This window comes from Eubalaena glacialis, chromosome 5, assembly GCF_028564815.1.
Source record: "Eubalaena glacialis isolate mEubGla1 chromosome 5, mEubGla1.1.hap2.+ XY, whole genome shotgun sequence".
Classification (NCBI taxonomy): domain Eukaryota; kingdom Metazoa; phylum Chordata; class Mammalia; order Artiodactyla; family Balaenidae; genus Eubalaena; species Eubalaena glacialis.
The window spans coordinates 127,053,269-127,629,984 of NC_083720.1; the positions used below are offsets into that span (position 1 = coordinate 127,053,269).

At 36.2% G+C, this 576,716-nt stretch overlaps 2 protein-coding genes and 1 pseudogene across 5 annotated transcripts; 1 reads left to right on the top strand and 2 right to left on the bottom strand.

The window, feature by feature from the left end:
* Positions 1 to 77,565: 77,565 nt before the first annotated feature.
* Positions 77,566 to 392,115, bottom strand: BANK1 (B cell scaffold protein with ankyrin repeats 1). Of its 4 annotated transcripts, none has more exons than XM_061191673.1 (17): positions 392,099 to 392,115; positions 356,702 to 357,100; positions 308,634 to 308,788; positions 300,217 to 300,355; positions 297,562 to 297,701; positions 280,611 to 280,716; positions 258,828 to 259,024; positions 128,515 to 128,593; positions 124,883 to 125,188; positions 120,850 to 121,155; positions 107,403 to 107,468; positions 92,120 to 92,298; positions 87,885 to 87,948; positions 80,603 to 80,632; positions 79,344 to 79,399; positions 78,044 to 78,108; positions 77,566 to 77,789 (listed from the first exon to the last, which is right to left on the bottom strand). In XM_061191673.1, exons 2-16 carry the CDS (start codon positions 357,078 to 357,080, stop codon positions 78,049 to 78,051), a joined length of 2,262 nt encoding a protein of 753 aa, XP_061047656.1. In that variant the 5' UTR covers positions 357,081 to 357,100; positions 392,099 to 392,115; the 3' UTR covers positions 77,566 to 77,789; positions 78,044 to 78,048. The 4 variants fall into 4 exon arrangements, with proteins under 4 accessions (XP_061047656.1, XP_061047655.1, XP_061047654.1 ...); XM_061191672.1 differs by lacking the exon at positions 392,099 to 392,115 and adding an exon at positions 391,704 to 391,959; XM_061191671.1 differs by lacking the exon at positions 392,099 to 392,115 and adding an exon at positions 391,704 to 391,959 and having other exon boundaries at positions 120,850 to 121,158; positions 124,883 to 125,191.
* LOC133092382 (MICOS complex subunit MIC27) lies at positions 164,398 to 165,272 on the top strand. The gene has a single exon (XM_061191670.1). The coding sequence runs from the start codon at positions 164,421 to 164,423 to the stop codon at positions 165,225 to 165,227; it is 807 nt and encodes a 268-aa protein (XP_061047653.1). The 5' UTR covers positions 164,398 to 164,420; the 3' UTR covers positions 165,228 to 165,272.
* Positions 392,116 to 540,171: 148,056 nt separating the features above from the next.
* Positions 540,172 to 540,618, bottom strand: LOC133092384 (eukaryotic translation initiation factor 4E transporter-like; annotated as a pseudogene).
* Between the last annotated feature and the right edge of the window lie 36,098 nt (positions 540,619 to 576,716).

Sequence of the window (576,716 nt, forward strand, 5' to 3'; positions counted from 1 at the left end):
ATTAAAAAATTTTTTTTCTTAATAAATTTTTTCTAAATAATTTTTTTTCTTATTTTTAGTATAAAAAATTAATAAATCTATTTTTAAAAATTAAAAAAAATTTTTTTTCTTAATAAATTTACTCTTAATAATTTTTTTCTTATTTTTTATTATAATTGCTTTATTTTACTTTATTTTATCCTCTTTTTTTCTTTCTTTCCATTTTTTCTCCCTTTTATTCTGAGCCGTGTGGATGAAAGGCTCTTGGTGCTCCAGCCAGGCATCAGGGCTGTGCCTCTGAGGTGGGAGAGCCAACTTCAGGACACTGGTCCACAAGAGACCCCCCAGCTCCACGTAATACCAAACGGCGAAAATCTCTCACAGATCTCCATCTCAACATCAAGACCCAGCTTCACTCAACGACCAGCAAGCTACAGTGCTGGACACCCTATGCCAAACAACTAGTAAGAGAGGAACACAGCCCCATCCATTAACAGAGAGGCTGCCTAAAATCATAATAAGGCCACAGACACCCCAAAACACACCACCAGACGTGGACGAACCCACCAGAAAGTCAACATCCAGCCTCATCCACCAGAACACAGGCACTAGTTCCCTCCACCAGGAAACCTACACAACCCACTGAACCAACCTTAGCCACTGGGGACAGATACCAAAAACAACGGGAACTACGAACCTGCAGCCTGTGAAAAGGAGACCCCAAACACAGTAAGATAAGCAAAATGAGAAGACAGAAAAACACACAGCAGATGAAGGAGCAGGGTCAAAACACACCAGACCTAACAAATGAAGAGGAAATAGGTAGTCTACCTGAAAAAGAATTCAGAATAATGATAGTAAGGATGATCCAAAGTCTTGGAAATAGAATAGACAAAATGCAAGAAACATTTAACAAGGACGTAGAAGAACTAAAGAGGAACCAATAAACGATGACAAGCACAATAAATGAAATTAAAAATACTCTAGATGGGATCAATAGCAGAATAACTGAGGCAGAAGAACGGATAAGTGACCTGGAAGATAAAATGGTGGAAATAACTACTGCAGACCAGAATAAAGAAAAAAGAATGAAAAGAACTGAGGACAGTCTCAGAGACCTCTGGGACAACATTAAACGCACCAACATTCGAATTATAGGGGTCCCAGAAGAAGAAGAGAAAAAGAAAGGGACTGAGAAAATATTTGAAGAGATTATAGTTGAAAACTTCCCAAATATGGGAAAGGAAATAGTTAATCAAGTCCTGGAAGCACAGAGAGTCCCATACAGGATAAATCCAAGGAGAAACACACCAAGACACATATTAATCAAACTATCAAAAATTAAATATAAAGAAAACATATTAAAAGCAGCAAGGGAAAAACAACAGATAACACACAAGGGCATCCCCATAAGGTTAACAGCTGATCTTTCAGCAGAAACGCTGCAAGCCAGAAGGGAGTGGCAGGATATACTTAAAGTGATGAAGGAGAAAAACCTACAACCAAGATTACTCTACCCAGCAAGGATCTCATTCAGATTTGATGGAGAAATTAAAACCTTTACAGACAAGCAAAAGCTGAGAGAGTTCAGCACCACCAAACCAGCTTTACAACAAATGCTAAAGGAACTTCTCTAGGCAAGAAACACAAGAGAAGGAAAACACCTACAATAACAAACCCAAAACATTTAAGAAAATGGGAATAGGAACATACATATCGATAATTACCTTAAATGTAAATGGATTAAATGCTCCCACCAAAAGACACAGACTGGCTGAATGGATACAAAAACAAGACCCATATATATGCTGTCTACAAGAGACCCACTTCAGACCTAGAGACACATACAGACTGAAAGTGAGGGGATGGAAAAAGATATTCCATGCAAATGGAAACCAAAAGAAAGCTGGAGTAGCAATTCTCATATCAGACAAAATAGACTTTAAAATAAAGACAATTACAAGAGACAAAGACGGACACTATATAATGATCAAGGGATCGATCCAAGAGGAAGGTATAACAATTGTAAATATTTATGCACCCAACATAGGAGCACCTCAATACATAAGGCAAATACTAACAGCCATAAAAGGGGAAATCGACAGTAACACAATCATAGTAGGGGACTTTAACACCCCACTTTCACCAATGGACAGATCATCCAAAATGAAAATAAATAAGGAAACACAAGCTTTAAATGATACATTAAACAAGATGGACTTAATTGATATTTATAGGACATTCCACCCAAAAACAACAGAATACACATTTTTCTCAAGTGCTCATGGAACATTCTCCAGGATAGATCATATCTTGGGTCACAAATCAAGCCTTGGTAAATTTAAAAAAATTGAAATCGTATCAAGTATCTTTTCCGACCACAACGCTATGAGACTAGATATCAATTACAGGAAAAGATCTGTAAAAAATACAAACACATGGAGGCTACACAATACACTACTTAATAACGAAGTGATCACTGAAGAAATCAAAGGGGAAATCAAAAAATACCTAGAAACAAATGACAATGGAGACACGACGATCCAAAACCTATGGGATGCAGCAAAAGCAGTTCTAAGAGGGAAGTTTATAGCAATACAAGCCTACATCAAGAAACAGGAAACATCTCGAATAAACAACCTAACCTTGCACCTAAAGCAATTAGAGAAAGAAGAACAAAAAAACCCCAAAGCTAGCAGAAGGAAAGAAATCATAAAGATCAGATCAGAAATAAATGAAAAAGAAATGAAGGAAACAATAGCAAAAATCAATGAAACTAAAAGCTGGTTCTTTGAGAAGATAAACAAAATTGATAAACCATTAGCCAGACTCATCAAGAGAAAAAAGGAGAAGACTCAAATTAATAGAATTAGAAATGAAAAAGGAGAAGTAACCACTGACACTGCAGAAATACAAACGATCATAAGAGATTACTACAAGCAACTCTATGCTAATAAAATGGACAACCTGGAAGAAATGGACAGATTCTTAGAAATGCACAACCTGCCGAGACTGAACCAGGAAGAAATAGAAAATATGAACAGACCAATCACAAGCACTGAAATTGAAACTGTGATTAAAAATCTTCCAACACACAAAAGCCCAGGACCAGATGGCTTCACAGGCGAATTCTATCAAACATTTAGAGAAGAGCTAACACTTATCCTTCTCAAACTCTTCCAAAATATTGCAGAGGGAGGAACACTCCGCAACTCATTCTACGAGGCCACCATCACCCTGATACCAAAACCAGACAAAGATGTCACAAAGAAAGAAAACTACAGGCCAATATCACTGATGAACATAGATGCAAAAATCCTCAACAAAATACTAGCAAACAGAATCCAACAGCACATTAAAAGGATCATACACCATGATCAAGTGGGGTTTATTCCAGGAATGCAAGGATTCTTCAATATACGCAAATCAATCAACGTGATACATCATATTAACAAATTGAAGGAGAAAAACCATATGATCATCTCAATAGATGCAGAGAAAGCTTTCGACAAAATTCAACACCCATTTATGATAAAAGTCCTGCAGAAAGTAGGCATAGAGGGAACTTTCCTCAACATAATAAAGGCCGTATATGACAAACCCACAGCCAACATTGTCCTCAATGGTGAAAAACTGAAACCATTTCCACTAAGATCAGGAACAAGACAAGGTTGCCCACTCTCACCACTATTATTCAACATAGTTTTGGAAGTGTTAGCCACAGCAATCAGAGAAGAAAAAGAAATAAAAGGAATCCAAATCGGAAAAGAAGAAGTAAAGCTGTCACTGTTTGCAGATGACATGATACTATACATAGAGAATCCAAAAGATGCTACCAGAAAACTACTAGAGCTAATCAATGAATTTGGTAAAGTAGCAGGATACAAAATTAATGCACAGAAATCTCTTGCATTCCTGTATACTAATGATGAAAAATCTGAAAGTGAAATTAAGAAAACACTCCCGTTTACCATTGCAACAAAAAGAATAAAATACCTAGGAATAAACCTACCTAAGGAGACAAAAGACCTGTATGCAGAAAATTATAGGACACTGATGAAAGAAATTAAAGATGATACAAATAGATGGAGAGATATACCATGTTCTTGGATTGGAAGAATCAACATTGTGAAAATGACTCTGCTACCCAAAGCAATCTACATATTCAATGCAATCCCTATCAAACTACCACTGGCATTTTTCACAGAACTAGAACAAAAAATTTCACAATTTGTATGGAAACACAAAAGACCCCGAATAGCCAAAGCAATCTTGAGAACGAAAAATGGAGCTGGAGGAATCAGGCTCCCTGACTTCAGACTATATTACAAAGCTACAGTAATCAAGACAGTTTGGTACTGGCACAAAAACAGAAATATAGATCAATGGAACAGGATAGAAAGCCCAGAGATAAGCCCACGCACATATGGTCACCTTATCTTTGATAAAGGAGGCAAGCATATACAGTGGAGAAAAGACAGCCTCTTCAATAAGTGGTGCTGGGAAAATTGGACAGGTACATGTAAAAGTATGAAATTAGAACACTCCCTAACACCATACACAAAAATAAATCCAAAATGGATTAAAGACCTAAGTGTAAGGCCAGACACTATCAAACTCTTAGAGGAAAACATAGGCAGAACACTGTATGACATAAGTCACAGCAAGATCCTTTTTGACCCAGGTCCTAGAGAAATGGAAATAAAAACACAAATAAACAAATGGGACCTAATGAAACTTAAAAGCTTTTGCACAGCAAAGGAAACCATAAACAAGACCAAAAGACAACCCTCAGAATGGGAGAAAATATTTGCAAATGAAGCAACGGACAAAGGATTAATCTCCAAGATTTACAAGCAGCTCATGCAACTCAATAACAAAAAAACAAACAACCCAATCCAAAAATGGGCAGAAGACCTAAATAGACATTTCTCCAAAGAAGAGATACAGATTGCCAACAGACACATGAAAGAATGCTCAACATCATTAATCATTAGAGAAATGCAAATCAAAACTACAATGAGGTATCATCTCACACCGGTCAGAATGGCCATCATCAAAAAATCTAGAAACAATAAATGCTGGAGAGGGTGTGGAGAAAAGGGAACACTCTTGCACTGTTGGTGGGAATGTAAATTGATACAGCCACTATGGAGAACAGTATGGAGGTTCCTTAAAAAACTAAAAATAGAACTACCATATGACCCAGCAATCCCACTACTGGGCATATACCCTGAGAAAACCATAATTCAGAAAGAGTCATGTACCAAAATGTTCATTGCAGCTCTGTTTACAATAGCCAGGACATGGAAGCAACCTAGGTGTCCATCGTCGGATGAATGGATAAAGAAGATGTGGCACATATATACAATGGAATATTACTCAGCCATAAAAAGAAATGAAATGGAGGTGTTTGTAATGAGGTGGATGGAGTTAGAGTCTGTCATACAGAGTGAAGTAAGTCAGAAAGAGAAAAACAAATACAGTATGCTAACACATATATATGGAATCTAAGGGAAAAAAAAAAAAAAAAAAAAGAGGTCATGAAGAACCTAGTGGCAAGATGGGAATAAAGACACAGACCTACTAGAGAATGGATCTGAGGATATGGAGAGGGGGAGGGGTGAGATGTGACAGGGTGAGAGAGTGTCATGGACATATATACACTACCAAATGTAAAATAGATAACTAGTGGGAAGCAGCCGCATAGCACAGGGAGATCAGCTCGGTGCTTTGTGACCACCTAGAGGGGTGGGATAGGGAGGGTGGGAGGGAGGGAGATGCAAGAGGGAAGAGATATGGCAACATATGTATATGTGTAACTGATTCACTTTGTTGTAAAGCAGAAGCTAGCACACCATTGTAAAGCAATTATACTTCAATAAAGATGTTAAAAAAAAAAAAAAAAAAAAAAAAAGAATGTCTTGGCTAAGTTTAGCCCTTCACCTTTTTACATTTCTGTATATGTTTTACTACTGGTTTGTCATGTTCCACATATAGAGCATTGGAATTTTTACGGGATTGTATTAAATCTATAGATCAAATTGGGTAGATTTAACATCTTTATGACGTTGAGCCTTTAATTCACATCCATGGCATATTTTCCCATTGACTGAGGTCTTTTTTTGATTTATGTTTAATAACATTTTATAATTTCCTGAGTTGAGAGCTTCTACATGTTTTGTTAGATTTATGATGTTAATACACATCTCATCAGCAGCGGGTGCCATGATACACCACCCAGCTCCTCCCTCTGGGACTGGAGCACTTGTTTCTTAGCTGCTGGTGATGTTAGAGGTTGATGGCACTCAGCTGAGTCTCCTTGGAACTTCCCCTCAGCTGAAGAGAGCTGCCTGGCCTAAGGTCATGCTCCCTTCTGGGGGCAACCTACATTCCATGATTGTTTGATATGAGATTAAAAGCCTGGTAGGCCTCCAAATAAAACTGCAGATGTTTCCCTCTGTAATAGTCATCTGTTGCTGTGTAACAAATAAGTCCAAAAGATAGTGAGTTATAACAACAACGTGTATTATCTCATAGTTTCTGTGGACCAAGAAAGGCTTAGGTGAGTCTTCTGATTCTCAGACTCTCACAAGTCTATAAACATCTCAAGCCTTGACTGGGAAAGGTCCACTTCAGGCTCACTCACACGGCTGTTGGCAAGATTCAGTTCCTTGCTGGTTGTTGGATTAAGGTCTCAGTTTCTCATAAGCTGTTGGCCCACTCTCAGTTCCTCTTATGTGAGCCTCTCTGTAGAGCAGCTCACGAAAGGACAGCTGGCTTCGTTGAACTGAGTAAGGAGAGACAGAGTGCCAGCAAGAGAAACTAGGATGATGGCAGTCACAGTCTTGGTAACCTAATCTCAGAAATGATATCCCATCATTTTACTATATTTTGCTCATTAGAAGCAAGTCACTTGGTCCAGTCCACACTCAAGGGGATAGGATTACTCAAGGTGACAATACCAGGAGGCAGGAATTCTTGAGAGTCATTTCAGAAGCCTCCTAACACACCATTGTTTTCTAATCTCTGGAAATTTTTGTGTAAAATTTGTGTATTTCTTCCTATGTATTTCCAGTTATCTGGTACAAATGAATTTAATTTTAATATTCTTAAATTGTGGGAAGATTTGTATTCAATTTCTTTAATGGGTAAAGGAATATTACATTTATTTTTTGCCCAGTTTTGGTAAGTTCTACTTTTCAAGAAACTTGATCTTTCTATCTACATGTTTAAATTTATTAGGTTAAACCTGTTTACAGTATCCTATTTTGGTATTGCAGGGTCTGTAGTCATGCCTACTCTTTCATTTCTGACACTGGTTATTTGTGCCTTCTTTCATTTTTCCTTGATTAGTCTCATTTGACATTTATGAGTTTTACGTTTTTTTCAAAGAATCAATTATTGGCTATACTTACCTTTATTTTCTCTTTTTATTTTATTTTTAAATTTATGCTCTTTCCAGTGTTTGAAAGATATATATATGTATATATATGTATATATATATACATATATATGTATTTTTTTCCCTTTTACTTTTCAAGTTTCTATAGGATTATGTTTTAGATTTGTCTTTCATAAACATCACATAACTGAGATTTTAATAAAAATTTGGGTTTAAATCTACAACTTACTAATTTATTTCTAGCTCTCATATTTCTTTTACTTGTCTTCTTTTGGTATGAGATCTTTTTAAAAAGTCAGGTTTATAGGGATGTAAGTTATATATGGCAAAACTGTACAATTTAAAATTTGAGTTTGGTGCATTGTGACAAATGAATATTAATCATACCACCATATAATTGTGGTATATTAATCTTACCACAACTGTGATATAGAACATTTCCATCATACCTAGAAGATGCCTTGTGCCCCACTGCAGTCAATCCCTTCTCCAGTCCTCCAGACTGTGGTAACTATTACCTGATTTCTGTCTCTAAGACTTTGCATTTTTTTGAATGTCACATACATGGAATCATATAGCATGGAACTTTTGTCTCTGGCTTACTTTGTTTACTGTGCTTTCAAGATTCATCGATGTCATTGCGTGTACCACTAGTTCTTTTTTCTTGAGGAATAGTATTGCACCATATGGATACACCACAATATTTTTATCCTTTCTCCAATTGATGGGCATTTGAGTACTTTTCAGTTCTGGGCTGTTATGAATAAAGCTGCTATAATCATTAGCAGACAGGTCATTCGTTGACCTGTAGTTTAAGTAATCTTAGGTAAATATCCATAAACAGAACTTGTGTATCATACAGTAAGGATAAGTTTAGTTTTATAAGAAAATTCCAAATTGTTTTCCAAAAACATACTATTTTACTCTACCACCAGTGTATGAGAATTCTGGTTGCTTTGCATTCTTGGTATCTCTTGGTATTGTCAGTTTTTGAAAAAAATTTTTACCCATCACGTAGGTATGAAGTGGTATCTCATTGTGGTTTTAATTTCCATTTCCCTAGTGACTAAGAGCCCTTTCCAGCTAACTCGCTTTTCCTTGGAAAAGAGAACAGCACCCGGCCAGTGCCACCATTCTTTGTTGCTTCACCACCCAGCTGTCCCATGAGGCTAAGTGGCATATAGCAGCCCAGGACAATCAAAAAGAACCTCATATGTCTAGCAGGTGCTGAGAGGAGCTCCCCAAGCTGGGATAATAGGGGCAGCGCCAACATTGTTACACTGAAATTATTATATTTAATCTTCCAATGACATAGGTATTTCTATTTTACAGATGAGGAAGTTAAGGATCATCAACTTTATGCAATATGCCCAAACCCATAAAGCTGGTAAGCAGAAGTGTCAGAATTTAAGTTTGGGTTTTTGTGGTTCCAAAGCTAATGGTTGACATTACTCTGAAATTTATAGCTGATAAATATCCCCTCAGGGTCCTTTTCTCTAGACTGAATAACATCTCTTTTAAATTCTTATTTTCCAAACATTTCATCAAGTTCAAGGTTTTGTTGGATCATTTTTTCTCCCCAAACTCCCTATGTCGCTCCTTGTTTCCACACTACAGTGTTGAATAAATAAATCCAAATTTGCTCCCTGGTGACAATTACTGTCACAATTATGTCCAGCTATTCTCATTAAGCCTACTGACCCTGAGTAAATGGAACCTGGGACTGTTGGCAGGGGTTGGCATAGGCTGTTATGATGTAGCTTAATGCACCCTGAGGATTCATGGATGGATAAGCTGCACCTAAGTAGGCCAGCTACTCTTCATAGCCTGTCTTTTCCAAAAGAGATGCTGAACATACTGTAATACAATGATGCACCTCCTATAATTAACATTTAGCCCTCACTAATTGCTGTTCAACCTTCGGTGTTCTAGACAAACATTGTTCAATTTATTTATTTATTGAATTTTTCTTTCTTTTTTTATCAAAGTATAGTTGATTTACAACGTGGTGCTAGTTTCAGGTGTACAGCAAATCAGCAAAGTGATTCAGTTATACATATATATGTGCATTCTTTTTCAGATGCTTTTCCGTTATAAGTTATTACAAGATATCGAATATAGTTCCCTGTGCTATACGGTAGGTCCTTGTTGTTTACCTGTTTTATATATAGTAGTGTATATCTGTTAATCCCAAACTCCTAATTTATTCCTCTAGCCTTTTCCCCTTTGGTAACCATAAGTTTGTTTTCTATGTCTGTGAGTCTAGAAATGTTTTGTAAATAAATTCATTTGTATTATGTTTTTAGATTCCATATATAAGCAATATCATATGATATTTGTCTTTCTCTGACTTCACTTAGTATGATAATCTCTAGGTCCATCCATGTTGCTGCAAATGGCATTACTTCATTCTTTTTTATGGCTGAGTAATATTCCATTGTGTATATAAACCACGTCTTCTCTGTTGATGGACATTTAGGTTGCTTGGCTATTGTAAATGGTGCTGCTATGAACATTGGGATGCATGTGACAGAAGGTATTTTAAGTGGTACGCACTCTCAAGGGAGCACTTGCTTTCAGAAATTCTACACTCCATGTCCATAATCCTGTTGGAAGAGCAGTGATTCAGTGTAACTCAGCCTACACAAGACTTGGTTTATCAGAATTGAGCCTGCATTACCAATATTCTGTTGACCTCTACGGCAAGAGCTTTCCACTTGCATATTAAAACATTATTCAATTTAGAGGGCTGCTGTTATATATGGTCAATTCTTACCACTATAAATTAATAGTGGTGGTTGGTATGTGGTTATGTTCACTGCCTATTACAACTTACTCCTGAGTTTTGAGTTACATTAAGGATTTGCAGATTTTTTTACTGTTTCCTTTCTATTTAATACCACAATTAGCCTTATTGCTTTCAGCAAGAGTTAAATAGTCACGTTATATGGTATCTGTTGAGCTCTTTTGTTATTCTTTGATAATTTGTCCAGAATAGATCACTTTTAATGAAACATCTAATCATACAGAGAATATCTTGGGGGAAAAAAGTAAGAGATAGTTTATAATATATGCATATTTTGGCACATATTATTGGCAACAGATGAGATTGCATTTTCTGAATTTTAAATTGAAGGGTGCGCTGTACCAATGCTAAACTTGGTAGGTTGGAGAAATTTGAAGATAATTCTAATTATTTGGTCAGCTTTTAAGGTATAGAGGGAGAGGCTGGGAATATAAATGAAAAGAACTAGCATTTAAAATTTCAAATGTGCTGTTCTCTTTTGCCTTCCAGAGACCTCTGACCTAATTTGCCTGGGCATCTAATTACCTGGAGGATGGGTGTGGGTAGGTGGCCAGAGAGTATATGGGGTTGGCCAAAAAGTTCGTTCGGGTTTTTTCTGTAACATGTTATCGAGAACCCAAATGAACTTTTTGGCCATCCCAATAATTTGTTAGGGAAGGATCTCCAAGGAGAGACCAAGAGAATGTTCAGTCTCCATTATGCCATCATGCAGCAGGATCGTAGTTCTAGACTTTTGCCTTGAAAGAGACCTTTCCAGGTTCCCCTATCTCCTCTTCAGCATCCCCACGACCAAGTGTGGAGGATTCAGTCTGTCGGTCGAGCTCTCCGGTGGTGTAGAGGAGATGTAACAGCTGCCATTAGGATTGGCTGGAGTCCGGAAGAGGCTATCAGTAAAGAAAGAAATAAAACCCTTCATCTTTTTTTAATCACAAAAATTCGTGAGAAGGAAAAAAAAGTGTTAACTTATTAAATAGCATCTATGCATTTGGTTCTGTTCTAAGTACTTCTATGTATATAAATATGTATCAGCTAATTCAGTCCTCACAATGACACTGTGAGGTAAATTACTATTTAATTCCCATTTTACTGTTGAGGAAACTGGGACACAGAGCCAGTACATAACTCACCCAAGATCACGCCTCTCATGAGTGGCAGAGTGGCACTGGGTTGTCTACCCCACTAACTCCTAAGGAGATGGGTTATCGAGGATAATGCCAAAGGCAAAGAGGGCAGGCAGCTTGTCTCTCTGCTACCTATTCAGGACTAGGAACTCACCTCTGAGCTTTGTCTTGCAATAACCTTGGGCCTGGCTGAAGCACTTTAGCTACACAGTGTGGTGGTCAGAAGAGGGAGACCTTACAGTATGACCTTCCTGAGTTGCCTTCAGGGGCCCTGCAGTGAGAAACTAACCCGAGAGCCAGGCAGGGGCCCACCGGGTGATTCTGCAGGCAGAGCGGGGCTGGGACCACCTGGCCCATAGACTGGAAGGGGGCTGTAGGTCTCATGCAGAAAACTGTGGCCAGTGGAAGCAGGGGTGAGACAGGGTGAACCAGGATATAGTACTAGGGGTTGTCAAAGCTAGGGGAGACTGAAACCAGAGTCCCACTGACACAGGGTGAAGCTATGCAGCTTAGCAGCAGGGCAAACAGCATCCAGGAGCCAGGGGTGTTGCCATGGAGACCTGGGGAAGCAGAGAACATTGCACGGATGACTCTGACTCTTTATTTTTCCAGGACGACTCAAAATCTTTCTTCCTCATACCCACCACCATGTTCCACATGTCATCACAGGGGGAAGTGCAGGGCGCTGGGCTAGCTCAGGGACTAAATGATTTTTTTTGAAACACTTAATATTTTATAGGGGGAGTCAACACTACTGGATGAGATTAAGTTTTAACTGAATTTAGTTAATTTGTTGTCTAGCTACCCAGTGGGGAGGGGGCTAAAACAGAGAACCAGATTAAGTAGAGAACCCTAAAGAACTTTCATTTTCTCTTCACATCTGAGTTATAGAGGGAGTTAAATTTTATAAACCTGCTACAAAATTTGGCTAATCAAAAAAAAAAAAAAAAGAAAGAAAAGAAAAAGAAAAATATATGTTGTCAGCTGTATAGGCAATGGAAACAGCACACATAAAATAATCAGAAAAGTTAAAGAGAGAAGTTGGACTTACAGAAAGAGGACAACAGGATAATAATAACCTTCTTGATGGTAGCCAGTTATATTAGAACCTAGTTTGACAAAGAAGAATTTGCAAGGTATTTAATTTCAATGCTATCTTGCTGTGACAGAAATGTACATGGTTGCAAAAAATAAAAATAAAAACAAAAACAAATACCTAAATACTGTGAGTAGGATGGAAAAAAATGTAAATTATAGGGAGAGAACCACAATTTCAGTGTCTCAATAGGTTGTTCCGGGCCCACCCACACCTTTATTTGTCAGACTGCGCCGTTTTTCCTCCTCCTTGCACTCCTGGGTCTGGTCCAGAGGGCAGTGGGTGGAGGGAGAAGCATCTTTTGCAGCCTCATCCCCGCTCTCTTTCTTCTCACTTCACCCTGCTTGTCTGCGCCCACTGTCCCACTTTGTTGAGGCCCTCATTTTCTCTTACTCGGGCCATTGTGAAGGCTTCCCAATTGATTTTACCTCCTACAATCTCTCCCTCCTCTAATTCATCCTGTAAAACTTTTCCAGATTCATCTTACTGAAGCTGGTTTTCATGGTATCTCCCCTGCACAATAGCTATAGAAATCCCTGCAAACAGCTCTCATTTGGTGACCAAATTGGGTAAAAAACTCCTCTCTCCAGCATGCAAGGTGCTTCCCAAGACCTTAGCAACACAAGACTGTAGCAACTCTGCTGCCGAAGGTCCAGGTATTTTCTTGGAAGCATTACAGTTACTACGAGGCTTGTTCCTTTGCTCCTAGAGGATCTATAGTTTTGATCATTCAGTAATTATATACACACAGATAATCAAATAAACAGGTGGAGAAAGAAAAACAATGAAGAATGTAACCATGTGATCAGGTTGGGTAGAAGCAAGTGGAACTTAGAAGAAGAATCGTATTATGAGAGAGGAGATCTCTTGGGGTTTCCAGAAGAAGAGACTCAACCAAGAACTCTAGCTCATTTGAGAGGCCACGGAAACACACAAGGACTAGTGAAATGGAGGATATCCTCTTCAGTCTGCACTTCTAGTAAGACAAATGCGAATATTGCACTGTGAGTAGGGAGCTGTAAACTCATACCACCCACACCTCTGATACATTTGACCACAATTTTGGGGGGCCATATCAAAGATCAGTTGATGGATCTATCTATCTATCTATCTATCTATCTATCTATCTATCTATCTATCTATCTATCTATCTGTCTATCTATCTATCTATCTATCTATCATCATCACCTCTGTATCTATTTCTTGTCAGTTTTATTGAAGTATAATTTATATACAATCAAACTTATCAACATTAAGTGTACAGTTCAATGAGTTTTAATAAATGAACTCAACCAAATAACTACCAGTACAATCATGACAGAGCATTTCCATCACCCCTAAAACTGCCCTGCCCTCCTGCCTCTTTGCAGATAATCCCCTCACTGATTCCTCCCTCCACAACCACTGGTCTGCCTTCTATCACTCTAGTTTTGCTTTTTGTATTGGTACAATTTTATACACATAGAATCATATTGTATACATTCTTTTATGTTTGGCATCTTTAACCTGGCATGATGCATTTGAGGCCAGAGAACTTTGTTTTACATAGGTCGGTAGCAGCTGGAACCAGGGTTGTGAAAGAACAGGAGCTCTGAACTCAGAAAAAGGTGACTTTGATTCCAAGATTTGACATTTACTATCTGTGTGGTTGTGGGCAAGTTAAATAACCTCTCTGAACATTAGTTTTTTAACCATTAAAATGGGGGCAGAAATACTGACTTCAGAGGGTTATTGTGAGGATTAACGTTGTAAATGTAAATATTTAATAAATTAATAAGTAAAAAGCCAAATGTCTGCTAACTACATGGCTCATACATGGTGCCAGTATTATTAACAGTAGCAGAAACTGCTTACTGGTCCCTGATATCCGATCTCCCTAAGGTGACCATATGTCCCTGTCTATATGTATTGTCCTAGAATAATTATTAATGGTGCCCTCTTGCAACTCAACAGAGTTTCAGTTTGGAAGATAAATTTCATGGTCACCACAGGTTTCCCCTTCTTCCTCAATAATGGAATTTCCAAATTTTCAGTGAGTGTTGGGTTATTCCAATCAGAATAAAGGCTATTTTTTCCTTTGTAGCCCAGTAGTCATTTGACTAAATTTTGGCCAATGAGATGTAAGTAGAGAACCGTAGAGAAACTTTTGGGAAGTGTTTTTTTGAAAGTCATGAAGTATTTTATACAAATAAATAAGAAGTCTTGTATGCTCTTCATCCAGAGTCTCACTCAAATGTAAACAATGCATCACATTTTAAATTCTCTCTCTCCAACACTTGTGGCCGTCCATCATTTTGCTTATAGTCAACTTAGTGGGTGTTAACTGGTATCTCACAGTGGTTTTGATTGTTTTCCTGATGGCTAATGATGTTGCTCAGCTTTTCTTGTGTTTATTGACAAGATATTGTTTGCAGAATCCAAAGATTTGGATTCTAATCTTTTGCCCAAATTTTTATTGTGTAGTCTCTTTATTGTTGAGTTGTAAGAATTCTTTATATATTCTGGACACTAGACCATTATCAGGTATCTGATTTGAAAATATTTTCTCCCATTCTGTGGAATGTATTTTCACTTTCTTGACAGTGTACTTTGAAACACAAAAACTTTTAATTTTGATGAAGTCCAACTTATCTATTTTTCCTTTTTAAAACATTTAGGTATAATTGATAATAAAACATTATATAGTTTCAGGTGTACAACATAATGATTCCGTATTTGTATATATTGTGAAATGATTGCCACGGTAAGTCTAGTTGACATCCATCACCATACATATTTAGAAAAAATTTTTTTTGTGATGAAAACTTTAAAGAACTTATGAAAATTTTTAGTGTTTTTATGGGTGAGGATATGCCTTTATCCTTCCTTTTTCTTACCCCTGTTTACTGGAATGGGATATGATGGCTGGAGTTGGAGTAACCATCTTAGACCATGAGGTGAATTTGACAATGGAAACCAAACCAGTGGGCCACAAACTAGAAGGATCTTATTGTACTTTACTTGAGAGAGAAAGAAACTTTATTTGTTTTTAAAGTTAATATTATTTTGCACTTTTTATCATTCATAGACAAACTTAATTCTAATTACTACCTTAATCCTTTCTCACATGCCACCCTCAAGCCTTGAAACCCTAACATGTTTAGAGCAAAGTGCCTCAAAATGAAGTACTACTAGAAGATAATTTCCCCTTTTGTTGCCTGTGAAATACAGCAAAAGATAAATATCCTTTATCATATTTCTGTTCTGCAAGTAATGTATTTGCCAGTTTGTGGCAATTTTATTTGTGTCCGTGGGACCCACTTGGTTGAATTAATATGCATGTAGACTCCAAATACCTCTAGTTTCCATGGTTTGGAGCAACACTCAGATAAATCATCTAACGAAGAGATTAGGATTGAATAGTCAGGATCTTCCACAAAGGAAGTCCCAGGGCCTGTCTCGTTTTATTTGCACATATACTCTCTCTATCTTTCAGCTGACCAGACATTCAGTTTGGTGGCCACGGTTATTGTCTCTCAAACATAAGCTTATTTTTCCTCTTTACTTGCTCTTTATGTCAGTTACCAAAAGCTATATTGTTAGAATTGATATGTTTATTTAGATATCACTGGGTCTTAGACTTTTAGAGCAGGAAGGTATGTTAGCTATAATCTGGTTCAAAGATTTATTGAACTTTTAATTGTTTTCCTTCTTTTGCTATTTGTCACAACTGAAGACTCTTCCATGTCTGTAAAAACTAGTCAGTTTGGCACAAGTTAACTACATGAAAAAAATTTCAAGTAGTCAAGTTACAATTCACAAGAAGTAAACAGTAAACAGAAACACATAATTAAGAGCACTGTGAAAACGAAATCTTAATTCAGAAGACACTTTATCAGCATGCTCATCTAAAGTTGGTGATGAGTTAAGTACAGACTGATAATTGGGGAGGTACAGTGAATTCTTGGTTTGTACTTAATTGTAGAGGGAACATTAATTTCCATCAAAATAAGTATTTAAGCCTCATAAAAATGCAGAGAAGGAAACTCTTTCCCAATGGCCCATGACTATTACCTTAAATATGGATGCCTACATTTTTGCATGCAGGCTGGTTCTCACTCTTCATAAAATGTAAGCAATATTATTAAAAGATTAGAATTGTATAACGGAGACACAATGGTTTTTCAGCATTTATATGTGCACAGAGAAGGATGGTCTTATTCCATTCATTCATTCTTTCAAAGTATGTTCGTAAGGATATTGAATTTACTCTGTTGGTAGGGGAAAGACTTGCTGAAAGATAGTGTTTTATAAATATTTATAGCAACAGTTTAATACTGCAGCTGAGGTTACAGAGGGATGGTATAACTTTCTAGGTCATCCAAATAAACATACAGAAGAAGCTGTATGACCTTGAACTACAGATCTTGAAAAAAATGACTTTTATATGATTCTAGATTTTTATACTTTAACAGAATGACAGAGGTCATGCAGTACAGATGTATTGCATTGCTGTTGGAGACCCAAACACTAATTTGACCAGCACTATCAGATATATACTGGTGAGATTTTTAAAAATAGAGACCCCTAGGTTTTATTCCCAACTATTCTAATTTAGTGGAATGGGGCCAGTAGTATCTAATTTTTAAAAAATGGATTCCCAGATGATTCTGATGGACCGAACTGTAAAGTACTGAATTAGTGTAACCTCTCACCCAGTGTATCCACTCATCCAAATATCTGTATGGGGAGAAAATGCATCATCTCTAGGATTACCAATTTTATTATTGGAATGGCTATAATGCTCAAAAATTCATAGCTACATTAAATAAAGTTTTAACCTTCTTAAACCTAATACTCTCATAACCAACTTTTGGTTCTGGTTCTGCTTTCTATATAGTAAAGTAAAACAAATCTCTATATTCCTCCTTATGACAATTTTTTGCAGTTTTTCCTACACTTTTTTCTGAAGGTTACCTATCCATAATTTGGTCAAATGTTCACTTAAAACATGATTTACAGACCTTCTACATCCAAGTCATATTCCAATTTTTCAAAGTTCTTTTTTTAATATCTGTAGTTCAGAATCGAAAATGATGGTCCATTCAAGTTTAGAAATATGGCTATCGGACATTTCTTAGTGCAACTTGAGATTTTATTGGCTTTTTTTTTTTTAAAGAGCATATTACAAGGTCAGATCATACAAAACTTTAATCAGCCAATTTTCCTAAATCTTTTGTATGTATGTGCATGTATGTGTATGTATGTATGTATGTATGTATGTATAGGCTTAAAAAATTGGAGCCCAGGAAGTTGGTAACTGTAATATGGGAATCATAATTTCATATATAGACGTGGGGCTGGCAGGTGAAAAATAAATGAGAGAATTAGGCCAGTTGTAAATAATTGGGAGTGGTAGTGTCTATAGCAAGCTGGAGAGAGCATTTTCCACCTAAGGGCTTTAAAATTTTTTAAAATTTAAAAAAATATGGCCTTCCCCAAATTGAAAATGAACTATACCAAATCAGAATCTTATCAGTGGGCCAAATGACATCATTTTCAGCTCCTGTTCCTGGATCAAAAAGTTGAGAGTCTTGGAACATGTTTCCATAGGTTCTTAGGTTTTTGTTGATATCTTTAAAAGAGACGTTTAGGAATAAGATAACAGAGTGCCCTTTTACCATATGTCTTTTGAGATCTCCAATTTTTGAACACATGCTAATAAGTTTAGTCTGCCGTCCCTAATGAGAATATGTAACACAAGCACATCACTCTGACACTCATTTTCCCCTCATTTATACAAATAATGTTGTTATATAAAAGTAAGAATAAGAAAGACAGAAAGAGTAAGAAATGAAGACAGAATTTCTCCTGTGTGATTTCTCCAGTAGGCATCAACCTACAGTGTAATTGAAAGTATGTTTCCATGTTTCCAGCACTTGTGTAGCTACATTCATTTTTATATTTATTCTTCCCTTATTTCCCAACTCATAAATTAAAATTTCCCTTAGGCAAGTGACTTTTTTTTTTTTAATTACTCTGTAGTCTTTCCATAATGGATCCCATGGTGTTGTATTACACTGGGCACTTAATGTTTTCTGCTTACTGGTTTCTAAATAGATTTGTGAAATCTATGATGATGGTCTTACTCTTACCTTTACATTAGAGTAAAGGTATTCCAGCTCTAGAATTTTGCTTCAGCCTTATATTTGCTATGATCTGATCTTTCCTCTACAGTTTGTACAAGTCCTTCTTGAGGTGGATTACAGAAAGTTGAAAGACTTCTTCCAGACTGTTTGTTTATGCTTTCCCAAGCACACCCATATTCTTGCTTAATACCATTGTTTCTTACTTAACTGGCTGTTATTTTCAGTATTGAATTTAGTCTCAAAAAGATTTCTGAGTAAATTGTTATTAAGGCCTTTACCAGTGTTAAATTTTAAACTCTTCTGACCTTAATTTTTACCTTTAGGGTCTAAAGGTAATTTTTGAGCTTATTAAACTATTAGATCCTTTACTAGAAACGTAAGCCCCATTGAGTTAGTGCTAAAGCAACCATAGCTTCATAAATTGTTTTTTCTTTTACAAAGCCATTGTCTTTGGCCAAAGCTGCTTCTGAAGGATTCCCGTCTCTATTTCTGACTTAATTACAATTCTATATACCTGCCTAAAATTTCCTCAACTGTTCTTATTTGATTAGGGTTTTCTGTCAATGAAGTCTGCGCTGTACTGTATATGGCAACTACAGTAAATGCAAGTCTTTTGCAGAGAAATCTGGAACAGTCTTAATTCAGGAGAAATTAGACAGGCGTGTTAGCAGTCAGTGGAAGTATAGACCTTATATTAGCAGAGCTGTTGATGCACTTTCTTATCTCAGTTGTGGTGGTAATTACAGCAAGGCAGCCTTTGATTTAAGGCAAAGCCCTAATTCAAACCTTTCTCTTCTTTAGCGGTGCGTATCTGCAGGAGTTTATGCATTTATTTTGGTACCTGCTGTAGAGGATGTGGGACTACATAGAGCTTGACAAAATCTGGTTTTAAAGCCTTAGAAAAACAAGGTGAAAGCAACCTGATGATTTTGTGTATGAGAAGCCAGAAGATGGCTCCGTGCTGGGCTTTTATTCCACTAATTGGTATAGTAATGGGAGCATGACAAGTAGCTTTCAAAACTCTGCACTCCCTGAATCCTCTTTGCACACTTAAAAAAGGGCACAGTTGCCTCAATTACTTGTTTTTGTTGTAGTCAAGAAAAATTGCAAAAATTTAAATCTTTTGGGGAGCATTTTCCATCCTGGAATATTAGATTATGGAGTGAAAACTAAAGAGAGGCATGAGGAGTAGTTGCCTACAAGACATCTGCAATTTATTTTGATTGAAATTGGAAATGGGGTACTAGAAAATTCATTCTTCTTTATGCCATTTAATCTATATGAACATCTGTGATTAATGTCTCTTGAGAAAGCTGTAACGATTTTTAATGTAAATGAGTTTAAAGAGACTCAACAGGGTGGGAATTTATCTAGCAGCTTTAGCATAAGCTGTTTGACTTAGCAGGTTTACCTTGGCTGAGTATATTGTAAAGGACTGGTCTGAGTTGCAGGCAGTAGTGAGGTGGGGAGGCGACCAGTTGCAATCTAGTCCCAATTTTATCACTGCCCAGCTATGTGATCTTGGGCAAATCAATTAAATCTCTGTATGTCAGAGTTTGGAATTATCAAATAGTGAGTGGAGAGTTAGCTTATACCTAATTTAAGTTCCTTTATAGAGATAGTGTTGTATAAGCAAGTTGTCACCTAATGCAGGTGGCCTACTGAAAAGAGGAGAGGGATTAAAGAGTATTTCATAAAACTCTGAAGGATCTTGCAGTCATCTTTACACTAATCAAGAGCTACTCCTCTGCATTTGACTAGAAAAAACCAAACAGTAAACTGGTTATTGTATGAGAAAGAGGGCTGGTTATGATTTGGGGGTTGATTGGAAAGGATGATTTATTCCACCAATATTCTTCAGCTACTAACAACCATACTTAGAGAGGTATGCTTTAAATACAAGATTCATCAATTAAAAGGAAAGCTGTGACTTCTCAGCCAGCATTTGCAACTTATTGGAACCATGGATGGAAGGATCAGACTGTAGAGATATAAACTGGAGAGACTATAGTTCGTTTATTCAACTACAGCTGTTTAATTATTAATGATTTCATACTGAATCTAAATTAGCTTATTCATGGTTTCATTCAACAACAAACATTATTGAGCCAGGCATTTATGTTGTCTTGGTTTTTGAACCCGAAGGCATGCCTTTATTTCATACTTTTACACGACCAGTTATATGTACCATACTTTTATTGGTGAATGTGTTTTATTTTTTTCCCCAGCCTCCACTTCAACTGTGAAAGGTTGAATCCCTTTTCCCCAATGAATAGTGAGCTCTTTATTGGCATCTTGGGCAGATTTTACAATTCTTCAGTTCTTTTTTGTCGTTAAAGCTCAGTCCAGTGCCACAACCCATATGTCGATTTAAACCTCCACACGTTTGCTTCTTCTAGGCTTCCTTTACTATGCTGGAGTGGGAAGAAGGGAGAGGTGACAGGGTGAGCATCTCATAATTCAACTTTCCCCATTCTTCAACAATCACTGCTCCTATGATTAATACTACCTGAGAACTGGTGCTTTCGGTGGGGCAAGGATCCAAAGCCAGGCTCACTCATGAGGGACAGATGTGGGTTATTGGAGGATGCTTCAGGCTTTTCCCAATGCACAGTTCCTGGCCTGGGGAATCCAGTCTGGCCAACCTCTTCCACCCTCTCTCAGCTCCTGCCATAGGTGGTCCACCCGACAGCCTCTTGTTGCTGAGATCACCTCACTGCATAGCTGGGCCTCTTCGGTGAAGGCCCCAACAAGACTTCTCAAGCCCAGCCACCCTTTCCAGAGTTCAAGTGGAGGCACAGGCTGCTCTGCTGTTGCCCCTCTTTCCGACTCTCTTTTCTTTGGCTAGGGGAGGTTCAGGAGCAGATCAGGGTGTCTTCCTGCCTTAGCAGACAGCCAACAGAGGAGTGAGATGACAGTTTCACTCTGATGGAATCGCTCAGAGTCTTTACAGTTTTAGCCTTAGGGAGAAGAAGGAAGCTTATGGGAGAAGAAAGAGAATTGTTCTTCACGAGGCAACAGAACTGGCAGGCCTCTGAGGACCCCCAGGTCTTTCCTCCCTTTCCCAGCCGGTTGGTTTTATAGACTTGGGAGAGGAGGGTTGAAGAGTTGGGTGACTATACTCAGCAGTTCTGTGATCTCTTAGAAAATCCTGAGGGGGGCTCCCTGGCCCCCATTTTGGTGGTTCTCTTTATAAAATGTGGTACACAACACCCTGTTTTCAGTTCTAGGACTTAGCTGCAATTCAAGGACAAAAAGGAAAATTCCAGCCAATAATCTGCTACAACACTTGTATTAAAGGAATCTGGCTACATTTAGAGTGAATTTCTTCAGATTTTTGCAGTACGTATAGAGAGAGACACAGGTTACAGTTTTTGCTATCAAAGGAGAGAACAGTTTAGAACTTAGTGGTGAAATTCCTTGAGCAGATATTCACAATAGCCAAAACATGGGAACAACCTAAATGTCCATCGAAAGTTGAATGGATAAAGAAGATGTGGTACATATATACAATGGAATACTACTCAGGCATAAAAAAGAACAAAATAATGCCATTTGCAGCAACATGGATACAACTAGAGATTTTTATACTAAGTGAAGTAAGTCAGAAAGAGAAAGACAAATACCATATGATATCATCACCTAAATGTGGAATCTAAAATATGGCACAAATGAACCTATCTACAAAACAGAAACAGACTCCTAGACATAGAGAACAGACTTGTGATTGCCAAGGGGGAGGGGGAGGGAGAGGGATGGACTGGGAGTTTGGGGTTAGCAGATGCAAACTATTACATTTAGAATGGATAAACAACAAGGTCCTACTGTATAGCACAGGGAACTATATTCAATCTCCTGTGATAAACCATAATGGAAAGAAATATAAAAAAAGAATGTATGTGTGTGTATAACTGAGTCACTTTGCTGTACAGCAGAGATTGGTACAACATTGTTAACCAACTATACTTCAATTAAAAAAAAATCCGGTTTTATCTGCTTCCGGTTAAGCAGATAAACTTAACCAGAAGTCTGAAAACTCTGTAAGGTTAGGCTTAGTTGTTCATCCCTTGCAAACTGACATTTTATGTTGCTTCAACAGACTGTCTTCTAGTAGAATCCAGGGATCAACTGAATGGAAAAAACCTTTAATTTTTAGGTAGTCTCATAATTCCTCAGCAATAAGGAACACATAATTTTCTGCTTATAAACTTGCAGTTTATAACTGTGGAGTTATTTTGCATCTTAGATCCCTGTGGTATTTCAAAGTTTCCCACGGCCTATGTCATGGAGAGAGAAAGACTATATGGCCAGTTTGTTAGAAGATTTTTTTAAAAAAAATATCATGCTATAAATTTATGTAATTAGCAAATGCTTAGAAGAAAACATACTCCTATTTAAAATCATCCCCCCCAATACTCCATCTCTCTTTCCTTCTTGTATATTTTTCTTAGAAATTAGTCCAGCATACTATATCATTTCCTTATTTATCTTGCTATCTTCTGTCTTCCCCCATTAAAATGTAAGCTTCACGGGGCCAAGGAATATGTTTTGTCTGTTGCTGAACCTACACCTAGAAAAGTGTAATCCCTAGAAGGGATTAATAAATATTAATGAATGACAAAACTGAATGAATAAATGAGTAGCACATTTAAAAATAACCCACTTGTCTGTGTATCTATAAAATATACATATGTTCTTACTACCAAATCCAAGAAGCATACCAGAACATTTTAACCATTTTATCACAGTCTGCATTGGATTACCTTTAATACAGAATACTTTGTTATCAGAAAAAGTTTTTAATGTGAGAATTTGCTATAGTTTTCCTGTGATCATAATCTAAGCCTTTAACTTCTCCCTGAGTTTCATGGAAGCAAAGCAGGAACAGAATATCTTGTTTTTCAGTTCTTAATGATATCAGTGGTAAAGAAAGAAAGGATGAAACTATTCTACTAAAAAGAAGCTGTATCCTTGGCTTTTCCAGAGGCAGGATATAGGCCTAGCATATAGGGTTGGGCCTGAGGGTGTCGAATCCATTATTTTCTGTCACTCAGGAATCTGAGCTAAGAGACATGGAGAGACACTCTAAGTCAGTGGAGGTTTGCTTTAGCTGAAAGCACAGTGCACACATGATACGGCTTGCAGGCCGAAATGATCCAGGAGTCAACCAACTAAACGGGCCGAGAAAGTTAATTGCCAGCAAGAGACCAGGGCAGAGGGGCAAGCTGGAAGTATTTCCCCAAGAGCATATTTGGATGAGAGGCAATGTATCAGACCTCATAACATCTTCATTTTAAAATGCACGGAGAGAAAGATCAGTTACATTCAGTGATTTTTATTGGGAGGTATTCTTATTTTTAAAATAATTGTTTGATCATGGTCATTTTTGAATCCTGATAGACAGTGAAAATGCTGGGAGACATAACAGACATTTCTTTTCTGGACAGCGTTGGCTTTTCTGCTTTTATGAATAGTTCTTGAGTCCTGAAACATGACAGGCTCCACTTAGAAAGGGGGACTGCTGAAACACTTAATCTTGATTTCTACACTCACAACATATGATTAACAAAATCCAGTGTTGCAATACTTAGCAATTCAGAGTTGACTACTGGTGGTTATGTTGTTGTTAGTTTATTGATTGTTTATGAAAATAAAAATTTGGAAGAACTACAGATTGATTATACAGTAAAGAAATGATAGCTTAGGGATGTTGAAATGTCCTTGCATTGGGATTCTGGAGGACCCAGACACAGTGAGGAAGGATTTAACCTGATAGAGACTTGGCCTTATTCGGTAAGAGAATAATACACTTTCCTTTATATTGCAGTTACTGGAAAAACACTTCTGAATATGAAAATTATACATCAGGATGCTATTATGTGAATGCAAACATATTCAATTTACTTAAATAATCCTTCTTTCTCCAATTCTGCCCATTTTGCCTGCTTATTTCTAGTTTGTTCTATTGCTTCCACTTATTTTCAGATTCTAGTTAGTATTTACTTATGTTTGAAAGACTGAGTTGAAAATGCCCTTCCATCCCCTGAATGGAAGGTGAAATAATAAAGCCATCAGGGGCTTCACTATGCCTCTTTCACTGTTCCCTCATCCTCTGTTCAGCATCTCCATCTTTTTAGGAAAACAATTGCATTTATTTATTTTTCTTGAAACTGTTTCTTTCTTAAACATTTTATTGTCTGAAGCACACTTAATTGATTCCAGTCACAGAGAAAGCCACTTAGGGTTTGGCGTCCAGCTGGTAAAAGCCTAGTGTCTAGTGAACTAGAAGAGAGTTTCCTTTACTTGTTTTATATCTGATTAGTTGTAGAATTAAGCTTAATTAGAAAAAAAATCTAACAGAAGGGATTGTTGTTTTCACCTTCTTTAAGCATAATATAGTTTAAATACTCGAAAAAATTGTATTTCTGTGGTTGGTAGTGTGGAGTGGTCCACTGAATGTGGAGGTTGGAGTTAGGCAGATCTGAGTTTTAATTCTGAGCACTCTTCTTACTAACTCTCCAAGTGCCTTCCCTGTTCTAAGCCTCAGTGTCCGCATTGGAAAAATAAGCTCTGTGGGTGATTAAGAGTGTGGGCTCTGGGAATTCCCCAGTGGCCCGGTGGTTAGGACTCTGTGATTTCACTGCTGAGGCCCCGGGTTCGATCCCTGGTCGGGGAACTGAGATCCTACAAGCCGTGTGGTGCTGAAAAAATAAGAAAAAAAAGGAAAAAGAAAGAAAGAAAAAAAAAAGAGTGTGGGCTCTGACCTCGGATTGCCTGCATTCATATTCCAGCTTTGTCACTTAGCTGAGCAATCTTGGGCGACTCATTTAATTTTTCTGTGACTCAGTTTTGTCAGCTGTAAAATGGGATAGTAATAGAACTATTGCACAGAGTTGTGAAAACTAAATGACTATTAAATGACCTAATGACAATAAAGCACTTAAAACAGCCATGTGGCACATAGTAAGCTCTCAGCAAATGTTAGCTATTATTACTCACAGGACTGATGCAAGGGTAAATGAGATACTATACTTGAAATTGCTGAGGGTATTCAACAACCATCAGTTCCTTTTCTCCATTTCTTGTATATTTACCAAATTATTTCCTGCATTTAATTTTTTTGTTTTTTAGTGCAGATCCCTGTTAACGTCACTTCTATGTCATAAACCATTGGCATGTGCATTGCAGTCTGTATCCTACTTGTGATCGTTGTTATAGCAGAGTAACATACTTACTATGATATTACAGAGTTGGAAGGTTGACTTTTGGTGGAAGGCAAAATTGTCTTTTAGTGCCTGCTAAATGGCATACACTGTACCAAATTCTGAAATATCTTCAGCATATTTGCCCTTGGGAGCTTTCACTTTATTTGGGGAGTTACCTGATTGAACAATGCCGACTTAGCATTTGATGAGCAGCCAAACTGAGAAAGAGAAAGAAACCAAAGAATGAATTCATTGGAAGACGGGCGGGCAAGGGGAAATGTCAGCTCAGGGATGGCTTAGCTTAGGGCCAGCTTAGGGAAGGCAAATGTGTTCCCATGGCCCTTCCCTGAGCCCATGGGAGTCATTGCTGGGCCCACATACAGCTTTATAATTCTTTCAACATAATTCTCTGTTAATCTACAACCACCACTTTGGCATTCCAAGTTGTCACCCTTTAGCTGGAGATAAAATCTTCTGGTCAGTTTTGCTTATCAGGATTGGATGAATGCCACCTTTTGGAACAATAATTAGCTCTTTAAGTATCCTCAGTCTTTTCTGAACATGGAAATAGCCTTATTTTTTCAAATTCCAAAGCTGGTCTTTTTTGAACTAGAAGTTTATTTTCCCTAGGAAAATTTTAAAGGTTTTATGCGTGTACAAAAGCATGATTTAAGCAATGAACTCATTTTACGTTTATGTTCCTTTGATACAAAAAACTGTCAAACTATCTTACTTTTATGAGAAATAAAAAAATCCCTCATTTATGCTGATGCTAGTTTTTAACTAGTTATATAGTGTTCATCTGTACCTTTTTATTCAGTGGAGTCTTAATAAGGATCATATGTAGTGGGACCAAGAATCTTGGTACAAATCACTTAGAAATAAATTATTTGGCCACCGTGTTCAAATAATTTTATGTTTTAGAAACTTGGATCAGATAGCTCTAGTGGTGTACATGGAGGAATTCATTTCCTCTTTATAAGGTATTTCATTATTTTTACAAAAACTTGGTGGGACAAAAGTCACACACAACAACTAAGTGTATTTAAAATTTTTTATTTTATTCTTACCATTTTTCTAAGAAATATTTCTAGGTCTAATATCACTACTCTGTCAGTGATCCATAGGCAACCTGAAAAAAAAAAGGACAGATTGCTCTTCTTACCATCAAATATACAGAGATCATTCGTAGTTCTAGAAGTCCCTCAACTTGGATGGCCTTGTTGCTTGGATGGATCACTTGCTTTCATTTTTGACAATGATTTAGGTGGTGCTGACCAGAGGATGAATATAAATATAATGGGAGGCCCAGTCCAAATGCAGGAGCAGACATAGGTAGAAGCTGAGGTACAAGGAATGTCATAGAAGAGATGTATTTCATGCAAGTTTCAAAGGAGTAAGCAACTCATTCCCAGCACCAGTTCTGTCTTGTCCTCTCCAACTAAGGGGCATTTCTAACAGCCCTGCCTTTTCTAACAGTCACCACAGATGCTCTAGATTTAGAAACTTCACTTTCAGAAAAACTTAGTTCAATTATTCTTAATGTTTGTCCTACTTCTATCAAATCTTTCACCACCTCTCCCCCAACTCCCACCACAACCACTGCCAGCATTCCAGAAAATAATTTTTCTTCCTGAGAAACTTGACAGGCATGACTGAAAATATGGGGCTAAACTAGCCTTTGCACACTACACCCACCACCTTAACTCCCTGGGCTTAGCCGCTCTCTCCTGCCTTTGCACTTTCCACATCCCGTCTCTACAATTCATTTTCCCCTTAGTTTGTTGCCAAATTTCTGCTCATCTTTCAAGACTCAGCTCATGGCACTTCCTTTATGAAGCCTTTCTTGGACTTCCTTTCATGTCCTGGGAGAAATAAATTCTACAGTTTGGCTCCTATAGCACCTTGCCCATAATGCCCATAATCTTGTGGTTGGCAAAGAAAGGTCTATCTCCATCACGAGGATGTGAAGTCACCTTTGTAACCCTGGGACTAAGTGATATTTAGTACACAGGTCTTCTTAGTAAAGTTTGTGGATGGAGATTACGTACTTAATTGTCAACTCTATATGAAAATGAAAGTGCTTTTCTAGAGACACGATTGAGGTGGGGTTTGAGGGTTATTGTAGAGTTGGGTTCTGTAATTGTTGATCAACTTGCCTTGGAAAACATCAACCATTCCGCATCATTCCAGTATATTTTCTCTGTAATTTGTCCTTCTTTTCCTAGCATAGCCCTCCAACAACAATGGCATAATGCAGATACCTTAGCTGCAGGTAGGTGTGATTGGTAATGGATGGAATTGGATTTGGAGCTATCTCAAAGATTTACTTTGGACCCTCTCCGATGTTTCAAGCTCTTGGTTTTGGCCAGCCTGTCATTTGCCAGTTGTCAAATAAGTTGAGTCATTAGTCTGGCCTTGTCATCTGGGAGCTTCCAAATGATTGATATGGCTCTGCTACACTTCCCAGCAGGATAATTAATTGTCTACTCAGCTCTATGTGCCTGGTTTTATAAAAGTAAAGTGAAAACAGTTATGCAATTCCTTTTTCTACCTGTAAAACAGCAAGCTGGGGAAATGCATTTGAACAAGCTGTTTACTCTCTAATATTCAGTCTCTAAAGGACAAATTTCCTGTTGACAAAATTGAAACTTGCAATTCTTTTCAGGCTAACAAAATAATCTCCTTCATTTGTCTATTTTGCATAGTGATTTTGTACACATTTTTCTTTTTTCTTCACAACAACACTGTGAAAAAGACAAGCATTATTGTCCTCACGTTACAGATAAATATCCTGAAACTCAGAAATCATTTTAAGGTCAAATTCAATTCCTCTGACTATTTTATTAACCTCCTGCCCTACTGTGCTGTCAAACATCCTATTATACAAAAGGGATGTCTGAATATTGCATCTACCTCTGTGTTATTCTCCCATCCAGAGTCTATTTATAAAGTATATAGTTTTTGGCAAACTTGTTTGCCAAGATCCTGGGATCCCTTAGGGGAACCTGTGGGGAAGGGGAGTAAGCAAGTGGGTCATCCCATCCCAGAGTAGAGAACTTGTCTCTGAGATAAGGCAGCCAATGCCTAAATTGCAGAGTAGGATGGAAAATGATAACTCAGCCCCAGAACTGATGAGAAATCTGTGAGACATTCCCTACTTGCCTACACAAATGTTTCCTTTCAAAGGCAAGGTGCTTATTGTCTCCAGTATAATGTGGCTCTTGGATGCTGTCCAGTCAGCAAAGTAGAACTCATATTTGGCAAAGCGAACCCAGCCATGATTTCCTGGTGTGCTGAATCAATAGGAAATGACATTGGAAAAATACAGCAATGGCAGCAACAAATGGCTTTGAACTTTTTCAGCCAAACATAAAGTGGACTGCCAAGAATTTCCCCTGTGATATCCCTTTTCGGATGATAACATATAACTTCAAACTTTTGCCCTGTATATACTATATGGCCTTCATTCTTCAGACTTGATTAAACCAAAATTCTTTCTAGAGCTGAAAGTTCATTCCTCTAAGGACCTTTAGTTTTCTTCATTCTTGGCCAATCAGGTCCCGTATCCCAATGATGTTGTCAGCATCTTGGCTCCCATCCCCATATTATCTTTTCTCTATGCTTCTGTTTTTTTTTTTCTTTCTGTTTTGAATATCAAGATAAATCTCAAAAGATAGTTGCCATGTGATTCCTCACTCATATGGGTAGCCAGGCTGTCAGCAAAAAGGAGTGGGTAATGATGGAGGGAGGATGAAAGACTGATTGAACAGACTTGGAAGCAGCAGGATTTGGGGTGGTGGGTAGGTCATGGAGAACTGGCAGAGAGGAGCTGTGGAGGTCAGAGCTTCATTCTATGGAAATGGTGGGGTTACAAGGGGTCATTTTATTGGTGGTGGTGGTTTTCTTTTCCATTTGTTTTACCATTTCAGCTTTGAGGTGGTAGTAGTTTGATTTGTGACTATTTGATAATGGAGAAACACTTCCAGTGTGAAAAAAATAGATAGTTTGTAGCGACATGCTGGGATTGGCTCTCATGTACATGTCTAAGATCAAGCTTTATTCTTGTTGCTTGGACACTTCTGGACAATTCTGGAGAGGACTTCCAAGCCATGGGCAAACTTCTGATGGACTCTGTTCCATTTTTGGATTATATGGGTTAAGTTTTCAGACAAAACTCAGTAGAATGTACCAAGATCTAGACACTCTCACACTTTCTCTTCTCTTCTTGTCTCCTATTTCTACCAGATCAATGAATATGAGTACTTTTAAACACAGTCTAGATTCAGGTAAAAACAAGTAACATGGAAGTGTCTTGCCAATCAAGACCCACTCATATTTCCTCAGTGTTGATGTTGATGACAGAGAATATTTATTGGGCACTTACTATCTGACAAGCACAAAGACACTCTATTACATGTATGTATTACATACGCTATTTCATCTACTGCTCTCAACAATCTGGGGTAACAATTACTCCCAATTTAAAGATGAGAAACTTGAGGTTTAGAAAGACTAACCTGCCTAATAGTACCCCATAATTTAGCAGTGGAGTTAGGAGTGGAACACTGGTCTGTTATTTCAAAGCTCATAATCTCATTCTATTATGCATGAGGTGTTTTTGTTGTTTTTCTTTCTCCTAAGGGGTGTTACCAGTAAAATAATATTCCACAAAGAGTAGAGTTATCAGTGTATTAGGCAGCTTTATCGAAACTCTGAGATGACTGCTGAGTATGTGCAAAGGCGGACTTCTAGAGTTGAGGTTATGGTCTATTTCTGTGCAAGCCTCAGAGAACTCCACCAATCATCAAATATAATGGAGGCTGACTACTGCACTTCTTATTTTATTCCAGGATTATCCATTTTAGCTGGTTAAGGTGGTTATAATTGCATGTCTATACCTGTTAATATGTTTCATTTGCCTGTTGTGATGATTTGAAAACAAGCTCTAAAACGTTCCACAATCAATTCTTTTTTTTCTTTGTCATTTATAATTTTTTTTTTTAATCAGTCATCAATTTTACACACATCAGTGTATACATGTCAATCCCAATCGCCCAATTCAGCACACCACCATCCCCACCCCACCACGGTTTTCCCCCCTTGGTGTCCATACGCACAATCAATTCTTGATATCTGAAAGAATCAAAATAAAAATAGCACCAATTATTGCACACCTGTGATACCAGACACTGCACTAACTGCTTTATGTGCCATCTTATTTTAATTCTCACTAAGATGATATAGAGTAGACGGTATTATTTTAAGTTTACCTAGAAAGAAACTGAAGCTCAGAGGAGTTGAATCACTTGGACAAGAACTCTTAGCAAGTTGTGGAGTCAGGTTTAGAACCAGCTCAACACACCACGTTTGATCAATTCCATAAATGTTCATTGAGCATAAACCCTGTGCCAGGCGCAGAGCTATGAATGGGGACTCTGCGGGGCACAGGACAAACGTGGTCTTGCAGATCCAACGAGCCAGGATGGTTTGGCTCTCCTGTATGCTGAGTGCCTCCAACCATGACGACAAACCCCGTATATGTTTCTAGTCTGTGTTTCTAGTCTTTGAGCCGATCATTTATAATCATTGTAATGGAAAAATCACACCTATTAAGAAATACTTTGCTCATGTTACTACCACTGAGCTCCACATGGCATTCTTGATATAATTAGATATAATTATATATTATAAAGTCTGATATAATTATCAGACTTTCTGATAGAAGATAATTTACCACGGTCAAGACAGGTTAGGGCAGAGAGCTTTTCTTAAAACAAAACAAAACAAAAAAACAAAACAATAACAACAAAAGCCAGGGTGAATTTAAGCGAAACCCTCCTCAAAAGCGTTCTCAACTGCAAGTCCCAACATATAACTTTGCAAACAAACCGGCCAGGAAACTTGTCCTTGGAAAGTGTATTTCCCTTCCTTGAATATCAATAGAGAAAGAGCTTTTAAGTCAGGTGGTAGCTGTTCTAACTTGGGCAGAAAATGCCAAGAGAATTCCACTTTGACCTTCCTTGAGGCTGTCATTTAAAATTGCTGTCTTTGTTACACACCTCTTCCCATTTCTAAATTTAAGCTGAAATTCTATGCTAAGAAGCTGCCACTATTATCACATGATAAAAAATGGTCTCTTTAAACCTTTGAAAAGGAGTTTGAAGACATCAGGTACTGTGACCATGGACATATACTTCAAAATCTAGATTTCTTTGGGTTTCTCTCCCTATGGAGGATTCAATTTCTCTGTTTATCTTACCTCTACTCCACCCTACCCGATATTTTGTATATTTTTGCTTTAACCAAGACTCCTTGTAGCTTGTTGTTTGAAACCAGAGAAGAGATAATTGTTATGAAATTAAAAAGCACAAACCTGCTGAATGAACCTCCTTAAGGAAAATTTAAAGAAGGACCATGTACTTATGTACTTTATGACTTAAATGGACACTGCTCATAAAGTAGAGAAATACCCTTAAATCCAACTTTAGCTATCTCTAATAATATTCCTATCAAAAAGCTACCATGCATCAGTTAACCATGTGTGAACTAAATGGTTTCCATCTATTACCTTCTACTAATGCACACCACAAACTGTGCAACAACACGAATTATGTCTCATTTGATAGGAAAGAGGACTATCATGATCAGGGTCACACAATTTTTTAGTGTCATAGCGAGCATTCCAAGACAGTTTATCCAATTCCAGAACTTGAGCATGCCTTCTTCTCCTATTAGCATTTAATATTCAACAGTTATTTATTGAGCATTTGTTATGTGTAAGATGCCAGGGATATTTTGGGAAGAACAGCGTGACCTTCAAGCTCTCAGATCATGCAGATCACCTGGGGGAAATCACATGAATAGGTCATAAAGAGTGATGAGTATACCGTGCAGAGATTGCACATGGCGTTGCCGAAGTAGATAGAAAGGCTCTGCTGGTGAGGGATGGGCAAGGGGCAGGGAAGGCTGCCTGGAAATTAGTGTTCAGTTGAGAGCAAAAGAACAAGTAGAAGTTGGCCAGAGATGGAAGGGTTGGGAAATGGAGTGAGAAGGGCAATTCCAAGCAGAAGTAAGAGCAGGCACAGAGACCCAGACACAAGAGAGAGCCTGGTTGGTAGAACAAGAAATGGCTCCATAGGGTCAGGGCTGGGGTTTGGGCTGTGGTTCAGGCTGGAGCCAGAGAGGATCAGAGAAACTGTACATGCTCTGCTAAGGAGCTAGGACCACCTTGATATCCAGGAAGTCTTCTCTAGCTATAATAGTCTTTGTGGCTGCAATTCACGAGCTCATTTGCATCTTTGGATCTCCTTACCCTCCTAATGATTAGACTTGCCCAAGCAGAGGGCTAATGCTCCATCCTTCATTGAAAGCCTTTACTCTCAGTTGCTGCCCTTTAATTCTGCCTCTTGCTTGCTCTACTCTGGCACCGTGTGCTTCCCTTGGTTATCACCTTATTCACGGGAGCAAAAACGGGAACACTTGGCTCTGAGAACCCTGAATGCCTATTAGCAGTGCTTCTTGAATGCCACTGTGAGTGTTAATGTTGTGAAACCTTGGCACTGCCCTCCTGCACAGTTTCAGTGCCTGCTTCTACCCCCTGTGCCACCACTCCTTAATTATACATTTTACAAAAACCCCCAAAACATCATGAAATGCAGGCTGTTAAGGAAATCACTAAAAAGATCAAGCTGGATTATATTGTTTAATTTCCATGATGCCTGGTGGTTATTCATATGAGTACAGTTTCATTTTTTTTCCACGATATTTATTTTTTAGCAAGTGGGAGCCACTTATTTCAATATGATTTCTATTTTTCGGAGGCATACTCTGTTTTCTCCTGGGTCAATCTGTAAGTAATGAAAAATTATCCTTCAAGACATTAGCAGTTTCTGGCAACAGGTAGGAATGACCAAGTTGACCAATGAGGGAAGAACAAAAATCTGTGATATTTTTGATGTTAATTGCTGGTGGTGCTATTCTTTGAAACACTGATGATAATTTTTCAATATGCAATCCATTTGACCCCTGAGAGCACTGGGAATTCTGCCAGACTTTTGTTCCACCACCACTTATCTCTGTTTTAAAATAAGCATTTGTATAGCACTGTCATCTTCATTAATCTCTTCAGGAGTTGTGCCAGGAAAGCAAGAACTGTTATTCCCATTTTACAGATACAGAAACTGAGAGACAAAAGGGAAATAACTTGTTATAAATATTTTAGAAAGTTATTACGCCTTAAAGTTTCCAGTTTGTTATTAAGCTTATTGAATTTTCCTATTGACTGAACTGTGCTGTCTCTTTCTAAATCAGCATACCAGATTCTAAGAGGGGCAGTATATTTAGAGTTTGGGTTCAATATTTCTGCCGTACATCACCCAGTCCCAGTAAAGCCTCTACTTGCATGCTTTGTTTTCTTTGTTTTTTGTTTTTTTGAGATTATATTCTAAAGGCTAGAAAAGAATAGAATGCCCCCTGACTCTCATTTTCTTACCTTAAATAAAGAAGAAACAGTCTTCCTCTTTTTCTCCTTTTATTAAAAAAAAAAAAAAAAAGACATATGTAAGGGCTATTCACTACAGAAGAAAAAAATGCATAGTGCCCAATGTTCATGCTAAACAATGCTGGTGTTGCAAGGAAGGTAAGACACACAGATAACTATATGTTAATATAATATTAACAATAGCTTAAATTTATTGAGTGCTTACCACATTTCAGACACTTTGCATACATTATTTCATTTAATCCTCACATTAGTCCACTGAGGAAGGTTGTATTATTACACACATCATACATATGAGAAAACGAAGGCTTAGGAAGTTAAACAATTTGCTTGAAGACATAGAACCAGGAAGGCAGAGCCAGGTCTCAAAATCCTATGGTCTGTCTCCTAAACTGAGGAATCCTTTTTCTCTGTGCTTCTTTTTCAAAATTGTTTATCTATTCATGGGCCTTTGTTCTTCCCAATAAATTTTAGACTCAACTTGTCAAATTCTACAAAATAGGCTGCCAGAATTTTATTTTCAGTGCAACGTGTTTAAAGTTTGAGGGAAATAAGATATCTTAACAATAACTTTTTTCAACCAAGGTCAATGGAGAGTTTCTCCATTTATTCAGATGTTCTTTCATGTTGCGTAATAAAGATATTTGCTTTTTCTTCATAAAAGCCATGTGCCTTCTTTATTAGGTTAATTTCTGATTACTTTATAATCTTTGTTGTTATTTAAATGGTCTTTTATTCTGATTTTGTCTCCTGTTTTGTTATTGCTGGTGTAAAGAAAGTTGTTTTCTAAGTTGACCTTGTACCAAACAACCTTGTTTGTCAACTTTAACTATGTCTAATAGTTTTTGGATTTTGTTTGCTTTTCTTTATAAATGATAATATCATCTGCAAATACTTACAGTTTTGTCTCTTCCTTTCCAATTCTAATACCTCTTTTTACTTTTTCTCCAGACCAGTGTTCAACAGTGGAGGTGACAGTGAACATTCTCGTTTCCTCATCTGAGAGAAAATAAATCTCAAGGGAATATTTTACATAATTTGGGGTCAACAGGAATAATCAATTAAGGATGAATTCTTAATTTTATATTTTTGTTTTCTTTTAAAATCATTGAACAGTTCTGATCAATTAAGTTATACGTGATTTTTCTCCTTTTGGAGATGTGATGACTCCACTGATAGATTTTCTTTCGTTAAATCATATTTAACATGTAGATTTAATATGTAAATGAAAATGAAGGAGTTTGGGGTAAACCCTATTTGATCTTTCCTTTTTATTAATTTCAACTTGGATATGTTTAGATAATATTTTATTTAAAATTTTCGTATCAATGTTAATAAGCAATTTAGTTGTATATATCTTTTCTCTTATAGATTCCCACTTGGTTCTGGAACCAAGGTTGAACTAGCCTCTTAAATGAATGGGCGGCTTTCCCTCTTTTTCTGCTTCTTGGAACAACTTGAACAGGATACAAACTACCTAGTCGCTTGTTGAATTCTCCAAAATATCATCGACAAACTGTTATTAAAAAACCACTAAGTTAATCTGAACTCACTGCAGTAAGGGAGAATGCCACTTTGACAGAGTTTTAATGTTTCAGATAAGTCAGAATGGGATATATATAGGGTTTGAGGGTCTGGGCTGAAGTGGTTTCAGATGGGTCTTCAAAGGAGAGAAACACTGGGATTGGACAGGGTTTGTGATATTGTTAGGTTTGGTGGACACAGTGAAGTGAGTCTTGTGAAGTCAACTGTGGTTTGATGAGCAAGCTATTTACTCGGGTGAGGGCACTGTCTCCAGTAAATTGATCTGTAGGCAAACTGCCTGCTGAGAAGATGACATTTGAGCAAAGACCAGAAGACCGTAAAGATATTGGGTTGGCCAAAAGTTTCGTTTGTTTTTTCCCGTAAGATGGCTCTAGTAGCACTTAGTTGTCTTTAACTTCATTCGAAACAATTTTGTTAGATTGTATGTGACAGCTGTCATATCAGCGTGCATTTAAAAAAAAGACATCAAAATTGGTGAATTTTTGTGTAGCCATTTTAATATAGAAGATGGAAGAAAAAAAGCAACATTTTCGGCATATTATGCTTTATTTTTCAAAAACGGTAAAAACTCAACTGAAACGCAAGAAGGGATTTGTGCAGTGTGTGGAGAAGGTGCTGTGACTGATCGAACGTGTCCAAAGTGGTTTGTGCAGTTTCATGCTGGAGATTTCCCGCTGGACGATGCTCCAAGTTCGGGTAGACCAGTTGAAGTTGATAGTGATCAAATTGAGACATTAATTGAGAACAATCAATGTTATACCATCCGGGAGATAGCCGACATACTCAAAATATCTAAATCAAGCGTTGAAAATCATTTGCACCAGCTTGGTTATGTTAATTGCTTTGATGTTTGGGTTCCACATAAGTTAAGCGGAAAAAACCTTCTTGACCATATTTCTGCATGCGATTCTGTACTTGAACATAATGAAAACGGTCCATTTTTAAAACAAATTGTGACGTGTGATGAAATGGAAGAGATCATGGGGCAAGCGAAATGAACTACCTCCAACCACATCAAAGGCCAGTCTTCATCCAAAGAAGGTGATATTGTGTATATGGTGGGATTGGAAGAGAGTCCTCTATTATGAGCTCCTTCCGGAAAACCCAGCAATGAATTCCAACAAGTACTGCTCCCAGTAGACCAACTGAAAGCAGCATTTGTCGAAAAGTGTCTAGAATTAGTCAACAGAAAACGCATAATCTTCCATCAGCATAACACAGGCCGCATGTTTCTTTGATGACCAGGCAAAAACTGTTACAGCTTGGTTGGGAAGTTCTGATTCATCCGCCATATTCACCAGACATTGCACCTTTGGATTTCCATTTATTTAGGTCTTTACAAAATTCTCTTAGTGGAAAAATTTTCAATTCCCTGGAAGACTGTAAAGGCACCTGGAACAGTTCTTTGCTCAAAAAGATAAGTTTTGGGAAGATGGAATTATGAAGTTGCCTGAAAAAATGGCAGAAGGTAGTGGAACAAAACGGTGAATACATTGTTCAATAAAGTTCTTGGTGAAAAAGAAAAATGTGTCTTTTATTTTTACTTAAAAACTGAAGGCACTTTTTGGCCAACCCAGTATACGGATAATCAGTGGAAAATCATTCCAGGCAGAGGAAACAGCAAGTGCAAAGGCCCCGAGGCAGGAGGAACGTGTGTGGAAGAGCAGGAGCACAAGCCAACCTCAGAATAGAAATGGAGAAATGAATCCCAGAGAACATTGCAAGGACTTTGAAGTTTACTCTGAGAGATACAGGAAACTATTGGGAATTTTTTCAGGGGAAGAGTGACATGATCTAAATTAAATTTTAAAAGGATTACAGCAGCTGTTGTGATGAGAGTAGATTTTAGGGGAGCAAGTCAGGGTGTAAGACTTCAGACAAGAGGTAAGATGGCTTCTTAGAGGAGAGTGGAAGTGAACGGAATCAGGATATATATTTAAGCTAAGAAAACAGGTTGTGCCAATGCATTGAGTGTGCTGTGAGAGAAAGAGGAGAGTAAAGGAAGCAAACCAGAGTTTTGGCCTGAGCTAGTGGAAGAACATAGGTGACATTTACTGAGAAGGGAAAGGCTCCTGGAGGAGAAGGTTTTGAAGCTGTAGATAAAGGAGTTTAATTTTGGATGTGTTGCTGTGAGGTGCCTTTTAGATATGCAAGTAAAGATGTTGTATAGGAGGTCAGATATATGAGTCTAGAGCTCCTGGGAGAGGTCTGAGGTAGAAATAGGAATCTGAAGTTCTTAGCAAATAGGTGGTTTGTAAAGTCATGAAGACTAGATGAGGTCAGCTTGGGAACTAGTGCAGATAAGGAAGAGCCCAGTACTGAGCTCTAGGCTCTCCAATGTTTAGATCGTAGAGGGAAGTGGAAGAACCGGCAAAGGATATGGAGAGGAACAGCCCAGGTTGCGGCAGGAAAACTAGGAGAGAGAGTGGTGTCCTGGAAGCCAAGTGACATAATCGTTTCAAGGAGGAAAGAGTGATGAGCTTTGGCCAAATGGGAAGATGAATTGGATCTGGTTCACCTGACGTAGCACTGTCAGAGTAACTGGGGATGTTGACAGGAGCAGTCTGGGTGAGGGGTGGGGATAAACAGATGACTGGAGAAGGTTCAAGAGCGACTGGAAAAAAGGGAAGGGAGGCAGGGAGTATAGACATTGTTTTGAGGAATTTTACTATAAATGGGAGCAGAGAGGAGAGGTAGCTAAGGAGGGAAGTGGCATCAAGAGGTTTTGTATGCTCAAACTACTGTATGTAAGATAGACAAACCACAAGGTCCTGCTATATACACAGGGAACTATATTCAACATCCTGTGATAAACCATAATGGAAAAATGGAAAAGAATGTGAAAAAGAATATGTATATATATGTATAACTGCATCACTTTGCTGTATACCAGAAACTAATACAACATTGTAAATCAACTATACTTCAATAAAAAGAACAACAATATAAAAAAAGATTTTGTGTGCTAATGGAAGTGGTTCAGTAGAGAGGGAATAAATTATGATGTTAGCAAGAAGATTGCTCAAGTGGTATCAATTAATCTATTTCTCCCCATAATTCTGTCTGCTTTTGCTTTACTTCACACACACGTCTATAACTATCATAAATATATCATACATTATCATCTATTATATAGTTATATATGAGTATATACTTATATATAATATATAATAATATTACGTGTTATATGTTTATTATATAGTATATAACATAAAATATTATTAATATATTTATATAATTATATGATATATAAAACATATAATTATATATGTTATATATAATATTTTAGATTTACTCTTACTTCTTCAAGTATATAATGGTCCTTCTGGTGCTGTATGTTTTTTATGTCTTCTGTCTGTTTTTAATATTGCTTCCATAGCTGTCCTTTGGTTCAAATTTGCCTGAAATATCCTCTCTATACTTTAAACCTTTTAATATTCTTTTCCTTTAAAATTGATGTATTATAGATAACATATTACTGCTTCTTATTTTTTAATTTGTGTCACTAATTTAATTTGTGAATTCAGTTCAGTTGTTTTAATTAGTTCTTATTTATGATATCTTATTTGATAATTGTATATTTATCTTTTTTCTGTTTTTTGTCCCTACGTTTCATTGAATAGGTGTATTTTTCTTAGTATAAGTTGAAAGTTGGATATTCTGTTTATTCTTTGAGTGGTTTTTCCTAAGGTTGAAGGTCAATACATATGTTTATTATTTTCCCCAAAGGAGGCATGTCCTTGAAATGTTCTTACTGCCTTTGCCCTGTTTCCATCCTCAGGGTTTTTTGTTTGTTTGTTTGTTTGTTTTAATTTTTTTGCCACTCCACGGAGCTTGTGGGATCTTAGCTCCCCGACCAGGGATCGAACCTGGGCCCACAGCAGTGAAGGCACGAAGTCTTAACCACTGGACCGCCAGGGAATTCCCCATTTAGACATTGACTTTCTGGATTTTATTGATATTTCTTCTTCTTTTTTGGGCTATGTTTTGGTCTTCTGCTTCTTGTTTGGTAATTGCTTATATATATCGCACCCAAAAAAGGTATTAATTTGTTTTATCATACTTGTTTCTCATATCTTAGGAAAGTATTTTTACATTGATTTCTCTTTTTTACATGAGTGCTTCCTTCAAGAACACTTTAAAAGTGGATTTTTGTGCAGTAAATTTTCTGAGTTCTTCTATGTCTGAGCATATCTTTATTTCATTTTCATTTAAAAATTAATATTTTAGCAGGATATATTTTAAGTTCAAGTATTCAGTTTTTTATGGTGTGAAAATGTTCCTTCGCTGTCTCCTTGTTTCCAGTGTCCTGGACATGTGATATCAATTTATTATTGTTCTTTTTATGGTCGTCTGCTCTTTCTCTCTAGGGTATAGCTTATATAATTTTCACTTTGTTTCTGATGTTCTTGCAATTTATGATTATTTAGATTTGGATTTTTAAAAATTATTGATTCTGTTTGGTACTTTTTATTTTAGATATTGGAAAAATAAAACAAGATGTGTTTGGCTGCATAAACATAATGCCAAATATATTAACAATGATATCTATCCGTTTGTTGATCCTTATTATGTTAGGCTTGTGCAAAGGGTTTTACAGGCATTGTTTTTTTAAAAAATTTATTTTATTGAAGTATAGTTGATTTACAATGTTGTGTTAATTTCTGCTGTACAGCAAAGTCATTCAGTTATACATATATATATACACACATATATATGTACATTTTCTTTTTCATATTCTTTTCCATTATGGTTTATCACAGGATATTGAATAAAGTTCCCTGTGCTGTACAGTAGGACCTTGTTGTTTATACATTCAATATATAAGAGTTACATACATTGTTCTTTTAACCATTACAACAGGTTTATGAAATAGATACTATTGTTATTTCCATTTTTAGAAGATGAAGGAATTGAAGTTTAAAACACTTGCATAACTCGCCCAAGATGGCTTAGCTAAGAAATGGTGAAGCTAAGGCAGGATCTAATTCCAGGTTGTTTACCTCAAGAACTTTCTCACATTACCTTGTTACCCTGTATTTCTATTTATATAAACATTGTGACAAATTTTCCTACTTAATTGATCAGTACTCTCAACATGTAGGGTTTAGTTTTAAAATTTGTTTGTTTAAGAAGGAATTTCATTTACCTACGACTTTCAAAGAATTGCATAATTACTTGTATTTATACGTGTGTGGGTAAAGAGAGAGAGAGAGAGAGAGAGAGAGAGATGGGAAAAGAGAGTTTTAATGCAAACTTTGAGAATAATTTAATAATTTGGCACAATTGTGATGTTAATTGCTGTGTGTTAGAGTGCAGAATGGCTGTGCAAAGGACATGGTTTAGAGGCACTATTTGTTCATTACTCTTTCCCCTGCAAATTGTCATCTCCTGGTTACTGCTAAAAGAATCTCACTATTAGTAAAAGAAATGCAAGAGCCACATTTGAAAGAAGAAAGATTGCTAACTAAGACCTGTGGGCAGGGTTCTAAGCCCCTCTGTCTTTGTCAGTAGGAGTATGCATTTGTCATCCGTATGTCCTGTTAACTGCTTTCCCAATATTGCTTCTCAATGTTTGATAACAAGCTAGAAAGGCGGCCTGTAGTATCAGAGTCAAACGGGTAAAATGCTGGGGCAGAAGTGGGAGGAGTTCAAATCCTGATTCTAGGATAACTCTTTTCTTAGATAATTTCTCTGAGGTTAAATTATACTTTCCAAATAATATTTGATTCGAGTTTCAACTAAAAACAAGGACTGTTCCAGTTCTTTGATTAGCCAGTCACTTTTCCCACTTCTCTCTTTAATGTGTTACAAATTCTGTATTGAATTTGAGAGAGTATTAATGCAGGGGAAAGGAATTTTGACCATAACAGGTAAAACTCACGGACGAGGGAGCTATTTCTTCAGTATTCTTTTAACTGTACATTTGTGAATCTCCTATTGGCTTGAGACAGAACTTCATTTTATTTATAGTTGTTCACTTATGAAAAAGAGGCTCTTGTGTCCTAAACTTAATAGTGGCTTGATGGCATTCAAATAGTACTGGCTGTTGTGACTGTAACTCTTATATTTATATACCTGTCATCATAATAATAACTACTGGTTCTTGAGATGCACCAAGAATTTAGAGCACATTACTTATGGTTCTCTCAACAATCTGTGAGGTAGATATTATTATCCTCACTTTACAGAGGATGAACACACTGAAGGAAATATCCCAAGGGTACCCAGCTATAAACATTAAAGCTAGGATTCAAATCGAGACCTACCTTCAGTGCCTCTCATCATCTCACTCACAATATAATGCATCTTTACCTGTCTTTCCTGTGCTGATTCGTTGCCTTTATAAAAGTCCCTTTTGTCTTTATCCCTTGGTACCCTGTCAGTCAGTGCCTTGGTTATGAGTAGTTTAAATGTTGAAGTCCTGTACTAAAATCTGTGTTTTTATTTTCAGAGCACATTTAACATTCAATAGTTCTCTAAGTAAAACATTTCCTTGCTCAATAATTTGGAGTGAATTCAGACGTATCAATTTACTGTTGGATTGGAGGTGGGAAGGCAGGAATCATGTGCAAACATAAAGCAAGACTATTCATTTACTTTTGTATTTTCCAGGTTCTCTTTCCTTGACATAGCTAATCTAGTAAAAGAATTATGCCTTCAATCTTACGTAACCCACTGATGGATTGCCACCAGAAAGACATCTATAGATTCAATCCAGATAGGAAGCTGACTTTGATCTGGCTGAATCATCTGATGCATTTTCCCCCTGGTACTACACAGTGCCTGTAATGATTAGTTCCCTGGGATGTCTACAGTTCAAAGGCCAATTTATAGCTAAATCAGATAATATGGTTTATAGCACCAAGGATCTCTGTCTATTCATGTACTGTCCAACATGGTAGTCACTTGCCATAGGAGACTATTTACATTAAAATTTAAATCAGTTAAAATGAAATAAAATTAAAAATGAATTCCTCTGTCACACTAATCACATTTCAAGTGCTTAATAGCCACATGTGGCTAGTGGCTACTGTACTGGGCATTGAAGCTATATAACATTTCCATCACTGCAGAAATTTCTGTTGGGCAGTGCTAACTTATAAAGAAGACAGAAATGAAGTTAAGCATAATCACTTCACAGAGCGTGCTGGTTAGCATTACCTGAGTTATAGAATATAATGGGTCATGATGCATTGCAATTCCCTCTGTATTTATCTGTCTTTCTAGATATCTATTGGGAAGAAGGAATTCAGTCTTGTATGTATGGTATCCCTGTCATGTAACACAGCGATTGACTCCCAGGGGCTCAGTAAATATTTGTTCAATTCTCTGTGAATGAGATCAAGAAAATAAGATGAATTAAGAAGAATTCTTGGAGGTTATAGAGTGACTATTTGGGCAGTATAAATAAAAATAGCCATTTTTTCCAACCTGAAGTATGTCAGTCTTTGAAATGGAACAGTTGATCAAGGAGTGTTTCAATGTAGAAGAGATAACAGTTGTCCAGACTCCAAAGCCTAAAGCCATGTGTCACCAGAAAAGAAAAAAGCCAGAACTTAATAGATTGTCAAGTCCAGTTGACTCTGATTTGGATGGGGTGGCTGCCAAGTCATGGTAGAACCTTTTGCTTCTTCTAGTTGAATGGGACTCTGAAAAGGAAATAACTTTTTTAATCAAAGTATTTTAATTTATTTCCTCTTCTAGAGCTAAGTCAAGAATAAGATTGGAGAAGTGATTGGAAAGTCATTTACAGAAGATTTATCATTTAGGTTATGAGAAAGCCATGATAAGGGAATCATTATGCCTTTGAAAAATAAAGCAATGTTTTAGATTACAGCAAAATATGGTGCTGCTGTGTCTTTCTTTTCATATATCACATATTTAGTAAGTGTATTACATGTAAATAAAGAGAATGAATTACAATTGTGGTTGCAATTGCAGAACAAATGATTTTTTAATTTTGTTGTTGACACAGCTAGTGAAGTGTGGGATATGAAGTCATAAGATTCCATTTGGCACGGTAGAATAGAATTGAATTCAGTTGACATTTCTCTTGCCTATGATTTACCACGTATCTTATGACAGGCAATGTTTCGTATGGTCAGTTAGAAAAACAACAGCTAAAAACGTGTGTAATCGCCTCACAATGTAAGTGATACTTGTGTTCTATGGATTGTATTCTTCTCAGTGGCTAAGTCATTCCATGGTGTCACAGCACAATTTTTTCTCTGCCCAGAGCTGCATCTGCTGACCCCTGTCTGTGGACATGCTCTGGAGTTGTTCTTCCACTGAGAGTGGAGAATTTTGTGCATCTACTCACATGGTCCTCATTTTACCTGGACAAACATTTCCGATTTAGCAACATACAGCTATAGTACTGCTGTAGTACAGAATGGGGACACCTGATCCCAACATGGATTAGACTTGACTTCTAATTTTGATTTCCTTAACTGGATGCTCTCAACAACTGAGACGAATAGGTAGTCGAAGTCATGTTCCTTAGGCTGATGATATAAACTTCACCTGTGAGTGTGGCAGGGAGGGTGGCCTGAGATGAGAACATAGCGATATTGTTTTGCTATGGTCTCCAACAATCTTGAAGTTAGATGTAGGGCCTGGAAGGTGCTGGTTCCAGGTTTCCTGAAACTCTATTCCCTCAAATATACACAAGAAAGAGAGATGGAAAATGCAAGGAAATTAATCTGCCAATTGTTCGTTTAAAAATAATTTCTGGTTATAGTTTTTTAATCTAAGTATCTAAGTACCTCATCTTTTTCTCTAAGTACTCTATAGCTTTGTAGAATTCCAGGGAAAAGTAAATCTTTTTATACCGTAGGAACACCGTTTAATGTCAAGCTGATTGGAAGGAAGTACTTGGCTATCCACATGATTAGGTATGTTAGAATAGTGATAAAGTGCTCATTTTACAATTTCATTCTTTCTTATTCCTTCACATACTTTTTCTCTTCCTTTTCTATAACAAATAATGTTTCTCCTTGCAACCCTGCCCCACCTGCCAGTCATATAAAAAAAGAGACTCCAAACCACTTTCAGCTCCTTGGGAGTCAGGAATAATAAAGAACTGGAACACAGCTTGTCCTGCCATCCCACACATAGTAGGAAATATTTGGAGTTAGCATTGTTGGGAACTTGCAAAATCAAAAGATATATTTCCCTTTGTTTTAATGAAAAACAGATATTAAGCTAGGAGTCGGGAAAAATATGTCAAGCTTCTGAGCTATAAAAAAAAACCTAAAGAATAACACTAGGTTATTGAACCCAATTTAAGCAAGCTTTGGCCACTTGCCTGACTTGGTATGTCAGAGATGGGCAAAAGAATGGTTTTCTCTCCTTCACTTCCTGGCAGCATACAATATACTCTCTTCCTATGGAGGCTGCATCGTCAAGAGCTCCAAGTGTGTCCTGAGGATGTTAGCTGAGATGCACTCTGGCAGACAGCCCCAGAAAACTCAGCCAGGAAGCTCTGATTCAGAAGGGACCTTAAAGTGTTTATGACATGGCTGGAATGTGTCAAACTCCATCATAGACCTGGAGGTCTGGGGGAGCGATTGTTTAAAGCTTTACAGTCACACTCAGATCAATGCCTTTCTAGAGCAGGTAATTCTCTTGTCCTGGCAGCTGTGAAAGGGTACTTGCCACTCTCAGAACAGCACTAATATCCCATTTTAAACCAGGGAGCCATTTATGGAATACTTTTAATTTAGTTTTGTGATGAGTTTTCTCTAATACATGTAAATCTATATATTCTGACAGCAAAAGAGTTCAGGGTCTGTGTGAAAAGAAGCCTAAGTATAACAGGTCAATGGCACCAGCTTTGAGGTACCAAATCAGCTGCTGTCAGAGAGCACAGGTCTCTAACCATTTAAGTCTTATCCTTTAAGTCAACATTGCAAGCCACTGTAAGCCTCTGTAGGTAAAGCAAATCACTTCTTCAATCACTAAAATGTTTTTCAGGCACCTGGTTAAGTTTGGTATTCTCCATAGGATGATAAAACTATTTAGAAAAGGAAAAAGGAAATAGAAAAAAACCCAAAAAAGAGGCACCCCTTTGGAGAAATACTTCCAGAGCTATGTCAACAGCTCAGAGGTTTCCTTAGTGCTGTTCTGAGCAATTTTCATAGGTATGTTAGGGAATCCAGGCACTCTGAGTCCCTCTCTTTAGTCTTGACAATTGTCTGTAGACACAAGTATGTTAAAAATGTTGTACCTTTGGGCCTCATTTCCCATTGCTTCTAGAACCAGCCATATAAATGGACCACCTTTCCCTACCCCTGCCCTGAAAAGAGCTGCATTTCTCAACTTTGAAGCATCCATATACGGTTTAGACTCTAGGTGAATTGGCTGGTGAGATGATCCTTCACCCTGATGATCGGGCTACACAGTTATTCTCATCTGGGGGTGATTTTATCCCCCAAGGGGACATTTGGCAATGTCCAGAAACACTTTTTGGTTATCAGAACTTGGGGGTGCTATGGGCATGTAGTAAGTAGAGGCCGGTTAGAGATGCTGCTAAATATCCTGAACTGTGTAGGACAGCCCTCACCACATCATCTGGCTCAAAATGTCAACAGTGCTGAGGATGAGAAACCTGTGTTACACTGTATGATGATGACAGACCACGTGGTCCATTCCTCTGCCCAGATGATCCATTCACATGGAAGCAAGAGTGCAAAGGCAACAGGGGGCTGCAGAAGCTCAGCCAGAAGAAGTGAGCACTTGGAAAATCAGCTATCCTGTGATGACTGTCTCCCTGAGACTTGCCTCCTTGTCTGGAGCGTTTCAACCCTGGGAGAATGTGCTCAAGAAGAGCTGTACTTTCTCTCGCCATGAACGAGGGGTAAATACGTGAGGGGCTATCTAGCATGCCTCCCTTTACTTCAAGAATCATTTACTATGTACTTTCTATTTTGTATTAGCTACAAATTACTGATTACTTAATTTGTGTCAAGCGCATGGTAAGTGCTTTACGGAGGTTAATTTATTTCACTCTTACAGACTGAATTGATGTTGTCATTATGAGCTCCATTTGTGTATATGAGGAAATTGAGACTTAAACACAGGTCACATTGTTTGTAAATATCGAGCTGGGACATGAAGTTGAGTCTAGTTTGACATCAAAACACATGCTCATAAGCTGCCTGCTAAATTAGTGAGTACCCAACTAGGTGTTATGGAGAATATTAAGGAAGACAAACACATCTGCTTGATGATATTTTGTCATCCTTGAATCATTGATATTTAGGCATAAACATCACGAAAAAAAGAATCAGGCTTTTATGTAGTCATCTGGACCAAATGTCAGGAAAAGAGTTTCTGTGCAAGAATTCTAGAACATAAACTCCATGAAAGCAATTAATCGTTCTGTCTAGTTTTCCCCTGTATCATCAGTACGTGGAATAGTGCTTGGTACTCAGTATGTGCTAGGTTTACATTGCCGAATCAATCAGTGAGACTACCAGGGTCAAGGATTTCCATAGCTTTTTGTATGGTGACAATATCTATCAAGCTTTGTTGCTTCGAATCACAACAATTCCTCTCAGAATGAAACAAATTGAAGCAAGACTCCTAGAGTAGCTTGTGGAACACAAGGAAATACTGAAGCACAAAGCCACAGGAAGAATTCAGGGTAGATCTAAGAGGCTCCTAGACTTTCATTCTGTTGCTGGGACCACATTCCAACTCTGTGTCTCAGTTCAGAGATCTGAAGACATTCTAACTGGCCTCTGTGGAGTCAATAAGTTGTCTGTCTTGGGTCAGGTGATAATTTTGTCCAATAAATTGTGGCCAGGGGTGGGGCAGGGTCATGCAGTGCAAACACGGCTAACTTAATCATCCACTATCTGTGGGAGAGCAACATTCAGAGGAAATGTGGAAATGTGAGGCCAGAATGGAAATGTGTGGCACCCCCTAAGATGTGTGGAAAACTGACACTGCTGATCTGAGAATGTGTCTCGGGTCCACTCAGTCTGAAATTAATACCTCCTGACTTAGCATGTCGTCAAGAGAGTGCCTTCATTAGCTCTTGTAACTGTATGTCCATTTGGAACTCGGTTTAGGGAGAGCATTGTCCAAAGAAAGCACATTATTAAGGTGATTAGATATTTATACTTGATACCTGGCAAACACCTATTGTTGGCAGAGAAAAGTTGGTTTCAACTGATGTGCTGGCTTTCTGAATCAGATGGGCGAATTATTGGTCTCAGCCTTCTCTTTCAATTTCAATGTACAGATTGGATCATGTATGGAACAAATTCTTATTTTCCTTAAGCAAAAGTCTATATCTTAATTAATTTGCAAACGAGATTCCTCAGTCTCTGGTAAATGTGTTATTATGGGTCATGAGCATTTAATGTTGTTACTGAAGCTCTCCACAATAGATTAATGAGGAAAATGATTGGGTGATCCAAATTGGATTAAGGAGCAGTGATCACCTGCAAAAGAAATGACCAGAGCCTGAGAAGTATTGTAGAGTAGGGAAACGCATTTTCTTCTCCCTCATTCAAAGACTAGATTCTAAATCATCATCTTCATTCATCATGTAAGAAGGAGATTTCAATGCATTTTCTGCTTTAACCAATGGTGTAATTCCTGGCACCATTAAGATATAATTGTCTATAATATACAGAAATTACATATAGAATAGAACACAGCTGATGATTTCAACCTGTGCTGACTAGATCGTAAAACTCTATTGTGGGAGAGGACCAGGTTGCTAGCTTAGTAGAAAAAGCCCCCCAGGACCTGAACTCTGTAAGAGCAATTCTAGCACGTAAAGAAAATCTGTCATAGGAACACCTTTCCTAATAATGAGGTTGGTTACTCTTCACAGCAGTGAGGAAAGTGTATTCTACCATGAATCCAAACATATTTCCTCTCCTAAAATTTCCATTCTACTCCCCTTCCTTTCTGCTTGTAGCTCATTACAAAATGTTATTAGGAGCCAAATGTCAACTCTTGAAGTGCAAGGACCATTGATCACTGTAGCAGCTAAAAGTCCTCATGGAAATTTGCCCTGTGTGCCTTCTTCTAAAACATATAGGCTTAATGATTATCCTATTCCTTAAATCATGACTTTTAAGGCTCTAGGTAATTTGTCCTTCAAATATTTCTCTGACGACATTTCTACAATCTCCCCCTCACTCACCCTACTTTAAGCACACTTGATTTTCATCAAACATATTAAGAATATTTCCAACTTTAGACCTTTGGACATGCTATTTCCTGTGCCTGGAAAGCTCTCCCTCTATATCAGTGGAGGGCTTGGTTCTTCATTCTATTCACTTTTTGATCATCTTTCCTCCCCTGACCACGATATATGAAATGGCAGCTCTGTCATTTCTATTTCCTTCCTCTGATTTGTGTTTCTTCATAGTTCTTACCTCCACTAGGCATCAAGTTATTATAGATTTATTTTTTTGTCTATCCCCCCCCAGGAGAACGTAAAGATCTACAAGGGCAAGGGATTTGTCAATTTGGTCCACTACTATATACCTAATCCTGGAACAGTGTCAGGAACACAGTAACTTCTCAATAAATACATATTGCATAAATAAACAGGAAAAATAAAATTGTAAACAGATTTTACATTTGCATCAGGAGATGCATTACATTTGCACTAGGTAGTACAAGACATTACCTGAAAAACACATTAAATTCACAGATTTACAATGTTAGACTAGGAGTGAATTTTTTATTTTTCACATCTTTATTGGAGTATAATTGCTTTACAATCATGTGTTAATTTCTGCTTTATAACAAAGTGAATCAGCTATACATATACATATATCATCATATCTCCTCCCTCTTGCGTCTCCCTCCCACCCTCCCTATCCCACCCCTCTAGGTGGTCACAAAGCACCGAGCTGATCTCCCTGTGCTATGCGGCTGCTTCCCACTAGCTATCTATTTTACATTTGGTAGTGTATATATGTCCATGCCACTCTCTCACTTCGTCCCAGCTTACCCTCCCCCTCCCCGTGTCCTCAAGTCCATTCTTTAGTAGGTCTGGGTCTTTATTCCCGTCCTGCCCCTAGGTTCTTCAGAACCTTTTTTTTTTTAGATTCCGTATATATGTGTTAGCATACGGTATTTGTTTTTCTCTTTCTGACTTATTTCACTCTGTATGACAGTCTCTAGGTCCATCCACCTCACTACAAATAACTCAATTTTGTTTCTTTTTATGGCTGAGTAATATTCCATTGTATATATGTGCCACATCTTCTTTATACATTCATCTGTCGCTGGACACTTAGGTTGCTTCCATGTCCTGGCTATTGTAAATAGAGCTGCAATGAACATTGTGGTACATGACTCTTGTTGAATTATGATTTTCTCAGGGTATATGCCCAGTAGTGGGATTGCTGGGTTGTATGGTAGTTTTACTTTTGGTTTTTAAGGAATCTCCATGCTGTTCTCCATAGTGGCTGTATCACTTTACATTCCCACCAACAGTGCAAGAGGGTTCCCTTTTATCCACATCCTCTCCAGCATTGGTTGTTTGTAGATTTTTTGATGATGGCCATTCTGACTGCTGTGAGGTGATACCTCATTATAGCTTTGATTTGCATTTCTCTAATGATTAGTGATGTTGAGCATCATCCTTTCATGTGTTTGTTGGCAATCTGAATATCTTCTTTGGAGAAAGGTCTATTTAGGTCTCCTGTCCATTTTGGGATTGGGTTGTTTGTTTTTTTGATATTGAGCTGCATGAGCTGCTTGTAAATTTTGGAGATTAATCCTTTGACAGTTGGTTCATTTGCAAATATTTTCTCCCATTCTGAGGGTTGTCTTTTCGTCTTGTTTATGTTTTCCTTTGCTGTGCAAAAGCATTTAAGTTTCATTAGGTCTCATTTGTTTATTTTTGTTTTTATTTCCATTTCTCTAGGAGGTGGGTCAAAAAGGATCTTGCTGTGATTTATGTCATAGAGTGTTCTGCCTATGTTTTCCGCTAAGAGTTTGATAGTGTCTGACCTTACATTTAGGTCTTTAATCCATTTTGAGTTTATTTTTGTGTATGGTGTTAGGGAGTGTTCTAATTTCATTCTTTTACATGTAGCTGTCCAGTTTTCCCAGCACCACTTATTGAAGAGGCTGTCTTTTCTCCCTTGTATATTCTTGCCTCCTTTATCAAAAATAAGGTGACCATATGTGCATGGGTTTATCTCTGGGCTTTCTATCCTGTTCCATTGATCTATATTTCTGTTTTTGTGCCAGTACCACACTGTCATGATTACTGTAGCTTTGTAGTATAGTCTGAAGTCTGGAATCCTGAATCCTCCAGCTCCATTTTTCTTTCTCAAGATTGCTTTGGCTATTCAGAGTCTTTTGTGTTTCCACACAAATTGTGAAATTTTTTGTTCTAGTTCTGTGAAAAATGCCATTGGTAGTTTGATAGGGATTGCACTGAATCCGTAGATTGCTTTGGGTAGTAAAGTCATTTTCACAATGTTGATTCTTCCAGTCCAATAACATGGTATATCTCTCCATCTGTTTGTATCATCTTTAATTTCTTACATCAGTGTCTTCTAGTTTTCTGCATACAGGTTTTTTGTCTCCTTAGGTATGTTTATTCCTAGGTATTTTATTCTTTTTGTTGCAGTGGTAAATGGGAGTGTTTTCTTAATTTCTCTTTTAGATTTTTCATCAGTAGTGTATAGGAATGCAAGAGATTTCTGTGCATTAATTTTGTATCCTGCTACTTTACCAAATTCATTGATTAGCTCCAGTAGTTTTCTGGTAGCATCTTTAGGATTCTTTATGTATAGTATCATGTCATCTCCAACAGTGACAGTTTTACTTCTTATTTTCCAATTTAGATTCATTTTATTTCTTTTTCTTCTCTGATTGCTTTGGCTAAAACTTCCAAAACTATGTTGAATAATAGTGGTGAGAGTGGGCAACCTTGTCTTGTTCCTGATCTTAGTGGAAACGGTTTCAGTTTTTCACCATAGAGAACGATGTTGGCTGTGGGTTTGTTATATATGGCTTTTATTATGTTGAGGTAAGTTCCTTCGATGCCTACTTTCTGGAGGGTTTTTAATCATAAATGGGTGTTGAATTTTGTCGAAAGCTTTTTCTGCATCTATTGAGATGATCATATGATTTTTATTCTTCAATTTGGTGTATCACATTGATTGATTTGTGTATATTGAAGAATCCTTGCATTCCTGGGATAAACCCCACTTGATCCTGGTGTATGATCCTTTTAATGTGCTGTTGGATTCTGTTTGCTAGTATTTTGTTGAGGATTTTTGCATCTCTGTTCATCAGTGATATTAGCCTGTAGTTTTCTTTCCTTGTGACATCTTTCCCTGGTTTTCGTATCAGGGTGATGGTAGCCTTGTAGAATGAGTTTGGGAGTGTTCCTCCCTCTGCTATATTTTGGAAGAGTTTGAGAAGGATAGGTGTTAGTTTTCTTTAAATGTGATAGAATTTCCCTGTGAAGCCATCTGGTCCTGGGCTTTTGTTTGTTGGAAGATTTTTAATCACAGTCTCAATTTCAGTGCTTGTGATTGGTCTGTGTATATTTTCTATTTCTTCCTGGTTCAGTCTCAGAAGGTTGTGCATTTCTAAGAATTTGTCCATTTCTTCCAGGTTGTCCAGTTTATTGGCATATAGTTGCTTGTAGTAATCTCTCATGATCCTTTGTATGTCTGCAGTGTCAGTTGTTACTTCTCCTTTTTCATTTCTAATTCTATTGATTTGAGTCTTCTCCCTTTTTTCTTGATGAGGCTGGTTAATGGTTTATCAATTTTGTTTATCTTCTCAAAGAACCAGCTTTTAGTTTTATTGATCTTTGCTATTGTTTCCTTCATTTCTTTTACATTTATTTCTGATCTGATCATTTTGATTTCTTTCCTTCTGCTAACTTTGGGGTTTTTTTGTTCTTCTTTCTCTAATTGTTTTAGGTGTAAGGTTAGGTTGTTTATTTGAGATATTTCTTGTTTCTTGAGGTAGCATTGTATTGCTATAAATTTCCCTGTTAGAACTAATTTTGCTGCATCCCATAGGTTTTGGGTCATTGTGTTTCCATTGTCATTTGTTTCTAGGTATTTTTTGATTTCCTCTTTGATTTCTTCAGTGATCTTTTATTAGTAGTGTGTTGTTTAGCCTCCATGTGTTTGTATTTTTTACAGATTTTTTCCTGTAATTGATATCTAGTCTCATAGAGTTGTGGTCAGAAAAGATACTTGATACGATTTCAAATTTCTTAAATTTACCAAGGTTTGATTTGTGACCCAAGATAAGATCTATCCTGGAGACTGTTTCCCTGAGCACTTGAGAAGAAAGTGTATTCTGTTGTTTTTGGATGGAATGTCCTATAAATATCAATTAAGTCCATCTTGTTTAATGTATCATTTAAAGCTTGTGTTTCCTTACTTGTTTTCATTTGGGGTGATCTGTCCATTGGTGAAAGTGGGGTGTTAAAGTCCCCTACTGTGATTGTGTTACTGTCGATTTCCCCTTTTATGGCTGTTCCCATTTGCCTTATGTATTGAGCTGCTCCTATGTTGGGTGCATAAATATTTACAATTGTTATAACTTCTTTTTGGGTTGATCCCTTGATCATTATGTAGTGTCCTTCTTTGTCTCTTGTAATAGTCTTTATTTTAAAGTCTATTTTGTCTGATATGAGAATTGCTACCCCAGCTTTCTTTTGATTTCCATTTGCATGCAATATGTTTTTTCATCCCCTCACTTTCAGTTTGTATGGGTCCCTAGGTATGAAGTGGGTCTCCTGTAGACAGCATATATATGGGTCTTGTTTTTGTATCCATTCAGGTAGTTTATGTCTTGTGGTTGGAGCATTTAATCTATTTACATTGAAGGTAATTATCGATATGTACGTTCCTATTACCATTTTCTTAATTGTTTTGGGTTTGTTAGTGTAGGTCTTTCCTTCTCTTGTGTTTCCTGACTAGAGAAGTTCCTTTAGCGTTTGTTGTAAAGCTGGTTTGGTGGTGCTGAATTCTCTTAGTTTTTGCTTGTCTGTAAAGGTTTTAATTTCTCCATCAAATCTGAATGAGATCCTTGCTGGGTAGAGTAATCTTGGTTGTGGGTTTTTCCCTTTCATCACTTTAAATATGTCCTGCCCCTCCCTTCTGGCTTGCAGAGTTTCTGCTGAAAGATCAGCTGTTAACCTTATGGGGATTCCCTTGTATGTTATTTGTTGTTTTTCCCTTGCTGCTTTTAATATTTTTTCTTTGTATTTAATTTTTGATAGTTTGATTAATATGTGTCTTGGTGTGTTTCTCCTTGGATTTATCCTGTATGGGATTCTGTGGGCTTCCTCGACTTGACTGACTGTTTCCTTTCCCATATTAGGTAAGTTTTCAACTATTATCTCTTCAAATATTTTCTCAGTCCCTTTCTTTTTCTCTTCTTCTTCTGGGACCCCAATAATTCGAATGTTGGTGTGTTTAATGTTGTCCCAGAGGTCTCTGAGACTGTCCTCAATTCTTTTCATTCTTTTTTCTTTATTCTGCTCTGTGGTAGTTATTTCCACTATTTTATCTTCCAGGTCACTTATCTGTTCTGCCTCAGTTATTCTGCTATTGATTCCTTCTAGAGAATTTTAAATTTCATTTATTGTGTTGTTCACCATTGTTTGTTTGCTCTTTAGTTCTTCTAGGTCCTTGTTAAACATTTCTTGTATTTTCTCCATTCTATTTCCATGATTTTGGATCATCTTTACTCTTATTACCCTGAATTCGTTTTTAGGTAGACTATTTCCTCTCCATTTGTTTGGTCCGGTGGGTTTTTATCTTGCTCTTTCATCTGCTGTGTGTCTCTCTGTCTTCTCATTTTGCTTAACTTACTGTGTTTGGGGTCTCTTTTTGCAGGCTGCAGGTTCGTAGTTCCCATTGTTTTTGGTGTCTGTCCGCAGTGGCTAAGGTTGGTTCAGTGGGTTGTGTAGGCTTCCTGGTGGAGGGGACTAGGGCCTGTGTTCTGGTGGATGACGCTGGATCTTGTCTTTCTGGTGGGCAGGTCCGCATCTGGTGGTGTGTTTTGCAGTGTCTGTGACCTTATTATGATTTTAGGCAGCCTCTCTGCTAATGGGCGGGGTTGTGCTCCTGTCTTGCTAGTCGTTTGGCATAGGGAGTCCATCACTTTAGCTTGCTGGTCGTTGAGTCGAGCTGGGTCTTAGCATTGAGGTGGAGATCTCTGGGAGAGCTTTTGCCATTTGATATTACATGGAGCCAGGAAGTCTCTGGTGGACCACTGTCCTAAACTCGGCTCTCCCATCTCAGAGGCACAGGCCTGACACCCAGCCGGAGCACAAGACCCTGTCAGCCACTCGGCTCAGAAGAAAAGGGAGATAAAAAGAAAGAAAGAAAATAATAATAAAGTTATTAAAATAAAAAATAAAAAAAATTATTAAAAACAAAAAAATTAAAAAGTAATTAAAAAAAAGAAAAAAAGAGGAAGGAAGAAAGAAGAGAGCAACCAAACCAAAAAACAAATCCACCAATGATAACAAGCGCTAAAAACTATACTAAAAAAAAAAAAAAAAAGGACAGACAGAACCCTAGGACAAATGGTAAATGCAAAGCTATACAGACAAAATCAAACAAAGAAGCATACACATACACACTGACAAAAAGAGAAAAAGGAAAAAATATATATATATCTATATATTAAAAAAAAGGAAGAGAGCAACCAAATCAATAAACAAATCTACCAATGATAATAAACTCTAAATACTAAACTACGATAAACATAAAACCAGAAACAAATTAGATGCAGAAAGCAAACCTTAAGTCTACAGTTGCTCCCAAATCCACCGCCTCAATTTTGGGATGATTCGTTGTCTATTCAGGTATTCCACAGATGCAGGCACATCAAGTTGACTGTGGAGATTTAATCTGCTGCTCCTGAGGCTGCTGGGAGAGATTTCCCTTTCTCTTCTTTGTTCGCACAGCTCCTGGGGTTCAGCTTTGGATTTGGACCCACCTCTGCATGTAGGTCGCCTGAAGGCATCTGTTCTTTGCTCAGACAGGACGGGGTTAAAGGAGTAGGTGATTAGGGGGCTCTGGCTCAGTCAGGCTGGGGGGAGGGAGGGGTATAGAATGCGGGGAGAGCCTGTGGCGGCAGAGGCCAGGCGTGACATTGCAACAGCCTGAGGCGTGCCGTGTGTTCTCCTGGGGAAGTTGTCCCTGGATCACGGGACCCTGGCAGTGGGGGGCTGCAGAGGGTCCCAGGAGGGGAGGTGTGGAGAGTGACCTGTGCTTGCACACAGGCTTCTTGGTGGCTGCAGCAGCAGCCTTATTGTCTCATGCCCATCTCTGGGGTCCGCGCTGATAGCCGCGGCTTGTGCCCATCTCTGGAGCTCATTTAGGCCGTGCTCTGAATCACCTCTCCTCACGCACCCCGAAACAATGGTCTCTTGCCTCTTAGGCAGGTCCAGACTTTTCCCTGGACTCCCTCCTGGGTAGCTGTGGTGTACTAGCCCCCTTCAGGCTGTGTTCACGCAGCCAACCCCAGTCCTCTCCCTGGGATATGACCTCCGAAGCCCGAGCCTCAGCTCCCACCCCCCAGCCGCCCCAGCGGGTGAGCAGACAAGCCTCTCGGGCTGGTGAATGCTGGTCGGCACCAATCCTCTGAGCGGGAATCTCTCCACTTTGCCCTCCGCACCCCTGTTTCTGTGCTCTCCTCCGTGGCTCTGAAGCTTCCCCCCTGCCATCCCCTGTCTCCACCAGTGAAGGGGCTCCTAGTGTGTGGAAACTTTTCCTCCTTCACAGCTCCCTCCCAGAGGTGCAGGTCCCATCCCTATTCTTTTGTCTCTGTTTTTTCTTTTTTCTTTTGCCCTACCCAGGTACGTGGGGAGTTTCTTGTCTTTTGGGAAGTCTGAGGTCTTCTGCCAGCGTTCAGTAGGTGTTCTGTAGGAGTTGTTCCACATGTAGATGTATTTCTGATGTATTTGTGGGGAGGAAGATGATCACGTCTTACTCCTCTGCCATCTTGAAGGTCTCCCCTAGACTAGGAGTGAATTTCAATTGAATTACTTGATGAGAAGAGTAGAGTAATTTAACATTGACTTCTGTTAGGTTTCTATTTAACAAATCTGTCAATATTTTTTTGTCATCTGTCACTTTGTGTTACAGCAAGAATTCTGAACTCAATATATCAACTTGTCCTGTGAATATGTCACCATTTCTATTTTGTTTTCAGGTCACCAATTATGAAAACATTAGAGGAGGAGGAAACAGTGCACTCTATTCTCACATGCAGTTCAATCCATTTAAAATCAAGGACAAAGACTTTTTACTTTTCAATCTAGAGTCTCCTTAAAACGAAAGGCAAAGAATACAAAGTGGTTCTATATCAGCCCATTTCAGAAAAATATACTTGAAACACTTGACCTTAAAACCGGCCATGAGCACGGAAGATTAGTGATAGAATGAGAGTCAGGCAGAAATGTGAAGTGGATGTGGATTCTCTTTAAGATCCTCCCTATATTTAGGTTTCTTCCATACTTCAGATGCCCCATTTCTGGTGGCTTGTTTCTCAAAGTTTATGGCTTCTATATCGTTCACATCTCCATCTCTCTTGACGTTTCTCTGCCGGAATCTCTTTTAGAATCTAGAGAATTGATGACAATAAATTACAACTGTTAATAATATTAATAATAATTTTCAAATATGGTAATTCAGATAATCACTAATTTGTAATTGTTCAGATAATTTAGATATTAATAATTACTTTGATAAATCAATTTTTTTGCTACTGGGCTAATGTACTAATGAGAAAGGGTCTGAAGTCTGCCACCCAGTTAACACAAGTGGCTTCTCCCAGCCTTCTGATTGTCTATTTGGTAGTACTGATACTCAGAGTTATTTATTGAATGCTTGACAGTGGTCTTGTGGTACTAGCAATCCAGATCTTATTAAGGATGTAGTCATAAACTTATATGGAGAATTGGCCAGGCCGTAGGTGATAAGAAGAGTTAGGACTTACGAAATAGGTGGGAAGAAACCATATGAGAGCCTGAACTACACCTCTGATTCTCCCAAATAGAAAATGATTGCTCAGCATCTTCCCATGCATGATTTTTCCAGAAAGCAATTCATGTTATGATTGTCTCACATAGAATCAAATTTAGTGAAGAGGATAGTTTTTAGTTCTGATATGCCAATATTTAGAAAAAACAACTGAACACTGGCAATGATAATTTCTATAGAGCTTTTAGCTTTGCATCAAAATTCATCTCTGTACTATCTTAGGTGGCAGAGATCTTAGCTAGGGACCAACTGTCTCCACTGCTGATGACCAGATACAGGTAATGAATAGGAAGAGCAGCCACCAGAAGTCAACTTGCATGAGGGACTGAGGAAACACATAGGGCAAAATTGCTCTATTGACAAAGTAGCTCCTGATTGTCACTAATGTTTGGCTTTCTATTCAGTCATCCTATGGCAACGTCTGAGTCCAACAAGAGGTAGTTCTGAGCTCTAGTTGCAGATCTGCTATTGACTCAGAATAAAGACTTGGACACTGACTTTATTTTTGGACCTTCCCCCCCCCAAGATGAAGAGAATATCTTTCTGATATACATTTAAGTAATCTTCTGAAGAAATAAAAACTAGATAACATAATGATCAAAACAAGAGTAGGCAGTCTAAAATTTAAAGTCACAGATAAATCTGTTATATATTGTTAGAATGGTGAAATCATTTTATTAATAATGTGGTTTTTCAACATGGTCTAAATGTGTTTTTGTGTCATTTTAGGAGTAGTAGCATGGATCTTACACTAGTTTCCCATTCCTTTCTCTTTTCTTTCTTTCTTTTTTGGTATCCCCCCGCCCAGCCCCTCCCCCCCTTCTTCAGTCAATTTCCTTCAGGCTTTTCATTTACCTGTCAGTGATACCCTTCCTGCATTAGAGTCAGGAAAAGTGGGATTTCTCATATCAACTCCAGACAGCATCTTGTTTTTGCGCCTTTCTTAAAGGACAGAGAAGGTGACTTGCTTCCTCATGTCTAATTTAAGATGTTGATTTGCAAAGAAATCTTAAAGCAGTAATTTCTATTTCTTATGCTGAGTTTCAGAGGTTGGTTGCGTATCTATTTTTGTGAGTTTGTAAAGGGAGGTAAGTCTCTGAACAGATTGGGAACTAGAGATTCTATAGGCTTTAAAAAAGAAAAACTTTCATTTTTGCTAGAGGAGTTAGCTGATTTTAAAACCTAAAATGAGCCTCATATTTCTGTTCCTTTGGGGCGTATTCTGCATTTTTTGATGACCGATATGTGCAGTTCCATGTTCTTCTCAGCTTTAGTGCCTCTTCCTCACACAGCTGTCAGTGGTGCAGAGTGTGGGCTTATCTGTGGGCAGGAGAGCCCTCTGGGTGGGCATTGTCTGTGCCCTTGAAGGCAGATGGCGCTCAGGGGATGGAGCAGGCACTTTTTCGCTGTCCTCCCACTCTACTCTGTAATAAAGATTCATCCTTGGTGTCTGCAGCACAGACATGGGGAGGTTGATTAGCCTACAGGTTCCATTCTCTCTGTTTACAAAGAAAATAAAGTTTATATGGAAGTGATGCAAATGGATAACTTAGAGTCATGAACCATGCAGGAAAGGAAGGTTGATGATGTAGACAAACCTGGAATGAATGGAAGCTTGAAAAATAATTGCTAAAGAAGTATGGGAAAAAAACAAAGCAAACAAACAAAAAAAAACGACCCAGCAATCCCACTACTGGGCATATACCCTGAGAAAACCATAATTCAAAAAGAGTCATGTACCACAATGTTCATTGCAGCTCTATTTACAATAGCCAGGACATGGAAGCAACCTAAGTATCCATCAACAGATGAATGGATAAAGAAGATGTGGCACATCTATACAATGGAATGTTACTCAGCCATAAAAAGAAACAAAACTGAGTTATTTGTAGTGAGGTGGATGGACATAGAGTCTATCATACAGAGTGAAGTAAGTCAGAAAGAGAAAAACAAATACCATATGCTAACACATTTATATGGAATCTAAAAAAAAAAAAAAAAGGTTCTGAAGAACCTAGGGACAGGACAGGAATAAAGACGCAGATGTAGAGAATGGACTTGAGGACACGGGGAGGGGGAAGGGTAAGCTGGGACGAAGTGAGAGAGTAGCATTGATATATACACACTACTAAATGTAAAATAGATAGCTAGTGGGAAGCAGCTGCATAGCACAGGGAGATCAGCTTAGTGCTTTGTGACCACCTAGAGGGGTGGGATAGGGAGGGTGGGAGGGAGAGGCAAGAGGGAGGAGATATGGGGATATATGTATACGTATAGCTGATTCACTTTGTTATACAGTAGAAACTAACACACCATTGTAAAGCAATTATACTCCAATAAAGATGTTAAAAAAAAAATAGTATGGAACTGCCTCCAAATGTCTTTTCCAAGAGCAAATTAACAATCCTGAATGAGTCCTAATGCAGACATTATTTGATAGTTGAGATCAAATGAATTACAAGCTTTGGGGCATTACTCGTCTCAGAAGCCAAGGTTATTTAGGTTAAATTAACTTCTAAATGTGCACTTACCTCTTTCACCAGATACTGAAAAACACAAAACACAAAAGCATGGCAGTTTAGTATCTAGCGTGTATCTAGTGTGAATCTAGTATAAATAGCTGTTCTTAAGTAATACCTATTCTTAGATAATGCTTAAGTCTATTACAAATTTGCTCCCCGTCCGTATAACTTCTGCATCAATATCAACAGAATATATTTTACTTTGAGCTAGAGAGAGAGAGATGGAATAATGGATACAGTAGGAAGGCCAAGAAAAGAGAAGATTCTATTTGAAATGGTTAAGGGGAAGCAACCGCTTAAAAAAGAAATGAGACTTTGGAAATGGTGTATGCTTCAGTAGAGAGGAGAGGTGGTGATTTATTTTTTTTCCTCCATGGTTACAATTCAATAAAAATTTTCAGCTATTGTTCTGTCTCTCAGCAAGACAAGCCAGAACTACACTGATTTATATATTTGTTGGCATCTGTTCAAGTCCTCCAGTAAGTGGACACCGTGATGGAATCAGAAGTGCAAGCGATTTACCAGGGGCATTGCCTGTGAAAAATAAAGGGGAGGGGGACAGGTGAGCAAGGAGAGGTCTTAGACTGCACTGCATGCCCAACACCTGTGAAAAAACAGGGAGAAGGAAGAATCATTAGGTTGGAAGAGTGGAAGGCAGTGCCACTCCCAGAAAGTCTTGGTGAGGATGATGGGCCTCCCAAAGCCAAAGCTGATTATTAAAGGAGTCCTTTCTCATGCATGTTTGGGGGGGCGTGGCCTCAGTGTGAGCGCCCAAGCTGACCCGGAAGCCTGGGATCTGAGCTGTCAGCATCCCAGGCTCTTCGCAGCAGTTTCTCTCTTGAAGGACTAACTGAGCCGTGCCCTCCTGTGGCTAACACACTGTAATTTTATGTTTGACTCCTATTTATTTATTTTTTGGTTTTCATTTCTTTTTAAAAAATATATCTTTATTAGAGTATAACTGCTTTACAAGGTTGTGTTAGTTTCTGCTGTACAACAAAGTGAGTCAGCTATATGCATACATATATCCCCATATCCCCTCCCTCTTGTGACTCCCTCCCACCCTCCCTATCCCACCCCTCTAGGTGGTCACAAAGCACCGAGCTGATCTCCCCGTGCTATGCAGCAGCTTCCCACTAGCTAAATAGTTTACATTTGGTAGCGTATATATGTCAAGGCTACTCTCTCACTACATCCCAGCCTCCCCTTCCCCACACCCCCATGTCTGACTCCTGTTTAAAGTCTAGCAATTTCATGTCCTTTCTCATGCATATTTGCTAGTTTTAGACTTTAAGTTCCTATGTTGAGGCCTGAGAGTTTTAGTAAATGTTTCATTAAGCCTCATCCCTTTATTTCTCTGTCATTGGCATCTGTACCCGAATTGCTCTGCTCATTTGGGCTGTTTCCATGAGATGTATGACTTAAAGAAAATTTGCCTGAGTCGTGACTATGCTCTGTCCCACCGCCGACGCTGTGCAAAGTACGGCTCTTTCTGATAATAATTTTCGCTAGCACATAGTCACACACCATTTACCATGTAAAAGTCTATCCTCATCTCTAAGATCAAGGACAGTTGTTCGGAAGGATGACCCTCCCCCCAAACCCCCAAACTGGAGCCTTTTTGAGAGGACACAGTGGTGGGGCAAGGGAGGGCATGCTGACTCTGGGTAGGAAGAATATCAGTGGCTTTTCTGCCCATAAACCTGGTTCTTCTTCCCCAAGATGGTGGTAACAACATTCTAATTCTAATACAGTCCCATCAAGAGGAAGCATCTGAGACCTCAGACTCAACTCTAAACCCAAGCACACCACTGGGCCAGCATGTCTGAGGGGAATGCTCAGCCTACAGACAGCTACAGTGTTTCATCTGCTTCTAAAAAGTAGTGAATCAGTAAAGCTGGACAGCAAGGCAGATTTAAGTTGCCCTGAAGTGACTCCTGGGCTTTGCTCACTTCTTCCTATTAGGGCTCACCAGGACGGAATAGTTTCACTCTGGGAGGAAAGAACTGTGAAGAAGGATCAGGAAGGCAGCTTTTAGCATTGAAATGATACCTTTCTAGATTTTGTAAAAAAGGCGTATTTTGGGTGGTTTGAAGACAAGAGCTTAAAAAGCTGACATTGGGATGGCTGCTTTGAACAAGTCTCCCACTCCAACGTAGGTTGCTTTAGAATTTAGCCTCATGTCCACTAAAGCCAGCCCTTCCATCCTTCATCCCAGAATCGAATCTGGACATATGTACTACACAATACTTATTCGTGTAGACACAGGGTTTCTTCCAAATAACTTGGCCAATCCCCTCTGAATGGGTAAGGATGCTTTCCAAAGATGAAAATTCCTGGAGTAAAAGTAAATTACTAAGAACCTTAAGAAGATTAGTGTCCTTACAACTGGTATTGAAAAGAGTACAGTTAATTAAAAAAATGTTTTTGAGACTTGATTCCGAAAAGCAATTGGTTATTCTGTTATGGGATGCAGAATCAGAAAATTAATTGATACTACTACTAGTTTTTATCCGTATCATTTCTAAATTAAGCTACCACTAAGTCTATTAGGTGAGAATCATACCTATCTGTTCTCTTCACCGCATGAGTGAAACCGCTTGTCAAAGGATTGTGTCAGGTTGGTGCCCAAGGCAAATGTTTACCGTTGTAACAATTCTGTCAAAGCAAGTTTGGGGCCTGACAGCTCATTCCTTGAAATATTGCTAGTGGGCATCAGCTCAATAAGGGGCTCTAGTGTGGGTCTAGTGCTAAGGTTTACTCAGACACACGGCTAATAGGAAGAAACCTGAATTAGTATTATTTCCATAAAGGCAGCGGTTCTTTGTCCCTGTTCTGGTGATGACCTCAGGCAGCCATTTAGCATGATTCTGAATTGCCCATCTGGCCTTAGAAATACACCATTTCTATTATGAAACAAGGAAGATTCTGCAGTGGAAAAGTTTGAGTATTTCTGGAACTCGGTAGATTTAATACCAGAAGTATTACCATTGAGTTAACTGTTCAACAGTTTTAGGTGAACCTAAGCTTTTTATTTGAAATTGTATTCCCTAATGGAGTTAATGAAACTATAATGCTGGAGAAATTGATTCTTTACGACAGCACACATAAAAGCAGGTCTTCACTTTACTTCCTTACCAAATCTCTAAATTGAGGCCATATTTTGCTCTGTTTAGTTTGCTATTCTCCTTTTGGCACTTGGTGGAATAGTACATATTTAAAGACTGGTATTTTGGAACTCTGCAAACCACATAAGTGTTTTTGCTGGGAGAAGTTATTTCTGTTAGTTGCTTTCTTTACTTACAAGTTGACTGTAAAACATCATGAAGTTTATGCCCTATATAAATTGCTTTAATTATGTTGGGTTTATGTAACTTCTTGTTTGTATAGGCTAAATGTGTGCATGAAATTTTTGCTAAAAACTTGAGAAGCTTGTTGAATGTCACAGTAAATAAATCCAACCATATTTAAATCAAAGTATTTACTCTTTTGGTTTTCCTTAAGTCTCGATCACGAAGATCATTGTCTTTGCATGATGATACTTCATTTTGGTAATTAAGTGGGAGGAACAGGCCAGTATTCTCGTCAAAGCAATCCCAGATGGCAAGTGTAATTCTTAGACTTTCAGTTTACCAACATAAGAATCCTTTCTACCCTCTCCTCTGTCCTACAGAAACAAACATGGCCCAGATGCCGTGATAAATGTGTGGGATCCATCCTATATTTTTGCAGGAACATTTGTCATGGCCAACTCTAATTTAAGACCAAGAAATGCTTTCAGCTGCTTCTATCCAGTTGCTAAATCAAATGACAGTATCAGAAAGAAATTCGAGGAATTTTGAAATGACTGAGAAGCTAATATATAATGAAAATCCCAGTAGAAAATAAAAAAGCCAGCATAATCCCTATAACACACATTTTTGTTTGCCCAGTGACCTACAGGCAAATTGGACTGTCAAATATAATAAAACTTTAAGGAAGTTTAAAAATCTTATCACTGCCCACTATAATTACACTGATTGCTGTCTACTCAACTGATAAGACAGTTGCACACAGTGTTCAAGTCCCTCTGGACAAACTCATTTTAGAGAGCATCTCTATGTCCTTTCTGTTTTAATGTCCTTCCATTTAACTTATCTTAGTTGTTTTACAGGACATTGAACATGAATAGAACTGAAGACATGTCACACCTGCTTTTCCTATTTATATACATTTCAGGGTTGGTGATGGTGTTGTTATGGTGAAAATCCAGATCTCCTAAAAACTCTTGTGTTACTACGTAGTACCTAATTCTTGGTTTGTCAAGGACTCAATTTGATTTATTTTGGTAAATATTTATAGAGTATTCAAAAAGTGGCCTGGTTGACGGTCGGAGGGACATTTTACTCATGAGTTGATAACAAGATAAGTAAAGTGTTGGGGAGAAGTGGATAAGATAGAAAATACTTAGCTTCTTAGGGTAATCTCACTCTGCCCCATGCTTTCTGTTCATTTGCATGCTTCTATCTACTAACTGGGTTCTTATTTATATGCTTTCTATATGCAAAAGCTTGGGTTGGGTGGGTGAAAATGTCATATGAGCAGTTATCTAGGAAAGGATTTGAGTTACAGATATATAATGAGCTTCTTATATGATAAGTGGTTCATAATTATCATTAGTAATAAATTAAATTATATATTTCCTAGGGCTGCTGTAACTCAGTACCATAAACTGGGGGCTTAAAACAACAGAAACATATTGTCTCACAATTCTGAAGGTCAGAAGTTTGAAAGTAAGATGTTGCCAGGGCCATGTTCCCTCGGAAACCTCTCTGGGAGATCCTTCTTTGGCTCTTCCTGTCTTGGTGGCCCTTGGCTTGCAGCACATCACGTTCTTCCCTCGAGAGTCTGTGTCTTTACTTGGTGTTCTCTCCCTGTGCGCCTCTGTCTCCTCTTCCTAAAAGGACACAAATCTTATTGGATTAAGGGCCCACCCTACACCAGTATGACCTCATCTTATCTTGATAACATCTGCAAAGATTCTTTCCAAATAGGGTCACCTTCACAGGTCCTGGGGATTAGGACTTCATATCTTTTAGGGGGATACATCGAAACCAGAATCTCTGTGTTTTGATTTCTCCAGTCTAGAGTGTTTGTTACGAGCACAGAAACAAACCTGACCATCTGAGCAAATGGGAATTTATTGTGAAGATATTGGGAAATGACATAATAAATGGGACCCTGGAGGACTGAACTAGGAGAATGGACAGGAAATAGGGGTCCTCTGAGGGATAAGCAGGCAGAACTGCAGCCAAGGTCATGCCACAAGAACAGTCTGACCTCTGTCCTGCCCCTGTATGATGATTAATTTGACCTCAACTGTTGAATCAGCATCCCAGGAATGAGTGATGGACAGAATTTAGGAAACTGTGTCGAGGGCAATTGAATAATATACCACCCTCAGCTTATGAAGAGGGAGGCTGCAGTGGGAGTGAGTAAATTGGAATGATTTTCTTCTGAAAATCATTGGGAGTGATTTCAAAATCATAGTCAGTTGGGAATTTTCTCAAAAGGATGATGGCAGTGCTAATAGCAAGAGGGGAGGGATATTCAGATACTGGATAGCTAAATATGACAAATGTTTGTTGCCAGGAGGAAAGGTCTGTGGCACCAAACTAAAATATTCAGTTTCTCAGGGATTACAAAGATCCTCAAGTTCATAAATAAGAAAGATTAGGCTTTTTTTGGCCAATATACTAGTTGTAAATTCTATCTCAGGTTAGCTTTAACTGACGTCTTTGACCGCAAATGAGTATAAACATTAGTCTGTATATTTGTTCCGTACTTGCATTACTTCTTAAATGAACTCTTTGTTGCTGTCCTTTGGGAACTTACCATTGGAATCTTGATGCTTTTCTTACGAATTTGAATGTGATCTTTATACATTAGAGATGCAAGTATTTCTTCCAATGTGTCCGTATCATTTTAATTTAGGTTCTGCTACTTTTCATAATATAGCTTTTCTTTTTGGTTTTATACGCATTTTAATACAGTAAACTGATATTAAGAAGGACCTGTGGTAGATTTATTGTATTAAGAAGCCTGATTTTTTTTCACCCCTCCGTGAAAAATTATAGTTGATTAAAAAATTTAAAAATTAATCCTTTTTAAAAAAATTAAAGTATAGTTGATTTACAATATTAGTTTCAGGTGTACAACATAATGATTCAATATTTTTATAGATTATACTCCATTTAAAGTTATATTGGCTATATTTGCTGTGCTGTACAATATATCCTTGTAGCTTTATTTATTTTATACATAATAGTTTATACCTCTTAATGCCCTATCCCTATCTTGTCCCTCCCCACTTCCCTCTCCCCACTGGTAACCACTAGTTTGTTCTCTATATCTGTGAGTATGTTTCTGTTTTGTTATATTCATTTGTTTGCTTTATTTTTTAGCTTCCACATGTAAGTAATATCATACAGTATTTGTCTTTCTCTGACTTATTTCACTAAGCATAATACCCTCCAGGTCCATCCATGTTGTTGCAAATGGCAAAATTTCATTCTTTTTTCATGGCTAATATACTACTATATATATATCTTCTTTATCCATTCATCTGCTGATGGACACTTAGGTTGCTTCCACATCTTGGCTATTGTAAATAATGCTGCATTGAACATTGGAGTGCATATATCTTTTCTAATTAGTGTTTTTGTTTTCTTCCTTCGTGTAACCACATCCTTTACCATATAACTTTTTATCCTCTCCCATATTGACTTTGGGTCAGCCACGTGACTTACTTTGGGCAGTGGCATGCAGTAAAAGTGGCAACAACAGAGGCTTGAAACAACAGGAAAAGTACTTGTGCAATTGTCATCTCTCTCCTGCTCTCTTCAGCTGCTATAAGACTGTGCTAGGGCTACGCTGCAGGTGGATGGGAAACAGTGCAGAGCCAAGTTGTGAAGTGCTAGCCCAGGCCATCCTAGATTAGCACAGCCAGCTGACCCCCAGATATGTGAGCAAACCCAAGTAAGATCAGCGGAGCCACCTACATAACCCAAAGATGTGTGCAGTCATGGGCGGGAGTTCAATCAACAGCAGCAAGCCCTCACATACTTTTGCGTTAACTAAGGTTCATAGTGTATAAGAAGGGGGTTTTACGGTTGTTTTCTATGCAGCCTGTTTGTAGAATAGGCAATTGATAAAGTGTCCATTTTAAAATCACCAACTATGATTGTGTTATTTGTGCCCCATGTTGGTGGCTGATATTAATGGAAGGAAACTGTTTTTAAAAATATGTTAAAATCTAATGCCAATGTTGGTCAAATATTAACATTCCACTGTATCGCCATGCCCTAGCATGCACCGGGTGGGTAAATTTGTATGGATAAAAATGAGAACAGTACAAAAAACTATTCCATGATGGACTGATTTAGTGAGAATCAAAGGATTCTTCGTGTGGTAAATCTGTATGAGAGAGGGGACTGCTGGCTAAAGAAGAATACAGACATCTTAAAGGCAAAAGTTAAATGTATTTTCAATAAGGGATGACGAATACAGTGCCCAATCTGCTATTATCCCCTCTCTGTGGAGAACAAAGATGTAACAATGTTGTGCTAAAAGGTCAGTGTCATATTTTTCTGGCAACACTGATAAGGTCATGCCCTTTCCCCTGAGGACATCAAACCCGGTGCTCAGGGACTGTCAGGTAACTCGTCATTTCAAGAAGAGCTTATTCCCAGCTGTCTATTGTTTCTTCATCAAACCCATAATGGCCCTTGATCTTAAGAAAATCTTAGTATTTAGTCCAGAGGTAAATAAAATGGATGGGAAGGCTATACCAAGTTTCCTCAGTGGACCACTGCATTTGATGGACGGGACTCTCCTTTAAGTGCTAGTGTCAGGAATGCTTTACGCTGCTCACCTGCGCAGCCTAGGAAGGAAAATAGATCTGAGCAAATGATATTGTGACTCAAAATAACCTGGGTCACCCATTAGTATTCAATTCATTGACTTTTTAAAAAACTTTTTTTTTTTTTTTTTTAACCTTCGGGTATCCACTATGTTTTAAAGCTTAAAAAGTTTTATAATCCAGCCACAGATCTGATAAATGTTTCATTTGGTGCCAGGCTTTGTAAAGTTTGTTTTTCTGCAATCTGGACCTTCAAAGTATGGTTAAAGTCACATTATAAGGTTATGAATAATGAGGGTTTGAACATATTTAAAGAGGAAGTAATCATATTCAACAGAATCTAAAAATTTTATGTCAAGAAGAGAGCTAACAAAAGAAGAACTAATCAATGAATAATTTAATGCTGTTGCCTTGATTATAGATGTAAGTGAAATTCTTCCTGAATTTGTAACTTGGTATCTTTAGATTTTGATGAAAAAGTGAGTTTAATGAAAGTCATTTGCTTTAACTAAATATTCTTAAGAGATAACTTAAAGAGAATATAAATTCCATAACTAGGTAGTCCGTGAATAAAGAAAGGTTTGGCTGTACCTTTGGTAATACTGGCATTTAAGTTTACTAAAATTATTCTGTAAGGTATTATATATATGCTTAGATTATATAAAGTTCAAAAGGATTTTATTCTGATTATAAATATCTGAGTAATCTGATAATATTGTATTAGATTGATTTGAAAGTTGGAGGAGGAATAAGTTACTATTTTATGAAGCAGATAACCCAGATGATGACCTCATAACATTTATTCATTTAACAAACACCAAGTAAGCACCTGAAATGTGAATTGAGTGCCTGAAGTGAAATGGTCAGTAGGGTAAATAGATTGGAAATTTCAGTCAAGAAAAATGTTATCGGATAAAAACTAGTGAAAAATGGAGTTAAATTAGACCCTTGATGTGACAGTGTACTAGTCAGGGTTCCATCTAAGAAACAGAAACCATTCTAGATATTTCAATCAAAAAGGAATTTAATACAAGGAATAAAGAACTTATAAAATCTTTCAAAGAGCTAGAGGAGTTGGCTTAGGTTAACACTACTGTCGCCAAGATCCAGAAGTCAGGAAGCAGTTGTGCTTATCACCACCATCACTGGCACTACAACTGCCTCAAACCCGTGAAGCTGGTGACCAGACCCTCGGATGTGGATCGCATTGGCCACCACCAACAACACCAACGTGAGTCCGACCTCCTGGCCAGCCTCCACAGCAGCAGGGAGGTGCTCTCTCTCTCTCACCTGCATCTTCCATATCTCCCATGAGACCATCTCGTTGGTGGAACATATATCACATGGAGCCCCTTCCTGCTGGAGAGCCTGACAAATGTCTGCATTAGCCTCCCAGAACCTTAAGTACAGGGTCTTCATAGAAGGGGATGAAAATGGATGCTAAATGCACATCCTGCACTTTTGGTCTATTTTGAAGACTCATGATAGCCTCCAGTAAGTTTTTTAGGAGATGAACAAAAATATCAGGAAACTTTCCCCGAACTATTCTACATTCACAGGTAAACCTCACAAGTGGCGAAAGCTTAACTGTCAAAATGTGATACCAATCCCCATGGATTAGAGGACTTTAGACATATAATCCAAAAATTATCATAAAATAAAATTTTAACTTCCATATTTAGCACAAAGAGAACTATTACCACCTCAATTGTAATGTCCCTAATGATACTGAATCCAGCTTTACTTGTTTATTGTACTTCAAGATAAGTACTGACTAAAGATGATGATGATGATGATGATGATGATAATTCAATGTTTACTGAGCATTTACCAAGTTTCAGGTGTTTCATAAGCATTATTTATTTAATCTTCAAAACTACCCAATGAAATGTTACTACTATCAGTTCCATTTTACCCATGAGGAAACTGAGAATTAGATTAATTGACTTGACCAATGTAATACAACCCACCAAACTTTACCCTCCTCTGTCTTCTCCATCTTGGCGAATGATACCATCATCCACCAAACTGTTCAAGTCAAAAAATTCCAGCCTCATTCATATTCTTTTTTCTTACCTCCACATCAAACCCACACCAAGCACTATTGACACTACCACCAAAATGTATCTAAAATATGCCCCCTCTTTATCACTTCAATTATCACTCTAATCACCTCAATTATCACTCTAATCCAAGCCGCCAGTATCTTGTGAATACCACACTAGCCCCCTGACTTTCTGCTCTTGCCTATTTACAATCCATTCTTTGTTCTGCAGTCAGAATGAATTTTTCTGCTTAAAATATTTCAATGGCTTTTCACTGCTGCTTTAAAAATGTGCTCCGAGTATTAAATAGAATTTAAAGTACCACTTTGATTACCAGGGGAGTAGTGAGTGATTTAAAAGTTAGAGGATGAAATTTTAGTTTTCTGAATTTTTTGGTTGTTTTGGGTATCATTGCTAGCAGTGTTGGATCCCATGTTGGGTCTGCATAATTCAGAAGAATCCCACATAGGCAAATGTATTGAAAACTTACTAAGTTCAAGAAAGTCATACAGATAGCTTATTATTCACACCACTCTTTTGGTTCCCATTTCTGTGTTTTCAATGCCAGATGTGTATCTATACTGAGGGATTGTGATATTGGAGAAAAACAGCTAAACACAAATGTAAAAGCAGAAGCAGGTGGAAACAGAAACAAAATACTAAGGGAGATATTACAATTTACTGAAACATATCAAAGGAACACAGGGCATTCACATTTCTTGGTGGGTAACTATAAGAAATAGAATAAATCTGTACTATGGAGAAGCACTGTGGATATCTCAAGGAAAGGAATCTTCTCTCAGTAATGTTCTTATTAGCGTGTAAATATAAGAACTGTGTGGGAAGGTCCCACTGGTTCCTGGAACTAGTTTTCAATAGTTTGTGATATTAAAATTTAAATGTTTGGTGGTGTGGTGGACATAATTCTAAGGTGGCACCGTGATTCCTACCCCCTGGTGTCCACACTTGCTGTTAACCATTTCCCCCATTGTGTGTAGGTAGGACTTTTGACTTGTGACAAAATATGGGAAAGTGAAGGGTTTCTCAGATATAATTAAGGTCTCAAATCAGTTGAATTTGAGATAATAAAAAGACATATCTTGGGTGAGCCTGTCTCTTTCAGGTAAAAGCCCTAAATGAGGGATTGGGCCCCCTTGAGATGAGAGACTCTTGGGGGCTTGATGGAGTAAGATGTTGATGACACCCATGTGGTAAGTTCTCACGTGAGGCCTCTAGGACATGAGGGTGGCCTCCAGCCAGAAAAATAAGGTGCCCTCAGTCATACAGCCACAAGGAAACGCATTATTCTGTTAACAACCTGAAAGCAGATTATTCCCCATTTGAGCCTCCAGATGAAAATTCAGCCCGGTTGACATCTTGTTTGTAGCCCTGTGAGACCCTGAGCAGAGGACCCAGCTAAGCTATGCCCAGATTCATGACACATCGAAACTTTGAGATCATAAATGTGTTATTTTAAGCTGCCGAGTTTGTGGCAGGTTGTTATATAGCATAGAACACATGTAGCTTCAAAACTAAGAACAAATATGAGGCTTTGTACTTGGACAATTGATTCCTCTCTGGTTTGTTATATTCTCTCCAGTTTGTTGTCCCTAGTGCAGCTGAAGTGTTCATTTCAAAATGCAAATGTGACATTCTCTTTGCTAAAATCTCATTTATGATTTCCACTGTTTTCTGGAAGAAACAGAATCCTTAATATTGCCCTGCATGATCTATTCTTATCACAGTCTATGTTTCGCTTTGCCCTCTGTGCTGTGGTCATACTGGCTGTATTTGGGTTCTCAGATGTTCTTTGTTTCTTTGTGCCACAGGGCTTTTGCACTTGCTATTTTCTCTGGTCTTAAACTATTGCTATTCTTTTGTGGTTTAAAAAAATTTTTTTTTCGAAATAATTTTTCTGCCTTATTCTGAAGAATGTTGCTATTTCTCCCGTTTCCATTTCAGAGGCTGAAACATGAGCAGAACCTTCACAGACATTTGCTTTTCTGGCTGAAGAACAGGCTTATTCTTCAGGAAAGCATAATGTTTGTTTCTCTATTATCTTTTTCAAGAAGGTGAGGAAGCAGATAGCTCTTATAGTCACAGATGGTTTGTTTTGTTAAATCCTAAAATATCGCTTGAGACCAAAATCCAATTGCGAAGGTGTATAAACATCTCACTCAAAATAAGCCCTAGAGATCTGCTGTACAACATTGTACCTAGTTAACAATAATGTATTGTACACTTAAGAATTTGTTAAGGGGGTAGACCTAATGTAAGTGTTCTTATAAAATAAAATAAGATGAAATAAAATAAATAAAATATCTCAGTCACAGTACTATAATATACGGAAATCAGGGTGAAGAGACCATATGGTGATCGTAAGTAAGGTTCTTACGCTCTTCAACAGTGTTAATGACAAGTCATCTGCCGGGATTCCCTGAGTCTGCTGATGCAGAAGATCTGGGAGGTACTGGGCATGACTTGCCATATCTGAGTTACAAAACATCTCATTTTGCAACATTATGACAAATGCCAATGTCTTGCAAGGATGCTTAAGACTCCTGAGGGTGACTGCAGATGCTCTCACCGAGTGCCAGGCATGAATGCCAAAACAGCCTCAGCTTACACTTCCCCGAACCCCTTGCCTTTCTTTTTCTCAAGTGAAGAAAAGAGAAAGTGCTAGGGGCAAAACCATAGCACTTTTATCATAGTTGATATAACATGTCCATCCCTACCTTGAGAAATAAAGAAATAATCCATCAGACATTGTTGGTTAGCTTGCTGAAGGCTAATTTCTCTCTCTGAGGGTCACCTATTGCAATAGAAGGCAAAAAGGCAATTTGAGCGAAACTATCCCACTTATTTCCATGGATTCAGAAATTCCTTTAGTGTTTGATACACTTCACTGCACAGCATCTCTGGATGGTCTTACATTACTTCTGAGTGGAACCAAATTTGATGTTGATTCGAAGATATACAAAAAACCATACAACAGAAATTACAGTGTTGTACTCAGAGACCTGTTCACTAATTCATTTGTTTGAAGACAAGTCATCTTTATTCTGACTGAAACCAACTTTTATTATTTGCAAAATTCAGAACTTAGTCTTTCATTTTATGCTAGCCAAGGGCAAATAAGAATGCCAAATAAGTCTCATGCATGCCACCACTCCCCTTACCCTCCCCCATCATTCTTCATGGCAAACATCACTGACTGATTTTGACACTGTTTCCCACTGAACCCAGGTTTCAGACTCCGTCTCAACATATCACAGCAGGCATCCTTCCTCCAGTTTTTCTTTTCCCATTAAGTGGAAAATGAGACCAGCTTACATATACATAAAATGTAAGTCAGTGTTTTTCAAACAGTATAGATTTCTTTTTTGCAGGATTAGTTAGTCTTCAATACTTGGATGTCTAATATGCTCTTCTAAAAGGGACTAAAATACATAGCACTTTCTCATCTCACTTGATCACAGAAACCCTTTTAAATTGAATATGCGCGAGTTCCTTGTAACACAATTTAGGAAATACTGTACTTTATCACTGATGGATTTTTCTACTTGAAGCTTCTGATGTTTATGGGTGATCCAGGTGGTCATTCAACATTTTGTAAACATTGGTTTTTTAAATAATGATGTGGATTTGAATCATATGCTATAAGGCTGTGCCTAAGAGCCAGTCAGATAACAAGTCAGCCTAGCGTATCACACTGTATTCACATTTCAAAGAGGATTATTTTTTGCCAACTATCTTCACTGAGCATTTACTTGGAACCAAAAATATACTAAGCACCTATGTGTCATTTAAGTGGAGTGACCGTGTATCTCAGCTTATGCTGGAGGTATGCCTGCCTTTTTTTTTTTTAATCACAATCATTAGCAGTACTCCATTTTACCATCAAAAGTGTCCTTTTGGGATGAAAAATTAATTAAATAATATTTTTACGTTTAATTCTCAAACCACCTATGCTGATGTTGGTATTGATAACCCCACTTTACTAATGATTAAATAGGGTTCAGGGAAACTGAAAAACTGGCTGAGTTTACATAGCTAGGATATAGATGAGCCAAAAGTCAAGCTACGTTGGTCTTTCCTCAAAGTTCATGCCCTTGAATGAAATACTGCACTTCTCACGTAAGCACATGATGTCATTTAATACCTGTAAAATTATGTAAGAATCTGCATTTTGAAGATGAGAATATTGAGGAAATCATATACTGTAATTTATAAATTTGAGGCCTATTTTATTTATTTATTTATTATGTTTTTTGGCCGAGCCTCACAGCTTGCAGGATCTCCGGGATCTCCCTGACCAGGGATCAAACGCGTGCCCCGTTCAGTGGAAGCACGGAGTCCGAACCACTGGACGGCCAGGGAAGTCCCAGGTCTACTATATTTAGAATCTTGTTTTTGCCGTCTTTTGCGTGGCAGTCCCTGCCTTTAAAGGTCAGCCCCACAAAATAAGGAAGGCCAACAAGTATGGTTGGCAGGTACAGTTACAGAAAGTACTGCAAGGGGGGGCCTCATACCAGCCCTGTGCTAATTAGTTGGGAGTGATTAGATCAGGCTCATGAGCAGACCTCTTTCCTAAATATTTACCCATTTAGAAAAGCAATATGCAGTAAAATTCAGGTAAGTCCAAGTTATTAAAATCAGACCCCCTGAGCATGACAAGAAGGAACTCAGATGAGCACGTGCTTAGAGCATGAATAGGACATAATAATGACTTAAGTTACAAGGTCATTTTCATTAGAACAATACTGAGAACAGTCTCATTTTCTAAAAATTGGAGTCTCCACTGGTAGAATAATCTAATGTTTGATTTACAAAAATGGATGAGTCATCTATTCTTTTGAGTACTTAATGGTCCATTTAAGTTACGCCATACGCACTTCAAAATAAAAACACTGATTTATGCTACCACACGGGTTTCCACTTCCAGAAAATTCCATATAAAGTTAACTGTTTTTATTTTAATAACATTCTTTTAAGTGTTAATCCCATTTTACTTTATAGTGTAGATCAGTGTTTCCCAACCTCGAAGTGTTGACATTTTGGACAGGACATTTCTTTTGTCTTGTAGTTTATAGGATGTTCATTAGCATCCCTCGTCTCTACACACTAGATGCCAAGAGCACCTTCTCTGAAGTCATGACAATAAAAAGTGCCTCCAGATATTGCCAGATGCCCTAGTTGAGAACCACTGGTCTAGGTGCTTCTTCTTCTTTATCCTAGAAAACTAAGTAGAAAAGAAGGGAATTAATTTTAAACATAAAATTCTTTTGATAACATTTAATACCAGTCCAAATTTCTCTAGAAGTCAGAGTCAAGTAAACTGAAGAGGAAGGGGCTGGTTCTTGTGTACATTAAGAGTAATGGCTTGGGAACAAATCCAAATAGAGGAAGGGATGATAGGAAAGATAAGGTATTTTATTACCTACTGGTTGCTCAGGCTTCCAGAATCAGCACAAAATCTCCAGAAGATTTCCCATACAGGTGTTTCCTTTCTGGCAGTGACTAGGGCTCTTAGACAAATGCCCCAAACCTCCAAGGAAAGTTCACATCTTCCTAGTCTACTAGTCAAGATTCTGACATATGATCTCTTCCATCACTAAAAAAAAAACTTCTGTCGTGTGGCTCAAATTTGATAGACAGTATTCTGTATGTTAAGAATAAAGCCCAGAGATTAAAAAATATTGCTTCCTTCTGGATATTCTTATCTGGGATCATTCCTAAATTTGGATTACCCTTCCTCTGCCTTTGCATTTCTCTACTTTTCATCTCTTCCTTCAATGCAACAGGCATGATGTGAGCTTCTCTGATCCCCCAACTCCAAACTTCTCTGTCTTCTATGCTCTGGACAAGCCTAATAAGTCAAGGAGGGGAGGGACCATGGTTCAGGAGTCATAGGGAGGACCTCAGTTATTTCTGGTTTCTTTTCCTCCCTTTCTTTGTGATGACAAAGTAATAAGATTTCAAGGACCAGAGTATCTAGGGAAAGAGACTATTAAAGGGGCTTTTTGCCATGATTTTATTCTAAACTAGCCCAGTTCAGAAGGATAGAACTTAGAGGTGCTGACTTTAGATTTCTTTCCATGTTAAAAAACTGAATAACATTCATGCTTTATCTTCCACTTCCACCCTGAATTGGTTCTCAGGTAAGAAATGATCTAATTGCTTTGTAATTAGAAAAGTTGACATTTTACCTGTTACTAGATTTCACGTTTTTAATAAGAATAAAGTTGACAATGGAATTGTAGGCACCAGTCACAGGCCTATATGGAAATTCTTACTTTAGAGATAATAGACACATTTGAATTTTATAGATGAAGAAAATTATAGAAAAGCAGTTGGTTTTCCTATTGCTTTTCATGACTCTTTGGGTGGAACAAGCCATAGAAATGGGGGCTCAGTATGTGGAAGGGCATTCCATTTCTTGAAAGCTTAGATGTGAAACTATGGATCAAATTTCCAAATGTCATAATCAAGAAGCACCTTCTATTAGGGATTGATCAAACTACTATGTTATTTTCTAAAACTTGAGCTTAAGAGTGTTAATGGTCATGAGAAACTTATGGGCAATGTTTTGCAGAATCACTTAAAATATATATCCCTATAAATCACTGTTTAGAAGCTGGAAAAAAATCATTTGTGTGTTTACTTTATGGGCCCTACACAGTGAAATTAAAAAATATTTGGTAGACTTCTCTCTGTAAACTGGTAAGCAGAAGAATTTAGTGGTTAATTCTCATACATTTATTTTGAAAAGTCAGACATAGCTTTAAACATTTATTTAATTTGCAGCAACTGTGGGTAGAAATCATAGAATGATAAAACCGCATTCTATTCTAAGCTCATAAATTGCTTCTAAGAAATGGGATGATGAAATTATAAGCCTTTTAATAGAGAATATAGGTTGTGAAAATCTATATTTATTTGAGACACAGAAAGTTAAAAAAATAATGTTCTCAAGGTTATATGCAAACAAGCTCTAAAAAATGGAAGGTTGCTGCAAACATGATGTGACAATAATAATTAGAGCTTTGTATGTGAGAAATTCAGAAAATAGACCATCCACTGGAAAAGCAAATATGTACAAAACAAATTTGTATTTTTTATGCTTATTCTAAGTGTAGCGGGGAGTAAACGATTAAGGCTAGCCCATTAAACAGGCCCAGTAACTTTGCTACAGAGCATTTAACTTCTCTGCTCTTGTTTTTTCTTTAATTTTAAAAATGGGAAATAGCTGCTTCAGTGGGAAAGTGCATTGTAAAACGCAAGAATTTTCAAAGAATGCAATTGCTCTACAGCATTCAATTTTAATGTTGATATACTCATCTGAAGCAGGTATAATGCCAATAAATTGTGTCAATAACAAATTCTGAAATTCAAAAGCTTGCTTCTGCTTTCATAGTATAGATTTGTCCTGAAGACAGCGGGCAATCCAAATGCAAGCTTGCTTCACCCAGAAAGTGTCTGCAGAGTCTTGAGTTTTATTATAATAACCTGAAAATAAGATCACAGGAAATGTATTAGTGAAAAATGGATCATCACCTGAAATTGATTACCTAGCATAAAGTCACCCCTATAATAAATCTTTCTAAGGAACAATCACCTTTAGCTTGAAAAATACACATGTTTATCCTTTCAGGAGAAGACAATGAAATATTTAAGGTATTCTGTTTGCTAGACAAATGATTCCTTCAAGTTCCTAATAAGCCTGCTTTAGGTTTTCTAAAAACATATAGCTGATATATTACCTTCTTTAGTGATCTTTCCTGCAACAGAAACCAAATTCCTTTTCAACTTGGAGTCGAGCAGGAAGCTAAGGAAAAAAAAATAGACAGAGTTAGCATTTCTCCATTTTAAGGCTGAACAAAGAAACATGATAAAGTCATAGTTGCCTTTCACAGTCACGGAAAAACAGCTTTGTAGAGGCAACTGGCAAGACAGTCCTCCATCTTTAAAGGAAAGAGTCATTGTAAAGCTCAACTACATCAAAGTCCTTGAGTTCAAATTTTATTTTCTTTTTGAGGGAGAATAGCCTAAGCGTTGGGAATTTGTATTCTTTTCCTCTTACCCAAAATCTTGCTCTCAAGATCGTCCTCCAGATCTTGTAGAATAATCTTTGTTTAACAAAGATATTTTCATAAACTCCTGGGCTAGGTGGTACCTCACAATTCTGCTACAGTCAAATGAGTCTCATGAGTTTATGTGTTGTAGACCCATTAGGTCCATATGTGCTGTAGACCCATTAGGTCTATAGCTCATTGGTGGGCCATAGAATGATCCAGAAACACAAATACTTCAAGCAGTTCTTAAGGGTGAATGACTTTTATAATTATGTATGATTTATTTGAAGCATAAGAGAGCTTAAAGGGTTATTAAAATTTGGTAAACTAAAACGGGTTTGTTATGGGCCCTAATTCTGGATTTTAGCAAGAAATCCAGCTGCCAGATGACCCTGGGTAACAGTGCAAATGTCCTACATCACATATGTAGATAGTTGGAATAGCATGATTTTTTATGAAGAAAAATTTGTGGACAGGACATCAGTGGTGTTGTCTTGAACTGGTCTTGGCTTTCCACTGCTGCTGTCTTTCCCTAGTGTTATTTCTGGCTTCTTGTTAGCAATTTACTTTCAGTTAACTCTACAATGTGAAGTAATGCATATTTATATGAACAATATTTTGGCATTACATTTTTTCTTAAAACTAGACTTTAAGGATTGTATAAATCGTGGTTCAAATAGGCTCATCATGTTCCTTTTGCTAAAGAAGATGTGTTTATAACTCCTCTAAGATTTATTTGGTCTGCTGAATTCAGCCACACTTTGGCCTCAGTGCCTTTTTCCTTTGAGTTCTTTCTTTGCTTTTTTCAGAACAGTTAATTTCTTTAAATTATTGCTCATGGATTTTGCACACAAATGCTTATGTGACCTATTTAGTTCACATTTGTGGGAATGTTTCAAAGCACAGTCAGCATAGAAGGCTTTCATATTCTTTCTCAACAAAGAATTCTTTTTTGCATTTTATAAAAATGAGGATATATACAACCCACCTTATTGCCAAAGGGTATGTTATATGACACATTTTCATTGTGGGCATTTTCATTACCTAGAAATACAAACTCTGTTACTATCTCTTCACTTGTTCACACATTTAATAATTCCTTTATTCAGCACTTAAAAAATGTATATGCAAAGAATAGGATATGGGTAAAGAGAAAAAATATTAAAGGGACCAAAAAGGGCATATTTAAATAGCACCCTTGACAAGTAGGTATTAATTTCTCCTACACATAGGGATTGACTAGAATAGGATCCTCAAGGAGTTGTTGCAGCTCAGAAACAATCCAACATCTTCGAATAACAAGCTCCACTTGATTATGCCTTTTTCTTCTTTTTCTCTTCCCCATTTACCAGAATCAGGCAATTGCAAAGCACACTTTTTTTTTTTTTTAATAAAAGTTTGTTTCTACTGTTCCACCTTGGCCCATGCTACTTCCTGCTTTTCTCACAGGTGTCTCACTTTCCATCCCAGCCACGTGCCTCTCCATTCCTGCAGTCAGCCCTGTGCTTCAGGCTGCAAGGCAGTGCTTGGAGCTCATGGGACAGCCCCCAGCTGGCCGGCAGCTCCCCTCTACCCTCCCTACCTTCTGCACCCATCCTCCCCCATCACACTGAAGGGAACCCCTCCAGCTATTGCGTGCCATTCCAATTTCATTTGTTCTATCAACATCTCCCACTTATCAAGCGTTAGCTCCATTTACACAGATCATCATCTGTTTTTATAGTAATTCTCCACGATAGAATTCTTTTTTTTTTTAACATCTTTATTGGAGTATAATTGCTTTACAATGGTGTGTTAGTTTCTGCTGTACAACAAAGTGAATCAGCTATATGTATACAGATATCCCCATATCTCCTCCCTCTTGCGTCTCCCTCCCACCCTCCCTATCCTACCCCTGTAGGTGGACACAAAGCACCGAGCTGATAGAATTCTTATCTGCATTTTACAAATGAGGGAACTGGGGCTTAAAGAGTTTAAGCCAAAGGTCTCAGCTAGTAAGTCGTGAAGAGCCAGGTCAGAGTTCAAAGCACGTGCTTCTTTTACTATATCACAACGCCTCTAGCATTGCTATTCTAGAATCATCTCACATTTATTTTGGATGTCAAGTGGTTTTGCTTATAAATATAAAATCTCTGTGAGATTTTACAGTGACCAGCTTAATCACATTAGGTTTACATTAATATAAAAGTTGGTTTACTATGAGCTTTGTTTTAGTCCTAAATCCTTCTATAAACACCAAACACTTACCATTTGGATGGTGCACAATGGTGAGCTTATCTACAAGACAAAAAAAGCACATTCTACTGAGTTTCGCTCAATATTTATCTTAAGGTTGCTTCTTCTTATTGTTTGACTACTTTTGTCCTTGAAGTGACTATGTAGTTTCACAACGTGATTTAAAAAGTACTAACCTCCAGCCACTAAGTGAAACTATGTCTTTTTAAATTTTTGTCTTTTTTCCTTCTGACACTTGTCCCACATTATTATGGTTTTAGATTTATTTGACACTTAATAATAAAAGCTTCCTACTCTGCTTTTTTTTTTTCGTTGATGAATTCTTTTTTTTTTTTCATAGATCTTTATTGGAGTATAATTGCTTCACAATACTGTGTTAGTTTCTGTTGTACAACAAAGTGAATCAGCCATATGCATACATATATCCCCATATCCCCTCCCTCTTGAGCCTCCCTCCCACCCTCCCTATCCCACCCCTCTAGGTCCTCGCAAAGCATCGAACTGATCTCCCTGTGCTATGCAGCAGCTTCCCACTAGCCATCCATTTTACATTTAGTAGTATATATATGTCGATGCTACTCCTACTCTGCTTTGATGTTCTTTTAGCCTGAGCTATTCAAGTATTTTTTAAAATTAACCTTATTCAGAACTACTTACATACAGTACAAGTCATACATTTTTAAGTGTATAGGTTGATGACTCTTGACAAATCTATACAGCATACCCATCACCCCCATTAGCACAGAGAACACTTCATCTCCACAGAAAACTCCCTTGTGCCCCCTTACCTCAATTCTCACCCACCATTACCCCTGATGGCCCCTGAGCTGATTTCTATCTCTATAGGTTTGTTTTATCTAGAAGTCCAGATAAATGGGATCTTACAGCAGGTATTCTTCTGTGTCTGGTATCTTTCACTCAGCATAATATCCATGAGATGCATTCTGGTTGTGTGTGTGATAGTAGGTATCCCTCTTTACTGCTGAGTAGCATTCCATTGTGTGACTATATCACAATATAATTACCTAATCTCCTATTGGACATTTGGATTGTTTCCAGTTTGGCTACTATGAATGAAACTGCTATGAGCTTTCATGAACATGTTTTTGAATGAACATATTTTCCATCTTTTCTTTCTCTTGAATAGCTAGGTTATCTATCGACAGTAAGTGCATATTTAATATTTCTAAAGTCATCACAACACTTTATACTCCCATCAGCAATGCATGCAGTGCATGTCCAGTTCTTCCACATTCTAATTGCTTAACTTTGACAATATTAAAAAATTTTACCTATATTTGTTGTGTATTGGTACCGCAGTGTAATTCAATTTACTTTTTCCTGATGATTAATGATGCTGAGCATCTTTTCACATGCTTATTAGCCATTTTTCTTTTTGTGAACTAAGATCTAGGTACTAGATGTGCTCACTGTTGCTGGGCTGTCATTGTTTCTAGGTGCTCTCAGCAGACAGAGCTAAGGAAATATATATACAACTATATTTCTACATTTATGTGTAACATATATATTGGGTTGGCCAAAACGGTCGTTCAGGTTTTTCCATATGATCTTATGGAAAAACCTGAACGACCGTTTTGGCCAACCCAATATTAACAACCATGAGTTGTTATGCTTTTACCTCCAATTCCAATCCAATACTACAAGATTCATTCTGGGCTTCCTTCTTTCCTTAGTTGTAACTCCTTTCTCTGACAATAGGAAACCTGGCTCTCATTATCAATAGTGCATTTATTTATTTACTCAATGCTAGGATATACATAAAGTAGTTTTGAAATTGCTAAACTATACCCCTGTAGAGAAATAAGACCTACGAACTGGAGTATAGAATACAATTTTTATGTACTGTTTTTTTTCTTTTAATTTTAGTCTTAGAATATGCTGTTTTCTAAATTTATTTGTTTTTTTTTTTCTATCCCCCTTTAGTGTGGATATGTTATTTACTTGTAATACTGCTAGGTTCGTTTTCTTCTGCTTATATTCCATCTTGTTCCCTTCTCTGTCTCATCTTAGTTTGTTGAATATGTAAAATATTAACAAAGTTCTAAAAGTCAGACTACAAAGAGATTTACTCAGAGAAGTGTAGGGTTTTTCTTTTCTTTCCCCTTTGGAGTCAGGTTTGGTAAGTTTTAATTTTAATTAATTTGCTCTTTTTGTCTGAGTTGTTTAATGTATTGGCAAAAACTTAATTATATCTCCTTAGAATCTTTTTAATGTCTGTAGGATCTGTTGTGATAGCCTCATTTTAACTCCTGATATAGGTAACTCTTGTTTTCTCTTTTTTGCATGATCATTTTTGCCATGGGCTTATCAATTTCATTAACATTTTTAAATAACTAATTTTTGGTTTTGTTAATTTTCTCTATTATTTCTCTGTTTCATTGATTTTTGATCTTATTATTTTCTTTTCCTCTCAGCTCTTTTTGGACTTAGTTGCTTTTCATTTTCTAGTTTCCTAAGATGGAACCTTAGATCATTGATCTTAAATTTTTCATCTTTTCTACTTTCACATTTATAGCCATATATTTCCCTGTAAGTACTGTTTTGATTGCATTCCACAATTTTGTAATGTTGTGTTTTCTTTATCATTCAGGTTGAAATATTTCCTTGTGATTTCTTATTTGACCCCATGGGTTATTTTGAAATGTTGTATTTAATTCTTAACTCTTTTGAGAGATTTTTTTCTAATTTCTTAATTAAATTCTAATTTATTTCTGTTGTGGTAAGAGATAAAAGATTTCAAGACTGAAATCTTTCAGAGAACGTACTCTGAAGATTTCAATCTTTTTAAATTTATTGAAAATTTTCGATAGTCCAGTATGTGTTCTGTCTCGCTGAACTTTCCATGTACACCTTAAACAAACGTGTATTCTGAATTTTTTTGATGCCCTGTTCTGTAAAGTCAATTAGGTCAAGTTTGTTGACACTGTTGTTTAGATCTTCTATATTGTTACTGATTTTTTTCTATTTCTTCTATCAATTACTAAGAAATAGGTGAAAACATCTCTGAGTACTATCAAATTTTGCTTCATGAGTTTTGATAAAACTCATAAATACATACACAGTTTAAGGTACACAAATATTTAGGATTTTTATATCTTCCTAGTGAACTGCCCTTTTGTCAGTTTGTAATATCTTCTTTTGTCTCTTGTAATACTCTTTGTATTGAAATTCATCTTGTCTTGTATTGATATAGCCATGCCAGCTTTCTTATGCTTACTATTGGCATGGTAGATCTTTCACCATCTTTACTTTTAACCTATCTGTGTCATATTTAAAATGCATGTCCTTTAGATAGCACAAAGTTGGGTATTACTTTTTTATCAGGTTGGAAAATGTCTACCTTTTAGATGATACATTTAATCTATTTACATTTAACACAATTATTGATATGACTCAGTTTAATACTAACATCTTGTTCTTGGTTATTTACTAATCCATTTTGTTTATGTTTTTGCTACTTTCCTGCTTTACTTTTTGGCGAATCAAATAGCTTTTTAGTGTTACATTTTATTTCCTCTATTAGTTTCTTTATCTATCTATCTATCTACCTACTTTATAACTAAGATATGTACCATTAACTTACAGTCTATTTAGAGACAATAGTGTACTTCTTCATGCTTCATGTCTTACACTTGACACTTCATCTTTCTTACCTTAATCTTTCCTCTTCTTTATAACTGATTCTTTATATTCCATACTTGGAACTACATGTTACAAAAATTTTGCAACCATATAATTCCACTTATCTGCACCCTCTGTATTTGCATAATTGTTTTCACATCTTTTCCTTCTTCATATGCTATAATCCCTAATTTAAGTGTTACTATTTTGCTTTAAACAGTTGTTTTTGAAATAATTTATGAGAAAAAAGAAAACATAATATTTTATTTCTATCTGCTTTGTAAAATTTTCAGTGTTCTTTATTCCTTAGTGTGGATCTGAGTTTTTGTTTGTTAATAACCCCTTCACCTTGTATGACATTCTTTAGCATTTCTCACATTGCAGTTTTGCTGTCTATGAATTCTCTGATTTCGATTATCTGAAAACGTCTCTATTTCAACAAATTTTTGAAGATTATTTTCCCTGGATATACAATTCTAAGTTGTCATTTGTTTTTCTTTTAGCACTTTAGAGATATTATTGCACTGTCTTTAGTCCTCCATGTTTCTGATAAGCAATTAGTGAATATGGAATATGCTTATCTTTTTCCCTCTATATGTAATGTGTCTTTTTTCTCTGGCTGCTTTCAAGAATTTCTCTTTATCTTGACTTGAAGTAGTTTGACTACAAGTTGCCCAGATGTAGTTTTCTTAACAGTTATGCTAACTGGAATTTTTTGAAGTTCTTGGAACAGTATGGAGGCAGTTTACATTAAATTTGGAAAGTATTTGACCACTATTTCTTTTAAAATTTTTTGGCCCCAACTCATTCTTTTTTCCTCTGGGATTCTGATTACATGTATGCTAGACTGTCTTATATTGTACTACATGTCTCTGAGGCTCCGTTCATTTTTAAAGTCTTTTTATCTCCCTGTTCATCATATTGGATAATTTCTGTTGATCTGTCTTCAAGTTCATTAACTCTTACTTTTGCTATATCCAATCTGCTGATAAGCTCTTCTGATAAATTTTTCATTTTTCTTATTGTAATTTTAATTTCTACAAATTTCCATTTGGTTCTTTTATATAGCTTCAATTTTCCTGCTGAGATTTCATATTTGTACACTCCTTAAAACCATATTTTTCATTAATTTAAATATGTTCATAATTTAAAGTTTTGTCTGCTAAGGTCAACAACAGGATCATCTCAGGTTCAGTTTTTATTGATGGCTTTCTTTTTTCTTTTCTATGAATTACATTTTTCATTTATACCTCTTCTTTTATTAAAAAAAAAGCCCTGAACACTGGACTTTAAAGATAATCTGTTGTATATTCTGGATTCTGTAATATTCCTTCGATGAGTGTATGTTCTTGTTTTAGCAGGCAGTTTGATTACTGGCATGAACTTGTGGTAAGCTTGGTTTTCTGCTTTTTTCAGTGTTGACCTATAGTTAGCCCAAGGTGTTTTCTAAGGCTCTCAGTAGGACTAAGCCTACAAACTCTGTCTTCTGTGGGGCTCCTGTAGGGGCTTGGTTTTAGGCTTTGTTGGGGCATGTCTAGAGGAGGTCTTACTCTAAGTCATAGTCCTTACTCATTATACCTCTTGGGTGTCACAGCAGGATGCCAGGTGTTTTAACAAAGTGTTAAGGAGACCTTTCCTCTCTGGCAGGGCAGAACTCAAACATCCCCAGTTTGGCTTTTTCCTGGCTCCGCCCCATCTCCAGTGTCTCTGTTCTGCCTTCAAAGTGCTAAAAGCAGTTACCTTGTATGCCTTGAGTGGTCTTGCCCTGCACATGTACAGCTCGTCTCTCAGCCACAGACTTTTGGAGTCCCTCACTCCCTCTGAGGTTACCTCTCTACGCAGCTACCTCCTCTTCAATGACCCACCATACACATCCCAGCAGCTCTGGCTGCCCTGAACTCTGATCTTTGCACCCCTCAGTTTGACAGGACTGCTTGCTTGCTTTGCACAGATTGTAGCCAGAAAATCAGTCTCCTGGGCAATCATGAGAGATATCTCATACATTTTGGTTTTCTCTGAGATTATAGTCTTAGGCTGCCTATTGTTTACTCCCTGAAATCAGTTGCCTCATTTTTCTGCCCAGTATTTGCATTCTTACAGTGGGAGGATGTGTCTGGTACTACTTATTCCATTTTGGCTGGAAGGGGAACTAGTTAATTCCTAATGATTAAGAGTATTAACTTTGGATTCCAATAGACGTAGGTTGTAGTCTGTAATCTGTGTGTTTAGGGGCTTCTTAGTTTCTCAGATTCTCAGTTTCCTTACTTATAAATTGGGACTAATGCCTATCTCAAAGGGTTGTTAATAAGATAATATTAAGTGTATAGTAGATAGCTAATAAATATTAGCTACTACTACTACTTAGTGTTTCTTAGTAAAATTATTTATATTTTTTGTAATTTTATACATTGTTAAAATTTTACTCTTATTCCACATTACAATGGAGGTCTGTAGAACTCAGTTAGTTGTAAATTAGTCTTGTGTTTATGACTTTAATTATTTTAGAAAGTATATTTCTGTTTTAGAAAACATTTTCTATTATTAATTAATAATAATTATTAATAATTATTAATATTAATAATATTATTATAATATATATTATAATTATATATTGTATATTATATATTATATATTATAATATAATTATATACTATTATATAATATATTATATATATATTATATATTATAATATATATTATATATTATAATAATAATTATTATTAATTATTATTATTAATTATTTTAGAAAGTATATTTCTGTTTTAGAAAATATTTCTAAGAGAGCTTAAAGAATTCTCTATGGAAAAGTAGATAACAACCCAATAATGTAAAAAAGAAAATGAATTTTAACATGGTGAATTTCAGCATGAAGTACTAGCTATGCAATATTATTGAAAATGGAAGAGATGGACGCTTTCAAGCTTTGCTAGTGGTTGTTAGTTTTTAATTATCTGTGCAGGGGTAGGGACTTGGGGACAGAGTGATCAGAGAGTGACAACGTAATTTATTTTCAGTTTTGGAATGTGTTGTTTATCTTTGGAGAAGATTTACCATCTTAATAATGTTTGGTTTGTGTTAACATTCAAACGAATGCTTTCCCCCCTGGGAGCAACTGTTAATTATTAGCAAGGAGAATCTGCGTTGCAAAGAAGCATGATAGCTTCAGGACAAGGCAACACGAAATTTATAATTTAAAATGATCCACATGTGGACAGTTGTGAGAATTGACTATATTGAGAATATTCTACCTTATTAAAAAAAAGTGTGACTCCTTAATAATTTAATACCCTATATAATGACTCATACAAAAAAAAAACAACAAAAAAACACCAAACAACTGGAGGAGAATTATCTTATTTGCAACTTACATAGAAGTCAAAGGAAAGGAAGTAACTAGCATTTATTGAAGGTCCATTATGGGCCAGAGAAGGTGAAAAGTATTTTATCTGTTAACTTGGACAACCACTTCCAGATATATGTAAAATCATTCCTGTTTCGCAGACAAGGACCCTGAATACCAAGGATTAAGACACTGTCCAGTTTAAGCAGCTGGGAAGTGATAGAGTATAGATTTGAACTCAGGCCTGTTTGACTCCACTGTCCTTGCATTTTCCACTCTATTATTTTTGAATAGCAGGCAAATTTTACTTACTGTAGACATTTTCTTCTTCTGGCCTTTTCCCAATAATGCAATCTCGTAATTGGCGTAGTTTTTCCTTAATGAGGGAACAACCAGGAAACAGAAGTCAAGATTCACAAATTTGTCATGGATTAAGATGAAAACTTTAACTACTATCACCAGTACCACCACTACTACTTAGTGTTAATTTGGTACTCATAGTGTCCCAATCACCGTCCTTGATACTTTACATGTATTATTTTACTTAATCCTCATAACTTCATGAAGTAGATAAAGAACGTCATCATCTCATTTTACAGATAAGGAAACTGAGCTGCAGAGAGATTAAGTAACTTTCCCAAATCACACAGTTATAAGTGGTAGAATCAAGGTAGAAACCCAGAGCCCAATTCTTTTGGGAGTTGTTTTCCCAATCGAACACCTGAGGCATCTACATTGGCTATTTGGTGTCCAAAAGCAGGAGGCCAGCACAATGATGGCGTGCTGCTGTCTGAGCCCATCTCCAGCCTCTGTAGGGTACCTGCCTTACTAGAAATTCCTTCTAAGAACCAGGGACATGGTAGCAAATGATACACAAACTGGATTCCCTTCTTAACTCATCTGTGACCTTTCTTTACTTTCCAAATATTCTACATTGAACATCTATTAACTATTTAACTGAAAGGTAAAGCAAGCTAACATTCAAAAAATCTGCTTTTAGAAGACAACCTAGAGTAGCACTTTTCCTAAGGGTTGCCCCTGAAGCCTAGAAACCACTTTTCCTAGAGTTGCTTTCATTGCCTTAAAGATCCCTTCCTATGAGTGGAGCAAGGGACTCACTGGCTGTGAGCAGGAGTGAGGAGAGCTAAAGGCAAGGTTTTCTCAGGCATCTCACCTCTGACTCCAGGGATTCTACATGGGTCTTCATTAGTCTAGAAGCTCTTCTACTATTAACTCTGTATTTGTGCCATTTTTTCTCCTATTTTCCTAGGATAATATCTCTGTCAAGAATAATATAACTTCACAGCTACCTCTGAGAGATTCATCCTCAGGATACAAATGAACATTTTTGTAAACTACAAGAGTAGTATTGAAAAGTATATGGGGATGAGTGTGTGTTGGGAAAACAGGGAGAACATTCATTTTTTGTTGTTCTGACTTTTGTTCAGGCCCTTATGTTAAGGACTGACTAAAAAAACACAGGGAGAAAGCTCTTTGACATCGGTCTTGGCAATGATGTTCTGAATATGACTGAAAAAGCACAAGCACCAAAAGCAAAAATAAACAACTGGGACTACATCAGACTAAAAAGCTTCTGCATGGCGAAAGAGGCAATCAACAAAATGAAAAGGCACACTATGGACTGAGGGAAAATATTTGCAAATCATGTATCTGAGAAGGAGTTAATATCCAAAATATATAAAGAACTCACACAACTCAGTAGCAAAAAGTCCCATATAATCTGATTAAAAAATGGGCAGAGGAACTGAATAGACATCTCTCAAAGAACACATAAAAATGGCCAACAGATACGTGAAAAAATTCTCAACATCACTAATCATCAGGGAAATGCAAATCAAAGCCACAATAGGATCTTACCTCAGAACTGTTAGAATGATTATCATCAAAAGGACAAGAGGTAAGAGATAAGGTTATGGAGAAAAGGGAAGCCTTGTGCAGTGTTGGTGGAAATGTAAATTGGTACAGCCATTATGGAAATCAGTATGGAGGTTCCTCAAAACATTAAAAATAGTACCACCATATGAGTCAGCAATCCTACTTCTGGGTATTTATCCAAAGGAAATGAAATCAGGATCTCAAAGAAATAGCTGCATTTCCATGTTTATTGCAATAGCCAAGATATGGAAACCACCTAAGCGTCTATCAACAGATGAATGGATAAAGAAGATGTGTTATATATGTATATATATATGTGTGTGTGTATGTGTGTGTGTATATATATACACACACACACACACACACAATGGAATATTATTCAGCAAGGAGGAAGAAGGAAATCCTGCCATTTGCGGCAACATGGATGGACCTTGAGGGCATTATGTTAAGTGAAATAAGTCATATAGAGAAAGACAAATACTGTGTGATCTCACATATGTGAACTCTAAAAAAGCCAAATTCATAGAAACGGAGTTGAATGATGGTTATCAGGGGCTGAGGAGTGGATGAAATGGGGAGATGTTGATGTTGGTCAAAGGGTACCAACTTCCAGTTATAAAATAAAAAGGTTCTGGGGATCTAATGTACAGCAGGATGATTATATTTAACAGTACTGTATTATATATATATTATACTTAGCAACTTGAAAGTTGCTAAGAGAGTTAGCATTATATGTTCTTGTCACACAAAAATGGTAATTTTGTGACATGATGGAGGTGTTAGCTAATGCTATGGTGGTCATCATTTTGCAATATATCACATCAGCCCATTATACACTTTAAATTTAGACAAAGTCAATGATATCTCAATAAATTTGGGAAAGAAATGGAAAAGAACTGACTGATTCCTCCCACAGTCCTCAGTCAGAGTCACAAACTTTGGACTCTAATGGAAAGTAATCTTAGTGTTTGTTCTTGCATTTACAGGTTAAATTTTTTTGTTTTGTTTTGTTTTGTTTTACTTACTGTATTCATTATCCCATTATCCCTATATATTAGATAAGCCACATTGGTCTCAGAGTAGTTGAGTACAGACCACCTTAAATTCTTTCTAAAACAGTATTGAATATAAATACACAAATAACATATAAACAACCAAGGGTTTAATAAAGCAACTAGTGAAATCCTTACCAAGAAGGTATTTAGGTTGGATCACTTTAAATTGTAAACTTTATTACTGAAGGGTCTAAGAGGGATGAAGTACAATTGACTTAACAAAACGTATATAACTTATTTTCTAGCATTGCTAGGGAAGTGATTTGTAGGTCTGCACTTAGGCACATTTTACCCATTTCGGCATAAGAAGGATGCTTGATGGTGATGGCAATGGTGTGGATTGAAAGCAATACTGTAGTTCTGACCATGAACAACGATCCGTTACAGAACTCTACAATCAGCATTCTTAGCATTTGTTTGGCAAAAGAACTGCCCTTGCTTAACACTGCAAAATCTTGACCAGGTCCAGTCACCTAACCACAACAAGAGCTGTCCATAGAGACAGGTGATTTCTGACAAGGCTTGTGATCTCAGATGTATTGGAAAAGTCCCTTGCCTAAACTATATCCTGTCTATATGCCATATTGCTTGAATCACCATTGTGATTCATTTCCCTGTTGTTTAAAAATGTTTTCTTAAGCATTATTTTTAAATAAAAATGATCCTTGGGAAAGGTAGCATATTATGCTATTAATGATTATTTATACTTAGGCCTAATGTAGCTAATGAAATGTGTTTAATCAAACAGCTGCCTGAGAGCTGGCTTTTAAGGTACTGGGGTTTTATATGATGAGAAGAAAAACACTGGTAAAATATTTTGGAAGTGGGAAGGCCTATTGGATAGCTAGAATATGGTCCTGATACCCCTCACTGAGGAATGTCATGGGGTGTATATTATATTACACAGAGTATATTTTGTTTTCATTCTCCTCTTAGAACCACCTACTGCAGTCCCCTCTCAGGATGTAAATTATGTTTAAAGAAGACAAGCTTATCTGAAGTTAATACTCTTGGCATAACTTCTGTAAATCCTGACCGATATATATATTCATATATATGCAAATCCTGATATATATATATGTATGTATGTATATATTTATATACATGCAAATCCTGATATATATGTATATATATATTTATTTTTCCAAAGATTAAGGAGAAGAGAAGATAAACCTTATTAAATTTTACTTAGGACTATTGTCTAATATGATTTCAATCATTTTCTTGTTCCCTTTAAGTCTGGTCTACATAATACATTCTTCAGAATTCTGAGCACGTTAGTGTAAAGATGCTTCACCGTAATTTCAGCAATGAGATTCATAAAACATGCACTGTACTAAGGACAGCCTTATAAGTTGATTAGGTATTAGCTCTGATATACATGGTCTCAGCACTGAGTTCATCGATGGTTTGTAAACATGAAATCTGGGTACTGCTGAACTTTTAATTGGTAGTTTAAAACCTCTTTTTTGTGTGTGGCTAGTTAAAAACAAAAGAACAGTTACCTGTATTTCTTGTTAAGAGAAAGAGGCTTACAAAGATGTTGGAGCTCTGCACCTGAGGGAATATTCCAGAAGGGATTGGGGTCTGTATTACCTGCTGAATTATTTCCAGGCCAGTCTTTCCCATCTGCCAGTGTTTAAATTTCTCCAGGGCTTCGTCCACAGAGAGTTTCCCATTCTTGACTTTCTCTTGCAGGAGGATGAGTTCCTCCTGCCCAGCAGCAAGGCAGTCCCTTATGGTGGAAAAGGCTTGACTCTCCATCCGAGATCTGTCTACAATATGAGGGAAGGGTGTTTTAATGAGAAGTCTGCATATGACAACTGGAAAAAAAAAAGCACTCTAAAAAATAAGCAGTTTGAGTTCCTTGTTCTAGCTAGTCTATAAGCAGTTATAGAATAAATCAGTACAATTTTTTAAATGAGTTTCTTTCTAAGGATGGTCATGACTCAGACCTAGTGTTATGGGTGAAAAGAATGTGTCTCATCACTGAAAAACATAAAGGGATGAGGAGAGAAAGAACAGCAAAAGTTCTGCACTAGGCTGGTGCTGGGCAGTGCTAATTTCATGTTCTTTTATGAGGATTACTTTTAATTAGGTCCACAAAATACTTAGCATAGGGCCTGCTGCATAGTAAGCTAAATAAGAAAGAGTTAACGCTATCATTACTAATAAATAGTTATGGAATAAACACAATCTCTCCAGCTTTGGGAAAAAAGATCTCAACCAACATCCAAATGTCACAAGAGGTGCAGGATCATTTGAGAATTTATTCCTGAAAGATTTAAAATAAATAATTGCCGGTCCTTTTGTAGTGAACTGCTTCCTTTTCAGAAGAGTTTATTTTGGAACATGCTATGTATTATCTGCTCGTCATGATGAGAACATTCGATGGTCTGATGTCTCTTGTGCGGCTGCTAATGCCACACCAGACACTGGCCTGAGGAACAGTGAGAGCAAATTGCAGACCACGGGTGAGGCAGTGTTCTGACGGTGCTTAAAGACATAAATGAAGCTGTATGCTTTTAGGGACTCTCTGTACTCTCCAGGCTACCCCGATCTCTGTTACTCCCTATAAGTCTCTGGATGACTTCACACGTGTACCGCCTGCCTGGCTGCAGAACTCATTTGCGTTCTCATTTACATATTTCTCCTAAGTCCAACATACTTCTTGCATTATCTCAGCAGGGATTGGATAACCCAGCAGCGGCACACGTCGTATGCACTCTCAAATCCAAATACGCCCAGAGTCTAGAAGGAGAGAAGAGGTAGTCCCGCCAAGCTGTAGGCAGGTTGGTAGTAAATTGGGCACATCGCTGGAGAAATTGCTCATGACTGGGAAATCTTTTTCAAGAAAGAAGTAGATCAATTAGACTGTATCTAGACCTGATTGACGGGATTTGCGAAATGGGGAGGACATTCAAATTCTATCCTAATAAAGATTCATTGATAGGATTGGTTAGTCTGGAAATGAGAAGTTCAAGTACTTGATAGCAGTTTTAAGTATCTGATGGGAACTTGAGCCTTGGGGAAGTCTTGGCATGACCTCTCATGTCCCTTTCAGTTTTGAGATTCCAGCAGTGAATCTTGGAACAGGGGCACAGAGAGGATTCCTGTTTTGTAAAGGTTCACATGCACATAAAACTGCTCCATGGCCAATCATTCTGATTCCCACGGGGGCTTTCTTGGCTTGTCTTTTCCCTTCAGAAGTCCTATTCCCCCAGAACTAACAAGATGTCAACAGATTCTATACTCTAAATCTTTTCCTTCAGGGATGGCAGAACACGAAATCCCAGGAGAATTGGAGAAGCAGAAGTCAGCCAGAGCACTCAGTGGTTCGGCAACCAAAAGCACAGGTAACAATTGAGATCTTGCTTCTTACACCACTTGCTTTTTATAGGTCTCCACAATCCAATTCAATTCGTAAGATGCTGTTTGCAGTAGAATTCCATGTGCCATTCCTGCCAGAGTGTGGAGGTTTAGCATCGTCATTTAACAGCTATGCCATTTAACTAGCACCTCACTTCTGCCATCCCTTTGCCTAAGTGTGAATCCATTTTTATCGCAAATACCCATGCAGCTGGATTTTCTGCTTTTGTAGAAGTTATCTCAAGCCAAGCCTTCCCAGAAAACGGTACCAACTTCAGTTTTGCTATATGTGCACATTTAGCTGAATTAAAAAAAAACATTGAATTCTTTTAATAATATTCATTTCAATTATCCCTTCATAGTTCAAATTTTAGCTACGAAAATATAAGTAAGATGACTTTTTGGAGAGAGGCAGGGTTCAGTTTTGCACGGTTGTGCAGAGACAACAAAAGAACAAAATTCAGGAGTGGCAGAAGTTGTAGACAGATTGAGTCCCGAAAGTTAGTTGTTTACAACTAGACTAATTTTACATACATCTGCTTTTTCTTCTTCTTTTTTTTTCCCCATACTAAAAACATTAAAACCAATTGTCTTGATAAATTACTATTAGGCATGACAAGCTGCAAAGAAAAATGATTAGGCCTTTTACCTCCTTTCTTCCTAAGGGCAGACTAATCAAACCAAAACATGCAACCTGTAATTTTTGGAAGGCTGTGCAAAATTTCTTTATTGCATTTAGATGACTATTTTATGGGGGGTGGAAGGGTTTTTCCTTGCCCCTCAAATTTGTATTTATTATTAGTTTATTTTCATAAGAGTTAGTATGAGTTTAACATAATTTTCATTGAAAAGCATTTGTCAGACTGCTATTTGCCCACACGGCAGACTCTTGTTCTCTTATCGTAAAAGCTTCAAGACAAACTACAGTTTCTAAAGTTTTAGTTCCTTTCAGATCAATTTTTCTTTACAAGATTTTCCATTTGATCAAGTTTTGGTCAAATTAACATCAAGCAACCCGTCTGGTGGACATATGAATCTAGAGATTAGGTAAGAAAGCAAATTGAGCTTTTCATAAAAGTTCTTTCTACTATCAAGTGACTGGCTAGAAGAACATTTTTCCGGAAAAACTGAAAGTCAACAACTTGATTAGCCAACACCAAAGAACTTAAAATGTGAAATATCTACTTAGTAAATATTAGGTAGTCATTGAAATAATAATAATTTAAAAGACCACGTGCAACGAAGAGTGTGCTTATTATACAAGGACAAGTACAAAAGCAGGATGCAAAATTGTATATATAGTAAAATTTTAACCATAAAAATGTTGTGCATATAATAAAGCATGCAGGGACAGTTTTAAAGATGATACAGGTCGTTCTACTGTGATGGTATCAGAAGTGATTACCTTTTTCTAATTTCCAACTTTCTGAAATAATACTATGTTGCTTTTACAATAAGAAATTTCTCTCACTTCGCAAATAGGTTTCTCCATGGAATACACCCTTCCAAGCTGTGCCAGATATACTATACCATGCCATACCATACTGTACTATCTTACCAAATTATTCTGTGAGCGACTGGAACAAACTTGAAAGTAATAGGACTTAAAAAAAATCAGGAGCTTCCCTGGTGGCACAGTGGTTGAGAATCTGCCTGCTAAGGCAGGGGACACGAGTTCGAGCCCTGGTCTGGGAGGATCCCACATGCCGCGGAGCGACTGGGCCCGTGAGCCACAACTACTGAGCCTGCGCGTCCGGAGCCTGTGCTCTGCAACAAGAGAGACCGCGATAGTGAGAGGCCCGCGCACCGCGATGAAGAGTGGCCCCCGCTTGCCGCAGCTAGAGAAAGCCCTCGCACAGAAATGAAGACCCAACGCAGCCAAAAAAATAAAATAAAAAAATAAATAAATAAAAAAAAATTAAAGGTGCTAATAATTTTTTTTAAAAAAAAAACAGTGACCAAGGTTTAAATCTGAAGTTATTTTTTTGTTCCGTATCTAGGATATTGACAGCAAATAAGCTCAGGGTCACATGAGCAAATTAGCAGATACTTGTAGTGTTGATGTATTTGTAACTTCCAAACAAAGTATCCACATCTCCTTAACCTACGGCTGCTACTGACGGGTTCTCTCCTTGACTAAACTTTAGTCAGGCTCCTCTGAGTCCTTTTCCTAACTAGGGCTCACCTTTCGTACTTCCATGTCTGTCTTTGCATTGCTCAGTTTTCATAAGAATCCTGCTGTTGCTTTAGCCAAAATTCCCCACCCTTGATATCTGATCACCTTCAATATCTGTTTGGGCTCTTTTATCTTCCATCATCCCTCAGATGTGATCTGATCACTTGGCCTGCCTGGAGTAAGAATCCTGTTCGGTCAGTTTAGGGAGAATCTCTCTCGCCCCTGATGTTCTTACTAATTTCCCATCCACTTCTCACCCCTCCCACACACTCTGCTCCTGGGTTATAAATTCGCATTCTTCCTTGTTGCATTCAGAGTTGAGACCACTCTCTCCCCTACTGTAAAATCCCGTAGCAGCAATCCCTATATTGTTGTATATAATCCCCTGAATAAAGTTGGCCTTACTGTTTGACAAGTGGCAGGATAATTTTTTCATTAACAATATATTCTTTGCCATTTCACTTTAATTGTAAGTTCAGAAGGTGAGTTCCCACGCCCTGCCACACCACCATTTAGAAAACACAGACGTGTACTAAAAAAGAAAATGACTATCACTCACTACTACACTCTTCAGAAATGTGGAGTATTAACATTTTGATGTTTCTCCTTTTTAAGTGTACATTGCTTTCTTTTCTTCTCTTTCTTTTTCTGAACTAGGTTTATACTGATATGTTTCCAGCTCTTTTCTCTTATTCCTATAGCTTAAGAATGTTTCCATGCCATTAAATATTCTTTGAAACATAAGTTTTAGTGGCTGTATTATATTCTGAAATTTGTATATTCAATAAAGTTTAACCATTTTATTTAACCATTTTCCTACTATTGGCTATTTTTTGTTGTTTCCAGTTTTTCCCACAGTTATGTATTATTGGTGCTTAAAAGTCTTTAACATAAATCATTGGCTGTATTGTTATTTATTTTCTTTGGATAGACTCCTGAAAGTGTAATTTTTGAGTATGCACACTTTTAAAGCTGTTGATACTTAGTGATCAACTCCTTTCCTGGAAGTGTGTTGTTAAATACCTCTCACCAGTTGGATAAGGGAATGACTGTTTTGATGCACTTTTGATAATATATTGCATTATTCAAGTTAAAAAAAAAAAAGCACAAAAACTTTTAGTAATTTTATAACCTAAAACCATTCTTTCACTGTTAAGTGATTCTTATGCCAATGTAATGTTAAATACTGTAGCTTTAAGCACTGCATAAGTACTAGACCTTAATACACATGGCAAGTGGTGCTGACTTAATCTCTTTATTTTCCTAAATAGTTGAGTTTGAAATAACTCAGTGACAAAACTTGTCCTGGGTTACCTTTTGAGCTAAAACTTAATACAAATATTCCTTAGTTATTGGTCTAGTCATATTTAAAAAATTCCTTTCATCACCTGACATAATTTTTTTAATAAGTTGACTTTGTTTTATTAACACACTCTATTATTTAGAGTAGTTTTAGGTTCATAGTCAAACTGAGTAGCAGGTACAGAGATCTCCTATATACCTCCATTCCCACATATGAGTAGCCTCCCCCATTATCAACACCGCTCACCAGAGGGGTACATTTGTTACAGCTGATGAACTTACATTGACACACCATTATCACCTGACATAATTTTGTTAATTAGTATTTTTCTTTGAAAAGTCACATATATATATATTTTTAAATTTTATTGGAGTATAGTTGATTTACAATGTTGTGTTAGTTTCAGGTATACAGCTGGGTGATTCATTTATACATATACATAAATTCATTCTTTTTTGGATTCTTTTCTCATATAGGTTATCACAGAATATTGAGTAAAGTTCCCTGTGCTGTACAGTAAGTAGATCCTTGTTGGTTATCAATCTTATATATATTAGTGTGTGTATGTTAATCTTAAGCTCCTGATTTATCCCTCCCCCCACCACGTTTCCCCTTAAGTGGGACCATAAGTTTGTTTTTAATATCTGTAAGTCTGTTTCTGTTTTGTAAATAAGTTCATTTTTATCTTTTTTAAAATTAGATTCCATGTATGAGTGATATCATGATATTTGTCTTTGTCTGACTTACTTCATTTAGTATGATAACCTCTAGGTCCATCTGCATTGCTGCAAATGGTGTTATTTCATTCTTTTTTTATAGCTGAGTAATATTCCATTGTATATATGTACCACAACTTCCTTATCCATTCCACTGTTGATGGTCATTTAGGTTGCTTCTATACCTTGGTTATTGAAAATAGTGCTGCAATGAACATTGGGGTACATGTATCTTTTCGATTTATGGTTTTCTCCAGATACAGTCCCAGGAGTGGGATTGCTGGGTCATATGGTAGTTCTATTTTTAGTTTTTTAAGGAAACTCCATACTGTTCTCCATAGTAGCTGCACCAATTTACATTCCCACCAACAGTGTAGGAGGGTTCTCTTTTCTCCACACTCTCTCCAGCATTTATTATTTGTAGACTTTTTGATGAGAAAATCATATATTTTTATACATAAGAAAATCAAACAATTCCTCTGATTCTATATACTAACATCTTCTCATGACTGGTTTTCTTACTGGTGTATTCTCTTAGTTAGATTTGCCAGAGCATTTGCTAATTTATTCTTTTTAAAAATAAACTTTCAGATTTAGTTAAAATTTCCTGTGTTTTCACATCTGTGAATTTTAAAAATTCTACCATTAATTTTCAACTTTTACTTGATTTATTACATTGGTTTTATTCTATAATTTTTTTTTTACTAGTGTCTAGTTCCTTTGTTTTCCTTTTCTTGTTTAATAACTAAAGATGTACAGCTATGATGTTGCCTCTGCTTATAGTTTGTTTGCTAAGCATTCAATTGTGTTTTAATTTTGTTTGCCTTCACAGGTTTTTTAGAATTTCTTCAGGTGTTTTTCATTTCTGTTATTAATTCTTTAAAAAGTATACTGAGATCAGAAAGTGGGTTGAATAGGTCATATTTTTTTGGAGTTTTTAAAAAATCAGATAGCATATTATCAATTAAGGGTTTTGAAAAGTGTACAGTCTATTAAGTACAAACAACATTATCTTAATTTTTTATATACCCTATTTTATTTTTTTGCATTTTTACTATTTTATCAAAGATTCAAAGTATTTATAACCTCTTACTACTACTGTGGTTTTTGTCAGATTCTTTTATTCTACCACATTTTACTTAAATATTTTTAATGTTTTAATATTTGCCACATAAAAGAACATGGATGACATGCTTTTATTTGGATTTCAGAATTTAAATAAATAAAATGATTTTCTTTGTCTAATACTTTTGCCTTGAATTCTATTTTTTCTAAAATTAAGATTGAAAACAACTCATTTATTTCTTTTTCTTTAAGCAACCATTAATGACCATAAATTTTCAACTTTTCTTTAGTATTTTTTTTTTACAGTATATCTTCAAAAAGCAGGATATAGTTTGATTTTGTCTTTTATCCAAATTTGAATCTGCATCTTTTATAAAAGAATATATAATGTGGTATTTGGAACCAGGCAATCATGGGTACAAATCTCAGATCTGTCTCACCCCACCTTTGCAAGCTTCAGTTTGTCTATAAAATGAAGATAAATAATACCATTAGTTACAGGGTTGTTGCAAGGTTTAAAGGAATATGTGTAACATGCTCTGTAATGTTCCAGGCTTGTGCAAAAGTCCAGGAAATTGTAGAGATAGTTGTTGTTACTATGATAACCTGGAAGAACAGGATAGTAGGAGATTCTAAACATGGGCTTCAGAGTCAAAAATAATTAAACTGAAATTCCACCTCTACCACTTATTAGTTCTGTGACCTTGATTACAGACAACCAATCCATCTTAAAAAGGAAAATAATATCTACCTCATAAGATAGCTGTGAGGACTTGATCTATGGTATATAAACGCTTCACACAGTGCCATTTGCCTTCAGTGATTGTGACTGCTCTTTGAGGATGTTTAACTGACACATGTATTTTCATAACTGCTGTTCTAATTATAATCTTATTTTGTATCTTTTTTTTGCCTTTTTTTTTAGTTTTTGTCTTTTGCTAGAAAGATTAGGTAGATAGATACCGAGTATATATATTATATAATTATATAATATTAAGTGATTTAGAAGGTATATATTTTCTTTGTTTTAAAATAATGATTACTTTTATAAATTTCAGAGAGTTTTTACCTTATATTTTTTGATTAGTAAAGACTTGATAGGGCATTATTTTATTTTTAAATTATTTTCTAGTTCCTAGACATTTTCATATTATTTGAGCTAGATTATTGCAATAAAATTATGATCTCTTGCATTGCATATTTTTATCACCAATATTTTACATTCAGATGTTTTATAAATAAATTTATAATAATTATTTAAATTTAATTCCATGTTTTATTGAATTCACTATTCAGCACAAATTCTTTAATGCCATAACTTCTTTTTTTAAAATTTTTTTGAAGTATAGTTGATTTATAATATCATATAAGTTTCAGGTGTACAGCACAGTGATTTAGTTATATATGGTATATATACATTTTTTTTGAGATTCTTTTCTCTTATAGGTTATTACATAATATTGAGTATGGTTCCCTGTGCTATACAGTAGGTCCTTGTTGGTTATCTATTTTATACCTAGTAGTGTGTATATGTTAATCCCAGCCTCCTAATTTATCCCTCCCCCACCCCCTTTTCCCCTGTGGTAACCGTAAGTTTGTTTTCTGTGTCTGCAAGTCTCTTTCTGTTGCTAAGTATCTCTCACTTATTTAGAAGATATATTGGGGAATACTTTCATGATGACATAGAAATGCTATCTTTTCTAAAATCTTGGACATCCAAAAAATATATTTGTTTTCTTCTTACACAAACACATTAGCTGACTAAATATAAGTTGCAATGTTTTCCCAATAAATCATGTAGTCCATTATCTCAAATTTTTGTTACATCATTTTCTAAATTGTAAAACTGATTTTGATTTTTTAACAGAAAATCTAAGTTAACATATTTCCTCAATACTTTACGGTTGTTTCTTCATCTTTATAACTAAAATGGTTTGCTAAGATGCTTTTAAATGTGGGTGTATTTCCTTATTTTTTGCTAGATCACAGCGAGTCCATACAGTCTGCATATTCATTCCCCCACTTTTCTGTACTCTGAAGCTTTGTTAAACTATGTCATTGATTGTATTTTCTAGCCTATTTTTAAAAACACCTATTATACATGAGTTGGATTTCTGTTCTCCATGTCTTTTGACTGCTTTTAGTATTTACATGTATTGGGAACAAACCCTTTTCCAATTATGTTCTCAACTTCAATAGTTGATTTTACCCACTGTCACTCCTTTTTGTTATAACCAACGTGGATTTTAATTTGCTATTGAAATTTTAATTTCCAAGTTTATTTTATTTTTGCCATATGTCCTCTAGTCATTTGATCCATTTTCTTCATGTCACATGTTTCACCTCATCCTGCCATCTCAGCTAAAATGTCTTTCATCTGTTTTGCTTTCATCTCAGTCTGACCTCGACCCCTGACTTTCTGTTGATGTTTCCTCTCTATGTTTTCAATTTGTTTATGAGTTTGCAGTTTTCTGAAATTTTCTTTTTTGGCTCCTGTATATTGTCAGTGGGTATCCAGCACTGATCCTGAAAGCTGAATGGTTCAGCTTAATTTAATAAATGAAAATTAAAGATAATTCATACTTCTTTACAGTTATTTTCTAAAAACAATTACACATCATTAGTTAAGATGTTCTTATTTTGTGTGTGTGTGTTGAGGGGGGGGCACACTTGCATATTTCCCACTATCTCCATACTGATAGCTTGGTGCTTCTTGGGAAGATATATGACAACTTTACTCAATATTTACTCAAAAGTAAGTCATTTACAGAAGCATAATTATCCTGAGTCTTCATGATGAAATTCTCCTTCCTTTCCTTTGACATGGTTTTTGAAGTTCTCATATCATTTATTTGTTCTCTCCTTCAATCTTCTTAAAAGAGAACGCATCTAAAGAATCATGTTTGACAAGAGATTTGGTGATTGTTTATCCTTTGCTTCTATTCCTTGTGTTCAGATCAAATTTTGTTCTCTGCTCTAGGACTACAGAGGACTTTGGTGCAATTCATAACTCAAGATCCCAGGACTTAGCAGCTTTGTTTAGTGCAGCTTTGTCACAAATAGGTGGAACATGATTCTTTGGCACTATGTACTGATAGGTCTGCAAGCAACTAACTCCCTGAATAAACAGTAATTTTTCTTGCCCATCCCACCTTTCCTTCACAGAGCTTTACTGCAGGGTCTCAGGATGCTTTCTACTGGGAAAACTACTTTTTCTGCGTGTGTATAGAAAGACCAGAGCTGGAGTGGAGAGAACTTTAAAAAATTAGCATTTGTGTAGTGGAGTGATAGCTAGGGGTCAGCGGGTATACTACTGATTTTATTTGTTTCAATCCCCTTTTTTCAACCTTAGAATTAATTGGAATTAGTCCCATATTCCAGCATTAGCTTTTTTCCAGTCTTTGTTTCCACTATTATTAAGAATTCCATCTTTTTGATGTCTTTCCTTCACAAGCATTTCTGAGAGGCCACTGCTGGCTGTTGACACATCACCATTTTAGACAAGAGCTCAGCTATTACACAAGTTTTTCCAGGTATGACTTTAACAAAAACAGAAACAAAACAAACAAAAAACTCCTATGAACATGACAAATGGAAATGTCAGTTATATTGAAAAAGAGAATTGAAGCCATTATTCTTTTATGGAGTACAAATAACTACATTTTGATAATTTCCCCTCTTTTCTTTTTAATATATCAATTACTGGCAAAAGTAGCCAGATGAAAATACCTCAGGGACCAGCATTCTCTTTTGCCCACATAAGGGTAATACCATCTGCATTTCTCCAGGTCTCCTACTTATAGAAAATTCTGTTATTTAACATTCATCACACTGCTGCAGCACTGGGAACTTACAGAGCTCATACAAGATGTGTTCCCTGACTATATCTTTCCCAAGAGCATGCACACCCCCTGAAAAGACCAGCCGATAACGATTTTGCAGTCTGCATTGAGGAATTAGTGGGCAGAGACTATATCAGAGATTGCAAACTTGGAAGCCTACAGGGGCCAGAAAGATGGAATTACTGAGCAGATAAGATTCAGTGCCTGCTTATTAAACACATCTGAATAGTCTTCATTATCAAAAATAATTATTTTCTCTTGTGTGTTTTTATGCATAGCATGATTCTCTTGATACGTCTTTTATTTTTCCAGTTCTGATAGAATTATGAGTTTAGAGAAATGTGTCTCAAATATAGAAGACAATATGGAAAGCATGATAACAAATGAAAATATCAAAAGTAATTTGTAGCAAATGATACAATAATACAATAGGGAGTGGTTGGAGATTTGAATTGTTACATGAGACATGGATTTAAGCATGGTTTAAACATGGCAAAAAATTGAAATTATATTGTGCACATTATTTTTGAAATATAACATATTTAGAGGTCAAATCTGACTACGATATGGCCTTTCAAACAGTTTCTTTTGGTTAGATTTTTTTGTGTGTGTGTTGGTTTGAGATTATTATTATTATAGCATATTATTTTCTCATGTGTTCTACTTGTAGTCCATGTCTAAGGTAGGTCTTAGGCAACTAAATTCTAGAAGCTCCACAAATAACTCTTACGCTCATCTGGGATTGAGAGTCACTGGTATAGGCAGCTGGTTAGGGTGGACGTGCTCCTCCTACCTCCCACCTAACCCCATCCCTCAAAAAAATGGTTTGCCTTCCAAGCATGACAGCAACAACACATGCTTGATGAGATGATTATTTCACTGTATGGCTGGGCATATCTGTGGCCATGACCCATGATCCCACGGAGGCAGTTAAGAACGCTAAGAACGCTAAACATCATCAATTGCCATTCTTCACCTCTGAGGTACCACTATGTTGATAAAATGGGGATGATTCCGGTGAAGATAGAAAAGGCCCCCTGGCATAGCCTACGAAAAAGATATAACAGAGAAAAACAGGTCTGGGAGACGTGAGCAATCTTGATCCTAGACTATGACATGATTTTGTGAGGCACGGAAAATTAACCAGATATTTCCATGTCCTCAAAGCCCTTACATTCCTCCAGCACCCTTTGACTTGATCATGTTCACCTAGTAGTCTTCTAATGACTAATTATATTTTATAAAAACTTTATTATTAATATTTGGCAAGGGTCTAATGAATACAAGCATTCTCGTCACTGGGAAGAAATCTTCCCATAAAACAGATTTAATCGATTGGGATTGGGGGTTATAAATCAGTCCTCCATGAGCTTAGTTAACAGGACTCAGACATCAAAACTCTAATTGATTCCAAACCCACTGACAAATTCAGTTCTCTGGTTTGCCACGTTGAAGAACAAACCCTTGACTGCTCTGTGAGGCTCAATTTTGGGAAGTGGGTGGAGGTGTGGTAGCAGCACATTCTGGGGACAACACTTTGGCACTGATTTAAAATTTTTCTAATTTTAAAACCAACTTGGAAAAACTGATTTTAAAAATGTATTTTGATGGAAACTTTTATCTGTGATCCAAAGTCCTCAGCATTTTTCTTATATTTTTTCCAGGATGTGAAAATTGAGTTGAAGAAATCTGTTGAGTTTCCATGGAAATGGTGCCAATTAATTTTTTTCTGTTCCTCAGGAAAATTCCTTGACTTAGCAATAATGTAACTTCCTGGCAATCCCTTGGCAGTCTTCAACAAAGGGCATCTGAAATGCCTATACTTTCAGTGGGAAAATAGTTGGCTCTCATAATCCCTTTTCCTTCCAGCATATAGTGAAATAACTGAATAATTTCTTTAACCTTTAGAGAACCTGTCCAGTCCCTTTAAAAAATCTTGACTCTGACAAACACTTCACTAAAGGGTCTTTTTGTTCTCTATCAAATAAAGAGATTATCATTGGTGAAGCATGCACTGTTTTTCCTATTACATCATGAAATCCCAGGGTATTTGAAGAGTATTCATTAATTTAGGAATAAGTAGTTTTGATTGTCTAGTATGTCCCATGGTCTGGATGGTCATAAATATCTGAAAAGGTTTAGAGAAAAATGGCTGGACAGAGGAAGTCCATTAGGTACTTAATTCTTTAATTTCAAAACCTTCCCCATTATTCTTAATTATTTTTTTCTCACGCTAGATTCTGATTTCCCTGCAGACTGCACTTATCAGGAAGGTTTTTTTTTTCCCTAACATTTCAATGTTCCTCTACTCTTTGAAAACAGGACAGTATTCTTTTCCATTCTGCTGAATTACTAATGTCCACAGTTAAAGGAATCTAGGGGAACTGCTCTAAGGTGACTAATCAAAAATATCATCAATAATTGGATTGAAATATCTAGAGAGTGAAAAATTCACACAAAAATTTGATTAAAATTTTCAGTATCCTAACCCCCAAGAATTAAAAAAATCTGGTCATCATTGATCTTGATGAAGCAAATTAAGTAACAAGATATGGACAGATGTTAATCCAGTAAAATATTTTATAACTTAGGTTCTTGTTTCCTTTCACCATTCTCTCCTCCCCTTTATTCTGAGTACAGAAGGGACTATTTTTTCTATACATATGTTAGAATACTAATAGGTTTCTTCTAAGCTTCAAAAACATTAGCAGCCTTTTCTTATATTGCTCTCTGTGGGACAACCAGAGGATGACAGATCAGGCATTCTGAGGATCCCTTCATTACACTTGTTACTTGTCCCCTTCTTTCATCTCCTGTGGCCTTCTTCACATCATCCTCTTAATTCTAACGTAATTTAATTAAAATATAATAATTGAATAATTTGTTAAAAATGCTTTAGGGAAACTTTCTCCCAAAGAGCTCAAAGCGTCGCCTCTCTTTATTCTTTTCAAAGCTCTGTGAGGTATGTGGAAGAGTCCAGATAGGAATAATCTTCTCTACTTTAATTCTTCAATAACTGTTTGATCCTAATTGTACAATGATCTCACATGGAGTTCTGCATTTATTTCTTGAGAGAGCTAAAGGCACAGTGGGAGGCTAATAGTAGACTTAAAAAGATACATCTTTCCCTTCAAACTAAGAAATCACCAGAAATGAAAAATTGTCCAATAAGGAGAGTTTTTTGCATACAAATTTATAAGTAGTCTATCCAAGTGATTTGTAGGAGACTGGAAGTTCAGGTCCATCATGTGCTGCATTCAAACACCACATACTTAATTGGAAGAATGATCTAAGTACAACCTCGCTGCCGTGAGAAATGCCACTTGAAGTGATGGGTGATGATCACTCATTTAAGGACACACCTTTGTTTGGAGGATGATCCATAGCATCCCAGGAGCAAGTCCATGAGGTTCTGTATTTAATAGGTCAGTGGGTGTCAGAAGTTGGTGCAATCAGCACTTTGCTATTTTCACAACGGCACACAAAGAGACTATGGAAGTGGTCAGTGGCTGCTGGTGAAATAGCTTCCCTGTTTTATTTTAATGTCTCTCTCAATGATTTATGAGTAACAATTTCAAGGTAATATTACTTTGGAGTGATGTTATTTCAAAAGTGGGTTGAGGTTAAAAGCATCTGTGCATGTTCATTGATTATCAGAGTTATCCAGTGTTACCTCCACCTCTGCCACCTTTTATGTTTTTCATATTTGAACTTTAACCAAAGATTTATTATCAGAAAAAAATCATAATAAATAACCTGCCAGAGGACCTCTTTTCAATAGGAACCAAGTGTGTCAGGAAAGGCTGGAGGCAGCTGCCTCCTTATGGAGCAAGAGGAAAATATTCCTCCTGTGTGAGATGCCTCTGAGCTACAGTGTTCAGCTCTTTTCTGCATGACAAATAATTGTTCCAAAAAATGGTGGGCCCAGTACCTAAGGCAAGAGAATAGTGAGACAATCTTTGACTGGAGTTCAATGCAGAGCACAGAAAACCCATGCTGGTCCCCTTCATGGGGGCATCAATCATCTGCCCCTCCTACCAAGTTAGGTTCCAGAGGCTTCTCTCTAAAGGTCTCTGAGGCATGTTAGAGAATTCGTCTTACTTGACCCTCCTGGAGCTCTGATAACAAACAACATCATCAACATCACCGCAAATATCCTAGTAAGGCCTTTGTTAAATTCCTGCCTTTGTTAATTAAAATAATTTGGCTTTGTTAATTAAAATAATTTTCTTACATTAATCTTACTATGGAAAAATTATATTTGGGTAAGACACTGACTGACTTAACAGTAAAATTAGCCAAGTACACAATTATTTACTTCTATCGCAGGAGACTTTATTCAGTATTCATAAGATTTCTTTAACTCTTACTTAGAGATTATTAAATAAACTGAAGTTCATGTTAGTACCTTGTTTCTTAGGACCATGGAACTTGTCACCATCAGATTGTCTTCTGGCAGTCTTTTGTTGAAACACTGTAAAAAATAGAACACAGATTATTTATTGAACATAAACATAAAAAAAGAACATACTGTGGAAGACTGTAGGAAATTAAAATGCAATACTTCATTTTCCTTAGTAACAATTCCTGAATTGTATTATTTTTTGAGTAGGAGGATTATTAAATTTACAGTTTTCTCATTTGTGCAGCTTATCAGTCATTTCAAAAAGCATTTTCTTTGCACAGAGTAGTATAATGCTGATGGAACGCCTCATTAAACTGTTTAAATCAAGATATGATTCCATTTTGATATCAGGTAAAGATAAAAGCTGCATTTTGTTAAAAGTGATAAATGCTAAAATCACATGAAAAATTCCATTTGCACAGAAATTACTCATGCTGACTTTTTGGTGATAAGCAAGGATAAAGACTGTTGCTTCTTAAACAGATGAAAAGACTGCTGTATTCCCAGATGTGATAATAAAAAAGACACTTTATTCTTGCATCATCTAGCTAGACCTCAGACCTATTAAAGCAGCTTATTCGAATTACTTCATTATCTGAAAAGCACTTTGTTCTCATTGATTATTTCTTACATGGAATTCTGTGAGACAAGTCAGCATTATCCCATTCAGCAGATGAAAGATAAAATTGATTGTTTAATATTTATTGAGCACCCACAAAGTTCCGTATACCTTCTGGTATTTGTTAACGAGGAAGTCTATAGCCTTTAGAGCTTGACTTTAGAAACTGAATATCCCAGGCTTCCATTTATTTTTTATGGGTAGTCTAAACTATAGGGTTCGGGAACTGAAAGAGGCCTTGGAGATTTAGTCCGATGTCATATGTTTATAGATGAGAGAGGTGGAAGTAACTAACATACGAAAGGGCTACGTAATTTTGCAATGATAGTGGAGATGTTAGTGGAGATGTTGAGTTGGACCCTCAAGCCTTGCACTTCATACTGTTGCTTTGGTTCTTCACAGCACTGATGCTCTTCTCATCCATAACTGAGGACATATTGTACAACACGGGGAATATAGCCAATATTTTATAATAACTATAAATGGAGTCTAACTCAAAAATTGTGAATCACTATATTGTACTGTAATTTACAGAATATTGTACATATCAACTGTAACTTATAGAATATTGTATATATCAACTACACTTCAATCAAAAAAGTTACAAATCACATGAGGAGACAAACCACAATGAGACAAACCTAGCAAAACAGCATACCAAGAACTAGATGTAATAAAACAATCTGAAAGAAATTGTAAAATAAGTATGCTCTGTCAAAAGAAAAAAAAAAAGATAAAGAAGGAGCTATAGAGAGGGGGTTAAAAAAGAACTTTAGGGCATTCCCGACATGCTTGGGTCTCCTGTTCTTCTTGGCAGCTCCCCAGGTGTTCCTGGGACAGTCTGGCTGAGGCACACCAGAGTGTGGATGGTGCTTCAGCACTCTGCCTGGGAGATGCAGCCCAGCAGTTATTTTGGATCTCTGCCTTTGGTCTTACTATTCTTTAAACCAATATAATATCAAGGTCATATCTGTGATGAATCCAGATAGCATTTTTTTTCAAATTTAAGAAAGTTCCCTAAGCCATATCAAATCAATAATTATTTATTAAGCACATATACTTTGCCAGCTGTTGTCAAGAAAAAGGGTACTCTGCTCTGTCCTTCAAACAGGAGAAGCGAATATACTTTCAAACTATGATGTGTTTAAGAGAAATTATACACATGAAATAACATTTTTGGTTGAAAATCAAGTTTCTGCTTCAAGTTAGTATTTGGAAAACATGCTAAATATAACTTACTGGCAAGTTCTGGGTTTGTGGCTTACATTTTTTCTCAAATAAAATATACTGATGGATATATGGTATGTGAATATATTTTAGGATAATAAAAGCATTTTTATAAGTGGTGCTTGACTTTTTTCATTGGCCAGTTCTGAAAGTCTTGAAAGAATAAAACACTTTTGAAATTTTAATAACATGCAGACACTCTGTGCTTTTTCGCCAATATTGTTAAGATAGTAATTGAGACTGTCTCAGACAAAAAAGCTGTAATCTGGCATCATTAATATGGGAAATAATCTGAATCCAAAGATAAATTCAGAAAATAAATTCTTCCAATAAAAAGTATATTAATTGATAAGTTTTAAGAACTCTGATAAATTTTGAAGCTATGGAGTACTAGAGTTTTTTTCCAGCTTTTTGGCATTCATTTGTTAAAAATCATTTTACACCTTATATTTTATTGAAATACATTTGTTGACAACACATGTCCAGACTTTGTGAAATACAGTAAATATTAAACAGGTAAACATGCTCAGTTTCTAGATTAAGAAGTGACAGCAGCATATTTCTTTATTGTTGACATTTCAGCAGCGTTTGTAGCTAGAACAGCCTGGGATGGGGTGGAGAATTGGGGTGGGAGAGTAGGATGCTCTGAGTAGAATGATGATGAAAGTGCTGATAACAGAACTCATTAAGAGCAGGATGGGCACTAAATCATGCCCCATAGTACAAAAATCCTCTCTACCACAATAACCTCCCTTGAAATTCCCTCCTAACTCACCTCCAGCTCCACCCACTACAACTGTTCCCCTCCTATCACCTATAGACAAGCCTCATTTCCTTACAAGAACTCAATTAGCAATTAGCATATTGCCAAACACACTGTTTCTCATTGTTATGAAAGTTGGGAGGTGTTTTTGAATATAAGTTAATCTTGGGAAGACACCTGAATTAACTTGTTTCTTGAAGAAAGAGCTAGCCCATCCAAATGATCACCGATGCAAACATGCATACCAAGGACACATGCTCTGTTAGCCTTAGGAAAAGAATACATAGATATAAAATTCCAGACTTTGTTAATCTTTCTTTTTGCAGTGAATATTAGCTGAAACATTTAAATTGCTTCTACCAGTGAAATCTTTGTTCTAGAAAGTTTTATACATTTTATGTTTACCATCTCACCCACACAACATTTATGAGAGGTAACTATAAAATCCATGATATAGGGAGAACCAAGCACTGGGTATGGATCATTCAGATTTATATATGGAAGGTATGTATCTTTATACAACAGGATTTTTGGTAAGATGAGACTCTGTTCTAAACATATAGCAACTGAAAAACAATCTATATATTAGAATGCTAATCTGCTTGGCACAGTGGAAGGGGTATAGTTTTGCCTTAACATTATCAACGTGCATGACATGGGAAAATGGCTTTCTCCTTCTGGGCCTTTATTTCCTTTGCCAATAAAGTTAAGGCTTAGATGAGATGATCTCTAGTGTCTTACTCAGTTCTGATATTCCAAAACGCTACCAATTCTTTTTTCCCAAGTCATTCCAGGCCAAATGGTTCCTGGATGAATTCTCAAATGAACATGAATTTAAATAGAATGCTATGCTTTGAGGGGGAGATTCTTTTTACTGGGGGCTTAGACTAACAGAAACACTAGCAAGTTAAATCACAGACCAATGTTAGTTTTTCATAACATACGGAGACAGTCCTGTCCCTATGTGTTTGAATTCCTGGAGAATATTATTTTTGACCGCATTTTATTGCGTCAACGTTCAAATGATGCTATGAAGGCAATTATGACATAACGTCAATTTTGATGACTCTGCCCTAGTGAAACCTTATTTTTCTCTTCCTACGTAAAATTGGAATTTGAGGAGAAAGGCTAATGAATGCATTATTAGTAGCTGTCACTACCTTTAAACATTAAAAAAGTCCATAAAGAAAGAAAAACAATTTTTGAGGTTCAAAATAATCTCAAACAATGCAAATGCCCCAAATATCACCCCCATTTATTTTAAATATTTGGTGGAATGACTTCTATAAAATTTTCTCTAGAATAGAAATGACACTGAATGGAAAAAATTAGCATAGTATTAAATGTTCAAAATGTTAAGCAAAGCAGAACAATCAGAAGAGCAGAGGAGGAGGAGAAGGGGAAATATAACGAATTCACTTGCACTATTTGTCTTTCCAGGTTGCTTCTGCAAGAACGTTCTTCACGTCAACCTCATTAGTGGCCTATTTCAAGCAAACAGATTCTTCCAGGGCTGCCCTTCTTTGAAAATCTGATAAAGCTTATTTGGAATTATTTTATAAGTGGCTAAGCTAATGGAAAGTCTGTGTAATGCGTAGCCAAATGCGTTCATAAAGATATGAATTATAAACCACAAACCCCTTGATGTTCCATGCCCATTAGAAGTGTGAAGTGAAATGCTGTTTAGAGCTGCCTACGTATCACTGATGATGATTCTTGAAACTAGGGATTTGACATAAAATGAAATATACAAATCTGTATTGTGCCTCAGGTCCTCAGTATAGGTAGCAGCAGTATGTTTACTGAACACTCAGCAAACTTTCATTAGATTGCTAACTATGTAGCTAAGTGCTGTGCTAGGTCCTAAGGATGCAAAGGTCAATAAAATGCGGTCAGTTTCCATACTGTCCTCCATTTTGGTGTATTATTTTAAGCAAAAGTCAAATGTGTCATTAGGGCCTACTCATGAGAGAGGGCAGAGATAAGAAACAATCAGGAAGGGCAAGGGTCATAACGCAGCCTCTGTAGCCTTACTCTTCCTACCTTGTTCCCCCAGTTTGCACCCTGTGAATGGTAATTACAAAAAGGCAGAGTGAGGTAAAGGAAAGCAGTGTAAACAAGCCCTTTGTCTAGCCAGTGAAGGCAGGGAACAGAATGTTCTAACCCTATGAGTAGTCATACTGACTAATCAAATCCAAGCTCAGAGAAGAGATGTAGCCTCTTTGCAAATGGATCAAGATAGACTGAGCACTCCAGTCAGCTTAAAAGCACCATTTCATTCTGTTAGCAACAGTTATGGGTTGCCAATTTCAACAAATTTATCAAACACAGGTCACCACATTTGAATAGGCACGCTAGGGGTGTCATGGCCACAAACAGAAATAGTCACATCAGACACATAACATGAAGGTCTTTCACCTGAAAGTAGTTTACTGACTGCAGACATATAGTCAGGAGTTGCGGCTTCTTTTTGGGGAGTGGGAGGGGAGAATCTACAAATGATCAGCCAGCACACATGAGGTCACGGATGTGGTTAGTGTACTCGGGAGATTGGTGGCGATGGGAAGTTGGAAAGTAAACATCTGCATGAAGGAAAATAGTATAGAAATTCTAATTCAGTGGAAATATCAATGAATGCTTTGGTTTCCTAAGGAGAAAACATTAATTTTCTTTCCAGTTTGTAATGGAAACTTTAAGTCTGATAGACGTGTTCCCATAAAAATCCTCTCCCAAACCAGGAAATCGCGCTATAAATTACTTTCTCTACTTCTAAGGAACTGAATTTTCATTAGAGTAGAATACAAACTGTTTTTATTTGCATATTTATCCTTTTTGATGCAAATAAGAATATTGCTATTCTTGAAATGTTTCTTATCCAGGAAGTTGGGACATTGAGAGAAAGAGAGCAATCGGTTTATGGAATTCTGTGTAATTAGAGCTTGAGGCCATTGTAATGAGTTTATTAGCAAAGTCTCTACTCCACCACTGGGTAGGCTGGTCTTTCTTCATTTTGCTACCAGGCAGGCAACATGTATTGAACACCTACTGCTTGCAGAGCACTGGACTAGGGGCTCGTTTCCTCCCATATGATTTCATGTGTGCTCACTGCTTGATTTTACTTCTTGAACACTTGTATTCAATAAAAAATGATATTAGTGTAGACATTCCTCCAGTAACATCCCTGGTAATTTTCCTTTTGTTTCAAAGAGAAGTGGTTTGGGTTGTTAGGAAGTCACTTCAATACTCTAGAAGCCGCGATGAGTTCACCTTTTGGTTCATGCTTAGTGATTACCAAAAGTAATTTCTCTGGCCTCTTTCTTTTCTCTTATATCAGGAAATATTGCTGTCCTAAGAAGTAACCAGTAGGATCTGGTCACGTTCACGTTGAACAAACATTAAATACTAGTTCTGCCAATAAGACTCAAACTACAAAAATGCAGATTGAAAATTTCAAAAGGACAGGGCTGCTTATTTGAGATTTTCTTGTTTCTTGAGGTGGACCTGTTTTGCCATAAACTTCCCTCTCAGAATTGCTTTTGCTGTGTCCCATAGATTTTGGAAAGTTGTGTTTTTATTTTCATTTCATTTTATTTTCTGACTTCCTCTTTGATTTCTTCACTGACCCATTGTTTTTTTTAGTAGCATGTTGCTTAGTCTCTACATGTTTGTGTTTTTCCCATTTCTCCCCTGTAACTGATTTCTAGTTTCATACCGTTGTGGTTGGAAAAAATGCTTGATATAATTTCTATCCTCTTAAATTTGTTGAGACATGTTTTGTGGCCTAGCATAGATGCCAGTAGTACTGTCTTAGCCATGACAATCAAAATGTCTCTAAACATTGCCAAATGTCTCCAAATGTCTCCTGGGAGGCAAATCACCACCCGTTAAGAACTGCTACTCTAGGCCAATTGGGCTTCTACTAAAAGACAAATTTAACAGAGACTCTAGAAGCAACGTATGTTAAGGGGAAAAAGACCAGAATTCCCAATGTGAGCGCACGTCTGAACAACTGCTCCTTGTCAGAGCTGTGCCAGTACTCTATCAGGAAAAGGAGGGAGGCAGAGGATGACGGGGAAGGCAGGGACACGGGGCTTACAAATAGATGATAAATATGTCCTCTATCCTGAGACCACCTGTGATATATATACAAAGTCCTAAAGCTCATGGTTTGGACAAGGTCACCGGGCCAGAGAGTAGAACCTAGGGCACTTGATCTAAGGCTTACTTTAATCCATTTGACAATATTTCTTCACTAATGAGGATAGAGGCCAATCCATTCTGCCCCATTTATAATGATATGGATTAATTTTCCTAAGAGATTCTACAAGGTTTTTTTTTTCTGGTTGCATTTCCATTGCATTGTATGTGATCAATTTCAAGTACAAGTGAATTGCAAGTGGAAAATTTCTGAGAGCAACTGAGTTGTACTTGACATTTTGGGGTCCCAGTAGCTGAGTAGCTCTCAAAAAGGTCGCACACAACTTTGTTGCACTGTAAAATGCCAAGGGCAACTCAGTAGCAATTGAAAATTGAAAGGGAAATTATATTCTACCCCAAATCAGCAACATGGACTCTGAAGAGGGATCTTGGTTTTATTAATTGTGTGACGGGAAAATGGGAAATTGTCCTTTGATGTTGAAAAATTTTCCCAAACAGGCAGTCATCTCTTTGCATGATTTATGGATATAGTTTTACTACCCATCTATCTATACCATGAAAAGTGCTCATTTCTTTCTTTGATTTGTCTTAAATCAAGAATTTTGTCACTAAGAAGGACTGTAAATCCATGTTAATTCCTCTATATTCTTGAAGCTTAATGAACCTAATCCTTTCCAATATTATAGGGAGAAAAAGATGGAGAGAATATGATTTTTGAAAGCAGGCAGACTTCAAAAACTTTTCATTTAAGAAAAATGAGTTATTCTTTTCACGGTTATTAACATAAAATTAGGTTTAGTATAACAAGAATGGAATAAAAAATCCACAAACATATCTCTTAATAAAATGAACCATGGATTCAATTTTGTATTAATAAGTTACATTTCTGGGGATAGGAGATGGTGGTGATGGTGGAAATAGAGCTTCTCTCTGATATGTTATGCTGTGTGAAAGCAGTTAGAATGCTTAGCTATAAGTGAATATCCTAGAACTTTGTCCCCTTAGGTGCAGGATCCCCTCTTCAAATTAGGAGTACTTAGATGGTTTAAAAGAGGGGAAATTTAGGAATTACTAGATTGATATATTCTTCTCACCATCCTCTGTAGTGTTAGTGAAGTCTCCTATTCTACCCACATTGATGTAGTTCTTGTTACTTTTATCATTTATTCGTCCTTGTACTCATTCAATTAATATTCATCAAATATTCATGGTTTCTGCTATGAATTTAGCACTGAGCTTGGCACCAAAGATACAAAAACAGATGAGGTTTTGAAGGGCAAAAACAAATGATTGGTCTCTTCTTTTATGGATCTTATGGGTTAGAAGGAAGAAATAAATATTAACTAATGACCCAGAAATAAATACATCGAGAAAGAAAATTTGTCCTACCATGTGTACAAATGTGGTAGCCAGATTGAGCTGGCTCGGGTCCAAATCACACATCTTCCCCTTCTTAGTTTTATCATTATGGGCAAGACACTGAAACTCACTGAACATCAGTTTCCGTATCTCTATTTTAAAATTATTTATTTATTTATTTATTTATTTATTTATTTATTTATTGTATGCCTTGCTTTTTAGGAAAAGTACCTCTTTTTTTTTTTTTTTTTTTTTTGGCCACGCCGTGCAGCTTGTGGGATCTTTGTTCCCCAACCAGGGCCCTCGGCAGTGAAAGCACGGAGTCCTAACCACTGGACCACCAGGGAATTCCCTCCGTATCTCTAAAATGAGCCTATTAATGCCAACTATGCAGGGTTATTTCATGAATTAGAAATTATCATGAAAGTTGCCTAATAATTATTATCATAAGGAGTAGACTAAGCCAACTTGTTCCTTTAGAGGAAAGGATATCCTGACCCCAATTCCATCTGTAATAGTTTCCTTAACTTCTAACTCCCCAGAATCTAGGAAGCACACACTTCTTCTAGAATTTGAAGTTAATCAAAGTCACCGTCTGCCCAGAAACTGAGGAAAGACAAAGTAGAATTGCTTTTAATTATTATCTATTGAGCGTATATCACATACCAAGTATTGTGTTGAGTAGCTGTTAATTTTATCTCACTTAAAGATGACAACAATCCTTAAAGTAGATGTTATTTCTATTCCCAACTTACAATGAGGAATTTGCATCTCAGATATGTGAAGTTATTTGCTTAGGTAATATCAGCGAATCTGAATCCTCCTTGCGAAGCAGCATTGGGAAAACCCACTTTTCCTCCTGGGCCTTTCTTTCCCGTGTGTCTCCTCTACTCTCACACTTCATTTCAGACGCTTCTGGTCATCAAATGTGTGCGGATTTTCCCCCACCAAGCAGCCCTTCAACACCATTTGGATATCCTCCAATTGAATTTAATTTCATTCAATTCTGAGAATATCTACCTGGAGGTAGTGTCAGATCCCACAGACTAAGAGCTCAGTCCCACAAGCCTGCTTCCTCTCTACTTCAGATGCCAATCCCAAGTGGTAGATTCCCAGGTTACCCACAATTTCTGTCTGATTGGGTTACAAATTGGAGATTCTCATAACCCCCTCCTCAGGTTTGATTAATTTGCTAGAGTAGCTCATAGGACTCAGGGAAACACTTATTTTAAAGAATATGATAAAGGATACAGATGAACAGCCAGATAAAGAGATGTATAGGGCAAGGTCTGGGAGTCCCCAGTACAGGTAAGTCTGTACCCATGGAGCTTGGGTGTGTCACCGTTCCTATGTGGACCTGTTTGCCAACCTGGAAGCTCCTGGAAACCCCTAATATCAGGGTCTTATTGAGGCTTCCTCATATAGGCATGATTGGTCATTAACTCCATTTTTAGCCCTTTGCTCTTCTCTAGAGAATAGGGTTAGGGCTGAAAATTCCAAGCTTCTAATCACTGCTTGGACTTTCCCATACTAACCCTCCTCCAGGAGCCATCCAGGAGTCCACTCAGAGCCACCTCATTATAACAAAAACACTCCTACCACCCAGGAAATTACAAGGGTTTCAGGACCTCTGTGTCAGGAACTGAGGGTAGAAACCTATATATATATAGGTTTGGAATACATATATATATATATATATGTAATGGAATATATACATATATGTGTGTGTGTGTATATATATATATATATATATATATATATCCCATTATCTCACAAAAGCCAACATGATTTTCCTGTATCTCTCTGGTTTATTTGCCTAGTCACTTTGCTATAACTTTCTTGAGTTTCTGAAATATAAGTTGGGATTATGCATCCTGCACTCTTTTTCCATCCCCTACTCCACATCCTTCTCTTCTGGCTACTTTAACACACCCTGGATGTGCCAGCATTCTGCTACAACTTCTGTGCTCTGGCAAGAATTGGGGTAAATTAATGTTCTTCTAATTGAATGGATGGCTTTCTGGGAAATGGTGGATATTCTATTTAATAGATTTGCCTGAGCTAGGAAAGAAAAAAGGAAGCCGTGATGAAAGACATTTACCCTGTGAAATGCAAAGAACATCACAAAAGAATTGGCTGATGAGGTAATGTTTTACTAATGTGAGAACAGAATGATCAACAATCAATAGCATAAAAGGGAGAAGCAAGCAAGTATATTCCAGTGAAAGAGAAAAGGAAGAAATAATGGAAAGGGACTTTGATGACCTCATTTACAGTTCAGTTTTTGCTACTGATCTGAAATATGGAGAAAATAACCATACGTGCTTTTATATACTTAGGTGCAAAACAAAAACAAAAACAAAAACAAAATCACAGAATGTAACACTGATTCCTGTCTGCATATAACACAAATGTTGTGAGAACAAATTAGATTGTGTAATTGAATGAAAGATTTCTTGTAAATGTTGAAGGGTGTTGGGCTTGGGATGAGATAAATAGCCTTTAAAAGTTCTTAGAAACTCAAGATTTCTAAGATTCTTTAAAGTTCCTGTGTGTGTGTGTGTGTGTGTGTGTGTGTGTATAAATGACAAATTGTACCACTGTTATGTAGGGGATTTACATAATTAACACACAGAAAGACTTTATCATTTGGTACTCAATAAATCTTTATGTAATTAATAAATATATGAATGAGGAGGAAAACCATCTCAATTCTCTTATTTAATATGGGGCTTGGTTGACAGTCTAAAGCAGTCATTGTCTCTAATTCCTTCTCTAATGAAATGAGGCAATCATCTATGATGGACAGTTTGTCCTTGGAGAAATTGAATAGAAGTAGTTCTGACCATGGCACACAAGGCACAGTGGGTGGAAGGAGTTATACACTGGACTGAACACAGGGAGAACAAGTTAAATAGTGCACTCTGAGTGGTGAAATTTCCCAGTCTTTTTCCCACACTCTGATATCAGTGTGCTGGCAACCAGGTACGTAAATGTAGGTTAGAGTTAGTTGGAATTTATTCTAGACATATTGAAAAACGTAGAGAATAGATCTTTCTAAACTAACACTTTGGGGTAATTCCGTGAAAAAGCTGGTTACCTCATTACCCTACAGTGCAGTCCACAAGTTAGCAAGTAGAGTTTCCGTTCAGATTTTTGGTGCTTCATTCTTAAACATGAAAGCATCACTAAGAATAGTCAGATATTTTATGGGGGTATCAAGCATTCCAGACGAAACAAACAAACAACAAGCAAAATAATAGAGACAATATGAGAACTAAAGAAAAATAAAAATCACAGAAATTTAAAAACTCAAATCAAAGCAAAATGAAACAAAAGCCATGACAAAGATATTGAACTTCATTGCCTGCACCACCACTAAAGAAAGAGAAAAGAATGATATAGAACAAGAACAAACGGAAAACAAGAATGCACTCGTGGAAAATAAGAATATGACAGTTGATAGAAGGATGACAAGATAAAGAGCAAAAAGCAGAGAAACGCAACATGGGAGTCTATATTGTGGTCCTGAGAACTCCCTAGAGATTGAGATACAGAAGATGATGTACCTCTTCAAAATTTTCCAGAATATAACTAAATTCTTTTATTGAGTTATATATCTAACTTCCCTCTTCAAAATTATTTATTGGGATTTAGTAACCTTGTCAAAGAGCTAGTACAGTTGTCCCTTGGCATCTGCAGGGAATTGGTTCCAGGACACCCCTCCCCCATACCAAAATCCGCAGATGCTCAAGTCTCTTTTCTAAAATGGTATAGTATTTGCCGATAACCTCTGCACATCCTCTCGTATACTTTAAATCACTCTAGATTACTTATAATACTTAATGCAATGTAAATGCTATAAAAATAGTTGTAAATACAATATAAATGTTATGTAAGCAGTTGCCCTGGAGGCAGATTTGCTTTGTGGTACTTTCTGGAATTTTCTTTTATTGAATATTTTCTATGTGCAGTTGGTTGAATCCTCAGATGTGGAATCCACGGATATGAAGGCCTGACTGTAATATCCTAGAGCCACTATGGTAGACAGTCTGAGAAGTTCTAATTACAGCTTATTCCCTCCCTTAATAATCTAGATAATTGTTCCAGCTGACATTTTGTTTTAGCTGAAACCTTTATTAATTTGTTATTGTTTCCTTTTTTATAATAGTGTATTGAACATTATCAGCAGTAGATCACTGTTAAGTAGGTATCTAGTACATTGGTAAAAAACTTGCTAAATTTTCTTATACAAACTTCTCAACACATACCGCTTAAACAATAGAATGGTTTCTTTTGAACATGTTAAGCACAGATGAGTAACTGTGTTCTTTTTGAGTGGATTTGTGGTATATATTTAAATACTCTGTTTGAGTACCCGGTTTAGGCTATTTGAATGTATAATATATTGCCTCTCAGCTTTAGTTGTCACCCCAAAATTTGTTTGATTCCAAACATTTTGTTCAAAAATCTCTAATAAAGGGTCAAATTGTACTGTATATTTATTTGCATAGCTGTTGCCTAGAACTCCTCAAGGATGCAGACATTGTTTTATTCTACATTCTCAGTCTCTAGGATGGTACCTTAACCCCCAAAGACACTCAGTGCATGTGCCTGTGATACACTGATGAATAAAAGTCATGTCTTAGACACTAGGGACTCATGGAGTACACCAAACCAGAGAATACAAGAGTGTTAGGAAAGAACAGCAAAGTCAGTATATCCTGCTGGGGTTACAGATATAAAAAAGCTCTAGGGATTTGCTAGTTTTTTATTTAGATTTAACTGAGATGAGAAAGGAGAACTGAAGTCTAAAATGAAGTAGAAAGTCTATCATGGATGAAGTGAATCTTAATCATTGGGGTGAAGTGCAATTATCAGAGGAACTGGGGTTGCATATCTAAGATTCTAGTACTCAAAACTGTTTAGGGTTTTAAAGTTATCTTAAATGGAATGAGGGGCAAAAAGTAAAGTACCTACCTTCTCTTCTTGTGTTGCACATTATTCACAGGTGTTGAGCTTCCCTCGTACAGAATTATGGAAGAAGCATCAAACAGTATTTCTCCACACATATTATGGTTTCATGCTCTTTGGATGGTTTGTCAAAATTATCCTCCTTAATCAACAATTACAAACCAGAGCCCTACATATTGTTCTTATTTTCTTTATTCATCATATTTTTAAATTTAAAAATGGTCCAATACAGCTTACCTATGACTCGAAAAGATGCTTTTCATCTTTGGGACTTTAGATCCCACCCAAAAAGAGGCCACCCCTCAAAAAACACACACACAAACAGTAACAGCAGCAACAAAACAAATTACCTTGCGCTATATAAGGTGTAGTTTCCTCTTTTGGAGGGATATTTGTGGGTCGTGGTGTGGGAGCAGGAGGTCTGTTCATAATGAATGACCGACTTCCAAGTTTTTTCTTTGTACTCCTCTTGGCCAGTATCGTGTCATATTCATTGTCATCAATCTCAGCAAAAGTGTACGGGTCTTCCTCCTCTTCCTGATCTTTTTCATCTTCTTTCTGTTCTTCTTCTCCTCTGGGTTCACCTCCTGTTTCATGTCTTGCACTGGAATCACACCAACTTTGGCTTCTTTCCATTTGGCGTTCCAATGTTTTCCCTGCTTATGAAACATTTAGATGGTGGTTACTCATACCTTAAGCATTATTGGTGTCCATCTGTCACTTGCTTGAACCACACCCCCAAACAATTTATATAGTATCCTATAAATTCCAAAAAGAGAAAAGTGAACCATGTAATTTACTAACATATCCTCCAGCAGTTTGTAACTGTTAATTTGTCAGAAGAAGTTTGTTAAAGAAAGACCTGGATTTCTTTGAAAATATATAAATAAGCATATAAATAGTTTCCACATAGTTTATGAATGATTTAATATCAGGAAATCAAATTATAAAACTAAACCTCAAATTCCAAATGCTTTGAAAGCTTGTGTTTTTCAAGCATAATGCTCTTAGATTTTTTTTTTTTAATTTGAAGTCATATTACCTTTTATAGGGATTAAACTGGGTATTTTGCCTAAAATTCAATTTCTCTGAAAATGACAGAGGGGAATAGCCAAAACCACCATTGTTTGGTTTCTTACACTACGTCTCACTCTGGCTCTCTTGATTTCTATAAGCCAACTTAACCTCATTCTTTGATAAAGGACACTGAAAGTAGGGTTCATGACATAAAAGAAGGCATGGAAAATCAATGGCCTGAAGATTAATTCATATGAAAAGAACAGTCTTTCATGGTTTTTATATTCAATAAAATCTTTACATAGTTTTATAGGAATGTATTAAAATATTCTAGCAGCAGTTTATTTAGAAGACAAAGATATTGTATACTGTGTCAATAAATAAGTTGAAGAGAATTTGGATGGCTCTCTCTGCCAGACCAATGAGAAATTTTTTTTAAAATGTGCCCTTTTGACAAGTGTTTTGCTTAAAGTATTATTGAGAACAATAAAAATGGAAAGGATTTCAGTTATTGACTGAAAAATCATTAATTTTCTGTGTTGTTCTAAGATTCATGCCCATGAACTAAAGGAGAACTAGTCTCCCTTCTCTTTGGTGAGAATCTGACCAATAACTTTAGTTTACTTAATGGATATTTTAGTGGAAAAACTTAGGAGATAGGGAGAAAGACAAGCTGTTAGAGCAGAATAAAAGGATATTATTATAAGAAGATTCAGCAATTATTTTGGGTAGGCTTATGAGGAGAGACCAGAGGAGAGTCCAAGATCATCTCTCAACAGAGTCTTAGCTTGTTTCAGTTAGTTTAACCCAAGAAGTATGAACGCCAACATGCCTGGCATTAACTTTAAAATCTCTACGACTTGCCTTTTCCCTTATGAATAATACGGTTTTGAGATTCTGACTTCATGATTTCTGTTTCACTGACAGCATCCCAGGTGAAACCAGATGAAGTGTGTGGGAAACACTTGCACAGTGTTTCATTTTTAGTGGAATGTGTCAACTATCTTACTTTTATGAACTGACTTCCTGAGCTGTTAACTCTCTTTGTTCCTCCACCCACGTCCTTCCCCAACTCTTTCTAAAGTTGGGCTTGCACTAGAAATAATACATTTCACTTTTCATTCCCCAGTGTATAAGATTGTACTTTTCATGTTGGAGTTGGACCTGAGTTTTCTCAACTCAGGTTGTACATTAATGAATAATGATTAAAATATATCACTCCTATAATTCCAATTTTTGAAATAATTGGGAAAGAATGTGTAAGAAAGATAAGAATCCCAAAAGCCCAGGAAACCTGTTCATGGAATTATTTGACACATTCTAATTACGGGCCCTAGGGTCTTGGGTCTTAGTCAAAAGAACATTATAATGATTGTTGCCTTGAAAGTTTCTTGTGAAGATAAAAGGACTGGATGTTCTTTATAAACTGAAAAGTGTTCTATAATGTTCTATATTATTGTTTTCTCCAATGACTATGTCCATAAATCCATCATAAGGAATTTGATGCTTAGGGCATTGATGAGGTGGCCCCTCTTTTTCAGTTACTTGAGGGCATATGGAAGGTACTCTTAAAGAACAATTCCTGAAGGTATCACTAGCTAAAGTCAAAGAACCCAAACAAAGTCTCTGGCAAAAAATAAGTGGTAGCTTCCAGTCTTACTTTCAAAGAACTTAATCAAAGAATTTTAAGAAAAAAGATTGGCATTTTACTTTCCATTTACTTCCAATATTAGCACTACGAAAAAAATGATATTAAAAGTAATGCTGCATTGAAAATGTAAAAATACAGTTTTTAAATAAAAGGAAGGGGTTTTTGTATTATTTTGCTTTTTATATTTGGTACTTTTCAGAAGATGTATTAGCCAACATTATACTTCTGGTCCTAGGTATCTGGTGAAAATTACTCTCTGTGGAGTAATTTTAGACCTCCTAACCAACATACCATATGTGGAAATTGACATTAGAAAAAATATATTAATATTAGCTCCTTTAAGAGCTTTAACCTGATATAAGACAAGTTTGCTTTCTTAATAATTTCTTAATAATTAATTTTAATAATTATATAAAATTATCCACATCTGTAAAAGTGAGAAAAATATACTAGAATTTTGTTGTCAGTGTACTACTAAGCTACATCTCTCCCTCGCTCCCAGTATTGATAACCCTACTTCTTTGATCTATCTCAACAGTATGTAAAAGCTTGGCACAGTAGGTGATCAATAAATGTTTGCTGAATGAGTGAATGAATCAGAGAAGTACCATTAGGCTTCCCATACTTTCCATTAAGCAGTACTTTCCATCTCTAAATATAGTGCATAATCTTAGCAAAGTTTCACGTTAATCAACTTGAACTTTTATAGAGATAAGGCCTTCAAGGACACAAATGCTAAATTTCATAGCTTCAAAATTCACTTTTAAAACAGTCTTTATAGACTTCTTTATATAGCCTTTTAGGACTTGACAACTAGAGTGACAAATGGGGTTTTAATAACAGATATTTCTTTCATCCTTCTTATTAAATTTTCTTTGTAAGACCATTTTATGAATTTGGAAAGTAAACATGAAATAGTGATCAATAAAGTGGGTGGTAATTGGTGACTCTAGGAGTGAGCATGGAAGTCTGTCGGGCTGTTGAACCTTCCAGGCAGATAAGCCTCATGTGGAAGCTTCTCTCGATGCTCCCTGCCCTCCACTCCCACCCCCCACCCCCCCATTACACACCTTAGTTCCTGCATCTGGGAACAAATGCTGTCACAGCCATTTAACGGTTGTTCTTCCACTTTAGCAAGACAGATTTTTTTGACTTTGGTCTCAATGCAGCGTGTGATAGACCCTTTACCACTTGCTTCCCCTGCAGCTACCAACTGAGTGAAGTGTCCAAGGTCATTTTCAAATCTGTAACACATTAGCCTTTCTTTTTTGTCAGAAAACTGAGAGTATTTTTTAAAAGCAAAGTTGTTGCTTACTTTTCCACATGATGCTTGAGGTTCGTTTTATGTGAAGAATTACAGACTCCTTCCAAGTTTTATTTCTTTATTTACAGAAAGTTTTGTAATGAGACTTTTTTTTCCTGGAAAAGAAAAGAAAGAAGAAGAGAGAGGGAGAGAGGAAGAATGGGAGCGAGGAATAGTGAAGGGGGAGGGCAGAGAGAGAGAGAGAGGAAAGGAGGAAAGAAGGAAGGAAGAAAGGAAGGGAGGAAGGGAGTTAGTGGGAGGTATCTCTTACCTGATTTCTGAGGCCCTAGTTGTTAAAGAACAGGACGGAAGCTTCTCTGGGTTTTAAAAGTTGATCTTTGTATGGCTTCGCCACTATATGCTATGTCAGCGTGTCAAAGTTTTGTAGTTGTTGTTTTAACCTTAACCTTACCTTGTAATGTGAAGTGAGGTTTTTCCAGTTGGAAGGCCGCTGTTACAGGTCGCGGTGGAGGGAGAGGTGGTCTGCTGCTCACGAGGGGCTCTCGGGAATTATTTTCTGGGTTGTCTCCAGGAATGAACATGTACAAGTCATCATACTGGTTCTCACTCCCACTGTCGACCTCTGGTGGGCGGTGCTTGGCCTCCGCGCCTGATTCACGCTCTTTTTCTCCCTCTGCCGTTTCATTCACCTCTGCTCCTTCGGCCCTCTGCCTGTAGGGCCGCCAGCTTTCATGATGGAGAGCTGGGTTCTGTATAGCTGCTTATGATGAAGATTGTATGATTTCATGTAAACACACCATCTGGAGGCATTTCATATTTTCTAACTTTGTACAGAAGTGGTGGTAATGTTAATTAAACTTTTATGATCTGATACAGGGGAAAGCTGACAAATGCGTAATTTGGGTGAATAGTCATTCTTGGGCTTTTATAATATTTACCAAAGAAAGCTCCATTATATCTTGCTACCTCAGTTTTTGACCCTTTCATACACATAATGATATATAATATTCTGATACTACATGTATATAAAAATATTCTGATTCTCTAGAGTTATTATTTAAGCAGATTCAATATATGACTGCATTACCATGTTTTTATTAGAAAACAATATAACTAACCTAATACGTAATAAGTAAGTGATGGAAAAGGTAAAGGCAAGGAACAAAAATCTTAACTTGCCTGTAAATAATGCAATAAAATGAATCTGTGATTTTTATTTAGTTATTATTTTAACATCTTTATCACCAGATGACATCTTAATTCTTGAAAATATTACTTGAGAAAAGTGTTAATATTTTTTGATGGGGAAGGCATCCAGATCACCAATAGTAAGTAAATATTTCTAAGGCTCAGCTCTCTCACCAAAAAATCTTTTCTGTCCTGAAACTTAACCAAATGATTCAGTCAAATTTCCTCCATTCTAAGAATCATGATTCCATTATTTGTGTTTATACTGTACACAGTAAAATGCTCTCTAACCACTCAGGAAGAAAATAGAAAAAATATATTATAATGCAATAACTTTAAATCTTAAAACTTTTTTCTTTATATTTTCTTTATAGAAATTCTGCTCTAAATAAAGTAATCATACGAATTTAAAATGAACTTTGGAATCTCTGTACTGGAGGGAAAATGGGAATTGCTGTCATGAGTGCAATAGAAAAGCAAATAATTGTTGTTTTAAAGTGTCGCTAAACTAAAATATAGCTAAAGAAGGCAAATGGCAGAGTACAAAGAGGAATCTTCTTTTAATTGAAGAGTTACACTGTAGACATTTTTCAGCAATGAGACAAAAGTTAGTCATGTGGGAAAATCATGCCCATGACAGTACTACATATTTCTACATGAATTTTATTTTTAATTTCTCTCTTTCTTTCATGTGAGAAAGAAGGAACGTCTAGCTGCCGGTATTAGAACTGCAAACCAAGATTCTTTAATTACCAGCCTGGGTAGAACAGGTGGACTTTCATTCTTGCACAGATCTCTGCCCAGACCTCATTCAGCTTTCTGGCTGTAACCCCAAACACAGCCTGAAACACAGTAGTCTCTAGAAATGTTGATGGAGTAAATGATGGAGTGGCTGGAAAGAAATCATTGCTGATGCTTGCAAAGGGGCTTCGCTATTTCAGTCTGGGAAAATCGATCATCAGCTTAGAATTACATTCATGCTACAGGCAATTACTTGTAGCCACTCTTAATGTTTATGTATTTGGTGTTTATATTTTACATAAACACTGTCTAAGCAAGCAACAGAGTCTCCTTGGTCCTTGTCAAATATGCCCAAACCTGGAAGACAGCCCTGGAGAGTCAGATGTGGTTGGTCAGTGAGTTTTAGCAAGCTTCATAGCAATGGTGATACCAATGGAAATCTGCTGACTTAGGGTGTTCTATGCTTCACCCTCACTCCAACGAAAGAGTCAGAGGCCTGAGTCCAGTTGCACAGAGTTTCGTATATGAGACAGTTCCAGGTCCAAACTGTCTGTAGAAATGAGGCTGTGCTGTACCAATAACTGAAATAATGTCTTCTTATTATAGGTAGTACTTCAGAGGATTAAATGGCATGATAAATATATGGTCATTATCAATGATGGCCTTTATCATCACTTTCATTATCATTAAAAATTATAACAAATCATTAAGTCAGTAAAAAGATAATAAAATGTATAACTTTAAAACAGTGCATCAATTTATTACATTAATATTTAGCGTAATTTTGTGTTCTGCAGTACTGTTTGAAGAGTTTACCGATTTTGCCAAAGTATGCTAGTTAAGGCATTGTGTTTAATGTTATTTGCCTGGCGGTCAATAACGTTTAGTGGAGCATCAACTGCGAACTGTTCAAAGTGCAAATGACCTGAGGCAAGAGCCTGCTTGATGTGTGAGATGTCACTGTGGCTGTGAACAAGCGGGAGAGTGGTCAGAGATGGGGCCATCAAGATTATCTAGGGCCTTATAGGTGATGATAAGGATTACAAGTACCATGGGAAGGTATTGGAGAATTTGGAGCCGAAGAGTGATTAGTTCCTTTTTGAAGCATAGACTATTAGGGGCAAATTGGGAGGAAGCTATTCCAGGGTTTCTTAACAGCATATTACTGGCATTTTTGACAAGATAATCCTGTGTTTCATGGGGGCACATCCTGTGCATTGCAGGATATTTAGCAGTATTTCTAGCAAAACTCCCTTCTCAAAATAATGACAAAAAAAAATTCTCTCCACTCATTGACAAATATCCTCTGTTGGGGTTAGAAAATAGTGCTTCATTGAGAGCCACTGTGCTATTGCAATAATCCAGGGGAGAGCAGATGACAGCACAGACGAGGATAAGTAACAATGAAAGGGTGAGGAAAGTCTGGCTGTTTTGTGAAGGTACAGTCCACAGTACTATCTGACAAATTGGATACGGGGTAGGACAGAAAGTACAAAAGGGTGACTGAAGTTTTTGGACTGAATTGAACAAGGAAGGAGTCTTCATTTACTGAGATGGGGAAGTCAGCAGGTAGAGTAGATTTGGGAGTGGTGGGAATTAGGGTTTTCAGATTTGGAAATGTTGGGTGGGAGATGCCTATCAGACTTGCTGGTGAAGATGGTGAGCAAGCTGCTGTATACCAGTGGAAACAGGCATGATAGGCATTATGTACACGGAGGAAGACTCTCAATTAGTTTTCTAGAATATAGAATTACATTCTATTACAGCCAGCAGGGAGCGTAGAGAGTCCTAATACAAACTTCTCATTTCCTAGCTGAGAAAACCAAGGTCTGAAAAGAATGTGACTTTGTTTAAAAAAAAACTGAAAAAATATAGTTGTCAAATAGAATATTTATATCAACCTGACTTGTGTATTCTCTTTGGGTGGGAAAAACTGCTGGTTTGATTATTAAACTCTGAACTTATTAGAAATATTTAAATTAGCAAGATAATGTAGTAATATCTCTACCAGATGATACACTAAAAGTCATTCAGTTAATTAAATGTCTTTCCATGCTCTCCATGCTTTTCTATGCTCTCTTCAGTTTTACTTTATCAGTCACGCATACCTTAATACAAATGTTGTTTATGTACATAACATATTGGAACACTTACTAGGAGAACATGTAGAAAATGAGGTAATATCCTCTTCATAGTCATTTTCTTCCTCATTATTTCTGCTAACTTCTTGGATCTGAGGACAAAAAGGAATGTAAGTTTCAATAATATGTATTAATCTTAATAAATCTGCATTTTCACACATACCAAATTGACAGCTAATACCTTACATGTCTTAGCTATTATATTTGGGCCATCTATAATTTTTTCAATGACACGGTATTAAAAGTGTAACTGGAACAATATAACATTTACAATAAAGAGCTTTTTAAATGGAACTTTTTTGAAATTACTTTAAGATTCACAGCAATAATTATGAAATTTTTACAATAAATAACTCCTGAATAAAAATGAAGGCAACTATTTCTTTTAAAAACCATGAGCTTTGCTTCCTTTGAACATTTCTGGTATCTTTTACCAGTTCAAAAGATATTCTTAATTACATCAAGCATTATAACACAGTATAAGACAGTGAAATTTTAAAGTGGTTTATTTTCCATCTTTAAAAGGAAAAAGGAAACTGAGTAAGGGAATTTATGTTTGTCTTTCTGAAATCAGTTCCACTACACTTAGAAGGGAGAATTACTGAGAAAGCATAGAAACCCGCTTTTTTTCCTCTGGAATTGCTAGTGTTTGCTTATAATCTCTGAAGGAGGCATGGGGTCTAAAGTAGTGGAACATATTGGTGTTTGTTGAGAAAGCTAAGTAACTCCAGTGACAGCTCTATTTGTACAAAAGCATGCAGAGAAAGAGACGGAGCTTGGTTGCATTAACATAGGTCACCTTTCGTTACCATGAACTCCAAGTGATTATTCAAATGATTTATGCTTTTGTTCTTAATAAAATTGAAATGATTAGTCCATTGGCTCTACGTTTGGAATGTCCCTTTAAATTACTTTTCTGTACACCAGGAACTAACACGACATTGTAAATCAACTATACTTCAATTAAAAAAAAGAAAATGAGCTTCTGCATCAGGCTCACTATAAAAATATTAAAGAGATTTTTATTTTCAAGATTCCAGTGGAAATCAAAGAATATATATATAATCTATATAACAGAATATATATATTCTTTTTCATATTATTTTCTATTTAAATTATATTTTCCCCTTTGTGGACTCAATTAAATGCTAATGTAAAAAATCATGTAACTTTACTAGGGAGATTGATATTTGGTTGATATTTGTATGCTTGATATTGATGGTTGGTATTTGTATGCTTGGTATTTGTATGCTTTGGTATTAAAAGCATTGTTGATATGGTCATTTTTTGTTTTCAGTTAGCCTGACCTCTATATTTCACAAGGTAGATCAAGAATACATTAAAAAAAATCCATAATACTCTTAAAATCACATCAAGGAAGTTTTTACTAGTTGAATAACAGGAATGCTTTACAAAGATTTCAGGAATTACGTGAAAATTTCCTCTATACTATTCACAAGCCTAGACACTATGAGTTCAAAATCAGTCTCTTAATAAAGAGTCTGTGGGCAAGTATGTAGGGGTGTGTGTGTGTCACATACTGAGGTTGAAACATAATGGAATCATTTTTATGTTATAACTTAAACTTTATGACATTTGTGCAAACAAACACACAAGCCTAAAAATGTCTTGAAGGAAATGGCTTCCAAATTTAAAAAATAGCCAAATTTGATTTGGGCACTTTCATAAATATTATGTAAAACTGATATTTTGTATAATCAGGCTATATAGAAAGCAATTGTTTTCTCAGGAATGAAAGGATCTTTCGACATATTTACACTAAAAAACAATTGTGTCTTACTAGAATTCCTTACACTTACAATCATATTTATTTTGGAAAAATGTGTTATATCTAATGATATATTAATAACTGGTGAAATCAGTGATGGCTTAAAAGTATGATGGCACTCTGACATCTAATCACTTTAATACTTTGTTGTGTGGTACAGTGGACAGAGAATGGATTTTGAAGTCCGTCTAAGAACAAATCGTAGTTCTATTATTTATTAGCTGTGTGACATTGGGCACTTTACTCTAAATTTCAATATTCTATCCTGCAAAATATGGATAGTAATATCTATACTATCAATTTGCTGGGAAGGTTAAATTAGAAAATGTAAGCAAAACACATTATTACATCTACCACATAGTGAGTGCTCAATAAATGTAATCTACATATGTTAGATTTTCCTTTCGTCATTCACACTTAAGCAAACACGGTGACCACACTGATTTGATGCGGGAATCATCAATAATGAGCCAATAATTATTTAACTTAATTCTTCTGAACTGTGTGCCTTTGGACGTTCTGCTGTGACAGAAAAAGAACTGGAATATATACTTTCTGATCGAAGTGTGGCAGTATGATTTTATTATTAAAAACATCTGTATAATTTACAAGCTAATAGAGATGATAAGAATCAGAGGAAGAAATATTTAATTCTTTAGTAAGTTTCTTTATCTGCGGCTAGAGTCTGACTTTATTCATTAATTTATCAAATATTTATGCAGGCCTACTATGTGCTAAATACTCTATTAGTAATTAAGGTAAATAGTTAAAAGTTTAAAAGATACACAATTCGCACTCTCCAAAAATATCCCATTTTTATTGGGAGGGGAAATAAATCATAAAATGATTAGAATACAATATTTTATTTATTTCATTACCATAAACCCAATCCTTACAGGTGAAATGTAAAATTAAGAAATAACCAGATAATCAGGGAAAAGTTTTATTCATTTGCTTTTTGGGTGAGGAGATTGGATTAAAAAATTATCTTGACACTTGCCATGATTGCCACTTCTCTACATGAAAAAAATCCAGCTTAAACAATAAAATCTATTAGCTGAACATGCTCAGAGTAATATTCTAGGCCGTAGATAGTCCTTGTAGCACACAATGTTTGATAAAATTTAAATCATTCCTTATCAAAGATAAAAGAACTTCTTGTTGACTGAGGTATATAAAGCTCCACATGGCTTTGGCATCTAGTACAGTACAAATTAATCATAATATTCTGATTTTAAGGGAGTGAATAAAAACAATCTTCATATGGCAGTTGGTTTCTAAATGCTTTTATGAGCTTCTGAAGATATTGTAATTAGCCCAACTTTTGTCCAACTTTCCACAGTGTTGATTATAAATGATTTTACCAGCTTTAAAGCACATGACAGTCTGTTCAGAGACATATATATATGTCTCTGAAGAGTAACAAATTGACCTTGTAATATTTTATTCATTACCCAAAATGAATGCACTAGGCTTCAGAATCTGCAATAATATTCCAATTGAAATAGTAAAGATTTTTCCTACTAAATGTTAAGAATGAACAAAGTTATACAAAAGCTGTGCATGAGAGCAAACATACAAGTCTCAAAAAATTTTTCAAGGTCATATTGTAAACGTATATCTTAGATTTCATGACATCTTTTAAGAGAATTTGTTTTTCCTTAGGCCATCCAGGAATATGGCCTAGAAGCAGACTTATGTAATTCCTCATGAAAGTTTCTGTTTATATTATGGGAAATGGAATCCTGAATGTAAAAACTAAATAGGAACTCTGTCTGTGATTGAAAGAGGAATGAGGAAGAACCAAATAGTTGTGGAGCAGTTAAACTCAGATGGGGAAAAAGTGGACATTTTCCTTAGCATGGACCAAAATTTTGTTAGAATAAGCCGAGGATATATGCTCTGTTTTTTAAGACAGAATCTTAATATAAAAAATTAAGTGATGAAAAGATAATTTGACCAGGTGTACAAAGGTTAGAAGTCTCATTCTACACAATGAGAAATTCAATTTTTTAATTGTAACCAACAAAACAATCTGGTGCAGTGAAAAGAAGAGGTGCCAAGGGGACAAGTGATGGTTTCATCTGAAAGTTAGTAAAAAGGGAGAAAAAACCAGCAGGAATATTGAAACCTATTTCCTCAAACTTAGGAAAACAAATCTGAAAAAATTTAGCTTTCAAACAGATTCTTGAGGGTTGGCTTCTGTAGCTGGCACATCTCTTGTTCTGACCTCTACTCATTCAGTGTGTTCACCCAGCTCTTCTCTCAACCTGAGACCACCCTCAAGCCAATCTCCCTGAGTGGTGACACATAGGGCTCCAGTCCTGGTGCTGACAGCTTCTGGTCTTAGTCTCTGCCCATCAGCTCTAACTAGAGTTGTGAACTTCAAGCTTGGGCACCTGACCCTTTTAACTACACTCTAGTCCTATCGTGATAATGTTTGTTTTTAATCCATCACAGTTGTGGTTGCACTTGTGAGGTACTAAAACCTTTATTGGGCCATATGCTTGGTTTAAATTCAGCCATCTTTCACTAAAATGTGAATGATAAAATTAAAATCCATTTCTCTGTTAAGGTGGTAGTTGTAAAAGTAAAAAAACAGTTATCTTCATTTAAAATTATGGAATCCAAAATCTGAAAGGAATCTGTGGATGTCTAGTTTATTTTCTTGTTCATACACTGATATAATGCTAAAAGCATGTGCCACAATAAAAATGTAATAATTTAGATAGTTCTCCAAGCAAGTTAGTTTTAAAATGTAGCATCAAGCATCTTTTCTGACCACAACGTTATGAGATTAGAAATCAATTACAGGAGGGACTTCCCCGGTGGCCCAATGGTAGAGAATCCACCTTCCAGTGTGGGAACACAGGTTCGACCCCTGGTCGGGGAGCTAAGATCTCACATGCCACAGGGCAACTAAGCCTGCCTGCCACAACTACTGAGCTCGCGCACCTCAATGAGAGAGCCCACATGCTGCCACTACAGAGCCCACGTGCTCTGAAGCCCATGCGCCACAACTACAGAACCCATGCGCCCTGGAGCCTGCATGCCACAACTAGAGAAAAGCCCGTGTGCGCCACAACTAAAGAGAAGCCCAAGCGCCACTACAAAAAGACTGCGTGCTGCAACGAAAGATCTCACATGCCTCAGAGAAGATCCTGCATGCCACAACTAAGACCCAACGCAGCCAAAAAATAAAGAAAATACATAAATATTAAAACAAAGAAATCAATTACAGGAAAAAAACTATAAAAAACACAAACTCATGGAGGCTAAACAATATGTTATTAAATAACCAATGGATCACTGAAGAAATCAAAGAGGAAATAAAAAATAACTAGAAACAAATGACAACGAAAACACGATGACCTAAAACCTATGGGAGATGCAACAAAGGCAGTTCTAAAAGGGAAGTTTATAGCAATACAATCTTACCTCAAAAAACAAGAAAAATCTCAATAAACAACCTAAACTTATACCTAGAGCACCTAGAGAAAGAAGAACAAACAAAACCCAGTTAGTAGAAGGAAAGAAATCATAAAGATCAGAGCATAACTAAAAGAAATAGAAACGAAGAAAACAGTAGCAAAGATAAATAAAACTAAAAGCTGGTTCTTTGAGAAGATAAACAAAATTGATAAACCTTGAGCTAGACTCATCAAGAAAAAGAGGGAGAAGACTCAAATCAATAAAATTAGAAATGAAAAAGGAGAAGTTACAACTGACACTGCAGAAATACAAAGGATCATGAGAGATTACTACAAGCAACTATATGCCAATAAAATGGACAACCTGGAAGAAATGGACAAATGCTTAGAAAGGTACAATCTTCCGAGACTGAACCAGGAAGAAATAGAAAGTATGAACAGACCAGTTACAAGCACTGAAATTGAAACTGTGATTAAAAATCTTCCAACAAACAAAAGCCCAGGGCCAGATGGCTTCACAGGCAAATTCTATCAAACATTTAGAGAAGAGCTAACACCTATCCTTCTCAGACTCTTAAAAAAATTGCACAGGAAGAAACACTCCCAAGCTCACTCTATGAGGCTGCCATCACCCTGAAACCAAAACCAGACAAGGGTATCACAAAAAAAGAAAATTACAGACCAAGATCACTGATGAACATAGACACAAAAATCCTCAACAAAATACTAGCAAACAGAATCCAACAACACATTAAAAGGATCATACACCATGATCAAGTGGGATTTATTGCAGGGATGCAAGGATTCTTCAATATATGCAACTCAATCAATGTGATACACCATATTAACAAATTGAAGAAGAAAAACCATATGATCATCTCAATAAATGCAGAAAAAGCTTTTGACAAAATTCAACACCAATTTATGATAAAAACTCTCCAGATAGTGGGCATAGAGGGAACACACCTCAACATAATAAAGGCCATATATGATAAACCCACAGCAAACATCATTTTCAATGGTGAAAAACTGAAAGCATTTCCTCTAAGATCAGGAATAAGACAAGGATGTCCACTCTCACCACTACTCTTCAACATAGTTTAGGAACTCCTAGCCATGACAATCAGAGAAGAAAAAGAAATAAAAGGAATCCAAATTGGAAGAGAAGAAGTAAAACTGTCACTGTTTACAGATGACATGATACTATACATAGAGAATCCTAAAGATGCCACCAGAAAACTACTAGAGCTAATGAGTGAATCTGGTAAAGTTGCAGGATACAAAAGTAATGCACACAAATCTCTTGCATTCCTATACACTAACAACAAAAGATCAGAAAGAGAAATTAAGGAAACAATCCCATTCACCACTGCAACAAAAAGAATAAAATACCTAGTAATAAACCTACCTAAGGAGAAAAAAGACCTGTACTCAGAAAACTATAAGATACTGATGAAAGAAATGAAAGATGACACAAACAGATGGAGAGATATACCATGTTCTTGGATTGGAAGAATCAATATTGTGAAAATGACTCTACTACCCAAAGCAATCTACAGATTCAATGCAATCCCTATCAAACTACCAATGGCATTTTTCACAGAACTAGAACAAAACATTTTACAATTTGTATGGAAGCACAAAAGACCCTGAATAGCCAAAGCAATCTTGAGAAAGAAAAACAGAGCTGAAGGAATCAGGCTCCCTGACTTCAGACTATACTACAAAGCTACAGTAATCAAAACAGTATGGTACTGGCACAAAAACAGAAATATAGATCAATGGAACAGGACAGAAAGCCCAGAGATAAGCCCACGCACCTATGGTCACCTCATCTATGACAAAGGAGGCAAGAATATACAATGGAGAAAAGACAGTCTGTTCAATAAGTGGTGCTGGGAAAACTGGACAGCTCCAAGTAAAAGAATAAAATTAGAACACTCCCTAACACCATACACAAAAATAAACTCAAAATGGATTAAAGACCTAAATGTAAGGCCGGACACTATAAAACTCTTAGAGGAAACATAGGCAGGACACTCTTTGACATAATTTGCAGCAATATGTTTTTTGATTCACCTCCTAGAGTAATGGAAATAAAAACAAAAATAAACAAATGGGATCTAATTAAATTTAAAAGCTTTTGCACAGTAAAGGAAACCATAAACAAAATGAAAAGACAACCCTCAGAATGGGAGAAAATATTTGCAAACAAAGCAACCAACAAGGGATTAATCTCCAAAATACAAAAACAGCTCATGTAGTTCAATATCAAAAAAACAAATAACCCAGTCAAAAATGGGCAGAAGATCTAAATAGATACTTCTCCAAAGAAGACATACAGATGGCCAAAAAGTCCATGAAAAGATGCTCAACATCACAAATTATTAGAGAAATTCAAATCAAAACTACAATGGTCATCATCAAAAAATCTACAAACAATAAATGCTGGAGAGGGTGTGGAGAAAAGGGAACCTTCCGGCACTGTTGGTGGGAATGTAAATTGGTACAACCACTATGGAGAACAGTATGGACGTTCCTTAAAAAACTAAAAATAGAACTACCATATGACCCAGTAATCCCATTCCTTGGCATACACCCTGAGAAAACTATAATTTAACGGGATACATGCACCCCAATATTCATTGCAGCACTATTTACAATAGCCAGGACATGGAAGCAACCTAAATGTCCATCAATGGAGGAATGGATAAAGAAGATGTGGTACATATATACAATAGAATATTACTCAGCCATAAAAAAGAATGAAATAATGCCATTTGCGGCAACATGGATGGACCTAGAGCAGATTGTCATACTGAGTGAAGTAAGTCAGACACAGAGAGATAAATATCATATGACATGACTTATACGTGGAATCTAAAAAAAAGGGTACAAATGAACTTATTTACAAAACAGAAGTAGAGTCACGGATGTAGAAAAAAAACTTATGGTTACCAGAGGATAAGAAGGGGAGGGATATATTGGGAGATTGGGATTGACATATATACACTACTATATATAAAATAGATAACTAGTAAGAACCTGCTGTATAGCACAGGGAACTCTACTCAATACTCTGTAATGGCCTATATGGGAAAAGAATCTAAAAAAAAAAAGAGTGGATATATGTATGCGTATAACTGGTTCACTTTGCTGTACACCTGAAACTAACACAACATTGTAAATCAACTATACTCCAATAACAATTAAAAATAAAATAAATTAAAAAAGAAAAATAATTCTGGAACAGTGGGTATGAGGGAAAGGGGAGTATTTTAATAGTCAAAGTGAAGGGTAATGAAAACCAGTGAAAAAAAATATTTAATGGAGAAAGCTGATTTAATAAATATCGAGGATATTTAAGAAATATCGATGCTATTTTTTTTTTTTTACAGCTTCAATAACATAGGATGGAGGAAAGGGTTCAAATATGACCATGTAAGTTTTTGTTCAACTCAATGATATCTGGTAACCAGATCTAATGCCTACAGTGTTCTTTTTCAGGACACTCCTCCAAAAAACTCTTGCCATTTAAAGATGAGTACACTCATTAAAAACACCTTTTCTATGCAATTTAAGATGAGACTTTGGGGTCAGGATATAATATCAACATCTTGAATATCCTTTGCATTGCTTCATGTAACACTGGAAAGTATATTGGGCACATGGCTATTAAATGGTGAGTCTTCCAACATCTTTATGAAGTTAAGAAGTTTACCAACTTGAGAAAACAGAAGTAGTTAATTGTATGATGTCCAAATAAACTATTAACTTGATCAACAAGACTTTTAACTATGAAAACAGGTTGATACTTTGTCAGTTGCTTCATTTGCAAATATTTTCCCCCATTCTAAGTGTTGTCTTTTCGTCTTGTTTATGGTTTCCTTTGTTGTGCAAAAGCTTTTAAGTTTCATTAGGTCCCATTTGTTTTTTTTTTTGTTTTTATTTCCATTTCTCTAGGAGGTGAGTCAAAAAGGATCTTGCTGTGATTTATGTCATGGAGTGTGCTGCCTATATTTTCTTATAAGAGTTTAATAGTGTCTGGCCTTACATTTAAGTCTTCAATCCATTCTGAGTTTATTTTTGTGTATGGTGTTAGGTAGTGTTCTAATTTCATTCTTTTACATGTAGCTGTCCACTTTTCCCAGCGCCACTTATTGAAGAGGCTGTCTTTTCTCCACTGTATATGCTTGCCTCCTTTATCAAAAATAAGGTGACCATATGTGCGTGGGTTTATCTCTGGGCTTTCTATCCTGTTCCATTGATCTATATTTCTGTTTTTGTGCCAGTACCATACTGTTTTGATTACTGTAGCTTTGTAGTATAGTCTGAAGTCAGGGAGCCTGAATCCTCCAGCTCTGTTTTTCTTTCTCAAGATTGCTTTGGCTACTCGGGGTCTTTTGTGTTTCCATACAAATTGTGAGATTTTTTGTTCTAGTTCTGTGAAAAATGCCATTGGTAGTTTGATAGGGATTGCATTGAATCTGTAGATTGCTTTGGGTAGTAGAGTCATTTTCACAATGTTGATTCTTCCAATCCAACAACATGGTATATCTCTCCATCTGTTTGTATCATCTTTAATTTCTTTCATCAATGTCTTATAATTTTCTGCATACAGGTCTTTTTTCTCCTTAGGTAGGTTTATTACTAGCTATTTTATTCTTTTTGTTGCAGTGGTAAATGGGAGTGTTTTCTTAATTTCACTTTCAGATTTTTCATCATTAGTGTATAGGAATGTAAGAGATTTCTGTGCATTAATTTTGTATCCTGCTACTTTACCAAATTCATTGATTAGTTCTAGTAGTTTTCTGGTAGCATCTTTAGGATTCTCTATGTATAGTATCATGTCATCTGCAAACAGTGACAGCTTCATTCTTCTTTTCTGATTTGGATTCCTTTAATTTCTTTTTCTTCTCTGATTGCTGTGGCTAAAACTTCCAAAACTATGTTGAATAATAGTGGTGAGAGTGGGCAACCTTGTCTTGTTCCTGATCTTAGTGGAAATGCTTTCAGTTTTTCACCATTGAGGCTGATGTTGTCTGTGGGTTTGTCATATATGGCCTTTATTATGTTGAGGTAACTTCCCTTGATGCCTACTTTCTGGAGGGTTTTTTTTTATCATAAATGGGTGTTGAATTTTGTCAAAAGCTTTCTTTGCATCTATTGTGATGATAATATGGTTTTTCTCTCCAAAATTTACAAGCAGCTCATGCAACTCAATATCAAAAAAACAAACAACCCAATCCAAAAATGGGCAGAAGACCTAAATAGACATTTCTCCAAAGAAGACATACAGATTGCCAACAAACACATGAAAGAATGCTCAACATCATTAATCATTAGAGAAATGCAAATCAAAACTACAATGAGATATCATCTCACACCGGTCAGAATGGCTATCATCAAAAAATCTACAAACAATAAATGCTGGAGAGGGTGTGGAGAAAAAGGAACCCTCTTGCACTGTTGGTGGGAATGTAAATTGATACAGCCACTATGGAGAACAGTATGGAGGTTCCTTAAAGAACTAAAAATAGAACTACCATACGACCCAGCAATCCCACTACTGGGCATACACCCTGAGAAAACCATAATTCAAAAAGAGTCATGTACCACAATGTTCATTGCAGCTGTATTTACAATAGCCAGGACATGGAAGCAACCTACGTTTCCATTGACAGATGAATGGATAAAGAAGATGTGGCACATATATACAATGGGATGTTACTCAGCCATAGAAAGAAACGAAATTGAGTTATCTGTAGTGAGGTGGATGGACCTAGAGTCTGTAATACAGAGTGAAGTAAGTCAGAAAGAGAAAAACAAATACCGTATGCTAACACATATATATGGAATCTGAAAAAGAAAAAAAAATGGTCATGAAGAACCTAGGGGCAAGACAGGAATAAAGACACAGACCTACTAGAGAATGGACTTGAGGATATGGGGAGGGGGACGGGTAAGCTGGGACAAAGTGAGAGAGTGGCATGGACATATATACACTACGAAATGTAAAACAGATAGCTAGTGGGAAGCAGCCACATAGCACAGGGAGATCAGCTCAGTGCTCTGTGACTGCCTCGGGGGGTGGGATAGGGAGGGTGGGAGGGAGGGAGACGCAAGAGGGAAGAGATATGGGGTATATGTATATGTATAACTGATTCACTTTGTTATAAAGCAGAAACTAACACACCATTGTAAAGCAATTATACTCCAATAAAGATGTTAAAAAAAAAAAAAGAAAAGAAAGAAAAACAAAAACAAACAGGTTGATAGAATTGGATTTTGGAATAACTAAGTACAAAGTCCAAATTAACTTTACAACAAAAAAAGTGATTAGATATAAGCAATTGAATGTCAAACTATAAATTAATCAAATTTTACAATATTCTTTTCTCAATTGAAAAGATTTAAAACAAGTTTCCATGAAGTCAAATGGATTAATTGGGTATTAGGTGCTTCTCAAAAATACTCTGAAAACAAAAACCATATACTTTTGTCCACTATTTAGAAATGAAGTTAGATGGAGAAGAGACAGCAGAAAGAAGAGGTTTGGTACAAGAAAGAAAAACAGAGAGAGAAAAATGTCAGAGAAAATTAGGAGGGTGTAATCACACAAATCGAAGGTCAAAAGTAAGAGGCAGAGAATCATTCTTAATTAACCTTCCTCAATTTCAGAATGGTATTCAGAGCTCAACTGAAACATTTTTGAAGAGGAATGAGTTTCTGGTACAGTTGACTTTATGAAAATGTGCAACAACTCAGCCCTGGCAAATTCCTACTGTGTAGTCTAGACACGTCATCTAACATTTTCAAGCATGTAGAACTATTGCTAACCTTGGTCAATCAAAATTTATTAAATGTTTTCTATGTGCCTAATGCTATGCAAGTTTCCAGGGGTATACAAAATATGTAACATATAATATGTTCCCAGGATATTTAGTAAGGAAAATAAAAGTAAAATGCTTGAAACAACTGTAGTCCCTGAAGTATTTGGTTTGACTAAAGGGTGTAATAGGAGATGAAAGGAATGAAATCGTTCTAGGTGGAATAACTTGAGCTAGAATTTGAAGGATGGGTAGACTTTGAGAGGTAAATTTTGAATCTAGTCCTAAGCAGCTAATGTGTGCTGGTTGAGCTCATAGATGGATAAACAATAAATGAATTGATGGAAGAAGAAAGATGTGGATGTTCCTGGTAAAGAGAATGGTGCAAGCAAAAGCAAGATTGATTAAGCCATATGCAGAAGGCAAAAGAGCAAAGCTGCCCAATTAAAGAAATAGGTGAATTTTGGGGAGAACATGTGAAGTTTGATAGAAAGAGTGGAGTCAACGTTTGTTTATTTTACTCCAATTATGGTGTGTTGGAGATATCTCCAGATGATGGTGATGATGATGATTGATATTGCTGTTAACCAGTCTATCTAAAAATACATGTAGGTTATATAGGTTAAGATTTTGAGTCCAGATGTATTGTCACACAGATCTGGATTCAAATGTTACTCTTGTATTTACTATTTACATGAGTTTAAGCATAGTCTTCTCTCTTGGTCTCTCTAGATGTAAAAATAAGCATAAAAGTACCTTACCTCTCAGTGTTATTGTGAAAATTAAATGAGAAAATACATATCAAATACTTATTATAGAACTTGGCACATAGAAAGTACTCAACAACTGGTATCTGTATCATCTTCATTAAGATCATTATTTTAGTACAGGATGAATTTTTGTGTTGCCCTATTTTTTCATATTACTAAATTATGTTTGCATCAAACTTTATGTTCAATTCTAATATTGAATAAAGGTCAGTTGTGTTCAAGCTGGAATGTAAAGAATGAAAATAAAGACCTCTAAATAGTGGTCTTTGTAGCTTATAATGATTTAAAAAATTATCTCTGTTTTCAAGTGTGAGGAGTCACAAGATGGATGTGATGATGGATCAATAGCAGACCAATTAAGCTAATGGAGACTAATCAAGGCTTCTGGGTATGGTTGTGTAAGCTGTAGACTGAAATTCTCCTGGGGCAGCATTTCCACAGACTATGATATGTAATACACCCTAAGAGCTGGGTCGGTGAGGAGAGGGGTCTCTCAAATGATTCTATGGTGTTTAATTCCCAAATGACTTTTATTTGATTTTACAATGTTCATATTACAATGAAGACTTTTTTAGACTAATGTTAAAACTAGTTTGCCTTCTTTCAGCATAAAATGATGTGAGGGAGGACAGGTGCTAATTCAGAAAGGTGTTTCTTCCTGGGTGTACCAAGAGTAGGGAAGGAGAAATTGGCCATGGATGAGATACAGAGTACAAAGTTGAATAGTCAAGAACTGATTGAAGAACTTGGCTTTAATGAAACCTGAACCTGACTGCTGCATTAATTACCTTAACTCTGATCTTCTATTCCTATAATAAGAACAATAGCATATACCAGACACTGGTGTAAAGCTTTGCTACTGACATTTCTAAAATCTTGAAATTGGTGTTAGTTTCAAAAGCATAAGATAAAAAAAGGTAAAATTCTGTAGAGGAAACACAAAATACCACTATGTTAAAATTATAAATCATTATGGTGTTTTAAATACTCCAATTAAATCACATTAAAAAAATGCTTTCATTTGGAGCAAAACTAAATGGAAACTAAATAATTGATACATTTGCATGTTTCTAAGTTGGCAGATAGGAGTCAGTGAAGAGGTAGCTGGGTTTACATTTATGTTGACTATTACTAAGAGCCACCTTTTTTTTCTTTTTTTCTGAGCCTTTGATAACTTGAGTGAGGGTCAAAGAGAATGAAATGGAAAAATCCAGTCTGAGTAATAAAAGGTTACCATTGTCATCATCACAGTTGTTGCACGTGTCATTTATCTAAAAACAGAAAAGCAAGTGGTTTCTGAACTCTAAGCCAGAAGCAAACGTAAAACACCACTTAGAGACCCAGCAATTTCCCACAAAGATTATACTCTTCAGTTGCTAGATAATAAGTGTTATTTGACAAATGAGACAAAAGACCCTTTTAGTTTACATTATTACTATCACAAAATAAGTGTTTTTTGAACAAGTTAAATATAAAGATTCTTAAAGCTTATACTGTTGCAAATCTATCCCCAGTAGGAATTTATATGGCTGGAATAATCTCTAGCTTAAAATACAGAATTAGAAGAGTCAATTCTATTGATCAGAGAATTTAAAACATGAAAGATCAACAGTCAGAAAAGGTGAATCATAAATTAATGAAGACATGGTGGGATGGCAAATAAAAGGCAGGTTACAATTCAGAAGAGGCTGTTCTTATGGGGAAAAGTCACTAGAGATAAAAGTGTTAATACTTATTTTATATATGTGGATTTAATATTATTTTTGATATATGGCAACACACCATAATACTCTTAAGTATCCCCATTTTACAATTTTACACTTAAACTGTGGAATTGAACTAGCAACACTATCAATATTATTTAGTAGCAGAGCAGTATCTCATAATCAGAGAAACCTGGGAGACACATATGTACCCTCAATAAATAATTTTGCTTATTAAAAGCCATTTTCACCCCTCTCAATTTACTAGATTCCATTTGAATCATTTATCAGAAGACCTTTATCATTCCACTTAATTTTGATGAGTACATTAGCAGGATGGACACTTAGATCTTACCTAAATATAGATCTATTTAAGGAAAATTAGACAAAAATATATTTTTATGTACCAAAAACAACCCAAAGCTGTAGTAGAATAGATTTGATAAGTTAAAAGTAGAACAAACCTGTTGAAAGTAAATTTGCCATGCATTTAAGGTAAAATAAAATGGAAAACTTCTGTGGTAGGAAAAACAACACTGTTATATATTAAAGAAACGTATTTCCCCTACACCAGCATGTAAAATCAAAATAGAAGAGAATCAATAAAACCAGTAAGTTCACTTTGGGAGAAAAACATCATTTTCTTTAGCCCAGAAATCTTTTAACTTGAAATAAATTTTATTTTGTGGGGTCCCCAACCAAAATACTAAGGGTGCTGCTGATTATATTCTATAATTACTGTAAAAAGAGCCTCATCCCACTTCATTCTGCCACTGAGAATTGCAAACTGTCTTGTGAGGCAGTAGCTTAGCATTTTCAAGCTTCCAGTGATTTACTTGGCAGATTTCAGTCACTTGTGAAAATAATTCCTAATCTTCAAATTCATAGTCTAAAGGAAATCAGAGCTAGTCTAATGGAAATCAGGATGTGTCTAATATCCATTTTCACTAGAAGTAACTCCATGAGTGTGTAACCTTACATGAAGTTTAGATAAATTTGTCTAATGCAGTTTATCTTCAGCTTTACGTATCTTTTGAGAAAGATTTTTCTGGTTCTAAATGTAGACAGTTTTCATTTCCAGAGAGCACACCATGACATTTGCCTGAAGAATGGTTTCACAGTAGAATATATAAAGTTTAAAATAGCTCCTTAAATTAAAAATAAATTTCCCTATACATATGGTCAACTCATCTTTGACAAAGCAACAAAGGCAATACAATGGAGCAAACAGAGTCTCTTCAACCAACGGTACTGGAACAAATGGGCATCCACATGCAGAGCGTGAGTCTAGACACAGACTTTATACCCTTCACAAAAGTTAACCCCAAATGGATCATAGACCTAAAAGTAAAATGCAAAATTATAAAACTCATAGAAGATAACAGGAAAAACTTAGATGATTTTGGGCATGGTGATACCTTTTAGATATAACACCAAAGGCATGATCCATGAAAAAAATAGTTAATAACCTGAACTTCATTAAAATTAAAAACTTCTGCTTTGCAAAAGACAAAATCAAGAGAAACAGAAGACAAGCCACAGACTGGGAGAAAATATTTGCAAAAGATACATCTGATAAAGGTCTGTTATCCAAAATATACAAAGAACTCTTAAAATTCAATAAGAAAATAAACCAATTAAAAAATGGGCCAAAGATTTTAACAGACACCTCACCAAAGAAGATACGCAGGTGGGAAACAGGCACATGAGAAAATGGTTCACATCTTTTCTATATGTTATCCAGGAAATGCAAATTAAAACAACAATGAGATAATACTACACACCTATTAGAATGGCCAAAATCTGGAACACTAGCAACACCGAATGCTGACAATTATGTGGAGAAACAAGAACTCTATCTTTGCTGATAGGAATGCAAAATGGTACAGCCACTTTGGAAGACAGTTTGGCAGCTTCTTACAGAGGTAAACATACTCTTACCATACAATCCAGCAATGTCACTCATTGGTATTTGCCCAAGGAAGTTGAAAACTTATGTCCACACAAAAACCTGCACATGATGTTTATAGCAGTTTTATTCATTATTGCCAAAACTTGGAAGCAACCAAGATGTCCTTCAGTAGGTGCATGAGTGAATAAAATGTGGTACATCCAGAAAATAGAACATTATTCAGTGCTAAAAAGACATGAGCTATTAAGCCATGAAAAGACATGGAGGAACCTTATATGCATATTATTGAAAGAAGCCAATCTGAAAGGGTTACATTCTGTATGATTCCAACTATATGACATTCTGGAAAAAGCAAAACTATGGAGACAATAAAAAGATCAGTGGTTGCCAAGGGTGGGGTGGGGAGAGAGATGAATAATCAGAACACAGAGATTTTTAGGGCAATGAAAATACTTGGTATTATATTCTCATCTTGGATATAGGTTATTATACTTTTGTCCAAACCCATGGAATGTACAACCCCAAGAGTGTAGGAAACCTAAGGTACACTATGGATTCTGGGTGATTATGATGTATCAAATTAGGTTCACCCTTGGTAAAAAAAAGGTACCATTTTGGTGAGTGATGTTGATAATGGGGGAGAGTATGTATGTGCAGAAGCAGGGATATATGGAATATTTCTGTACCTTGCTCTCAGTTTTGTTGTAAACCTAAAACTGCTCTAAAAAATAAGTCCATTAAAAATAAAAAAGAAATTCATATGCAAATAGATAGTGGATTTAATGTTACTCATTTTGTTTGCAAGTGCCACTGAAACTATTTAGGATAAAAATCTATAGAAACCAACAATGAGTTAGCACGTACAAATATAATTATTGAATCACTAGGTCAACTAGCTTTCTAGCGTTACATATTAGCATTCTGTTTAGATATTTGAACCACTTTACATTGTTATGGACCATGTAGTTAAAACAGTAAGTTAAGGATTGAGTTACTTTATCTGAGATTTGCATTTATTAACAGTTGAGCTAGGTGAATGAATAAAAAATTAACAGCTGAGCTAAGTGAATGAATAAAAAATTACATATTATACCCTGTGTTTGAGGACATTTTGAAGTTTTAAAAAGATATGTTCCTCACTAAAACATTGAATTGCTTAGAAATTCATCATACTAAAGCAATGTCATCTCAGTTTAGGCAAAATTCAATCTCTAGAGAATTGCAACAATGGCAATGGGGCTTTATTTTTTCATTTACTTATTTAAAAACATTAATTCAGAGCTTACTAAACATCAGAAACTAGATTAGGCAATGGGAATATAATGAAGGATAAGTTGTTTCTCTTAAAAAACACAGACATCCACATACATATTTATATACATATGATAGGTACAATAGTATTGATATTATTATTAAAAATAATAACTTACATAACATTTACAATGTACTAGATACTGGTCTAAGTTCTGTACTTAAGTTAATTTATTTTACCCTCAAAATGATTTTATGAGATAGGTTTACTATTGTAATCCTCATTTAATGAGCCAAAAAAAAGTTAGTGGGGTTAAATAAGTTGTCCAAGGTTATACAGCTAATGTCTCTTACTAGAGGGCCCAAACAATAGGGAAATAAGTAAACAAGTGTATACAAGAAAGAATGTGTCAAGTTACCTAAGAGGGCAATGAATCAAGAGCCATAGAGATTCACAGGGGAGACAGCTGACAAAATTTTGCAAGAAACGCACAAATCTCAGGGTGGTGGCTGGCACTGGAGACATCTTTGAAAGATGATAAAATATTGACAAGCAGGGGCAGGGCATCATAGGCAAAGTAACATAATTAAATGTGGACGTGGGAAAGCACAGGCTGTGTTTGGGAAACACTGGATCGTCCAGCTTGACTAGAGGGTAGGAGCAACAGATGTCTGTTTATGGGGTGCACGAATCCCCAGTTGCCCAGTTCTGTCTCCTCAGTGTTTCTGGCCCTCAGGTCAGGTCGCAGGGAGCCAGGCTGTCTGTCAAGTTGGCCTGTACTGTATTGGCTATTGTCCAAGTTACGAGGAAACAGAAGGCCCACTCTCAGTCCCCAAAGAAGAGATGGGCAAAACTGCACCAATGGCCTTTGAAAGCACAGACAAGACATCATAAAACCATATCATAGCTGTATGGATGCTGACAGAGGAGTGCTAATGGAGACAGTGAGGTCGGGGCAGAGAAAACAGGTGAGATTCAGCAACGATGACTGCAGGCTTCCCTTTTCATTTTCTCTGCTGCCTTTGAGAAGCAGGAGATAGCTATGTCCTCACGTTTGGCTTTGATACAAGTACAGAGAAAATATCTTATAAACATTTCTTGTATTCTGAGAAATAAAAAATGGGATGAATGGAGATATGTTAGAATCAGAGAATCTTGCTTTAGGCCCAATCTTTCAGAGAAAAAACCTGTTGTAAGATGAAAATGTTACAGGTAAGAACATAAGGGTTTCACAGTAATATTGTTTGATAAATTTTCTTTTCCTGCCCTGCATTCTTTTTTTATTTTTATTTTTTATTTTTTTAAACATCTTTATTGGAGTATAATTGCTTTACAATGGTGTGTTAGTTTCTGCTTTATAACAAAGTGAATCAGCTATACATATACATATATCCCCATATACCCGCCCTCTCGCGTCTCCCTCCCACCCTCCCTATCCCACCCCTCTAGGTGGTCACAAAGCACCAAGCTGATCTCCCTGTGCTATGTGGCTGCTTCCCACTAGCTATCTATTTTACATTTGGTAGTGTATATATGTCCATGTCACTCTCTCACTTCGTCCCAGCTTATCCTTCCCCCTCCCTGTGTCCTCAAGTCCATTCTCTACGTCTGTGTCTTTATTCCTGTCCTGCCCCTAGGTTCTTCAGAACCAATTTTTTTTTTATTAGATTCCATATATATGTGTTAGCATAATGTATTTGTTTTTCTCTTTCTGACTTCACTCTGTATGACAGTCTCTAGGTCCATCCACCTCACTACAAATAACTCAATTTTGCTTCTTTTTATGGCTGAGTAATATTCCATTGTATATATGTGCCCCATCTTCTTTATCCATTCATCTGTCGATGGACACTTAGGTTGCATCCATGTCCTGGCTATTGTAAATAGAGTTGCAATGAACATTGTGGTACATGACTCTTGTTGAATTATGATTTTCTCAGGGTATATGCCCAGTAGTGGGATTGCTGGGTCATATGGTAGTTCTATTTTTACTTTTCTAAGGAACCTCCATACTGTTCTCCATAGTGGCTGTATCAATTTACATTCCCACCAACAGTGCAAGAAGGTTCCCTTTTCTCCACACCCTCTCCAGCATTTATTGTTTGTAGATTTTTTGAGAGTGGCCATTCTGACTGGTGTGAGGTGATACCTCACTGTAGTTTTGATTTGCATTTCTCTAATGATTAGTGATGTTGAGCATCCTTTCATGTGTTTGTTGGCAATCTGTACATATTCTTTGGGGAAATGTCTATTTAGGTCACCTGCCCATTTTTGGAATGGGTTGTTTGTTTTTTTGATATTGAGCTGCATGAGCTGCTTGCAAAATTTGGAAATTAATCCTTTGTCAGTTGCTTCGTTTGCAAACATTTTCTCCCATTCTAAGGGTTGTCTTTTCATCTTGTTTATGGTTTCCTTTGCTGTGCAAAAGCTTTTAAGTTTCATTAGGTCCCATTTGTTTTTCTTTGTTTTTATTTTCATTTCTCTAGGAGGTGGGTAAAAAAGGATCTTGCTGTGATTTATGTCATAGAGTGTTCTGCCTATGTTTTCCTCTAAGAGTTTTATAATGTCTGGCCTTACATTTAGGTCTTTAATCCATTTTGAGTTTATTTTTGTGTATGGTATTAGGGAGCATCTTAATTTCATTCTTTTACATGTAACTGTCCAGTTTTCCCAGCACCACTTAATGAAGAGGCTGTCTTTTCTCCATTGTATATTCTTGCCTCCTTTATCAAAAATAAGGTGACCATATGTGCGTGGGTTTATCTCTGGGTTTTCTATCCTGTTCCATTGATCTATATTTCTGTTTTTGTGCCAGTACCACACTGTCATGATTACTGTAGCTTTGTAGTATAGTCTGAAGTCAGGGAGCCTGATTCCTCCAGCTCCATTTTTCTTTCCCAAGATTGCTTTGGCTATTTAGGGCCTTTTGTGTTTCCATACAATTGTGAAATTTTTTGTTCTAGTTCTGTGAAAAATGCCAGTGGTAGTTTGATAGGGATTGCACTGAATCTGTAGATTGCTTTGGGTAGTATAGTCATTTTCACAATGTTGATTCTTCCAATCCAAGAACATGGTATATCTCTCCATCTGTTTGTATCATCTTTAATTTCTTTCATCAGTGTCTTCTAGTTTTCTGCATACACGTCTTTTGTCTCCTTGGGTAGGTTTATTCCTAGGTATTTTATTCTTTTTGTTGCAATGGTAAATGGGAGTGTTTTCTTAATTTCTCTTTCAGATTTTTCATCATGAGTGTATAGAAATGCCAGAGATTTCTGTGCATTAATTTTGTATCCTGCTACTTTACCAAATTCATTGATTAGCTCTAGTAGTTTTCTGGTAGCATCTTTAGGATTCTCTATGTATAGTATCATGTCATCTGCAAACAGTGACAGTTTTACTTCTTCTTTTCCGATTTGGATTCCATTTATTTCTTGTTCTTCTCTGACTGCTGTGGCTAAAACTTCCAAAACTATGTTGAATAATAGTGGCGAGAGTGGGCAACCTTGTCTTGTTTCTGATCTTAGCGGAAATGGTTTCAATTTTTCACCATTGAGAACGATGTTGGCTGTGGGTTTGTCATATATGGCCTTTATTATGTTGCGGTAAGTTCCCTCGATGCCTACTTTCTGGAGGGCTTTTATCATAAATCAGTGTTGAATTTTGTTGAAAGCTTTTTCTGCATCTATTGAGATGATTATATGGTTTTTATCCTTCATTTTGTTAATATGGTGTATCACGTTGATTGATTTGCATATATTGAAGAATCCTTGCATTCCTGGGATAAACCCCACTTCATCGTGGTGTATGATCCTTTTAATGTGCTGCTGGATTCTGTTTGCTAGTATTTTGTTGAGGATTTTTGCATCTATGTTCATCAGTGATATTGGCCTGTAGTTTTCTTTTTGTGACATCTTTGTCTGGTTTTGATATCAGGGTGATGGTGGCCTTGTAGAATGAGTTTGGGAATGTTCCTCCCTCTGCTATATTTTGGAAGAGTTTGAGAAGGATAGGTGTTAGCTCTTCTCTAAATGTTTGATAGAATATACCTGTGAAGCCATCTGGTCCTTGGCTTTTGTTTGTTGGAAGATTTTAAATCACAGTTTCAATTTCAGTGCTTGTTACTGGTCAATTTATATTGTCTGTTTTCTCCTGGTTCAGTCTTAGAAGGTTGTGCTTTTCTAAGAATTTGTCCATTTCTTCCAGGTTGTCCATTTTATTGGCATGTAGTTGCTTGTAGTAATCTCTCATGATCCTTTGTATTTCTGCAGTGTCAGTTGTTACTTTTCATTTCTAATTCTTTGATTTGAGACTTCTCCCTTTTTTTCCTGATGAGTCTGGCTAATGGTTTATCAATTTTGTCTATCTTCTCAAAGAACCAGCTTTTGGTTTTATTGATCTTTGCTATCATTTCCTTAATTTCTTTTTCATTTATTTCTGATCTGATCTTTATGATTTCTTTCCTTCTGTTAACTTTGGGTTTTTTTTGTTCCGCTTTCTTTAATTGCTTTAGGTGTAAGGTTAGGTTGTTTATTTGAGATGTTTCTTGTTTCTTGAGGTGGGATTGTATTGTTATAAACTTCCCTCTTAGAACTGCTTTTGCTGCATCCCATAGGTTTTGGGTCATCGTGTTTTCATTTTCATTTGTTTCTAGGTATTTTTTGATTTCCTCTTTGATTTCTTCAGTGGTCTCTTGGTCATTTAGTAGTGTATTGTTTAGCCTCCAGGTGTTTGCATTTTTTACAGATTTTTTCCTGTAATTGATATCTAGTCTCACAGCATTGTGGTTGGAAAAGATACTTGATATGATTTCAATTTTCTTAAATTTACCAGGGCTTGATTTGTGACCCAAGATATGATCTATCCTGGAGAATGTTCCATAAACACTTGAGAAGAAAATGTATACTGTTGTTTTTGGATGGAATGTCCTATAAATATCAATTAAGTCCATCTTGTTTAATGTATCATTTAAAGCTTGTGTTTCCTTATTTATTTTCCTTTTGGATGATCTGTCCATTGGTGAAAGTGGGATGTTAATGTCCCCTACTATGATTGTGTTATTGTCAATTTCCCCTTTTATGGCTGTTAGCATTTGCCTTATGTATTGAGGTACTCTTATGTTGGTTGCATAAATATTTACAATTGTTATATCTTCTTCTTGGATTGATCCCTTGATCATTATGTAGTGTCCTTCCTTGTCTCTTGTAATAGTCTTTATTTTAAAGTCTGTTTTGTCTGATATGAGAATTGCTACTCCAGCTTTCTTTTGATTTCCACTTGCATGGAATATCTTCTTCCATCCCCTCACTTTCAGTTGGTATGTGTCCCTAGATCTGAAGTGGGTCTGTTGTACACAGAATACATATGGGTCTTGTTTTTGTATCCATTCAGCCAGGCTATGTCTTCTGGTTGGAGAATTTAATCCCTTTACATTTAAGGTAGTTATCGATATGTATGTTCCTATTGTCATTTCCTTAATTGTTTTGCATTTGTTTTTGTAGGTCTTTTCTTTATCTATTGTTTCCTGCTTAGAGAAGTTCCTTTAGAATTTGTTGTAAAGCTGATTTGGTGGTGCTGAATTCTCTTAGCTTTTGCTTGCCTGGAAAGGTTTTAATTTCTCCATCGAATCTGAATAAGATTCTTGCTGGGTAGAGTAACCTTGGTCGTAGGTTTCTCCCTTTCATCACTTTAAATATGTCCAGCCACTCCCTTCTGGCTTGCAGAGTTTCTGCTGAAAGATCAGCTGTTAACCTTATAGGGATTCCCTTGTATGTTATTTGTTGCTTTTCCTTTGCTGTTTCTAATATTTTTTCTTTGTATTTAATTTTTGATAGTTTGATTAATATGTTTCTTGGCGTGTTTCTCCTTGGATTTATACTGTATGGGACTCTCTGTGCTTTCTGGACTTGATTGACTATTTCCTTTTCCATATTAGGGAAGTTTTCAAGCATGATCTCCTCAAATATTTTCTCAGTCCCTTTCTTTTTCTCTTCTTCTTCTGGGACCCCTATAATTCGAATGTTGGTGCATTTAATGTTTTCCCAGAGGTCTCTGAGACTGTCCTCAATTCTTTTCATTCTTTTCTCTTTATTCTGCTCTGTGGTAGTTATTTCCACTATTTTGTCTTCCAGGTCACTTATCCATTCTTCTGCCTCAGTTATTCTGCTATTGATTCCTTCTAGAGAATTTTTAAATTCATTTATCATGTTGTTCATCATTCTTTGTTTGCTCTTTAGTTCTTCTAGGTCCTTGTTAAACATTTCTTTTATTTTCTCCATTCTATTTCCAAGATTTTGGATCATCTTTACTATCATTACTCTGAATTCTTTTTCAGGTAGACTGCCATTTCCTCTTCATTTGTTTGGTGTGGTGGGTTTTTACCTTGCTCCTTCATCTGCTGTGTATTTCTCTGTCTTCCCATTTTGCTTAACTTACTGTGTTTGGGGTCTCCTTTTCACAGGCTGCAGGTTCGTAGTTCCCGTTGTTTTTGGTATCTGTCCCCAGTGGCTAAGGTAGGTTCAGTGAGTTGTGCAGGCTTCCTGGTGGAGGGGACTAGTGCCTGTGTTCTGGTGGATGAGGCTGGATCTTGTCTTTCTGGTGGGCAGGACCACGTCTGGTGTAGTGCTTTGGGGTGTCTGTGACCTTATTATGATTTTAGGCAGCCTCTCTGCTAATGGGTGGGGTTGTGTTCCTGCCTTGCTAGTTGTTTGGCATAGGGTGTCCAGCACTGTAGCTTGCTGGTTGTTGCGTGGAGCTGGGTCTTAGCGTTGAGATGGAGATCTCTGGTAGAGCTTTTGCTGTTTGATATTACGTGGAGCTGGGAGGTCTCTGGTGGACCAATGTCCTGAACTCGGCTCTCCCACCTCAGAGGCTCAGTCCTGACACCCGGCCGGAGCACCAAGACCCTTTTAGGAAGTCTGAGGTCTTCTGCCAGCATTCAGTAGGTGTTCTGTAGGAGTTTTCCCACATGTAGATGTATTTCTGATGTAACTGTGGGGAGGAAGGTGATCTCCACGTCTTACTCCTCTGCCATCTTGAAGGTTCCCCCCTGCCCTTGTCATTTGATAACTTAATGGGCTGTGTCTCCTTGGTAGCACAGAACTAAATGTGTGTGGCTCTTATTCCTTCTAAATCAAGGAATATATACAGTTACCTGTTACTATACTCATATCACAAATGGGACAACAGAAGCAGGGAAGTTTTTAAATGATTGTTCAAGGTCACTAGATGAAGCCAGTGTCTTCTAATCAGGGTTTTATCCACAATTCCTTTCTGAGATATATGTGATATGTGGCTGGAAGCACTTCTCTCTGTCTTGCTGTCAAATAATGAGAGATGCAGATTCCATGATTTAGGAAGGTCTTGATTACAGTTCTCTACATTTATAAAGTAATTAATGATTTTCAAAGCAGTTTCACATGTATCACCATCCTCATACCAACCCTGCAATTCAGGCAGGAGGAGACTTAAATGAAGATAGATGAAGAGATGGTAGCTTGTCCCTGACTCACAGTATATAAATCAAAGATTCAAATCCAGGATAACCCAGGATTTTTGTGTTTGTATCTAGTGGATTCAAGTCCAGTGTTCTTTATACTACAAATATGGTGCTTTTTGTTAAAACTATCTGTACCAGGTACATATGACATTAAAAGAGACCTAGTGAAAATAATAGATATTCAGAAATGAAACTCTTTACTCAATGAAGAGATCATGTCTGACTACAGATCAAAGTTCTATAAATGATAGTAAAGTTTTAAAAATTTATGTTGGTGGTAAAAATGAAGTTGAAATTCATAGCCTCTATCTTTGACTAATAGTCTATTTTCTAGAGAATTTGAGTAAGAGAGAAAATTATGGCATTAATCCAAAAAACTCTAGTAATCAATTAAAATTCTGCTCTACAGTTTAGGATGAAGGATGACCTCTATGACTTCAAAGTCATTAAAAGATAGCTCTGAATATTCCTGATGATAGAAAACTCTGTATTTTACTGTCTATTTATTTACCAGCAATTGAATTTTCCAGAAAGTGTAACCCTTTCCTGGGGAGAAACATTTTTGTCAGGTAGACTTTATCTATCTTTTGATAGATGTAATAAAAAGAGTAATATAAGTAAAATTCTGCACATTATATTTACATTTGTTTTATGGTGGGACATTGTGTGACAGGAAGATTAATTAATTTAAAATTGTGGTTTCAGATTACCTTGCTTCACTGACCCCCATTACCACAGCAAATTTTATATCCATGCGTTCTTTTTTACTTCCTGAATCTTCAGCCAACGTTTCAAAGATAAGTCAAAGCACTTAGCCATTTAGCACTGATTTGTCTCTGGAACACAGTACCCACTTTTGTTTGACAGCCTCTGTAATTATTATCAACCCTTCCAGTGCAAAGCCTATAGACAGGTCATTTGCTGAAACAGAGATGTTGGATTTGTGCTTGTTTCTTCCAATTATTTTTCTCTGGTCAAATAAGCTATCCAGATATGCATTTCCACTTCATCAAATACTTAACACATGATAATCCAGATGTCAGGTATTATAATTTAGGCATTGTATTTCTTCATCCTTAAATTAACTTATTTTCAGACTTGCCCATTAGCTCAATGTTTTCTTTCTTTTCCTTTCACTTTTAAAAAGAAATAAATACAAACCACAGAAAGATGGGCTTTTATATGAGTTAACAAGTCTCTACTGCTAGTTGTAGTTTGATGAGACACTTTCTTTAGCCAAATGTAATACAGCATGACTCAGGTGACCCCTATGTTATCCTTTTGTGAATCAGAGCTGCACTAACTAAAAATGTGTGGGCCACGTGTACTAAAGATAAAAATACAGTTAAGAAGGCAATTTAAATAGATCATATATTATGGAAAGATTACCTGTCAGGAAGATCAGAAAAAAATTGAAGTTAAAATTATGACATCCTACTCAGAACTACCTTGTCATATGTGGCTGGGTAAAGAATACCATTTCACATCTAATGTTCATGTCTTATATGATAAAACCCATATAAGAAAGCACTGGAGATTTTCAACCACTTAAGTGTTCTGTTCATACCTTAACCCACCCTGGAAAGAATAATGTAGATTGTTGCATTTTAGGAGGTTGAGACCAAAGATAACTTTAAGATGAGGAACGGTATCAAATAGTGTAGTGATCTTGGCTTTGGATGCACATCAAATTCCCATGCCGAGCTTTCATAAACTACCTATTTCCTTGCCCCACTCAACATCAACTAATTAGAATATTTACAGGTGGGACTCAGCCAATAGTATTTCTGAAAGGCTCTGCTGAGGATTCTATTCTGCCTCCAGGAGGGAGACCCATGAGGATAATGATTACAAACACAGATATGGAGTGAGATGACCTAAATTCAAAGTGGCTCCTGACTATCGACTATGAACAAGTTATTTAACCTTTCTCAGAACTAGTTTTCATCTATAAATCACGTACCTACTACTTAGGGTTGTTTCAAGGGTTACCTGAGCTAATTCTTGTCATAGATTAAATACTGTTACTATTATGCAATGGGGGAAAAGCCACCTCATGTGCAGGTGAAGCGTGATAGCAGGTGCCAAGTCTGAAATTGCAATTTATTTCCTGTACCCCAATCCCTGATGGCATTCCAAATTTTCACTATCATATCACCTCCTGAATTAGAACTCTATATTTTTCTTTAGAGGCAGTGGTGTGCCTTCTTGAAGCAACAGAGCAACGTGGTTAAGAGCATGAACTCAGGAGCCATCAGCTAAGTTCAAAGACTGACTGCATCTTCTCGTAGCCCTGTGACATGGTCAAACACTTAACTTCTCTGTCCCTCAATTTGCTCATCTGTAAAATGGGCTACTAACAGTACCTGCCTAGAGGAATGTTGTGATGAGTAAATGCATTAATATACACAATACAGATAGCATTTAGTATGTTCCCAGCACATTGTAAAATACTCAATAAATGTTATCTATCATGGTGATAATGTTGTTGATGTTAGTAGTGAACTCGTTTACTGATGTTTCAACCAAAGGTGTCTATTTTCCAAAATCTAACACTGTGCCAACTAGATCTTTCCATTGGTCTTAGCTGTTCTCCCATACCATGTCCACTAGAACCAAGTTAGAAAATAAAGTTTTCAAGGATAAGGTTCACGTCTCTCTTTTTTATCTACCAGTTCACAGAATTTTTGGAAGTGATAATTCAAATCCATAACCACTTCTTGAAAATGGTCTGAAAGATCATATTCTAATACTGGTTAACAAGTAGTATCTTCTTTCCATATGCATTTATTTTATAAATGTGTCCTGGTCATCTATCATATGGTTATATGTGATCACACTGATGTTGATATTAATGGGAAAAAACTAAGAGAATCCATAAATTATTGCTATGTTGCAGTTCTCAATGAAAGTTTCTTTTGGGGGATTTAATAAAAAATATTCTTCATGGCATCTTTAGAGACCTTGAGTAAAGAGACATTTGATATTCTCAGATAGTGTTAAATATCATATTTTAGCATTTTATGTTATCCTTTTTGCACTTTTAATCAAAATTTAAGATTTTAAAAAATGCTGTACCAGAGAAACATTATGCAATTCATGAATTTAATCTTTGTCCCCCCACTGTAACTATTAGGTAGTGTTTCATCACAACCAAAATGCCTATAGAGGATGCACCTCATAGTGTCAGGGATCCAACTGGAGATCGTAAATAGCAGAAGATATAAGTGTTTACAACCAAAGCTATGAGGTACTTGTCATAAGGGATTCATCATAACGTATCTCATATCTGACAAAGGCACATAATAATCTTTTATTACTTTCCATGCTTTGAGGGCTTTAATTTTTCAAAAGCCAAACAAGCTTTTTTCACATTACTTTTACTTGACCCTTAATGTGCCAAAAGATATACTTTCTGAAATAAATACTATTATGAGCTACTGAAAACCCCTCAAGGCAAAACAGGCCACTTATTAACTATGACTTTATGAGGCGTCACACCTTGCATCTTGTGGAAGGCAAATAAAACCCTTATATCTGTCACTACTTTTTTCTTAATACTTCACAGCTGCCATCGAAAAAAATCCCTCTGCTGAAGCTTCTAGCAATGGCTGGTCTATGAAAGAGAAATAAAATGCAGAGCAAAAGTGATTACAGAGTTATATTTTCCATGGGGTTGCAAATGCAGGTGTCAAGAGCTTCAGTAACATTCTTTCTCTGTCATTTGCCAAGTTTGTTTTCTGTGGAAGAGACTACCACCAACCTTTTTTTTAACAGATGTGTCCCAGTGGCCAGCCTGAGAGCCAGCATCTATGCTGGTGAATTTATGGCCCTGTACATTGGAGACGGTATCCATTCATGCATTCATTCATTCCACAAATAAGTTGAGTGCCTACTATGTGCCAGGCAGTATTCTGAATAATAAGGATATAGCAGTAAATAAATTATGAAGTTCCTGATTCTGTGGAACTTCATTCTAGTGGAGGCCGGACAAATAATAAACAAATAAACATAAATTATTTTTAAAAAGGGACATAGGTAGTGTCAGAATGGGACTGTTTATTCTAATAGCTCAAATAGTTCACATAAATTTGTATATATATGACTATGAAATACATACTTATTTGAATATGAAACATACTTATTAATACATAAGTATATATGTAAATATGTATATATATTTGAATATGAAAATGTATACATAAATACATATTTATATATGTGTGTGTGTGCATATATATTTCCCCTCCCCTATTTTTCCCACTCCACATGCTCTTGCAAAACCTTGTCACTCCCTCACCAAGAGTAAGTGCTTATGTTCTCTCTCCTTAAAAAGGGGTGGGCATTTGTGATCTCCTTGAGTAAAGAGTAGCACAGAAGTGCCTCTATGTGACTTCTGAAGCTAGGCCATGAGAGTGATACAGCTCTTGCCTGACTTTCTCTCAGGATGTTCACTCTTAAACCCAGTGACCAGGCTATGAGGTGGTCTGGGCAACATGGCAATCTTCACACACATGGAAAGGAACAGACCTCAGCTCACAGCCCAGCTGAGCTCTCAGCCCAGAGCTCCTATTGCTGGACAGATGAATGAACCATTTTTCAAAGTATATTCTCCAACCCTGTTTTGAGCTATTCCAACTGAAGTCATTGGAGCAAAGATGAACTTCCCCTACTGAACCTTGCCCAAGTTTCAGATTTATGACCAAAATCAGTCATCATTATGGTCTTAATCCACTAAGTTTTGGGGTAGTTTGTTACACAATAATGTATAGCCAGGACAACACATACATATGCATAATTGGTCAACTGAGTGTGTTCTTTCCAATTTTAAGGATTAGATGGTAAATAAGAGAACTTGAAAATAACTTGGGTGACAAGAAAGGGCCCACTGTTCTGCCCACCACTGCCAGTAAAAGCAAGAGCATGGCCCTTGTTAGTAGGGTTACACCTTCAGGTTGAATTCTGAGAGAAGGTCTGGACATTTTCCCTGAAATTGCTTTGAGTGTTGTGTTCAGGTTTGCAGTGAGGTACTGAACCTGAGGTCAAAAGTTGTGTACTGAAGCTCTGCAAGTTAGAGATGTATAACCCTGAACAAGTCATTTAACCTTTAAAATCTCTTTATGTGTATGTGTGTGTATAAATATATACATAATAAAAATATGTATTTGTATTAATACTATCACATAAGTTTGCAAAGGTAACAATAGTAATAATAAATGCTAATATTTTGGGTCTATATTATGTGATAGGCACTGTACCATGTGCTTTTCATACATCATCACTTGTATCCTTAAAACTGTTCAACTTCTTAGGTATTATTGTTACCTCCTTTTTCATAGAGGAAGAAACCAAGTTACTGAGAGATTAAGTAACTAGCCCAAGATCAAATATAAGTATTGGAGTGGGATTTAAAAACTAAGTCTTTCATGCACACCAATTCTGTCCACCTGCCATTGTTAAAAAAACAAACAAAACCACAAAACCAAAAACAACTCCAAAAAACAAGAAAAGAGAAAAAAACTAAGTCCCTCAGCTAGCAGAATCAGGTCTTTAGCCACTATGCAGCACATCAAGTAAGACCATATTCACGAAAGATATAAAGTTCAGAAAACATGTAGGTGAACAAAGATGCAGGATAGGATTTGTACACAGAGAAAAAGCAGAAGTGCTACAGGAAATGAATTGAGAAAGAATTTTGGAAAGGTTAGATGCTGCTGGCACTGCCCACACCTTTATAAGGTGTGAAGCCCCCCCCCCCAAAAATAAAAACAATGGAGGAGTTGGAAGATAGGCAGCCCAAATGCCATATTTCTGCTCTGAAGAGTAGGGCTTCCAAGATATGGGTTGGAGAGCAAACATAAAAGAATGAAACAAGGGGCTTTTCTCTTGGTTTTGGTGTCCTGTATCCATTACTCAGATAACATCGTTGAGCTTCCAAATTTTGTTTCCAGGGTTTTGTGATAGACTCAGCCAGTGACATCCTGTCACCTAGTTTGACTTCATGAGGAATTCGGCCCAATTTTCATCCCTGCTGGTTCCTGTTTTATCCTTCCAGATCCTGGCTTCCAAGCCACTCTGGCCATAGTTCTTCTGTTTATGATTTTTAAACTCTTTATAGTCTGTCCCCTTCTCCCTGGAGACTGACAATGATCAACTATGGTTGATTGCCATCCTCACTCTGACCTTTAATTCTTTCTTGTTGTTATGGTTTCTTAAAACCCGTTCTCTCATCTTGCACCTCTGTATTATCTGGAGCCTTTAAGAGAAGAAGAGGCAACAAAAGAAAAAACCTTGGGTTTTTTTTTTAAGGGACTTCTCTACACATTGTCCAAACTCTCACTCAGATTATGTGACCTGTCCTTTGTCTGTGCCTAGGGAATGGACATGTTGCTTTATTCACACAGACTTCAGGGTTGCTCTTTTGATATTCTAGAAATCAGCCTGTAATCACACACTCCTTGGCTCCTGTGTGCCTTTGTTTGATGTTCTTCATGGGCTTGGCATTCCACCTACTGGTTTTGGTCTTTCTGTTCCAGCATCAACTGTAGCCATTCACTGGGACAGCTCAGAAGATCATTTAGGTCTTAGTCTAACGCTTTGGAACAAATCCCGCCCCCCCACCAAAGTACCCTGGTCCACAACATTTCTACACAAAACACAGTGCAGGTCCTTATAAACAACATCTTCAGTGGCTGTTCCCTTGTATTTTAGGTCCTATAGTCCAATCAGTTTGCACAGGGCAGAAACATGGACATTGTGCTTTGTGTTTCCAACCTCCTCTTTCACTACTAAATCCTTCAAACACTCAATCAGAAACTCCTGTTAATTTTACTTCCTAAATATCTACAAAATTTATCAACTTTTTACCACCTCCATGATTACATCCAGAGGCAACCTCATCACTTACCTGAATGATTGCAACACATGCATCTGTTTCCCCTTCTCCATTTCTCTTTTGCACCCTCTGCCTCCCTAACCCACATGTAATCCCTACTACAGAAAGAGCAATTTTTGTCAAATGAATATCTAACTATGTCACATCCCTACCCTCTTACTTCAAGACCCTTCAATGATTCTTCAATAGCCTCAGGATAAAGAAGAGAATTTTACATCACTTATAAGGATGGCTTTGTTAGGTCTTGGTTTGCCTGGAATAGTACCAATTTGTTGCAATTTCCGATTTATTTATTTATGGCATAATTATTAGTATCATCTCTTTCACTTTCAAAAGTGTATTGGTTTGGATAATACATTCTGTGATTACCCCATTTATAAGGTCCTTCATTATTTTGCCTTTCCGGGATTATTTCCACTTGTCTAAGCCTCAGATTATATGAGTAATTTCCCTAAAAATACTATTCCTTCTTTCACTTCTGGGTCTTTGCACATTCTATTCCCTCTGTATAAATGGCTTCTCCTGCTTTTTGTCTGGCTGACTCCTATTTATTCTTTAGGTGTCCTAGGAAAATTAAAAAACCTTTTCTTCCTTCCCAAGACTGAGATATTGAGTCTCCTTTGTGTTTCCATAACATTCCATATCCAGTTCTATAGTAGCACTTGTTCTACATTGTAGTTGTTTTTGTATTTGTTTGTTTCACCAACTAAATTGTAAACTGCTTAATGTTCAGATAATGTCAGACTCGCTGTTAAATCCCAGAGCATACACAGTCCATAATACACAGTAGGTTTCTGAAAGATAGTTCCTAAATGACTGAACAATATATAAATGAACAAATTGAAACTCTAGTAAAGAAGAGTTATTTTGGAGTAGCTGTATATTCAGGGAATTTAAAAATTGTTTGCTGAAGCATTAATGCTTTATTGACTTCCAACTTCTCTGAAAGAGGGGAAGCTCACTTGAATTAGATAAGATTCTGCTCCTTTCTAAGTCTGGAATACAACATATTCACAGTCTTTTGTGTTAACTTCATTAGGAAACTTCAGCCTTGGCAGTCCTCTGCTGTGAATATTCTAAATGGGAACCAAAAAATTCCAAGACTCTTTCATGATGCAGTTCTTTTTAGTTGGTAAATGGAGTAAGGATATTATTAGAAGTTGTTATTTTCTATTTGTCAATGGTAGACACAGTTAACAATCCATTTTGAGACTCACTTTAACTAAAGAGAACATTTAGTGAGTGATTCATATAAGTTCTTGGAAGACTGTGATTTAAAACAAAATTAAATAAACCTCAAGATATATGTGTAAGATATTAAGAGCTGAGGTAGCTTGTAGTAAGAACTTATTGCCATTTGATGCATTCACTTATCGAAATATAAACATTAGTTTCTATATCTCAAATGAATCTAATCTTAAAAGAAATACTTTTGCTTAGCAAATTAGGAACAGAAGAAAATGGTCGTAAACTGATAAAAGATAACAATACTAACAAAGACCCTGTACAAAACATCATACTTAATTTTGAAATACAATGGCACAAAACAAGGCTTCTTGCTACCACTGTTTCATTCAAGACTGTCCCTTGATCTTAGTCAGCAAAACAAGGGAAGAACAGTAAAAAAAAAAAAAAGCAACAACCACTAGGATTAATAAGAATGCTTAGAAAATTACTGGATACAAAATTGGTAAAATAATCAATTGCATTTCTATATGCCATCGATAAAGAAAAAATGAAAAAAAATTTTAAATACCATTTAAGAACCATCAAAATATTGAGTATTTAGGAATAAATCTAACAAAACATGTGCAAGAACTTTATGGTAAAAATTATAAATCTTTATTTAAATATATCATAAAAGATCTAAATAAATGTAGACATACTCAACATATGTCATTGACTAATTACACAAGTGGTCCCATTTCTTCACTCCATGTTATATCGATGCCCTTTGCCATTTTATTCTTCAGTTCCTCTCACTATAGAGGTAATGTCTGTTTCACAACCAGTTGATACTAAGTTCAGGAATGGGATCTGTTGTAGCCAGTGGTGTGTATAGTAGGTTGATTATTGGTTTCCCAATGATCTCCATGTCCTAATCCCCAGAACTTGTGAATATTGTTACTTTTTATGGCAAAAGGGACTTTGCAGATGTGATTAAATTAGAGATCTGGAGATTGGGAGATTCTCCTGGATTATCTGGGGAGGCATGATATAATCAAAAAGGTCCTTATAAGATGGAAGGTGATATGAAGGTGGAAGCAGAGAAAGATTTGAAGATGCTGCACTGCTGGCTTGAAGATGGAGAAAGGGACCATGAACCAAGAAAAGCAAGAATGGAGGCAGCCTCTAGAAGCTGGAAAAGGCAAGGAAACAGATCATCCTCTAGAGCCCACAGAAAAAAACCAGACTTACCAAAATCTTGACTTTAGCCCAGTGAAACTTATTTCAGACTTCTGACCTCCAGAACAATAAGAAGATAAATCTATGTTGTTTGGAACCACCAAGTTTGCAGTAATCTGTTATAGCATCCATAGGAAATTAATTTAGTGTATAAGCAGACTGACACATGCAGAGGCTTGAAAAAGTACATGTCTGCCAGTGCTGTGAGATGAAGTTCTGGTTAGTCAGTTAGTAACTACAAAAAATAATTTACCAAAATAGCTCTAAACTGGAAGTCAAGAGTTTTGATATTGAGAGCGTTCCACTGAGTGTCTGGTAAAAGTGATGGATAAAGATCTAAATCATGGCATTTCACAAAGAAATTTGGGACAACACTGGAAACTAGAAGATAATGGGGCAAGTTCTTAAAATTTCTAAGGGAAAATAATTTGCAAACTAGATTTTTATATCCAGCCAATTTATTAAGTAAGGATGTTCTTGAAATATAGATATTTTCAGCCCTGTGATCGTCAAAATACTGTATGTTCCATGCATCCTTTCTCAGGATGCTATGAATGTACTTCTCAAAATACAGATGTAAACAAGGAAACAAGAAGATATGGGATCAAGGAAAAAGAGAATTCAAATGCGAGAGAGCTAATGAGTGACCAAAGGATAGCAAAGCTGGGAGACGCGAGTGGGCTTGGAAGGCTATCTGTGTATATTAGAACAGAATGGCTCAGAAACAGATAAAACTGATGGATTATCTGATGATTTTGAATATATTGAGTTGAAATTTACATTTGTGTCAGAGGGTTTGGGCATGAATTAGTGATGGTGATGCAGGATAGTAAGTGAGCAAGCAAATAATGGCAATAAAAACTAGGTCATACTAATTCCAGGGAGAAAAATGTTGAACAGATAGGAAATGTAATAATTGCTCTCTGGATGGCTCAGCTACAAATATTATTAAAATAATTATAAGATGTAAACATGGAACATAATCTAACCAAAATGAATGCTATCACTATATTGAGAAGATGGGGAGGGGGTGGAGTGGGGAGAAAGGTAAGTTTGGAAGGAGACGTGCATGAAAAGAGTCAAATTCTCATATTCTACAACAGCAAGTCAATAGAGGATATCTAATAATCAAGAGCTAATAGTATAAAATATTTATTTAGAAATATGAATGCAAACATAAAAAAGAATAGCTCAAAGAAATGAATGTGGTGCCTCTGGGGCATCACAATTGCAAGTGGAAAGCGTAGAATGCACGTCTATTTTTTTTTGTTATAAACCTTGTAGGACTATTCGGCTTTTCAACTGTGTCCACACAAAACTTTCATACAACAAAATAATTTAAAAGTTTTGCTTCTTCTAGTTTCACTATCGTTATGAAATCAAAGGAATTAAAAAATATCAGGCGTGCGAAGACCTGGGCGGAGAGCGCTACAGCTATGGCGGCCGTTAGCATGGGAAAGCTGACAACCATGCCAGCAGCTCTAATATGTGCATCTATAAGTGTGCATGCGGCCAAAGAAGAGGAGTCCAGAAAGCATCTAGTGAAACCAGAGCAGCTCCCCGTATATACTGCACCACCTCTCCAGTCTAAATATGTTGATGAGCAGCCTGGTCATTTACAAATGGGCTTTGCGTCCATTCGCACTGCAACTGGTCGTTATATTGGCTGGTGCAAGGGTGTTTATGTCTTCGTGAAATATGGGATAATGGATACAGTACAATTTGGAAAAGATGCATATATCTATTTGAAGAATCCACCTCGAGATTTTCTTCCGAAAATTGGAGTGATTACAGTTTCAGGATTGGCAGGCTTCATTTCAGCAAGAAAAGGTTCTAGGTTTAAGAGAATTGCTTATCCACTGGGACTGGCCACTTTAGGAGCAACTGTTTGCTACCCTGTTCAATCAGTAATAATTGCAAAGGTAACTGGGAAAAAGGCATATGCTACAAGCCAGCAAATTTATGAAGCAGTTAAATCATTGTGGACAAAAAACAACAAAAAAGAGTCACTTCCTGAACCTAAAGAAAAAACTAAGCTAGGAAGCTCTGATGAAATAGAAATACCTGCAAAAACAACTCACAACCTGAAACATTCAGTGCCTTTGTCAGCAGAACTCAGCTCTGAAACAAAGACCAAATCAGAATCCACCTCAGGTGCTACACAGTTTATGCCTGACCCCAAGCTCATGGATCACGGGCAGTCCCATCCAGAAGATGTAGATATGTACAGCACTAGAAGCTGAAATAGTCTGCATAGAGAACTACAAGATGTGTGAAGTTGCGAATAATGATGAAAAAAAACATGTAAAGGGTAACTGTGATGCATGGAGTATAATTTAAACCAAGTTTTTCCCTTACATCTTCTAATGTACAGTTAGACAAATCACATAAGTGATTAAAACTCAAATTGAATACAATCCGAACAATATTAAATGATCGATGAGGAGGCAGAGATAGAAGTATTAGGATGCATTTGTGATTTTTAAGGGTATTTATAAAAAAATAAAAATAAATATATGAACACTGATGAGACTAAAATCTGAAAAAATACGTATGTGTGTATATAATTATGTATACATATGCACATATATATTTGCTTTAGCTTTTAAGAATTAATGTCAGCTAAATTAGAATTGTGTGTGGAAGGATGTGTTCCCTCCCTCTCTGTTTTTCATTTCCCAGAGCTGGAATAAAATATCCATATTTTATGACAAAAAAAAAAAAAAAATATCAGAAGACACATACTCCTGGGAATGAGAAAGATATAGTTTACTGGTGATATAATGAAAAAACAAAGTAGGTACAGGTTCTCTGCTTTGCCAACAACGAGCAAATTTTTCCTCATCTACAAAATGAGGGAGTTGGATTAACTGCTGTCTAAGTCCTCTCTGGGCTGCAACATGCTGTTTCTCTGATTCCATTGTCATGAATAGTGTGCAACAGTATGCAGCTCACATCCTTTTGCTTTTTTGAAAAAACTGATGTGAACCATTTAAAAAAATCATAGAATCTATCAATTAATTAAGAAAACAAATAATTGGTAACAGGCAGATGGCAAAATTCTCACAAAGGACAAAGCAGAGCAGTTGGGATAATGTACAACCCCATCCAAAAGCAAGAGGTCCTGTTATGAGCGAATCCCAGCTTTTACAGAAATCCACCAGAGGTTTCCCTCAGGAATAGTAAACTGTAATAAGCATTTCTGCAGCATATATCACAACAGCCCCTAGGCTTTATATACATACATGGCAAACTAAAATCAAGTAACTCAATCTTTAATTGGAATTTACCAAAATTAAAAAATATTCTTTTTTCTGATATTTTTGAAAGGCATTTTCTTTCATACTTAGTTATCCACAACCTTTTCATCTAAACATGAACCATCAAATATTAAAGCTGGAGGAGACCTTAGTCCAAACTTTCCATCTCACAGATGAAGAAATCAGGGGCCTGGGATGATTAACTGCTGTGCCCAAGGTCACACACAGTGATTAGCAGCATTGCCAGCATAAGGGCCCAGGTCTCTGACTCTATGGCACCATGTTGGTAAACACAAAACTACCTAATACAACCAGTATGAGTTTGTTACTAAAGTACAATAAATTGGGAGAAACAAAGTAAATATAAAAATGGAAGAAACAACTTAAGCTTAGGCTGCAAGTTCTTGGTGGATCTGTTAGAAAACAGAATCTGGAAGGCATTTAACCAAAAGCTTTACATCATCTACTGGGTTGTGCCAGCTTTTTAATTTGGCAGAAATAAAGGATATTCCCTGAAATCAAATACCCTGCCTAGGATTCTGGGCTATAATAAATTAATGAAGTGAGTTTCTCCTCTTTATTAGATTATCAGTGGCTACCATTTTCCAAGACAGAGATAATAAAACACCATACCATAAAATGCTCTATCAGCAAGTGTTTCTTTAGTGCCAAATAATTATTAATGCTGGGAATGAAATATGCTGGATCAGCTTTGGCAATGCATTTAAAAATCTCAGGCCCTGAAATCTCTACAGCCCCATGCCCCAATTTACCACACTTAACTCTCTCAGCTGTATTTCTCTCTTCCTATTGCTTTCTGTAATAGAGAACTCTAGAATCAGAAAACTGGAAGGGTTTTATAGGATTCACTAAGCTAGTAATTTAAGAGCAAATAAAGTAAATTGCCTGAAAGAAACCATGATTGCTACCACTGGTGAAAGCCTAACCAAAAAGTATTAGAAGACTATATCAAACTTTCCCCAATTGTTTTAGGGTCTGTCCTGTTTCAGAGTTACTTCCATATTCTTTCAAACCCAGAGCATTCAAAAATGCATACCACTGGGGCTTCCCTGGTGGCGCAGTGGTTGAGAGTCTGCCTGCCAATGCAGGGCACACGGGTTCGAGCCCTGGTCTGGGAAGATCCCACATGCCGCGGAGCAACTGGGCCCGTGAGCTACAACTACTGAGCCTGCGCATCTGGAGCCTGAGCTCCGCAACAAGAGAGGCCACGATAGTGAGATGCCGGCGCACCGCGATGAAGAGTGGCCCCCACTTGCCGCAACTAGAGAAAGCCCTGGCACAGAAACGAAGACCCAACACAGCCAAAAATAAAATAAATAAATAAAAATTCAAAAAAAAATAATGCATACTGCTTATACGGACAGGTCCTTTGCAGAATCAATGACTAGATTCTCAGATAACAGATTCCATAAAAATTGTGATCTAGAAAGATAGAAAATAATCTACAAGACTCCATGAAAACTGACTGTGCCTTCGCAAGTGGTTCAGATTAGCTGTCTGGAGGAACGAACAATACTTTCTGAGGGACTGTGGGTTTACACCTCCATACAGATTTGGGCTGACTATAGGGTGATCAACCTAAGCTTGTCCAGATTTTAGCACCGAAAGTCCTAACTCCCAGGGCACACCTCATTTCCAGGCAAACTGGGGCAATTGGTCCTCCATTGTATAAAGTGTTGTTATTTCCCTAAATACAATTTTTTAGGTATCCAAGTAGTTGAGGAAAATCATAGGATTATATTTTGTCATAAAATAAAAAATATGCTTGAATCTTTTTATTTTTCTAAAATTTTTAATAGATCTTTATTGGAGTATAATTGCTTCACAATACCATGTTAGTTTCTGTTGCACAACAAAGCGAATCAGCCATATGCATACACATGTCCCCATATCCCCTCCCTCTTGAGCCTCCCTCCCATCCTCCCTAACCCACCCCTCTAGATCATCGCAAAACACCGAGGCGATCTCCCTGTGCTATGCGGCTGCTTCCCACCAGCCAACTATTTTACATTCAGTAGGTATATAGGTCGATGCTACTCTCTCACTTCACCCCAGCTTAGCCCTCCCACCCCACGTCATCAAGTCCATTCTTTATGTCTACCTCTTTATTCCTGCCCTGCAACTAGGTTCATCAGTACCATTTTTTTTTTAGATTCCATATATATGTGTTAGCATACGGTATTTGTTTTTCTCTTTCTGACTTACTTCACTCTGTATGACAGACTCTAGGTCCATCTACCTCACTACAAATAACTCAATTTTGTTTCTTTTTATGGCTGCGTAATATTCCATTGTATGTATGTGCCACATCTTCTTTATCCATTCATCTGTCGATGGACATTTAGGTTGGTTCCATGTCCTGGCTATTGTAAATAGTGCTGCAATGTTACGTAATAGAGATTAACTTTCATAACCTTTCGATGTCTAGCAGGTCATTCTGCATATGCTATGGACTTTGGGAAATGTACCATCTTGCTCTTTATTTATTTGCAATTTAAGTGTTTCACCAGAAGCCAGGTGGGGAAGAGTGATGTGTAGAATGAGTCATCCTCAGAAGAGACATGTATAAAGAAGAACAAATCCTGAATAATGCTGCTAGGTTCTATTCTAATATAGTTTCTACGAATTGCTATGCCTGTCATGCATATGTCTTTAAACACAAGCTCTGTAAAAGACTAATAAGATAATGGTAAAAACTTTGAATTTAAAATCATGAAATCTAAGATATTCTTAGTTGAACGAACGAAATACTTGTGCCCATATTTCCTATGTCATCACTTTTACAGTTTTGTGGGAGGGAGGATTTACCAATAAATATCTACATTATTTTGTAACCCTTCTTTTTCAGTTATAATTGGTTTATTTTGAGAGTCCATTGCATAGGGTGATCGGTATATGATTCCCAAACGTTTCCTGTTGCCCTGTGGGGATTTTTTTGTCATTGTTTTTTGTTTGTTTTCTCATTGAACTAAAATGGCAACATGGTTCAGTAAGAAAAGCACATGCTTGGAATAAGACCTGAGTTCAATTCCTCTCTTGACCATCTACCAGCCACATAATTTTTAACAACCCCTAAACGTCCCTGAGCCTCTAATTTTTCATCTGTAAATTGAAGGATTTCACCAATCTGGGCTGAAAGCATTGCTTATATCTTATGCATCTATGTGCCGAAAAGGGTCTTGTTCAACTGCTCTCCGAATTCAGACAGAGTTTTGCACACTCATAGGTGTTGGTGAGGATTTTGTGGCAACCTATTCTCTGTACAGTCTTTAAAGACTGGGTCTGTTAAATAGAAGGAGATGACCCAACTTGACACATACATGCACATGTACACAAACAAATGCATCGTCTTTGTTTATCTTTGAAAAGTCCTACTTGGTGGGTATTTTTTTCTTTTTTCCAGGTATACATGGAACTGGTTTGTGTAAAGCACTTGTGGAATGCTTGGAAAGTCTCAAGAGGTCTTAGAGCATGGTTGAAGCTTGTATGAGTTAGAGTTTCACATGATCACTTGTCCATGGGCCAATAAAGCCATTTCCTGGGCTCATTTTTAAAAACAGTGTCAAGAACATGATACTCCTGTGGGATAGAGTAGAAGACACTTTCAGCTTCTCTGTCTGTCTCTCTTTAACCCTTAGACATGAGATCTAAAAATGTACAAGGTAAAAAACTGTCAAAACAAAACCAAACCAAAAAACAATTTACCTGACTAGGAAAACAAAGGGCTTGTTTGGGACACTGTGCGTGGGCATGCCTGCCAGCAGTCTTCAAAGTCATTCAGTTTAAACTGTTAAGTGACCACAGTTGCAAAAACTGTTGTAATCACTCACTCCACATTTGTTTTCGTTCAAGAGGCAAATGAGAAGGTTTTCACAGGCACAAGCCTAAGGACGGCAGGATAGCAAAGGGACTAAGGAGATGGGCTTTGGAGCCTAGGTAGCAGGATTCAAATCCCAGCTTAGACCCTCACCAGTTGGTAGACTTTGGCAAGTTACACGACCATCCTAAGCCTTTATTTTCTCATACACAAAATGAGGATATTGTTTACCTAATGGTTATAATAAAGATTAACAGCCTAATATATGAAAAATCCTGGTACTTAGCTTGTACTGAGTGTTCAGTACATGAAAGCCACTATTAAGAAGGCATTTTTAGTTAATTTTATTGAATACTTACTATATGCCAAGTGCTGTTCAAAGCCCATTACATGATTTAACTCATTATCTTCACAAGAACCTTGTGAATTAAATACATTATCATCTCACTTTTATAAATGAGAAAATGGGGGCAAGGATAAATTAAATATCTTGCCTAAATTTTCTTGCATAAAGAATTTGTATTTTGATGATCTTCAATGTTTCAAAACATACTGCATTCTGTAATCTACTTTGTAAAAGCTAATAGAGGTGTAACCACACTTTATAAGTGAGGCCAGGATTCAAACATGGGATGTTTGGATCTAGATGTTCTTTGCTTAATGTTTCTGGAGAGCCTATGTTTCTCCTAAGAGTAAAAAGATTTGGATGGAAAATGTATTCCACCTTTTACATGTCAAACAGTTTGCAAATGACAATTCTTTTTCTGGAAAGTTTGCAAATGACAACGCTTGTTCTGTGAAAATACAATAAAAGTAAGTTTTAACATAAGCAAGGTGAAAATTAAGAGAAGTATCTCAGAACTCATGGGGGAAAGGGTACGTATTTATTAGATTTGTAGAGCACCCACAGAATGCAATATATTTTGAAGCATTTAAGGACATCAAAATAGAAATTCTTTACGTGAGAAAAACTTATAAAGTCTTTCATGTTCATTCAGAGCCAAAGAATACCACTTTTGTTTGTTGCTTTGCTTGTTTTGTTTTTTATGAGCTGAACAAGAAAAATAATTGAATTTCTCTTGTAAATCCAAGCAGTGCCTAGGATACTCTCTGATTATATGCTGATATCCTCTAAAGTCAGAGTCAAACATTTTGCTTTTTCACTAATGCAGTTATTAATTACTATGGTCTGGGGCTAAAGAGTATACGGATCTTCTTCTGGAAGCTTTCCCAGGGATGTGCAATCTGAAAATCATATAGCCCAAGTAAAGTGGTACGTAGTGGTGTTGTTCTTTTGGATGCTCTGCTGGTTTTGCCTTTTAAAGCAATCACTCTGCAGATTGGGAAAGGTTAGAAGCGGCAGGGTAGGGGTAGGCTATTCAATCCACAACCACATTATACTAAAATTATGATAATAATTTGGTTAACCATGTCTCTTCTGCCCATCTCTGCCTGTGTTCTGCATCCTTACCCTTCATCTGAAACTCTGAAATCCCATTTTCAAGCCCTATCCTCTCATCCTCTTTTAACTCTTGCTTTTAAAAAAATCGACTTCATTTTTTAGAGCAGTTTTAAGTTCACAGCAATATTGAGCATAAGGTACAAGATCTCCCATATATCCCCTCCCTCCACACATGCATAGCTTGCCCCGTTATCAACATCCCTCACCAGAGTGGCGCATTTGTTACAACTGATGAACCTATACGGACACATCATTATCACCCATAGTCTATAGTCTACATTAAGGTTCACTCTTACATTCTATGGATGTGAATAAATGTGTGATGACATGTATCCATCATTATAGTATCCTACAAAGTAATTTTACCATCCTAAAAATCCACCTATTCATCCCTCCTTCCTTCCTAACTCCTGGCACCCTGATCCTTTTACTGTCTCCATAATTTTGAACACTTTCTGTCTTTCCTGTACTTTAATCTCATTTAAAAATTTGATCCCTCAATTTCTTTTTTTCCCTGCATTTTGCTGGTCTTACGATGGCTTAAACTGCAGTCATCAAACAATGCAGACCCCAAGGTCAATCACTTCTACTTGTCTTTCTCAGCACCCTTAAATCCAGATTTCCTTGTCTTTCCCCATGCTTGCTCAACCACTAAGCAATTTAATGCCAATCTGATCACTGCTTTTCTTTGCCAGCCTCAGAAGGCCATGCCTTCATTATTCGTGGAGATGGACCTCCAGGTATAAGTCTAGAGATGAAGCTCTTCCTAAACAAGTTATATTCTGATGAAGTCATCTGGATGGGCTGGGTACCTGCTTCAGTTTCCAAAGTTGGCCTGTCAACATCAAACTCAGATGGTTTGTCTTGCTCTGCTTCTAATGCTTCTATACATTAGATTTGACACTTACTTCTGGCTTATCCTCGTGCCTGACAACCACATCACACATGCTCTTAACCCTTTTTATGTTTTCTAGATTTCTAAGTTAGATTTTGCATCTTACCCATGGACTCTCCGAAGCTAACCTTAGCTCACCTATAGTTTTTGCTTCTCTGATATCTCGAGTTACAGCTTAAAGTCATCTTGCCCCATGAAATTAAAATAGGATAGCCTTGCACAGATTGGTTGGCACTAAAGGGAAAAAATTGTATAACTGTGAGAACTGATGTCTGCATATGTGAAATGGACTTCAGGCAGACCTGAAATATGAGTTTGCTAAATGATAGTTATGCCAAGGAAGTTGACCTTTGATTTATCCAGTCTCATGATAAGAACTCAGAAATGTTCTGGGTTGTTTTCCTGCATCTAGTTCCTAGGCAGGAATGTATTCAGTCTTTCTAATCATCAATTACAATTAGATGGAGGACGGGCTAGAGGTAATTTAAACTCCATAACAAATATAGAAAAGACAAACTTCTTTAACTGGTACGATCCTTGGTCTGTGTAGATGATGTTATCAGTAGTATTTTGCCCTTTGAGAAGATGTGGGGAATTCGTTACCATCTCATTGCCTATTGTTTTGTGGAAATTTTGTGTTTGCTTTCATATTTTTTTAATAAACAAATTATGTAGATTTTAATCATGTCTATTGGTTTCTTTCTGCCCATCACATCACCATTCTATTTTGTGACAAGCACACAGTGTATTTTTGGTTTTTAAACTCAAAAGCTTAGAGCTTCAGAACACTTTTTTTTTTTTAGTTGACCTTTTTTAAAAAAATTTATTTTATTTCTTTCTTTATTTTTTGGCTGCGTTGGGTCTTTGTTGCTGCGCGCGGGCTTTCTCTAGTTGCGGCGAGAGGGGGCTACTCTTCGTTGCAGTGCGGGGGCTTCTCATTGCGGTGGCTTCTCTTTTGCGGAGCACGGGCTCTAGGTGCACAGGCTTCAGTAGTTGTGGCTCGCGGGCTCTAGAGCGCAGGCTCAGTAGTTGTGGCGCACGGGCTTAGTTCCTCCGCGGCATGTGGGATCTTCCCGGACCAGGGCTCGAACCCGTGTCCCCTGCATTGGCAAGCGGATTCTTAACCACTGAGCCACCAGGGAAGCCCCAGAACACTTTTTTCACGTCTTGTTGGCCCCTTCTTCCACCACCACTACTGTCAGATTCCTAATGCACCCTAGCTCATTAACAGTCTGGGTAACTTCAATTTGTATTTATTATTACATTATGTTGGTGTTATTTGTTTATATGTCTGTCCTGTTAGAAGCTGAACTTTTCAAAAGAAAGGACCTTACCTTGTTCAGCTTTCTTACTCCAGTGCCTAGAGTATAATTAAATGTGTTGTAAATTGGTCAATGTTCTCTTAGATCTTCCTATTTTAATGCGACCTATTTAGTATTTTTGGAAAGTCATGCATCTTTATATCTATATTCCTTTGTCATTTGAGACTCTTAGTAGAGTCACATGCTATGTTCAGAAGACCTTCTCTACAGCTAACATAGCTAACATACATGGGCAAAGCTACAGTGTTAGGATGCAAATAATACTGAACTTGAAATCAGAGGGGACTGAGATCCAGTCCAGTTCATTGGTTGTGTGGCCTCAGTGAAGAACTATTTAAATTGCCCGTGCTTCAGCTTCCTTATCTCCAAAATGAGGGAGCTGAACTAGTACTCATTTGCTTCTAGTTACGTTAATGTTTCGATTTGTTCATACTTAAGGAAAATGCTGTTTTGACTGCATCTCTTTGATGACTTAATAAAAGTTTGTCTTTGAATTGTACAGACGATTCAATTTCTTGACAAAGGAGTTAGCCAAATTTTGTTATCCACAGACTGATAGTTTCTGGTATAAATGAAATTGTTAATTTTCTTTTCTTTTCTTTTTATGGGATGAGATATCTTGAGTCAGTGTTTAAGCTTTCAGAATAAACCCCAAATGTATGTCAAAATTTACTGGTCGACAGACCTCAGTATTTCTAACCTCCTTTAGTTAAAAAAAAAAATACCTTCAATGCTAAAATATGTGAGTAAAATTCATGATAATCTTCATTTTTCCTGACACTGATATTTTGGTTATGTCACCTGATGTAAGCCACTTAAGTTCTTTCCAAGGGAGCTCCTCATCTTTAAAACGGAGGGGGTGTGGGTATACTTAACTCACATGGGGGCTAGGAGGATTAAGCGAGATATTAAGTATGAAATCACTGTGAAAACATTAAGCATGAAGGGAACATAATTCATTATTGTTTTGAAATATTTAAATCAAAACTCCTAAATTTTACTACCTTTTTAGCCCCAAATAATGTATTAAGACATAACTTACTTAAACGGAATGACTTATAGGAAGATTTCAGGCAATCTTTAGTCTCTGTGTGCAGAATCCACTGACCATCTTTACCCCTTGTTAATTAAGCAGAGGGAGCTCCAGGCTCAGCATCCCACATGCTGACTGTCTGACACGTTTGTGGCTCCCCTATCCCTCTCCTGCTCCTTGCCCATGATGCTGACTCTAAGGGAGTGTTCCAGCCCGTCCCATTCCCTGTAGGCATTCTTCTACAACTCGCTTCATAGCTGCAAAGCACACGGCTTTTCCTCTTGTCAGACTGTATTCTGCTTGCAGTCAGCCTAAGTGCCATTAATTGCCCATTTTCTGACAGTGTCAAATCACTGCTCTGGCCTCTGTGAACCTTGGATCAGGTTCAGTCATACTCAAGTTGTCCAAGTATAAAGCCTGAATCCTTCATCTGCACTGCCAACTGTATATTGGATTCTAAGTGATTCTGCTTTCAAGGTATTTTCTTTAAATTATTCAAGAATTGTAGGATGGGTTGAGACTAAGCATGTGTTGCTTTAGTTGAAAAAGAAAACCAGGGGAAAGGGTTATTTAAGTAAATACAAGGAATTTATAATGAATTTCTATGCTGCGCGGCATGCAATTTTCTTTATTTAATTATTTTTTTGTAATAAAATAGCTAGAAAGAAATATTTCAGTTTTATTCTGAAGGCTTTAAGTTTCAGAATGGAGCAGAATGCAATTATTTTTTCTTTCATGCTGGCTGCTGCCGGGGCTGGGATTTATTTAGGACCAAAATTTTAAGGCACTAATGTGTCCTCAGGCCAAATTACCCAGGACAATTTGTAGAAGACCATATTCATACAGACTTTCCTATAAAATAGAGTCTTTTATTCAGAATAATTCACTGTTTGAAAAGATATAGAATAGGCAGGAAAAATAATAAAGGGAATTCACTAGCTTATTAGTGGCTCAAATTTTTCCACTATCACCACTTCACATCACATTTGGAGAAAAAAGAAAGGAGGGAGAGAGAGGATGTACGATCATTTAAAAATACTTCTTTGTTGGAAAAAATAACAGCATTACAGTGGGGAAATCCAGCAGACAGCACTTTGTTTGGCTGATCAAAGTTAGTATCAACAGTAATGAGAATAGCAACATCAGGTCTCTTGGTACAACGTACTGAGGAAGGCACAAAGTCACTGCTCCGGCACTCCTACCCAAAATAAATAATCTAAATTTAATCATGAGGGAAAAAAATCAGACAACCCCAAACAAAGAGATTTTATACAAAACAACTGCACTTTTCAAAAGTGTCAGTCATGAAAAGGAAAGGAAAATTGTCCCAGATTAAGGAGCCTCACATAACAACTAAATGTACTCTGTGATTCCGGGTTGGATCCTGGCCCAGAAAAACTATATTGATAGCAATTGACAAAAATGGAAGAAGTTCTTTAGGTTAATTAATAGTATTGTATCAATATTTCCTGATTTTGAAAATTTTAATGTTGTTATGTATGACGTTAACATTTTGGGAAGCTATGAAGCTTTGTACTATTTTTGTGACATTTTGTAAGTCTGAAATGATTTCAATCTGAAATTTTTAAAAATAAAAAATGCAAATTTAAAACCGCAGGTCATTGGACCTGTGCTAAGATCACACAGTGGTAAGTGGTGTCCCATTCAGAGCTCCACCCTGACTGCCAAAGTCATGCTGCTGAGAACACAGAAGAAAGCAACTGCGGTGTGTTTCACACTTAAGGTTTTATATTATAGTACTACATCGAACACCATGTTTATCACTTTATATAAAAGACACCATGGTCAGTAGGAAATGGTACTAACCATTTATTTGAAATGACTCCTAATTTTGGCCCTATCATTTTATATGTAGGGATATGGCCTGAATTGCCATACTGAATTTCCAAAAACAAAATAATTATTTATTACAATTTTTTTCTTCTAAATCTATACCATTTCTCTGCATTTTAGGGTAAATTAGTAGGAAAAACACTCTCAATGAGGCACAATCCCCTTGATATTTTTCTCTAAGTGTCTTGAGGATTGCAAACCCCAACCCTTGATGGCACACAGAATTTATCAACATTCAAGTTAGAAATAACAAGGTAAGGTGACTTACCTTGCTGATTTTGTTTTTGAGCAAACAATATTTTGCTTGGTATAAAAATCAGTAAGATTTAAAACTCTATTAAACAGATTTGAATGACTCATGTATTTTATTTTTACCTAGAATATAACATCAACTGCTTTATTGCTATAGATAGCTAAACATTAATTACTCGATTTATGATGGAAAACTATTTTTTCCCATGAATCTTACAATGTGAAAAATAGTTCAGCTGAGCTGAGTCTGAAAACTCACAATTTTCAAAAAGGATAAACTGGACCAAATCAGAACAGTGATGTCCATCATAAACTACTGTAGCTCAAACTCTTAACACCAGTTCATCCAAATGTTCGTGTCACAAGATAAGACGACTATCGACAAACTGATCTCATGATAACTCATCCCAAAGATGAGTTCCAAAGATAAGGCCACTGACAGTTCTAGCAACTCCCCAGTTTGCAAATTCTGACCAACATTGTCAGAATTCTGCCAGGACTGAATCCTGTAAGTATTCTTTTCCTACACTATCCCTTTTGAGATGCCTTCTTCACTGTTACCTGTGAGGCGCAGTCTCTCCGGCTACAGCAAGTAATAAACCTAACTTTGTTGTCTACTGATGTGTTCCTGGAATTCTTTACCTGAGAGGCATTGGTAAATGTTATTTTAGAGAGTCATTTTAATCAGCAGAATTTTATTGTGTAATTTTAGGAGCTGTAAGCAATGAGTTTCTTCAGGCTGCCCAATGCCTTGAAAAACAGTTAAGCACAGAGACAAGAGGAAAATGAGTACCTATGTTACGCAAGAAATAGAATAAAATCTCCCATGTTGGAAACTGTGAGGATCCAAAACACATCCATAACACTCTATTAATGTGAGGAATGAAGAGCAATTCTGTCCTAAAGATGATCTGAACAATGGCTCTCAACCTTGGCTGCCCATGAGAATTATTTAAGGGGCTTTAAAAATACTGATTTCCCAGGGACCATGTTGGACCAATTTAACTAGAATCTCTGTAAATGAGGCCCAGGAATCTATATTTTAAAAGCTTCTTACATGATTCAAATGTGCAGCCAAGAGTTGAGAATCACTACTTTAGGGTGTCCACATAACATTCTACTCTAATGCTTATTATAATGTTCATTAAATGCTATTGCATTCAACTACCCATCAGTTTAAAAACACTGTGTGACTTGGTATAAAGCACCACAGTTTAAAAAAGGAGAAAGAGAGTTGATCATTTAAGAAATTCCCTGACTTAGGATAAATTTGATGGAAACATAATAAAACCTGATAGCAAAATCTGAATTTAGAATAGCTTCTTCCTGGCACATAGGATGTTTCGGAGAACTGGAAAGCATGGTCTTTCCAGAAGATGAAGCTTCTGGATAAATATATACAGAGCAGAGAAGGAGGAGTTAGATACCCTCTTAACAGACACATCAACTTGGAGACAAAATGAGGTGGCAAATGTCAGAGGCCTTTCCCGCCGCCAGGATATTGGTGGGTCCCGCTCCACGCTCACTTAATATATGTCCAGGGAAGGCCAGGAGCTATAAAACTAGGGAGATAAAGATGTTGCCTTCATAAAATGTTATATAATGATCTCCAGAGCCAACATTAATGCCTTTTGGATCAGTTCTGGTTTTGAATTTATGGACAGTGCTGTTTCCTTCAATAAGTTTGAATAATCAAGGGCTTGACCATTATAAAAACGAAGTTCAAGAATGATCCAAGCTGGAATGAGTCAACAACTGATGCAGTCCCTGAAAGAGTCCTCTAAAGACTTGTCAAAATACAGTTCTTGGAGGCTGAGATGAACGTACACACATTATGTGCCACATCTATAGTCAACAGCTAGTATAATAGTGGGAAGGAAATGTAGTTGAAAACGTCATCAAGTTGTATTAAAACACTCTGAAAACCTCACACCAGTCAGAACGCCATCATCAAAAAATCTACAAACAATAAATGCTGGAGAGGGTGTGGAGAAAAGGGAACCCTCTTGCACTGTTGGTGGGAATGTAAATTGATACAGCCACTATGGAGAACAGTATGGAGGTTCCTTAAAAAAATCAAAATAGACACAAAATAGACCATATGACACAGCAATCCCACTACTGGGCATATACCCTGAGAAAACCATAATTCAAAAAGAGTCATGTACCACAGTGTTCATTGCAGCTCTATTTACAATAGCCAGGACATGGAAGCAACCTAAGTGTCCATCAACAGATGAATGGATAAAGAAGATGTGGCACATATATACAATGGAATATTACTCAGCCATAAAATGAAACGAAATTGAGTTATTTGTAGTTAGGTGGATGGACCTAGAGTCTGTCATACAGAGTGAAGTAAGTCAGAAAGAGAAAAACAAATACTGTATGCTAACACATATATATGGAATCTAAAAAAAAAAGTGGTTATGAAGAACCTAGGGGCAGGACAGGAATAAAGACGCAGATGTAGAGAATGGACTTGAGGACATGGGGAGGGGAAGGGTAAGCTGGGACGAAGTGAGAGAGTGGCATTGACATATATACACTACTAAATGTAAAATAGATAGCTAGTGGGAAGCAGCCACATAGCACAGGGAGATCAGCTTGGTGCTTTGTGACCACCTCGAGGGATGGGATAGGGAGGGTGGGAAGGAGAGGCAAGAGGGAGGAGATATGGGGATATATGTATATGTATAGCCGATTCACTTTGTTATAAAGCAGAAACTAACACACCATTGTAAAGCAATTATACTCCAATAAAGATGTTAAAAAAAAAAAAAAAAGAAACACTCTGAAAAATGCTTTTGTGTAGCACCTTATGCCTAGCAGTCTGCAGATAAAGGAGAGGAGTGAACAAAACATTCAGAGCAACTCAAAAATAACCACAATAACAAAAATACAACATTAATGGCACGATCATATGTGTAATTATGCATAACTTCGTATCTCAGGGAACATCCTTGAAAGTGAAAGTACAGGCTATTTCAGTTCTAATTAGGTCTTTGAAAGCTGTCTTAACTCCTAGGAAGTGTTTTGATGCTTTACATGTATAGAAAACATATGTTGTGAAAACGCACAAATCATAAAATTTGAGTCAAACGATGTCATGTAATTTGCTAACTATTCTACAACTGTTTTAGATAAATACATAAACTATATAAAGCGTTTCTAATGGTAATTAAACCTTGAAAGAGTCAGGATAAACTAGTTTGGGTAATAACCACAAACATCTCAGGAGCTTAACTCAAGAAATATTTATTTGTTTTTCACTCCATGTGTTCACTGAGTTGCCAGGTGACCTCTGCTCTACCTACTCATTTTGGGACTCAGCCTTATCTCAACGTCTGCCTCTATGATCACCTCCACAGTGGGAAAGAAGTGTGGGGAATCTTGCACTGGGTCTTCAGGCTTCCTTCCAGAGGCAATACACATCACTACTACTCACACTTCATTGATCATCCAAACTTGGCGTCTATACCTGACTTCAAAGGGGCGGGTAAAAAAAAAATACTACCATCTGTCCAGAAGGAATGTAAATTTTCGGAAGAGGTCCGATGACTCCCATAAACCTGTATCAGATTCAAATTAAAGTAAGAGCAATAAGGGTAGAATATGGTTTCTGCTCTGTTTTTAATATTTGTAGTGATCAGAAAGGCTTCCTTGCACTTAGGAAGTACTAAGAATTACTTGGAAAAGTAACAGGGACTGATCGTACAAAGACCCCAAGGTCACTGAGAGAGAATAATTCACAAGAGATACGCTTTATTGGTATGAAATATTTTAGTATTTGTAGACTTTTAAATCAGTATGTAAGATAATATGAAAACCGTGAGTCAGTAGACTCTGGTGGAGACCATGAAGGCTGGGTTTGAATCCTGGCTCTGCCACTCACTAGCAGCATGACCTTGAGGGAGTAATTTATCCTCCCTGTGACTCAGTTTCCTCATTTATAAGTGGGGACATAATATTAATGCCCTCTTCATAGTTTTATGAGGATTAAGTATATATATATTATAGATTAAGTATATATATAATATACAGATTAAGTATATATATAGATGAGTATATATTATAGATTAAGTATATATATTATATATATAATATACACACATCACTTTGTAAATATTAGTAAATGCTATAAGTATTTGCTATAGTTAATTGGATTGATTAGCCATTTGACTGATTCCTTACAAGGGCTGGATAAGTGAGGGTTGAGGACAAATTTGGTCTCTGAAGATAAATAGCCATGCTTCCTAAGAGACAGTGTCATTTAGACCAAGCATCAGGAAGCTTGGCTCTAGCCCCACTTCTGCCCCTAACTAGTTGTGTGACTTTAGTAGATCATTGAACATTTTCTTGGCATCTCTTTTCTTTCCTCTCTTAATTTTGTTATTTCTAGGCTAGGTGTACTTAATTCAACTGAAAATATATGTACTAGGGATCTTACAGTGTATAAAATGTGAAAAGTTTACTATGCTGCAGAGCAGTAATCACAAGAGAAGAATGTGTAAATGAGAAGCAAATTTGACAGGAAATGTAGACCTTCAGAGTCAGAAAAAAAAATTTATCAAGTAGATGGTGATGAGGTATTCCAGTACAGAGAGTACAGCATGAAAACATCTCAATAATATCAGTATCTACCATTTATTGAATGCTTACAAGATGCCAAGTACATTTACTTTCATTATTTCTTGTCCTCAAAACAACTCACAGAGGTGAATTTATTATCCACATTTTAAAAATAAGGAAACCAATGCTCAGCAAGATCCATGTAACTTGAATCTTGATTTGTCGGACCTCAGAAGCTAGTGATTTCTTTCATTTATGTTATTCCATGAAGACGAGAAAAAGTAAGGGGCAGGATCAGGAAATAGGGAGCAATTGTGTTTGCCTAGGTCATTTGGTTTATTTAGGGAATTAGCAGGAATGCAATTAGAAATGTCTCTTCCACGTATTAAAACCATTTGTTTCTGTTGTCTAAAACTTAAGTTCAATTACAAGAATATGTGCATTAAAAAAAATTTATTGGAGTATAGTTGATTTACAATGTTGTGTTAGTTTCAGGTGTACAGCATAGTGATTCAGTTGTACATATACATATATTGATTCTTTTTCAGATTCTTTTCCCATATAGGTTATTACAGACTATTGAGTAGAGTTCCCTGTGCTATATAGTAGAACCTTGTTGGTTATCTATTTTATATATAGTAGTGTGTGTATGTTAATCCCAAGCTCCTAATTTATCCCTGCCCCCAACATTTCCCCTTTTTTAACTAGAAGTTTGTTTTCAAAATCTCGGAGTTTGTTTCTGTTTTGTAAATAAGTTCATTTATATCATTTTTAAAATTAGATTCCACGTATGAGTGATATTGTATGATATTTGTCTTTCTCTGTCTGACTTACTTCATTTAGTATAATAATCTCTAGGTCCATCCATGTTGCTGCAAATGGCATTATTTCATTCTTTTTAATGGCTGAGTAATATTCCATTGTATATATGTATCATATCTTCTTTATCCATTTCTCTGTTGATGGACATTTAGGTTGCTTCCATGTCTTGGCTATTGTACATAGTGCTGCAATGAACATTGGGGTGCAGGTATCTTTTCAAATTATGGTTTTCTCCAGATATATGCCCAGGAGTGAGATTGCTGGATCATATGGTAGCTCTATTTTTAGTTTTTTAAGGAACCTCCATACTGTTCTCCATAGTGGTTGTACCAATTTACATTCCCACCAGCAGTGTAGGAGGGTTCCCTTTTCTCTACACCCTCTCCAGCACTTATTGTTTGTAGACTTTTTGATGATGGTCATTCTGACCAGTGTGAGGTGATACCTCACTGTAGTTTAGATTTGCATTTCTCTGATAATTAGTGATGTTGAGCATCTTTTCATGTGCTTTTCGGCCATTTGTATGTCTTCTTTGGAGAAATGTCTATTCAGATTTTTTGCCAATTTTTTGATTGGGTTGTTTGCTTTTTCGACATACAGCTGCATGAACTGTTTGTATATTTTGGAAATTAATCCCTTGTTGGTTGCTTTGTTTGCAAATATTTTCTCCTATTTTGTGGGTTGTCTTTTCATTTTGTTTATGGCTTCCTTTGCTGTGCAAAAGCTTTTAAGTTTAATTAGGTCTCATTTGTTTATTTTCATTACTCTAGGAGGTGGATCAAAAAAGATATTGCTGCGATTTATGTCAAAAAATGTTCTGCCTATGTTTCCTCTAAGGTTTATAGTGTCTGGCCTTACATTTAGGTCTTTAATCCATTTTGAGTTTATTTTTGTGTATGGTGTTAGGAAGTGTCCTGATTTCATTCTTTTACATGTAGCTGTCCAGTTTTCCCAGCACCACTTATTGAAGAGGCTGTCTTTTCTCCATTGTATATTCTTGCCTCCTTTATCATAGATTATGTGACCACAGGTGCTTGAGTTTATCTCTGGGCTTTCTATCTTGTTCCAATGATCTATATTTCTGTTTTTGCACCAGAAACATACTGCTTTGATTCGTGTAGCTTTGTAGTATAGTCTGAAGTCAGAAAGCCTGATTCCTCCAGCTCTGTTTTTCTTTCTCAGGATTGCTTTGGCTATTCGGAGAATACGTGCATCTTGAATGTCTGAAACACCTGCCTCAGGGGTCCCATAGCACCCTACACATACATTTATTTAAGGCCTTCTCATATACCTCACCTCTTATAAATACATTTATTGAAACATCTTAAATTATTTGTTTATAGGTCTGTAATACACAGAGTTTCAAGTTTCTTGAAAGGAAGGATCATACTTCATTCACCTTCCTATCCCTAACTTCCCACCACAGTGATTGGTAGATATTAAACAAATATTTGTTGAATGAGCGAGTGAATGAAGGAATAAATGAATTAATGCTTTTAGATATACTCTTTGATGCTTGAATACTTCCTTGACTTTTAGCAAGCTGTCTCAAGTCCTTTGAAATCTGATAAGATATACATCTTTAAGAAATGCAGAAAACATACAAAGACTTATTTTGCTAGGGGTAAATGCTATTATAATTAATGTCAGGACCATGAAATCTTCTACTGTTTGTTGAACACAGTTTTCTACTTTAAAAATTACTTAATTTCATTTTCATATTGGAAGATATTTTGTACTGATAATAAACATTAATGGAAACACATGATTTCACATGCCAATATTCTGATCTGCAACAGTTTAAAAATATTTTTGTGGTATACAGCAAAGTCAACTAATCCAGCAGTGATGAAAACAGTAACACTAACAAGCAACACTCATTTCCAGCTCACAAGTTAAAATTTAACACTCTTTCTCCAACAGCATGAATTTCTGCTGTGGGAACTCAATAGTATTAAGTGGTAATAACTTTCAAAAAACAAAATAAAATGTTGGCTTGTGTATATGGGCAAATCTTCATCAGATCAATGATGGTATAGGATGTCATCTGTCCTAGTAGTTGTCACTTCAGGCCACATTCATGATCATATGATTTCATAGCTGTTAAGATACTCAAAGGATCTTGTTCCACCCTCCCATTTCTTATGTAGAGAGATATTTAAAATAACTTAGGAGGATAGTTTCTTTCTGTTTTTAAAGGTCTCTGAGAATGAAATGGCATTTATTCCTCACTCCAGAATCTCCTTTTCATGTTTAGCACAGTGATAATCAGCATCTTACATCTATTTGAAATTCTGTCTTTAATTATTGGTTTCTTAAGAATTATTGTTATTCTATAAAACTACCAATGGAAGTTATAATAACATCCCATAGTTATACAGTACTTTTTCTTCAAATTGCATGCTATGTGTATAATAATTCTGCGAGGTTGGTGGTAAACTAAAAATTATCCTTGTTTTCTGGATAGGGAAATTTCATCACAGAGTCTTTCATGGTAAGCTAGTGGCCGTGAAGCTGGGATTAGCTGTCTTATATACAACGAGAACAATTGCTTGGTATCATTTTCATAAAATTCTACCATATTTTTAAAAGAAGGATGATATTGCTTGTGATTTCTACTTTGTAGGCTCACCACCATAATCCTTAACTTTCATCTTAGGACCTCTTTTCTAAAGACTTATCAATTTTTTTATTCCTATTTTTTTTAGCTGTGTCAGATCTTTTGTGTCCTTTGGGAATTTGGCACTCTAAGCTGGACACAACATTTCAGTAGAATTATGACTAATAAATATTTAGGTTTTTTGTAATGGAAATGAAATTCTCTGCTCACTCCAACTGGATGTACTTCATATCTGATGTCAGGATGGCTTGATGTAACTATATATTCCCCTTTCTTATCTATTGTAAACATAACTGTGATTTAATACACTGGAAACATATTATGATTGGCTGTGTAATTTTAATTCTCAAGTACTTTGGGCTTTTATATTATCCTCTGAGTACTTCTCTTCTCTTATGCCTGTGCCAAAACAATAATTATGTCCAATATGATATTTGGGCTACTTGATGGCAAATGAATTAAAATAATGTTGAAAGTGAATAAGATAATTTGGGGAGGCTTTGAAGCACTGACAAATCTAATGTTTCAAGCTAAATGATTCCCTTCTGTGTTAAATATCTAGAGCTTTTTTTCTTTCCTTCTTCCAAAAATTCCTTTTGGTGGGAAGTCTTTAATCAGATCTACCTATTTCCTTTAATCTCATGGCTAGCTTTTAAATATCTGTGAAGATTATGCTATGCTTCAGATAAATCAGGTATTCATAATTTGGTCTTGTTACAACAGGAGGCCTCTAATTATCTGGAGGTGGTGTCCTGAAATTGTAATAACTACCACTCTGTGCCAGGCACTGTTGCAAGTACTTCATATATTTTAACTCAATTTATCCTTCTCTAAATTTGTTTTGAATAAATTGTGGAAGGTATCATTTTATGTACAGGGAAATTAAGATACAGAGATTTAATAATTTACAAAGTCACAACAGCTACTAAGTGGTAGAGACAATATTTAAATCCAGGCAGTATGGCTGACAAGTCCAATCTTTTGAACATAATGCTAATTTGCTAATAACTTCTAAAAGATTTCCACACATTTTATGTAGTTTTCCCTAACATATAACATGGTTAAATGTAAATGCCATATTTGAGAATAGTTGGTAAATGTGTATTTTAAAATAAAAAAATCAGTTTTAACTTCAGATTATCTATAAATTGGTTTTGCAGTTGATTTGCAGATAATTTTAAGATAGATAAAATTTGATATTCCCATTACTGGTTAGGAATAAGAAGAAAAATAGTAATTATGTTCCCATTACTGGTTAGGAATAAGAAGAAAAATACATCCTAAAATGTGGAGCCAGATCACAATTTGTTACAGAATATCTACAGTGTGCCTTGAAAGAGAATTAGAATAAAAGTAAAGTAAAATGAAATCTTTAGAAATCACTCACAGAATGATCCAATCACAAGTTTTCATTATTTAAGAAAATTAATTTTGGGGGGAAGTCTCTACATAATTTTGATGAAATTCTGTGCCTGCATATATGAGTAATGTTAGAGTAAGTTTATCGACTATATAAAATCTATTTAATTTGTGGCATTGTTTGGGAGGTGTTTTAAAAATCACACTTCATGATTATATCCATTGAATATATTTGTCAATATATGCAATATAATACAACTGCTTCTCTCTTTACGTAGTAATGATGTTTTTGAAACATTACAAGTAAATCAGGTATAATAATACATATGATAATCCAAATGTGTGATAGAAGCTCCATATTTCATGAATATGTAGTAAGTACTTCTGTTGAATGAAGAATTGCTTTATAAAGTTATTAATCACTCACAATTTCTGTTAAAAGGAATCTAGCATTTAAATAAATCATATTTGTTAATCACAGAGTAAAGGTGTACCTATTTGGCTAAAGTATTCCTTAGGTGTGATATATAGCACAATAGATAAAAAAGCAATTCTTAATTAGACTTCACAAATGGTAGAAATTTCAAGTAACCAAGAAGTCTAATAATTTTTATTTTTAAAAGAAAATTGGCCAGTGTCATAGACCATCAATGCCACATGGGTTGTTAAAAATCCTATCTTTAAAAAAATACAGTTAGGTCTTCTGGTTCATGGCTGTGTAACTCATCATTTTCCCTGTCTTCCTGGAAATTATCCAAAAATAACAAGAAAGAAAAACAAAATTAATTACCTCTATTGTTAATGAAATTACAGGACAGACACCAAAAATATAAAAGGTAGCTAAAAGCTACCTAGTTCTTATAGATGCCATCAAAGGAAGGTGAGGGAAGTGGAGGAGAGACTGTTTGCAGAGACTTCAGTTGCAGCAGAACCCAGGGAGAAACCACACAAGTATAGTTCTTTGAGATGAGGGGCCCACCTTGAGGGCCAAATGCCTTTCCTATAATAGGAGGTACACCGGGGAACTGAGAAATAGCAGAACCACACTCCTCATCCCCACTAGACTATACCTAGTTTAGAAAAGCAGAAGCGGGGGCAGGCAGGAGTACACCCAGAAGTGCACAGAATAGCCATTCTATCAGTCTTAGTTTGTGGCAGCTGAAACTTGAATTGTCTGTAAAATAACTATGGCCTCTTTGCAATTAGATGAAAGTTTTGTGGGAAAATTGGACTCATTGAATGTCAAGTTTTAACAAAAGAACTAATATAGTAGCTAAGAAAATACATCAGAAGAAAAAATGATGAAGAAAGCAGAACTTTTTAACATATGAAGAAGCTCTCACCAAAAACCCTCTGCCATAGATCAGGATAAATATTTAAAAGTATTGTACAATGCCAGTGTTACTAAAATGTGCCAGAGCATATGAAAAAAAGAAATATTTCCAAATTCTATTTAAATACTGAGTACCAAAACCCAACAATGACTACACAAAAATATGCTATGGAACATTTATACTCATGAATTTCAATATTAAAATAATACAATTTCTCAGTTAGACTCCATCAGCACCTTAGAAGAAAAATATATAATGACCAAGAGAGACTTAATCCAGGAACACAAAAGTAGTTCAATGATATTGAATCCATTCTTTTATTAGACTAATTAGTCTAAAGAGAAAAATAATATGCTTCTCTCCATTGATACTAAAAAGGCGTCTGACAAAATTGAATATGCATTTTTGATGAAACACTCCAAGATAAAAACCAATAAAAACTTACACAACATGATAAACATATTTATTTAAGTCCCAAAGACAGTATCAGGTTCACTGGGAAAATAATAAAGGTATTTTCACTAAAGTTGGAAACAAGGCAAGGATACCCACAATCACAACTGTTAAATAACAGTGCATTGAATTAATAGTTACAATTAATGAGAATAAAATTGAATATACAAAAATTGGAAAGAAGGGTGGAAACTATCACCATTTACAAATGATGTATTGTATCTTTGAAAAATTCATGAAGATCAAGTACAGTATAAAACAAACATAAAAATAATTTAGTAAAGTCCTTTTAATGTACTGTTGAATTTAGTTTGCTAGTATTTTATTGAGGATTTTTGCATCTGTGCTTATCTGGGACATTGGCCTATAACTTTTTTTCTTGTAGTGTCCTTGTCTGCCTTTGGTATCAGGGTAATGCTGGCCTCATAAAATGAGTTTGGAAGTGATTCTTCCTTGTCTATTTTTGGGAAGAGTTTGAGAAGAAGTGGTACTAATTTTTTAAATATTTGGTACAATTCACCAGTAAAGCCATCTGTCCTGGACTAATTTTTGATTGCTGATTCAATCTCCTTACTAGTAGTTGGTCTATTTGGATTTTCTATTTCTTCATGATTCAGTGTTGGTAGGTTGTATATTTTCAGAAATTTATCCATTTTTTCTAGGCTATTTAAATTGTTGGTGTATAATTGTTCATACTGGTTTCCTTATTATCCCTCTACTTCTGTGATGTCAGTTGTAATGTCTCCTCTTTTATTTCTGATTTTATTTACTTGAGTTTTCTTTCTTTTTTGTTAATCTAGCTAAAAAGATTGTCAATTTGTTTATCTTTAAAAAAAAAAGCTTAGCTTCATTGATCTTTTCTATTGTCTTTCTAGTTCTATTTCAATTATTTCCACTGGATCTATGTGAACTCTTTCTTTCCATTAACTTTGGGCTGAGTTTGTTGTTCTTTTTCTAGTTCTTTGAGGTGTAAAGTTAGGTTGTTTATTTGAGATCTTTCTTTTTTCTTAATGTAGGTATTTATTACTATAAAATTCCCTCTTAGAACTGTGTTTGCTGTATCCCACAAGTTTTGGTATGTTGTGTTTCCATTTTCATTTGTCTAAATATATTTTTTGACTTCCCTTTTGATTTCTTCTTTGATCCATTGGTTGTTTAAGAGTGTGGTATTTAATCTCCAGATATTTGTAAACTTTCCAGTTTTCCTCTTGTTATTGATTACTGATTTCATACCACTGTGGTCAGAAAAGATGCTCAACATGATTTCAATCTTCTTAAATTTGCGAAGGCTTGTTTTGTGATTTAACATATGATCTAGCCTGAAGAACGTTCTACGTGAAGTTGAGAAGAAAGTGTATTCTGCTGTTGTTGTTCAGAATGTTCTATATATAAGTCCACCGGATCTAACATGTAGTCTAAATCTAATGTTTCTTTATTGGTTTTCCAGTGGGATTTATTCCTGGGATGTAAGGATAGTTCAACATCCATAAATCAACAAAGATGATATACCACATTAAAAAAATGAAGGATAAAAACCAATGATCATCTCAATAAATACAGAAAAAGCATTAGAAAAAATTCAACATGCTTTCAGGATAAAAATGCCCAACAAATTAGATATAGATGGAATGAACCTCAATATAATAAAGGCCATTCATGGCAAGCCCACAGCTAACACCATGCTCAATGGTAAAAAGCTGAAAATTTTTCCTTTAGATCAGAAACAAGACAAGGATGCCCACTCTCACCATTTTTACTCAACATAGTACTGGAATGCCCAGCCAGAGCAATTAGGCAAGAAAAAGAAATAAAATGCATCCATATTGGAAAGGAAGAAGTAAAACTGTCACTATTTGCAGATGATATATTATGTATAGAAAAACCTAAAGACTCCACCAAAAAATTGTACCAAATATTTAGGAGTAATCAATGAATTCAGCCAAAGTTGCAGGATACAAAATCAATATACAAAAAAACTGTTGCATTTCTGTACACTAATAACAAGCCATCAGAAAGAGAAATGGAGAAAACAATCCCATGTACAATAGTATCAAAAAGAATAAAATATTTAGGAATAAATATAACCAAGGAGGTGAAAGATCTCTACACTGAAAACTCTAAAACATTGATGAAAAAAGTTGAAGATGACACAAATAAATTGAAAGATATTACGTGTTCATGGATTGGAAGAATTAATCGTATTAAAATGTCCATACTACCTTCAGTGATCCACAGATTCACTGCAATACCTATAAAAATTCTAATGTATTTTTCACAGAAATAGAAGAACAATTCTAAAATTTGTATGAACCACAAAATACCCTGAATGGCTAAAGCAATCTTGAAAAAGAACAAAGCTGGAGGCATCACAGTTTTGATTTCAAACTATATTACAAAGCTATAGTAATCAAAACAGTAAGGTATTGGCATAAAATCAGATACATAGGTCAATGTAATCAAAGAGAGAGCCCAGAAATAAATTCATGAATATATGGTCAACTAATTTTTGACAAAGGTGCAAAGAATACACAATGGGGGAAAGGATAGTCTTTTTAATAAATGGTGTTGGGAAAACTGGATCTCTAAATTTAGAAGAATGAAACTGAATACTTGTCTTATACTATACACAAAAATCATTTCTAAATGGATCAAAGACTTGAATGTAAGACCTGAAGCCATGAAACTCCTAGAAGGACACATAGAGAGTAAGCTTCTTGACATTGGTCTTGGCAATGATTTTTTGAATTTGACACCAAAAGCAAAGGTAACAAAAGATTTTAAAAAAATGGAAGTACATCAAATTAAAAAGCTTCTGCATAGCAAAGGAAACAGTCAACAAAACGAAAAGGTCACCTATGGAACAGAAGAAAATATTTGCAAACTACATATCCAATAAAGGGTTAATATCCAAAATATTCAATGAATTCATACAACTCAATAGCAACAGAACCAAATAACTCAATTTAAAAATGGCAAGGGACCTTAATAGACATTTTTCCAAAGAAGACATACAAATGGTGAATAGGTACATGAAACATTACCTCAACATTACCAATCATCAGGGAGTGCAAACCAAAACCACAACATATCACCTTGCATCTATTAGAATGTTGATTATTAAAAAGACAAAAAGTAGCAAACGCTGGCAAGCATGTAGAGGAAAGGGAACCCTTGCGCACTGCTGAAAATGTAAACTGGCACGGCCACTATGGGAAACAGTATGGAGGTTCCTCGAGAAATTAAAAGTAGAACTATTATGTGATCCAGTAATCTCCTTTTGGGTATATATATCCAAAGAAAATGAAATCATTATCTGCACTCCAACGTTCATTACATTATTCACGATAGCCAAGACATGAAACAATCTAGATGTGATATATGTTTTATATATATATATATATAAAATATGCAATATTATTTAGTCTTAAAAAAGAAGAAAATCCTGTCATTTGTGACAACACGAATGAACCTGGAAGGCATTACTCTAAGTGAAATAAGCCAGACAGATAAAGGCAAATGCTGCATGGTATCACTTATATGGAATCTCAAAAAAAAAAAAAGTGATTTCAAAGAAACAGAGAGTAGAACAGTAGTTGCCAGGGCCAGTAGTTGGAGGGAGAATGGGGAGAGATTGTAAAAGCGTACAAACTTTCAGTTATAAGATAAGTAACGTCTGAGGATCTAATGTATGACATGGTGACTACAGTTGCTAATACTGTATTGTACAATTTAAATTGGCTAAGAGAGTAGACCTTAAGTGTTGTCACACACACAAAAGGTAAATATGTGATGTAATGGGCGTGTTAATTAGCTGGATTGTGGGAATCCTTTCACAATGTAAGTATATATCAAATCATCACTTTGTACACTTTAAATATATTACAATTTTGTCAACTGTACCTCAATAAAGCTGAAAAAAATAAATTAGTAAGGTACCAGTATCAATACACATAAATCAATTGCCTCTATTATATATAAATGATAACTTGTCACAAGATACAGATGAAGACGTGATTTGTAATTGCAACAAACAAACAACTGCTGAGGAATAAACTTAACAAGAATGAGGAAAACAAAGAAAAATATAAGACTATTCTTAATGACATGAAAAAAACCCCACGAGGATAAATGGAATGACACTGTGGTTTTGGAGAAGACTTAACATCATAAGGGTGTCAATTATGTCAATCTAAAAATAGGTTAATTTATAAATCAAAGTAATCCCAATGGTATTTTATTTTTCAGAACCACACAAGGTTTCTCTAAAGTTTGGAAGAAAAATTAAATAAGAATATCTAACAAAATTTTGAGAAGAAAAAGAGCAGTGGATGGAGGGAGATTAAAACACATTTCTAATGAGTGGTTCAAGAAGAGAAAGAGAGAGCAACAGAACAGAACAACAAAAATTACAGAAATCTACCAAAATACACATGGATATTTATAACATTACGTGAAATGGTGGCATAGCAAATCAGTAGGGAAAAATGAACTAGGGATTGTTGCGACTATTAGATATCCATTTGCAAAAAAAATCTAATAGATCCCAGCTTCACTCATTAAACCGAGATAAATTAATTCCAAGTGGATAAATGATTTAAACATAAACATAAAAGTTATGAAGGAAAAATGGCAGAATTATTTTAATAATCTCTTCAATAATCTAACATTGACACAAAAACCTGTAAACAACCAAATGAAATGATTGATGAACTTAGCAAGCCAAAAAATGATAAATTACTTCATAGACCAAAATGTTAGTAAAGTTAAATGACAAAGGAGAAACTGGGAAAAACTTTTACAATTTATATTATAGACAAAGTGCTAGTTTCCCCAAAATCTAGATGACTCCTCAAAATGGAGAAGGAAAAGACTAACAGTCCAGCAACAACAGCAAAAGGGGCAAAGAATATTAATAGTGTTTACAGAAAATTTCATGCAAATTGTTTGATAACATATGAAAAGATGTTTAATCTCATTCATAATAAGAGAAGTGAGATATCCCTCTACCTCTAGAAAATGGCGAAATTCTAAAAGTTTGATAAGTAATAGTAAGGAAATCAGCTACTCTTCTACACTGACCTGTAAAGGAGTATAGTACTTCACCATGTACAGAGGGCAATCTGGCAATCTCTATCAAAATAGATGTATTTATTTATACATTTACATAATCTATATTTACATTTATATGTAAATACATAAATTAGAAGCCCCTAAGAAGGTGGCAGTCAAACTCAGACAGTTGAGATTTTGTTTTAATGACCTAACGAAAATAGCAAATTTCACATCATTTATTAAGACTTTCTTTATAATTTTCTCTTGGTTTGTAGGTCTTTTTGAAAACAACTTATTCTTTAAAAATGCTGATAACTGACTCTATGAAAAGGAAACATTTAATAGCAGTGTGAATCACCTGGAGCATTTTAATAAGAGCCAGGTAGTTTTTCTACTTAGAACAATAAAGGGTTGTTACTGTTCTTTTCTCTTTCTGGATTATATCCATAGCTTTATTGGTTTCCTTTGAAATCATTTATACAAATTAATTTTATATAACCAAAAACCAATGCTATACAATTTTAAATGCTACCAGAGGCAGTCTTTTTTTTTTTTTTCCCTTAAAAAAACCTTTGCTGCAGAGAGATACAACAGTGCTACAATTCTTTTCAAATAATAGGATTTTACATTGGCTATTATCTTGCAAACATTTACTTAATGTATTTCTTCTTGTCTGATATTTCACAGGTATATGGAGTTTCTATTTTACAAGATTGATTGTGCCCAATATTTTCATTACTGATTCTTTTTGCATGTCCTATACTCTTTGATAATTCACCAAAGAGATAATCAGATGCAAAAGACATGTGTTATTCCAAACATAAATATCCACCAGCCTCTTTCCCAAGGATATCTACCAAGTCTGCATTAAGTAAGAAAGCTAAACATTAAAGGAACAGTGATTCATCATGTTGATAAAAACAAATGTCAAAGTACCTCAATTTTTGAAATCTGGTGATGTCAGTTAGATGTGACATTAATTTTAGTGTTTCCAAGGAACATATTGAATCTAAGTCTGTATTTCAATAGAAAAGATATTTTAAGCAGAATTATGTGTCCTGGGTCATTAAATAAGAAAATTAATGAAACATAATGACATTTTTATTATGGTCAAGCCATTACACCTTTTTTTAAATTAGAAAAAAATAGAATAAACTGTGACAAATTATGTTGACTAATATCTAAGTTCTTTCAGCATATTTAAAAAATATAACCAAAAAACCTTCTAACAGCCTTGAAAGCTCTATAGACCTGGAAGTATCGAATCAGGGGCTAAACGTCTATATGTCAAGTATACTTGGGAACAAAAATATTAGGAGAAAAGTTAGAATAGAGGACTATGTATAAGGAGTAACAGTAATATTGAGCACTTACTATACTCCAGGCACATCATATATATTATTGTACGTATTCATAATTGGACAACTCATAGTTCGATATCTTTCCTCCCTAGAATTTAACATTAGGAAGGCAGGGATTTGTTCTATCCTGTTCGCCAGAATATTTCTTGGGTCTCAGTTTTCCCATTTGTAAAATTATTGGGCTGAGTTGTGTGGCCTTAGAGGGATTCTCTGTTTTAAAATGTTGTGATCCTAAAAACAAAGTCCATAGTGGGAAGCAGACGCATAGCACAGGGAGATCAGCTTGGTGCTTTGTGACCACCTAGAGGGGTGGGATAGGGAGGGTGGGAGGGAGACGCAAGAGGGAGGGGATATGGGGATATATGTATATGTATAGCTGATTCACTTTGTTATAAAGCAGAAACTAACACACCATTGTAAAGCAATTATACTCCAATAAAGATGTTAAAGAAAAAGAAAGTCCATCATTTTTTTGGCTGGAATTACAAAACTGGATAAATGGAGTCACTAGATAAATGGAGTCAACTGGATAAATGGATAAGTAAAAGTATTGTTTTACTTTTGTTCAAAAGTACCTATTTTATATTTTTATATTATAACTTTCAAAACTGTTTTAGAAATATTTCTTTAAAACTAAATTTTAATACTTTGTATTTTTCATTGGGATTCATTGGAATTTAAGAAAGAAATATTTGATCTTTTGGTAAGGGCCTATTCATCTTTATGAACATTAAACAGAATCATTAATTTTTAAAGTAGCAAATCTTATAATAGTTCTATCCTTTTTCTTTAAGAACAATGGAGAAACAATAGAAGTGACTCATTTTTTGCCAAGGATGAGATTTTTGGCTGAAATGACCATGGGTCTGACTCAGTATGGGAATTCATGTGAGCTTATTGATATAAGGTCAGAAAATACATAAAAGAAAGAAATTAGAGGAACTATTTCATTTGTTTGAAAATCACTAGATTCTTAAGAATTGTGATCCTGCTCCTCAAATTAACTGAACAACCAATAATGTAGAAGAATGAGCCATAACACAGAAATATCTTAGTTTTATAAGTAACAGCAGAGTATATGATCAAAGGATGCAAATAACAGCACATAATCACCACAGTGACAAGGACAATTTTAGGGCTAATTTGTGTCATAAGAGCTGTTCAAAATTTTGATGCTGCTCCTTTCGGGCACATGATAAAGTAGGACTATACTTCTCTTTCCTCTTCGAGTTAGGCTTGGCTATGTGGCTTGCTTTGTCAGGAAGCGTTAAGAGCCAGTGCGTGATTCACCACATTTAATTACCCTGAGAGGCAGGAAGTGTGGAGATATGAATTGTGATGGAGTCTGCCAGCCTGGGTTCCTTAGTGACTTTGCTGAGCAGAGGGTCCCAGCAGCCTAAACTACACTCAACGTGCAGTGTAAATGAGTGTGGTTTTAAGCCATTGAGAATTTGGTGTTGTCTCTTATTGTAGCTAGCCCATCTTGACTGATAACAGCACTTCTTGGAACTCAAAGACTCTCTCCATCTTTGACTATATGCATCAAGCTTGATTAAGTGCACAAAGTCCTGATGATTTTCACAACACTAAAATAATTTGACTTTCTGATTCATAGTATTTCCTGACTCAGGATTAATTTTATTGTTACAGTAAAAATAAGTTGAATATTGCATCATGTAATATAATCCTACCCTGAATATTCCAGCGTGCAAGATTCAGGTTGCATATAAAAACTCTGACACTACTAAACCTTTAAAAAATTGCACCTATGAAAAAAGTCTGTTTTTACTAAGCTTGTAGACAGTTTATTTTATTAACACCATTACTCTTAAAGAATAAGCTTCTCAAAAGCATTAGTTATAAAATTAAATAAAACTCAGAGATAAAATTTGATGATATTCATACAAAGCATATGGCATTCTAGTGAGAATCAAATGAAATCTGTAGCTGACAATTAAGATGTGATGTTTATTTGGCATGTGAAGGGAATAAACCTGGATTCTTTCTTACCCAAATTTTCCATTTTAGAAATATTAACACTCAAAGGAGAAAATTGCCAAATCAACACTTTGGTTGGAAAATTAAAGAAAATGTTAGGATGCCAAATCTACATGTACTCACTAAATTATATATTCCACTAAACTGACTAAAATAAAATACTTTCAGCCATCTTTTTATGTATTATTTTTGTATATTCTTTGCCAGCATTAATCTGAATCCTGGATAATTCAATATTTTCCCAGTTCACAGGAAAGTCTCAGAAGATTAGTTTAGAAAATGGAGAAACCTAACCCCTACTCTCAGCATCTTGCGTTACTACTATTGATTTTCCCTGTGGCACTGAAGTGTAAATCCACAGACAGCCACGCTGTACTTAGAATACTGAAAAGAAGCAGCAAAGAGCAATATCTCTAATTCACTGTTATGACCACAGATACTTGAGACCTTTGGACACACTGAGTACCTGAGATGTTTCTTTAAATGCCCTTCAGTGCTAGTTTATATACATACCAGGGGCTGAAAAATTATTTACTGAATAAATTAATGTCTACCCTGATTCTTTCCCTTTTGGGGGGAAGATAATATTGTGTACAAATGTCTTTGAGAAAAGACTTTCTGGAAAAAGGCCTACAAGAAAGAATAGCATATCTAAACAAGGAAATGGGCAGAGAAAAAGAAAAGACGTTATCAAACACCATTAGTGGCTATAATCAGTCATTGGTTCCACTCTCATTATAACAAGGCTTGTGCATTTATTTATTAATTTAATAAACAGTGATTAATCATTTGCTACATCTAGACCTGTGCTCATTTCTAAGGATAAAGGCAGAAAGAGAAATGGTCTTCAAGGAGCTCAGAGCCTATCAGAAAAGACAGTAAATAAAAGAAATGACAACAATTATATCTAACATTTGAGTGTCATTGCCAGCCACTAGTAGAAGAACTTTTAATGTATTCACTTATTTAATCCTCACAGTAATTTTATGAAGCAGGTCCTATTATTAGCACTGCCATTTTATGGATGAGAAAATGAGACACAGAACTGCCTCCGGACAAATAACTAGTAAGAGGCAGAGTCAAGTCCTGAACAATAGCAGTCTGCCTGCGCATCTCATGCTCTAATGTTCTCTAATCAACTGTAATGATTGCAATACCAGAGCAAACATAGGGGTCAGTCATGGCAAGCATGACTTAGTCTAAACTTTCATGAAGAACTCGTCTTAAATCTGGGATCTGATGGACTTCGCCAGATGAGTATTTTATATCACTTGTTCCCAATTTGAATAAAAGGGAAAGCAGCTAAACATGTTTCATGCCAATCTAAATGTTATCTCCAAAACCACTTATACACTTCATTTAAAATCATCTTAGATGGACACTCCCATTGTTATGGAAGTAACTGCTTGTGAGGTCAGCATTTCCTTATATGTATTTTGGAGAATTTTTCATTCACATCCTTAAAAGTGAGTTTAGAATGAAGCAGATTTCCCCCCAAACTCCACCCTAGTATGTCTCACTTATATTAAACAATTAGGGAGCCATGTTTATTCTTTCAGGTCTCTAGGCTATGAAAGAGACCTGAAATGTTTCAGGTACTATACCTAAATGTTTCAGTTTTTAGAGAGTTATGTTCTCGAGGTAAAGTTGTCATAAATGAAAAAGTCAGCCCCATCAGGGGTAGTCTAGAATCTTGATAAGATGTAACATGAGATATACAGTTTAAAGTATTAGATGTAGGGTCACATAACATTACTGACAAAATCCATTACTGTGCCACAAACTATTTGAGACCACAGAATTATTTGCTGCAGTGGAAGTTTGCTATTATCTGTCCATTGTTGGCAAACCTAATTTCAAGCTCAGAATTCAGTGATGAAATGAGATAAACTTACACAGTCTATAGTGACTAAACTGATGAAAAAGCAGGGGGTATCATGAACATTGAACTCATTCCCCTGCTTCTTATCCAGTATGTTAGACATTTGTTGTTGTTTGGGTAGGATGTTTAGACATATATTTGTACTTTCAAGAGAGGAATATTTAAAGTAGAAAGGAGTGAAAGGAGCTAACAGCTAATTCTGTCCCCATGATAAATAGAAGAGTAAGCAAATAGTTTGTTTCGTTTGTTTCAGTTAAATTCAGGTCTTTTGACATAAACCAGGATTATTACATGGAAAGGAAGCAAAGTATTTAAACGCCTATAAGTAGGGATATTTATTATTTAATATATATATTCTTTCTCTCATTAAGAAAATAAGTAAACACCTACCCTATACCAGGCACTGAGTTCAATTAGCAAAGCAATATTTGTTAATACGATGGAAAAGTAAAAAAGCTGTGTTGTTAAAACCCTTCATTGTGAAATAATTTATAATAACTGGAATATAACTCTTTAAGAGCATAGTGAGCTTAAGTTGAATGACTAGTTAGAATTAGGGAAGTCAATGAGCTTCCCTGTGACTCAGTTTTGCCATATTTAAAATGGAACTAATATAATAATGTTGTCTTTTCCAACCCACAGACTGTGTGAAAATGTTTTACATACAAAAGATAATATTACTTTTGTTTCCCTTTGTGAATATCAATAATATTGCATAGTAACAATCACCCCAAAATGAGCTAGGTTATATGTCACCCTGGGGATTTTTACATAATATGAAAAAGAGCGAATGAACTCAAACTTTTAAGGAAAGTAATGCATAATGACTACATTCCTTCACTAGAGGAGAATTTAACACTCCCTAGAATTTCCACAACATGAAACACTCTATTTACTGATTATCTTATTCCCTTGAAAAATATCTCAGGCAGAAGAGCCCAGCAACTATGGCAGTAGATTTTAGTGGTTAAGCAAGCTCTGGACTTAGTCATGTTTAAATTTCAACTATGCAACTTATTAACCATATAGTTTTGAGCAAGTCACTTAATATAAACTGATTTCCTATTCTGTGAAATGGAGATCATAATGAAATTTGCTCTGTGAATTTTTTGAAGATTAAGTATTTCTATAAATAAAGTAAAAATCTAAGAGAGTTTTAGATGAGAAGATACTAAGCAAGTTGGTCTTATTGTTTTTAATAACCTGATTTTTGGCTGATTCAGAAGTTTTCCATGTCTGTGTGCTGCATTAGAGTTTCTACAAAATAGATCTGTTATTTAAAATTTTTTGTTCTGTTTTTGAGACATTTTGCTTAATAGAATATTTGGAGGCACATTTGCATTTTTTGTAAAAGATACCAACTGTCTCAGTGTCCCATAAAGTTTTAATTTACTTGATTGTCCTTCACCATTATTTATGGCCCAGAGAGTAGTCCCCTGAATACTGAGAAAGCTCGAGGTTTCTTGGGTAACACTGTTCAGTTATACTGTGTTTCTTGCCACTTCCTTTTTACACTGTACAGCACAGTCTACATCACATGGCATAAGCTGTTCACCTCAACATTCCATCTGGTCATCCATCATGTGGCAGCTTCACTGCACACCTGCATGCTGGGCACACGTGGGGCAAGCTGGGAGCCAGTTACTGGGGGCTGATGTTCGGAATACTATTACGCAGAAAATTTTTAACTAATCATAGACAAAACAAAGGCTTAAGAAAATCACATTTCCTTATCATATCTCACTCTAGGTTGAACCTAAGGAAGGGACAACCAGATTTTACTGATTTTTCCCTTGCCAGCAGTTTGCTTTTCTCTAAGCCAACATGATCTATCTGGGGAATAAGGTGGGGTCCCGAGAGACTCCCCAAGTGAGGATTGTGGAGACTGGCTAGAAGGCTATGCAAACACATTCGGTGGAAATTCAATACAATGAATGCGCTGACCTCTAGCCTTCCTTTCCCATTCTCTAATTAATTAAAATGTCAAGCTGCACAGGCCAAGATGACTTTCTCAAAGTCAACATTCATCTAAAATGAGGCAAACAAGGTTTCATTTCCAGGTTTGTTTGGTTGTCGCTGTTGTCCCCTGCCTGAGAGTTCATGGTGGCAATGGGACAAAGATATGATAAAATGATAAGGTTGGGGACTGCTCATTTCTGAAACTTTTCCACACTAACTTCTTTTAATTTTCCCACTCCTGACTCTTATAGGTAATACCTGAATATTTTAGTCATATTTCACTACACAACTGCCAAACTTTCTTTCCTCAACTATTCTAAAACCATCTCCATAACCCTAAAGCTCCATAATCCTAAAACTCCAGTCTCTATTACTTTGCTGTGACACTATCAAGTAGCTATTTATTGAATTCCTCATATGTGCCAGCTCCTCCAATCCTCACAATAGTTCTGTGGGGTGGCAGTGCCTGACCGCAGCAGGGATTCAATGGGAAGGCCAGTCGGGGGAATGGTAGGAACTGAGCAGAGGAATGGAGGCTGAGAGGGATGAAATCTACCCAAGGTCACATAGCTAGTAAAATCCTTTAAAACTCAACACTCTCTGACTTAAAAGACAGGGCTCAGTACTCTCCCTCTCTAATACAATATATTCCTGTACAATCTTACTTAAAATCACCCTTCTCTGTTTCTATTCCAGACCTAGAGTAGTGCAAAGGCAAAGAAGGCATCTTATTGAAGCTATTTTAGCTTAGCATCTAAAACTGTTCTATGCAAATAACTGGCCCTAAACACACACTCCTTTCATGATGGCTTAGTTAGAGAAATGATGAATTTTGCTGACCTCTGATTATATTTATCTGAACATTAGCATGATAGAGGAAGTCTGACATGGTCCCTACCTACAGTTTTGCTGATGTGGAAAGGGGGAAACACTACCACTCTCTCCCTGCTTAATCTACCCACTAAGGAAGATTTGTTTCCAGTCATCCATAGTAACAACAGGGTGTCTATTTCACTCAATAATATAATTCTTTAGACTCTACCTGCTCTTGCATGCTTAGCTCAAATAAATTTGGACACCAAATTTAGTGAGAGGGATTGCTTCCTATTCAACTGGCTATTTGCCTCAGTGAAATGTTATTATGAGAAAAACTTTAGGAATTTGGACATATTTTACAGTATCTGGAATGGAAGGTAGTGTGTTGTTATAAAATTGCTAACTTTTAATAACCTACTATAATTTTCTTAGTTCACAGAACATTTATCATGATACAGTTAGCTATTTACACTAATCAAATGATGTCTGAAACTTCATTTTTATCAATATGCTTTTCATTATGCCAACTTTTAAATTAATTCATAACTAGTCGTCTAAGCATTTTCATTAGCCAAAGATACAATTTCCTTCCAATTTCACTTATATTAGCAAATGATAAAATACAAACTCCATATATATTTCAGATGACTTAACTTTCTAGTTTGATTTTTTTTTTCCCCCCAGGTCTTTGCATTTCCACTTCTTTGAGGTCAAGTATAGAGAAGGATATAGTTTAAGACCCTGGTCCTACCCTGTTTTTTGTATTTTGATCCAATTCCCAGAGGAGGCGGGGTATCTAATCTTTATCAAATACAAGATAAAGATAAAATCCAAGTCATTCCTAAGCATACTGAGAACAGTCTGTGGTAGAGGCCGCTCTCCTTCTGATGAGCTCAAATCTCAGACATTATCTCAGAACAGGTTTCTTTGTTGTCAGAAACCTTCAACAGTCACACACGTCTGGGAAAGGGGCATGAGTTCTCGTCTACTCTGTATTGCTGCCGTCACCCTTGGGTGTTCCCATTCTCAGTAACATTTTAGCATCACGTCCTTTTCAAAAGAGTCTTTCATTATTTTGCAGTCAGTTTTTCTCTTTCTCATAGGTGAGAGCTTTATCTATTTGGATGTTCCTCTCTCTGACTCCTACATAAGAAAGTGTCTAGCATTTTCATGCTATGCGATGGAAGAATCCTTATGGACTTTTATTTCTTTTCTCTGTAATTTTCTGCAATTTAAAAAGTTTCCCTTTCATATTCTAATTGTTCTCATTTCCTTCTTCAGCAATGCCCTGAACTCTTGTTTCCCGGAAGCACAGACCCCCACTACCCCTCAGCCTGTTACTTCTCTGGTTACTTTTCAGTGGGGCATCCTGTCACACTCGACTCTGCAAAGCTGCAGAGCACCCGACCTCAGCCTGAAAGCTCCTTTCTGTCTGATGCTACACTCTGCAGTCTACTTTTGATACTACATTTTGTCCACTTAAAAAAAAAAAAAAAAAAAGCAACTTTTCTGTACATTTCCACTTCACCCCTGAGCTTTTCTACATAAACCCAAATCCATTCAAGCCCTCCTTGGGAGAGTCTGTAACATTAGAGTGTCATTTCTGTAGTCACAGCTCAATGTTCTTTACATCTTGTGCCTAAATTGAATATACCGTTTTCATCCTGTGTCTGTTTAACAGTTTCTCTGCAAATGCCTCCCAGCAAACTTGTGGCTTCCTTATATACTTATTTTAACATTTGTCATGTATCATTCCATCCCCAAAAGTTAAATCAAATTGATTTTTGCCGGCAGTTTGAATTGCAGTAAATATATCTTTTGACATAATTCCCAAAGAATTATTAATGCCGCCACCCGCTCCCACGTAGTCTTGTGTGGGGATGTCTTCTTATTATCTATGTATCTCACACTGACACGCAATTGTTGTTTCAAAGGTTGTGTGAATTTCTTTTCTCCTCCAGAGACTCATATGCTTTCCCCTGCTTACCAGCGTTCCCCTTCCTTCCAGGCCAGGCCACTGCCAGCTTCCTCCCATTTCCTGCTTTCTCAAAATGCTATGTCTCTGCAATCGGTTGCTTGAAAACAGCTAAGTTTTATGCTTTTGTATCTTATTCTGACTCATCCTAAAAGTCCTTTGTTTCTAAAAGTGTAGAAACAAAGGACTGCTTAATTTTAACTTCACTTCTCCCAACAATGCTCTTCCTTCTATTCCCCCAGTTACTTTTCATGCTTACTACCTCAGCTCGGTCCTTTCCTCATGAGCAACAATTGAGTTAAGTTTTAAACCAAAAGACATGAGAATGGAATTCATACAGCCTGGGATCTGAGGCTTGGTTCTGTTGTACGTGAGCTATGTGACCGTAAAACTTTCAGAGTAACAACATCTTCTTCAGTAAAACAACAAAGTAAGGGTAATTATAAAGATCTTGTGGGTTTACTGAATTTAATGTTATTTTCTCTGAATACCTCCTCCATACCCCAGCCTCAGTTTGATTAAATCTATCAGTCTCTCCTCTGTGCATCTCTGTGCCTCTTAAGTTTTCTAGAACCACACTGACAGACACCATTGAATTGTAACTATTTATCTAGAGACAGTGAAGTGATTATGAATGTGAACTCTCAAGCCATAATCTTGGCATGAGTCCTGGTTCTAAATTGTTGAATACCCTTTGTAATTTCCTTGGCCTCTCTGTGTCTCAGTCTTCTCAATTATAAAATGAGGAATGTAATAGCACCTATGTCATATGACTATTGTAAGAATAAATTATTTTTTAATGCGTGTAAAGGACAACATAGTGCGTGGCACATAGTAAGTGCTTAGTTAAAATTATGATTCTCATTTCAACTGTAATCTCTTTGATGGCAACGTTTCAGTCCCACCCACTTAGTTCCTCCTAGCAGCAAGCATATTGTCTAGAATATAATACGTGCTCAATTATGTTTAATGAATTGGACAAATTGAGTCAAAGCATCTAGACTGTTCTGTGGTTCATGTCTGGGACTTGAAAAATGTTTATTTTCCTTGTGACAAGTTTATAACAAGCTCTCTTATCCTGATTTGGAGAACATTTGTCATAGAAAAGCTGTGTGTATTTTGTAGCCCATTAAGTGGAATGCAAGTGCACTGAAACCCAGGTGTTCTCAATGTCAGGCTAAGCTACACTGTTTCCGGAGCTGACTCTGGGTCTTGAGCCCCCATCTTTCAAGTCTCACATCTTGGCTAATGGTCAATACTTCTTATCTTTGAAGATGTCTTCATGTGATTTATTTTGGCTTTGTGAGCCAAGGCACAAGGTGAGCTGTGATTGGCGGTCCGAAGTATGTCTGAGATCACGTGAGGTTCCAATCTACTTCTAAACCAAAGACCTACTGAAATATCATTGAATAAAAATAAATAAGCCCTTGATACACAAATGGAAAACTACTTGCTGTTCCTCCTATCGACCCTTTTAGAACATTTAAAAAGTCAAAGAATTGCATTAACCACATTCTATTGATACATTAACCACTTTCCATGATGTCTATCATAGCCAGATTAAATAATCTGTCATTCTTCTTCTTATTATTTAAATTATACTCTTGTGGTTCATTTATTACTTTCCTAAGTAACAAGCTCTTGCTTTGATTCCTGGAATTAAAAGGAAGACTAATAAGCATTTCCTAAACCAAAATCAAGTGCTCATTTAAAAATTTCCCTATATCACGACTGTTTTGTAAAAAAGAAAAGGAAGAGAAAAAGATTGTTAGAAAAAGGGAAAGTAGAGTAAATTACTCAGTGAATGTTTACAGGTACTATATTTGAACAGCCTCCTTGAAGTGGTTGACTAAAAATACAATTGCTTCTTGATTGGTATCTCATAATTTTCAGGAAGTATGAATTTTAATCTTATTGCCACTCTAATAGAAGAACGAAAGGGTAAGAAAAATCAACTTATGTTAGGAAAAGCAAATTGTCTCTTGGAATTTTTTGTTTATCCTCTCACTTGGGTTTGATTAAACAGCATGCCACAAAACAAAGAGACGTGAACCCTTGCAGTAAGAGGGCTACCAAACCTTCCCAAAGATCATAAGGCTATAATTAGTTTAAAGTGCATTATTCCAGCATGTCTTACACTATTATAAAATGAAAAATTCTGAATAAAGGTCATATCAGTTCCATATAACAGCTGGAAATTATTGGAACTTATATGACAACCCTGGCAGATAATCAGAAAGCTCAGTGGGCGCCCAACCCTCTAGGTCTATCTCCATGAGTGTCCAATCAAAATGATGAGCTGCGGTTTTTGCAGAGAAGTTCCACAACGTTATGGTATGATAGGAACCATTTGCTGAGACTCGAGGTTCATAGACCATAAAGATTGTTGCTTCACAGGCACTCTATGTGGCTTCATTGGGAAATGTGTCTAGTGTTTTTCAGTGTCTTAGCCAGGGGCTTGTTTTAAATGAAGAATAGGTTGGCATATAAAACTAGTCCGAAACCCTCTTGAGGTCTCAAGAAAACCTTATACTTGTGGTATTGTGCCATTTAATTGAGAAGAAACAGGCTTTGCCATCACCCGGGGTTATAACACTACCTGACGCATTTGCTTGAATCCAGACCTAGTTGTTTGTATACTTTGTGGCACTGCTTTTTGTTTAGATGGTTATGCAATGCAGAAACACTGCAATGGAGAGTGGCAAAAGCTATTAGTTCCTTCTGGATTTCAAAGAGCCTGTTGTTTTAGGCTGAAAATGCTTGCCCTATGTTTCTGAGTTAAAAAAAAAAAAAAAAAAGCAGATTAAAAGGTAGACGGTTTCAAATATTATAAATAGAACTAAGTCAGCATTTTGTTTATCTATTCCTTCTTTAGAATACTTATATTTATTTTAACTTAATCTCATCTCTAATAAAAAAATAGTTGTTATGTAGTTGAGCTAAATGAAATAGTTATTATTTAGTTGAGCTAATAAAAAATAGTTGAGCTTCTCCATCCCTAAGGAAGAGGAAAAAAATTGTTTCAGTAAAGAAGTCATTTACTGCAGAGTCTTTGTGGAAAATGATACCCTGTTATAGCTTTTAATATAAATGGATTTTGTAAGTTTCATAATTGAACTCCAAGATACATACTAGCTAAACTTGCAATATACAATAACATTATGTACCTATAAAATACAAAATTAAATTGTAAAAATAAAATGAACATTTTGTTTTTCTCCAAAGCAGAACATTTTAATAGCCAGAAGAGAAAGCAATTACAACTCCAGTTCTATAGATCAGTCAAGATTTTTTGAGAATTTTTTGTTTCTGTGGGGCTGTGAGGGTGTATTTTTCAGGTAAAGTGAAAGGACTATTCACCAGGAAGAAATCAAATAGCATTTTTTATGAGCATATAAGAAGCCTGTGTTCTGTTGACCTCATCATCTAACTACCCCATCGGTGATGGATGGCCAAACAAACTTTGGTCCATCCATGATTTATGGTACAGCAATGGAATGAATAGATAATGGAACCCGCCGGCTAAGATTCTAGGTTCCGAACACTTGATGTATTAGACTGAATAAAAGCATGTCTATTGAGCTCTCTAACAACATATAAGGAAGCAGCATTAGATGCTGCAGAAGATGCGGAGATGACAAAAGATAGCGCCTTTCTCCAACTCCTACACAGCTATGGGAGCTGTCAATGTAGGATGAGGTTTCAGAGGAGGAAAAATTGAAGTGATGTTAAGAATATTAGGAAAGCATTATGGGAGAGAGAGAACTTGAAAGATGGACAGACTTTTGGCAGACTGAAATGGAGAAGTGAGGACAAGAGCACTGCAGGTGAATGGAAGCACATGGGAGAGTCGATTCAGTACAGGGGACGAGAACAGGCCTCAGATAACTGGTTTGGTTCAAGATTCGTTTTTCCCAAAATGAAAATCATTGGTGCCGCTATTGTGTTTACGGTTTGAGAAGTAATAGATCTCATAGTAAAATAAATTAAAATACACAGAATCTTTTGATGAAAAATATGGAAGCCCAAGAGTTAGTGAATAAACAAGAGAGTTAGGTTGGGTGGCAAATCCATGATTAAACTAACAGCATCAAAAACCACCCTATAGGTCAATAATACCCAGTTAGAAAATATAATAAAGATTGCATTGTGTAAACAACAATGTTGCTAGATAGGAGTCTAATAACAAGAGTCCATGGCCTCAGTGGAGAAAATTACAAAACTTTAATGAAGGATGTTATGAAAAATCAAATAATTGGAAAAATATGTATCCTACATCTGAAAGGAAAGATTCAATACTGTGGACATCCAAAAATGTGTAAATTTAATGCAGGTAAGTCAAAATATCAGTTACTAGTTGTAACTGCAGGAGGCCTTACAATTCTTAGAAAAAAGCTATGGAGATTTTGAAAAGAAAGACTAATACAGGACTACACTCCTTAGCAGATGTGAAAATGCTATAAAACTATAGTAAGTAGGATTGTATGGCACTAGCAAAAGTCTCAACAAAGATCAGTGAATGCATACTGTAAGTCCAAAAAAGACTAACATGTACACTGGAAAGCAAAATGATATTTCAGATCACTAGAGACAGTATGTACAACAAAGCCACTGCTGGAACAGAGAAAATTTGTATGCTTTGAGGGTAAATTTGACAATTTTCTCATAACTGAACTGTTTATACCTTTAGACACAGCAGTTCCATATAAATATATCAATTATGGTTTAATTGTAGCATTACTTATAAAAAAGATGGGAAACAACATAACCAACAGGAGATTAAAGAAACATGACCGTATACTGATGCTTTGGAATACTATACATTCATCAAAAAAGAAAATATTGGCAAGGCAAATGTTGACCATATATTCAAATCGAAAAAGGCAAACTGCAGAATGTTGTTTACAGCATGGTTTTAATTGGTCAAAGCTGGTGTAAAAAAAAGCAAGAATCAAAGACAGTTCAAAAGTATCCATTCAACTTCAGATGACTGGGAAAATGGTGGAGAAAAGAAAAGAAAGAGGGAAATAGGAGTGAGGAGATGGTTTGGTGGAGATGGTGAACTAATATTTTAAATGTAAACTGATCAGATTGATGAATTCATTAAGCAGGCGATTGGAAGACAAGGTCACCAGAGAGTCTGAGAGAGACAAATACTTGGGGTCATCTGCCTAAAGATGAGAGTTGAATCATAGTGGGCAGTATTCCTGTGGTGGTGGAACAAGCAGAAAAGAAATATTGTCCAAAGGCAAACAGTGGCAATACGTGTGTGTTTAGGCAAGAAGAGAGAGGCAGGAAAGAACGCAGAGTAAGAGAAGCAGAGACAATGGAGGAAAACTTGCCACTGGGCTGACATAAGAGAGTCTAGGGAACGTCAGCCATGTCACATGCTACAGAGAAGGCCACTTGAGGCAAACCTGAGCAAAGGTGATTGACACTGGAGTTACTGATAACCTTTGAGGGGACAATCGAGGGGAATGAGTGATAAGAGAAGACAGGTTACAAGGGAGTGGGTGATAGCCCCCCAATTATATATTTGACTTATATCTCCACTTGCCCTGTAACCATTCTAATTATTTCATCAGTGAGGCATCAGCAGTGAATTGGAATTAAAAGGATGAGACAGCAATGATAGTAAAATTATTTCTGGTGACTGAACTTACATAAAGAGGCACCTGTCGGCCTGCCTATACAATTGTCCAATTTGTTCAGGAGACATTTCAATATAACGCTAAGCAGGGTAAACTGCTTCCCATTCTCAAGGGACCCAGTTGGATGGAGCTGAGAGATGGAGGAGAAGGCAGGGGATGATGAGATTTTAAATTGCACTGCAGGGGCTGTATTTATTACCTTCTCTCTCTAGTAAAGAACATAAATGAAACGAGACACATTTCTCTAATCTATCTGAAGCCTTTGGTTTCCGTTTTCACCTAAAGCAAACGGACTTAAAAAAATCATTTATTTGCTTTAGATTTTCTTCAACATAATCTAATTCAGAATAAGCGTTTGACAGTGAGATTAATGTGATCACAGAAAAAGCAGGGAGATTGTGACTATGAAGGGGATTAAGGAGACTCTCAGAAGACGAGAAATTTTCTTAGTTGAATAAAGGGAGTGACTAAAACAAATATGATTTAACTCACCAGGGAAATGAACCTGTCAGTCCTCTCAGGGTTGGTACTTAATGCCTGGATGTGTGGGAGACTTCCCCTGAGTAGCTGAATAAGAAGACCCTCATCATAACAGGTGATGTGGCAACATGAGAGTCTGGACGCTGCAATGCTAACTTTGTGCTCTCAAAGCAATGTCCCTGTCACCATTTTATTAAATATGTACATCCACCTAACCAAGCTCATTAAATATTGTATCCTGAATATAGAATGCTCAAGATACTGCTGTTCATAATGAAAGATATTAACTCCATTATGGATCTCCTCCACTCAATGCTTTTATTTACATTTACTGGCAAATAGTTTTTTTTCCATATAATCCTACACAGGTGACCAAAGACGGGGGGAAGGGATTAAAGAAGAAGCATCACTATTTACCCTCCATATATTTTTAGCATTTGATCAATGTTACCTCCTCTTCCTTGTCAAGTCAGAAAGACAGAGATAAGATGGTAAATATGTCTTTAGTGATCATCCAGTTAAATCTTTCCATTTTATAGGTGAAGAAACTGAGTCTCTGAGAGGTGCCTGGGGTCAAAGGGCTTGCTAGTAGAAGAGGCAGAACTCAACTTCTGTCTCTTTACTCTCAGGCCCTGTTCCCTACATACATGATAAATTCAACAAGGACTTGGCTTGTTGATGGTTAATGGGACATACCTATGACTTTAAAAATGCTTATAGATTCATTATTCCTGAAAAATTGGTATGTTTGAGCAAAGGTGGACAGAGCAATCAAAGGATAGCTTAGAATCAGACAGGGAAGGCAGATTCTGCCCATCACCTCCACTTTCCTCCACCACAGGTAGAAGAAATTTCCCTTTTCCTCTGCTTTACCTTTATTAATTTTTCCAGGGCAGTCTGTAGCCCCTCAGACCTTTGTCGCTTCTCCACTACCCACTGCATAATCATCTGCATGGTCAGCACCATACCTGTGGGCTGTGAACATGCATAAATAAGGAATTCAATGCAACTGCCAGCATTCTTAACCAAAAGACAAGCTCTCAGTGACCAAAGGTTCTTACTATTTGTGGCCTTCAGTCTCACCATATCAATTGGTATTTGCTTATGTACTGCTTTGTGAATTATCTACATGTATCCTTGAGTAGACCTTGACCTTATTTTAAGGTCTTCAAGCAGAAGGACCATGATGATCCAATTCTTGTCATCCATTTTTCTTGCAAGTCAACACACCGCAGCGTAGTAAGGGATTCAGACACTCCTTAATAAATTCCACTTGCATTTTTAGACTATGGTGATTTAGCAATTTCCAGTAAAAATGTCTTCCTATTTTCCTTTCTAAAATGAAAAATGAAGGAGAATTAGAGGTTTTACTGCTAGGTCTGCCTGTAATTGTTCATCTGGACTTCATGCTTTTCATCTATAAAGTGAGGGAGTACACTTACCCATTTCTACGGTCCCTTCCTGTTCTAACATATAATGAATGGGTCGATGTCAGAATTTTGATTCTTGAGGACGAGATCAGAAATGGTAATGCGTACATTTTCTAAAAGTGACACGAGTGCTGCTATGGGGGGGGGTACTCCACTTTAAAATCTCTGCTACTTACACCATGATTTGTATGCTGTTTTTTAAAATTGTGCAGCAGTTTCCCCACATAAGATTTTTCTTGTTACTTGGTTCATGATGGATAGACTTTTGCGTCTGCAGCCTTGATCAGAGAAGCTGTGTGGGAGCAAGCATCACTTCCATTCTGGTGGACTGACTGACCACATCTGACTAACTAGCCAACAAGAATGCCCTTCCTGTTAATGCTAAGGGTGCTTGCAGGTAGTATGGGTGAATATATTGGAGAAAGGCCTTGAGATATTTTTATGATCTTGTGATGGGTATTGCTGTTACTCGTTACACTTTCAGTCTTGCCTTGGCATTACGGCCATTTTCATGTTATAGTTGATTTCTCAAATTCTAAAAAGATGTCCTAGCTCAATTTTCCTTATCTGCATAAATCAGAACATCAGAAATCTACTCTCTAGGAAGCAGAATAATAATAGCTCTTAGTATGGAAAGTAAACATCCGTAGTTGGGCATAATGTTTCTCTTCTGTACAGGGTGTGCCTTCAACTTTCTGTGCCCTAATCATGAATCCATAGGAGAATGCTAATTTTATAAGATAATCCATGAGTTTTTATACATCAAAAGGAAATTATCAACACATCACTTATTCCTCTCAAGGACTCTCTGATCGTATATATTCTCAGCTAGCTGAGGTGCAAGAGTTTCTCAAAATACCTGCACTGCCATTCAGTCTACCACTAGAGTTCTGGAATGCAGCCACTGTGCTAGCAGCGAAGCAGCGCTTGCTGCATCAGAACTCTGCCGCGCCCAGCATGTGTAGAGGATGGATGTCAGTATCCATTACCCACACAATTGCTCGGGTTCCTGCTGACATCCTCATGCCCACACGGTCAGCTCGTCAGAATTCAGTTTGCAGCAAGGTGACCATGGTAGAGTGACCACTGCAAGGTGAGCATAAGAAATGTTTTAAGGGAATGTTAAAGTATATCTTGAATAGAAAGGCAGTACTGTGAAATTCTGGGAAAATAGCACCAGATGGGCCAAGCTGGCATACAACTATCAGAGACAGCAAGAATTATTTTAAGCAAAAAAAAAGTATTGGGGCATTCTGCAAAGCAAAGAGAAAAAGACAGTGAGTGTTTTTAGCATCAGTTAGTAAAAAGGGTCTTGGTTTTAATCTGAGACTTGTTTTTAAATCTCTGCTATTTAACTTGCAAGCCTATTTTAGGAAACTACCTAGCAACTGTGTTTCTTTCTTAATTTGAAAGAATCTATAAAAAATGGGGCTAGCAGTGGATTTTTTGTAGGTTACTGTGAGGCTTCAATAAATCAAATACATAGCCTAGTGCCCAGCACCTATCAGATAAAAAATAACTGGTAAGAATAAATAAACATCAATGCCTATATAGCAAACCTAAGGATAGTTTCCATGTGCACGAAGTGGAGAAAGAAGTTTTGGTTTCAAAGTCTGTGTTTCTAATTGCGCTTATAGCACCAAGATCTTCAAACACAAAGATCAATACATTAAGTAAAATGCAAAAAAAAAAAAAAAAAAAAGATTTTCACTTTAAGTGGAAAACTGGAATACTTTCACATTTTCCACATAATCTTGAAATGTTGAGAAACTAGAAGGACAATATCACAATAGCTTCCCTTCTAAGTTCCTAGGGTGAGTTCTGCCAACATTTTCTTCCTGATATGTAAACTACCCTTCAGCCAGTGAGTCATGGGAGACTCACAAACCACAACTCAATGGAGAAAGGGCTGTGCATTGCCCGAAGAGTGGTGTCGTCCTTGGAGAAAGGACACGCAGTTAGTGTCCGTTAGGCCCTGAATAATCACATAAGTAAAGCTTACTTCTTATTATTTTTTAGAAGAGTAAAGCTGCTTTAATGGTTGGTAGCAGGGCTCAGGGACCACAGGAATACAGCTAATTTCAATGCAGTAATCCTTCCAATCAAGGGAACCCTGAAAGAGTGACTATGAGACTGAAGGAGGAAGAGGATGAACGCAATAGACCAAGGTAATTATACTGCTTAATAAAGAAAGGTAAAATGCAGACATACAGCTCAAACAGTTCAGTTCATCAAAGACATTTCTTACTTTGAGTAAAACAATACAGAGCTAAAGGAGATTCTGTATTTATCGTCTCATTAGCAGATATGGTTTCTGGTAAAATTAAGCTTATAACTGATGGGAGGGAACGAACTCACTAGCCATGTCATCATAGGGAAAAAAAATGGCCATGGGACCTTTGGAAGGAGATGATGGGCAATGCTCTTTCTTACTGAGCAGCAATGGGGTCTGGAAAGATCAAGATGTCAGAAGAACTGGGTTCTTGCAAAGACCTCGCTGTTAAATCAAGCAACTCACGTGCATCCCCTATAATTGTCAACTTTCCATCTGTACTATGAGGACTCTGAGGTTTCTCCTTTCTACACGATTCTTCTCCCAAGAGGAAAAAAAAATATTGAGCATTTTTCCTGCAAAGTTCAAGTGGGCAGATTTCATCATTCTCTTTGTTCTACAGTGGGAATTAGGTAGAGCAAGGCGGAGACTGAGCAGGAGTGATGAATGCTGGAATGTTTTTTGGTTTGCTCTCCAGATAAGTAGAGAAGTTAAGCTTCTGAGTTAGCCTGGCACTTCTCCGGGGCTGGACTTGGTCTTTAAAAAGTGCTACATTCCAGGTTGTGACCAGCTAGATGCACTTTTACTGGTGGCGGTGTTACCAAGGGGATTGCCCAAAATGCCTGAAATAGATGATGTCTAGGACTTCTTAGATGTGAGTGAGGACCATTTGTTTTAGTCCTCTGCTCTGGGTTTTCAAACTGTAATTAAAAAGAAGAATAAAAAACTAAAGCGAAAATAAGGTGGTATTAAAATTGCCTGAATATTTAGGATGTTCTGAAGGCAAAGATGATAAAATCAAGATGATAGGCCTGGTTTCCACGGAATACAGGACAGAAGGAGGAGGGGAAGCAGAGGTCATTTAGTTCTGCCTTCCATCTACAAGGGGGTCGCACGTGGGCCCTTCCACTTTTGCACAAACGTTCCAGTGACAAGGAACATGTTCCTTGCAAAGAAAACCATTTCCAGTTGTATCACTTTGGTTATTAGGAAACTGTTGCTTATTTTGAGCCTCCAGATTATATTTTGTTTTATTCCCAAAATATCATATAGAAAATTATATTTTAAAATGTTTAATGTTATTTTTAATGAAATGGAAAGCATTTTAAAAATCCCATAGAAATTATTTTAAAAATGCTTATTTTGGAAATATTCTAGTTTTCTTTTTGGTTTAACAGTTATAGAACACTCACTATACAGACACTGTGGTAAACAATTTACATCAATGATCTCATTTAATTTACACAATGAGATATGAAATAGGCACTGTTATGTCCATTTTGCAGATTAAGTTACTTTGTGCTTTGTCTCAGGAAACACTTATGGTTAATTTGTGGAACTGAGATATAAACACAGACTCTTAATTATAAAGCTATTATTCAATAATTTTCTAGCTCATTTTGCCTTATATATAGATTCTTATATGTCACTTCTAAGAGGAGACGTTTTAGAACTCAAAAATGTCAATGATCTTATAACTTTAACTAAGGAAAGGGCCTGGAAAGAGAAAGTTTCTCCTCAATAAGAAACCAAATATCAAATTCCTGTTACATAACCATACTGCATCATCTTTCAAGAGGTTGATGTTAGGACAACACACAGGGCACCGTTTTTCTTGTTTCATATAAAGGAATAACAACTGAAGTGGTAAAATACATGATATGAAAGGAAAAGAAACCATGGCTCTAGTTACGTGCTGGAATTACAGATAGAGAGGAGGACACCTAAACTGTACTAGGAAATGAAAATCAAGTTTATGTCAGTAACACCGAGAAACAGGAAGAGACCTAGTCCTAGACCCGATAAAATTTTTTTTCTCATAAATCTAGAATCGATCATTTGAACAATCCATTTGAAAGTGTGGTCCATCAGTAAATACAATGGCTGTGTCAGAAAGATACGTATTCCTGTGTTAACTACAGAGTCTCTCTTGGTAATGACTTCGCTGCCGTTTCTGGCTGGTCTAACTTCTAACATGCTCTCCCTTGCTGCACCGGCGCCCGCATGTGCAGTAGCTCATTTGTCATCCTCCTTTCTAGAGCACCTGCCACTGTAGCATTTATGAGCTGTAAATGAGACTGCACAGCTTATACCCATGGAGCCAACATATTAACATAATCCCTCGTTAAGAAAGGTTTCTTTTTTTTCTTTTCATTAATTATTTCAACTCATGCCTACCCACCACCGACCTTTACATTCTGAATGTTAGGCTCTATAAACCATACACTGCTCTCCATGAAAAACAAACACAAATTTAGAATTTTGTTTTTTTTCCTGGTGCTCAAAACTGCTGTCTCATCTAGTGGTAGGAGATTCCTTTTTGATGAAACACAAGATTCCCTCCCTTTGTGATTTTAATGTGTGTGGCATTAAATGAAATGCTTCGATTATATTTCAAGTAATTGCATGTGGTTTTTAAACATTCTTCTCAGAAAACTGATCACATGTTTGGTGAATTGTGGTGACAATCAACTTAGAAAAATTCACAAAACTCAGTGGATTTATGTTCATGGGTATCTCTTTCTCTCTACTACCATCTTGGTATTTCCTCTGTCAACATGCCAGCCCTCCAAGTCCTTACTCAGCTTCTTCCCACTCTCAATCCTTCCTAGTTTGCCCCCTTGACAAAAGAGTTCTGCAACCTTGGAGTTTACCATCACCTTTTCCAGGCATAATGATGTTTACCAAGGGTTTCATTTGAACTTGACATTCTCACTCTATGTAGAAATAAGAAGAGCAAGACCCCACAAACAAGCCTTAAATTTGCCAGAATGTAAAAATCACCTTCATTATTTCCTCAAAGTGAGGTTTCACGGGGAGGGTGCTGTGAGTTGAATTATCTCCCCGCCGAAAGATATGTTTCAGTCCTAACTCCTGGTACTTGACCTAACTCCATGGTGAACGTGACCATGTTTAGAAATGGGGTCTTTGCAGATGTAATAGAGTTAAGATGAGTTTATGCTGGATTAGGGTGTGTCCTACGTTCAATGATTGATGTCCTTTTAAGAGGGTCACATGACAACAAAGACACACAGAGATACACACAAGGAGAACATCATGGGACGCTAAGGAACACCAAGAATTGCCCGCACCCACCAGAAGCTCGGAGAGGCATGGAATAGATTATCCCTCAGAGCCTTGAGAAGGAATCAACCTTGCCAACAGCTTAATTTCATACATCTAGCCTCCAGGACCATGAGAGAACAAATTTCTGTTGCTTTAAGCTACACAGTTTGTGGTAATTTGTTGTAACAGCCATAGGACACAAATATAGACGGCAGGAGGTACAAGATAGCAGAGAAATATGAGGCTCAACAAATGTACCATATTGTCATTCAAAAAACATAAGCCAATCTGTCTACTTTTTAAAAGTCAGAACTTACAAATTCATATGAAAATGAATTATTAGATATCGAGTGTCCGCAATCAAGATGGGAGGGAGGGAGGTGTATTAGGAGAAGGGCAGTTGGTGGCATACTTAATCTGCTCTAGTTCAGAACACTTGGCTTTTTTTGCTAAATGGATTCAGAAAACAAGTAATAATGCAGGCTAGCAAGTCTGCTGCAAAATTTCAAAATGCTATGATCATTTGCTCTACTAATCTCTTAATCAGTGTATTCTCTCCCAGCAATCCTGCCATATTGTGATCTTGACAGTCACTGAGCAAGAACAGAGATGCTGTAATGTGGGCAGGTTTCTCATTGTTCACGCTTTCAAGATTAAGTGTTCTGCACAAGGCATTTTCTATAAATACGACAAGAGATGGGAAAAAACAGATGGGAACATTTCAATCCCTACTCACCTAATATTTTATTGCTACCTTTGTTCTCATCTTAATAACATCAACTTTATGGATGAAAGAACATTACTGTATTACCCCCAGGGTTCTTACACATAGTAAAGCTTCAGGTAACAAAATTTGTTTCATTTCATTTCATTTCTGTCATCTAAGCCTTGGTGTAGGAACTAACCTTGACTAACCCTAACTCACCTCCAACCTCTCCATTTCACCTGTTTAAATAGATTTGAGGTGCCCTCTATTGCTGCAGATGTAGGCAAAAGGCCTTTCCTAGCCACTCACTGATCATTAATTCTTAGTATAGGGATTTTTGTTCTTTTTCTTTGGTTGTCAGTTCATTAAAAAATAAAATAATAAGCTAGGAAAATGATTGACTTAATTTTAATTATATTCAAAAATCACCTCTCATGAATGGGACATGGCAATGCAAGAATGTGGGACGAGTACAGGATTGACATCATCAAGCCATGGATTTGGATCTGCTTTAACTGTGAAAAGGTTTATTAACAGCTCTTATCCCACTTTCACTGATATGTCCAACACAAAACACCTGCCTCATTAATTTGCTGTAACCAAGGCCTGACATTCATTTATCTGGCAAATATTTACTGACAAATATTTATGTTTAGATGCTAATGTTTTAGATGCTAGAGACAGGACAGTAACACAAATAGACAAATTTCTGTCTTCAGACCTTACAATATTATGGATGTTTTACCAAACTATAAGCATATACTAAGCACTCAATAAATGATACTTATTTCTATTGTTATTACCATTTTCATGATAACTACTATAGAATTACTAAATATAAATGTCCTTTTTGCTAAAGTCTTATTTTTTTATTAAGAGCAGTTCCTGGGAATATAATGTATATACGAGATGGTTCTTGTTCTCGGGAAACTTCACTCTGAAGATAAACACAGATAATCACAGTAATTAGAATTACTGTTATTCTACTAGAACCCATACAAAAGCATGCATACTTAGATATAATGTACTGTAGTACTTTGCATCATTTATTTATTTTTGTAATAGATTAAAGACACAAGTAGATGGCCTAGAAACTACACAGATAAGAAGCATCCATCAGGTACTCACTTTGTTCTAGAGGGAAATATACTAAACAAACACATGGCCATCCACTTGCTATAGCTGAGCTCAGAATAGAAGAAGTTCTACATTCTTCTATTGATGAGCATGAATTTATGATTCTATTATAAGTGTGAACAGGCTCGGAGTATAAAAACTAAAAACAAAAACAAATCATTTGTATTGACAGTTATTTAATTTTGGCTAGATTGCCAAAGGAAAATTCCAACAAATATTTTTAGGTTTTTTTCTATTGCTTTGTAGCAATTTAATAATTATCTTTAGTCTCCACATTGAAAGAGTGGAGGAACAATTCTAGGTATCCTCTTGGACTTGAGTTTAATCACAGCAAAAACAATATGTAAAAAATGTCAAAACCAGCATTTTTCTTTCTTTGATTTCTCCTCATAGTCTGTGTCTATATTAAATAAGTGAGTGAATCTAAGGATTTGTGTTTCTTACAAAGGGATATTCTAAGCTAAGACCTTTTGAATTTCAAACGGTAAAAATAAAAATATTTTAGATTTTGTTCAAGGAACTGTAGAATAATAATGCAAAAATGAGAAAAAAGTTATAAAATACTTCAACTTGAGGTGTTAATTGTTAAAGCAAATGCTTCTAATTATCTCTAACTTCTCCCTGTACATTGGTGTTTGGGCTGAAGTTTATGAAAACAGTCCTTGGTAAATAGAAAAATAACATAATTATCGAATAAAAAATTAGCCACATTGTTCTAAAATCTCATTTTTTATGTTTTGTTTAAAAAAACCGTCTGAGTTCTTAACCAAAGTGCAAGTTAGAATTGGTCTTTTAAAATAATCTCTTCATTTTTAAACAGTTTTAGATTTAAAGAAAAAATGTGAAGGTAGGAGAGAGTTGCCATGTATTCTACACCCAGTTTCCCATTACTGAGATCTGATGTTAGTATGGTATATTTGTCTTGACTAGTGAACCCATATTGATACATTACTATTAACTAAAGTCCATATTTTATTCAGATTTCCTTAGTTTTTACCTAATGTTCTTTTTCTCTTCCAAGATCCCATGCAGGATACTACATTACATTTTGTTGTCATGTCTCCTAAGGCTCCTCCTGGCTGAAACCATTTCTCAAACTTTACTTGTTTTGTTTTTGTTTTTTAACATCTTTATTGGAGCATAATTGCTTTACAATGGTGTGTTAGTTTCTGCTGTATAACAAAGTGAATCAGCTACACGTATACATATACCCCCATATCCCCTCCCTCTTGCGTCTCCCTCCCACCCTCCCTATCCCACCCCTCTAGGTGGTCACAAAGCACCGAGCTGATCTCCCTGTGCTATGCGGCTGCTTCCCACTAGCTATCTATTTTACGTTTGATAGTGTATATACTCCTCAGTGATAAGAATTACCAGTCAGGTGGTTTGTACAATGATCATCAAGAGGGACTTGTCTGATGTTTTTCTCATGATTAGACGAACAGAGGTTATAGGTCTGGGGGAGGAAGACCACAAAGGTGCGGTGCCAACCTCAGCACATCACATCGCATCAATGATGCAGACCATCAGCACGACTCACCAAGGTCGGTGTAATCCTTGATCATCTGACTGGGTGTTTACCAGGTTTCTCCACTGTAAAAGGTACTCCACACCCCTATTTCATTCTGTAGTTTTTAGAAGGAATTCACTATACTATGTGCAGCCCACACTAGGGGTGCAGATTTAGTATATTTTTTAAACTTTAAATTTGACTTCAACATTTCCCACTATGATGCTGTAATTAAGTACATTTGATATAGCTGGTTTTCAAAGAAAGAGCTAGAACATTTATGCACAGGACAAAGGTGTCCTCCCTTAATGGAGCACAGCTGGGGGTGATACGCCAGATGATGACAGGAGTCACTGGACAATTTCCAGCCTCAATACTTTTATCTGTTTAGGTCTCAGTTTCTCTTTAAACTTGCAGAAACTCAGGAACTCACATCGTTTTTAATGGGCATCCGGTACCTATTACTCTACTCTTCAAATATTCACCCACAGTGCACATTATAAAAATCATCTTCCTGAAATTTAATACTCATTGCCTCTCTTGTGTGGCTTCTGTATTTTAGAGTTATTACTGAAAGAAACTAGGAACAGAGTAATAATGAAAAATCTCCGCCAGTGGGTCCAACCAGTCACAACTTTTGTCACCTTTCTTCATCAGTCAGCTCATCCAGAGGCCAGGAACCCAGCAATCCCGGCAACACTGGGAAAACTATTTCTTAGGGTCTCACCTGTGCAGGCACACACACATACACTTTACTTCCTTAAACTAAATTTATTTTATAGGTGTTCCTGTCCATGGTTAAATTAATAAGATGCTCTCAAGACAAGTTGATCCCAGGTAAGTCATGTGGCATATTATTGCTTTTTATTTTCCCCCAGCATTTCACTTTGGTAAGCCGTGTGTACTTCTTGATAAAGAAACGCAGGCTCAGTTTCAAATAGCGTTGAGTGTTTGGGTATGGAACACACTCTGATAGACATATTCATTTATGCTATATTTTAAAATCTACATACTGGCCTTGCTTCTATTAATTAGACAAGAAAAGAGAATAATGTGTTCTTTCCCCCATACCAAGGGATAGTTCTATTCTCTATTGTTTAAAATGTTAATTCAGAGTTTAACGTATAGTCAAAGGCATAATAAAATAATAGCTGCTATTGAAAGCTTACCACGTGCCAGGATCTATACTAAGAGCTTTACATGAACTATCTCATTCAGCGCCCCCAACAATTTTATGTAGTAGGTTCCACCAGTAAAGAATATATTTGAGGAAACCGAGCCTTAGAGAGCATGCTAGATTAATTACATTATGGCTCTAATTAATGGCCTACCTGTATGCATGTCTCTTGCCTTCTAGCTTTTAACTTTGTAGTTCCGTCCCACACTAACTCTGCCCTTGTGACTTGGTTTGGTCATGGGCCAGTGGCCAACTTAATGTGAGCAGAGACTTGAAAAAGAGCTTGCATGTCTCTGAATTTTCTGTCACTTCTGTGTGTTCATCAGGAGGATAAGCCCAGGTGAGCCTGAGAATACGGCTGATCTAGCCTGCTGGGAGGATACCAGAGACCATGCATATGGATGACATGGAGCACGGCCAAGCCATCCCAGTCCTGAATAAGGCAGGACTTACTCCCTTCTGACAGTTACAAGAGTGAGCCCAAGTCTCAGTGACAGGGCCAGGACTGGGGTGACGTGAGTGAGGCACTTGCCTTGAGTGCAGAATTTAAGGGGGCACCACAAACCTCAGAAATATTAATAAAAATAAATAATATTTTAATACCATAGTTCGAAAATTAAAAATAACGCAAAAAATCCATGATGAACAAAATATCAACATTTTAAATAAAAACAGGATCAATGTTACTGGTTTTCCTTTTGCCTCAGGTGCCAGTACAGCATGGCACAGCACTGTTCATCAGAACCACCCGGCCAACCCAAAGAATTAGGAAAAATAACAGATAATTATTACTTTAAGCTACTACATTTGGGGGGTTGTTTCTTACACATCAATAACATATACTGATAGGGATTAATTTCAAGGTCACACAGATAATATTTGGGGAGCCTGTATTCAAATAAAAGCAACTTGACTACAAAGCTCACTTTCTCATCCTTACATTAACCAGATACATGTTCGTATATATTTTTATATGTAACATATAAAAATATATATGAAATATATATTATTTCACAGAAAAACATTTCATAGAAAAAAATTCTGATCTAGAGAGGTTTGACAATGATTAAGCATTGTTGTGGTTAATAGTAAGAACTCTGAAGTCAGATGGATCTGGATTTGAATCCAAGCTTTCAATCTATCAGCTACGTTATCTTGGAAAGTTACTTGTATCCCCATCTTGAAAATATAATAGTAAATTTTATGCCATAATTTTTCTTTGAATTATATGAGAATTTCATATTATAAGGTTTAATACAATTTTGAATCTAATATGCAGAAAGTGCTAAATAAATGTTATTTTGTTTCGAACAAATAGCATGTTCTTCCATTTCCCATTTAAATTATGTTCCTTATACCCTCTACTTTCAAGCCTAAACTGCTCTGAGGCTTATCCTAACAGAGAAAGTAAAGGTGAGGGCAGAACAAGGTTATAGTTTAGCCTTCATTTTCAAAGACGTATTTTATTGAAACAGAAAAAAACACTTTTCTAAAATTCGTTGGCTCCTATTGTTATATCTGAAGCCAGGTCTGGTGGATTGATCATGGAGTATTACATAAATATATAAATACCATTTAGACTTAAAGAGAAATAGGAAAGCATGCTTTCCCAGACGTGGTGGATTGCGTAGGAAGACAGCTACAGAGTGCATAGGTGGGTAAGTTGCCACCTTCCCGACTCCTCTTGGAGCCACTACCCTTTGTAGGGTTGGATGTAGCATCCTGGTATGGAGAAGCCCCAAACATCAAGACCACTAGGATAACCTCAACCTTCTTTCTGACACCATGTCCATGGTGCCTTGGGAAGAGTGGCACAGTGGTGGCGGTGAGGCTTCTTCTTCTTTTTTATTTTTTTTTTTTTCAGATTTTGACAGCTCTGTTTATTTATTTATTTATTTATTTTTTAAAACATCTTTATTGAAGTATAATTGCTTTACAATGGTGTGCTAGCTTCTGCTTTACAACAAAGTGAATCAGTTACACATATACATATGTTGCCATATCTCTTCCCTCTTGCATCTCCCTCCCTCCCACCCTCCCTATCCCACCCCTCTAGGTGGTCACAAAGCACCGAGCTGATCTCCCTGTGCTATGCGGCTGCTTCCCACTAGTTATCTATTTTACATTTGGTAGTGTATATATGTCCATGACACTCTCTCACCCTGTCACATCTCACCCCTCCCCCTCCCCATATCCTCAAGTCCATTCTCTAGTAGGTCTGTGTCTTTATTCCCATCTTGCCACTAGGTTCTTCATGACCTCTTTTTTTTTTTTCCCTTAGATTCCATATATATGTGTTAGCATACTGTATTTGTTTTTCTCTTTCTGACTTACTTCACTCTGTATGACAGACTCTAACTCCATCCACCTCATTACAAACACCTCCATTTCATTTCTTTTTATGGCTGAGTAATATTCCATTGTATATATGTGCCACATCTTCTTTATCCATTCATCCGATGATGGACACCTAGGTTGCTTCCATGTCCTGGCTATTGTAAACAGAGCTGCAATGAATATTTTGGTACATGACTCTTTCTGAATTATGGTTTTCTCAGGGTATATGCCCAGTAGTGGGATTGCTGGGTCATATGGTAGTTCTATTTTTAGTTTTTTAAGGAACCTCCATACTGTTCTCCATAGTGGCTGTATCAATTTACATTCCCACCAACAGTGCAAGAGTGTTCCCTTTTCTCCACACCCTCTTGATAGAGGAGTCTGATGCAGCCTCACTTACTGAGGCCATTATAGGCAGAAGTAAGGGGTGAGGGGAAAATATGAAAGACAGTCATCCAATAGAGACTGAGTTTCCTAAAATGATTGCTTTACTGAATTTACTAGATCATAATAAATCACTCCCCTCTTCAGCCTTTGAGAGGAGGGCATTGTGAAGAAGATAAAATCTAAATAAAATGTTTTATTGGCACATCTGAGTGCCGGCTGTCAAACTTTGCAACCTGTTATATGCGTACATAACCTTGAGAGAAAGGAAGTTCCCATACGCAGGCCAGTTCTGCTGAGGGTGGTGCAAAGGCCAGAGAAAGCCTGTGTGGGCAGGGCACCAGCGGCATCCACTGTACAGGCTCAAGTAGCTTTGGGTGTCAGTCTGGTGGTAGTTCCCTAAATTACTGTAATTTTAAGATTTTTGCCATCTTCTTTTCTAGGGCTATGCTCATACTCTGCTCTTTTTCCCTGCAAAATACCGGTAACAGGAATGCTTAAAAAACGTAGTATACTTTTATGCAAGTCATAAATAATACACATTCATAGCTTTATTTAATGTACCAAATTGCAGTGTCCAATTAATAACAAAACTACAACAGTAATGATTATTTCTAGTGTCTAGCATAGAGCAAGCATATATTAATGTTTAGAAATGAATGAATAATCCTGAGAAGGAAAGAACTGTTGCTTAGAAGGACAACTGACCGTGAATTTACATCAGTCCCAGGAGATTTTCAATGACTTACTGAAAGGGAGGAAAAACAGTCTTCAAAAATATTTTATATCATTGATTCTTTTGTTGTAATGGAGGAAAATATAAGCAAACATGAGAAAACTTGGAATTCTTATAGCAATATCAAGTTATTTGGTAGGGGTAAAAGAAAAAGATTTGTGAGGCCAAAGTTCAGTGGAATTATTCAGAGGAATAGACGTTAAGCACAATCATATGTCTTTTCTCGTGTATGCATGGATTTAATTTCATAATTTACATTTTCATGGTCCATGGGTTGAATTAATGAATCATAAGGAACAAATTTGTAAACACTAAATCTAAAATGTACTTGGAAAGATAATGTAAAATAATGCCACCTGGAGCTTTCATGAATCAGACTTCAAAGCATCTGTGCTTCTTTCTGAACCTGGCAGACATCTTTAATAAATTCAATTAAATGTACACTTCAGTTAAGTTTTCCATTTCCAGACTCTCATGGGCACCCAAGGGTTCACCCATTGATTAATCTCCTATGAGATGGAGGGCGTCACTCCTGATTCAGTTGAGGAATAGAATACATGTTACATATTTACAGCATCTTCAACTGCAAACCTCCCTCTCACTACCCCTGACTATTGTTTTTTGTAGGTTTCACATTAGAATATACCTACTTTGAATGAACAGTAAAACCCTAACGAATATTGAGAAGTTACTGAGATCCCGAGTTTAGGACACATTTCACCAAAGGCAAATACCTGTCAAATTAACAACATATTGGATGAATTATCAGTCCTCGGCTAGAGTGTGGTATTTCACATCTGTCCTGTAAAGGGTTGGGCCACATTTACCTTCATTTACCTGGAAAAGCATTTGGAATGAAAAAAGGTTAAAAGTCTCCTGACCTTCCTTTTTTAAAATTGTTTTTGAGTGTAAGAAGAGAATAAGTTGCCCCACATAGAATATTTTAAATATGACAGTAAACTTACAATATACTAAGAAGTAAATTTCTTTGGGTAAACTGCCTCCAAAGCATCGTTCCTTGTAAATGTGGATTCTTTTTTTCATTCTTAGCTTTTTGCCAGCTGAGAAACTGTTATTCAGAAGTTTGGGTATCTATTGAAGTCAAGGAAGAAAGAAAGGTTGACTAGGGCAGAGGTAAGTACCAAGATGTCTAACAACCCACTGCAAGATCTCCAAGCTGATATCAATCCATTCATCCACACTCAAGAATGTTATTTGGCAAGTGAAGAATCTACCTGTTTCATTTCTCAGGGCTTGCTTCTCTATCTTGTCCAAGATGTAACCATGGAAGAAAAACTGCCCAACTTAGAGAATTTCGACTAAACTATTAAGCTTGTCATAAAAAGAATGTTTATTACTTTGCATTCCTGATATTATTGAGAATAATGACTTTATCAGTAAATGCCTTTTCTCTCCTAAATATTCATAAATCACATGGCCCGCTAAAATATCACTGGGGATTGATATTGTATTTGATATTCCATAGGTATGAGGCTACTTTTGGAAAGTCAAGATATTTGCCAAACTTAGCACCTCTCCAATTTCCATGTTTTCTCAAAGATTACCAGGAGTGATCTCTTTGTCTTGATGACCTGGCATGTAATCCGACTGACTGCAGACTTGGATTCATTTAAAAGAGTGAGATGGTTTTTAATTCCTTTTAGGTATTTAAATCCTTCATGTTGCTCTGACTTTTTTAGTGTGAATATGCCTCACCGTGTCAGTGGAGATGGAAACAAAAGTCTCTGTATTTTGTCATCTGCTAATATCAGAGCAACTACTCCAAGTAGAGTACGTGGCCTTCCTTTATTTTTCTATGTCAAAACATAGGTAAAGAACTTCCTCTGCTTGGCTTTAATATTTTCCTCAATTATAGGCTTAATTAATGCAACTTAACAAATCCTTCAAAGCATCTGCTAGGTGCCAAACACAAGGCGGTACATGCATAGACTCGTGCCACTAGTTTCTTTTTAAATTAATTAATTTTTTTTTTTTTACAGTAGGTTCTCATTAGTTATCTATTTTATACATAGTACCAGTAGTGTATATATGTCAATCTCAATCTCCCAATTCCACTAATCTTTATTAAAACTTGGCCTTATTGGCCTGGTCACCTCTCCTTTGATCTTCTCTACACGTTCTTTTAAAATATGAGCTCATTGGAGAACTTACTATAAAACTTCATTTACTTATTTACAAAATTTCTTCTCTATGTTTTCTCATTGTGATTGGAAGGTTAACATTTCATTGTTTTGTGTTAATTATTGGATTATGTTTATTATCTGCTTGTGATTATTGTTACTATTTAATAATCTGAAATTAAATTTGCTTATTATTGTTGTTAGTTCAAACTTCTGAGGGATGAATTTTCCTGCAGGGTAAGGGACGAATGTATCCTGTTTTACTTTTAAAGGAACAGGGTCCTACGTTATCTGGATAAATGAAGTCCCCTCTCACTAATACACCTTGTGTTTTTGCCAGTTTTAAATACTCATTAGGAGAGGGTATTCCACATTCTTCTGGCTGGGTGGTATGGAGGCCATGTGTCGATGTCATTATATCTCTGTCCTCTCTTGTGCTTGCCCAAATACATTTCAATAGGCTGCTACTCTCAGCTTTCTCACCTTCATTCATTCATTCAACAAATACACAGTGAGTCTCCTTTGTCCCAGGCACTATTCTACATACTTGGATATAACAGTGAACACAGTAGAGCAGAATTTCTGTGCTTGTGGATCTTATAGGTTAACGGAGGGGAATGATCAACATAAATAAGAAAACTGTCTAGTATGTTAATAGGTAATAGGCATAGAGGAGAAAAAAACCCCAGCAGAGTAAGAGGGGTCAGGAGTACAAGTGTAGCGGAGAGGACAGTGCAATATTAAATGTTCCGTTTAGGTATGTCATTTATATCACCTCTTATTACCTGCCCTTCGTCCACTGCCATATTCCACTTGTGCATCCTATCTGGTAAAATCTTTTTCATTGTTTTCACCTGATGTGGCAGAATTTTACATATAGCTTTGATTTTACATTATTAAAACCTCTGTTTTACACATTCTATGAACATGGCCATTGGACTGTCTCTCTTGAAAATCACTGGGGCTCTCTTCTACCACTGATGTTTACTGTGAGAAATAAACATCACACCTAGTGTCCTCCTTGTCACACCAGATGGCAGAGTTTGGCAGATAATGGGAGCAGGCAAACACAAAGGTATCCACTAAGGATGGGATGCCCTGAGAACAGGAAAGGTAAAGGAGACAAACACAGGGAAGCAGTCACTTATTTGACTAAGTGCTGTATTCTTGCTCAGAATATTCTTGCCCTGAAATATCCAAAATGTACTGGCCTTTAACATCTCAAAGGTTCAGTTTTACTGTTTCACCTTCCTTTTTTTCCTCCACCCCCTCCCCAACAAATATCAGATTACAGTAGTTTTGAGTTGACACTGGATGTACCCGCTTTAAATGTTTTTTTCTTAGTCTCCATGAGATACTTCATCCCTCCGCAGCAGACAGGCATTATGTTATCATGCAGCAGGCCAAGAAAACTGAAGTCTGTTCTTTGAAGGCTTTAGTGTATTTATCTGTTCACTTCTCATATATGCTTTATTTCTTTTCCGAAGTCACAAACATCAACTTGGGGGAAAGACAGAAATAACACACAGGCTTCCAAATGCTTCTGTTCCCAAATGCTTCTGTTTCTTGTTAGAATAAAGAATTACATGCAGATAATAAAATGCTATTCTGCTCCCCTCCGAATCATGAACTATCAAATGAGAAGTTTCTGAAAGTATGAGGTGCTACAAGCAAAACCTATATGTCTCCTTATTGCTGCTACTTTATATTCCTCATGAGACCTAGTACAATGCCAGAGCATAGAAGTTATGGAGGATCCTCAAAAACTGCAAAAGAGCCTTAAAAATATTGACACAAAGTTTTCTTTTGAGTTGATTTAGAACATTAGCCCATACAACTCACTCTGGTATTAGATTTCTAGCTGTGTTTTTTGTTGTTGTTGATTCATGAATTCTGTTGATTCATGGTTCACTAAATCATTTTTGACTTTAAAGAATTAATCTTTCAGCATAAATGCTATATCATTTAAGTAAAGAGTGAGTTTTATCTGTAAAATTGAGATAATAAAACCTCATCAGTTTGTTTTGAATGGTGAATAAAATGGCATATACTTAGTACATGACACAGCACCTGAGACACAGTAGGGATGCAAGAAATATTCGCCCCTCCTGCCCCTAAAACAAATGAAAATTTGTGATAATAATCTGCACAATGATAGAAGAAAAAAATAATTACTATCAGCGACAGACATGAACTTCCCAAAGTCAACTCAAGTTAAATCCATGTGGCCATAATAAAAATCATTTTAAACTATGAATGAAGCAAGCTTAGGCATGATCCATCATAGTATTATACTTATTTAAACTTTCCAAGTGGTTTTGACTTAATCAAAATGTGAAAGGCCCTTAGTACATGTATCAACAGCACAGCACCTTGACCTCAAAAGCTAGAGGAGAGGTATAATAAAGCAGCCTTCTGGGAACTCTGATAAGATTCTTTCCATCTACAAGTTTGCCACATCCTTTGGAAAACTGAAGCATCTTTTTAGAAAATGTCTGGGACCTGAGTACTACTACTCATTTGAAATGCTTTCATTTTTTTGTCCACACTGGCTTCTTCCTGGTCCCTCTCATACACACAGATTTCTTTTCCTTTCCTAGAGTTCTTGAATAGCTATGAATAACTAAAGTGCTCTGAGGAGAATAAGAGACTCTGGGAAACATAACAGGGAACCTAATTAAGTCTAGAGTCAGACAAAGTGATGCTTAAGCTGAGATATGGATGGTGGAAGTTGGCCAAGTGTACAGGGTTGTTAAATGTCTTAAGAAACAGGTGTAAAGGTCCTAAGGCCCTTCCTAAGGAAGGGGAGACCATGGCACTGCAGGAGCCAAGGGAAGTCTGATGTGGCTGAAGTTGAGGGGAAGAAGGGAGACTGGGGAAAATGTATCATTATCCACCACTGTTTTACTGTTTTGCAACCCTTGAAAATATTGAATTTCCTGGCAAGTACCATGTCTTACACTCCTCATGTAGTTTTTACCAATATTCCATACACTAAAATTTGTTAATTGACACATTGCCTATATAAAGAAAATCAGTATATAGAGACGTCTCAAATATGTTAGGGTCTATGCACACATACACATTTACTGGTTATCAACAAATACCAGGCACAAATTAAAGCAAATTGCATATATTAAATAATTTAATCCTCTTAACTATTATCCTCATTTTACAGAGGACACTAAAGCTCAAAGAAATTAATTTTCTCAAACAGAAAATCTACTAAATAGTATTCAATACCTAAAAAACCAGGCAGTAAAGCTTCAGAGCTTGAGCATTTAATCACTGTGCTATGAAGTATTTTATGTGTTCTCTATTCGTTGTTTTCGAGAGTGCTTTGTCAAGGTCACCTTTCTGATTCTCACTAAATTCTCCACTATCTCCAATATACCACTACCTGCAGTCTAGATCTTTCACCTGAAATCTAGATCTAGATCTCGGTATCAGACGTCCCACTAGGGTCTAAATTTGAACAGGCACTTCAACTCAACCTGCCCCTGTCCCAAATTGAGCCCATACTTCCCTCTCAGATCTTCTCTTTCCCCTTTATTCACTCTACCCCACCATTTACCCAGGCACTTACGCCAGAAACTTTCTGCCCCTCAACCCCCATATCAATGCAGCCACCATGACCTCTTGTCCTGGCACCTTAAGGCCTTGCTAATTGGATCACTTCTCATCCTCCCTTCTGTAGCTATCTCGGTTCAGCCTCCTCATCATTCACCTAATTGGTCCCTTTGCATCTGATTTCCCTTACAACACATTCTCCACAGTGTGGCCAGAATGTTCTTTCTACATCTTGATGACTATCTATCACTCTCCTCCCCAAACCCCCTTAACAGTCTCCACTGTCCCAAGGACTAAGTATTAACTTGTTGGTAAGACTGACTTTAAGCTCACCTCTCTAGCCTTTTTTCTTGCAAATTCTCCTGTCACATGCTACGTATTTACTTTGTTGTTAAAGACACTTTCAGTTTTTCAAAGAAATCATATTCTTTCTCACTTCTAGCCTCTGCTCATCCTACTCATTGTGCTTGGAATGTCCATTCTTTACTTCTTTTCTTGGCCTGTTCCTATTGGTTCATCAGAAAACTATTTAGAGGCTGGATGACACCTGAGAGTGTTTGGATGATAACCTTATTACCAATACTTATCACACGTATTATAAACATACCAGATTGTCATATCACTCAAGAGAGAGTCCACTTCATTAATATTTGTATCCTTAAGGTACCTGGCACCCTGATTGATATTCAATAAATATTTGTTGAATGAAATAATTTCTTTTTAATAGAAAGAATCTCAAATGCTTAAAAAATGACACATTTCCATTTTTTTTCTGCCTTTTCCCTCTTTTACCTCCCTGCATGCTATCTCCCAGGTCTATGTACAGAATTAGTTACAAAGTCTGATTTTATACTAACGCTTACCCTAAATTATGGAATTATAAGAAGGAGAATTATACATTATTTAGGACTCATATTTTTAAAGAAAGAGCTCAACTTTTCTCCATACAGTGAAAACTTTAGAATGTAAAACAATTTCAGAATTCCTTTCAGCTTGCACACATTTATTTTGCATAAGAGAGCAATGTCGAGATGTGTGCATATTGTTTCACTAATTTATGTTATTTTCTCAGTTCTAGCTCAACCCTCAGCATGTAAGAGTCTACAGAGAACGTTGGGCCTCTTGAACTCTCTGAAGAAGAACAGGCTCAAGATGCCCACCATAGGCTACATCCCCTTGTGTGGTTTAATAGAGGTGTTTCCCACTATGGTGATGGAGAGGACTGCCTGATGGTGCTAAAAGCAGGCTCTGAGGCTATGAAAGGAGAAAACTTTTATGGAATGACTTTGGGTGATGCAGCTGCACAGTCAATTAGACTGAATAGAGTCCCTGGTTGCCAATTTTAGTAATACCAGAAAAATGAAAATGCTGAGGCGAGTAGTCACCCAGATGTTTCCGCCCTGCTGACTGGCACATCAGCGTTCATTCTTCCTGATCTCTCTTTGGTTCTTGGGCATACCTCATGATATAAATAAGTACTTCTCTTACTCTCACATGAAGCCAGTTGCTGGAGGGGCTCAAAATAGTACAGTAAAAAGCATACTCCATTGTTCCATTTTCATGGCTCAGGAGTCTCAGCCACCCCACAAGTGGCTCATCAGGAGGGGCCATACCAATAACACAAAAGAATGAGGAGGAAAAACAACTCCAAAGAAATACCAGGGAAATAATAGCAGTATTAATTCAATTGTCAAAAAAAGAAAAATCTGTAATAAAATTTAAACCTTCCTATTGTTATTTGAAAGAAAATTTCTCACTATCACCTTTATCAAATATATATAAATCAAATATACATTTAAGATATATAAGCTGTATATATATCTTTATCTCCTTTATAAAATATATATTGATATATATATAGCATACATACATTGTAATATATACATATATTACTATATAAATACATATATATGGTTATCACACTTTTCACACTTTGAATGCTGGCTTTATATATAGTCCCATAGTCTCACTTTATACTTCTGATGAATGAAGGATACCGTCCTCTAGGACAAGACTCCCACAGTTATTTTTCAGAACTGGCAGTTCTTTTTTATCCTCTTGTGGGTTTCCACAAATGTCGAAGTAACTCAGATAAGGAAAAGTCTTTTATTCTAGACAAGAATTGTTGGGAATCCCAGTAAACCTGAGGGCGACCTCAGTCAAAACTAAATGAATATATCTTTCTTTGCTTTATCAGCTGAGAGAGTCTAGAAGGAATGCTAACCCAGGAGCAATGGGCTGTACCCAGATCTCGATTTCTAGTACCATTCTCTAACATAAGAAACCATAACACCTTGAGAAATGGTTGATACTAGGACAGGGACAGGAAACACACAGGACAATATACAAAATATAATGCCAGAAAGTAAAGAAGTGTTAAAAAAAACAACGGCATAATGATGGGTATATCAAAGGGACAAAGAAACCAACTGAAATAGCTCCCAATGGCCAAAGGCAGAACGATTTGAACACAAAATAAAGTAGTACTGGATTATAACCCAAAGTATAAAATAAACATCCATGAGTCCAGACTGATATAAATGATTGTATAAAATAACCAAATGGGGGAGAACAGGCAGTCCTCCTGTGCAGAAGGATTCTGATACTCTAGATAAATACTGCACCCTCAAGGAGGTAGAGTGTAGACACATGGCCATGCCCCTGGGGTGAGTCACCGCCGCACTATGACCCTGACTGGGGTGGAAGGCCTTGGTGAGGACTCGGTTTGGAAAGCAAGAAGGTGAAGCATCACTCTCCACCCCTTATTGGGGGCTGTGCATAGTGACTTCCTTCCACAGAGGACAGTATGAAGTAGGACTGGGGAGTACGTGACAGTGGAGAATCCTGACAAACACTGCCCCAGTGATCAAGGGTAACAACAGCAGTGAGTCCTATTGGCAGTCTGCACCATCGATGTGATGTGATGTGATGAGCCTGGCACTGCACCTTTGTCTTCCTTCCCCAAACCCATATCCTCTGTCTAATCCTGAGAGAAACATTGGTCAAGTCCCTCTTGAAGGACAGAGGGACTTGACCTACAAAACCCCTGACCAGGAATCCCTAACACTGAGAAGTCATCAAAAACAAGGAATGCCTGAGAAACTGTCACAGCCAAGAGGAGTCTAAGGAGGCATGACAACTAAACACATTAATAATAATATTAATAATATTAATATTATTAATATCCTGAATGAGATCTTGGAACAGAAAAAGGGCATTAGGTAAAAACGAAGGGAATCTGAAAGTCTGAATAAAGTATGTCCTTTAGTGAATGGTAATATATCCATATTGGTTTATTAATTGGGACAAAAGTACCATACTAATATAGAATGCTAGTAACAGAGAACACTGGATGGGGAGTATATGGAAACTCTGTACTATCTTCATAACTTTTAAATCTAAAAGTATTCTAAAATATAAAGGTTATTTTTTAATTAATAAAATTACTTTACAAATCAAGTTTTTTTCTATCTGAAAAAGTGAAGGGAAAAATCCCTTCTATTGTAATATTTAATGTACAAATCATTAATCGCTCCAATTACATTCATTTATCTAGAGAAATAAGTAAATGCCTCATAATGATGTGCAGAGGAGGGAAAGTTGAAAGAATATATCTCTTAGGGGCAATAATCGAAAAAATAAATTAGAATGAGTTGACAATAGATAAACGAGCTCTGTGCAGTTTGGTTTACAGACGTGTCCAACGGTCAATAGGGAAACTGGGAGTTGAATTTGCTCTTGCACATTTAATAGTGTCGTTTAGAGTATGTCTGAGTAGCACCAGAGAAACTAACTTGTCAGAGGAGAGTGGTTTCAGTAGTTTTAGAGTTACTTTTGAAAATTTCTTTCTTATTGATGTATTTTATTTTATCTTTGATTATGCCTTCACAATTTCTGGACACATTTGATATGCATTTTTATTAAAATTATGTTAAGCTTGAAGTTTGCTTTATCCTAAGTTTGTGCCCATAGCTGATGGGCAAAACATCTGTGGCAGAGATAGTTCTCACCAAATATTCCATGATTTCAACTACATTTCTCAGAATCCCTTGTAGTTGGGTTGGGGCCACGTGACTGGTTTAGGCCAATGATTTGTGAGAGGAAGTGAGGTCAGTCACTTCTGGGCAGAGGCGGTTAAGAGCCCAGGTCTCTAAACCTCCATCTCTCTATTCTCCTGCCATTGCAACTTCAGAAGCCATGTTTCCATGTGCTGCTGGTATAAGATGGTGTAGCATCCATTAGCCTAGGTTTCTGAGTTATTGCGTGGAGCAGCTCCTTCTCCCCAAACCCCGCCAGCCTATGTTGAACAAGTGATATGTATCACATACAGTATTATGCCATAAAACATTGGAGTTTGTCTGTTGGTATAATTAGTGTTAATTACCCTGTTACAACTAGTAAGGAAAACTGCATATATTTTAAGAAATCATTATTACTTTTTAGGCTATCTTGTTATAGGTAGTCAGAAGTTGCTTTTGAGATTACTGTAAGGTTTACTGCCACAGACCCCCAGATCACAATGCCTTATACCACAAAGGAATATTGCAAAATTTAAGACAGCAGGTGTAGAGATTCTGAGTAGGGACAGAGACTTTTGTAGAACCTATATGGGAAGGAAAGTGGCTCTTGTCAAGGCACAAAAACTACATCAATTCAAAATCTTGAAAGAATGAAGATTTCAGCAAAAGATTTAAGATTTCATTCCATAGTATTTCAGGAAAGAATACATCTCAGGCAGAAGGGTGGGTAAGAAGTACCTACTGCTTGGTCTGATTTTCAGGAACACGACATAAGGAAACTTAAGCCATGTTGCACAGGAAGTAGGAGAGATGGGTGTTGTATCTTGGGGACTGACTATTAGGTGCCATGTGTAATTTTTAAAAAGCATGGGAGTATGAACAGAGAGCATATTCACACTCTGCACGCAAAGGCCTCACAGACCAGCTTTGGAATACAGTGTCATTAGTCATTAGTCAATACAGGGAATGGGTTTTATAGACAAAAGTTCCCCAAGAGCTATCTGCCATTCACTTAATCATGCCTTATTACAAGTGTTGTCAGTTTTTTTCCTGGTAATTAAACTTCTTAATATGACTGTAGTGAGTGGGTTTGTTCCACATTTCATTTACAACCTAAGGCCCTCCATAAACTAATTACTTGAGGGAATTATGACAGGTTCTATCAATTGTTTCACATATATGAAATTTTCAACAGCATGTGATGATAAATTGAATAATAAATGTGTTGAATTCAAGGAAGAACCCTTTTCTCTCAACCCTCTCTCACTCTTTTATCTTGGTAAATTATTTTAAAAATTAAAATAGTAGATTTAATTTTCAACAAGTAGATTATGGGCCTTGGGTTAGGGCACTGATGGTATATTTCTCTCCTCTCAGCTAATGAGTGGTCCCACTGCCCCACTAATGAGCCAAATGTATTTTTCAGAAAATTGACAGCTCACAAAAGATTTACATTTCAATTTACATCCACAAGGCAATTTTCCGACACAGCTGTTTTCCTGATTGACTCCTTAAGAACTTTGCTTATAAGTTTTTCATTGCCTTGCTTTTAGAATTTCAGCGTGGGTGTTCAATTTTACGATGCTAATTTAGATAATCTGCTTTCTTCAACTTTAGAGAGATTTTTTTTTTTAGTTCAATGAAAGAAAACAAAGCTCCCTGTCCTCATAGTACTTATATTCTCAGTAGGGGAAGGAGAATGATGGAAGCAGATGATAAATACTGCTATGTAGTATTTCAGAAAGTGATAAGTGCCATAGAAAGGGGGCAAGCTGAGCAGAATAAAGGGGAAACTGGAGTACCAGGTGAAGGGCGAGCGGGGTTGGCAATTTTAAGTAAGAGTGATCAGAGTAGCCTTCACTGAGATGATATTTTAGCAAGTTCCCAAAGAAGGTGAGGGAGTTAACCATGGTCCTGATTATGAAAAGGGTAGGTAAACGTGCTCATAAAATAAGTGGTCAATGAAAAATTGTGGTATTGGTGAATATATATGAAATTTGGAAGAGGGTCCCCCAGCAAAGTTGCTTTAAAGTGGCCTTATCGGTGCAGTCACAGTAGTGCCTATTACAGTGCTGCATACGGAATCTTCAACTTATCAGTGAATTGTTCTAAAGCGTGTAGGTGAGTTAGTGGTTTTTTATTTTTTAGGTTTCGTTTGGTTGTTTTTAAGCTATGGCCATAAGGCCACTGATCACAGCAATCAAGAAGGCTTCTTAAACTTTGATTGTCTTGTTTTGACAGAAATGACATTTAAAAATCTCTTCATAAACCTACAACAAAGGAATAGCTCTGATTTCTAAGGTTCACTTGGAATGCAGGTGATGGAGGCTCTCACTGCTCATAACTTTCTTTCGTTTCCATCAAAGAGATCAAGAGTTTCTCTTTCAAAGAGTACAGCCATCAAGTCATTTCTCCTTTACTCCTCCCACTTGTCTATTTCCTGTTACAGCCTTTTAGCATGTCACATACACAACTCAGTTTACTCGTCTAGTTACTACTGGGTAGAGAGATATGAGAAGACCCACTTTAAACAAGTAAGTTGCAGGTTGACAGTCTCCTTTGGTGACTCTAAAGCCATGTTCAGTAGACTCTTAAAGGTTTTTATAATTCATTCTGGAAGCTCCACCATAGTTAATGCTAATACATGCTTGGCCTTCTTTCTAGCAATAAGAGACTCCATCTCCGTGTCCATGGCTTTGCCCTCGCCTTTTAGCTTCACATATACACTGGGCAGCCTGCTGGTGGCATCCAGGCCCTGAGGCAGGATCCACAGTATTTATGTGGTTTCAGTGAAACACACTTTCAGACACCAGCTTTTTTGGCAGCAAACTGGAATAGATAAAAAGACCCAACTCACTCTAAACAAGCCAGCAATACTTACAGGAGAATCCTGACTTCAGAATGAGAGTGTCTCACAGAGTTTATAAAAGTGTCCACAGTCATGGAGCTATCCATTTGGCGGCCTTTCAGCACTGTCATGAGGTCTGAGTGGAACCGTTTCCTGCCCTGACCAGCTCCCCACTAAACTGATGGGGAAGAATTGTCACTCTTTCAATAAATATTCGACCTTCCATTAGTACAGTCTTGATGTTACTTCCTTTACTCGTACTTTTGCAGTAAGTTGTTTCTGCCTCTATATTACATTGTGCTACCTGGCTCAACATTCTCTTTGACAGTCATCACTATAACACCACATATACTAAATTATTTTTTAAAATACACGTGGCTCAAAATTTGATGATATCCTTGTGAAGAGACTGCAACACAGCAGTGAGAACTGCTGCCTTGGGAAACACGCACCTTTCTTATTAAGGTTAACAACCTTTTGTATTAGGCCAGAGGTGCCGATGCTACAGCCATATAAAACCTTGCACCTTTCTAATATGTTTTTCTTCTACTGACTTGTTTTCTCTGAAAAAGAAATTACTCCCAGTGGGTGCTCTCATGCTTAACTCTTTTTTATTTTTCCTTACCTGACTCTCCTCTGATCACTGAATATGCTACCTGTTGCTCCAACATAAATAAAACTCTAAACATTGTTTCCATTAGTTTCTCCAAATAATCTCCCTTTCTATAGCCCTATCCCCACCATGGACCATTGTTTTTGATAAATTTCACGATAGCCGTTTGCTAATTATTCATGGGATCAGTATGTCTAGAACCCATGCTTACATTTGAGGGGAGCAGAGTTTACGGTATAACTAATTCACAGCATAAATTATGGAGGCAAGTGTACATTTTCAGTGTACATTTTCCAGATTATATTATGGTAGCTCCACATCATAGGTCAGTTCAAAATCACAGGAAAAAGACAATAATATCAGATAGCCCTACAGAAATACCATTACCAGACCTATGTTAATGATTATTCTTATCACATAGCTTCAGAATCTTATCCTAGAAGTTTTGCCTATCCACTAAGTCTCTTGTTTTGCTTCTTATCTATATTTGAGGGGTGGGCTTAACTGTCTTTGAAAAGAAACACCTTTATATTCTATGTCCTCTAGTACATGTATATATTTCCTGGAAGAATGGGTGGGCTCACCTTATTTCTTCTTTCAGCAATATAAAAACTTTACTGGCATGGAGGAGAGACGGCTCATTAAAGTAGGAAATGGCCATTTAGTGGATGACAAGTATTTACAACATCAGCTGTAATTTCATGTTCAGTTTTACATTCAGAAGCTGGTGAAGCTGTGCTTTATGGCAATGATGGTGGTGGTAGTTGTATCTTGCAAAATGACAGCCCTCCACCTTCTGACATACTACAATTTGTTAAAACATTTAATATATAAATATTTAAGGACATGGAATTACAACAGGACAACTAATCTGAAACCATAAAAAAAAAAAGTGCCTGTATAAAAGTCCAAATTCTGACTTCACTGTCAGAGGACCTGAGAGAAATTTTATGAACACATGTAGATTGTTTATGTAAGTAAACGAGGAGGCCATTACACTGAGGTGGCTCCAGGGCCACTGTGGCCTACTTTTGGCAAACCAAACCCTAAGCCTGTAAATGCCTCGAGGGTACGGAATCATAAAGGACAACCAGTCACAGCCAACTGGTCATTAAGTTATAGCCAATCAGTAATTCCCTTTTGCCTTTTCTCTGTAGTAGTGTCTCCTCCAGCTCCTGTCACTGGAGTGTTCCTAACCGCTCCTGCTTTGGTGCCGCCTGATTGGAATTGACTTTTGATCGTGCCCCACTTTATCTTTTAACAAGAAAGATATACAGACATATTCACACACTTATAAAGATATACAGACATATTCACACACTTATAAAGATATACAGACATATTCGCACACACATAAAAACATATGTGATATGGCCACTGTTTCAATTCCATTTGATATATCTACTTACCAAAGGGTTAAGGAAATCATAGAGAATATGGAAAAAAGTTGAATTCTATGTTTACTGAGGTTACAGTGTGATTAGCTGAAAATCTTTTGTTATTATTTCTTAAAAGTTCTACTGGTATTTTGGACAGGCTCAGTCTTCATCCATCTACTGACGGTCAGTAAAACTCTCTGGGCATTAAAATAGGTTCCCCCTACTTTCTCAAACACCTCCTAGGAGGTACCTGAAAACCTCTATGAAGATCTTAAATTACATTTTCTTTTAAGGGAACATTCTAACCGTTTTCCATGATTTTTTCCTAGAAAATTCTAGTTAGCTACTTTTGAATTGTTATGGATTTTTATTGCTTCTCCTGGGCCCGCCTGTCTCCTTCTCTCTTTCTGCCTTCTGGGCTCTGTATATCCCTCATTGCATCTCTAGCCCGCTAGCCCTTTCTTACCACGTGAAGGGCTCAGCACCTGGTTACAGCCTCAACAGCAAACTATAACGTGATAGGACTAATCTAGCACTCATATTATTTCTTCATCTTGATTTGTACCATTGAGGGATTCAGAAAAAAAAGGTTATAGAAAGAGTTAAAATAAAATTAATACTTGTATTAGTCAGGGTTCTTCAGAGAACAGAATCAATATGATGTACATCTATAGAGAAAGATACTGATTACAAGGAATTGGTTTACATGATAATGGAGGCTGGCAACCTCAAGATCTGTAGGTGAGTCAGCAAGTTGGAAACCCAGGTGAGCCAATGATGTAGTTCCAGTTGGATTCCAAAGGCATGAAAACCAGGAGAGCTGATGGTGTGGTTCCAGTTTGGATGCCAACAGGCTTGAGGCCCAGATAGAACTGATGTTTCAATCTGAGTCCAATGGCAGGAAAAAGCTGATGTCTCGGTGAAAAGGAAAGTCAGTCTTTCTGTTCTACTCAGGCCTTCAACTGATTGGATGAGGACCCCTGCCCCACATCAGGGAGAGCAACCTACTTTACTCAGCCTGTTCATTCGAATGTTAATCTCGCCCAAAAACACCCTCTCAAAAACACCCATTTGCTGTTTGATCAAATATCTAAGCACCCCACGGTCCAGTCAAGTTAACCATCACAGTACTCTTGAGGGTCAGTAAAACTATAGTGATAAAATAGTTCAAGAAAAGAGCAAAGGACAGTGGTAGAAAGTTAAGCATATAACAGCCATTAGCTAATTTAATTTGACCTACTAAAACTAGAATTTGGTGTTTTCTTTTTCTGTATTCTTAGAGGCACTTTAGTCTATCTGCATAGAACACAGGTAAAACTGAATTTGGACCCATCTGAATTGAATCCTATGTGATATACAGCAATAATTTTCTGCAGAAAGATCTTCTGTCAGATCTAGAGTGGGATAAGTTGTCAGAGAACACACTAAAAAAAGGTTAAGTGTGCATTTCCTAAGTATTGTGATGTAGTCTAGTGCAGTGTTAAAGCATGAAAGCTAGAACTATACTGCCTGGGTTCACATCCTAGCTCTAAGCTCTACCTCCTACCAGCTGTGTGACTTTGGGCAGTCACTTAACCACTCTGAACTTCATTTCCTTATCTGTGAGTGGGGATAATAAAACAGAGCTGTTATCATAAAACAGTAAAAATCGCTACCAGTTCATAGTAAGTTCTGTATTAACTTTTTGCTAATTTTATTATTTCTGATTCTTATACTAACCTGTTCTTTTCTTCCAAAGTACTTAATTGCTTGCTAGAGATTGAATATGGGAGGTAGAGTTTACAGTAGAACTTTGAAGAAGGACAGATAATAAAGAACACTTGTTCCCTTGTTTATTGTCTATCTCCCTATTTAAATGGGAGTTCATGAGAGGAATGATTTTTCGGTCTTATATTACTATAAATGTAACAATATCCAACACATAGTACACACTTAATATTTGTAGAAAGATTTCATTCTTTTATGCAACATATATATAATATACATATATGTACATATGTGTGTGTGTATGAGAGAGAGACAGCTTCTGCCCTGAGACCATCACTGTACTGGGCATGGCAGATACAATGGTGAACAAACATCCACTTCTGTGGAACATATGCTTTGGTGGGAGAGATATTAAACAAATATCCACATACATTAATAGGTAATTATAAACTCTGATATACTCTCATCAAATATATAGTGTGATAAAGGAAATGGATTCTAGGCTTGCACTTATTAATATATTAGTTATATTAATAAATGATTTTGTTATGAAGATGCCATGAAACCTAATATTAAGTGGAGGTTTACATTTATAACACGTGATATTGAGCATGGTTTAACAAATTTCCATTCTTTTTTATAACTGGAGTTCAATTGAATTTTATTCCTTAATTAAAAATGTTCACAGCACTTATCACTTTCTGAAATTACATTGTTTATTTATTCATTTACTATCTCTACACAACCAACTAGCTTTTAAGCAACAAGAAGGGCTTTTAATGGTAGTTAAATGTTGCTAAATGCCAATCGCCATTACTCAAATTATTGTCACTTAAATTTTTCTGGGAATGGAAGACCTCTATTGACTTAATAAGTAAGAGACAGACTAAAATAAAACATAATAAACATATTCATTTTATTATGTCTGAGGGGATGTTACAATTTAACCTGTTTAAGAAGAAATTTGATGAATATTATTTTCTATATTTACTTCAGGAGCTATATCTTAACCAGGAAAGAAAAAAATTCAAAATATGGAATATTCATGTGTCATATATGTATTTTTTTAGTTAGAAAAGACTAAGTGTTAAAATAATTCTCTCACAAAGTGATTGAAATATTAAAATATATTCATGGGGAAATTTTAAAATGATGATAATACAGTAATACGAAAAACATCGCTAAAGCTTTACAAATTCCAAAGACCATTCATATATATTTTTTGAACCTTACAACATTCTGATATTTGATGAAGTAGATTTCAGAGAGAAATAAAAGTACAAAGTTTTCTCTTTTCTCCTTCCCTAACAATCCTATCATATTAGATACAGAATGAGTGCTCAGTAAATAATTGGGAATGATTATGATGATAATAATATAATGATGAGGTTGACATTCTATTTAAGAGCATGGTCTAGACATAAGGTTGGAATGTCAAGGAAAGAATGTCTAAGAAGATGGGAGGTGAGAACCCGGCTCACTCTCTGAGTATTTATTATTAAATTTAGATCACCCTGCCTCCCTTTGTGCTGATCCACTCAAAGTCTATGCTAAACTTGGAAAGAATCATTTTAATCATTACAGAATTCATGCAGTGGGACCCTGAAGTTAGTAGGTTCTTATTATTTTTACAGCTAGACATCTTTTCTCAAGGCCATTGGATGAAAATTCTGGCCCCAGAGTTGACTAACTTTACAACTTGTGAGTCTCAGTTTCCCAAAATGTAAAATAAGTAGCAGTTCCTCAGAGACTAGTGCTAAACGAGGAAGGAGGGAATGTGCACAAAGTTTCCAGCCCAACCTATTATATAAAAGGTCCTCAACAGATAATCAACTCCAAGCCCTCCACCCCGCAGTGCTATCGTAAACGAGCTGCAGGCTTGTTCAGCAACGCAGTCCAATACTGCAGTAATGAACCAGATTGCTTGGATAATTGGCATTCTCCCCACCAAATGCAAGATTGATAGATTCAATAGAAATCTATGCAGTTACCCATTTTGTAATAGAGAGTTCTCATTAAGGAAATGGATTAATTGGCTTACTGATGTTTTAGTGAGAGCCAGATTTCAATAAGTGGACTCGGCAGTCCTGAGAAAAGCAAATTAAACACTAATAAAGGGAGAAATGTGCTCGCTTAGGCTGAAGTCTCAGCCATAGGCTCAAATCTAGGATTTGAGTATAAGATTTGTCAGTGTGAGTGGATATGAATGTCTGACAGATGAAAACACTCTGATTTTTTGAAAAACAAAGACCTCTGTTGACCCCATGTTCCCTACGAGCTACAGTATCTTTTCTGTGCTTTATCTTTACACCCCAAAGAATTGTTCTATCCTCATTAGTCCCTGAGTCCACTCCTTCTTTCCTCACTTGAGCCTCTAAGGGTCACGTTAAGGCTTTCCCACCTCTCCCAAACCTCTCACGCCCCCTCCCTCAATGCACTTCACACAAACTGCTCTTGACAGGTACACTGTTGAATACGAAGGCTGATTCTCTGTCCCTATCTTAGTTGATCCATCAGTAGCATGTGACCCAGTTGACTACTGTCTCCTCTGTCAAGTTATTTTTTCACTTGAATTTCAGGACAATAGATTTCCTGATGTCTCTTCCCACCTCAAAGGCTGCTCATTCTTGGTCTTTTCTGCTGGTGTCTCCTATCACCTTAACTTCTAAACTTTGGAATATCTATAGGCATTTTAAATGTATTATGCCCCAAACCAAACTACCAATCTTCCCCAGCAAACCAGCTTTTCACACAATCTTCCTCATCTCAATACAACAGCAATTTATTCCTTCCACTGCTTCTACCAAAATCCTTGGAGATGTCAGTAACTACTCAATTTCTTTTACATCCCACTGCCAAAGAATCAGTAGATCTGTTGGCTCTCCTATAAAACACCAGTATATTTCAAATCGACCACTTCGCACCATCTCTGCCACTGTCATCCTAGTCTAAGCTATTATCATTTCATCATCTATTCTCTGGAATATTGGAATAGTCTCCAATCAGGTCTCATCCTTCCTGCCCTTGACCTCTACAGTCTGTTGTCAAAACAGCAGCCAAAGAGTCAAATCAGAACACGTCTCTCTTCAGAATTCTCTAATGGCTTTCTTTCTCCAAGATCCCCAACATTGACTATTAGGCCCTATACTTCTGTTACCTTTCTGACCCCAACTATTCTCTTTCTCTCTCATTCACTCTGCTTCAGTAACATTGGCCAACTTGCTCTGTTCTGGACATGTTAGGTACATTCACCTCAGGGCTTTTGCATTTGTCGTGCTCTTTTTTTCTTGCTGGGACAGTTTTCTCCCAGATATCTGCATGGCTTTCATGGTTTTCAGGCTGTTATCAAAGGCTGCCTTCTCAGTGAGGACTCCTCTGACTACTCATTTCAAAATTGCCCTCTCCCCAACTCCTCCCAAACACCACCCTACACCAGGTGGTCTTTCTTATTTCTTCTTGGCCTTAAACAGTAATGTCCATCTGATACATTGTATGTCTTAAATTTTAAATTTTATTTGCTTACAATCTGTCTTTTTTCCCATTAGAATTTGAGTTCCATGACGGCAGGAGTTTTAGTTCATTTTGAAATCCTTGTGTTTAGAACAATACCTGGAATCTAATAGGTACTCAAATATTTGTTAAATCAATCAATACATTGACTTGCCAAACTAAAATTGGAGAGACTATTGATTTTTTGGCTCAAGTGAGAGCTGATTAATTTACTTAAAAAACAAATCCAAAAATTTAGCTTTCATCTGGTACCACCTATTTTCCTTTTATATTATATTTTTGGAGGCAAAATAAGTCAGACATAATCTTTAATTTCTCACATCCATATATATCACAAGGAAGGTGTTGCTACACAGGAGAGATGAAGAAGAAATCATATAGCTTGGCTCAGAGCTATGATATTTTTTGAATATTCCTTTAAAAATATTTATATATTTAGTTCTGCACTTTTCTCATAAGTAATCTGACCTTGGAAAGACCTTTATATAAATTTAAAGTAGAAACCATGCCATGATACCAGTAGAAAATTACATACCCAATCTACATTGAATTATATTAAACACCATTTTCTATCCTCAAGCATCAAGAATGAATGAAATTCAAGCCAATTAATAGAGAAGAAATTCCAAGGGATATTTTTCCAATGAAATTTTAATTAATTTGCCTTTGCTTACTTTTATTCTGAAAGCACAATGCCATTGTGTTTATTTCATGAGGTCAACTCTCTAAAGCTACAATGTCAATACTGATTGTTCTAATGAACATTTATGATTAATTTTGTCCTCACTGAAATTGCATTTCCTTTTGACCAGCAGGCGTACAAGTGACAGCTCTAGACTACTCTGTTCTACACAAGCTAATTGGTTTGAAAGAAGCCGGAGAAAAACAAAAGAACTTAAGTTCAGAAGGTTACTAAGAAATTGGAAGTCTAAGGATTATAAAAACATAGGGCTCCACGGGACTTTAAAGACCGTTTAGCCAACACATGCAGGAGTGTGACCCTTGGTAGCATATTGAAGACCACCAGTGTCTGAAGCAAATACGTTAAAGATAATGAATTATCTGTTCAGAATGAGATATTGTTTCAACCTTGAAAAAAAATTTTAATGACATATTAATTATCCCTATTCGAGAAGAACTGTAAGCACATATACACTGCTTCCCTCTATTACTTTCATGGATTGCCTTGTTACCTGTGGGTATTCAATTACTTTTAACTTAATAAGCATTAAAATCACTATGTACTGAGTCAATAGGTAATCAAAATAATATTGCTGTTTGTTCTCATAGACCATGACTGATTCTAAGCAGCTATGGTATTTGGAACAATGAAGATGAGAACAGAGATATTATAAGTTCTTCCAAAATATGCATTTGCTGTGGCTGAATTTGCCGCCCAGCTGTTTTCCATAAAGTATGACATTAGGACAATGGGAAATGGGCTTAAATTGTAGACTGGGGGGCTTACCGTGGATATAAAGAATACTTTCCAAAAAATGAGGATACATAGATATTCAAACCAAATATTGCAAGATCAATCTCATTCAGGAATGGTATTATGACATCTCAAAAGGGTAAGATTTTTCTCTGCCTGGGATGACGAGGTATGACTTCTCGGGGTTCAGCTGTTTCTAGGACAAAGTGCCATTTAGTGTTTATCAAAAGAATCATTAATTCTGAAAACAATTTTTTAAACAATAAAACATTTTAATAAATACTGATTATACAATTGAAGTAAAAAATTTATTTCACAGTTATGAAACAGAGGAGTCAAAACAGACCTTGGAATAAGGAGGATGAAAATTTTGATATTCTGAGAAAAGTGTGTATACACTTTTTTAATGAAAATATAGCATATCTGATGTAGAAAACCCAAATCATGGAAATAATACATTGTGCCTTTTCAAAAAGTTGGAAACATAAAACGTGTACTATATTTGTATTACAAAATCTTTGCTTTCTTGGAGTTTAACGAGAGCTCATTTCATTTGGGGTAACGCAAACTGATAATGCAATAACTTGTTTGAGTTGGAAAAAAAACACTCAAAGACTATTCACATACTTTACTCATCTTGCTTTCCCCAGGGCGCTTGCCCCAATTTCCCACCACCCCCGCAAAATCAGATTGCCATGGAGACTATCTGGGTATGGTCCCGACCCTTGTGACTCTGTCTCCTTCTGTATGGGAAGCAGACTAAAAACTCGAGAAAACTTTTTTTTAGGGTTATAACCTGTGTGTATATAAAGAGAAAGTATACAGATACTGTTAGCTTTTCTAGGAATTTATGAAAATATAAATCATTTATTATGTAGCAACACAGTGAAAAAACAGCAGCTGACATCTGTAAATAGTTCTTACTGAGAATTACAAATGGGATTTTTGCTTGACTCTGTTAAGCCAAACTAACACCATTTCAGGGAAAGTCTATTTTAAGCAGTGACATACACTGGGCTTAGTGGCCAGGAGAAATGTCTTTCCTGAAAAACGTGTAAAAAAATACTAATTAAAAGAGAGTAGGCAGAAATACCATAGACAGCTGCCTTACCCATTTCTTCTGCTCTACAGATGTCTGTTTCTTTCTCTCACCTGCCCCTCTATTCCTCTTCTTTTTTCCCCATACATGTTTCATCTGATTTTAGAGTTTAATGGGCATGTTTCTGGCAAATGCTAAAATCAAAACGATGAGAATTTTTGTTCTTGTGTAATTTCAATTTCTGCAACCTAAGGCACTTATACAAAATTTTAATGAAAAACTAGTAAACTTTGGTATCATGCATATCAAGCAACTCACCGATAGACTGGATTTTTCACTTTTGAATCAATTTTCATATTGAATCAATATCACATAAGTATTAGATAAAATATCTCTTCTCTTTATGGTGATGCTTGTCTAGGCTCAAACGTTATCAGAGCAGCACATTGTGTGATTAAATAAATATGACTGCTAAGTGCTCTTAAATGGCATGATTTCTCTTTCTTTTCCTCAAATCAGTCAGGGATTCCTCCCTAGAAGTAAATATCAGTCTTGTAAGAAGGGTATTAAATCCAAACTAGGGTAGCAAATTTTTATCAAGGAAATCCGCTTCTAGTCCTAAAGTCAGAATTCTAAGAGGTCCAAAGCAAAGCTGCCCGACTTGGATGTAGTGATTTTTCTGTCCTTAGGTCGGGAAATTCAGCCACTTCCCACTTGCATAGGTTCAGCACTCAGAGCCAGTCTCGGGGCTGTGCTTGGTGCTGTGGCCCTGATATATCAAAATTTGTTATTTTGCACCTGATGAGCATCATTTGGGGTTTCTAACTTGTTCAAAACCTCTTACACATTTCAGGTAGGGCCATGCCTACTTTTTGGCACAGATGTTGGAATTTTGATTGATTCTTCTCTGATGAACATTTTGAGCAAGTGAAGGCAAACAATGCAAGCAGTAACCTCTTGGGTTTATCTCCAAAAGGATTCATCTCATATTATATTTCTACTAAAAACTAGGCTATCATGTTTACAAGAAGTATATAATAATAAATAAAGGAGTTGAATATAATTTTAAATTAAAACAGCAGAACATAAAACGTTTTTGCAATACAACAAATTTGTAAGAATAAAATGGAGCAAATATATGTCTCCTAACAGCTGACACCAGGATTCTTCTTGAGGATACAGAGGACTTTCTTCGAGTTCCTTGATAAATTGTTTGAAGAAGGAAAGTGATATTTTAAAGACCTAAATGGACAAGAATGAAAGAAGATGACCAAACTCCTGAGAGTCTGCAAAAGCAGAGAAGTAAGGCCTGTGTGGGGCAGTATTTGGAGGCAAAAAGGCTAATTATTATGGGTCAAGATTAGTGCCAGGGTCATTGCTACAGAGAAACTCCCTCTATGCCTCTAAACTTTCACTACAATTTGCTATTGACACAGAGGTCTCTGTGAATGGTGTTTGTGTGGGAATCTAGGGAAAAGGTCAACATTGTCTGGGATCTGGGAGAACTGGAAGAGGATGCTACACCCAGAACGTGGAAGTATAAAAAAGAAGCCAGAGCATGGAGTTATGCACTATTAGGAAAGACATAAGAAATCTCTTACTCTAAAAGTTCTAGGGATAATTAGAATATGAGAACCTTTTAGCTAAATAATGGGTTTTGAGTCATTGAAATTTATTTAAATTTCCAAACATGAATGTAAGGAAACTCATGTTTAAAGTGGTTATTTGTAGAAAGTGGAATTATAAATAACCTCTATATTTCTCTGTATTTTCCAAATATTCTAAAATATCCATGTGTTGTTTTTAAATTAAAAGGAAAATGTAAATAGATGCATTTTCTCATTGGAAGATATCAAATATAAAATTTATTTATTTCTGTATTACTGTTGGTTTATGAATGCTACATAAAAGAAAGTAGGTATTCAGTTTTAAATACTTATCATGGAATTTGTTGTCTGTATTCTTTATTCAGATTGCATGCCCAGACATAGATTTATAAAACAGTGGACAGGATCTCTGTATAATCAGGTTGAAGTCTATAAAGGAAAATCTCAGCTTGGCATAGATAAATGATCCACTAAAAAGAAATTTCTGATCTAGTGAGAGCTTAAAAATGTGGATGTTGATTTATGTGGCATTCATAACCTAATCATTTTAAGAAAGGAAAACAAAATCTGTCATTTCTCAGAAATTAAAATGGATGTATAGTCACATATTTTGTTCTTAAAATATCAACAACTTGTTCATATATTGAAGTTGAATATATAAAGAATAAGAACTGAATAAAGAATAAGTACCACATTAAATTCTTAGAAATATACATATAACATATGGTAGGAGAAACAAAATAGATCTTTAGCAGATGTTCAGTTACCTTGATTGCTACTAGATACAAGTTATAAAATTCAACAAATCTATTTTCAAAAATTTTACTTTTATTATTACCAATAATAATTTGGACGATAATGATAATTCCTTTTTTTTGGCCGCACCTTGTGGCTTGTGGGATCTTAGTTCCCCGACCAGACCAGGGATTGAACCCAGGCCCTGGCAGTGAAAGTACCGAGTCCTAACCACTGGACTGCCAGGGAATTCTCTTAAAAATTCCTTTAAATGGCAACTGCTGTTTTTCTCTCTCTCTCTCTCTCAGTTGGAGTGTGTGTCTGTACGTATCACAAGGTGCTTTATTTTATGATATTCTGATCAAATCAAAGGTACCACTAAATTGCAATCTTTTTTTTTCTTCCTATTCTGTGTTATTTTTTCTCTCCCTTGAAGTGATGAATAATGACAAACATTTAGAAAAGAAAATCTTTCCACAAAAAGAGTAGACTAAAGGAATGAAAAATATCTTGATTTATTTCATTGCATTTTTCACTTTTATTTTTAGTTAAAAAAAAAAGAGACAAAACCCAAAAAACAGAAAACCTATTGTCTGGATTTTTAAATACCTACCATGAATGTGTGTATAAGCTCTTTTAGGCTCTAAAAACAGGATTCCATATTATATATTTTATTAAAATCCCATATTAAATGTTAAAGTTTAAAAAAAAAATAGATCTATGGTCCTACCTAGGTCATTATTGTACACAAGGCAAAGGAGAATATGTATTCCATGAAAAAAATCACATAAAATGACTGTTTTCTGATCCAAGAACTCAGAGGTTACATGTGCTCTGCCTTCTCCCCACAATTGTACATTCCATTCCTTTCACCCAGATGCATCCTTCATGTTTCTCCATTAAATGCTCCTTATTTAAAATTCTGTTCATGATTTATCTTCTTAGGAAAAATTCTATGTGATTTCAACTGTTCCAATTACCATCCTGCCATTTCAGGGTCTTTTAATATTTATGAAGATGTTTTGGACATTTTTATGTTCATCTATTTCATCATGTTCTGGGACACTAGCTATCACTTTATTTGTCATGAGCAATTTCAGCACCAGTGAGACTTTCTTTTGCCTGAGATACTTTGCTCATTGAGCACCCTGCCACCAAGGGGCTTCAGCCTTAAGCATTCATGATTTAGGGAGTGAGATTATTGCACAATTTTTCCTTTTACAAAGAAATATCCTTTTCCTGTTAAATGAAAATGCAATTATAATCAGGAGTTGAATTTGTATGTTTCCCTACAAATCCCATAATTGCTCCTTTCCAGACAAATCTTCTAACTCCAACCAGAAATGCCTACACGCTGCTCCATTAGACATTGTTTTCACTTAAATACAATAAGCTATAACACAGGATAAACATCAATTTACTTCTTACATAATTGCTTTGAGGGAAAAAGTCTTAATATTTGTTTAAAAAAAGTCACTTTTAAAAATCAAAATAGTTAAACAAAAACGTTTAAAACCACAATTTAAATAATTTCCCAATTGAATTTAATCCCTTTCCCGTAGGGACAGTTTTCTCTCCTCTTTGGTTCCTAGGCTCCAAAGCTTACCATCAGTTTTTTTTTTTTTTTTTTTTTCCATATAAAGTTCAACAGAGTCATCAGTCTACTTGTGTATTACCAGAATATAAATACTAAAGATGAAAAATAAAAGATAATACATTGGTAGTATTTGATTTTAAGGAAGAAAGAGATAAGCAGTAGTTTAAAAAATCATTAAATGGAACTTAGTTGGGCTTAGATGAGAAATACATCTCTGCCAGATTAGTGCACATCCCCAATCAACAGTCTTAGTTTAATTTCCTGATCTGTAAAATGGGAGTAAAAATGTCTAATTCACACAGATTAGTATACTGATCTAATGTGGAAGCACCAAGCATAATGCTTGACACAGAAGTACTCAATAAAGGTTAGCTTGTTTTCTCTTCTTTCCCTTCCTTTCTTGAGTCAGATCTATATGGAACAAAAAGAATGAGCTTGCACTGAATGAACTTTAAGACACAGTCCAGGTTATGTTATAGGAACGAGGCCACTAATCTCATGCATCTTAAATCAGTACACTTAATATGAACAGCCAATTCGTAATTTCATGGCAAATGTTCACAATAAAGAAAAGTCAAAACGACCTCCATTCTGATCTTGTGTATTTTCATAGTTGTGTATTCTCATGTGAATGTTCTTTAAGACTTCCCCCAAACCAATGGTATTTATAATTCCATTATTCAAAAAGCATTCATTAAAGTCATTCACAATAATTATGCTACTAGTCAACAAATGCAATGAATAGTATCCTCATGCTTAGTAATTGTTCATTAACTACCTACTTCATTAAACTGACAATCACAAATATAAAATGAAACTGCTTACTTCTCTCGTATTCACAAGAGAAGCATTTGATCTCTTTCCCTCTCTTGTCATTTGCAATAAAATAACAATCACATAATTTATCAAGTGGTCCTTGCCATGTAAATGCCTACTGTTGCTAGGACAGATATTTTACAAATTAGAAAACTGGAATATCTAGATATTCTATTTTAATGTATTGCATTGGCCTGAATCTAGTTCTTAAAGGACAAAAGTTGTTTGTGTAGGATTTGAAGAGAGACTCAAGAAGATTAAGTGTGGGTATTGACACTAAAACACTGGAATATTTGCCAAGATCAAAACCACTTGTACTGTGATAATGAACAGCTTTAAGTGTCTCTTTCACTAATGGTAAGTTCCTGGAAGCTACAAGAATTTTTTTTTTTTTGGTTTATTTTTTTTCTATCCGAATTTTTTTCCCCCATAGTCACTTGTCTTAAAGAACTACAAGAAAATAATATTTATTTCTCATCTTGGATAAATTTATCCAAATAACACTTTAAAAAATTCTCCTTAGGGTAAGAGCCTTTACTATTGTTATTATTCAATAAATATTTATTATCTACAACCTGGAAGACACTATATTAGATGCTGTGGGGAATATGGAATAAACAGAGCATGACACTTGCCTCCAGGAACTGGAAAGTTAATGTAATCAACACTGATTGATTAATTAATTCATTCAACACTTATGTAGTGAACCCATAGTGTTGGCCAAAAATTATGTTAGATATTAGGGAAACTGTGGTAAAAGAGATAAAACTGTCCTTGCCCTCATGGAATTCATAATCTATTGGAGAGACAGACATGAAAAATAAACAAGTAAATAAAAATAAATAACCGTTCACCAGTACTTATTAATACTTTAAACTATAAAAAGTCCCACAAAAGAATGGGTCCTCAGAAACAGAATAACAGGAGAACAATACATAATTACATATAACTTTTAGAGTGCTTATTACTTGTCAGGTATTCTTGTACATGCTTTACACGTATTTATATTTATTTATCATAACAAGGGTACCAAAAAAGGTGTTCATCTCCATTTTAGAGATGAGGAAACTGAAGCAAGGAGAGATTAAGTGATTTACTCAGGGCACATGGCTGGGAAGTAGCAGAGTCAGTATTTAGACTCAGATAGGTGGCTCCAGAGCACATGCTCTCAGACTCTAGCACATAATGTTCCTAGATTAGGCTAAAATTTGTGATGGAGATTAAAGTTAGACAGTGGAAGTACACACCTACAGCCTCTTTCTATGAAAGTTTCCTGGAATAGGTGGAGTTTGAGCTGAGATTTGGGCATGGTTAAGAGATCAGGATATTTTATTTAGGAGGAAGGGATTTCTAGGTAAAGGGAATAGCTTGAAATAATGAAATGAAGGGAGGACAAATGGACTTTGGCAGCTGAGATGTGCAATTAAGGATGAGGCTAAAATAGTAAGCTGGGCTATGCTGTGGTGGGTCCTCAGTATGCAGCCTGATACGGGATGGTTTGAGGCCAAAAAGACTGGGAAGGAAAGACCTCCTAGGGGGCTTTTTAGTGCAGCCGACCAGAAGAGAGATAATGAAGGTACAAACCAAGCGAGCCACAGACAGAAGGAAAAAGAGGGAACAGATGTGACAGATGATGTGTAAGTACAACTGCTAAGATATGGTAACTGAATGGATGGTGTGGATCAGGGTTGTATGAGGGAGAGGGAGGCTATGAGAATGGATTTGGGGTTAAGTCAGACATATTTTTAGCAGGGTGACTTTGGGCAAGGTACTTTATCTCTATAAATCTGTTTCATCATCTGAAAAATGGGAAATAGTATATGCATCTGTGGCTATCTAATCAGGAGTTGAAAATGACTTTCAAATTTTGGCCAAGAAAATATTGCAGATAATTATGCCATTAGCCAGGAGAAAAGAAAAAGATCATTTGGGTCTGTTGAGCTCTAGAGGCCTGTAACATATCCATGTGGACACATTCATTCAGCTTGCAACTAAAACTGGAACTTTAAGTCAGGAGGAAGGTCCAGGTTAAAGACAATGATTTAGCTATCAATCACCAGAGAAGACTATGTAGAAAGAACCTTAACTGATGGGGTAAGAGAAGGAAGTCACAAAGGGTGAGTGGAGATTCAGGAAGAGGACAGGGTCAGGGAATCCGGTGCCAAAGCTTGAGCCAAAGAACATCTGAGAGGAATCCAATGGGTCTGATCTACGGTAGCTTATTAATGGCCTTTGACAGAGCAGCTTCAGTAGTGGGCTGAATGCAAAGCTTGGATTGTTAGGAGGAAAGAAATGAGTGAAACGAAAAGTCATTCTTTCAGTTAGTTCTGGTACTGAAAAAGAGATCAAAGAGAAGGCAGGGTTGTTGGGAGAGTGTGTGTGTGCATGTGTGTGTATTTGAACATGCTTGTTCAGGGAAGAGTCAGTATAATGGGAGAGATTAATGATGCAGGAGAAAGAGAGGATATGATTGATGGTGAGGTCTCAAGTTGATATGAATAACAATAAATTAAAAGAAAATAAGGTGAATGCAATATCATTTATTATGGATCTAATATACTTTTAATGTTTTCATATTTATGTCATCAAGTCCTAAAAACATCCTGTAAGGAACTATTTTTCCTATTTGCAAATAAAGAAACTGAAGCTGAGAGAAAACAAAGAGGTTGCCCAAGGATGCAAATGTGGTATTTGATGAAGTTAGGATTCAAATCCAACCTGGCTGAATCCCAAGACCCCATGACTAGAGGAAAAATAAAAATTTGACAAAGAAGAGGAAGAAGTTGAGGGAGTTTTAACAGGATGTTTAGAGCTGCAGAGTTAGGGCATCAAAACTGAGTTTGAGGACTTGGGGAAGAATAAAATTCTGTCATTCACCGCTATGGTGCATTTAATGGGATTTTAGAAAGAGACTGCTAAGTAGCTCCAAAAGCATAACTGAGACATGAATTTGTAATGCATGCACTCAAGTGCAGTTATGTGACTTGTTCCAGTTTCTTCAGTTCTAACAGAACATCAGTATTGAACAAAGGCCAGAATTCTAAAATTCACTGTAGGCTGGCCTATTAAAAATAAATGCTGAAGATAGCAGTAGTGTTATTTGTCTATGAATATACTAAACCTAAACTTAAAAAATATCCTGAATAGAGAAAGAATATGAGCAATATTTTTTTAAAACATGGGATCCAGTTAAGGATATTACCGGGTAAGTGAGATCAAACAAGTCCTTAAATTTGACACTTGCCTTCTGTCCCATCAATGAGTAAATACATGCTGAGCACCTCTTGGGCACCTGATGGTGGGAGGGGAAGGGAGCCCATTACTCATCATTAGCTTCTAGACTTACGAGAAAGAAAAACTACATAAGCAAAGCAGGGTATGCTGCCATTTAGAGGGAATTAGCATAAACTAATATTTACTAAATTAAATGGAATAATCCACTAGAGCAGGGCTCCCCAACCCCCGGGCTGTGGACCGGTACCAGACCAGGCCTGTTAGGAACCGGGCCGCACAGCAGGAGGTGAGCAGCGCAGGAGAGCCGGCGCAGCTTCGGCTGCGGCTGCCCATAGCTCACATTACTGCCTGAACCTTCCGCCGTCCCCCCTCCCTCCCCCGCCCCCCGTCCATGGAAAAACTGTCTTCGAAACCAGTCCCTGCGGCCAAAAAGGTTGGGGACCGCTGCACTAGAGAACAAAACAGTATATAAAGTACCAAATGAGCAAAGCCAAGACTGAGAGAAATAATGGGCCAAGAAAGGTGGATGTTCACTGGCCTAAGCATAAAGCCTAACTTCCGAGTAATGGGTTCCTACACCAATCAGTCAGTCTTTGCTCTATATTAGGGATACTCCAGGTGCTTTAACATCTACCTCTTCTGTACTGTCATTCCAAACCCTTGACCGCTGGAAGAAGATCAGGGTCACTGTCTATCAGGCAGACACTAGAGGGCGACAGAATCAATCTCGTGCTCTCTCTCTATCTGGTGTGCGCGCGCGGGCACACACACACACATACACACACACACACACACTAGCCCACACTAGCCCACCGTCCACAGGGACAAACAGCAATGTCAGGCTAAGTCAATGAGAGCAGGCTGTCACAAGAATCCCATCACAGACGTGAGCAACAGAAACATTCCCAGTTAGGAGTCCTCCTGAAAAGTCAGCTAGAGAAAGTGACTTTATATTTCTGAAATTTTCATTAAGATTATGTACGATTAAGATCTTATTAATATATACACCAAACTATACGAGTGAACACTGTGGTGGAAGAGAAAAGATACTAAATGGATATTGTCCTAGTAAACATCTGTAGGTTCTCCAATTCCATAGCCGGCCCACAGAGGAGGATGTATTTCCCTGTCTACTTACACATGATCTAATCATTCTCTGAAGTGTTTTAAACTGATGAAGATAAATGGGGTGACATACTCAAGATAACACAAAGAAATATCACATATTATTTTGCTTAAAACACATTCTAATTTTTGCTGTACACTTTATCTTAAATCACAAAGTATCTTGTAATCTGTGGCCAAGTTCCAGTTTAGTTTCAAATTCTCAGGTATTTCTGACTTAAAAGGTAAGTTTTTAGAGGACTGAATTAGTTGTCAGTATTGCTACTTGTTATTTGAAATAGTCTGAGATTTCCTCAAGAATTCTATGAAGCAAACTGTGGTTCACACTCAACTGTGGATTTGAACACCAATCCTGTGGCTCTTTGTCTATCCGCCTTTCATATTAATTCTTCTAGAAGGCATTGTCAGAAACTGAAAATTGAGTAGTTTATTTGAAAGACTTTATGGGTTATAGAAATATATGGTATTATTATCTATAATAGTACTGAAAACATGAAACAAGTGTAGTTGTTAATTAGATAACTATCAAAACATGAAAGCTACTCATTCATAATGAAAAGTCTCTATTCATAGACTGTACATAAATTATTAAGCTTTCAAAGTAAAAAACGCCATGAAGAAATGTCAAGAATGTGATTTGAGGCGCCTCCCTCTTCCTCCTTATTCTTCTAGCTAACACTAAGATATGGATGGCACTTGTTCATTTATGAATGCTTGCTAATGATTCTCTTTTTATCTTTATTTTTAAAAGTCATGAGCGACTTTTTCCTTCTACCTACCCATTTTACTCAGCAATGACCAAACTCCCTGTGTTGTAACTCCCTGTGAGATTCTAAAATGAACAATGTTTCACTGATGGAGGATTAGGAAGAATTGAAGAAATCAGTAAATCAGTTGGGGGGTATGTTTGAATTTAAAAAAATATATATTTCTTCAGTACAGAAGTATGCTCAATTGGTGGATTATAAACTGCAAACTGAAAGAATATCTATTCCTTTCAACAATTCTGAAAAATAGTTCATGGAAAATTTGAATGCATATGTGACAAATCTGAGATTTATCAAAATGTGGTTATAACATTAAAGCTATGTAAATGTTATGAAAGAAACAATAAAGTATTTTAGCAATGCAAATAGATTGCACATTTTTTCTCTATTAAGTTTATATATAATTTTAAAAAGACATAGCTACTATAATTTATAGTATAAAATCTCAACATGTGTTTATCTGACACACTTCCATAGTCACTTCCTTAGTGACAGCAGAACATCTGCAAAATAATTGATCTGTCCTACCTATAATGTCAATGTCTACTATAGACATGCTGGGAAAATGTAACAGCTCACAAAAAGACAGAATACATGAAATAATTTAACAAATTTCATAGAATAATTATCAAGTATATAACTCTGCAAAATTAGAATGGAACCACTGTGAAAGAATAGTCACCTAAAGACAGTGATACCAATCTACTTGTATCAATGCTATTATTGCAGGAGTAAAGGTATAACTACCCAGAGGATGAGAGAAAAAAAATCATTTCTCACATCCATCAAATCCTACCCTCACAGTTGCTTTCATATCTACTGTCATTATTATTTAGTACTATGTTATTTATGAAGTATGTGCAGTTTTGCATGGGGCTGCATCTGTTAAAAGCTGAGTCCTCATTGGAGAACCATAAGTGGAAGCGTCACTCTTTGAAAATCAGGGATCATCTTGGAAAGTAACCCTGGATGTTGAAGACTTCTAGGGGAAATTTTAACTTAAGTCCACCAGTGGTTAAAAATTCGAGAATAGGGCTTCCCGGGTGGCGCAGTGGTTGAGAATCCGCCTGCTAATGCAGGGGACACAGGTTCGAGCCCTGGTCTGGGAAGATCCCACATGCCGCGGAGCAACTAGGCCCGTGAGCCACAACTACTGAGCCTGCGTGTCTGGAGCCTGTGCTCCGCAACAAGAGAGGCCACGATGGTGAGAAGCCCGCGCACCGCGATGAAGAGTGGCCCCCGCCTGCCGCAACTAGAGAAAGCCCTCGCACAGAAATGAAGACCCAACATAGCAATCAATCAATCAATAAATCTTTAAAAAAAAAAAAATTCGAGAATAAGGTTGTAGAGAATTGAGTACCCAGGATGTAGGAATAATAGGACTATTGTGGGCCAATTTACAAGGCTGAATTGATTCATTGACTTACCTGAGATAGATGCCATGTTGCACTGGTCAATGACTATGTACAGTGGATAATAATTAAAATAAATGCATTCATCAGATATATGACAATCACTATCTAAAACCTTTCCATGAATAAAAAGTATGCTTATTCCTCATTTGAAGGACACAGAATATAAAAAAGTAGTTTATTAATTTTCTTATGAAACTTAATTTCTGTATTTATTTTAAATAAAATAAATACTTGTATTTTAAATACAAGTAATTCCAGGTGGTGGATGATACCCATGCTCTTCTGATAACTATTTGCTGTTTCTTAAAAGTGGAGAAAAAAGTTAGATTGGTTGTCATTTGACTCTCTGGAAATCAGAAATACCGATGGTCTTTAGAAGTCCAATATTACATTTACTTAACCTAATAATCGGAATATATGCTAAAATGACCAGAAGCATCTCAATGTTCTATAGTAACTGTTCAATGGCAATAAAATTATCTTCTGAGAATCCAAAGACAAATTCTGACATATTCACCAACACAATAATTGCCTACTATATGTTCCTAAGAGCCATCAGAAGTATGATTCACTTTCTCGAGCAAAAGGTGCATACCTTTGTTACAAACAGAAAATAATTGCTTTTCTAAGGTCGATTATGGAAACACAAAGTGTGTTTTATGTACTAAGGTAGTATCCCCTCCTTCAATCGTCCCTTGGTTGCATTCTTACAGAACTAATATCCTTCAAAGGGTGTTCTGAAATTTGGAGTTTCAACCCACACAGTAAAGAATTGGGACTTAACAGAGAGAGAAAGGGAATCAATCACATATCAGAAACAAAGTTAAGCAACATGAATTAGCTTTTTATTGGGTAGACTTTTTGAATAATTATCAAAATATACTCCTTTAACCTAATAAATATTTATCTCATTTTATGTGCCTAACAGTGCCTTACTTAGACTTTTGAACAAAAGATGAAAAGTAATAGGTTTTCATTTCCTTCGTACCATCTCCTTTCCAATATTGAACAGGTTATTTAGAAGCCAGAAAGACCAGATAAGTTTCAAAGGGGCTATTTAGGGGTGGGAGTGTGGAGTCAGAGCTGGTTTATGGTATATGAAAACAAATTGAATAATCTTGAAAAATGCTTAAGACAATGAATGACTTAGGACCAAGAGACGCTAAAAACTAGCTGTACAGTAGCATCATTTTCAAGAGCAATGTGCATGTACCCACACACACATACATACATATTAGTTTTATAAAAAGAGTTTTAGAGATAAAATGGAAAAAAACTTACTGAAAAGTCTTCCAAGATTTTCTTGAGTTCTTTGTGACCATGCCTTTCAGCAATATGTGCTGGATCTGAACCCTCCAAATTTTTAATCTTAGATGCCCAAGTTGCTCCTGAACATTGAAGCAAATGAATAGCCAAGTTCTTTAAGCCAAATTTTGCTGCACAGTGGAGAAGAGTTGGAAGTTCTTTGAAATAAGAATCTATAAGCATAAGAAGAGGATAATTTTTTATCATATCTCAAACCACATAAGAAAAAGTCAAACACAATCTACTCCTAAAAGTAATTCCCACAAAGCAGAGCAGACTTTTAGTGTGATTTTGCAAATAAGAAACTGTCAGTGGTTTTAGCAATGTAGACTCTCCCTCTTTCTATTTCTCATCTTAAAACAAATATAAACTAATATTCTCACTAGCATTAGTGCCTCCCCCTTATTTGTTGGGTAAGTTTAATTTAGAAAGGCATATGGACCTCCTAAATGTAAAACAAAACAAAAACATTACATTGTAATAACTCCTTTTTCAATGTACTGCAACATTAACCAAACACTAAATAACAAATAAATTCATCTATAAAACTTTTTGTGTTTTCTACTGTCATGCTTAGTTTGCTTCTTTTTGAAGTTGAAATGAACATGAAATTCCCGGGCGGGGGTGGGGGTGGGGGGGGGGTTATGTTAGATTTTTATGTGAAATTTTTCTTTCAAAAAGTAACTGCAACAGCAAATAGGCACTTTTATAAAAATCTTCAACATGGAAATTTCCATCAGGATTTTACAGGTTTCATATCAATGTTCTGGAATTTGAATTTCCTAATTACATGTTAGCTATTAGTTAGAAGACAGGTATTAATTATGCATGACTATAAAATGATGAATGTATACTGCTATCACAATGCCAAAACACACATACACACACACAAACACACACACATGCTGCTGAGTGATGGTTTGTTATTATTCTACACTTTCACATCTAGCTAGAAAAATTGTGTTATAGAAATTACACACCAGCTTACTTTAATAGCTATGGCATTATTAGAAGCAAGCAATGTGAAGACTTATAGCAACAGAAACAAAGGCATCAAAGCAAAAGTCAATTGTCTTCCAGCAAAATTCTAAAGCAATGAAAACAGCCACCTCATAATGTTTGGGAAAACTGTGAATCTGGCCTCATTTGCTTCTTTGCTGTTTTGTAGACCAAGGGAAAAAAAAAAAAAAAAAAGGAAAAGAGAGGGGATTTAAACCTGGAGTTTTCAATTCACTTGGGTGTTTCAGGACTGAATAAATTATCTAGTTTGTTAGTTTGTATGTTTTAACAGGAAACATAAAACAAAACAAAAACCCTCAGGACATGTTAAGAACTTACAGTAAGGAAATGTTTTATCCTTCAAAATGTGTTAGAACTAAAATGGCTGTAGGTAAATCTAGGACAGTATTTCAATGATAAATGCACTTGTCCCTTCTTATATGGTGTGCAGTGACTAAAAAATTATCAAATATTTTATGAAGATGAGCTTATAAAAGCTGAAACTGTTCAAGGTAGGTACCAATTTTCAAAATAAAAACAATGTATTTTCTCCACAAGGAATTAAGATATAATTTTCTATTTATTTTCATTTAAATGAATTATAAAATAATTTCTGCTATAATTAAACCAAACCAAAGTTAATAAAGAAAAATATTTTCATGATAATGTCAGATTTTTACATGCCTTTGGTCATCTTTCTCTTTGTCATACCACACAATATACAAAAAACATCAGCACCTGCCAATAAATGCCTTATGCATTGTTCTTGCACATTGTTATTTTGTTGTACTTTAAAATCACTGTTAATGCAGCTTAAAATATATTTTCATTAAATAAGTGTTTAATCATTACAGGAATACATTCACCTTTTAACCTCACCGACTTCCCCTGTCAGTAAATTCCTCAAGTTTAAGGTAATATAATATTAGAAACAACTACAATAAACTTCATTAAAAGTCTATTTTTGTACACCAGGAAGAATAAAAAGCTTTTGCACAGCAAAGGAAACCATAAACAAGACGAAAAGACAACCCTCAGAATGGGAGAAAATATTTGCAAACGAATCAACGGACAAAGGATTAATCTCCAAAATATATAAACAGCTCATTCAGCTCAATATTAAAGAAACAAACACCCCAATCCAAAAATGGGCAGAAGACCTAAATAGACATTTCTCCAAAGAAGACATACAGACGGCCAAGAAGCACATGAAAAGATGCTCAACATCACTAATTATTAGAGAAATGCAAATCAAAACTACAATGAGGTATCACCTCACACCAATTAGAATGGGCATCATCAGAAAATCTACAAACAACAAATGCTGGAGAGGGTGTGGAGAAAAGGGAACCCTCTTGCACTGTTGGTGGGAATGTAAATTGATACAGCCACTATGGAGAACAATATGGAGGTTCCTTAAAAAACTAAAAATAGAATTACCATATGACCCAGCAATCCCACTACTGGGCATATACCCAGAGAAAACCGTAATTCAAAAAGACACATGCACCCGAATGTTCATTGCAGCACTATTTACAATAGCCAGGTCATGGAAGCAACCTAACTGCCCATCAACAGACGAATGGATAAAGAAGTTGTGGTACATATATACAATGGAATATTACTCAGCCATAAAAAGGAACGAAATTGAGTCATTTGTTGAGACGTGGATGAATCTAGAGACTGTCATACAGAGTGAAGTAAGTCAGAAAGAGAAAAACAAATATTGTATATTAACGCATGTATGTGGAACCTAGAAAAATGGTACAGATGAGCCGGTTTGCAGGGCAGAAGTTGAGACACAGATGTAGAGAACAGACATATGGACACCAAGGGGGGAAAACTGCGGTGGGGTGGGGATAGTGGTGTGCTGAATTGGGCGATTGGGATTGACATGTATACACTGATGTGCATAAAATTGATGACTAATAAGAACCTGCAGTATAAACAAACAAACAAAACAACTAATACTAAACTTTCATTGGGTTATTTGTATGGAAATATGTTAATATAAATGTTTCAGACATTACATGAAATTTCTAAAAATCTTAAAAAAAAAAAAAAAAAAAAGTCTATTTTTGTACACCAGGAAGAATAAAAAGGACCAAGTGGACATGGTTTTCCAGGGCTCATTTCTTAACAGTTTTGAACCATGGTTTCTGGCACACAAAATCAAGAAGTTCTGCTGATTTAAGATTATGCTGCTGATACTAAAAGGGAGTACAGGTTTGAAGGCTGGCTCCTTTATTTTCCATTTCTTTATTTCATTTTTAGTTGTAGCTGAAAAGCCATTAATCTTCTAGAATGCTTTGTGAAGTTAGAGACATGAAAGAGTTTTGGAGGACATTTTTCCAGTTTCCTACCCAGTAACAGAATTGCATTCCTAGAGTCTATGAAAGATGATCTTCTAGTTACTGCTTGCATAGCCCTAATGATAGAGTGTTTTTTACTTCCTAAAGCAGCCTGTTTCTTGATTAGACAACACTGATCATTCGACATTATTACTTCTGTTGAGGTGAAATTTCCTCTAAATTACCATACCTTTATATCCTTTGGGCAATACAGAATCTGACAGTTACAAAAGCATGGGCTTAGAGTTAGTTGGCTTTGCCATATATTCACTACGTGAAGTTTCAGCAAGCCACTCAGTATCTGAGCCCAGCTTTCTCATCCAAATTTGTAGGGCTACTGAGATAATTAAATGACAACATATAAAAAGTGCCCAGAAAGGTGTCTGAAACGTAACAGGTATTCAATAAATTGTTAGTTTCCTTCTCCTTCTTCTGCATCAAATAGTTTAAAGCATCCTTGTCCTAACTCACCTTTGCCCCAACCTTATGATCACTCATTCTTTTCATTATTCCAGAATAGTTACCATCCTGAGAGACTGACCCTGGAATAGTTGGTCCTTTACAAAATGATGAATCCATTTCACACCTGCCCCAATGTCATCACTACAGCAGTACCTTTCATTTTCTTGGGTGAGGTTATTTTGCCTGTTTATCTTCATTATGCAGGAGATGCTCAGCTTGCTAATATACATGATCAATAACTAGAAAATTTCTAATTTAAGGTATTTTTTAAATTAGTATATGACAGAGTTAACATTTCAAAAAATTAAATGACTCATAGGAACTGTATTAATTATTTTAATACTAATTAGATCATGATCTCTAGCACTACTTTTTCCAGAACATCAAATTAAATACACTCAGTACGTGCATATATTATTATATTACTATACGTATGATATTTATATATGAATAAAGGTATTCATATCAATAGAGGTATGATTATGCTAAGAAATAGTTTTGGGTTTTACAGTACCCTGCTTTTTATAAAATCATACTGTTTATATTTTAGCCTTGATTGGATTATTATGAGAATCTGAGATATGAATGGATTGCTCTGTGTGGGGAACAAGCATGTTTGTAACAGCATAAGATGAGGAAGTTCTTTATCTTAAAAAATAAAAACTTGCTGGGGGAGGCTATACTCTCTTATGGGCATTGATTCAGTGTCAGAGAAGGAGTGCTGATCAAACAATGTGTCTGTGACCCAGGGGAGTATTACATGCTGTCCCTTGCTATTCTTCAGTGCTTAATTTCATTCTAGATCACATGATCACTCATGTTTTTGCTAAAAGATATTGATATTTCGATTGGCTTCTGAAAAAAAATACAGAAGTGTAATTTATATTTAAAAATACACTGATCATGGGTTTCATGCATTTTGACAGTTGTATACACCCATGTAACCATCACCCAAAACAAGCTAAAGAAACTTCTATCACCACCACAATTTCCCTCCTGCTCCATTCGAGTCAATTCTCCACTTCATAGGCAACTACTGTGTAATTTCTATCAACACAGATAAATTTTATTTCATCTTGTATTTCATACAAATGGAATCATACAGTATATACTCTTGTATTCCATTGTCCTCTGCCCTCTATTTCTAAAGAGAAGTCAGACGTAATTCTTATAATTGCTTTCTGTATGGCATGTGCTTTCCTCCACACACATATCCTCATCCCCACCCCTACCACAGGCACTTTAAAAATTTTCTCTTTATCTTTGATTTTCACCCCCTAGTAGAATATACACAAAAATATTATACCTACACACACCTTTAACTATGGTATGTGTAGGTATAATATTTTTGTATATATTCTACTAGGGGGTTGCAGAGCTTATTAAATCTGTGGGTTAATGTCATTCCTCAATTTTGGATCAGTCTCAGCCATTATTTCTTCAAATATTTTTCTGCCTCATTCTCTCTCATCTTTACTCTGAGAATTCAATTACACATGTTTGATCATGTAGTAGTATCTCACAGACCTTGAGTCAAAACTGAGCCAAATTAATACGTACATGAGCTGAGCTTATTCTTTTTTTAAGGCTTTACTTAGACTCTGGATTTTTCCTCTCTTTATCAGCTTGAATAATTTGACTGTCTTCAAGTAAACTGATTCTTTTGTCTTCTGTTTTTTCTGCAATTAGGCCCATCAAATATCTAAACATTTTCTGATATTTTATGTTTCTAGAATTTCCTTTTGTTTTTTATTATAATTTCCAATGCTCTGATGAAATTTCCATCTCTTTATGCATGTTGTGCAACTTTTACAATAGATTCTGTAACATATTTATCATAGTTATTTTAATGTTCCTATCCGAATTATTTCAACATCTGGAGCATTTCTGTGTTTGCCTCCAACGACTGTCTCTTTTCTTGACCACAGGTCATCTTTCATTCCTTCTTTGTGTTCCTGGTAATTTTATATTGCATGCTGAACATTGCACTAAAGGACTGAAATAAATAATATTTACCCCCAGAATAAGGCATACCCTTTCTTCAGTCCGACAACTAGACTTGGAAGCTGATTCAAATTAATCTGTAAGTGAGCAGAACTTGGTCATTTTCTGAGGCTTTACTTCGATTTAGTTAACCACTGGCTTCAAATATTTTGAGGGCAGAATCATAACTTTCTCTAGCACAGCTTGGGATCTGAGCTTTGGTGAGACTCAAGAAATCTCTGTTGCTCTACAGACTGGCTGCCAGCCTTTGGGTCACAGGATGGTTCTTTTTTTCTCTCCAGTTCTGCCTCCAGAATTTTTCACATCAGAAAATCTTGCTCAAGACGGGAATAAAGACACAGACCTACTAGAGAATGGACTTGAGGACACGGAGAGGGGGAAGGGTAAGCTGGGACAAAGTGAGAGAGTGGCATGGACATATATACACTACCAAATGTAAAATAGATAGCTAGTGGGAAGCAGCCACATAGCACAGGGAGATCAGCTCGGTGCTTTGTGACCACCTAGAGGGGTGGGATAGGGAGGGTGGGAGGGAGACGCAAGAGGGAGGGGATATGGGGATATATGTATATGTATAGCTGATTCACTTTGTTATAAAGCAGAAACTAACACACCATTGTAAAGCAATTATACTCCAATAAAGATGTTAAAAATAAAAATTAAATTAAATTAAAAAAAAGAATATCTTGCTCAGATTTTGGGGGGCCTCTGTATACACTCAGTTAAGGCAGACTCCTTACTATCCCAGTAGCAGACTCCTTATTATCCCAATAGCTTGGAGGTGTTTTTTCCACTTTTATGCCTCTCTGTATTTAGAATCTGTCTGCTGCTGCTTTCCATATGGCAAAAGCTTTGATAGGATTTGTCTCAGCAACGCTGTCCCACTCTCACTCTTTAGCAGCCACTAGTGGTCCTCAGGGATTTTAAGGGTATCTCTCAACCTTACTGCCCTCGTCCAGCCATTGGTATACTAGCTCTGTGCACTTATGACAGCCTACAAAAGAGAGTTAGTGTGTGATGCAGACCCACTCTGTAGCAGGGACTCTTTGGGATTTTCATCCATCACAGTAGCCTAAGTATAGCCATTAAATGTTTGCTAAATGTTCAGGTGGTTTCTCTTTACTCCTCATCTATAGTGAGTTCTTATCCTCCTGCTTTGTAAGGGATGAAGGAAGTCATGAGTTTCTTCTCTTTTGTGAAGGACTTGTCCCTTTCTGGAATTTAGTTCATTTAGATTTCTTTTGTCATTCATTTTCTGCTGTATTTAAAAAAGAAACTGTGATTTTTGAAGATCATCTTGCTTGTTCTTACTATTACAATAAGAACAACAGACTCTTATGATGTTGTACATCTTAATCAGAAGCAGAGGTCCTATGAGACCTAAAGACCATTTAGTTATTTTCTTAAACCCACAGCATTTGTTTTGCAAACAGTTTGTTAATCTTAACCTATTAGATAAAATAATAGATTCCTTAAGAAGATATTTAAAAAAAAACTTTTTAGAATGTGTTTAATCTGCAGTATAACATCTGCTTCATTTCATGGCAATTTTCATTTAATTAATGAAGACTCTTTATATCTGTTTCTATTATCAAGGTGTGAATAAAGAAGTGATAACTCACACTAAGGTGTGACCAATTTGCTTTTGACATTTTTTCTGGACAAAATAAATTTTCAGTTTTCAGTTGTTTCAGCCAATGTCTGTCAAATGGTAATTTCAGGGGAACAGAATTAAGTGTCTGGCAGGGGAATTTTTCAATGAAAATCCAATTTCATTAGTTTTTGCAAATAAAAATAAATAGATGATCTAGAACCTAGTAAAGAAATGTTTGTTTGGGCTGAGCCATTTCCAACAGTTCCACATAATCCCTATAAACGATGGCCAATAATTAGATTGAAGTTATCAAACCAAGCGTCCAAAAGATTAACCTAGCTCACCAGAATAATAAAATGGGAATATGTCCTGGGTTAGCTTTAAAAATTTTAAAGTAAGATGAGTATGCAAACTGGAAGTGCATGACCATGTAATCCATTGTTCTCTTAAATCACTATCTGGAATAGTAAATCTTTATTCACTCAATGTGTGATGACCAGGTGGCCACTATAGGACAAAACAATGAAGCACACAGAAAAGAGAAGATAAAAAGTCAGGAGATCTGCATTCTAATCCCAGCTCAACTACGTGGTGCTTATGAAAGTTCTTTCATTTCCCTGCACCTCAGTTTCTTCATTTATAAAATTATAAGGTTGGGGTCAGAATTGTAGGATTTAGGACATTCTTCTGAGCCAGAGGTCATGCCACAGATGGTTTTAGGGTAATTTTCCCTGATGCTAATCAGATACCAACTAAAGGAGTAAGGATGATATTTGTGAAGGTTGAAGAACGGTAATGATTTTCATTCCTTTCATCACAGGATTTGGAGTCTGATGAAGTGTTAGTATTTCTGTGGATCTGTAAGACAGAGCATTGCTGGGTTTATGAATCTGATTGCTCTGTGACAGGAGAAGCACATATGCAACATGTGAGGTGTCACTCTTCCCGTCTGTTGAAAGAGTAGACATTTAATCCTATTTAGAATTTCAAGCAACCAAAAATACTACCAAGATTATCATATTTCTAAAATCTTGATACTGTAAATTAAATGCACATGGGAAATAATGGTCCATTAAAGGCCTTTGGTGCAATTTGTTATCTCTCATATTACAAAAAATATAAGAGTGGGAAGCTTGGAGTCCATGTCTGGAGGTAATGTGAGGAAGCAAAGAGGCAAGTGCATTTCTAATTAGCAGTTCTTGGAATTGGTATTAATTAAAATTAAATCTCACAGCATTTGAATAGGGTTGTTTATAGTCCACTTTCCACTACTGAACCCAGACAGTGATAAGGCAATAAAAAGAGTGGAGCTGATCCATGTTTAACCAGCCCAATCTGTGGCTAACCTCTGGTTAAAATAAGAAATCTCTAGAAACCTTATGTATATCCATGCGTGATTGTACTGTGTTCCTCTGTGTTCATTTAAAAAATACCTTTTGAAAATTACCAATTTTGTCTCTTCTGATTCTTAACAGCAAAGGGACCAAGAACCTAGAAAGAAGCCAGGAAAGAGCCTAGAAAGATCCAGGAAACCTGGAACAGCAAGAGTGTGGCAACAACTTGGGCTGGGTTGGGATCAGATGGCTGACTACCACCAGGCCAGGCCTTACAGGTAGAAAGCTACCCACTGTCCTTGTATGGGTTTCACATGGAAAGCCAAGGAATGTAATACTACCAAGCAGTAAATCAACTTATCTGGCAAAGATGCGTGATTTCATCAGTAAGGAGTATTTGGCATTTTTTGAGGACTTCTTGGAGTCTTGAGAACCTGATTTATTCTTTAAAAAATATTAAATAATTTTGATAATAAAAGTGAACTAAGGCAGGAAAAAATCTGGGAAAAGTGTTTGGGCAATAAAGGGGCTGGAGAGAGAGCTTTGGGAACACCAGCATATGTAATATAGGGACGGAATATAAATGGAATCTGAGAATGATTTGGGAAGCACCTAAGTGTAGGATGGTTGGAAAGAAAGGTGAAGCATGTTAGGGAAACCTCCTAGAAAGCTTTTTCAGGAGGAAGGAGAAATAACTGATGGCCTGAATTAGAGTGGTGGCAGTAAAAATGGACAAGGACAGAGATGCCAGACATTTCCAAAGAAAAGTTAACGGGACTAGATGATTGACTTTATACGCTCTGAAGGAAAGAGTTGATTTAAGATACCATTCAGGTTTATGGCTACAAAGTTACAAGGTAGAAGAGGAAGAGTATTCACTAGAAAAGGGGACAGATCATTGTCACGGAGAAGCACAGGTGGAGGTGTTGATGGGGTAGCTGCTGGCAATACGATTATATAGCGCTAAATCAAATTAGACATATGTGTCTTCGAGTAGAGCATACTAGTTATGAACTTAGCTCCTGTATCACTAAACATTAATAATCACCACAGAACACTTGTTTTGTGGAAGAGGAAGTATTCTGAAATAGGGCTGCCGAGTTCCTTTTGCCACATAAGGTAACAAATTCATAGATCTAGGAACTAGGATGTGAATATATATCTTTACGAGGCAATTATTTAGTTTACTACACTAAGCAAAACGTGGTAACCTCACTCTCAGGAAACAGGAAAGGCACTCTCATGAAACAGGAAAGTGGTAATAGCGCTACAATTCAACATATCTTAACACTGTAAGCAATATCTACTGTTCCTTGACCAAGAGTTTATGTTATGTACATGACCCAAATTGCAGCTGTTACCACACCATCAACACATCGTCAAGTCTGTAAACCAGGATAGGCTATTTTGAGAGATTTTTCTATCCGCTGGGTTACAGTTGCTTTGCAAATCTATTGACCAGCAGTTTTCAAACTGATTGTTGGGGATCCCAAAATGTGTGTGGGTGGATTACAGTTGTTTAGAGCTGCTGACATCTGAACAATAGGATCATGGGAAGTGTGATGGTTAATTTTATGTGTCAACTGTCTTGGTTATGGTGCCCAGTTGTTTGGTCAAACACCAGCCTGGATGTTACTGTGAAAACATTTTTTTAGATGTGATTAATATTTAAGTAAGTAGACTTTGACCAACCCAATTACCCTCCATAATGTGGGCAAGCCTCACCCAATCAGTTGAAGGCCCTAGGAGAAAAGACTGAGGTTCACCAAAGAGGAAGGAATTCAGTTTCCAGACTGCCTTTGGACTCAAGGCTGTAACATCAACTTCTGCTGGACCTGTCAGCTTGTTGGCCCGCCCTGCAGATTTCAGAATTGCCAGTCTCACAATCCCATGAGCCAGTTCCTTAAAGTAAACCTCTCTCTGTCTTTCTCTCTCAGTCCATTCTCTTCATTCCATTTCTCTGGAGAATCTTGACTAATTCAGTGAGGAAAATGACTGTGGTGGTTTTGGTAAACCATAACAAGACATAAAAAACCAAGTTCTTCTACATTTTTGAGTTCCTATTCTTCTCAGAGTCATGCAGTGAATCTTTACACCTGCAGCGACACTAAAAAGATATTCTGTAACTATTTGGTAATGGCATAATCCAGAGAGCAAAGGAGTCCCTTTAGGAAGCACAGGGAGATGGCTTGCAGGTAGGTTAGTGATTGGGTAGTATGGGGGCGGGGGGAGGTTCTGGACCTGTCAAGAGTTTCAGAGGATAGACACTCTAGGTTTGAAAATTATCATTGCACAACAGCTGCAAAAGTAAGAGGGAGTTCCTTAAGGATCAATTTATTCAATTTATAATAAAAAAAAGCAAGTTGCTGGGCATGTATGTGTGTGTGTGTGTGTGTGTGTGTGTGTGTGTGTGTGTGTAATTGAAGCTAACCCTTGCTTGCATTTTTCTTTAAAAAATGAGTGAATATTACAGAAACTATTTCCTGTTATCAGTTACTAATGGACACTATTTATGTTTTTTCCCTAACCCTACGATAAACTTATAGATTTAAACTTATTACTTTTGACCTTGAAAAACCTACATTTTTTTGTGTCAGCCCAGAGGAGATAAGCATCTGTGTCTCACTCCCTGCACAGACAGTTCAGTGCAGCACATTCATATGCCAATGTTTCATTCTGTTAATGGCAGATGCCATAGATAAGAGGTAGAAAGAAAAGAAAGGAAAGAAAAAGAAAAGAAAAGAAAGTGACATTATATATAGCTGCCTTATATTCCTACAAAGAAGAGCTCTTTTATTTTTGGAGCTCAAATAATACTAGTCTAATACCTAATGCTTACCAGGGTTTCAATGATTTTAGTCTATGGTTAACTTTGTTGCCAATATCAAGTTAATGTGGTAAATATTTATTGAGTGCTAGAAACTCTTCTAGGCGCTAGGAATAAATCCATGAACAAAAGAGACAGGGCTCCTTCCTAAAGGATAGTATTTGCCCATAGAGGCAAAAGGGGTGATTTGAAGGAAATCAAGCACTGTGAAACAAAAATCACCATGTTTCTGGGACTGCAAAAAATAACATAAAGAGTATCTGAGATAATTTCAAACTTGCCTTTATAAATTATTCATTAAAGTAGTAATTTTAAATAACTTAGCAGAAATAATTCATAACCTTTCCTCTAAATGTAAGATCATCTTCCTGGGAAGCTTCCTCCAACTGTCCCTCTTTCTCTGGGCTCCTGTGACCCCCTGGAGCTATAGCTCCTTACGGTGTATAGGGCTGCAGTGGCCGAGGAGTGGTTAATAACCTCAGCTGGGCTGACTGGATCCAAGTCCCAGGCCTGCCACCATTTGAGCAAATGATATAAACTCTCAATGCCTCATCTGTAAATCAGAGTTTAAAATATCACCTACCATGGGTTTGTTGAGAGGAATGAAATGAGATAAAGTAAGTAAGGTGCTTAGAATTATTCTTGACACAGAGTACACAAAATGCAAGTGTTGGTTCTTATTAGTACAGAACACACTACATTAGTGACACTTATCTTTGTGATTTTATTTTCTCTTCCCTCTTCTTGGGTGCCCACTGAGTGTATGGGTTTTATTTATTTATCTCACATTCCTCTATCTTCCCTCAGTATCTAGAAGAGTACCTAGTTTGAAGCCAAGTGTGTTAAACTTCTAAGAATTCATGACGGTTTATTTTTATTTTTAATAATGATACTCAAAAAAATGCATTTTTGAGATAAACAATCACTCTAAGACTACTTCATTCTGTATCCATGATTTTTAGTCCTGGGACATGGAGTGATCAAATAAAAAAAAAATCTGCTATCTTGACTTTAATTTTATTCATGTCAATTTTATTCAGGTACTTAGTTTATCAAAGAAAAGAAAAGAAAGGAAAAGAAAAGAAAAGGAAAGGAAAGAACAGAAAAGAAATTGTACCACTCGTTACTGCTGTGTTCAATCAATGGTTTCCTGGTGATTCACAGACCGATAACATCCGCATCATCTACGAATTTGTGAAAAATGTAAAATTCTTTAGCCCACCCCAGATCTGTGGTATCAGAAATTCTAAATGGGGCCCAGCAATCTGAGTTTTAACAAACCTTCCAAGTGATTCTGATGCCCACTAAAGTTTGAGAGCAAAAGTATCAATACAAAAAAGAATGGGGCTTGGTTTGCATAAATAAGCAAGAGTAGATAGCCAACAAAATTGAGATTAACCTAATAGAGAGTGAAATAAAACTTCAAAGGATACAAAGTATGTCTGGAGTAGACTTTCTCTCCATTCTATTCAGTTTCTCTAAGGGTGTCCCTCTTTTGTCATGGTTTACATTTTTAAAAATATCTTCTCATGGGTAGTAAACAGAAAAGACTCAAATAGAAGAGAAAGTTTAATGCTAAAAGATATTTCCCTTAATTATTTCTTAGAGAAACACAATCTTACAGCACTGTGAGAAATAAAGCATTGTTAGAAACAATATTTCAACCAAACATCACACATTATATTCTTACAGAAGTAATCTCCATTTGGATTATGTTGATAATGATCATGGAGGATACAATTTCTTATAGTCAAATATCATGGGTAGAGGTCATGCTTATTCCCCAGATTGCCATTATTGCCAAGAATTTCTTCTGTAAAAGTGCAATTTTCAACTTTCTGTGAGAAAGCTCATCTTTCTGGCTTCCAGGATGACTCAAGTCAGAAACTGGTTCTCAGCTAGATAGGAATGATGTGAAAGTAACTGAGACAATGAAGCAAAGTGCTTGAGCTTGAAAGCTTGTTCTTTATTGTGTGCTGTTAACCCTACTGTTATCACACACTTTGGATTCTCAGCCTAATTTGTTACATTTTTTTTTCCTCATCTGCTCTCCTGGTCCTTGTATATTATACTGCCCTGTTCATAATCTGTCCTGTAGGCTTCTATTCATTCCCTATCCCAATATCTATATACCTAAACTCAGTCTTCAACTTTGGAGATGCTTAAAATGAAGGAAGGTACATACCAAATGAAATTTAGGTTCACTACAAAGAAAATGAGTCCAAATGGCAGTTAATAGAAACTTGACATAATCCTCTCCTCTGTTTCTTCTGGATAGTGTTTTTTTTTTTCACTTGTTAACATCTTGCATTCTCTCAATCGGTCTGAATATTCAATTACTTTTAGATATTTTACAGAATCTGGGGGGTCTTGGGGAGCAGTTAATCAGAACTATACTTCTTTATCTTCCCAGTATTTGCTTTAGAGACACTATCCATTGATACAGACTTTAAGGAGAAACCAAAAGATCTACATGGTATTCTTGGTACAAAGATTTGGGGAACACCTGGATCCACTGGGGGGCATTTTTGGTATTAATGAATAGTTTTGTAAATCACAAATTATTTTGTGGCATTTTCCACTCTTACTCTCTGAAGTAGGATGTGACATGGTTGATCACTTTCTTCCCTCAGAAGCATTTTCTTCACTTGTCTCTTAAGACACCATACTCCAACTTCAGCCGGCATTCCTGTTGTCAGTCTCCTTTTATGGAAACTTTTCTTCCAGATCTCTAAATACTGCATTGCCCAGGACTCAGACCTTTGCTCTGAACTATACTTTCTATCGAATGATCTCATCCAGGCCATGGCTGTGAACACCACGTATGACCTCCTTCCTGGGCTTTTGACAATATGTCAGCAAGTCTCACCATCGTCACTTTCAAATATCTACCAAGTAAGAGCAAGTGTCAACACCTCCACTGCCAACACCAGGTGACAGCCACCATCATGTCTCCCTGAGACCACTGTGGCCTCCTATCTGGTTTCTCTGCTTCCATTCTTATACACCTGTAATCTGTTCTCTATAGCAATGATCTTTTAAAATGTAAATTAGATGATACCAAACCATTTTAAAATCTTTGCATGACTTTTCATCACCTCCCAACTCCCTATACTCTCACTTTACTGTATTTTTGTCATTACCAGTATCCCTTTTGAAATAAAACTGCTTATTTTGTTATTGCTTTTCTGCTGCCCTCACTAAAATAAAACTCCACAAAAACATATTTTTCTATAATGGTCCCCTGTGTCTGGAGTGCCTAGAAGAGTGTCTGACACTTTGCTTACACTTGTAATATAAATGAACAAATAAGACTGCTTAACAGAATTTTTTTGATCAAAGTTTTCTTAATTGAGAGAAAATATTACATTTGCAGACACCTTTTTCATCTATAACTAGAGTCCTCAATTATTACACACCTGTTCCCTTATTGTAACAACACAGTTATGTGATATTACAGTGATGGCAATGAGCAGAATGCGAAACGAATTATGAATGTTGTTGAGAGGTGGAGATGGTTAACCACTCATTGGTCAAAGTGGTCAAGGGTTGGCTTCAATGCTTGTTGGACTCAGGATGGCACATGGCCTATCTCTATAGTGTTACAATGCAGCCTGAGACCAGGGAAGTTTCCTTGATTCTGCAAGACATATTGTTCTGTCTTCCCTATGTTCCCAGTAGACTCAAGGTCAGAGGTGTTTCCTGGTCTGGGGAATAACTCAAGTGTGGAGAAGGCCAAATTCTAGCCCCGACATAAATTTTTCTTCCTTTCCCCCCACCTCCCTTCTTCCTTTTTTCCTAATTTTTACTTCCATCCTTAAACCATAGTCACGTTTATAAGCATTCATTTTCAAACTTCACATCTGGAGAAATACAGACTCCTTGAAGAAACACTGTAAAAGTGAATAATAGCAGTATAATACTGAAAAAAATGCTTTTTTCTTTTTTTTCTTGGTTAATCAAGTAAAAACTCATTTTGCAGGATTCAAAGTGGTTGTTTAATTTTATTATTATTTGATACAAATTAAACCATCAATTCATGAAATTAACTTGAAAATATGCTAAAAATATCCTTGGTAGGATATGTGAAAATCTGTACTGGTAGGTTGTGTTATCAAAAAAAATGAAGTGGAAGAATCCATCATTTTACAATCAATTTATATGCCAAAGCTCCAATTCACTCAAGCTCTACAAGTTTTGATAATGTGTTATGTGTAAATCTGTTCCTAATTTTGTGTATTTACCCAACAGTGATGCGTTTGTTACGAATTTGAAGTGAGTTTACATGACTACATTTTTTCCTATCATCTATTACTTCTCATGTCAGAATGTGAAATAATCTTCACCATTTCTTTTCTTTTGCACTGATTTTTTCATTGCCCCAATTTTCTTCTCCAGTGGTTTAAAATGAAAACTAGAAAGGTCCATACAACTTCATGCATTGTGAAATTCATATTTTGGGAAGACATTAAAAAATTTTTTTTGTAAAATATCCTTGATATTGCTTCCATCTGTTCCTAATTTTCTTTTCAGGGAATAAGATTAGTAATTCCTCATTTTCAAAAACTTTTCTTTCCATGTAGAACAATGCTACATTTAGAAGATCCCTGGCTCAATCCCATAGGTATCAAGAAAAGGAGTAGTCACAAATAATTTTAAAATAATATTTTTGATGTTAACAAAACCATGAAATAAACAGAAATAAATCTAACAACGGTTTTTAAGAATTTCAAAAAATATATTTTTTGGAAAGATGTAAAAAAACCCAAATAAATAAGTATCATGCTTATGACAGAGAGAGTTAAGTATAATAAAAATGACAGTTTTTACTAAATTAATCTACAATGTTCTTTCAATTTTATTAGAGTATTTCACAGAATTTGACAAATTGATCCTAAATATAGGACAACTAAACTTTAGGGCAACTAAAGGAATAAGGAGAGCAAAAATAATTTCAAGAATGAGGTGGGGATCAGCTCTGATACCAAGTTTTATGATGAATTTAATTATATGCTTCATAATATAACACAGAAATTAAAAGACAAGCCATCAATTAAATAGATATTTGCAATGTATAAAACTGACAAATGTTACTATCCAGAATATATATATATATATATATATATACACATACACATATATATATGAAGAGAGAGAGAGAGATAAATCTCCCAAAATTCAGTAAGAAAAAAATAACCAACATAAATAAATGAAGACTATTAAATGTAAATTCACTGAGGAAAAATGAAATGTAAATAAACAGAGGAAAAATGCTCAACTATATCTGTAATGACAATGTCAATTAAAAAGTGAGATACCACTTCACACCTGTTAGATTGCAAAAAATATATTTAACTCACAATTCTTAACATAGAAAAGATGTGGAACAATGGCACAATACTGCTGGTAGAATTATTTATAAATTAGTAAAAGTATTTTCCACAGAAATTTGAAAATATCACTACAGAATAAGTACATACCTGTTTAACTCAGAAATTCTATTGGTAATTGTATCTCCTGAGGAATTATAACATATATGCATAGGAATTCATATGCAAGAATGTTCATCATAGAATTAATTGTAACAATAAAACATTTGAAAACATTATTACCCATTAATAATAATGGGTAATAATGGAGAACAGATACATACTGTGGTATAGTCAAACAATTCAATGCTATAGAATATTTCAAATGAATGACCTACATCTACATAAAGACATGTATAAATATAAAAAAATTAATACTGGGCAAAAATAGTACATTGAAGAAAAAGTGTGATTATCATTTAAACAAAATCTACAAAATTGCACATGACTGTATATGAATTAAGGAAACAAATGTATGTAGTAAAAGAATGAAGAACTGCAAGGGAATGGTCATCAAGAAGTTTAATTAAAGTAATGGTTACTTTTCAAGTGTATGGAATCACAAAGGGAAACAGAGAAATTCGACTACATCTGTAGAATTTTACTTCTTATAAAAAAAGATCTGAAGCAAATGTGACAAAATGTTAAGATCTGGCAATCCTAAATGACAGGTACAGGTGTTTTTTATATTATCTTCTGTATTTTTCTGCATGTTTAAATTATTTGATGATATAAAAAGAAACAACTCAGTGACATTCAGTTCTCCTCTACTCAGATAGCAAATGAGCTATTTTCTGTGAACCTAAAGATATTACAAGTCCAAGATAAATCCTAGGGCCACAGTGACTACTACATGTGTACTGAATATCCACTTACATGCTCCTCATTTCACAGACATTTTAGGAGATAATATACTGAATTAATATTTCCACATGTCGCTGGTGATCATATGCTGTCCTGTTTCAGATTAAGATATTACTACTTTTTGTAAATGGTTAAACATTTTGACATGCTTTTCTAGAAACTGGCATGGACTTTATTAAGCCATTCTCCTTTCTGGGTGAAGGTACATGATCTGCCTCAAAGTAACCTAGTTTCCTTTTCCCCAGACTGCTACTTCCAGAGATTTAACCTGCCAACTCCAGCCACTTTTAAAAACAAGCTATACTACTTATTTTTTCCTATCAATAACAAGAGATCCTCAGCATTACCCAGCCTTTGAAAGGGTTCGGAAGCGAAGTTAGGGAAATTCACATACCTGCTGCAGTTTAAGACTTATAAGACTCTGGAATATGGCTTGAAACTCAGGGTAGGGGAGAGCTACAGAAGGACTAAAGCAATTGTGTTAGTACAGGTGTACTACACCAAGTCAAGTCATTCAAACTGATTTCATGGTGGCTCAGACCACGTGTGTTTATACAGACAACTACAACCAAAATGGAATCTGCTCACAGTGATACTCTTATTTTAAGGGATGCACTCTGATATTTTCTATTCTAGTATCTTACATATCAGAAACATTGTCTGTTATGATCTCCTATATTGATTTCACAAGCCCTGATGATTCACACACTAGAAAGTTGTTATGAATTATTTCTATGACTGTTATGTTCAAAATGCATGTATGATACATTGCATTAATATATCAAGTTCATTTGGAAACCTTGTATTATATTCTACTTCCAGGGAGAACTTTTTCAGTGGAAAATTCTTATCAGTGGAAAATGGTATTTTTAATTCAATAATGAAGCATTACAAGGTAAGAGAACATTAAAGCAGATTTGATTTCCTGTACACTTTCTATCTTATCTCTGCAACACTCCCATCCCCCTCAACTTTGCCTGACTAAGGGAAAAGAAAGCAAATGAGGAAGTTTATTGGCTAGACAGAAGTGAAAATGACCAAGACATAGTGGCACGGAATAGCAATTTACTTATTATAAATGAAGTGACAGGGACTAAATCCAGAATTTACCAGAATCAACTTGCAAAAGAAAAGAGGATGGAATAATAATAAGATAAACAGTTTTGATTAACATAGCATTTAATTTCATATTTTTAAAGAACCATAGGTATCTGAGGGCAGTTCCATGTCCCCTCCTTAGGATAGGTCAATACACAAGTATGCTCTGTCAGTTCCTTATGATTATTTCCCCTCACAATGTCCTAACCTCCAATTTATTTCAGCTAAAATATAGAGTAATAAATAAATGCTTAATAAATGAAACATTTCACCAAATAATTGGAGAACTGTCTCCAGGGATAGACATTCGGAAATACACCCAATTCACTGTTCGCTGAATTTACCTCTCAGAATATCTCTAGTGGTGTTTCTAGAGAAGTTCTTCAACAGCCTACCATTAATTCCACTTTATGTATAAAGGCTTCTCAAATCTTATCATCAATTCAACTTAAACATTATGAAAATATAGGTGCAAGGTCTTAAAGACCAGATATTCTGAGACTGACATTGATCCAAGATTATAGGGCCAAGGAGGCAAGAGAAACATGAGTTCAGCCATATCCATGTCTATCTTGCATATTTTATTATGTAATTTGTATTATGTTATTTTGCACTTCCACTACGAATTAGAACCTAATGTTATGTTATTTGCTTGTTATGGGTTTAATAGCATCTGCCATCTAGCAATACCCAGCAATATGGTTTCTGAATGAATTACCTAGATTATATTGAACTTTCCATTTTTAGCTTCTTTTTAAAAATGCAATTTTTTATAAAAATATTTCTTCAAATACAGAATAATCATTACATTCTAAGAATGGTTCAAAATTTTCATATGCTATTAACTTTCTAACCTTTGTAAAGAGAGAGTAATATGAAGCCATTAGGGATCGATAAACTTGGCTGCCCACTGGAATCACCTGGGAAACTTTAAAAAGTACTGAGAGCTGGAACCCACTCCCAGATTCTTCATTAATTTGGGGGCTGTGGTTTAGACATGGGATATTCTGAAGGCTCTGCAGCTAATTATAATATGCACCAAGTTTGAGAACCACTGCTCTAAACCCTTGATGCTCAGTGAAAGGTCTGAGGACTACCGGCATCAGCTTTACCTGGAAGCTTGTTTCAAAAGCAGAAGCTTGACTGTACCCCACACCTATTGAATCAGATCCACATGATCAGGTGCTCCAGTTTAACCAATCCAGAATTCTTTTTCTATAAAAATAAAGGACCAAGTCTATTCCATCCTTTCCAACTCTAAAATTCATATCCTACAACCTAAATGAGACACCAAGAAGCACTTTCAAACCCACCTTGAATTCTTTATCTATAAAATGAGAGACCACAGCCATCCTCTCCTCTCCAACCCCACAATTCTCGTTCCACAACCCTAAATAAATATAATGCTGAGGGAATTTGTAAAGTTGTGTAATAATTCCATCTTCATACCTTTGGATACACTTTCTCTTCCTTAGAATTCCTGTTTCCTTTCTCTTTTCTCACTGAGACACATAATTCAAGACCGAGGTAAAATCCCACCTCCTTTAGGAAGCATATCCTGAAGAATAATCCAGCTTTTCTCTAAAATTCTTTTGTCAGTATAATGAATTTCATGAAGTGTAGCACCTTGTTTCTTTCTATTATTACATATATATTATCTTGTTTCTCCAGTTAAATGATGAGTGTCTTAAGTGAGAGATCATGTCATGTTCCTTTTCTATCCCAACCTAATGTCTAACCTTTGTAAGTGAATTGTGTTGTTAAAATGTATATGGGAAATAAAAATAAGTTTGCACTACTATCACAAATTATTTATTCAAAACTAGCCTACCATTGACCTTTCCCCATAATGTAACCTCACCATACATAATGCAGGTTCTAGCACATCTGGGTGAATTACAGTCGGCTGTGCCTTAAGGCTCCTATTCTTTTCTTCCCACTTCCCTCAGGCCTGCCAGCCTGACGATAAAACTGCTTCAAATAGCACAGAAAATATACAGAAAAAAATCCCTGCTCATTAGTCCTACAGTATGCCTACAGGAGACCTCTAATATCCTTTTGCTCCATGCCTGTCTTACTCACCATTACATCTCCATCATAGTGTTTGGCACATACTGGGCATATAAATGTATTATAAACAATGTGTCAACCAACTACGCAGGAACAAACTAATATAGAAAGTATGCTACTGAGCTCGTGATAACATTTAGAAGTATGATTTTTTTATAGTATCTCCTATATATGCTTTTCTTTATATATGTATATATATATTTATATGATAAAAATAATATGTAGTCATTGTACAAAACACAGATAAAGCAAACTGAAAAAATGTAATCTCCGAAATTGCACAACCCAAACATAACTGTTAGCAGACGCATATCTGTCCAGACCATCAATTTATATATATGTATATATATACATATATATATAAACATATGCTATTAAACATATGTACTTTTTAAAACAGAGGATCACACTCTATCTACTGCTGTATACCCTGCTTTTATTCGATTAAGTATATATCAAAGCATCACTCCAGCCAGCAAATCAATTTATGAAAAAATTTGTTTATGATGGTTGCATTAACAGATGCACCAAAATTTATTTGATCAGTTACCTATCTTTGGAAGTTATTTCCATTTTTGGTAATTATAAGTAATGCTATGATGAACAATTTTCATCACACATTATCCAAATATTTCCTTAGAATAAAAACCACTTCTCTCACCAGGGGATGGGAATTGTCAAAACATTTCATCAGCAATGCTATATCCTTTGCTATAATATTTATTAAGTAGTTACATACACTGAAATGTGACAAATAGAATAATTGATGCATTTGGAAAATACTCACATTCTTTTTGAGGGTAGATTTCAGTTTGGAGTGATCGGAACTCATAATATGGTATCTCCTGTTTGAATGTTGATGTGAGAATATGATCAAGTTCGTCAATGTCATTCTGTTTTCAAATGAAAAGGAAATTTTTTCTTAGTTCAGTTATATACAGAGAAACTCATCTTAGTGTAATATAATAGAAAATTATTGACTGGAGTAAATACTGGGTAATCTTTAATAATACTTACACCTTTTTTTTAAAGAATAATATAAAACATTAGGGACTTGCCTAAAAGCCAATTATTAGAATAACTGAAGAACGGATGCAAGAAATAAGTCTTTGCTTTTGGATGAGTTAATTTACTTAAATACTCACTAATTTTACAAGAGCATAACAGGAGGTCAATGATAACACTGAAATTTGTTTCAATAATAAATTCTGTTAAAATATATGTTACATTTTAATAAATGAAATAATAAAATGATGAATCTGATTCTTCACCTTAAGGGTTAGCAATGGAATAGTCTTAAATAGATTATTTTATTTCTGTGTCAAAGTGAGGGAGAATATTCATCTTGGCCTATTTTTCCCCTTTAAATATAAAATAACTATATATCAACTTTATTTCCCTAATCTGAACATTTTGGGAGGAGCCATGCAGAATCCAAGTGTTCTACTACCAATGACATAACCTATTGCAAAGGCTACCATTCTTTTGAACTGAGTTTTGTGAAGCAATGGCTGGGACCAAATCGACGTGCGACATAGTTGATTAAAGCTGAGGAAGTGGGCCAATCAACAAAGCCATGGGGTGGAGAGAGAACTGTGGAACAAAAGTGTCCAACAAAGACGTTTGAAATGATTTCCAAATAAATTATACATATCGCCAATATGGAGTCACAGAAATTAAATGACTGGATTGAAAACAAAAAAAGATGTTACTCTATTTCTTCATTTTTCAATAATCTGGGCACCTCAAATAATAAAGTGGTTCAGGCCTCTCTGGATTTTCTAAAAGTCCTACCTAGAAGTGGAGAGAAAGGATGAAAGTCTTTTTCTTAACCTATAGCTATGGAATGCAAAGCAAAACCCAACATTAATCGACTTAATGCTATGAACTATGTGAAGCCCTTTGCTCCGGATCATTTATTAAAAAAAAAAAAAAAGTAGATGGAGGGGAGATGAGACAACAAGCTCTGCCATCAAGACATTCAGGGACTTGTCATTGTTTTGGGGCAATGAACTGAGTTCTAGGTACTATTATACAAAATCTCTATGGGTCAGGTACAGGGCAGACAAAAAGGGAAGTGGCTCAGTTCCACAGAGGAAGAAACGGTCAGGAAAGGCTCTATGGAGGAGATGACTTAAGTAGAGATTGCTATGCAAATAAGGAGCTCTGAACTAAAGGCACAAATTGCATATAGTCAGGGAGGTGTCACGGAGCATGACCTGGTTAAGGACTTCAGGAATTTCCATAAGACTGCAGAAGAATGAGAGAGAGGAAGTGGGCATTTCAAACGGTGCCTTGTATGTCTGACAAGAAGATTTTAATTCATCAAGCAACAAGGAGTTGTTTAAGACCTACAATACGTAACATGGAAATGTTTGTTATGTGGATTAAATTAAGCTTATTTAAGTATCAGCATAACTATGACTGCTTATGTGGTTGAATACTGATATTGAGTGGGACCTATTCTGTAAATAATGTTGTGAAAACTTTATATTAGAGTAATTATTACTCAGTCTTTTCAGGGAGTCTGTGATAGGAACGGTGGGGCAAAACATTACTGGCAATATATTTGCACATTCTTTATGCTAAAGCTCAAAAAGAATATGTTTTAGCTATAGGACTTGATAAAAGGAATTAAGAAGTTATAAAAACCCTAACATTAGTTTATAAAGTTTCTTAAAAACTTGTGTCAATGGCCATGAGAGTTCTGCATAGGCTATTATCTCGTCCTTGACATTTTTAAATAAAGAGATAAACTTACTACTTCTTCCCCAAAGTGTACAAGATTTAATGAGTAGAGATTAGTGTGTCAGAGTTACTACACTCTTGTATAAGTTACGCATAAGACAACCTCTGGGGTTCCTTCAGCTCTGAAATTCTGAGACATAGAGAATTCAAAAGAGCATGAGTTCCCAGGAGGAATCTTAGAAGTACAATTTCTCACACAGAGGCACTACGACACTTTAATGTGAGAAATGCTACAGCTTATATCATTGAACTTTTAAAATGAAGTAGCAGCGTTCTTAGAATCAGAACAAAAGCTCTCACTATGCAGAAAAGGATATTTAATTAATTAAGAAAGAGTGCAGATACCCTTTAATATTCTAGTCTATGATAACTAGCTGAATCACTTCTGTTTTCAATTTCATAATCATGCTACTAGTATTATACTTGCATATAAATAAACTGTATAGAACACAAAACAAAGGTGTGAAAAATCACAGAAATGGTTACTAACATAATCCCCAAAGAATTTCTCCCCAGAACATACCCTAACTAGAAAAACCTGATTTGAGTAGTTATGCTTCTTTTTAAATTTCAAGGATGAAAATAGGCATCATTTCTAAACACTGGCATCGAAATTGGAAAATGCCATAAATTTTTCTCTCCTTAAAATAAATTGTGCAACCCTAAGAATACTTGATGAGACTGGCACAACTGTTCTCCAAGCAGAAAAATTAAAATGGAGTAGTTTAATATTTGTTCAGCAAAATTCACAACCAACCTAAGACATTAGTTATAAATGAGCAACTTGATATGAAAATAAGAGCAGAATAAAATGATAAAATTATATTGACAATAGTGTTTGGTTTTAGGAAAAATTAAACATACATAAATAATATAAACATATATACATAAGCATGCACACATAGATCTCTATTTATCAAGAATATGAGAAAAAGAAAACAGAAAAACTAATATACAAAATAGACAAAAAAATTAAATAGACAGAAGAATAATTACAAAATAATGAAGTAAACATATGACTTTTTCCAAGGAAATTTTTTCAGTGCTCTGTGATGGAATGTGGGATTGATGAATGTACTTAAAAAGTAATTTGCATATATATTTATAGATCACAATTCTATTTGAATATGAAGATGTTATATACATATATACTTATTTCTATAAGCAACTTTATTATAATGAGTATTTCTTCCTAAAAGAGAAAAATATATAAAATATCTATTTTAAAAGATATTAAAATTATGGACTTTTACTTCTGGGAAGATGGAAGGGTTACACTTTCTCCTTTTCTTCCCCTTAAATACAATGGAAATGGTCAGATTTCAATAGAAAATCAATTATCATACAAGAAACAAGAATCAGAAAGATCTCTTAACTGAATGAAAAGAGACAATCAATAAATGCCAACACCAGATGAGAAGAATTTTGTAATTATCTGGCAAAGATTTTAAAACAGCCATGATAAAAATGTTTCAACAAGCAATAACACTCATTCTTGAAATAAATAAATAAAAAATAGAAGGTCTCAGCAAGGAAAAAGAAAGCCTCAACAAGGAAATAGAAGGTATAAAAAACAACCAATTTGAAATTTTAGAACTGAAAAATGTAATAATCAAAATAAAACCTCAGTGGATGGGCTCAACAGCAGAATGGAAAGGATAGAGGACAGAATCAGTAAACTTAAAGCTAGAACAATAAAAAATACTCAACCTGTACAACAGAGAGAAAATAGACTGAAAAAAATAGAGTGTGAGGTACTTGTGAGAGTATAACAAAAGATTTAACATTCATGTAATTTAGAGTCCCAGGAGGAGAGGAGAAAGTGGGTAGGGATGAAAAAGTACACAAAGAAATAATGACTGAAGACATCCTGAATTTAGCAAGAGACAAACATACAGATTCAAGAAACTGAGCAAACCACAAACAGGTTAAACCCAAAGAATTACATGCTGAGAGACATCATAAGTTACTTCAACAATTAAGGACAAAGAAAAAAATTTGAAGTAAGGGAGAGAGAAACAAAACCTTACTTACAGGGTAAAAACAATTAGAAACATAGTAGTAACCATAGATGTAGGAAAGAAGAGGCACAGTATTTGTCAAGTGCTAAAAGGAAAAGAAGTCTCAACCAAGAGTCTTATGCCTAGCAAAAACATCCTTCAGTAATGAAGGGGAAATTAGGACATTCTCAGATGAAGGGAAACAGGAAATTTGTTGCCAGCGGATATACCCTAAAACAAGGAATAAACAAGTTCTCTAAACAGTAAGGGTATGATAAAAAAAAGAATCGTGGAACAGGGGTAAGGAAGAAAGAACACAGTAAATTAAAAAAATAGGTAAATACAATAGGCTTTCCTCCTCCTCTTGAGTTTTCTAAATTATGTTTGGTGTTTGAAGCAAAAACTAAAATACTGTCTGATGTGGTTCTAAATGTATGTAGATGGAATATCTAAGGCATTTATATCATAAATGGGGTAGGGGTAGAGGGAAAGAAAGGGAGATGAGATTTCAACACTTCACTCAAACAGGTAAAATGAGGACATAGGTAGACTGTGATAAGTTATGAATATATAACACTGTCTAGAGCAACCACTAAAAGAGATGTGCAAAGAGATGTACTCAAAACACAAGAGAAAAATCAAAATAGAAATCTTAAAAAAAATTTTAAGTAAAACACAGTAAGGCAAGAAAAACCCCAGATAAATAAAAAGCAGAGAGCAAACTAAAACCAAAAAATAAAATGGCAGACTAAAGCCCTAACATATCAATTATTACATTAAATGTAAATGGTCTAAACATACCAATTAAGACAGCGATTTGTAGAGTGGATTAAAAACATGATCTAGTTACATGTTCTCTTTAAGAAACTGACTTCAAATCACCAGTATGGACAGATAAAAGTGAAAGGATAAAAAAAAATATATCATGGAATCATTACAAAGGAAAGCATGGGTAGCTATATTAATTTTAGATAAAGTAGACATTGTAGCAAAGAAGGTTACCAAAAACAGAAAGAGACATTATATACTGATAAAAGGATCAATCCACCAAGAAGACATAATAATCCTAAATCTGTATGCACCAAAGCTGCAAAAATATGTGAGGTAAAAACTGACAGAACTGATAGGAGAAATAGACAAATTTATAACTATAGTTGGAGACATAAATATGTCTTTCAAAAATGGATAGAACACATGGACAGAAAATCAGCAAGAATATAGAAAAACTCAACAAACTCAATACACTATCATCCAATGATCTAACCAACAAGGAACTAAACAACATTTTTAGAACATTCCATCCAACAATAGCCGAATACACATTCTCTCCAAGTGCCTGTGGAACACAAATGATAATAGAGCATCTCCTGGGATATAAACAAATCTCAACAAATTTAAAATAATTTAAATCATAAATGTTTTCTGACTACATGAAATCAAAGTAGAAATCCATAACATAAAGATAATGGGAAAGTCTCCAAACATTTGGAAGGCAAACAATACTTCTAAATAATCCAGAATCAAAGAATAAATCTCATGGGAAACGAAAAAATAGATTAAACTCAATGAAAGTGAAATATAACATATAAAAATTTGTGAAACACAGCTAAAGCAGGGCTGAGAGAAAATTTTATAGCACAAAATACATATATTAAAAAAGAGAAAAAATTCTCAAACCAATTATCTAGGCTTGCACTTCAAGAATCTAGAAAAATATTACAATAAATTCTAAGCAAGCAGAATGAAGAAAATAATAAATACAGTGTAGAAATCAATTAACTTGAAAATATAAAAATAGAAAAAAATCAATATAACAAAGAGTTGATTTTTTTGAAAGATCAATAAAATTGACAAACTTCCAGAAAGACTGACAAAGAAAAAAGAGAGAACATACAAATGACAAATATCATGAATGAAATAAGAGATACCACTAGAGACCCTGCAGACATCAAAAGGATAATAAGGGAGTACTATGAACAACTCCAAACACATAAATTCGACACGTTAGATGAAATGGACAAATTCCTTGTAAAAACGTACTACCAAATGCACGATCTCTCTCTATTATTTCTACAACTTTCACAAATACATGTGAATCTAAAATTTCTAGTAATTAAAAGTTTAATTACAAACAAACCAGAAAAAAACAGAAGATATTTATTACACAAAGCTGAATTCCTTGAGGTGAATAGCTGTTTACATAGGAGCACTCCTTCAAAGTTTGATTTGCTCTTTCTTGGATGAGGGGTGTGGACACCTTTTGAGTATGACAGCATTGAGAGACTGTCCTTAAAAGGATTTTAGAGCACTGTAATGTAAGCAGTTGGGAGATATTTAAGATGCATGGAGTGATGTGAAAGGGTGTATATCTTAGGTGTAGGATAAATGTATACAATGAAATAGACTCAAAGAATCTTAAGTAATAATAATAACTATCACATGTTAAGCACTTATAATGTGTTAGGTTTTATATAGTTTACCTCTTATAACATTCCTGAATGGTAGATTTTTTTAAATGCCTATTTTTTTAGATGTTATAATCATGGTACAAAAAATCAGTTACAGCCAAAATTGCAGAGCTAATAAGTAGTAGATTTTAACTTATGGCTTCACATTCTAAACACACTACGTTTCACAATACTACTTTCTAGTCATGGAGGAAAGAATAAAATCTGAAATAGAATTTAAGTAAAATAACGAATAAATTGTGGTCCCATGGTTTCAAAATGGACACTGTAGTTCCAAACATCATATTCATATTTAGCCAAAAGAGGGAGAAAAGGGGCATAGATGGAGGGAAAATGGGGGAAGGTGGCTATTGTGAGCCACAGCTCTAAAGATGTCCCCTTGGTCTCACTGTCTAAAATTGTCTCACATGACCATCTCTAGCTGCACGGGTAGTTAAAAATGTTGTGAGAATCTGGCTTTCTCAGCTTCAATAGTAGAATGAGGCAAGGAAAAGGGCTTTTAAATATTGATGTTGGGTGAAGAAACCTATAGGGATGACCACAGAATACTAAGTTATTTTTTTAATCTGGTAGAGAAATACAATAATAGTAAAGAATCTTGATTAACAAGAGAAATGATTTCAGTGAAATAACCACAGGAGGGTTGTGAAATGTTTGTAATAGGAGACAAAAATCCATCAAATAGCATTTTACTCTTTACCTTCAGGTATCTAAAAGGAAAGCCAATGGTTGAGCTAAAAAATCTTGTTTTTCTTATTATAATGAATTGCTATGCTTGTTTAAGTTTCACCAGTAAAAGAAAAATAAGAAAATAACTTCATTTGTTCCATTGTTCATAATGTGTGCTATGAAAGCGAGCCAAAATAGCCATTTAAAGGAGAATTTTATATATAGTTTACATAACCTATCTTAAACACAATTTTCTCCTACAGCTTGTAAAGAGAATGATAGGTCAGAGAGCAGAGCAAATACTTTCTAGGGTTATAAAAAGCCTTTCTTTTTTACTTTATGAGTATTCAACTCCAAGCAGTTAATGTAAAAGAATAATCTAAGTAAGTAAATTGGGCTAAGATAAAAGGGATATTTTCCTTTGTCAAATTAATTTTTCTAAGTTTTGAGTGAGTCATTTCTTAGAATTTCAACATGTCTGTGACTACATTTGCAAAAATAAATGTAAGAATATAAAGCAATGTAATTTAACACTTCCTTCAAATAGTTTATATTTATTATTGATTAGGTATTCATATAGTTGTAGAATCTCTTTAAATAACTTGAAAATAATTATAACAGGAAGAAAATATGTTTTGAGATCTGAGAAACCTGTGTTGACATGCCTGCTCAGGAATCATTAGCTGTGGACCTTAATAATACTTACCTGACAGAATTACTTAGGAGTTTAAATGAGTAAATATGTAAAATCTCCAGTAAATCTTAATTCCCTTTTCTCAGAATACTTTTATGTGAGCCCTCATATATAACTCACAAAATGTAATCATTGTGATTTAGAAAAGTGCATATCTATTCATGAGGAGAATCACTCCCCAAACCAGCCTTTGCACTGACCGAACAAATAATTTAGTTTGTTTTTTCTTTCTAAATTTTTAAATTAAGTAACACATCTTTAAAACTAGTTAGAATGTAGGTTTTATATTGTAATACAGGGATGCAAAATGCCAGAGGCTTAAGAAAGATAGATGCCCATTTCTCTTTAACATAAAAATCTGGAATGAGGCAGTTCAGGGCTGATGTCATGGCTCCCTGATCACGGGATCCAGGCTCTATTTTGTTTTACCAGTATATACCATTTTCATGGTTCTGGATGGTTCATCCATCATTCCCTTGTTAGCACTGCAGCCAGTCAAAGGAAAGAGTCAGTGAGGGGGAGAGCATGACTGCGCCCTTCTTTTAAGGACATGATCAGAAATTTGTACAAATCACTTCCACTGACATGCCATTGGCTATTAGTTAGTTATATGACTACACCTAGCTGCAAGGGAGTCAGGAAGTGCAAAGTTACCTGGGTGGTCATGTGCCCAGATAAAAGTTATATCGCCATGTAAGAAAGGAAAAAAGAAATACTAGGGAACAATTAGCAGTTTCTGCCATCCCCAGCAACAATGCAAAATGCATAAACATCATAATTATGCAAAGGCAATTGATAAAAGTTAAAAAAAAGAAAAACACTCTTCTAGACCACTGACTGAAGCTTGACTGTGCTGAAATTTTCAACTGGACCCCACCTGCACCCCCCTCACGAAATGTCAAAAAATCTCAAAAATTTAATTTGACCAAACTTGAACAGACTCTTTAATGGAGATATTTAATGACATTAATGATGAAACAAAGAAAGAAACAAACAAAAAGCAAAGCTTTTCTATGGCAGGCATTAGATAGAGCAACCATAAGAAGCATGTCTTTTCTTACCCTTACCTCCCTCTAACAACTATTTTGTAACAACTTACTGTTAATATGTAATAAAATAAGGCAGTTTTAAAACAAATAGTGTACTAGCATATTCAAAGAAATATCTTTCAAAGAAGCCTTCTCTAAATGATGCAATGATTTTCTGAAAATTTTTGGAAATTATTCTTTTGGGTTGTTTTAGATGCTAGTTTCCAAGACAGACAACAGAATTAGTCTCATCGTTTTATATTTGTTTGTTTTCTTTCCTTTCTTGTCCTTCCCTTCTTTGCCCAGCTCTTTCTACTTCAGTCAAAAGCAGCACTGTTTTATCCAACAGCCCAATAACCTTCTCCAAAAGGGCTGTGCCTATGCTATCAGGAAGCCAGTGTCTGTTGGAACAAGGGTCTCTGACAGATGGATCACTTGAGGTTGGGTGGGAAACATAATGTGTGATATGCTTTCACCCAACAAAATACGTATTGAGCAGCCAATGTGTCTGGCAGTGTTCTTGGTTCTGGACATGAAACGGGGAACTAAACAGATAGTGCCTCTGCCCTTATTGACCTTTGAGTCTAATGAGAGGCAGATAATGAGAGGTAATTTGAGAAATATCACACACAGAGATGTCAAATTAGAATGTGATCGGTATTACAAAGAGATATGCAGGGAGAAGTATGGATCAGGGCAGGCTCCACTGAGGTAGAGATGCTGGATTAAAACTTGGAGTTAGAATTAATTAGATGAAGATAGTGCTAGGGACGGCGGACAGGAAGAGTGTTTCAGTTAGAGAGAGGAGCACATATAAAGGCCCTGGGGTAGGAGATTAGGAAGGAAAAGTTCAGGAAGTAAAGCAGACCAGCATTCCTGGAATGCAGAGGTGAGGCAGAGGATTAAGATTAAGCTGGAGAAAGAGAGGGGACAGTGACAGCAAGGCCATATTGTTCATGTTAAAGATTTTTAATCCATACAACAACTGGAATCTATTGAAGTATCTGAGCAGGAGAATTACATGCTGAGGTCTTTCTTTTTAAAATAACCTCACAGACCAGGGACTTTAGGGTGTGTGCAAAAACCAACAGTAGGGGACCAGTTAGGAGGCTAGCCTAGCAGTGTAGGCAAGAGGAAAATGTAGACTAAAGTGTCAGAACTGGAGAGATATGGAGAGAAGTGAGCAATATTTAGTAAGTAAAACTGATACGGCTTAGTAATGGATTGAATTTATAGGGCGAGAGAGTACAAGGTATGAGGAGACAGTTGTGTTTCTGGCTTTTAAACTAGATTGATGACGATGCATTTCATGAGTTAAGAGAACAGTGAGAGATGGGCTTAAAGGAAATCCACATTTGGAGTATACCTCATAGGTCAATGAGATAACCTGCAGAGGAAATGTCTATCAAAAAAAGAAGGGTATCTAAGAACCAAAACCGAATAGATTTAAATTTTTATTTTCTAGATCTAGAAAGAAGAGATTGCAAAGGATATTGAGAAGGAAAGGTGAAGGATGTAGGAAGAAAACCAGGAACATATGTCTTCCTAGAAGCTAAGGAAAAAGATTATATCAAGAAAGTGAGTTTGGTCAATGGCGTTAATTGCTGCTGAAAAGTCAAGTTAAATTGAATGAAAAATTGTTCATTGGATTTGTTGGAAGGTACTTGAGCATAATTGACATATATTTGTTTGTGTGTTGCTACTTAATAAGGTTGATGACACTAAATGGCTGATCTTTGGAAAAAAATAATAAATTCTCAGAAGTTGAATTTTACTTGTCAAAACTTACTTTACTTCATTTCCTTTGTCTTGATACAGTTTAGTGTAGAAGCACATTTCATGAATGCTAAACACAATTTAGACTTCCCAAATTATATTCCACTTTATTTCTTTATCTTACTGTTGATACTATCTAGTAAAGAGACCCACAAGAATGCATAATGACTTTTAGAAAATGCAAACAAACACATTTTGCCACAAGGTTTTTTAGTCTTCTAATTTCCAAAGGGTTATTGATGATTTGGGGTTTGTTCCTACCTTCTTATGAGTGAGCATTGTTAACTGTGTTTGACTTGTGCTTTGTTTTTCAGGATTGTTTAAAAATATTCCTTATGGTTGAAGATCTGGATGCTCTAAAGAACTGGATAGTAAAAGTGCAAGGCTGCTCTTGGATGGGGGTGGTTATAAGTAGCACTCACACCAGCATACAGACATCCTCCGCAAAGGGCAGTCAAAGCCAGCCCCAGGGACAGGAAGAGAGGGCAATGTAAGAAGCAAGAGAGATGCTTCAGTTTGGGAGAAATAAAAAAATGAATGAAATATTTATTTCCATCAAGTGAGCAGAAACTATAAATTAAGAAATCATTAATAAAATACACTCTAAGCAGTAGCTAAACATAAATGAAAACATATGGGACCAATAACTATGAAAATGGACTGAGATGGCTTACAAGATAAGAATTGTAGAGAAACAACAGTATAGTTATGTCAATGGCTAAGTTAATGGCTATTTCCGCACTCAGAAATATTTTTTTTTCTCATAATAGCTGTTATATCTGCTGTTAAACTTAACTAATTTATTTGCTTTTCTCTAAATAAATGGATGAGTGTACTAAGTTGTGTGTTCCTGTTTGATTCAATGATTTGTAACTGTGGTGAGTATAATCATTAAGTCTCAACTATCCTAATCAGGCATCATTAACTGTTGCTTGACCTAGCATAAAGGAGACACAGCACAAAGGAAATGTTGCTTGTTTTATCAGTAAAATACAAGCTTCAATAGATTTGCCTTATTCTTATTGGTCCATTCTAATTAGGAGCACAAGCAATATGAAAAATGAATCCAGAAATAAATCTCAAGATTGCATCTTATTAGACTGTTCTTTGCCTGATTACAAGTCTTTGATCAGAAATATAAAACAAGTTAAAAAAAACCAATCAAAGGCACATGAAACTCAAATCACTTTCTTCTTCTCTGGGGGAAGAATTAAGAGCAAGCACAAATAAAATGGAAATAAAGGCTACATGGAGAGCCCATGTATTTGCAAGTCAGTCCTCTAAATAAGAAAGGTCATAATTCATAATCTAAGTACTTTTTCTCTCTCGGCTTACAATTATGGAATACTTGAGTTGGAAATGACCTTGGAGATTATATACTCTAGCTTCTTCATTGTTCACATGAGGAAATTCCTTTAGCACTAAGGAAAATGGGCTCTCATGAAGTGGCTGCTAACTCAATAAAAGAATCCAACTCCCAGGACTTCCCTGGTGGTGCAGTGGTTGAGAATCCGCCTGCCAATGCAGGGGACACGGGTTCGATCCCTGGTCTGGGAAGATCCCACATGCCGCGGAGCAACTAAGCTCATGTGCCACAACTACTGAGCCTGTGCTCTAGAGCCTGTGAGCCACAACTACTGAGCCCGCGTGCCACAACTACTGAAGCCCACACGCCTAGAGCCCGTGCTCCACAATGAGAGAAGCCACTGCAATAAGAAGCCCGCGCACCGCAATGAAGAGTAGCCCCTGCTCGCCGCAACTAGAGAAAGCCCATGCGCAGCAACGAAGACCCAACACAGCCAAATAAATAAATAAATAAATAAATAAAATTAAAAAAAAAAAAAAAGAATCCAACTCCTGCTCCTGCCCTATCCAGAACTATTTCTCTTATGCTACACTGCCACTTTCCAGTAAGAAAAAGGAAAGATAATAAGCAGCCTTATGAAAGAGAGGTAAGATCTTAAGCATATTCGAGTAATAAACATTTCTTTAATATTCTAAAGAAAGGTAAGACTGGAATCTTACCTTTAACAGCTCTTTACAGCTGTTAAAAGTTGGTAATGAGGTATATTAACATGGAGTTCATGACTGAGGTAGGGTATGAAGAATCAAATTATAGCATAAATTCTTCATTTTTCTAGTATCATGAACCTCTGAGAGTTCCTTACTTTCATAAGCATCAGATTCACTTATTCAATTTTATAAATAAGTAACAGTGTATTTTAAAAGGGCAGTTTTCATTTCTCTCTTATTTATATACCTATACTATAGTTTTTCACTTATTTTTTCAAATAGCACTGTAAAAAAACCAGCAATCACTGTTTTCCCATTTTTTAAACAATAATTATCAGTTGTGTCGTATGTATCGGGAACGATAACTATGTGAAGAAACTGGGTATGCAAAGATGAAAAACACAATGCCCATGCCTTCTAGACGGGGCAGCAGGGAGTAAATGGCTTAACATGTTCTACTGATAAAAGAAGGAGCAGTCCTGGATGGCTAGAACATAGGAACCATGGAGAGAGTTAAGGAGACAAGGAGGCATGCTATGGTAGGGAGTCAGTGTTGGAAAAGGTTTATGACCCTGAAGCTTTGTGTGTCCATCAACCTTTTGAGCGAGGCAAGGACCGGAAAAAAATTGCTGAAAGGCTGGGGAGTTCCCAGCATCTCTCAGTAGGAAGACTCTTCTGAAGAACTCTTTTAGGGAGATAACCTCTAATGCCTGAGCTTTAACTTAATGAAGAAACTAACCTTTAAGGGAACTAATAAAAAACTGGGAAATTCCTCATGATGTGAGAGTTCCCTTAGTCCATACCTTCCCTCACCCCAACCCCATCTGGTTTCACAGTGTATTAAATATTCGCAGGCAGTAAACCAAAGATTGAATAATTCATACAATTTAGTGAAAACTGGCAATGATGTGCACCTAACATGAAGATGAAAATAAGATTTCAACAGGTATAAAGTAAAATATGCAAGATGATAAATACATGCAACACAATATACCTTTTTACTAATACAAAATACAACTAATAAAAATTATTTGGTACCATTTCAAAAACTCTTTGAATAAATAGGATCCTAATGCTTTGATCAATAATTGCTATGTTCTTTTAGCATTCTGACCTAATTTGGTTTTTATATTGTATCTAGTTTTTCCTATACAAAGTTAACTTTATTGTTGCCCCTAGACTCTTTTGTAAATAAGATGGAAGTCTCAAAGGTTTTAATTATCTCAGTCAAATAGGAGTTACTAGTTTTTCTAACACTAGTACTTGAATTCTAATATCTTCCCAAATTGGCTTTGTATTTTTTCATTTGAATTCACTGTTCTAGGTGAGGTTCTGGAAATTCTACCTTTTTGAGGCTATGAGCTCGGATTTAGTATCTATCCAAAAAAGACGAAATGATTTAGGAAGCAGTTAGATAATTAAGCTGGTTTAGGTAAAGTCTTCTAAAACCTAATAGACATCATTAATAATAAACTAAGAAAACCAAATTTCTCATTATCATTTCTTTTCTCAAATTCACAGAATGGTCATTTTGCTCTATGCCCTACAGCTTTTAAATGATAATAGAAAGTCTCTTATCACAGGTTTGAGGATTATTGAAAAATAAAATCCATAGATTTCTCATTATTATTACTTTCCTCAAATTTACAGAATGTTCATGTTATTATATGCCCAATAGCTTTTAAATGATTATAGGAAGTATCTGATTACTAATTTTAAGGATTACTTAAATCACATCTGCCATTAAAATTTACAGGAAAACTCAGAATAGCTCTTATAGTATACCATTTCAGCTAAGTAAGTGGAATATTAAAGAAAACACAACCTTAAATCTGCTGGTATATGTCCTGACAAGTACACAATAACTATGGCAAATAAAATTACCACGTACACTGTTCTTTGACTAGAGATGTTCAGCGGACTATGTGCAACATATCCAAATCGCCCAATTAAAGTAGTAGAGAAGCACATGAAGGAAACAATTACTGCAGTGTTGTATGATGGAGAGGAAAAGCACAGCTTTTTACCCAACTTTTAAAATGTAATGTACACGAGAGCAAAGCCAAATGTCAAAGGAACAACCAAATGCCAACAAGGAGAAGGACAGCGTGGGCTGGGACACCACCGTTGAGGCCAAGGAACCCGAAAACACAACAAGCTTCCTTTGTGTCCCTTGGTAGGGACCATCTTGGTAAATTCAAGGTAGGGATACCTCATGTGGTCCAGACGCCAGTGGATGAGATGAACCCCGTGTCATACCTAGTCCAAGATGTGATGGAGACTGAGTGAATTGCAGCCTTTTCCATGTGTCAGGATTGTGATGCTGTAGCTCTGCCGGGTCTGAGATCTCAGACTCAGAATTTGTTTAATCTAATTCCACAACATGTGTAGGTCCCCTCATGACAATAGCAAAACCTCTAAACCCATCTTAAATTGTATATATTAAACCAAATCTCTTAATGCATCTTACCAAGCTGTGGTCTGCTGTCACCAACTTAGAATAATTCTACCTCTCCATACTCAAACCTCAGGTTTAAAGTGTCTCTTTCCTGAGAGTAAAAGCCTGAATCAAGCTGTGACTGTCCAACAATCTTCCTTTCACTATAGGCACCAAGGCTCAGTGGAGGGAAGAAACCCTTCCTCACCTCTCATTTCTGACACTGAGGGTAAAAATGAAACAGAGCATTTCGTAGTTATCTAAAAACTACTCAAAAAAGTTTTTATTCATTCAAAGCTGTAGAAGAAATCATGACTTGCATGTTACAACATTCTGAAAAACTGTTCGAGTCAAAAATTACATTTAATTTTCACTATATACAAAGATTTTTTTCCTCCCCAAAGGCAAAACCAACACAAAAATGTGTTTTGGGGACTACTTTACTTCTATGCTGACTGAATACTGATAATGCAATATAATGCTGTTATTAGTCTTTTTGTAATGAATAAAGTTTTTAAAGTAGAGGATAAGGTAGACGTGTCACAGGAAAATGAAACGATCTGTATTTCAAGCTGTTACTTTTATTCTTGCTTTGCAGTTACAATATAGATATTTTGTCAAATGTCCTCAGACTCCTCAGTTTGACAAATGGTATTTTACTCCCTGTTCCTTCTCTAAAACATTTTTACCTTTTCCATTGTTCTAAAATGTATCATTCATAAAGGAGAACTCTAATAGAAAAATGTGTCACACAAAATAAACAACAACGCCTCCAATTCCAAACTGGTTTAAACAATAAGGCTTCACGACAACCTGTCAACATTCCTATCGTTGATGGTTTTGTTACAAGTCTTATGGAGTGTTTTGTGGTAAATCTGAAGATCTCATGTTCAATTCAACTACCTCTTTCTTCGCCTCTCCTCTGGTCTCCTCCCCTGCCCACAGAAAAACTAAGGCAATTAAGCAAAGTTATAATTCTAATTATCAAGCAGCTATGAAAAGAAATGACATTTATTTCACTCTGAAAATTTGATGTAATAAGCACATAAAGAAGTTCCACATTAAGCAAGCTTTCTCTCCACTGAAAGTAGGTCAGGTTACAAAAAATAAAACAGAAATTCAGAAATTAAACGAATGGCTTACAGTCAATCAAAATGCACTTTTTACATTCTAAGTCCATGAGTCCCTTAGGGCAGGGCACTCACATCATCTGTCACTCACTGGAGAATGTCCAAACTAAGGGCCTTGGAGAGGACTAGAAACTTCTCACCAAGTCATCCTTGCTGAGTACTGCTTTGTCACACTAGAGAAAAAAACCTGCAAGGCCACTCTGCAGAGTTCCCAGAAAAGTTTAGCATTTCTGGAATTCCAAATAAATGTTGTTAATTTAAAGGAATAACTTTCACTGTCAGACAACAATGATAAATGAAACTAAGAAAAATATACACTGAGCCTGGAAATTTCCTCATGAAAATAACAATTTCTAGATTAACACCACACACTTCCTTTTTGGTGGTATTCTTGTTTTTTCTGAGTCCTTAACCTCAAACCTTCTTTTATCTTGTATTGCCCACATCTGAATAAAGAGGAAATTCATTGTTTAAGAGTTCTATTTAATCCTTCTGTCTTTCTTTATCTGGTCTGCAACAGCTTGAAAATGAGCCCACGACAACAGCTATTTTGTAATGGATAACCTGTCTCCCAGTGACATTATCTGGAATGACTTGACTTACACAAACTAATTCATCTACATCTCTGCATCACATAGGTCAATTTCTTCCTTTCCTAATGATCAGTAATTCATTTTTATTCAACCAACATTCAGACTTTATACCAAAGTATGCATTAGTTTATTCCACATTAGCTCTTTAGCTTATTATCGACTTCATGGAAAGATCGACTTACCTGGTACACACCATCTCCTGGACCTGCCGCTCCCAATAGGCATTTCATCGCCTTTGGGGTTGAATAGTATTTAATCTCTGCTGTGGCCTTAATGATTCCATCACAGTAGACATTGACATTGACAGAGCCAGCAGGAAAATCTTATAAAACACAAAGAGAGAGTTAGGAGCTGAGTCTATAAATGCATGTACCACAGTATTATATCTCTTAGAGAATATGAAGTCAGGCTTTAAGAATTCATAACAATTTTACTAGCTTTTAACACTTAATTGTTTTCTTTTTTTATCCTTAGTAGTTAGAAACCACAAAATAGAATACGTAATTTTGCACTTAATTGTTTAAAAAAACTTAAAGGATTAAAACATATGTTAAAATTATAATAAAAGCAAAACACTAAATCTTTTCTCTTTATCTTCTAACCTCCATTTTTTGGAGTAATGTATAATCATCTCTACGTAATACTTTGAATTTACAACAGTAAAGTCATTCATTAAAAGTTAAGTATTTGTTATTAATCTGAGGAAGAAAGTTCCCATTAATTACAGGAAAATTTCTTAAAATTGTTTGGAAAAAGAAAGAGTAGAGTTGATTGAAATTATAGAACTTTTATTCAATTGATAACAATGAAAAACCCTTAGGAAGGCAAGGTTTAATGCCCTGTTATTTAAGTACTATTTACCCCATCCATTCATCCTTTTTGTGAACAAGTTGTTCAAGGTGACTGATACACCCCCATTGTAAATTTTGCTGTAACACATCAACAAAGTTAAAGTTACCCGAGATTGTTGTGCTCTCTATGAAAGAATAACACTAAATAATCACTTCAATGGAAAGGTTGTGTTTTATTGTAACAAAATTAAACAAAATTTAGCTCTTTAAATTCATTCACAGAACACACTTTAAAAACTTTCACTCTTTGTCACAGAGATATTTCCCAAATTCTCCTGGAAAATTGTCATGCAAACATCTGGGGTTTGGAATAACCCAAACCCCATTTGGGAAAGTAAGACCATTTCTTCTGAGGCATGTCCCATATGTATTCCCATAATTATTCATGGAACTATCCTGTATATTGCTACATAGCAGCCAACATTTTGTAAGACAATCTATCATTAACTTAGAGAATACACCAGTTGAAAAAAAGAGTTGGAAAGGTTTAATTAGCATAACTGGTAAATAATGGTTGGTTGGTTGGTTTATTTTTACTACAAATTTGCTGTTCAACCACGTGGATAATATTATGGTCTGGTATATATTGGAAAATTTGGAATTACAGTTTCCTCCTTTTCTGAAAAACATCTGAAATTTGACATTTTATTCTTTGTGCTGCTCTTAGCTACTAGGTAAACTGAACATAAAATCTTAATGTGAACAATTTTATTTGACATTTTGATTTGCTATTTGGGAAGTATTATCTAAGTACTTCTTAATTTGCAATATTGATTTTTCTGTAGTGATTTTAGTCTAACCAGATTTAGTTTAACTTCTAAACTAATTAGTTAGAAATTATTGCTCATTAAATCATTTAAAAATGTGGCATAAGGAGCTAAGGGGCTTTGGAAGAAAAGGAAAAGAAACAGAAAGAATTCTTTCTCATCTCACTTCTGCATATTCTTGTCCATGGCAGGAAGCAGTGTCTAAGATGTTTATAAATGATTGGTGTAAAGTCTTTCCTTTCTATAATCCAACTCTGACCTAAGCTGTGCAAGGAAATCCATAGAGGGGACACATGCTTTACACAACACAACAGAAAAGATTTGTAAATGCCCTGTAAATGGATTTCATTATAGCTACAGTCTAAAAAGAAAACAAAAAAGCTCAGGATGCATTTGATATACTCTTCAATTTTAAATATTTTTTACTACATTTCCAAATTTATAATAGGATTGAATATCTTTGTACTTTAAAATATTTTATGAAGTTCACATTTATAAAGTTAGGCAATTTTATTCTCTAATTATAAAGGACACCATAAATTCAAAAACCAAGTAGTCCTACATTTATATCAAAACATTCAGAAATTAATATATTAAATTTTGATTTTAGTACAGTTATCACAGCAAGTGTGTCTATTCCATCTGGAATTTTAAATCCAATGCAATTTATCATGCTGAAGCAAAGTTGGATAATAAAATGGTTAGGTTCATAATTTAAATAAGGAAGAGGGAATATATAGAAATGTATATAGAAATGGTACCATGATGATAAAATAGTGAAAAAGAACTATGCTTTCCAAAACAAAAATATACTAAAAAAATATACTTTTTTTGCATGGCAAAAAATTAAAGAAGAAAAAAGAAAATCATGAATGAAAAGCCAAAAGTCTGCTAATCCTGTTACAATAAAGAAAATAATTTTAGTTCCATATTTAATAGCTGACATATTAAAGTGCTCTCTGCTGACATAAAGTATGTGATGTTACTGGCTGTAATTTTACCACATGGTACACAAACTAATTTCTCATAATTTACACATTCGTGCTTTTGCGAATCCAGATTAATAATAACAGCCTTGAGTATGTGAAAGCTAAACACAGGAAACACCTGCAGAACAATATTAGTTTCTGTAGGGAAGTGAAACCATTTACCATAAATTTATTGAAAGAAACTCAGAATGATGTTTTATATTTATTAAAGCATTAAAAAAATTTCTTACCTAAAGCTTTCATACACCAGACTGTCTTATTCCAGAGGGCTGGCCGTGTTCTAATGCATTTACTATTTGACGTAAATTCAACCTCCACAGAATCACCAATTACTTCATCTCTCAAAATAATAAATATTTCACCAGGATTCTATAAGATGAAAAATATAACCCAATTAGGCATTTTTAAAAGTTTTCATTAACCAAAGAACCCAGTGCATTTATAAATGATAAAGGTCGCATAGGATAATTATATATCTCCATTGTGTCCGTAGTTTCAGCCATATTCAGAAATGAAATATATAAAGGGGATTCTCATAGCATTTTAAGTGTATCAACTTGATGTCTATTGAATACTCAGTTTTTTTTTTTTCCCAACACCAGATTTTGCAACTGAAAAGACAGTGAGGACAGAGCTGCTCCCTTTTCCTCTCACCTCATCCCTGTGTGTGAGGTTCTATCTGAGAGTGATGAGCACCAGTTCACAGACCTCCAAGGAATGTAATTCAGTCGCTAACCAAATCCTTTTTTTTCCAAATCCCTTTCCTTTACCTTTCCAGAACTTGGTGTATTTATCTATAAATGAGAGGACTGAACAGGTTTAGCTTTAAGACCTCTTATAATTTAATTATGATGAATTGTTTTAAATGTCTAATACAGTTGACCCTTGAACAACATAGGAGCACCGACCCTATGCACAGTGGAAAATCCATGTATAATTGATATTAGGCCCTCCGCAATTCAACCAACTACAGATCATGTTGTACTGGGGTATTTACTATTGAAAAAAATCCATGTTTAAGTGGACCCATGCAGTTCAAAACCCCTGTTCAAAACAAATACTGTATGCTAACACATATATATGGAATCTAAAAAAAAAAAAAAAATGGTTCTGAAGAACCTAGGGGCAGGACAGGAATAAAGACGCAGATGCAGATGTAGAGAATGGACTTGAGGACATGGGGAGGGGGAAGGGTAAACTGGGATGAAGTAAGAGAGTGGCATGGACTTGTATATACTGCCAAATGTAAAATAGATAGCTAGTGGGAAGCAGCCGCATAGCACAGGGAGATCAGCTCGGTGCTTTGTGACCACCTAGAGGGGTGGGATAGGGAGGGTGGGAGGGAGATGCAAGAGGGAGGAAATATGGGATATATGTATATGTATAGCTGATTCACTTTGTTATAAAGCAGAAACACACCATTGTAAAGCAATTATACTCCAATAAAGATGTTAAAAAAAAAAATCCATGTTTAAGTGGACCCATGCAGTTCAAAACCCCTGTTGTTCAAGGGTCAAGTGTAGTTTTAATCTTACCTAATAGAGGTTCTCTGGTTACTCTTTACGATGAGTATCAGTGAAGCCTATTGAGTTGACAAAGGTTATAAATCTAAAAATTTCAAGGTTTTATTAAGGTGGAAAAGCTAAATCTATATACATAAGATATAAAGAGTTATTGAAAACCTCTTTGAAAACAATCCAGAAAGAAAATTAAGGATAAGAAGATTAGAATTAATATAGAAAAAAACAAGGAATAAACATTTATTGAGCATCTATTTTATACTAGGAATTATACTTTTTATATAAAGCCATTTCCTTTAATCCTAACCAAAACAAATACACACATACATATACACACAAACATACACACATACCCCAAAACCAAAATGGAAGGCTATCATTTTTCTCTTTTACAAATAGGGTAACTAATACAGAGAGTTACATTCTGAAGATCAACCAGAACTATCTAAATTTAAAAGCTGTACTACTCTTTACATCTTGCTGTTTAACCCTTCAAAATAACTAAAATGAAATATATTTTTATGATTATCTCAGATATCACCTTTCAAAGGCTTTCTTCAAAGTCAAACTAAATTTCAGTCCTTCACAAACAGAAACCTCATTTACATGCTCTTATAAAATTCTGTTTACCCAAAAGTCATTAATTTCAAAGTTCTCTTATTAAATATTATCTCCCTAAGCATAAATCCCACCAATAAAACTTACATTTTTAAAGCCCTGAAAAAAAGAGTTTCTACAGATATGTTGATGTTAAAAAAATCATTTCAGCTGGTACACATCCACTTCAGGCATTTCTCCATCGGAGTCTAGCATGCTCCAATATTTGCCCACAGATTATTTTGAACTAAATTTCTCCACACCAAGTAAATTGCTCATCGAGAAAAGATCCCACAGTTCCACCTATTGCTCTGGCCTCACACACCCTACATGTCGGAAACACTTCTCTGTTTCTTTGCTTGTGCCTCCCCACGCACTGCTTCCTCTGAGTGCTGAGGTCAGGAATGGGAGTCCCTCCTGGCGCTCACATCTGCCACCTCCTCTTCACAGGACCTCACTGCCAGCGCAGTTCTTCAGTTCCTCCATCGCTCACATCTCGCTCCTTACTTCGAAGCTTTAATGACTTCCCACTTCACTTTGGCTCAGATCCCCAAGATCCTCGGCTTCAAACTTCTTCGGAGTTCTCTTCCCCGAGTACTTCTCTTCTTGTATAACTTTGACCTCTCGCTTTCCAAACTTACTGAGCCTCAGCATCCTCTCCCAGTGTTCATTCACCTAGAGAACTCATTCTCATTCACGAGGGCTCACACAGGCTGCTTCTTACGCATCAGATTCTCGCCCTAATAGAGGGCAGGACTCCACCTTTCAACCATTTCCAGAGAAGAGTTCTCAACAAAAGACAAGCATACAGACCACCCCCAAGGAGGCACTGACACCTCATTTGTACCCGGGACCAGCTTCGTGGGCATGTAACCTCTGCAGCTTCACAGGCCCTGCACCTGGAAGAGCGCTGCACTTGTCTTAATCTGCTGTTGCAGCTTGAAATGCTTAATAATTTGAACAGGGGTCCCTACCTTTTCATTTTGCACCGGGCCCTGCTAATTAGGTAGCTGTTCCTGTTTGTACATACGTTGGCATGCCCTTGAGTTCCTCCTCTCCCTCCATCTCCCCATATGTATCCTCTCCATCGAGGTCCAACTCAGGTTTCGCGCACAACTTCCGAAGGAATCATGAAACGTTTCGCACCTGTACTCCTCATTTGACCCTTTCTAAGCCATGCCCTCTGGTCTTAATACGCTTTTCATGCCTGTGTCTAGGCTTCCCAGATAGATTTTAAACATCCCGAAGGTATTTTTATTTTTTCATATCGTTGCGGCATCTTGTAAGAATTAGGTACATAAGAGATCATCTGTATATATTTTTCAATTCAGATAGAATACCTCTATAAAAATATGACATTTTTTACATTGAGCAAGCTCTACTCCTTATCCCCCTCAGGACTCACAGCTTCATCTGCTTCCTGCATCTCCATGCACGAAGGGGGCTTCGGAGGAGGGAAGGCCTGTACTCGTCCAGCCCTGTCCTTAATTATTATGGCCATTTTAATTAAAGATATAATTATTTGGGCACATTTAATTCAATGGAGGAAATATTAGGATACTCAAATGGTCATAAATTTAGTGCTATCAGTTATGAAGCTGTTATTTTGCTCTCAATCTTTCTGACTTCTCTGTTTATCCCTTATTTGGCTCTGACCATTCAGAAAGAGAAAGAGTTATAATAAATATCACTTCCAAACTCTACAGATTCGCTGCAATGGTCACAACCCTTGAGACCTCACCAAAAGGGCTGGAACTCTGTCTACAATACAACACAGGTAGTGGAGTTTCTAGACTGTCAGGATGGGTGTCTTTAGGCTTTAATGCATCATTAAGTACCGGTAACAAAGGATTTTGATCTTAGTGGATCATATCAGCTTACTATGACTTGCACACAGACAAATGGCTCTTTTCATATTCATAATTAATAGGCACTAGCTCTACAAGCACAGGTGCATGGGCCTCATTAAGCCAGCACTGTGCAAGTCCCTGCAGCTGACCCTGATCTGACCCGTGACAGCACAGCAAGGATTAGGTTATGGCAATGGTTCCAAATTTGGCTGCTAATTCTCACCTTCAGAATCACCTGGGAAGCTTTTAAAACTCCCAATCTCCAGGCCATAACTCAGACCATTTATATCTGAATCTCTGGGGGTAGGATTCAGACATTATTACATTTTAAAACCTCCCCTAGTAATCTCTATATGCTGCTTAGTTTGAGAACCACTTGGTTACAGGGAAAAAACATCTTTTGTCATCGTAAAACCTTATCTCGAAAGGGGTAATACTTCACAACACAGACATTTTAGGCATTGATACACACAATAATCTTTTGCTGTTTTAACTGTATTTTTCAATTAAATCACAGGACTTGACTTTAAGGTTGGCTACCAAGGACCAGTGTGTGACTTGGTGTCAGAAATAAGTGGGCAGTGCTGTTAGCTTCTGTGTATTGTTTTAAACTGTACTCAGTGCCAAGGAGTGAACAGGTAGGAGTTAATCTCTGAGGTTTTCGTAGTTTGCCTGTGGGCCCTTCTACAAGTCACACCCCTTTATATATTCTCAGAGTTTCTCTATATTCACTGGTTATATAATCTGTGGTCTATACAGATTTAGGTTTGGAGTCTCATATTATGGTTGCAGCCACAAAGCTAAACATCAGTGAAGGTCAAATAAAATGAAGGTCTTTATTAGGGAATATGCCATGTTCTAGGATTCAGATAGAAAAATGATTCAATGAAATTAATATAGATCCAAATGCTGATAAGGCCCCTTAAAAGGCCTTTTCTGGTTATGCTATAACTTTTAAGAACTAAATTTGCTCAAGAAATCAACAAGTGACCAGACTACTTTTAAAAGCATATTTCAGTCTTATCAGAACAGTAGCAGTGGGAGAATAACATAAATATAAAGAAATATCAGTTAATTATAGCAAAGGAAGTAAGAGGTTTGGGGTGGAGAAAAGCTGCGATTGCAGCAGATTCTATCGAAAGGAAGGGAGAATGACATATTGAAGTCCTGCCTACACAGATAAAACAAGATAGAAAAAATAAGCTCGCTCTTGACTACTCTTTAGGATGGTGCTACTGAAGAAGCAATAGAGAGGCCGTTCCTGACCTGTGACTGGGGCTCAGAGAAATCACAGGAGAGGCAAGAGGCATCTGGGAGCAAACCACAGTACTTCCGAGAGGGCCATTGAGGAAAACATTCATAGGCTCTCTCTTAAAGATTCAGGTCAAATCCATTAAAAAAAAAATCCAGTGACTGAATCACTTTTTAGAGATGATGCAGCTCTAACAAGTGATCATAGAACTGGCAGGACTGCAGACAAGCCTCTGAAGAAGAGCACTGCCTCCTTGATGCCATTACTAGGTGATTTGAAGGTGACCTATTATCCAGAGGCATGAATGTATTTCCTATCCTCTGGGGCAGGATTTCACCTTGGCAGTACTTACATTTTTGAACCAGAGAAGTCATTGCTGTGGGGACTGCCCTGTGTGCTGTAGGATGTCTAGTAGCATCCCTGGCTTCTACCCACCAGATGCCAGTAGCAGCCCCCCAGTTATGACAACAAATCTGACTGCAGACTTTGCCAAATATCCCTTTGGGAGAGACAGCCAAATCAGTCCCAGATAAGAACCACTGCTCTGAGGGAATCTGCCTGAGAAATTAATGAAATTAGGACTTTGGAGTAAATACACAGCAAAGGGAAAAGAAGCTAGCAAATAACAGACCAGGTCCAGTTCTGGTTTAGATGTTATTCCAATGGAAGAACGCCTCCCAGGTGGATTATTCATCAAGGACCAAAAACTGGATAAGATTCATTTGAACAATGGATGTGCTTATTATTAGCAGGCTTAGAATTCACTGATTTCATATCTCTCATGATCAATTACCCTATACAAGACAAAATCAGGAAGAATATGCTAGAAAAGCAAATATCCTGGCCCATACCAACCAAAAAAAAAAAAAAAAAAGGTTAAGACATACTAAAATAGAACAAATATTGCTAATCCTAGAAAAGAGGCAAAATTAAGCAGCAGAATTAAACTGTTAAAACTCATTTAGGTATTTCTTAAAAAGATAGGGAATAACTTACATAAATAGAACACTGGAGGCACATCTTCACTAGTGCATGAAAAAAAACTGTTGAAGAAAAAAAACTTTTTTCTGCTGTTTTTGAAGGGGCACAAAATTTCAAGGTCCAGGAAATCTGAAATCCATGGAAAGGAACAATGCTGGGAAAGATGACTCAGCAGAGGAATCAATACTGCCAGGCTCCTGGGGTCAAAAGCAACAGCAGCCTTACTTGCTGCCTCAGTTAAACTATCTACTTATGCTGCTTCTCCAGAGCAGAGGAGGGAACGGGGAGGGCACTTCTCCAGGAGCAGGTCCACAGACCCAAGCAGTTCTGCAGCAAGAGGCAACAGGTGAGATTAAAACTAATTCTCTGGTCATCAGAGAGAATGAAGACGATGCCATTAGATTGAACCAGTCAACTCAGCCCTGGCATGCTGGAAACATAAAACCATAAGGGGAAATTCATAGATTTTGAAGATACTGGGTAGGAAAGAGGCACATCTCAAATATGACCTGGTGACTGGCAAGGATAGTCTTGTAAATTTCTAGATTTTTATACGATGGCAGGGAAGTCTCAAATTATCACTTCCAGAGAAAGGAGGCCGTATCCTTAAGTGGACTCTACTTACCCAGTAATTCAAAGACTTCTCAGAAATGTTCAAAGGTTGTGCTTTCAGACAATTGGCATAGACTGAACGTTATCCTGGCAAACCTGAAACATGATTTTCACTCATTTGGATACAAATAATCTTTCCTGTGGTGCTTGGAAATTGGGACTTGGATTCAGACTATACTAAGATCTAGGTTCTGAGAATACAAGGTTTTGACTGGGATGACTATTTTTGGTCCAGGGATTTGTTTATTTCAATTTTTTAATGTGTAGGTCTGATGCTAAAATAATCTTATATGACCTTTCAACTCTTAGGACTGTTTAAAAACTGGGGTACCCAAGAGAGATTTGGAATTGAAATAACTTAACTTCAGAGGGTCTGCAAGAATTGTATCCATGTCAGTAAAAGCCCACAGTTCTGTTACTGAAAGAACCCTCATCCTACTCAGCCATCTGAGTGAGCTATCTCTGCTTGGAGGGCAGTGGGGTTTAATTTTTGGATTTTGATTTCTCTGCAATTTAATAATGGAAAGATTTTATATTGTTCAAATTTTACTCCTGCAGATATTTTTGAAAGCAGCTATTTAGACTCATTGCATAATTCCTGGTGAGCTATTTTTAGTTCCAGAGGGTTTTTCTTTTTTTTTTTTTTGCTTTTTTTGCTTTGACTTTACCTACTTGAGAGCAGTTCTGATTCCCATTTTATAGTCTCTTCTATTTATTTCTGTCTCTTCCATTATTTCTGACTCAATAGGAGCCACTGGTTCTGATTGTTTGGCCTGATCTCCCTTCCTCAAGTAGGTTGTAATCGTTCTTTGCCTGATCCTCTATCTCAGTTCCCTCAAACCTGTACAGTTTCAGTTCCTGGGGTCTTTAAGAGAGTGTCAAAGAAGTTTTTGTTCCTCTGGAACTGATAACATAATAAAACGGTGATTCTCCTGCTTGGGGATGGGGTCTGGGGGTGAGGGAATTAAGCTTTCCCAAACTGCACAGAACGTTCTGCTTCTCCCAGGGCTGCTGGTACCATCAGGATCAGGGGATTCTCTCCCAAAATATGCCTCCCAGTAAGCAGACAAGTGCAGCTCCTGTCACATTAACCTACTGGCGTCCACCTGAAGGACCCTCTCATGCGACTCTCAAGGTCGTCCTGTATCTTTTGCTCTTCCTGCTCAAGCACACCATAGACATTGAGGACCAGCATCTTTTTATTGTCTGGAGATTACGTAGCCCAAGTTTTGGTCAAGCTCTAGCAGTAGGCTTATTATAGTGGTTCAGTCCAATGAAGACTTAGAAGGAAGAAATGTTGGCAACATGTGTTCATACAGTCACCTCCTGAGAAATCCACTCCCTCTAACATAACATTATACTTTTATTCCCCAAAGGACCAGCTCTTCTAGCTCTATGATAGTCCCACTTCATAATGTAGGCCTTTGATATATGTTTTATAATTTAAAAATCAGTGGTCATAAAAAATAAGTATTTTCAAATTCTATTCAAGAATGTATTTCCTTTTATGAAAATAAAATCCTTGATCTGGTTAATATGAATCCAACTTTCTTTTAAATAGCTTGATATATATAGCAATTGTAAATCTGTAACACGTCAAGTAACATTTAATAAAATGATGCTTTCATATATGTTTTAATACTTTATTATTCAACAAATATGTATCAAATGCCTACTAACTACCAGATATTGTTCTGGGTTCTGAGGACATGGCCATGAACAGAGTAGACAAAAATGCCTCTGTGTTGTAGCTTCTAGTGTTAGTTACATTCTAGTGAAATGCAGTATCCATTAAGATAATGCAGTCACTTAAATAACAAGGTGTCTTTACTGACCTCACATGGAATCTCAGCGGGAAGCACCACTGCCTGTGATATGGTGCTTCTTGAAGCTTCTGATAATTCTTCAACTTCCTTTCTCTCACTTATTTGCCCAGAATGTTCCACTCTTAGGTCTGTTGGAATAATGACCTCAAGGTAGTCCTCAGAACCTAGAGGAAAGTTCATGAATGCAGATTACAATATAGCTAAGGCCGTATTATTTCCTCCATTGTTATAAAAACTAATTGCTAAACAGTTGATTTATTTATAATTGCTAAACAATTAATATGTGGGACAACCAAACTGAGTTTAAGACAGCTAAAGTAAATGAACCAATGTTAATAATTAAAATAATGCTTCATAATTTAACTAGTATTATAACCTTAAGCTACTAAACTAAATCAAATACATAATAATATTTTCATCCACTAGTTAAGTATTTTCCCCCAAAAAATCCAACCACCATTTAATATTGTCTCTTAATATTAAAACAATAAATCTGAAAAACATGAAACTATTTCTTTTCAATGCCTATAATTAAGAAAATTTATTCATTTTAAATCAGAACAATTATTTACCCTTCACATATATTTCTAATTTTAAAAACAAAAAGCATAACTAGGAGACAATCACTAAATAAACTCATATTTCTATGAAACACTAGTTTAATATTGAAATATTAGTGTTCATCAAAGTGTTAATGTGTTCTGTGAAAAAAGTGTCCTAAATTAAATAAGTTGGGTTTCTTTATGGCAGTATTACTAAGAACACTAAAATATTCTCATGTGAATTTTGAATCTCAAAGAAGGGAAAAGAGTATTTGATTTTTAAAACATTTAACATTTATTAACTTAGCATCGTCTCAATCATTAAGACACTTTTCTCTATTGAAGAAGAGTTGTGTTAAGAGAGATGGATAATACTTTTATTACTCAATGTTTCAAAGCCCAGAGCATTTTATTAGGGCACAGAACCAATATGACTGGAACCAAGGCTCTCACCACTAGAGACTCTCACAACTGTCATCTTAGGCCAACCTCAAATGTATCTCTCAAATCCTCAAAGAAGGGAATTGGAGAAAAGGAAAGCAGCTCCTGACAGCTAGATACTGGCCTGATACTGTGTGAAGGCCTTGGTGTTGCTAGGAGGTGGCTTCCTGTTCTCCTACCGAACGTCAACAATTTTGCAGAACGTCACCATCGGACAAGGCCACCTGTCACCATGATGGATCAAGTCAGAGATCAGACCACTTTGTAATCATGTCCGAATCCAGGCAAAAACATGAATACTGTCCAAACCACAAAACAACCAAACATCCTGAATCCTGGCTCCTGTGAGTGATGGTGCTTCTTTACCAGTTCCTGTCTCAGCCTCTTTTCATTTCTCTCGCCTTCCAGGTAGGGTAACCAGCTCCTCCCAGTTTGCTTGGGATATTTTTGGTTTGGGCACTGAAAACGCTGTGTCCCAGAAACCCCCTCAGTTTCAAGTATACTGGTATAGCTGGTTACCCTGCTTCTCAATAAGTCGTTAATACACAAAACCATAAAATTACATGTGCTTTTTGACAGCAAGCAAACTATAGCAAAGCCCTGCTTCCATGAACCCTTCCTCAAATCATTTAATGCAACCCTAAATCCTACAATAAGTCTTTTCTTAATACAGTCTTCCTGAGGTGTCCCATGATTCTCCATGGTGGCCTTCTCTTCATTGCAACTAGCAAAAAAAATAGTTCAAGGACAGGTGTGTCCTAGTGGTCTTTGGCAAAAGGGAATTGACAGGATAAAAAGGAAGAAGAGTCAAGGCAATATAGATGAAGTTGGCTAGAATTCTGGTTTCATTGCATCCAGAAAGTGAAGTCAGCCAGTTTCATATAGGTAATTCTATCAGAAAAGCAGAGTAACAAAAGTAATGTCCTCTGGAGAGGGGCTGTCTCCATGCCACATCTAAGAAGGAGAGAGTTTTGTTTTGGGTTTTTTTTTTTTTTTTTTCTGTCTTATGAAAGTTACAGAATAAAAGTACAAAAGCACCTGGGATTTCCAGATTCTCCCAGTACTAGTCTTGCTTGAAATGAAATGAAGAACAGCCTTTATTTCTCTAACAATTTTAAACACTTCCATAAGCAGCCTCATTCTCTCTCTCTCTCTCATACACACACACACACACACACACACACACACACCCCAAATTAGTGAAAGGTTGTATAGAACTGGCTCAATCACTTTGTGAACTGATGAAAGAACAAGGAAACTGATTTCATTTTATATATCTTAAAAGGTGTAAGTTGTTCCACTGCAGCAGTATCTAGGATGTTTTCTGCTAATTCATCTGTGGTATTAGGTTAAGAAGAGCTGTTTTCTTTACCCTGAGGACATAATCATGGATGTACAAAAGATTTACCTCTATGAATGTTCGCAGAAGCACTGTTTATAATGCAGAAAACTGGGAGCAGTTTAAGCAATAAGGGACCAGATAAAAAATGTGTAATGTGATAAAAGATACTGTCACTAATTAAAATTCCATCAAAGAATATTTAACAACAAGGAACAAGTTTATGATATAAATGAAAAAAAATCAAGTTACAAAATTGTCAATTTTGTAGGTTCCTATTTTAGTAAAATTAAAAGTATAGGACTTCCTGCAGGTTCCATATTTAAGGAGCTTTGGAAGTTGCCACTCCAACCTAACAAAAAAAAATTGAACAGACTAAAAAATCAATAACTTTTCTTTGATTCTTAAGAGAGGCGTGGACACAGCACAAACTGCTGCCCCCAAGGCTGGAGAGACAGGCAGGTGGAGAGAGAGTCTCAGCTTACAGAGCAGAGACTCAGGAGTGGAAACGGCCCCAGCAGCCAGTGCCAGGGTAGAGAAACCGGAACTGTAATTGACAAATTGCTGGACACTCAATGAGGACAAGTCTGAGAGTTAAAAACTCCAGGGGAATTCAGCCAAAAGGTGGGGGGAACACATTATTTTGAAATTTACCTCTAGGAGCTTGACAAGATTCCCACAGCAAATACTGGGGAACATGCCCTCCTGCTTCAGTGGAACCGGAAACATCTTTAAATACTCCAGGACATGCTGTTCTTAACAATCAGGGGATTCTCTCCCAAAATATGCCACCCAGTAAGCAGACAAGTGCAGTTCCTGTCACATTAACCTACTCGCATCCACCTGAAGGACCCTCTCATGCAACTCTCAAGGTCGTCCTGTATCTTTTGCTCTTCCTGCTCAAGCACACCATAGACATTGAGGACCAGCATCTTTATTGTCTGGAGATTTCTGCCCTGGGCGGAAACTAGTTAATCAGAGCCAAATCTACTGGGGTATTACCACATTCTAATTCACCAGAGGAAGAGAAATACCCAACTGCAGCCCACTGGAATAATCCTCTCTCACCTAAAGGGGAGAAAAAAAACTGAGAAACTCTTGTGAGGTTCACAGTCCAGAGGCATAGGCTCACTAAAGGACTGAAACCTAATCAGAGAACTCTAGAAAGCCTCCTCTCCGCCAACACCTCACCACCGCATTACTAAAGGCCTATTTACAGCAGTTCTTTTTATAGAGTATATTATGTCTAGTTATCAAGAAAAATTACAAGGCATACCAAAAGGTAGAAAATACAATTTGAAGAGACCAGGGAAAGCACTAGAATCAGACATGGCAGGGATGTTGGAATTATCAGACTGGGAATTTAAAACAACTCTGATTAGAATGCTAAGGGCTATAATGTGGCATGGACATATATACACTACCAAATGTAAAATAGATAGCTAGTGGGAAGCAGCCGCATAGCACAGGGAGATCAGCTCAGTGCTTTGTGTCCACCTAGAGGGGTGGGATAGGGAGGGTGGGAGGGAGATGCAAGAGGGAGGAGATATGGGGATATATGTTTATGTATAGCTGATTCACTTTGTTATACAGCAGAAACTAACACACCATTGTAAAGCAATTATACTCCAATAAAGATGTTTAAAAAAAAAATTAGACAGAATGCGAGAACAGATAGGCAATGTAAGCACAGATATGGAAATCCTAAGAAGAGCCATAAAAAAGTGCTAGAGATTAAAAACACTGTAACAGGAACAGAGAATGTCTTTGGTGGATTTATTAGTAAAGACTGGACATGACTGAGGAAAGAATCTCTGAGCTAGAGGATATATCAATAGAATCCTTGAAAACTGAAGAGCAAAGAGAACAAAGACTAAAGAAAAAAAATTGACAGAATATCCAAGGACTGTGGGACAACTACGAAAAGTGTAACATATGCATAATGGGAATACCAGAAGTAGAAGAAAGTGAGAAAGGAACAGAAGAAATATTTCAAAAAATAGTGACTGAGAATTTCCCCAAATTAATGTCAGACACTAAATCACAGATCCAGGAAGTTCAGAGAACACCAACTAGGAAAATCCCCCCCAAAATGGGATATACCTAGGGATATCATCTTCAAACTGCAGAAAATCAAAAATAAACAAAATTTGAGAAAAAGCTAGAGGAAAAAAATCCTTACCTATAGAGGAACAAAGATAACAATTATATCTGACTTATCCTCAGAAACCATGCAAGCAAGAGAGTGGAGTGAAATACTTAAAAGTGTAAGAGAAATAAACCAACCACCCAGAATTCTCTACCCTGTGAAATTATCTTTTAAAGCTGAAGGAAAAATAGAGATTTTCTCAGACAAACAAATATTGAGATAATTTATTATCAGTGGACCTGCCTGAAAGAAAAAAGAAGTTCTTTAGTGAGAAGAAAAATAATATAGATCAGAAATTCAGATCTGCATAATGAAGGGAGAGCATAGAAGAAGGAATAACTGAAGGTAAAATAAATATTTTTCTCATTTGTGATTGATCTAGAAGATAACAGTTTGTTCAAGATAATAATAGCAACAATATATTCAATAATGTATGCTTGTGTACATATCTTATACAAATATTTACATATATATGCTTGTGTATGTTTATATATAAATAAAATAAATGAAAACAATGATATAAAGTATAGAAAGGAAGAATTAGGTTCATTTTATTATTATAAGGTAATAATACTACCTATGAAGTGACACAGTGTTACTTGAAAGTAGACTTGCGTTAGTTGTAAATGCGTATTGCAAACTCTAGGATAAACCCTAAAAAAAATTTATTTTTTTAAGTATAACCAATATGCTAAAAAAGTAGAAAGATGGAATCATATAAAATGCTCAATTAAAATCACAAATGGCAGAAAAAGAGTAGAAGACAAAAATAGGAATAAAGAACAAGTGGAACAAAACAGAAAACAGTAATGAATATGGTAGATATTCATCCAACTATATCAGTAATCATTTTGAATGTCAAGGTCTAAATGCACCAATTAAAAAACAGAGATTATCACAGTGGATCAAAAAACAAGACCTACCTCTATGTTGTTTACAAGAAACCCACTTTAAATATAGAAACATATAATGATTAAAAGTAAATGGATGGAAAAATACACCATGCTAATACTAAACAAAGGAAAGCAACAGTAGCTATATTAATTTCAGACAAAGCAGACTTTAAAGTAAGAAAAGTTATCAGGGATAAAGAAGGACATTACATAATGATAAAGGGGTCAATTCTCCAAGAAGACATGACAATTCTTAATGTGCGTACACCTAGCAACAGAGTGTGAAACTATGCAATGCAAAAACTAATAGAACTTCAAAAAGAAATAGATGAATCCACTATTACAGTTAGAAACCTCAACACCTCTGTCTCAGAAATGGACAGAAACAGCAGGCAGAAAATCAGTAAGGACGTAATTGAACTCAACAACACCATTAATAAACTGCATATAATTGACATTTATAGACTACTTCATCCAACAGAAACAGAATATACATTTTTTTGCAAGCTCACATGGAACATTCACTAAGATAGAACTCATTCTGAGCCATAAAACATACCTTAACAAATTTAAAAGAATAGAAATTGAACAATGTCTGCTCTCAGACCACAATAAAATTAAACTAGAAATCAAAACAGAAAGATAACTGAGAAATCCCCAAATATGTGGAGATTAAACAACATACTTCTAAATAATACATGGGTCAAAGAAGAAATCTCAAAAGAAATTAAAAAAATATTTTGAACTGAATGAAAATAAAAATATAACAGCAAAATGTGTGAGACGCAGCAAAAGCAGTGCTTAGAGGGAAATTGTTACCATCGAATGCACGTATTAGAAAAGAAGTAAGATCTAAAACCAAATTTAAGTTTCCATCTTAGGTAACTAAAAATGAAGAGCCAATTAAATTCAAAGTAAGCAGAAGAAAAGAAATAAGAATTAGAACAGAAATCAATGAAATTGAAAATTGGAGAAAAAAGAAAAAAACAATGAAACCAAAAGTTGGTTCTCCGAAATGATCAGTAAAATTCATAAGCCTCTAGCCAAGCTAATAGAAGAGGGAGAGAGAGAGAGGGAGACAGAGAGCAAGAGAGCATGTGAACAAGCAGAAGACACAAATTAATAACATGAGAAATGAAAGAGGGGGGCATCACTCTAGATCTCTAGATCCCATGGATGTTAAATGGATAATAAAGGAATACTATGAACAAGCCAATGCCACAAATTTGATAACCTAAATAAAATGGACCAATTCCTTGAAAGACACAATCTGCCAAAACTCACACAGGAAGAAATAGACAATATGAACAGGCCTAAAGCCTATTTCTATAAAAGATTGAATCAAGAATTAATAACCTTCCAAAATAGAAAGCACCAGGCCCAGACGGGTTCACTGGTGAATTATACCAAACATTTAAGGAAGAAATTATACCAATTCTCTATAATCTCTTTCAGAGGATAGAAGCAGAGGGAATATTTCCTAACTCATTCTATGAGGCCAGCATTACCCTAATACCAAATCCAGACAAAGACATTACAAGAAAACTACAGAACAATATCACTCATAAAAATAGATGCAAAAATCCTCACAAAATATTAGCAAATCAAAGCCAAAAAAGAATAAAAACAATAATATCATCATATCAATAGATGCAGAAAAAGCATTTGACAAAATCCAACACAAAGTCATAATAAAAACTCTTAGTAAACTAGGAGTAAAGGGGAATTTTCTCAGCTTGACAAACACTATCTACCAAAACCCTTCAGCTAACATCATTCTTAATGTGAAAAACTTAAAGCTTTCCCACTAGGATCATGTTCAAGGCGAGGATGTAACTCTCACCATCCCTTTTCATTATCATACTGGAAGTCCTTATTAATGCAATTAAGGCAAGAAAAAGAAAAGTTACACATACTGGGAAGGAAGAAATAAACCTGACTTTGTTGGGATGACGTGATTGTCTAGTAAATCCAAAGGCATCAATAAAGAAATTCCTGGAAGCGACTATAGCTAAATTGCAGGATATAAGGTGAATATACAAAAGGCAACTGCTTTCCTATATACTAACAATAAATACATGGAATTGGAAATTAAAAATGGAATACCATTTACAATAGTACCTCCTCAAAATGAAATACTTAGGTATAAATCTAACAAAATATGTACAATATCTAGATAATGAAAACCACAAAACTCTGATAAACAAAATCAAATAAGAATGAAATAAATGGAAAGATATTCTATGTTCATGGATAGAAAAACTCAATAGTGTCAAGAAGTCTGTTCTTCCCAACTTGATCTATAGATTCAATGCAATCACAATCAAAATCTCAGCAAGTTACTTTACAGATATGGACAAACTGATTCTAAAGTTTATATTGAGAGGTAAGAGACCCAGAGTAGGCAGCTTAATATTGAAGGTGAAGAACTAAGTTGGAGGACTGACACTACCCTACTTTAATACCTACTATAAAGCTGCAGTAATCAAGACAGTGACGTCTTGGCAAAAGAATAATCAAATAGGTCAATGGAAGAGAGTAAGAGCCAAGAAATAGAATCACATAAACATAGTTAATTAATCTTTGACCAAGGAGCAAAAACAATACAATGGGGCAAAAACAGTCTCTTCAACAAATGGTGATGGAACAACTAAACATTCACATGCAAAAAATGCGTCTAGATAGCTTACAACCACCACAAAACCTTACAACCATCACAAAAATTAACTGAAAATGGATCATAGTCCTAAATGTATAATACGAAACTATAAAACTCCTAGAAGATAATGTAAGGGAAAAACATAGATGACCTTGGGTATGATGATACATTTTTAGACACAACACCAAAGTCATGATCCATGAAAGAAATAATTGATAAGCTGGACTTCATTAAAATCAAAAACTTATGTATGCAAAAGACAATATCTAGAGAATTAGAAGATAAGCCATAGATTGGGAGAAAATATTTGCAAAAGACACTTTTAGTAAAGGACTGTTTTCCAAAATTTATAAAGAACTCAAACTCAACAATAAGAAAATGACCAAATCAATTTAAAAATCAGCCAAAGTTCTTAACAAATACCTCACCAAAGAAGATATACAGGTAGCAAATAGGCATATGAAGAGACGCTCCACATTGTATGTTATCAGGGAAATGCAAATTAAAACAACAATGAAATAGTACTACACACCTATCAGAATGGCCAAAATCTGGAACACTGACAATACTGAATGTTACCAAGGATGTGGAGCAACAAGAACTCTCATCAATTACTGGTGGAAATACAAATGGTACAGCTATTTTGGAAGACAGTTTGGTGGTTTCTGACAAAACTAAACATACTCTTAACATTCAATCCAACAAATGCACTCCTTGGTATTTATCCAAATGAGCTGAAAACTTATGTCCACACAAGAATCTACACATAGATATTTAGAGCAGCTTTATTCATAATTAATAAAAACTTGGGAGCAATCAAGATGTCTTTCAGCAGGTGAATGAACAAACTGTGGTACATCTATACAATGAAATATTATTCAGCACTAAAATGCAATATGATATTAAACAATGAAAAGACATGGAAAAAACTTAAATGCATATTACTAAGTGAAAGAAGCCAATCTGAAAAGGCTACACATTGTATGATTCCAACTATATGACATTCTGGAAAAGGCAAAACTGTAGAGACAGTGAAAAGATCTGGTGTTGCTGGGGTCTGGGGTGGAAGGGGGATGGATGAAAAGGCAGAGCACAGATAATTTGGGGGGCAGTGAAAATACTCTGTATGATACCATTAATGATGGGTACATGTCATTATACATTTGTCCAAACCCATAGATTATACAATAGCAAGAGTGTACCCTAAGGTAAACTATGGACTTTGGGGGATTATGACGTGTCAAAGTAGGTTTATCCTTAAACGGTAAAAAAATAATGTACCATTGTGATGAGTGATGTTGATAGTTGGGGTGGCTACACATACTGTTGGGGGCGGGAGGGAGGGAGTGTACGGGAAATCTCTGTTATCTCCCTCTCAGTTTTGTTGTTAACCTAAAACTGCTCTAAAATACAGTCTTTTAAAAAGTATACATATACAGAACTATGCGGTAGAAATTCAAGACACATTACTGAATGCATAAGAACAGACTAGCTATATAAACCCAAAATAGCAAGAGTGGTTATTTCTGGCTGGTGGAGTTAGGAGTAATTTTATTATATCTATATGTATTACTAATAATATCAGTTATTATTAATATATAATATACATAATATTTATGCTGGTTTTCTATAATGAAAATATATTTGTTTTACAGATTGAACTATATACATTTCTCAAATAGAGGAATGAATTGATCAAGTTTACAGACTGAGCACATGTGTCTTTACCCCTCCTCTACAACATGCAAATGAAATTACAGAAAAGATTATTTTCTTTATGTATCATGATGTAAAAATTGTTAGGAAGCACTGCCCTGCAGATAATATGTGAAATAAACCAGCTTATCACAAATCACCTCATGTTCAGGTGATCTAAGCAATCTCCAAAAATATCACCCGGAATAAAGGTGTCTCTCCTCTTGTAAAATAAATATAATGTTAGGGGAAAAAATCATAGATATCCTAAGGCAAGATAATTTTGTGTAATTTTCTTAGCAACCAATCAAATTACATTGTAAGCTGAGTAAAATAATAAAATAGTTAAGCATTAGAAAATAAATTTTCCTTTATGAATTAAGTTGCAAAATCTGTTATATATTTAATTTTTAAAGCATGCCATATGCTTTTCAAAATCAAAACTTTTTAATACTGTTTTTTCAAAAAAATATAATTTTAGTGTAGATTTTTTTATACTTTGTTTTTATTTGTTTTTCAATTGATTGAATCCTCATTTGGCATGAGGACAGGTTTTCTGATAATTAACAAAACTAGGTGAAGACTGCAAAAAGGTAGAATCTTTTATTGCTATCACACTTGAACTGCTTTCATTATAGTGATTTGATGAAAAAAGAAGTTATTCCTCAATGCCCAATGACCCTTCAAACCTATCAATAGTTAAGAGACAAAGCAGGTTTCAGCTTTCATCATAAATGAATTGGAAACAGAGAAAGAGAGATAGACAAACAATAATCTAGAAGATACATGTCTCCTGCTAAAAAAGAAACTTCCTGTCTTCTCATGCAACCTTGGAAAAAGTACTGTGCACTCTAAGCTTCAATCTCCTCAATTATTTAATGGGGTAAATATGACTTCCTTGTTGGATTGTTTTGATTACATTTAATAATATGTATAATGTGTCAGGCCTAGGACAGGCACTCAATATTAGTTTCCTTCTCTTTTCTAATTTCTGATATCAAATTGAATAAAAGCAATGGTTTTTTTATTTTCAAAAGATCATAAATCCATCTTTCTCAGTTTGTATAGCCAACTATGATTCAGAAAGGACTGCAACATACCCCTGGAATTTCAACACTGAACATCTTTGTTTTTGTCAAATTTATAATTTAGTAAATGATTCTATAATCACAATGTAGCTGATTTTATTAAGTATGCTTAAGGCAGTACAGATTCTAGCATGCTTTCCTGGACTTTTAATGTCATACCAAAGACTACAGCACTCTGCACCACTCAGGTAAGTTAAACAGGTATTTCTCCAAGAGGCGAAGAAAACAAATAAACTGTACAAAAAGATGTAATTTTTACCAACCGTTTAGTCTAGTCCTCAACTTTCTTAAACAACATTTGTTGTCTGTGGTACATTATAAGGGGCACAAAATAAGGAATATTTCATTTAAGCCTACGTCCAAAGAAAAATAATAATGGTCATAATAAAACTTCTTACCTAACAAATATATATAAAAATGAACATACTCAATATAGCCAAGCAAATGTTGGTTTCCAATAATAAGATAAATCCTCTTTGTTTGAAACACCCACATTCACCCTGGCACTGTAACTGCACAAACTCTACCAGCTAAAGTTCTCTCAAACGTTAGCATCAATGTATATTTATATTTTACTCTTGGTACTTTAGTCTTTTAATTTTAGTTCATAACATGCAGGAATAGTTCCAAGGCAGAGTATATGTAAGGAGATGCTGTTTTTGGTGGCCTGTGTGTTCCATTTTTACCTGCATTTCCATTTCCATTCTGTTTATTATATTTTCTCCTTTTTCCTACCCTTTCCCCTTCTATTCCATCACCCATTACCCACTCTTTAAGCTACCTTTTCCTACCAACCTCTTAGTCAAACTTGCTACACAGAAATGGTACTATATCTTGCAACTCAAGTTGTCTTCAGACCAGCAGCTTACTAGAAATGCATACTCTTAGCCACCACACTAGACCCACTGAATCAGAATCTGCTTTTTAAAAGGATCCCAAGTGATTTGAATGCATGCTGAAGTTTGAGAAACAGTATGCAGTAACAATGTGTACCTTGATGTGATTAACTTTCCATAACATTATCACAGCATAAGCCATTAACTGAAATCATATCATGTAAATATTTATCTGTTTCCTTGTTTCTTGTCCATCCATCTAGAATGCAAATTTTTGAGGTCAAGTAATTAGTTCTTTTTTCCCCCTCTATCTCTGATGCATACAACAGGGCTTTTAACATAGTAGATACTCAATATATATGTGAGTACACATAATAATATGTTGTGTATTCATATACATCTCAGATGTAAATGTTTGTTGCCTGACTTAATGATTGAATAAATCCATACCTAGCTTCTTGTTTTTTGGCGGCGGGAGGAGTGGCTTGTATCTGAAGGACAGAAATTTGTTCTATCTACCACAGTCTTTGCCTGACTGTCCTAAGGAAGTACATCTGTACTTCAATCAGTATAACCCTAAAGACAGAACAAAGAACAAAGCTAGAGAAAATCACCAAAGCTTAGAAAGCAGGAAGCTTGCCTCTTGCTCTCCTACACATTTTCATTGTTTACTTTTTCTGAGAGTTGCTAAGGCAATATTAGCATTACCTATGCTGTTGACAGTTATTTCCTTCAACTGCATACACAAAGCACTTAGATGAAAGAATTGAAATGTCACTTAATGAAACAAACCTTAATTACGTCCTCTCTAAAGAAGTTCAAGATGTATCGATGATAATCACTTTCAACAGATTATCCAGAATGAAATAAAATCAATATCTATTGAATAAAATTGCAAACAAAAACTGACCATCAGACTTTTGATTATTCCTTTAATGAAAGACACTAAAGTTTTGAATCCATTCTGGCTGCTGTATTTTTAAAGTCTAGGCTACAAGCAAAAATTTGTTATGAATTGATCATTCCAAGTTTGAGTGCTAAATTATTCATGGGACCTATAATTCAGGAGTAGGGAAATGACTTTTTGTGGTCTTATAAAATATTCCATTGAAATACCTAGAGCATGATAATGTACACTCAAGCCAGCTAAATTCAGCAATTTACAAGTCTCTTTTCGTGAATCTTTTCTTACAATTAAGAAAAAGCAGAGATTAATCTGAATAGAGATTCATGAAATGTATGGTTTGAGCAGTGTTCCAGATGAATGAGACAATTTTTGTTATAATGTTAGCTGAATAAAAAAGCATATATATGTACATATGTGTAGATATATGCACATATATATGTATCATACATATACATAAGTCATATGTATCTATAAATATACTGGTATATATGTATATATATAATATGGGATAAAAAAACTACTATTATTTTAACAGTGATTATTTCTGAGAGGTAGGAATAAAAGTCATTTTCAACATTTTTTCTTCATTTTTTATAATATAAACTAAACTTTTAACAACCCATAAATATTACTTTTCCAATCAATCAGACAAAAATGAACATCAACAAAAAAATTATTCATCATTTTCAGTGGGACAGTAGCAATTCCATTTTTCATAATCAAATTTATGTATTTATACATAAGTAATAAATATTCATTATAATTTAGAACACACACATAAAGAAAAAGAAGAAAATAAAATCACCTATAATATTATTTCCTAGAGATAACCCTAGCTAACTTTTTGACATATACCTTATAGTCTTTGTTTGAAGAATACAAATGCATATTTTTGAAAAAAACTAAAATGGGATAATCTTACATGTATTTATACTATTAGGTGCAATAATAATGCTTTATATTCTAATGGCTCTTTGCAATCAAGATTTTCAGATACACTGTATTTTACTTTGAATACGCACTTAAAATTATAATCCCTTTTCAAAGCTGGATTACTGAATTTCTGTCAACCATTTAAAATCATTTGCAGATAGTTTTAACATTCTGTGAGTCATTTCTATTCCTCCCCCATAAATTGCTTAGGCAAACAGAATCTTCTATTCCTCTTCTAATGTGTTTCAAAGCTGTGAAGACAATACATTACTTTTTATCAAACAAGGTTAAAAAAATTAAATGTAGATACAGTTAACCAATGAATAACGTAGTAGAACCCTAAGTAGTAAATTCAACAGCAAAATCTTAAATTTTGCAAAGTAAATGATGAGGAATTTCTGGTTCTTGGATAGAAAATAAAATTTCAATATTGTTTAGAAAATGAATGGATTTTATTTTCCTCCTAAGAAGCTTTAATTTAATTAGGGAGACATTACTTTCTTTGTGTATATAAAGCTCCATTACCTAGCTAAGAACATTGACACCAACACCACAGGTTGGTTGTTAGATAAAGACCACTGTGAGGGTCAGGCATTCAGGTTGGCCTTCTCAGAAGTGGGCTTTAAATGTAAAATGGTGAAGAGGAGAGAGAGAGAGCATTCTAGTCATTGGAAACAATGCTCAATCAGTCTTTTCTTCAATCCCCATGAGACTGAGGAATTGACTATCTGGTTCATTGTTGAACACATGATAGGTGCTCAAAAATTATTTGTAAAATGAATGAATTAATATATTTCAATTGGAGATGCTTGAAGGAAATGTGATTAGGGGAAGTGGATTAACAGTGGCAAAGTGACAACCTCTCTTTGTAAAGAAACTGTAATTGTCTTCCCTTTAAGACTCAGGGAACCATCCATATTGATGACAATTTTAAAGTTTCTGTTTTTGGTGTTGCCCTCAGTACAGGTACTTAGACGTGGCTACAGATCCTAGCGTTTCAGGAGAATTCAGAGTGGTAAGTACAGGGAAGCAAGAACAAGGCATATGCGTCTATTCTAATCTCCTCAACGGCTCAGTGGAGAAGGGCATCAGCTAATGGAGTAGCTAGACTTGGTGAATGACTCAATGGCTGAAAGGAAAGGAGGGAAGATACTAGAAGGATGAGAGCAGGACCCCAGAATGCCTAATGAGAGACCTCTGCCCTTGGAAAGAATAAGAAAAAGGGGCTTCATATTTGAATTACCTAAATTTAAATAACAATAGGATAGCTTTTCAACTCCTGTGAATGAATAATTTAATTAAATAATAAAAGCATGAAAGACTACCCTTCACCTCAAATCCCTTGCCCTTGCCACTGGACTTGAGTTTCTGTTCAATCCTCAGTGAGTGACTACATTATTTTAACAAGTGGATCTGACTCCTGACCTTTCCACTCCCAATGTAGCCAAGTCAGTCACAAGTTACCATCAGGAAGCTGGAAAGTTTTTAGTGATGATGTCTTCTAGTTTAGCAAATGAAAAGGGATGCTATAATCAATTCATTGGCTAAAAGGAAAAGAATTTCAAATACAGATTTGTTCTGAAATGAATACCCATGATTTTATTAACAAACTTCCTCGGGAATATGAATTAATAACAGCTAAAACTACTGAACATTTACTAAGTGCTAAGTACTGTTGTTGGTGCTTTGCATACATTAACACACAATTAATGTGTTCTAATGTCTAAGATTCCATGAGGTAGGTGCTAATATTATCCTCATTTTATAGATTAATTCATTTATTCTTTGAATAGATATTTATGAAGCACCAACTAAGTACCAGATGATATACAGGGAGCTGAGGTGAGCCTTCCTTCCAAGCACTTGCAAGCTAAAGGGGTGGAGGCAAAAAATACAGGTATAAAATATGGAGTGTAGCAATGCTGGCAAGTGCTGGGAAGGTAATTAAAGCCAGGAAGGCTGGTAGGGAGTTCAGGGAGATAGGGAGGGAGGTGATGTTTTAAATGAGGAAAATAAGGCTCTGAGCAATAAATGAAGTCTTCCAAGGCCACACAGCTAGTTATTGCTGAAGTCAAAGAGGAATAGCTAGTTAGACTTCCAAGACCCATAATCACTACACTATATTGTTTCGCCACCCACAGTTAAATCCCTGCATATGACAGTCAGTTTAGCACGGGAATGATCTGATAGAATCAAAGACACACAATTTTCAGAGCTGTTAAAAACAACATATGGCCCAAAACTCCAGTGAAAATGTCTAAGGCATTAATTCCTATGATAGTGTAAGATTATACTCCATTTGACATTAAATTGATGTTCTAGTAAGGATCCTTAATTTACATAGAAAGGGCAATTTATATGTGAGTGTATATGTTTACCAGTCTTGTTGCTCGCTGAACTATCTCCCAAGAATGTTTTATATTACAAAGAATTCCCAGGGGTTGTTTGTATGTTGTTGGATTGACTCTCACTGCAAGAGAAAATGACTCTTTTTATAGTGCCAAACATGTGGAATCATTATCAGTAGGTAATGATGATTCTTCTCCAAATTGGATTTGAAGGAGCAGATACAGTTCTGATTTTTTTTTCCTTCAAGTATCTTCAAATTCTTTACAATCATCTAGAGTAGAACATGAACTTTGACAGCAGACTTTCTTCGGTATGTTTTTTTTTAAAAATGTCCACCAGCGTTTTACATATTTTAAATAGTAATCGGCATCTTAAACTGATATCCAAGACTATTTCCATAAAATACCAAGGACTCTGTACGTGAGGATTTTATTTTAATTTCCAAATTAAATAAAATGTAAATAATTTTAGTATGTATTATAGTTTTTAGTGTCATATTTTCATGTGACTAGACAAAATGACTTTGAAATTGCCTGCTTCCATATAAAAGCAACCTTTTAAAGGATACTTTCATTTTCTTTCACTCTCTCAGAAATAGTGTATATAAGCATAACTTTTTTTCAACTTGAATAAGAATTATAGAAACTGAGTCTGTACACCTTTGGGGCCAAAGTAGGTTTGGGGTTTTTTTTTTCCCTTTTACTCAGTGAGATCTACTAATATGAGAGGACTCTGCAGTTAAGCCTAGGAAAGTTTGCCTTGGGGCTCGCCTTATTGATAGATAAGACCCTAAAAGAAGCTTTATGGGTTGGGGTAAAAATAAGAGGTAATATGTATTGAGTTCAGATTAAGTCTCAAGTGCCCTAGGTAGAGATTTCTACACATAATCGCATTTAATCCTCACAATTGTCCTAAAATGCATACGATTATTTTCTCATTTCACTGATAAAGAAATGGAGTTTTTAAAAAGTTAAATAAATTGCCATAGGTCACAGAGCTGGACTCAAATCCAGGAGTATGCAACTCCAAACCCTGCGCTCTTGCCACAGAGGTATACTTTTCACTGAAGGTAAAAGACCTTTGGCTGGTCCACATACATCTCGCTGTTCCCCAGTCTCACACACAAAAAGTTCTAGCAAGTTTGTCTCATCAGCAGACCCACTTCTGTTAAGAGTGGGGAAGAGCGCTAATGACTCACTTTGTTTGCTTCATCTGTGAGGATGCTCTACTCCCATTGTAGCCATTCCAATCTCCCAGCCCCTGAACGTAACCATCGTCTTTCAAATTCGTTCATGTATGCTCTTTTCCTTTGCCTGCTGTGCCTAGTCCCATTTTTCCTCCTAATTAATTTTCAACACTCCTATCATACAGTTGCTCCTGGTGGAAGACCTTTTCCAACTTACCTATGATCATAGCTTTTGGATGTACTATACTTCATTAGAAAGTGTCACATGGATCATATTATTTACAAGTTATTTGTTTTCCTCTCTCTTTCATTAGATAGTGAGCTCTTGATAGCAGAAGCTGATGATCTTTGTTTCCACCTCAACTCTAAGCCTGCCGCAAAGTAGAAGCTCAATAAATGTCAGTTGGCTAAAACCATTATTTAGTGGAAACTGAACCAAGACAAAGGAAAAACCATGTATTCCAAAGGAAGGTAATTGTTCCTTATAGCCAATACATATATTTCAAAAGAAAATAATGCAAAGTTGAATAATGAGGAAAAATAAATTATACAGATATGGCACTAACTAGCATGGGAACTGGGGAAACATATTAGACATGGAGTATATGAATTTGGGGGGTAATGGAAAAAGCACTCCTAATATCTAAATGTTTCAGGACTGTGGGGAAAAAAAGCATTCCTAATATCTGAATGTAACAATAAAGGAGGGAAATGATAAAATGCTTCAATTAACAACGTGAAAATATATCCTAGCGATCAAAAGGCTAATATGAAAAAAGTGTCTACATTCATGAAGATCAGAGTAATCTGGTATGACTAAAATGCTGATGAAGAAGACACTATGGGGTATCATTTTATGTTATTAAATCAAGGTTAATATCATAGAATATTTATCATAAAAAGCACAAAATAGGGAGGTAATATTGACAAGGAAACATGAAAACAAACTCCAATAAAAGAGGTATGCATACTGGAAAGATGATAGATCAGGACAAGAGAATAATGATTTTTGGTTGCAATTTTGAAATATGATGCCGAAAATGAAAAAGAATACATTTTGGATAAAAAAGGAAATGTTTCAAATGGAAAACTCAGAAACTTATTTACTTTAAAAGTTTTAAGTTTTTAAGTATTGCTACACTATTCCAGAGAGGAAAACTCTGGAATTTCATTTAGCATGAGAAAGTAACGGAATGGAAAGACTGTATAATATTGTCTTCAAATAAAATATATTGTAAGTTTGTACATGTAAATTAAGACACATGGCCTAAGATGTAAAATATGTTCAAGTGTGACCCTCCTGTTAAATCTAGAATGTGGAGGTGTTTTATGAAAGCCTAAAATCTTTCTACAACTGAAGCTATAGATGATGGAGAAGAAGAGGATTCACTGCCTGTGGCAGCATTATCCTCAGCAAAGCTCACTCCAATTATTGCCACCTCAGGTTTTCATCTCAGACTCTGAAATAGAAAATCCTTGACAATTTTAAGAACATGCTGATTAGACTTGAGACTACGTAACCATCTAAGAAGTTAAAAATGGGCTGGTACCCCCAAAAGACCCTAAAAATAATTTTTACAAATCAAACAAAAATTTGTTCAGTAGTTATTTATTTAAAATTGGGTGCTGGACGTGTCTGATCCACATTCTAGCTCTGTCATTTCCTAGTTGCCTACCCTCCCATGTTTGTAATTTTACTTAACAATCAGAATGGTACTAGTACCCAGACCTCACTGTTTTTGTGTGGGTTAAATTAAAAATGTGCATAAAGTTCTTATAACAGTGCTTGACTCACAGAAGTCCATAACTCATAGAAATTCATTGACTATTAGAAAATAAGTATTTTTAAAATGTAAGGCGTAAACGACTGGATCAGTCATGAACAAATAATAGAAGAGAAGTAATACGCTTTCTGTGCAAGCACTAGTGCCATTGGAGAACTGGAATTCAGAGGGAAGGAGTCAGCACCCTGACTCAGCACAGATGTTCCCAGACTCCTGCCCACTTGCATATTATGGGTACTACATAAACAACGTAATGTCTCAAGGTCTCAATTATATCATCTGTCAAATAACAATGTTGGACAAGATATTGAGACCATTTTTAACTCTAGAACTAGTCTATGATTTCTTTATAAAGGAGGATTTTTAAAAGAATTCTTTATAGGAAGTACCAGAAAAATCTTCATTATAAATTTGTATCTTCTTCCATTTTTCTAATAGTTCATCTGTTTATAGCTTATTTTTGCTTCTCCCTGCATCAATATTTTGCCCAATTCTGTGTAACTAAGATTATCATTACCATTTAAATCTATGCTTCCATATATTAATATTTTGTGTGATTGTTTTGAGGTATTTGGCCCATACTAGAATCTTTCATTAGAGTGTGACAATTGATTTTGGCGAGATTTTCATTTTCTCATGGAACAGTTGTTAACATATCATTCCTGAGCCAAAGACAAAATTTGACATCCTGGCTTATCATTTCAGAGTTTTAAGAAATTTTATTCCCACATTCATTCAGCAGTATAGTCAGATACTTGCCACTTACACTTCGCCTTTTCCTCTAACGTAAACTATGATTTTGTTTTAAAGTGATTCTACATACATATTTGGCAAGCACTCTCTCAACTATTAAACAGCCTGTATTCTACACTTATAAGAATTTATCTTTGGAATGAAAATGTCAAAATGTTAACAATAAAATAGATAACTAATGAGAACCTACTGTATAGCTCAGGGAACTCTACTCAGTGCTCTGTGGTGACCTAAATGGGAAGGAAATCCAAAAAAAGAGGGGATGTATGTATACGTATGGCTGATTCACTTTACTGTACAGTAGAAACTAACACAACATTGTAAAGGAACTATACTCCAATAAAAATTAATTTAAAAAAATTTTTACAATTTCAAATGCTATCTAAGATTAAAAGCAATCAAAAGGAAAAAAAAAATCTCAACAGTGATTGCCTCCAGGTATTGTCATTCTGAGTGACATATTTTTCTGGCTTCTTTTATATTTTCTGTACAATTTAGACTTTTTATAATGAGCATATCTTATTTTCATAATTAGAGAAAAATTTTTAATTTAACAAATATATTTCATTGGATTTAAAAATTCTTATCCATAATTCAAAGTTGGTTTCATATATTTGTTGAGAGCAAATAAACTATAAAATTAAATATTTGAAATCATATAGTATCTTTCTTAAGAAAGAAAGTAGGAAAAAAAATTGTATAGCTCCTTTTTCCTAACTTCTAAACATCTTTGAAAGACTAACAAACAATTACAGATTAGATATAAACCACATTTTCTCATATTTTAAAAGAATTTCAATGCGTTGTAAAGAACTTGGCCAATTGAATAAGAAAATTATTGTGTATGGTTCTAGTCATTTTGACTAATGGAACAATGATTGAGAAAAATTCCCTTGCTTAAGAAGCTCCAGACTAGAGGAAGGAATGATAAAGTATTTGTTAGGGTATTGGGTGGCATTCTAGTAGAGCTGAAAATTTAATGTTCTCAATTACCATAACAGTAGTCAAAGAAAATTCCTGTTGAGGTACCTGAATAAAAGGAAAAGTTGAATTAACAAAAAGTTGAATAAAAGTTAAGCTTCTTCGTATGGGAAGCTACTAAAGAAATTGAAGAGCATTATTTATATCCCTACAAATACATTTTATAGCACTATGATACTATTAAAAATAAAAAAAAATACAGATACAAGATGAACTTGTGTCAATTTCCACCTGCTCCCAGCATTCCTATTACAGTTCAAAAGAAAACCATAACTGCCTAGTAAATAGTACAAGCATAAAAATTTAACGAATAAGTATAGTTCCTGGGAACAAATGTAATTCCAACTCTGCTATTATGCAATTTGTAAATGGGGATTTAAAAAAATTCAACTCTCCCAATATATAGGAATATTAAGACACAAGTAAAAGTAATTTGAAATGTCTTATGCAAACTTAAAGTGAAAATTATATATCCTAACTATATGAATGTAAGTGAATTCCCATTTGGTGGTAACATAATATGTCTGACTTTTTAAATCTTTACTTATTTCTCCATATAATTTAAACTGCCTATTGTGTTTCTCAGAGAAGAATTAAGAATTAAAATATAAGGGCATCTTGCTCTATTCCCTATGTGAAATATAAACATGGTAAATTAGTGTTAGAGGCATCATTTTGTATTAAGCTGTTTGATGATCTGATATGATCTTATGTTTTATTATCTTCTAGCATAAACCTAAGTATGAATGAGAAAATGTTACTGATGTTAAGAAAATAAAATTTAAAGTGTCTGTCTAGAAAAATAATTATTGAGACTAGGAAATGTTTGGTTACTAGCTAGAGTAAGGGGTGTTTAAGCCAAACACAGCTCATATGAAACATTTCCCTCCAAACTTGATGAAGATCACTTGAGGATGGAGTTCTATGGACCTCAGATACATAGGCTTCAGGATATTGATTGTATTGACATAGATTTCAGAGCTAGATATTTTATTCAATAAGACACAGTGGTATTTTGCTTTTTCATGGGCTCTTTACATAGTTTCTTCCTTTTAACACTAGAGTTAATGTTCAGAGATGCCTTCGAATGGTGCTGTCAATGCAGCGGATCACCATTTCCCGTGAGGAATTGAAACATGAAAAAGAAGACCAGCTTTTAGCAAAAATGAAGAGAAAATCATCTAAGGGGAGGTGGGATATTTTGGAGCAGCAAGGAATGACATAAGCTAGCTATTATGTGGTTAGCAGCAAAATGATCCTGAGTAATACGGAACAGCACACCTTAGTTTTGATACAAAAAGGGACGTGGCAAAAATCTGGAATGGGGGCATTACACTCATAATATGAATACGGTAAAAAGCTACTCAAAATGCCATTACCAGTACAACTAAAAATATCCTGACCAAATGCCTTTATCTTATCTCATTAGCAATAAATAACTTGTAATTACACTCTAGGGTCTAAGACTAATAAGCTTCTACTAACAATTTGCTGTTTGAGTTTCATTCTTCAATATAGATAAGAATGACAAAAAATGATATTTAGCAAACAAAGTAAAATATAATATAATAATGAAAAATAGAATTCAAAAAGATAAATTGATTAAAATAAAAAAGATTAACTTCTTCAAAGAGAAGTTCAATATGTATCATAAATTGAGGAAAACACTTTGAAACCTTAGTCTCTGCAGCCTCAGAAATAATTTGAGCTGCTTTATTAAATCATGCAAGTCACAGAAGCTCTTTGGGACAAAATAAAACCCTTGTGTAAAGCATCACATACCTGAACTCACATTTATAATTCAGACTTTTTGAGTAGTGTACTTTTCAAACAATCCATCATTTTAATTGGAATTCTGAAGTTATAATGAACTATTAGTTTCTTAGAGAAAGAAAAAAAGCAGCTATCCAATCCTTGAATCTAAAGGTTGGCAGCTAATAATTTTTCAAACTTTAATACATTCTAGAAGTACAAAAACAGTTCTACTGGCCTTTGTCCTATAGGTACTGTTATCATTACACATTTACTGTTAGAATTAATTATTGTCTAAATTAGTGGCCAGTCAGTGTCGGTGTTTTAAATCATGCTGTTAATTTTTTAAAATTTACATAATATAGGATTTTGAGCAACCTTGTCAGCTACTCTAAGGCATTCTGACTTTATTCTAGAGGCATTGTAGAGCCCCATAATGAAATGTGAATTCTAGAAAGACAGTGAGGAGACAGGCCACCAGCAGCAGCAGACTGTAAAAGAGAAGATGATCATCCAGGCCGATGGGGATGGAGAATGGGAAAGCAAAGACATTTCTGAGGCAGAGAAGTTCATTGAATGTGGGAGAAAGAGAGGGCTCTGTGATAGCCCTGGGGTGTTAGGGGCAGTAGTGATGCTTTTAACTAGGATAGGAAACACATGAATAGGGCTAAATTTTTTGTTGTTGTTGAGAAGGCAGAAGAAAATACTGATTTTAGCAAATCTGAAGATGGAGCATATATTAACAATGTGAAGTCTGGGTGAAAAGTGCAGACTAGAACCGTGATTCAAGGGGTCCATGAGGTCGAAACAATTTTCATAATAATACTAAGATACAGTTTGCCTAAGATGGTGCAAAAGTAATGGAGAGTAAGACAACTGTTGCCTAAGCATGAATAATAAAGGCAGTGGCACCAAATGGTGCTATTAACCACCATGCACTTGTTCCTACGATAAATGTTCATTTTGTATAAGAAAAAAAAAAACAGTAAGATACCACAACACAACGATCAGAATGGCTGAAATTGAAAAGACTGACCAAGCGTTGGTAAGGGTGGTGAACAACTGGAACCCTCAACACCGCTGGCGGGAACGTAAAATGGTATAACCACTTTGGAAAATAGTTGTGTGGTTTGTGCCACGATGACCAATGACATCGAGCATCTTTTAATGTGCTTGCTTGCAATCCTGGTATCTCTTTTAGTCAAGTATCCACTTAAATCTTTTGCCCAGTTTTTCCATTGGATTGTTTGTTTTCTTATTACTGTGTTTTAAGAGTTCTCTATATATTCTAGATAGAAGTCCTTTATGATTGATTTCTCTACTGATTATGCCTAAAGCTCCCCTGCTTCCTTGCATGCCAGATAATTTTTGATTTGCTGTTGGACATTATGAACTTTGTCTTCTTGGGTGCTGTATTCCTATAGATATACTTGAACTTTGTTCTAGGATGCAGCTACATTACTTGAAAACAGTTTGATATTTTAAGATTTGCTTTTAAATTTTGTTAGGCATGACCAGAACAGTCTTTCATTTAGGGCTGATTTTGCCCTCACTGGCCAGGCAATACCTTGCTAAGTGTCCTCCCTGATGTTTCTTGGACTATAAGGTTTTTCCACTCTTGGTGGTGGATACACAAGCGATTCCCAGATCTGAGTGAACTCCTGAGAGGTTCCTCTTCTCCCTCAGGATGGTTCTTTCTTCAGTCTTGAGTAGTTTCCTTGCAGGCATGGCCTGATTAGTATTCAGCTGAAGACTCAAGCAGCTTCAATCCTCTGCAGCTCTCCAAAGCTCCTCTCTGCGCAGCTCTCTACACTTCAGTACTCTGCCTGGTGAACTCGAGGTGTCTCAGCCTCCCTGTACTCCCACCTCCATCTCCTGAACTCTAGGAAACCAGTGACTCCACCTGGGTTACCCCTTCCCCTGTTGTGGCCTGGAAACTTTCTCCAGGTAGTAAGCTGGAGCAATTATAGGACTCACCTTACTGTTTCCCCTCTCAGCGTTGATATTCCGGAACGGCCTCACATCCAATATCTGAAAATGGTTGTTTCATATATGTTGTCCATTTTGTTTAGCCATACTGGATCCTAATTACTCCATTTGGTGAGAAGGGAAAGTCCAGTACATGTCTTTTTTAAATTCTGTGTGGCAAAATGTATACTGCACTTCTGCTACATACTGAAGTTCAGTAGTTATCTCAAGGAAAAGTGTCTGTGTGATTCGATTTGCTGCTAAAAAAGTCAATAGGCTCCCCCTTCTTTCCAATGAAACAACGGTTGTACTTGAAAGAACAACTAACAGACAAACAATGGTTATCCAGACTTGACCACTAGCAGACATTTTCTTGAAAGTGAAATGAAGTGAACTTGTCACTTCAAGGAAAACTCATTGACAATATGGTTGGCAATGAGAAATTTGTACTTTGAGCAAAAAATTTGTACTTCAAGCAAAAAATTGAACATTAGCAAACTTATGTCCACACCATGAACTTGAGAGCTTCCCAATACTTAATACTCTTCTGATTAGATCAATGGTGATATTAATGAATGTGATTTAGGGATACTTTATAATGAAATATGCCAATACTTAGAAGATCTGTAGCTAAGTAAATCAATATTTTCTACGTGACCAGTGTATAATGTTACAAAATCATGCATGGATAGAAGAGGCATTTAAGGTACAAGACAGGCCAAAGAACTGAGTACATTCAACAGAGTACAAAAGTCCACTGATAAGATTTTTAGATTCCACATTGCAACTAAGCTTTAAGAAACTATCACTTGTCAAGTTTGAGTGTAGTATTAAAGAATAATAACTCCTCTCTTTTCTAACTAAAAATTGTAGTGAGACAACTTTTTTCAAATACAGCATGTTGGCAAAGCCAGCATGACAATCTAAATGACTTTTATTAAACTAGACATTAGAATTTTTCAAAAATGTAAAGCAATGCCACTTCTCTCATTAATTTTTTTCAAAATATTTTACATAGAAATGTTATTTATGTTAACAGGTAATGAATTTATTATTTTAAAATGAATCTGTATTCTTAATTCTACATTTTAATTTCTGACATAATAAAAATCAATGAATTTAACTTACATAAACAAAAGCTCTTTGGGGTTCTCAAAGAGTATAAAGAATATAAAGTTTCTTGAGAACTAAAAGTTTAACAATCTCTAGCCTAGAATTATATATATACATATATATATATTTGGACATACATACATATATGTCCTTAGCTTAGAGAAAATGTTTTAAGCCACATTTGGGGAGAGCTAAAAGGGCCAAGGACAGAAATCTGAGCAATACCCTCACCTTCCTACTGTCGCTCAAATGTCTGTACATCCAATTTGTCCTTAAGACGTGTTTATTTTATCCTTTAAGTAGCATTTTAATTTGTCCTCTCGGATCCATATCCCCATTAATTCCTTAATTCAGGCCCTCATCATTTCTCTCCTATACCATTACAGTATCTTCTTGCCTAGTCATTGTAGCTATTATCTGTATACCACACTGCCAGATAAGATATAACCAGACTAGGGTGTTAGAATAATTCTTCTAACACCCTAGTCTGGTTATATCTTATCCACATTTGAAAGGGATTTGAAAACAGTGCCTAGCAGTTAAAATTCAAACTCCACAGAAGCATGAGAAAGCCGTTCAGACTGCATCTAGCTCAGGCTATCTCTCCAGCCTCATTACACAAGAACACAGACACATGGATTATTGTCATTCAGAGCTACATGGAGTTTTCTCAGTGAAATAGATTTTCACTAGCCTCACAGTACTTGTCCATGTTGTCACATACTCCCCAAATGGAAGAGTGTAAATAAATAAAAACAAGTAATTGGGCTTTTCTCGAGTCATTTTTATCACCCTATATTTATGAGTAACAGACATTATTATAAATATGTGACTAGACAAGAGTTACTCAAAGGCTTTCTTTCTAAGCTAGTAAGCAATTATGCAACAATAAACCTGATCAGAAATGATCTGAATGGGGTGATTAAATGGCTGAAAAACAATCACCCTATATAAGGTTTACATTTTCTGATCGTTGCAATTGACTGAAAAGTTGTAATGGGCTGAGGTAATGAACTTCATTGTTACTATTTATGTAACCCACGTAATCTAAGGTTGATGTATTTATCTACAACATTCTTTTTCGGCTATGCTTTTATTTCATAATATGGCCACTCCTGTCCCAACCCCTTTATGACTCACTAAATTGAAGGAGAAGGCATTAGAAGGAAGAACACCCAGTAAAGCCAAAAGTAGATTTTATGCCACATTTTCCCTAACCACATCTGACCAAAGGCCAGCACACAGAAGCACAGTTAATGGACATCTTTTCCAGGGGGTTTATTACTGGGAATACAGAACACCATAGTTTCTAATAAAAGAAGCTCCCACAAAAGGTATCCCCAGAGTATGAATTTGCAAAGGAACCATAATTCAAATGTTTAAATTTAATTAATGTGCCATACCAAACTTATTTCTAATTTGCTGTTATTATAAACATAAATCAGTAAGTTTTCTTACACCATGAAGTCCACTATAAAAAATTAGTCTTTTCTTTGATATGACTCTGAATTCAAACACCTAATCCAGGGCCATGCATGCCAACAAAACATGAAAATTAATTAAATCACATCTTTTCTATAATGATATGTGCCTACTTATTATCTTTGGTAACTGGCATATGATGGGAAAAGTAGAACACAGTCATTATTTATTAAAATATTTTTTTACTTTTCAGTTAAAGAACCCTGTATGGTTTATTTTGAAAAGTGATTAAATCTCAACTGTTTCTAAGGAATCCCTATCTCACATATTTAAGTATAACTTCCTGTTTCACTGGAGTTTTTAAAAATAATTTTTATTTACAGCCTTTTAGAATCACTAAGAACATGTTTTTCCTCTTAAATTGGAATGTCTAAAATTTTCTCACTATTGATCCACTGAAGCTTTACAGATTTTTTATTTCATGGGTGGGTTTTGACAATGAAAATGAAACATGTAAAGGTAAACCAAGGAAAAAAGGCATTTTTAGAGGTTTGGTTCAAAGGCTCCTGGAGGCCATGTCTCAAGACGCATGGCGGAAATATTAGTTGAAATTTCTAATTGTTCACACTCCTTGTTATACTTGTAACTGATAATTTTTTTTTCCAATTTTAAATAGTGTTTCTAGTAATCTGTTTACAGAGATATAACAGATTAGAGATTCAATCTCTATCAACCCCTGTATGCCAAACCTACTTCAAATACTTCAAACAATAATATTAATAATAACAATAATCTTTCATTCATGAATGGCTGAATGTAAGATAAGAAAATTTCTCAGAGGCCAAAACAATAAATAGGCACAAATTCGTAGTGTTAAGGGAATACACAGGAACCCATATTTTCTCTGAGTTTTTCTGCCGATCCCTGTGGTACTGTGTTCTAAGGAGCACCATACTCATTGCAAAGGAGACAAAGTCAAGGCATGAGGAAAGAAAGAGATCAGACCAGGAATCTTCTTGTAAGTTGAGACACTCAATTTTCTTTTTCAGCCTTGGTCCTGGGTGGAATAGAAAAGTAGAAATTTTGTTTCTTGAGATTTTCCAAATTAAGAGCATTCACGTGGGTTTAGGACCTGGATAGAGTCTACCTTAAAAACTGCCAAAGAACTGCAAGCCAAAAATTTAGTTTAAAGTAATCCCAGGTGGAAATACAACTTCCTGGCAGAAACAGACCTAAATCTTTTTTTTTTTTTAGCAAAATACATTAAAATCAGGGCTCAGTGGATTTATATAGATAAAGTTCCATGTTACAACAATTACAATGAAAAAAACATTTAAAGAAGAAAAGTCTTAGGGAACCAGGCCAGCAATCCACATACTACTATTTTCAGAAAAAAAAAAAGTGTTAATAAAAGAAATTTTAAAAAGAAAATGAGGCTGTAAAGAAATCAAAGACTATTAATATGGGCCAGGCTGTGATCAAACACCCAAATGGAACTCTAAGAAATGAAAAATGTAATGGCATATAATAACTGAAATTAAAAACTCAATGAAGATTTTCAAAGGCAGATGAGAAACAGCTGAAGAATCTGTTATCCAAAAGATAAATTTGAAGAAATTAAGTAGAATGAAGCAAGAGGAACAGAGTGAGGGCAGATGTGAAAGGGTGGTGAAGAGACACACAGAGAATGAGAAGGTCATACGTGTGCTTAATCAGGTTGCAGGAGATAACTGGAGGAATGGAGAAGAGGGAAGATACTTGAAGGTGTAAAGGCTTTATCAGATTATGATGAGACAGGGAATCTCAGATCTAAGAAGCTCAAATAATTACATACAGGATAAATAAAAATGTTATTATCTAGACACATCAGTATAAAACTGAAGAAACCCAAATACAACAAGAAGGTTTTAATAGTTGGCTATTGAGAAAAATAGATTGCCTACAGATGAACAGTTGTTAGATAACCAACTTCTCAACAGCAAAATGGATGTGAAATGAGAGTAGAATAATATTTTCAGTAACTGACAGAAAATAACTGAACTTCTATATCCAGTGAGACTATCTTCAATAATGATGCAAATCTGACATTTTTGCACAAATTGAAATTGAGATGGTTTATTGCCAACAGAGCTCACTAAAGAGAAGCTTTAAAGATATACTTTATGGGGGAAAAAATGATACCAGGAAGATAGTTTAAGATGCAAGAAATAATGGCATAGAAAGAAAATTGTAAATCGATGGTTCAAGTTAAACAAATATTGATTCTATAAACATCAAAAATGTGGAAAAAACTAGGAAAGAATAATTATCCTGAAAAGCTGGAAATGGAGATGATTACAGTTAGAACATTACAAATGGTGCTTTTATTTTTCAGTGGAAAGGAAAGATAATAAAGACAATAGTTAGTAGTTAAAAATAATTATTAATAACTTAATTCTCTGTGGTGACCTAAATGGGAAGGAAATCCAAAAAAGAGGGGATATATGTATACATATAGTTGATTCACTTTGCTGTACAGCAGAAACTAACACAACACTGTAAAGCAACTATACTCCAATAAAAATTAATTTAAAAAAATAACTTAATTGTAAAGTATACATCTTTAAATTTCTAAAATATCACTGAAAGAATAAAGTAGCATGCAAATGGAATGGGGAGGGACTCAAGCCAAAAAAGGGCAAAAAAAGATGAAAGAAAAGAGAAACATGAAAAAATGGAACAAATAGAAAGCAATAAATAAGATGGTAGAATTGAATCCATATCATTAGGTATCACAATAAATATAAATTTATTATTATACATTAAAAGACTAAGATTCTAAGACTGAATTTTTAAAATCCAGCTAGGCACCATTTATAAAATATACACCTAATATATAAAGACAGAGCACAGATATAAAGATAGCACAAAATAAAAGAATGTAAGAAGCTATACCATATAGATAACAAGTTTGGTCTAATGGCCATAAATTACAGTGCATACCAAATATAGAGATAAGCATTCTTTTCAAGCACAGATGGAATTTTTTAAAAAATTAGTCAAATACCAGGCCATAAATAGACCTCAATAAATTTCAAACTACCTGAATAATAGAGACCACATTCTGTGATCACACAACAAAATTTAGAAATAAATGACAAGAAGATAAATTAAAGCTCGTACTTCTGTTTATTTATAATACTTCTAAAGAAGAAATCAAAATAAAATTAGAAAACATATGGAACTGAATAGTAATGAAAAGCATTGTAAGAACTTGTTGGGTATAGATGAAGAAGTACTTGGAGAGAAATTATAGCCTTAGATGTTTATCATAGAAAAACATAAAGGTTACATATCCATGAGCTAAGTATTCTAAAAATTGAGAGAAAGTAGAAAAAAGAAATATTAAATATAATATAAAAAATAACTAAAATAGAAAAATATATAATAGAAAATAATATTTTAAATTTAAAAGGTTGTCCTTTGAAAGGACAAATGAAATTGACAAACTTCTGGGAAGATTAACTGATATAAAACAAAAGGAGACAGAAATAAATGATCTTAGAAATAAAGAGAGCACACAATTTTATATAGAGCAGACACTAAAAATAAAGGAATGTTATGAACAATTTTATAATGGTAAAGTTTGAAAACAAGTGAAATCAGCAAATTCTTAGAAAAATAAAACAATAAAAATGACTCAAATAGAAAACCTGAATGACTGCAATACTCTTAAATATATTCAACTGAAACATTCAAAGAACAGGTAATTAATTCACAATGGAAAAAATAATCTGGAGTCCAACCTCACATTGCACACAGAATTAATTCCAGATGGAGATGGGTGTCAGATTTAATGAGAAAGTCCAAAGTTTCCAATTTTTAGAAGATATCTGTATGATCTAAGAGGCAAAGATTTCTTAGGATATAATAAACAGTATGCTAAAAGAAAAATATTGATACACTTAACTATATTAAAAACTTGTTTATCAAAACTATTAAAGTTAAAAACTTAAGCCACAAACTCAAACTCTGAGAAGATATTTGTAAGCTATATAACCAAATATTTTTAAAGTATCCAATAAACCAAAAGACAAAGTGAGTAAAAGACATGAGGAAGCATTTCATAGAACAAAATTAGAGACTGAAGTATATGAAAATATAAATGTGTAAATATATGAGAAAATGCTCACTAGTAACCAGGAAATGCAAGTTAAATCTATGATGAAATACACTTTCACATCCACTAAATTGGAAACTAAAAATTCTGAGTGTACCAAATATTGAAGAGGATGGGAAGCATCGAGGACTTATACTGCTATCAAGTAAGTTGGTACAACTGCCTTGGGGAGACAATTTGCATTAACTTTTATATGCACAAACCCTGTGACCACAACTTTCTTCCTGGACCTATGTCCCCAAACTAACACCTGTGCAAAAAATGTTCATAGAATAACACTTGCAATCACATTAATTGAACAAAACCAAAACCAAAAACCTCTATAGTCACAATTTATGTGGATAATAAAACTGATAGATAAATTGAGGTGCATTCCAACTATTTCAAACAACAGAGGAGAGATACTGATTTAAAATGCACAAAGCCACTATTTCTAATTCTTTGAGTGATACTTAATTATCCATCAACAAGGATTATATTCATGAGACAATTAGTCCAGATCAGTGGTTCTTAAGCTTCGGAGTGCACTAGCCACAGGGGCACTCATTTACTGTTTATTTCCATGGCCTCTGCTACTTGCTCTTCACAACTCACTCCCAGAGATTTTACTCAGTAGAACTAGAGGGACCCAGGTATCTGAAGTTTTGGCCGGCCCCCTCCCCACTACTCTGAAGAATACAATGGAGATATACAGAGACCCACACAGTGAATAATGATGTGTATTTATTTCTCTTGCTAGTACACAAAGTTGGAACAAGGTAGGAAGGCTCCCTTCACTTAATGCAACAAGTTGAGAAGACTTCCTTTACTTCATAAAACCAGTACACTTAAGTTAACATTTGTAAGTTCTTACCGAAAAACGTTAAACTTTGAAAACTACAAACAATAAACTAGGAGGAGTGTGGTTCTAATCCGTTCATCTTACTACAGAAAGCCCAAACACATCAAATTGTGAAAATGAACAACTAGAACCACTAGAAAACAGACTTCCTGCTTGCTTTTAACGTATATATCTTTTTGTCCATATTTACCACATCTAGCTAGTGAGAAAAACAAGCTGTTATCTAACTGACCAGTTACAGAAACAGAAACGTCATTTCTCTCCAATCTCCTCCTTCCTACTCCCTGAAGGTATTTTTTTCTGAGCAGGTCCAAAGCCTTCAGGCCCTCACCTGCTGATTGGCTTGGGCCTACCCAAGGAGTAGGTGTAAATTCCAAAATAAATGAAGCTAGTCTTTGTTATCAGCCTTGGTGACTTAAATCAATTCTCCTCTTCCTATTTCATCCTACTTCAATTCCCACCTGTTTTCTGTTTCCTGAACTCTAACCTCTCCTAGATTTTTTACTGTTTACCTGGTATTTGACTCACTTCTTTCCTTGATATTCTTTCAACCCTGAGCTTTCCATTCACAACCCTGATTTCTCTTACTTGCCCTATCAATAACACCTTGGCCTCTATCTGCAGTCCTAGAGTACCTGTCTCTCTCCTTCTGCATCTCTCCCCCACTCTCAGATGCTTCTTCCCCTCTCCTCCTCCTCCCTTATTTCCCCTCTCCTCTTTTGTCCTTCCTCCCTCCCTCTATTTCTCCCTCCCTCCCTCCCTTCCTCTAAATTAACGTATAGACAGAAAAGTAATAAAACTAGCTTATATTTATTGAGCACGGATTCTCTGCGAGGAACTCTTGTAAGTGCTTTAAATGTATTAAATAATTGAACCATCACAATAATATCAGGTGGAAAGTATTATTAATTAAGTCAGCTCTTAGCTATGCTTACTATTCTAGGTTCAAAGGCAAGTAATAGGGTTTCTGTGGGAAATATATTTATTTAACATTTGTTTAATGGAAAATAATAAGTTTTTCCTTTAAACATTCACCCTAATGCAGGAAATCTGGGGGAGAAACTCAGTATGAGTTTATGATTCCTAATCTTCATCTTATGATTTTGAACTACTCAACTAAGAAACACAATACACAATAAACCAGAGTATAAGACATAAGACATGGTACTTGACATAAAGGGCTAAAATATTATGTAGAAGAAAAAAATCAATAAACAATACAGAGTGAACATGACTTCTCATGCCAGTAACCCCCCTCCCCCATCCCACAGTAAGAACGGCTATATTATTACATACAAAATAGACATTTGGAGGCTCCATGAATGCCAACCACAGGGTAATTAGGTCTAGCGTCACAGTGCATGCACTGAACTATGTCCTCCTTCAAAAGCCACCACCTCTCAAATATGCACAACTATCAGCACATATCACAAGAATGTGCTTACTTTGCTTTTTGTTCATCTCTTAGAGCTACAGATATGTGTAGGAGATAACTCAGGACATTTAGCCAATAATCATACACACACATTTGTATACATGCATGTCCTTGTAAATAGATGTTTTTGTCTATGTGTGTATGTATGTGTGTGTGTGTGTTGTGTGTATGCATGACAGTTGACATCACGCCCCATTACTCCTAAACATTTCAATGTGTATTTCCTAAAAACAGGGATATTCTCTTGCGTATCATCTAACAATTTAAAACTCTGAGAATTGAACATTGTGCAATGCTGCTATCTAATATATAGTCCATAATCAAATTTCATCAACTGTCTTATTAATTTCCTTATTTCCTAGTTCGGCATTCAAGTCAGGATTATTCACTGTATATAGTTTTCATGTAACTTTAGATTCCTTTCATCTGGAACAATAACTCATCCTTTAGGCTTTTTTTAATTCATTTTCATTGGAGAATGGTTGATTTACAATGTTTTGTTAGTTTCTGCTGTACAGCAAAGTGAATCAGTTATACATATACATATATCCACTGTTTTTTAGATTCTTTTCCCATATAGGTCATTACAGTGTATTGAGTAGAGTTCCCTATGCTATACAGTAGGTTATTAGTTACCTATTTTATTTATAGTAGTGTGTATATGTCAGTCCCAGTCTCCCAATTTATCCCTCTCCCCTCTTTCCCCCTTGGTAATCATAAGTTTGTTTTCTACATCTGTGGCTCTATTTCTGTTTTGTAAATAAGTTCATTTGTACCATTTTTTTAGATTTCACATATAAGCAATATCATATGATGTCTTTCTCTGTCTGACTTACTTCACTAAGACAATCTCTAGGTCCATCCACATTACTGCAAATGGCATTATTTCATTATTTTTTATAGCTGAGTAATATTCCATTGTATATATGTACCACATCTTCTTTAGCCGTTCCTCTGTCAATGGACATTTAGGTTGCTTCCATGTCTTGGATATTGTAAATAGTGCTGCAACGAACATTGGGGTGCATGCATCTTTTAGAATTATGGTTTTCTCCAGCTATACACTCAGGAATGGGATTGCCGGATCATATGGTAGCTCTGTTTTTACTTTTTTAAGGAACCTCCATACTGTTCTCCATAGTGGCTGTACCAACTTACATTCCCACCAACAGTGTAGGAGGGTTCCCTTTTCTCCACACTCTCTCCAACACTTACTGTTTGTAGACTTTTTGATGATGGCCATTCTGACTCGGGTGAGCTGATACCTTATTGTAGTTTAGATTTGCATTTCTCTGATAATTAGTGATATTGAGCATCTTTTCACGTGCTTTTGGCCATCTGTATGTCTTCTTTGGAGAAATGTCTATTTAGATCTTCCACCCATTTTTTGATTGGGTTGTTTGTTTTTTTGATATTGAGCTGCATGAGCTGTTTGCATTATATATTTTGGAGATTAATCCCTTGTTGGCTGTTTCATTTGCAAGTATTTTCTCCCATTCTGTGGGTTGTCTTTTCATTTTGTTTATGGTTTCCTTTGCTGTGCAAAAGCTTTTAAGTTTAATTAGGTCCCATTTGTTTATTTTTGTTTCTGTTTTCATTACTCTAGGAAGTGGATCAAAAAAGATCTTGCTGCGATTTTTGTCAGAGAATGTTCTGCCTGTGTTTTCCTCTAAGAGTTTTATGGTGTCTGGTCTTACATTTAGGTCTTTAATCCATTTTGAGTTTATTTTTGTGTACAGTGTTAGAGAATGTTCTAATTTCATTCTTTAACATGTAGCTCTCCAGTTTTCTCAGCACAACTTATTGAAGAGACTGTCTTTTCTCCATTGTATATTCTTGCCTCCTTTGTCATAGATTAGGTGACCATAATTACGTGGGTTTATCTCTGGAGTTTCTATCCTGTTCCATTGATCTATATTTCTGTTTTTGTGCCAGTACCATACTGTTTTGATTACTGTAGCTTTGTAGTATAGTCTGAAGTCAGGAAGCCTGGTTCCTCCAGCTCCGCTTTTCTTTCTCAAGATTGCTTTGGCTACTTGGTGTCTTTTGTGTTTCCACACTAATTGTAAAATTTTTTGTTCTAATTCTGTGAAAAATGGTTTTGGTAATTAGATAAGGATTGCATTGACTCTGTAGATTACTTTGGGTAGTATAATCGTTTTGACAATATTGATTCTTCCAACCCAAGAACATGGTATATCTCTCCATCTGTTTGTGTCATCTTTGATTTCTTTCATCAGTATCTTATAGTTTCCTTAGTACAGGTCTTTTGCCTCCTTAGGTAGGTTTATTCCTAGGTACTTGAACTTAATATTTTGAAGAGTACAAAGAAATAATCTTGTGGAATTCCCTTTAGTTTGAGTTTGTCTGATATTTCCTTATGATTAGATTCAGTTTTTTTATTATTATATAAGTTCTGGGTGTACAGCATTATAACATGATGTGTATACCCCACAAAGTCCAGTTACCATCCACCACCATACAGTTGACTTCCTTCAGTCATTTCACCTACCTCCAACCCTCTCTTCTCCTTTGGTAACCACTAATCTGATCTCTGTATCTACAAGTTTGTTTTGGATTTATTTTGTTAGGTTTTTATTTTAGATTCCACATATGATTGAGATCATGTGGTATTTGTTTTTCCCTGTTTGATTGATTTCACTTAGCTTAATGCCTTCAAGTCCACCCATGTTGTTACAAATGGCAGAATTTCACTCCTTTTTATGGCTGAGTAGTATTCCATTGTGAATATACCACATCTTCTTTATCCACTCATGCACAGATGGGCACTTAGGTTGTTTCCATATCTTAGCTATTGTAAAAAATGCTTCAATGAACATATGGGTGAATGTATCTTTCAATTAGTGTTTTTGTATTTTTTGGATAAAAATCCAGAAGTGGAACAGGTGGGTCAGATGGCAGTTCTATTGTTAACTTTTTGAGGAATCTCTATACTGTTTTTTATACTGGCTGCACCAATTAACAGTCCCACCAACAGTGTACAAGAGTTCCATTTTCTCCACATCTTCTGCAACATTTGCTATTTCTTGTCTTTTTGATAATAGACATTCTAACAGGTGTTAGGTAATATATCATTGTGGTTTTGATTTGCATTTTCCAAATAGTTAGGGATGTTGAACAACTTTTCATGTGCCTGTTGGCCATCAGTATGTCTTTTTGGGAATAACGTCTATCCAGATTCTCTCCCCATTTTTAATTGAGTTATTTGTATTTTTATTTACTTGTATGGTTACTTTATATATTTTGGATATTAATCCCTCTTTGGATATATAATTTACAATTATCTTATCCCATTTAATAGGCTGCCTTTTAGTTTAGATGATGGTTTCCTTCACTGCACAGAAGTGTTTTAATTTGATGTAATCCTACTTAATTTGTTTTTGTTTCCCTTGCCTTTAGAGTCAGATGCATAAAACATAGCTAGTGGGAAGCAGCCACATGGCACAGGGAGATCAGCTTGGTGCTTTGTGACCACCTAGAGGGGTGGGATAGGGAGGGTGGGAGGGAGACGCAAGAGGGAGGGGATATGGGGATATATGTATATGTATAGCTGATTCACTTCGTTATACAGCAGAAACTAACACAACATTGTAAAGCAATTATACTCCAATAAAGCTGTTAAAAAAAAAAAAGGAAAAAAAACATTGTCTAGACAGATGTCAATGATGTTACTGCCTATGTTTTCTTCCAGGAATTTTATGGTTTCATGTCTTATATTCAAGTTTCCAATCCATTTTATTTAACTTTTGCATATGGTGTAAGATAGTGATCTATTGATAGTTTCATTCTTTTGCATGTGGCTATCCAGTTTTGCCAATTCCATTTATTGAAGATAATATCTTTCTCCATTGTATGTTCTTTGCTCCTTACCATAAGTTAATTGTCCATATATATGTAGGTTCATTTCTGAGCTCTCAATTCTCTTTTATTGATCTGTGCCTATTTTGGGCCAGTATCACACTGGTTTGATTACTATAGCTTTGTAGTATAGCTTGAAATCAGGAAGTGTGATACCTCTATCTTTGTTCTTCTTTCTCAGTATTGTTTTAGCTATTTGGGATGTTTGGTTGTTCCATTCAAATTTTTGAATTATTTGTTCTAGTTCTGTGAAATATGTCATTGGTATTTTGATAGGGATTGCAATGAATCTGTAGATTGCTTTGGGTAGTATGGACATTTTTACAATATTAATTCTTTCAATCCATGAGTACAGAACATTTTCCCATATATTTGTGTCCTCCTCAATTTCTTTCATCAGTGTCTTATAGTTTTCAGTGTACAGGTATTTCACCTTCATGGTTAAATTTATTACTAGGAATTTTATTCTTTTTGATGCAACTGTAAATGGGATTGCTTTCTTAATTTCTATTTCTGATATTTCTTTATTAGTCAATAGAAACACCACAGATCTATGTATATTGATTTAGTATCCTGCAAATTTACTGAATTAATTTATTAGTTCTAGAATTTTTTTGGTGGAGTTTTTAGGGTTTCCTATATATAGCATTATGTCATCTGCAAATAGTGACAGTTTTACTTCTCCCTTTCTGATTTGGATAACTTTTATTTCTTTTTCTTGCCTAAATATGTGGCTAGAATTTCCAGTACTATGTTGAATAAAAGTGGCAAAAGAGGCATATCTGTCTTGTTCCTAATCTTAGAGGAAAAGATTTCAGATTTTCACTGTTGAGTATGATGCTAGCTACAAGTTTATCATATATGGCCTTTATTATGTTGAGGTATTCTCTCTCTCTACCCACTTTGTTTAGAGTTTTTATCATAAATATATTTTGAATTTTGTCAATTTTTTTCTGTACACATTGAAATGATCATATGAATTTTATCCTTCATTTTGTTAATGTGATGTACCATGTTGATTAATTTGCAGATATTGGACCATCCTTGCATTCCTAGAATAAATCCCTCTTGATCATGGTGTATCATCCTTTTAATTTATTGTTGGATTAATCTTGCTAACGTTTTGTTGAGAATTTTTGCATCTATGTTCATCAAGGATATTGGCCTGTAATTTTCTCTTTTTTTGTGGTGTCCTTGTCTGGTTTTGGTATCAGGGTAATGCTGGCTTTGTAAAATATGGTTTGAAGGTTTCTCACCTCTATAATTTTTTGTAAGAGCTTGAAAAGGGTAGGTATTAAATCTTCTTTGAATGTTCTGTAGAATTCACCAGTGGAGCTGTCTGGTCCTGGGTTTTTTGGTTTTTTTTAATAGTTTCAATCTCCTTACTACTAATCAGTCTATTCAGATTTTCTATTTCTTTATGACTTAGTCTTGAAAGATTGTATGTTTCTAGGAATTTATCCATTTCTTTTAGGTTGTCCAATTTGTTAGCATATAATTTTTTGTGGTAGTCCCATGATCCTTTGTATTTCTGTGGTATCACCTGTAACTTCTCTTTCATTTCTGATCTTATTTATTTGAGTTCTCTCTCTTTTTTTCTTGGTTAGTCTACCTAAAATTTTTTGATTTTATTGTTTCAAAGAACAGTTCTTAGTTTCATTGATCTTTTCTATTGTTTTTTGTCTCTAATATATTTCTCTGATATTTATTATTTCCTTCCCTTTACTAATTTTGGGCTTTATTTGTTCCTCCTTTTCTAGTTCCTTTTAGGTGTAAAGTTAGCTTGTTTATTGGGGATTTTTCTTGGGGATTTTTTTTTTTCCTGATGTAGGCCTATATTGCTATAAACTTCCTTCTTAGAAGCATTTTTGCTGTATCCCACAGATTTTGATACATTCTATTTCTGTTTTCATTTATCTCTAGGTATTTTTTATTTCTCCTTTGATTTCTTTGATGACCCATTGGTTGTTCAATAGCATGTTGTTTAATCTCCAGGTTTTGGGGGTTTTTTTCTCATTTTTTTTTCTTGTGATTGATTTCTAGTTTCATACTATTATGATTGGAGAAGCTGCTTGATATGGTTTCATTCTTCTTGAACTTACTGAAACTTATTTTGTGACCTAACATGTAATCCATCCTGGAGAATGTTCCATGTGCTCTTGAAAAAAAATGTTAATTCTGCTGCTTTTGAATGGAATGTTCAATATATATCTATCAAGTCAATCTGGTCTAATGGGTCATTTAAGGAAAGTGTTTCCTTATTTCTTTTTCTGTCTAGATGATCTATCCATTGATGTAAGTGCAGTGTGAAAGTCCCCTACTGTTACTGTATTTCTTTCAATTTTTCTCTTTAAGTCCATTAATATTTGCTTTATATATCTTGTTACTCCTCTGTTGGATGCATATACATTTACAAACGTTATATCTTCTTGCTGGATTGATGCCTTTAGCATTATGCAATGCCCTTCTTTATCTTTTATCGCAGTCTTTGTTTTAAAGTCTATTTTGTCTGATATGAATATAGCTACTGCAGATTTCTTTTCATTCCCATTTGCACGGATTATCTTATTCCATTCCTTCACTTTTAGTATATGTCTGTCCTTTCTTCTGAAGTGAGCCTCTTGTAGGCAACATATAGGTGAATCTTGTTTTTATATCCATTCAAGCACTCTATGTCTTTTGATTGGCAAATTTAGTCTATTTACATTTAAAATAATTATTGATAGGCATGTACTTATTGCCCTTTTGTTCATTGTTTTCTGTATATTTGTGTAGTTCCTCTAACTTCCTTTCTTCTCCTCTTTCTCTCTTTCCTTGTGTTTGGTAGTTTTCTTTAGTGTTATGCTTAGATTCCTTTGTCATTTCTTTTGTGTATTTACTGTTTTTTCCTTGCTATTACTGTGAGGTACACATATAAAATTCTAAGTAAGTAGTTGCCTTTTTAAGTTGCTAGCAACTGCAATCTGAACACATTCTAAAGCTTTATCTCTTTATCCACCCCCCCAACACACACTTAATACTTTTTTTTTCCACTGTGACAAGATACTGGTTTATTACTGAAAGAAAAATGGCCTTCCAAATCCCACACACTTAATACTTTTGATGACACATTTTACATGTTATTTTATGCATCCCTTAACTAATTATTGTACATTTAGTTAATTTTCCTACTTTTGTCTTTTAACCCTCATTCTTTTTTTTGTATGTGATTGATCCACTACCTTTATTTTATACTTACCTTTTCCAGTGAGAATTTTATTTTTGTATGTTTTCTTATTATTAATTAATGCCATTTCTTGTCAGCCTAAAGAAGTCTCTTTAATATATTTCTTATACGGTTCATTTAGTGGTGATGAACTCCTTTAGATTTTGTTTATCTGGGAAACTCTTAACCTTTCCTTCCATTCTGAATGATAACATTGCTAGGTAGAGAATTCTTGGATGGGAGTTTTCTCCTTTCAGCACTTTGAATGTCATGCCATTCTCCCTTCTGTCCTGTAAAGTTTGTGCTGAAAAGTCTGCTGATAGCCTTATGGGATTCCCTTGTATGAAACAAGTTGTTTTTCTCTTGTTGCTTTTAGAATTCTCTCTTTACCCTTAATTTTTTACCATTTTAATTATAATGTGTCTTTTGGTATGAGTTCCTTTGTATTTCCCTTATCTGAAACTCTCTGGATTTCCTGGGCCTGGTTGTCTGTTTCCTTCTCCAGATTAGGGAAGTGTTTCAGCCACCATTTCTTCAAATAACTTTTTGGGCCCTTTCTCTCTCTCTTCTCCTTCTGGGTTTCCTATAATGCAAATATCAATATTAATCTTCTTGATGTTGTCCCAAAGGTCCCTTAAGGTATCTTCACTTTTTAAAATTCTTTTTTCATTTTGCTGCCCTACTTGGGTGAGTGTCATTGTTTTGTCTTCCAGCTCGCTGATTCATTCTTCTACCTCATCCAGTCTACTCTTGAACCCTTCCAGTTTATTTTTCAGTTCAGTTATAACTTCTGTTTGGTACTTTCTTGTATTTTCTCTCTCTTTGTTGAAGTTCTCACTGTGTTCATCCTATCTTCCCCTGAGTTCAGTAAGCATCTTTACGACCATAACTTTGAGCTCATTATCAAATATTATCTTCATCTCATTATCTTCATCTCATTTAGATCTTTTTTTGAAGTTTGTCTCGTCCTTTTGATTGGAACATACTCCTCTTTTTCCTCATTTTGCCTAATTCTCTGTGTTTCTATGTAGTAGGTAAATTAGCTATCTCTCCCAGTCTAGAAGGAGTGGCCTTACTGAGGAGACATCCTGTGGGGCTTAGACACAGTCTTTCTTTGCCAAGAGAGCCAGGTGCTCAAGGGGTGCCCCCGTGTGGGCTTTGTGCACCTTCTTGTTGTGGCAGAGCCACACTGCTACAGCACACTGGTGGGCAGGGCTAGCCCTGGCCTGGCTTTAAGGTCTAGCTGAGGTGCAGGGGTAGGTGTGGCTCTCAGCAGGGTGTGCCCACTGGTGGTAACAGGTCAGGAGAATTCAAAAATGGCACCTACCAGTGCCAGCATTAGAAAGGTAGCCTGAGATCAAAAAAAAAAAAAAAAAAAAGCCTCCTGCCAGTGTCTTAGTCTCTGTGGAGCATCCGAACTGGTTCCTGCCTCTCTGGCAAATGCTTCAGATGCTTTAAGATTAGTAAGTGGGTACCCTCTCCACTCCACTAGTGGCCTCTCCATTAGTAAGTGGGCTTTTCAATCTGGTAGTTTTGCAATGGTTTTCATGTCGAGTGCATTGTTTGGGAGCCCTTTATGAGCAGGTTTTCTGTTTCCTACAGTTCAATAGTTTTCTTGGACATATTCCCTGTTGAGCCAAGGGTACTGTCCTTTTACCCTTTGTTGTAGAGGCTCTGTTCATCCAGTTTTCAGGTCCCTTTCTTATGGAATTATTCCATATATAGTTGTAGATTTGTTGGGTTCATGGGAAAAATGAGTTTAGGATATTCCTACACTGCTATCTTGAACCCTCCCAAATTTCAGATTATGTAATCTTGACAAGAATACCACAGTAAACCTTTGCATCATTAACAAAGTGAAAACCCAACTGCACCAGTAAACATTTATAAACCTGCACTTAAAAACACAATTTGTACTCTTCTGTTATTTTTTGGATGTTTAAAGTGCTGAAATATTTTAGAAAGAAAGTCGCCAGCATTAAATTTTGAAACAGAAGTAATGAGGAGAAGAAAAGAAATTGTCAAAAATAATTACAAAGCATATAAGGAGAGTCATAAATAAGCAATAATAAAAGTTTAATAGAATTAGAGATGAGGAGAATATTTTCAACCAGAAAGGATCTGAGATGAATTCATTGATAAAGCAGACTTTCAACTGACCTTGAAGGATGGTCAGGATTTCAATTAAAAATATGGGTAAAGGTACTCCACATAAAGAAGGCAGCATAAGAACAATGGTATTAAGGCAGAAATGGGAGATTGTGTTCAATGGGAGGTGACACAATTACCTTAGTGTACAGCACATGCCTATACTAATGGTAATGACAGAAATGGCCTGGGACTTCCCTGGAGGTGCAGTGGTTAAGAATCCACCTGCCAATGCAGGGGACATGGGTTCGAGCCCTGGTGCAGGAAGATCCCACATGCCGCGGAGCAACTAAGCCCATGTACCCCAACTACTGAGCCTGCGCTCTAGAGCCTGCGAGACACAACTACTGAAGCCTACATGCCACAACTACTGAGCCTGTGTGCCTAGAGCCCATGCTCCACAACAAGAGAAGCCACCACAATGAGAAGCCTGCGCACCGCAATGAACAGTAGCCCCCGCTCACTGCAACTAGGGAAAACCCGCACGCAGCAACGAAGACCCAACCCAGTCAAAAATAAATAAATAAATAAATATTAAAAATAAAAAGGAAAAAAAAAAAAGAAATGGCCTTGACATCTACGCTAGAGCCATACTTTTGAGGAGCTGAAAGGCCATGTAAAATCGATGGACTTCATTTGAAAAGCCATGAGACCTCATTGACCAACAAACCAGAGCTTTTACAACAATACATAGCTCAGATGAGAGGAAAGAAAAACAAATGCTTCTGTGTGGTTTATTTCAGTGCATTGTGGTGCTGGTGTTTTTCTTGTTTTGTTTTTCCAACAACTCTACTGTTATATTGTTGTCCTTAATTTAAGGATTCTTATTTTAGGTTTAATGAAGTTAAAAATTTCAAAGCCTTGGTTTGATAATACGAAAACAAAATTAAAATGTTAAAGTTTTTCATGAAAGTATTAGCAGCTTTCCCAACACCATTGCATCTACAATTTGACAATGAAGAAAGTATGACAAATATGAATATTATATTTTCATATACATATAAAATATGATAAAATAAAGCTTGGAGAGAGCTGAGTTAACTGTTGAGAATAAACCAGAGAGCTTGAAAGGGTCCAATGGCAAAAGATATAAGAAGAAAGCAGGAGAAAGGGAGGAAGGAGACCCAGTAGATGTGCTGGGATCACAGGAACTGGTACACATTGTTTTTAAGGGAAGGATTTATAAACAACAAAATACACAATGGCAACACTCAGAAATGTTAGCTGATTTTATATACATTTGAGATCAGATTAATTTATATTACATATAAACCATGCTGTATGAAACCTATACATGTGAAAAGATTAGAAGGAGAAAACAAGGTAAAGATCCAAAATTAAAGAAATAAATAGAAGACAAAAAAAGGGAAGAAATATGGTCAAATTGCCCATTCTACACACAGAAAGGTGAAAACATATACAGGTTAGTATTATTCCCAATCTGCAAATTAAGGAGACAGGAAATTTAGCTTCATTCCTTCAAAGGAAATAAAATACTCATATTAAACATGAATTACTGTATCTTTTTCATATTTTTTAACATTAAAAAGTTTCCTATAGCCTTGATTAATTATAAAATATCTTTCTCTTTCATTAAGTTTTATAAAATTTCCTCTGATTTGCCTTTCTTATGTGAATATATTAGAACATTTAATTATTTCCATGACTTTTCTGGCATTCTTATTATTCTCTATATCATATAATGCTCCTGAATAATAAGTTTCCTTTCTTCCTTGAATAATTTCTCTGTGGGAAAGAGGGGAAGTAGAAAAAGGACAGTAAAATTGAATTTCACATCTTTCATACTAATTCACCCATTTTTTTAAAAACCCAGACTTAATGTATTCAACACAAATGGCAATATGAAACATAAAATAATGTAGCACAACATTTAAGCTGTTTATGAAAACAAATTATTATTGCATAGACCACAGCAATTAATACCAATTTTGTCAAGGGACACAACCTATACATAAAAGTTATTTTATGCCTGGTTTACAAATTGCTTATAGGTCTACATTTTGGTTGCATGCTTGTAGCTCAGACAAATTTATCATCTTTGGATTTTTTTTCCACACAACACTGTTATATTTTCTATTTTGTAGGTGCATCTAAATTATTATAAGAAATCAGAGTCTAAAAATTGAATATGGGACGATGAGAGCTAATAGTGTCTTCATAAGTAGTCCCACGTTGTTCATAAAGTATAAGATTTTCTCCTATCAAATATCAATAGGAATACAATTTGAAGATAAAATGTATTTCCTCAATATTTTTACACAATAGTGATATCATAATTTAAATGGCCAATAAAATTTGAATTCTTCAAGGAAATAAAAATGATGGGTGTGGAGAATCACTCAAAATTTTGCCACAAATTTTTAGTGCTCCTCTGTTTCAGGGGAGACAATTAACATGAAATTACTTGTATCTTATGTGCATTTTACTGTAATAAATTGTCTATAATTTCCAGTTGTAACATTTTTCATTTGCAACCAAAAAAACTAACTCAATGTACTTGTGGAATACTAAACAAAAATAAAAAATAACAGAGATGACTGGAAACTAGACGACTGCCAGTTTGAAAATTATAGTGTAGAGTCAACATTTCCCCTTTTTTATTCCTACAAATCATCCCAAAACATAGAGAATGAGAAACAATTATGCAAATGTCCTATTTATTGAAAATGGTAAACAGTGAACTCTTAGACCTCCAGGTCAAAAGAATGGTTCCAAAATCAGATTTCAGAAAAAACTAACAAACATAGCTTTCACTAAGGCTAGGGGCCATGCCTTTTTATACTGTAGACATGATGCAATAGTTTCAGGTAGAAGCATCTATGGAAGTGGTTTGGTTCCAAAAAGCAGAAAAAGTGAGGCTAAATGAGGAACTATATAGAGAAGACATATGTGTAGAAAGTAGTCTATATCTGTGAAAACAAACAGAGAAGTAAAGTCTTTCATTGTGGGGGGAGAAAAAAAAAGAACAAACAACAAAACCCACATTTTCTAACTCCCTTAGCTAGACCAAGAAAAACTCACTTTGTTCAGTGATACAAAAGAAAAACTGGACCAGCACAGGATCTATATAAAGATGCTATGAGAGAGAAAGAGAGAAAACCAATTACACATAAAGAATCACATACTAAAAACATATTGCCATAAAAGAAGTGGAAAATTGTGACCAAACATTTCACCGTGAATTTTTAAAATGTAATGCATTGCAATCACCTTTTTGAAGCAATTATGTAGTGCAGAAATACAGGGTGTCAAGGTGAGGCTGGTAAGACAGAACAAGAAATGCATTGTAAACTTCCAGGGCTCAACCAAATGTTACAACAAAAAAAAGTAAAAGCAACATAAAAATGAAGGAGAAATTTGAAATAATACAGGGGAAGAGAGAGTACTGAAAGCACAAGAAAGTAGCAAGGATTGAAATGATAAATACAAGCTAAGTAAATGGATATTGATAAAGAATCAAAAAGAATTAGAGAGAAATTGTAGAGCATATTACAGACAAAAATAAATCCAACATACATGTAAAAGGAATCCCTGAAGAGGAAAACCATAATAATAAGATAGAGCAAACATTTAAAGATATGAGTCAAGAAATTGTTCCTGAAATAAAAGAATATTGAATCTACATCTTGGGGAAAAGACCCCCCCAAAAGAAAGGAAAATAAAAACAAAAAAGTAACCACATCCCTGGGCAACACGGTCCCGAACAGTCAGCACAAGGATAACACTCTAGTGAAGTCACTAGACTTCACATATAAATGAAGAATCCTGTAGTCTGCCAGGCAAATAAGAATTCCCTAAATTCTACAATGCTAGAAGAAAGAAGAGCAACATGATCCTCGGTCAAACTGCACTTCAAGTATAAGACAAGAGACAAACACTTTGGAAGATGCAAGATTTCAGAAACATTGCTTTTCCTCAGGAATCTACTAGAGGCGACTTTCATCCAAGAGTTGGTTCAAAAACAATAACAAACTTGACAACAATGTAAGCTCCTGTTGGAAGCAAATCCTCCCCAAGTGAACACTGGAAGCTTCAGCGGATTATAGCTCCAGACAGCTTGACCACAACCTCTGGAGATACCCTGATCCAGAACCTCCCAGCTAAGCTGCTCCTGGATTCCTAGGCCATAGACACTGTGACAGCATCATTGTCTGAAGGTGCTAAAGTTTAAGGTAACTTGCTATGCAACAATAGAGAACCAAAACAAGGCTTAAGAAGTATTGAATTTGAAGAGGCTGGAATGCTGGAGAATAGGGAGAGGATTTTTTAAAGAGAGTTGCTGATGTGCTGTGAGTCCCACCATCCTCCACAGGGAAGACTGAGGGATATCATCATCCTCAAGCAGAGGGACAAGGGTTTCCAGCAGAGCCTTTGGGACTGACAGGTGTTTTCTGGCTTTACAGGACACCAAGACTCATGCTAGACCCATGCTTGGAAATGACTAAAGGCAAGAGGCTGTGGTGCATTGCTGCTCTGAGGGCAGGATGGCGGTGGCTCTATTGGGAATGGCTTGTGTGCCCCGAGTTTGTCATGGCAGAAGAAAAACGAATGATTTTACAGACAGATGTAGGCCAGGTGTGAGAAAGGGCCAGCAGGGAGATATCTCAGTGACTTTGACCAAAAGAGACATATGAAGAAGCTGTAGAAATTAATATTAAGACTCTATATGGGGTGGACCACCACAGCTAGGAGCTTAGAGGAGAGGAAACGTTTGTCTCATTAAGGAACTGCAGGTGAGACACCCCCAGGGAATGAGAGGATCTCCACAGAGCCCAGAAATATGCTCCAAGAAAAAGAGCCGGCACTTCATATGTGATGTGGCCAGGAGAAGATAAGAACCCCACCTCTTTTCTGTGGGAGAGGAAACCATAGCTGGAACCCTGGAAGTTAAAGGCAAGAGGCAAGGTGAGAAAACCAGGCAAGCAGCTGAGCACAGCACCCCTCCCACACCAAGGCTGAAGCCCTGGGGGAGGGAGAAGCTTTAACACTAGGAAGCTTCAGAGTTTTGACTATTACATGAAACTGTAATTAATTAATGAACAGGTCCCTGTGTTCTGCCCTTTAACGCAATACTTCAATGATTAAAACGAAATTTGTTATTTAAAATTAATGAAAATAACAGCATTATCATACCACAGTAATGATATCATACAATTATCGGCACAAGGGAAATTCTACAGTTCTATAATAACTCAGACCTTCAAACCTTGGACTGCTACTGACTGGTACCAATACTAGGGTAGACAACATTAACTCAAGCCTCACTACTTAACTAAGAAATCAGCTTCCAGAACCAAACTGACATATAACCTAGCATACCATATTTGTTCTACTAAGTATGATCTCATACAGGCTGCCCTAAGGAATATAATTTTAAACCATTTTTTGAACAACTGATAAGCCTTGGCTGGAATAAAGCTAAAAATTAAGAACCTTCATGCATTTCGAGGAAAGTGTAACATACCATTAAATAAAGTTGGCTTTCATTTTTCTTTTTTTTAATCCCAACATCAGATATTCATTGATTCAAAAAAACTTCCGATTTTTTATTATAAAAATAAGTAAATAAAAACAAACAAATAAAGTTTGGCAACACTACCTCTGAATATGATACTCTTGATTACAGAGATGTAGTCTTCAGGCTCCTGCTCAGTTGAGATCTCCCATCTGCCTCCAGAGATATTTAATAATTTGTAAAGATGATCTGAACTCTTCATCCCACACAGCAGAGTAACCACACTTTCTGGCGAATGCAGTATGTTTTCTAGAAACTGACATTTCTTTGAAGATAGGTTTTGAAGCAGGCTATTTGATAGTATCAAAAGTTTACACTTGTAAGAGTTTAAATTTAGCAATTCCAAATCCCGAAGAGAATAATTCTCCAAGCGATATAACAGGATTGCTTCCCTTTTCACAACATGTGAAAAAACTTCTCTCAAGTACAGAGCCCATTCTTCAGCATCTTCTTCATATATCATGATGATGTCTTTTGCATTTTCTGGAAAGGAGAAAATAATAAATTAATTTTCATATATTTGACATGCTAACAGCAGGTTATATTATTATTTTGCAAAGAATTAAATGTACTCTTTAGGGAATATATTAATTTGCTTATACCAGAGACCAATAATATAATTCATATTATCCCCATCAGAATCCTATGGGAGTAAAGTAATCCTTCAGATGCAACACAGAGTTCATGCTCTGTGCAAGGGTACATGGTACTCACTGCACAAATGTTAATCTAGGAAGCTCAATGGAAATAAATGAGAGGCCTTGAGATAGAATGGAAAGAATATTCTGTGGGATAAGGGATGCTGGGCTACTAGGCATGGCTCTGCCAGTAACCACAAAATTTTACTTAGATTATGGCACTTAATTCCTTTCAGCCATAGTTTCTTCACCAACTAAATGAAGGTTAAAAACAAAAATAAGCCCTACCTAATGAATCGGATTATTCTGAGAAGAAATAAGACAATTTACATTAAAGGATTTTAAAATCCTTCTTCCAGGTAAAGATGGGTATAGATTACATAACTCCATGCCCAGAAAACCAACAAAATAAAAATTTTTTAAAAGAACAAAATTCAATAGCAAAAACCAAATAAAGGGGGTATTATCTCATGCCATAAACTAAAAAGTTGTTGTTGATGAAATAAATCGGAGGTTCTGGTGAGGCAGTACTAATCCTAAACCTATCTCCTACCCTAAACCAGCACTGATGAAAAAACTTTTAAACCACCAAAACCGCAAGGGTGGTCATGAATCTCTTCCCCAGCTGGAAACTGATCGGGGGTGTCTGCAGAAGCGGGAAAGGCTGAATCCTAAACAAGCCAAGGCTCAAGGCTGAGTCAGTAAAGCCAGTCAAATTGCACAGGAACTCAAGAGCATCCCTGGGCATTGGAGAGGGGCCTTGCAGACAAGGTCTCATTAGAGACTACAATCCACCACCTCCAACTTGAGAGTCACACTGACAGATCTTCCTTCTCCTCCTCTTTTCTCTCAGGCCATAACAACTGACTAGAATGTAGATTTTGTCTCTCAAACTACAACTTGGAGGGAAAATAAAAAGTAGCAATTAGGGAGGGGAATTTAAGGAATAATTTACCCACACAATATTAAGCAAATAGAAAGCCTAGACTGAGCTAAGAAAATCATGAGCAAGATGAAAGGATTAGCAATACAAATTCATAGTTATTGAAAGAGACAATGACAACAAAATTAACAATAATAATATGATCATCATAATAATGAAAGTAACACAGCATGAAAAGACTATCAGAAATCATAAGCAGGCAAGAAAAACACAAGAAAAGTCCCTCACAGTATTAAAAAACCATTGATTAAATAAAACCAAAGTTTAAAGACATATTGATTTGATATTTTTAAAAGAATCATTTGAAAGGGTACAATAAATAGATAAAAAGACAAGTTGAGAGCCAAAGCAATACCATTGCCCAGATAAAAAATTAGAAAAAGCAATGACTAGATTAGACACAGATAATATTTTCATTTCTGGCCTCAAAGTAAAGCTTCATATTTTCATAGTAAACACAAAAAGAGAGAACAAAATTAAAGCAATTGGTGAAAAATCTGATATATATGGATAAGAGCCAAAAAAGGAAAAGATTCAATATAAAGATAATCCAAAAACCTGAAGTAGAAGAGAACAAAAGATGCATTAAAGGTTTTAAAATATAATTTTAAAATCCTTAAAATATGGATGAAAAATGAACCAATTCTATGGAAAAATTGTTAGAGAAAACATCTTGATTAAATTTCACTTGGTTTAACGATTATTATAAAACCTCTTCATATATCTAGGAAAGAAAAGCAAGTCATTCAAGAGGAGAAAAATATTAGGTTGGTAGATTTTTTCAGAGCAATTTCAAAGGCATATTATAATAAATTATAAAACAGCTCTTACAAAGATAATTTTATAGTGTATTCATACTACAGAATACTGCACAGCAATAAAAAAGAATGAACCACTGCTACATGCAACATGGATGAATCCAAAGATGTAATGTTGACTGAAAGAAGAAAAAGTATATACTGAAGGACTGTATTTATAAAAAGTTCAAAAATAGAAAAAAAAATTCATGGCAATACAGATCAGAATATTTGGGAGTGGGATTAATGAATGGAAGCAGATAAAAGGGAGCCTGCTGGGGTTCTGAAAATGTTCTATATCTTGATCTGAGTGGTTGTTACACAAAGTATACATATATAAAAATCTGTTCATCTGTATATCTTAGATTGTGCATGTAAATTATATGGCAATTAAAAAGTAAATTAAAATATCAAAAGAAAAAAGGAAGTTTCAGGATGGTAGCTATTCAGGAGGCATAGGGACTTATAATAGATGAACGGAGCATTTTGGGAGGGAGATCCAAAGAAAATAAAACAATCGTAAGATTGTATCATATATTTGAAAATTTGAGAAAAAATGCTAACAGAAGTTTGACAGTTCTGACTGGACATTTTGAAAAAAATTAAAGATAGGTACATTATAATCTTTTACATATAAATTACAAAAGAAAGAAGAAAAATTAATTGCAGAAAAAGCAAAACAAAACAAAAAAGAAAGCAGGATCATTATATACTATTTGGATCAACAGTGTAAATGTGTACATAATCATTGTATGGACTGGATATTTATGTCCTCCCCCAAATTCCATATGTTGAAATCATAACCTCCAGTGTGATGTTATTAGGAGGTGGGCCAATGGGAGGTGATGAGGTCATGAAGGTGGAGCCCTCGTGAATGGAATTAGTGCCCCTATAAAAGAGGCTCCAGAGAGCTCCCTTGCACTTCCTGCCACGTGAGGTCACAGAAAGAAGTCAGCCATCTGCAACCCAGAAGAGGGACCTCACCAGAATTTGACCTGCTGGCACCGTGACCTCAGCTTCCAGAACTGTGAGAAATAAATATTTTATTGTTTAGGCCACCAAGTCTATGGTATCCTGTTAAAGCAGCCTAAATGGACTAAGACAATCATAATAATGTAAAATATGATTAATGATTTAACTACACGTTGAGATTTAAATATACTGGAGAATAAGGAAAGAGTCTGATAGACTAATAGATTGAAATCCTTATCCAGCATATTACAAAAGACAATAGATAATAGTTAGAATTAGTAAATCAAGAAATAGTAGTATAAATGTATCTTTTAGAAACATGGAATAGAACAACAACAACAACAAAATCTGAAATAATGAAGGTTCTTAAGGTTCCCATAGGGAATGGAATTGTGTTTGGGGAGGGGGAGAGCAGAGAACTGCTGCTTTTCATTAGAGGTGTTTTATCATTGTTCAATACGCCTGTGTAACTATAATCAAAATTTAAATAAAGAAAAAAACCCAGTCAGCAAATAGAAGAACCAAAGTAAGCAAAATGAAAATGTAAAAACTTTGGAAAAAAGAACACATGGTAAGTTGAATACATATACATATGGATCAAAGACTAAGTATCAAGGGGATTATGATGGCACTACAAAATGCAAATGTTAAAAATCTTGAGGAAATGAAAGTATCCATAGAATGGGAAAACTGAGTATTTGCGGAGGAGAAAGTATAAAGCACTAACACCATCTTTCATAGAATTCAGCTATTTAACACTGCCTAAATTTGAATAAAAAGTGACTCAATTCTACTATTTTTTGAATCATCATTTTTCTTAAGCAATAATAAACTTGGAAAGTATTCCGAGTAAAAAAATTTTTATCTGAAAATGAACGTCCTTTGGTTTTACTTTATATTACTTTAAAATAAGTTATTTTATTTAAAAAAGAGCACATAGAGTATTTCTCACTTTTAAATAATCCTGCCCATCTACTCAAAATACACCATAGTTCCATTGACTGTTAGCAACAGTTGTTTGTGAGAGATAAAATTTTGAGAGAGGTATGATTTCCTTTTTTCTTACTCTTCCATATAGCTTATATCTTTGTTGTAAAATTGTATTACTGTATAAAACAAAGTAACCATTCTTAAAAATTTAGTTTGTAAGGTATTATCATGAGTACAAAGAACAAAACACCAAAACTCTTACATTCCACACTTATCTTTCTCACTCTGGATATAGAGCATGTATTTTCTATACCACTGATGTAGCAATTAACACCACAATGATTTTGAGAGCTTTTGCATTTTTATTGAATTATCTATATCTTTTCTCATGATATAAATAGTATCCCCAAGGAAGATGCTTCCTCTTTCAACTCACTGATTCCTACACAATGCCTAGCACAATTTTTTGAACAGATATTCAACAAAAATTTAAAAATAGATTTACATATACGGAATGAGAAAAAATATCTGGCAGAAAACATATGGGAATCATACACAAGTTGTGTAGGAATCATCAGCATATTTCTGCTATTCTCTATGTAGTGTTTCACCTAGCCTCCATGCTAAATAAATAGTTACTGAACAAACACAAACATAGTGTCATAATTCAGTATTTTTATGTTTGAGGAACAGCAGAGGAAGAGTTTTCCTTATATTACATATAGCCAGAGTAAGCTGCTGTTTAGTTATAGAATAATTAGGGTAAATATAAAACTAATAATAAACTATTGAGTGCTTAAAATAAACTAGGACTCTTGCTGTTTTATACATATTATTTCACTTAATTCTCAAAATTTACCCTGTTAAGGTACTACTGTTACTCTTATTTTACAGATGGGAAAACTGAATCAGTACCGGAATTAGGACTCCAATGCAGGCAGTCTGACCCTACAGTCGGTACTTTTAACCTCTAACAGTAGAGGACACAATAACATTATCTAAAAGATTAAAATAGATTCTTTGCAGTGATATGAACTAGATTAGTCTCTATTAAGCAGCCTACGAGTTGAAATCAAGTATGCAAAGTATGTGAAAGCTCACTAGGACTCTGGTTTCCCATCAAGGAAAAAAGAGGAAATAAACCATATACTCCAAGAGTATCGTTGTCTATGAAGAACTCACAGAACTTCCTTCCTGACTCTAAAACCTAAATCAATAAAACTATACATTAGGCTATGAGGATGTATTGAAGTACAGAATGAATACTGCCACATTATATGGTTGGATATCACACTACCATAGGAAGACAACCATAGGAAATCAATTCTAAAGACAATCATAACCTATCTTTCAAAACTTCCCAAGAAAATTAGACAGGAAGTCTCTCGCAATACTCTATGGCCATTTTTTCTTGTGCTGAAATTGTGCCTTCCTTTAAAATTTATATTTGACTTGTACTTAGTAAACTCTGTTTGACAGTTTTCAGAAACTAAGACTAGCATTAAATGTTAGCCCTTTCTTTTCTATGGATTAAATGATCTCAGGCTTTTACCCTTTAATTTTCTCAAATATTATTTATTGAGATGTTCCATGTACCAGGTATGTTCCTAAGCATTTAACATTCATTACTTCATTTAATATTCATAAAACTGTACGGAGTTGGCCTTGTTATTTTTATTTTACTGATGATCACATTGATTAACTTGTCACGGTTATGAAGATAGTAATTGGTCTTTATGTTACCTTCCAATCTTTTTGTATGAAACCATGTTGAGTCAAAACACAAAAAGTTAATAAAGGGGACTTATTCTAGAAAATAGCTTGTCCCTGAGTAACATTTACATTGTAGACTCAACAGTAGTTCTCTATGATTTCTCAAGAGGAGCCTACTGGCCTTGCAATGCACTTTGTTTTATACACTTGAACTAAATCAAACCTAAATCATTATTCTGCTTGTTTAAGGAGGGTTACTGTCATTAATGTTGGCCAGATTTTATAGGCTGTGAAATGAAACAATAAAGGATGAACCTGAAATATAGAAGCACAAAATGTTCATTCCTGGAAAGCGTCATCAAGATAAAGGGAAATTGCTATTGAAGATGCCATTAAGGTCTGCAAATAAATTATTTAAAATGTAAATCTGAAGTCTAGCAACATAAAGGACAGCTTATACTACAATGGTAGGAGCAAAATAGATCTAACTACTATAAAGTGTTCTTTCAGATTCCATAATGATGCCTTATTTATGTATCTTACAAAATACTGAACAAATCTCCAAGCTTGAAGAAAATGTGTATTAATAATTGATATCAATAATTGTTTTTGCTATGAGAATAAATTATACTACATATTGCCAAAAGAATGAGACTGGCCATAAATCCAAATCCTTCCTATTATACATGCACAGCTCGAAATGGCAGATTTTCTTCTTTTTGAATAAGATCCCACCTCTTACCCATGTTTGTGCATAATGGAGAAAGATGGCATGATGCACGTTTTCAACATTATATTTTTCTAACTGGTAACCAAAGTGCAGAAGAAACAAAATTACAAAGAAATGAGTTATAGCCATAATGGAGTCAGTAGTGATAACATGAACATTAATCTTGATCTAATCACACACAAATATATATCATTACTCAAATTATATAGTAAGTATAACTGAATTGGTCTTATACTCTAATTTGTACTCTAACTAGTACAACAGGGGAACAAAACTGAGGATTTTCCAAAGGTATTAAGGTAGCAAAATACACTATAACTCATATTTCTCCTCCAGAAAAGTTGATTAATTTCACTTATTCATAGCGGCAAAAAGTACCAGGTGTTTTCTGTATATTTCTGTGTAGCAGATACTGCTGATACACAGCCCACATCTTCCTGGCCCACTAGCTTCACCTTGATGCTCAGCTCTTAAGCACGCTGACCACTTCCAACCTCTGCTCTGCTGCCTGAGGACTTTCTCTGGAGCTGAGGGAGCTTCCTCAGCCCGTGTGCCTGCCTGGCAGCTCAGAAGTGCTGGGGATTTAGTGCACGGAGGGCTGGGAGGCAACCCTCAGTCAATGAGGGATGGAAGTCAAGGTGTAAACAGGTCAGCTTCCCCATCCTTCAGTGGGACAATTCTGAGGTTTGTTCTACACAGTAATTAGAGGATTCCCAGTGGTATTGAATTATAACTGCTCATCACATTATTCTGCTTATTAATATACCCAGTATCGGCTTTTCTCCCTTTCTTGTCTCACATTCCCAATTCTCTCTCTAGTGCTTCATGGACTCATCTGTAAATAAATTACTTGTACTCATGTCCATTTCTTAGGGTCTTCTTCAGGGGAAAGCTCTATAAACATATATGTTAATTAACTTAGTTCTTCTTTTCAAATACAGGAAGGTACCGACACATTTTAAGATTACACTTTTCAGCTATGGTGAAGAACAACGACCAGCAAAAATTATTTTTATACAAATGCAGACCTTCCCCTTTCTTTTTCGTTTTAAGATGCAAATAAATGCTTCTATGCTTCACAGAACAACCTTGAAAGAGAATTTTTTCTTCTTTTCTGTAAAGAAAGCATGGTGTTAATTGTTACAGGATTGTTTTGCAAAGACCTCCTACCCCTTCATATATAAACTACAGATGTTCAGCTCTCACCTCTATCACTTTTTATCACTAATACAAATTGTTAATAGTTCATTTAAAGAATTAAAAACATAAAAGATACTAGATCTGTAAGGAGGTTTTAATATGCTTTAAACTTACTTAGTTCAAATTTATGGAATTCTATTTCTGCAATGTCCATACCCTCTCCCTCCTTTTATTGCCATTACTCTATAGATTACTGAATTGGACAACACTGACCATAAGACAGCCTATTATTTGATATTCCTCTAAGAAAAGAATACTGTGATCAAATAAACTATGATATATTACGAATTTTAAGATGAATTCTGATTTCAGAGAATTTGACTAGCCTAAAACAAAAAAACATCAGCATCAATTAAATATGGGAGTAGTATCATCTCACACAGTATCTTAGGTGCTTCTCATTTCTCCAATTCACACTCAAGAATGATCTCCTGGGACTTCCCTGGTGGCTCAGTGTTTAGGAATCCACCTGCCAATGCAGGGGACACGGGTTCGAGCCCTGGTCTGGGAAGATCCCACATGCTGCAGAACAACTAGGCCCGTGCGCCACAACTGCTGAGGCCCGCGCGCCTAAAGCCCGTGCTCTGCAACAAGAGGAGCCACCGCAATGAGAAGCCCGCGCAACGCAGTGAAGAGTGGGCCCCTCTCGCCGCAACTGGAGAAAGCCCGCATGCAGCAACAAAGACCCAACGCAGCCAAAAATAAATAAATTTATTTAAAAAAATATTAAAAAAAAAAAAGAATGATCTCTTTAGGACCTGAATATTTTTTGTGATCTCTCCAGACTGATTTCTTCCCTATGGATTACATCACCCAGGCTCCCATGCCCACTCCAATGGAAAGCACCATCAGAACACCAGAAGGTGAGAGAAAGGAATGATAGGGTTACTTATCGGTCCTGTCACTCACTCCCCCATTCTAATTTTAGCAATGGCCATTTTCTTTTGTGGGTCTTCCGTGGCCTTTCTTCCGTGGTTCCAATTTTCATGCATCTCTAGCAACCATCTTTCCTCCACTTCCCTCACTGGCAGAGTAAAGGACTCCTGCTTATTCTTCAAATGCTTCACTATCCCTCTTTGGGTTCTTCAGCCCTGCACATCTTAATAAATAATCGCTTTATTAAATTTTTTCAGTTAAAAATCTTTGATGGTGGCACTGTTTCTTGCTGGGATCCTAATAAATACAGGTACTAGGAGTGACCACAGGAAATAGACTCTATAAGATGGATTTTGGAATTGGGTTGCTCTCATAATTGTGGAGAACACAAGCAAGCCCTCATCAAGGGAAAATAGTACACTGGCAATTTATGGCATACAGAAGTACCATAATGACATAATGGTATAATTGGATGGAGTGTCAGTGGAGGGGAACGTTTTAGGAGATCGAGGGTCTGTGGTGGCAATAGGGATTACAGATATGGAGGGGGTTGGTATTTGGCTTCTCTGTCCTAGAGAGCACGCATTCATACAAAGACAGAGCTACAATTCCAGTAGCAGGCAAAACCCTCCAAATGTCCCTGGATCTTTTTTAACCAAGTGAACCTGTACTCCTTGTAAAAACAAATAAACAAAAACAAAATAAAAAGTTTTCAGGAACTTCACTTGAGGCAATTGCCTTATAAGCTATGTCAACTTTTCTCAGTAACCATGCCGGCATCCCTCACTGATTGCCTTTAATACCAATAACTAAAGTTAGATCCCATAAGTGAAAGGAATATTCTAGAGAAACTATTTCAAACACAGAAATTATTACAGGGCCTTGCCAATATATATCAGCATGAGTCTGGAAAGTATGTATGGAATGGATTTTAAGAGTTACTAGACCAAGGAGGGCAAAACAGAGGGTTGAATCCAACTGAACTCATCAATATGGTTATATTCATACAGGAGTCAGAATGTAATGTGTTATCTCCAGTACCTGAGTGGCATTAACGGTCGATAGAATGTATAATTAAAGCTTGGACTCTGTAATGGCCTACAATCAATGTGATTACAATGCTAGAACTTGCCTACCATGATGGTGAAAAGAGGTCAAGCAGGCAAATTTTTTCTGTAAAGGGCTAGATAATAAATACTTTAGGCTTTGTAGGCCACTTAGGATATCTTCACTTTCTTTCTTTGTCCCTTTCTTTTTTTTTTTTTTCTTTCTTCCTTCCTTCCTTCCTTCCTTCCTTCCTTCCTTCTTTTCTTCATTCTTTTTCTTCTCCTCCTCTTCTTTTTCTTTTCTTATAACTCTTTAAAATGTAAAAACTATTCTTAGCTTTCAGGCTGTACACAAATATGCCACCAGCTGGATTCTGCTTGTTGGCTATAGTTTGCTGACCCTTGCTCTAGAGTATTCTGACATTCCCTTCACTAAGAATTAAGAAATTCAATCACAAGAAGCTCTGTACTGTCTGTCTTCTGTAGCCTGGAGACAATGATGAGAATTGGACCTCCAAATTGAACTTTCTGATGTCAGCGGGGGAATAATGAAGTCTGGATTGGTAGAGGATAAATGGCAGCACTTCATTATTACAGGCAATTTAAGTAATCAAAGTGTTTTTCACTGCAGGGATCTGTTATGGTAACTAATTGATCTGAGGGTCCTTAGGAATGAAATATCTGCATAGCCTACGAAGGTTCGATTTCACTTTTATAAACAAAACAGTTCTAGGTTTGAGTGCAGAAACTGACTTAAGTTGCAATAGTGGAGATTCACAGCCTCCTATCTGGTTTATAGACTCAGAGCCCTTTAACTTAGGGAAGACCAAGTCCCTTTGAGAAAGGATTCTTCTTCTTCTGTGCTGCTAAACATGTATACAACAAATCTTTTCCCAAGCATTCCCCAGAGACTTGCAGCCATGTATACTACCATTTTCGTGGACCCAAAATGCCCAATAGCACGTTGGTAAAAGGGAGTTTATGGAAGTCAGGTGTAATGATAAATAACTTCTTGCCTTGGGGGTGTATCTAATCATTGTTCCAGTGGGCCCATAGAGATATCCTGTGGGTTTTTAAAGCCCGGAATGTATGTGGCAATACATATACATAGCAAATGGCAGAATCCTTACAGAGAATGAGGATATTTTGGGAGGAAGGGAGAAAATATGTCTCTGCAACTGTTCAACCCCAAAATAGTAAACTAAACCAAATACTACGTGCCTTGGGTCTGAAAATATATTGGCACTAGTCCAAAGTGAATGGTTGCTGCATTACAACCCTGGAACCCATGGTCGTCCCTGGAAGAGAATGGTGAAAGGAAAGTCTCCCAGGTGGCAGAACTTTGGGCAGTATCTCTAACTGTCCACTTGCTTTGAAGAAAAGGCCTGAACTATGGATCTAGTTTGAGTAAAAGAAGAAAGAGTAGAACAGAATATGCTCATTTCATTAACCCTAATTAGGTTACTAATTAAGAAAATATACCTTGGAAACATGAGACTACAAGTTACTTTTTTTCCCATGCAGTGATATCCTTATATTCTTTGTGGCTTATACAAAAGCAAGTTAGATATACACCACATTAGCCAATGCAAATTTTATCAATAATAAAGACAATATACGATTTCCCCTCTGCTTTATTCTTTTGTCTTATTTTTTCAGTTGTGTAACAACTTAAGCATTGAAGAAGGATATTTATTGTTCCATCCCCACCTCCATCCTCAATACAAGTTCCTGACGTTTTTTACTGAAAAGTGGCTTTGTCACCCATGCTAAGCAGCCCAGCCCCCAAGCACAGAAATTGTTTTTAACCATACAGTCTAGTTGTGTTTTATCAACAGGATGCCACAAAGACCAGTGACAAAACCAGACTGAACTGGCTAGATTCAGTATAGTGGGCAGAGCAGGCTGAAAGTCACTGCTTTCCTAGCCTTGATTTATCTCTGTGTTTCCATACCAACCCCTGAGAGCTAAAGGACACTTTCCCTGATTTACCTTTGTGTTTGTTTCAAAAGTACCTGGTGTTTGGCAGAGATGTTTTGCAGCTGTACTTTGAGAGATATATGCTTTGAGAGATACACAGTGGTCAACCGCCCGGAACCAGCTCTGACTTGACCACAGGACCGTGCCTGCGCAGATGGAACCTGAAGGTGTCTGAAAGTTACCTTTGCTTCATTACCATGCTACAATCTCTGCCCAAAGGAGGGATTTGTGCTTTGCCAGGCACAATGGATGCCGTGTTTACACATGGAAGTAACTTGGAAGCCTGTGCGTTCCCAGCGGCCCCCAGCTACCCCCAGGAAATCGCCGCCCCTTTTCTAAAGCCCTGATGACCTGTCTGCCTCCTACCCCTTAAAATTCCCCGACTCCCCTCCCCTCTCTCTAAAGGGGAGAAGGTGCCTTTAGAGGATGAGCTCCCCTTCTCCATTCCCATTCAAGCCATTGAATAAAAGCTTGTCTTACTCGCACCAAACTCAGTTTCGTTATTGGCAGCTGGAACCCAGGCAGGAGAGAATTCGCTGACCCAAGCCAGAGGGGCTTCAATGCAGCTACAGGGGAGCCTCGCAACTAATCAGGTAACAACACTTGATTGTAAATGTGCCACATTTCAAAGTAACATACACTGAAATTCCATTCAATTGTAATAATATACAAAGTGCATCCACATGAATATTACGATGTGTTTTTTGCTATTCATAGTGTTACAGTTTTAAGAAAAGTATTTTAACTCAGCTTAAGTCAAAAAACAAAATTTTAAACTTGAGAAGACACAAGTTAGAAAGTTTGAGAGAGTTGCCCAAGGTCACACCAATGGTAGGTCACAGAGGCGGGCTTAAATTCACATCATCTACTGCCAACTCTGGTTTGGGTATCAAAGCACACTGCAGGCAATGTTATTGAGAAAATGAAATAAAACTGCAGTCCTTTCCTTGGGCTTTTCAGTGGACAGAAGCACACGATCAGTTGATCAGATTAAAAAGAGAATTGACTTCAGTTTCACTGGCAAATCTAATTTTGCTGTCCTAGTTCTGAGCAGGAGAAAACTGTGTTGGCATTCCCTTGTTTCTTTGTCTCCCTCACTTCCCGTCTCTACCTCTTCTTTGCAAAACACAAGATGGTGGCAATGGTAGGAAAAAAGAGCCATGATTAATTAGCCATGGCTAATCATGGCTTGAGAGCAATGACCAAACAGTTTATAATTTTCTTTCTGAATTCCTTTCATGAAAATGAATGCGTTTTAGTCGCTATTACTCAAGTATATAAACCAAGGCCACAGTAAATACACTCCATGTCCTCAATCTTTAGTGGAATCGTGCAACTTAATTATACTGGCAAGTGTTTATCAGAAAGACACTAATGTCTTTCAACAGTTTTGTTATGTGCAGAATTACATATGAGGTCACAGTATAAGAATATAACTGAGTAAGAACATACCTTTAGCAAAACCCCCTGTGGAAAGTTTATCTTAAAATTCACATTCTTCTGTGGGCATTGTAAAATATCTTAGAAATGGCTAGAAAACTCGAATACATGGACGTACTGAAACAAAGAAGAGAATGAATTTCTGCTCATTCGTTGAAAGCAATACCAGCAAGCATGTAATTCCCCACCCCTTCCTGATGTCTGCATCCTCCTGTGACCATTCTTGACCAGAAGGGAAATAGCGGACAGAGCAAAGTATGTCTCCTACCACTTGCAGAAGCAACCCAAGGTCTCTTGGGGCATATGCTCACAGTAAACATGAGTTCTGGGTAGAGATCAAACAATTGCAAATGATCAAAATACTGGGTGCCTCTATAAAAGTCCTCAACTCCGTTACAGCACTTAATAACAGCCACACTGCCCCATTGCAACTTCATTCTTTTCTCTTCACGTGGTCAAGGGCCTACTTGCCTCAGAACCACTTTGGGAGTTTGATAAAATCATTATTTCCTGGGATTGGTACCCAGGAAAGAATCACCCATTGTGCAGCTAAACACTGGGGAAATTCTTATGTCCACTCAAGTTTGAAAATTGCTGTAGAGTCTTTTTTATGCTGTTAGTATTTCTAGTACCATACTTGATAATTACAACTCGAGTTTTGCTGATGTAAAAAAAGAAAATGAAGATTTTAGTCTTTCCTAATGAGGAAAAAAAAATTTCCAAGTGGCTTATAATGTTATTTACTAAGGAACTAAATGCATGTGCGTAATTCAATTCACTAAAACCATTAACTTGTTTGCTCAAAATCTGTCTTATTTTACCAAAATGATTTTTGTTTGTCATATGAGGGCCAAATCACTTATTTCCAAACAAAGAACACAATATTTGAAATTACGTATCTAAAATTTAGATTGCAATTCTGAAATGAACATTGTGTTTATGATGTTCATCCAAAACTATGAAAAGTAATATAGATAGTGATGGGGGCAGATTTTATAATATAATGTGTGGTTAAGTAAAAGCAATTTTAAGAGTATTCTACTTCATACTTTTATAAAAATTGCTATCTTACTGTTATTAATTCTCATGTACCAGGTGTCATATTAGGAAAATTAACAGCCTAGAACTCAGGCACTAACCAGGTTACAAAAGCTAACGTTTAAAAAATTAATGTTCAATTACTTTACCTATGGCTAACATTTTGTACAAGATTGAATTCTAAACTCTTTTCTGAACTGAAATAATGAAGCATTGAGAATTCCTGATGGAACTGCTTTCATTAATATTCGACATTTGGAAGTATATAATATAATAAGATCTATGTATAAATTCTTATAAAAATGTAAACTACTAGACAAGGAAAGATGATTTTAGAAAATGAAGAACTGGGAAGAATTATTACAATTTTTTCTATATTTCTTCTCTCTTATTAAAATGTATAAGGATACTGTCCATCAAAAAACTGAAGCTCAATATCATATAAAAGTTTTAAACACAGAGCTATGTCAAGAATATATGAAAATAAACGTTTTACATTTATTCTTAAACAATTTTAGTAATCTATTTTATGTATTGAATCTGGTTGCTTAATTACTTACACTTAAATATAGCGTAGAGAAAAAGCTATTCAAATACTGAATTTTCCCTTATATTTTTTCTCTGAGCTTGTAAGAGTAAGATAATATTAGTATTTAAAAATTTTACCACTTGAACTTGAGGAATGCCTATATATTAATATAGCTTAAAATTGTAAGCAGAGTTGAAAATCAGCAACAGATACTTGAAAATATAGACACAGTTGGAGGGTACAGTTCTTTCATTGGGAGTTCTTAGTACTTCTGGACAGTCGTATTTAACAAGACATCATCCTTACCCTTCAATGATCCTGATCCTCCCTACTCGAACATTTTATAGTTCTCTCTCATCACTTGGATCTTCAGATCGGCTATTTTGAAATTCAACAGGATAATTTACCACAATTATCCATAAGTACCATAATGTTGATTTAAAATGCCTCAATATCAATTCCCTAATCATTTATATTTTGTATATGTTTACTTAAAAATCATTTAATGATTATTATAAAAAACAATTGTTCAGACTTTAAGAAATATAAAGATTATGAAGCACAATTCCTACCCTTAATGGGATTTATGTACTAAAAAAAGGAAATGGATTTTGACAAGTTACCTTAATACAAGGTAGTTTATTTTAGTATTTCATTAAGACCTGTGGCTGAAGAATCTTTTTATTTGTCCTAGGGTTAATTAGAAACACAGTCTTGGAAATAAAGTGCCAATAAATCCTTAGGTATCATAAAATGCGGAATTGAACAATTTACACATCCAAAAAAAGATCTAAATTTTACAAAGTCTCTGTTTGACATAAAAAAACAAATCTGAAAATGTATCATGAATCAATATGCAAACCACTGTGAACAGTATAAAACCATACATAAAATGTGAGCTCTTTCACATATGTACACACGAACTTACAATTCCAGACAAACATTATCAATACTTATTTCTTAGTGAAGGGCTGTGGTATACTATAATTTTATTCTTATCTTATTCTCTATTCTTCAAATGTTCTACAATTTACTTTTATAAGAGAATACCCCTAAAACTATTCCATATGGTTCCTTTCATGGCAAAGTAGCCTGACACCAACCCAATTTTTATCATTAGGAGAAAATGCCATCAAAATAATTCCCTACTAGTGTTAAAAAACAGTTCATGTTCTCAGATATTAAAACAAAGTGGGAGCATAGAATAACATTAGTGACCTTTTACAACGAGTGCCCATCTAAATCAGTTGTCTTTCAGTCTATATATGTCCTCTGAGGGGTTGAGAGGGGATAGAGCTTTACGTATTGAAAGCAGAAGGCGTCTAGCACCAAGCCTAGCAGAAGTTTAGCCAAATATTTCAGGAACAGTCCTCAGTCCGTCACTTTAAAGTTCTTCAACCTGGCTAGGTTGTTTCTTGGTTAAGTTATTTCCGTTTCTTTACATGAAAACGTGGAGATACTGATCCCAAATTCCTAGAGAGAAAATGCTAAATCTGAATGCCGGGTTCAGGCCTGGCATCCAGCAGTCATTGATATGCATGGCAGTGGATGATGAGGACGATGATGATAATTATAATTAAGGCTACCAAAATGTAGTGAGTGCCTAATACGTGCCAACGACTGTTCTGGTGTTTTACAAGCACTGATTTCTTTTAACCTCATTGCACCCCTGTGAACAAGTGCTCTTCTTACCTCATTTTGCACTTGTGGTGACTGAGGCACTGAAAAAGTAAACACCTTGCAGAAGTTCACATATCTGTACTAGTAAAAACTGTAATAGCAGCAGTAGCCAGTAGCATTAACAACAAGGATTATTAAACTGATAAAACCATCGAATGGGAACAAATAATAACGGGGCTTTCTTTTTTTGCTTCTCTATTAAAACAACAGTGAATTCCAGAGAGATGTTTCAATAATTAATAAGTATCTATCTTACCAAGGATGACTACTAAAGGGTTACACTGATACCATGTTTTATAATAGTTAATTTTTTCATGGTTACATCCAGTGTTTTAACTAGGCTGATGGTGTATGAATGTTTGATGGATAGGGTCTCATCTGTGGTATTCATGCAAAGAATGCAATTCTTTGCTCCTGTTGAGTCCACATGTGTTTAGAAATCTGTATTAGTTTCCTATTGTTGCTGTAAAAAATTACCACAGACTTAGTGACTTAAAAGCCACAGAAATTTATTATCTTACAGTACTGGAAGTTAGAAGTCTGAAATGGGTCTCACTAGGCTAAAATCAAGACATAGGCAGGGCTACGTTCCTTCTGGAGGCCCAGAGAAGAATCCATTCTTTTGCATTTTTCAGCTTCTAGAAGCAATCCACAGTTCTTGGCTCTTGCCCCATTCCTCCATCTTCAAGCCAGCAACATTGGGCTGAGTCCTTCTCATGCTATTGGGTTGCCCAAAAAGTTCGTTCGGGTTTTTCCATAAGATGTTACAGAATACAGTACGTGTCTCCAGCAGCAAGAGACATGCTGCCTTGCTCTTTCACTTATAAGGACCCTAGTGAATATATTGAACCCACTTGGATAATCCATGATACTCTCCCCCTCTCAAGGTAAACTGATTAGTAATCTTAATCTCATCTTCAATCTTAATCCTTTTTTGCCAGGTGAATAACATATTCACAGGTTCGAGGATTAGGATGTAGATATCTTTGGGGTCCCATTATTCTGTCCACCACAACATCTGAACACTGCTTTCAGCTCTGGTTCCATCTCTCCCTTTCTCAAAGCCTTCTGAAGTAAAACAGATAGATATACGTGCAAGTATACTTTCTGCTTCTCCTCACACAGTGTTTGTAGGATAACCTTGATTAAAAAGCTTAAAAGATCATTGTTTAAATTTCTTATTGAGTCAAAGCAAATGATACATTAGAAGAATTTTCTAAGAGTCAATTAGCAGGGGTTTGAAAATTCCTTTGAGGGTGCAAAGCATGAGGCAGATGCAAATTATTAGCCTTGCATTCTTAAAGTACTCTACTGCAGGCATTTTATAATATATTTTAATCACATATGTATTACAGCTTTCATTATTTTAAATACCCTGACGGCCTTCATTAAAGACATTTTTTCTAGCATTTCATTGTAGATATTTCACTTCCTATTACTTCATTCATCTCCAAGGACCTTGAAAGTAGCAAAACTTTCTAAATTTTTATGATTATCGGTTGGAAACTGTGGTTGTCTATTCTATCGCTTGTAAAGAATGTTTCTAAGTGGATCTACTAATAAGTAACGATATCATCTTCTATGTTGTACATGTTTCTATTAAGATGACTGTCTATATACATGGCTACTTTATTGATTAAAAAATGGGAAATGCTCACATGGGAGGAATATCTGCCTGACATGGATGTATATATGGGTTTGTGTGAGAATGAAATGAGTTTACTTCAGAGAGGCATACAGTGGTCAAGAGGCCAAGCTTTGGGGTAAGGCTGTCATGAGTCCAAATTTGGCAAATAATTAACATCTCTGAGCTTGGATTCCCCACTTGTAACATTTGGATAATACCACTTATGAAATTGGTGGTTGTGAGAATTAAATGAGATGAAGTATGTGGAGCATTTATCATAGTGCCTGACACCTGTCAGCTCTAAATACAACTTCCTTTCAATCTACTGGAAGGTGAAATCTGTGTTTCGAGACAGCATTTGCCAGTGGGTGGGATGCAAACTCCTGGGACACTGTGACAGGAAGTCATAGAGGGCAAGCCATTCCCTTTAGAGTACTTCTCCAATCCCGACCCCTTCAAGGGCTATGTCTCAGTTTGGAGCTCCTGTGACTTCATGAACTCCAACACGATCAAATACAGAGTGACCCATGTGCCCAGAGCTTATCCTCAGCTACAATTTTTTCAAAATTATTTGATTTTCAATCTGTTTATTTGGATGGTCACCTTCTACTTACGGCAAGTGATAATGATTTTTCATTTACGGTAGTGATATAATTTTTAAAAATATATCATATTTAAGCTAAAAAAATTTAGCCTAAAGAAAAGTTTTTTCTTAAAAGGGAAGAAGATTGGTAGTATAGCCAAAAATTGGGGAAGGTCTTATGAGAATGACTGAAATTTGCAAAACTCTGTCCCTAGAGACTGTACTCATGACTGCATTCTAAAATGAGTGGTGACTTTCTGGAACATCAGGTATGCATCAGGAGTCACCCTGAGTAGTCAGAGAAAACACTCTTAGCCGTTGCTCGGCCTGCTAACTGGTTCTCATGACTGAATTATTCAGATCTATGCAGGCTGAGGGGTTCTGAGTCACCTGATGTTGAATTAGAGTGAAGATAAAAAGAAATAGAGCTATTCAGCTTGTCCCATCCTATGTCACTTAAATACAGTCCCTGAGGGCTGGAGCCAACTTTGTGTGTATCCCTGGACCCTAGCACAGGAGATGCAGAATAAATGAAGGATAATTACTCCTACACAAGAATACAGAGGCATTAGTCCACTCTTTCTTGACAAATATCCTCACTCCCAAGTGCCTAGAGAAAGCAACTTTAATTTCTGTAGTGTTTTTCTTTTAAGATAAGAGATACTAATTGAATTACTGTTATGAGCCAATCATTCTCCTGAATAATTGATGTCATCATCAATATACATGATGCCTCCTGGGCATCAGAGAGGTTGCATAGCTTGCAAAAGAGGAAGGCCCATCAGTGACAGAGCCAGGATTTGATCCTGTGCTTATTTGACTTCAAATCAAGTGCTATAAAAAAAAAAATTTCCTATGTTCCTAAAAACTATTGTTTTATTTCTTTATTATTTTTAAGTCCAATTTTGCTTTTAAAAATGTTATATACATACAGGTTAAAAAAAAATGTACCAATATGTAAACAGGATGAAGTCTGGGCAGTACACTGAAATGGAATTTTATGTTTCTTCCTTATATTTCCCAAATTGTCTACAATCAAAACCATCCCCAATATGTCTTAGAAGAGTTAATAAAGTTAAATTTTGTTGTTGTTGTTGCAGGGCCCATAAGCATCTTGGAAGTGTTAATTTACATTGTCAATGTTTAAAAAACAATATGGCTGACAACACTAGGGACATGCTTGGCTATAAAACCCTTTCCAAATATTAAAACTGTGCTCTTTCCACTGTATCATGATACATTCAAGGGACTAAAGTGACATAAGCATTGGAAAATGTCTGAGAACACTGGCAATATAACTTAAGAAATCCTAAGAAAAATGTCTGGGAAAGAGAATCATGATTTAAATGAAGGTTAAATTATAATTCTCATTTATAATCATAATTTAAATGAGAGTTAAAACTTAAGCAATGTACAGCATGGTGACTAAAGGTAACATGGTGACTATAGGGAAAAATACCATATTGTATACTTAAAATTGACTAAGAGAGTATACATATTTTTTAATTGAAATATAATTGACCTACAACACTATGTTAGTTCCAGGTGCACAACATAGTGATTTGATATTTCTGTACATTACAAAATGATCACCATAAGTCTAGTTACTATCTGTCACCATACAAACTTATTACAATATTATTGACTATATTCCCCTTGCTGTACATTTCACCCCTATGACTCATTTATTTTGTAACTGAAAGTCTGTACCTCTTAATCTCTCTCACCAATCACTCATCCCCTCACCCTCCTTCTCTATGGCAACCACCTGTTTGTTCTCTGTATCTATGACTCTGTTTCGGTTTTGTTATGCTGCTTAATTTGTTCTGTTTTTTATAAAAGTGAAATCATACCAAATTTGTCTTTCTCAGTCTTTCTTTAAATTAATTAAAATAATCTTGTACGGACAATGATCTATTCTTCTATCCAATAAATCATTGTGGATTTTCTTCTTTTTATTCTGTTTTCTTTTGTTTTAAAACATTGTGCAACAGATTTATATGAGGAGAGAGCACAGCTGACATATCTACAAATGTCATGTCACCAAATAGCCATACAAATGTAATTTTAAAGTGCATATACAAATAGTAAATATATTAAAGCTACAATGCTAAACGAGTAAAACTATTAAAAGTAAACATAGAAAAATAAAAACTAGAAGTACATACACTGCTTTTTTCTACTTTTTCAGTCTTTGTTACATATTTTCAATTATGTGCATGTATTATTTTAGAAAAAATAATGAAGCACAATGATTTAATCTTCTAGACATACATGGAGGATATTAAATTTCATTTACTTTTAGACCATAATCATACTCTTTCTATTTGCCCCAGAATATATTTTAATTAAATATTCTTAGCTATATTAAACGGTTATAGAAATCTTAGTAAAAATAACTAAACTATTAGTTACCAGATTTAAAAAGTTAATATTGAGAAATGCCTTAAAATTATCTTTGTGTAAAAAATTCTGTGAGGACTTCCCTGGTGGCACAGTGGTTAAGAATCCACCTGCCAATGCAGGGGACACAGGTTCGAGCCCTGGTCCAGGAAGAGCCCACATGCCGCGAAGCAACTAAGCCCGTGCGCCACAATTACTGAGCCTGCGTTCTAGAGCCCGTGAGCCACAACTACTGAGCCCGCGTGCCACAACTACTGAAGCCTGAGTGCCCTAGAGCCTGTGCTCCCCAACAAGAGAAGCCACCGCAATGAGAAGCCCGCACACCACAACGAAGAGTAGCCCCTGCTCGCCACAACTAGAGAAAGCCCGCGTGCAGCAATGAAGACCCAATGCAGCCAAAAATGTTTTTAAAAATTGAAAAATTTATAAAAAATTAAAAAATAGTTCTGTGAATTTTTAAGACTTTTTTTCACGATCAAAGGCAGCTCATATGCAAACCAAACAATTGAGAAAGAATTTGGAAACCAGGGTGGTTATCTAAGGGTAGATATAGGACTCCGAGGATATTCAGAAACAGGGCATTCAGAAATGGCTTCACCTTTATTTATCCTTTTTCATAAACTTAATTGGCTACTCTAATGTCACACTTTGTACTAGCAAATCAGGAAGCATCTATTAATGTGTTTTTCTCTGCTGAATGGATGCCAGAGGTTACCCCTTCCTTTAGATAGCATCCAATCTATTTCAGTAATAAAAGTCATTGTCATATTAACAATGTTTTCTATGTGGGCTGTTAAGTTAGTCAATCTCCAAGACACAAAATTCATTCTCTGTCTAAATTATTTGCATTTATATCAGTTTCTGTTGTTTTAGGTTGAAAAATGTTTCAGCAAAAATTTATTTGGGTGACTCCTAATAGCCCATACGTTTGCATCAAACATGTGTTTCATTGACAGACATTTCTAACATGAAGTAATCTGTTTATGGCCATGTAGTCAAGATGCTCTTAATTTTAGAATGTTCTGATGAATGAAATCCCAATAGTTAAACAATGTGAAGGCATTTACATAGCTTACATGATTACTGAGATAGTGGTAGGTTGACAGACATAACATGTGAAAATATCTGTAAAATCATTTGCTCAGTTAAGATGCACACGTTATTTAAATATCAACCTCATAAATACATTCCAAAATATTATTATGTTAGAATTCCCTGTGTACTTTCCCAGTTCCATTTCATTCATACACTTTCCTTTCCCTAACAGAGAATCACCTTCTGATTTTCCTCCCATTTTCTCTAGCACATCCTGTAATCAAAGGTCCCACCTGAATGTTCAGAATTAAAAGTAAGAGAATGAAAGAAATTGGCAAATTGTGTGTGCCCTACTCAGTCTACCAATGTCATTTCCCTACTGTATAGCTTCTTCTGCTTTTATTTCTATTATAAGCCTCCCTCCCTCCCACTCATTCAAAATGTGGTCATCAGCAAAGGGTCAGGACTTTATTTACACAATGGAATGAAGGGACCGAGGAAAACAGCTAAAAGGGGTGCAACCATCTCTGGTTGAAAGAGCCATCCTCTCAAGACCTCTTTGCCATTTAACAGGGGTGATAACTTCGTGCAGAAGGACTTACTTCTCTACCAGTGTTGAGATGACAAAGCATCCCACGGTTAAATATATTTGTGAAACAACAGCTTCAAGGAAATTGAAGAGACATTGTTTATTGCAGAATTTCTCAGGCCATTTTAATGTTCTAATAGGTATATTCAAAACTTTTTCCACCATAGAAAACTTTTTTCCAAGGAATATATATGCTATAGAGCAATATGGGCAACACAGTATTAAAGGAATAAAGCCCTGGAAGTATGAACTCAGGTTTTCGAGGTATTGACCATCAGGTAAGAGAAGTATGAGTCACCCTTCATAATGTCTCACATGGCCACTCACCTACTCACCTCGCAGCAGCCATGACGGCCATCAATTACAGAGCGCCTACTCTGCTGCAAGTATTACTAAATGTTCTTTCCTCATTTCTTGGTGAGGTACAGAGAGGTCCTGTAACAGTTACCTAAGGTCATATGACTAACTACTAGGTGATTCAGGTAGGCTTTAAACTCAGAATGAGGAACCTAAGCCTAGATTCTCATATGCAGCAGATCAGAAAATTATTCTCAGAGGTCATATAATAAACTACTACATATGAGCATACTTTCTAACGAATCTTCTATATTTTCCCAAGGAGAGGCAGAAATGAAATGTGTGTTAATTGCTAACTTCTCGGAAGTCTGGCTCTCATAAAAAAAATAGAAAAGCTGTCCCTTTCTTTCCATAATTATAGGAACTGTAGGTTACTTAAAACTAGAAATTTGCTTAGGGGCCCCTTTCTGTTATTCTCCTCACCCTTAGAGGTCTAGGTGAAACACTGTATAGATTTATACCCTATAAGGAATACACTGCTCAGACATAATTTAAACAATTTCAAATATATCACTAAAGCTTTACCTATACAACTATATCAACTATTATTTAACTATATGATGATATTAGAAATGGCTTTATCACAAAAGTTAAGAGTCAACTACACTATGATCTGAGTCAATTACACTATGAGTCAATTACACTATGATCCAGTTTTTCTGTGTGTTGTTTTTTCTTCATGGGGCCAGGGAGCGGGGGATATAATCTATGATATAGTTGTGGACCAAGTCTCCTCCAAGAATAAAGCAATGAGCATTAACTACATTTTTATTTTTGAAACTATGATGCTTAAACTGAATTAAATTCTCAAAATGAGAAAAATGTTCTTTACCCATTAACTATTTTTCCTGAAGACAACACACAATTCACATATAGAACCACAGCATTTGTTTTCATAACAGATCACAGGTTTCATCAAGTTCAGTTTGTAGTGAATACCCAGAGAATCATGTGTTTGAGATTTTACAGTGTTTAATGTAGTGTTGAGAAAAATTAAACAGGAGAACTGAAAGAACATTTATATGAGGCTCTCAATCCTGAGATTCATATGTATGTGACACCAGAAGTGCAGGGAATGAGCCATGTAAACACATTTCTTCTAATAAAAGTGAAAGCTGAATACCAGCTTATGCTGAATGTAATAATATTTGCCTTTTGCTAAGCACCTGTTATGAATGCTCCAGGCACTTTACACACAGAATTATATTTAATCATCATGATCCTATAAAATAGGGTGTTACCCATTCCAGATATAAAAGAATTGGATCCTAGATAAGTAATCTGTTCAAAGTCACACAAGTAAGTGACAGATCCCATATCTGAGTTGATATAGATAAGACATAGATATCAGTACAGATAATCAACCCACAAAGGTGAACACAACTTGTAGCCTTAGTTATCATGTAAAATAACATTTATCAATGTTAAATTGGAAAAATGTATAGGAAACAGGTGAGAGATTAGGAAATTAGTTTCAGCTATAATACAAATAAAACTTTTGATAAATTGTAAACTAATATTCTATAGGCATATCCAAAGATCTATCTTAAATTCCTTTTTAAAAGGCATTGTGTGTCTTTTTTTTTATTTTAGTATCTTATACAGTTTAATACTAATAAAATTTCAGATATTTTCCTTCTCATAATTTCAATGCAGAGGTCACATTTTTCCAATTAATGATTCAAGGAACTAATTTTGTGATAAAATATTACCTGGAAAGACATTTCAAATATAGAAAGTAATGTCTTGTTACATTTGTTCACAGAAGCACATCAGGAAAGTTCAACCTTCATGTGGTTGTAACATGAGTGAGTGGAAAGTTTCCAACTTTGTCAGTTGATTTAAGTAACCCAAGTTACTATATACTTCTGAAACCTAGGACCTTTTTCACAAAGAATTTTCTTCCCAAATTAATCCAACAGAATATTTAATAGAATTTAAAGTTGATTCTCCCCAAATCAGTATATACATATAATGCAATTCCAAAGAAATGAAAGGCATCTGTTTTTGTTAGTGCAGATCCAGCAACCAAGAGATGACTTATAAGCCAGAAATTCTTAGGGTCCTGACGCCAGTGTGTTTCAGGTGCCAACATCTGGTTCAGTGCCTTCCAGATTCCCTAGCTTCCTGATGGTGATAAGAAAGCAGTCACCACCCCATTCGCCCCTACCCCCCGCTCCAGCCCCCCACCCAAGCGGGACACTTAGGAAAATTGTCCCAGCCTATTTCCAAACTCCTTACATCAATTATGTAAAAACTCAATTCCCTATCTTAAAGTTCTTTCTGCTTGAAACTGCTAGATTATTTTCTATTAAATGCTTCTAAACTACGTGTTACACAGCATCCCAATTGTTTCATGGGAAGGAGAAGTGGACAAAATAATCTTTAAATGCAAGTGGAAAAATAGAAGAATAAATATCTATTAATAGCCAAGAAAATAAAGGAAAAGGAGATTTCTTGGGAGAACTTTCCTTAGCAGATATTGGTTTGGGAATAAACAAATACATTAGTAGAACAGAACACTCCGAATGCAAATTCCAGGATATACGAAAATTTGCTGTATGGCAATGGTGGTATTTCAATTCATTTGGAAGAGTAGGGTTCCTTTAATAAATGTTGATTTCTCAATTGGCTGCCCTTATTTTAAAAAAAAAAAAGAAAAAATTAAGTTGGATTCCAGCCTCATGCTATAAACAAAAATAAATGCCAAGCATACTACATGCAACTATCAAAATTTAAATCCTAGAAAAAAAATGTAGAAAGTGACATTGGTCATTTAGGGGTTTATAAGACTCCTCCAGCCAAGACAGTAAACAGAACTAGGAAAGAAAATACAAGCATATTTGAACCAATGAGCATTAAAATACATTCAGTGGCAACAAACACCATAATCTAAATCATTTAGAAAGACTAAGATAGATTAAGAAAAGTATCTGTGATCCGTAAGATAAAGTATATAATATGATCTTACAGTATGATCTTACAATGTGCTCTTACAAATTATTAAGACAGAAGACATAATAGAAATATGAGTAAATGATATGAAAAATGCTAGTTAAATTTTACCTAGCATTAAAATAATAATGAAATGTCACTATTAAAATACCTTCTGTGGGTGGGCATGAATGGGAAGAGGGTCTCTTTAAACTGCTGGAGGAACTGTGAATTATGTTACCATTTTTATGACAGTTATCTGGTAATATTTATATAACAATATTTTATAAGGGAGAAATCAAACCTTTAATGGATTTCACTGGGGTTTTTTTGAAAGCTTAGAGCACTGCTATCCAACAGAAAATATAATACAAGTCACAAATGCTAACCACATATGTAATTTTAATTTTGTAACAGCTACATTTCAAAAATAAAAACAGGTAAAATTAATTATAGTAATATGTTTAATTTAATCCAATAAATTCAATATATTTTTCAACATGTAATCCATATAAAAATGACTGAGAGATTTTATATTCTACTTTTTTGTACTAAATCTTTGAAAACTAGTGTGTGTTTTTAGATTTACAGCACGTCTCAGTTTGAACCAGCTGTATTTCAAGTGCTCAAGAGCCACATTATCTAGTGTATACAGTGTTAGGCAGCATGGTACAGTGTTTTTTGCCCATCAGCAGACAGAAAGTATGTAAGATTTCACTGATCTGACATCACAGAACGAATCTGCATTCTACACCCTTGTCAGGGAATGCAATTTTGAGCTCACTGTCATTTATTATCAAAATCTTCTATGACACAACTAACATGTAACAAGAACTGTCAAAGTTTATAACTATACCAACCTGCTTGAATGTGCTTTTATTTAGCAACATTCAGTTACATGGATTCAGACAAGAAGAATACAATTGTATAGACTTATGTAGGGCTGCTGTTTTATCAAGCGGGTATGACAAAAAGAGGTGGGTGGGAGTTGAAGCATATGCAAAGATATGATTGTAATAGTGATGCATTGATTCCAATTTGGATAAAAAGGACGGGATGATCAATAAAAAATAAAGCTATGGAATAATCTAGCATTGAAAGAAAGTTTCTATAAAAAGAAATGTAAGTTATTTTCTATTAACATTGATGCTTAGGGAGAGAAGGAGGTGGGGAGAGGGAAAAGGAAAGAAGGAGGAGAAGGAAGGGGAGGAGAGGAGGAGGAAGAAGCACTCTGGAAACATGGAAAAAAGAAGGAAAGAAGTAAGGGAAAAAATGAAACAGAATATTTAAACACATAAGAAAATCTGTGCATTAAAATGTGTTCCTAATAGAATTTATGGAACTTGTCTTTGAAAGTTTTCACAGGAGAAAATCGCCTTTGGTGTAGTGCTATCAGCTTTTGAATATAAATAAATCATTATAGCAGCACAGATCTTAAAACAAAAAATAAATACATAAATAAAATTATTTCCTTGACCCACATCTCCTGCAGTGGCTACTTTCTTTCTACACTCTGGCAGCCACGCTTTAAAAAGTTGTCTACATGGCGTCCACATCCTCATCTACCTTCACCCTTCAACTCTCATCCCTTCTACTAAAGCTACTTACTTCTCTCTCTAAGGTCATCTTAAGTTTCATGGTGCCAGATCCATTGGCTAAATTTCAGTCCTCAATTTACCTGACCTATTCAAAGAATTTGAGTCAGTTCACCACTCTTGCCTTCCCCAAACATTCTATTCTTGAATTCTTGCCATTTTACTCTTATTTTCCTCCTTTTCTTTTTAGCCTCTCCTCAATCGTATTGGGTAACTCCTCTCGCTCTATCAATGCTTTAAATGTTTGCTTTACATGGTTCTTTATCCTGGGTCATCTTTTCTTTCTACTCTAAACTCTTTTATTTGGTTATCTTATTTACTGATGCAGTTTTAAAGACTGTATTTTCCCCAATTTTATATCTCCAGCCTGAACTGCCTTTCTGAGCTCCAGATCATAATATCAAATGTTTACTTGACATGGCTACTTGAATATTTCCCAGATATCCCAAATAAAACATACGCAAAATTGAAATTGGATGTTCTCATGCCCTTACCGTTTCCTCCTGCTCTTTCAATCTTTTCCATTGGAGTAAATGACAGCTTTATGACCCTCCAAGTTTTCCATGCCACAAACCTAAGATTGATTCTTCACATCTCTTTCCCCCTCAGGCTCTATATCTCCTACTATACTGCAAAAGGTACGTAAGTAATAGTTCTTAATAAACATGTCCACTTCTCCCTATATTTTACTGGTTGATAAACTCCTAATTGTTCAAAACCTTTCCATTGTTGACCTCTTCCAATTCATTGTACCAAAAGCAGCTTACATGATCTTCTTTTTTTTTAGGTTATAAATTCTCTTTTTATTTTCACCTTCATTGATTTAGAAGGTGATTCAGAAGAAGAATAACCTTTCATGTGATCTTCTAAAAACCAAAATCTAGTGATGTCATGCTCCTGTTTTAAAACTCTTCAATAGCTACTCATTATATTTACTCAGGGGACTTTTCTCACAGATTTATGTAATTTAGTTTCCGTTTACTTTTCCAGCTTCTTCTTCTGCAACTCTCCCCATTGCTCATTATAAGACTGTGAATGCACCCTTGTCAAAACTTGAAAATCTTTTATCATTTTGAGCCTAATTCCTTCATCTACGTCACTACACTTAATTGATCACACCTGAACTTCATTAATTTGTGCCTATCTCCCCAGTTTGGTAAGAGCACACTGAATTTAATCTTGTTTTCCAAGATGATCATTAACCCCATTATTAACATATCATCTGTAACTTAATGAGGATACTAAACTTTCTACTCTATTACTAAAAAAAATCTTAAATCAAGGACCAATCTCTGAAGTACAATGCTGATTACACTGCTTCAGATTGATATTAATCCACTGATAGTGTGTATAAAGTTTTCACAATTGCCTGTCAGTGATGCTATTTTTCATCATATGCCGGGGGATTGCGATAATAGCCAGTAAATTATGCTGCTTTTGTATCTTCTCTTCCTTTTTTACAAAGATAAATGTCATAAGCATCCTCTCTGTGTGCCTCAATTTAAATACATTTTAAAAATTTGTCAGAAACAGTATGCTGTAAATTTTTCAGATAAATAAAAACACAGAATTAACAAAATATAAAAAGTCTATTGCTAAATTTTATAATTAACATAATTCTGTAACTATAGTACATAATGCAAAACTCTAGACTTCTTAACAGTGCTTAACTCTTATAATATTAACCTTTGAATGAAGTATTTCCTCACCAACTATAGAGACTTCAAGTTTAGAAACAAAAATAACTGCATGCAGTTTCTTCAAATATCAACAATAAAGCTAGAAAACTCCAAATATTCTTATCTAGAGGACCACAAGACTTACTCATAAGGCACCCTACTTTCAGCACATAAAAGGAATAGACCTAATTCTCAGATTGTTTAACTTTCAATGGAAGATGCATAGAAGACATCACTTTAACAATAATAACAACTTTCTAAAAGAGAAGAAGCTTATGTGAACAGGAGTGGCAGTGTTTGAGAAATAAAGGTATTCTAAGCCAAACTCTTTTTTTCCTCCAAAGAAGAGAAACTCATTCAAATTAGTCCATGTAAAGAGAAGGTCATTGCAAGGACGCCACAGGCATTTCATGAACAGACAATATCAGAACAACAAGTGCAGCTGGGTCTTAACTTGGCCTGGAAATGGAAAATCAGAAACTAAGACTCCTCCCTCTGTCTTTCAGTCCTCCTTAATTCTCTCTTCTCATCTTCTTTCTAACTATCCACCTTGCACATGAGTCAACTAGCTGTCATCCTCTACTGTATATCATCAAACATCGACCTTCCACTGACAACAGTCTCATTATCTCTTGTTTGAAAGAAGGGCTTTGTTGAGTCCAACAGATCTTTAAATGTGTGTGCCAGACAACACACATCACTGGTCATTAAGCAGTCCATGGACTGTCTGCCTTTGAATCAAGTGCCTATTCTTGGCCAAAGTAACTGCTTCTGGAATCTGGGCTATCCATGGTTCTCCCCATTTTACATAGGTATGGAAAGACAGGATATGATAAAGGAAGGGTTTCTGGTCCTCTGGTCTATAGAGAAGTGCCTGGAGTAGTGAAAGTTCTAAACTCTTGCTGAAACGTAATGAGGAAATTAAGGAAATTATCTCCTTAATTGAAATCAAAGTAGATTTTTGCTTCAGGTTTACCTCACTCACTTTCCCAATTGTGACCCAATAGCTCACGAACTGTATTAAAACTGTAGTTGTCGCCTGAGATTTTTTAATTACATGGCTCTACTAAATCTAAATAAAATGTGATTGGCCAATGTAGAAAATGTATAAATTTTAGGGATTCTTCATACAGTCACAAGAAATATTCTACAACAGTGGTCCCCAACCTTTTTGGCACCAGGGACCGGTTTCGTGGAAGGCAATTTTTCCACTGACTGGGCGGGGGTGCGGGGTGGTCCAGGCGGTAATGCGAGCGATGGGGAGGCAGGTGAAGTTTCCCTTGCTCGCCTGCCGCTCACCCCCTGCTCTGTGGCCCAGTTCCTAACAGGCTGCGGACCACTAACGGTCCACGGCCTGGGGGTTGGGGACCCCTGCTCTACAATGTGTCATTCCAGTTCCATGATTTTATACAATCCTACCACTTTGATATGATTTGTTTCTCCGTATCTTTGATGTTGGTGCTTCACCCTCCACCCCACCCCCTAAAAAAAAAATTAAAAGTTGTTTTAGGAAATGAAAGAACACAATGAATTATTAAATGTTTTCGTATGATTATATGGAACAATATAACTTCTTGTCCAAAGTAGGTGCTAATCCTCTGATGCTCTCACCTATCAAGGTAATGGGATATCCATATAATACAAATTCAAAGTAGAAACGTAATAAATGGTAGCTATTAAAAGAAGGCCAAAATTTCAAGTGGTCTGACACTATGTTTTCGTCTGAAAGTTAGACATGATCCTACAGATAAATTCAAACAAAAAGGGAATGAAGATATTGATCCTGACCGAAGGATGAGGTTTACACTTCAGCATAGATCATGACCAAACAAAATCAGGCAAATGAAATTCCAAGTCAGGAACTGTTCTGACACTTTTCAGTATGTCTTCCTTATAAAATGGAACACATAAAACATGAAGCAATGAGAATTACTAATATGGAAAAGAGGTACAGGAGCTTAAAAGAAAGGAAAATATGGCACATAGTTAATATGATAAAACAAAACTTACTTTAATAAACTGGAGCAAAGAAAATCTTATAAAAGACCACAAGGCAATGATGAATTACTTCTTATGATTACAAAGGGAAGTGGTCTTTCTGGATTATCTCAATTTGGAGCACTTGGAAGCAACAAAGATATTTCTGTTCAGTGGTAAAGATCTAAAACGCTCATTATTTTTCTCTGAGTCAAAAATAAATACAGGAGGGTATAATTCCATACAATATCTGTTATTTTCACCACCTGGACTATTTCAGTGTCTGCAGTAAAACTTAGATACCATTCTTTATATTTAAAACAGGAAAGAATTACAAGGCCATATAATAACTTATTTTTAAATAATAACTTCTGGAATGTTTGTCCTTCCTGTTCTTATTTCATAGTTGTCTCCAAAATTACTATAAGATATTCTATAATTTATAAAGAAAGTAATAAAATAGCAACTGTAACTTAGATGATCAGGTAACAGCCATTTAAATTCTCAAAACATGTGATTTATATTTGGCAGGAATGATATTCTTTACATTGGATTTTTTTTAACCCAACAGTAAATATGTTGGTAAAATAGATCTTCCATCTTCTTATAATTTGATGAGGTATCCCACAATTTTATGTTTGATGCTTATTTTTTTCACATACATTTATTATTTTTTTAATTGGGTCACAATTGGTACTCTGTGATATGGGGAAATAAAACACACTCTCATTTTGTCCTCTTAAATTCCCATTTTATTCTTTCCTGTAACTGCCCTAGTTTAAACCCTTTTAATCCATCTATCCTTAGTTATTCTCATTGTGGATTCCTTTTTTTTCTCTTCTCAGAACTATTAACCACACTACTTCCCCAAGATTATGACACTATCTTACTACAGGAAGTCACACTCCCAAATTTTTTTGGCGTGGGAGTTTGATGGCTTCATTCTTTTAAGTTTTTCCCAAGTCAGCATGAGGCAGTTTCTCAATAAGAACTCTATCTTTTACATGTAACTATGACACTATTGACCAATGACCAAGGAAGTAAAACAATAACTAACACGTATCAAGCAATTACTCTCTGCTATGGCACCCTGAAAAGCACTTCACATGCATTTTCTCCTTAATCCTCAAAAACATTCTTTCAAATAAATGTTGCTTTGTACCCACTTTTGCTTTTTTAATGGACCAGTTGGGATAATGACAGATTTATTTATTTATCCAAGATCACAAAGCAGATATGCAATGAAGCTGGACTGGATGTGAAGCAGTCTGAGCCCAGAGGCCATCATAAGTAGGGCATGATCACCTATAGCACGTGTTTAGATACATGTGGCAAAAAAGGTCCCTCTGCTACTCCAAGTACGACGCCCAGTATGCTGTTGTGTATGCCTGAAATCCTAAGCAAGTAAATATTACAGAATTATCCCATATTAAAGTAAAAAGGCCCTGAGAGAGCTACCTCTCTTTAAAATCTCAGCATAAGTAAGCTTATCAGAACCTTTCTCGCTGGTCTGAAGAAAGCAAGTTTTACCAGCCACTAGAGTTAAATAAGGGTATTTCCCTGGTAGGAGAAATCTAGGTTGCTGGCTATGTTGGAAGACTGTAGTCAGAGTAAAAAGCTTCAAATCTTCAAGAACTTTAGGACACAAAGGAAAGACTTAGACAAACCATGTTTCTCACAAGCAAAGATGCAGTCCATCAGACCACAGTTTTCAGAATGTTAATGTTCAACATTTAGAAAGTTAACATATTAAGATGTGAGACAGGACAGATGCTTTCTGCTTTTAACCTAACAACTGATCTCTCTCTTCATCAGAGGCATCAAATAATATTAATAAAAAATACAAAAACTACGGGGTAGGGAGCAATCTGTGCTTTAATAAACAGTCCTTATTGAAAGTAGCAGTTTAAATTTAAACAATCATTAGTTTTGGAATAAAACAAAGAAGGAATTTCTCTTTTGGACATTAGTGGACAGTATCTAGTTAAACATAAGCCAGAAAATAAAGTCTAAATGGAATTTTCACCACTTTGCATCATTTTCACACTGTCTTAGTTCTGGGTATCGTATCTTTTCTGCTTCCATTAAAGGACAAGTTGGACACTTATAGATTTCTCTGATGGCAGTAAACACAAGATATTGTCATTACAAATACACAATACACCTAATGCTAGAAACATAATCTTCATAGGCATGAAACTGTATTTACCACTTTAAACTGTTTGCCCATTTTACATTCATATTACTACACAAGTCTTGGGGGTGGGTAGGTAAAGATTGTTGGTGAAATGATGAACAGGATCTTCAAATAGTTTTTGGTTATGGGACTGTGGGCAAATCACTCCCTGAGTCTCAGTTTTCTCATGTCTAAAATGAGGCAGTTGGACTAACTGACCCTTAATGTGTCACATTAAGCCAAAGTCTAAGATGCTGTGGAGACACTTGCCCAAAGCAGAGACAGAGGTCACACGGAAAGGTATCCATTTTTTAAAAAAAAGGATTAATCAGAACTAGTTCTTTTAGAATACTATTCATATCTAGGAATGGCATGGGTTAATAACAAAAAGATAGCTGAGTATAAGAAAAGTGTCATAACCTGAGCCAATTGAAGCAAGTAATAAATACCATATTGGAAGAACCATAGGAGATGGGGGGAAATGCATGGGAGGAACAGGAATACTCAGGATGAGACAAAAGTTGGTTCACATCACTCCAGCATTATTCACAATAGCAAATACCTCAAAGTATTACTTGAGTTTTAAGTGAAATAATAGTCATGTTCTGGCTAAAGTGCTCAATCTAGAAGTTTGAAACAAATTGTAGCTGATTTTATTTAACTAAATTGTTCAATTGAAATTACAAAAGAGCTAACCTGCTCAAGGTTCAAAAGACATGGCTGGTTTATTTACTGAAGGATTAAGATATAATTCCTTTCTTGTCATTTCCATTGCCACAAATACCCCCATTTTAACTGAAAAGCAGTCTTTTAAAATTTATATATGAAAAAAAACACTTGCCAAGAGAAACAGCTAAAGCCATAATTTCATTACTTAACAAAATGCTAATAAGCTATGAGAAACTCCATTCAGCAAATTAACAGAATTTCACTCAGATTTTTTTATCGCATATCTCAGTGTGAACATCTCCAGTAATCTTAATATCCAAGTGAAGCCTTTTCTTTTTAATTTTTGAAACTGAACACTTTTTATAATCATTATACAATTCACAAATGCATTTGACATACTTCAAAAAGGAATGAAAACAAGTGCCTTAACTTCCGTTTGACCCATAAATGCATTTATGTATTCAACCGAACGGACTGCTTTTCCTTTCAACAAGTTAAGAAAATCTGTGTTTCGAGGAGTTTTTACAGAAAGTAACCTGTCTGATTAGCAGGTCACAGGCCAAATTTACCGGATTGGATTTTGGGAGACCCGGCAGGTAAACGGGCGATGCTACCCAAGGGCAGTTTTGCCATGTTGACAGAATTTTTAGGCTGATGCATAACTTTAAAACACGTTCCAAGCTGATTTTAGAAACTAGAGGAGCCTGTCCCGGGTGCTCTGGAAAGTTCCAGCTACTCAGAAAATGCGGCACCGGCGGTGGCACGCCGCCCAGACTTAAGGAGCGCTCCCACCGCGTCGCGTCCCGATTCCCCCGGCAAGGAGCCCGCGACAGAAGCCGGCTGCGGGGCGGAGCGGCAGCCGTGGTCCCGCGGCCGCGAGGCGCACAGTCTCCGCGCGACCCCGGGGCGGGCTGGCCTCCCTCCGGCCGCCCGGCCGCGCGCACACCCACCTCGGGGCGCTGGGCCGCCTGCGGGCCATTCCCGACTCCCGCCCGCCCGGCCCGGCGCTGCTGGCAGCATCGCGGCCGCTGAAGCCCGGGCGCCTGGACAGGTGCCCGCCGAGCCCGGCCTCTCCCGGTCTGAGGTTCTCCGCGAGCTGGTCTCCGGGCCCCCGACCGTCCTCAGCCCGCTTCCCACCGCGGCGGCTGCGGCCGAAGTCCCGGAAACGCAGCCCCGGGGCGCGGGCCGCAGGGCGAGGGCTCGCGACGCTGGGCGCCCCGCGGAAGTGAAACTGCTCAAGGGCTTGCTCGGGCCTCCTTTTTAGGCCGCTTTGGTTTCTCCTAACATTCTCTGATCCTGTTCCCGCCTCATCTTTTCACTCAGGGCGTTTTTAGAGCTAGGTTACCTGTTCTTGTAGCCCTTCTTGTGCCATTCAAGGGCTTCCACGATGCTCCCACTTCCAGGAACAGGGATACCAGAAGTAGACACTTGCTGGAAAAGGAGACTAAGAGATACAGACATAAAGATATGGATGTATCAGTAAAGGTATAAAGATGTAGATGTAGATACATAGTTGGGTTTTTTTTTTGTTTGTTTGGAGGGTTTTTTTGGTTGGTTTACTGTTTGTTTCTGATATTGCATTTTGCCCAGAAATTTTAAGCTAGAGCCATAAATTATAAAATGATTTTTAAATCCTATGTAAAATTTATTTCCTACTCCTGCTCCAAGTCAGAACCGGGCCTAGTAAAAAAAAAAATAAGTTATGGATCTAAATAGGTCCTTTGTTTGTTTGTTTGCTTGTTTGCTTTAAAGACTGTGAAATACTCAAGAGTTTCCCCCAGAGCCTTAAAATAAATGTCCCTTCTTCTCTCAAGGATCTCTAAATTAGTAATTTACGTTCTGAAGTTAAAAATATTTTTGAAGATCAATTTGAAGTTTTGGTAATCGTTCATGCCTAAATGTCCCTCTCCCTCTTTTTTAGAAAAGAAACCTAGGAGGGAGGCTTGTGAGCAATTATTTATCTCACAAAGTCTTTTTTAGAAAATCAACTATCAAAGTATCAAAATGTTAAACTTTTTTTCACATAACTGTACTTTTTTACATTTTATACCATAATGAAGTAAACTTGGAGAAGTGTCAGCAAATTTTGAAAACTATTATAGGTATCTTTATCCGCTTTCCAATTGTTCCTTTAACCTCATTATTAACTTTAAGTTGATTTCCTGTATTTGAAACAATGGAGCAAAAGATTTTAGCTAATTTATGAAATAATATCATATTGACCAGTTTACTGTCTTATACAAATGCCTGTTTACCAACAGACCGCAGTACAATAAGGTAAAGACAGAGAGGGTTTGGATTGCAGGGTGCATAAAAACTCTTGGTCAATAGTTCCAGGAATTCAGTTCTCAGGAAAGCATAAGTCTTCTTAAACCAATCCATTGGGGAGACAATGCCCTAAGTGATGTATCTTCTTCACAAAAGATACTTTGACAAAGATTTTGAGGAGAAAGTGATATACACATTCCAGCTCCTGCTCCCCTGTTATGCCTCCACATCTTCAAAGGCATCCCAGTTTGTTCTGCGGAAATACACAATGCTCATTCCCTCCCTGCACACAAAGATTTGCAAAGAAGGATAGTCTTTAGATAGCAAACTGTATCTGTCACATGTCTGAAGAACCCCCGACTGGAAGTCAGAAGGCTGTGGATGCCATCTTGACTCTCCACCTTGCTATCTGGACAACCGGGGCAATTCTCAGTATTTCTGAGCCTTGCATAATCTCAGCTAAATGAGGAAATTGGAATAATTATATTCGAGTCTCTGCCAGCTATACAATTTTATGACACCATCTCCTCTAATACACATAGAAGACTTACAGTACATAGGATAATTAAGTACGTTTTCAGATGCTCACTTCCACAATTTATATCCATATGATCCTGGTAAATGGAAAAATGAAAACAAAAATGTGTTTAAAATTATGGGCTGTTTTTAAAAACTACTTCATTGGTTAAGACTTTGTGCTAGAAAATCTTTAAAAATCTTCTACTAAAGTTCAAAAATTATTCTAGGTTTGTTTTTGTTTCAGGTACGGAATGAGAACATAGCTCTTGTTCAAAAGGTATGAGGTAACAGCTTAGCCCCTTTACTTATTTGTTCACTCTTGTTTTATTAATGTTGCTGTTAACAGCTACTCTGTTTTGTTTTAAGTATTCTATGTGTCAAGCATTATGTAAGCGTTTCACAGTGTTCATGTCATTTGGTTCTCAAAACAATGTAGCTTTAACTATATTTTACAAATGAGGAATCTGGGTTTTAAAAGTTTTAAGTGACAAAGCTGGAATTCAATCCCAGATCTGACCCTATAGCCTTCCCTCTTAGTTAGAAGCCTTCTCTTCCTTTTAAGGTCACATAAAGTTATTGCTAAAAATTACATGGACATCATAGGCAAGGTTATACATATACATATCAAAAAATTGCTTTTGTTTTCCTACTCACTTTCCCACAGAGCAAAAATCTCATAGAAATGAACATCTACCTCCTTAAAAATAGGCATGAACTGTACTCATAATTCATTACAATATTGGCACTATTGGTTGAGACTATGTAGACATTGTTTTCACAAAGAAAAGAAAATGTGTGGAGATCACACACACAGAGGCCGTGACCTAAGTCTTACATGTATTCTAACTTTGCCTATGCATTTATGAAAAGATATTTTAGAAATGTTTTCACTCATTTTGGTCTTGTTTCTTAGTGTCAAACACATCTTTAGTCACAGTTGACTTTATTTTCCCCCTACTTTCTCCCCTAAGGAAATGATACTGTCTGAAATGCTGGGTTATCTCTTGGTTCACACTTGTTCTCAGGGAAGAGGCACTTAGTAATTCTCACACTGAGATGCTTTTTCGGGCAGAATGCTACCAGCAGCATGTAATCGCAGGTTTCTGATTTTTCCTCTGTTACAGAATGACAAAAAATGCTAGCCACAGTTGGTTTCTAGTTTCTCAATATATCAAACTCTTGGATCCATTGATCTTCTTCCCTTGCATTCTTTTTCTCTAGCAGCATATTGACAGCCTCAGTATTATTGCTCTACTCGGTAGAAATTATAAGGGTCTCACGCTGATGCTATGTTCCAATAACTGGATATCTGATAATAACAATAACAGCTGTTTTGGCTGTTGCCCTGTTGCAATTGCCATGGCTGATTTCTTGTGCCCTTGCTGACTGGATGCTTTTGCTAATTCTGCTGGTTTCATTTCTACTTTTAGATTCTGGATCCCTTTAAAGAACAAAACGGGTTCTTTCCTAATGCAGCAAACTATTGTAAAAGTGAAAGAGTGAAAGAGTACTTTGCTTCTTCATGGCTATTTATTATTGGAGAATTTTCCTCTTGAAGGACATGTCCAGATCTTTAGACACTGAATTATATTATTCTTATAGAGTGTTATTATACATCTTATTTTCTAGTTCAAAACTAGACCAAATACTAGGAAGGTATGAAGGAATTTCCTAGCAATAATACTTTCTTTGTTGTTGTTACTGGGAGGCTTTCTTCATTTTCTTATCCTTCCTCACATTTAACCGACTTTTTTCATACTAATCTAATTGTGTGATGGGCCCCATAAAGATGTCCACATATTAATCCCCAGAACCTGTGTATTTATTACCTTACATTCCATGGAAGGTGGAATTAAGTTAAGGATACTGAGATGGGAACAGTAGCCTGGATTACCCAGGTGAGCCAATGTAATTACAACAGCACTTATAAGATGGAGGCAGGAAAGTCAGAGAAGAGACAGGATGAGGAAGCAGAGATTGGAGTAATGTGCTTTGAATAATGTGAGGAAGGGGCCACAAGCCAAGGAATGTAGGTCTCCTCTAGAAGCTGGAAAAGACAAGGAAATAGATTCTCCTACAGAGCCTCCAAAAGGAACCAGCTCTGCTGACACCTGTCTTTTAGCCCAGTGAGACTGAATTTGAACTTGTGACCTCCCAAACTGTAGGATAATAAATTAGTGTTGTTTTAAGCTAAGTTTGTGGTAATTTGTTAGAGTAGCAACAGAAAACTGACACCAACCTACAGCGATAAATTGAGTGTTTGGAGATATTCATTAATAAGGAAAAAATTTTACATTCTTCTAAATGAACATATATTAAAGAATATTCAATTCCCTTTAGCATTAATTTACTAAGTCCCTATGGAGTAATATTTCACTGTTAATTGGTGGATGTGGTAGCTCTTTGATATGCCTTCCTGCAGGGCTGTTTGCATCATGTACTTGTTTCTTTTCTTGGTTGAGTAGATGTGCTGAATCTTCACTTTTCTGTTCAACTGAGGATGACTTGTGGAACTAACCAAGTTGTTTTCTGCTTATACCTTGGCTGATACCACCACACCCACCCCCGCCCATCCTCACCCCTGCCTGTGCTAACAAGTGAAAGTGAGTTTGCTGGAACGGAGCTTGATTACTATATCTGAGTTTTAAGAAACAATACTATAAAATGTTTAAAAGTAAAAAATTCTAAAATTCTCTATTTCTCTTTTTGGTTGTTTTGGCTTTCTTTGAGAACTCTGATAATTTGCTTCTGTGTTTACCCTATAATTATTGATTAGATAAGGTTTTCAGTCCCACTCCGTACCCTACTTATAATGTTTTCCTTAGCACCTAACTCACCACAGGTCTCGCAATAGCTGAAGCTGTTAGCTTCAATCTACAGGATTGATAAAAGGAGACATTGTTCTTCACATTTTCATTATTCATTTATTTATTCATTTATTAAGTCATTCAAAGAGATTTTTGTAAGTGCTTACCATATCCAAGATACAGTGCTGGACACTGGACATACAGTGATGGAAAGATACAGCCCTTGCTTCCAAAAAGTCTGCCTTCTAGATATTGTGCTTCTAGATATTGTGTGGAGAGTTGTATCAGATAAAGTAATACTAAATGGTTCTATAGTAATTGAAAAATACCTTTGGACAATTGGATGGGTCAAGGATATTCTTGTAAGTAATGTGATTATTGGGGCAGTTTCTGTTATAAATAAATCATAGTAAAGAAACATTGAATTTGGGAGTTTGGAACTAGAAGACACCAACAGGAAGTGGTTTGGAAGCAAATTTCAACAGGGAAAGAAGCAAAGATAATGTTTCAGCCAATGGTGTAACTAGCTATTAGTGTGCTTAGGGCAGGTTCTAAGAATTGTGCCCCTTGACACTGTCCAAAAATTAGAAGAGCATATAGAAGGTATTTCCCACATCTACCACACAGTTTCAGAGGGCAGTGAATAGCCTGTTAACAGTTTAGAAGAGAAGATAATGCAGACATTTATTTGAGGGAAGTGAAGTAAGTTTCCTGCTAAAGTCCCTATCATCTTGGATTATGATGTGAAAAGCAAGTCATTGCAATCAATGTCTGAAACACTCATTCAGAGAAGAAAAAGCAGTTAACATAACTGACTCTACAAAGAGCTAAAAAGGGATATCAGAATAGAAAATGGCATTTTATGGTGAGAATTCTCACCAAAAAATTGAGTTTTCATTTTCCAAAAGCAAATAACAGAAATGTTGGTGCCATGAAACCAATACCAAGAGAATTGTAGATCTTCTGAGAGTTCATTTTGCTCCTTTCCTGTGGCTAGTGCATTCCCCACCTCCCGAGAGACCAGCTGTGTGTTCCCAATTCGTCTTTTTAAGAGGACAGCCATGGAGGACTTCTGCCCTCATGAGTCATCTGAGATTTCAGGACAGAGGGCTCTCAATGTCACAGGCTCTACATTCTCTTGCTAGACCTCAAGTAGAGTTCATGGATCCCAAGCCTTTGAGAATAGCTATGGGAAATCTCAGGCCATCCTTATTGGGATCAATGAAAAATATTTCTTCATTAAGATCTCCTGGAATCCAAAACAGCATGTATGCTTTTGAAGGAAAGAGAAGACATTATTAAGGGGTGATTTCTTTGTGACTCCAGGTCAAATATACATAGGAGAGAGATGTTGAAAACTACATTGAGAAAAGATAGATAAGAGTTTAAGTCACGGGTATAGCTACCTCCCTAGAGGTTGCTTGAATAGCCACAGAAACAGAGGAAGTTAGGGGTATGATAAATTTGTCTAATGGCTAGAGATGTGAATGGGAGAGCACTTTGAAAAATTTTGCTGAGGGATCTAAGAAATATATTTAGTCTTGTGCCACTGCAAATATTTTGCGTAAGTTTTCTTACATTTGTTTCCTACTGAAAAAAAAAATCTGCCTTTTATTTTGGAAATTACTGAAAGTAATATTGAAAGTAACTCAAATAGAAGAAAATAATTTTAAAAATTTAAGTTTAAAAATAAAAGTTATTTTTCACTCTATAAATACGTACTGAGCATCTTCTCTGTGTATAATATTCTAATAATGATATATAAATGATGGACATTTCATATGCTAAAGTATATAATTCATAAAATTATCCTAAGAGTATAATAATTAAGTTAACAAAAATTCAACTTATAAATAATTTTGTTTTATAGGCACAATGAATACTTGTGAAATAGCACTAAGGAATTTGAAAAAAAAGTGAATATTCAAAACAACTATAATGGATTATTATTCAGTCAGTCAGCAACTATATATTGAGTACCTACTATGTGTCATAATTTCTATTCTTAGAGTGTGTTCCATAAGACAAATAATAGAAATTGTAATAAAGTATAGAGTATTCCAACATTATAATAGAGAAAATATAATATTATTATAGAGCAGGCACTGGGTTATTTGGGATATTTAGAAGATTAGGGCATGCATGGGAAGGTTAGCTTAGCCTTATAATGAGGAAAACTCTCCCTGAGGATCAATTATCCCCATGCCTGACCAATTTAAAATAATTAAAATATAATCTCAAAGGTAAGCTCAATTCAGGAAAAGGCAAGTGCTCCTTGGGGCACTGAAACTATTTTCACAAGTGAATTCCAACCTACACCAAAACAAACAATTATAACAGATCAGTAAAGCTACTGTACCATAGAGCTAAGTATGTCACTTTTTTTCTAAATCTACTGTAACTTCTTCATTATTATAATACCTTTAGCAAGTGGTAATTTTTTCTCAGTCTTCTCTTGAAACTCTGAATGAAGTGGACAGGTACCAACGGGGTTGATAGTTTCCCCTTTTATACGTTTCGTACTTAGTAAAATGGGATCTGATTTCAGTGACTAACTGGTAGAATGCAATTTATCTTGCCACCAACTTCTTTTTTCATCAAAAATACTGCCTTAAAGAAGAAAGAGTGAAGCTAGATATGAGGTAAGCGTGTTATTTTTTTTCACCCTTTACAGAAGTACATATTACACAAGGGTACGGTGGTTCCCTCCCACACAAGAAAACCACTGAGAGTGGTCTAGCAGGAGTCTCTTAGGCTGCTTTCTATTCCCTGGAGGAGGCCTAGCTACCTAATTCCTATTCAGACACAAGGGGAGAAGAGATCCACTGTCTGATATGTGTCCCACTGAACTAGAAATCACAATACAGGTGAAGACTTGTGGCCACTTCGTGACTCTGAAATAGGCTCATTAGTGAACTCACCTACGGTACAGATTAACCCTGATTTAACCATTACATCTGTTTGTCAGAAGCTAAAGGGGATTCCCTCCTTGGGCTTAAGAGTGGATTCGCCACCACGTAAAATGACAGTGATCTCGAAAGGGTGACACTAGGTATTGGGAAAACTGGCTAAGGGCAAACCTGTGCCACTTAGAACCTGGTTCCCTTTTTTTAAAAAAATTATTTATTTATTTTTAATTGTGCTAAAATACCCATAACATGAAATTTACCATTTTACCCATTTTTTTGGTCTTTTTTTCCCTTTTTTAAAAAAAACTGAGGTATAGTTGATTTATAATATTATATCTTTCAGGTTTTCAACCTAGTGATTCCCATTTTTAAAGGTTATACTCCATTTATAGTTATTATAAAATATTGGCCCTATTTCCTGTGCTGTACAATGTATCCTTATAGCCTATTTATTTTATACATAGTAGTTTGTACCGCTTAATCATTTTACCCATCTTTAAATGTACATTTCAGTGGCAATAAACATACTCACATTGTTGTGCAGTCAAAAAAAAAAAAAAAAGAGTGGATTCACCTATAAACCTGATTATAGGATCTGCTAGAATGGACTACACCTTCCTGTGACATCCTATCCCCTGTGCTTATTCTCATTTTTACCATAACAACACTTATACAGCTTATTCTTACTGATTTTAATATAGCCTTCCTACAATAAAATGTAAGCCCCTCAAAGGATCTTATTCATTTTTCTATCCCCAGGACTATCATAGTTCTAAGCATAGAATAGGTGACTGATAATGTAAAAATTCATGTGTTTGCTGAATTAATTACTGTGAGAACTATTAGAAACACATAGTTGAACAAGAAGAGCCGCAGGTCTCAAAGAGCTTACAGCCTAATGAAGAAGGCAGATATGTAAACTAATGATAATTTAATTCACATAGAAGTAAACCCTAAATAAAGGTGCAAACAAATTGTTTAAGCCTGAAATGGAAGAGGTGATTAAATATCATTAGGGAGACTTCTGAGCAAAGTAAGTTTTGGAGTTTGGCGCAGTAAGATTGGGGTTTATTTCCACAGGCAGCTTATTTCCACAAAGAGATGAGAGGGGTACAATGAGGGAGAAGCTGTGAGTTATTTCTAAACTTTGGGCTTTTATTATTTAAACAGCTTCACTGCTGGTAGCACGGTTTAAGGTTTTATCAGAAGTCATGTATTAGCCTGAACTCTTCTGTACGCACATGATAGAGTCCCAGCCCAAATCAGGTTATGTAAAATGGGACATTTTAACAGATCATGTGACCAAACTGTGGGAGGAGGAGTGGTGTACCAGGGCCTTGCGGAAAACTGAAATAAGGGACTGTTCTCTCTCCCTCTACTTCTTTTCTCTTATTCTAGAATAGCTGCCTCGAAATGTTGAAAACCTGCCCAGCTGAGGCAAAATGAGTAGGCTTGAGAGTTGCTCTCTGGTATCAAGTTTAGAAAACCATGAGGCACAAATGTTCACAGCAGCATTATCCATAAGAGTCAAAAAGTGGAAACAATCCCAATGTCCATCAACTGAGGAATGGATTAGAAAAATGTGGTATAACATACAATGGAATATTACCCTGCAATATAAAGAATAAAGTACTGATACATACTATAACAGGGAATCATTATGTCAAGTTAAAGAACCCACTCGCCAAAGACCACATGCTGTTATCATCCTATTTATACGGAATGTCCAGAATAGGCAAGTCCTTAGGGACAAAAAGTAGATTAGTGATTGCCAAGGGGTTGGGGTTAGGGGCAGATGGAGAGTGAATGCTGAGTCCAGGGTTTTTTTTCAGGGTGATGTAAATTATTCTAAACTTAGATATCGGAAGTGATTGTGGGACTCTGTGAATATACTAATAATGACTGGATTATACTCTTTAAAAGGGTGAATTTTATGGTATGTGAATTATATCTCAATAAAACTATTGTAAAAAATTCATAAAGAAGGGCTTTAATTTAATTAAATTAATTCAAGACCTAAATTAATTCCAGAGCTAATCTTTGCAGTTAGGGAGGGAGGTGTGGAGCACGCTGATTCATCTTGCTGAGGTCAGGTGCTTGTCTTTGAGACCATCCACAATAGTTGGAGGAGGAGTTAGGATATGTTAAAAGAGGGTCACACAAATTCAGAGCACATGGTTGGATTAGAGAAAACCATTTCCCAGGAAAAGGTAGACATTATTCCCAGAAGGAGGAAAGAAGGGATGTGGGTAGATTAAAAAATAAATGTCTACTCTAAAAGATCAGCTTGAAAAACCTAGTGACTTTAGCAGTTGGCCCAGTTACTGCATGCTGTAGCATACATACACTTCTTAATTCTATGGCACTCACCACTCAACTCCTGGGAGTATGGGCTGAGGCCAACTCACAACGGTGTTTTCTCCAGGAATTGTCCTTGGCAAAAAGAAGTTGCCTTGCTCAAGGTTACTCATCTTGCCTACAAGACAACCTGTATCCAGGAGTACAATAGCTCCAGTGGAAGTTCAGTGTGGAAGTGCAAGGGCTGGACTCCTTACCCAAGTGGGAAAACTTTGAAGGGTCATCTAGCATGAGAACTCCCTAAAGTATGGCCTGAGGTCTCTGTTGCAACTGCTTCTTTGTTCAGCTTCTTCCTTTGCCCAGTCGTACTTCCCTTCCCACTTGCATGTATTGTTCCTAAGACTATTTCTCAACAAACCTCCTGCATGTAAATATCAGAATGTATTCCCCAGAGAACCTGTGACATTTGGTACCAGGAATGGCCCTAGGAAGCAGACCTAAAAGTAAAATTTGGAGCTGGATCTCACTCCAGGCCTGAGGACATCATCACTGGCACCGAGAGCTCCTGGCATGTGGTTTCAGTGTAATTGCTCATTTTTTTTTTCAGTGGTGAACTGGGATGGGATGCCAGTGGAAAGGATGAATTGATGAGTACAATACCTCAGGCACATGAGAGGTTTGGGAAAAATAGTAATGATAAGGACTATGAAATCGGATAGCTGTAGAAAGAGCCATTGGTGCACTGAAAGAAGAAAACAAAGACTGAGGGTGATTAATCACCAATATAAAACAAATTGTGAAAGACAGAGGGCCTCCTAGGCAGCATGTAAAGAATAAAGAGATTCTCATCTGCTGTACCTGAAGGTCAGAGAAGGCTTAGGATCAGGGCCACACTTAATTTTATGAGTAGCAGAACTCCAGAGAAGTTTGAATTCTCAATCCCAACAAGGCTGCTATGCCAAGATCAGGGCTGTAATTGGGAATGAATGGACCCTGAAACTTGAGATGGTGATATCTGAGTCTCTGGGTTGATGCACCTAGAAAATTTTAACCTCTGGATTCCTCTGAACTCTCTGTGCTCAGAGAAGTACACCATTTCTCAAGATAAAGGCCAGCACTTCCTCCTTGCTTGACAATAATACACAAGCTTGTGCCTTAGAAGGTAAGATGCCTTCTCATGTTTCATCTCCACTCCTCTCTTGGCCACCATATTAATAAGCAGGGTCTAGCTACAACATAACCAGGTAAAGGAAGAGGTGGGCCCCCTAAAGGAAGAAAGGGTCTATAAGTCAAAGGAGTTGGAAGACCTAGCCAACATATACCAGCAAGATTCAGGACTGGATCCTAAAGGAGATGAATGAAGTCAAGTGAAACATAAAGCTGGATAATGGAGGGTGTTTCAATATGGGTTCATCTTCTTGTGGTATAGTATTTAACATTCTGGAAAGCCTCGGGAGATGGAGATGGTGCTACTACACTGCTTAGTTGGAACTTTGAAGCTTGGAAAAATTGATGGCTCTTATTACATGAAGTAGAACTGCTATGGCAAATGGTAGAACAAGGGGCTTAAAAGTTCAGATAGGCTTGCTAGAGAGAACATATTACAGCAGACAGAAACTCAGGAGCGGACTATGTTTTATAGAGAGGCCCAGGGGACACTCTGTTTATCAGAGTGATAAAGAATGCGTTACTGCGGGGGGAACCAGAATTGTTAAGAAGCTTAGTAGCAGTTGTCCTCCGAAGGCCAGGGCTTTTACATAAGGAGGATCCCAGCAAGTAAAGGGGATGATAAAATCCCAAAATAATCAATCCAATATTTTAACCACCAGAAACAAAATGGACACAATAAGTGTAATTAGCAGCAAGACTGGCATGACAAATGGGGGAGCCTGTCCTTCAGAGACCTATGGAGATGACTAATAGCACATAGAGCTCCTGGGACGAAAAAACTTGGCAGCCAACAAAGATACTCTTCAATCTATAGATTGCTCAAACTATATTGAAGAAAAATAGCTTTCAGACCTGAGCCATTTCACAGATTTGGAAACCACTGAATGAAAGAGATACCTAGAAGGAAGAACCCTGTATCATCATATCAAGTTTTCATGGTAATGATTCCCCTAGTCCTTGTCCAAATTATCCTATAGCCATTTACTTAGGTATTGTGTGCTGGAGAAATTCTTGAGTGTTCTACTGAACTCACATGCAATGCAGACTACCACTGATTTAAACATTACATGTGTTCATCAGAAGCTAAATGGGATTTCTTCCTTGGATATGAGAGTAGATTTTCCTCTAAATCTCAGAGGAGGGGGAACTGAAAATATTTGCCCAGGTGGATTTCAGAATTGCTATGAACGAATGACTGCTATGCTGTACACGCACCACCACCACCCTTGAATAGAAGTATTAATTTAAATTAACCTGCTCCTACCTCATGATTGTATGTTTGCATTGGGGTTGGGGTGGGTGGAGGGAGCAGATAATTTTTAGTTTACAGTGCTCTGTAATCAAGATAAGGCACTTAAAAAGTTATCTGAGGATGTCACACCAGGAGCCTCAGCCATACTTGGACTCAGTTTAGTTGATGAGATTCTGAACATTAAGCCTAAGTTTCAAGCCTATGTCTAAGGCTGTCATGGAATGACATTGCGGATCTTAGGAAGGGCTGAATATATTTTTCATGTTAGGGGAATATGAATCATCAGAGGCCAGAGGGACACCTATGGTAGCTGTTATATTGGTGGCCCACTAATGCACCAGCCCTCCTGGTATACATGCCCTCATGTAGTTCTTTTCGACATTGACTCAGGGGTTGGTCATTTAACTATCTTTGACCAATAGAACATTAACAAACTAAATACAAGCAGAGGCTTAATAAAGGCTTGCATATTGGGGTTTGTACTGTAATGCTCTCCCTTGGAACCCTGAGCTACTACTTAAAGAGATCCAGCTACCCTGATAGATAGACCATGTGATAAAGAGAAATATCCAGCCAATCCCTAGTTATTCCATCCATCACAGCTAAGGAGTGAGACATAAGTAAAGAAGCCATTCTGGATATTCAAGCAACAGTAGTTACCATTTGGAACAGAAGAACCACCCAACTAAGCCCAGCTCAGATTGCAGAATAGTGAAAAATAACAAATTTTAAGCCACTAAGATTTGAGGTCATTTGTTTATGCAGCAATAAATAATTCAAACACTTTTATAAAGATCTGTGGATAGTGCAGGTACAGAAAATAACATAGTTGGTTATTGACAGACTGGAGTCATTTAAGCATAGTACTTAATTCCCAGTCTAATTTAAAATATAGCATAGACTTCCAGGGAACTGAGCTATAAAATGAGCAAGTTCCCATGTATAAGAAGATCACAGCCATCATTTATTCAATGTCTTGAGTTAAAATTCCATTAAAAAGATGATAAAATTTGTATTGGCCAAGGAATTGGGATAAAAGAGGAGAAGTTAAACTGAATAAATAGGGTAACAATGACTATAGATAACAAGAAAATAGAATCATAGAAAAAGAAATAATTCACTTTCATATTCCAATTATTTAACCCACATAAGCATATACAATCAATAAAAAGTTAAAACATTTGATTTCCAGTAGAAACAATAAGAAATGAAAGTTTATACTATAAACTAAAGCAGTTGATGTTTTCAGACATTGAGGGTAGGGACTATGGTTGTCTTTCCATTTCTGTGGTCTTAGCACCTCCTGTAGTATCTAAAATAAAGTAGATATTCAATAAATATTTGTTGAATTAATAATTGAACATTGAGAAAGAGGCCCTGTTGGGCTTTCTGATGTGTGCCTGGGCAGAGAACTGGCCCCACCACCAAAAATCATCCTCATTACCACCTCACTACTACTTCAGTCAATAAAAGAGAGCCGAGAGAGATAGAAAACATAGCTGTTTTTCCTTCCCTTACTTTTTCCCATGGGGTGCATCTCCTTCCAGAAATTAAGTGAAAACCCTGATCATTTTCATCCTCTACTAGATCAAGGCATAGCACAGGGAACTCTACTTCACTTTGCTGTACCGTAGATACGAACACAACATTGTAAAACAACTATACCCCAATAAAAATAAATAAATAATTAATTAATTTTAAAAAAAAAAGAATGATGGCAGAGTGGAGAAGAGGTGGCAGGAAAGCATCCTGAACTCCCTATGTTTTTCATACAAATGTATCTAAAATTTTGCAGAAGTTGGGTGGTCACCATAGACCTGGGTAACACTGAACCATCTTTCCAGTATTCCTCAGGAGAGATGCCCATGCAATGATAGACCCCAGTAATAAAAGTCTATAGGTTGGACCATCTGTGGCAGGAGCTAAGGGTGGGGGCCTGTGGAAGAATTCAAGCCAGAGTCAAATTTCCCTCATCAGGGAACAGTTTCCTTCAACCTCTAGAGAAACCTTCAGATGAAAAACTTCTTAACTTAAAGTCATAAATACAATGACTAACCTGAAAAATGTGTAATAAAAATAATGAAATGCTTCCCCTATGTTTTCAGATATTTTGAAATCTCTGAATATCCTGTGTATATCTACATTGCTCCATATCCACTGCTATCCCGTGAGCACAAGCCTGGATTACTTCGAAAGGCTTGTAACTGATCTTGCTGCTTCCATCCTGTCCTTTACAATTAATTCTCTACACATTAGCTAAACATAACCAATCCTGTTTCTCTTTTACTAAGCAAGCAAACAAATGAAAAACCACCAACGGCTTCCTATTATAGAGAAAGTAAAAGGTCCATAGACCTTCCAGGCCTTCAAGGACCTCTCTGATTTGAGTCCTGCCCATCACCAAAATGTAATCTTTCAACACTCTCTGTTTCCCTTTTAACACTCCGGCTACACTATCCTCCTTTCTATGCCTCAAACATGTCAAGCCTGTTATTCCTACGCTCTACACTGAAGTCTTTGCAAGTCTTCATTTTCTCATCAATTAAATTTCAACTCAAATGTCACTACAGAAGTTTCTTTTTTTCCATTATATTGTTGTTCCCACCCCTGTCACTCTCTGTAGTACCTCAAGGGAAGTCTAATTGAACTGGTACCTTAATCGGACCCAATGGCACAGAAATACATTATGAAATAAATTTTAAAATATATAACCGTAAGGCAAGATGAAGTTCAGGTTATGCTAATAAGGTAGACCTTTAAGTGCTAAAATACCACCTACCTCCAACCTGAAATGGTATATAGGTGAGCCTGCAGTTCTACAATCCTTAAACCTATTCCCTTAGGGCCTCCAGAGCTCTTCAAACATGGGCACACCTCTTAGTAACAGGAGGGACATGAAGGAGACACATTCACTCACTACTTCATTTCATTTTTTTATGGCAACAATCAGTTATTTGTCTATCAATCTATTTACCTATGAATATGATTATTGTCTGTCTCCCATATCAAAGCATTAGCTCTATGAAGGCAGAGATTTTTTCTTTTTTTTTCAATCACTCCCTACCCAGTGCATAGAACTGCATCTAGAACAAATGTAGACTGATGAATTAATATATTAAAATTTGGGTTCAGAGAGAAAAACGAGGTTTTATTCTAAAACACACAGTAGCCCAGAAGTCCAGAATAAATCCATGGGTATCTTGAGCAAAGTGTCAGATAATAATTAAGTGCCCTTGATTTTGCTTCCTTCAGATAACTCCTGAGGAAGAGTGATAAAGCAGGCAGTACAGAATCAGGCATTCTCCGTCCACTGACCAGCACAGTGTCAATAGTAACAATCCCACCATCATTTCCAAAACCTGAGATCATCACACCATTAATCCCTAAAACTACTTTAATATTTAATTTGGACCCATATCAAAATATCTTTTTTTTATTCTAGTGGAAATGTTAGATGAAAGTTGGCTCTTGCTTATTGAGAAAATTCATCCATATTTCCAATTTTTGCAAATATTTTCCTAACTTGCTAGCAAGTTACTTGCTTTGAGACATGTTTCACTAGAAGTTTTGAAATGCAATAGTTTGTGTAGCTTAAATGGCATTGGATTGACAATTAAGAGATCTGGGAGGGATTTTTATTTTGCTATTTATAATAAGTTTGGTATTGGCCTTGGAATCATTTTACTTTAGCCTGAATTTCACCTTCTGCAAAATGAGATGCTTGGACCAGGAGTTTTCTATGTTTCCTTTATGCTCTTAAAGAGTGAAATGTAGGTCAGACATCCAATTTGAAATTGATGATGAAAAGTTAACAGTTTCCCCTTCTCCAGTTAGATATCAACCAATGCATCAAAGAAAGTAAGAAACAGGCAAAGCCCAGCTTCAAATAAATTATGTGTCAGCAAAACCCAAAACCACAAATAAGCTGTGGAGAAAAAAGTAGAGGTAGGGTATTTACAGCAGTTGGTCACCAAAAAAACCATAAGATGATATTTTTATGGTAAAAAGAGTACACTGAATATAAACTACTCTTGTTTGCAACTGTTGGGCATAGGAGAAAAGGTTGGCAAGAAAATTTTCCCTGACATGAATATGTCATATATTTGAGAAGCAGAGAACACAGGGTCAAACAAAGAATTAGTTAGAAAGCCCCACTGAGAAGAAACAGTCTGTCCACAGGGTAAAAAGGAGAAGGGGCAGATAAGACTTTTGCACTATAAAAAGATCTGCCAAAATATCTCCTGTGTATTGGATTGGGAGAAATAAAGACTACTTTTGTATCATATGTAAAGTAATCATTAATCCAGATCAAATCACAGGTCCCTTCCCAGGTGAAATTCCTCAAATATATGAACAAGAAAAATCACCTCACATAAGGATGCATACATACAAAAATAATGAGTAAAACAGGAGAAAAGGAATAGAAAGCAAGACAGATAATGAAAACTCACCAGAAAAATATTGCCAAGAAACAATGAAAATTGAAACAAAATATCTTGGAATTAATATTCCAGCATCTTAATGTAGTAATCCTCTTGTTAATTAGGAATATAAAACATGGACACAAGACTTCAGAAAAGATATTAAGATATGAGGGAAAGATAAAACATAGATTATCTATGTTACGGAAAGAAGTAAAAGGAAAAAATTAAATCATAATTGAAATAAAAGTAAAACTGGAAGCAATATAAAAAATAAAAGCTGCTGAAAATATGTAAGGTACATAGAGAACAGGAATAAGTAAAACAAACTGAAAAGAATGGAAATGAAGAGTTAAAATACAGAAGGAAAACTTTAGTTAGGAAAGCCAGAAGAAAAATATTCAATATAGGCATAATTAGAGTCCCAAAGTAAATGAACAAATAAATATTTAAAGATTCCATTGAAGAAAAATTTCCAGATATCAAAGAAGTATTGGAACTACATGTTGAAATGGCATACCATATCTGAGAATGATCAAAACTAGATATATTGTAGTTGTATCCATGTTGCTGCAAATGGCATTATTTTGTTCTTTTCTATGGTTGAGTAGTATTCCATTGTGTATATGTGTATATATATATAACATCTTCTTTATCCATTCATCTGTCAATAGACATTTAGGTTGTTTCCATGTCTTGGCTATTGTGAATAGTGCTGATATGAATATAAGGGTGTGTGTGTCTTTTTGGATTACAGTGTAGTCTGGATATATGCCCAGGAGTGGGATTGCTGGATCATATAGAAGTTCTGTTTTTCGTTTTCTGAGGAACCTCCATACTGTTTTCCACAGTGGCTGCACCAACTTACATTCCCACCAACAGTGTAGAAGTGTTCCCTTTTCTCCACATCCTCTCCAGCATTTGTTATTTGTACAGTTTTTGATTATGGCCATTCTGATCGGCGTGAGGTGGTACCTCATTGTAGTTGTGATTTGCACTTCTCTAATAATTAGTGATGTTGAACATCTTTTCACGTGCCTATTGGCCATTTGCATTTCTTCTCTGGAGAAATGTCTATTTAGGTCTTCTGCACATTTTTCGATTGGGTTGTTTGCTTTTTTGTTGTTGAGTTCTATGAGCTGTTTGTGTATTTTGGAAATTAAGCCCTTGTCAGTCACATAATTTGCAAGTATTTTCTCCCATTCTGTAGGTTGTCTTTTCTTTTTTTTTTTTTTTTTTAATGGTTTCCTTTGCTGTGCAAAAGCTTGTAAGTTTGATTAGGTCTCATTTGTTTATTATCATACTAAGGTCCCATTTGTTTATTATTGTACTAGGTATCATACATAGGTCTCATTTGTTTATTATCATACTAAGTGAAGTAAGCCAGAAAGAAAAGACAAATACCATATGATATCACTTATATGCGGAATCTAAAATGTGACACAAATGAACCTATCTACAAAACAGAAACAGACTCATGGACATAGAGAACAGACTTGTGGTTGCCAAGGGAGAGGGGTTGGAGGAGCAGATGTAAGCTATTATACATGGGATGGATAAACAGCAAGGTCCACTGTATAGCACAGAGAACTACATTCAGTATCCTATGATAAACCATAATGGAAAAGAATATTAAAAAATAATGTATATATATGTATAACTGAATCACTTTGCTGTACAGCAGAAATTAACACATTGTAAATCAACTCTACTTAAATTTAAAAAAACACCAGATATATTGGAATAAAGTTTCTAAACTTCAAAGATAGAAAGTATTCCTTTAAAGTTTAATACATGTAAAAGGGGAGGTGGAAATATCAGGCTGCCTTCACATTTTTCCTCAGCAATATTAAACACAAGAAGACAAGGGTGTTATATATTTAATTTTCACCCAAGAATGTCATACACAGCCAAACTGTCCTTTAATATAAATGCAATAAACAAATATTTTTCAAAATAAAAGCACTCACTTCTGGCAGCCAGATTTTGCCAACAGATCAGAAAAAGTCCACAGGCAAGGAGTAGCACGTTTGTTCTTGGCATCTATGTACATGCAATTATTTCCTAATTTATAGTACCTGGAAGTCAAATAATATCACTTCATGTTGATTTTAAAAATGTAAATATAGTAATACAAAGGTAGCTAAAACCAAAAATAATATAGTAAACTCAATTTGTTAGATTGGGAGAGGGTTAAGAAGGGAGGACATGGAAATGTTATTATTGTTACTAATACAGAAGTAATGCAATCTAAATATGCAGTGTATAAAAGTAATATATAAACTTATAGATACAATAAAAAATCTTTTTTTCAGAGGAAACAATGCAAATCACTACAGAGTGAAAGATTTTTAAAAAGCAAAGTTATATAAGCAGAAAGCATAGTATAAAATAATATGCCAAATTAAACTCAAATTTCTCTAAAATATCAATGAAAGTAAGTGGCCTAACTTCTTTAAAGTAAAATATTGTAATACAATGAAAAATAAAGTTGTGAGCTATATACAAGAAGCAATGAAAAAAATCTGATTTGGAAAGATTAAAAATAAAATACTGGGCAAAGTACAAGGGCAAACAAAATGAAAGTAAGGATCATAACAATGTTGAATTCAAGCCAGAAAACAGTCAATGAGACAGACAGAGAAACAGACAGAGACAGAGAGAGAGAGATGGGGTTGGGAGGTGGGAGGTTAGTAATTTGAAAACAGAGAATACACTTTCTTTTCAAGTGCCATGAGAACACTCATTAAAATTCGTATCTTAGACTGAAAAAGAAGCCTCAACAAATTCCAAAATGTAAATAATGTATTCATTATCTGGGATATAATAAAATTGGAAATTATTAACAAAACCAGAAATCAAAAACAGTCTAGCATCTAGAGGTTTTGAAACAATACAATTTTTCTTATCTTGGTTTAAATAAGAAACCCAAAGGGAAATTCCAGAACATTCAGGAAGGTTGTGGGGGAGGTGGAGGGGGTGGTGCAAACCAAAAACCACAACCTGTGGAATACAGCTAAAGTGAAGCTGAGAAGAAGAGGCGCAGTCTTAAAAAAAAATACAAGAAAGAATGCAAATAGATGAAGAGAGCTTTCAAGGTAATGAGTCAGAAAAAGAGCAAGAAAATGAACCTCAAAAAGCAGAAGTGATGAAGTTTAAAATTAAAGTAAAAATTACTGAGGTAGGAATACCACTTCTGGCCATGTCATAGTAGCTGAATCAGACTAACCCCTACACCCCTACTAATTACAACTGCAAATCTAAATAAGTACTTTACACGCTGTTTTTTGTTTGTTTGGTTGGTTGGTTTTGTTTTTTTTTCAGGACATTGGAGAATAAGACAATATGTACACGAGGAACGAAATCCTTAGGAGAATAGAATAGCAGGAGAGCAGTAAGCTCTATATTAGATGCCACACACCCACTTGGGGACTTGCTTTTTTTCACCATACAGTATAGGTGCAGAAGAGCAGGAAGTAAGTTAGAGCTTGCAGCCATCTCACTGGGCCTGGGAAACAGAATTCAAAGTTCAAGATTATCAAGTTTACTAAGACTGATGGCTAAAATTTCAGAAAAATGAAGTCACAGAAAAACGAATCCAACAGACAGATCACAGATCACAGATCACAATTTTTCCTAGATACATTTACAAATTCCTAAACTGAATGCACAGAACTTTATGTTCAGAAACCAAGCAGAAAGTGGCTGCTAAGTGGCAAAACTTTAAGCAGGAATTCTCATGGTCTCCAAGTACTGAGGAGATAAAAATTAGAGTTCTGGGTCTGCAGGAGAAAAGAAGCCATGAGAAACACCTCAGGCTTTACACTGAGAATCCAGAAAATCTATTTCTTTTAACTAAATGCAGCTTGGAAATAGCCTTAACTAGTTCAAGGTACACTGACCTTACTCAGTTTGACTACTAAAAAAACAAACAAACAAAAAAACCTAAATTCTACCCATTGGAAGATAGTGTCAACCAGAACCTCTACAATTTTTTGTAAGCAATATCCAGTATTTAATAAAGTTTAACAGTCTTATCAAGAAATAGGAACAAATGTCCAAAACCAAGAGAAAACACACACATGCAAGGCAATAGGAAAACATGCTAGGTTAATCTCATTTTTTGAGTTATAGACTTGGACCTTTAAGTACCTATAATTAATATGTTTAAAAAATTAATAAATAAAAATTTTCCTCAGAATAACTGCATCTCTGTAAAATAAAATAAATAAAATAAAAATCTTAAAGCTGAAAACTGTTAAACCTTAAAGCTCAAAAATTATCTGAAATTAATAATTAAATAGATTTAACTACAGATTAAGGTTTCAGCAAATAGAAAGAAAATAGGTTTATATAAAACTGATTGAAAAATAGACAGAAAAAAGGGGCAGTGGAGACATAGTGATGATAAAACTTCCTAAAAGCCAATGGAGTCCCAGGAAATGACAAAAGAGAGGAAAGAAAAGATATAATATTTGAGAAGATAATGATGGTTGAGAATTTTCCAAAACAAATGAAAGATATCAAACCACAAATTCAAGAACTTCTATAAAACCAATCATGAAAAACAAAGAAAAAAATTACTCAAAGCCACATCATGGGAAAAACTGCTTGAAACAAAACACAAAAGCAGCCAGAGGGAAAAAAAGACACAATAATTCCTAAAGAACACCTATATTTCAAAAGCTGGTTATACAATGGAAAATATGGAAGCCTGATGATAATGAAATATCATCTTTTAAATGATAATAGAACATTTTTGTCATTCCAGAACAATATAATTAACAAAAATATCATTCAAAAATAAAGGCAAATAAAAATATTTTCAGGCAAAAAAAAAAAAAATCCTGGTTTTATCACCAGTAGACCCACAATAAAATATATCCTAAAGAAATTTCCATAGGGAGAAAGAAAATTATCCTAGATAAAACCACAGCAATGCAGGAAGGTAAAAAAGATGATTAGAAAGTGTAATTATTTATGTAAATCTAAATGAGTATGTAAAATAGTAATTATAACATATTTGAAGTTTCAAATATGTATGAAAATAAAACACATAAAAAGTTAATACAAAAAACAAGAGAAGATAAATAGGATTAAAATATCCTGATAACCTTGCCTTGTCCATAGAGTGCTGTTACTAATTTAAGATAGACTATGATGAATAAGTGCTTCATGTTGACTTCGGCCATGGGCCATAGTTTGATGACCCCTAGTTGAAAGCATTTACTAATAAAATAGCAAAAATTGTGTAGTATGTTTAACTATAAACCAAATAAGGGGAGAAAATAGAATATTTTTAAAAATTAATTTAAAAAGCAGATGGGATGCAAAAAATAAGAAATAAAAATTTAGATTTAAACACAAATGGTTGTGCTTTAAATGTGTTTAAATGTAAATTGCATAATATCCCAAAGAAATAAAAATTGTTAGACTGTATCTGAAAATAACAACAGTTGTTAATTATAACTGATTCACATTATATCTGAGGACAGATATAGGTAGATTGAAAATAAAAGGATGGAAATATAAATACCATGCAAACACTAACAAAAGGAAAGTGTTTAATATCTAGTACTAATATCTAACAAAGTTGCCTTTAAAGAAAGAAGCACTATAAAAGATGAAGAAGGATATTTCATAATAACAATAGGGTCAGTTGAGCAGGACGATATAGCAACCTTAAATTTGTTTACATGGAATTTTCTAGGTTTTTTCCTATATATTTTCTACATATTTCTAGCAAAATATATAAAGCAAAATGGGCAGAACTCAAAGGAAAGATAGTCAAATCAATAAACACAAGAGATTTGAGTACACTGTCTTGTTACTGATGGCACAAGCAAATCAAAAATCACTAAGAATATAAAATTTTTGAAAAACACAATTAACAGAAACACAATTTTGACCTAATTTACATAAATCCAATATAAACCAAGGAGCTGCAGAACACACTGCCTTTTCAAACCCACATGGATCATTTACCAAAATGGAGAATGTGCTGGCCATAAAGCAAATTTCAAACAATATCAGTGGACTTACATAATTCAGAGACTTTTCTCCGACAACAGTGGAGTTAAGCTAAAAATGAATGAGAGGCAGTAAGTAGAGCAAACCCCCCAAATTCGGGGGAAATTTAGCAACACACATATAAATAACACGTGGGTAAATGAAAAATCACAAAAGTTATTAGAAAATATTTCAAACTGAAAGAAAATGAAAATACAATATATTGTACAGCAGAAACTAACACAACATTGTAAAGCAACTTATCCCAATAAAAAAATTTTTTTAAATAAATTTAAAGAATAAATAAAAAGACGGGGAAAAAAAAAACCTTGTGGGATGCAGCTAAAGATTTACTTAGAGGAAAATGTATAACCTTAAATGCATATATTAGAAATTAACAAGAGCTGAAATTTAGTAATTCAAGTATCTATTTCAAGAAACAAAAACAGCAAATTAAATCCAAAGAATATATAAAACAGGAAATAACAATGATAAGAACAGAAATCAAATAAAGCAAAAAACAAAATTATGAAAGGAAAACTTTTCAAACCAAACATTCGTTCTTTCAAATGACTAGTAAAACAGATAAATTCTTAGCATGAGAGAGGAAGGAAAAAATTAAAGAACATAAATTACTAATTTCAGGAATTAAAAAAGGAATATCATTAGTGATTCTATCAATATTTACATAACAGTAAAAATGTAATGTAAAAAACTTTTTGCCAAGAAATACAATCAGGTAGGTAAAATGAACAAAGTCCTTGGTAAATGCTGGCACATAGTCTCAGATATGATACTATGGTGATAGGATTTAGAGCATAAGGAAAAATCACTCACAGAAGCAATAGAGAAAACTCTTCTGAGCAAGGAGGAAAATTAATAGGCAAATAAATAAATAATTTGGCAGATGAGGAAGTGAAGTTGAGGGAGTTTTCCTAATGGCTTCTGTTTCCTCTGTGAAAGGGAAGGCAGGATAATGTTAAATGAAATGAGTAGAAGAAAAAAAAAAACCTGACATAAGTTTTGAAGGTATAAAAAGACAATGGAGGGTCATAGACCTGGGGGGATGAGAGGGCAGTGAAGCAATGGATGGCTTTCTGGAGAATAATATAGGAAAAGACACATGCACATGCGTGCACACATGCACACACACATGCACACACACACACACAAAACCTTTATGCTGAGCATACCATTTGTCCACAACTCCTAATTTCAGTAATTTATGCTTAGAAAATAGAAGTATCTACAGTATTTTTACATATTTCAATGCATTTTTATACTTCTGGGAAAATCTAAATGCTACAAATAGATGAATATTTATTGACATAGTAAGATGTTTGTGATTGCAAAGGAAAAAGGAAAAAAGCAAACTAGAAAGAGTTTGAAACTATATATGCTATATGATACAATATGAAATTACATATGCAATATGACAAAAAGTGTAATAGAAAAAAAGACACACACCAGAACTTCTAACAGTGTTTATGAGACATTCAGAGTTTTCTCTTCTTCTCTGAGTTTCAGTATTTTCCAAATTTTCTGATTTGAACACATATTACTTCAGTAATTAAGGGTAAATGTTATTTTGATTGAATAATTTAAATATAGATTAAGATCCACTCAAAGAAAGAAATGGCACAAATTTTAAACATAAGGGTATTTTTTAAAAAGACAATTTTTCCCTATGAAACATCAGAAGGCTAACTCACTCTCTGATCATATAGAAAAATAAACAAATAAAAAAGGAAATACATGTGAAAAAAAGTCTTTATTTTGTTTAATGTCATTTAGGGCTTCTTCAACAACCCAAAAAGTAATTTACCAACTGCTCGACTATGACTGAAAATAATGAAGGAAACTATTGCTCTTGTAGTTGATTTGAATCTAAGAAATGTCTGAATAACTAATTGAATGCTTCCATTTTCGATTTGATGTTTGGTGTTGTAGAGACAGTGTTAAAAGAAGAGCTTACTCATTGGAAATGTCTCGATCAAAATAAGGCTTCCTCTTAATTTTGTAGGGGAAATGCAAGATGTTTACTGTATAACACTTTCTGAAAAGCCTCTGTTCAATAATCTTTCAATAAGTAATTACAATGATTACAAAAGACACTCAACATTGTCCTACCACCTGTATTAGAACTAAAGATTTCCTGATTTTCTTTTTGTTTTTATTGCTCTTCTTGAAAGTTCCAACTATATGGAAATACAATGAAAGCTCTGAGACAGGTGGATGTTGTTTTGTTCAAGGATGTAGCCTGACTGTCTAGAGTAGTAACTTGCCCATAGCAGGGCTACATAAAAGTTGTTGAATGAATGACATAGTTTCAGGCATATGAAGATTAGTACTTGCTAAGTTCTTCTCTCTCTCTCAGCATACTTTTCCCACTGTTGTACTCCAGTTTTCAGTTTTATGTTTGTTCCAAATTTAATTTAACTTCTATTGTTACTGAGAAGATCTGATAAGAAAAGAAGTTAATAATAGTGCTACATGACTGTTTAAAGAAAGTTATCAGTTATTGAAGAGACTGGCAGATGCTTTCTTCGTGTATTGACAAAATTGGGTGAGGGTATTTCACATTTTAAGTGTAGAAAACACAATTTGAATTGCATTGGCAGGCAGACTCTCAACCACTGCGCCACCAGGGAAGCCCTGAATTGAACTTTTACAGAATGCCTTGTTAAAACATTTTTTACAATTGCACAGTGTTTGTGTAATCATATTAGTTTTCGCTGGAAAAGTACACAAATAACTTAGGGAAATAAATTTTTAAAAAATCTGTCTTCATTCTTCCTTAATTTAATTATTGTTTCTAGCTCTAAATAGACGCACTTATTTTTAAATAAAAATCTTTAGCATTAAGAAAAAGGTCAGTCTAGACCATTTAACTGCTGTTAACTATCAGTATGCAGGGTGTGCACACATCTGGGAGAACTGTGAATTTCAGCATACCTATTTTCCTTTGCAGGGTATATGATAACATCTTAATATATTTTCTATTGGAAACTAGCTTCAGATAAAATAAAAGAAATTTTCTGTCTGAATATATAATGCACGAATCACTCTTTGAAAGAGATATATAAATAACAGATCAGCTCTCCCACATTGCTGCCATGTATTATTAATTAAAAAATAAAGACCAGATCTACATTGAAAAATACATCACGGTATCTCGGCTGCAATGAGTCTTAACAGTGGGGATTACATTTTATAGGCAACGAAGTGGCCTTTTATCACATTCATGATGGCTCAAGACCTTTGACCACCATTATTTTTCCTATTTATTTATTTATTTATTTTTGGCTGCGTTGGGTCCTCGTTGCTGCGTGCGGGCTTTCTCTAGTTGTGGCAAGCAGGGGCTACTCTTCGCTGCAGTGCACAGGCTTCTCATTGCGGTGGCTTCTCTTGTTGCAGAGCACGGGCTCTAGGCGGGTGGGCTTCAGTAGCTGTGGCGCGCGGGCTCAGTAGTTGTAGTGCGCGGGCTCAGTAGTTGTAGTTTGCAGGCTCTAGAGTGCAGGCTCAGTAGTTGTGGCGCACGGGCTTAGTTGCTCCGCAGCAGGTGGGATCTTCCCAGACCAGGGCTCGAACCCATGTCCCCTGCATCGGCAGGCGGATTCTTAACCACTGTGCCACCAAGGAAGTCCATTTTTTTTTTTTTAATTAAGTTAAGTTACTTTTTTTTTTTTTTTAACCTTTATGTATTTTCAGCTCTGTTGGGTCTTCGTTGCTGCGCACGGGCTCTCTCTAGTTGCAGAGAGTGGGGGCTACTCTTCCTTGCGGTGTGTGGGCTTCTCATTGCGGTGGCTTCTCTTGTTGCGGAGCAGGGCTCTAGGTGCGTGGGCTCAGTAGTTGTGGCTCACAGCTCTAGAGTGCAGGCTTAGTAGTTGTGGCGCAAGTGCATGTGGGATCTTCCCGGACCAGGGCTCGAATCCGTGTCCCCTGCATTGGCAGGCGGATTCTTAACCACTGCGCCACCAGGGAAGTCCCTTCCTTTTCAGTAATACACATACCTCTTTAAAAAATGGCCTCAGAACTCACTTTTTCTGGTAATATCCAACTCATTCCTTCTTGTAACATTTCGGGAATAAATCTCACACAAATGTGTCCACTGTGTGCTCACTAAGAGAGTAACCTAATCTCATTCTATTTCTGAACATGGGTAGTTTCTTACTGTGATTATTGCTGCCCCCATTACCCTGAGTCTCATGGTGTATTATGCTCCCTGTACATCTCCAGTCTAATCATGAATAAACTCTTATATTCGGCACCTCTGAAAAATTCTGGAATATTCTGAACATTATAACCTCCAACGGATTGCCAAAGAAAAATAAACACAAGCAATAAGAGTCAGTCTAACAAACAATGGTTGTGATAATAACAAGATTTAATTTGCCTCCAAGACTCACGTGTCTTTTCTTTATCTACATGAGCTCCAAAAAACTCTCTATCCCAGTGGTCCCCAACCTTTTTGGCACCAGGGACCGGTTTCCTGGAAGACAATTTTTCCACCGACAGAGCCGGGGGGATGGTTCTGGCATGGGGAGCGATGGGAAGCGGCAGATGAAGCTTCGCTTCCTGCTTGCTGCTCACCTCTTGCTATGTGGCCCAGGTCCTAACAGGTCATGGGCTGGTAGCGGTCCGCGGCCCAGGGACTGGGGACCCTGCTCTATCCCCAACCTCTAGGTAGAACTTCACAAGACCACATCTATCTTGTCCAATGTTATATCCTTGGTTGTTACTGTCTTTCTTTTTCACATCTCATGACGCTGGGCTCTGCTTAAATTCTGGAGACCGAATTACTATTTACTGCTGCACATTTTAATTGACTGCAATTTTCTGTTTGATATACGGTATGCAAACTACTCTGGAAAGAAAAACCTGACAATAGAGTCTTATGTCTTATTTACTTAATTAATGAGGAAAAGAAATAACATGTCTGGCTACAGGTTAAGATTAATATTTGAGCTCACACAAAGTATTGGATTGCCAAATCAGATTTACATGAATACAAGATCTTATCCACTATTGACGCATACATATCAGGCTGTTTTCTTTCCCTCCCTTGTCCCCTTATCATATAATGAAAGATGTATTAATAATAAACTTACCATCACAGCGTAAAGTTACAAGATATTGAGAAGAAGGAACATCACCCAAGGACTTTATATCCTTTTCTGGGAAAAAAGTGTGTTCGGCGTTGTATGCAGGATAGTCGGATCATGTTGGGCAGGAGTATGGCTGTGTTACTCTAACTGGAGATTTTATTGGTTTAAGGATATGTGTATGGGTGCCAAGTTGACAAGAGGGGAACTGTGACAATTTTATGTGTCAACTTAGGTAGGCTATGGCCCCAGTTATTTAACCAAACACTAATATAAGTGTTCCTGTGGAGGTATTCCGTAGATGCTGTTAACATCTACATCAGCTGACTTTAAGTAAGAGAAATTACACTCAACAGTGTGGGTGGGTCTCATCCAATCAGTTGACAGGCTTTATAGGCAAAAACTGAGGTTTCCCAGAGAAGAAGAAATTCTGTCTCAAGACTGTAGCATCAACTCCTGCTGGAGAGCTTCTAGCCTACGGGCCTACCCTACAAATTCCAGATTGCCAGCTCCTGTAATTGCATGAGCCAATTCCTTGCAATACATCAGCCTCTCTCTGTGTCTGTCTCTGTCTCTCTCTCCCTCTGTATTTATATGTACAGTCATGTGAAACTGACTGAAAATCATAGTTAGTGGTCAAAACACACTTTGCCATTAGAAATGAAGTCTACTGCCTGCAAGAAGATCCAGAGAAGTGTCACCCTTGACCTGCTATGAACTGTAGGATCACTTAGCAAGCAGCCCATTCCCTTCCACCTATGAGCAGGGCCACAGACACTCTATAAAAGGGTTTCATCTGCCAGAAGTTCCAGGGACTCTCTCCTAGCACAAACTCATGTTCACACTTTTAAAGCCCCTTGCTCCAATTCTCCTCTCAATTGTAAATTCTGCCCTTCATTTTTCTTCTTAACTCTTTGCCTGTCTTTCTTGGGCATGGATTTTTGCTTCAACTCCCCTTTACTTCATATTGTGCAGGTGCAAATTAATCCTATTTCTTCTCAGAATCCAGCACACAAAACACGGTCAGTGCTCCTCCAGCATGGAGGTTTCTCTTTGAAATGTCCAGAGAATATCCTCCCCCACCCCCATCAGTGCCTCTATTCCTATGTCCTTCAGCAAACAACATCCAAAAACAAAATACTTTAGGACTATAAATAACTTATAAATTTGTATTGCTACATTAAGCACATTAAATTATATACTACTTAATTTTTGAGAATTTTGAACCAGTCATAAAAATATGTACTTGAAATCATTAGTAAAAGATGGTACCTCACTAGTAGACCTAAAAACTGCCCATGGTCTACTTTGTAGAATAAGATTAGAAATTATTACATGAATTACATTGCATCTTAATGGTGGAAATGTGTAAGCAAATAATTGTGATGCAGCAACTTTTGTTACTGCATCACAATTATTTGCTTACGCATAGTGATATTAGAGCATAGTGAAGACTCCACTTCTACATGAGGGGTGGTACTTCAACTAGACCTTGAAAGATGATCAGGATTTTTCTAGGCAGTGATAGTGGTAAGAACATTCCAGACAGAGGGAATGCCACGTTCAAAGGCAGAGAGATGTGAAAGTGTTCACTTAGCAGATGACTGGTCAGAGCATGATAATGCATGTGTGACAAAACATTAAGCTGAGGATTGGATTGTGGGGAAACTCAGACACTATAAAAATTATAGACTTTATCCCATAGTTAATATGAAGTCATGGAAGGGTTCAATGCAGGGAGGAGACATAACAAAATAGAAAGATAATAAAAGGCTAGAAGAGGGCAAAACTAATTAGGAAGTCATTGCAACAGTCCAGGTGAATGATGGTGAGCCAGAATCCACCCAGTTCCCCAAACCAGAAAACCTGAGTCATCCTCAACTTCTCCCTCTGCCTCATTGAAACAATCACCAAGTTCTGTCAGAAGACCCTCCTAAATAAAAGTTGAGTTCATCCTCTCTTTTTCATCCTCACTACCATATCACTGAAATATGATGAAAGCCAGACTCAGCTCCTGTCTGAGAATCCCGTGCATGTTGGAAAACTGAGACGGCGACTAATTTTTCATCCTTCTTCCCTGTGGGTGGAGCTTGTGTTCTCTCATGGCTGCAGGCTGTATCCAGGGTGATCTGAAGACATTGGTGTGTGCTTTAGCAATTGTTGGGAAGAGAGTTGCAATAGGGCAAGAGATAACAATGAGGAAGGAATGTGGTCGTGGAGTCTTGGTGGAGAGGATGTGTGACCATCTCAGTAGTCCTGGAGGCAGTGACAAATGGGACATGTGACAGCAGAGAGAAGGCTCAGGGAGTGTCTGGAGAAAGCAAGATAAGACCACATTTTGAAAATAATAGTCTACAAGTAGGTTATTACAGTCCAGAATCATGCAGAAGTGAAATAAGCTAGGAAGTCGATCCATCTACTAGGATATTATTTGAGGGTATGATCACAGAATTAAGGTAAGAATTGTACTGTTGAATTGAAGGATAAATTCATAATAAGAAACAGTAAAATTGGCTTAAGACTGAATCACTGGACTATTCATAATGGCACTTTAAGTGCCCATGGATTAAATCAGAGCTAGTACAAGTACTGAACATCTGGACAAAAGATATAAGGAAAAACATAATGGAATCTTCCAATATCTTAGAAAATGACTTAAGAATAAAACACTTTTATGAAGAACATATGTAGACTTCAGGAGAATAGATCTTTACATTTTCTAGAAGGCAAGAGATTATCAATGGAAAGTAATTTTGCAGTTTTTGTCATCTGATATGTGTAAAATGTCACCAACATTATTTAATTTATCATGTTATCTTTTAATAAATACAAATATTTTAATATTCTGCAAGTTTTCATATGTGACATCTAATCCCTTACTGTTGATTTTCCCCCCATAAATTGTTGTATTTCCCAACTATGTGTTTTGCTACCATGGGGTATTATCAGGAATCTAGTGCTTCCTGGTAGGGTGGAAATGACTACAATTTCAACTGGCATCATTTGACATCCACAGTCACAGTTTCACTTATTAAAACTAGATAGTTCTTTTACCTGTGATAACTCTTACTTTCAACCCTCCTTTTTTTCACTAAAACGTTTGCTAGGATTTCTCCAAAAATGTAATTTTTAAGAGCAAAAAGATAGTGGGTAAGGGCAAAGGGAGCATCTAAGAAAGGAAACTGGCAGGAAAGAGCCAGAAGCTCAATGGTCAAAACAGAAGCAAAGGTCCAGAATTTGGGCAAACACAGACACAGTACTATGCTTAGAGGAGTAGAGAAAGTCAGAAGCACCCATGTAGTCAATAACTATGCGGACCCAACAGGCAAGGGGGAAGCAAGGGGGAAAGTCGAGTTGTAGACAGATAGGAAGCAGGAATCAAAAAGAACAGTAAACCCATGCTGAGGGCACCAGATATCAGAATGAAGGCACCAAGTCAGGGAAGACAAAGAAACCCATGGTGATAAGACCTCAGTGAAGGTAACGCACTTTCTGTGAGGAGTTAACCACCCAGATTTTACAGATAAAAACAGAAAAGTAGCTACACATGGCTGGAAAAGACAATGAAATGGTAAGAAAAAGAAAATCCTGAAAAAAATGGATGGATTTGGGTTTCACCTCATTTATCTGCTCCCGGACAGAGGTCAACAAAGAAGAGAGAGGAAGTTAATGCCAGGGCTCATAAGAATCCAGAAATCTAACAGTTTCCAAATGATTAGAATTATATAGACTACATTTGCCTGGGTTTTCTAACATCTTATCAGTTTTTATACATCTTATTTGATATCTAAGCTACCTGAAAATGTTATCTGAAAATATAACTCTTAGTGAAGGCATGAGGAATAGAAAATTTCACTTTCAGCATAATTAGAAGCAATGAAAGTTGAGGAAAAAGTAATTTTTATGGGAGAAACACACCATTTTTTAAATCAAAGGATTTTTAAAATGAAGTATTTCATTACATCTGAACTGAAAAGTTTATTGAAATTGTTACTTTTTCTAATTAAAAAACAGATAAAATATTCTTTACAAAGTAAAGAATATGCAAGTTCATCCAATAATCCTTCTTGGCAATCAAGGTTCTGATGAATCAAATAAAATCTAATTATTTGTTAAACACTGCAGAAAAATAATTTTAAAATTCAACTACTTGCACAGAAAGTTACCAAGTCTTTTGTTTATTAGCAGCTTATTCTCAGTAGTTATTATTCTACTTCTTATTATCAGTCTGGAGAAAAGCATGTAAATACATTAAATCTTCATTAGTGGCAAAATGGATTACTATCTACTTTGGGACCCTTTGTGTTATGAATTATCATAATATACCATGAAATTATGGATAACAGATTATAGAGCCAGAACAATCAAAGACAACTGAAACAGACCTTGAATACAGTGTGTTTAATTTGCATGTATGTCAATACTAAGTTTTATTTTAGTATCTGCCAAAGTCAACTAGTTTTATACCTTTGGAGCTAGGGCTTCATCTAGAAGTATGAGTTAATACTTTTAACCAATGACAGTTTAGAGGAAATCTTAGGTTAAGAACATTAAGAAGGAAAACCAAAAGCAATTCTGAACACAATTTCCCCAAACAATTCATGTGTGTTTGTTGTGTTCATTCCCATATTAAATCTTAGGTATATACAATATGGCTTTACCCACTGCAAGTTAAAATTTTACAACACCTGTTGTCCCTAATGCCAAGACTCATTAACTCTCTATCTCAGATGGCTTCAAAGGCAAATTCTATCAAACATTTAGAGAAGAGTTAACACCTTTCCTTCTGAAACTATTCCAAAACATGGCAGAGGAAGGAACACACCCAAACTCATTCTATGAGGCCACCATCACCATGATACCAAAACCAGACAAAGATACCACAAACAAAGAAAATTACAGGTCAATATCACTCATGAACATAGACACAAAAATCTTCAACAAAATACTAGCAAACCAAATCTAACAATACATTAAAAGGATCATACACCGTGATGAAGTGGGATTTATTCCAGGGATGCAAGGATTTTTCAATATCTGCAAATCAATCAGTGTGATACACCACATCAACAAATTGAAGAATAAAAACCAAATGATCATCTCCATAGATGCAGAAAAAGCTTTTGACAAAATTCAACACCGATTTCTGATAAAAACTCTCCAGAAAGTGGGCATAGAGGGAACATACCTCAACATAATAAAGGCCATATATGACAAGCCTACAGCTAACAGCATACTCAATGGTGAAAAGCTGAAAGCATTTCCTGTAAGATCAGGAAAAAGACAAGGATGCCCACTCTCACCACTTTTATTCAACATAATTTTGGAAGTCCTCGCCACAGCAATCAGAGAAGAAAAAGAAATAAAGGTAATCCAAATTGGAAAAGAAGAAGGAAAACTGTCACTGTTTAGAGATGACATGATGGTACTGGCACAAAAACAGAAACATACATCAATGGAACAGGACAGAAAACCCAGAAATAAACCCACACACCTATGGTTAATTAATCTGTGACAAAGGAGGCAAGAATGTGCAATGGAGAAAAGACAGTCTCTTCAATAAATGGTGCTGGAAAAACTGGACAGCTACATGTAAAAAAATGAAATTAGAACATTCTTTAACACTATACACAAGAATAAACTCAAAACGGATTAAAGACCTAAATGTAAGACTGGATACTATAAAAATTTACTATATAGGCAGAACACTCTTTGACATAAATCACAGTAATATCTTTTTCAATCCATCTCCTAGAGTAATGGAAATAAAACAAATTGGACCTAATAAACACAAAAGCTTTTGCACAGCAAAGGAAACCATAAACAAAACAAAAAGACAATGCACACAATGAGAGAAAATATTTGCAAACGACGTGACTGACAAGGGATTAGTCTTCAAAATTTACAAACAGCTCATGTGGCTCAATATCAAAAAAACAAACCCAATCAAAAAATGGGTAGATCTAAGTAGACATTTCTCCAAAGAAGACATACAGATGGCCAAGAGGCACCTGAAAATATGCTCAACATCGCTAATTCTTAGAGAAATGCAAATCAGAACTACAGTGAGTTATCATCTCTCACCAGTCAGAATGTCCATCATCAAAAAATCTACAAACAATAAATGCTGGAGAGGGTTTGGAGAAAAGGTTACCCTCCTACCCTCTTGGTGGGAATGTAAATTGGTACAGCCACTATGGAGAACAGTATGGAGGTTCCTTAAAAAACTAAAAATAGAGCTACCATATGATCCAGCAATCCCACTCCTTGGCATATATCTAGACAAAACTCTAATCCAAAAAGATACCTGCCCCACTATGTTCATTGTAGCACTGTTTACAATAGCCAAGACACAGATGCAACCTAAATGTCCATCAACAGATGAATGGATAAAGAAGATGTGGTACATATATACAATGGAATATCACCCAGCCATTAAAAAGAATGAAATAATGCCATTTGCAGCAACATGGATGGACCTGGGGATCATCATACTAAGTGAAGTAAGTCAGAGAAAGACAAATATCACATGCTATTGTTTTTATGTGGAATCTTAAAAAATGATACAAATAAACTTATTTACAAAACAGAAATAGACTCACAGTCTTAGACAACAAACTTATGGTTACTAGGGGGGGAAGGGGGAGGGGGAGGGATAGATTGGGAATTTGCAATTGACATGTACACACTGCTATATTTAGAATAGATAAACAACAAGGACCTACTGTATAGCACAGGGAACTGTGCTCAATACTCTGTAATAACCTAAATGGGAAAAGAATTTGAAAAAGAATAGATACATGTATATGTATAACTGAATCACTTTGCTGTACACCTGAAACTAACACAACATTGTAAATCAACTATACTCCAATATAAATTAAAATATAAAAAAAAAAACCTCTCTATTTCAACCATTTCACCTCTCAAGTGAGCAAGCCTAGTCATTTAAGATAAGAAATGGTAGCAATGCACTGTCATTTAGGGACAGTGTCTTTGGGCTCAGCCATACTAGTCTTGAATGACAGCTCTACTACGTTTATAAATGTGTTTTCTTAGACACATTATAGAACCTCTCTAAAGTTCCATTTCTTTTTTTTAATTGAAGTGTAGTTGATTTACAGTATCATGTTAGTTTCAGGTGTACAGCACAGTGATTCAGATTCTTTTCCCTTCTAGGTTATTACAAAATATTGAGTATAGTTCCCTGTGCTGTACAGTAGGTCCTTGTTGGTTATCTATTTAATATATAGTAGTGTGTATATGCTAATCCCAACCTCCTAATTTAAAATAAAGTTCCATTTCTCATCCACAAAATAGTTATAATAATATAGTAGGTATTTTATAAAATTGTAGGAATAAAATGAGTTAAGGCAACCTTACATTTAAATCAGTTAGCATTAGTGCCTGTTTCAAGTAACTATACAGTTTAACTATTATTTATTGTTTATGATTTATATTTTAAAATTTATTATTATTATTTATGAAAAGTCAGAATTAGTTTAATCAAAAGGATGATGGAATGCTGGGTAATTTTTTCCTAAGTCTGAATCTATATCTATAGAAATCATCACAACTTTCTAATAGCTAGAGTGCCCTTACTTTCCAAACTTGAAGGTTAAAGCTTCATGAGCTGGCCTTTGTGTTTTCATCCGGCCAGCACTTTTAAGTCTGAGACTATTCCTTTTATATTCCTATCAGATTAAAAAATCTTTTAAAGCTTGCAGTTCATTTTCTTTATGGAATCTTTCAAAGAATAGAAGTTTCTTGTTTTGCATTGTTGTCTTTTGTTTGTTTTGTTTGTTTTTCCGAAGTATAGATCACCAGAAATTTTTGTAATAGAAAACTCTAACAGGTAAATGATTTTCAAATATCTTGAATCTATAATCAAACTATACATAAGAAATCAAACTCTGGTGGATATATGGAAAAGTTTTATTAAAATTTAAAGGAAGTCATTCTCCATTCTAGTGTAGTGAACCTGAAAGTTTCATTTCCATGTATTTTTAAAATGTACTTAAATTAAAAGCAGATTGTATGGAGAATTCCCATATATTCCTCCCACAAAATATATAGCTTTCCCTAATATTAACAGTTTGCATTAGTGTGGCACATTTGTTACAACTAATAAACAAATTTTGATGCGGTATCACTACTAAAGTCCATAATTTACATTAAGGATCACTTTCTGTGCTGTACAGTTTTATGGGTTTTAAAAAATGCATAGTGTTTTGTATCTGCCATTATAGTGTCATACAGAACAGTTTCCCCATCCTAAAAATCCTTTATGCTTCTTTACCTGTTCATCCTTAGTCTACTCTCCCCTAGTCATGAAACACCTAGCAACCACTGATCTTTTTACTGTCTTTATAGTTCTGCCGTTTCCAGAATATCATATAGTTGCAATAATTCAGTATGTAGCCTTTCAGATTGGCTTTTTTCACTTAGCAATACGCATTTAAAGTTCCTCCATGTCTTTTCATGGCTTGATAACTCATTTCCTTTTATCACTAAATAATATTCCCTTGCATGTATGTACCACAGTTTGTTTACCCATTCATCTATTAAAGTACGTCTTGGTTGCTTCCAGGTTTTGGTGCTTATAAATAAAGCAGCTATAAGTACTGGTGAGCAGTTTCTTATGTAGATATAAATGTTCAACTCAATTGGGTAAATAGCTAGCATCATGACTGATGAATCATGTGGTAAAACTGCTAAGCTTCGTAAGAAACTGTAGGAAATAGAATTATGGGTTGACAGTTTCTTTCAGAGCTTGAATGATATCATTATGTTTCTGGCTTGCATGGTTTCTGATGTGAAGTCTATGGTCATTATTTTCTTTGAGTTTCTGTATGTAATATACCATTTTTTCCTGGATGCTTTAAATATTTTCTTTTATCACTAAAAGATAAAGTGAATTTGATTATAATTTGTCTTGTGTGATTTTTGTTCTATTCATCCTTCTTGAGGTTTATTGAATTTCTTGGATCTGTGGGTTTATAGATTTAATAAAATTTGGAAATTTCCCAGCTTTTCATTATTTCTAGAAATACATTTTTCTGACTCTCTTTCTCCCACCCCTTCTTCTGGGACTCAAATTACATATATGGTAGATATTATCCTCCAGGTCACTGAGACTCTCATCTTAATTTTTGGTTATATTTCTCTTTGGACTTGACTTTTGATAGTTTCTCTTGCAAAGTTTTCAGAAGTTTTTCCAACCCCTCTTGGTAGTACCCAGGACAATACAACTGCTGTGTACTGAGATTTATTTGGCTCTTTTCAGTACTTATCTACCCTTTTTAAATCATGAAAAAGGGACTCAAGGTTAGATGCAAGAAAGACAAATAGAATGTGAGGAAAAGACAATTCTTATAGAGAAAATTGGATGAGTTTCTTATTCTAAATAAGAGAGGAAAAATTTACATATGGATAAATGGTCTCTGTATTATTCTGATTGATTGCATTATGATTTATTACTTGTTTATATTTCTTTGTACTGTTTGTTAGTAATAGTTCAAGAAAAAGAAATGTTATGTTCTTTTTATATTTCTGATACTCTCTCTCTACCAGAAGGAAGAGAAAAACCTTGTCATTTGCTTCAGTAATTGAGTTTTTTCATTTTATATCATTAGAGGAATGCAGTTTGCTGTCTTCAAATAAAGGAATCATAAGAAATTTCTAACTTGTTTTTGAAGGAAAGTTTCATAATATTATCTTGTTTCAAAAATATCAGCATAGTCTTCATAAATTTGAGGCATTGAGGCTATTGCCAATTAAATTAGTTTGAACCATAAAATGGAATTTCCTGAGGAAAAATATTTCAAAGATATGAAAATATAGCCTGCCATATTTTTATATTTGTAAATACAATTGTAGAAATATATCTTTAGCTCTAGATCCTGTTGTAACTCTTGTAATCACACCATATTAGGGAAAGAAATCCAAAACAATTCTCCTTTAGTAAAGAAGCAAATAATCTGAAAATTATGGTTTCTAAAGTTCAACAAAACGTTGAATATAGGATATTTGATAAGACCAGTTCAGTTTAAAAAAAAGGATTATATTTTTCTCTAAAAATCATCTTCATTTATTCCACCACAGAATTAGTAAACTATTTATTAAAATTCTTCTTTAGTTTGGCAACATGAACCATAAGTAATTGATAACATAAATCAGGGTTGTCCAAAATTTCCTGGAAAAGTAACAGAAATAGGAAGAGATCTTATTAGTTCTAGTATCAGTTACTATGGAATAACAAAGGAGGAGGGGAGACCAGTTCCTTGTAAAGTTAGAATAGTTACATCTTGGGAAATGTGAACATTGGCCTCCAAGGGCTGTCTCATCACACTCCCACAGCAGGACAAACATGAGGTTTCAACACAAACAAGCTTCAGTGAATTGCCACTGGTTACGTATTCTGCGTAGTATACCCGAGTCAAGAATATGTCTCCAACACCCACTTGGAAAGTCAGATTATGATTTTAAGAACAGGCTGTGTAACACCACGTAACCTTTATTGAAATCCATTTCTTCAGCATTTACATAACTTCCATGAAATAGCATTTTGATATTTTATATTATTATTTAATGTTTTCTATCTTGGGAACATCAAAGTCATGGATTATATATCTTTTTGAAGAATTTAAACTCTTAGTACATACTTTCTGTCTCTAAATTGTTCTGTGTGAGACAGAAATATACAGTCTCATGGAAAAGGTCTGCTGCTGACTGTCCAAAGCTCTGCTAAGAAGGAAGGTCCAGATAAGATAATAAACTATTAATAGTTTTGTAAAAAGGTATAGTCATGGACATAAAATGGCAAGTAATCTTTCAAATGGGTAATTTTTACCATAATTTGTTTGAGGAACATGGAAAAGAACTGATGTCTCTAGAGCACCATCTAAGAGCTAAGCACTTTGAATATATTGTCATTTAGTCTTCCTAATGGCCTAGAATATAGACATTGTTATTGAGACCAACAGGTAAAACGTTCAGGTTCACAGAAGCTACCTCATTCAGAATTATTCAGATAGAAAGTAGTAAAGCTGGACCTTAAACCCAGGTATATCTGACTGCAAAGCCACTGTGCTTTTCATTACATCATAACTTCTCGCTAAAGAAAAATGCCACATTATAAGATGATGTGCTCCTAGCTAATATATTCGAGGAAGAGGATTTGAGAGTCATTGTCAATTATTTCTAACATTTACTTAGATATCAGATTGATTCTATGCGCATTTCCATGATAACATTCATCCCATTTTGGGTTATTTTGTCTATCTTTCATTTGTCACCTCCACAAGATTAAGAGTTCTTCGAATGCTGAGACTGTGTCTTTTCTCTCTAACCACAGGATACAGCATGCTAATTCATCCATTCACAAATATTTATAGGATGCCTACTATGTGCCAAGAATGATCAGGCACATGATCTTTAGGAGAAAGCAAGAAATATTAGTTTCCTATAGGGCAGCATATAATCTACTCTAGTAAGCACTCAAAATATTTCAGGAGGAATGCATCCTCAAAGTGCAATTATTCTTGCATCTATTGTTGGATTTCTAATTGTTTCATTTAAGAAAGGCAACGATGAAGGTGAATTTAAAAAAAAATTTGCATCAGAAGACCTAGCAACTAGTCATAATTTTGCCACTTGTACCTTGGACACATCCATTAACTCCTTCAAACCTTACTTTCTTGTTTTCTATAAGCCAAAGATGTCATTAGCAATATGTGAAAAGAAAGACTTTACTATCCCTAAAATATCAAGAACTCCTATAAAGCAATCAAGAAAACAAATAAAATTAATAGAAAAGAAAAAAATTTGAAGAAATTTGGGAATGATTAGAAAACTAATTTTAAAAAAGTGTAATTATAGACTGCCTGTAAAAGGGAAGTGATGCTCAACATTATTAATAAAAAATGCAAAGGAAAAAATAAGTAATATGAAATATCAATTGCCCAATATTTAAGTGATTAATAGTTCCTAGTATTAGAAAGAGAATAAAGGAATATACCAAATACAGTCAGGACTCTTGATTAGTGCCTTCTCAGGGCAATTTGGCAATATGCATCACAATTTTAAACATAGCATTTGGGACTTCCCTGGTGGTGCAGTGGTTAAGAATCTGCCTGCCAATGAAGAGGACACGGGTTTGATCCCTGGTCTGGGAAGATCCCATGTGCCGCGGAGCAACTAAGCCTGTGCGCCACAACTACTGAGCCTGCGCTCTAGAGCCCACGAGCCACAACTACTGAAGCCCATGCGCCTAGAGCCCATGCTCCACAACAAGAGAAGCCACCGCAATGAGAAGCCTGCGCACCACAATGAAGAGTAGCCCCCGCTCGCTGCAACTAGAGAAAGCCCACGTGCAGCAATGAAGACCCAACAAAGCCAAAAATTAATAAATAAAAAGTAAATAGATAGATAAATAAATAAATAAAAACAAAAACATATCATTTGACCCAACAATATTGTGATAGACTGAAGAAACAATAAAGTACATAAAGATGTATATATAAAGCTATTGGGATTGACATATATACACTATTGATACTATGTATAAAATAGATAGGTAATGAGAACCTACTGTATAGCTCAGGGAACTCTGCTCAGTGCTCTGTGGTGACCTAAATGGGAAGGAAATCCAAAACAGAGGGGATATATGTATATGTATAGCTGATTCACTTTGCTGTACAGTAGAAACTAACACAATATTGTAACGCAACTATACTCCAATAAAAATTTTAAAAAAAACAAACTATTGGTTTATAATTACATTTCTTTAAATGAACGAAAAGTACAAAAAATCAAATGTCCTTCATTAAGGGTTTAGCTAAATAAATTTAAATAAAAAATACTAAGTATCTATTCAATAAGTTGAATAGAAAATTAATATTAACATGGGAAATACTGTATATTGTTAAGTAAAGATATGTTACAATTAATTGCATGCACTTTACTTTTGTCAAAAATGCAGTCAAAAGTATTGCATATGTAACTAGTTGCTAATGTGATATCTCTGATTGGTGGTATGTTTTACTTCTTAGATTTCTGAGTTCTTTAAATATTTGTATAATGAAAACATTAAAATATAGATGCTGATCCATACCTATTTCTCAAGGATTATGGTAGAAATTAAATAAAATAGAATTTATGAAACATAAGAATAATATACAAACGTAAGGCTTTGATATTTTAAGCTGGTATATAAGCCAAACATCCTTGACACTTGAGTTCTACTTAAACATAACACATTATAAACTTGAGTAACAAGCTTGTATTTACTGGTGAAAGTTAGCAGCTTTAATCAGTAGAACTCATACTTTGATAGCTAAAAGGATAAAACAAAATAACCCTCAAATCTGTATTTCTTTTTCATGTCACAGTTCTGGGTCAGAGGCAGAAATTCCCAGTCCATGATAGCTCTGCTTCATGCTAGAGACTCTTCCAGTTTCAACAAATGATTTTCAAACACAGTCTGGGATTTAGCTCTAAGTTAATCAGGAAGGCCTATGTGCAGTCTGGAGGGGAAAATAGTAGCATGGTATAGATTACATGAGTGAAATATCCTAGGTTGAATGTTATTAAGGTGCTCATTATCATTCTTAGTTTTGTTTTCAATCCTGAAGAAAAAAATGTGATTTTTGCCTATGAAAAAATAGCTCTTGCTTAAATCACACAGTACATGTAGATGAATTCAATATTTGTAACTAATTTTGATAGTTTAGTATTAGAGTTACAAATAACTTTGGGAGGGAATGGAAAGGGCACACCATTGTTTTATAATATCTAATGAGATAAATTATTGACTACACTGTGAATTAACCAGTTTAGAATATGGAAAAATACAAGTCAGAAGGGTAAATTTGGAATGCACATCCAATCACTGTGCAAATAACAGGGCACCCTGACCCAAGAACCCCTCACGAACAGCCTAATGGGACATGATCTCCATTGTGGTTGTGGATGCAGCTCTCACTGCCTTATACAAGGGTTTCTCAGCCTCAGGACTACTGGCATTTTAGACCGAGTAATTCTTTGTTGTTGGCGGATATCCTGTGCATTGTAAGATGTTTAACAGCATTCCAGGACTCTCCCTACTAGAATCCAGTAGCAACCCCCGCTTCCAGTAGTGACAACACGAAATGCCTCCAGATGTTGTCAAATGCTCCCTGGAGGGGAGAGGGGCAAAATATCTCCCGGTGGAGAACCAACTGGGATTGATTGGTTCCTTATACCAACAACCACCAAAAAGGTATCTAAACATGTTCTGCTTTTGTGCTTACCAAACCATTACTGAGGCACTACTGAAGAGTGGGTAAAACCAGATTACCTGGGTTCACAACCCAACTGTACCATTTATTAGTTACATGGTCACGGTCAAGCTTCTTGACTTCTCTGTGCTTCAGCTTCCTTATTTCTAAAATGGGGACAAAGATAGTATCTACTTGTTGTTGAGAAGCTTAGATGACAACTTTTGTAAAGCACATCAATCAGTGCCTGGCACATAATGTTTTATTATTTTAATTAATTGTTATTATTAATTTGACTAATACTCTTTAAAACATCAGTGATTCTTCCCAGTCTACTTGACAGTTATATTCCTCTCTGTTAAATAATACAGTGACACTCAGCTTTCTACTTGACTCTTCTGTAATTTTGGCTTGTGTAAGCCAGAAACCCTGAATTTAGTCAACTGTTTGACACTTGCAGCAATGAGACTCTGCAAGCTAAGAAGAACACTCCGTATTGCCATAAATTACAATAGTCAAGACATGGAAGCAACCTAAATGTCCATCAGCAGAGGAATGGATAAAGATGTGGTATATATATATACAATGGAATACTACTCAGCCATAGAAAAGAATGAAATAATATCATTTGCAGCAACATGGATGGACCTGGAGATTATCAGACTAAGTGAAGTAAAACAGAGAAAGACAAATACACATGATATCACTTATATGTGGAATCTAATTTTTAAAAAAGATACAAATGAACTTATTTACAAAACAGAAGCAGACATATCAAAAACAAACCTATGGTTAACAAAGGGGAAACGTGGGGAGGAAAGATAAATCAGGAGCTTGGGATGAACACACGCATGCTACTATATATAAGATAGATGACCGACGGGGACCTACTGCATAGCAAGGGAACTCTGCCCAATATCCTGTTCTGACCTATATGAGAAAAGAATCTAAAAAAGAATGAATATATATATATGTATAACTGAATCACTTTGCTATACACCTGAAACTAGCACAACATTGTAAATCAGCTGTACCCCAATACAATTTTAAAAAATCAAAACAAAACAAAACAAACAAACAAAAGAAAGAAAATATATCGGGTATGAGGGAAGTCTCTGCGTAGTCAATCTATCAACCTTCCCTGGTGACAACTCTATCTCACTACCTGCCATCTTTCGATTTCAACAAGTTGTTTAATTACATATGATATCATACTAGTGGTAATAAGCATAACCCACTGCCCTCCTCTGTCATGTAATTATGTGGTCACTTGCAGACCAAGTCTCTTACCTGTGAAGTGAGACTGTGGCACTAAAGAGGTTCTCAGTTCCCTTCCAGCGCTTATATAACCATGAATATAAATCTTCCTTAATAATTTTCTAAACAGGTTAACCAGCCTAATGTAGAGAACAGGGGGGCTCCAGGAATTGGGAAATGATAAAGGTCAGTTTTGACTGGGTGGAAAATAAGCCCGAGTGGGGCTTTGCAAGGGAGAACACTGAAACGCACAGCATTAGGAACTTGAGGAAACTGTCCTGAAGGTAAGCTTCTAATTCACAACTTTGCACAGAGCTACCTCTGTTCACAGACATCCCTCCATTGCTGCCTCATAACCATGCTGGGCAGAGAAAGAGCTGAGCCTGCATTCCTGACATCACTTCTTACTGACAGAATTTGAAGAAACTGTTCTTCCTGAATGACAGGTGAGAGTTAAGCTTTCATTTTCTAAAGAAGCTTATAGTGTTCGAGTTAGTGCCTGAAGAGACAGCTCGGTTTTCCTGACAACACTGCACTGGTGCTCTTCCCTTAGACCCACGAACAGTGCCTTGACTTTCATAGCCCCGTTGTCACTCTTGCAGAGCTTCAGGAAAAGGGGAGAGGGAGGAGGTATACTGTCCCCTTCCAGTGTTGTTCTGTCAGCACTCTCCCACCCCATAGGCTCTGATGTCTGTGTAACCCAGATTGTGTAACTTTACCCAGGGCCCCAGTGACCTGGCTGCAATGCCTCCTTAATACAAAGCTGCTATAAAACTCTTCCTGGAAGATGTGGTACATATATACAATGGAATATTACTCAGCCATAAAAAGGAACGAAATTGGGTCATTTGTAGAGACGTGGATGAATCAAGAGACTGTCATATAGAGTGAAGTAAGTCAGAAAGAGAAAAACAAATAGCATATATTAACGCATATATGTGGAACCTAGAAAAATGGTACAGATTGAACTGGTTTGCAGGGCAGAAATTGAGACACAGATATAGAGAACAAATGTATGGACACCAAGGGGGGAAAGCGGTAGGGGGGGTGGGTGGTGGTGGTATGAATTGGGAGATTGGGATTGACATATATACACTAATATGTATAAAATGGATAACTAATAAGAACCTGCTGTATAAAAAATAAATAAAATAAAATTTAAAAAAAAACCTCTTCCTGGAACAAGGTAGCATATAAATGAATAACACTGTTGTGAGGAGAAATCTTTTCCTATGCAGCTCTGGATGTATCCTTCCATTAAAGTAAAAAGACTTATGTGGGGTGACTCTAGCCTTGAGGGGCAAAGGGCATTTAAAACCGTGAATAAGAAATACAGAAATTGTTGGAAACGCTGATACAGTCTTGGCATGGTAAAATTAGCTCTAAGAAGAATATTTATCTCCTACATATAGCATCTTCCTTCCGCAAAGTGTGGAAATAACCACGAGCCTGCTCTGATATGTGTAATGAAATAGATTTTAGTTCTTGGACCAGTAGGCCTCGTTTGATCTGGGATTAAAGTGGCACTCAAAGGATTTGATCTTTTCAATTTTTAACTATTGATATCTCTTAAATTTGTTCCTACAAGCTACTTTAAAATAAAACTTGGCTTCAAGTTTCGGAAATTCAGTGTTAAACTCATTTGTGAATAAGTACACATTATATTTTGCTCAAATATCTAAATGTAAGTGGAAGGTAAACATTTCCACAAATGCCTACCACTTTACAAATTCAAGGTTTCCATTATTACTGTTAGTCAGTATATGGGGAAAGCTTTTTTATTTTGTCCCTAAATCATGAAGGGAATACAAGTAGGAACTGCAATGTTAGGGAGGCCTTACTCTAAAACACCTCAACATGTAGTTATACTCTCCCAGATTTTAAATATGTTTAGTCATGTAAGAAGTAAAGCAATGTAGTCTAACTCTCAAATGGCAAAGAGACTGTTTTATAAATCTTTAGCACATTCCTAGTACATAGTATATGAATGTAAGATAATAACTCATTGAGCACCAAAACTTTCTTCTTCATTGAATTCTTTCTCATTTTATTTAGAAAGAAAAATCATGATTCCATCCTCTGAAAGGCTAAGTTCAGAATACAGTAGTAACCAAAAATAGAAAAATCTTAGTAATCAATTATTCATAAATAAAATTGTTTTATTATTACGAAAGAATCTCTTTTGGCTGCCTAATAATGGCAATTTTCTCAACACTGTTTCTCTCTTCTGGTGCCCCTAAACTCTCTATATAATTTTGCATATGGAAAATCAGTTACAATTTGTATTTCCTGGAAACACAGTGGAATGAGTGGCTTACCTTTCATTGGGAACAACTTTAATCTGTGTAAATGAGGATGACAGGGCAGCAGGTGCAGGAGCATGACGCCGAGGTGTGTTTGAAGTGTAGCAAGATTATGAAGTAAGACAGTGAAGTTACTGATTTTGCCTAACATCACATGCAACTCTGCTGATCTGATGCGGCCCTTAACCTCAAGTAAGACTTGAAGAAAGTCGTAAAACCGATCACAAAAAGCCCGTAAGAAGCCCATGTGCATTGAAAAGTTCTTGGAAAGAAAGAAGTCCAAGTTTCATCCAAAAACTTCAAGTTCGGGGATTCAAAAAAATTGTCTGTAAACATTTTTGCTGTCATGGAATTAAAAAATAACTTTTAAAAAAATTTGATAAGTAATAAAATCTCCATTTGCCTTCCATCCTTTCCTGAATAAAATGCTTTAGGTTAATATTTATTAACGATGCTTTTCAGACTCATGAATGTTTCAGTATGCCAGATTCAAAAAGTTCAGAAGTAAATAGTTCATGCTAATTTTCAAAACCTGTCCAATATCTTACTTTTTTTTAAAGGTCTTTCATTGAAAAAGCTTTCCCTCCAGAAAGTATATAAGATACAGAGTTATTTTGTTATTTTTGTGTTATTTAGAATGCAGTTGGTTTCAAATAGCAAAAAACCCAAGGAAATACTTAAACATAAAAACGTAACATACGCATAACAAGACGTCCAGAGGTAAGGCAATTGATGGATTCATTAATGTAATGAGACCCAATATCATCATTTGACCTTTCTGCTCTGCCACCTTGAACTTAATATCTAATTCCTTTGTGGTTGTAAGAAGGCTGCAGCAATTTGAGGTATCAGTTCCTTGCACAATAATTTCTCAAGGGCAGAAGAAAGGATATATTTTCCTTTAGACCATTGGTCCCCAACCTTTTTGGCACTTGGGACTGGTTTCATGGAAGACAGTTTTTCCACAGACGGGGGGCGGGGGGTGATAGTTCAGGTGGTAATGCGAGTGATGGGGAGCGATGGGGAGTGGCAGATGAAGCTTCCCTAGCTCACCTCCTGCTGTGCGGCCCGGTTCCTAACAGGCTGCAGACTGGTAGCGGTCTGCGGCCCAGGGCTTGGGGACCCCTGCTTTAGACCCTTTTTAAGAGTAAAGAATATCTCCCAGTAGCCTCTCAACAAGCTTCTCTTCACGTTGGACAGAACTGCATTTTATTCATTTTTCTACTCTTAAACCAGTCACTGGAAAGGAGAAAATGACTACTGTGGAATAGCTGGGATTGTTAGACTTCATGTAGATTCACACCTCAAGGACTGGTCCTTATCCCCTGAAGGAACCAGGCCTACAGTACATGAACAAAATTGGGATCCCGTGTGCAAAGAAGGATGGGATCGAAAGGAACAAGGGGTGAGAGTCTGTACAACGGAGGAGTTGGAAAATGACGAGATACCCATCACTGCATATTTTCCACAATGATTAGGATTTCTCTACTAAAATGTGATCAATTTTGGCCAGAGAGTTAAGGATCTAAAGTTTGGGCTATTTGAAGAAAGTTAACATTAAATGCTTGTAAGAAACCTGAGTTTTATACTATTAATTCTCATGTTCCCCCTCCTCCCCTTTTTAAAATCCAGGTTTCAAGGAGAGTATTCCTCTGTTTCTCCAGCAGATGAGAGATACATATTATTTCGTTTGAGCTCCAAATGTCACTAAAAATACCAGTCTCACTTTTCTAGGGCCTGATGTGAAAAGGTTTCTATGTCACTTAAAACAAAAATACAAACAACCAAAAACTTGAGTGTGATTCTATTTGAAACAAAGGTCAGTAGAAGTTACTGAAGACTATACTTTTTAAGGTATATTATTATAGGTTTCTCTATTTCTCAAAAGCAATAAAACCAAAGCTTAGCTACAATCATATCATGTGGAGATAGAATTTGTAGCCAATTGATTAGGCAATAAAAGCAGATTTGGAGTCATAGTGACTCGGAGCATGAATCTGGTGAGTGAAATGATAGAGTCTAGAGGCCACTGATACTGATAGACTAGGCACTCCAAGTTCTGTAAACTAAGGCAATTTTGTAAATTCCCAGCTGCTTTCCAGTAAGAGTCCCTCACACAATGCAACTGAGAAGACAAAAAAACTGAATAAACAACGAAAAATAGTTGTTCTCCTTAGAACTGATTTTGGACCATTCAAGTGATGTAGGTTGATGTTGATTTTATGATGTCGATGTATGTTAACCTTTGCTTACTTTTTGGGCATGGATCTGCTTGACTGGACCCAAAGCATAGTTGATTACAAGTAACCCTTACTTATTAAGTATCATATAGATTCCAATAGGTAATATTTGCTCAGTAGTCAGAGTCCATAGAAACCATCTCCAGAGAAATAACAATTTCTCACAGGAAGAAAGAAGGTGTGTTCAGTTCTCTCTTCTTTTAAAATTCTTCTTTAATGATCACTACAGGATAAGCCAGATATATATACCCATAAACCATGAGAAACTGAAAGGTATACTTCGAATTAACAGGACAGCATTGTCCTATTACTACAAATAAAAGTGGCCTGAATATTCACCAACTGATACTACTCATTTCCTACACCTAGAATGAATAACTAGAAATCAATTATTCTAAAAGTAAAATTATTTTTGTAGGTGTTCCCCAATTTATAACTGATCTATAACTTATATAATATTTACTATGTGCTATGCACAGATCATAATTTCCACGTATTCACTCATTTTATTTTCACAAAAGTTTCCAAGTTTGGCATTATTATTCTGTTTCTCAGATGGGGAACTGGGGTATAGATGGTAATTAAATTGCCCAAGGTCAAAATGTTAGTAAATGACAGAGCCCGGAAAATTCCATAACCAAGCTTTCTCATTTAATTATCTTGATGTCCGTTTCACAAATAGTTTAGCTTGGTGCACACTCCAGAACACAGTAATTCTCAAATCAAGTTATAGGAATGCTTTATAGAAATTTTATTTTTTTCCCTGAGGTAAATGCACTGTAATAATGCCTCACCATATTATCAAGCTAAAAGTAGTTTAGTAACTTTTATTTTCAGAGTAGTCTGGACATTATAAAATTTCTGCCAATATAAAAATGAGTATTTTAAAAATTTATTGCTGAATAGGAAAAGAATAAATAACTAGATACATTCAGAGGCCACAATCAAAGTCAGACTTTCTCCTTCAAATAAGGCAGAGATGTTGTATTGGACTGACCCTCTCACAGATAACAATTATAAACTCTGGAGTATATATTATATATATTTTAAAAAATACTTTTCTCATTAGGGTATACCAGTATGTGTGGCATGGAGTAGCTAGAATACAAGAGCAGAGACCCACAGCTTTACTGTCTCAAGGAGTCGGAGGATGGGGTTCAAAGCTGTGCGAATTAATGTAAAGTGAGAGAAAAAGTTTTGAAATAAATAAACCACAGATGAGGAAGAACCAAACTCTTCATATACACTTTTGCAAAATCCTTGGCTGACACCCGAAGGCACTTGAGGGAGACAGAGAGAATCTAGGGATCATAGGGAAAAGCATTAGCTAGAAGACTGAAAGAACAGTACAAATTTCTTCTGTATCCCTCTGCAGAAGAGATTCAGTTTGGAATTTGAGTCCAGTTAAGATATTCCCCTGCTAGAGCAAAAATAAACACTCTTCAGAGGAAGATAACAAAATCCAGTGTCTGTGTAGCATATCCTCAATTTCTAGAATGTTAAGTTAAATATTTTTGAGGGAAATGTGAATAAAATAGGAAAATAAGACACATCATTAAGGTAAAAACAGTCGTTGGAAAACAACCTAGAGATTATCCAGGTGTTGGAATTAGCAGCTGTTATATGTTCAAGATAATATTTTCATAATGAAAAGAATGAATGAGATCTATGAGCAGAAAATGGCAACAATAAAAAATAACTAAATGAAAATCAAAGAACTAAAATGTACAACATTGAAATAAAAAGTATAATGAACGACTTACTGGCAGATGAAGGTAGCATAATAAATCATCAGAAGAATGATCAATAGAAAATATCCAATCTAAAGAACCGAGAGAAAAATATTAAAATCAAAAATAACAGATCCTCAGTGATATATATGTAACATCAAGCACACTAATTTATGTTTAACTGGAATCTCAGAAAAAGGAAGAGAAAAAAATAAGTAGAAAAAATATCAAAAGAATAATGATTTAAATTCCTCAAATTTAGTCAAAGAAATATAATCTTAAATACCCAAGAAACAAAGTGAACTCCAAGAAGAATAAATATAAAACTAATCACACATGGGCACACCACAATAAAACTACTAAAAACCAATGGACCACTATAGCCTATATGGGAAAAGAATCTAAAAAATATGGCCTATATGGGAAAAGAATCTAAAAAAAGAGTGGATATATGTATATGTATAACTGATTAACTTTGTTGTTCACCTGAAACTAACACAACGTTGTAAATCAACTATACTCCAATAAAATTTTTTTTAAACTACTAAAATCCAGACAAAAAGATAATTATGATAGCACTCAGCAAATAATGACACATTACATAAATGGCAACAGTGATAATAATGGAATAATTTAACATGCTTAAAGCAAACAACAAAACAAAACAAAACAAACAAAATACCTGTTGATCCAGAATTACATATCTAGCAAAATATATTTTTAAAATAATGGCAAAATAAAGATATTTTTAGATAATAATTGAGGGAATTCATTGCCAGAATATATTCTCTATTTAAAAAATGTCAAGGAAATTTCTTCAGGATGAAAGAAAATGATGCAAGACAGTAAGCTGCATTTATAGGAAGGAATAAAGAGCACAAGAAATGGTATCTAAGAAAATACAGGGCACTAAACTATTTTTTCTTTTCACTATTTATTAGAGAACACCTGACCCTTTAAAATAAAAATTATGGTATTGAATTGTGGGGCTTAAAACATAAATAATATATATGACAACAGTAGCACAAAGGAAAGAGGTAAATGGAATTTTATTGTTGAAAGAGTATTACATGTTATGTGAAGTGGCATATTGACTCTAGGTAGACTGTGGCTTAGTATAAATTTACAATAATCAAAACTTCATGATGATATTGGCATAAGAACTGAAAATATGATCAATAAAATAGAAGAGAGACTCCAGAAATAGACCCTCACTTATATGGTCAACTGACTTTTGACAGATACCAAGCAACTGAAAGAAAAGTCTTTTCAATAAATGTTGCTGTTACAACTGGATCTCCATATGAAAAAGAGTGGACTTCAGGGCTTCCCTGGTGGCGCAGTGGTTGAGAGTCTGCCTGCCGATTCAGGGGACACGGGTTCGAATCCTGGTCTGGGAGGATCCCACATGCCACGGAGCAACTGGGCCCGTGAGCCACAACTACTGAGCCTGCGCGTCTGGAGCCGGGCTCCGCAACGAGAGGCCGCGACAGTGAGAGGCCCGCGCACCGCGATGAAAAGTGGCCCCCGCTCGCCGCAACTAGAGAAAGCCCTCGCACAGAAACGAAGACCCAACACAGCCAAAAATAAATAAATAAATAAGTTTATTAAAAAAAAAGAAAAGTGAACTTCAATGTCTACCTTACACTATACAAAAAATAATTTGAAATGGATTATGGGCCTAGACTTAAAAATCTAAACATAAAGCTAAACTATAAACCTACTAGAAGACAGAAATCAGAGAATATCTTCATGACACGAGTGTAGGCAAATTCTTAAAAGGGACACAGAAAGCAGCAATTCTAAGGAGAAAAAAATGATAGATAACTTTCATCCAAATTAAAAACTTCTGCCAATGAACAGACACCATTAAGAAAAAATTTTTACCATTCAATAATAAAAAAGAAACAATCAAGAAAACTAAAAGTGGTCAAGACACCTGAACAAACCCCACAAAAGAGATATTAAAAATCAGTAACAAGCACGTGAAAACGTATCAGAGAAATACAAAATAAAACAATGAAACATTAATACATATTTAGTAGAATGGTTAAAATTAAAGACTGACAGTTCCAAATATTGGTGAGGATATATGGCAGCCGAAACTCATACATTGATAGGAGTGTAAAATGGTACAATCTCTTTGGGAAAAGTTTTAACAGTTTGTTGTTTTAATGTTAAACATATACCTACCCTAGAACCCATCAACTGTATTACTAGAGAAATGAAAATATACACCCATTAACAGAGTTGCATGAGAATGCTCATAGAAATTTTATTCATATTAGCTAGACACTAAAACCAACCCAAATGCCTATCGAGCAAGAGAATGAATAAACAAATTGTGGCATATTCTTATTATGAAACGTTACTCATCAATAGAAGTCAATTACTGATGCATGCAATAAGATAGATGAATCTCACAACATTATACCAAATGAAAGAAGACAGGTGTATGCACTCTTTTAAATGGATAACAGGACGAATCAGCCATTTTTACAGTGATATATATATTTACATTCGGTAAAACTGTCTTGTAACAGCTTTCCCCTAGAATTTAACACTGAGTAAAACTGTCTCATTCTTTAAGAATGAGAGCATTATAAAGACATTTTTTAGACAAATGGTGTCAACTTTGTGTATTTGTAGAGGACTGAATGAATTCTTAAAGTACCTAACATAGTGCCTGGCACTGGCCAGCCACCAAGCCACCATTATTGACTTCATTATGATTATGATAATTACTATTATTATCATTATTATTATTACTATCTTAAGTAAGAATATTTATCTCCCTTAGCAACTTCTATTCCTTAAAAGGTTAAATTAGTTTAGCTCTTTTATTCCTTAGCAAAATAAGTGGCAAAGCTCTAAGTTAAATAAGAAAAATGTGCAGTTATGACTATGATAGGTATCCAAATGTCCTTGACCCAATACATCTGCCTATCCGTGCGAAGCCCCTCAAGTGAGAAAATACAGAATTTTTCAAACAGTTAATATTGATGTAATTGGATCTATGCCCTAAACCCATATAGTCTTCATAGGAAAGCCTCTTCCACACACTTTCAGATCTTCTTAACGCTTTCTGCATGGTTTTTAAAAGGTTGGACTGCTTCCCAACTAATAGAGGCTACAATCAGACGCATATGACAGGAGTGAAAAATGAGACAACAGACTTATGGTAGACAAAGTATACAAAATTTCATCATTTTTGGACAACATAGGCATGGGCAAAACGCCAACCCACTTCAGTCGTCTTGACAAATTTTACTGAATCACGTGATTAGATATTTTCACAATGTTTAATGTTGTCCATATAATACATCTATTCAATTTCATAAAGGTTTATATCTAAGGGGATTAAATGTTATTATCAATTAAAGGGATAAGCTTCACTTACTAGGAAATCACTTCTTAAAATATTTCATGTTTAACTGACCTTAACAGAGGTATCAGTCTAGAATGGTGGGGTGCATTTTGATAATACTACAAGGGAAGGAAAAAGTAGTCATCTCCCTTCTTTGCCCCAGATACAATGGCTTTCCATTCATGTACAAATCTTGTCAAGCTATTCACATGTCCTTAAAAGAATGATAATACAGCCTGCAGATTGATAGTTTCATATGGTTTGTGAAACTCACCTGCCGTTGCCTCTTTACATGTCTGTATCAAATTTGATGATGACAGACACCAACATCCGATGCTTCTGCATATCTATGTGTTTGGGGGGGTGTATAGATATAGAAATAGATACAGGTATAAATGTAGGTGTAGAGATAGCTATAGAGATATACATATACATATACATAAATATAGTTTTCAAAACTACAATACTGAGGTGTATATCCCCAGCACAGTACCTGGCTCATAGTCAATGCTCAAACATTTGTTAAATGAGCAGAACAAGTAAAATAGAATAGCTTCTCATTTTGCATTTTCCAAGGATTACAATTTAAGTTGACTGCTCTTTTTACTTGTTTAAAATTTCTTCGTGAGAGAAACAGTGTTCAAGATGACTGACATGAGGGGCACAAGCCCTTCGCTCTTTCAGATCTCCTAAAGTATATCCCGATGTTAAGCTAGTTACCTAGAATGCAATTGCTTTTTTGCCCCTGTATTTCTCAGTACCCTTCAGAAAATAAGCAAGACTTAACAGTCTTGCCCTCGCCTTGCCATCCACAGAAGTATGTTTACTGAGTTACTCCTTGGAATGATGCAAGGAACCCAAGAAACAATTCTATAAAGTTGTTGTCACTGCATCGATTTTAAGGATACCATTGAGGATGCTGTTTATTACTTCCAACACTGTCCTCTTTATGAAGAACCTCAGGAGAAATCGTTGTCAGCTCTTAGTACCAAGAACAGATCATTGTTACCGGTCCTGACCAAAGGGCTGTGTAACAAACGAGATTTACTTTTGCATGTGAGTTCCAGAAAGTTAGAGCTAAATTTGAGGCCTCCACTTAAGCTGTGTATAGGCCCTTGTAGTTGTCATTGTAGTCTTATCTTGGCTCCTTTTTTCTCCACCCTGTTGCTGTTGTTGTTTTAAATTTCTCTCTCCTCAGTTCCAATGTATTCCCTTTTGTCATATTTCGTGCATCACTGTAAAGTACAATCTTGTTTTGAAAGGAAATTCGTAATAAATATTCCTTTATTTTAAATAATGTTGCTATTTAAACAAATATTCGGTAGGCACCCAGTTTGTTCTAGGAAGAATGATTTTTACTATCCTATCTTATCCACTAAAATGATGCTGTAATTTAGGTATCATATATTTTACAGTGAAGAAATTCAGTGTTGGGGATGTTAAGTAACTTGCTTATGGAACAGAACTACTTCCTTGGTGAACAGAATCTCAAGGTCCAGCACTCTTGGCACTAAATCCATAGCTTCCTTTGGAATTGATTCAGATTCACTTTATATTTGCACAATAAAATCAGGCTTATAACAGAAATAATTTACTTATGTTTAGAAGACTTTTTAGGTTTAGCATCCATTACTCTGACATCTTAGTTACAATAATCACCTCTTGGTGCTGGACCAAGTAATGTAGCTAAAATAATATTTAATCTACTTCTTAGTTTTCAATATGTTTCTATGCCTATTCTTTTATGTTTCCCTTACACTTTCTTTAGTAAAGTCAAGCAGGTGTTATCCCACTAGGTAGCCCTTATGTCAAAAGGATGGTAACTGTACATATCCATGTTTAATCCATATTGACTGTCCTTGTATCACTAGGCTACAAAGTAACAACTTATAGTGAACTCACTAAGGTGGTGAATTTGGAACTTTGCCACTCTTTTAATCACCAAACCGGTCATGTCTTTATTCATTTATGCCTATTCTGCGTATTAGAAGTAGAAAATAGGAGACTATCTCTAGTTTCATAAATGATGGCATTACTGAACATGATCCGTATTTAACACAAACAGCCGGTGGCCACCGTCTGTTATTATTGTAAATCAAATTATTTCATTCTGCATCCTTGCTGATTTGCCCTTGCTATGTGTACTTTATGCAGAGCATGAAATCTTTGTAAATAATGTTAAACACAAAAATGAACTTAATCTTTAAACAATCTCTTGGAAATCTAGGCATTTAAAATTGGACTTTTATTGTTTTGGGTTCATGTTGTAAGACCATCAAGTCTGAAGGGAGAATTTATGTCAAATTAAACTGAGGGATGGTCAATTATGTAAAGACTCCACTCAAATGCTAAAATAGGTGCAAACCATTATAAGACAGTATAAAACTGCTCAGAGTGAGGACAACCTGAATGTTGTGGGTTGGCTTCTCCAGGAGCACATTCTGAGTTGCTAAGATTTGTGTTCTGGAAGGTTTTTGCGGAGTGCTATGAGGAAGCAATGGAAGCAGGACTGAGCAGAGGAGGAAGCTGGGCTGAGATGCAATTGCACCAGCCATGCAAATTCAGTCAATGCCCAAAAACTTGGAAGCTGAGATGATTCTTCAGAGATGTCTCAATTTAAAATCCCAAAACTTTATTGCTAAGGTGTATTATTTCTAAACTTTATATTTTTATTTCTAAACTTTAGATTTCAAAACTTTAGATTTGGGTAGGAAAATATCAATTGAAATATTTATACTATGAAAGTTAGGGGTAACTAGTAAAAGAATGATAATATTCTGTATAATTAACGTGATGGTAAGAGGAGAAAAAAAGAGAATAAAGAAAAAAATACGAGAGAAAATACGGCAAATATAAAGCACAAAATAAAATTGTAGGTAATAACTTCAATAGATAAATAGATAAAAAACATTAAATTCACATGGGCTAAAACCCCCAGTTAAAAGATGGCAACTCTACAGCTAAATAAAAAGTGTAAAATCCAGCTATGGCTATTTGTAAAAGGCAAATATAAAACAAGGGATTATAATTATATATATACAGTCATCCCTCAGTATCCATGGGAGATTGGTTCCAGGATCCCCTACAGATGTCAAAATTTGTGGATGGTCAAGTTCTTTATATAAAATGGTGTAGTATTTGCATATAACCTATACACATCCTCCCATATATTTTATTTTTTTTCTGTTTTATTTAAATAAACTTTAATTTTAGAGTAGTTTCACATTGACAAAAAACTTGCAAAGACAGTACAAAAAGTTCCCATATATCCCTTACCCAGTTTCCCCTATTGTTAACATCTTACATTATTATCTAGGCAGTATTTTTAAGGCAACAATTTCTACCTTGTTTCTTCCTTATATTTTAAATCATCTCTAGATCGCTTATAATACCTAATATAATGTAAATGTTACGTAAATAGTTGCTGGCACTCAGCAAATTCAAGTTTTGCTTTTTGGAAGTTTCTGGAAATTTTTTTCCAAATATTTTTGATCTGCAGTTGTTTGAATCCATGGTTGTGGGCATACAATACTAATTAATAAATACAAAACAAGTTAAGCCTTAAAAGGGAGAGAGAGGGATATTTCACAGCAATAAAGGAGATAATCCATCAATAATTTTTTCTCAGCTTTATTGAGATATAACTGACATATAACACTGTGTAAGTTCAGGTATACAATATGATGATTTAACTCTTCAAGAATCTGTAGTAAACATGAAGTTGCATGGTACCAATAACATAGTCTGGGAATATATAAAGGGAAAATAAACAGAAAGCATCTATAGTCATAGCATAGAAATTTAACACTGTCTCGAAAGGAAAATTAATAGCAATAGAGGAGGGAAGTATTTGAACTAATAGAGCCACATGACTATTCTGAAAAGTCATATCATTCATTCATTCTAAAACTGTAAATTTATCCCACTGAAAATGTTTACAATGTGTCAAAGGCTCTGAAGGAAGTTCCAGAAGATTTCTCAAAATGCTTTGTGGAAATAGCAGCATCTCAGCAATAAATTTGTAATTTCCCCAGATTTCACCTTTGATGGGAATAGCACTCATTGTACTATATCAGTTCTGTATGTGTGTTGAACCATACTACTTTATTTTGGGGCACTAATTTTCTAAACCCTGTTAGACGGGAAGATGTTTTATAGCAAAGATTGTTATTATGCACCTTATTCTCTGTGTCTGACACACAGTATGCGTTCATCTAATGTTTATATGCTGAATAAATAAATGAATGTCCAAGGTTCCCCTTTTCATAGCATACTTATTTTTTTCAGGACATTTTAAAGAGCTGTTTCAGGTTCACAGCAAAATTAAGAGGAAAGTACAGAGATTTCCCATATATCCTCTGTTCCCATGTGAGCATAGCCTCCCCATTATCAACATCCCCCCACAAGACTGATACATTTGTTACAATTGATGAACCTACATTGACACATCATAGTCACCCAAAGTCCATAGTTTACATTAAGGTTTGTTTTGGTGCTGTGCATTCCATGAATTTGAACAAATCTAAAATGACATGTATCTGTCATTATGGTATCATATAGAGTATTTTCACTGCCTTAAAAATCCTTTGTGATGCATCTACTTATCCCTCCCCTAACCCCTGGCAACCACTGACATTTTTACTGTCTCTATAGTTTTGCATTTTCCAGAATGTCACATAGTTGATATCATACAGAATGTAGCCTTTTCAGATTGGCTTCTTTCACTTAGTAATATGCATTTAAGATTCATCCACATCTTTTCATTACTTAATAACTCATTTCTTGTTAGTACTGAATAATAGTCCCTTGTCTGGAATTTATCCGTTCACATACTGAAGGACATCTTGGTTGCTTCCAAGTTTTGGTAATTATGACTGAAGCTGCTGTAAACATCCATGGTAGGTTTTGTGTGGACATAAAGTTTTCGACTCCTTTGGATACATACCACAACATGTGATTGCTGGATTGTTTGGTAAGAGTATGTTTAGTTTTATAAGAATCCACTAAACTGTCTTCCAAAGTGGCTGTACCATTTTGCATTCCCACCAGCAATGAGACTTTCTGTTGTTCCACATCCTCAACAGCATTTGGTATTTTAAATGTTTTAGATTTTGGCCATTCTAATAGGTGTGTAGTGGTATCTCATTGTTGTTTTAATTTGCATTTTCCTGATGACATAGGATGTGAAGCATCTTTACGTATGCTTGTTTGCCAGCTCTATATCTTCTTTGGAAAGGTGTCTGTTCAGATCTTTTTTCTATTTTTAATTGGGCTGTTTTATGTTGAGTTTTTAGAGCTCTTACTGTATTTCAGACAGCAGTCCTTTATCAGATGTATCTTTTGCAAATATGTTTTCCCAGTCTGTGACTTATCTTCTCATTCTCTTGACGTTGTCTTTCACAGATCAAAAGTTTTTAATTTTAATGAAGTTCAGCTTATCATTATTTCTTTCATGGGTCGTGTCTTGATGGTGTATCTAAGAAGTCATCACCATACGCAAAGTCATCTAGATTTTCTCCGATGGTATCTTCTAGGAATTTTATAGTTTAGTGTTTTACATGTAGGTCTATGATTCATTTTGAGGTAATTTTTGTGAAGGGTGTAAAGTCTGTGTCTAGATTAATTCATGTGTGGAGGTCCAGTTGTTCCAGCACCATTGGTTGACACCTTATGCTGCTGTTAAAAACTAAATCCTTGCACTATTTGAAAAAGTTAAATTCAAGACAAATTAAAAATCTAAATTAAAAAATAAAACTAAAAATATTTGAATAAAATATAGGAGAATAATTACACATACGCTGAATAGAAGTGGCTTTCCTAAATAAAACAGGGTATTCATATGCCATAAATAGTGGAAAATAGAGAGAGTTGACTGTGTTAGTCATAAGAAAGTGTCTATGGTGAACACAAAGAATGTTAAGAGGCCATGGAAAATCTACAGGAATTTTACTTTACAGAAGATAGAAGAGATGATGTTAGTACTTTACAGTGTGTTCCTAAAAATTAATAAGAAAAAGAAATGAAAAGTGAACTCCTTAAAGAGGAAACCAGAAATTCAAGAAAAAGGAGGAGGAGGAGGAACAAGATAGGAGCAGAAAAAAAAAAAATATGGTCTGCCAGAGCACTAATTAGGAAAATGCAAATATAAACAAGGATGAGACATCTTCTTCCACTTATCAGATTGGCAAGGGATAAAAAGTTTTATAACATCAAGTTCTGGCAAGGAGGTAGGCCCTCTAATATATTATTTGTGAGAATGCAAATTGATATAATCTCTTGAAATGTAATTTTAAATTAACATTTAATTAACATTTAAAATTTACATATTTTTGACCAAGCAGTTTTACGTTTATAAATCTATCCTTATCAGTTAAAAATACATGTTTAAGGTTGTTTACGCAGCTTATTTTGTTTATCCGTGGGAAAACAATGAAATAAATTATGCCACAAATGCAATATTGGAATATTGGGCAGTCATGAAAAAGAATTGAGTAGATCTGTTGGTGGTAAACTGAAAAGATGATCATAATAGAATGTCCAATCAAAAAGGTAAGTAGCAAAGTTATGTTTTAATTTTCATAAATATATGTATATTTTAGAGTATTTATAATGCATAGACACATGTTTATGTAAATATGAAGAAAATAGAATGCTACACCCAAAATTCTTATAGTAATTATTCTGGTGAATAGCACTGGATAGAGGGGACAGAGACTTGTCTTTTTATTTCTTATTTTGTTAAAATTTTGTAGGATTATAGGTGGTTTTCCCTTTACGTTTGTGGGGAGATGCTATTAATTTTCAAACATAAAACTTTTCTGAAAAGAAAGCACAAAGTTTTGAGAAGGACATTTGGACAAAAATGTAACATGTTAATGGTAAAGAGAAAGCAGTGGCAGCTTTAGAAATAGAAGTAATAATAGTAAAAGCTGTACAGGTCTCAAATCTATCATCCAAAACCCTCCAGGCCAGATGTCTTTTAGAACTCAGATTTTTTTCCCCCAGATTTTATAAAGGTAATAGGGTGTGTTTACCTACTAGGGAGGGGAGGGGGGAAATGAGCAGTGAAGAAAAAGAAAGTGAAATAAATGGGAAGGAGGAAGAGGGCAGTGGGGTTGACACAGAAGAGCCCTGTGTGTGATGCCATCAACATTCTTTGGAAGTAAACTGTGGCCCCGAATTGCGCAATAGCTTTCATAAATGTAGACTAATCTGGCAGAACCTTGCAATCTGAGTTAGAAATACTAGAAACTGCAGTTGGGTACAACCACTAGAATGTCTATAGTGATGGACACATGAAATTATCTGAAACTAAGGTGGTAGCATTGGAAGTTGAGAGAAAATTGTGCATTTGCAGACTTTGCTTCAAGACATTACTGTATTAAAGTGTTATTGCCATGTTCCATAACAATTCTGATTTATGATGAAGCTAACAATATTTTCTGGTCTTGCAATGGCTCTATCTCAATATCGCATGGCAGTTTTTCCATCTTTATTTAGCCTCTGAGCTGAGGACAGCTTGGCAGAAATTTGCCCAGGAGGCTCGTGTGCAACCCACCCACACCTACACATCCCAGCGGATGCCACTCACAGATGGCCAGTTTTCCCCACAAATGTGATTAAGTCAATCATCAGTGAAAGAAGCCCAGAGCTTTTTCTTAGGAAACCTTTGTCCTGAAGTGACTTGCTCAGGAACACACAGTTAGTGCAAGATCTGTTCACTGAAACTTGCGCTCTTGGCCTGGCAGAGTCCTTCCAGCAAATAAGGACAACACATTTGTTCTAGCTGAGAATGTGAACAAAGGGAAAAGCTCTCTAACGTAACTAACTCACTGAGTTCTGAAAGTGTTCCATTTGGGGGTTTTATTCCTTCTTTTAATATTTTACTTTAGCTTGGCATGTGGTCTCACCTGTTGAGGTCTACTTTGAGTCAACAATAGGAAAACAAGTCAGTTCTATGCAGCGACCATCCACTGAGAAGTCACTGACTAAAGACCTGGAAGATTACTGCCTGTGGATCTAGGTACTCACTGAGCGTTAGAGAACTGAGCATGAAACAGCAGCCACATGTATAAACCCTGTTCAAGCCAAGACAAGAACGAAAAGAAAGAGAACCGACACGTCACCAAAAAGGGTCCAAACTCAGCCCTTGGCTCAGCATTGCTTTAAGAGGTGAGTGTCTAATGGTGTCTCAAAATAAGATTAGAGGCTGATTAAACAACTCAAATGGAGGAAGTGGTAATACAGACAACACTTCATCTATTACTCATTCTTTTATAGTCTAAGTATTTCCAGATTCCTAGAACATGCTGTGATTTTTTTCTTCTGCATTGCAGCAAAACTGAAAAACCTTTACAAAAACATGGTAACAGATAAAGTTAGCATTCAACCATAATAATATTATTTTGTTAGTTTCAGCCAATATTTTAAGAACCTAGTGTTATACCTTGCTATTTTTCTTTTGTTTCAGGTTTTTGAGTAAACAAATGTATTACCATGAATAAGAGATGACTAGACAGAAGCCATTATGCTTTAGATGTGCTTTGAGACAACACTCACCATTCAGACTCCTGCCTCTTTAGTTCCACAGGGGGTCTTATAAACCTATCCCTACTTGATATGTATTCTTTTAAAATCTTATAAAGATTGAAGTAGTGAAATAATAACCACTTTGCCAAAAATTTAAATTGCGTTGTAATTTGGACTGAAGGCTCAAGGCCTTCTTTCCTTCTCTTCAAGTTTTCCCTATGTCTTTGTTAGAAAATGTCATCACGATATGTCATATTCGCAGTCACAGTAACAAAGGTACTTTGAAGGTCTTCATGAAGAGATAATTAGTAAGAACTCTGGTTGTAAGTTGCAAAACCAACTTGAGCTTGCTTTAGTTAAAAAAAAAGTGGAAATTTATAACAATATAGAAGAGGCTCATGAAAGGTTATTATAGAAATGCCTGGAAATGTGAACAGAAAAACCATCAGACACTCTGTTTTTGTCTCGGTGGTTCTCTAAACATCTGTGTCCTTTCTTCCCTGCAGATCTTTTTTCTGGCTTCCCATTTCATGCGATATATGATGATCAAGTCACAGTTCCCAAGATTATACAATCTCTCAAAGCAACACTGAACTAGAGTCTGTTAGTCCAAAATCAAAAATTACAGAGTAGAATTTAATTGGCTTGAGTCAGGTATCTACCCTTTAACAAATCAGCTATGGTCAGAGAGGTATTATTATCAGAAACCCATCACTACGATGGAAAGTGAGGGAGGGGAAGCCCACTTAAAAACATCTTTTAATATACACTCTGGAATGTGTCTACTAAAGCATCCTCCTCAGTTCCTTCATAGGCAAATACACCCTTCTTCCTAGACGAGCAATTCCAAAGATGCCTTCACATAATGTTGTAGGCAGACTTCTAAGATGGTCCCCAATGATTTTCACCTCCTGATATTCTTGTCCTTGTATAATCCATCCCCCTTGAGTGTAGTGACTTTCTTCTAACCAATAGAATATGGCAAAGGTGAAGGTGTCTCACTTCTGTGATTAAATTAGAAACAATTTTGACTTCAGTATTGCCAGGAGGTTCTTTCTACTGCCTTCTTGATTTGCACACTTTGATGAAGCACTTTGATGAAGCAAGGTGCCATATTGGAGAGGCCCACTTGGCGAGAAACTGAGGGGTAACCTCTGGCCAATAACCAGCAAGGAACTGAGGCTCTCAGTCCAATGATCCATGAGAAACTGAATCCTGCCAACAGTCACATGAGCTTGAGAGCAGATCCTTCCCCTGTCAAACTCTGAGATGGCTACGGTCAGGCAATACCTTGACTGCAGCCTGCGAGAGATCCTGAAACAGAGGCCCAGCTAAGCTGTGCTCAGATTCCTAACTCACAGAAGTTATGAGACAATAGATGTGTGTGATCTTAAGTTGTTAAGTTTGGAGGCAAGCTGGTACACAGCGATAACTAATGTACATAATATGATCTACTTATCCCATCTACAACTGCAAATATGCTCATCCCCAAACTTATAACGTGACCATCTGAAGTCATGAACTGATTCTTCATCCAGAGATAATATATTTGAGCTACTTTGCTGCCAGTTTATAATCTCTGGGTGACATCCATTATACCTCTGATTTAATCTTTACCTAGTCCAGGGTGACCATTCTCTAAGTGATAAACTTAACAATTGATTTTACAAACATTTATTGAGAACCTATTACATGCCAAGCATTGTTCTAAGCACCTGGAGTATATCAGTGAAGAAACCACATAAAGATCTTTGCTGCTATAACCTTGTATCCTGACATAGGGAGATGGAAAAAAAAACAAAAAAAAACTAGACATAATAAATACACATTTCATTAAGTCTGAGATAGAAATTTTTTCACATTTTTAGCAACTGTAATATCTGGGTACATCTACCAGTTGACATATCATGGTTTGATTGGCAGCGTTTCTTCCTTCTTAGTTATACATAAAAAAATGGTACATCTTAATGTTGCTGATTCTTAGATTTGCTCATTATATAAATTATATAGTGTATTGGAAGACATAAATGGTTTGGGGGAAAAAAGTCGGTAAAGTAAGGGGGATCCAGGCTGGGGGGAGGTGGGAGGGAGCAGACGGCAATATTAAATAGAATGGTCTGGGCAGGCCTTGCCCTGACTTATTAAAAAGGTGATATTTCAATGGACCAGGATAGAAAGCCCAGAGATAAACCCACGCACATATGGTCACCTTATCTTTGATAAAGGAGGCAAGAATATACAGTGGAGAAAAGACAGCCTCTTCAATAAGTGGTGCTGGGAAAACTGGACAGCTACATGTAAAAGAAAGAAATTAGAACACTCCCTAACACCATACACAAAAATAAAGTCAAAATGGATTAAAGACCTAAATGTAAGGCCAGACACTAGAAAACTCTTAGCGGAAAACATAGGCAGAACACTCTATGACATAAATCACAGCAAGATCCTTTTTGACCCACCTCCTAGAGAAATGGAAATAAAACCAAAAATAAACAAATGGGACCTAATGCAACTTAAACGCTTTTGCACAGCAAAGGAAACCATAAACAAAACGAAAAGACAACCCTCAGAATGGGAGAAAATATTAGCAAATGAAGCAACTGACAAAGGGATAATCTCCAAAATTTACAAGCAGCTCATGCAGCTCAATATCAAAAAAACAAACAACCCAAACCAAAAATGGGCAGAAGACCTAAATAGACATTTCTCCAAAGAAGATATACAGATTGCCAACAAACACATGAAAGAATGCTCAACATCATTAATCATTAGAGAAATGTAAATCAAAACTACAATGAGATATCATCTCACACCAGTCAGAATGGCCATCTTCAAAAAATCTACAAACAATAAATGCTGGAGAGAGTGTGGAGAAAAGGGAACCCTCCTACACTGTTGGTGGGAATGTAAATTGATACAGCCACTATGGAGAACAGTATGGAGAGGTTCCTTAAAAAACTAAAAACTACCATACGACCCAGCAATCCCACTACTGGGCATATACCCTGAGAAAACCATAATTGAAAAGTAGTCATGTACCAAAATGTTCATTGCAGCTCTATTTACAATAGCCAGGACATGGAAGCAACCTAAGTGTCCATCGACAGATGAATGGATAAAGAAGATGTGGCACATAGATACAATGGAATATTATTCAGCCATAAAATGAAACGAAATTGAGTTATTTGTAGTGAGGTGGATGGACCTAGTGTCTGTGATACAGAGTGAAGTAAGTCAGAAAGAGAAAAACAAATACCGTATGCTAACACATATATATGGAATCTAAAATATGTATATATATATATATATGGTCATGAAGAACCTAGGGGCAAGATGGGAATAAAGACGCAGACCTACTAGAGAATGGACTTGAGGATACAGGGAGGGGGAAGGGTAAGCTGGGACAAAGTGAGAGAGTGGCATGGACATATATACACTACCAAATGTAAAATAGATAGCTAGTGGGAAGCAGCCGCATAGCACAGGGAGATCAGCTCGGTGCTTTGTGACCACCTAGAGGGGTGGGATAGGGAGAGTGGGAGGGAGGGAGACGCAAGAGGGAAGAGATATGGGGATATAAAGCAGAAATTAACACACCATTGTAAAGCAATTATACTCCAATAAAGACGTTTAAAAAAAAAAAAGGTGATATTTGAGCAAAGCCTTGAAGGTGTGAGGGAGGTAGCTAAGCAGATACTTGAAAAGAAGAGCACTGCAGCCAGAGAGAACAGCTAGTGAGAGGTCCTTAGGAAGAAACATGCCTGGCATTCTCCATAGTAGCTCCCCGGCCCCTGTGGCTGGAGCACACCTAGCAAGAAGGAGAGAAAGAGTGGAAGGCAGTGGATTAATGGGAGTCTGCTCAGGTGAGGCCTTAGAGGTGCATGTAAAGACTTTGGCTTTTATTCTGGATAAAGCCAGAAGAGCCACTAAAGGATCTGAGATAGCGAGAAAAGCTTACTTAAGTTTTAATGCGTCACTCTTGGCTACTGTCTTGAGATTAGGCTACACTTAAGCAGAGGTTCTGCTACTATTTTATCATTTGCATTTAACACTAAAAATATTGTATGTTAGGTTCCTCTTTCTTTCGGTTCATCTCACTCCAGTGTTGGTGGGAAATTTTTTTAAAAAGTCATATTTCCTGTTCATGGTTGCTGTAACTAGACCTAAGTTCTTACTTTGATTATATATATTTTGTTGTGAATGAATTAAAGACATTGAGGTTTTATCATTTTATGCTTTCATTGAAGATTTATTGGATGTGAGGATAAAAACCCCATATGATTTCTTTCCTTAGCATATTTTTACTGTGAATAAAAAATTATGTTAACATATTTATGTAACATGAATTGCATACTGTAACAAATATCTCTTTGATTGTGCACTATCTATATGCAGTACTACGTGCCAATAATTCCATAAGAAATTATAATATCTAATGAGTTCTTTCTTGCTAGTGTCCGATCTTCATTCCTCTTTCCTCACTTGTCATGATGCAATTAAATTTATGGTTTTAGCCATTGTCTACATGCTGAGCACTGCGCAAGCAAGCTCCAAACCAAGATTCACATTTCAGTTGCCCACCAAACATCTCCATAAGTAAATTTCATAGACACCACAAACACACTGTATTTAGAACTAAATTTAGCACCCTCCACTCATAAACCTACTGCCTTATCCCCAGTTAAGTTAAACTCCTTTCTCTCCTCATCCCAATTCACCAAGTCTATTAATAGACCCTAGTGATGATCCTGTAAGCTGTCATATATGTACACACATATATATGTTCTTTACATATATGTTCTTTTATATATTTGTATACATATACATATATGGGTATGTATGTGTGTATATATACATATATATATTAGGTATATATGTGTGTTTACATATATATATATATACACACATATATGTATACACATACACATACATACACATACACTTCACCTACTATTATGACTTCATTTAGGCCGTGAGTTTTCCTTAGGTAGACAAATTTCAGCGTTCTCTCAAAGAAATCTAGATTTGATTCCCAGTTCTTCCTCTTTCTTATTTTTAAAAACAAAACAAAGAAATCTTTGGCCTGGTACCTCATCTGCAAAACAGACATAAAACATCTACTTCATAGAGATTCTCTGAAAGCTGCTTCCATTGTGCTTTGTACCTAGCAAGAGCTCAATAATAATTGCCATGTAGTTATATACATATATAATTGCTGCTCTAATAATGTTATTAATTATGTTTTAAACAAAAGTAGATTTGAAACAGATGCCTTTAGATTGTAGAAGTAGGAACGGTTTTTTATAACTTTATAAAATGAACTTCTATCACTTTTTACCGAAAAAAATAAAAAGTTTTAAAAGTTTCAATTAAATCAGGACTTGCCTCCACTTTTATTAAAATTAAAAGTTCTTAATCACAGGAAGAAGAACAGGCTATTAGTGAAATATTTGCTTCCTTAAACAATCATTACATTAAACTTTCTCTCTTTAATGTTTACCATAATATTTTTTTTATCTTCTGAAAATGTAACTATTAACATACTTTATGGCCAAAATGGTCAGCTACTTGATAAAAGATTAAATAATGAGTATCTACCACACAGCCTCTGTTCACCTATATGGAATTTATTGAATACATTGGTACATTTCCTATCCTTCAAGATTTCTCTGGAATTGCACTGGGCACTGAGCTGTCGTAAGGAATGGTGGGTCCTCGTGATGTTTGTGATAAGTAAACTAAGGACACATCAAATGCCATAGAGAAGACTAGTACCATGTACTGGATAAGAGTTCAGATTCCTGAGTCTCACTCTCCAGGTTCAAAATCACAGCTTTACCATTACCAACTGGTGACTCTAGGCAAAGCAATCTCCCCTTGTTCCTGTATATGTAAAATGGGGATAACACTACCTGATCACAGGGCTGTTGTGAATGTTAAATAAAAAGGCAATAAATTCAGAATGTTTTTATCACACTTGAGAGAAACAGAGCACATCACCACATTAAAGACTAAATTCCTGCAGTAAAAAGAATGTATTCACATTATTCACCTCAGTGTTTCCCCAAATTGCTTTACCACCCCTTTTCAGTAATACCTTTAAATATGTCAAGTATGAGTGTTCCATGGATTAACATGTAAAAGTTGCTGTGTACAAAGGATGAGATTTGGGGTCCAGAAATACTGGATATTTAATCCCAGCATGACTGCTTATACTTGTACCTCTCGGCAAGCTGAGTTTTTTCATACATGTTGATTTTTATCGACTACAACAATGACTCACAGAAATGATACAAGTTTTAAATGGTAAAATATATACAACATTCAGCACAGAGCCTGCTATCTAGTACCAGGTAATGTCCTTTTCCTTCCATCTTTCCTGTCTTCATTCACTCTTCAAGAAGTATTCAAGGAGAAATGATAACTTGCAAGCATGGAGTAAAAGGGATCCAAGCATTTTATTAGCTAGACTACCTTGTAGGGTCCCTTCCAACTCTGACATGCTGTGAACCTATGATTCTAATTCCAGAAGTAAGTAGGTGGGTAAGAGTGGTTCACAGGCCCGCACACCAGATGCTGAGTCAATGCTAGCTTTTATGCAAACCTAAGCATGTCACTGAGATTTTGATAACCACTAATCCTAGCTTGCTATCCTCATCTTGTACTCCAATAGTCTTGAGGGGAGAGAGATCAAGGATTTGCTCTGCTTCTTGCCCTGAGGGTGGTCCCGGTTAGGGGCTAAGGGTACTTTGTTGACAAAAGTACTATAGATATAAGCAAACCTGCATGAGGATAAATGTGTCTTTCTGGGTCTTTGAATGCTCTTCCTTCCAGAAGGGTAGAGCCGTGGTATCTTACAGGAAATTAACACTTGAGACAAGTCCTAGCATCTCTGTCCCAGCTCCTTTGCACTTCTTCCGGCTTCCTCTTCCTACTGATTTCATCTTTCTAGGCCAGCTTTTCCTCACAGTTAGAATGTGAAGAGCCAAGATTCAGAATGAGCTTAAGTGAGATACAAAGTCCCTTTGAAGAAATTTAGTTTTAGGTAAAAGGCATCTATGTCAAAGCAAAGAGAAGTTTTCACATGGTTCAGCCTAGCTTTCTAGGAAACTAAATTAGGGTTTGGAGTAATGTCCCATCTAGCAATGGAGTGTTAAATATTACTCCTGTCTTCCTTCATCTTGTGTATATATTTTTTGACTTTGGGACTGCACACTGTGGTCTGTGGTTAGTCAAGGATATGGACCTGCTACTCAGGTAGTCTGTATTTCAGGATCTGTGTTCCTCTCCGTAGGTTTCCAATATATTTTTACTGAGAAAAAGGCCTTGCAAGAATGAAACGTTGTCCATTAATGACAACGGGTGGCTTTACTGCAGTCTTGCTTCCTCAATTCAGGAAATTGCAATCAGAAATACAAAAATGGGGAAAAAATGATTAACAAATTTCACAATTCTTTGGTTTAATTCTACTGCGAGATTTTCATTTTCCTGAACCTGTTTGGATGCCAGCTCTGTAGCGAAATATCTGTCTAACACAAGGCTTTAGAGAACAGATGCAAAAGAGATTAGACTCTGCCTTAAAACAACTTGCCATTTGCATTTGAGGATTGAAAAGGGGGAGGATTAACTTGTGGTATTGGCCCATATAATACCCATTTGGTTTCTCTCGAGATTTTTTTCCATTTGCTCTGCTCTAGTGCAATCCTTACTGTTTCAATAAATGGTTAATCTTATTCTCCATTACGGTGAGTCCTGTTTAAAACACAGTGTGGTCCATCTGCCAACAATAATGCTTAAATAATGCAAACACTGCTTCTATCATTATAAAGCCCTCCAATGGACTGATTAATTTCAGAATTGCATTTTATGGATTCTCACTCTACTATACTTGTACAGATTCATTTTGATAACGCATGGTCCACATCTCACTGCAAACTTGGGAGCATTATTTCAGCTATCCAAATTACATGCACAACACTGGAATAGGAACAACTCAAAACAAAAGAAGCTCTATAACTGATGATTATTTTATAACCACTTCCATTGGAGAAAAGGAGTAATTGAGGGTGAACAAGTAACTGTGCCCCATAAATACTCCATCTTGAAAATAAGGGTGAATGTAGAGTTTATAATTGTAATAAAATTATAATGCAACTAAGTTAATAATAAGCATTTCTCATGGTGAACAGAAAAGCCTGGCCATAGTGAAATACCTCTAGCTCCTGACCAATTTGCCCATTGGGTCCCACTGGCTCACCCCTGGGCCTTTGCACTTGCTGTTCCCTCTTCACAGGTCATTCCTGACCAAGTCCCCACTTTTCCTGGCTAGCTCTGATTTACTCTCCATGACTCATTTCAAGTCAGCTTCCATAACACTCTGAACTTAGTCCTATTGTTGTACAGCACATTGCAAATACCTATTTATGTCCCTGTCTCCAATTATCCTGTCACTTTCATAAGGGATGGGACCCAATTTTCTTTTTTGTCCTTATGCCAATGCTCAGCACAGTGCCTGAAGCAAGATTGTAGTAAGTGCTGCTAGATGTCTGCAGAGAGGATGGAAAGAAGGGGAGCTGGTGTAGAATAGGGAACAGGGAGTTTAAGAGATAACAGAAGGGCCAGGCCAGGTAAAACACTTAAAGACTAGATGCTGAGACATATTCCTATGTATCTATCAGCTCTGGGAAATGAGCCATACACAACCACATCTGGGGTTTCTCATTCCCTGGGTATGGTTAGGGAGGGATCAGGAGTGGGGCGAGGCTGAGAGAACATTATTCACCCCTGTGCAACTTCAAAGAAAACTAAAGCAAAAGTAGTTAGAAGGTGCCCTTTCCCACAAACCACTCAAACCTTTAGAGTCTCACATTTCAGAGTCGGGGTGGGGAGAGAAGGAGAAAACTGTTTCTGTGGGTGCACACATATGCTAGCCTCTGAAAAAGATTTCAGAAAAGTGATTTTTTTTTCATGTAGATAAACCATTTTTTCATAATGTCACCGCTATGTTAATGGACACGAAAGACTCAGACAGAATGAAGTTCAAAGCAGCAAGTGAAATGGAATTTTTCTGGAATTGAAAAGTAAAAATGTAAATGAGGGCAAATACACGCTAGTGTAAGTGTACTGTACGGTGTGGCTCCATGACAAGCACAATGTGAGGTGTTTGGGGCGGGGAGAGTTTGGCAGCAGGCCATCTAAAGAGCGTGGATGGGTATGCCCAGATGAGTCGGAGCAGGGTTAAAATGGACCGCTCTCAACTCTTTTGCAGTTTTAACGAGGGCCTGCCAGTTTATCTAAAAAACAAACAGATCCTGTGAGCAGAAATACCCACACCCCTGCCCGCTGAGCATGCAAGCCTATAGACAGGAATAATAAAGGGTGGGACGTGCGATGAGGATGCCAGAAGGAACTTCCGCCCTGCACGTAGCCGCCTGCCCATGGTGAACACCTACTCATGCTTGGTGATAACCGAAGAAGGCTTATTTCATTTGTTTTTAATCTTGTCTGCCTCTGGCTATTTGAGGCAGATATATTAAAAATCTGGGCAGCTAAAGGCTGAGAGTAGTGATTTGTTTCATAAGAAGGCACTGCAATCAACAAATATCTATTTTTTTCAAGTGTTAGATATAATTCTTAGGTTTCTGTAGTTTTCTCCTAAAGAATTTGACAAAAAAAAAAAACACCAAACAAAAGAAACCCAGCATCTGGTCAGTGAACTGAATTAACTGAAAACCAAACAAGGTAAATTTTAAATGAATGTGTGTACATATATGGAATCTAAAAAAACGGTACTGATGAACCTAGTGGCAGGGCAGGAATAAAGACGCAGATATAGAGAATGGACTTGAGGACACGAGGAGGGGGAAGGGTAAGCTGGGACAAAGTGAGAGAGTGGCATTGACATATATACACTACCAAATGTAAAATGGACAGCTAGTGGGAAGCAGCCGCATAGCACAGGGAGATCAGCTCGGTGCTTTGTGACCACCTAGAGGGGTGGGATAGGGAGGGTGGGAAGGAAATGCAAGAGGGAGGAGATATGGGGATATATGTATATGTATAGCTGATTCACTTTGTTATACAGCAGAAACTAACACACCATTGTAAAGCAATTATACTCCAATAAGTATATTTAAAAAATGAATGTGTGTAGAAAATTAATATAAATATGCAAATATATAATTGCATAGCATTTTCATAATTGTATAACATTTCCTAAGATACAGTAACATAAAGCATGTATTTATGGGGGAGAATATTCTGCTATCATGCCAAAGAATGGATAGCATTATGAAGAATAATTTGGTGAGATAGGCCATGTTGAAAAATGAAACTTAAATAATATTAATAAAGGTTAAATCCTTCAGGCTCACTCAGAAATTCAGTGAGAAATATGAGTCCCCCAGCTCTTATTCCAAATATTTCACCAGCAAGTGTCTTCGCCTACCTCTGGGTGTTTCGTAAGCTCTGTGTATTCAAAGATGATGCTTAGGACAGTTACTGTTTTCCTCTACTTCTTTTTGAAACTGATGTCCAGCTTTCTGACAGGAAAAGATAGGGAGACAAAGAAATCTAACAGTGATTCTTCAAAATCTAGCGCATAAAGGACTCTATGTGCTAAGTAAAACTAAGATACAGTGGAAGTGGTTTCCTTGGCAACATTAGCTACAAAAGTAATTTTCGAACTCGGAGAACTCTTTGTGCCTTTTTTACTGTAGATATTCCAGTGGCACAAGTGACAAAATTAAGAGTAAAATGATGAGGGAAATAAGGGAAGATTCAAGCCCCTAAATGTGGGCAGTTTGGTTAAAGCAGAGGAAACTGGGAGTAGAATAACAGGTTATGTGTTATAAAAACCCAAAATGGGGAAGAAATGAATTGCTTAGCTGGGTTCAAGGGAAGAGAGGTAGATATGAAATTCAGAAAAGAAAATTTAGTCTGTCAGGAGAAATATCCCAGAGAGAGAAAAAATGAGTTAGTAGTTCGGTTACAATATTCCAGAATAGTCTCTGAAAAGAAGTCAGGCAAAACTCTGTCCTTCAGGACAATGGAAAAGTGAATCATTGCAAAACATTAAAGGCAATATTAGAGCAGCCATACTATTCCAAAAGGAGGGTGAAGATTTTCTCTTTTCCAGCCTCTAATTGGTATGACTGTTTGGTTCACATGATCTGTAATAATTATCTTTTTAATTGAAAAGACAAAACATGTAACCATAGGATCTCTCTAAAGGAAAGCAAATAATAATGAACTGGTTTTCATTCTTAAAAACAAAATAAGCAGACTTCTGAAAACTCTCAAAACAGGGCCCAGTTTCTGAGCTTGTGAAAGTGGTAAAGAGCCTAATAACTGTCACAGGAGCAGTCTCTTTTGGAGCCTAACAGAGTTCTAACACCCTCTGTGGAAACATGGTAGGGGTACCTGTGGCTTAAGCCCGACCATTGCAGGTTAAGCATCTCAACAAATCCTTAAGCACCTCTGCGAATGTATCAAGAGTCACAGGGCCACTTGTTCCATTTATACAAATACCTCGTTCAACCACAGACACAGGGTGTCCCAAGGCAGGTCTCTACATGCTGTCAGGGAAGAGAGGAGAATCTGTTCTTAGGCACCTTTACTTCAATTATCTCTTACTATCCACTAAATATAGAAATGCTCTTTCTGGTAACAGAGGAACCATCATCTACAAAGTACTATAGTAACAGCTTACAGGTTCCAAGTGCCTGCAGTGCATTCTCCTCAATCTTCCCAACTTCCCAACTGTGTTATTTGCCCAGATTTACCAGTCAAGAAACTGACTGCAGTTCAGGGAGCCCCTACCCCGATACCTTTCTCTCCCTTTCTCTTTCTATCTCTCCCCCCTCTTCAGTGTGGGGCTGGGAGGTTCTCTGGTCTGAGCTTAAATAGTTAAGAGCCTAAACCAGGATTCAGACTCACCTATGTACATCCCCAGTGCTCTACTTTATTTTGCTACACTTCTAAATCTTATTTCCTCGTACTCAGGGGACTTCACAGTCTGATCCCAATGTATATTTTCACTATTTTTTTCTTATCACTGTCTATTATATGCCCTACCTGTGAGATTAAATGAACCTCTTACTGTTCTACATATATTTTCTGTACTTTCCTATATTCATATCTTTGCACATATAAATCATCCCCAGCCCATTTCCCTAGGTCAAATCCTAATTGTTCTTTAAGATGTCACTCAAATATTTCTCCTCCATATAATTGTCCCTAATGCCCTACCAAGAGACATCTTCTCCTTTGCTGTCCTTCCCTAGCATAATATTTCTCCTTGTTTAAATAGCATTTATCACTCTTAACCTGGTTTAAGCTATTTGTAACTCTTGTCTCTGTTATTAGCCTCTATCTAGTGGTGGTATCCATGTCCAATTTAATTTCATTTTCTATCAAGTTATCTTAAACATAACTACTCATGAAAATGTTTTTTGTTGAATGGTTTAATAATGAATAAACCCCAAGTGATCCATTTAGAAGTCATTCTCAGGTTCTCATGATCATCAACATCATCTCAGCTGTGGCGAGTGTAATATGAACTCCTTGAATAATACATGAAAAAAATGCTTTAAAGATGGTTATATATGGTTTTAGGGAACTTTTATTAAAAGTTCCATAATATTAAAACCTTTTCTTTCTTCGAAACTCCACACATCTCTCCTTCGAAATAGCATAACATCTTAAGATGGCCAAGAAGTTGGAAACTGTCAGAAACAGTGACATCTGGTGGTCCAGTGAGGGGGTTGTTCTGCAAAGGCAGGTGGAAAGAGATCACAGAGAGCAGAACACCCTCTCATCTTGAAAAGCCCCTTAATTGAAAGCTACGTGAACAAGAAAGTAATTGAAATAATGGTAAGTTAATAATACAGTCATAGATAACATTCGCTGACTTCATATTCTATACACCAAACACTGTTTTAATAATTTTGCATGTCTTAATGCATTAATCTTCACAAAATACCATGTTAGTTACCATTGTTATTCTAATTTGCAAATGAGAAAACTGAGATTTGCCAAAGTCGCAGCGAGTAACTCGAGGAGCAGTGATTTGTGTCCAGGCAGTCTGACTCCCGACTCACTGCTCTATGTTGCATCTGCTGTAACTTTCAAGTAAAGACACAAAACTTGTAATATTGGCTCAGCATTAAACCATTAATAGTGTAAAACCAGGATTCAAAAATGCATATGGTCCTGGTTATTTTAGAATGATCTAGACTTCAGTCTAGAATGTTCCTTATAGATCTTTGCCTTGAAAGTACCCTAGAATATCTGGAATTAGACAGTTGTTCCACATTCAGTATCTAGGAAGGTAGCATTTAATGGGTTTCTTTGGTGGTGTTATTGGTAGTTTCTCATTGAGGAGTCTTTAGAAAATAATGTAATGTTAGAGCTGAAAAGGGTGTATTTTTTATATATATATATGTGTATATATATATATATATACATGTGTATATATATATATATATATACTCATGAGTATATATATATATATATATATACTCATCCAGCCTCTTTATTTTACAGATTGGGCAACTTGAGGAACAGAGTGACTTGTTACACTATATACTTCTATATACTTTAATTAAGATGTGCTTCCATTATGGGGATGCATTATTAGAAAATGCATTTAAATGTTAAATGAGTTTTTATTCCCCATTCTTATTCTTTAGACACACATTCCTTCAGTACTTATTATATGCTGGATGCTGCACTGGTTTCTAGAGATACAATAATAAAATACAATTTCTGTACTGAAGGGTGCTTATAGGCTAGTGGGAGAGACAGGTATCTTGGCAATCACATGGCACTGTGGTGAGAGCTGCGACGGGCACTCTAGGTGCATAGAGCAGAAAGATCTCATTCAGAGTTTGAGTGATGCAGGAAAGGGTTTCTAGAGGAAATAACATCTGAGCTAAAACCTGAAGAATGAGAAGGAATCAACCAAATGAAGGGTACAGGGAAAGGAAGTGGTTTTCCAGGCAGAAGGAAAAGAATGTGCAAAGCCCTGAGCTAAACTGGGAATCGGACATCTTGAGGGAACTTAGAATAGTTTAACAGGGCTGGACCCATTTAAGGAGAAAGTGGTAGGAGATTAATCTGGGGTCAATTTGTGATAAGTTCACTGTGACACAGAGAATGGATTTAAAAGGCTCTTTACTGGAGAAAGGGAGACCAATTAGGAGACTATGCAATCCTGAAATGTCAGTGACACAGAGGTTGAAGCAAGGTAGACAGATTCCAGAAATATTTAGAAGACAGAATTGGCCAGTCCAATTATTGATTGAATATGGAGGAGACTCACTGATGACACCCAGTTTTTGGCTTGGGCAACTAGCAGGCATTGCCATTCACTGAGCTGGGAAAATAGACTTAGTGATTGCACTCATGATTCTAGATCTTGTGGAGTTAGCATGGAGGTAAAGATTTGAAAAAAAATGACAAGTAGATATAGTTGAAATGGTGGGAAGATAAGCTACCGCTTATGGCTTATCACTCAGGAAGAGCCTCAAAGAACACTAATTTTTCAAGGATTGGTAAAGAAAGAGGAGCTGCAAGGGAGACATAGGAAGTGTCCAGGCAAGAAGACTGAAAATCCAGAAAGAAGCTTGTCCCAGCAACTAAGAAAAATAGCATTTCCAGAAGAAGGGAACAGACGACAACAACAACAACATAATAATAACAATAGCAAGTGTCTGTTGGAAACTAACTGCATATTTGAGGGTCAACTAACTCTATGTAGTCAGTTCTATTATTATCCCCATGATACAGATGAGAATAATAATGGTACCTAAATCACAGAATTGTTGTGAGTTTATATTGCAAATGCTCCCATGCCTGTAAGAATGGTTCCAGCAGAATTATTAGGGGTAAAAGCCAAGTTGTAGTGGATTGAAAAGTATAAGGGAAATGAGTAGTCAGTCAAGGCAGGAGATGGAAAAAAGTATCCGGTGAAGAGTTTTAGTATATAGGAACACTGGTTTCCCATGAAAGGGAACTCAGAAAGGGATAAGCAGAAATAACTTCTACTATTAGCTTAGATACTATCTAGGGGTCCCCTAGCTCCCTATGGCCTGGTGAAACTTAGCATGGGCTCTTATTGGTCTAGAGCTTGGCCTTTGATTTCTGTGAGTTCTCAGCCACTTACTTCCTCTCTGAATCACATTTTTCCTCAGGACATGATGCCTCAGATCAGCCCAGGTTCTATGTTTACTCTTACTCTCAAAAAATTACTTTTTGTGACTTTAGTAACTTGATATAACCTGATGTAGAGTTTGGCCTTTTACTACTTCACTAGCTCCCTTCCCACTTTTTTCAGCTTTTCTCTTCTTTCTTCCAGATAGCAAGTAAACCATTACCCTGGGCTCAAGCAAAAGAGTTCAGTCTATATTAAAACTCTGTAGGTTCAGCTTCTACCCTGAGGGAGGATTAGCAAAGCATCTTCTCAATGATGCTGTAGTCTCAATAATACTGTCTGGCGAATAGATAAAGAAGATGTGGTACATATATACAATGGAATATTAGCCATAAAAAGGAACGAAATTGAGTCATTTGTTGAGACATGGATGGATCTAGAGACTGTCATACAGAGTGAAGTAAGTCAGAAAGAGAAAAACAAATATCGTATATTAACGCACGTATGTGGAACCTAGAAAAATGGTACAGATGAACCGGTTTGCAGGGCAGAAGTTGAGACACAGATGTAGAGAACAAACGTATGGACACCAAGGGGGGAAAACCGCAGTGGGGTGGGGATGGTGGTGTGCTGAATTGGGTGATTGGGATTGACATGTATACACTGATGTGTATAAAATTGATGACTAATAAGAACCTGCAGTATAAAAAAACAAACAAACAAACAAAAAACAAACAAACAAAAAAATAATACTGTCTGGTACTTTCTACCAAGAAAATAGCTTTTTTCAACATCCTCACAACTGGCAAGGTTAACATTTAATATTAAGAATGTTAAATTATTTTCAAATACAATTCTACCTTTAAAAATGCTAGGTCTCAACACATCCCCCATGAACCTTAATCATATTTACCAATATTAGTCACATCTACCCTCCTATAGGACTTAATTTTCTGTATCCAATGCTGTTCCTCCTATATCCCTAGCCTGAGACTGTCTTAACACCTTGACATTCAACAGAATAATTTTCTGCACCAGTTCTCAATTCGCAAATAAAAAGGTTAACTTTGATTGGCTTAAGGAGGAGAGAAACTACATTGTTTCAGTTAAAGTGCCAGAGTGGAAAACCCTGATGGTCCAAAGTGCACTAAAAATACTAGTACTCCAAGGCAGACAAACTAAAAGGAAACAGAGATTGAAGGCCCTGGTCTTAAACTTTATCAGTCTTAACAGAGGTATTGAGGTTGACCTTGTCCTCTCCAAAATACAATATCCAGGTTCTGTTAAAACTAAATAAAAAATTAAATTAAATAAATAGAGGAAAAGCAAAGTGGGCAATAAATTACTCAGTGGGCTTGCTTTCTCAATTCTGATTGGAAGAGCATCCTAATCAAACAAAAGACTAATTAGGTCTTTTTATACTTTCATTTTATCCTAGCAACACGGGCCAATTCTTATTTTTGTAACAAAAAAAATAACATTTATGTAGTCATTTCTAAGTTATAAAGTTCTGACATATATTATTTTGCTTAAAAATAATTGTATGAGTTCTAAATATACAGAGAAGAAAAATGAAGTTCAGAGAGGGCTAAAACAAACATCTTCTGACCCCCAAACTCTTTCCCATTTGCTATTATTTGCAGAAGAATAACTGATTAAAATGAGGTGTCCTTTCTCAGGGAGAATGCACATTTTCTCTGTCACAGGTATTTGCCAATCAGGATCAGGTTTAAAGAAATATAAGGGTAAAAGTGGCACAGAAGTGTATATTCTTTCTTTGAATATTTGGCCTTTAAAGTAATGAAAATGAATCATAGAAAACAGTGCAAAAAAAAAAAAATGGGAGGGTAAAAAAATAATACCCAAAGTAGCAGAACCTTATTCCAGGGAAATTGAGACCAAGCGAGTCTATTTTTAAACAATGAGCCTCCTACTTATGAGCCTCAGGAACTTCATAATCAAAGTGTGAAAGTCTGGAAATTTATTTCATGGTGAATTTATCAAAATTTTCTACAAAAATGAATGCCCACATTGGTAAACCATACATATGAATTAATCAACATGATGTTAATAACTGAGATAAAGAAAGCAACAAGTTAGCTACATACCTACTATGAATTAAAACCCGTATTTTGAGCTAGTATCTCATTTAATCCTTATGACACTGTTATGACAAGAGGACTGTTAGTCCCCTTCTGCCGAGAAGGGCACTGAGGCTCCTAGCAGATACCCTCCAGCAATTGCATTGTCTCTGCATGAGTAAGATTTTAAAACAAGTCTTCTCACTATTCATTCTGCCGTCCAACACTGTCTCCAAATATATAAAATAAAATGAAAAATTCAACATGCATCTGGAGGGCATTAATAAACTTCAGAACACTAGGTAAAGGATGTCAATAGGTAAAGGATTTGGCTTCCCACATTGAAAACCCAGCTGCCTCTTCTTCACTAGGAAACCACTGTCTGCACACTCCGAATCAATTCCCAGCTTGCTGATTTGTAGCATGGACGTTTATTACGGTTAATAAGTTAACAGGAAAGATGTAAGAGAGAGAGAGAAAGAAAGAAAGAGAGAAAGAGAGAAAGAAAGAAAAGAAAGAAAGGAAGGAAGGGAGAGAGAGAAAGAGAAAGAAAGAGAGAAAAGAAGGAAGGAAGAAAGAAATCGTACTATCAGTACTATATATGTAATACTTCAATTTAGAAAAAAGAAAATCAAAGTGAAAAGTCACTATTAATATGTGAGCCACAAATATTGATACACAACTGAAGCACCTTATATAGATACATGGAAGAAATTAAACTGAAAATAAATGCAGAATTTCCAACAGAAGAGGTGATTGAGACCAGGATCAACCATGGTTCGTGTGCGTTGCCTGCACACCTGGGCATTTGGGCCTGCCTCCAAGTGAGTGAAGAGCTGCAGGATAAAACATATATCAGCTTAATCATCATGTAACTCTGGAGGGTTAGAGCAGGAATCCCCTATTCACTTAGAAGAGGACTAGCCAGGTGTGCACTTATGATACCAATTTCATAGCTGCCTCTTCTTGATGGGATGGAAAGATCAGAGAAAAGGAAAACCAACCATTGCAAAGAGAAAACCACAGAAACTTTGCTGGGATTAACCTAGGATACTTGTTTTCACTCTGCACTGAGAATGAATGTGAACTCTATGTCGGGCATGTGAGCTCACCCTCTCCCATTGAGCATGTGCCCTGAGTGTGTCCCAGGTGACCAAATGTGGTATGTTCTGTGGGGTTCCATGGAATTCCAGATATCTTGCTTCCTGGCTTTCCTATGTGTTGTTTCTTTTACCTAGAGCACACTTTCAGTTCCCCTTTTCTCCCTCTTCTCACCCCCAACAGCTTCACCTAGCTGATTTACATTTAGATCTCAGTTTACACATCACCGATCCCCCAAGGCTGGGTTAGATCCCCCACCTCAACAGCTCACAGCACTCTGTAGTTAATCCAATTGTACCATGTAGCACACTGTATTTTGATTGTCTACTTCCTTCATTCTCTGGGCAAATATGTTTTGAGTACCTATGGCATGAAAGGGATAGTTTTACTAGGTCGGGAGGATAACATTATGAGCAAAAGGAAACATGGAGAGGAACAGAAAAGAGTCCACATGTATAGAACTAAGGAATGTATAAAATGCATGAATGAAATTTACAGAGCGTCATGAACCATTAGGGATGGTTTCCTTTAGCGCTAAGATTTGATGGATGAAAAGGAGTTTACTAGATATGTACAAGAACAGAAGCAGTGGCCAGAAAGCATTACAGGCCTCCATGTAAGAATAGCAGTGGTGTGCAGAGACAGTCAAATAGAAGGAGTGGCATCTGAACAGGCTCTGATACAGGACAGAAAATAGCAGATTTATGAATGTGAAAGAACTCATACATTCCTGCCTATCTGTCTTGCTCACAATTTTAATCTCAGTAAAAAGATATTTATAAGGCATTTAATGCATAGCTCTTTAATGAATACATAGATGAATGAATAAATGAGCTAGGAAATGTGTGCCTGAAAAAAAAGACGCAGCATCTATAGCCAAAGTTTTTTATCAGTGTTCTTAGTTAAAAGAGACAGACACTGATTGACTAATTTACGAAGAATTTATTTAAATTCCTTAAATTAGGGATTTACATGTCTGGAGAACCTGGCTTGAAAAATAAGTGGCAAATGAAGTCAAGGCAGCAAAACTGGGAAACAATGGCCAACTTCCTACTATGGGAAAGGTCTGGAGAGAACCCTATTGTCCCACTGTTAGCCACTGGAATCCACGGCCAGCACTGGGCTACATCAGCAAATAAATCTCCCCCAGCAAGACATAAACAGTAAAAAAGTTTCCAACATGGACAGGGAGTTCGAATGCCAGCCAGCCAAACAAGCAAATATAAAACAAACAAAACAAAACAAAAATGAAGGTCTTCTCCACTTACAATTACGAAATCATATTGTTCCCTATCATACCCCCTCCAAAATTTCCGCTGAAGCTTGTTCCAGTGCTAACCCCGGGGGCTGGGAAGACTAAGATACAAGTAACAGACCAAACTAATAAAATTCAGTAATTAATGATTGTACTTAGCAAAGAATACTAGCATAGAAAAATATTTAGTACATACTCAAAGGTCTTACCTCAGGGTAAAATACTACAATATACAAAAACATATTTTAAACTCAAAAATTTGAGAAAATGGGGTGAATTAGATTTCAACTTGTTTTTATAAGCACTCTTAAAAAGTTAATTTTATCTGAAAATCTTGGTGTGTTTTAAAACAGGGGTAGTGCTTCCTAATATAAAATATGTCATCTCAATTGTTCTCTTTTTGCTTGCATTTGTTAAGTGTTCTCTTTGTATTTGTTTAAAGTACTTCATATTTTACCACCTGTATTAGCCAGAGTAGGTTAGGTTATAGAGCAATTAAAAACAACTCCAAATCTTAGTGCTGTTACATAACAAAAGTTCAATTTTTTCACATGCAAATCTGCAGATCTGGGCAACTCTTGGGGCAGCTGTGTTGTGTTGATTTGGATTTCCGGGCCGCATCAGACTCAAGATAGCTGCAAATCACCCCATGCTTCTATGAGCACCAGGACAGGGAAGAAGCTCAAAGACCAGAAGACTCACCATGAAATCCTTCTGCCTGGAAGTGACACGTATCACTCCTGTTCACGTTTAACTGGCCAAAGCAAGTCACGGCTGCCTGGCATAAATTGAAGAGGATGAGGAAGTAAAATCTCCCAGGGCAAGGAAATAGAAGAGAAATTGACATTGGTGAATGCCTAACACATGATCAAATACTGAATGGTCAATGTAGTGGATTTCTTAAAAATGTGCAAAATGCAGATTTTTTAAACAGGATGTCACTAACCTTGTCTGCATTGAAAATAATTAGTTTCTTTAAAAAAAATTCCTTGATAGTCCTTGATCATATATATTACAGAACTTTTAATGAATTTTAAGGAAGGGACAGTTTCTGCTCTTTTACAATTATATTTCCATGAAAATTTTACTACTTGCTTCTACATTAACCAGGGTTAACCCCTCCCTTTCCCTCCTAAATATTGCTATTTTGTGCTGTTGCTTCTACAACAAATATCCACAGAATTCCTCCCACACACATTAAACCTGATAAACATCAAACTAATTAAGACCAAAAAAAAAAGTTAGACAAAATATTACATACCTATATTTTAAGTGATCTACTTATTTTATTTAAATTTTTAGAGGCATAGGAGTACTCCATATCCATCGTTTTTCCTGTGTTCCACACTAAAGGCTTTAGTTCAACAGTTCAACACATTTAAGTGAGTACTTAGTACATAATGTTTTTCAATGTTTCTAATTTTGCACTAGAGATATAAGGATACGAAAGCAACAGCACTATTGTGCAATACACATGCAGGTCAAAAAGCTTACTCTATGCAGTTCAGTAGTACTGTGCCTTAACTCAAACACAAAACAAAATAAGTGTGTTTGTGTGTGTGTGCGTGTGTGTGTTTTGCAGGAAAGATACAATCAGTTAAATACACAGGAAGTAAATGAAAAGGAAATAAAAAATAACCCCAAACTATTGGTACATAGGGAGTGTGACTCAGTTAAAATACCTGCTCTACAGAATGATTTAATTTTTAATGTGAAGGGGAAAAAAAATGAAAAAGAAATACACAATATCAAAATTAAATTGTCAAGGAGCTTTCCTTTCCAGTTAAATACGTAGTTACATACCTAAAAAGAAGTTCACTACAAAATATCTAAAATTGGTATACAAAATATACTTAAAATTATTTGGGGTACATATCTGAACTATATATGTGAAAGAAAATGAAGAAACTCCTTCACTAAGGCCAAACATGAGGCAGCCCTATGACTCTAGAGAGGAAAAGAGGGGTTAAAGCCAGAAGCTTCCAGGTAGTATCTGCCAATCTCCAGCAACATGGAGTTGTAACTTCCAAAACCACATGTGAGATAAAAGACCGGGCATTTGGATAGTTGTTGTTTTGGACGCCCACCCATGAATCTAGGAGCCCTAATGTGCTATATCCCCCGGGAAATGATGAACGAGAAGAAAACTGCTTTGCAAGAGAACTCAGCAAGGAAAGTTGTCTAGTGTAATCTTGCCTCTTGGTATGTGAGGGTAGAGTGGGGGTTGGATTGCTGAAATAGTCCCTGAAAATTATAAGTAGAAGTCAGTCATTATGTAGTAATTGTAGGTCTGAAATTACAGTACTTGTACAATGAAAACGAAAACACTAAGAAAAGAAATTATGGTGGCTCAGTTATCGAAGGGATTCCGTGTGGCTGGCAGAAATTAAAGCAAATCATCTCTGCAGGAATACATACCCTCAAACTAAGCCTCACAACTCCTCACAAATAAAGTTTCAACAAACATAGGCTCACAATGAGATTTCTGTAAAACCACAAGATGACAAGAATACACGAGCAAGGATAAGTAGAATAAAGAAATAGAATTAGACCCATAAATATTTCAAATTTTCAGAATTATTAAAGGTAGAAAACAATATAAGTATACATATGATGTATAACAAAATAATAGAGGCAATAAAAAATATCATAGGCATTCAGAAGGAAAATTTGGGATGAGATGAAATAGAAATTCTAGAAATAAAAAAATATGAAATGTAAAATGTACCAGATGGAGAGAGCTGCAGGCTTCTGGACCAACATGTAAGAAGCCTGGAAGTTGTCACTCCATCCTAATAATAAGTAAAAAGGTGAACAACTTGAAAAATCAATAGCTTTTCTTGGATCCATCATAGAAGCGATGTCACAGGGCAAACCACTGCATCTACAATAAAACTGGAGTAACTGACAAGCAAATACAAATAATCACAACTTACCCGAGCAGAGAACCCCAAGGAAAAACTCTCATAGGAACCAGTGCTTGGGAAACCTGAATTATAGTTGGTGAACTGATGGAAGCTCCATGTAGACAAGTCAGAGAGGTAAAAACTCCATGGGGACCCAGACAGAGAAGTGCTCCCGCACTCTGTGATTTTTACCTCCAGGAGCTCAACCAGATTCTCCTAGTGAATATCAGAGAAAAGTCCCCTTGTGATTCTGGCAAGGGGAAGGGGAAAAGAACTATTTTGAAATACACCAGAGAATTCTGTTTTCCTAAACAAGGACTGCTCTCAAGAGAAACAATTTTACCAGAGCTTATACTACTGGGGTTTTATGAAGACCTAAGTGACCAGGGGAAGGGAAATACTTAACTCCAGCCCACTGTGGTCATCTCGCTCCATGTAGGGGGAGAGGGAGAGCTGAGAGACACTTGCGTAGTTTACAGTTCAGAGACACAGACCCACTAAAAGATTGGCAGATTGCCATCTAATCATAGAACTATAAAATGACTCTCTTCCTCCTACACCTTATTACTACATTGCTAAAGGCCTATTTATCACAGTTCCTTTTACCCAATAAATCATGCAGAGTTATCAGGAAAAAAATCACAAGTGTACTAAAAGGCAAAAATCAAGAGTTCAAAGAGACACAACATGTATCAGAATCAGACTCAGATATGGTATAGATGTTGGAATTATCAGACAAGAAAAATTTTTTTTTGAAAACTATGATTAATATGCTATGGGTACTAATGGATAAAATAGACAGCATAGACAGCATCAAGAACAGATGAGAAATGTAATCAGAGAGATGGAAATTTTAAAAAAGAATCAAAAAGGAAATCTAGAGGATAAATGAAGAATGCTTTGATGGGCTCATTAGTAGACTGAACAGGAATATGGAAGGAATCTTTGACCTTGATGATATATCAATAGAAACTTTCAAAACAGAAGAAAAAAGAGGAAAAGAAGAGAACATTATATCCAAGGACTGTGGAGTAACTACAAAAGGTATAACATACATGTAAAGGCAATACCAGAAGAAGATGAAAGAGAGAAAAGAATAACAACAGAATTTCCCAAAATTAATGTCAGACATCAAATTAAATATCCAGGAACACCAAGCAGGGTAAATTCAAAAATAAACAAACAAACCATTTAGGTATATCATATTCAAACTGCAGAAAATCAAAGATAAAGAGAAAATGTTGAAAGAAGCCACAGGAAAAAAATATCTCACATATAGAGGAGCAAAGATAAGAATTATCTCTAATTTTCCACCAGAAACAAGGCAAGCAAAAAGAGTGAAGTGAAATATTTAAAATGTAGGAGAAATAAACCCAGAATTCTGTCCCTACAGACTTTCCTCCAAAAGTGAAGGAGGAATATACAAAATTCTCAGAAAAGTTAGGATAAAAATTAGGATAATTTGTTTACAGCAGACCAGCCTTGAAAGAAATGTTAAAAGAAGTTCTTTAGAGAGAAGGAAAATAACATATGTCAGAAACTCAGATCTACATAAAGAAGAGAAGAGCATTGGAGAAGGAATAAGTGAATGTAAAATAAAAACTTATGGGTTTTTTGTTCTTAATTTAAGTATAACAGTTTTTTCAAAATAATAATAGTAAAAATGTATTTGATTATGTGTGCTTATGTATATATCTTGTGTGTATATATATATATATATATATATATATATTTACATATAAGTGAAATGAATGACAGTAATGATACCACAGAGGAAGAATTAGGATTATTTTATTATAAGGTACTAACACTACCTGTGAATGGTATAGTGTTATCTGAATATGGACTTGTATTAGCTGTAAATGTATATTGCAAACTCCAGGGAAACCACTAAAAAAGGTTTAAAAAATGAAGTATAATTAGTATGCCAAGAAAGGAAAAAAATGGAAACATAGAAAATGCTCAACTAAAACCACAAATGGTAGAAAAGAGCAGAAAACAAAAATAGGAAAAAAAGAACAAGGGCCACAAACAGAAAACAATAACAAATATGGTAGATACTAATCCAACTATATCAATAATCTCTTTGAATGTCAGTGGTCTAAATGTACCAATTAAAAAAGAAAGATTGCCAGAGTGGATCAAAAAACATGACCCAACTATATTTTGTCTACAAGAAACCCACTATAAATATAAAGACACATATATACTAAAAATAAATGAATGGAGGGATACAACTTAACAAATTTAAAAAATAGAAATTGAACAATGTCTCTTCTCAGACCACGATGGAATTAAACCAGAAATCAATAACAGAAAGATTGCTTGAAAATCCCAAAATATTTGGAGATCAAACAACACACTTCTAAATATCACATGGGTCAAAGAAAAAAGTCTCAAGAGAAATTAAAAAATACTTTGAACTTAATGAAAATGAGAACACAACTTATGAAAATGTGTGGGATGCAGTGAAAGCAGTGCTTAGAGGGAAATTTACAGCATTGAATGCATATATTAGAGAAGAAGAAAGATCTAAAATCAATAGTCTAAGTTTTCACCTTATAAAACTAGAAAAAGAAGATCAAATTAAATCCAAAGTAAGCAGAAGAAAAGAAATAATAAAAATTAGAGCAGAAATCAATGAAATTGGAAACAGGGAATCAATCAAGAAAATCAATCAAATCAAACCTGTTTCTTTAAAAAGATCAATAAAATTGATAGCACTAGCCAGGCTAACTAAGAAAAAAAAGAGAGAGAGAGAAGACAAAAACTACTAATATCAGAAATGAAAGAGGGGACATCACATTAAAAGGATAAAAGAGAAATCTTATGAACAACTCTATGCACACAAGTTTGATACACAAGTTGAAATGAAGCAATTCCTCGAAAGACACAATTTCCCAGAACTCACACAAGAAGAAAAAACCATTTGAATAGGCCTATATCTGTTAAAGACATTGAACCAAAAATTAATATCCTTCAAAAACAGATAGCATCATGTCCAGTTGGGTTCACTGGTGAATTCTACCAAACATTTAAGAAAGAAATTATACCAATTCTCTATAATCTCTTCCAGGAGAGAGAAGAGAGGGAATACTTCCTATATCATTCTATGAGGCCAGCATTACTCTTATACCAAAACCAGACAAAATATTACAGGAAAACTGCAGACCAATATATCTCAGGAATAAAGATGCAAACATTCTTAAAAAATATTAGCAAATCAAATCTAGCAATGTATAAAAAGAATTTTTATACACCATGACGAAGAGAAATTTATTTCATGTAGGCAAGGCTGGTTCAACATTCAAAAATCAGTTAATTTATCCATCACATCAACAGGCCAAAGAAGAAAAATCACATGATTCTATCAATAGATACAGAAAAGGCATTTGACAAAATCCAACATTCATTCACAGTAAAAACCCTCAGCAAACTAGGAATAGAGGGGAGCTTCTTCATCTTGATAAACAACATCTACAAGAAACCCACAGTTAACAGCTAACATCACTACTTAATGGTGAGAAATCTGAAGCTTTCCCATTAAGATCAGGAACAAAGAATGGATGCTCTTTTTCACCACTCCTTTTAAACATCATACTGGAAGTTCTAGTTAATGCAATAAGACCAGACAAAAAAAGGGGGGTAGGAATGTATACAGATTGGAACCTGGGAAGGAAGAAATAAAACTTCCTTTGTTCATAGAAGACATCATCATCTACATAAAAAATCCAAAATAAAAACTCCTGGAATTAGCAAGGATTATAGAAAGGTTGCAGGATACAAAGGTAATATAAGAAAGTCAATTGCTTTCCTATATACCACAATTAACAAGAATTTGAAATTCAAAACACAATATCATTTATATTAGCACTCCCCCAAAATAAACAGTTAGGTATAAATCTAACAAAATATGTATAAGATCTATATATAGAAAACTACAAAACTCAGATGAAAGAAATTAAAGAAGTAAGTAAATGGAGAGATACTCCATATTCATGGATAGGAAGACTCAATATTGTCAAGACGTCCATTCTTCCCAACTTGATCTCTAAATTCAATGCAATCCTAATCAAAATCTCAGCAAGTCATTTTATGGATAGCAAAAAGACTAATTCTAAAGTTTATATAGAGAGGGAAAAGACCCAGAATAGCTAACACAATATTGAAGAAGAACAACGTCAGAGGACTCACACTACCCAACTTCAAGACTCACTGTAAAGCAAAGGTAATCAAGACAGTGTGGTATTGCCAAAAGAATAGACAAATAGGTCTATGGAAAAGAACAGAGAACCCAGAAATAGAACCACATACATATAGTCAACTGATCTTTGACAAAGGAGCAAAAGCATTACAGTAGAGCAAAGACTGTATTTTCAACAAATGATGCTGGACCAACTGGATATCCACAGATAAAAAAAAATGAATCTAGACACGGACCTTACACCCTTCACAAAAATTAACTCAAAATAGATGAAAGACCTAAACATAAAATGTAAAACTCCTGGACGATAACATAGATGAAAATCTAGGTGACCTTGGTTATGGTGATGACTTTTTAAAGTACTGCATCAAAGGCACAATCCATGAAAGAAATAATTGATACTCTGGACTTCATTAAAATGAAAAACCTCTGCTGTCCAAAATACAGCATCAATAGGATGAGAAGACAAGCCATAGACTGGGAGAAAATATTTGCAAAAGACATATTTGATAAAGGACTCTTATTCAAAATATAAAAAGAACTCTTAAACCCAACAATAAGAAAATGAACAAATCAATTAAAAAATGGGCTAAAGACCTGAACAGACACCTCATTAAAGAAGACATACAGATGGCAAATAAGCATATGAAAAGATGCTTCACATGCTGTGTCATCAGGAAAATGCAAATTAAAACAACAGTGAGACACCACTACACACTATTAGAACGGCCAAAATCCAAAACACTGAGAACACCAAATGCTGGTGAGCATGTGGAGCAACAGGAACTCCCATTCATTGCTGGTGCGAATGCAAAATAGTGAGACATTTTGGAAGACAGTTTGGTAGTTTCTTACAAAACTAAACATACTTTACCATATGATCCAGCAATCACAATCCTTGGTATTTACTCAAATGAGTTGAAAACTTTGTCAACACAAAAATCTGCACAAAAAGTATTTATAGCAGCTGTATTCATTATTGCCAAAACTTAGAAGCAACCAAGATGTCCTTCAGTATGTGAATGGATAAATTAACTGTGGTACATCAGACAATGGAATATTATTCAGTGCTAAGAAGAAATGAGCTATCAAACCGTGAAAAGACATGGAGGAAACTGAAATGCGTATTAGTAAGTAAAAAACAATTTTGAAAGGCTTTTAAGTCAGTGAAACTATTCTGTATGATACCATAATGCTGGACACATATCATTATTTATTTGGTCAAACCTATAGAACATACAAACACCAAGAATAAACTGTAATGTAAACTGTGGACTTTGAGTGATTATGATGTGTCATTTAGGTTCATCAACTGTAATAAATATACCACCATGGTGAAGAATGTCAACAGTGGGGAGGTTATATGTGTATGTGTGTGTCTCTGTGTATAGGCATATATGGAATATCTCTGTACCTTCCACTCAGTTTTGCAGTGAACCTAAAACTGCTCTAAAAAATAAAGTCTATTTAAGAAAATATTTCTTGGATTGGATGATTTCTTGAAATGAATATGCATAATTGGTACATTTCCTTGAACATGTGTCTTAATAAGAATCTTAAATATCAGGTTAAAAATATATAAGTAAACAGAAAATTGGATTTAAAGAAATAAGCTAAAAAACAAAATGACCGAAAACCTACGGTATGCAGCCAAAGCAGTTCTAAGAGGGAAGTTTATAGCAATACAATCCTACCTCAAGAAACAAGAAACATCTCAAATAAACAACGTAACCTTACACCTAAAGCAATTAGAGAAAGAAGAACAAAAAAAACCCAAAGTTAGCAGAAGGAAAGAAATCATAAAAATCAGATCAGAAGTAACTGAAAAAGAAATGACGGAAACGATAGCAAAGACCAATAAAACTAAAAGCTGGTTCTTTGAGAAGATAAGCAAAATTGATAAACCATTAGCCAGACTCATCAGGAAAAAAAGGGAGAAGACTCAAATCAACAGAATTAGAAATGAAAAAGGAGAAGTAACAACTGACACTGCAGACATACAAAGGATCATGAGAGATTACTACAAGCAACTATATGCCAACAAAATGGACAACCTGGAAAAAATGGACAAATTCTTAAAAAAGCACAACCTTCTGAGACTGAACCAGGAAGAACTAGAAAATATAAACAGAACAATCACAAGCACTGAAATTGGAACTATGATTAAAAATTTTCCAACAAACAAAAGCCCAGGACCTGATGGCTTCACAGGCAAATTCTATCAAACATTTAGAGAAGAGCTAACACCTATCCTTCTCAAACTCTTTCAAAATATAGCAGAGGGAGGAACACTGCCAAACTCATTCTACGAGGCCACCATCACCCTGATACCAAAACCAGACAAAGATGTCACAAAGAAAGAACACTACAGGTCAATAACACTGAGGAACATAGATGTAAAAATACTCAACAAAATACTGGCAAACAGAATCCAACAGCACATTCAAAGGATCATACACCATGATCAAGTGGGGTTTATCCCAGGAATGCAAGGATTCTTCAATATACGCAAATCAATCAATGTGATACACCATACTAACCAATTGAAGGAGAAAAACCATATGATCATCTCAATAGATGCAGAGAAAGCTTTTGACAATATTCAACATCCATTTATGATAAAAACCCTTCAGAAAGTAGGCATAGAGGAAACTTACCTCAACATAATAAAGGCCATATATGACAAACCCACAGCCAATATTGTTGTCAATGGTGAAAAACTGAAACCATTTCCACTAAGGTCAGGAACAAGACAAGGTTGTCCACTCTCACCACTATTATTCAACATAGTTTTGGAAGTTTTAGCCACAGCAATCAGAGAAGAAAAAGAAATAAAAGGAATCCAAATCAGAAAAGAAGAAGTAAAGCGGTCACTGTTTGCAGATGACATGATACTATACATAAAGAATCCTAAAGATGCTACCAGAAAACTACTAGAGCTAATCAATGAATTTGGCAAAGTAGCAGGATACAAAACTAATGCACAGAAATCTCTTGCATTCCTATACACTAATGATGAAAAATCTGAAAGAGAAATTAAAGAAATACTCCCATTTACCACTGCAACAGAAAGAATAAAATACCTAGGAATAAGCCTACCTAAGGAGACAAAAGACCTGTATGCAGAAAACTATAAGACACTGATGAAAGAAATTAAAGATGATACAAACAGATGGATATACCATGTTCTTGGATTGGAAGAATCAACATTGTGAAAATGACTATACTACCCAAAGCAATCTACAGATTCAATGCAATCCCTATCAAACTACCACTGGCATTTTTCACAGAACTAGAACAAAAAATTTCACAATTTGTATGGAAACACAAAAGACCCCGAATAGCCAAAGCAATCTTGAGAAAGAAAAACGGAGCTGGAGGAATCAGGCTCCTGGACGTCAGGCTATGCTACAGAGCTACAGTAATCAAAACAGTATGGTGCTGGCACAAAAACAGAAATATAGATCAATGGAACAGGATAGAAAGCCCAGAGATAAACCTATGCACATATGGTCACCTTATTTTTGATAAAGGAGGCAAGAATATACAATAGAGAAAAGACAGCCTCTTCAATAAGTGGTGCTGGGAAAACTGGACAGCTACACGTAAAAGGATGAAATTAGAACACTCCCTAACACCATACACAAAAATAAACTTAAAACGGATTAAAGACCTAAATGTAAGGCCAGATACTATCAAACTCTTAGAGGAAAACTTAGGCAGAACACTCTGTGACATAAATCACAGCAAGATCCTTTTTTTTTTTTTTTTAAAGATTTATTGATTGATTGATTGTTATGTTGGGTCTTCGTTTCTGTGCTAGGGCTTTCTCTAGTTGCGGCAAGCGGGGGCCACTCTTCATCGCGGTGCGCGGGCCTCTCACTATCGTGGCCTCTCTTGTTGCGGAGCACAGGCTCCAGACGCGCAGGCTCAGTAGTTGTGGCTCACGGGCCTAGTTGCTCCGTGGCATGTGGGATCTTCCCAGACCAGGGCTCGAACCCGTGTCCCCTGCATTAGCAGGCAGATTCTCAACCGCTGCGCCACCAGGGAAGCAGGCAAGATCCTTTTTGACCCACCTCCTAGAGAAATGGAAATAAAAACAAACAAACAAACCAAAAAATGGGACCTAATGAAACTTAAAAGCTTTTGCACAGCAAAGGAAACCATAAACAAGACAAAAAGACAACCCTCAGAATGGGAGAAATATTTGCAAATGAAGCAACTGACAAAGGATTAATCTCCAAAATTTACAAGCAGCTCATGCAGCTCAATATCAAAAAAATAAACAACCCCATCCAAAAATGGGCAGAAGACCTAAATAGACTTTTCTCCAAAGAAGATATACAGATAACCAACAAACACATGAAAGGATGCTCAACATCATTAATTATTAGAGAAATGCAAATCAAAACTACAATGAGGTATCACCTCACACCAGTCAGAATGGCCATCATCAAAAATTTACAAACAATAAATGCTGGAGAGGGTGTGGAGAAAAGGGAACCCTTTTGCACTGTTGGTGGGAATGTAAATTGATACAGCCACTATTGAGAACAATATGAAGGTTCCTTAAAAAGCTAATAATAGAGCTACCATACAGCCCAGCAATCCCACTACTGGGCATGTACCCTGAGAAAACCATAATTCAAAAAGAGACATGTACCACAGTGTTCATTGCAGCTCTATTTACAATAGCCAGGACACGGAAGCAACCTAAGTGTCCATCGACAGATGAATGGATAAAGAAGATGTGGCACATATATACAATGGAATATTACTCAGCCAAAAAAAGAAACAAAATTGCGTTATTTGTAGTGAGGTGGATGGACCTAGAGTCTGTCATACAGAGTGAAGTAAGTCAGAAAGAGAAAAACGAATACCATATGCTAACACATATATATGGAATAAAAAAAAAAAAAGGTTCTGAAGAACCTAGGGGCAGGACAGGTTTAAAGACACAGACGTAGAGAATGGACTTGAGGACATGGGGAGGGGGAAGGGTAAGCTGGGACGAAGTGAGAGAGGGGCATGGACATATATACACTACCAAATGTAAAATAGATAGCTAGTGGGAAGCAGCTGCATAGCACAGGGAGATCAGCTGGGTGCTTTGTGACCACCTAGAGGGGTGGGATAGGGAGGGAGGGAGGGAGACACAGAGAGAGGGGATATGGAGATATATGTATACGTATAGCTGATTCACTTTGTTATACAGTAGAAATTAACACAACATTGCAAAGCAATTATACTCCAATAAAGATGTTAAAAAAAAAGAGAAAGAAGCTAGAATGTAAAACAGAGAGATAAGCAACAGTAAATCTGAAGGAGAGGTTAGGTGATGTGGGGAAAGTGTAGAAAATGGTGTAATAAATCTCTGTCTAGGGTTCTGGAAAGTGGTAATGCAGAAACTTGGGAAATGGTAACCTTATGTCTTATAGTTCTCCATAATTGATTAATTAATACACTTTTGAATTTAGAAAGCTCACCAAATCCCTAGCAGGATAAGTAAATTTTAAAAACATCTTCACCTAGACATAATGCAACACCACTGCAGAACACAAATGACAAAGGAAAGGTTTTATAACCAACTAAAGAAAAAACAGATTACGTAGAACAAAATCACAATTTAAGTGACAGCTGATTTCTTAACTTGTTGAAAACCAGAAAAGAATGCAAAACTTTCTTTAAAGCATTGAGAAAAAATAACTGTCAACCTAGCATTCTATACTCAACAAAAGATATTTGTAATCAATACAAAATCTGAGCTTTTACCATCAAAAGCCTTTCTAAAGTAACTTCTAAGAGACATACTTCAGGAAGAAGGAATATGATCCCAGGACACAGGTTTGTAATTCAAGATGAAATGGTGAGTTAAGGAAAGTATGGATGTGGTTAAATCTAATGGAAGGTTCACAGTATAAAGCAATAAAAATAATAATATAAAATTTGTGAGTATTAAAAAGACAGGATTAAAAAAAAGACAGGATTGAATTTTTACAAATCTAAAGGTTATAAAACTGGGTAAGTTGTGTGTAGCTAAAGCACTCTGAAAGAAAAGGTAAACATATTGCTTAATTTTAGACTTCACAAAGTTAAGTTTGAGCATCATAATTCCTATAATCTATAAAAAATATTTAAGATACTGTGTAACTTCCAAACAAATAGAAAGAAAAAAATGTAATAATGGGGGAAATATTGTTAATGCAAAATAAGTTTTGTAAGAAAAAACTGGGGAAAAAATAGAGCATGTAATAAAAAATAGAAAGCCTAAACTGAGATGATAGAAATAAGTCCAAACACATAAGAGATCACAATCAAATGTGAATGGCCTGAATATTTCAGGTAAGGAACTAAGATTTTCAGACATTCACACAAACTATAAATATCAGCTAAATGATATTTATAGCAGACATATGTAAAACAACTCCTAGGGGAAATTAATGAGAGAGAAAACAAATATAAAATACATAAAATAAAATTTAAAAATTACAATATCAAATAAGTTAAAAGTTATTCTAGGGGAAACATTGAAGTAGGTAAAAACAAACAAAATTTGGTGAATAAATTGAGGATATAATTGCAAATGAGCAGAGATTTTTTAAAATGCTTTAAGGCAATTGATTTGAAAACTAGCATGATATGGACAGATGCTCAGAAAAGTATTATTTACTAAAAGAAAAAAAAAAGAAAACCTGAGTAACACTATTACATTTAAAGATATTAAATCGATATTTTAAAATTTTTTTCATAAAAGAAACAGCACATCCAAATGACTTCTGCAAATGTATTTTACCTCACATTCAAGGAACAAATAATCCTGATTTTACACCAATTCTTCTTGGAATCTGAAAGAGGAAAAACACCCCACTTATTTGGTTAGGCTAACATAACTGTGATTAAAAAGCTAGAGGACAGGATAAGGAAGAAAAAATATAAACCAATTTTGCAAACAAGATAAAACAAAACAAACTTTGGCCACATATCTGTATGTATAAATGTCTGTATAATATACACTATGTCATGACCAAATTAAGTTTATTCCAGGAATGAAAGGTTAGATTAACATTTTTTAAAAATCTGTTAATGTACTTCACCACATTAACAAATCAAAGGAGAAGAACTATATCATCATCTCAACTGATGTAGGAAAAGCATTTAACAAAATTCATCAACCATGTAGGGAGCCTTCAAAGGGAATGTATTTAATCTGACAGAAATACAAAATCAAAAAACATAAAGCAAACATACTAAGTGGTGAAAGATTAAAATCATTTCATTTAAATTCATGAATAAGGAAGAAGTCCACTATCTTACTTTTGTTCAACATTGTACTAGAGGTCCCCTTGAGGGCAATAATGAAGAAAAAATGAAAAGAAACATTGTGAATATTGGAAAAGAATTTAAAAATCCAATCATTATCCCAGATGATATAATTTTCTAGCTAGAAAACTCAAAGTATTATACAGATAAATTATTAGATTTAATCATGGATTTTAATCTGGTTGTTGAGTAAAAAGTTCTTTATACACAACTCAGTTGCATTTCTATACAATAGCTACAAACACTTAGAAAATGTAGTTTTTTAAAAATACCTGCAAAATAGTGACAAAATTAAAAGCAACCAAGAATAATTCTTTTTAAAAATGTGCAAGACCTTGAGGAATTAAATAATAAAACTTTACGAAACATTAAATAAAATAGATATAGATTTAAAAATGGTTTTTTGGATAATGAAACAATGTTGCAAAATTGTCCAATGTTGGGTCTTCCCTGGTGGCTCAGTGGTTGAGAATCTGCCTGCCAATGCAGGGGACACGGGTTCGAGCCCTGGTCTGGGAGGATCCCACATGCCGCGGAACAACTGGGCCCGTGGGCCACAACTGCTGAGCCTGCGCATCTGGAGCCCGTGCTCCGCAACGGGAGAGGCCGCGACGGTGAGAGCCCCGCGCGCCGCGATGAAGAGTGGCCCCCGCTCGCCGCAACTAGAGAAAGCCCTCGCACAGAAACGAAGACCCAACACAGCCAAAAAATAAATTAATTAATTAAAAAAAAAATTGTCCAATGTTTCCAAATTTATCTATAGATCCAATATGAATCTGGGTTTTCAAGGAATTTGACAAGCTGATTATAATATGTATATGATAAATGAAGGAAGAAATATAGCTAAAACTTCCTATAATAGGAAGGTAAGACTTGCCCTACCTGATGTCAAGACATACTAAAGAGCTCCAGGTATCAAGACAGTGTGATATTGGCACAGTTATAAATAACTCTATGTGGAAACAAGACAGCATTGTATATCGTGGAGAATGGATAAATTGTGCCAAAGCAACTGTGGTATTCAGGTTAAAAAATAAGTAAATTTGAGCCCTATTTCACACATAACACAAAATCAATTCCCCACTATAAATAGGCTTAAATGCACATGTAATAGATTATCTTGATAAACTTGGGACAGCAAAGATGTTTCTGAGCAACATACAAAGAACATGTTTATGACTGGAAGAAATGAGATTTAAACAAGACGTAAAATATGCAAACTCTAAAGGAAAGGAATGATCAATTCAGCAATATTAAATTAATGACTTTGACCATTAGTTCTGACTCAGCTGTTGTTGTAGTAATGAGGTGTAATAAATCATGTCAAATCAAATGTCATAACTACAAGCATTCTTTTTCTTGTATGTGGGTCTGCAGATAAGCTACATATCACTTGGGCTTGGTTCCAGACTTGGGACTGGGTTGTGTTTGCTCCAGGTATCTTCCTTGGACCAGAAGCTAAACCAGGGCATGCTCTTCTTGTTGAGAATGGCAGGAACACAAGATGGCAAGAGGCTGAACCACACAGGCACATTTAATGTCTCTGCTTGTATCATATCTACTCATATCTCATTGGGTGTCATAATCCCACTGGAGTGGGAAACCATGGCTACAGGACAAAGGCTGTGAACATATCACCCTATTACAGGTGAGTGAAGAACTGGCACCAATATTCCTATCAACCACAGATATCTTAAGCCATATCAAAAGCAAATCAAAATTTGGGTGAAGATATCTAGTTGTCTACATGTAACTGGTAATGCATTAGCCTCCCAAATATAAAAACATATCATACAAACCCATAAGAAGACTAATGATGTGATTTAAAATGGGCAAAACATAGGAAGAGGCATTTTACAGGAAAAAAAGGATGAAAGTGCAATTAAAAATTAGAAATGCTCAAATTTGCTGCAGAGAAACCTAAAATAAGACAGCACGTCACACCTCATATTTGTAAAACTTAAAAAGTCTCACAATATCAAGGGTTGGTAAGAATACAGAGCAAGTGAAAGTTTTATACACTACTGGTGGGAATATAAATTAGTGTACTCACTTTGGAAAACAATTGACATTATCTAGCAACCACAAAGATACTTAAATTCTTTGACCGAGTAATTCTACTCCAAAAATTCTTGCCCATGTGCTCCAAAAGACACGTACATTGCAGCATCTTTGTGAAAGCAAACAGCTAGAAAGAACCCAAATGACCATTGAATGGTAAATAAATAGGAAATGGTAAGTCATACAATAAAATATTTACAGAAAAGATAATAAATGAAGTACATCTCTGTATGCCCACCTGGATGAATGTCAAAAACATAATGCTCACAATGCTGATTTTTTTTTTTAATTAATTTATTTATTTTTGGCTGCATTGGGTCTTTGTTGCTGCGCACAGGCTTTCTCCAGTTGCAGAGAGGGGGTGGTACTCTTCGTTGCGGTGCATGGGCTTCCCATTGTGGTGGCTTCTCTTGTTGCGGACCACAGGCTCTAGGCGCGTGGGCTTCAGTAGTTGTGGCTTGCGGGCTCTAGAGTGCAGGCTCAGTAGTTGTGGCACACGGGCTTAGTTGTTCCACAGCATGTGGGATCTTCCCGCACTAGGGCTTGAACCCGTGTCCCCTGCATTGGCAGGCAGATTCTTAACCACTGCACCACCAGGGAAGTCCCCACAAAGCTGATTTTTAACAAAAAGGAAGTCTCAGAAAAATATAGAGGGCAGATACTATTATATGAAGTTCAAATAAAAGTACAACCAAACAACTGTGTTGCTTAGGGATTACTAATATATTGTAAATTTATAAAGCAAAACAACAGAATGATAAACACAACATTTAGTAAGAGGCACAGAGGGGTCTTGAACAACACTGCATGTTTTATTTTTTTAAAAGGTATCATGAGTGCATGGATACTTGTTTTACTAGGCTTTATGAATATATATATATATATTCATTCATTATATAATTTTTATATATGAACTCTTTTATAATTGAACAAAGTCAGTTTCAATTATCAAAATAATTAGCAGAATTTTGTTTTTCTTCTTGAGCTTCTGTTATCTCTTCACATCTGAATACCCCAAAATTTAATCATTGTAGATTCTGTAACTTTTCAGTGTTTCCCATCTAGACATTTTCACTACAATATTGCTCTCCACTGTTTTGAATTAGAATGAGAAGCACTAAGCATGTGTTCAATTAGTGGGGAATTGACACCTTTAGCCGGTTCAATTTAAATTGAGAAAAGTACAAGATCAGTTGGATAGAGAGAAATCAAGAAAATATTTTAGGGGACTTCCCTGGTGGTGCAGTGGTGAAGAATCTGCCTGCCAATTCAGGGGACACGGGTTTGATCCCTGGTCTGGGAAGATCCCACATGCCACGGAGGAACTAAGCCCGTGCGCCGCAACTACTGAGCCTGTGCTCTAGGGCCCGCCTGATGCAACAGTTGAGCCAGCGTGCTGCAACTACTGAAGCCCACGCGCCTAGAGCCCGTGCTCCGCAGGGAGAGAGGCCACCGCAATGAGAAGCCCACACACCGCAATGAAGAGTAGCCCCCACTTGCTGCAACTAGAGAAAGCCCGCGCACAGCAAAGAAGACCCAATGCATACCAAAACTAAAATAGGAAAAAAAAAAAAAAGAAACAAAACTATTTTAAAAACAGCAACAACAGTTGTTAAACATTTTCTCTAAGCCAGCCAGAATGATAAGTAATTTACCCTGAAATAACTCGGAAAATGCCCACAACTGCCCCGTGGACTAGGTTCTGTTAGCAGCCTCACTTTACAGGATTTGAGGCACAGAGATGTTCCGTAATTTGATGATTTCCCAATGTCACACAGTTGTTAAGTGACGATGTTACTGCTTCACACTCCTACCCTTATCCACTATGCCATACGGAATTGAATGTTAAAATCACAGAGCAATCAACCGAACTGTCAATGCACAAAACATGTAGTGGATTATCATTTGTAAAATATAAATACCAACATTTAAAAAAATCTGTGAATTAACTGAAAAAATCATGCACAGGATGGTACCATTGGTATTCTGCTGTGTATCTCTCTGTCCATATGTCTTCTCTCCTTCCTTCCGACTATTCATTTTTTGTGCCTCACTTCCTTTTCACCATTTTATTTCCCCTCCAGGGATATGTTTGCTTATTTCTATCCCCAAATTGTCTCTCTTTCGAATTTGCCATAATTTTGTAAAGTTTAAATTGCTTTCCTTTATAGAAATGAGAGAGAAAATATAATAAAGGGAGAGAGGATCCTAAGCAGACAGAATTACTTTAGTTTGAAGTAACACTCTCTAAATAACTGGCTAATTTTAGCTATTCAGTTTATCTAATATGGAGACTATTTTCACCTTCAGGCTCAAGAAATGTGAACTTTTAAACTCTACCAATTCCAGTTAAGTGTATCTCAAACCAAGGGCTCTAGATCGTGCCCTGATTTCAGAGGACCATTTTTCAAGTTCCGTAGTTCAGGTGCACCCCTTCCACAGCATTTAAACCATTTACTAGGAGAATTCATGAAGTACTAGGACACTTGTATGGTAAGCAGGCCAAATGAAATTACATCATATCAACTCACTTCACATTCCCATGCAGAGTATGTTTTTCTCACTGAAATCATGATTTCAGCCTCTGCTTTTTCCCCACTGAACCCTGAACCAGCACTGTCTCTGCCTTTGACCACTACCTGGAGGATTTCCATACACAAGAGCTCACAGGTCATCTTGCAGAGAGTCAAGGGAAGCTTCAAATCTGTGACCAGCAAGCTCCATACATTAGGCAGAAGCCTTCAGGAGGAGACATAAGGCATACTTGGCCTCAAGTCACTCATGCAAAACCTAGCCCAGCATATGATCAGGCTCACAGACCCATGGTCAAGCCTAAAATCATCACTCGATAGCCTACTGATTGGCAATTTTCCTCTCTCATGCCCACCCACTATAGCAGTGCATCTCAGTGGGAGGTGATTTTTTTTTCACTTTTTTTAATTGAAATATAGTTGATTTACAATTTTCAGGCATACAGTTGATTTTCAGATATAAAGCAAAGTGATTCTGGTGTTTGTGTGTGTGTGTGTGTGTGTGTGTGTATAGCTTCTTTTTCACATTCTTTTCCATTCTAGGTTATTACAGGATATTGAATATAGTTCCCTGTGCTATACAGTAGGTCCTTGTTGTTTATCTGTTATATTTATATAGTAGTGTGTATCTGTTAATCACATACGCCTAACCTATCCCTCCGCCCCATTCCCCTTTGATAACCATTAGTTTGTTTTCTATGTCTGTGAGTCTATTTCTGTATTGTAAGTAAGTTCATTCATATCATTTTTTAGATTCCACTTATAAGTGATATCATATGATATCTGTCTTTCTCTGTCTGACTTACTTCACTTAGTATGAAAATCTCTAGGTCCATCCATATCACTGCAAATGGCATTATTTCATTCTTTTCTATGGCTGAGTAATATTCTATTTTATATGTATGTATACACACACACACACACACACACACACACACACATATATATAAGATTATATATCTTACATCTTCTTTATGACTTCATGGACATTTAGGTTGCTTCCATGTCTTGGCTATTGTAAATAATGGTGCTACGAACATTGGGGTGCATGTAGCTTTTCAAATCAGAGTTTTCATTTTTTCCAGATATTTGTACAGGAGTGGGATTGCTGGATCATATGGCAATTCTATTTTTAATTTTTTTAAGGAACCTCCATACTGTTCCTCATAGTGGCTGCACTAATTTACATTCTCAGTGAGAGGTTATCTTGACCCCCTCCTCCCACCTGTCTGAGGATACAATTTGGTTGTCACAAGTTGGGGGGGGTGTCACTATTGACATCTATTGAGTAGAGGCCAGGGGTATGGTAAAATATCCCCCAATGCACAGGACAGCTCCCACAATAAAGAACGATCTGGCCCAAAATGTCAGTAAGTGCCAGTATTGAGAAAACCTTCACTGTATTCTTTGTTAAGCTGAGTACAACGAAACTGCCACCTGTCAGCCTACACAATATCCATTCATCCCTCAGACCAGCTTAAGCAGGTTCTGGGCCCTTTGATTAGTCTAAGCAAGTTATACCCATTTTTTTTTTCTCTTGCTGTAGTTTACGACTAGAAGAAAAGTGCAATTCTGTCAAATGAGATATGTCAATATAAATGCTGAGAGGCTTCTGGGGAAACCTCCCTTACTCTTAAAAAAAAAAAAAAAAAAAAAAGGGAGGCACTGTGTTCTCTTCTGGCCTGTCAATATTGTGCAGGATGTCATTCCTGAGCTGGTGGAACTGCCTTGCAACCATGAAGGAAGTAGATGACATACTAAAAGTGACAGAGCAGAAAAGAAAAAATTGGGGGGAAAAATCCTGGATCTTTGATATTGTCATTAAGCTACTAGCTTAACCAATGTTAAAAATGCCATACCCCAAACCTTCCATATCATAATAGATTTTCCTTATAGTTTCCTTATTGTTACATATATTTCCTGTTACTTGAAGCTGAAAGCATCCTAATGCATGCCTATGGCCCATTCTGTCTTTCAAGGAAACAAAGTTGGAATACTAAATATTATTTGTTTTCTTGGTATTGTAGAATTCAAATGAAATATCTGACTGAGCGGCAGCTATGGGTTGAAGCTCAATTGGGATCCCGAGTCACCATAGCATGCCTCACCTAAAAAAACCTAAAAAACTTTGCTCTCGCCTAGACTGCATGAGATGCCCCCGCAAGACATGGATTTGCCTACACTGGCCATTCTCTTTAAGAGGCCCAACTCAATGAATGACATGAGGACCACATAAATGGAACCCTGGAGCAAATGATAAAATTTCACAGAAATAGCTCTAGGACTTTTCCTGAGCCTTTCGTTTCACTCTCCCATCTCTGTCATCACATTGCTAAACTTCACTCATGCTGTGCATCAACTAATGCCTAGGAATGATGGTGAAACTATGCTACAGACATCCCTCCAATTGGATTTGCCATTCAATTACCTAACTGTCATCTCTTCCCCATGGCCATTCAGCACAATCATAAGACCTCCAAAATCTCCGTGATATTCTCATGCCAGGGTCATATCAAATCACAGACAGATGTCTTACTATATTCTGAAGTAGCAGGAATCCTATCAGATGCAGGTCTTCAATGCAAAACTCATTGTTAAGTCAATTTCATTTTGATTTATTAAGCAAATGTCTTTATAAAATAAATATAGGCAGTACTATTAAAATCAACTACAACTATTTACTAGAAAAAGAATCATTCCTTTGGTTTTAGAGAAAAACTTTGTTCAAAAGAAAAGCCTAAGAAAACCAGATTTCTAGATTCCCAGAGAAGAGGAATTTGGTTACCACTGTCATCTTTGCAAATGCTGTGCTCTAGTGTTTCAGACATAAGTTTATTTAATTTGTAACCTATGAATTATAGAACAGATCCCTGGCATTATTATCTGCATTACCCAATAAATACCAATATTTCCATTTTTCAGCTCTTCAGAGAAGACCATAACAGAGTTATCACTGAGTCTGGCTGTCTGAGCCTATCTTCTTAATCCCAGTTTACTGATATATCTAGGATCTGATTAGAGGTCCCAATGGGAAAAACAAAGGTTGAGAGATCTAACTGTAATGGATTAATTTCTCAAGACATTAAAGCTGAATACTCCTCCTCTCGTTAATTAATAGCATCAGAATTTTCCTTCTGTTTCTAAAGGTGGGTTTCCTGGAAATATTCCACAATAATCTGACCCTGTTTTAAAGAGACATCATTAACCAGACCCTGCTTTAAAGAGACATCATTAACCAAGCAAGCATTTCCACTTTGCTGAACAATTAAATCCATCACACTGCAATGGACATCCTCAAAGTTCCTGGAAGAGGCTGCTCAGTAGAATTTCATTCAGTGAGGTCTTGGCACAAATCTCCTGAACCTGTCCTTTGAAAAGCAGTATATAAACACCTGTAGTGTTAATGGGTCTATTGCAGCAGTCATTTCGAGGAAAGGGCGGAGCAGCATTACATTACTTGAAATGGTTTTCAGCTACAGCATCCCTAGGGATTTGCAAGACTGAGAAGCTATCACTATTGCAAACTCAAATTTTATAAGTATCTGTGCTAGTCATTTGTCCACATACCATGTGTTGTGTAGTTAGAGCATGTGGTAATTGATATTCCTATTTTTACCATGTTGCATTCCCATTTTCAGAATATCATACATTTATACACTGATAGAATGTAACCACCATATCTGGAAGCAAACATTCAGATTAAATACATTTTTTTTTTAATTAATTTATTTATTTATCTATTTATGGCTGTGTTGGGTCTTCGTTTCTGTGCAAGGGCCCTCTCCAGTCGTGGCAAGTGGGGGCCACTCTTCATCGCGGTGCGCGGGCCTCTCACCATCGCGGCCTCTCCCGCTGCGGAGCACAGGCTCCAGACGCGCAGGCTCAGCAGTTGTGGCTCACGGGCCTAGCCGCTTCGCGGCATGTGGGATCCTCCCGGACCGGGGCACGAACCCGTGTCCCCTGCATTGGCAGGCGGACTCCCAACCGCTGCGCCACCAGGGAAGCCCCTAAATACATTTTTATTAAAGGTCATTAAATCTGTATCAAATAGTTTTAGCCCCAAACACTTGAATGCGTAAGCATAGGTAAACTTTATTCCTAATAGGTATTCAGAGATAAAGTCAACCTTTAAGAATATTGGGACATTATTTATCATTGGGAAAAATAGAAGTTTTCTTAACTGTTTATGTTTTCATTATGTTATGTCTCCAAAGAGACAGTAACTTGAAACGAGGATAGACATTGAAGGCAGACCTGCAGCTTTTATTTCTTCACTCTGAACATAAGTAGTAGCTCAATAAATATTCTGATTTGTAGCTGGAGATTGATTGATCCAGTTGCAAAGGTTTCATGGAATTTGGAGACAAACTAGGAAACCCCTTAGAGTATTTTTATGGCAAAAGTGTCAAAAGATGTTTTACACAGAAAATTGTTTATAGAATTTGGATGTCTTTTTTCAATTTTAAGAGGGATATAATTTTCAGTGCTAGATGGGAATGCTATCCTTTCCAGATGAATGTTCACACTAAGAACCTGTAGCCTTACCTTTAGACATTCAGACATGAGTGTAATTGTTAAAGTAAGGACTATGTATTAGAAGTTTTTGTCAAGAAACAAGGCTCAATGTGTATTTAAAGCAGGCTCACTTTGGAGCGTTCAGAGTACCCAAAAGCCAGCCAGCCTCTGGAGAATCACAGCAGAGGGGAAAACAAGTATGCAGGCCCTAAGCAGGATGGGGAGGAGAGGTGTGCTCCCATTTCTACGAAAGGGCAGGAAGGCCTGTGTGTCTGGAATAAAGGCAGAGGCAGCCCTCTGTAGGGAGCTGTAGGAGGGCTTCACAGGCTGTGATAAAAGCATACATTTTATTCTGGGTGGAATGGAAAGTCATCAGAGGATCTTGAAGAGAAGAGTGAGGTAATCTGACTTAAAATACAAAAAATATATCAAATGTTCAAAACAATCAACAATTATTAGCTACCTGAGTAAAACAATTATAAGCTTTCGTCTCACTCAAGTCACTTACTTACACAATAAAAATTAAATTTTGATAGTTGGAGAATTATCTACATTTAAATAAAGAGAGAATTTTCAGTGACCCAAAACATACTCTGTAGAAACACAGCTATGAAAGCCTGGACTTTAGGGCCCCTCTGGTTTGGGGCTCATCTGGTTTGATGAGTTCTTGATGCACGGGGAGTCTCCCATGATGCTTTTCGAAGCTTTAAAATATAACTAAACTTGGCTTTTGCTTTTTTACGTTTATCTGTACAGATATTTTGGCATGAGAATCTAAAACTGTCACTCTCTTCCACATTAATAAAACAGAGCAAAGTGAAGGTTAGGGATAAGCAATATCACCAAAAAGATCCAAGGAAGTACCACAGAGTGAAGCCAACATCACTGTCTCTGAGAAAAGCTGTAATCTCCAGACTCAACTTCCCTTTTCTTTCAAAAGAAAACTACATAGATATTATAACAAGCGAGGTTAGAATACAGTAGAAAGTCTTATATCTTTGTCCTAATTCTCTCTTTGTATGATGTTAGGCACTTTATCTCTGTTTCATAACTCCCACTTGGAAAAGAGGATATTTCTCATCTGTTTCACTGAAGTGCTTATGGAAATAAATTAATTCATATGGATGAAGTATTTTGAAAATGAAATGTACTGAATAAATGCTATATATTAACAGGTGACTGCACATTTAAAAGAATTATTGTAACAAAAAATAAAAACCTGTACTATGACATTTCACTGCCAATTACCTCCTTTTGAGTGACTTTCACTGTATTTAAAGTAATAATGCATGATTATTCAAAACAGGAATAAGTTGTTAGATACTTGCAGTTACATGAGTTGTCAACTGTTAGAAAGGCTTATTTTTATCAAACAAACCAGGTACAATGTTTAAAGTGTTATACCTCCAATGAACTTGAGTAGTTTAAATACAGTATTATTAATAAAATAAAATAATAGCATTTAAGTACCAGTGTCAGAAATAACGGAGCAATAACCATATTTATCTTAATATTTTGCCTGTAATTTCATGCTTTTATATTGCATTTGGGAATGAAGAAACTTCGATCTGTAATACAAGTGTGGATTGTATTGGATTTCCGCATACTAGGGAATGCTCTAGTTCATATGAGAAGAAAGGGCCTTTTGTTTAGGCATAAAAAACCTTGGTGGCTGCTTTGGGTATGAAAGAAGTCTTCCTTGTATTGTCTTGAAGGAGAATATAGAATAAAAGTAAAATGAATGTGGGGTGAGGGGGAGGGGAGGGGATGAAGCATCTAGAACTTTAGAATAATAACAATAGGTAAAGCAGAAGTGAGAATAGTGCCACAGTTGGAAAGAAAATAAGCCCAGCAACATGGTAGGAGACTGCGGTCAGAGGATTCTTAGTAGTAGAAATCCCTGCAGAATTCTTTAAGAAAAATTTTACGTCTTAAGTTGTCTTCTCTGCTATGTGATGGCTGACAGTAGCACCTGTTCCCCTGCCCCATTAAATAACCCCCTGAAAACTACATGTTGCATACTGCTTGTCCTGTAGGCTTTGGGGGAATCACAGAAAAGAACCTGTGGTCCATGTCTGTGCTGATCTTGGATGGAGCGATCAACCCAGTCACAGAAGAACATGCTAATCAGATTGAGGTGGGAATTGGGAATTGGATTGGGATGCATACATCCTTGAAAATTTCCAGAAATCATAGAAAAGATAGTGGCTTTCCAATGAGGTATGGAATAGGACCATGAATGATATTTTTACAAATATTAAAGAAAAACTTGACCCCATATGGTGACTCATTTTGATCAAAGAATTCTAGGTTATAAATGTGGTAGAAATTATTATGACACCATTATTTCTTATGGGAATTATATTGAAAAATATATATTATTTATGCAAGTGGATTCTGAGCTTTCAAAAATTCACTAGAAATAACTTCCTGGTTACTTATAATCGAATAGACTTATTTCTTTGCATGTAAACTATCTGTAGTCCTTTTTTGCTTTAAAATTTTGAAATTCAAAGGTTGCCTTATTTGAATCTTCCTGAGCCTCAATTTCTTATTTCTTCAATTTTCAGTTTCCACTTCCATGATTAAACTCACCAGCCAAAAGAATAACTAGGGCAGGCTAATCACCGGTATCAGCCCTCCAGCGTGCATTACTGTGTCGCCAAAACTCTGCAGGGACCAATCTTCTGTCTCAAAGGCCATTAGATGAGAAAAGAGGGAAGACATCCCAAGTTGTTAGACAATTAAAATGTTTTATCTACTCTAACGCACTCAAGTTACTTATCAGATAGCCATAAAGTGTGACTTAGAGTCGCACGACAGTGGAGAGTCTGGACCCCTGGCTTGGAGCTCTGAAGCAGTGCAGCATGCTTCCAGGGGCTATGCGGTAACCCCACGCTTCTCCTGCTCCATGTTTCCCAGAAAGTCTGCCCAACCTCAGGGGCACTGAAGAGCTCTCTGCTCACAAAGACTTCACAATGTAGGTCTTGCTTCGTAATTGGCATTTCTGCCTATAGCATTGTGCCATTCTTTTGGAAATGGGTATTTCAAGGAAGTATGTGTCTCTCAGTGTAACTAAATAATGCCAAAGAGACCAGATCTGTTTTTTTTAAAGATCCCATTTCATCATGTTAAATGCACAAATATGGTGCATGTAGCTGTCAAACTCATCTTCGTAAATGATCTGTTTATACCATAATATGATTCAGAAAAATTACCCAACTATCCATAGTAGCCAGACTCCATGATGGTCCCCAATGATCCTCACCTCCGGGTATTCACAGTCTTGTGTAGTTCCCTCCTATGTTGTTCCAGGGATTTGTGACCCAAAGAAAAATGTAGAAGTGATAATATGTCAATTCTGAGATTAGGTTGTAAAAGACATTGTGGCTTTCGCCTTGGTGGCTTATTTTCTCTCGCTCTTGGATCATTTGTTTTGGGGGACATCAACTTGTGAGCAGCCTTAGAAAGAGGCTCACATAGCAAGGAAATGAAGCTCCTGCCAACGGCCACTTGAATGGGCTTGAAAGCAGATCCTTCAGCCCTCGTCAAAGACCTCAGAGAATGCAGTCAACGTCTGCAGCCTAAGAGACCTGAGCCACAACGACCCAGCTGAGACACTCCCAGATTCCTGACCCCCAGAAACTGGTGTCATAATAAATATTTGTAGTTTTAAGCTTCTAAGCCTTGGGGTATTTTATTACATAGCAAAAAATAACAAATTTTCTTATCTTCTTCCTTTGGCAAGTGCATGCCAGGACAAAATGAGACTTCGGCTGGCGCACAGTATGTTATAGCCCTGAGGGCATGGCATTGCTAACCTGTGGTGCCTTTAGGTTTCAAGAAACAGTATTTTGAAGTTATAGATGAAAACAAATTAGACAATTTGAAATCAAGACGTTAATATCAAACAGGCATGGCAAAAAGATAGGATGAAGGACAAAATTCACAATGAATGGGGGAATGGAGCATGGAATCTTTTCTGAGACTTTGGGATTGCCTTATCTGGTTTCTGTGCCCTCTGAAAAGGGCTTGTTAGAAGTACTTAAAGATTTTGCCCTGAGAAGATATTAATCTGACGTTCAAGGGCTACCATACGGGGACCAATCTTACTGTTTATCTTCACCACTAATCTCATCTCTGAGCTTCAAATAAATATAGTACTTTCTAATCTCTATGTTTTTATGGAAGCCATTACATCCCGCAGGAATTTCTGGTCTCCTATTCACATGTCCCCTTGGACTGGACCTAGCTTTTAATGCCAGTCTGAACTCTTTATTTCTCTTTTCAGTCTCCCCTGAACAACACAACTCTTAGGGATTGCTTTCCTATTAATAAATCAGTATCTGCGACACTAGCATACTGTCTTCATTTTTTATGCCTATCTCCACAATAAATAATTTCTAGAGGTCAGGAGCCTCCTTAATACATTATTGTATCTTCTACAAAGATCCGAGCACAATACCATTTATTTGACAGAAGTGTGATAAACATTGGTTAAAACTGACTTCTATAAGTTTTCTTATTGCAAATGGGGGCCTGTTTTTTTGTGGACAGTTTTAAAAAGTCAATCAAAAAGAGGAAAAATAATCAATTCACCACTCAGCAATAACCACTTAGTATTTTTTGGTATAGTCTTTCTTGCAGATGTGTGGGTATGTGTGTGTGTATGCTATGTGTCGTGCTGTGAAATGGAATCAAACTGATTATGTACTTGCTTGTTTGATAATGAATAGCAAAACTTATTCACTGTATGCCCCATTTTTGGACCTGACACAAAGTCTGGGGGTGTACATTTTTAATGTAGCTCTACATTAATATACGGTGCTCTTTTGCCTATAAAAGCAATATGTCCCTTATTTCAGACACTTTCTGGGCTATTTCTATTAAAAAATATCATGATTATAAACAACATTCTTGGTACGGATTTCAACGTCATGTCATAACAATACCATCTACTACAAAGAAAATAAACAACCATCAAACAATTTGTGAGATTCAAATAAAATGGATAAAGAAGTCAACCTGCAATTTAAAATCCATTTATAGCTCACCTAATTTTCCAATATTGACCATGGGAAGGGTTACTGCTCCCAGAAAATCTGTCTGCTTTCATTTTATCATGCTTAAACACAGTTCTGAAAAAGACAGGACATGACAGAATTGCTGCTCCCTTTCCCTTCTTATTTCTCTTGTTTTAATCTCTCATTTTCTATAGTTTAAAAAAAACATAGTCATGTGATTTAACTGTCCAGTTTCATAAGCTATGAAATAGAAAAAATAACGGTGCTTACCTAACAATGTCTGGCACACGGTAAACACTTAAAAATGTTACTACATATTACACCTGTCTTGTTTTCTCACCCTAGTAGCACACTTATGCATGCATATGTGTATGCACGCTCTCTCTCTCTCTCTCTCCCACACACACATTCACTCACTTTCTTTAAACCCAGGAACACAACTATTACAGGCTCCTTGGTGTGTGAGTTCTGTCTGTGTCTCATTTTTGATTACTTCAAACAAGGGTCAGTTACATAATTAATTAAGCAGGTAAGTATAAACTTCTCACAAGTAAAGCCAACATACTGTTTCTGTTTAATACTAAAATGTTTATCATTAAAAAGGAAGTCCAGATTAATGATCACTAGAAGAAAACAATTTGGATTGCTTTGAGACTGTGTAGTAATGCACAATCAAAACCTTGCAATTAGTACCAAAGATATTTCTTTTGTTATTGAGAATGAAGGGTTAGGAATTTGTAGATTCATAATCTGTAGCAGAAAATGGTATTAAAAGCCCTGACATTTGATCTTAATATTCTCCTACCACTCTCTTAACAGCTGTGCTGTGATCCTGCCTTCATATTATGACTGCAAATCCCATCTGAAAATGTATAAAGTCCTAATCCCTCGATGGACTCACTACTGGCTCAGGAATTTCACAGACCACGAGGCATTTTGGACATGACCGTTTTCACCCCCAATCACAGCTGCATCCAAACTGTAAATCCCTGATCATATTCTCACCAACTGTACTATGGTGGCAACACCTTTCCAGGTCCCAGCAGCAACCCAGCCATAAAACTCACTCTTGGAAGCAGAGCGAACTCTGGGAAGAACCTGGGAAGTAGCACTTAGCCTTCTCTCCTCTCCTTCCTTCACCACTTTCTCCTTTCAACATGTCCTCTCCTAAACCCACTTCCACCCCCAGAATCCTCATGCTTTCTTTCTCTCCTTTACCCAAATGATTTACACTAACATTCCAAAGACCAAGAATTCTTGAAGTATTATTTCTCCAGGTATTTGCATTCATTTGGGGCCAAGCCTTAAATAATAGAACACATCTATAAAATTTAAGCATCAGTATTAAATTACAGGTATTTGGGGGGATTAAAGTTCTTTGGAAACATATCACATAATCCCTTAATTAGGCCATCCTATTGGCCAATATTGAATTTGAGAATGCAGTGATATATATGTGGTATTCTGTCCATCAGCTGAACACCTCTCACATTTCCAGTGCTTGGATCTGCTTTTCTATCACTAGAGACTGTCCATAAAAGGGATAAAAACAGCTCCGGTGTGGAAAAGGGTGAAGTTATAAAGAAGATAAAGGGTTTTAATAACGATGTCATCCAACCAATTGATTTTTAACTTATTTTATAAATATAATATTTAAAAGAAAATTGAATAATTTTATCAACAATATCACCACTCTAACCATTATGTGTATATATATATTTTATTGAAGTATAGTCAATTTACCATTGTTTCTTTGTTTGTGTGCATTAATAGTTCACTCATCAATGTTTATTGATAACCTTCTATATCCCAGGGGACTTGCCATACTGTCTTTTAGTCCTTTTAATCCTTATTCAGGCAGAATTGTAAATAATCTGAAATCATAGCAGAGACTGAATTTTATTTTTCTTTCACTACTATATCATAAGCATTTTTAAAAATATATTTATTTATTTATTTGGCTGTGCTGGGTTTTAGATGCGGCACACAGGATCTTTAGTTGCAGCATGCAGGCTCTTAGTTGTGGGATGCAGGGTCTAGTTCCCTGACCAGGAATCGAACCCGGGCTCCCTGCATTGGGAGCGTAGAGTCTTAACCGCTGGACCACCAGGGAAGTCCCTATCATAAGCATTTGTATGTGCTGCTATTTGAAAGATATTACTTAAATTAGACATTCAGGAAAAAAAATGTTCTTGAGATGAGCCAGGTGAGAGGTAGCTGGGAAATGTGTCTTTCCTGGAATTAACAGGAGGTATTATTAACGCCATGAAAGCCCTTCCCATAATTCCAAACTAGTTTACCTGGAAAATTTCCAAGGAACATCATCTTTTGTGCCCAGTGCAAGAATGAGGCATCTTTTATTGGACTGGAGAGAAGCTAATAGCCTTTTGAGAACTTATTACGTATACTTTATTTACATACTAGACATTAGTGTGTGCCCACAAGGTGTTTTTCAGACTTCTTTTCACAAAAGAAGGCTCTAGTAAGAAATTGAGTTTTGTTTCCAGTAAAGTTTCTACTGGCCTGTACTCTTCCCTGTCAAGCTTCCAGCGACTTTTAGAAACCAAATGGGGGTGATGGATTTCCCAGGCCAATGGCCTCCTTTGCCTAGTCATGAGTTGCTGTAAACTGAGCTGCAGGGTCTATTTTGCCTTCAAACGAAAGCATGTTGCATGAAGACGCAGGACGTGGCTGCACTGTGAAGTGAGCAGAGGAGGGGTGAGCACAAAGAAATAGGGAGTATTGAACTCCTACGTTTAAGGATCGGCCTTCTAGGCCACCTTCCTATCTTTCTAAAGTAAATATGATTCAAAGAGGAAGGTTGTAAAATGGCATTAAACCTCTCTCCCTCCATCCTTAAACCTATGAGTAAAGATAAGCCAAATTTTCCTAAATCAGGCCCTGGAAGCAAAATAAAAGTGATGCCCTGGGCAAGGTGAGGGAGGAAAGCAGTCCAAGCTACAGGCTGGTGTTCCCTGTCAATATGCTGCTATGACATGAAAATCTTAGTTGCCGTTGAGTTAGTCTGGCCAGAAATTGAAGAAGTGAAAGGCAAGAGGACATGGATTCTGTGTGTAGGATGCGGTGAAGGCAACAATAGAAGAGTGGTTAAGGATGAAAAGATTTTTTTTTTTTGACAGAGAGGTTTTGTTGTGACAAAAAATCTATCAGTAATACATTCTGTTTTCTTCATTATTTTGCCTAGCATTGATCTGAGCATCCACTCACCTTTCTCATCCCACAGCTCTAGCTAGTGCATCTACTTGTCACTCTTACAGGAAGAGGGACCGGCCCCTGATATGTCCTAGTAGTCACAGAGTGGAACTCAGACCATTTAATATTCAACAACCTCTTCCTATTCCTCCCCTTCACCTCCACTCCTACTATATACAAGAATTGGCCTCAAACAAGAGGGCCTGAAAAACTGTTAAAAATTACTAATAATCGTTATTTATTGAGAGCCTGTTATATGCCAATCTCAGGTCCATCCAAGTCCAAATGCCCTGCTCTTGCTTTTGAACAGCATATGCTATTTTTGGTTAATATTTTCTTACAGGTTATAGGTTTAACCCGTAAACCTGTATAGGAGCAGTATAAAATTAAAGACACTCCTTCACTCAAGAATTCTTCAACCACTTAAACTGTGGATGAATATTTGTATATCCAAGAGAAAAGTTGTGAGGAGGATGCCCCAAATTCCTAGACCATGCTACTTCTCCATCCTTCCCTTTGTTTTTTTCCCTTTTTCTCCCCTCCTTCCCTTCCTCTTCTTTTCCTTTCCTGCCTCCTTCCCTCTCTCCCTCCTTCCCTCCTTCCCTTCTTCCCTCCTCTCTCCTTCTCTCTCTCCCTCCCTCCCTCCTCCCTCTTTCTTTCTTTCTTCCTTCCTTCCTCTCTTTTTCTTCCTTCCCTCCCTCCCTCCCTCCCTTCTTTCTTTCTTTCTATCTTTCTTTCTTTCTTTCTGTCTTTCTTTCTGTCTTTCTTTCTGTCTTTCTTTCTTTCTGTCTTTCTTTTCTGTCTTTCATTCTTTCTTGTCCCAGGCTCCTGCAGCACTACTAACATAGATAACACACCAAATATATTTAAAAGATAAAAGGGATCTACGTAAATCTATTATACACAAAAGCCAATAAACCTACATGAAAAGTTCCTAAGGCTTATATTTTACACTCTTTCCATGAATTAAAACATAATTTGGTTTTAAGATTCTTACAGAACAAAAAAGTATATTTTAAAAAGAAACAAATGACCAATCTTTTCCTCATGTGGTAAAACAAGTTAAAGAACTACCATTAGAATAAAGCAAAATTTAATTAAGGAAATAAAGAGACAAACATCTACCTTGGCATATTACAAACTCATGTCATCTAATTTCAACGGAGGGTTCACTGCTGCTTCTTGGCAAATAATGTTTCCTTGTTGACTTCATAATACATTCTCCAGAATGGCTGTTTTAACCCTTCTGCTTTCCTTAGGTCCCCGTCCCACTCTTCCCGGTCCACCTCTCTCCACCCCCTCCCACAGCAGATGGTTTGACTCCTGCTTCACCAAATAGAAGGGTGCATCCATCACAAATTCCCTCATTTGCTCTCCTCACTCCATCACTCTAATTCTACTCAGCCAGCTCCTCCCTAACTTGGGTCATTCTGTGCCTTCATTTCACTCCCCTCACTGGCATCTTCATCTTCCCTTATCCAAGTGCTTCCTGCACCTCCGTCTTTAATAGAGTCATACTTTCTTCCCACATCCCTCTACTTTCTTTTTTCACTTCTGAAAAAAAGAAAATATCAAGAGCCTAAGTTATAATCTAAGAAATCTTTTGCCTAAAGCATCCACCCAATATTGTTGTATGTTGTTTGTTTATTTTTAATAGAAGCCACTTTGGGTCTCTGTGGAGTGGATATAAACAACCAGGAAAAATAAATTTCCTACTTCCATATTTCTTAACCCTGAGGGTCAAAATGAAGGTGGGCTCTACAAATATATCACAAATACAAGCCTCAATTCAAAAATTGAATTGTTCAAGAAATTCTATGTCTAGTTCAACAAATCCCTGACATTCACTCCAGCCCCATGCAGTTCCATTTTTAGCGAGGTTGTTTCTGTGTTCTAAGGAGTGGGGGAAATCAGACCATTAGTTACCACTTTCTGAGATGTCCACCATCCAAAATGGACCTCGGTGATTATCTCATGTGGGTCACAGATGCATTCTTCCTCATTCCAATCTAAAGGGCCCAATAAGCCTCACTAGAACTCATCAGGGCTCTCCACACAGTCGCCCCGCCAATTCTGTATCTGCTGGTTCCCTTGAAACTCTGACATTCATTCTGCTCCTGCCCCATGCTGCAGTAGAGACAACTCGTGACTATGGCACACATATCTGCCCAGACAAACCAAGCAGGCCTTTCTTCTCAGGGGTCTTGTCCTCTCCTTGGGTCTACCCGGCCAAAGAGGCACAAGTAACTTCTGCTATCACATCTCCCCAAATTTCTCCAGTGTTTGATCATCACTGCTGCACCTCAGCTTGCGTGGAGCAGGGACTAGGTCTCTCCTCTCTCAGACACCCACAGCAACGACACTTCTTGCTTTGCCTTTACCTCTTCTCCTCACCAACCCCCAAACCTGAAGCCTCAGGGTGTTGGAAGGCTTGTTCTGATTCATCAAACATTCTCTGAAGACGACTTTCAAGATGGCAGAGGAGTAAGACGTGGAGATCAACTTTCTCCCCAGAAACACATCAAAAATACATCTAAATGTGGAATAACTCCTACAGAACACTACTGAACACTGGCAGAAGACCTCAGACTTCCCAAAAGGCAAGAAACTCCTCATGTACCTGGCCGTGTGGCTGAAAGGGTCTTGGTGCTCCGGCTTGGGGTCAGGCCTGAGCCTCTGAAGTGGGAGAGACGAGTTCAGGGTATTGGACCACCAGAGACCTCCCGGCTCCACATAATATCAATCGGTGAGAGCTCTTGCAGAGATCTCTGTCTCAATGCTAAGACCCAGCTCCATGCAATGACCAGCAAGCTCCAGTGCTGGACACCCCATGCCAAACAACTGGCAAGACTGGAACACAACCCCACCCATTAGCAGAGAGGCTGCCTAAAATCACAATAACTTCACAGACACCCCAAAACACACCACTGGATGCAGTCCTGCCCACCAGAAAGACAAGATCCAGCCTCATCCACCAGAACACAGGCACCAGTCCCCTCCACCAGGAAGCCTACACAACCCACTGAACCAACCTTACCCGCTGGGGGCAGACACCAAAAACAGGAACTACGAACCTGCAGCCTGTGAAAAGGAGACCCCACACACAGTAAGTTAAGCAAAATGAGAAGACAGAGAAAAACACAACAGATGAAGGAGCAAGGTAAAAACTCACCAGACCAAACAAATGAAGAGGAAATAGGCAGTCCACCTGAAAAAGAATTCAGAATAATGATAGTAAAGATGATCCAAAATCTTGGAAATAGAATAGAGAAAATACAAGAAACGTTTAACAAGGACCTAGAAGAACTAAAGAGCAAACAAACAATTATGAATAACACAATAAATGAAATTAAAAATTCTCTAGAAGGGATCAAAGCAGAATAACTGAGGCAGAAGAACGGATAAGTGACCTGGAAGATAAAATCGTGGAAATAACTACTGCAGAGAAGAATAAAGAAAAAAGAATGAAAAGAATTGAGGACAGTCTCAGAGACCTCTGGGATAACATTAAATGCACCAACATTCGAATTATAGGGGTCCCAGAAGAAGAAGAGAAAAAGAAAGGGACTGAGAAAATATTTGAAGACATTATAGTCGAAAACTTCTCTAATATGGGAAAGGAAAGAGTCAATCAAGTCCAGGAAGCACAGAGAGTCCCATACAGGATAAATCCAAGGAGAAACACGCCAAGAAACATATTAATCAAACTATCAAAACTTAAGTAAAAAGAAAAAATATTGAAAGCAACAAGAGAAAAGCAACAAATAACATACAAGGGAATCCCCATAAGGTTAACAGCTGATCTCTCAGCAGAAACTCTGCCAGAAGAGAGTGGCAGGGCATATATAAAGTGATGAAAGGGAAAAACCTACAACCAAGATTACTCTACCCAGCAAGGATCTCATTAAAATTTGACAGAGAAATTAAAACCTTTACAGGCAAGCAAAAGCTAAGAGAATTCAGCACCACCAAACCAGCTTCGCAACAAATGGTAAAGGAACTTCTCTAGGCAGGAAACACAAGAGAAGGAAAAGACCTACAATAACAAACCCAAAACAATTAAGAAAATGGGAATAGGAACATACATATCGATAATTACCTTCAATGTAAATAGATTAAATGCTCCAACCAAAAGACATAGACTGGCTGAATGGATACAAAGACAAAACCCGTATATATGCTGTCTACAGGAGACTCACTTCAGACCTAGGGACACATACAGACTGAAAGTGAGGGGATGGAAAAAGATATTCCATGCAAATGGAAATCAAAAGACAACTGGAGAAGCAATTCTCATATCAGACAAAATAGATTTTAAAACAAAGAGTATTACAAGAGACAATGAAGGACACTACATAATGATCAAGGGATCAATCCAAGAAGATATAACAATTGTAAATATTTATGCACCCAAAATAGGAGAAACTCAATACATAAGGCGAATGCTAACAGCCATAAAAGGGGGAATCGACAGTAACACAATCATAGTAGGGGACATTAACACCCCACTTTCACCAATGGACAGATCAACCAAAATGAAAATAAATAAGGAAACACAAGCTTTAAATGATACATTAAACAAGATGGACTTAATTTATATTTATAGGACATTCCATCCAAAAACAACAGAATACAGTTCTTCTCAAGTGCTCATGGAACATTCTCCAGGATAGATCATATCTTGGGTCACAAATCAAGCCTTGGTAAATTTAAGAAAATTGAAATCATATCAAGTATCTTTTCTGACCACAACGTTATGAGACTAGATATCAATTACAGGAAAAAAACTGTTTAAAATACAAATACATGGGGGCTAAACAATACGCGACTAAATAACCAAGAGATCACTGAAGAAATCAAAAAGGAAATCAAAAAATACCTAGAAACAAATGACAATGAAAACACGACAACCCGAAACATATGGGATGAGGCAAAAGCAGTTCTAAGAGGGAAGTTTATAGCAATACAGTCCTACTTCAAGAAACAAGAAATGTCCCAAATAAACAACCTAACCTTACACCTAAAGCAATTAGAGAAAGAAGAACAAAAAAACCCAAAGTTAGCATAAGGAAAGAAATAATAAGGATCAGATCAGAAATAAATGAAAAAGAAATGAAGGAAACGATAGCAAAGATCAATAAAACTAAAAGCTGGTTCTTTGAGAAGATAAACAAAATTGATAAACCATTAGCCAGACTCATCAGGAAAAAAAGGGAGAAGACTCAAATCAACAGAATCAGAAATGAAAAAAGGAGAGGTAACAACTGACACTGCAGAAATACAAAGCATCATGAGAGATTCCTACAAGCAACTCTATGCCAAAAAAATGGACAACCTGGAAGAAATGGACAAATTCTTAGAAAAGCACAACCTTCTAAGACTACAAGAAGAAATAGAAAATATAAACAGACATATCACAAGCACTGAAATTGGAACTGTGATTAAAAATCTTCCAACAAACAAAAGCCAAGGACCTGATGGCTTCACAGGCAAATTCTATCAAACATTTAGAAAAGAGCTAACACCTATCCTTCTCAAACTCTTTCAAAATACAGCAGAGGGAGGAACACTCCCAAACTCATTCTACGAGGCCACCATCACCCTGATACCAAAAGCAGACAAAGATGTTACAAAAAAAGAAAACTACAGGCCAATATCACTGATGAACATAGATGCAAAAATCCTCAACAAAATACTAGCAAACAGAATCCAACAGCACATTCAAAGGATCATACACCATGATCAAGTGAGGTTTATTCCAGAAATGCAAGGATTCTTCAATATACGCAAATCAATCAATGTGCTACACCATATTAACAAACTGAAGGATAAAAACCATATGATAATCTCAATAGGTGCAGAAAAAGCTTTTGACAAAATTCAACTCCCATTTATGATAAAAACTCTCCAGAAAGTAGGCATAGAGGGAACCTACCTCAACATAATAAAAGCCATATATGACAAACCCACAGCCAACATCTTTCTCAGTGGTGAAAAACTGAAACCATTTCCACTAAGATGAGGAAGAAGACAAGGTTGCCCACTCTCACCACTATTATTTAACATAGTTTTGGAAGTTTTAGCCACAGCGCTCAGAGAAGAAAAAGGAATAAAAGGAATCCAAATTGGAAAAAAAGAAGTAAAGCTGTCATTGTTTGCAGAAGACATGATACTATACATAGAGAATCCCAAAGATGCTGCCAGAAAACTACTAGAGCTAATCAATGAATTTGGTAAAGTAGCAGGATACAAAACTAATGCACAGAAATCTCATTCATTCCTATACACTAATGATGAAAAATCTGAAAGATAAATTAAGGAAATACTCCCATTTACCACTGCAACAAAAAGAATAAATACCTAGGAATAAACCTACCTAAGGAGACAAAAGACCTGTATGCAGAAAACTATAAGACACTGTTGAAAGAAATTAAAGATGATACAAAAAGATGGAGAGATATACCATGTTCTTGGATTGGAAGGATCAACATTGTGAAAATGACTATACTATTCAAAGCAATCTACACTTTCATTGCAATCCTTATCAAGCTACCAATGGCATTTTTCACAGAACTAGAACAAAAAATTTCACAATTTGTGTGGGAACACAAAAGACCCCGACGAACCAAAGCAATCTTGAGAAAGAAAAACGGAGCTGGAGCAATCAGGCTCCTGGACTTCAGACAATACTACAGAGCTACAATAATCAAAACAGTATAGGGCTGGCACAAAAACAGAAATATAGATCAATGGAACAGGATAGAAAGCCCAGAGATAAACCCATGCACATATGGTCACCTAATCTTTGACAAAGGAGGCAAGAATATACAATGGAGAAAAGACAGCCTCTTCAATAAGTTGTGCTGGGAAAACTGGACAGCTACATGTAAAAGAATGAAATTAGAACACTCCCTTACACCATACACAAAAATAAACTCAAAATGGATTAAGGACTTAATGTAAGGCCAGACACTATAGAACTCTTATATGAAAACATAGGCAGAACACTCTATGACATAAATCACAGCAAGATCCTTTTTGACCCACCTCCTAGAGAAATGGAAATAAAAACAAAAATAAACAAACGGGACCCAATGAAACTTAAAAGCTTTTGCACAGCAAAGGAAACCATAAATAAGACGAAAAGACAACCCTCAGAATGGGAGAAAATATTTGCAAATGAAGCAACTGACCAAGGATTAATCTCCAAAATATACAAGCAGCTCATGCAGCTCAATATCAAAAAACAAACAACCTAATCCAAAAATGGGCAGAAGACCTAAATAGACATTTCTCCTAAGGAAGCTATACAGATTGCCAGCAAACACATGAAAGGACGCTCAACATCACTAATCATTAGAGAAATGCAAATCAAAACTACAATGAGGTATCACCTCACACTGGTCAGAATGGCCATCATCCAAAAAATCTACAAACAGTAAATGCTGGAGATGGTGTGGAGAAAAGGGAACCATCCTACACTGTTGGTGGGAATGTAAATTGATACAGCCACTATGGAGAACAGTATGGAGGTTCCTTAAAAAACTAAAAATAGAACTACCATATGACCCAGCAATTCCACTACTGGGCATATACCCTGAGAAAACCATAATTCAAAAGAGACACGTACCACATTGTTCATTGCAGCTCTATTTACAATAGCCAGGACATGGAAGCAACCTAAGTATCCATCGACAGATGAATGGATAAAGAAGATGTGGCACATATATAAAATGGAATATTACTCAGCCATAAAAAGAAATGAAATTGAGTTATTTGTAGTGAGGTGGATGAACCTAGAATCTGTCATACAGAGTGAAGTAAGTCAGAAAGAGAAAAACAAATACCGTATGTTAACACTTATACATGGAATTTAAAAAAAAACTGAAAAGTTTCTGAAGAACCTAGGGGCAGGACAGGAATAAAGATGCAGATGTAGAGAATGGACTTGAGGACACAGGGAAGGGTAAGGGTAAGCTGGGACAAAGTGAGAGAGTGGCACTGACATATGCTGCATATTCTAGATGCCTAAATTACTGGTTAATATTACAAAAGATATTACCCTGCCATAATGCCTGTTCCCATTGACTCTAAAACCATCCATAGTGATACATTTGAATATGAGGCTACTCTGGTACTGGGGCTACCCAGTGAGCACTTCTAGACATGCTTTCCTTTAGACATCACCCCCCAACTTCCTTCTGAATGAGGCACAATTCCACAGGGGCTGTAGCAGTGCTTCTGCTTCCTGCAGCTACCACTGCTCTGCTCCCCAGTACCAACTGAGCAGTGACTATTTAGTTCTGGAAGCACCGCTACCGTTGTTGCTCACCGTGGCCCATCAGAACTCCAAACAGGATGGCTGTCCTGTTTCCTGCAAGTCGCCACTCCCTTGCTCAAGTAGAATAGGTTTTCTGCTGACCTTGAATGGCCTGACCTATAAGATACTGATCATCAAGATAACCCAACTATTATGGTGTCCAATTGCCTCAACAGAAAGAGCTTCCCAAGAGTGGGCCTTACTATTGCTCATCACCCCGCTGTGTACCTGCCTCCCGCCCCCAAAGTCTACTGTCATCCAGTAGTTTGTGTAAGACTTTACAACAGTTAAGTCAAAGCACGATGTTCGTCTGCTCAGAGTCCCCCACTGGCTCCGCGCATGAGTGGGAATGAAAGCCACTTTCTTATGAAGGTCTGCACAGTCCCGTGGGATCAGGTTTCTTACTATCCCTCCCAATGTTCTTCTTGTTTGCTTACTCTGCTCTAATCTCTTTGTCTGAGACCCTGATGCTGAACACACTAACATGCTCCCACCCTAGAGTCTTCACACCAGGCCTGCTCCCTTCCCTCCAATACTCTTCACTTTGATTTTCTGCCTCGCTCATTCCTGTATTTCTTCCAAAAACATGCTCAGAGGAGACATTCTCACTGAAGCCTACTTTGGCCACTCCACTGACAGCTGCAACCGCTGCCAGCACTCCTTACCCTCTTCTCAGATTTATTCTTCTCACTAGCACTTATCACCTTCTAACATACCTCATACATTATATATAGACCATGTTTATTGCCTTCTTCCCTTTACAACAAGGTAAGTTCCATGATGAGAACAGTGATTTTTATCAATTACCTTTTCACTTCTCTATTTTCAGCACTCAGAACAGTGCCCAGTACACAGTACTCATGCAATAAATATGTATTCGTAGAATGGATGCTTGATGCATGATTCTTCAGGAGTTGGCTGAGAAGCAAAGAATGCACTCTCCCATTTGGTATCAGCAGAGCTTCTTCACTGAATCCTCCAAAGGGAAGCACAGTGCTTTGCATCTTCTCTACCTCAGCAGGGGTCTCCCTATTCAGTGATTCAACCTCCAAAAGAATTTAGGAAACCTTCATCCCCCTTTCTTTTTGTAAGAGATTTGGGCTGGTGCCAGGGTCCTTTCTGCCACCCAGATCTTTCATAATCTGACTCAGTTAGCATGAAGATTTCTAAGCAAATCAAAACCATGATGCTCTTTTCTAAATTCCTAGTGTTTCTTATATGAACATGGTCCTCCTAAGAACATTAGAGTAATAATAGGAATAAATGCCTTTCACGGAGCATGCTCTCTGCCAGTTAGTACAGAGTGCTTTATATATTTTCAGTTTAATCCTCAGAACCACCATTTAATGTAGGTGTTACCTCCACTTTCACATAGACATGAGGCTCAGAGAAGGAACATAATATTCCATAGTTTACAAAGCTAAAAATCCCATAGTTCAAAGATATTTCAGAGACTTTGTGCGTCCCTTTAACCCCCAGGAGGACATCTATTCTGAAGACACAAAAGCCTTTTGTCCTCCCTCATTTCTATACTCTAGTAAGTTCACAAGGACTACTGAGACCTAGGTGGTGTCTTCAGCACCTGGAAAATACCTGCTATGTATTTACCGCTACATAAATATTTATTCAATTCAATGAAATCAAACTTCATCCTGTGCAGGAACATTATATTTTGACTGAAAGCAATCCACAAGGTAATTCATTAGATGCCTTAATATATCTTGGAATGATAAGCAATTATGGGAAATTTAGACACACGTCAGTCCCCAAGAAAAAGATGTATATAAACTATTGCAATTTGAGATGTGTCGCCATGTCATACTGATTTTCAGCAAACAGCAAGAACCACAAAATTCCATATATTTTTATCAGCCCTGGAGCAACAGTCCACAGCAATAGATTAGGAAGTAATATCCCCATGGAAATGGTCAGTATTTCTACCTTTTGTTACTTTGTTACAAATACTCTCCGAAAGAATGAATCTACCCCAGCAAGCATGAATGAAAAATTTATGTTGCCACAGAATCCACTTGAATTATGGGTGACCAAGTGTTGATGTGGCTGACATCTTTCATACTTATGTCACTTGACAATGAATGTCTTACATAAAATTGCTTTTGTCATAGTATAGCCATATCAGGCCTATTTACTATATCTTTGCCCCATATTCAGACATATAAGAGGTTCTAAAACGTTCTGAATTTCTAGAATACAACAACATCCTGGTAAATTCACAGCTATCGATCTTAGTTTAACCTCTATAGTGAGTTGAGTGATTTTCATTCTGACCATCTGGAACTATGACTAGGCTTAAAGTGGTTTTTAAGTAAAAATGCCACTCTAACTAAAATAATATTTCTAAGACCCATTTTCCATTTGTTGAGAAAACAAATGTACTCAACCTAAAAGGAAAGAGATTATCTGAGCTGCCATTTAATCCCTAACAATTTCATTGTATTACTTACGCTTTTACAGTTCCGACTGGAAACAGTGATTCTCTCTGGGGAATTGTTTCTGCTGGTTGTGGGACTTGGGAAGCCAGAATTCTAGGACTCCTCAGCTATGTCAGCATTGTTAGAGAAACACAATGTTTGTTCTAGTCTCCCATTTTATATTCTAATCCTCTTTATTTCTTTTGCAAAGACTGCATCCTACTCTCAAAGTGAATCCCGTCACTCAAAGGTACCTTCATATAGATGGAATTTTCAAATCTCTAAATGACAATAGACTGAAAGATAATAGACCAGGAAGCTCAGCTGAGGCAATATTAATATACATTATTAGAGAAACAAAAAGTGAATTACCATACTCATAAACATTCAAAGTAGTGAGGCAAAGTACCTCATCCATCAACTCCAAAGGACCTGAACATGGAGAATGTTATTCCCCATCATACCAGCATTAGAAAAAAAATGATTGAACAAAACATCTGAGCAAAACAATTCTAGGTTAGTACAGTTAAATGTGATATCCCCAGAGATTAAATTATTTTATTTTCCAACATGTTTTTAAAATCAACTGCTTTTAGAGTTAATTTCAAAAGTCTGAATTTGCAGACCAAAATTAACTGGCAGAAGAGGTAACTACTATCTTGACCCAAAACTTCTTGGAAAGTTTAAAGCCAAGAGAGTAAATTCAAAACATAACAAATACTCTTTAAGATGCAAAAACAGCATTATAGCTCCTTATTTGTCCTTGTCTATTTTAAATAAGCCAGAGTCAACATGGACAAATTACAGATTAAGTCTGTTTTGCTGACAGTGACAGTGATGCAAGCACGTTCAGATCTCATTCCAGTGAGACACTTGCAGGAAGGACCCAGTCCCTCGCTAAGAGAAGCACAGTTTCTTCACATTTAGAATATGAATGTAGTCCTTTCTACTACCAGGTTTTTGGAACTAGAGCATGTCACAAAACTTTTTGGCATTCTAACCAAGAAGCCAGCTTTCAAACAGTGTTTCTTTCTTACAGGTGTTGAAAGGTGCTACTCCCCAAACAGTACAGCAGTGATTCATTAGCATAATGGCGTAGAAAAACAGATGACCATGAACTGTGTGAATGGATTACTCTATTGCTGGGAGTTGTGGTAATGAATCATCATTTCCACTCAATACTCCTCCCTCCTTTTCATTTTGAGTAGCTTCCCTTTTTGAAGGAAGACATTATGAGGATGACACTTTATAAACCAGAATTGGGAAATGATGCCCTTCACCTTTGACTCAGAAAGTTGGTTTAGGAAATTTAACTACCCATACCAATATTTCAAAGTTGAGTTCAAAATTTCATTAACTTTGAGCAATCTGTTTTTGCTAATTCATTTTTACACAGACTATAAAGAACTAAAATTTCCAAAAAAAAAAAAAAAAAAAAAGGTTAAGGCTAGGATGACCAGAGGTCCTTTTCATAAAATATTTTTCCTTAAAAAATACATTTGGATCCAAAGCCCCCAAATGTATTATTTGAACATCAAACTTTCCTTTCCTTCCAAATACATGTGCAGGAATTTCTCTTAATTAATTGGACTAGGTTGGGAGAATTTCTCCATCAATGACTTAAAAGATTCTTATAGCAAAGAAAAGGAGGATGAAAGCCAAGACTCTAAGGGATCTTATCAGAGAAAGAGGAGAACCTAATCTATCCAACAACTTTCTCAGAGCCATAGCATGCACTTATATTTGCATCCCTAAAATTCCTAATTTACAGGTTTTTGGAAGAGCAGCTAGTAGATCTTTCAAGATCTACATCTACTTTCAAGATCTACATCTACATCTACATCTACATCTCCACTCACGTTCTCATCCAGTAAGCAGTGGTATAAAGACAGAGGGGATGGCTAGGAAAAATACTGTTTGTGAAAAAGTCAAAGTTTCATTTTTGGCTTGTTTCATTTTAACAGAAAAGTTTGCACCTAGGCCAAAACTGGGAGAAGAATGACAGCTGGGAAGCCAGCTGAGATGCCTCAGGGAATTAGTGAGACTTGCACTAGATTGAGAGTCAGGAGAGCTGCATCTTAGCTCTGCCCCAACTGGCTGTATGAACTTGGCAAAGCCTCTTAGAGTCCCAGGGCTTCATTCAGATCCCGACATTGAGGGCAGCTGGACAAATGAGCCAGTTCCAGTGAGTTTCTCCATTGCAAATTTCAAGCTAAAGAAGACAAAGCTAAGGTGGGAACACAGTAACATCTCTCACTTATCTTCCAGCAAGAAAAGGAGCCAAGAAATCTGTGCTGGGGAAAATGGTCCTAGAATTTTGTCTTTTCAGTAGCATCACTATATGCCACCACAAGGTCTTTTACACCCTTGGGAAAGGAAAAAGCAGAAAGCTGTGAAGTTGATTCAAATGAAAGTACTTCCTCTGTTGGGTAGAAACACCCAAATAACAGACACATCCTGTGGTTAATAAAAGTAAATTCTATTGTAAAGAATTAAATTAAAACATTCTCTAACACCATACACAAAAATAAACTCAAAATGGACTAAAGTCCAAAATGTAAGACTGGATACTATAAAACTCCTAGAGGAAAACATAGGCAGGACATTCTTTCACATAAATCGCAGCAGTATCTTTTTGGATCTGTCTCCTAGAGTAATGGAAATAAAAACAAAAATAAACAAATGGGACCTAATTAAACTTAAAAGCATTTGAACAGCAAAGGAAACCATAAACAAAATGAAGAGACAACCTACAGAATGGGAGAAAATATTTGCAAATTATGCAACTGATAAGGCATTAATCTCTAAAATATACAAACAGTTCATACAACTTGATAATAAAAAAACAAACAACTCAATCAAAAAGTGGGCAGAAGATCTAAATAGACATCTCTCCAAAGAAGACATATGGATGGCCAAAAAGCACATGAAAAGATGCTCAACATTGCTAATTATTAGAGAAATGCAAATCAAAACTACAATGAGTTATCACCTCACACTGGTCAGAATGGCCATCATAAAAAATCTACAAACAATAAATGCTGGAGAGGGTGTGGAGAAAAGGGAACCTCCTACACTGTTGGTGGGAATGTGAATTGGAACAACCACTATGGAGAACAGTATGGGGGTTCCTTAAAAAACTAAAAATAGAGCTACCATATGATCCAGCAATCCCACTCCTGGGCTTATATCCAGAGAAAATCATAATTCGAAAAGATACATGCACCCCAATGTTCGTTGCAGCACTATTTACAATAGCCAAGACATGGAAGCAACCAAAAAGTCCTTCGACAGATGAATGGATAAAGAAGATGTGGTATATATATATATATATAATGGAATATTACTCAACCATAAAAAGAATGAAATAATGTCATTTGCAGCAACATGGATGGACTTAGAGATTATCATACTAAACTGAGTAAGTCAGACAGAGAAAGAAATACCATATGATATCACTTATATGTGGAATCTAAAAAAAAAAAAAATACAAATGAACTTATTTCCAAAACAGAAAGATACTCACAGACATAGGAAACAAACTTACGGTTACCAAAAGAGAAAGGGGGTTGGGGGAAGGGATAAATTAGGAGGTTAGGATTAACATATACATACTACTATATATAAAATAGATAACCAACAAGCATCTACTGTATAGCACAGGGAACTCTACTCAATATTTTGTAATAACCTGTAAGGGAAAAGAATCAGAAAAAGGATATATATTTATATATATGTGTGTTTGTGTATGTGTAAATATATATATAACTGAATTGCTGTGCTGTACACCTGAAACTAACACGATATTGTAAATCAACTGTACTTCAATAAAAAACTAAAGAAAATTAAAATTTTAAAAAGTCAATTCTAATTGAGGATTATACATAAGAATGGCAATCATGATAAATTGGTAAAAGTTAATGATTACTTTTTTCTTTGAAATAAATTTTTTATTTAAAATACTTCATTTAAAAACTAACAATACATTCCAATTAAATAGTAAAACCAAATTTCAAAATTTATCTTAGACAACTGTCAAATTAACCTCTAAGAGAGCTAAATTGTTAAAACAATAGAGAAATGGAATTTCTAACAATAAAGTTAATTTTTTTTAAATTTAAAATAGCTGAAGGATGTAGAATAGGCTGTGTAAGCTACTTAGTTAGCCCTACAGTAAGTAAATGATTACTTTGAGCGATACCCAGTTTTTTCAGTTTTCCTAAAAGCTTGATAAATTATAACATAGTTTTAACGGCAATGTTAAACAATATAGCCAATAGCACTATCATAATATCCAACATGTTTTGAGTCATTACCATGTGCCTGAGGTGTTAAAAACACTGTTTAATTTATTCTTGATAATAACTACATATATAACAAATAGGTAATATCATTGTTTTCATTTTACAGGTGAGGAACAAGATTCACAGATCAGAAGGAATCTGTTGAGGTTGTACAGTGTCCGAGGTTGTACAGTCACTAGCAAGAGAGCTGGCACCTGAACTGAGCCACAGCCTGTCCTCTCAGAAATGATGCTCCAATGCCTCCCTGCTTGTGTTCAACTCGTCTCATTCAAGATGTAGTTCTGTTTCTCAAGAAAAGGAAACAATCATGCCCATTTTATGAAAAATCATCCTTATTCTATAAACTTGTTTCATAAGCTATTCAAGACCATCTCCCCCAGGCGAAGCTATCCAAACTAAACAGTAAGGGGATAGCCAGTTTTATAAGAGCAAGGATAATCAACCTATCAGATATCTCCTTGGAAAATTTTTCAAAATATTTCACCAAACCTGGACAGTTAAAATTTCATTCATTTCTTGTAAGATAGTAGAAAGTGACAGTGATAGTAAAAGTGACAGTGTTCTGAAAAGTTTTAAAAAATGGTTAAATATCATTTTTGTTTATTCTCGTGTGCAGTCTACGTTTAGGGCTCAGAACAATGTTGTGTGTAGTCTCTACAGTCCTTTTATGAAACTAACCCCATGCAGACCCAGATTCATCCCAAATTTTATTTGGGCCATTAGTTCATACTCCTCTTCTGATAATTCTCTTAGAAAATAATTTCTCTCTCTTGCACGCATTTCCCACCTCAGTAAGGACCAATTGTAGCCATTAAAACAGCCCTCTGCACTTAGTCATGCTGCTAACCACATGAATGGCACTAGGAGTTTAAAATAAAGTATACTTTTAAAGAATGTAGGATTTAAAATTCTTTTGATCCTCAGATTTGGTGTGCTCAGCATTATGGTCTATGCAACACAAACTTATTAGCTGAGGAAATGACGATATTTGAGCATTTCTTGTGTCCATTCTTTGAGGTTAAAATTAGAAAAAGAATTGCAATAACTCTGTAGGTACTATCAGATTAAAGTAAACACATGTCACTAATATGAAAACCAATTCAATACCTTAAGCAAAATAATGAAAATAGAACAGGTCTTGAATTCACAATATGTTAGTTTTAAAGAGAAAGTATGATACAATAGAAAGAACATGAGCTTTGGAACACAAGCCTGGTTTGAGCTGAAAAATTCCTCACCTGAACACCTACTAATCTGTTATCTTAATGAGGTTACTTAACCTTTCCAAGCCTTAGCTTCCACATCTGCAAAATGGGATCCATACTATTTAACTTGCAGAATTTTTATGGAAATTAGAGATATTGTATGTAAAACAATAGCTAATAAGTCTCTTATCATTTTCGTTACTTGTGCCTCTTCAAAACTAATATGGTTAATGTCCAAAGACATAACCTGTTATGGACCTACTTTGCAAATTCTAAAATGCTAGCAATGATAGCAGCATAAGATTGCCCTTGGCTGGAGTTTTAGCTGCTATTACATGAGACACATGATTAGGTCTAAAGTGATTTCCTTTGGGAGAAATATTTATGGCTGGGCTGCTTTCAAAATCCTTGGTTTCTCTCTCACTGGTAGCTTTTTCAAGTTTTCCTAATTTCCAAAATATGTGACTCTTTGATAACTAACCACCTGTTTCATGTGATGGTGAATATTTCCAAGAGGAAATTAAAATTTCTATGAGCAAGAAAAAGTGAAAAATCTGGTTTAAATGTGTGGGCAAGTGGGCTATGTAAAATGGACCTCCAGAATCAGATAGACTGCCCACTCAGTCCCCCTGACACTGGTCCTGACCTCCTCACCTGCAGGGCTATCCACAGAATGTACATACAGCATGGGTGAGGAGAGGGAAATGCATGATCCTCACATGCAGTTCACATGCCAGTGAGCAGAAATGGGGGAGATATGCATAAACAATTCCTGCTATCAAACTCACCCATCAAATTAAGTCATTAAATCATCCTCTATAAAGAAAAGCGTGTGAGGGAGTGGAGAGAGACCAGGAGAATTCCACTGTTAAAGATCTCTCCACATTAAAGGAGACCATCAAGTGTAGGAAAGAAATACTCCCTCACCCAAAACTGACAAACGTACTAACCCCTGATTGGGACACATATTTTAGTTAATGAACATAGACAAGTTACCAAAAAAAAATTACCTATTCAACTCCAAAATTTGCAAGCTATGAGAAATAGAAATTTACTCAATATGGTAGATGATTGACGTGGTTAGAATTAACCATAACAATAATCGCCACCATGACAATCACACTTCCAGACACTGAGTCAGGCGTTGACCTGTATCCTCTATCTATATTACTTAGTAAAATATCTCAGAGCAGGTATTATTTTTCTCATGTAATCTCTCATAGAGTTTAAATAATTCACATAAAAGCACACAACTTTTTAGTTTATAGTAGAGCCAGAATTTAAGTATAATCTGTCAAAACAAAGCCTATGTTCTAAACATCAGGCATATATACAAGCTTTTTGTTGTAACACTACAAACTCCTGTATCATTGTTCCACTTCTCCAGGATGAGATACAAAATGAGGTCACAAGTGTTCTGATGTTGAATTTATAAAAACTCCGCTTTATATGCCCAAACTGGCAGGAAGAACAATCTTTTGCTGAGTTCCTCTCCAAGGATTCATAAAGACACCCCTCCTCCCCAATTAATCATTCGAACATATTCTTCTAGGGCTTATTACCTATTGCACTAAATCAGATGTACCCATTGTGACCATTCTCTGTCAGACCTGACATTTAGACCAGTGCCCCCTGCTGGTCTACCTCAGTTTCTCACAATGGAGCTCTAATACTTGTAAGGAGTAGGGCTGGTGTCATTGCTAAACCTAGGATAGTCCAGCAGTTTGGTGTGAGGCCCTTTCAGTGCAACTGCTGGTCTTGCAGTGTTCTCTCAGGTGCTAAGGAGGATACACCTCTCTTCAATTTTATGCTCAGCAACCTGTCCCATAGATCTAGCCCCAGAGTTATAGTCTTTATAACTTGGATTTTTACTTACTTATTTGCATGGCTCCTCCTTAGCACATTAGGTGGCCAGCAGGACAGCAGGTCAAAGCAGGTTCCACTGTAACCACCTAAGAGAGCTTCAGCCTTCCAACTTTCAGTTCAGGCACCAGCCCAGTGTTCCTCTGTCTTATTACTTTCTTCACCACACAACCTTGTTAAAAGACTCTTGATCTATTCAAAACTTTTTGATAACTTTTCACTTTACAACAAAGTACTTCAGGTCTTGACCCCTTCCTGTCCCAAAGATCTCTATGCTCATAAAACAAAGCTTTGTAGCTTTTCACCAAGAACTACCAGCTCCCCATAGCAATGAGCAGGAAGAAAGGGCATCGGGTCACCTCTCCATGCTGATTTACTAAATATATTCAAATACACTCTCGCTATTAAAAAAAACTCTTTCCTTCACACTTCCTTTCATCTCCCTAATATGGCATAACTCCAAAGTGCACACCCTGTCTTACCTAAGCGCAGTCTACATAATTTTTTCTCAGGTACCATATACATGGTATACATCATCAATGTATAAGTTTGTATTGATCCTCATCTTTCCATCTAGCTTGAGAAATAATATGTTTTCTCTAAAATTAATTCTATTATCCAGGTCCTACTCTTTCCTTACTGCTGAGGGAACTCATTTGCAAGCTACTTTCTCTAAGTGAAACTTCTAAGGCCAAGAATGGCTTTCTTCTCAGAAAATCTAATATTCTTTCCTCAGTACCTGTTCTTCTGTTCTTCCTTATAATAAACTAATGTCTGTTCTTGATCCTCCATCTTTTCTTGTGGCCTCAAACTTTGCCATTTGCTCTTATTTTTCTGTGCTATTTATTATTTCCATGAGAAACATCACCCACATTCACAGGTTGAACGATGCCTGATTCTCAAATCTCTATCTTAAGCTCCAATTTCTGTGTGAAATTTGAGCCTTCCCCCCACCCCCAGCAGCCATCTCACAACATGAATGCCCCAAACTATGAACCTACTATGTCTAAATTAGATTTACAATTCTGTCCCCATTCCACAGCCCAAACTGCTCATTTCAGAGATGGATATTAAAAATCCTAGATTTATTTTTGATTCTTATCTTCTTTTCATTCTTTATATCCAATCAGTCATCAAATTCTGAAAACATATCCATCAAAATGTCTAAGATGTGTCCTTTAATTTTAACCCAAACTCTCATAGCTTCTTGTCTGAGTTATTGCTGTGGCTTCTCAACTGGTCAAAGAAGGATCTCTTTCCTTCTATGTCCTGAATACTGTGTTCAGTTTACTTTTCTAATATATGACAGTCCTATTTTCAACAGTTATATTGTAAAATCAAATCAAATTTCTCATTCTGGCTTTTTAGTTTATGAAAAAGCAGTTTCACTTACTTCTCCAAACTTTCACTGTTTTGAAACATAAAATTCCCTCCAGTTATGTTTTCTCACCACTTCCCCCCAGTTTTTGCCCAATATTCCCCTCCTACCACCACCATACACAAACATCCCATGCTCAATGTTGTCTTCAAGTTTTTTATAACTGTTTTCTTCAGACTAAAATCACATATCAAAATCCAATCCAAAACAAATATCTCTGGCTTGAAACCATTTTCACCTCTATTGTTTCACTCTCTTCCTAGTTTGTTTAACAGTTGTTAGCCATACCTTAAACTCTGTACCCATCCCAGGGATGGTTATACCCTGAAAAAAATAAAACTATGAGTGTTTCTTCTCGATTTAAAATATTTAGATAACTATCCACTTAGTTTGCAGTCTTCCCTATTTAAAATTATATTTTAGTTATTCAGATGAAATTATGAAAATTACTTCATTTAGGCACCATTAGGATTCATTCATCTCTCTTTAACTTGTTGATGCTAAAGCATTCTGCTTAACTATAATGGCAGTCACTGGGAAGAGGAAAAGCAAGGCACGAAATGAGATAGTATATAGTAAATACTTTGAATCATAAAGCTCAAAATCAATAGGGCTACATTTAAATACATAGGACCACAGAATTTTAGAGACTGAAGGGAAGGCAATTCAGCAGGAATTCCTCGAGCATGTGCTATGTGCAGTAGTCTAAAACTTTTAATGAGACACAGCCCTTGGCTTTGTGGAGTGGGTAGTTAAATAAGGGGATTTATTTTTTTTGCAATGACACATCATCAGTATTTTAAACATTATCTAAAACTTGAAATAAGTCAAGTAATGGTAGCATACCCTTTTAATGTCATACTGAAACATTTTTTAAAAAGGCCCAACCAAGGACTATTAGGTTATCTAGGCGAACGTATCTTTGTTTAAATTGCTATTTATATATGGATAAAAATTCGGTTATTGTGAAGCATAAAACAAAGAATGTTGCTGATATCCCGTTCTACAAGGATGAAGTCATTAGCCACAGCAGTCGCTGACCTACAGTACACCTGAAAGGAATTCAGGGTGGAGAGCAGGATGACGCACTCTGTGCTTTGGGTAAACAGGCAAAATAGGCCCTCAGATAGTTATATTTCAAAAAAAAAAATAACATGAACCCAGGTTCTTGCATCTCCCTATTAGAAAAAAAAAATTCATTAACTGAAATCATTAACTAAGATATCTGCTCTTCTAACTAGCAGTAACCTTCTACTGCAATGTATGCTGGATGGCACATACTCCTTAGCCAAAACCACATATATACTGGCCTCCCCCTACCTCTTCAGAGCAGTTTCTCAGAGCTATCTGAGAGGTTGTCTCCCAGGCTACAGTCCTCAGTAAGACACTTAAAACTCAACTTACAGCTCTTATATTGTGCATTTTTCTTTCAGTTGACAGAAGTTACATGATTTTTGTTCAGTAGAAAAGATAATCTGAAAGGTTATAGTGTTATAGTCCCATAGGATATTAGCAATTTTTTATAGCTAACTTAGCTATCTTATTTTAATTTAATATTTAAATGTTTTTGTGATGAGTTATTTCAATGAACAAATACATGTTCATTCTCTATCTGCATCAGTGAGAACTAAAACAAACATAATTTTCAGTCCTTTTATTAAACACAAGGATGAGGCATACTTTTCTGTCCCTATATTAAACAACGCTGAGACCAAGTTAAAAACAATTATCTGCCTGCTCAATGAAATGTATTTGCTCTTATATGCCAATGAAAAGAGCATATGTATTAAGACTAGTGTTATAGTTTGCTTATCAAGATTTGCTTCAAAACCTTGCTTTGCTAACCTCACCAATACAAAGTTATTACATGTAAACTCTGCCCAGTCCCTAAAATCACCCTACTCAGAATCTAAAACCCTAAAAATAGTCTTAATTTCCCCTATTTTGAGATCCCACTGTTGAATTCTTCAAAATATCACCAAGCAAAGAATCAATAAAGCTAAAGTTATTAGAACTCACTACAGTAAAGCAGAATACCATGTTAGCTGTGTCTCAGAAGAGAGAAGCCAGAGGGAGAGATTTATAGAGTTTTGGTTTCTGAGCTCAAGTGGTTTTAAGGTGGGTCTTTCAAGGTTTTCTAGGGAGAGGAATAAAATGGGAATGGGCAAAGTTCGTAATAGTTTGGTGTTGGTGAATACAGTGAGATGAAGGTCTTGAAGTAAGTCTTCATAAGTAAATTGCTATTTGATAAATGAGCTATTTACCCAGATAAGCAGATTGTTATCTCAGATAAAAATGATTTACATGAATTTCCTAAAGCAAACAGTGAAAGTACTTACTGGTTTGCAATCTTATCTTTTCAGAGCAAATATTTATTGGAATGAAGTCCGGCTGGCGCAGATCATTTAGTTCTTAGTGCTAATAGCTCTGTCTTGTTGCTGTAGATGGTCTCCTTTCCTACTAAGACTCAGTCAAATTGGTATTCTCCATAACAGCAATAGGTCTTTTGCCAGTTCAATACATTATTCTATTAGTTTCATGAGTTACACTATTATAAAATATACTTTGACACCTAGGTCATGTTTAAATGGTCTAAGTTTAGATAAATGATCAACAATTGTTGAAAGAGAAGACATCTTATGAAATAAAATAAAATAAAAAATATCCTATTAAAAATGAGGGAGCTATATATTTTTTTAATTTAGTTATCTAAAAATTTCATCCTTGAAATACTTCTACCATTTTAATGGCAAAGTTTAGCTCCTTCATACAGCTGACCCTTGAACAACCCAAGTTTGAACTGTGCAGGTCCAGTTACACATGAATTCAGTTACACATGAATTTTTTTCAATAACTGCATACTACAGTACTACATGTTCCACAGTTGGTTGACTCCATGGCTGTGAAACTGAAGATATGGAGGGCTGACTATAAAATTATACTCAGACTTTAGACTGCGTGAGGGTTGGTGCCCCTAACCTCTGCATTGTTCAAGGATCAACTTTATATATATACATATGGTATATGTCAGCAGCTTATAAAGAACATCCAGGGAATCCCATGAATATGTCATGAGAAAAGAGTTCCAAAGTTGTTATGGTTAATTTTATGTGTCATCCTGACTGGGCTGAGAGATGCCAGATAGCTGGTAAAACATTATTTTTGGGTATGTCTGTGAGGGTGTTTCAGGAAGAAATCAGCATTTGAATCAGTAAACTGAGTAAAAAAAGACGTCCAGTCACCAACGCAGGTGGGCATCATCCAATCCAATGAGAGGCTGAATAGAACAAAATGGCACAGGAAGGGCAAATTTGCTCTCTACTTGAGCAGAGCATCCACCTTCTCCTGCCCTCAGATGTTGGCACTCCTGGTTCTCAGGCCTTCAGATTTAGACCAGTATCTACACCATAGGCCCTCTGGTTCGTGGGCCCTGGGATACTCCACGATTATTTTTACTGATTCCCACTATTGGCTCCCCTAGTCCTCAAGCCTTTGGGTTTGGACTGGAGCAACATCACCAGCTTTCCTGCACCTCCAACTTGCAAAGAGCAGATGGTGGGACTTCTCAGGCTCCACATTCAGGTGAGCCAATCCCTCAGAATAAATTCATTGATTGACAGATATATAGACAGATATCTCCTACTGGTTCCGTTACTCTGGAGAACCCTGACTAATATAATTGTCAAACAAATTTGATAAATGATCATTCTGTTGTAGACCCAGAGTTCACATTAACATAGCAATAGAACTGAGAAGCTTTATATTAAAGGACAAGTTTAAATGTTACACAGAATTTCCAAAGTGTACTTCACCACAGAACTCTTTATTTTTATAACCTTTAACAGTCTACAGGACTGGGTTCAATATAACATTTGGGCGAAAATAAATGGTGATCTTCGATGTGTTCTTTTTTCTACTACAATGTGAGCTCAGAGGCATAGATACAAAGTTTCTGTTACAAGCCATACACATAATACCTACTTAAATACTTCATGACAATTATAATTGTTTTAATAAGCAATTGACTCAGAACTTGGGATATTCTCTAAAGTTTGCAATAACACAATAAAGCCAAATATTTTATTTTTCATGATTTTCATCACTATTGATTTACTTTTGCTCACTTTTTTAAAATATAAAGTTCTGCTTACATTTTATGTTTATAATATTCAAGGGAGAACATTTCAGGGCCAATCATTTTTGAAAGTAAATAACTTGTTTGAAATAGTTATTAAAATGGCCTGTTTTTACTACTTGCTGTTGAATTATATCTTGCTAAAACTTCAGAACTAAAAACCATACGGTGCATTGAACAATAAAACTCATGGCATTTTATTACAAATTATTATAATGAAAAAAATCAAGATGTTTTATAGTTTTTGGTAATCAACACCACACAATTATTTCTAACAAATCCCAATAATTTTAAAATAAAATTGGAATTGTAGTTCTCATTTGCTATTTCTTAGAACACCAAACCAGTAGGAATATTTCAAACTTTATTTTGGAAATGATTTCAGATTTTAGAGATGCTGAGCCATTAATATCTTTGCTTCACAATATGCCCAAACACGTTTTTTTAAAAATACCATAAATGAGGTACTTTGAATTATATGTCGGAAAGCACAATGAGTTTTATTTATCGAAATAACTTCATAAGGAGAATGACAAGTAGGCTTTCCTGGCATTTTGAATTTGAGAAATATTTTTAATAGGATCAGGTCTCTTTCTGTCTTTTTAGAGAGGGTTAATATTCTAATGCTTTACAAGTACCATGAATTGTATTCTAGTAGAAAAGGGTGAAAATAATAAACAAAAGGAACTAAAATCTTAGCAAAGGCTGCGGCAATTCCATAGGCCTTGATAGCACCACTTTCAGCACAAAAGTCAGATTTTCAGCTGAGGTTGCCAACATCCTTGCAGAAGCCTCTGTGTAAATGCCAATAACATGGTTACCCATTTCTCAAAAGGACCTGTGGCTTATCTTTCCAAGAAAGCAGTGGTGACAACACAAACAGCAAAGCAAGCTCGTTTACTTCCAGAGCCTTTCAGGAAACTACATGGAAAAAGAAAACACCCACACATACACATACGCACACACACACCACACAGAGAACTTCCCTTCCCAGTATTTATCATGCCTTATGAACTTAGAATACAAATCAAATTTTCAAAGGAAAAAGACTCAAAAATTTTTAATTGTTCTAATTTTTCCTGTGTATCATGCACATGGATAGCAGGGTGTGGATCTATTTCTAGCTTATCTCAAAGCCTCAAGGCACTCACTGAATTTTTTTCCAGTTGGTTGGTTTGCTTTTGCTTTTGCCTTTTCCCATTTAAAAAATCTGGGCAGTGAACTAATAGAGGAGGAGATTTCATTGGAATTTGGATGAGGTTTTTCAAAAAGGAACATAGATACTTAAGAGTTTATAAAAGCTCAAACAGTGGCTATATCCCTCCAGGCAAAACAGGAACTCATAATTAGTCAACTGTTAATCAAGAAGGAAATTTCATTCTCTCAATCCCCTAAATGAGCTTTAGGCTTTAGGCTCTGTTTTCTTGCTTGCAAAGAAATGTGGAATGCAATGCCCAGAAAGGCAGCAAAGAATTTAGCATTTTCTTATTGGGACATGAGTTACTTTAGTGTGTCCTTTAAAACAATGGACCTGAAGCATTTTAAGAGCACTGTATTGAGTTAGAGCAAAGACCACATGATATCAAATTGAGTAGAAAAATGACAGGGAGGTGTACAAATATGAAGTTGCTAAAAGCAAGGTGGCTTACAAGGAGTAGAGGATGTCTGTAAACACAGGTAGTGATACAGCAAAATTTCTGCTTCTCACTGGCCTTGCCTTGCACTCCCCATTTGAAATGGACTTTTAGAACAGAAAGTGGTAAATGTCATTGGCCACTTGCATGACACTGCAGCATCTCCAAATTCAGTGTTGACTGAAAAAAAAAAAATGCTGAACCTAAAAGTGCGAGTTATGTTTTATTTGGGGAATTTACTGAGGACTATAGCCTGGGAGACAGCCTCTCAGAGAGCTCTAAGGGCTGTTCCAAAGAGGGAAGGGAGGAGCCATGATACATAGGACTTTTTGAAAGGGAAAAAAAAAAAGAAAAAAAAAAAAAACAAGTAGTTGAACATCAAAAGATTACTGCTTATCACAAAAAACAGACATCTCAAGCTAATAATTTTAGTGCTTTTCTATGTATGGGAAGATGCAAGGGTCTGGACTCATTGAAAGTATTCCTTTGATATGTATCTTAACTATCTAGGGCCAGTATCCTGTTTTTCTCCATCCTGAATTCCCCTCAGGGAGCATCACAGGGGGCAGCTGCAGCAGCTGAGGGCTTGATGGCAGGCAACATTCTTTGTTTACTGAAAAAGCAGGCAATACTTTTTTGTCCACACTAGGATCTCACAAACATAGAATTTTCTTACAATAATCTCCAAAAGGAGACCTGCCTTTTGTGTGCTAGCAAAATCAAGTCTGAATTCATGGCACCTAAAAGTCATTTAATCTGAAAGAATAAGGCAGGCTACAGAAGAACAGTTTTTGAGTTTGCTTTAAAGATTAAATATTGCATAGTAAAAACTCATTTACCTTGCATAGTCAAAGATAAGATTTTCTCAAAAAGCAAATTTCACAAATAGTTTTCGAGCCAAGCTTTTAATTTTTCTTCACAATTTTAGCTGGAAATATGGCTAAAATGATTACACATTTCCTGTCTTACTAAACAAATAAACCTAACAACATTTGTTGTAGCTAAAATTCATTATTAAAAGCAGCAGTTATGGGGCTTCCCTGGTGGCACAGTGGTTAAGAATCTGCCTGCCAATGCAGGGGACACGGGTTCAATTCCTGGTCTGGGAAGATCCCACATGCCACGGAGCAACTAAGCCCGTGTGCCACAACTACTGAGCCTGAGCTCTAGAGCCCGTGAGCCACAACTACTGAGCCTGCATGCCACAACTAGTGAAGTCCGTGTACCTAGAGCCCGTGCTCCGCAGCGAGACAAACCACCACAGTGAGAAGCCCATGCACCAGAGTAGCCCCTGCTCGTCACAACTAGAGAAAGCCTGCGTGCAGCAACAAAGACCCAACGCAGCCAAAAATAAATAAATAAATTTATTTCTTAAAAAAGCAGCAGTTATAATATAGCTGCTGAAAAAAATATTGCTACTGAAAAAAAATACTACTACACTTGAGGTAGGCAAGATCTTTACGCCTAAACTAAATGGGTCAAGATTGACTTCTTTTTCTTTATTGTGACTATTTTAATCATTTTCTCTTCCTTTTGTCAGTCTGTTTGCTCTCGCTTACTGCTCTCACTCTGTCTCCTTTCCTTTTCTTCCCCCTGAGCTTTTCCCTTCTAATCTGCATCTGATCAAAGCTGTCATAATGCTGTCTGTATTTAAGAAAACACCATCTGCAGCAACATGGATGGACCTAGAGATTATCATAAGTGAAGTAAGTCAGACAGAGAAAGACAAAAACCTTAAAATGGGACCACTGTTTTAATATATGCCACAAACATTCCATGTGGTAACTCAAGGAGATGCAACAATTCCTTCCTTGTGCCCAAGTACCCTGATCTACAAATACCCAGGAGGCCAACTGTAATAACACGTCAGTGCAGGTGGTGGTGTTTATTAAGACATCACATGGAAAACAGATGGTTACAACCTAATCTCCCATGACTGCTCCACATGGCCTTGGCATCACCAACTACATGGTGTCATTAATCTTACTTTGTGAACCGATTGCAGAGCATCCCATTTCTGGGACACTTACTTATTCAGTGAAGTTTTCAGTTTCTTAGAAGAAAATCACAATCATATTCAATCGATAATGAAAAAACTTGAGGCTTAGAGATTCCTGTGTTATATCAGAGTCAAGAATTGAGAAAGATTGTTGTATCTTTATAATTTAATTGGGCAGGCATCAATCGGGCAAATTTTAAAAAGTCCAATCAGAGATGTTTCTCAAAATTAGAGAGAAGGAATGACTTATGTCCCCATATCTGGAGACTTATTCATCTCACTAATTTTTTCCTGATCCTTTATTAGAGAAAACCGGTTTACCTGGCATATAGGAAGTACCCACAAACACTTACCGAACGAATGAGTTATATGCTGATATTTTTTCAAAATTTTAAGAAGCTGCGTTTTCACTTGGGGAGTGCCAAAGATTTGCTAACAACCAGAGACTGAGACCTCGATACTCTTGTCTACAACATAAAGGTCTGGTGCTCTGGTATTGCCATGCTAGGGCTTAGTTCCATTATGAAATAAACAATCACAAGCATCACTGACAGAGCAAGTCCATTTACCTTAATTGGCTTTGCTCTGTCAACTCTTTAAATCTCCCTCTAAGCAGTTTTAAGTTTATTCTTTCTAAATCCTGGTAGGGTTAGGATACAGTGACTAGAGGGCATTCTCTCCAGCAAGCAAGACTTCTATGCTTCCTGACTTGACTCAGCTGCTATTCCAAGGAGCAAAAATGAAAAGGAGCCCAGGGGAATGCTGAGCTGAGTCTCTTGCTCCAAAGTGTATGCAAATCACTCGTCAAGGTACAAATTAAAACAAAGTTAATTGATTTCCATTTCTGTCATTATTTATTAACTCTTAAACATTCGTTGAGTGTTTCACCAGCTATTCATAATCTAGATCTTCTAGATCAAGCCCGTTTCTCCTAGCACATACTTGCTCCTTGATTTTTGGCTTCCTACATACTAGACAAGAGGAAGGAAATAGGAAAACTGAATCCAACTCCTTTTCTTCCAAACTAAGGATCCTGTTCTTCCATAGACTCCTGCTTCAAAATGTCTCTTGACTCTTAAGCCTTCTTTTTCTTCTAAAAAAGAAATAGATATCTCATGCTTATTTTGTTAAACAATTGGAGCAGATGGTACATATTATGCAGAGACCAACCATCATTCAGATGGGAAAAATTTAATTTTTGCATACCAAATTGAAAATTAAGGTATTTAGTTAATAAAGAGGAATGCTCTGTGTTTCAAGTACATAATTAGGAAAGATACGTTTTTCTCAAAAACAATCTAAGACAACCCCCTTTGCCTCTTCTAGGTTAGATTATCCTCTGATGGTAAAGAAGAGGGTCACAGGAGAGCTTAAAATAGTAATTGAATAGTCAAATAACTTTAATCCCTACAAGATATATCCTCCCTCTTTACTCAGGTCTGAAGGAGAGAAACCTTAAGATTTATTCAGTTATATATAAAAAATCTCACTTTCAGGTACATTTATCTTTCCCGTTCCAGAAACAAGGAGTGAGGCCCATAGGAAAAGGGCATTGACCTTTGGTAAAGAGTTATATGCAGTGAACAGTAATCAGTGACTTATGCTTGAGTAAACATGCCAGCCATCAGCTTAGAATTATTTGCAACTGCCCATATTTTGCTCATCCAGTCATTATTCTGTATTCTCTGTTTCCAAGAGTCATTTTAGTCACATGGTGTGATGATGCTAAGGCTAGTTTAAGACCTTTAGAGACCCTAAATACTGTTAAGAGAACACATCTCATACACATTTAAACAACGACTAGTACAGAACCATAAAATAAGTCTTAGAAATTGCAACAAGTTTCTGATTTTTCCCAGTTACTTTGTTTTTTAAAATATCATATATAAAATTATTTTGAGAACAGATTTGGTGTTTTTGTTTGCTGAGCCCTACACACAACCTTGACCTGCCTCTTGGGTGTCTCAGAGTGACAATGTCTCAAACATTAACACTGCAGTAGAACCAGACCCTAGCAGTTAATCTATATCTCATCTTTCCCCATCTTCCTGAATATTTTAATTAGCAATCATTTTAATAGAAACATTTGAATTACCTAATATAAGCATACTTTGCCATTCAGATGGAAAGGAACTGTGTGTCACTAAATAATGACTGTTCCATACACACCACACATACTGCTTCCCCGAGGCCTTTCTATCACTCCACTGCTGCTTTGGAAACCAGTAAAGAGGAGGCAAGAGTGAGCCTCTGGTTGCTTTAATCACAACAGAGTAGTAGGCTTTCCATATCAGCAATTCTCCTGACGCCAGCAGCATGGGCAATGGTGACACTCCCCACATAGGTGTATCCCTGGAATCTCTCGAAAACAAGTGGCAGGTGAGGTACTGTCTACCTTCCTACAGCAAAAACTCCCTGCTGCTGTGTTAATTTGGTATGTAGAATCACAGAATATAATTTTCAGGCAGGACCTGAAAGTTCATCTAGTCCAACCCACATGTTTATTTTTGCATAAAATTTATTTTATTATTCAAGGAATACAATTATACAAGGATTAAAAACATCAGCAGCAAAATGAAGAAAGGTACGGTTGCCCTAAATTTCACCTCCTAGGTATATTTCCTTTTAACATTTTAACAATCTGGAGAATATCCCTTGGTAATAGTGACTATATGACCATCCATCCTTCCGAGCGACTACCTCAACAGTGGTATCCAAGAGTAACAGCTCGCTGAGGGAATGACCAGAAGGAGGGAATTGTTAAAATAAAATAAAAAGGAGAACAGGCTTGAAGACTCCTGAGCAGACAAAACCAGTTATGCCACATAAGCAAAATTTAATCTTGCGTATTCCATGAATGTAAGTGAAATTTAACTTAGGTTATTTCTTATAAATGCCTCTGATAGTCATAAATAAAACCTAAGTTGTCTTCTTAACATGGTACAAGATAATCTCTTTTAACCAATTCTCTTCTGTCTCGAAACCCCCATTGTAATAATCAATCACTGTAAAGGTTAAACAACTTCCTTATTCTTTCTTTATAAGACACCTTATAATATCATGCCTCTGAGCTTCATACCACTTTCAGGTTTGAAGTCTCCCTGTTCACCAGCAATATGTTTCTCACCCAATAAAATATTCATATCATGTGAAACTCTCTTAATTTTCTTTTGGACATGGTGTGCATGTGTGTATGCATATGTGTGTGTATGTGTGTGTGTGTATATACACACATATATAATTATATACATATATAATACAGTTTATATATTAAAAATAGTTTGTATATATAATACAGTTTATAATACAGCTTATATATATAATGCTTTTCCCCAAAATGGGATAATATTATATACACAATTGTTTAACCCACTTAATCCCAAATCTGCCACTTACTAGCTGTGTGTTAAATTACCTAATCTCTCTGTATTTTAATTTCTTCATCTATAAAATGGGAAGTGAAAAAATAGTCCTTATCTCATAGGGTTATTATAAGAATTAAATGAATTGATGTATGTGAATCACTTAAAACAGTAACCAATAAATGTTAGTGATTATTATCCTACAATTCATTAAACCCTTCCTTATTGGTCATATAAGCTATAGCCAGTCACTCCCTTCACTGTGCCAGATGAAAATTCTAAATTGAGAGAGGTTAATTGCCTTGACAACTTGGGCAGCATCTGGCAGAATCAGGATGCCAGGACTTGTCCCAGTACTGGCCTCTTCCTATAACTAACAGAACAGCCTCCTAACAAGAACTAACATGCAGAGTGCTTCCTAGATGCAAGGTCCTGTGCTGGGAACTTTACATCCATTAATTCATGCGATCCTGGCAAATAACCTTAAAAAGGCAATTGCTGTTACAATTCTAATCTTATCCACGAAGAAACTGGGACACAAGGAAATTACAAGTTACCAAATTTTCCCAAGGTGTCACAACTAGCAAGTAGTAGAGCCACATGTGAATTTAGATCTTCCAGCTCCAAAGCCCTTGCCTTGAAACACTATCCTATGTCATATCACATGAGAATTTCTACAGAATAAAGATGATGCACCCATAAATCTGTAAAGGTCAATAAGATTATAAAGGTAATTAGGATAGCATATTTCCCTAATGACCAAACTCATTATGAAGAGACTTAAACACCACAAAGAATTCAATGGCCTGACTTTCAAAGATGTAACTCAATTCACCACGGGTATTTATATTCCTACTCTCTGCCTCACAGTTTCTCAGGCATATTAAGAGCACGAAAATCCACCTCTGTGCCCATATCTCACTCAGTTCACCTTCTATTTTTCTTGTAAAAAAATTCAGTTGCTTTCAGTTGGGTTTTGAAAACTGCTTCAGTAACAAGAGTAGAACTTTGGGATCTCAGGTTCTTCTCAAATGGCTAGGGAGGGATTAATGTATTTGCCAGGTTTAAGCTTGCTGGGTTCTCTGGAGGCTGTGGGGTACATTTTCAACAATGTAGGAAAGAGCAGGCATGCTAAAAATTGTTGAATAGATTTGTTTATAAGCCAGGACAGAAGGTCATATTTCCCCTTTTGAATAGGAAAAAATCCCAGGCAATCTTTTGTGTTGAAATATGAAATTATTCCATCCTTTCAATCCTTTGCTGCTTTCATATATTGCTCACTTGTATTTCATAGTGAGTCATGCCTGTAGCAATCTAAGGCTTGTCTTGCTTCGTTGTAACCATCTGCTTTCTCATCAGCTCACTTGATGAAAACTTCAAGTCAAACTACAATAAATGTTTTTACTGATTTTTGTGTCCAGACAAAAGCCTTCAAACGACTGTTGGAAAACTACAGCCACATATTTCACCCATTAAAAAAAAGAAATCCAAAATCTGAACACTCAAAGGGAAAACTGGCCATTTTCATATAGAATTCTACATGTTCATTTCATAGGCCAGTTACAAAAAGTTTGCATAATATTTTACCTTCATATACAGATAGATGCTTCACTTATTTAGGTGAATATATGTTTTTGCCCAAGGGAGCTCCTGATAGATAATGGCAATATCCTATAGAACACTGTGGGTAAACAATGATAAATCCAAGGAAGCAAACTGAACAATAAGGATTTGTAAAATAAATAAAATAACTATTTACCATCTAATACATAGATTTGCCCAATTAACTCTAGAATCCACTAGCAATGACTCTGAGGGTTAAGAGGTTAAGAACTTGCTGGAGCAGATCAGGAAGGTAAGTCAGACAGATCAGAGCCAGGTAACATTATTCCTTCAAACTGTGAAGACTAAATAAATGCAACCAGGTATTTAAATGCATGGTACAGTGTTGCACATAGTAGATGCCACATAAAAATGAATTAACTTTTCCCTTACCTTTATCTTCAGAGGATTCATAGAATTCTTTGTAAAGCCAGTGAACAGTGTGAATATTCTTCCCAAAACATACCTAGAAGTATTTGCATCTCAAAACTTTACCATGGAAGGGTAGGAAACACAGACTTCCCAAACCCATCCACAGATAAGGAGGAGGAACAAACTACTCCTTTCAGGAAACCTTCCCTCAACTAATGCGATGCTTTCCATATACCTGTTATGAGAATTAACATTCTCATTCCACACTGAAAGCGGTCCCCACAGTCTGTAAAACACTTAGAAACACTGAAATGTGCTAACAAAGTTGCTACATTAAGTTAAAGAATATCCTGACATTCAATTAAATTCAATAATTACCAATTTGCAAATCACTAATTAAGTTGTACTAAAGGCATTCTCAAAATTCTTTTAGCACTGAGTCCAAGATTCTGAAAGTATTTTGTTTATATTTTGCCTTTATTTTTATATATATTTACAAATGTGTCTTTCTGGTCTTAGATATTTTATATTATATCTTTTAAATCATTTGTTTAAGCATTAAGATGGTCAACGATCAGATCAACTTCATAGCTCTCTTTTATCATTAGATCCAATAAATCACACGAGTTTAAAAACACCTAAATCCAAGAGACATATATGGAGTAGCACGTCAATTTTCATCCGAGTCTGTATATGTATATAAGTGATTATAAAAAGTTAACTTGGGGGCTTCCCTGGTGGTGCAGTGGTTGAGAAACCGCCTGCCAATGCAGGGGACATGGGTTCGAGCCCTGGTCTGGGAAGATCCCACGTGCTGCGGAGCAACTAGGCCCGTGAGCCACAACTACTGAGCCTGCCCGTCTGGAGCCTGTGCTCCGCAACAAGAGAGGCCGCGATAGTGAGAGGCCCGCGCACCGTGATGAAGAGTAGCCCTCGCTTGCCGCAACTAGAGAAAGCCCTCACACAGAAACGAAGACCCAACACAGCCAAAAATAAATAAATAAAAATTTAAAAAAAAAGAAATAAAGAACACTGATAAAGGTAATCATGCAATTAAAAAAAAAAAAAAGTTAACTTGGAACTCTTCTGCTCTCAAAAGGCTTAAAATTGCCAATGAAACAAACAACCAAAAAATCTCAACAGGCTTGTTTAGGATTTTCCACAATGAATAGGTTGAATACAGGTTTTGGACCCAAATATGTTTAAGGCTTTGGTTGGGATCCTACGGTCAAGTTGAGTCCACACAACTGTAGGAGCACCTTTCAAATCTGAATAATTAGAAAATCATTTTCCTACCAAGTAGCTAGAGTCAAGAGGCTGATTCTAGCCCCAACCCTGAAACCAATTGTGTGATGCTGAGTAAATCAACTAACCTCTCTAGACATCCATTCTCTCATCTGCAAAGTAAGAACGGTTTAAAGGAGGTCTTCATTCCCTTTTCTCTCAAAATTATGGTTATGTTGTATAGGTAGCTTAGTGAGAAGCAAGTTGGAGGAAATAACTTGAGGGTGATTGTCACAGTGTACCATGTGCCTTTTAGCTGATTTTATCAGTGATGGCCTGATAAACTGAGTAGGCAAGGGGATGAAGGAAGCCCTGATTTACAGCATTTGCCAATTTCCGTGGGGTAAATATTCCCACCGTTGTCAACTTCAAGCTGTCTATGTGATGACACTGAACACAAAGTTGAGAAGAGATGGGCATATTTAGCTCTCGGGAACTGGTACAAGCAGGTTCCAGCACACAAATGACTCCATTCTCCAGATCTAAAGCTAGTCTCAAGTTGTAGATGAGAAGTACCCATTATCAATTTAAAATGATGCCTTAATAACAAACCAAACCAAAGCTTTCCTGGGGAACATTTTCCTATTTGGATGAAAAGATACACAGTACCCATTTGTTTTGACCTTGGGGAAATAAATGTGCAAACTAATATCCTTAAATGAAATGCACAAAACACATCTGTTTCACTTAGCACTAAAGTAGGTTGCAAGTTTGCAAATTCTCATTTAACACAGGAGCTCAAGTGACTCCTTTCACTCATATGGGCTGGAAATATATCTCTTAACATGCTACATTTACACAAAGTAAAGTTGGGGAACAACTGAAAGTTGGAGAAGTTTCAGATGAATAATTCAATTGAACATATTTAGAACTCTACAGAAGACAGTTCTTCCTTTCCTGAAGGCATCACTCAAAAATACCTTCTGTATTGAAAGATATTACCAGACCTTCACCATTTATATCATCAGCCGTATTTATAGTACAGAGAGTCTTTGAAGAAAAGACATATACCCTACCTTGAGTAGCCAGCAGAAAGCAGCCTATGAGAAAAAGGCTTACATATAGTAGTTTATTTCCAGAAGTGATTCCAGGGAACAAGAGCAGAGGATGGGAAATAATGTAACAGAGAAAGAAGGAAACCAATATTGGGGTATGTTATCAAGCTGACCAATGCTTTGGGCAACTTTTTTTTTTTTTCATTCACACACTTAGCATATGCAACTTTAATCAACCAAAAGAAAAAGTCCCAAATGTACAAGTGAAAAAAAATCAAAACTGTTGACACAGGCTTAACTAATATCAGCTACTTTTATGTACAGCTGTGTAAGTTCAGAAACGCTATCCTATATGTATGTACAAAAGTTGTTTATACACAGGTCTGTACATAAGGGTCTATACATTTATTTCCTCAGAACCCTTAAGGTGCCACCTCTTGGTGAAGACACCAACACTTCATTCACATGTCTTACAAAAAAAGACTGTTCCCTGTATTCAGGACTGACAACACTGCATCCTGTATTCAGACCATGTAGGCTCCACTGGATTGGTTAATAAGTTCCTTCCATCATAATGCAGACAACACCAGGTGCCTGGGTGCCCTTAAACAGCTTCGCACAGAGTGCTACAAAGTAAAAGCCCACAAACCAACATGAGATGAGGAAGCAGCGTCCTGACCAGGGTGCCACCATAAGGTCCAGGCTTAGGCAAGCCTGCTGCCCTGCTCACTGTCGGTACTCCAGTTCATCTACACTGATGACTTTGGCGGGCGTGGAGGGCAGGGGCTGCTGTCGCACATCTGAGCCACACCGCTTGGCAAGGCCCGGGGGGAGCTGCTCCTCTGGCTGGGGCGGTGCTCTAGCTGGGAGTGCACCTGAGGCAGGCCTGACCGGGCACATTCTGAGTCGGCGTCTCAACGCTGACAGCAGCCGCCTGGGGACCAGAGCCTGGAGGATGAAGAAGTGAGCGCCGTAGCTGCTGTTGCCTCATTGCCAGATGCAGAGGCGTCCCAGGACGAGGGTTTAGGAGAGGGTGACTAGTGGCGGGTAAAAGGGTTGACCCAGGATTGGGCCAGATATTCCCTGTAAATGATTCAGGTCCATCCCAGGAGGAAGCACACCAGCTTGGAGCAAACTTGGAAGATGCTGTGGATGTACTCCCTGGGCCAGCATCCTCAAAATTCTCACTATGTAGAAGTGCTTCAGAATTTTCTGTCCTATGGTTTGAATTGGGGGCATTTATTCACCACCTCTTCTACCACATTAGTCAATAGTTACTCCATAAAACACATATTTTTAGATTTTACTACTTTACTGAGAGAGAATGTATATACATTATCCTGCACAGATTTTAAGTATATAATTTGATATATATATAAGTCAGTGGTTGCCTGGTGATACAAGTAGATATATAGAGATAGATAGATAGATATCAAATTATATACTTGAAATCTGTGCAGGATAATGTATGTATGTGTGTATATATATAAATATATATATATATATACACACATACATACTCATGAAATTTCACCCACAATCATTACTTCAAACATTTCCATTGCTGCAAAAATTTCGTCATACCTGTTTTCAAATCATCCTTCCCTCTACTTGTATCACCAGACAACCACTGACTTATTTAGGTCCATATGGTTTACTTGTATTTTCTAGAATTTAATACAAATTGAATCATAGAGTATACACTGCTTTTGTCTAGCTTCCTTCACTAAGCATAATTATTTTCAGATACATCATTTTTGTTGCACATATTAAGAGGTTTTTTTCCTTTTAATTAAGTGGTATTACATTATTTAGCTATCTTATATCTTGTTATCCATTCTTTTGTCTATGGACATTTGAATTGTTTCTAGCATGGGGCTATTACAAATAAAGCTGCTATGAATATTCAAATACGAATCATTGCAGAGACATATACTTTTTATTTCTCTTGGTTTGTACATTAGATATGTGTTTAACTTTTTAAGAAAATGTTAACTCGTTTTCCAAAGTGGTTATAACATTTTACATTTTACTAGCAGCGTATGAGAATTCCAAATGTTCCATATCCTGCTAACAGTTGGTATTGTCACCCTTTTTCATTTTAGCCATTCTAACGGATGTGTAATGTTATTTCATTATAGTTTTAAGTTGAATTCTTCAAACGGCTACAGATGCTAAACATCCTTTCATGTACTTATTAGTTATTCTACTTTGATTACATGTCTGTTCAAATATTTTGTCAGTATTTTAATTAGGTTTTTTGTCTTCCTGTAATTAAAGGGCTTTTTCATATATTATGAATATAAGTTTTTGTCTTGTGAAAATGAAGAAAAGAAAATTTCATTTAAAATGAAATCAGGAAGCCCTGAAGAGGGATAAAGAGGATGTGGTATATATACAGTGGAATACTACTCAGCCATAAAAAGGGTGAAATCTTGCCATTTGCAACAAAATAGATGGACCTTGATGGTATTATGCTAAGAGAAATAAGTCAGTTGGAGAAAAACAAATACTGTTGGCTTTCACTCATGTGGAGTATAAAAAGCAAAGAAACAAACAAAATAAATTAACAAACCAAACCAAACGGCGACAAACACGTAGATATAGAGAATAGAGTAGTGAATACCGGATGGGGTTGGGGGGGGTAAATAGGTGAGCTGAATAGTGACAAATGGAAACTAAATTTTTGGTGACGTGCACACTACAGAGTACACAGAAGTAGAAATAAATACAATGTTGTAAACATGAAGCTTATATAATGTTATAAACCAAGGTTAGCTCAATAAAAATAATAATAATACATTTTTTAAAGTTTTGTTAAGTTCAGTTAAATCACGAGCTAAATTCACTGAATATCTGAATGATTTCCAAATAAGGTAAAACACTGAAACATTAAATACTGAACATAAGTTTATCCACTTTGGCGAGCTTTTAAAAAGCTGAAAGAAACTGAAGATGTTTGATTCTATTAGTACAGGTTTTGTGTCATGGCGAGAAATTTTTCTGTGAGAAAGCATGGGTGAATGGGTAAATGTTAATATGTGTTCTAGAAATTGTATAAAATTCCTAAAATTCTGATATGTCCTGGTGTGACATTATTAGTCATAATTTTAGTTACTATCTTAAATGCATGTCACAGAAATAACCAAATTTCCTTGCCAATTGCCATATAATGAACTCTCATCAGATCTTTAACCTTTGCCATTTTTAGTCTTTTGTCATTTTCAGACAGGTATTGTTTTATTCTGGCTCTTTTACAAAAGCATTCCCGCAAAAGTACTTTAATGTCAAGGAAATTTAAGGACAGGACTTTTGACAAGTATAGGATTCTGTAAATTTTCAGATCATACAACTGAACTGAGTAAGAATTTCCAGAACTAATGGAAAAACTGAATTCAACAGAACAAGTATTAATTACATGGGACTAAATGAACTGAGGAGGAGGATTATAATTTTTTATCATTTTTTTGTTTGAAAGAATGCTGGCTTCTTAAAGGTTTTTTTTTCAGATTTAAGGAAAACTTTTCTCTTAAGCTATCTATGACTTATGTAGACATTATGTAGACAAAGACAAAACATTTGTTGTTTTTTTTCTCTTCCTGATCCCTTCAAAATTTGGAAATTTGGAGCATTCTTTTCACAACAATATAGTTATTTACATGAATTCCATAAGAATCTATTCTCCTTGTAACAAGGCAATTAGAAATACTGGCTATATTACCAACACTTTGACTGGAATATCACATATGAGAGAGGCATGCATAGACTCAGATATAACCAGATAGCTTTAAGGAACTACTTAGACTTGGACTTGGACTTGGCTTCCTGGTCTTGAGAGGTTGTTAAGAGCTCAATCTGAGATTCCTTATAAAAAGTTCTAACAAAGCAGTCATAAAAAGAGCTTATATGGCCCATCACTATTATTGGTGCACTTAAGTAAATAAACAGGCCAAGTTCAATGAAAATAAATTAGTTTTACTGTCACTATCTTTGATAAAAATGGGGGCAATTTTGGAGAGAAAAATTATTTTCACACCTTTGTCTATATTAGATTCTAATCCTGTTAATCGTCCTTGAGGTTTTGTTATCTACCTGTAAACTGTACTAGACCCTGAATTCTTCTAGTTCCCTCAAATATCTGGTTACAAATCTCCAAACTAACACTTCAATCACTAAGAACAAAGATTGCTCTTGAATATCCTTGGAAGGGACCGTATTAGGTCCTCCTCACTACTCAGATAGCAACCAAACTTCAGGGACTTGAACCTTAGAGACACATCTTACAGCTGAAAAAGGTTCCATCTGACCTCGTGTACAAACGCCGGAGACCTCCAAATAAAGTTGAGTAGGAAGAGAAGTAGCTGATATTGAGGTAGACTACTTCCTCTCAAAATGCTAGATCAAGACTTCATACTTTGGCTAAACATAAAACACTTTTTTCTTCCCTTTCTTTCCTTTACTCTGGCATTGACCTGGAAAGATGTCATCATCTGTATCTCTCAGGCCATTGCTAAGGGGAGGGAGGGTAAATCTTTCAGGCTGCTCGAATTGTCATCAAAAACTGATCTGTCCATGATGCTAGAGACTCCCTGGTCCATTTCCCTGTCTCTGATTAACACCCAAACTTGAGAAATTTTGTCTCCAGGCTTTATGAAAGAAAGGGACACAAGGTAAGAGTAACCAGAATAAAACTGCCTGTGTGACCTACAGACCCTTAAAATTATACTGGCCTCCATGACTGTTACCTTTCCAGTCCTGAGGCATAGATTCAGACAAGAACAACCCAGAGACATGCATGACTCTGGGCTTGCCTCCATAGGGAGAGTCTTTCTCCCTTGTGTCAGATCAAGTGCCAATGAACATGTGATCAGAAATCTTTCCCTAATATTAGGAGAGCTGGTCAATGCCACAGCCAAAGCAACAGCAGCCCAAAAACAATCACTTGACTCATTGGCTAAAGTAGTTTTGGACAACTACAGAGCCCTTGATTACTTACCTGCTGAACAAGGAGGCATTTATTCAATAGTAAATATCACCTGTTGTACATGGATAAATGCCTCTGGAGAAGTAGAAATTCAATTACACAAGATCAGAGAACAAGCACACTGGTTATAACAAATTTCACCTGATTATCCACGGTCCTTCGATTTGTTCAGTTGGCTACCTTCAAGTCTAGGATCCTGGTTTAGAACCATCATACAAACTGGATTTGTCATATTACTTTTAATCCTGTTTTGTGTAATTATTTTTTAAGCTTTGTACCTATTGCCTGCCAAACCCTTATGGAAATGATGTACCCAATAAGGGGATGCTAGCTCAACGCTTTGAGATGATCTCCAATGCTTATGACCTTCATAAGATACAGACTTTAAATGGGAAATGGCTGAGAGTTCTCCTTCCTACCTTTCCTTGTTACCCAGATGTGCCTTCAACAGTTCCAGTCTATACACTTTTCCTCTAATGTGGGCCATGACAACCAGAAAAGGTCCTTCCTAACACCGAGGGACCAAACCACTAAATATGAAAAACCCAATTCTTGATTAGCAGTGTTTTCATGGAAAGATATTAATTAAAAGGGGAAATGTGAAAATAAATAAAGGAAAACCTCATTTAAAGTGAAGAGGGAGCCCTCACACCTGTACTGCCTGCCACAGCTTAATTTACATAACCCAGCAAAAAGAAGGAAGATTTTCTTCCGGGCCAGCAACAGCTCAGCCAATGATAAATCGCTACAAAGTAGCCAATGAGAAGCCACCACAACCCCACAACCTGCAACTCTCAATCTCCTTCAATAAACTTTCATTCAAACCAGCCCCTCTCAACTTTCTCCCTTCCTCTATCAAAGAATGCTCCTCTCCTTTGTTCTCTGGACTTTCTTGTGGTTCACCTTATTATGCGTGTTCCAAATTGCAATTCCTCTGCTATTCCCACATAAACTCAATTTTGCTGACTAAACGCTGACCTTTTTGTTTTAAAGGTTTACACAGTGATATAAATTTTGTCAGTATTTTCTCCCAACTTGTGGTTTATCTTTTGTTTCTTTAATGATGTCTTTCAAAGAGCAAAATTCCTACTTTTGATGCACTTGAATTTAACAACAACAAAAAATCTGTTTTGCTTCCTGTTTTCTGTATTTTATTTAAGAGACTTCTACACATACCAAAGTTACAAAGATGTTCTCCTAGGTTTTCCTCCAGAATTTTTATAGTTTTAGGTTGCCATTTAAGTCTGATCTACTTCAAGTTAATTTTCGAGTGTGCTGTGAAGTCAGTATTTACATTCAGTTTTATTCATACAGATATCTAGTTTTTATTAAACCACTTTTTAATAAATCACTTTTATCAAAAAGATTTTCCTTTTCCCCCTGAATTATCCCATCACCTTCAAGTTGCAATACCTGTGTATAATTAATGCTTTCCTTCTTTTCTCTAGTTTTTATGTAACTGGATAACTATTATTCAGATAACTTGGCTCAGTTTAGTTTTTCACTGCATTCAGTTTCTGATTATGATGTTTGCATATTCAATGCTTTATTGTTCTTCCTCCTTACTCTTACATACCTTCTTATACTCTAATCCTCCCAAAATACACTAACTGAATTTTGAACTCCAGATCCCTGCTTACTGATGCTTTTCATACTCTATCACAGTAACTGTGACAGTGGCACCACTGACATTTTGGACTGGATAATTCTGTTTTGTGTGGAGCTGTGCGCTGGAGGATGTTTAGCAGCATCCTTGGCCTCTACCCAGTAGATACCAACAGAAGTCTCCAAGTCATGACAACAAAATGACTCCTGCGGGGTTAAATTGACCCCAGGTGAGAACCACTGCTTTACATCCATGTTTACATTCATGAATTATTATGGTCAAAAAATGCATATGATTTGCCTAGAATTTTGGGGCAAAATCGTCAATAAAACATGTCATTTTTGAAGCTGGTATAGTCAATCCTCACTTTTAGCCAGTAACTAAGTTTTTCTATGGATATGGATTAGCATATAACATAGCATGGGTTGTTGCCTTGACTCTTTTCACCTAATAAGATTTGTTGGCCTCCATGAACAATAAAAACATAGCTTGAACATGTACTTTTTACCTTAAAGACTGTTACTTTAAGGGTAGCCTTACATGCTGCTATTCAAATTTATTTCACTTTTTACTTCACTTGCATTCTGAGGTAGGTTGACTAGGTGGTTCAACAAACGAAAATAAACTTGTTAAAACTCATTGAGATCATTTTTAAAGCGTTTTAAGAGAAAATAACTACGTAAAGGAACATCTCTTCTGAGATATTAGCAGAAAAACTGACATAGGCCAAAAAATCTGAATATTTTGAAAAGTAGTTCTTTAAAGGTGGGTGGGGTGTTATTCTGTACACATAGTTATGGTGATAATGATCTTGCTTAATATTAAAAAGTAAAATTAAAAGATATCAAGCAAGCTATTCTCTGTTAGGTTTAAATTTTCAATTAAGAATGAATCAATGTTCATAATCTTTGTTCATATGTCTTTGTGAGTTAAATAAGTGAAGCGTGCATTAACTAATTTGGTTCTTTCGTATCTTAAGTGTTCTTACGACTAAGAAGGATTTCTGAGACTGATAATAAGACACCATAATTATTTATGAAAATTTCTCACTCACCTTGCATATGCTTTTATGTACTTGACATATTTGAGACTCTAAACTGAGGATCTTGCCATTATAAACCTGCTTTTCTGTACATCAAGAAAAGTCTCAGCCAAGCATTTTAGAAATTAAAGTCTAAAATGAAAGTATGTAAAAAAGGATGTTTTGGGGGCTAAGAGGAAAACAAGGAAGAATTAAAAGATAATTCATAATTTAACCTGTATATGTCATGTCAGCATATCTTCTGTCTTCTAATTAAAGATTCAGGGGTTTGTATCAGAATTTTTGAAACTTAAGTATATTTCAGGAAACACTAAAAACAAGTAATTTCTTTTCAAAAACGTTTATAATTTGTACCATCTTAAAAAATGTGACTTGTTTATCATAAAAGAGAAGTGCTTTGTAATCATATTTAACCAATATTCTATTGTTATTTCTGTGCAACTTGGCTTTCTTGGTGTATTTTCTTGGAACATTTCCAAAAGGATAAACAGTGAGTAGCAACTGAAGCCAATAGAATCCATGAGTTTTATGTCCGTTATTCTTATTGCTGATAGACAATCCTGAATGCTAACTATAAAAAGCACTTTAAGATTATTGTTTTATGAAGAAATGGAAACTATAAACCAGTTGTTTATGGCATTGTACAGGGATTAAAAATTCAGCTTTGAAAAGCGGTAAATCTGTGTTTGAATCCTAGTCCTATCCTTTCCAACCTATGTGACTGTGGTGAGATTTCTTAACTTCCTGTGCCCCCATTTCCACATACGTTAAGATAAGGATAATATCTTCTTCACAAGTTTGCTGAGACACTCAATGAGATGACTAGGGTCTGGCACAGGAGGGCAATGTATTAAGCTGATATCATTTTTATTGTTATTTTTGCTGCTGTTGCTTTTATTATCATTCATAGTAGTACAAAAACTCTTCTACTTGAAGGGAGGAGTTTTAATTTATCAGAATGAAAGACACTTAAAAATTAAAGTCCCCAAGGGGCTTTTTATCATGGTTAGTATATGAAAAATATATAGCAGAATCCAGAACTTTGGTGATACTCAAGATGGTCTATCCACAGCACCCTGAGACAGCTGAGTGAGTTCCTCCCACACGATGCCTTCCCTTATCTCTGCATGAATGTTCTTGATTCTTGCTGACATCCATCCATATGTCATCATAAACTTCCTACTCACTGCTGGGATTACACCCTTTTCTTTATTCATAACTTTCAAAATTCATGAAAACCCCAAAATCACTGTCAAGAGATGCAGGAAAATCTATCTTTTTGTCTGTTTGCAACAGAAGAGATTGATTTTCTTATAACAAATAATTTTAAGAACTGATATTTTAATATGTATTTCTAAGATGAAATAAGTTAATTTACTTTGTCAACATCTTTATGAGGTGGTTGAATGTTATAACTCTATTATCCAGAGGACTAAAATAGTGAACATAAGAATGCCAGTATTTCACCAAGTTAAAGTGGCCTTCACGGGGCTTCCCTGGTGGCGCAGTGGTTGAGAATCTGCCTGCCAATGCAGGGGACACGGGTTCAAGCCCCGGTCTGGGAAGATCCCACATGCCGTGGAGCAACTAGGCCCGTGAGCCACAACTACTGAGCCTGCGCGTCTGGAGCTTGTGCTCCGCAACAAGAGAGGCCGCGATAGTGAGAGGCCTGTGCACCGCGATGAAGAGTGGTCCCCGCTTGCCACAACTAGAGAAAGCCCTGGCACAGAAACGAAGACCCAACACAGCCATAAATAAATAAATAAATAAATTTTTTTTAAAAAATTGAAAAAAAAAACCAAGCTCATCCTTGAATTTGCTATGGGAGAAGCTTTTTTAACTGGTGATTTAAGTTCTTTAAAGGCTATAGACCATTCAGATATTTATTTTCTCCTTCATTAGTATCAGATTTTATATATATTATTTCTTTTCTTCTTTTTATTCTATTAATTTTAAACTCCTTAGGTAAGATGCTTACCTAATTAATTTCAAACTTTCTTCTTTTATAATAAAAATGTTAAGGTTTTATATTCCACTCTAAGTATTGCTTTGGTTGTATACCAAACACTTGAATATATAGCTTTTACATTATTCTTATAAATATTTTCTAACTCACTTTATGGTTTTTACTCATAAGATAAAGCTTTTTTTAATTGAAAGATAAATGTTTTTTTCTGGTTTTTGTTGTTTTTTTAAAATTAATGTCAATGTGGTCATATAATGTGGTTTGGTTGCTCCTAATCATTTGAAATTAATGAGATAATTTTGCAGAAGTTCCATATATTCTGTAGATTTAAGTTTCTGTACATATCCATTAGACAAAGCTGGATGTTTTTGTCGTTCATATTATGAGTTAACACACCTGAGTTAAATGCACAAACAAAAACTTTATTCATTCAGTTAATTACTATTTGCCTGCGAGACGTTACTCCAATAAGTACTCAGTTAGTTCCTACTATATGATTCAAACTGTGCTCAATGATGAGAACCATAAGATATTTTACTCCACGAATATTTATTAACACTTTTGCTTGGTATTTTAATGGGAGAGGCAAATAACATAAACAAATATATACAGTATTTGATAAGTGATATAAATGCACGTTAATTCAATCACAAAAGTGGGATTAAAAACTTCGGAGAATCCAGGTCTTCCCAAAACATTGTGCTCTTTTAAACTCTCTGTGAGGTCTTAAGTGGTGTCAGAAGCACAGTAGTGAAGTAAGGGAACCTGGCACTTTATCAGTATTCATTACAAGAGACTTATTTTGCTGATTCATTCTTTTATTCAGATGTTCACATTATTTACTCTATTTAATTCATTTACTAAGATGCTATTACATATCAGATACTACTTTAGTACTTAAAAAACTGCTCTATTTCATGCTTACCATCGCCCTAGGCCACAGGTCTTACCCTTAAGGAGTAAGGAGCACACAAACTCAAAAAGGGGAGGAAATATAATCAGGGTTCACACAGCTAGAAGGTGAGATGGTTTAGTTTAAACCTAGTTCTTTTGATCACAAGTCCCCAGAGATGTGTAGCATAAATGTTGAACTAAAAATAAAATTTAGATGATATTACAGCAGTTCTATATACTTTTCAAACAAGGCTTATGCCACACCTAACTTCAGGTTTCCCAAGAAATTCTTATTACAATATAATCTCTAATATCATTAAAATGTTTTTACCTAACTCAACCTGACTATGAATACTGATAAATGACTCTTCAATGCTCTTCTCAGTATAGAATAGCTGCTGAGGGTTCTGGGCAAAGAATGCTGTTGTTTGCAGTTCTTAGTATTTTGATTACCAGGAGCCCAAAAGCTCAGAGCAGCAATTTAATATCTGAAAACCAACTATAGTAGATCAAATGTTCCTTTTTATAATGGTATCTCCAGAAAACATTTATAATTAAAGTTATCTGGGTTGAGTTTCTGGTGTGCCTATGAAAAAAGTTGTTAAACACTACCTGTGAAAGTAGAATTATCTTTTGATACTAACCACGAATTTTAATGCAATTAGATTTGCTAAGTCATTCAGCAAGCTCCTCTCTCTACTTTGCCATTGAATGTGTCTCAAAAATATGAACAAAGATCCTAAAATTCAGTTATATAGACATTTACTAAATGTATATAAAAGGATATGGTGGGTGAGCTATACTGGTTTTCTCAAATTTGAAACTCTATTCCCTGTTAAGCCATTAACTATCTCTAAATGAATTTTCAGAAGAAATACAGTGATGCATTTTTCACCCTCTTCTCCCTTTCTCTTTCTCCCTCTCTCTCTCTCTCTCTCACACACACACACACACACACACAAATTAATATTTGAAAAACTCACTTTGCGCATTGCATAAACTCCCTAATAGTCTGAAATACACATTACCTCTTTCCTAGGGATACAACCTGAGTTGCCTGCCCTAATTCATTGCCAAAAAATTAAACTACATTGTAATATAAAATGAATTCATAATATTTTATGAGAAAAGATTGATGTTGAAAGTAAAAGATTGACTTATTTTTATCTTCTCTGAATTTCTCTCCTTGCATTTGATCCAAAACAGTCACCAGAAAGTTATTTAAGATAAATTAAATTGAGGTAATGCCACCTATTCTGTTTAATTTTACTGAAATCATGAGTGCTAAAGCAAATGCCACTGGCTGCCAGATAAGACTTCCTAAAACACCACTATATTGTATTCTTTTCTTTCTTAAGAACTTGTTTCCCTGCTTCCTACTGCACATATATCATATACAAACTCCTTTTAAAAATCTGATTGCCATCTACAGACCATATTTTGCAATGATTCCCAGTGTTCAACCCAGTCACCTTTTTCATTTCTAGCCCCGTACCTCTCCATAAGTTTTACTGGAAAAAGCAGGGAAAGTATTTGCAGTAGAAAATAATAAAAAGATAACCAATATTCCACAGTCCCTGAATTTCCTACCTGCCACCTACTATGGCCACAGACACCCTTTCTTTACACTTGTCTAGTCAGTACACAGAGACTACAGACAGTCACATTCTTTTACGAACTGGGATTTTGACTCCAAACCCCTAGCTTCCCGGGACCACATACGGATCATGAGAACTCTGAGAGATAGGATAAGGAAGGAATGGAGAAAAGGAGATACTTTTTCACCACATAAACTTTAAAGCTCAGAATCTCAAAGATAAATCAATGAGCAGAATGCAAAGGAAAACTTGCCCTCAGATGCTATACTTTATCATCCTTTCTTGAGTCACATCAAAAGCTCTATCTTCTACTGCTATGGCACAGTTTTCTCTTTTTCTTCGAGAGAGGTAAGATAGCCTTGAACAACCTAAGAAGAAAAGTGTATAGCAACAATTCCTATTTTCCCTTTGAAGGCAAGTTAAAAAAAAAGTTACCACATTATATGAAATTTTCATCAAGATGTTAGTCTTCCATCCATGTATTCATTTAACAAATGTTCATTGAGTACCTACTATGTGTTCGGCTTTGTTCTAGGAGTTCAGAATATACTAGGGTGGAAATAAACAAAGACCAACCAAAAGAGTAAAGCAACGGCTGCTTATTCTGAGCTTGCTAGAGTAAGGGAGTCAGCCACCGTCACCTGTCACCTGCACTTTGGCAGAGATTCAAAGACAAATGGAAAAGTTTTATCGTGTTAAAGGGGAAGGCTTCAGGTGTGCCCTGATTGGAAGCTCTTGGCATGGGGAAGCTACAGGTGGGCCAACTAGAAGCAGGGCATCCTCTGCGATTGTTTAGGGGTACATATTTGACTTTCTATGGTTGATTTTAAGTTGGAAGCAGCGACAAAAATTAGGGAAGCTGTCAATTGTTAATCAGGTCCTGGCCATGTTGGGCTGATTGTTGCAGAAGTTATTGTTTAGCTTCCTAGACTGTCACTAGAGGTAACAATCAGGCTTTCTGCAAGTGTGACTTATTGCAGGTGGGCTTCCTGGGTTGTTTATTATAGATAAGGAGATTGGTTTCATAGGCAGTTTGCTGCAGGTTGTAGGTCAAAGTTCTTTTTTTATATATGGTCTGACCATTGACCATTTGTATGTTCAATCTCTGAGCAGTAAACAAACAAAAGTCCTTGTAGAGTGTATGATCTACAAGGGATATTACACTGACTTCTTTCTCTAGATCTTTTTGCACTTATTATTTCATATAATTGGTAAGAAGTATGCAGTCTTTTCTTTAATTATTGGCATCTCACAATTTGGACTTTATTATGTCCATATGTAATATTAAAATATCCATTCATTCATTTAAAAATATGTATTGATCACCTACTATGTGCCAGGAACTATTGCAGTCTGTAAAGATTCAGTAGTGAGCAAAGTCCTGCCCTCATTGAACTTACATCTGATTAAAGGGACACAAATAATAATCAAAATAAATAAAATAAGTTTTGTTTTTTAGAAGGTGATAAATCTTATGAAAATAAAAAAGCAGAATAGTGGCCAAGATGGCAGAGTAGGAAGACCCTGAACTTACCTCCTCCCATAGGTACACCAAAATTACAACTATTTACAGAGCAACTATCAATGAAAGTGATCTGAAGACTAGCAGAAAAGATCTTCTATGAATAAAGATATAAAGAAGGAGCCACAACAAGATGGGTAGGAGACATGGAAATACAGTATAGTCAAGACCCGCACCCCCAGATAGGTGACCCACAAACAAAAGGATAATTACAATTGCAAAGGTTCTCCCCGAGGAGCGAGGTCCACATCAGATGCCTCAGGCCAGTGGTCCTGTACCAGGAAAATAAGCCCCAGAACGTTTGGCTTTGAAGGCCAGTGTTCCCATAGCTGTGGGAACTAGAGACTCCACTCTTAAAAGGACCACACAAAATCTCACATGCTCTAAGACCCAGGGCAGAAGCAGCAATTTTAAAGATGTCTGGGTCAGATCCACTTGCTTGATCTTGGAGAGCCTCCCAGAAAGGCAGGAGGGAACTAGGATCCTCACCCTGGGGATATAGATGCTGGCAGCAGACATTTTGGGGAGCTCATTTTGCCATGAAGACACTTGTGCTGGCAAGCGCCATTTTGAAATCCTTCCTCTAGCTTATTAGTGCTGGAGCCCGGCCCCACCCACCAGCTCGTCAGCATCAGTACTGGGGCACCCGAAACCAAACAGCCAGCTGGGTGCAGACGCAGCCCCACCAACCAGCAGGCCAGCTGCCATAGGAATCCTTGAGCCCCCATCAGCCCCAGGACCCAGTCCTTCCTACAAGAGGGCCCAGGACCCAGCACTACCCACCAGTGGCCAGTACTAGCCCCAGGACATCTGGGGCTCCACAGCCAGCCCTTGGACTTGGACCCATCAACCAGCAGGTCAACACCAGCTCTGGGACACATGGATCCTGCAGCCAGAGACCCTAAGACCCAGCTCTGCCCACCAGTGGGCAAGCACCAGCTCCAGGAACACCTGGCCCCAGCCAATCCCACCAGGGAATAGTTACAAGCCCTGGACCACTGCGGACCTACAGCCAGCTGTGTCAAGACACAGCTTATCCACCAGCTGGAAGGCACCACCTCAGGATGACCTGGGCTCCAGCCCTGGTCACCAGTGGGCTGACACCAGCTCCAAGACACCCTGGACCCACAGCCAGCCATGTCAGGAACCAGCCCTATCCACCAGCAGGTGGACTTCAGACCCGGGGCACCCCAGGACGTGGCCCTATCCACTAACAGCCCAACACAAGATTTGAGACATGCCCCCCCAGGGCTCCATAGCCAGCCAACTCATGACCTGGCCCCACCCACCAGTGGCTGGCAGCTTCCGGCCAAGGCAGGGCCTGGCAACCAACCAGACTTGGGTTCAGCCATGCCTACCAGACTACACACAGTAGTCAGCTTGCCACAACAGAAGGGCCCATGCAGCTCGTATGGAGGGCACCCTTAAAGCGTATAGCTCTGGTGACCAGAGGGGAGTGTGCTGCTGGATGCCATAGCACGTTTCCTATATAAGGCCACTGCTTGAAAATCAGGGAACATAACCAACCTACCAAATATATAGAAATAGAAACAGTAAATTAGGCAAAATGAGGTGACAGAAGAACATGTTCCAAACAGAGGAACATGTTCCAAACAAAGGAACAAGATAAAACCCCAGAAGAAGAATAAGTGAAATTGAGATAAACAATCTACCTGATAAAGAGTTCAAGGTAATAATCATAAAGATGCTCAAAAAATTGGGGAGAAGAATGGATGAACACAGTGAGAATTTAGAAGTATCTAACAAAGAGTTAGAAAACATAAAGGAGAACCAAACACACCTGAATAATACAATAAATGAAATTTTAAAAATACACTAGAAGTAATCAACAGTATATTAGATTATACAGAGGAATGGAACAACAAACTGGAAGACAGAATAGTGGAAATCACTAGAGCAGAACAGAAAAAAGAAAAAAGAATTTAAAAAATGAGGACAGTATTAGAAACCTCTAGGACAACATCAAGCATACTAACATTCACCTTTTAGGGGTCCCAGGAGGAGAAGAGAGAGAGAAAGGGGCAGAGAACATATTTGAAGATGTAATAGCTAAAAACTTTCTTAACCTAGGAAAGGAAACAGACATCCAGGTCCAGTAGCACAGAGAGTCCCAAACAGGATCAACCCTAAGAGAAGCACACAAAGACACATTGTAATTAAAATGACAAAAATTAAAAATAAAGAGAGAATATTAAAAACAGCAAGGGAAAATCAACAAGTTAAATACAAGAGAACTTCAATAAGGCTATTAGCTGACTTTTCAGCAGAAACTCTTCAGGCCAGAAGGAGTTATAAGATATATTTAAAGTGAAAAAAGGGAAAACCTACAATGAAGAACACTCTACCTGGAAAGGCTATCATTCAGATTTGAAGGAGATATCAAGAGTTTTACAGACAAGCAAAAGCTGAAAGAGTTCAGCACCAAGAAACCAACTTTACAAGAAATGTTAAACGGACTTCTCTAAGCAGAAAAGAAAAGGTTACAACTTGAAATATAAAAATTACAGAAGGAAAACTCCCATTGGTAAATGCAGATATACAGTAAAGGTAATCGATCAACCACATATAAAGCTAGCAGAAAGGTTAAAAGTCAAAAGTACTGAAATCATTTATATTCACATATAAGTAGTAAAACCATTTCTATCCACATAGAAAGATCAAAGCAGAAACAAATGAAATAAAGACTAAAAAAAAAAAAAAAATAGATAAACAAAATTGGTAAATCTTTACCCAGACTCAAAGGAAAAAACAGAGCAGGCAGAATTAAATAAAATCAGAAATGAAAAAGAAGTTACAACCAACACGACAGAAATACAAAGGATCATAAGAGATTACTGTGAACAATTATATGCCAATAAAATGGACAACCTAGAAGAAATGGATAAAATTCTAGAAGTATATAATCTCCCAAGACTGAATCAGGAAGAAAGAGAAAATAAGAACAGACCAATTACCAATAATGAAATTGAATCATTAATTTAAAAAAAACCTCTCAACAATAACAAACAAAAGTTCCAGACCAGAAGGCTTCACAGGAGAATCCTACCAAACACTTAGAGAAGAGTTCCCCCATCCTTCTCAAATGATTCCAAAGAACTGCAGAGGAAGGAACACTTCTGAACTCATTCTATGAGGCCAGCATCACCCTGATACCAAAACCAGACAAAGATATCACAAAAAAATGAAAATTACAGGCCAATATCTTTGATGAAAATAGATGCAAAAATCCTCAACAAAATATTAGCAGACTGAATTCAACAATACATTAATCATCCTTCATGAGTAAAAGGGATTTATCCCAGGGGTGAAAGGATGGTTCAATATCCACAAATCAATGTGATACAGCACATTAACAAATTGAAGAATAAAAATCATATGATCATCTCAATAGATGCAGAGAAAGCTTTCAACAAAATTCAACAAGCTGGATATAGAGAGAACATACCTTAACATAAAAGCCATATATGATAAGCCCACAGCTACCATCATACTCAATGGCGAAAAGCTGAAAGCTTTTCCTCTAAGATCAGGAGCAAGACAGATATGCCCATTCTTGCCACTTTTATTCCATATAGTATTGGAAGTCCTAGACCCAGCAATCAGACAAGAAAAAAAAAAAAAGTCATCCAAATTGGAAAGGAAGAATTAAAACTCACTGTTGGCAGATGACATGATACTATACATAGAAAATACTAAAGATACCACCAAAAAACTGCTAGAACTCATCAATTAATTTGGTAATGTTGCAGGAAATAAAAGTAATATACAGATATCTGTTGCATTTCTATCATTAACAGTGAACTATCAGAAAGAGAAGTTAAGGGGAAAATCCCATTTACAATTGCACTAGAAAGAATAAAATACCTAGGAATAAATCTAACAAGGAGGTAAAAGACCTGTAACTGTAAGACACTGAGGAAAGAAATTGAAGATGACACACAAGATGGAAAGATATACTGTGTTCATGGATTAGAAGAACTAACATTGTTTAAATGACCATACTACCCAAGACAATCTATAGATTCAATACAATCCCTATCAAAATACCAATGGTATTTTTTACAAAACTAGAACAAATAATTTTGAAATTTGTATGGAAACATAAAAGACCCCAAATAGCCAAAACAATCTTAAGAGAGAAGAACAAAGCTGAGGTATCATTCTCCCTGATTTAAAGCATACTACAAAGTTACAGTAATCAAAACAGTATGGTACTGGCACAAAAACAGACACATAAATCAATGGAACAGAATAGAGAGCCCAGAAATGAACCTACACTTACATGGGCCATTATTCTACAACAAAGGAAACAAGAATATACAATGGGGAAAATACAGCCTCTTCAAAAAATGGTGTTGGAAAAACTGGACAATTACATGCAAAATAATCAAGCTGGGCTACTTCATCACACCATATACAAAAATAAACTCAAAATGGATTAAAGACTTAAATGAAATACCTGAAAACTTAAAAGTTCTAGAAGAAATCATATTCAGTATTCTCTTTGACATCGGTCTTATCAATATTTTTTTTTGGATATTTCCCTTCCTCAGGCAAGAGGACCAAAATCAAAAATAAATACATCAAACTAAAAAGCCTCTTCACAGTGAAGGATACCATCAACAAAATGAAAAAGCAGCCTACTGAGTGGGAGAATATATTTGCAAATGATATATCTGATAAGGGGTTAATATCCAAAATATACAAAGAACTCATACCACTCAACATCAAAAAAAAACAAGCAATCCAATTGAAAAATAGTCAGAGGAACTGAATAGACGGTTTTCCTAAGCAGACTTATACATGGCCAACAGGCACATGAACAGATGCTCTATATCATTTATCATCAGAGAAAGGCAAATCAAAACCACAATAAGATATCACTTTACACCTGTCAGAATGGTTATTCTCAGAAGGTAACAAATCACAAGTGTTGACAAGGATGTGGAAAAAATGGAACCCTCATGCACTGTTGGTGGGAATGTAAATTGGTGCAGCCAGTATGGAAAACAATATGGAGATTTATCAAAAAATTAGAAATAGAACTACTATATCATCCAGCAATTCCCCTCCTGTGTATTTATCTGAAGAGAAAAAAAACACTAATTCAAAAAGATATGTGTACTCATGTGTTCATTGCACCATTATTTACAATAGCCAATAGACAGAAGAAACCTAAGTGCTCATCAATAGATGAATGGATGAATAAGATGTGGTATATATGTATATACAATGGAATATTACTCATCCATAAAAAGAATGAAATCTTGCCATTTGTGTCAGCATGGTTAGATCTACAAGATATTATGCTAAGTGAAATAAGTCAGAGAAAGGCAAATACTACACATTTTCACTTATATGTGGCATCTAAAAAAAAAAAACAAATGAATAAATATAACTAAACAGAAACAGAGAACAAACAGGTTGTTGCCAGGGAGGAGGGGATGGAAGGAGGAGAGAAATAGGTGAGGGAGATTAAGAGATACAAACTTTCAGTCATAAAATAAATGAGTCACAGACATTAAATGTAGAGTGTGGGGAATATAGTCAATAATTATGTAATATCTATGGTGACAGATGGTAACTGTACCTATTGTAGTGATCATTTTGAAATGTATAGAAATTCGAATCACTATGTTGTGTACCAGGAACTAACATAGTGTTGTAGATCATTTATACTTCAAAAACAAACAAACTCATAGAAATAGATATCAGATTTGTGGTTTCCAGAGGCAGAGGGGGAATTAGAGGAAGATAGTCAAAAAGTACAAACTTCAAATTATAAGATAAATAAGTATTAGGAATATGATGAACAACAGGATAAATATAATTAACACTGCTGTACGATACATATGAAAGCTGTTGAGAGTAAATCCTGAGTTCTCATCACAAGGAGAAACTTTTTTTCTTTGTCTTTAATTTTGTGTCCATATGAGATGATAGAGGTTCACTAAACTTACTGTGGTAATAATTTCATAATGCACATAGGTCAAATCATTATGCTGTACACCTTAAACTTACCCAGTGCTGTATATTAATTATATCAATAAAAATGGAAGAAAAAAAAGAAAAAAAGGGTAGTGGAAAGTGCCAAGGAGAAAGGTTTAAGAGTGTAAATAGAGCTACAGGGTTTGCAAGTGCAAATAGGTTTGAATCAAGGCTGACTCCAAACACAAAAAGACCTTTGAACAAAGACATGAAGGCAGTGAAGGTGAAAGCCATGTGGATATCTAAAGAATGAGAATCTAAGACAAATGGAACAGTCAACACAAAATCCCTAATTGAGAACATTCCTGATGTTTTTGTGAAACTGCAAGAAAGCCAGTGTGCTGGAATGAGCGAATGAGGGGGAGAAAGTGAATTAGGAGAGGAGAAAGCCAAGATAAGTTGGGGGCATATGTCAACACTATATTTCACAACCTTCTATTATACTTCTTTCACCAATCACGGGAATGATAATTAATAAATGTAGATTGTCCAGGTCTCCTAGCTAATAAATAGCAAAACTTAGATGCAAACTCAAATCTGTCTGACTCCAAAAATCAGTGCTCTTTCCACTAATTAGGGCTTATGGATACTTAATAGCCAAGTCTGTTAAAAGAAAAACTGAAATAAATAAATAAACAAAAGATTTTTTTTTTTTACTGATACCTTATTTACTGATCTGAGAATTGAAATCTATCCTCAGTCATCCACTTGATTTATATCAGCCTTAAATTTGTCACTTCTTTACTTAGCTGACTTCTGTATCTGTCCAGCAATTGGGTATTTGGAAATGTAATCTCTCACAAGCCTACTTTAATACTAATCTGAGCATACATATTTAGGACTGCTAAATAAAAATAAAATGAAATAGTTAACTAAATATCAGTGCCTGAGAATGTTCACCTTCTCAGAAAGCATTAATATATGGCAGGCTCTGTGATGTAAGCACACAACATATTAACAATCCAAAAATCTTTAAAGGGAAATCAAACATTTTTTCCAAAAGTAAAGTTATTCATGTCAGAGCCATTTGAGTTAGACCCACATGGAAAATGGGAGTAGCAGGGGAGTCTGGAGCTGATGTATCCATGGGGGAAACTGGAAGACCAGTTGCATTAGAGCAAGCAGAAGAAATACACAAACACACCGCCATAGCACACTGTAGGTCAGACAACAGCAGCGAAGGCATCAGTACTGAATTGTTGGTGTCTTGCCCACCCTGTGATGAAGGGAACTTTATTGTTCTCATTTTACAGAGGGTAGGCTGAGGCACTGAGTAAGGCATAGATCTCAGTTACAAAGCTGTGACTAAGACCCGTCTCGTTGACTGTTAGTGTTTTCTACAAGATCACATAGCCTCCCTGGATGGTTTTATTAAACTAATTCTGATTCGAGCTCTTCATGCTGGCTGACTTCAGATTTTCAATATAGATAAACATTCATAATAAGGGTGAATGGTTTTAATTACCAAAACTAACCCTTGGAGTATTGTACTGGCCAAAGAATACTTCCTCACATCTGGATCTGTAAGGAAATAGGAAAACTTCTTCATCCTTATCCTACTCTTTAGGACTCTACACACCGTTTTCCAGTAGTTCTGAGTTAGCCAAAAATAACTTCTTATTGATTTTATCAGTTGAAATCCATTGATAGCACTGTACCATGTAATAGTTTTTCTTCACCAAAACCACCAGGTGGAGGCTACAGTTGTACTGCTCTGTCAAAATGAATACGGGCTTAGTGGCAGCTACTGAAACTTCTGGGTAAACATAATAGGATGTTATTCAAATTTAATTTGAATCATATAACCCCAAAAGCAAAAGCCCCTTATTCTTCAGATAGGTCATTTTATGAATATTACATAAAGAATATCTCTTAAAGGGTTATTAATGTGAGTTTGGTGTACTTATGTACATGGCTTTATATAATGTGGCTCCATCAGTTATATCTCATATTTATAAGAATCTGTATTTTCAGTGGGAAAAGTACTTACCTTTTTTAAAATTAGAAGAAATTCTATCCCATTGCCAATTCTTTTCAAAAGTGTTGCTGAAATATTTCTTTCCCTAAAAATAGGAAAAATGAATTACTTAGGATCAAAGAGGGATTTGGATTTCCTCTGTAAACTCTCATGTTCGACTTAATTGGGTGGAGGAGGTTTTTTAATATAATTAAAGCTATAAAACATCATTAAGTGGAACAAAATGGAACAGGGAAGAAGACACATTTCAACACAATAAAAATCTATAGTGATGCAGGTAAAGCACTAGGAACGTTGACTTCACTGAAAAATTTATTACTGCAAAAACAAATTAGCCGCAAAGAGAACAAGATGTTGCTATTACTTTGGAATAGGTCCTGAATAAGTTTTTTTTGTTTTTGTTTTGTATCACGTATGTGCTTTTTTTAGTGTCTCGTGGTGTACTTAAATGTATACTTGGTAAAATTTCTATTCTAATTTCCTTTTCCTTCCTATTCCTAATAAGCATTTTCGGTAGGTTTTCCTTGCCTTTGTCATTGTGGACTACACTGTCTTAAGTTGCATGGTGTTTAAAAGAGTGGGCTGGGCTTCCTTGGTGGCGCAGTGGTTGAGAGTCTGCTTGCCAGTGTGGGGGACACGGGTTCGAGCCCTGGTCTGGAAGGATCCCACATGCCGCGGAGCAACAAAGCCTGTGAGCCACAACTACTGAGCCTGCGCGTCTGGAGCCTGTGCTCCCCAACAAGAGAGGCCGCGACAGTGAGAGGCCCGCGCACCGCGATGAAGAGTGGCCCCCGCTCGCCGCAACTAGAGAGAGCCCGCGCACAGAAACGAAGACCCAACACAGCCAAAAATAAATAAATAAATAAATTAATTAATTAATAATAAAGTGATTAAAAAAAAAACAGTTTAAAAGAGTGGGCTCTAGCTAGACTCAGAGCAAGGGTCAAAACTCAGTGTGCCACTTGCCGGATGTTTTGACCCTAAATTCTTTGTATCTCTATTTCCACATCCTTACTTCCCTCCAGGATAGGACTAATTTTATAGGTCGTAGTGAGGATTACATGAGCCAAGACACATCAAGCCCTTAGTATACATAGTCAACACTCAATAAAAGTTATCAGTTATTAACGCAACCAAACCCACCCTATGATATGCTTCTACTTCCAATTCATTGTGTGGTAACATATCCTACTCCACCTTCCAGCTCAGGGATTTTTAGAGGTTTGGATACATTGATAATAAACACCTTTTACATTTTTTTCAGAGAGTGGATGGTTATTTGAACATTTTCTAGTGCTGCTGTTTATGACTCAAGAAGCAAAGGGCACCTGGAAGTCCCTAATTTTCTTTCTTCAGTAAACCTCTGTGGACTTAGACCAAGCAGTCAGCACCAAAACAAGCTGTAGATAGGGCTAAGAGCCTCTGCTCCAGGACCAGAATTCAGTCTGCTGCTTCAAGACCCTCTAAGAACTCTCTGAAATCCAGGACTCTGCATCCTATCAGTCTGAAGCTATCCTTGCCTGGTCACAATATCTCTTCCCCCATAAAACCAAGAGTTCTTACAGCCCTATTATACTGAGGCTTTCAGCTCCCCTTTTTCTCAACATTTCCCCTTCGGGGTGGGATTTGGATCTTTCCTTTGTATAAGCAGAAGTTCTACTAAAATATTTTTCCTCAAACGAAGGAACAGTTTTCCTGAGTACTAAATTTTGCCAATAGTCTTGGTGCAATAGGTGCAGCCTGCAGGCAGCTTTCAAAGAGCACATTTCTGATCCTGATACAAAGCATTCACGTGCTGTTATTCAAGTCCTCACAGAAGAGAAGAGAAACCAAGAGGGGTTAATAATCATTTGTAACCTGGATTCTTGAATTATGCCGGCAGACATGGCAGGTAGACACAACTCAGTCTGACATGTCTGGAGAACTGCAGGCTATTTGGTACAGGTGGAAAGTGGGCTGTAATAGGGAAATGGAGCTAGGGGAGCAGGCAAGGGTCAGAGGATAGAGGGCCATATATGTCGTAACAAGAATTTGGACTTTATCTAGGAAACAGTCTTTCCAAATCTGGAGGCACATCAAAACCGTCTGAGAAGTTTTCTTTTGTTAATAGAATTTTTTCCAAGTCCTATTCCAGACCTATAAAATCAGAATATTTACAGAGAAGGCTGCTCTGCTTTTTCTTAATCCAGGCCTGAACTCCCATTGTTTGCAACATCTCACTGGAACAGAAGTTGATATTAAAATAAAAATAGAAAAAGTTTACTAATTTTGAAAGTCCTGTAATGAAATTTCATGCTGAACATGAATTATATGGAAACATATTGCTGTTTAAGCATCTTAGTTGATCAATAATTATGTGTCTGATTGAGGTCTTTTCAGCACTTAGATATTGGTGAATATAATTATTCTATATTTATTTGTACTTTTTGATGATTTTCAAGTCTGCTCAAGTCTTTGTTTTGAGTTTATGTCATATTCATACATACATATACACATATGTATATATATATACACAAAAAGATCTGTTCTGCCTTATGATCAAGGACACTGATAAAAGAGAATGGAGAAAGGAGACCGGTACAGAGAAAGAGTGATATAAAATATAGAATATAATCAGATATTATAATACTGATTTCTCATAGTCCAAGACAGTGAGATGTAAAACTGGTATAATCCCTATGACCTGCTGCTGGAGCATCCTTAAGAGAAACATGGTACAGTCCAAAGAGAGCTGTAGGATCTACTTCCACACTGAAAAGGTAGAACTGATCCTAAATGATTAAGCCAATTGGGATTGGAATTTCCAGTACATTCCAAAGCTTAGAAATAACCCAAAACACATAAAACCTGTCCTTTATCTTTTGCTCTCTATACAGCTCCTCAGTCATGAGTCGTGACAATTTGTCTCAGACATATCTTTCTCAGGATCACCTACAATCCACACCCATTGCAGCTGACCTACTTCAGGTTCTCATTTTCTCTCGCAAGACTCGGACAAGTCTTTCCACTGTACTTGTAGCCTTCAACATCTTCCTATTGTGACCTTCTGTACATTAGAATGGTATCTGGAAAACATGCTGATGGGGCGATTTCTAAAACGTAAGGAATCATATTGTTTTTGTACTTAAAACAGCTGATTACTCCAAATTACTTTTTAGATCAAGTCCAAATTCCTTGACTTGGCATAGAAGGCTGTGCTAGGCCGTGACCAGTCTTTAACTCTGGTAACTCAATAAGAAAAGGAAACCTAAAGAATGTAATCAAGTTTCAGCTAGGATTGCATTACATGGGAGGAAATAAACCCTTGAGTGGTGACTTCTTCTTCCCTGCAGCCCAATGTGATAAAAGCTAGCAGCCTCTATAGTTTTCCTGCCACTCTGATGTTTTACTCCAAGGCCCACACTGCCCATCAGTTTTCCGTAGGTCGGGGACCAGAGGCTAGTTACTCACTTGTTTCCTCATAATGTGCACTTTGCATGAATCATTTGCTGATATTGGTCGTCTATTGAAGTAAAAGCAAATTTGAACATGATCTGAATGGTGAGTCTCATCAATCATCAAATCCAGGCTAGCCCTTTCTAGTTGATCGAAGATCTTTGATGACCTAGAACCTGCTTACATTTATTGCAGACTTTTCCTTCCAAGTCCGCCACACCATACTTTAGTCCAGACACTCAAAACTACTTATAGTTCCCTCTAAACACAATACCCACGCAAGCCTCCCTGCTTTGTTCTTACAACCCCTGCTTTATCTAAATATAACGCATCTTTGAGGACTCAATCTCATGCATAATTCTTCCAAGAAGACTTCACAGATGCTCCCCTTCCCTTCCAGACTGGGATAGGCCTACTTCCAATCTGCTCCCATAGTGTCCAGTGATGGCTCTATCAGAGCACTGGTCACCAGCTACTGAATGTCTTTACTTGTTGAATTCCCCATCTACACTCTAAAATCCTTGCGAGTGGGATGTAGTTTATTTATCTCGCATGCCCATGCCTAACACTGAATATACCTAACATATTCTCCTGCTCAGTGATTATTTATTGAACTGAATTAGAGGGGTTTTTTTATTTGGAGGGAATGCAATTACAATGTTGGGTACTTGAGCTCTCTTTTAAGATATTAAAATAGTCGCAGTTTTCCCCAGAAGAAATACTACTGCAAAAAAGGAGACAAAAGTCTATTTTTATTCCCATTCAACTCTAGCCATTAAGAAAATCTCTTTGGAAGGTTCCCTAGATAATGATGGTGATGATGATGATGATGATGACGATGATAACAACTAACATTGACTGAGGATCTGTTATTTCCAGGCTAAGTATTTTTGGTCCATATCTTTTTTTAAGTGTCACAACAGTACAGGCAAGTATTGTTATAATCCCCCTTTTACACGTGTGAAGCACAGAGAGATTAAGTATTTGCCCCAACGCAGCTATCATGTCCATACAATGTGCTCTAGACATTCATCAGAGCATTTTCTAAAGAAGCGACCATGTAAAGATTACAAAGCTGAATACAACAGGGGCTCCTTAAATCACATTTGACCTCTAGCGGAAAGACATCACTGTGTATGTTGGCTCTACCATCACAAAAGCCTTTGACAGCTTACTAGTGTAGCATCTTTTACTTGTGAGTACTCGGGGCACTCCTTGAAGGCGGGAAGCATACATGGACCAGCGTATCCCCCACTGGCCCTACTGTGAGCACACAGATGCTTGTGATATATTTGTTGGCTAACTGCCTATTGAAAGACCTTGAGTGGTGGTCTCAACTACTTTATGCACAGCTCTCCTTATGGAAGCATATGTATTACCATTATTCACAGAAGAATACAGTATGAGCACATTTTCTCTCTTCCAATTTTTTACTTACTCTTCAGTCGTCACACAGCTCCCTTGGCGTACAGAATGGGCATCATCACTTGATGTTCCATCTACCTCCTGCATTTTGGCTTAAACAGTATCATTACTCTCAGAGAAGAATATCTTTTTCCAATTAAGCTCTGGACAAATGAGCAATATATTTTACATAAGCCACTAAAACAGTATTATGCTTAGCTGCATTAGGCCACTTGGGCCCTGGATGAATTTCATAATGCTGCAAAATATTGCCTCTTCCTCCTGATTTTCTAACCAAGTAGTCCCCATCCTGTAGAGTTTATACCTAAGTATTACGAATCTTGAAGCAGTGTTCACTTATCTAGGTCTCAGAAATCTTTGGAGACTGGAAAAAAATGAGAGAGTAATTTTTTAACCTGTTTCCTTAATGAAGCAGATTCTAATTTTGTTCTCGGCTGTGTAACATCTGAAAAACCCTCCTATCTAGCCTCATTCACCCAGTGGTTAACGTTATATCTAAATGCCCATGCTAAAGCATATCCAAATCCTTGTGGATCCTGCTATGGTCCCAAGTAAATTGTGTCAGTTTAATTTGCGTTACAGGAGAGTTCTATGGTCTCCTCTTCTTGTTTTGTGTTCAAAAAGAAAATGCCTTTTGCATGTTGGATGTGTACTTTCTGATGTTTGTTTCCCATTTGAGGAAAAACATAATGAGGTTGCATTTGCACTAATTTTCATAAATAATAAGACCAAACTGTACTTGTCCCAAGATGTGGAATCAGGTGAAGTAGAAGACAGTACAATCTAGTCCTACCTACGATTGCATTTATCTATCAGGATTCCCTTAAACCATGCAAAATAAAATATTTGTATTTTACACAGAGGCTTAAGGAAAAGTTAAGTTTAACTTTTGTTCCCTTCTTACAACTCTGAGACACTCCACTGCTGATTAAGCTGGACAAATTGCAAACCTTATGAAATAATTGGCATATAACACTATTAAGCTACTGTAATTAAATGTGTTTATTGTGTGATATTGGACAGGTCAGCTAACCTCTCTGTGCTTTGGTTTTCTCACCTATAAAATTAGTTATTGAATTAGTCTATAAAAGTGACATTCTAGTGATTCCAGGTAGAACTCAAAAGCAAATGGATATTTGGGATGTGAAAAGAAAATTTTCAAACTACAGTTTTCTTTGGCAAGGCAGTATTGTATAACGGAAAGAACACTGATTTGTCACTTAACAATATGAATTTGATTTCCAAAATTGAAATGTACTAGCTATTTGATCTTGACCTCAGCTGTAAAATGAAGAAATAAACATTTATCCTGCATAGGTGTCATAAGCTTTAGAAGCAGCGTGTGGAAACTGCTGGCATATAATAGATGCTCAATAATTGTAGTGCTCTGGGGTGTAACAGAGCACTCTTCCCCATCACCCCTCCGTTCTTTCATACCTTCACCTGTGGTAGCAAAGTGTGTCTTTGCATAAGAGTTCATAGAGGCTGTGAGATGAGAAGTGATGGATATTAGTAAAAGAATGGTACATTACTGCACTGTAAGTCACTCCTGAGAATTCCAAACAGCCCAAGCAAACTCTCACTAAGCATGAGTAACCATAACATGAGGGGCTAAAGATGAAGTCAGGGTACTAGTCTTCTGATTGGTACCTCCCAGGGTCAGCTCTGACCCATTTACTTTGACCATTTAAAGAAGAACCAAAAAGCAGAGAAATAAAATGCAAAGAACAGAGAAGACCAACAAAAGTAAAGGACCTTTTAAACCTCATCTGAGGCCATTTCTGTTGGATTAATATGTGAGCTGCTAGTAATTATTAAAATAAAATGTTATATCGCCTTCATGAATTCAAGTATCTATGTCATTTGCAACTAATAAGATTTTGTTTCTTCTTTAATGGACGAACCTACAGACCTTCCTAGGTATGTACAGTGACCCATCATGAAGAGGAGGAAAAAAAGAATGATGACATTTGTGATCTTGTTAGTTTATGCACTGAAAGTGACCATCTGAAGAAGAGCCAGTCACCTCTCATGCAGAGAAAAATGGCAAATGACCTGTAATTCATAAGTTTGCTCTATATGTTGCTTCAATTTACTTTTATTTATTCATCGAGGCCTTTAATTCTAAATAGCCAACTTGGCAAAATCACTTGGAAGCTTAGCAGGCAACTCAGACCCACCTTGGCCAAAAGAGAACTATTGATATTCTGTCTCCACCAAACCTGCCCTGCTATAAGTCCTCCTCACTTCACTGAACAAGGAAAAAAAAAAATCCCTAATTATCTCTTCTTGCTCTCTTTCTATCACACCATACATCCACTGCAACGGAGGCTGTGTCCATTCAATTTATAAAATGTATCCTGAATCTTGTACATCTCTCCATCTATACTATTTCCAAAATAATTCCAACCACCCCACTCTCTAGTTCATACCCCACATAAAAGTGATATTTTAAAAATGTAAATCAGATCATGCTGCTCTTAGTTTCTAACATTTCAATAGCTTCCCATCAAAATTAGAATAAACGTCAGACTTCTCACCATGGCCTTCAAAGCCCTAAGTCATCTGCTCCTTCCTTCCTCACCCACCTCATCTCCATCCTCCTCCCCACCCCCCAACCAACCTTCAGTGGTCTTCTTTCTCGTTCTAAAAAGTGCCACGTTTATTTCTGCTTTAAGGCCCTTACAGCGAATTCTTAGTCTGCATGGAGGGCCAGCTTCACAGGTGTATGGCCCCTGCAGTCACACGGAGCCCTGACATCAGAAGGGCCCCACTGTTGGTTTGATGCTCTGCTGTTGCCATCTCAAACATTTTTTAATAATTTCAATTTTTAACTTGTGTTTTATAAGTGAAATCCAATGGGACAGTGGAGCACTTGGGTGAGCAGAGAAAATACATGCAATGTTTCCATCACTCATCACCACCTCATTTGCATATGGCGTTTGCAATGTCCCATGAGCAAAGAATTCTGGTGCACCTACTATGTGTAGGAGTTCCTTATGACTCAAATTGAGTACAAAATGAGCATATTATGTCCAGAACTGAGTAAGAAGGGGCACCGACAACTCTGAGAGGCCACACCTTCTATTGAGAGCCAGAACTCGCTTCAAACATAGAAAGGAAGCAATGCTGTTCTAAGAAACATGAATGATCAAAGAGCCCTAACATAACCCTTCTTGTTCATGTGACTTCTCAGTATTAGCTAACCACCTACACTGAAAATGATGATATAGACAGAGAAAGATAGGGCAACCAGAGTTCATCTTCACATTTTCATTTAGTCCTTCCCTACTCATAAAGAAGCTCAAGGTAGAGTGTTGATAGAATGTATGCCTATGGAGAAGTGAAATTTAAGACATTGAGTCAACTTTGTACAATGTTTCTGGTAAAAATGAAAAGCACATGTATGTACAAGTTATGAAATTAAAAACTGTAATTTTGGTGATGCCACCTATGAGTTCAATGCTCTTATTTTTGCACTGAAAACTAGTACTGCACAATACGAAGACGAATGGTAAGGTTCATGCTAATAATTTGAAATTTTAATTCTCCCTGCTTAAAATAACATTAATAATATTAACATAACAAATTAAAAAATAATAGGATAAGTGAAGAGAAACACCATAGAAAAAATGAGAAAGCTTTATATTTTAGTACTCTTAATGGTATTTTTTTCTGTTTTTAGAACAAGGGATCATACATTTTCTTTTTGCAATGGACCCTGTAAATTCTATAGTCAGCTCTGCTGGCATGGAGTGTTCTTCCCCTGTCCCCAGCTTCACAAAGTTGATTCATGTCAGCTTCTTTGAGAAGCCTCCCCTCACCCACCAATCAAAATTAGTCACCAAGTACTCTCTAGCAAACTATCCAATCTCCGTACTCTGCATAAAGTTATGTAGGAATGCTTGTACATTTCTAGCTGTCCGTCTGCATCCTACCTCTGTAGGAGCAGAACTTTGGCTTTCCTGTTCCCTACTTATCTTTAGGGGTAAGAACAGTGTCTGATATTTATTAGGCATTTAATAAATATTTGTGCAATGAATGAATGAATGAATCTAATGATTACTACCTTATCCAATTTAAAATAAACCTTTATAAAGTTACAGTGTAATTTAAAAAACCACTTGCACTATTTTAAATGTTTTAACTATTCAAAAAATTTAGAAGGGCAAAAAAATAAATAAATAAATTATGAACCATAGAGAACCACAGAAAGCTGGTGACATTGATTTTCAGCATACTTTATACAATATAGCTATTAAAAATAATGGTGTTGAAATAATACTTTTATACTCTAAAGAAGCTTTCATTTCCAAATAATCTCTCGTTTAAAGGCTCCCTATAAATGACCAGCTATAGGTTTCAAGAAACTAATCAATCATTCTTTTTTTAAGTATTATTTTAAAATAATTTCCTCATAAAACATCTAGAATAGAGAAGGCTGGTGGGCTTCATCTTGTATGTAATGCTGCAGAATAGGAAATAGTTGCCTACAAGATTATGTTAAAAAGAAGAGGAATCTTTTGCCTTAATCTCTGGAATAGACTGCCCTGGCTGATTAATGCTGTCTTTATGGGTATAGAAATGGGGAGTGGGGACATGAGTGCTCTGTATCTACCATCTTCATCCCAAGATACTCTGAAATAGGCATGGTATAAACCTACAAGGCTTTCAGCTTTTCTGGCCTAGAATAAAAGTGTACATTTTTTGTGCTACCAAGGCAACAATTTGGCCTTAGGCAACACTGAAAATAACTATAAATGATAATAAGAAATCAAAATTCTGCAGAACATGAAACTATGTCACCCTGTGATTTGTTATGAAATAGAATTTTGTAGAGCCGAAAAATACAGCTACACCTAATGGTTGTTAATACAAAAAGTATTTTCATCTTTAACAAGATGAGATAGAACTTTTTGGAGGGAGATATTGATATATTTGATATATTTGGAATACAAAGGTAAGAAGTAAATATAAATGTACTATATATTATAAAAAGCATTTGGTTGCCTTTTGTATAAAGGATTAGAATGTACTCTAGTAAAAGTCTTTGCAAAATATTTCTGGCTGTCAGGACTTATAACAAATTTTTTGCTGTATTTAATTGTACTGTCTACACCAAAGACAGAATAAAATGGTTTTTTGTTTTCCTATTCATCACTAGTGCTGCATGACAAAGGTTTGGGGATGATCACATAGTTATGCATGTTTCAGGTACTCCAAGGAGATATTTATGACACAATAATATATTCCTAGTAAATATATAAAATGTCATAGGTAACTATAAAATGAGGATGTAAAGGAATACCACCAACAACTTTACATACATAAATTAGACAATCTAGTTGAAATGGACCAAGTCCTCTGAAAGCAAAACTGGTTCAACACTCAAAAATCAATTGATATATTACATCACACTAACAGCTTACGAAGAAAAGTCACATAATCATATCAACTGGTACAGAAAAAGCATTTTACAAGATTCAACACCTATTCATGATAAAAACTCTCAGAAAACTGGGAATAGAGGGGAATTTTCCTCCTAAGATCAGGAAGAAGGCATGGATTTCCTCTGTCACTACTTTTGTTCAACATAGTACTAGAAATTCTTGCTAGTGCAAAAAGGCAAGAAAAAGAAACAAAAGGCATACAGATCAGGAAAGGTCTATCCCTATTTGCAGATGGCATACAAATTCCAAGGAATCAATAACAAAAACTCTTAAAACTAAAAAGCAAGTTCACCAAGGTCACAGGATACAAGATTAACATATAAAAATAATTTTATTTCTATATACAAGCAACGTATATGTGAAAATCAAAATTTAAAATATAATACCATTTAAGGTTGCTCAAAAAGAATGAAATACTTAGGTAAACCTAACAAAATGTATAAAAGGCTTGAATGCTAAACTGCAAAATGTTGATGGAAAGAAATCAAAGATAATCTAAATAAACAGAGAGACACTCTGTTCATGGATTGGAAGACTCAACATATTAAAATGTCAATTCTACTCCAGTTTGATATAGATGTTTAGCACAATTTATTTTAAAACCTCAGTGAAATTTTTCATAGATATAGACAAGATTATTCTAAAATTTATAGAGAACGTCAAAGGAATCAGAAGAGCTCAAATAACTTTGAAACAGAAGAATAAAGTGGGAAAAATCAGTCTACCTGATTTCAGGACTTCTAGCTACAGTAATCTGGATATGTGGTATTAGCAGATGGAAAGACACATACATCAGTGGAACAGAATAGAGAAACCAGGAAGAGGCTCACAGAAGTGCAACTACAGTAGGCAGGATAATGCCCATCCCACCACAGAAGATATTCAATCGCCAAAACTGCGATTATATTAGGTCACATGACAAAAAGAGATTTGGCAAGTGTGATTAAGTTCAGGATCTTGAGGGGGGAGATTATCCTGGATTATCTAAGTGAGCTCAATGTAATACTAGGGGTCTTTATAAGTGGAAGAGGGAGGCAGAAGAGTTAGAGTCAAAGAGAGATTTGAAGATGCTATGTTGCTGGCTTTGAAGATGGAGGAAGGGGCCATGAGCCAATGAATGCAGGTGGCCCTAGAAGCTAGAAACATCATGAAAGTGTCTCCCTTAGAGCTTCTAGAAAGAATGCAGGCCTGACAATACCTTGACTTAGCCCAGTGATATCGACTTTGTGTTTTAGACCTCCAGAACTGTAAGATAATTTTGTGCTGTTTTAAGCCACTAAGTTTGTGACTTTTCACAGCAGCAATAGAATACAATGGCCAACTCTTCTTTTTTAATTGAAGTACAGTTGCTTTACAATGTTGTGTTAGTTTCTGGTGTATAGCAAAATGATTCAGTTATACATATATATACATATATAAGTTTGGGAATCACTGCCTATGGAAATTTAGTAAATTCTGTAATGATGTCAGTTCAGTCCTATTATATCCTCAGTGTTCTGTTTATAATAAATTTGCTCAAAGAACTTTTATCAAGTACCCACCATATGCTAGGCATGGAGCTAGTGGGATATAGAGATGAAAGGAGATAGTATACCTCTAGAGATGTTCAGAGTGTAGACCTGCAGCAGGCCCTCAATGAACAAGTACAACAGAAAGTGGTGTACACTTAATAGAGATATTAGGAAGCTGCTAAATACAGTCACCTTCTGTGTTCAAAGATCCATCAGGACATATGAACAATGTAACTGAGTCTATTTAGAAAAGCACTTCCTCCTTGACAAGTGTAAAAAAGACAAAGGGAACAATTATTGACCTTCTACCATATGTTATGTAATATGCTGGGTGGGTGATTTTTGTACTTCATCCCATTTAATCCCTGCAACATCCCTTGAATTAGGTTTTTCTCATCGTTCTTTTACCAAAGAGGAAATTGAAGCTCAGAGTGACTTGACCAAGGCTTTTCATCTGAAAAATGTGATTTGGCCAGCATCTAAATCTGAATCTCACTGACTCCAAAGCCTGTGCACTTTCCTCTCCACCTGGCTAATGTTCACTGGGGGGATGATAATCTAGTGTATGCTGCACACAGACAGTTATTTGTTCTTGCTTCCCCTGCCCTGATTTACTGGCAGTATATGTAAAATGATTGCCCTAGCCTCAAAGACAAAATATGTAAATATTTAGAAACTATGCTGTTTTTAAAATATTCTAAATGAAGATTTAGGGATTAAATGATGCTTAAACTATTGCTTACAGTGAGATTTGTGGAATATCTGTAAGTTTTATTAAACCTGAACTATTTTCTTAGCCCTGAATTATTTTCTATCTCTATACATTTACCCTCTGTCATCTCCCCCATAAGAGAAACTCCTAAAAATTAAGTGTGTAGTTGGAATAAGCAAACAAATATACATGTGTACATATATGTGTGTATATATGTATATGTGTAAGATATATGTATATGGAAAAGGTATATGTTATATATATGTATGTATATTACATATGTACATACACATGTGCACAGCATTGAGGCATTTACATCGTTCTTTCTTTACTTTGCAGTCCTGGACATACAGGTACATAGCAAGACAGACATGACTCCTTTCCTCTAATGGTGTGTAGTCTAAAGGATAATAAGGAAATAAAGAAATAATAAATAAAAGGAAGATAAATATGTATAAATACATAAATGAACAGAATAAGGGTGAAAGATTTGATAGTGTGAAAAGGAAGCTATCCCCTCTCTAACTTTCACAAACGTTGTCATGTTGGTAATGGGTGCTGGAGTTATGTTTGATCAATTTTGGTTATAAAGCAGAACACTCAATTCTGGTTGTAAAACAAATACGAGGTATTTCATATCTTCTTGAAGTTAGAAAATCAAGAAAATGGTCCCCCCAATATAAAGAAGATACTGACTTATTTGAAAGCAACAAACATTCAGTATTATCAGCATAAGAAATGTTCACAATCTCATAGGAAAAATTTCTCTCTCCTGGGGCTATCTCAAGAAAGAAACTATAATCCAATAATGCAGAGTTAATCGCAAATTTAATTCTCTTATTGACAGAGAAATCATTTGTTCTCTCAGAGTGGCAGTAACTCAGCTAATTTTTATTTTTCTTATAATAATGCATAAAATTTTGTTAATTTAAAGGAAGAACTTAGAGTAAAAATTGCCCAACATGGAAGAATAATTCTCCGATAGTGGAATTTCAAGCATCAACTAAAAGAGGATATTATTCAGCAAATGTTTTTCTTAGCAGTCCTCATTTGAAATCTCTAAAACGCTAGTATAAGATATATGTGTGTGGGAGAAAGAGAGAGAGACAGACACCCAATATTGCATGCTTTGTGCATAACTGTTCTAAAGGATCTTATGTTGTGTACTATATGTATCAATATCAGGGTAATGTACATTGCCACATAATGTAAAAAGAAAAACGTACATAAAAACAATGCAACCAAGTATCCAAGGGTCATACCAACTAAAACACCAAATAAACCTTGAGCAGTGAAAAAAAAAGGGAGAGAAAATGAGAGAGGAAGAAAAGGAAGGAGGAGGATGTAGAGGGAAAGGGAAGAGGGGAGGGGGAGGGAGGGTAGAAGAGGGAGAAATACAGAACGATAGAATGGTCTAGTCATCACTGAGCACTCATCTTTACCTTAGTGATGCTGACCATTTGGAGTGAGATGGAGCCAACTTCCGCAGAAGTGTGTCACGTGAAGCTGAAACACCAAGCTTCTTCAATGTCTCCATTTCTCTACATACAACAATCCAGCCATTTTTACACTGAAAACTAATCTCTCCTATGACCTCTCTTTATTATTTATAGCCATACAAAAACTTGTTTTGCTTTCTTCTCTTTAAAGTCAAAACTGAGGAGCAAATAGGACAAGGTTAGGGGAATATTTTTTAAAGGTAGAACCTGAAGAAGACTTAAGGCAGGAGAACTGAGGAGGCAGTAATTTTGTGCATATTATCCATGGGGTGTAGGAAGAGTTTTTATAGCCCCAAAATAAATTCTCATAACATTCAACAAAGAAAAAGGCAATTGTTTTATATTCATGATGATATAGAAAACTTAGAATTATAGAAAAATAAAATTGTTGGTGACTTCATGTTCATCTAAAGTTCGGGGCCATGTCTTCACAAATAACTCTTAACTGAGGGATGAGATTTGAGCATCCTAGAAGATGGGCTTAACAGACATAAAGAAAGACATAAGCAGGGAGGCAAAGATCAATGAAATAATAATGGGAACATCCTATGTCCTAGGTGTCCACTTGCCAAAGTCACAAATAAACTATGACCAGTAAAGTCAGAAGAGGGAGTCACCTCATGCAGAGAAGGATATGGAAGTTAATGGAATGAATTCCGAAAAATGGTTAGCAAAATTCCCAGGTGCAAATGCGACTGGTATTAGATCAGCTACTTGATCTTATCCAACACCTTCTTTGGATAAACAAGTGGTAGAGCTGGGATTAGAACATGAATCCATGGACACCCAGCCAAGACCTCCTTCTTCTCCCTCATATTTCAGGGCCTAAATTTGATGTTTGGGGGTTTTTTTAATTTCTTTTTTCTCATCCTTATTGAGGTATAACTGACAAATAAAAATTGTATATTTTTAAGGTATATGACTTGATGTTTTGATAAACATATACATCTTAAAATTATGGCCACAATCAAGCTAATCAACATATCTATCACCACATGCAGTGAAATGGGGAGATGTTGGTTGAGGGGTACAAAGTTTCAGTTATGCAAAATGAATAAGTTCTGGTGATCCAATGTACAACAATGTTAACATAATAAAAAAAAATAGTTAACAGTACTGTATTGTATACTTGAAATTCCCTAAGAGTAGATCTTAAGTGTCCTAAACACACACACACACACAAACAAACTAAAAACAAGGTTTGTTTTAAAGTTAGAGAGGTTAATTGATCTGTCTAAGAGCTATAGCTAGCCGTGGAAAAGCCAGGGCTAACACTCAGGACTTTTGGTTCTGGTCCAGGGGGCTTCTTTTAACAAGTGTTCTTGAAATTGGTGTTTTCCAACCTGGAGATTGACCAAGATGAGCTTAAAGTTCCCCTTAGCTTGACTAAACTCTAGATAGGCTTCTTCTTGATGACAGGCCTCTGAGCTCACTTTTCTTAGATGAGTTACTTTAAAAAATATGTAGCTGAAAATTCTTTCTCTGCCCCTTTGAAATGTATATAAATCTTCTCCCAGCCTCTTGCCAGTTTTACAACCCAGGAATATCTTTCTCAAGGACCTACAACCATCTCTTTGAAATATAATCATCAAGGAAGAGAGTACCCTACATCCCCATCTCTGTGGGAGGGTAGGAGGCTA

Bases quoted from the DNA above. Each gene is read 5' to 3' on its own strand.
- LOC133092382 (XM_061191670.1), top strand. From the start codon at position 164,421: ATGGCGGCCGTTAGCATGGGAAAGCTGACAACCATGCCAGCAGCTCTA.
- BANK1 (XM_061191671.1), bottom strand. From the start codon at position 391,773: ATGCTGCCAGCAGCGCCGGGCCGGGCGGGCGGGAGTCGGGAATGGCCC. The intron at 259,025-280,610 runs GTGAGTATTTTC...TTATGCTTATAG, and splicing joins AATCTACCCTCAAAAAGAAT to ATTCTTATTTCAAAGAACTT. The intron at 128,594-258,827 runs GTAAGTTTTTTT...TTTTGTCCTCAG, and splicing joins AAATCTTGGAAGACTTTTCA to ATCCAAGAAGTTAGCAGAAA.